We start from the raw sequence: 576716 nt of genomic DNA, 5'->3' as shown, positions 1-576716 counted from the left end.
TAACAACAATTATTTGTTTGTCTTGTTTAATTATAATACTTTTTTCCGCTAAAAATTAATTCATATATCTATCCTCTATATGCGGGACATATCTTCTATATGCGGGATTCCTGGTCCGGAGTTCCTGGTCGAATCCAGGCCCAGATTGTCATCGTGAAACGTCAAGAGAAAACTTACATATACAGAAGAAGCAGGTGTTATACGCGTGAGCTCACGCTTCTCAGCGTTTTAGAGTAAAATATAGGTTTGCAAAATTTTCTACAAAGTTCAAATAAAATTTTGACTTTAAAAATAATTTTGTTTTTAATACCAACTTTCAACTTTCAAAGTAAATTAGACGGGTTGTAGCTTATTAGCTTATTCCATCACGTTGCTTCAATTGATTTCTCATGTAACAGGCTTCTTTTAACTCGTGCCGGTTACATCACGGTGTTTTTCTTAAGCCCCGAACACGAGCTAAATTAAAACATAAAAAATTTGAGATCCTTATATATATTCACGTGTTGTAACCATTGATCCATCTCGTTTCTAAGATATATATATATTCTCAGTTAGAAAATATTTAGCCCGTTAGTATTTTATGTGATTGTTAATGCAAAACTTGAAAGTAATAACGGATAGAAATTATACAATTAAAAGTCTTAATGCTATCTTGTTATTTATATCCTTTTAACGTTTAGATAAGTGGATAATGAAAATTGAATGCTATTAAAATTAACTATTGTGTGAATATGTTGTAATTATAGTTTTTTTTAATTATACAAATAAATAAATTGAAGTATATGTCTGTGATATCAAAATAACTGCCTCTTCTTAAGTTTATATGGCTATTTGTGACTTATCAGCCGTTTTAATAAGAATTTAAATATTTTAAGTGTACAATTGAAATAAGCAATGTTAAAATGTCAGCTTTTGAAGGAGTTACAAATTGAATTCCACGTTGGTGAAGCTGCGGCTTTTGCTAGTATATATTTATTTACAACGAGGACTTAAGTATATGAATAAAAATTAAATATAACTGTAGAAATCGGGACGCGTGGCAAGAATGCTGGCAGCATTTCCCCGATTTATTGCAGTTCCGTTTCTCTAGATGAAAAATGCACTTCACATCACCAGTAGAGGCAATAAGACGAGGTTTTATATATTTTACAAAGGTGTTTGCTATTAGTTGTTGTATTTTAATAAATATTGTCTAACTAAGAGTCTCACTACCATTTTTGGATAAATTTATTCGAAAGTTTACGAATGTACAACGTAGTACGAGTTCTTCCGGAGCATTCACCTTGTATTGTCAAACTTTGAACGCGTAAATTAGTAAACAATAGACATAAATATTTATAACCTGTTTATATTAAAGAAGAGAGTGCGTTAAGGACTTTGATTTTTATCATATATTCTTATGAAATATTAGGTCCTTACATATGAAATTAGCGTTTTGTCGTACTGACCACTTTGATCTGAAATATCTCCTCTTTGGTTAAGAATTCCAAATTCAAATTTATAAATTCATTTAGCTGGTACATTTGAGTTTTGAAACAGTCATTCATTTGTTTTTTCCTCATTATTTTTTTCTTTGGCGACGCTTATTACCGCACAATGGAAAACAGGAAAAATCGGTATATTTACGAGTACGAGTTTTATCGCGACATCAGTGCTGCAGAAACAGCTCGAAGGATTAATAATGTGTACGGCGCTGGTGTCGCAAAAGAAAGCACAGTACGTTTTTGATTTCAACGTTTTCGTTCTGGAAATTTCGACCTTCAGATCCAACCCCGTGGTCGGCCGGAGACCAAAGTGGAAAATGAAGAATTAAAGGCTATTGTGGAAGCAGATCCATCACAAAGCACTTCAGAGATAGCTGCAGGCTTCGGGGTAAATCAGGAAAGTAAAAAAACTTGAACGATGGGTACCTCATGAATTGAGTGAGTCGAACTTGCAAACACGCGTTGACTGCTGTGTTACTTTGCTCAAACGACACAATAATGAAGGGATTTTAAAGCGAATTATTACTTGTGATGGAAAGTGGATGAACGTACAGTACGTTAACCGGAAGCGCTCGTCGCAATGGCTGAACCCTGTAGACTCAGTCAAATCCTGCCCTAAACGAAAATTGACTCGGAAAAAGTTACTTGAGAGTGTTTGGTGGACTAGCGCCGGTGTCGTTCATTTCGCCCCCATGGTTTTTTTAGTAAAAGGATCAATGAACTACCTACGAGATGACAAAAGTGCATAGATAACAACGGTGCATACTTTGATTAACTAAATATATTTTACAAAAAAAAAATTGACTTTATATTCCTCCCGTACAAAACGCCAATTTCAATGTAAGGACCTAGTAATTTACTAAATAAGACAAAAAAAGATTTAATGCATGACAACACTGCTTTATAGATAATTATACATATAAGTGTACATAATTATAATCTTTTTTTCTTTTTCTTGGTTAAGCGTAAAATATTCTGCCAATAAATAGTAATAAATATAATCTTTAGCACTTTAATTTTTTTGGCAGGTATATATAAGACGAAAAGTTTTTAACAAATAACTTGAACTTGAACGATAGAAGACTTTTAGTACATCGTTTTTTTTTAAATCGACACGTACCACACCACTATAAGCGTTGTAAGAACAAATAACCATTATTTTCTCTACAATTCTAACATGTTAATATTTCAAAATAGAAACGATGCTCGGAATGGTTATCGGAATAGGCCTAAGGCACAATCTTAGTTAAATCCACTATAGTCTTATAATACAAAGTACAAACTACAGTGCCTACCAAGTCAATTTATGATAGTACTAAAATTATCATGCCTCTTATGTTGATACAACTAATTGTAATGTACGTAATGCAATAGAGACATTAGCATAATTTATTCGCAATATATCCGAGAGTTATCAACGTGAGTAGCAATTACGAATCCCTTTATCATATCAGAATTTATTCCACTTCGAGCCGCTTAGAAGTACATATTAAACAAAGTTTAATTAATATTGTATATCTGTAAATTGTCTCCTTGTCTGTAAGCACTACATTTGTATGTTGTCAAAAATCTACCACCGAATCGAAAGAGGCCTGCAGTGATAGTCAGTAAGAACTCACTTCATACCTTACATGGCTAAGGCTCCACCTTGTGCTGTAGTTATATTAGTTTACTTACGCTTCGAACCAATAGTAAGTATTATTGCTTAGTAGGATATCTGATGAGTGGGTGGTACCTACCCAGACAGGCTTGCACAAAGCCCTACCACCAAGTAAACGGTTATAGTTATTTGTTTCGTATTCAAAACAAATAAAACGTCTCCGCTGTATTTGAGTCTCGCAAGCCCACAGAATTCCTCCACGCACAATACGAAGAATACAACAAGGATTAGTTGTAGTTTTACATATTTTGTAGAAATTATAATGTGTTAAGTTAGAGACGCTTCGTACATTTTAATATGTAAGTTCGAATACGTTTACTCACTATTGGTAGATTTTTTCTTGATTTTAAGGATTTGTGCTATCCTGTCTGGGCAAGTACCCACTCATCAGTTATTCTACCGCTAAACAGCAATAATTTGCCTTGCGTTCATTTTGAAAGACGAGCCACGAGAGAAAGCGAGTTCCATATCGAAGTTAGCTTGTAATTAGCAAATAAAACGACAAATTCTAAAACCACCGAAAATCACGTGATCATTTACATTTATACGTAATGCTAATTTAACTTTAAGTAAAACAAAACGTCCTAAGCACAAACGCAAAGACAAAAAAAGGAACCCGGTAATGTTTTTACAAATTTGTCAAGATATATGATAATTCTGTACATAAGCGGTGTACGAGTCAATGTACATATATATTTACAAATATAAAAAGATGAAGTGTCTTGATTGCAATAATTTTAAAACCGCTGCTTCCTTTTAAGTTAATATGGATATATGTGAACTATCATAACCAAAATAATCGTTTTTTATTATTGTCTGTCTCTGTTCATCTGGGGTAATCTTCAAAACGGTTAAATATAACAGATGCTAATTTAATGATTATAAGGAGTATTCCAAGCTGCGGTTTAGACTTTATTATATAAAAAATGATTGAGTCTAACAGAGGCTATGACAAGTTAAACTTCTTTTCGTTAGCATTTTTGTTTACTATTTTAGGCTTATCTACACAAATAAGTAAAGTTGAAGTGTCTGCTTGCGATTTCAAAATAATTGTCTTTTTAAGTCAATATAAAAACCAAAACAACAATTTGTTTACTTTAGTCTACCTTTGCTACCTTATAATTTAAATATTTTACATATATAACTCAAAAGCACTAGGACGTTAAATTGGCAGATTATGAAGAAATGAACGCCGCGGGTTTTATTGTATAATATACGTGTATCTCAGTTAATTTTATTGAAAGCTATAAATTGCGACCTTTTTATTTACATCTCCCAAAGGGACAATTCTCGTAGAGCTAAGTGGATATATCTTTTTGTATTCAAGTCACTGTCTATAGATAGTAATTAAGAGGCACTCAAGTTGGCTATAATAAATCTACAACAGATATAGCCCACAGCGATAGTAATTGAATTGTTAGACCTTTGTATAATCCTAATGCTTGTTCAATACAAGATGAATTGAAATAATCAAATTATACTTTATTAGTTTAAACATATACTGCTATCAATATAATATCTAAAAGAAATATTCAAATATTTATCGATATTATGCTGTTTATTTGATCCAATGTCTTTTTTTATAAAGTAGGCGGACGGGCTACTGGGCCACTTGATAGTAAGTGATCACCGCTGCCTATACACATTTGCACTGTAAGAATTATTTATTCCTTATATGGCCAATACACTACCAACCTTGGGAACGATGTTATTTGTGCCTGTAGATACACTAGCTAACTCACCCTTTAAACCGGAACACGACAATACAAAGTATTGCTGTTTGGCAGTAGAATATATGATATGTGGGTGGTATACCTTGACGGGTTTTCACATAGTTTCAGAAGTTGTAGGGCCACTTAGAAAAAGTGTTTATTGAGAGGTTTTATATCATCAACCATCATCATCATTGATGATGATGATGAGTACTGGTTTTTATTTTTACTAGCGTTTATTTAATTTGCTTAGTTCGTTAGTCTTTTAGTAATAGGGGGCAAAAGGGCAGGAGGCTCACCTAATGGAAATTGATTACAACCGATCATGGATAACTGCAACAACGGGATGCTTGCGCGTGCGCTACTGACCTTTAAAGAAGAGTAGGTTCTTTTCTTGAAGGTTTCTGTCATATATGTTGTCACAGAGGAGTTAAAACTTTAATGTTAGATCAGTTTCAAGTTGGTTGGTTAATGGCAATGACACGATTGACACAATTTTTTTAAATATTTTTTTTATAATATTTTGTTTTCTCAAGCATAGCATAACGTTTTCTTATATATTTTCAACAAAAGCTCTTCAACAGATAATTTATTTTCGTCAAACTTATATATAGATCTATTTATTTCTCCTTGAATATTTTTTTAAACAAACAAGACACATCAAGGGCTCAAGAGTGATTTGCTATACCGAAATAGATATTCCATTGCTCCAATTAATTTAGACCAGGGAACTGCAACCTGTGGTTTGATTTCCACAAAAAAAAATATGGATGAATTGATAAAAATAAAGTTTTAGCTCAAATCCGATATAGACCAGATCTTGGATAGATCGTAAATTTGAATGTATATTTTAATCGAATATCGTTGGTTCAAATCTGCAACACTAATTTTTCATGTGCTGAATTTGTGCTTATTATTATTATTATTTTTTATAGTATAGGTTCGCGGACGAACATATGGGCCACCTGATGGTAAGTGGTAACCAACGCCCATAGAGATTGGCATTGTAAGAAATGTTAACCATCGCTTACATCGCCAATGCGCCACCAACCTTGGGAACTAAGATATTATGTCCCTTGTGCCTGTAATTACACTGGCTCACTCACTCTTAAAACTGGAACAGAACAATAACAAGTACTGCTGTTTTGCGGTTGAATATCTGATGAGTGGGTGGTACCTACCCAGACGAGCTTGCACAAAGCTCTACCACCAGTCATTTGTCTTTGCTATCAATTATAATAATAAAATAGATGAAATTGTTGTCAATATATGTTATAGGCAGACGCGTAAAGAAATACGCCATAATGTTTACAATGCGGTGTTTCACACAGTAGCGACTTACAGAATCAAAGGAGTGTTTAAACACCATCAAACGGTTTTTGAGCTATCAGTGTCTCGTCCCGTCTGATTGCTTTTACATTATTGATTACGGAAATACCATTAATTCGTTTTCTTTCAAACGTTCGTGTGTGTACACTTTCTTTTAATTTTGTATCAATTAAGAAAATGGTAGCGTTTGTATTTGGTTTTTGGTTCGTTATTATTCGAGGAGCTTTATAGTTATGTGGTCGGACGAAGTGATCACCACCGCGCTTACAAATAGACATTGGCGATGTAAAAAAATTAACCATTCGTAACATCGCCAATATGTCACCAGTCTTGGGAACTATGATATGTCCATTGCGCTTATCTACTCTGGCTTGCTCACCCTTCAAACCGGAACACCATAAAACTAAGTATTGCTAGTTGGTGGTAGAATATCAAATGAATGACGACGTGACGTTTAAAATGAAACGGAAAAAGGACGGTAAAAGGTAGGCTTTACTTTTGTCGTGCATTGACTGAAAATATATTTTTTTTATTGCTTATCTGTACCTTTCGTTCAAAAAGTAAATATACTTAGTTACATGTAACTTGGCATATTGACAGATTAAGACAATCAGACCGATTGGAAAACTATATCTAACTGTCAATTAAGAACAGTAGCGAACAATGAGTAATATGGAGCTCACATTAAAGCTCTATATTTTTGCCATGAGCACCCGTGAAACGGCGCAAACGTAAATATGGGTGGTTTTCGCGAATGTTTACGCGTTTAACGCATGTTCGCATCTTGTATTTCGTTCCAAGTATTTCTATCTACGTTAAGGAATATTCACACGCGTAATAAGTCTGTTAAATAAACTGAACTGTGAAATAAAACTCTCTCTGTCTGAAATAAGACACTCTCGTTCACGTGGAATTCGCGGGAAATGGCTGTATAGATCACACCGTGTGTCACGCAAGAGTCTGGAACCCGCTTAATAAGAATGATACTTTTCAACAATACAAGCCCATAGATCTAAACATCTTACAAATATTCCGCGGATTTTGTTAAATTTATTTTTAATAAGGTTTGGTTACATCGAGCAACAAAATCAATTATTATCAATTAAATATATGGAATAATGCCTATTTAAAAAGACGAAAAATTTATTATTTAATCTTTACAGAACAAGAATTGATGCTAGAAATTTCTGTTACAAAACTTTCTCAATTATCTCAATGCATAAAACAACAATTAACAATTTTAACACATTTGTTGTGAAAATTGCAATACAACATTAATTATTTGGTTTTCTAAAGGTATTACGTCCACTTTATTTTTAATTAACACATTTTACAGCATTCCTAGTATAGTGAAATAATGAACTTAACGATTCTTAGTGCAATATAATATCGCATTGTTTACGTGGACATTTATTTCGTACAACAACATAGTAGTTACTAGTATCACGTACATACGTGTGAACTATGTATAAGCCACCTTAATTACTCTCGATTAGAAAAAAATTGCAAAAAAATTTCATACACTTGACAGACGAAAACTTTAATTTGACTTATCGTCTTTGTGTAGTGATATCGCTTTATTTGATCAAATATTTGACGTATACTTTGTCTACTTATTTATTTATTTTTGGTTTTTTTAAAAGCTGGTTAATTTCAGTTTTAGTCACTGTGTACTACACTACTTCAAACGCAAAAACGTCTCCAACCTGATTTACCTGCACACAAGTAATTATATAATACGATAATTATTCAAACAATGAAATCTTCAGTATCATACTAATTAGCTCGCAATTATTTTCTTGAACGGTATTTTGTGAGTAATTGAGCAGTCCTAATTTGTGTATCATGTTGCTAATTTGGAAAGTAGGTCGACTTGAACTCTATCCACTCAGTGAGGAAAGATCGTATTCGTAAATATTTATAAATATTTTATGTTATATACTACAATAAACAGCTTCCATAAACCATGGATATATTTACACTAAAAATAAAACACGGGTTACTTTAGATGTAACCTAAAGTAACTTTTACTTTATAATATTAAAATCATTGCAACAATTTCTGAACTATTTACTTGTATAATTCCATGCGTTGGTAAACGTAGTAGAAATTATTTTTCTATTGTTATACTTAATATATTTATATAAATATAATTATTTTAATATAGTCGTTAGAAGACATGGGTCTTAACCGATGATTCCGAGTTCAAAAACGGGCAAGTACCACTGAATTTTAATGTGCTTTATTTGTTTTTATTATTAACCTCGTGCTCTTTGGTGAAGGAAAATATCGTGAGAAAAATAGTGGCTGATGAAAAACTGCCTCGTGTATCCACCAACCCGAAATTTCTTTATTTAAATATAGAAACTAAAAAATTACCAAATAGTTTGACCATGTTAAATACGTAAGGTAATATGTACAAGGAATGTTCGAATAAATAAATAGATGAAAGTGAACAAACTCCACATTCATAGAACGACACATTTGTTTTGGTATTTCACAATGAAAAACAATATTTCCAGACGAATGTTTTAATTTTTCTTTAATTAATACCAAAAAATTAACTAATTTCTTCTTCTACATAATTTGAATTGTGTCAAAAGTATAAATATAATTTTTTATTTTGACATTTTCCAAAAAATATTTTGATATATGAAAACTTTTTACTTAATACTTTAACAATAAGACAGCTGTTGAAGTTCATACATAGATGTTTGCAGGGTTGGCGTCAAAAGTTGTGTTCATTTCAATTACTATGTCTATAATATAATTTCCAGCTTTTAATCTTGTAATCAGAATATTATAAAATGTATGACTGAATTTCTTATTGGGATGACAATTTACCAAATCGAGAGAGATTATCAGACCACTAGTTTTACGTACTTTTCGTGATATAGTAATGTAATTTTTTTACTGACCTAATTTGGAACCAAAATCTCCGAAGTATAATGGTTGCAAACTAGACCAATGAGGTAACCTAAGATAGTGCAGGGATATCTTAAGGTCAAAGGTTGATTAGTGCGAGAAAATCTCTTAATCTCACGTCGCGGGTCGCCTAATAAAGTGCCATCATTGGTCAACAATACAAGATGGACAATTGAATAACGATTTTAATGCGCGCCGTGTAACAGGGGTTCGGGTATAGTGAAGTACGTGTCTTAACTAATTTATCGATATATATTTGTAAAAATTTAGTTTCAGTGACGTGCATTTTTTATTTTTTATCTAGTCAAGGTATACGAGTATTATACACCGGTGAAATGTTGTCAACCAAATTATTGTGATATACTATTTGAATGCGTGTATTCTTGAAATGTTATAACTGTTTTCTGCGGTGAGTTTCGAGTTTGTTCATATAGAATAGACCTAAAGTAGCAATTTAGCGCAGTTGGAAAAATGACAACGTTAACACATGAGCCTCGAAAGTGAATAAGAGTCGTTGGTCCTGTTGGTCTCTTTCCAGTCATGTCGGGGGAATGCCGTAATATCAGACTATGATAGTGAGGAAGTAAAGAGTGCATCTGGGTTTGCACACACACGCACAGACGTCTAAACATTGTTGTCGCCATGAACAAGGTTATTATTGATTTTTCATTACTAAATATCCTTATTCGTACTTATGTTCTAGCAACAACAATAATTTGGTAAACAAGAATTATAAATACAAATAAGATTGTACGCTTAACGATATTTATAGAATGAACAAATAAACATTCGTTAAACTAATATTGTTTAACACGTTAGTGATATGATATCATTTAAGAAACAGGTCCTTTGTACAATTTGTAAACAAATATTAAAATCTATTCAGACCGATGCCCGTGTAGTAACAACTTCGTGTCAAGATATTTAGCATCCATTGTGTTTTGAAATATTTCAGTATGGAAATAACATAACGGTCATAAGTATAATAATTAATTCAATGTTAGACGTAATTTAACAAACTTAAGAACTATCGATTTATTTTTTTCGTTGTTTCATCATTGAGTATCAAGATTATGCCACGCTTAGTGTTTTTCATAGTTTCTCTTTAGCTCACGCAATCACTGGCATAGTGATGATGTCCTTCTGACTGATTTTGTTCACGGCGGCCATTTTCGAGACTCCGAGATGCTTTTGAGAATCTATGAAGCTTGACAGAAAAACCCAATATTTTTTTATTGCACGACCTGGGATTCACCATGGCAACGACTGCACACAAGCAGCTATGAACTGCTTGACGTTTCCGATCGATAACGTCATAGTAGTGACGCTGCGTCATATAATAATATATACAATTTTTATTGACAATTACTTTTGCATATGCTCTTTACTTTAGGTATACATAAAAACGATCATTTTATCATTCTAAAAATGAATTAGAATACGAGGAACCAATCTGTATTAAAAAAAAAATTGGCACATCTCCAAATATATGAAGCAGAACGAAGCACTAAAAAAGTTAAAAGCCCTTGTTAAAATTTTCAAAGCATCTATTTTCTGAGATCGATTTGTTTTATTTACTGGAGCATCAATTTTATGTGTGGCATTTTAATATTTATTAGCTTTATAGATATCGATATCTGTTGCTAGCCGAGACATCACTAAAACAGTAGGGCTCTTATCAGTGACGCACTAATCGGCATAATGGTCCCAACCATTAGAGTCCCGTATCAAGTGGATACGGGACTCTATTTGGCATTGTACTATATCACCTTGATGGTAATCTAGTTCACTGAGATACTGAGATTATCTAAACATAATTTATAAAAAAATATCAACATCATACTTAGCCTTTTGGTTATAAAATTACAATGATTATGATTTATTTACTTTGTTATCGAGCTTCGTGCAAGTCTGGTTTGGTACCACCTACTCATCAGATATTTTAACATCAAATAACAATACTTAGTACATATTTCCGGTTTGAAGGGTAGTGAGCCAGTGTAATTTCAGGCACAACATCACGTTTTAGTTTCCAAGGTTGGTGGCGTATATGCGCTTTTAGGGATCGGCAACATTCCTCACAGTGCCGATGTCTATGGGCGGCGGTTACAATTATCGGATAGCGTATTTGCTCGTTAGCCTACTTACTTTATACAAGAAAAGTTAAATAATAATATTACAATGATCTTAATATGTAAATAATATATTGCGTAATTTTCGAATACATTATTTTTTCCATGTAAAATATCTGTAAAACTGCATAATTGCGTTTTGGATGTTTATTTTTTGACGAGGTCGACACACTATACAATTTTTAGTATATTTAATATTTTATTTACTGATTTTATAATCAGTAAAGTTAATTTAAATAAAATATTTTAAGTATGGTAGATTATATAATGGAAAAGCGTATAATAAAATTAGCTTAAAAAAACGATTGACCATTAAAATATCTATCTTAAGTTAAACATACGCATATAAAATTAAGAATAGCTCTTTAAAATTAGTTGTCGACAAATCGAGACAAACGCTTCTCGAATCTTCATCCGATTTCAGTAACACATATCAACTTTATAATAGTCCTCCCACATCCCATTATATTTTATGATACGTGTTGTAATAGAAAAATAAAGTGAACGTTCGTTAGATAACGAATTTTTGTTAAACGAAAACCCGCGACTCCAGTCATTCTCTTTTCATCACCAAGAATCTTGATATTTATAAATTTTGAGACTGTTTGACCGATACTAATGACAATTGACGAGCCGATTGGCGTGGTTGGTAGATACCTGGCTTTCACGCCAGTTCTGGGTTCGATTCTCACCCAGGACCGACATTTGTGTGCATGAACATGTCTGTTTGTCCCAAGTCTGAATGTAATTATCTATATATGTATGTATTTACAAAAAAAAGTAGGATATGTAGTATATCAGTTGTCTGGTTTCCATAGCACAAGCCCTGCTTAGTTTGGGATCAGATGGCCGTGTGTGAATAATGTCCCCGGATATTATAATTGTTATATGTTAACAGACAGGTACATCCGAGTTTTGTTAGTAAATATAATATGTGTATAAAAGGTAATATCTTAACTTACTGACTAAGTTCGAAGGAGACTTTCCTATAAATAGAGACGCACTAAGAACTTAACTTTATTCAATCGACGCGTTCGTCCGTTAGTCAAACGCAGCGCGATGCAAACGCGTGTATATATCATATATTTTTTTTACTTTTCGCAGGTGATGGTTGACCAGTGATTCAATTTATAAGATCATAGAACGTAATCAATAAGTCTATAATTAAAAGTAACGGTTACACATTACGAGTGATGTGTATTGTTCAAGACAATTATATTATTGTATTGATCACGTGGGTTTTTATTATATAGTACAATTCGATAAATGTTAGTGTCTTTAATTTCTCGAATATTCGTTTGATCGTTTGCCAGAATAAAATGTATCATCTTCGGCGGTCCAGGATACGGTACAAAAAACCTTGTGGTTACTGAAAAAAAAAACAACTTTGCTAGTTTATTTAAGAAAAAAATTATGAACCGACATACGGAAGGTCTATGGTTTTTTTATGTAAGGTCTTATTATATGTGGACTATTTGAATTTAGAATATCATTATATGAAACTTTTTATTTCCATATTATGATACTGGGATGACAAATGTTAGTTATTTACAAGAATTATTATATTTTGTGTAGGTTGTAGGTTATCACGTAAAATAATAATTACATAACATTTTTAATGGTGATTTATAATAGTGAAGACAAATTTCTTTTTTAATGACTATTTAAAAATGTATTATATCAATAAATATCATGTAAAATATTAAAAAAGGTACAGGTAGGTTTCTAGTTTATTAAAAATGTATATAATGAGATTTCAAAGGTTTTCAAATATTAAGGGAACAAGTAAAATTTTGGGAGGTAGAAATTTTGAAAAGTTATTATAAAAAAAAAATTTACAGATAAATAATTACTTATGAAAAAATATATTTTCACACTTTCTTCAAATAATCGAAAACATTAAAAAAAAAACAAAATTGTTCTTTTTTAAATTAAAAAAATATATTTTGTATGTTATAAAGTCAGCCACTGAGATGTCAAGGGCCATCAATAAGCGTTCCCAGAAGCAAGTCGTCCAATTGCATTCGATTAAGACGATCACAAGGCAATTGATGAGCTTTGGCCATCGTACCGTATTGCGTATTAAGGTTCAATACCACGTCTCAATGCGTATTTTTATTGCTTACCGTTAAAGGTTTAAAAAAGGTAAGGTGTGGTCTATGATTGAAAATTCATATTTATATATTCACTATAGAAGCATCTCACTTGCTTATTGAGCTTCAGTTAAAACATTGCAAACGGTTCGGAAAATGAACAGACGTAAGAATAACCGGCGGAAAAAATTCAAAGGTTTCTTTTTATTTTTCCGATCCAGAAAGAAATATCTTCTAAGAAAAATCGATGAATTAATTTGAGAGGAATTTTGTTTTTTTTTTTTTTTAATTTGATTGATCGTTTCATTATCAAGGTGTTGAATATAACGAGCCAATAAAAGTAACGTTAAAAAAACTTGCCTAACGTAAAATATTATTAAAACTATATTTATCAAAACTATCTAAATCGTATGTTATTGTAATTTGAATGTTTCGTTCACAATATTTTGGCGGGCTACAATCTCGCTACATTTGTTATGAGGTAATAACGGTCCTTATGATTAGCCGATGACATATTTACAAACGTACCATTTTTAGTATATCTATTACATAAATATAACCTGTGGTTTTACCTATTTTTAAATTTTTATTATTATAATAATAAATGTTAAAACCAAACAATATTAACGGATGCGAAACAAAGCATTTTTTTCCGGGAAAATATGAAAGATATTGATTATTTTTTTTAAGGTCTATGTTATTTACTAATCTATTTATAAATATGCACGTAAATTTTAAGTTGTAATTCAATGTTTTGATTAAATAAATACTGAACTGTATCTTGTAATACTTATTTCTCAATAATATTCACCAGTATAACCATAGACAAGCCGACAGACAAAAACATAGAAATATAGTTTTTAGGTTTTGGCAACCTACAAAATAAAGCCACCCTAAAAAGCAGTAAATTTTAGATCACAAGACAGAAACCTTAATTTCATTTATTTATATTTCTATAAGTCTGAGAAATGGGGGAATCAGGACTTACAAAAAACTTTGGGTATTTTTTCATCGTTAATTGTAACCAAGACGCCTACTCATTACACACCTACATTCTCAAGTGATGATTAAACACTAAGAACTTACTTGACATACAAATTAATTATGCAAGTGTGTTTGAATTTCTAATTGGATAAATGTTATTTTTAAATCTTTATTATTTATTGATTTTATTTGTATATTGAGGGAGCGTTATATTTATTCTATTTTTGAATATCTAACAAAACGGATATGGAAACGATGCAGAATTTAGAGAATTGTCAATTTTATGATAACAGTCTTAGTTATAAAGGTTGTTTGGCGGGTAAATAAACAATACAGTCATGTCATGTTAAATCAATAATGATAGAAAGGAAGAAGTAATTAAGCAGCTAAGCAAAGCTTATATGTAAGACTGATAATGTTTGATTTTAATTGCAATTCCTTTGGCAGATAATAATTACGAGAAATGTTATATGTGAGTGTGTTATATTATAATTAAAATTAACAATATATTTTCTATCTGTATCTCAGAAACTATTTATATAAAGGTATTGTATTTATATTTCTATACCTAAATGAAAACATTACGATATGTAGTTCGTTTTACATTGTAACTAAATTCAACAATATCCTAGGCATAACTACAGTATCAAATTCTAGTTTAACTAAGTATAAACTAATTAGGTCGCAACCTAATTTCAATGTTTCGATGACAGTAATGATTTTATATGACAGGGGGCTATTCATTAAATAATACTGTATTAGTATATTGTGTGTTAGGTTAGATATTTAGTGTCAAAATTGCATCATCAAACATTTTTCTAAGATACTGTTAATTTATTATAATATTTGTTTAGTCAATTATGTAATTTTTGTCTCTATATGCCTGGTTTGCAATGTGCGCTGTTATAAATAAACATTTATATCATTTTCTTTCATAATAGTAATAGCCCATAGTATATAGCACGTAAATCTTAATCGAAGATTGCGTTGGGCTTGTAATTTCATGTGCTTATTTGTGTATATAAATCGTTCAGAAATGCATGCGAATCGCTATGAAAATCTTCAACATATTATGTATCCGCCAACTTTTAGAGCAGTGTGGTGTATTGTTATGGAGAGAAGGACTAAGCTCAGCTGTGGGATATTAAAATGTTTCCTTTTCTTAAAGTGACTCAATGTAATATATTTGAATTCAGGTAATGATCACATCCAATGCTCCTGCGAAGTACTTCTAAATGAACATCATTATTTTATTGTTCATAAACTTTTAGCAATAATATATAGAAACAATGATCTATAAATGTATTTATAAAAATATCCGGTTGTAAAAATAGTCCGGTGCCGAAAATTATAAAAATGTCGATGGCCATTGTTATCGATTTTAGTATTCAATCGATTCGCGAAATGTCGGTAATTCGAGATTCGAATTTAAGATAAAACCTTAATAATATACTCGGATTGAATGCGAAATTGTAGAATCGGAGAATGAGCAAAGCTTGCGGCGGATAGACGAGGCTGTGTGCAAAGACGGTTTAACGGAAGAACTGTCATATAAAATAAAATTGATTGCTGTAAAATAAATAAAATGAAGTCGTACTTTTTCAAATTATTCGCACTGTAACTGTCGCTAATTATGTCGTACATGACGTCAGTGTCATACGCTTTACGCATAATTTTGTAAGTTGGATTTATACTCTGAAAAAACCCGTCTACCAGTCTCAGTACGATCTGACTTATTTACTGTCAAACAATGATTATACCTCGTGTCGCATGGGGTCAATATAACTAAATTTTTTGACGTAATTTGGTAATTATTTTTTGCACACAACTTTTGAATGATAGAGGTTTCATGATAGAGTCATGCCATCATCCGAAATTCATGTTATAATATAAACATATATATTTAAATTCATTTCGGTGCGAAAGGTGAGCCAGTTTAGTTAGGAGCACAATGGGACATAACAATATAGAACTTGTTGTTGGTCGTGCATCAGTAACGCAGAGAATATCTAATGCATCTTACACTTCAATATCCTTGCACATACATATAGAATAGCTTAAGAGCGGTGGTACATTTCCTCTTCTGCGATTAGATTAATAAAACCTAATTTTATAATTGCGAAAGTTGGCATGATTTGATTTTTTATACTTAATTACGCTTAAGCAGTTTCTTGAAAAATTGGTTTTGGTATTCATTTAATAATAGAAGATAAGATGTTTTTTTATCGCGCGTGAATCTTAACCGATGATTGCGGGGCCAAACCCAGGCATGACTGAATTTTCATGTGCTTGCAGTAGCATTGTGAAATATAGCAGTGAGACATTTTTTTTATTTTTCTAACTCGATATTGCAGTTATTTTATATTTTTATACCTATATTATTACTGCTGACAGCACAGGCGGTGTGTCAATTTTAAATTATTATCATTAAATAAATACCGACCTTATTTATAAACCTTGTTTAGCGAGTTATAAGTTCAACGATGTCGTCTTCTTTCGAATATCAAATCAATAATGACAGAAATAAAGAAACCAGTGTTTACTAAATAGCTGATAAGCAACGTTCATAAGTAAGGCCGTAATCGTTCAATTGTTTAACAGAACAGATGCATGCATCACATTAAAAATATAAGTTTGTTGTTCAAAAGATAGCAGTTACTTATATGATTTCACGATAAATCAAAATGTTAAATGTGAAGCTACCGCCGATTTAGAATTTAGATTATACGGTAGAAGATTTCATTACAAGCTTTAGTATTTACATCAGATAATGGTGAGTTATAAACACGAAAATATTAAAGTTCAAAGAATTGCGAACAAATAAAACAAGCAAGTAGTGCTATTATTATATTAAAAGCGTTTAATAGTAAAGTCTCCTCAAGACTCCTTAGTATAAACGTTCCATAACAACCCCTCGTTATGTTTGTTCTCTGTTTTACATATTCCTCGCATACATTCAAAGTGATCATTAGTAACATTGTCAGTGTACCGAGACATCTTACATCGCTCCTATGACCCACTTCCTTTTCCTCGTCCACAGAAATAGCCGCGACAAATTCGATATACATTTTCTCGAATTTTCCATGTACTGGTTCATGTTTGTTTTAATTATAACTCGTGTACTGTTCTATATAGATTTCATTTTTAAAAATCGAGACGCAATTCTTACTTATTTATAAGTTCCATAAACAAATTTTGATGAAAGAGTTGATGTTTAGAATTTTATCTTTTTTTGTGCCAGGCCTAATTGCTTTGGTTCTAGTACCGTTATCTGTAAATTATTATGAAGTAAAATATGTAAGTATATCACCTTTGACAATTTATTAAATAATTGAGAATATTCGTATATTGAAATAAATGTTAATTATTTAATATAATCTCTTAAATAATTGCAATTATAAATGTTTATTTCTAATATATGATATATTTCTATGACTAGCTGTCAGTGTCGGTTGTCGGGTGAAATTCTACCACAATCCGCCACCAAGCCCTGATTGCAGCAACGTGATTGAATAAGATTCAAACCCTTAGAAGAGTTAATAAAATCTCTGCCCATCAGTGAGACATGCTTAAAATTTGCACAGATTAAAAAAATGAACTATTCATTGACGCAAGCTCATGCCTTAAACTAGTGATCGATTGCACACGAGTGCTGCATACAAACGCGTTACTCACAGTTATGCAATGCGTACAATACCATAATGTGCCTTAATAAATGTAATGGATGATCTTTTATTGATAACATAGCTTAGTTTCAAGGATCGAATGATAATGATTGGTTATTAACATCTACTAAAAGTTGTTGAAATATTCGTTTGGATGCGTTTTACTGAACTGATATCTACTTATTTGTCATTCTAAGATTAAAGAGCCTCTGATTCATATTAAAGGATTTTGTTTTTGTTTTACAGTTACGTGGAGGGGCATATGAGCCACCTGGTTACGTGGTTACCACCGCCCGAAGACATTGGAGATGTAAGAAATATTACCATACCTTACAGGGCCAACGCGTCACCAACCTTGAGAACGAAAATTTTATGTCCTTTGTGCCCATAGTTACACTGGCTCATTCACTCTTCAAACCAAAACGTAATTATACTAAGTATTGTTGTTTAGCGGTAGAATATGTATATATGAGAGGGTGGTGCTTACCCGGACAGGCTAGCACAAAGCTCTATCATCTAGACAATTGATTAATGTTTTAAGTTTAGGCAATATCATCTAGATATATTATCATCGACATTCGAGATGAATGAAACGACGTATCGCGAAGTGAGATACGAAGTTAATTTTTACGGAAAAGCACTGCTTCGATCAGAAAACTTTAGGTTAACAATTAATGTCCTCTCGCGGTTTTATCATTTACTAAAAATAATAAATTGCACATAATCTGATTGAATCGAAATTAATTCAGACAAAGTATTTCTTCATCGACCGCGACTGACATTATTTATTAACACAAACCAAGCTGAACAACTGAACTAAGCTGTTTTGCTTCCCTTGAAGCAGTTTAAGCCTTCAGGTAGCGAAGTAGCTGTTCTGTTACCAAATATTTCTGAAAGTATGAAGTTTTTTGTCTTTAACATAAAGCAAAACTTGCATAAAATTAACAATTATTGTATAAATTAAATTAAAAAGTCGAGATGGCCTAGTGGTAAGAACGCGTGAATCTTAACCGATGATCGTGGGTTCAAACCCGGGCAAGCACCACTGAATTTTCATGTGCTTAATTTGTGATTATAATTCATCTCGTGCTGGGCGGTGAAGAAAAACATCGTGTGGATACCTGTCTAATTTCATTGAAATTCTGCCACATGTGTATTCCACCAACCCACATTGGTGGAATAAGCTCCAAGCCTTCTCCTCAAAAAATGGAGAAGAAGCCTTAGCTCTGCAGCGGGACATTCACAGGTTGTTACTGTTACTGTATAAATTAAGCGATATTTGCTAAGCTGCTAACATTTCAAAACAATATAAGACATCAATGTACGCAAGACATAAGCCGATTTATAAAACTAAGCCCACTAGATAGCGGTAACTGTCAATCAATATATGTATAGAAACAAAATGACACCGCTGTAATTAAAATTTACGGTTACACATTAAGAGTAATGTGCTGTATTGTGGATAATGATGGTATGGATCCGTGGGTGGTAGGTTAATTTATAAACTATGAACTTAGTAAGTCTTAGTTTAATGAACTTTCTAAATAGTAGGAATTTTTACAGCACCAGTGAAGTAAAAAGTTGAAATAAAAATATTATTAAGATATAGATAAGATATTTTTATAACCTCTGAATTGACATGTGCTTAATTTCTGTTTATAATTCATCTCGTGCTTTTCGGTGAAGGAAAACATCGTGAGGAAACCTGCATGTGTCTAATTTCATTGAAATTCTGCCACATGTGTATTCCACCAACCCGCACTGGAGCAACGTGGTGGAATAAGCTCCAAACCTTCTCCTCAAAAAAGGAGAGGAGGCCTTAGCCAAGCAGTGGGACATTTACAGGCTGTTACTGTGCTGTACTGTATTTGTATAAGAAATGGCTTAAATTTCTTAGCGTCTAAAAACGTGCGTTTTAATGTAACGTTTCTGATACGTAATGCTAGGGCGTGGAACACCGGGTCAGCCATAGACATGGGCGATGTTTTTTTTGTTTTTTTTTTTATAGTATAGGAAGGCGGACGAGCATATGGGCCACCTGATGGTGGTGGTGGTCACCAACGCCCATAGATATTGGCATTGTAAGAAATGTTAACCCTCGCCCACGTCGCCAATGCGCCACCCACCTTCGGAACTGAGATGTTATGTCCCTTGTGCTGTAAGTACTGCTGTTTCTATGTGTTGTGTTGTATAAGTGGGTGGTACCTACCAAGACGGGCTTGTACAAAGCCCTACCACCGAGATGATACGTTTTTTATATCATCTATGTAGCCGCAGTCTCATTAGAGTTATAGGAATAAAAATGAGATTTAAATTGGTTACATTTCATATAATTTCTAGTTATAGGAACGTGAGAAATATGATTATAGGTAGCTAGTGTTAACGACTATATAACTATTTTATAACCAATTACCCTTAATAAGTCACATTTCCAAACTTTAGTATCAACATGATATGCACAGAAGTTTCAACTTTAAACACTTCGTATAAAGATCAAAATTGCAATGGAATTGTAAAATTAGAAATCATAGCTTTAGGTATATACACGCAATTTTAAACCTTAAACTGATTTATTTAACGTTGCTAATGGTGTGAGAGCTTTTGAATTCAATTTTTTTTTGCTACTAGATCATCATCGTGACAGAGATGCGATTTTAGATTGTATAAAAATGTATATAAGAATGTAATTGGCTTGAAGTGTTAAAAATATTTTTCTGACGACCATACACAGTAGCTAGTAGCGTCCGCATAGCGCGTTACTAATGACTTCCTACGGTACGCGCCTGTCTGTCTGTCAGAATGTATCGGGAACTTTTGACATGTATACATTGTATGGAGATGGACTATTAATTATATTATTGCATTATTATAGTTGCACTGATATGATGCGAACTACTAAATCACAGCATAATTAGTAGATATTAGTTGTTAGCAACGGTTCTATAATTTTCTATAATTGAAATATTAATATATTAAACTTAGCAAATTGTTTCGCGTCTATTATTTAACTAATATTATTTTTATGATTTGTTTTACTTTGGATTCTTTATATATTTTTACATACTCATCCTAAGTACGTAATATATGAATCAATTCCATTTCCATAATAATCGATCGAACAGGACATCGTTAAGAATTGGCCTTAACTATTTCAACCGACGGATAGCTGGCCAAAAAAAAGTTTCTAAATTCGGATTTGGAAAAAACTCGATACAACTCTCAGCGGACGGATGCGCACGCGCCGCTCAAAGCACTTTTTAACAATTAATCGTTTCCTTGAGCTTGCATTTCCTATTCGTGTCGAGATGTCGTTGTAAAAAGATTAATATATACATATTAGTAAGAATAATTGTTTGGGGATGCTGGATATCCTGTTAAACCGTTTGTGAATATAATCAAATAGAGCCGCTTGCTTCTATCTGACATTGGGTGAAGGATAATACTACCGCGAATGCAATACAGCCATATGCAAAATCCCAAACTCGGGTGATGAAGACTGTGCTTATATTAATACACATATTCTACCGCAACAGTGGTACGTTTACATTTTTTTTACGTTTGTTGTGTTCCCGTTTGAAGGGTGAGTTAGCCAGTGTATAGGGACATAACATCTTAGTTCCCAATTTTAGTGGAATGGTGTAAGAGATGGTTAATATTTCTTTCAGTGCGAATGTCAGTGGGTTCTGGTGGTTTTTTTGACTGTGAAGGAAAAAATCGTGAGGAAACCTGCTTTTATTATTTCAAAGTATCAAATTTTTACAAAATATTTTATTTGGAAATATAAAACAAATCCAAGGTAATAAGAATGGTTTTCATGTGCATAATTATTTTTTTCTAAAGGCTACGTATGTACAAAACTTGATAGGTACCGATTCCTAATTAGTTATTCTAGCAATAAATATTAAAACTGTGTATTTATAAACCCGTATTGAAGCAGCGTTATTGGCTTGGAGCTGACTCACCAGTCAGCTCCAAGCCTTATCCTCGAAAGGAGAAGAGGGAATTGCCCAGCAGTGGCATTTTAACAGGCCTATTACTTTATAATTCTCCTATTGCATAAGTGACCATTTGTCAACCGATGGGTCTTTGACAATCTGCCTTTCAATACATAGGTCATAAATATAACTAAACTATAAACCATTCCACACTTCTGGTGACCCAAGAGCTGGCGCTTATTTAGCCCAAAGGCCGAGTCTAGCGGTTCAGAGAGGCAATAATGCCAGCGTCTTTTTGCTTTAAATTTGTAATGTGTATTTTGTTCTTTTTATTTTAATTTTGTATTTTATAAAAATGTCTGTACATAAATAATATAAAAAAAAATCGATCATACAAATCTATTATATATTCTTGACATTAGAAAATCAAACTGATGTCAATAACAATAGTGAATATTCGTTGAAGTTATATAACATTACCCTTAACATAACGTACAAATCGAGAAATCAATCATAACTCGACTAGAGGAACCATATTATTTTCGAAATAAGAGATATTCTCATTTCTAATGAAATATGACAATTAGTAGCATGTGAGAGCTTTAATGGCCTAGTGATTAGAAAACGAGAATCTTAGCCAATAGTTCAAAGTTCAAATCCGGGTAAACACCACTAAATATTCATGTGCTTAATTTGTGTTTTATTTATCTTAATTCATCTTGTGTTTGGCGGTGAAGGAAAATATAGTGAGATCTATCACGTGTACCAAACCGCATTGGAGTATCGTGTTGGAGTAATCTGCCAACTGTCGTCTAAAAAAGGAAGGGAGACCTTTATCGCATGGTGGGATATTTCAAGGCTATTATTTTATATGTACATCAATATTTTATATTAGAAATTCAATGTAAATACAAATACGAGTTGTTACATAACAATTCATAATCGCAATTTATATATTACATTTAAAGATTGAACTCGATTGCAATGATTATATAATGGTCACCCTCGTTAACTAAAACGACTGTAAAATCAATTTTCAATTCACAATATTGTCTCTTGATTTATATGCAATAATAAATCTATCATAACGTAAATATGGATTCGATTTTATCTCGGAAGTCCAGAGCCACAAAACAATGTTCAATGACATCTAGATTTCGTATTAAATGTCATAAATCTTGAATAAGCGCATTCCATAACCTTTAGGGTTGCCACAGCCAAGTTAAGAACGCACCGTTAGGCGGAAATTCCAGGCTATACGCTGGTATCCTTTAACCTTTTCTGTTTGGAATTATTTTTTCAAACGTTATATTGTTTAACGAAATCACGAAAATTATCATGGGCTAAATTTTATATCAACCGATTGGGTATAACTGGCTTAAAATGTAGGTTTTCAAGAAAAGATTGTTTAAATATTTGTGATTCATGTACTTACTAGTAACGTGTATGCAATATTTCATGATGATCGGTTGAGTAGTAAAAACCTGAAAACGTAACAAACAAACTCACTTTCGCGCTTATAATATTAGTAAGGATGATTCTAGAATTTTTAGTTTACATTTTAACACAATACGACTTAAACTCCTGTACTGTTACGTTTAAGTAGGTTAAATATTGGTTAATGTAGACTATGAGAGCAGTGATCATTGATCATAATTCTACTAACAAATTGACACTCTATCGCAATCGAAGCGAAACTTTATCGTTGCCGCTTGACCGTTTTCCGATTCTACTAACACAACGATCCAGTTGGAGCTCGATTGAAATTAGATCGGAATAGAATCGAGGACGTATTGTTACCATTGTGAATTAGTAGAAATTGTCCAAAGTTGCGATTCAACTGAGGTTAATTTTTGTAAGGAATTGAATCGGGAACGTATAACATTGTAAATTAGTAGAATTGTATTATGGGATGAACAATTTCTTACATGTATATCAATTGTAAGTGTACATAATTACATTACATACTAATAAATGTTTTATGATTACACAATGATTGCTCTTGGAAGAGTGTTATAGGCGTGTTTTGATATAAAATCCCACTAACTTAATGGCCCGGTTTAGGATTTAAGCCGAGGACCTCGGGATTTACCGTCAAATGTACATGCTATTAATGTAATTGTAACGTGTCATTCGAATCAATAGTATTAATGCCACAGAAAACATCGATTCTTTGTGACTTAATATGTGACGTTACAGAGAAACAGGTCATTTTTTAGTTCGAAGTTTGTGCTTCGGAGGCATTATTAGTTATTATTATGTCATAGGCTATTTGTCGTTTAAGTTGGTTTTTGTTATCATTCATTTCAAGTAATTAATATAATTCTTGATAGTTATTTGTGTATTATTTTTAAAAAGATTATTTTATTACTGGTCCGTAAGAATAGTTTTTATTTAGTAACAGCTAGTAGTATTCACGTACAAACAATGAAACCCTTTCATAATATCAATGTGGCTGCTATTTTTAAACAAACAATAAATAATCGAAACAAGGTGATAAATGCAAAATGTAGTTACTGCGTGGGTGACACACTACTCAACTTTAATATATGGTCCAGTGTGTAGATGTGTCATACTGATTGTATCTTGAAAACATTCTATTTATAAATTGACAATACTATAACATTATATGGTTTTTAAAATCTTAATATAATTATTTAAAAAAAAGGAATATATATTTTTATATTATTAGTTATTTATAAAGTAAACGTGATTTGTGACATCGACATTTTTTTCGTTCATAAAATAGAAACGTTGCACTTAAATTCTATCTGGGTATTTTACGATCATAATAATATCATAATACCTGAAAAATAACGCTTTTCAGTACTAAATGTTTTAAGTAGAAATTAATTTGTAATTTAAAAAGTCATGCCCGTAGTTCTTCATACTTTAAATAGATATGAAAGCAACATGATAAAAAAAATTAAACAAAAGTAATTATTTTATTTAAAGAAGAGTTACCAGTAAAAGATTGACATCCGTTTTTCTCAGGTTTTCTATAATAACTTCGGTCCAATTTTCACCAATCGTCGACGCTAGTTTTAATTAATAAATTAAAAACAAAACATCAGCTATGTTCACATTACGTTACTTAATATGATATAAATTTTACAGGGAACGTTTCAATCCTCGTATTATTTTTGATAATAATCTGTAAACCCGATTGTTAAGTATAGGTGTTCATGAAACGAATACATTTATTACGATTGTCGATACAAGTAATGGGCGTAGTCTTTTAATCGTTTCGATATATCGATGTACGCTAATCAATATCGATTAATCGATCAGCATGCTCCGGGTATTTGTACGTGTTAATTTTCTTGTAATAAATTTTAACATTTCATTTCAATGTAATATTCGAATGGGCGCAATGGCGTATTCGTAGAGTGAGTTAATATTGTATTTCGTAACCTATCTTTTTAATGTCGTACATCCGTTTTAAAACGTAACTTTGGAGTTTCTGATCTTTCTGTCTTCGTGTTTGCCTGACTGACTGTTACAGCTTATTTTTCCGTATCGAAATTTCGTACATATTATAATTATAAAGAAAAAATAAAGTGACAAAATTAATTAAAAATAATAAAAACAATAAAATAAAAAAAATGGAAATATATTGCGAAGCAAATAAACCGAACTTGGTACAACTCAACCCCAATACGACACAAGTTAGCGCGATGATCTAAAATGACACCTTTTGACCGCGGTGACTTCTAAAATGACCATCCCCTCATTTTGAGAATACCGCCTCACTACCAAATCCAGTATCAGGACGTTGGGTTCTTTTGTTTGGGTTCAGAGATGATATTGCCCCTTTACATAAAAAAGGTTTCGTCTAGTAACGTTGGCTCTTCACATCGCTATGTGACCAATGACGTAGTATGTTTGCATCCTTCACATTCGAGAATGTTAATTTTATTTGCACTTTTCATTAGAGGAAAATTTATATTAATTTATGCCTTGGCTTTATATTGCAACTATCGCAACCCGAACTGTGGACGTAAAATTAAAATGTAAGAAATGTATATAATATTCTATATGGATATTATCTTCTATCGAAAGCGGAAAGCATCTACATGAAGAATACGGACTTATTGCCGATCACAGTTATGATCAACTGCATAACCAAAAGATTAAAATAGACAATAATAATAAGCTCACTACTAAATTTCGAGTGTTTTGTGAAAGAATCCGCAATCATAAGGTCGACTTTCGGTAGATTATTAGTTAGCCTACCTGAAAATACTGCTCTTATTTTAGCATAAAATAATATATTATTAATCGTTCTAATATTATTATAAGTAAAAGAACATATCTGGGGCGTCAAATTACAAAGATCAAAATAAATACAAAATTATCAACGCGCGTATCGTAAAAGAGTCGCCCGCAATAACGAACCGGCGATGTGACGTCACAGTCAAAACTCGGACGGAGCAAGAATTATACGAGAGCGCCTAAATTGACTTGCTTATAAAAAAAGTCTGCATGATATAATAATAATTTTTCACACATGTTATTATAATCGTTTCGATTATTTTAGTACAAAAAATATATATATTTGTTTAATTTACATCTTCCTAATTATAGGAATAAAAGGGTACAAGTTACAATGGTTAGGTTCTGTATTCCCGACAAAAACATTTAACGTAGGATACGGTTATTTGTTGTATCGAGGAGTAAAACTAACTTGCGCAACAATAGGTGAATAACTGGGACCTAACATGACATCGATCAGATTGACGAAAATATATATTTAATTGTTATTTGAACGAATTTATCTAATAAATTATATAATTAAATAATATATGAGCTCAAAATATAATTCAAAATCTATTCTATTTTAAGCTTATACTTAAAAATGTCGTGCGTTGCACACGCGCACGCCATAAAAGTCAATATATTTTAAACTGAACCCCACATTCATCAATCAATCGAGAGCCAATCATTGGCAACGAATTTGTTCCACGATCTATGGCCACAAGTATCCGTTTCCTGTGTACCCCGTGACGCGTGCCCTTAAGGAAGTGTATTATATATGTAGAAATAAAAAAAAATACAATTAAGATTGTTGTATTAATATGTACTAATTCTATATGGATTTTTTTTCTTCAAGAAATTTTTGAGTAGCTATCCGGAATTTGCAATTTGGAAGTGCTTACAATCCCGCGCCTCAGAAGTTTTACTTCCACTGCTGTGTGAAATTCCAGAAAGGACATGTGACATTGATACAACCACAATGGATAACCATTCGTCGCTGCAAATTGGTTCATGGGTCTAAGCTATAACTGCTTAAATTGTATTGATTGCGAACAATATATTATTCAAAGTCGCGGTTTCTGATGAATCGGGAAGTGCGAACGACTACGGAGAGATGGAGTATGAAATAGACGTAAAATTAATTTTCTCAGAACAGCACGGAGGAAATTCACTTCCTAGTTAATAATTCTTAATTCTCATAATCTCGTTCGTTAAATTATATCGATAATGCAATGAATGAATAGAATATTTAATTTAACATTTAACTTAACAACTAACTCTGTTTGTCCCACGACTGGGCAAAAGTTCCTCTGTTGTCAAGTAAGTTCATTTCAGTTCAATCCCGTTCATTATCAGTGCTGGTCGGTAGATAAATGTGTTAGACTTTCATCCAGCACATGCAGATCCTCATGATGTTTTTCTTTATCGCTGAGCGCGAAATATATTATAGTAAATAAGTAAATGACTACTAAAAAGTGGTTCGTCAACATAAAACCCTGTTAAAAATCTTGTGTTAAAAAAACCGTACTCTATCCATTGATCGATATCGTAAATATATTTCATTTAATAAATTAAATAAATCATATTCAATACAAGAATGAATGATAGTTAAAATGTTACCTTCGTTAATTGTAAATTAATTTTGATGAATCTTATGTGGATATTATAAACACTGAAGTAATTTTATATCTATGTTACGCTTTTACTTAACTACGCGACCGATCATTATGAAATTTTGCATCGCTGTCAAGTGTACTGAAAGGAACATAGGGTAAGGAGCGGCTGGTGTTAGGACGGCTGGTCCTTTCTCACACGCGGGCGGTAACTAGTATATTACCTATATAAGTTTGTATTTACAAAAGAAAAGTAGTACATCAGTTGTCTGGTTTCCATAGCACAATTCTGCTTAATTTGGGATCTGATGGCCGTGTGTGAATAATGTCCTGGGATATTATTATTTAAAAAAAACTAGAACATTATATTTTGATGGTGGTCCTATGTGAATTAGAAGAAAACAAACATCTACGGTGGATGACTATATTTGTCTAACGTTAGCCAAGGTATGTCGGATTGTTTAAATATGAAAATGAATTCTAAAAATAAGTAATTATGTATTCTAAATATTCAATTAGTAATCTTAAGTTTACAGTTTTAGTGTACACGCAGACTAATTTTCCTTGTATAGATAGCCATATTTATTCGTAGTCGGCTAAAATATAATATAGTGTATACTTTTAAATAAACTTTTGTTCCTGAACAATAAAATATAGAAGATATAACTTTGTATGCTTTCTACGTAACATATATTTCCCAGTTCCGATGAATATATTTTCACATTAACATATAAACCATAAAATGTATTAATCAGAAGACAAAATAAATCACATGAATTACGTAATACGAATGTCGGCTGCGTTTTCTTAATTTTCACGCAAAGACATTAGGTTAGAATGAGAAGGAAATAAAACAAAACGCGAGCTTGCGGTAGTTAAGACAGAGATAGCGTACACTCGGCGTTGTCACGAACGCGAGCGCGCGCGCATCGCTACGCTGAAAGCTCCGATTGTCTTCAGTTTTAGCTCTACTTTCGAGTCGCGCGGACGTATGACCTTCAACGATTTTTCCTGAAAATATAACTCGATATCGTTTTAGCCCGAACTGAATCTTTTCGAGTAACATTATAGTGTTGTGTTTATATAATATAGTGACCTCAGTTTCTGTGACAATTACTCAGTGACAATTGGTTTAGTTCTGTGTGCGCGGGAACTGTGTTCATTCCCAGTAGCTGGTAAGTCGATTTGTGTTATTTTAAGATATAATTAAATATAGAACGTCTGTGTATGAAAACATAATTAGTTTCATATTAAAAATGATTCAGAATTACCTAGAAATATTCGTAGTAATTGTTAACGGTTCGCTGGAGGTTGAGGAATTCGAAACACATGTGTAAAATTGAATCAGAGGGATGACTAGGAACATGTGCATATTTTTTTTTGCTCGTTCTGTAGGTAAAAGTTTTCTATATGTGATTGTATTATTATTAGTTAAGCGTTTATTAAATTTAATATTAAGGTGTTGTAGTATTTGTATATTAATATATTTTTTATTAAAATACATTAATATATTGCTTAAACCATTTATAAATGAAAAACGTATATTTATTATTTGTCGATTTTACATAAATCGAAATTTTTATTTAATTTAATTTGAGTTAAGGAGTAACTACTGAGTGTCTTGTCGGTTGTTCTGATTTAGGTTTTTAAACTATTCTTATTTTAGTCTATTTTTATGAAAATATTTTTTTATAGATTTTTGTAAAAAAAAAAAAAAATTAAAAAAATGAATAACGATCCAGATTTTCCGACAGAAAAGTTGAAACAGTTTTCCAGCAATTAAATAAAAATAAATACATTCTACGTTTCAAATTTATTAATTAAGTTATGATCATCACTTTTAGTTCAATCGCAGAATACCGCTAGATATAGGCTTTGCCCAAGGTGTGGTGAAGCTGAGCTAAGAGTCCAGATGCTCGAGATCCTATTAGGTTCGGATACAAAAGACCAACGTATCCATATGCTTAATTTGTGTTTAAAACAAGGAACATATTCACGAGCAGTGAGATTGTTGAGGAATAGTCCGAAATATCACAGAAGAGGAGGCCTTCACTCAAAAATATTGACAGTTTTATTGTTGTAAAAAACAAACCTATAAATGTCCCACTGCTAGACTGAGGCAGGTTGAAAGAAGCTGTTTACAATATCATACTCTGTCAGGAAGAAAGCAAAAGGTCGTAAGGAGTCCTACGTGTGTCGGATTAAGCTTCTGAAAATGTATTCCATACAATTATTAACGCAGCGAAGTGAATTAAGCTACGAACGTTCTACTTAGACAAATAAGACCTTTGACTGACAATACTAAATCTTATTTGAGTTTTCATAATTCAAGTTTCGAAGGGCCAGTGTGTATTACCTGTAATTACACTGGCTCAATCACCACAAGAGACATAACATCTTAGTTCCCAAGGTTGGTGGGACATTATAAGCGATGGTTAACATTTATTACAATGACAATGTCTATGGGCGGTGGTTACCACTTACTATGTGGTGGCCCATATGCTTATCCGCCTACCTATTCTATATAAAAGAGTTTGATTGAAAGTGATTCGTCAAACAATGCGCTCCTGTAACATTTTCTTAGCGTTGCCACTGACGTTACAAAATCATTTTTACAACATCCTTATAGTAATGAGAGGTTCTATAAATCATTACAACCACTATCAACTGCGTCGGTCATTAGCAATGATCAAAGGAACATACAGAAATATCTGCGCTCGATTTAAAAACGCGAAACCTTTTTGAAGTTCCGAGTAAATATAATAAACTGTGTATGTTTGAACGTAAATTCATAATTTAGTAAAATACTGATAGTTTCTATCTCATTGAATATGAAGACCGGTCTATATTTGATAGAACACGCGCAAGCAGCAATATATTTGTTCAAGTTATCAGATAAGCTTGTGTATGAAAATCCGTCTAAATTAAATATATTATAAAAAAAGAAAATGTAAACATTATTGCCTGTGGGAGAGAATAAAAAAAAAAATAAAAAAAAAATAAAAAAAATGTATTTAAAAAACGAATTAATAATAAACTAGTAACGTAATCATTTTTTTTTGTGAAATTTGCTTCTGGTATATCAATATTCTGTTTAGGCGTGTTTAAATAGATTGAGTAGATCGAAAAGAGTTAAAAACTATGTAAAGTTTGATGTATATGATGTATACTTAGGATAATTATTGGCGTTTAAAAAGACTAGTTTTGAACTGATAATTTGTGTGTTTTATATATTACTATATAATAAGGCTTTAATAAATAAATAAGGGGCATACTTTAGTTGGTATAAATAAATTCTAAAGCTACTTTTCCGATAATACTTTTGTTACGCATTAGCTAGCGATAATATTTTGAGTATTTATTTTTTTGTAATGAAAAAAATTAGGTCAATCGTTTTTTTTTTTTTTGTAATTAATGTGAGCTAAAAATATTTCTATTGTCATACCAAGACTAAAAAATATGGTTATATATCGGGAGTAGCTACACAACGGTTTCGCTAAGTATGTATTCATATTTTAATGAGTACCAAAGCTAATTATGATATAAGATGATGATAATTAAGACATTAAAATACAGTTAATGACGAGCCGGTTGGCGTGGTTGGTAGAACACTTGCCTTTCACGCCGAAGGTTGTGGGTTCGATTCCCACCCAGGACAGACATTTGTGTGCATGAACAGGTCTGTTTGTCCTGAGTCTGGGTGTAATTATCTGTATAAGTATGTATTTACAAAAAAAAAAGTAGTATATGTAGTATATCAGTTGTCTGGTTTCCATAGCACAAGCTTAATTTGGGATCAGATGGCCGTGTGTGAAAAATGTCCCAGGATATTATTATTATTATTATTAGTTAATGATTAACATCGATTATGACGGTTGAAGACAATTGAGAAGATTTTTTTTCACTAAGGAACTAACCACGTGTTTGGCACACGTTAGGTACGAACAGAGAATATTAAAAGTGTGAAGTCTCCATTTATATATTTATTATTTTTCCGTTTTTCTGTTTTGTATTTATAACATAAATTATTTGAAAATATTAATAATAAAAATATTCAATATATTCTTTGCATATATTTTATATGATCAGTAATACGAGCCAATATGATAATGAATATAGCTAAAACTTAAAACATTGTTTTCCAATCCTTAAATAATTTTTTTTTATGAATTACGAATGCAGTTTAGAAATAATAATACTATAAAATATTTTTAGTAACAATACTAACTCCACTGATCTCACAGTTCCATTAGCAACAAAAACACATTGTTAGCCACGTGTTACTCGTTTGGACGCTGGATGCATGCTAAGGGTTCGCTCTTGCACAGCCTCTAGCCTTGACTCGCATTACATAGATACTAATTGTTAAGCGATGCCACGCGTTCTACGACTATTTACAAAGGATAAAAAAAATATTCAAATGGTTATTAATGAATGAACATCTACTCTTTTCTTTTTTCTATTAGTGATACAAAAAATGTACGCAGCCAAAGTCAAAGTTAAAGTCAAAAATCGTTATTCAATATAGAAGCGTTACTTACTTATTAATTGTTATAAATCTACCAGCCCTGTCCCTTGATCATGGTAAAGCGAGATTGTCTTTCAGCTCCGTTTGGTCAACGCTTTATATATAATAATTACCACATTTATAAAAATCTAACAACGCTTATGTACTCGTTGAAATTGTTTTTGACGTTTTCGCGCCCTTTGTATCCTCGCGACCGCTCCTCTATCCCGCTCTACCCCATGGCCGGCGCTGAATGTACGGATAAGACAACACTAGAAGTACTTTATGAAATAACCATTCAGTTTAAGAATAAAACTTATTCATATAAACATTGGAACAGATCCATGATGTCACATCAATCAGGATATATAGTCTTAATTTGAAAACTCAACAAATCCTCGACTTTGAAATGTGTGAGAATAATAAAGGCAATATAAAAATAAATTTATCGGTTGTATAGAAGTTACAATGTAAAGTGTGTCAAATGTATTATTATAAATGTTTATTTGTATATTGTTTTTATTTACGTATTAAGTATAAATATTTGAGTGTAAATTTTAGTATGTAAGTTTATTGTACCACCTGCTCAGATCATGTTTTCAAAGTCTCTCCAAATTGGGTTGTCTAGAAGTGATGGCTAATTGGCCATAAGTTCGGCTGTTGTACAACACAGTAATTAATTTATTTTTTAGTACTAAGCTTATTCTGTATTATACGTTTGTTGTGTACGATATTAATGTACGAAATAGAATACTATTATTTTTGAATTTATATATTGTATTAATCGAAGGTATATTACGTTCGCTACTTCTATTTTACTTTTTGTTCTAAGTCCAGCAATGTGTTATACGTTAAAGCCTAGGTACCATTATGATAAGGGTCCTCGACTTGGCCGTGGATCGCCTTACATAGACAGTAATTGTAGTTTTATTGATCAATTCATAATTTATAGAATTAAACAATTAAATTCTTTCTGTATATATTATTAGTTGTATAAAAATAAATAATATAAATAAAAGTTCTACGGTATATTTCTATAAAAGTAGAGAATATTTCTTATTAACATTCCATTTGGAATAGTTAAAAGTATTGCGTCATACAGGCTAAAAAATCAAATAACTGTTTAAATTTTATAGACTTTTTATAAATGGTTTGATATGATTATTTAGTTTTTTTATTATATTTGTATATATTATTTAATTTTTATACATCACTTCAAGCTGATTATGTTTAATATAATATTCATAAATTAAATAATTTAAACAACTTTTACATGCGATCTATTGCACTAACTTCGTGAATTGTTGAACTTAGTACGATGTTAAAATTTTGACATAAAAACATCATAAAAGCATACTTTGAAACAACAACAAAAAAAAAACAGGTCTATAAAGTTGATCATAAAATTTGAAAATAGAATTTAGGTTTTAGATTCATATATTTTAGTTTACTCGTCGTACGATAGTGAAAGTTATAATAAATGTGCCAAACCGCTGATGGTCCTTCAAAATCGTTGAAGATTTTAAACAAATTTCCTAAGCGATTTGAAGCTAATTAAATATAAAAATAATAATTACTCATTATTAAAATAATTAGCTCATCGGAAATTTCGTTTTTTTTTTTTTAATTTTATTTTACAGTATAGTCGAGATGGCCCAGTGGTAAGAACGCGTGAATCTTAACCGATGAACGTGGGTTCAAACCCGGGCAAGCACCTCTGAATTTACATGTGCTTAATTTCTGTTTATAATTCATCTCGTGCTTTTCGGTGAAGGAAAACATCGTGAGGAAACCTGCATGTGTCTAATTTCATCGAAATTCTGCCACATGTGTATTCTACCAACCCGCACTGGAGCAGCGTGGTGGAATAAGCTCCAAACCTTCTCCTCAAAAAAGGGAGAGGAGGCCTTAGCCCAGCAGTGGGACATTTACAGGCTGTTACTGTTACTGTTACAGTATAGATATATAGATAATACAAAGATGCAAAGCACAACAGCAACAATCAGACATTTCATATTCATAAAACAAATAAACACTGGAAGCTTTTCTGACGAACAATTTCTTGGTACAAAACATTAAACTAGCTTGTAAATAGTTCACGTCGTTATGAAATATGAAGCATTAAAATGTTAACATACATACATAAAAATTGCCGCCATTATTATTTTTAAAGATCGTTATCACAGAAGTCTTATTTAAAAAAAACATATATGATTAACAGAATATTTTTTTATTTTATTTTTATCTTTACTTCTGTTATCATTTGTAATTAGTAAATGACAATAATAATTAAAATGTACGTCGTTTTCTAATTTATTTATATAAATTAATTATAATTATTTGTATGTTTTTTTAATTACTTCAAAAAAACGAAGTCAATATATTATTAAATGTAATTCAAAAAATACTAATGACAGTTAAAAAGAAATGGTTACATTAACTTCATTGTCAACGACATTCTATTTTCGAAATGGTATTCTATGCGGCCAGGACGTTCCATCGCCCTTTGCTAGTACTGAATGACCAACTTATATCTTTCCATCGCTCAACCGAATATTTAATTAATTTGAAACTTACGCCATTTAAATTAAGATACACAGATTATAACCGCAGCTACCTAAGTGACTTCTCGGGCGAACATTGAAGGCGTTATTTTCGCGGGAACTATTTTTGTTCTAAGGAATTAATGATTTATTTATAAGTATGTATGTACTTGTGAGAAAATCGAAAAGAAACTCTAAGAATTCTGGAATGTATGCAGTGATTTATTGTAGAACAATTTAATTTATTTTCTTGTAGTTGACTAGAATATGTGCGGGAAGACGACGTGTAGGTATAATGTTACGATTTAATCTGCCATTTCTTAACTGCTGTATATTAATTTTAGCATTTTTTTTATTCCTGTTATTGTGCTGTTTGTATACAAGTACATTCTTTGTTCTCTTTTCTTTGGGCCACTTTATCCGCGATACATCATCATTTATAATGATTTATGTCGGAATGAAAAACACATAAATCTATTCTTTTGAACGCAGCTTGGACATTAAGATAATTTTTTGAAACATGACGCCCCAATAATTTGAAAATCGAACGGTTGTATTTTGACAATTTGAGTATTTTAATATAATGTAGATGTTTTTGGTATTGATGTTTATATTATAATCTTTGTATTTACATATTATATGTTGCCCACATTCAAATACTTTTAAAGAATTTAGTACGGTTATTATATTGTTCAAAAGAATGTGAAAAATCTTCATGAACAAAATCTTTATATATTATAGAATTTATAATGTAACTAAAATATATATAGGGAGGACGTTTCTTAGTATAATCACGTATCAACTTGTTCGATGTCATGTATTTTACGAATTAATGTACTTTAATGCGGTTGATATTTTTTTGAAGTTTCTTTTGGCTCGATAAGAGTAACATCGGTTTTTGTTCTTTCTTTTCTATTCTGGCTACGTGGATTGCAGCATGTACTTTTATTGACATTAATAATTATGAATATAACCTAGTTTTGTGCCTAGTTAATAAAACAGTAGGTCCTGGACTCGAGCCTAGGCCAGGGTATATAAAGGCACACACCATTGCCTTGAAATCATGAACAGACTTTGGTCCTGTGTCTCTTCCTCGAGTCAGATTGCCGTCCCATCGGATTACTAAATGGGATAGAAGGTTTATATGCGCTTACGCATACTCTTGCAAATTATAATATTTCGCGTTAGTCCCAGTTGAGATTAACCTCAATACGATTCGGTTCAGTTACATTCAAATAAAATCAAGTTTTATTAATTATGCAAAATGAAGATTAAATTATTCAATTATATAATTTCTCACTCCCACGTTTTAATCGTGATAAAACATTATCCCCAATCCAAGTTCAATGAGTTTCCTTGAATATAAATGCAATCATATCACTATGGACTATGTCTATTTCGTATGTATAATATGTATTATATATTATATTCTGTATACGTGTACGGTACATGTATTGCATAATAAATTAGAAAATATGGTTATTTTAAACTTCATACTTGTATTCAAACGTCATTCGATACGAGTAATTCTTCCTTATTATTTATCTGTGGTACACGTTTTTGATTCTTACTTTATCTGTACAATAACGTATACTACGTATCTGTCAAATTTGAAAATATTGTTATGGGATTTTGATATATATACGTTGAACAGAAGACTGAAATTTCTTTAATTATAATAGTTCGTCTCCAATTGTGATGTACACGGTTATTGGAATATAAAATTTCATTCTAACATTTGTATGCAAAGCTTGACATATATAGATGACATAATAGGATAGGAATATACGAATACAAGTTCATTTGAAAAGTAGTATCAAAATATATATTTTAAGTGCTTTGTTTTAAATAAACTTTATACAAGAATGGAGTCTTCGAATGAACCGGTTAATCATTTTATTATTAATTATTCGTAAAACGAAGTATCGAATAGAATGTAGATTTATCCCAGGAATTTCAGCATTTCTCATTGATGCAGATAATAAATATTATATGTAAATTGATAATAAGGTACTTTATCGTGAGAACATGTTTAATATTTGGAGTTTATTTTGCTTAATAATTTTCGAATTTAGATTTAATAAATTATTTACTACAGGAATTCAACGTAATTTGGAATTATTAGTCTCCACTCGGTTCGATTTTACTCGAATGAAAATTGTGGCTTAAAGTATAATACTCAAATTTCAAAATTGAACAACAAAAGTTGGTTCGATCTAATTTAATGTTCGTTCAGATCATTTTAGTTGCCAAATAGATAACATCTTAAATAGTTGCTTATTACTAATATTACTTAATGTCGATACCGATAACTTCCTCTATGTGCTCTTTCAGGCACGGTGGTTAATAAATTGTCAATATTCAGCCATCGAGCTGGTTTACATTATCGGACTGACTTTTTTGTCATTACAGGATGACAGCTCTTGTTGCGCAATGCCGTGCAATGTACTTACATACATTCAATTTCCTTAAAATAATGCATAACAGATTTTCGTGTTGATAGTTTTATCGAATACCACCTTTTTTATACAATAAGTAGGTTAACGGCAAATGGGCCGTTAACATGATAGAAATTGGTCACCACTGATAAATATATGCCAATAGATTGGTAATGTAAGAAATATTAATTATTCTTTACGTCGCCAATGCGCCAACCTTGGAAACTAAAATGTTATGTATAAATATGAATAGTGCTATTGAAGTTCATATGGACGATGGTTGTATTGGTCCGATCTAATGTGAACCAGCTCTTAGACTTCGTTCGGCTTTAGCCAGCCGACCGAAATAAGTCAGCTTTAGTTAATTAAATATGGACTTTAGTTGAGTATCGGTTTACGGTTCAGTGGTAACTAAACCACGTAAATAATCTAGTTTATGAATGTTATAAATATGTCTATACCAGCCGGGTCACGATTTCGTAAGAAATTAAATTTATAAGAAAGAAAATCTCTCTCATTTTTTTTTCGCATAGAGCTAAAATTTCCAAAAATAATTTCTAAGCGGATGCTCACGTTATAATTCTAGACTTAGTTTTTTTATTCAACTTTGATAGTCAGTCAGGACAAGCGATTTTATAAATATATAAATTTAATTATTTTTCGCTCAATCACTTGTGCTATTTTGTAAGAATTCGCTTTGTAACACTCGTCAAATGTTCACCATTCGGTGATACGCTATTATGATGCATTTATATATACATGTCAATGTCACATATCACTTACTGACATTTTACAATCCTGTAGAGGAAATATATTGTTTTAAAATAAATATTTTTTACTCATTAATAATAAAGATAAATAAATATTATTTTTGATATTTCAATATTAAGTATTTGATATATCTTAAATCTACTATTAATTATCCTATATATGTTATGTTAAGTTATTTTTTTTAAATACATGCAGGATTACTATTAAGGGTTAACGTTACTACATTAAGCCTGTCTGAGCCCTATAGCTTTTAAAAATAAGGATCAATTTGCAATACACATATTCGTCTATCGGCTTCGTTAAAGATCAATGTTTAAGGTCAAGATAGTTCAACGATATCCGCCAATATATCATCGCTTCCTCTACACGATAGGATATTATCATTGTTTATGTCATAGTATTTGATTGACGTATTTAGTGCATCCTTACGACAGTTTTAGACGTAGTAAACAGAGCCTGCAATAACCACAGCTGTTTTCGTTTAATAATTAAAAATGAACAGCCTTTCTTATAAACGTTCTTTATCTGCTGATTAATTAAAGCCTGTTTTTTCTCTTTCTGTCATTATTGAATTGACATTTGAAAGAAGAAGACAGCATTATTTCACTAAATAACGTTTATAAGAAGATTGGCTTGAAAGTAGACGTTAAAAGTTTGTCCAATTACAATATTTTCAAGCAAGCAAATGACGAGTACAAAGTAATATGCAAACTAGTTATTAAAAATACACCGTTCTTTTTTAAATGACGATGTTCTCCTGGCCGATTTTGGTCAGCCATTCTCAACAGAGACTAGCTATCCGCGCAAAATATATTGGAACTCCACCCAGAGTTTCAGTTTTTGAAGTTGTTTCTTAAAAAAATCGAACAGAGAAAAAAATAACTTTTTTTGGCCCGATTCGAAGTTTGAAGCTAAGACCACAAACCAAGGCAACAGACCTTCAAAGTTAACCAATAGACCGACGAGTTAATTGTATGTTATTTTCAATTTATGAGGTGAGTAGTGGTTAGGTTCAATATTTATAGAGAAAATGGCATTGTTGATACTTGTTACAACTGGATTACGAAAAATAAAAACATAAATAACTTGATTCTAAACAAATGGAATTATTTTATTATTCCATTAAAATATTTTACCAAGTTTAATAGAAAGACGTGTTTCAAAGTATCAATTTAGCTCATCTAAAATAATAATAATACACACACAATTTCTATTTCCTTTTTAGAAAGCATTCCATGATCATCAAATCGGATGACCACAGACAACAGCTCCCATTACCGACATAACTTGTAATGACGATCATAGATAATTTTAAGGCTTTTGTGTTTTGAAAAAGGGAACCGAAAAGACGATTTCCGACAAAGTGCTACGGCGTGTGTTTTTAATAATTTAAACACTCTTCGATGTATGTGTATCTTATACATGTGTGGTATATTAATAACTTTCATGTGTGTGTGTGATATACAAATCAATTTATAACGTGGATATAAATAAATAGAAGACAACTTAATTTTTTTTTATTAGCAATTTACATTTTTCTAATCTATGGATTTTATTAAACAGAGCGATGACGTTACATTAAGACAGTCCTTATTCCTCATTGAGACTTCTTAAGCTTGCCTATTTATGTTATGCTATGGTACAAGTACATTAGCCGTCAGTAATTGCTAGCCGCGTCTTCATCCACATGATGAGGTAAGAGACATACAGATTTAATCTATAATATTACTTTGATAAGATCTACTTAGGAAAGACAGTTTCCCGATCCATCTGTACTGTTATGGTAGTTAGAATGACTTATATAATATTTGAGTCAATTAAAATACAAAATAAGGTCACTAGAATTGATATTAATTCAAACCACACGACGCCCGTACCAAATCAAAACAAACACACGGTAATTCAATAAAACAAAAACGGTCAGTGATTGCTTCAAATCACATGAGTGGAACATTATCTTCGATTGTCCAACGACGATAAATATTACGAAGAACTGAACGACACAGACGAAATACACCATGGAATTATATATCTTGATCTTTTATAATAAGGCTGGTTATTGCGTGGGACGGGAACGCTAGCTTTGCCCAATTATTTTATTGTAAAATCTGACTTATACACTTGTGTTAGAGTTTGATTTTGAATGTTTTTGTATACGATAAAGTGTCGTTAACGTTCCGATTTACGCATGAGACGCAATAAATCTCAATTAATGCCGTCGACAGGCCTGTATTGTCTTACAAAGAGATTTGGCTATAATTTCTTTTAGTCGTGCGAACTTACCTCCATTCATTAAGTGACTTTATTTTATTAATCCGTAAAATGAAACATAATTTATGTTTAATTAGATCGATTTATTATAGTCTTTTATGTATCTTGTTTTCTATTTCAAAGATCACTCACATTATTTTGGTCGCATTTGTTGTTGAGAAATGGTATTAATAATATGCTTTACCAACCATATAATACAAACTTAATAAGATTTACTTTATTGCACTTTATTTACATTAAAGCCTTAAATATTTACAATAAAAAATATAAATACTGTAGAAACCGTGACCGCGTGGAATGGTGACAAGAATGCTAGCATCATTCACCCTTAAAGAAAATATACTTATTAAGAAGATAATAAATATAAATTATATACGAAACAAGGCGAGATATATACCATTCGAGCACCGACACCAAAGACCGACATAAAGTATTTAAAAATTACTACATTTATTATTTGTTGAATAAAACATACTTTGGTTTTCAAATAAATATTTTCGTTTAATAATTAACACACACAAATCTGTATATAAAAATATTTATATATTTCTATGATGAATTTCCTTTATAAATCCGTCAAATAAAATGCATTGTAATTCAAAACGAAGCTCAAATGTTATATCAATCGCTTGCGGTCATTCTCATCCAATTTGCAAGCAAATAACTCATTGATTATCAATTCGCTTTTATCATTTATGACCGAATGCGTCCATTGTCCATCGTTACAACGTTTTTACAATACAATGAACACTTCTCAAGTAACTGTATTTTTCTTGCATTACAGACGAGCAATGAATTTAAAACATTTAAATTTTAACTTATCTCTTCGTAGTCAGCGATAATATACACTTTATAGGATTTTGAAAATACAAATTGCGAATAAAAAATGCGTGGAATGTTGCAAACGATCAATGAATTAAATACAATGCATTTTGCGATAAAAGATTGTGTTTCAAAATCATTTTCGAGTACATTGAACGCGTAAACGACATACAAAATGGGTGTGTAAATTACAAATGGGTAATGTATTGCATACGATGGCTTGTTTACGATAATGTGCATGTAAATATGCTATTGTATGCTGCGAATGATTTATTTACATGTATTATGTAAAATGCACGTGGATGCAATTGATTATAAATATTGTCGGCACGTGTCTGTTTTTTTTTTTAAAGTGAACTTAGAATATCGGATCGAGAATGTTAAGTTTTAAGGTCAAATGCTAGAATTTAATAACATGGGATTTGTTTAGTTTAATATAAAAAAATATGATATCAAAAAGTTGAAAATATGTCTTGAATTAATATCTTACTATGTATTACATACTTTCTTGGTGGTACGACATTGAGCCCGGTACCACCCACTCTTCAATTATCCTATACCTAAATGGCAGTAATTTTTATTGTTTTGTTCCGGTTTGATGTTTCAGTGAGCCAGTGTAATTACAGGCAGAATGGACAAAACTTTCTAGTATATTGACTGATTAATGTTTAGCAACCAAATTCTTTAGGTGGTGAACACTTACTATCAGACTATTTGCCCACTTGCATAGCTTTTACTGGTGGTAGGGCTTTGTGCAAGCTCGTCTGGGTAGGTACCACCCACTCATCAGATATTCTACCGCAAAACAGCAATACTTGATATTGTTGTGTTCCGGTTTGAAGGGTGAGTGAGCCAGTGTAATTACAGGCACAAGGGACATAAAATCTTAATTCCCAAGGTTGGTGGCGCATTGGATATGTAAGCGATGGTTGACATTTCTTACAATGCCAATGTCTAAGAGCGTTGGTGACCACTTACCATCAGGTGGCCCATATGCTCGTCCGCCTTCCTTTTCTATTAAAAAAAAAAAAAAAAAAAAAAAATAGCTTTAAAAAAACAAACTCAATTTGAATTTGAATTAATTTATTGTTAATCAAAGTAAACATTACCACAGGTTCGGAAGTCGCTAGATTTCATCAAATTCAGTTCAATCGTTTAGCCGTGAATGTGTATCAGATACACAGAGTTAATTTCGCATTTATAATATGGAAATAGATTTTTGTTTAATTGGTATAATTTAAAAAAATGCGTTATTTTTGGAATTTCATTTTTTTAATAATATTTTTGTTAGTTCCACCAAGTTTGTTCCAAGAAGTTGCATGAGTGTAAGCTACGAGTATGTACTATGAGTTGCATTACCTGAATACTGTCTTCTATATAATATTCAATGAAGTATATAGAGACAGAAGTTCACATAACTGATACGCGTCAAGTACACTCGGATATGATAATGGCGACCGATATGTAATAGAATATTCAAATTTTAACTATTTACTGTTGAGCACATCCCGATTAATATTTCTCCACGTCCATCAGAAATTGTCCTTGCTTCCTTGTACGTGCGATGCATTTTACTGGTAATGTTCTGTCCTTTTCCCGCGTATGGTTGTCAGGACGTGAGCGAGTGAGACGGAAAGACGTCTAGCAGCAGTCGATCATCTTTATTCGTGATGGCCAGTAGTATATTATCGAAGCTTCCGGTTCGGTTAAGTCATTGACTCAAGAAATACTGAATATTGGCTTTTGTAGGTCCAATGATATAATTTAATATTATAGAAGTATTGTATGTTATATAAAATATTATATAAAGGTTGTTTTATATGAAAACATTTTATGATAACTAAGATTTTTATATAAGGTTTATCGATCATTGTACGCGAAAAAAATATATAAATTTGTGTGATGTCGGAGATTGTAAAATAAAAATAATTAAATTAAAAAAATCATATTCGAGATTCGAGATTTTCCAGAATAAGTTGAGGGCAAAAAGTGCATCTTTAAAAAAGTTTTTATATTAAATAGGTAGAAAAAGTTTGAAATAATTTTGCATTTAAATAGGTCAGTAGTTTTATAGCATTGGTCCTTTAAAGAAGTTTTTTTTAAATATATAAAAAAGGTGTTACAAAAAAATTGTATATACATACAACATATAGGGTTTGTTATATACTATGTTTATACGCGTCACAAATTAATTTTCCAATACAAAAAAGACCCTATTCTATGTATGCTTATAATAAAAACTCTAAAAGAAGAGACGAAAATATAAGTAGTAATGTTTGCGGCGTCTCCATAGAAAAAGCTCATAAAACTCACGGTAGCCATATTGTTATTATCACAAATATGCGCGAAAATATTGCGTTAAATATTGTTCGAATTTCAAATATATTTTTTTTAAAAAGAACACTTATTTAAATAGGAATACAAACAAGTTTCATTACTGGTACATGTTTTATAAATTTTTAAATATTAGCATTGTTGAATCATCCATATAAATAAATAAATAAATCAAAGTTGCTAGTTTAAAATAGATTAAATAAGCTATAATGATTATAGAGTCATTCCTTATTTTAACTCTAGGATGTGACAACACCTCGCGTGAAAGAAATAACAATTTTCTACCATATGCGCATGCGCCGTTATCGTACCCGTTAATACGGAACATTGCTGCATTATTAATTGTATTATTTAATTAAGGCTTTGTTCTATGTAGTTAAATTATGAATCTTTTCTTAAAAGGAATGCATTATTAAACATTCGACTGCCCCTTTGAAGCATTTTTAGATAACGCACCTGTTTCATTAATCTCTAGTCTACTCATGTTTCATATAAATAGTGGGTATTAATTTAATTTTTGTCAGGAAACTAGACAGTATTTCTAGTTACCTTGTCAGTGCTGTGTATATCTGTTATTGGTACAAATATCAGATTGATCTTACATAATTGTTTTAAATCCACAAGTGATAATATATGAACTGTAGATGCGCTTCTTCAAATAAATAAATAAATTATGACGGGCCGGTTGAGCTGAAGGTTGTGGGTTCGATTCCCACCCAGGACAGACATTTTTGTGCATGAACACGTTTGTTTGTCCCGAGTCTGGGTGTAATTATCTATATAAGTATGTATTTACAAAATAAAAGTAATATATGTAGTATATCAGTTGTCTGGTTTCCATAGTACACGCTCTGCTTAGTTTGGGATCAGATGGCCGTTTGTGAATAATGTACCAGGATATTATTTAGGATATAATTATAGTAGTGGTAATAGATTCTACTTATTCATGTATTATTATAATAATAATAATGACTGCCTCGTTGGTCTAGTAGCTTGATGTAAGGCTACAAACCAGGAGGTGTCGGGTTTAATTCCCAGGTCGACTCAATAAAAAGTTATTAGGTTTTTCTGTCTGAAAATTCCCAGTAGCAGCCCGGAGTCTGGAATTTGGAAGTGTGTACACTCCCGTGCGTCGGAATGCACGTAAAGCCGTTGGTCCTGCGCCTGAACTCTTTCCGGTCGTGTCGGATTGCCTTCCCATCGGATTATGAGAGTTAGGGAATAGAGAGTGCACCTGTGATTGCGCACACACTTGTGCACTATAATATCTCCTGCGCAGTTGGCTAATCTCTCTTGAGATTGGCCGCTGTGGCCGAAATGTATCTGGAGGATATGTATTATAATATAACTACTTGTCTCAATAAATATTTTTTAATTCAAAATTGTGCAAACATAGCCTTAAATATACATTATATAATCTGTTGCTACCATAGTAAATCTACATTATTCAAAGCGGATCACGTCAATTTCGAGAACAGGCTATTATCTATGAATACAAATACATTTCGACCGCACAGATGATATTATTGTAGGAACAGTGATAACTTTCACTCGATATATTTGCTTACGCTACTTGTGAATTCGGTGTGCTATTCTGTAAACCGTTCGATTAACACGAAAGAATTTTGTCACGGCGCTGAATAAGAATTTGTAACGATCGAAGAGAATGCTAATGGTTCTGTTCGTGTTCGTACGGTGACGTTTACGTTTCGAAAGCGTTCGATATTCAAATTTTTCTTTTAGATTCTTTTATTGTACTTTTTTTTTAAATATATCTTTGTTTTATAGTTCCGAAGTGATAGCTTAAACCAAATGTTTTTCGATAATATTTTATTATATAAATTAATAATAATTTCTTTCTTTATATAACATTTTAAATTAACACGAAATTATAAATGCTATATATTCATTAATTTTAATAAAAACATGAAAGAATTAATTGTTATTACACGTCATAAACTTCGTCGTGTTTTGCGAACTTTCCCAGTTTCCTGTCAACCATTTTGAAAAAAGAAGGTACTATCGATGTCATCTTATAAATTGCTTACAATGAGGTGTGAACATCGCACCCTCCATTGTGCAAGGAGATAGTATCACATATTTATTATCATGCGCTACGACGCGTCTCCGATATATGCGAGATGAATCCAGAATAAGGAAGCTCTTCTAAGAACCGCTTTGTTTGGTAAAAAATGTGTCGATACGCGTAAAGTATTCTGTATTTGAGAGACGAGGGTCGAATCACTAATATATTAGGTTTTTGTTAGATTTGAAGGACGAATTTTAATGTTCTATTAAAAAGAACATTTAAGTCATGATGTTTTTTGGGCTTCATGTTTCCTTAAAATATATCTTTACTGTGTTGCTACTTTATAAATGCTTTATTTATTATATATGGAACATGTAAAAAAATAAACATAAATAAAGAATCAGTTTCTAATAAATTAAGTTAAGGATATTGCTTATGATAATTGAGTAGTTAAGATGTGACAGCGTACCAAACACAAAAACACACGTTCGCGCTTTTTCGCACTCATATTAATTAGGATTTGTATTGTAGGTACTGTAATGTAAAGGCATTTCATGAACGAAACGATATAAAGTTTAACACTAAGATTATGAACTCTCAAACCAGTTTGTTAACCTAACAACTCAATGTTTCTTTTAAAAATAAACTCATAACAACTTCAAGTGTTCTCTTGTTAACTAATCCAGCATGTAATGGTGGCCCACATCGCCCCTATTGTTTAGACACTCCTATTAACCTAACCTATTTTAAATTACCGGATATTTGATCTTAGGCTGAACTATTTTTCACCTGTGCCTCACTAAATATTATATTTAAAAAAAAATAAACCATGAAGACTTGTTAAGAACGCGTGCATGAAATTTAAAATACATGTGAAAAAACGTTCCATTCGCCAAGAGGTCATTTGTCTGTAAATTAGATAACTTTTTTGTTACGAATTGTGCAAAATATTATTAATAGCCCTAACAGACCGACATCCTATTATTCTGTTGAGGAAGCTATATTTAAAGAGAAAGCAAAAATAAAATAAAAATTAATTTATATTCTGTAAATTTAATCTAAATAGTAAATAATGACTAAATGACAATAAATAAACATGTTTCTAAATAAATAACAAGCTTTTAACATTGAGACACAATCAAATCTTAGTACTTACATAGTTTTTATAATCACACACATTTAGTTTCGTTTTATATTGATAACGGATTTAGTAATGTTTATATAATTTTAATGATAATAATATTATTATTATCGAACTAAATATACAAATTAATTAAACACCAGCTACCTATCTCGACTTCGCCCGGGTAGAATCAAGGTCAACGTATAAAGTATAAGTTTCTTTGTATTTTTGTCTTCCAAGTATATCGATTAATATTTATTTTGTTTATTAAGATTTAAATTTCTAAGAGGTTTATTAAAAAAATAAAAAAAAAAAAATAAAAAAAAAAATAAATAAATAAAAAAGCCGAGATGGCCTAGTGGTAAGAACGCGTGAGTCTTAACCGATGATCGTGGGTTCAAACCCGGGCAAGCACCACTGAATTTTCATGTGCTTAATTTGTGTTTATAATTCATCTCGTGCTTAACGGTGAAGGAAAACATCGTGAGGAAACCTGCATGTGTCTAATTTCATTGAAATTCTGCCACATGTGTATTCTACCAACCCGCATTGGAGCAGCGTGGTGGAATAAGCTCCAAACCTTCTCCTCAAAAGGGAGAGGAGGCCTTAGCCCAGCAGTGGGACATTAACAGGCTGTTACTGTTACTGTACTATTAAAAAAATTACGTTTACATTATTGGATGTGTTATTTTCTGTCAATTGTCAAAAATTGGGTCACTTACTGTAATTCGATAAAAGAATATAGCTATCATGGGACTCCTAACGTGTGTAAAATATCGTAATTGGTGGTTATGAAAGAATAATAATGAAAAAAAAATTGAATTAATATTTTGTTCTTATTTATTATAAGTACGTGGGCGGACCGAGTTTCGCTAGGTTCTAATAAAATTAGTTATATTTTTTTTGTGAAAAATTACGTTTATATAGAAACTTAAAAATTAATACCTTATCTAAATAAAAAATAAAAGCCAAATCGTCCGAGCCGATACACAATATGTGTATACAAGAATAGCTCTTTTAATATTATAAAATGGTTAAAATTATATTATGGATGGTACAGTGGTAAGAACGCGTGAATCTTAACCGATGATCGTGGACTCAAATCCGGGCAAGCACGACTGAATTTTCATGTGCTTAATATGTGATTATAATTCATCTCGTGCTTTACAGTGAAGGAAAACATCGTGAGGAAACCTGCATGTGTCTAATTTCACTGAAATTTGGCCACATGTGTTTTTCACCAACCCGCGATCAGCGTAGTGGAATAAGCTCCAAACCTTATTCTCAAAAAGGGATAGGAGGCCTTTTCCGAGCTGTGGGACATTCACAGGCCGTTACCTATAACAAAATACAGTACCCGACATGTCATTTGCCGTTTGGCATACGAGTCGGTCTTACTTCCATTTCACAAGAAAAATATTGAAATGACAAGAGCTTCTAATCTTTTTTTTTTCGATGGAAAAATACAAGAGTTCTAACCAAAATTATAATTCCTAGTATAAGAAAGTATTTTCGAAAGCTACATTTTTAAAAACTGATGAATGTAATTTATCTTCAAACGTATAAACATAGTATAATTTGCCTAAATCAAAGTACAGTTAGTGGGGTAGTAAAAAAATCCTTCCCGACTCTGAATCCCTCTGATGTCTAGCAATAAAACCAAAGTTCTATGGGGATATCCGTTGGATGTTTATTTTTGTATAACCAATGAATTCGTTTTTTTTTTATTTACGTATCTCTTAAGTGAGCTCTGATAAGTATGAACTTTGTTAGAAGTGGATGCGCCTGCGCATTGCTTGTATATGTTAACTTTAAATATGTCTGTGGTTAACATTAAGGAGTATTTTGATATTAACTTCTTGCTGTTAAATACGCCATTGGAAAAATTTAATTATATATATATATATATTCTAAATTTGCTATAAGCAAATTAAAGCCGTATTTAATACGATGATAATATTTGTTTTAAATGTTATTCCTTTAGAAATTCTTGTAATAATTCTAAAACGTTCGGTAAAACTAAGTAGTTTATACAAACAAACAATTTTCCTCTTCAAAGCTATTTTCTTTCTAAATATAAAGATGACGATATTATTTGGATCCGAACGGTTTCCTCAGAATTGAAGTTTTATAAAAGCCCAGCGGTGAAATGTATGAGTAATAAATACAATTACCAGACACGAATGATAAATAACATTTTTTAATACATACAAATTTTAAATATAAATATCACAAACTTAAATCATTGGGGCGTGATGTCCTCCTGACCGATTTCGGAAGCCAATCCTGAGTGAGATTAGCGAACTGCACAGGAAATATTATATTGCGCAAGTGTATGCGCAAGTGTATGCGCAAATGTATGTAATTACAGGCACAAGGGACATAACATCTTAGTTCCCAAGGTTGGTGGCGCATTGGTGATGTAAGCGATGGTTAACATTGCCAATGTCTATAGGCGTTGGTGGCCACTTACCATCAGGTGGCCCATATGCTCGTCCGCCTTCCTATTCTATAAAAAAAAACAGATGGACTTTCTATTCCTTCTCATAATTCGATGGACGGCAAACCGACACGACAGGAAAGAGTTTAGGCGCAGAAAATATGGCTTTATGTGCTTTCCGAGGCACTCCGAGCTGCTATTGAGAATTTTTCGACTGAAAATCCTTATAACTTTTATCGGCACGGGGTTTGAACAAAGGACCTCAGCGTTTCTAGCCGTATATTTAACCACTAGACTGAAAAGCCGCTGAATAATATTATTAAAAATTAGTTTTTCATCCTCTGTTTTAAAAAATACGATTAAAAATATTTATCCTTTGTATGAAGTTGGTTTTAAGATAAAAACTGATGTTTAATCGAGGTGGATTGTGTGCGTGTAGCTGCAAAGTGTGTACCGTGCTTTATCAGCCAAAAATAATTCCGCGTCATCTAATTGAAGCGAACATTTAGTGCTGCGTTCCGCTCGATTTTTTATAACATTAAAATATTTATTTGAACATTTATCTTCTTAACTAGAGGATTTCAATTGCCGTAGAACGTGCATTTCAGGCGAATTCGCTTGCTGTAACTATAAATTTAAGAGCGTTATTCACGTGGCTTTATTATTCTGTTAGTTTTAACATTCTGATTAGTAAGATTGACGTAATCTTTGAGTGAATTCAATGTTCTCTATTCGCAGCTCTTGACCATGCACAGTTCTGGCCTTAGTCTAGATTTTATTACATGTTGTATTTACGTAGTCTCGTTTTGTAGATTTCGTTCGCGTGGGTTACCCTTCATTTGACTGACAAATAAATTGTACATACTGTGGAAATTTACTTCGAGTAACAACGTAATTTAACTAAAATTAAATTTAATAATTATACTTAAATCAAACATTTTAACATTACTCTCAAATTAGACCTTAAAACTTCCATCATGCTTTAAGAAGTTTTGTTCATAAAATCAAACAGCCAGCTTTATATGAATACATAAAATAAAAATGTTTTCTCTCCATCTCAAAATTGAATATATTTAATGTTTCATGGAATTATTTAAAAGTGATTTCTTGTTTATAATTTAACGATTTCAATTGAATATAACTATAAATATAAATTTCATAATAAAATCAAGTAAAAGATAACTTTCCGTCAGTAAGATATCTAAAAGTCCAAAACCGTAGAACAAATATTTCACTCGTAAACAAATTACGGTTAGTTTATCGTAGCGCTGACAGGGTTACGGCTTAAATAAACAGATTTAATCTGTAATTACTTTGACATAAGGTATAATTTAGATCGCATTAATTCGCCTAATGAACTGACGAATGATTTGTAATCTGTAGCTATGGCATGCGTTTGTGAATCTGCATTTAAAAAATTGTAGACAGTGCCTGTATACATGTATGTACTTGTCTTCTGCATGATATAATTTCTTTATAACCTTGCCTCGTTACTCTAGTGGCCAAAAAAGTACAAGTATTTTCAGTTACAGCTCGGCGTCTGGAAGTTGGCTGTGTACTTCAATGACTTAAAAAGCACGTAAATTCATTGGACCTACATTCCACCGGATTATGAGAGTGACGACACGTTTGTGTTTGCGCACACGCTCGTGTTAGATTAAGGCTGCCAGGGTCGAAAACAACTGAAAATATATATGTATATCATTTCTTTTAATACCATAATAATGTTATCTACAATAAAAGTACAGTTAAACCGAATAAGGCAACCAACTGACCATAATTCACTATATCAAGTCTTAATCTAAGGAACGCAAAATTTTGTCAGAGCGTCACGGTAGCATGCGAAAGCGATCCCGTGGCGCTCCACGTTAAGACGGAAAGGGTACGGCTGGTTTTTTAGTGGGTATTCCGATGTTCGGGGCGCACTCGACGCCTTGGACACCGGCGAGTCCCACATACCCCCACTATTCCCATGGGGGAAACGCGTAACGCGTTTTCCAGCTTCAAAAAGAAAGAGAACGGAAAATTTAAAAAAATCATACAAATACCACTAGTTCAAATATTTAAAGCTAACTCATTAATCTGTTTCTCGTTCGCCAGTAGTTGCGGAGGTCAGGTGGCAGACGCTCCGTGTAAGAACTAGTCGCTTGTCAAATCTGGATTAAAATAATATATGAACACTGGCACCGTGCCTGGATAATGTTATGACGAAAACGTAAACAGTAATGAAAGTTGAATCAAATTTAAAACTCATCTAAACGTTCCATTTTTTTTTGGCAGATTGGCTAATGGGCCGTCTGATAGTAAGTGATCAACGCCCCTAGACACTTGTACTGAAATATTAAATAATCACCATCCCATACACCGCCAATGCGTCAACGATCTTAGGAACTAAGATGTTATGACCCTTGTGCCTGTTACACTGGCTCACTCACTAGGTTTATTTCGATTTGTAACCTATATTAATATGAATTTAGCGAATATATTCATGTTGATAACAAATTATAAAGCAATAACCAATTCGAATTTGAATTTGGAATAATGTAAAATATTTTTGTTACAAGCTAAAAAGGTTTTAATGTATTTTTTTCATAATAATCATCATTCACGAAATGTGTCAATCATTTATTTCCCAAGTATACAAGAAAACTTGCTAGTTACTATTTTTGTAATTTTTCGCCATCGTAGTTTTAAAATTAACGTCATTCGTATCACGTAACACTTTGTAGCGACCGTTATGGGTCGTAGCGTGGCCAATTGAATAACGATCGTCCTGGTCAGTCTAGTGATGGGATAAACATCGATAAATGTGACATTTATTAGGTTTCAAGAAAATATTCAGAAAAAATGTCATCGTCAATGATATAAATATCACATGACGTAGGCTTTATAGAAACGAATATGAATAGAAATGGATACAGAAATTTCATCATACTATGATATTTTGATGATATTATTGGCAGTGTTGCTGTACTACAAAATACGAAAATATATATTGTTTATATTTGGAATCATAATAAAAAAATCCTGATTTATTTGAAGATTACGTATTGTACGTGATAGCACGCAAATATAAATGGGAACATAACATAAACGACAGTAAAACCACCTAACTTAAATTACCGTTATATTATACTGTATAAATTCTAACAATATAAACGTAAAAGTTTGTGAGGTAGAATGAATTTGTTACTCTTTCACGCAAAAATTACTGACCGAAATTGAATGAAACTTTGAATAGATATGCTAACATGTGCCCCCTCACACGCGGGTGCAGCCACGGGCGGAAGCTAGTATTAAATAAATTATTTAGAAACTATATTTCATTCAAGCATTCACAATCAAATACCGAAAAGTAATATCATAAAATATCCATAAATTCTGAAGAATACTTTTCCCGCTACGTAATCGAACATAAAACATCTATAATCGCGTATTTATAAATATAAATAACAATACGAATATACCTCGGGCTAATAGCGTAAATCTGGCGATTTCTCAAATCTATTCTCACAACATATTATATTGGTAGTAATTTAACGAATTTATCGATAATAAATAATCATTATCCACGCAACACTAGCGAATCTCGTATACTTACAGTCGATTTACACATCGCTTGGACACAATAGTCAGTTTTATTGCTCAGGGGAGAACGATACAGTAGCCCACGTGATAAATTATATCAGGCTATTATATTTTTTATTCCATTTCAATTAAGAGCTATAATTGTGTGTTATGTTAACATTATGTAACTATTGTTAAACGTCCTTGAGATTGGGGATTCATTTAACGTAAAACGGAAGTTTTTTTTTTTTTTTAATACGTTAAAATATTTTTGTATAGGACATGAATCGAATGATTTCTAATGATTTTGATTTTGTATGTGGGAACTCTGTTACACATGAGGGTACGATAATCTTATTGTTGATTACATTATTTTGTATTTTAATACGAGTGATTTCAATATAATCGATCATAAGTCTATTTTATTATGAAGACGACAAAGTCGAGATTATTAATATTTTTAGTTTTGATCAACACGGAGTGAAGTTGCGTGGAATAGACTTCAAACTACGCCCCCCCCTCTTCCGTATACTGCTGGACTGAAGGCCTCCTCTCGTGTTTTGAGGAGAAGGTTTGGAGCTTATTCCCCTTAAGTGGAGATTATTCGGACTTGTAAAAACTGTTATCGAAGTGTTTTTCAAAACGCGAATATATACGAAGGATATCAAATTTTATCAACGGAAGGTCAAAGGAAACCACAAAAACGGGGAAGAGAAATGCATCCGATACGCAATTTCTGGTCCGGCTTCAAAGGATGTATTGTTGCTTAAATCATATTTGTTCAGTTGTTTTGTTGTTAGCGGGAATCGATACGTATTTCTCGTAATTTCCTTTAGTTTTCCCGCCCGATGGAGTCATCGGCGTTTTCTCAGCGCGCCATAACTCGCGCGAGCATTATTTGGAATACGATTTTGCAGAAACCACGGATAGATTGAAAACAGCAGCCGTTTCTTGATACGCGTTTAAATTGTGGCAGTTACTCGCTTGCCTACTTGCTTGTGTGAATTCTACTAATAATGTACTGTTTTGTTGTAATTAAGTTAGATTTTTTAAATTAAATAGTTCGTGTATTTTATGGTACCCTTTATTTTAGGACTGACGGCTTACAAATCTAAATTTATTATTCAAAATTATATAAATATCAGTCGTTATATAAATAAAATTATATAAAATAGTAAATATAAATTGTAATGTAGAATTTATAACTGGGTAAAATGTTTTTATGAATAATGATCATTTGATAACAGAGAATCTATTTTAATGATTAATTATTCTGTAGCTGTTCTACTAAAGTGGACAATGCAAACGTTGCTCGTTGTATACAATATACAGAAATAGCATATTGCGTTCAAGATTTGACCGATCGCACGTACATACATAAAATTAGACTACTATATATATGAATTCCACCACGCTGCTCCAATGCGGGTTGGTAGAATTCACATGTGGCAGAACTTCAGTGAAATTAGACACATGCAGGTTTCCTCACGATGATTTCCTTCACCGTCAAGCACGAGATGAATTATAAACACAAATTAAGCACATGAAAATTCAGTGGTGCTTGCCCGGGTTTGAACCCACGATCATCGGTTAAGATTCACGCGTTCTTACCACAGGGCCATCTCGGCTTTACCTTGACCGATCGCACGTACATACATAAAATTAGACTACTATATATATGAATTCTAGTATTATTGTATATAAGTCTCGTGGCGAATTGAATCATTTTAAATCGGTAACAGCATGTGAATGTACCTCTGCTGGGCTAAGGCCTCCTCTACCTTCTTGAGGAGGTTTGGAGCTTATTCCACCACGCTGCTCCGCATTGGAGCAGTTTGGAGGTTAGAGCTCTTGTATTTTTCCATCGAAAAAAAAAAAGATTAGAAGCTCTTGTCATTTCAATATTTTTCTTGTGAAATGGAAGTAAGACCGACTCGTATGCCAAACGGCAAATGACATGTCGTAGTACTGTATTTTGTTATAGGTAACGGCCTGTGAATGTCCCACAGCTCGGATAAGGCCTCCTATCCCTTTTTGAGAATAAGGTTTGGAACTTATTCCACTACGCTGCTCCAATGCGGGTTGGTGAAATACTCATGTGGCCGAATTTCAGTGAAATTAGACACATGCAGGTTTCCTCACGATGTTTTCCTTTACTCTAAAGCACGAGATGAATTATAATCACATATTAAGCACATGAAAATTCAGTGGTGCTTGTCCGGATTTGAACCCACGATCATCGGTTAAGATTCACGCGTTCTTACCACTGGGCCATCTCATGCTTTTTAAATATTAAAGCATTTTAAATATTTATTAATATTTTTTCGAATAATTAAATTCAAGTAAGTGATTTACGTTTAATTATTACAAACTAGCGCTTCGCCCGCGGCTTCATTCGCGACATAATTCAGATGAACTTAATAACAATTATACCTCATTCTTCAAAAGTAGTTTTCATACAAACTTTCATCCCTTTTATTCTTAATTGGGGGTGATCTTTTCAAAAATCCTTTCTTAGTGCTAACCTACCTTGTAAAAGCAACCCGTAGGTAAATTTTCATGGCGTTAGGCCCAGTAGTTTGGGCTGTGCGTTGATATGTCAATCAGTCTGTTATTCTCATATATATTTGAAACACAATATATTTATATCTTCTATGGAATAAAAATCTCTTTAATTATTTCTTTTTTTGCTCGTACTAACGTTAAATAATATAAATATAAATAATAATAGATATATTATATATTATTAACCCATCCAGTATACATTGTCTTTGTTACTAAAGTATGTAAGCATTTTGTTTTTTTCGACTATGGTTCCCACATTTTTTTTTATACTTGTAGCTCAACAGATAAGTAAACGAAAATTAATTTAAACATTATTGTCTCGTTTCTTTATATATATATTAAAGAATATACGCTTTAGAATTCCCTATTAGCGTTAGTCGGTTAATATCATTTTACGAATGAGATCTGATAGAACAGTAACCGCAAAAATAATGTTCGCAGTTTCGGTTGATACACATGTGGCAGAATTTCATCCTATACAAGCTTGTATCGTGAGTAGAATTATAAACACATATTAATTACATGAAAATTCGGAAGTTCTTTCACGTGTTCATACCACTGTCACCAATGAAACCTACAATAAAATTGCTTAATCATTCCTTAAAGGCAACGCAAAGCCCTCCGATGTTACAGGTGTCCATGCGTAGGTACTTCCCATCAGGTGAGCCTCTTGCCTGTTTACCCCCCGCTTAAAAAAAAAGATATATAATGTTTTTCAAATATTCGAGTTTTCTCATAATGTTTGCTATCATTGATTAAGCTATAATAAATTTACTAATGTTTGTATAATAAACTTGTGACGTAATAGCGACCCACATAGCTAACATTCTATTTGGATAAAATATCTTTATCACAATGAAAATGAATGACGATCCGATATGTGTTTCTATTTACCTTTTTATCAATTATATGGAAATCTCAAAGTGATAGTTCTTTGTGTGTGCGTGTGCGTATGTGTGAATTTATATACGGCCCTGTATTTATTAGCTTTGCTTTTGTGTGGGTTAAGTCGGCTCTTCTGTATCCCACAATCACGTAACGCTCCCTCGCTTTATATTCTTTCCATGTGTGACACCAAGGAAGCACGGCCATGACTCGAGGCAGTATCGCCCGCTTTTTCGTTTCAAAAGTATTAAGCAATGGATAAATAAACACACAGATACCTATTACCTGTTACGTTTTACACAGTTATATCTTCCGTTTCATTATTGGGCGTATAGGTCTGTAGCTATTCTGTAGGATAGAAAATAAGTAGAATTCAATTAATAAATCTCAGACAGTGAATTGTGACATAATATAACAATTTAAACGATGCAATAATCAAATCAGCGTTAGTAAATATTGTGAAACAAAGTCCGCGCCGCGTCTATCTGTCTGTGATAAACTCAAAAACTACGGAACGGATTTTAATACAATATTCACCAATCGAAGGAGTAATTCGTGAGAAAGGTTTAAGTGTATAATTCATTATGGTTTTGTGAAACCATACCGACTGGGAGTTTTATTGAAAACCCAGTCGGTACATTTACGATACAAGCGTTTTATGGTGACCCTTATTCACCAGTGCGAAACCGGGCGGGTAGTTTGTAATATATGATGGAACATCAGAAGGGCCTTTAAAATGATCTTGTTATCCTCCATGGTGGGCTTGATAATGGCGTAATATCTGAAATACAGACACGTTTTAATTGTTGAGTACACTGTTATTTAATTTCCCAGTACAATTACACAATATATAGTACGGTTAGGTTGATTAACTTGGATTAAAAGCCAATAGGATAGAAAGTGCTTGCCTCGTGTCACGGTGACAAGTGAATGATCAGCTGTCAGCACGTTTGACGACACACATTCGGGGTTACCCACTCTTAAAATAATTATTCTATTACAAATAACTAACTGTCGTAAACAATTTGTTATAACAAAAAAAATCACAATAATTATCAGACCATTAAAATTGAGCAAACTATGATTACTACTTAATCTCCCACTGAAATTATCAACGCGCCATATATATATATATATATATATATATATATAGTACAGCTTTGCGTTTTAAATCTGTTTCTTTCAAAATAACATTGCATATATAAACAATTCAATCTTTTTTCTTACCAATCGCGACAGTACAAGTTTGGAAAGTAAGTTGTAAAAGTGGCGCGCTTCTTCGTGGACTGTATTAACTAATTCGCAATAATATAATTTTTAAATTTAAACAGATATCATACAAAAAATCAAAAATGCAGAAAAAACGTGTCCATTTTTTAAATCCATATAGTGTTACAAATTCTAAGAACGATTCGAATTTATAAATATGTTCGTTCCTGGTAGGGAAATAAATAATGTCTGTTTACACGAGAAATCTTCATTAATTTCCCGAGAAACGCCGAATTATTCAAGACAAAATTAAAGATTAACGTTACAATTGTTGTAATTTCACGCCTTCCATGAACGAATGATTTATTTCTTAATGTCCTTTTAATAGTTTTGACACTGAGAAACATTCTTTTAAATAAATCACCGATGACGTTCCTTATTTAAAACTGCTTATGACGATCAATTTTTATGTGAAAACGTGAATCAACTGTCAGATACTTTGTGTACAGTATTTTTTTATAATGCGCAAATGGGTCATTTTTTGGTAACCACCGTCCATAGATATTGACGCCGTAAGTTTTTTTTATAGTATAGATAGGCGGACAAGCATATTCCCCACCTGATGGTAAGTGATCACCAACACCCATAGACATTGGCATTTTACGAAATGTAAACCATTAGCTACATCGCCAATGTGGCACTTACCTTGGAATCTAAGAAATTAAGCCATTCGTACCAGTAGTTACATAATACTATCTATTATAAAGCAGTTTTATAATTATCCGAAATAAACAAAATATTAAAAATACAAAATTATCCACTACAATATATAACCTACATATATATATTCTGCGGATATTTAATTACTTTGTTATTATTTAAAAAAGTTGTTTTTGTAACATAAATCTATGTATTATACAGCTTTGACATAAATATTAATTACTCATAATAAATATGTAAGATAAGTAGCGATGCGCTTCGAAAACCACTCGATACACGTACTCAGGCACAATATCTGGCTCTCAATACACGGAGTATTGAGAGCCAGAGTAACAAGTAACCCTTTAAAAAGTCAAGTATAATAAAATAAATCAATCTGTCTCGATGTCTGTTATAGATGCTTTATTGTTCGCGAGCGTGGGCTTAAAGTTACGTGTTGTGATAATGCATGCACATGTTTCATTTGTTATTTATCTGTGATGTGCACAGATAAACAATGAACGATAAATTACTAAGAATGTAGATTAAAAAATTCTTTATATTGAGATATTTTTTTGTAGGAACTTTTATTTTATTTATTCTTTATATTATTTTAATTGACTGACTGTTTTAACTAATTTGTTTCGAAGCATATTTTATGTTGGGAATTAGTAATATTACAATTTGCTCATGAGCGGTTGTCTATTAAAGACTACCTATACTATATATTATTAGGTGTGGTTCTTAAATACTGTAGCCTTAGGCTGGATTACATAAAGTATTAATATATTGTTGAAAAGTTTAAATAAGCGTAATTTTTTATTAATAAATTTTAAGATATTCTGTAGTAAAAAATGTAGAACTTAGATATATATATATATGTTATGTATAAATTAGTCCTAAAAATAACTTTTACATTTGCAAGTAATGGAACGAAATTTTACAACGAAAATCTAACTCAAAAGTTTGTGAAATTAAAAATACAAAAATAATCTAATATTCTCAATTTTAATCAAAGTAATTTATTGATATTTTATTGAAAGGTTCAAAGGAAAGGAGAATTATACTTGATTGGGAGGTAAAAATCAGTAATTTACGCAGTTCTATGTTCAGAGCTTTAGGGATCCACGCTTTCCTTGTCGTCGCACCGGTAGTGTGTACAACGCTTATTATAACATTCATAGGAGTTTCGCCTTTATAGCAAAACTATAAGAAGCTATTTCGTGTGTATCATCCAAACATCACGTTCATCTTGATAAAGTAATATAGTCTTTATGGGTATAACAATTAAGGTTACAGGTGTGTGTGCTTTCCGTGTGTAGGAGACAGGAAGTTTACGAACACGTGCGTTTCCTTACACAGGATGTTGTAGAATTTGAAACGAATTCGCTACAATTGAGTTTGAAAACGGCGAGTGTGATTTGAACTGATATTAAGACAATATTGTTTTTACGAGTATATTTTTTCTTGTAACAAATATTTATCTGACAATGTTTTTTTTTTATTTCGCTAACATTGCAAACGTTCGATTTTATTGCGTTTTTTATTTATCAAAATGATGTTAGTTATTTTGACTATTGGCAAGATATTTTTTTTTATTACTTCTTACTTTTAACTTAAATCTTAGGAATAATTTTGCTAATTCAAATTACAATCCATTATTATAATATAACAAAAGTAATAATATATAATCAAGTCCCGAATACGATATCATACTACATATGTCAGTACGGATTTACATTTGCGGTCGATGTTATTGACAGACGTAATTCAGTGGCGGTAATTGTAAAAACATTGCGGTTTACTAAACGTGATTTGTATACAAACCTATTTTAAAATCATAATTTTGTAATATAAAATAGATTTAGATATGTATTTGAATTTTATAAATAGAATAAGTATGTTAATAATTGTTATTCGAAGAGGTTCGATATTTAAAGAGGATTTAGGTTATTAATGTCACGTTGGGTTGGTATTCTTGTAGTATAAATAAAAGTTTGGAACTTTGAAGTTGGTAGCACTCCCGTGCCATAGAAAGAACCTAACGTCCTGAACTTTATCGGTGGTAACTCTGACTGTACTCTACAATAACACCTTCGCGATGGCTATAGTGTCCTCCTCTAGATGACATCATTTATTATAAACACTAGTCTCGTTGTAGCTATCTTGTTACTCTTGTGAATAGCTATTGCGGCTGCAGATTATGAGGTTTCAATTTTGAAAATAGGGAATGAAATAAAGAGCTTTAGATTTGCCTAAACTCTAAATAATTCTGATTAAAACAAAAACACTAAGTGACTGAATTGTATTTAAGAAATAAACAACACATTTTACAGTACTTTATTAAATACAACACTCTGTAGTCAAATAAAAATATATTGTTTACTAATATTCGTGTAAAAAACCGCCGCACGCGCCATCTGGTGTCGGCGACTGTTATGTAATTGTTTATTTTATCTACGTCGATGTCTGTCTTGTGCATACATTTTTTTTCATTTCTTTTATCTTGAGTTCACACTCGAAGTTAATATACATACGATTTATTATATTTGAGATTAGACTAAGAATAATATAGACCGAACTTTGTATTACAATACCTTAAGCCGTCGGCTTTGCCCGTGGTTAATATATTTTTTTATTATTATTATTATTCTATCTGAACTATAAAAATAACACTATGTATCCCACATTAAAACAAAATTTCGCGCAAATAAAAATGTGCACATGCGCACTAATATGTGCGATTCTACATTTAAATATTTTAGTTTTATTTTTTTTGTGGTAAATTAGAGACATACTCGTGGTTTGTACAGGTACTAAATATGAATAGTTCTTCTGAAGCCGCTGATAAAACAATACAGTGCCGTTTTAAAGTATCAATGAATCGTTTAGATTTTCATTCTAATTATAAAATAAGGTTTTTTTTCCTTAAAATTTAAATATTATTAAACCCTTGAAGTATTCTTCTATTTTACAGAATCATTCGAATATTAACAATCACCTACGGCTAGGAGCCATATCGAGTAGTATAAAATAATGAAACCAAATTGATAAGCTTATTCTTTTATGTGTTTTAAACTAAATAAGTCATTTTCATATTTGATTTGTTTCTAGAGATATGATTTCACTCAAAGTTTTAATGTACTATTGAAACGTCGAGTTTGATTTGAATTCAAGATATATAAAATTAAAATAAACCGCCGCCCTAGTATCAATTAATTTCACGTCATTTATTTATACCACAGATTATAAAAACACGTTTGAAAATAAATCAAATAAAAGATCGTTGAAAGTTCTATTTTCGAATCGAGGGAACATAACAATAAAAACGTAATCCAACCCTCAACTTGATGTATCCACTTTTAAATATACCAGGTTAACCCTTCAACGCTATGATATATGAAACCAAGGCACGTGTTATACGGTCTAATGAAAAGTAACATTAAACAGAGCTAAGACGTTAAAAACTTTTTTTTTCTAACGCACCTTGTATATATTTATGAGTATCTATTTACGTTTATGAAACATCGTAAACGTTTGATTAAATGCACTGGCAACACTAAATTATATGTCAACGACTTTTTGTGCTCGTTTTTATTAGGTATTGGCTTTCAGGAAATTTTAATACAATTAAAGGACAATTGCAAATTGAAATGACCGGTTAAATGGATTAATCATTTTGTGCCTAATTTACATGCAAGTTTTTCTTTTTTAATTTTATCGGCAAGCTTAAATGCACGATGAAAAAAAGAAGTCCAATGCGACTATAATTAACAATGTTGTCTTTGTCTTTTTAAAGCGATATTTCGCTGGTAAGAAAGAAACAACACATATATTAATTATAAGAGGATATATCTACATTATAAATCTGGAATATAATCTATTAAGATAACAAGAAAATTGTTTTTATAATCAACCCTTCTAATTGTCCGGGCGTTGAATAAAAACTACACATTTTTATATGAATGTTTATTTAATGTTTAATTTTGTACCAAGCCAACGAACCCGCGGTCAGGCGTTGGGGCGACCGGATAAAATTATATCCAATGTAACTTGAATGCAGAAAATGCATTAAAAGTTTTAGTGTAAAGTGAACCTTTAAATCTGTCCCAGTTAATGACGATACAATTTTGTGTCTTAATTAAAAAGCGAAAAGGTCTTAAATCAAATGTCGCTCGTGTTGCTTAACCCGATTCGACTGAAATAAATTCGCCTCCGTTTTAAAAAAAACGTTTTATACCTCGCGGAAGAAAATAAAATGAAAATTATTACTTTCTATATGACGCGAATTAATGCGATGTTTTGCTTTCTTAAGTGTGACAAGTATGGCCAATATATATATATATATATATAAATATATACGTATGACAATTTGTTGCGATAGTACCAGTGGAGGCTGAGCTTTAAACCTAGCTATGGATATCCGACAATGTATACTCATATTTATATAGGCCGGGCAGGAAAGGCAATGCGTTTTGACATTTATTAGTTTTCACGCACCCTGTATTTCAGGCTACAGCGTTGCAACGAGCATTACGTATTGAATTTAATAGCCAATGTTTGTAAGTTGATCTATTTTTGGAAAAGTTACAGATGTTCCAAGCGAACCAATATATCATTCGAACAAATAGGATCTGTGTTAAATTTTCAGTATTTCTGTGCCAAATAACGTTTTCTTGAACTAGTTCTTACTACTTACTAACAAGTAATTTCTTTTGATGTTCGATTTCTTTTTAATATAATTTAATTTTATAAGTAAATAAACATGACTAATATTGGGTACTGAAAATAAACGACATAATGAAGTAATTAAAAACTATTTATTACTAAATTTCTAAATTTTGATTCATTTGATTGTACTACTAGCAATACCCGGCTTCGCCAGCGAGGAATTTAGCTTTTGACGAAAACCCTTCCAAGTTTGCCATTTTAAAGAAAACGATACTTATTTGACCTATATATATGAAATATTTAAATGATTATTATATAGCAGCGGTAGTCTAATATAAAAAACATGTTTGTATCGTTTTTCGTATCGTAATTCGCAAATATAGCCATATTAACTTGAAAAGAGGCAATTATTTTGTAATAACATGTGAATAAAATCTGTAAATAATTACACTATATATATATATATATATATATATATATATATATATATATATATTGACTAAATAAATAAATCACCTGAACGTGTTTATTATTATTATTTAAGTGGATTTATTTATAAACAAATTCCTTACAGAAGACAGTGACCAGATATTTAAATACCAAATGAAGAAAATAATTAACATTATACTCAATTCCATTGTTCCAGCAGCTAATGGATCCTAATAAGACGAGTTGAAGTCCACCGTGAAACATGACGCGAGCGGCCATTGCGTTTTGGCGCGAAATGCCAATCGCTGTCACGTTTGTTATCGTGGCTTTGGCATACGTCGTTTCAGCCAGAGACATTGTTTTAGGTAAGTCAATAAACATTTGTTAACTAAAAATATCTATATATATGTAATATACAGATTATGCATATGTTTTATATTACTCAGCTTTGCACCCGTGTTCGTTCAAGTCTTCGCGTCTGCTTTAATTTCTTGAAACATGTCGCGCGTTCTTATTGATAAAATGGTCATCAAATATACCGACGTGTGCACAACTACTCATCAATTTTTTTTTGTTTTTTTATAGTATAGGAAGGCGGACGAGCATATGGGCCACCTGATGGTAAGTGGTCACCAAACGCCCTTAGACATTGGCATTGTAAGAAATGTCAACCATGGCTTACATAGCCAAAGCGCCACCAAACTTGGGAACTAAGATTTTATGTCCCTTGTGCCTGTAATTACACTGGCTCACTCACCCTTCAAACCGGAACACAACAATAACAAGTACTGTTGTTTTGCGGTAGAATATCTGATAATATATAATATAATATAAATTGTAATTTCATTACAATTGGATCGATAGGACTGGAACGCATATGGGGCAAACAAAGAAACATTACTTTTTTAATAATTACAATTCGTCCGTCCGTTCCAATGGCGAAGGGAGTAAAGATTAAAAAAAACTTTCAAAAGACTTGCATTTAGCTCTGATATATTGTTACAACAAAAATTCTTAAGAAATATATCTTTATTTGTAATGCAATTCAATCATAAATTGAAAATGAAATTAAGAGAATTCTCCGCTTTAATTTCACTTCCGAACTTCTAAAAACAACTTTGAAAAATGAGTTTATATATAAATTCATAAAAAAAGATTCTCTCGTCTATGCACATCGTCTATCTATGGATCTTCGTCTAAATATGGATAGCGACCATAAAAAAATAAAAAATAAATATACAATATATAACCGTACTTTGGTAAACTAAGTCCAATACTTATCTCAAAATATATCTTTCGGTAAGTAACAATAAAAAAACTTCATATCAATTATCGTAATCAAAAGAATTATACAGCTCATTGACAAATTTCCGGTCGAATGATTATTTTTATATTAAATTTGAAAAGTATGACGATGACGTTCAGTACCAAAAAGTTTATAAAACGACTGTTTAAAAACAATGAAATTACAAATGACCACTCGCTGCTATTAATGAATTGAAAATAACACGCAGGAAGTAATATAAATAAGTTTTTTTTTCGTGAGGAAACAATAAATCATACTTTGGTAGAATCGTTTAATTTGATAGTTCACTATTGCGATTTTAAAATCCAAATCCAACAATGGGCTAAAACGTACACAGATTGAATTTTTATTGACTTCATAAATTGGAAATACGTTATTAGATATTCTTCAAACATCCATCCGTGATATATTAACAAAAATCTTCGACGCGACGCCGAGAATTTTAATTTTTGAATGGGGCTCCGCATATAAATGTAATGTCGAAATATTTCGCATCGATATTTTTGGTGATGGAAAGGGCCTATCGAGAAATTACTATTCATTGCGAATTGTGTATACCGCCATATTTGCGTTTCTGTTTTAACAATTACGACACGATTATGTTTTGAAATAATAAATTACATTCGAAATTCAAATGAAAAATATTTTTGACATTTGCCGTCCTACCTATTTTTATACCTAAAAGAATACTAATGTACTACGTTAAAGAATATTTGTGTTGTCATGTATTTTATTGTACACCTAGATACTACCTACCTTGTAGCATATACTTTTATACGATAGAAAAGTAATTTATAAGTAATTTGGACGGGCCGGTTGGCGTTTTTGGTAGATACTTGCCCTTCACACCGAATGTTGTGGGTCCGGTTCTCATCCAGGACAGACATTTGTGTGCATGAACATGTCTGTTTGTCCTGGGTCTGGGTGTAATTATCTATATAAGTATGTATTACAAAAAAAAAGAGTAGTATATGTAGTATATCAGTTGTGTGGTTTCCATAGTACAAGTTCTGCTTAGTTTGGAATCAGATGGCCGTGGGTGAATAATGTCCCTGGATATTAAATAAACAACGGCTGCTACTTTAAAAATGTATTCTTATAAAATATATAATAAATATTGCAATTACGTGTACGGACTCGTCTCCTTTTGAGGATAAAGCTTATAGTTTATTTCACCACGCTGTCACCCCGTGCGGAATGATGGATAAACTACCGAAAAAGATATAAAACAACACATAAAAGACGTGAAAAATCAATCTTTACTTACATTATATTGTACGTCTTTAATAAAGTGATGACTATGTCTATGAAAAAAAACACAGAACATTGAAAATACCTATTGCGGTTTATAATATCATATCCTGTGTACTTAGTACCTATGTATATTATAAACAAAACAATTAAATGGATAGCAGCGTAAAAGTCCCAGCGGAACACGTTATTACTTCACGGGCACAAATCGATTGCTTCCCAAATGTTCAACCCTCTCATTTGGTACTCATTAAGCAGCCGGATGCATAGACAATTACGATAATAACCATTTTATAGGGCCCTTTACATTGACTCGCGTCTAGAAATACATGATTACATCTGAATTGTTGTATCGGGGGTAGGAGGTCTTCTGTGATTGGTTAATAGGCTAGAATGTTTTATTCAACAATTAAACTGAGTTAGACCAATCGGGTACGGTTATGCTAATTTAGTTTCATAAGAAATATTGTTCCATATTTAAATTTCTATGACTAGTTTCAAGATATGTGGAAAGTTCTTTTACATTTAAAAACAATAGACGCATTTTGTTGTTTTATAATATATGATGATTAATTACCGTCCCTCGAGACATCTCTGGTGATAGGAAGGAAGACTGACTCTTTGTTTGAAAGATTTACATATGATTTGCAGGCAGGAAATAAAACTTACATATTCGCTGATATCCCGGGAGGGTTTGGCTTTTTTGTAATGCCACACATATGAGGAGAGTATGATTCTTTATTTAACGTACATCTTATTCGTTAAAGAAATGTTAATATAAAAATATTTTCTTATCAATGAAAATAGTTATCTGATTATCGTTTATTTAAATAAGTCAACAATTTAGAGTTATATATATATAATTACATTGGTATTAATATTTTGTACAACAGTTAACTCATTGTCTAGAATAGAAATAAGAAATAATCGTTACAAGATAATGGTTGTTATTAGAGAAAGTGCATATTTTTTACCAGGGTACAAATTAAAACATTTGCTTAAGAAACTATTTCAATGGCGAGACAGTAAATACCAATGAAATTTATTTTCGATTTTATGATAGATACTATCACGTTTTACGATTGCTCAACAAATACTTTCTTTATCTGAATATCGGTAAATATTTACATTGATGGCATTCTACGTCAACATTGTTTACTCCAATTTTGTCCTAACCAAACATCATAAAATTTGGATAAGAAAGATTTACAGCTAAAATTAAATAAAAATTTTTTGCGACAAAAATTGTTGCATTTTAGATAAGTGCTATCTTAAAAATAAAATTAAAAATATATATAAATATTTAAACAAAAAGCATAGATAAGAACGCATATGTACACATTATATATTTTTTTTATTTAAATAATATTCTTAAAAAATTATCAAACCTTAAAACTGCATTGTGAAGAGACTATGATGATAATTTACAGGATAACGTAAATAGCGATACTTAAAGCTAATAAATTTAAACAGGCACACAATGCTCGGGAATTAATAGATTATTTATTAAACATTAAAAATAATGTTAATCCAGCTATTGTGCGGGTTCGAGATAGCAACAATATTCGAATACAAATAAGATTTTCCAAGGCTGTATAAGGACGTGAACGGTCACGACTCGATGCTCACGAGTTTCCCAGCATGTGGAATATTGCGAATGCATTCTACGTGCTGATTCGAGATATGACGGATTCACATAGGATGCATGTCCGTCAGTGCTGAGTTGAGGTAAAGAACGCCGACTTCCGTCGATGCGCTGTCTCCATTTATATTCAATACGTTCTAATGCTCGATGCAATCCTAACGTCTCTTTCTAACTTCTTCATTATTTGTTTGATTTATTTTTATTTTCATTTAAGTTAGAGAGCCGATTAGTTCAACTATGAGGGCCGAGATGTCCCAGCGGTTAGAAAAGTACATTTTAACCGACTATTTTAGGATAAATCAGATCAGGCACCACTAGATTATATGTAGTTAATTTGTGTTTATTATTTATTTCATCTCGTGCTTGGCCGTGAATGAAAACATCATGAGGCTTTCCTCACATGTGTCGGATGAAAATCTACCTTATGTGTATCCACTAACTCACTTTGGAGCGTAGTGGAATTAGCTGTAGAACTTCTCAAGGAGAGTATGCCTTAGCCCAACAATGGGACATTTGCAGGCTGTTACAATACTACATACTAGAAGAAATACAGAGAAGAAATAATAAGAAATAGAAAGAAGAATACAGAGAACCACTCATAGTCATTAGTAGTTTACTATAGAATTAGTAATAAGATCATAATGTTTATGGCGGAATATATTTTTCAACTCCTTGTTAGTTAAAGTCAAATTTTATAGCACGTATCCTTAGCACTCGATTAGTCTACCGCAGTCAATTGTTTTCCGAGAAACACGCCATTAAACGGAATTAATAGTACATAACGCGTTTGACATCTATAAAAATTTAGTAAGTCAAATGAAAACAGAATCACCAACGAAAGCAAAGATAGGGTGCAGAAGTGGAGATGACGCTTAAAAAGTCGTAAATAATTTATAGTTGGTGAGAAAATAAATAGTATTTCGCTGTTCTAAGAGTTATACAGCTAAGAGTTATACAATAAAAAGTTTACTACTGTAAGAAAATAGACTGACTGCTCAGGAATGGTCGTAGTTTCGTAACATTAACACATACAAATAAATATCCTTCGACTTTCGTTCCCTGTATCTTATGTTCTTGTTGTTTTAAAGTTATTTCAAGGTGTAGTATTTTTAATATAAATATATATAAATTTTGGTCTTTGTTACTATTCTTCAGACAAAAGTTATAATAACAGTCATTGTAACTTTTTATTAAGTTATATTGCATACATAAAATTAAAAAGGACTGCTCTCTTGTAATCCGATGGGATGGTAATCTGACACGACCGGAAAGAGTTCAGGGATGGCATCAACTGATTTACGTGCTTTCCGAGGCGTGTGACTGTACACAGTTTCAATTTCTAGACTCCAGGCTGCCAATGACAATTTTTCGAAAGAAAAAACTAATAATAATTTTATTGATTCGACCTGGTCTTTAATATCAGGAGCTGGGGATCTACGGCCTTACATCTAACCACCAAACCAACAAGGCAAGTCAATAATATAAGTTGAATGATTTGAATAATTATAATGTTTCATCCACATACATACAGGTACAATTTAGCTCATGTCCTCACTCCACCGAGCTCGAGGACGTTCCTTCTAAGGCAAAGCTGGCAAAAGGCAAACGCCCTCTATACATGCTTGATTGATGCGCTTGATAAAAATGTTTTAAATTTTTTATTATTATTATTATTATTTATTTATTTACAAAATATAAGTAAACATTACAGGTTTAACCTAAAGCATTTACTTATTTAATTAATACACTTATTCCATAATTATTATTGTTTGTATGTATTCCGCTGCCGTTTTGCGAAATACAGCAGGTGATGAGTTAAACAAGTCGAGGCTTGGATTTTAGGTCAGGACACCATCAAAGAGCATCAAAAGACAGTACCAAAGGTGACTCGCTCACCAGTACCAATCAACAGCCAGGCACCGCAAATAGCTTGTGTCGACGAGCGAGAGTGTATTTGTCAGGAACGTTCAATGATATTAGCTCTAACACTGAGGGATTGAAAATGGTACCCCTGAGTAACAAGAAGAAATAGCTTAGCAAGGCCATATGTCGTCGCACTTCGAGGGAATCGTATCCTGTCATTCCTTGTATAAATAAACTAGGATAACAATAAGGATACCCTACGAAGAATCCGTATTACTTGTGGTAAAGCCACCTCAAGAATTTCTTTTGGAGTTTCTCCACCATGAGTTTGTATTTTACCTCATGTGGGCTCCAAATAACTGAGTTACTTTCTAACGTGCTTCTGACGAAACAGTTGTACAAAATTTTGACCGTAAAAAGTAACACTTTCAAGGTATGGATGAAATGGGATGGCTTTATTCTACTCTGCTGGAACCACGTGGCAATGATTTTCAAATTTTCATATTTATTTATTTGAAAAAAGTCTCAGACCAGACAGAAGTTCATAAAGTTGGTAACAAAGATTTAAATAGTCATCTGGCAATAAAATAATATCACCTCCTAAACAGGTCCATTAAATTTGAGATTTAGATGAAGAGCGAGCAGCTGCGCCGTTCAACAATAAGTAAAAATATATCTGTCATGAATTCCAGAATAAGCCGCTAAAGATGATACATTTTCTCATATATGTATGTACTTAATATAAGTGGATGAAAGGACTTTTGTCCGTAAATATGAATCCTTTTAACTAATAAGTTAAATGTAGGGTAATATCGTTCGATGGAAAGTAGGGTGTCATCCGGCTTCAGATTTATGCCTAGGTCTACAAGGCACCGGCCTGGAGGTCCCACCTGACCAACAAATGGTGAGTGCCTCAATGATTAAAGTGTATCTCAATGACCTTTGATCTCGAAGTCCATGTCTTGGTACACCTTCGGCTAAAAGTAGTCTAGTTACTACTACTATGTAATAAATTTATAAAGATCGTGAGCGGTCCTCTCGAAGCGCTGGTAAAAGAAGAAACCTCTCAAAAGTTTTTGGAAATCAAATGGTTGATAATTAATCAAATAATAAAAATGTAAAAGCCTGTTAGTGTCCCACAGCTGGGCTTGGAGTCTATTCCACTAGGCTTCTCCAATGTGGATTTAGAATAGTGCCATATGAAATTGAATTTATATATCTTACTCTAAAATAAAATAATAAATGGAATTGATAATGAAATTAATAAATCAATACAATGCAAATCTTCAATCTTCAATTATTGTAAATTTAAAAACGACTCCATGGAGTTTTAACCATGTGACCTTAAAATAAAATAGAACAAAAAGATATTATGTATTATATAAGTACTTTTACACACGGTCGTCTACTCTAAAGGTTGGCAAGTTACTGCCAGTATTATAGGTATGTGATAGCCGACTGATGTATACATTTAAATTATTTTTATAATTAATATTTATTTAAATAAATGTGTTTTTTTTTTTATAGAATAGGAAGGCGGACGAGCATATGGGCCACCTGATGGTAAGTGGTCACCAACGCTCTTAGACATTGGCATTGTAAGAAATGTCAACCATCGCTTACATATCCAATGCGCCACCAACCTTGGGAACTAAGATTTTATGTCCCTTGTGCCTGTAATTACACTGGCTCACTCACCCTTCAAACCGGAACACAACAATATCAAGTATTGCTGTTTTGCGGTAGAATATCTGATGAGTGGGTGGTACCTACCCAGACGAGCTTGCACAAAGCCCTACCACCAGTAAAATAATATACTTTTATAAATAATAAACGTAAAGGCGTATCGAACCCGCAAACCTGAAGTGGATTGCAGGGTCAATGCCATGCGTCAATCAAAATTAATGTTAAACTAATATTAATAACAAATTCAAAATTAAAAGTACTGTTTTAATAAGACAATTAATTCCAACATGCATGAATTCTTTTATGTGGTTGTGTAAGTCATAAATTATAATCATTTTCTTATCACAAGATTATATATTTAATGAAAAATAATCCTTTATTCAATAAACATTAAGGTCATATTTAAATGCTCGTAACTTATTCAAATACCTACGCGTAAGTCAGAATTAAATGCACCATTAGTCAATACGGCTGGTTTGTGAAAGTTATGGCGTTTTGTAATAGATTTACCCATTGAGAACCACCCTGGTGTCTAATAGTTATTGAAAAACATGTATTTTATACAAATGACCGAAATAACTGATAAATTCGTTAATTCACATTAATTTATTTGTTACAAGGAAATGCAATTACCACGCTTATATATTAACATTATAATGATATTTCCGTGTTGTTTTTTAAATCATAACGTATTTTCCATCAGTGTAGCAATATATATAATGTTTATCTATAAGCTAGATTAGATTTTAGATTAAATTCTAGCTTTCAGATAAGGAAAATGTAAAAGTAATAAAGGTATTTCCTAGCAAATGTAGCAATCAACGGTTAACTTCCAATGTGAGTTTGATAGCCGAATTTGCCAAAATATGTTTTAATGCGATTGAAATATACAAAAAACGTTTTCAATCCAAATCATATTTAATTACCACAAGCTATGAACATGTACATCTAAAGTAATAAAAAATATAAATTCTAAGAGCAGAATTTATATAAAAAAAAGATCTCGTCCAACTGACGTTAGGTAATAGACTTATGTTCTGCAATGTTCCATCATATTTAATAGCAGCTGTTACAACCAGCTGTCACCGTATCGTTCTGTACGGCGAATAACTCGCATTCCTATCATAATTTCATTTCAGAACTTCATTAACTTACTAGTGGAAACACATTTCAAGTCAACGATGTTATTATTTAACACATCAACACCTTGACATTGCTGATAAATTGAGTTTGAATTTACTGTACAGCAATTTCATTTAAATTAGTACACCAACCGTGTACAGTCAGAATAAAAAAATACGAATGGTAATGGTGGTACGTGAACAAAAAAAATTAAAATATTTATTGAAAGCTACTATAAATTCTACTTTTATGACAATATTTTTATAAACAGAGACCCTATATTCAAAACTTACTCGTTTATCATATTTCTACCTGTGGTAGGACTCTGTGCAAGCCCGTCAATTCATCAATTATTTTACCGTACATTAGTGTATTGTATAAATTGTATTATTGTGTTCCGGCTTGAAACTTGAGTAAGCCAATGTAATCACAGGCACAAAGGACTTGACATCTTATGTCGATGTAGGGTTATGCCAAGCCTAGGGTTTTAGTTGCTCGCCTCATATTCTAAGATAAACCAACAAAAAGTTGTTATATTAAAATTATCGTAAATATTTTTCTTTAAAATGATGCGTATTTGAAATGACTGTGCAGTGCTATTTTGTAAGAACTCACATCGCATTTCACTCGTGAATTGTTGAACTGACTCACGGTGATACGCAACTTTGATGGCTGTATCTTTCAAATGTTATAATTATTATTATTGTCGATGTCGCATATCACTTTCTGATATTTCACGATCGTGATAATGAGTTTTGGTTGGTTGTATAGGAAATAGTATTCGCCCGCGGCTTCATCGCTTGTTAAGGGGTGAAGGGCGGGAATTAGGTGAAAAAATACCCTATGTTCTTGAGATTCAAGCTTGCTTCATGCCAAATTTTTTCAAAATCGGTTCAGTGGCTTAGCCTTGAAAGCGTAACAGTCAGACAGAGTTGCTTTCGCATTTATAATATTATAGGATAGATGTATAAAAATTTATTGATAGGGGGAAGTATTTTTATATATATCAATTTATACTTTAATGAATACGATTGTTGTCGAATACTAATTACTTATAATTATATATCCCGTGGAAACATTCCGCCATTGATGTACATCTAGTCTGACGCGCATGCAGCTGCCTTCTCTAAATATTTGCTAGCATGATATGAGACGCAGTTCATTGGCTCGCCGATCTATATTTGTGATCGCTAGGGAAACTAGTATTACCATACATATAATCATGTTGCCTGACTTACTTTATGGAGAGATTCTTTTCTTGTCCGTCTGCACGACCTTGTTTCATTGTCTGTTTATTGTTATATTCATTATTCATGTGTAATGATGATGATTAATATTCCTTATTGTAATAACCTGTCATGCAAGGATGAGGATCTTACTAATAAGACTGGAAATTTTGTGGAAATATAGTAAGGAAGTACGAGAATGAAACGAACGAGAATAAAACCAGAATAAATATTATAGCAGGAGTTAAGGGTATTGAAATAAATGTTAGATCTCAACGATATCTGCTATTAAAAGCGAACGAATTAATTCTACAATATCTAATCACTGTATCAAATCTACCAAATAAAATTAATACTAATACTTAGAAAATTCTCAGACTCTTTCCATTTTGGTTCAAAATGTGATTCTGCCTAAAGGGCCATTAGCAACAGGGCGAAACGCAACGTCAACGCCACCCAAAGCAAATGACAAATTATCACTTGTCCATATTTACAAGGTTTTGGAAAAACAACGACTCTTATTCTACTCAAAGCCTTATATGCAATGTCTTTGAGTTGAAATTCGAGCCATTAGAATATATCAACTGCAGATGTATGTATCGCTGCAAGTTTTTGAAGGCACATGGTGTCTCCACATTCATTTTACAGTCTGATGCTATTCTAGGAATCATATTCCACCATATCTTCGTGTATTTTTGGTCAGGTGACCAGATGTCGATGGACTTTTGTTTATTTTGCAGAATTTCCAGCAGGGGACGTCACTTTGCGTACAATTTGTCTTATTAGGTCGGTGTGTGCATCAGCCTCGATTTATTGAGTTCACTTCTTCATCTTATTTTAGAGTATTTGTGGTATATCACCCCAATTACTCGACACTGACTAATTGTTGATTAACTTTGTCGTAAATATTTTGCGATGTGTGTCGCATGATTTAGATGTCAATGATATTTATAGTAATTTTTTTTAATTAAGACGAGAACAACCATGCGCAATAATTTTAAATAAATTACTAATAAAAAAGAACTCTGTATATATTTATGCAGCATCCATTTTGATGTTAAGGTTTTGTTTGTATTGGTTTTGTTAGTTAATTATTATGGATCTAATACTTAAGCTTGAGCAGCCATTGCTAGTTGCTATCAATTAGTGTTTATAAAGGTTTTGAGGTTTATTATTAGGACTACAGTTTAAGAATGACGACATACGTCATACTTTTTAATTACAACGAAAAATGATCCGTATTGCGTTTATTAATGAACATGCATCATGTTGATGTTTTTTGCCTTGTACATTCATTCTAAAAAAATACGGTGTTATTTTTAATCTGTGTTTATCTTTATCTTAAAAAGTTGACACCAAGTCTCTGGCAAGAAATACGCAAAAGAAAAAATGCCACTAGAAATGGCGTTGTTTACGAACCTTTTTGCGAAGCGGAGTCGGCGTTCCTCAAAGAAATGCTATGTGTGTATGTTATTACGATTTTCTCACGAACACATGTGCTCGAACAGGAATCCTGTGCTGTTGTGAATTCAAGTAACGGATGTTTAATATGGATGAAGCGAAAGGGATTTTACTCATGATGAATTAAAAGCAAATTTGTCAAGCGCGAGTCGATATAAATGTTTATGCAAATAAAATTTGTTAATTTTTTTTTTCTAAATTAAATATTCAAACTTATTATATACTTATAACAATAAGGAACAAGAGTATTCGTGAAAAATCTGATAGTGATATAGACAACTTTACTTAAATGAGAAATTTGAAAATTCAAAACGCTCAATTAAATAATAATAAATAATATCCAAAAAAATCTTATCATTAAAATAACAAGGTACTTTTAATCTGGTAGTGTGATTTTTAATTATTTTCTTAAGAGCCGAAGTAATTGTAGATCAAAATCGTGAAAACAAATAATTGTAGATCGTATTTTGATTGTAATATAACATAACAAGTGTTTAAAATATTAAATCGACAAAACCAATAACATTATTAAGTTAATTTATTCATTAAAATTCCACATACAGTGTAATGTATCATATCAAGGGCATCGTATCTAAAATCTCTATCGATAAACCCACGAACCCTTAGCTTTTACAATCGATAAATTTCTCTTTCGTAGGAAAATGTTGACGTCACTTCGTTAATACGCTCATTTCCCTATAATTTACGTAATTTAATTACGTGTATACATATAGAATTTGTATGTTGTTTGTTATAGACATTTAGAGCATTTTATCTAATATTATAAATAAGAAAGTTTAGTTTGTTTGTTTTCACGTCTTAACTAGTAGTTAGTTAGTTAGTAAAACGATCGTCATCAAATTTAGCATATACATTTTCAGGCGTACAGAAAGGTTCCGATAGTACCGTATGTCTTATATATTTAGGGTTACCCACGAACGAAATCTAGTATATAAATATTTATTTATTTATTTATTGACACTTTATTGCACCCAAACTTAAAACTAAAAATTACAATTTTTAAACAAAAAAAAAAAAAAGTTGCATGAGGTGCAACAGGCGGCCTTATCGCTAAGCAGCGATCTCTTCCAGGTAACATTTGGGCAGAGGATCATAATATTTATATAAATTATCATAATATAAATATTTTTCACACGAATGTCTCATTTGAATATATTAGCTTGCAATTTTTGGAACTTTGTAAAATAGGTTTATTGAAGACATGAATAAATAAACAATATCAGGCTATACTATATTATATAGATGAATGAAGTTAATATTCATGTAGGTTATATATGTGTATATTTATAATTATCACGTGTTATTTAATTAATATCTACGAGTAACTATTCACAACTGAGTAATGAACACCTCGCTGGATCTTCTTGTTAGAGTCTATATTACAAACCGGTGGTGTAAAGCTTTTGATTCTAAATTCTTCGTAAACGCCAACTTGAATAAAGTACATTTTGGTTTTCATACATATCATTCTCTTCGCATCTCCCAATAAAACAGGTATGTTAATACATACGTAATAAAATACATAATGACAATGAATGGACAATAATTATATGTTTTTTTATCATCTATATAATCTTGTATATACGTTACAAGCCTTATTTATTATATGTTTTTTTAATAACATTTCAAATATTTGGCAACTCTAAGGATAAATATATTTTAATATAATATATATTTATCATTTGCAAATCATATAGAGCGATTCTTCCGACGTCCGCTAGTTATACGGAACAGTTGTTTGTAGAGCAAACAACATGTATTAGCTTACCCCTCGGGTCGCCTTACAGGAAAAATAAGCTTTGTAACCGAATTTGTGATCTTTCAAAACATGGAGTTGCAATATTAAGGGATAAGTTAACATTTTTCTACAGTTTTTTTTTCTCGTTATAATATAGCTTGTAGCCATTTCGATATAATAATAATGCCGGAGATATATTGCCTTTTTTAATAAAATATGTAATTTAAATGGAATAATATTATATTTTTGGAAAGAAATAGTGCAACTCTGCATACTTCCCAACTGTAGGCTGTGAGGGAGAATTTCTGATTACATTTTAGTAGATCAATGCATATAAAGTCACTAGCCAACGAAGTGCATAAAAATGACGTCATCAAACAAATTGCGTCACCTTTAATCGACAATAAATTCAAGTCACTTTACTCGATTTCTGGGTAGTCAGTATAATATATATTTCATAATTTATAAATTAAATTATCATATAAATTTCATTTCATTATAACTTTTCCACGCTTGGGCTCGCTTTCAGCAATGTCCGTGAAGGTAGAATTTTATAATTGATTATAACTCCTTTTAAAAAATGTATTATTTAAAAAAACAAATTAATCATGTTTCAAAAAAGCAAAAATCAATTGCAGTTAATACATAAAATGAATCTATAGACAGTACTAAGACCACCACACGACCACCACGATTTTATTGCGCTTAAAAACTTTTATGGCTCGGAGTTTTATTTATAGAATTTAATTAAAACTAACTAACCAACACTTTGCTTTATTGAAACAGAGAAGTACTAGTTGTCGCTCGCGGTTTCGCGAAAAGTAGCCTTAGTCCCTTCTTGGCGTTCAAGCTTGTTTCATAGCAAATTTCATTAAATTCGGTTCAGTAGTTTAGCCGTGAAAGTGTAACATACAGACAGAGTTACTTTCGCATTTATAATATTAGTATGCTTTTTATATTTTAAATATGATGTATCAATCTCCATTTGTGACTATTTACATTTTTATTTATTTTTTTATTCTTTTCGACAATTATAATTAAAGCATTATGTATTTTATTATTTATCTTAGATGATCAACGATAAATGTTACTTATAAACGTAGCTTAACGGGTGATTAGTGAATGCTGCGTCTTCGTCTTTCGAATGACAAATCATTAATGACAGAAAGAGCGAAATCAGTGTTTAGATAATCAATCGCTAAGCAACGTTTATAAGTAAGGTTGTTTATGAAAATCGATCTCTATCTAGGACCTCGGGATACCTCTAAGATTCACCTTTGTTTTAACAGACACAGACATACCTGTGCACTTTAATTGTTTTTTTTTTCAATCAGTATGACAATAAAATGATAAAGGCAAACCGTTTTTACCATATACACATAAAACCTTATTAAAAAATACCTCATTGTTCTAAAGCAGTACATTTAAATATAAAGCTTTAGTAATTTCAATCTTATTGTTTTTTTAGAAATGTAAGCGACTTAGTGCTTTTTCGTGTTTGTAATAGGGGTCATAATCCTAAATCATGGTATATTTATTTACCATGGTTTTGCCATTACATCTCCTGCGGTGAACTGCTGAGTAAACATAAGTTCAGATTTACCTCACCCGCCCTTGAACTTAACGTAAATAGGCGCAAGGGAGGCACAAAAATAGACTTCAGAGAACCCTAAATATATACATATAAAAACCTTTGTTCGCAAGTTTGATCATGGCAATAATATAAATGCTTATCTTAAAAGTTCTAAGAATTAATCATCTTTAAATTGCATATTTCTAAAATATGATCTTTTAAAATCATCAGCACTATAATGTAGCAGAAAAATTAAGTATTAGTTTATAGCTAAAAGTATTTCATAATCACACAGTATTATATAAAAACTTTAGAATACCAATCATGGAAAATACGACCCTAATATTTAAGTGATAAGATTCGAAATGTATTATATTCGATAAAGCTACGGTATGACTGCAAATTTGGGTTGTATGCACCATGACTAATGAAAATCATCGTAATAATATCGTTAAATGCCTTCTGTCTGGTTTTTTATCTGTCTACACTAGGTAACTGTATTTTGAGGTTAGTGAAGGACAATCGTTGTCTAGATGTCTAGTCAGGAAATAAGGTATTATAATACATTATACGTAAGAGTAAATATTATACAAAATATTAAGGTTGTCGTTATATTATAACTTGGCCTTCCAATTTTTTGTAAAACCTTAATAGTTGAGGATTATTATACAATACAATAATATATAAATGATAAGAAACTGTGTACGTATATGTATAGGACGTACGTAGTAATTAATTGTATATAGTTGATTATGTACTTCATTTAAAAAATAAAGCAAATTCTGTGTAAGCATAGAAAGTGCGGGTCCTTTTAGACGAATCGCATCTTTAGAAGAATCGCTTAATGAACTTCATGCTTTTTTAGTTATACGCCAGATTAAACAACTGTTCGATTAATTAAAATTTTAATTCCATAAGTTCGTTGTAGTTGAAAGACACCTCCTTAGGTAGATCATTGTGTTTAACCTTCCGACTAATTTAATGATAATATAAATGAAAATCAATATGACTTTGTTCTGTTTGTAAATAAAATATTAACCTTGGAGCAATAGTACAAAAACGTCTTATGATATATCACATTTCGTCTTGTTGCCTGAACTGGAGACAGAGCTGATTCAGTTTTCACCCGGAGAAATGAAATTGCGATTCAAAGGGGAAATGCTGCTAGCATTCTTGCTACTATTACACGCGGTCATGACTTGTATAGTAGCTTTTTTATTTTTTAATAGTATATATTTAAGGCTTTCACGTAAATCATTCTTATGTATATTAATATATAGGTACATGTTATCTCAATTATTAATATTTATTTATTTAACATATTCTTGACAAACATGTTAAGTATACTTGGTGAGCGACACCAGAGTCCTTTGAAAACAGTCATAATGCTATTTACATTGCTCTTCATAATATGACTTTGCATATTTGTTTGCTTTGACACCGGTAACTTGGGCGGCGCCATAGCTCGTAAATATAAAATAAGTGAAAAATGAAAAAAAAAACAAACACAACAAATATAGATATAGATAATAGGGATTTTATTATATTAAAAATTGTATATATAATGTTAATCGAAACACGGCCTTACATATGTTTTCTTCAAGATTTCGTGCAATATAAGTATGAAAATATACAAGTCTGGTCCATTTTCGACCACTATTACACACGCTTTTATGTAAAAACAAATTCGAAACTCACAGCAGAAAACGATCGTGAAATGTCAGAGAGAAGTATGCGCCATTGACGATAATAGTTATAACATATCAAACATACACGCATCAAAACAGCATATTACTATAAATCGGTTGTCTTTTGTAATTTCACTGTTGATTAGTGAAGTGAGTTCCTACAGAATAGCACTGCTGGACGGACAATAGTAATTGAAAAATGGAAATATTCAAAATTGTAGCTTCAAAACTCCGAAGTACTACAATAATGTAAAACATATTAAATAAATCCTGTCCCAGGATATTGTAAAAAATATTCTTCCATTACACAATATTCATTACTGTCTTTATTTTAACTGTTCAATAATTACTTAAAAAGTAATAAAATAATAATAATAATAATAGTAATAATAGTAATAAAATTTAATCAATATCACACCGTTGTCAAAGTTTCAAAATTGCGAATGGGGATATGCTTCTCGCATTCTTATTATTCTATGTTACCATTTTGATTTGAAATTTTATTTGATTTACTGGTGGTAGTGCTTTATGCAAGCTTGGGCTGGTAAAACTCACTCACTATATATTCTACCGGCAAGCAACATACTCTGTATTGTTGTGTTCAGGTTTAAAGTGCCAGTAATCCAATGTAACTACAGGCACAAGGGACGTCTTAGTTTCCAAAGCTGGTAGTGCCTTGCCAAGTACGGTTAAAATTGCTTAAGTTAATGTCTATTGGAGGTGGTGACCATATCAGTTGGCCCATTAGCCAGAATGCTTACCTTAATAAATAATTCTTATGTGTTCAACATTATAATATAGTAAACAAAAATTAATATTCATATCAGGAACTGTTTTTAATTGAATACATATACGATAATTAGAATGAAAAACAAATATGTACATAATACAATAGTCCATTATATGGATAAGGAGAATGAATTGAAGAGATTTAATGGATCTGTTTTAAAAACTTGAGATTATAAAGAACATATGCGCTGGACTTAAATTAACTGTTTGATAATCCCTTACATGATATAAGTAATGTAAATATAATATTAACATTTATCATATATTTGTACTGCCTTGTTCTAATAGCTGGTTCAAAGGTTTGTTCAAATAGCGGCAGATTGAAATCTTGGTTCTGGCAATAAATAGTTATTAGATTTTTCTGAGAATAAATTTTACGTAGCAGTTTACATTCCCGTGCCTCGGAATACACGTTAACTGAACGTACGTCGTATGTTATCATAATAGTGACAAAGAGCACAATGCTTATATAACTATAACGATTTAATTGTGCTTATAGCATGTATTATATGTGTTCTAAATATAGACATATACGTACATATATTTATATATATATATATTTACTTTCGTTAAAGTATTTGTTTACGTAAAAATAATTTACATTAGGGATTATTATACAAATAAAAATTAAAACAATTTAAAAAATTAAGGTAAATTATAACATAAATAATTCGAAATTACATTGTTTTACGTGCTTAATGTATGTATGTATGCGTGTGTGCACGCACACAGATAAACATACACATTTACAAATGCAATTTATATTATATAGTAATTATTATAAACGTTTATAAGTCACATTTGCTTTCAATGTGACTCAATCACGGGGTGATTCCATACTAATCTATTTGAGAGTTCATATGACATTACAGATGACTAAGTGAAGTTCAGTTTTGTTGCTCTGGTCTGGCTGGCGTCTCGGATCCAAGGTCATGTGAATCAGCTTTATGTTTGAAAACATGTACTCTTACATTTATTGAATGGTTCAATGGTTATGACACGTGAATTCTAATCGTAGGTTACGGATTCAAACCCAGGCAAGCACTACGGAATTAATATTCATCTTATGAAAATTTGTCATATGTGTATCCGATAGTCAGGCCTTAGCGCAACATTGGGACATTTGTAAGCTGTCACTTTACATGCTAAAAAAATTTAGAGTCCGGTATAAAAACATTATTAGATAACTAAACTTAGTTGTGTGAGAAAAAAGTCATATTATTGTAATAAGTAGATTTTAAGCTAATGATAAGTTAGTAGTCTTAGTTTATTACCAGAAATTAGTAAAACTTCTGGGAGTAGAAATCCCTTGCCTCAAATTCTCCGCTTTTTATTATCAATACAGTAAAACTCTTCAATGATAAAAACGTTTCATTCTGTGGAAAAAAAAGAAAGTTTTCAATTACAAAAACTACTTACACTGCACATATTTGTAGTTCCGATTGTTATTAAACCACATTCCATTTCGGAGGAGCAGGTTTTAATCCAATCGGTTCCTTCCTCTGCAGCGCTTGCTAACATCCGTGAGCTATTAACATAGAAAAACAAACAAAATTTGTAATATGATTAACACTTGCTCTACTTAACGTGGCTAAGATACAATGAGTCAGGGAGTAAGTATTTGCGCGGGAGTCGAACGGAAATGCCTAATCTTGCCATTAGCTATCACGGTTCGCGGTTTACGCGTGCTCAGCAATGTCTAAAATATTTTATGTGACGTACAGAATTTATCTTGTGCAAATCCATAATAGAGCATGAAAATTACTCTCACGGTCAATAACGCTTGTTGTGAGATTATGAAACAAGTTTATGTACATCATATACTATTTTTATGTATCGTAACATTTCAATACCTTAAATGTCCAAGGCAGTTATTATTATTATTATTATTTTTTAGTATTGACAGGCGTGCTGTATGTGTTTTTGTTGTATTTTGTATTTACTGGTGGTAGGGCTTTGTGCAAGCTCGTCTGGGTAGGTACCACCCACTCATCAGATATTCTACCGCAAAACAGCAATACTTGATATTGTTGTGTTCCGGTTTGAAGGGTGAGTGAGCCAGTGTAATTACAGGCACAAGGGACATAAAATCTTAGTTCCCAAGGTTGGTGGCGCATTGGATATGTAAGCGATGGTTGACATTTCTTACAATGCCAATGTCTAAGAGCGTTGGTGACCACTTACCATCAGGTGGCCCATATGCTCGTCCGCCTTCCTATTCTATAAAAAAAAAAAAAAAAAAAAATATAAATTGATTTGCTTTATTTCAATGCATGTTTTTTATTGCCAGACAACATCACAATGTATATATATTCTATATCTATCTAATTTTAGGTTTGCAAGTTGATGACAATTTAGTATTTAATAATATTATTCTATTACTGTTTGCATTGGACTCATCGACAACTTCTTCGTTGACTTTATATATATGCCTGTTGTCTTTGGTGTTATTGGTCTTCGTGGGATTTTAGATTCCTCAGCTGGTCTGAATGGTATTCAAGTGAGATATGCTAGGTCGAGAACTATTAAGCCTTATATTTGGAATTTACAACATGAAAATCTTCATTTAAAAATTCAACAATTTGCCGCGATTGACGGGATAGACATGACTTTAACTGCGTTTAAATAAAATAAGCACAGATTAAACATATATTATAAATGTTAACTTAATAAATAGCCGTTGAACTCAAAAAGAATACCAAGGAATGCGATCAACACTTCCCATGGTCACTATGTAATGTCACGTCACACTTTGAATACAAAGCTTCATTATAAATAATCGGACACGATAACAGTTATTCGCAATAGTTTTTTGAATTTGGTAGCCAAGTCGATGGACGTGTTGTGATAAGTATGACACATGTTATTGACACGCTTTCGATGATAATAGTAGCCTGTTTTGATGACACCGACACAAAGGTATATATATATATAGTGCTTTATGAAATCAAGTAAGTTTTTACAAGCATTTTAGAATCATCGTTTTGCGAAATTAAATTAAATTGAAAGCTAGCGGTTTTTAATGTAGATTATGTTGAAGAAAATCGAAAATTAATTCATCATTTACACTTTTTCTACAATCAATTAGGTACATAGTTATGTCAATTAATAATACAATAGTGTATTAAATTTTTAATAATATTAATATTATATTTCAGAATTATTACACAATTATTATTATTACAAAAGATAACTATGTAAATTTGATAATGCAATTAAATTATTATTTATCCGGGTTGGGTATCACTTATTAGTAATTCTACCGCCAAATATCAGTACTTTGGAATGTTGTGTTACGGTTTGAAGAGCGAGTGAACCAGTATATGAAACATAACGTCTTAGGTCCTATGGCGTGCGACGCCTCGAAAGAAGCAGTTCCTACTTTTCGATGTTTATGAACTAAACTAAAGTGTGAACCTTCATCAGATCAGATCAGGCTTGTTTTCTTTGGTATTTATTTACCATTTACCATAAAACCACTAAATTGATTTTAGTGAATGCTGCACTTAATATATTTTCTTTTATAAATACAATTCTTGTAAAAAATATTACATGAAGCCTAAACGACAACAAATAACACAAGGCGGCCATCTTAAAATTATACTCCTACGAACCTTTTATGATATGTATCAAACGAAATAACACAATTTGAATTCGTACATAAATATTATTATGTGGGTTTTGCAGATATCATTCAATAAATGTGGTTTGTTTTCACGGTTATTTATTCTGACGGTCATTTTCTGAAATTATGACTACAGATTTACTAGTCTGACAAAATACTGAGCGCTCATTGGTCTGTTTTTGCGTCATCAACTACCTTTAGACCAATGACCATTTTAATTTACGTCAAACTAGTCAATCTTGCTTTGATTAGTGTTATTAGTGATTATTTAGAAACTGGAGGTATGTTTTTTACAAAAAATACGAATTCAAAAGTCTTAAGTGCGCCTAAGCTAAATAAACTAGTAAAATTTGAGATTTCTGCCGCACGTCCCTTACAACCCTTTCGACACTCGATCTCATTTATGCGCTTTCTCTATATGAAAAGACCGGCAGTAATCAATTTTCTTTTATTTAGTGTTAAACATATTTTACAAATAAATTATGAAGAATGACAACCCTTGATTATTTATAATTAATTATCCAGTTTGAGTATAAATGAAAGAAATTTAAAGATTAGAAGGATATTTCGAGTTTTTTTCGTGTTTTCTATTGAGATTAAAAAAATATATTTGTTTCTGACCTTTTTTTTTAAACTGGAAAAACGCGTTATGCGTTTCCCCCAGTGGAACAGTGTGGGGCCCATCGGTGTCCAAGGCGCCGAGTGCGCCCCGAACGTCGGAATACCCACTAAAAAACCAGCGGTACCCTTTCAGTCATAACGAGGAGCGCCGAAAATATAATGTATACATAATTTATTTTTTAATTTGACTTTTTACCTTTTTTAATTAATTATGTTAAACATAAAATAATACAAAGTCTGTTTTTAATATTACATGAATTCTACTTCAAGTTTCGAAATCTTTATTTATTATTCGTACATTTGGAAATTCAGATTCATTTGAAAGCATTCAAAGTGACCAAAAAACAGGTCAATGCGGTTTACGAATTGAGGAAAAATAATTTAATTTCTAAATTAATAACAATGCGTGTTGATCCGTCATCGTTCACCAGAATGTCAGTCTGAATTCGGTATGTTTGCGTCACGAACAACAATACGGGAGATTTGTTTACGTATGCACAATTGTTTACAGCACACGCGCAGGACAAGCGTCCAGATTAATTTCATTCCACGATTCAAATTTTACATGTTAATTGATTTAAGAAAATTATGCAGAAATGATTCATTGATATATTATGGATTGTTTTAAAAGAAATCGCACGTAAAATAGGGAATCATCGAATAGCCTGATTGAAGATAATATGGTTGATGATAATGGTTTAAAAACACTTGAAAAAAATAATTTGTTTAAACTACTTATTGAGGAACAGTGCCAAACAAATCGTATTTCTTTCAAATGTAAGTTGATTTCAGTTTGACAATATGTCAGGTATTGTTCTTCAGATACTATTAAGTATAGTTGAATCTGGTTTTAAATAAAAATCACATTATTATCTAAGTATTAACTTCCTAGCAATGAGAATGTTTAAATCTAACCTCTTGGATGTTACCATACTCGCTTTTAGATAATTAGTCATTACAGTATTTAATTAAAGGTCAAGCTTGTGTTTATAAAGTACTATGTCCATCCCGATTTCGTATGGATTGAAATTCACATAAAGTTACAAATGCGTTTATTGACTGCTAGCGCAGAAATAGCTATTTTATAAGTAAAGATTGTTAATACTATAAATGTGTTATTTGATAAATTAGAGACGTACATACATTATATAGCGATAAGCGAAATGTTTTAAAATCTCTATCTGAAAACAAGCTGACCCGCAACAATAGAATATCTACCTGATTATAGACTATCTACAAGTCGTGATAACGAGAGAAAGTTGTAAATTCTAAACAATATTAAATATCCTAGTTGCCTTATTAGATCTGAATGTTATCATAGAATCAAATTTCATTCATATCTATTAATCTACACGATCCGTAATTGCAATTTAGTTAAACTAGGCGTAGACTTACTTTACGAGTATCTGCTAGTATAATTTGCGTATTGTTTATTGGTGTTATAGTGTTCCTCATTTCATTGTTGCTTTGTTTAAGTTTTTGGTTAATTATTTATTTTTGTTTTTTTTTTCTTTTACCTTTTTCTTATCATATTAATTTTGATCCAAATCAGTGATATATAAACGCCTCGTTGGTTTAGTGACTAGATAAGGCCATAGATCCCAAGGTCCCGAGGGTTCAAACTCCAGGTCCACCAATAAAAAGTTACTGAGGTTTTCTATCGAAGAATCTCTATAGCTGCCCAGAGTTGAAGTTGGAAATGTATTCATTATCGTTAGCCATCGGTTCTCTTAAAAATGGCCGCCGTGACCGAAATCGGATAGGACATCGGACATTATCATATCAAATACAATTAAGTAAACTTTTAATTTCTTGTTTTAATTATAATAAAATGTGTTTTTTTATATATATTTTTAGTTTTTATCTATAACGGTATTAAAATATTTAGACGATCAATATTGTAATTCAAAAGTGTACATAGTTATTTTTAGTCAAGACGAACGAAATTTAATGACCCATATTTTTCTTATATTAATGAGATATTTGTAAATTTATTTATACTTTTTCAATTTCCAACACCTAATAGCTCAGTTTCCGCATCGAAAAGTATTAATACCAGGGAAGTAGCAACCGTGACAAATGGTTTCCTTGGGCACAGGATGTCTTCTTTAAATTAGCCTGAAAGGTTCTCAAAATAATCGAACTTAAAATCTTTTCTGTATGAATTGATAATAACCATTGAAAACATAAATACAAAGTCAAGCAGTTATAAAATAGCGATTATCGATAAACATTTTTGTTTATTCTTAAGCTAGAATTTTGAAAATTACAAGAAATTTTGCAGGTTAGTAATAAGTTGCAAATGCGGATATCTAAGTTTCAACTTGGTAGCTATTCCTAGCGAACATCGATCAAGGAAGCTGGTTGGTCAGGATAATAAAACACTTAAACGTCAGAATGTTCAAATTAATGTCCGTCAAGACTAAGAAAACAAGTAAGTCTCTGTTAGGAATACTAAAATAGACTTTATGTCGAAATATATTACATTAGATTGTACTGATCCTACTTACTGTAATCATCAGTAATGCGAGTATAAGGGACAATTTGATAAAGTCTTAAGTCAAAATACACTTTATTCAAGGCCTCGTGCCTTTTTATTATGCCACTTTATATCGTGCCACTTTTCAATCATCATTTTATTATTTTAATATTAAGCTACCACTGGTTCGTAATGAAGATTCTACCGAGAAGAACCGGCAAGAAACTCAGTAGTTAGTCTATTTAAAAAAAAAAAAAAAAATTATTATTTTTATATACTCTGTATGAACAGCAATGAATACTATCTCCAAGCTCTACTATCATTTATATAATCCTGTACAGTATAATAAGCATTATTTTATATTATATAGGTATATGATTTTTATAAATAGTTCTTAATTCAAATATTGTTTTATCCATGAAAAGCTTCGTTTCATGCGATTGAAACAAAAACCTCGCAATAGAGGATAGCATTCGGGAAGGATCATGAGATATGATTGTTCACGAATAATGCGATAAAGTTGTTAGACTCGACCCTAAAATATATTTAATAAAGAGAAATCCTTATCCCACAGGGATACATTCACATTAGTCATCTGTTATTGAAAGATTAATGCTCGCCAGTTCTGTTAGCTTGAACTTGGCGTGACACGCTACCGCCTGTCTAGATTATTATTTTTTATATAAATATGTATAGTTTTTAATTCAAATATTGTTTAATATATAAATAACCTCGTTATAGGCGGAGAAAACACATCAGTGAACCGCTATTGACAGATTATCACGTATATTATTTTATTAAAATCATACTAACTTAAAATATTGAAATATCTAACGACGATTTTGTTTCAACAACAAAATCTTGACATTCCAGCCACATAAATATATTTAGAACGAAATACAGTAAAACGTACGTTGTAATTCAATTACAATGTTTACAAAATTTCTAGTAAATTCACGTCTAACAATTCCTGTAAGATTAGAAGAAATAGTTGCGCGGGCGTCGGAAACAACTCGTGCCACGAGCTGAATCTAATGACGGTCAATTACGAATTACGTAGATACGTCTGGGTGTTATGTTTTATATTAATAATTTCAAGATGAGATCGTTTGTGATTTGAAAAATTAACATTGAAAGAAATATCAGTGTATCTAAAGTAAAAATCACTTATATGATTTATTTATATAAATTGAAATTTTCATAATTTTATTTATATTTTGTAAATTAAAACTGTGTGATTTACAAAAAAAAAACTTAAAAGTAAGTATATAATTATATAACAATGTAAGTACATACAAGTAAGTGTACAAATAAAAATTTTACCCCAAATAACTCGCATTCGAAGGAACCGTGAAGTTTCATTAAATCAATTCTATTGATTTAAATAAAATATAAGAAATGCGTTTCACGTGTGCCTTGACTATTTGAACCCGAACGTATTCCATGAAATCGATTTCCCACAAATCAAACTAATTGAAAGCATCCAAAAGAAGCGCACGCGCACCTCTATAAATAAAACTAAGATGGCGGTCGACCCTTCGTACGCGGTAGACAAAAAATTATTTAAACCAGCGTCTGTAAACGGTTTGAAGCTATTAGCAGAAATGCAGACGCTATGGGGCTTTGTTAACAAGATGTTCGGAATAACAACAAGAAAACCGTTGTCTGCATCTACTTTTACCTTAAACGGAAGTAATTTGTAAAATTTCTAACCGGAACATTACGCGAGAAATACTCAAAAGACTTTTAATTTTTGCGATGACGATGGATATGGGGACAATTTCTGGCTATATGTCGTCTACTCTTTTACTTAATGCTAAGGCTAGCTGTCTTAGATTTGACTATCGTAAATTTCATATCAAATTACTCCTCCCGTTTCCTCCATATAAGCTGAAATTGTCAAAATCCTTTCTTAGCTTATAATTACATTCTAAACTAAACAAATATTTCTAATTTAAATTTTCTAGGCTCAGTAGTTCTAGCTGTGCGTTGATAGTCAGTCAGGCCAAAATACTTATGGAGAAATATGCTTTGTCTTCTTCTTTCTAACGTAAAATTACTAATAACAGAAAAAAAGAAAATCAGGTTTTAATTTGTCTTCCGTTAAACAACGTTCATAAGACCGCTAGTAAATAATACAACGAATGGTTTTAACTTCATTCATTTACTACGGATTATAATTTAAATGCCACATACAAATAAGGAACACTAAATCGTAGCCCCGAAATCCGAACAGAGGAAACGGATGTGCCGTTGTCGCCTTTTTAATAATTCTATTTTATATTACGGTCGCGTCTACGATTGTAGGAATTAAAAATAAATATCTCTTTTCATCTTCCCGATGTTGTAGGTCGTGTTATGGCTTCCTAAAAGAAAATTCGCTTTTGAACATCCTCACAATAACTCATAATTCAAATTTAATACTTCTCTAATAAATATATGTTGGCAATCATGGCGTCAACAGTTGTTTTTTCTACCGCTACATATGTTTTTAAAAGCTTTAATCTATTCAGTTTTTTCTTTGTTCAATTTTATCTGTAAAATGTTGAGGTTATTTCTTAATTGTATTATAATTGTTTTAATGTGAAATAAGCAAATGAAAATGCATGTAAGTATTATAAATAATATGAAATTTTGAACACAGTAGGAAGATGAGTGAAAGTGTTTCTGAAGTGTAGAACAGATTTTATTAAAATTATTAATAAATAAAGAAAATTAAATTCAATAAAATTATTTGTTGAAATAAAGTATTTTGAAAATACCTACTTTGTATTTAGTATTTAAAATACAAAAAACAAAGCTGTTTTGTATTTGAAATAGTAAATAAAAAAAGTATTTGCATTATGTATTTAAATACTTTTCGCAAACCATTTTGTACATCTCTTACAATCAATGACATTAACAAAAGGACTTTATTCTACAATTTTATTCATTAAAATGCAAATACATATTTGAATAATAGCTAACAATCTAGAAATTAAATTCTTATTTACAATATTTTATTTATAAACCATCAAATAAAATCACACTGTAAATTCTAAATACAAATCATTTTTCGAACTTGGCTGTAAATTTAAAATATGATTGAATGACAATTTGTCTGAAATGTTTTATCACTGCCAAGATGTATGTTGTTGATGTTTTAATATTAGTTATGACAGAAAATTACACCATCGGTTGAAGAGGAAACGAAGCTATTTCAAAACGTCATACGCCAAAACTAATATAACGGTAGTCATGCGACACCCTCAATAGCTACCAACTTATCTAATATATGTATAGCTTCATTTAGTTCTTTATTTTTAAGACTATATGGATTATAATGCAACAGCAAGTTTATACTCAGATGCAAAATTACTTTTGTTAGATGCAGTATCGTTTTTAAAAACGACATCGATACTTGACACCTCAAATCCCTCATATAGGTTTTTGGGGCTTTTTTTATAAATACATCAAACATTTAAATGTTTTTTAAAGTTAAATAAAAATACATTTTTTACCTTTAGTTTTTATTAAGTATCATATTAGGATCTTTAAAATTTGTTTTTAGTTTTGATCTTTACGTTGTTAATAATAAAGTGCTATTGCCTCGGAAGAACATAAATATATATCACAACTGCTTATAATATCATTATAGAGTAATCTGCTAAGAAAATGCATATTAAATAATATAAATATTTACAGATGTATTTGTAAACAATAGCTTATAACAGTCTAGGTATAGATTAGGTAAGGGTTTGATGTGGAATAGAAATATCTCATACACTCTCCGCCTTTTTTATGTTAACTTGTCCAACTAACTGCTAGAACTGATGCAATACATCCAACTTGGTTATACTAGCATGCTTATTTATGAGCGCGCTTAAAAGCACGATAATAATTGTTGTCAATAGGTTATTTAAAAAATACAGAAATCTTTCGTTAGTCGTTTGATTTGAATGCAAAAAGTATTCTGTCTGTATGTTTATTTTTGTGTTTTTATTTTTACTTTAGAATTTTTATTATTTGCCTTTTATTAATACACAAGCACTAGCTTTCCGTATCGACTTCGTAGGAAATAAATTCATAAAATTACCCCATTATAAGTAATTAAAGTTGAAATTTCCAAAAAACATTTCGTAGCGGATGCTTGCGTTATACAATAAACCAGTAGTTTTTTTATCTGTGAGTCGATAATCCGTCAGGATAAACGATACGATTTTATAAGTATAGGTTACTCAAAATTGAGCGACAATCTCACGTTTTGTTGTCTTGTTATCTCATTGATATAAATGGTTTTACTATGTAGTAAACAAATACTGTACCGAAATATCTAACTAAAACTGAGTTTAAAACCAAAATATACTTTAATTGTATTACAAATACTTTTTAATCATTTTAGAAGTTACCGCTACCGCTTATTATAACCGACGTGTTCAAAGTATTCTAGTAATTCTACGTAATATAATTTATTTATACATTGAAGCTGTATTTCAAGACGACGCGTTTAAAGCAGTACGCGTACACTATGTGCTTGTAACCACTTTTAATTGAGTTTATCTTAGGATCATCAATTGTGCCAATGACATTTTCTGAAAGGTCATTGTTGATCCGACAACAGCTTAATGGCTTCCGAGTTCCTACAGGAACTTGTCCTTTATTAATGTGTTGTTGAAGTACGAGTCGCTTAAATACATTCACGAGTATACAGATATAATAAAGCTATGATTTTATTTGGCGGAAATTTTGTATAAATTAAAATTTTTAGTTTATTTTATTGTAATGTCGCCAATTACCAGACGTGTGCAATATTTTTGCGGGAGTGTTGTCACTTAACTTTTTGTTCAAGATTTGACCCACTCATACGTAAGAACGGTAGAAATAGTCTAATTAGATTTAACTCGAAATAAAAAGAAGGTTTTTATTATTTAATGAGAGATATTTTTTTAATTCAAAAGAAACTTTCATTTAAATATGTTTACGTATATTCAAATATTCACTTAGACATAGTTATAAAATATACACGGCTTTTTTTTTAAATTGTAAAAATTTCAACTTCCAAAAATTTAACAGCTTACGTCAATATTTATTTGTTTTTAATAACAAATTCATGTTTAGGAGGATTCTCTATCTCGCTTGTCTTACAAAGATATATAACGAATTGATGTCAGATTTGAATTTCGAATAACAATAATATATAGCATAATAAGTATAGATAAAATAATTTTACTTTATAAAAAGTAAAAATATTAAAAAACAAAATAAAAACAGTGGAGTTATTTCGTAATTAATCAATACTTCACATAAAATAAAAAAGAACGTTGAAAGTTTTTATTGATGTAATGTCATTAAAAATTATTATTGTATTTAATGTCGCATGACAACGGAATTAGTATTTTCATTTACGATCGAATTTATGTCGTTTTCGAATTTGTTTCTTACAGAATAACCTTGGTGGTGTCGTAAAATGATTTCTACGCCTTGGCTGTTTTCATAGTTTGTTTTTTTTTACTAATTCTACACCTTCAATAAAAATTCTGTCCGCCACAGACACATTCTTATAGCTTTCAACGTTGAACAAAATTCATACATATATTAATGAGCATATTAATATTTAAAAAAATAATTATGCCTTTTTGAATAATTGATATTTCTTATTTAATCTGTAGGAAAAATACTTAAGGATTTCAAAAACGTTTTAGATCAAACTAACGAAATAAACTAACTAAATGACTTTTTTTGGCATTACAAATATTCAAATATACAATATTCTTGATATAATTTAAAAAAACTTTAGTTTGTATGGGATTCAAAATAGGTTATATTTTCAAATCTCTAGTATAAATAGAAAGTATGTAATTAAAGAGAGCGAATCATATTTCTATACTAATAAATCCGTCAACGTATGACGACAGTTCTTTTTTTTTAATTCAGTTCGGACCACGGTTCTCATAAAAGAAAATTATGAAGCTCGATGACATTCGGTTATAAATACAACGTTAAAAGAGAAACAACGATGGTTGTATGAAAAAAATAGTTTATAGCGGTATTATGCTCATTGTCTCGTTATATTGTACATAATTATTTTGTATAAAAAGGGAAACGGGACTCTTTAATACAGATTATTTTATAACCTAGCGAGGAGTACAGTGCTACATCAACCTTATTGGAACTAAAATTAATAGTCCAAACATATTTATTATGTTAAATTTATTATGAAATAAGATTTTATACTATTATAGTTAAATACATATACATACGGTTTTGGCCGTAATCGTCGTTCATCGTCTGTTAAGTAAAACGATGATTTATCTCCTTCTGTCATCATTGATTTGTCATTCAAAAGAAGAACATGAAGAAAGTTTAGACATATATCTATTAATAATGTTGTCTGTAAATAATGAATATATAGAATAAATAATATATCATTATCACACGGTACTGCGAAAATACTTTAAACCCGCATAAAATCGTCGAAGGAAACTCAGAAAAACTTCTTAAAAGCCTAAACCTTTAATAAGGCCAATGTTTATTCTATATATTCATTATTAACAGAAGTCGTAACTAATTTGAATCGGGAATAGTAAAAAATGTTTCATCGAATATTAAAAATACATGCTTCCAACGACGACCTCCTAAGCAGAGGGCCGTACTTACAGAAACACCCTTAGAAGGTGCGCATTGTAAGCCCCACGACATCTGGCTTTAGTCTCAGCACTCGCCCTCCCAACCAATGACGCTGTCAAAACCACAAATCTATAAATATAAAATGTATGTACATCTGTTTGAGATTAATAAACTTAACCGTTTAACCTATTGTTATTAAAATTGATACATATATTTTTTCATGAAGAATGTTTTTTTACCTTTGTCGTATTTCGCAGCTAGTTGGCGCTGCAACTTATTTACTTCTATACTATTTAACCCCACGACATCATTTATGTTGTTGTTATGTTTTAAATAGAAAATTCTATATAGAGTTGTATCTTGAAATGAAATGTATCATTGGATCGATTCCAAGCTGAGATTTCCAACCGTTCTATTTCCTTTTTTGTCTTAAAACATTGCAGGGTGCATTTGGTATGTCCAGGACAATTTTGAAGAAGCATCCTGGGAATGCTTTGTTCATATATTCGCGCTGTTTTATTCACATCTGATTATAGTTTTAAGCCATTCAAATTGTAAATTATTATTTTAAGCCTAACTGAACAATCACTGGTTGAACAAGGTTTGTTCAATTACAAGAATTATGTTGAAATTAAAATTCTACTGCCAAAAATCAATATTCTGTTTTGTTTTGTTTAAAAGATGAGTGAGGCAGTGTAATTACAAACACAAGGGCTATATCATCTTAGATCGCATTGTAAACGTAAGATGTACTTTATATTTCTTACAGCAATGGGTCGTCGCAAGCCAAAAAAAAAAATTACCCGAAGAAAGAAAACAACCCTTTCAAAGACATCGTTATAAAACAATAAGTAAATTATCATTGTAAATTACAAATCACAGGATTCGAAATTCAAAAGATTAAATAATCCCAACACCATTGTTCTTAATGATATCCCATGAGAGGACAATGTCTGTACAATTAGTGATCTTCCTCGGTGAGGACTGCATAATTTAATAACATAGCTAAAATATCTGTGTGTGGTCCCACAGGTTAACATTGATTCAAAAGTTAATTCAACATTTGTGATTTTGTTTTGTTTAAATTGTAATTGTCCTTACTTATATAATATTTTTTTTTTTATAAAATAGCTAGGCGGACGAGAATATGGGCCACCTTATGGTAAGTCGCCAACGCCCATAGACATTGGCATTGTAAGGAATGTTAACGCAGCAATCGATATTTTTTTTAAGAAAAAATATAAAATATTTTAATCCGCACGAAGTCGAGACGAGCAGCTACTTATATATATACATATACTAATAGAATATCTTACAGGCCTTACTTATAAACATTGCTTAACGACTGTTAAATAAAACACTAATCCGTCCCTTTCTGTCATTATTGATTTGACATTCGAAAGAAGAAGACACAGCATTGCTTATCGATCCCACTAAATCTTTATATCAACGACATTATGATAACGATATACAATGAAAATAATTTAAAACAAAATAACTCTTCTAGTAAATCTTAAATAACCACGACAGTAAGCTTAACTTAAACTCATATTTGTGTAATCATATATCATTAGACATTATTATACTCAGTTTAATCTACTTATATTATAAACGCGAAAGTAAACTTCTCTGTAGGGCTTTCAAGGCTAAACCACTGAATTGATTATTATGAGATTTGGTATGAAGTAAGCTTGAACCAAGGACTTCCCTTTAGGTTGCTGTTTTTACCTCAAACCCGCCCTCTTCCCAGACACGGGCGAATATACTCAGAAATAAAAAGTAATTTCAATGTTACTGAAACAATAAACTATACTTAGAAATTAGGAAACAAAATGCTATTTTGAATATTTATTTCAATCACGCGAATTGCATCGAATTTCAATTTTATATAAATTTACGGCTGGCAACATCCTTTCGGCTTTCCTGTCATACATTTGCCAATCATCGATAGAATAAAAATCGAACATTCCAAATGATGGTCGCACGTCCATATGTTCTCACGGAGACGCTATTGTTTTTAAAATAAAAAAAATGTGATTGAGTCTTGAGAAAGCTTTTTTGGACCCAAGGGCACAGGTTTGCATCTGTTCAACATGTGCAACACTAAAAATCATTTCGGAGCTTGCGAAAGAAATAGTGATGATATATCGTGACGATTATCGATAACTAATCGACTTTTAGTCATCGATAATTACGAAATTGTCTCTCGTTTCGATTGACATTTACGCTTCATATGAAATATAAACAAAAATCAGAAGTTTTGCTTAATCTGAAAAACATTAAACAAATAACGAAAAACCATTTAAAAAAATATATCAACAATAAAAATAGGTTTAATACCGTCTATAGTTTTATCGTAAATTATTATCAAAAATGTTCGACATCGAGTGAACGAAGCGCATCACTATCGTCCACCATAATTCACAGACCATAAATCAGGGCTGGTAAAGTCGACCGAGCCCACTTAAACAAAGCAATGCAACATTGTGACTTTTATTTGCACTTAAGGTCTAGTCTAACCTTGACTTAAACTTAATGCTAATGACGTACTAGATTTAAATGGATTCGTATGGAATAATTCATCGTTTATTGAAAGATCCATTCATTTTGAAAGAACGCAAAATAATAAGTAAATATATCAATAAGTGATTATTTTTTATAGAAATACAGTAAATTTATAGCTAATTATAATAAAACGAAATGTCGTCTATAAAGAGTTTCCTGATCGATTTCTGGGGCTCGATATATTAATTTGAACGAAAATGTGTGCTCTAGTAAATGCTGGTGCTTTCGCTCGTCTCTCCAGTTCGCTCTGATAGAAGATAAATCAGGGAAAGGTGCTTTACGTGCTTTCCGAGGCACGGGTGATCATCATTGCCAACATCCGAATGTAAATTAGCTATAACTAAGAATTTATTGACAGAAAAACTTTTTAGCGACTCGACCCGGGAACTGAAGCCAAGGCTCAGGAATTTCAGCTTTATACTTAGTTCATGAATATGTAGTAAAAAGAAAATATTTATTATTGCGTGCTATGGCATCGACAACAATCTCGATATAAAAGTCGCCACGAAGTAAAAATAAACAAATTATGTTAAAAAAATTACTGTGACAACCCTTTGAATGTTATAAAGCGTCCCGAGTCAGGACCGGGATTTAATTAAGCCGTGTTTACACAACTCATAATAAGTTACGTTAATCCCATAAAATATGCAGTAACCTAAATGGTACACCACCAGCCAAAAATAATGCCCAAGTTTTTATAACCTCCAGTCAGGACTTATGAGGGTTAACGCGATATTTAGCGGACATAAAATTATATTATGTGCCATATGCAGCACGTACAAAGCAAATACTTTACATTTTATTTATTTCGAAACGACGCTTATGTCATTTTGTTTTTGGCCTTTTCAGTTATCAAGTTTCTCTTTTAACGTCTGTAATTAGTTTGTATTTTAAGAAATCGTAATTATTAAAATTGCGTTTGGGTCTGCTTACATAACCGATTTGTTATTTGACGCCCATATACATGTGCAGTTAATCTTTCTTATAAAAAGTCGAGTCGAGCTGAGTTCATTTTGGAGATGAATTTTTGAAAATAAAGTAGTTTTTGGTATCAATATAATTATTTTGTACTGAAGATAATTTCAGACATATTTTAAGTAAGTCCCCGCCCCCTCCCTACTGTTCCAAAAACACTCTCTAATATTGACAAAACCACTAAAAAAAAAGTCATCAAGGCTTTTGAGGCTGTAGAGTAGTCAATCAAAACAAAACATTAACAAAGTTTTATTTTTTCATAAACTACTAAATACTAGTCGCCGACCAGTCCGCAAAAAGTTAAAAATATATAGTGCGTTCTTATAATATAATGACGATGATATGTCTTATCACATTTTTCTTTGTGTGATAAAGGCGAATCTCGTTCTCGGCGGTGAAGGAAAACGTGAGGATTAATGTACTAATCACTATTATAACATTGAGTACAATCGGCCTATACATAATAATATTTTTACTACGCAGCTTTGTAAAGCTCAAGTATTTTTCTTTATTATTTAAACATGATTAACATTTAGCTACAACAAACATTAAAAGATAAACTACACCCCAATTTCACGCGAAGTGCTACAAAGATCAAAAATAAACGTTAAGTGCTCCGCCTCCAACAGGTAACGGAGTGCAATAACTTTCTCGCCTCGTGGATGCGTTAAAATTATATATTTGGGGCGAATTTATTGCTCTCAGGTGTTGCGTTGCAAATGCGGTTATTTTTATAACACCCCGTCATGCAAATACATGGTTCTGTGGATATTGAAAGCAATATTTTTTGGAGACACCAACTAAAAAGTATGCAGGAATTTATATAAATCAAATTTAGATAGTTTTACAGTAGCGGTTCTTTGATGATGATGTAACTGTCTGTAATTGTCCTATTACGTCAATATTCATTCCACAACGCTTTACTACATACATAATATGCTACATAACATAACTAATCTGGAAGTGGGCCGGATGGCGTGGCTGGTAGATTGCTTTTCACGCCGAAGGTTGTGGGTTCAATTCCCACCCAGAACAGACATTTGTGTGCATGAACACGTCTGTTTGTCCTAAGTCTGGGTGTAATTATCTATATACGTATGTATTTACAAAAAAAAAAGTAGTATATCAGTTGTCTGGTTTCCATAGTACAAGCTATGCTTAGTATGAGATCAGATAGCCGTGTGTGAATATGGCCCAGGATAAAAAAAATTTTCCTCATGATATTGAGATAAATTATAAAGCCACATTAAGCACGTGATAACTCCATGTACACTTGATTTGAATATCATTTGTTTACTAACTACAGATATGAGTAATGCAATAGTCAATTCTATTGAATTAATCTTAAGTCATTCATCTAAAATATACTCATAATTTTATCTCTTTGTTACAGATGATACATACACAGTAATAGAAGCATCGACAAATGAAAGACTGCGTCTTATATGCGGATTGAAGCCGAGGAATCAGATACCGACAGTACGATGGTTTTTAGACGGAAAACCGGTGGACGGCCAGTCGAGACAGCGAATGATGCAACAGAAACAATGGTAGGCACTAGAACTATACAACATTAACTTTCTAGTATATTTTTTTAATATAAAATTGGATGGCGAATTAGAAAAAAGCGCTGTAAGAAATAATCCCTTACATCGTTAATGCGTCACCAAATTTAGGAACTCTCTTGTCCCTTGACAATGGAACAAAACTGAGCATTGCTGTTTAGCGGTAGATTATGGTACGTACCCAGACGGGCTTGCACAACTAAACAGTAGACATTGATAATATTTATAAAAAATAAAATAATTATGACGAATGATGACGATCAAACATGTTGTTATAAATTGCTTATTTTAACTGGATTAATCAACGGTTGTAAGGAAAAAATTACAGGCAAAGAGCATTAAAAAGAATATTACAAGTATATGTTTATGTGTGTGTGTATTATTTTTTCTTACAAAACTAATACACTCACAACAAACAAGAAAGTATTTCACATTCTGCTATATTTGACTAAACAAATTAAAGTTTCAACAAAATTAAGTCGTACATAACGTTCTATATCCTTCGCTTAAATAACAAGAATACTAAAAATAACGACGCACTAAATCCAACACACAAGCAACTTACATCAATATTTATGCATTTCTATCCGAAGTTGAAATATATCCTATAATTCATATGCAAGCGGGTGTAACACGCGATTCTATTCGAGGCATTTGAAAATAATCTACCCATCATAATAACTTATCAATCACGCCTCTATATTGATACATGGATTAAGAAAGCCAGTCAGCTGAGTTATTGAAAATTGTTAATACTCATTTTGTAAAACGATGCGAATCTGTTATTTTATCACTGAAATATATATATATATATATATATATATATATATTTCATCCATATATATATATATATATATATATATATATATGGATGATCATTATATATTGATATAAATTTAGATGAATACGTCTTGACTGCTAAGTTATGTTGAAATAATTCTTTAAATCCATTAACAACAGTATTATTTTGATAGACGAAATTTTACAATGTTTTAGGCTAAGAATAAAGTCATTCCGGGCGAAAGATGCTGGAGTGTATACGTGCCAAAATGAAGATGACAAAAGCAAGGAAATGAGTGTCACAATTAAACATAAGCCAGATCTCGGTCCTGACAACATCGAGGGTACGTATTCCTTTTATAGAAATTAAACACAGTGTCTTCAAACGTCCATATAGTTTCCGCTATTTCTTCGATGACAACTTTCACCGTGTTTACTCGTGTCTCGTTTTGAGTGTGTCCTCAGTTATTTCGATATTATATTTAATCGACGTCTTTATTGCCACCCAGATGTGTAAACATAGCAAACGTCCTGGATTCCAAGGCAAACGTGAGCTGTAATGCATACAGACGTCGACATGTTTTCTTATTAAATATTTCTTAAATTTCTGTTTCACTTCATATATTCCTTTTGATAATATATTTTAGTCTTTGTACTGACCTTTTTTTATTTTTACAGAATATCAATCAGATGTGGACGTTCTAAGACCGATGCCTGAAATACTAGCACAACATTCAGCTCCTCTCGTTGATAATAATACAATTGATGATAACACGACAGATCAAAGACATAAAGAATATGATAACACAAAAGACGACGACCTCGATGATAAAAATGAAAAAGATCATCTTAATTATGGACACGTTGATGACACAAAATCGAAATACGCGCCAAAGTTTAAGCATCCCTCGAAAATGTATAATATGGAAATGAAACCAGCGGGAAGTTCGATTCGTTTTAAATGCGCTGCTGAAGGTATGACATCCTGTTAGATAATTTATAAGCATTGTAGAATTAATTATTGAAACGGTTTTCGTCGGATTGAAGTAATAAATATCTTACATAGGTATTTATACATTGCTAACGCTTTATCCACGGCTTCATCCGCGTCTATACGTTATAATGTATTATATAATTTCTATAGCTTTTTCTTCAAAATATTCCTATTTATATAATATTATTTGTAACATATTATTATAATATGTTAAAATATAGTAATATGTTAAAGAAACCCATATGCAAAATTTTCATAGTGGTAGCCTCAGTAGTGCTGGGCTATGCGTTGACATGTCAGTCATTCATTCTTTTATATACATATATATAAATATATTATTAGATATAACAAGTACTGATTTCATTGAAGAACATGAAAATAAATTTTCAAATTATCATATTTTTAGGATAATCTTTTTGTTAAATTTGAACATAAAACCAATATCAGATATAGATAGTTCGTCTTCAGTCTTATCTGAATAAACCTAATTAATGTAAAATATTTTCAGGTAATCCAATGCCGAATATCACATGGTACAAAAATAGTGGTACTCCTATATCAAGAAGTTATTTTAAACCATCATACGGTAAATGGTCTATGGCACTCGATGAACTCACGAAAGCAGACAATGGAAACTACACGTGCAAAGTTTGCAGTGAATTGGGGTGTATTCAACACACATACACACTACACATACAAGGTAAGTTATCTTTATATAATATACACAGTACAGACAGTAACTGCCTGTTAATGTCCCACTGCTGGGCTAAGGCCTCCTCTCCCTTTTGAGGAGAAGGTTAGGAGCTTATTCCACCACGCTGCTCCAATGCGGGTTGGAAGAATACACACGTAGCAGAATTTCAATGAAATTAGACACATGCAGGTTTCCTCACGATGTTTTTCTTCACCGTTAAGCACGAGATGAATTATAAACACAAACTAAGCACTTCAGTGGTGCTTGCCCGGGTTTGGACCCACGATCATCGGTTAAGATTCACGCGTTCTTACCACTAGGTCATCTCGGCTTTTTATATAATATAGTAGAAAAGTATAATTTGAGAACTGTTAAGTAAAAGTAAAGCACCAACTTACAAATGTCCCAATGCTGGGCTAAGGCTTCTCCTTTTTGAGGAGAAGCTCTGCTCCGCGTGGTGGAGCAGAGCTTCTCCACCTCTAGCTCCACCACGCTACTTTAATGCGGGTCGGTTACACGTGACAGTTTTTATCCGCCACATGCAGGTTTCCTCACTAATTATAAACAAAAATTAAGAACATGATCAGTGGTGTTTGAATCATAGTTAAGATTTCCATCTTCTAAATTCTAAAAGTGGTATTAATATTGATAATGATTTCAAGAAAATTAGAACCGCCATTTAATTAAAAAAAAAGATTGATAAACACTTAAATATATTTTTGAATTACCTTCATCGGTTTGTGAGAATTTTTATATTATATCGGTGATTTTTCATTCAAATCACATCGTTTATAATGAGTTATTTTTAAAGCTTAATAATAACTTTCCTCGATGTAGTTGTAAGAAAAATAAATTTTATTTGTATAAATGATCCCGAAATATGTGATTCTGAGTTTAAATAACTTATATTGATATAGAACGTTATCCGTCGAAGCCGTATATAAAAGAGGGTCACCCTGGGAACATCACGGTGCTCGTAAACGAAACCGTGCAGTTGACCTGCCCACCGGTTTCCGATTTGGAACCATTCCTTTACTGGATCAGACCAACAAATTATTCCGTAAAAGATACTGAAGTTGGACCAAGTGACGCACCAGCTCCCGTCGGTGATCTTGTTGAGGTGTTTAATTCATTTTATAGGTGTCAGTTCTTAATTGGTTACGGTATTCAATAATCATTTTGCAACTAAAACGAAAAAGTTGCACATAATATTTTCATCGGTTACAGTTACAATTAATTAACAATTATGATAGTTTATGTTTATTTCTTGGTGGAGGATATACGTGGTGGTGGGTAATATTCTGAATATATTTATAAACATTGTTAGAAGATAAACTATTTAGTATATAATATAGCACTTGCTTGAAAAATCATTAAAATTAAGCGCATATGTATAAGATAATATTAGGTATGACTAATAAACATATCACTGTTTTGTAAATATGACCAGTTTTATCCGGATATTTTTCATCTTTGTAAAACGTATATAACATCTTTGTTCATAGAGCGTCTATACGCGAAGCCTGTGCTAACACAAGCGGCCGTCAATCAGACCAAGTTGGTCGGTGAAACGGCTAGATTCAGCTGCGAATTCCTAACAGATCTTCATCCGTCCCTTTACTGGATGTATTTCACGAAACATGAGTACATATATAACGAGACTACCACAGACGCTTCGACTAAAGAGTCCGTTGTATACAAAGACGTTACAAAGATAGTTACGGTGAGGGAGTGACTAACGCATGTATTGTTTTGTGTGATGATGTTATTGTTAAATAAATCTCAATATTACCTTCGATGAATATAATTCTTCTATGTGATTAAAATAAATCTATGAATGAAATAGATGCCAATGTCCTGTGCTCGGGTCAACATTATCATCGTACGGAGATAAATGATTTTGTCGACGCCCACATACTTGGCATCTTCTTCGCGATCATAATTAATTGCAAGCATGCGTCCTAACATTAAAACAAATAAAAAAAACTCAGTAAATAGATGCTTGTTGCATGATTCCTTAACCTTAGAATTAATGGTGATTTTAGTTATTACAATATATTTATTGATATCGAAGAAATAGTTGTTCAGAGTATTATTATACTCTGAACAACTATTTCTTCGATATCAGTATTTTCTATGTAATAGAAAACCTATTGACAGCTTAGTAAATAATACAAGTTTCAAATCGTAAATATTGGCAAACTTTTGTATTTATTACTACAAGATACATCAACAAGAAAAATAATAGTATTTTTTTTTAGTAATTCAAATTTATAAAACGATAAAAATGTTTTAACTGTATTGCACGTTATATCTCTGTATAATACCTGATGCTTAAAATAAATCGGAGCATGAACGAATTGTTATTGTGACTTGAATAGTAACAATATATAATGTCCGTTTAACACAATTTGTTATTACAGAGCGAAAATCCTGAAGATAAACCAGAACAGCTGACGATATACAATGTGACTAAAGAAGATGAAGGCTGGTATGTCTGTGTTGCTCTAAATACACTTGGAAACACCACGGCTAAAGGATACTTGACTGTTTTAGATTGTAAGTATAACATAGCAACAGCCTGTAAATGCCCCACTGCTGGGCTAAGGCCTCATCTTCCTTTTTGAGGAGAAGATTCTAGACTTTCTCCTCAAGCATAACATACTTTAAACTAATTTTTCCAATTTTTAATCATCAATTCGATGTCAACTACGTTTTGGAAGCTAATAATTATTACAATCCAAAAATAAATACTAAATTAATTCATCACTGTTATGCGAAATATTCAACGTAGATATTCAAAAACTGTTAATCTATTGACGAATGAATTATTTTAAAGATTATTCCATTTCTAAATATGTATACACAAGAGTGAAGACAAATAGGCCTGCCTACCTATAAGTTAGTAGCGTGTATGCATGATATGTATATTTAATATCAAAACATAATTTAAAAATATAATTACTACAAAATTTAAAATGATATTTTAGCGTTGCCGATAACAGAAGCATTAGATCATGGAAAACATACAGTACTTATTAATGTTCTGACCGCGGTGCTGGGTGCGATGTTCTTTGTTGCCGCTATTATCGTGGTAATGATATTTAAAAAATTGAGACAAGAGAAAGAGAAGAAACAATTAGCGATAGAAACGGCAAGAGCAGTTATAGTGACGCATTGGACGAAGAAGGTAACTGTGGAGAAGCCGCAAATGAACGGAACACCGAATGCTGCTGGAGAAGGATTGGTGAGTACTGGCTAGACGGAAATGAACCCTATAGTACTGTAAATACAAGCAACCGTTTCGCTTGATACATTTTTTATTAGTAGTAACTACAGGCACAAGGGCGTAACATCTTAGTTCCCAAGGTAGGTGGCATATTAACGATGTAAGGGTTGGTTACTATTTCTAACGGTAATGTGTATGAACGGTGATGACCTCTTACGGTTAAGTGGCCCATATGTTAGACTGTCTTCGAATATAAAATCGTAACTTATTTACTCACTACAGTTAATGCCAGTGGTAAAGATCGAAAAACAGAAGCTGTCACAAGTCCAAGGCAATACATGTGATTCAATGATGATGTCAGAGTACGAGTTGCCAGTTGATATAGATTGGGAGGTTCCCAGAGAGTCTCTATGTATTGGGAAGATCTTAGGAGAAGGAGAATTTGGAAAGGTCGTGAAGGCGGAATGTGTAGGAATACTGAAACCAGGATTACAGTCTGTCGTGGCCGTCAAGATGTTGAAAGGTATGTAATTTGTAAAAACCTATTTAAATGTATGTACGTACTGTACCTTGTAGAGGCGGCAGCCAGGGCACCTTTCATTTTAGTTACCCATTTTTGTTACATTTTGATTTGAATTTGCTTAACGAGTTCTTTCTGAAGAACCTACCTTACTTAACCATACATTTTACGTCTTTTTCCTTAAATTTAAGAAATAGGGTTTTTTTGCACCTGCACTTTTGCCTATAACTAGTAAAGAGTATTAATTTTTGTTAATTAAAATATATTTCTCATTTGTTTTATATTCTTTCACACAGAGGGCCACACAGACGCAGAGATGATGGCGTTAGTATCTGAAATGGAAATGATGAAGATGATAGGGAAACACGTAAACATCATCAATTTGTTAGGATGTTGCACACAAGACGGACCTTTATACGTCATAGTGGAATATGCACCTAATGGCAATCTAAGAGAGTTTCTTAGAAACCATCGACCTGGAAACAGGTAAACATTAAATATATGATAATAATGTTATTTGAAAGGGTTTTCCTTTAACTACGCTTGAAAGGTCTATAATTTAGTTTATTTTAAATAGTGAATGTATGTGTGTGTATGAAAATATTATAATGACTTAATCTTATAATGAATGTTAGAGAACATAGTCGTGTAAATTCCCCTTGAAGCGTGAATTGAGTTATGTATTGTATTGTTCGACCATCGAACGATTTCATTATTTTTTGTTAAAATAATCCAGTTTTCTAATTAATTGTTACTAAATTTAAGGTTTTACATATGAGATGAAATAACTGACTATGAATTAAGGGATACATAATACTTATAATACTCATAATACTTATGTAGCAAATTGGTATTGCATACAAAGTAGTAATCTTTATTAACCGTCCAGTAAATATACGAATACTAAAAGACATAAAATTCCGTCTTTTCATTTTTAAATACATTTTTAATTTATATATTTCTATAATATTTTAGATACGAATCTACTACTGAAGATACGAAAGAAAAGAAAACATTAACACAAAAAGATCTTGTATCATTCTCCTACCAAGTTGCGAGGGGAATGGAGTACTTGGCGTCCAGGCGGGTAAGTTTTCTTATATACAATTTTAAAGTATTTTAAATCGCATATTAAAAAATAATAATGATATAAAACCTCTTTTCTTAATTTAACCAAATGCTAAGAGCATCATTTCTGTGTTAGAGTTTTAAGGGTGAACCATTAATAATAGTTATAAGCAAAAGAAACATACTTGAAAGTTTGATTACCTTTTAACACCCTGTCTATCTGTCTATCTATATAGTTTTCAAAATATTTTAAAGTTAATTATTTCTTTCTCTTTTAGTGTATCCATCGTGACTTAGCAGCTCGTAACGTGCTGGTGTCAGACGATTGTGTACTCAAAATCGCAGATTTCGGTCTCGCGAAGGACGTCCACAGCAACGACTACTATCGCAAGAAAACAGAAGGCAGACTGCCTGTTCGGTGGATGGCTCCTGAGTCGTTGTATCACAAAGTCTTCACAACTCAGACTGACGTGTAAGTAGAAAGTCTATTAAATTTTTTCTTTCCTAATTATCTCATCCATTTTACATAGGTTTTAGAATTTCTAAGTGATAAAAGTATGAATATGTACTTTTATCTTGTACTTTAAAGAATAAAAAAGCTTTAAACATTTCGGAGAATGTGCTCAGGAATTACACGAACTGATTCCTCCCGTCCCCTTTTACTGTGGAACGGCCAGGCAAACGCGAACAAAGCACACAGTTACACAAGTTACACAGTAGAAATTCCCCGCCTACGTACGAAGCGCTTTGAATCTACATTCATCATTTGCACTGCGAAACTGTGGAATGCTTTGCCTGAGTCCGTATTTTCTGATAGGTACAATGTTGGTGTCTTCAAATCCAGAGTAAACAGGTTTCTTATAGGCAAGTGTGCCACATCCTAGACCTTGTCGATGCTTAACATCAGGCAAGTCAACGGTCAAACGCTGGCATATTAAGTGTAAAAAAACATTAAAAATGACTCGTAAAATTTAGAAGACCCACCGCAACCAAAAATTGCAAGTTAAAGTCTGAATAGGAACTGAATTCCTGTTGTTGAGTATGTGTATATTTGCCTCATTTTTTAAACAGGTGACAAGATTATTTTACCTATCTACTTAATAATAAATGTCAGCCAAATTTAGATCCAATCTTGAAATGGTTCCAATTACTTCTCCACAGCTGGTCGTTTGGTGTGTTGTTGTGGGAGATCATGACCCTGGGCGGAACTCCGTACCCAACGGTCCCGGGACAGTACATGTACCAGCACCTCAGCGCTGGACATCGGATGGAGAAACCACCGTGTTGTAGTCTTGAAATGTAAGTGTTTCACAGTGCTTTTCAATGATGTAGTTTATTCTATAGAGGTACTCCTTTTTCGTTAACTTAACATGTATGATAATATTTGATGTCCTCCTGACTGATATTGGCTACGGCGGCAAGTTTTAAGAGAGATTATCCAACTGAGCAGGACATATTATAGTGCAATAGTGTGCGCAAACACATGTGCACTCTCTGTTTACCTCACTCTCATAATCCGATGGGACGGTAATCCAAGACGACCGAAAAGAGTTCAGGCGTACGACCAACGGCTTTACGTGCTTCCGAGGCACGGCATTGTACACACTTCCAACTTCCAGATTCCGGGCTGTTACTGAGAATTTTCGAGAGGTAAACTCAATAACTTTTTATTAGCCCGACTTGGCGTTTGAACCCAGGATCTCGGGATCTGCGGCCTTATTATATATAGCCAATAGATCAACGAGACAGTCAATGATGATGATAATTCATGACTTACACATTCAAGCGTTTCATCTTAAGATCCTATCGAATGTGTGATAATCCTATTGTTTCCGCTAGTATAAAAATATTCTTTTTGATTTTTAGATACATGTTGATGCGAGAGTGCTGGTCCTTCTCTCCTGGCGACCGACCATCATTCACAGAGTTGGTCGAGGATTTGGACAAAATATTGACGGTAACCGCTAACCAGGAATACTTGGACTTGGGTCTACCACAGCTTGATACCCCACCATCTAGCTACGACGGCTCTGGTGATGAAAGTGATAGTGAATTTCCATTCATTAAATAAAATTTAGATTGACATTTAGCTGAAGATTCCATCATATTGGAAGAGATGTGACGTGATTTACTATGAGAAAATCTGTAGATTTTCTTTTACTAACATATTGGATTGTCGAATTCTGTCAAAAGATGAACGACGTATGTACGTACGAAATGAATAAATCAATGGATTTGCGAGGACAATTTCAAGGGATACTTTGATGAGCAATTATATTTCAGAATTGTTGAATTTACGAGGACTTAAACGATTTGCGAAAATGGTGTTTCATATTTTGATATCTTATTTTTTTTTAAATACAATATTGAATGTGATGAATATAACGGTCTTCAATCGTGTGACGACATATTGAAGTGACAGTGTCAAGTGATGAAAATTGATATGCGATGACATTTAAGAATGACAACTTTGGCAGTATTTAAAATGATGATACTCATTAATGATGAGATTAGTGGCATTTTAGTTGTCTAACGAGAATTTAGGAATTTCAATATTTCCCACCTTAGTTTAGTAGGCTTAGTAAAAATTTGGAATTATTATGGCTACGATTTTTACTTTTAAACATAAGATAGATTATGAGGTAATCGTTTAGTAAATTTTTTATCGTATTTATTATTGTCGACTGTCAAATGCAATTTTAGTTATTTATGAGGAATATTTAAATATGGACATGCTTTTGTAATATTTTATTAATTTAGTTTGAATTTTTGTTGTTTTTTAAGTTTTCGTATTAAATCGGTAGAAATTCTGTTTCGCTCTATATGTTTCGAATTATTCTTATTTATTTCTTTATTTTATTTAAGTACCAAATATGTATGAGTATTTCGTAATATTTTATATTTTGTAAATATATTTTTTTAAGCTTTCTCAGAGAATATTTTGTATAGCTATAATAATATTTTAGTACCAAAGTTTGTCTATGAATCAATGTATTATATGAAAGTATTATTGAATATTATTTTAACTCAAACTTTTGTTAAATAAAAATCTTCGACTGACTGACGTTTTTGTCATGTATTTAAGAGCGTAGTCCAGATTTTAATGAATTCTAAATACTGAAAAAAAAAACAATTATAAAATGATTATCAAAAATCTAGTCCCAAATTTTTTGATAAAGCTATCATTTTTAGTTAGATAAAACTTTACCATTGATATTTTTCAGTTGTACTTAATTAGAATTTTAAGAAATAAAATGAACAATTGTAAATATTGTTACTACTATTTTTAATTACAGCTTGTCAAGTCACGTGTCATCAACGAAAAAAAAAATTTGCAATAAGCTGAGTCTCTAATGCGAAATGTTCCTATTTTAATGCATGTTATTTCCTTAAATAATTATTTTAAAATTCAAAGTTTTCTTTTATAACTTTTTCGGCCAAAATGTATCTAAATATATTATTAAAAAAATGACGAAGCTGTACCGTAGATTAAAAACATTTTAATTAAATAAAACAAAATGAATTGATTGTAAATACATTTTTTTTTTATCATTAAAGCAAATGACATGTTTAATCGATGTTTCGCAAATGTTTGTATATTTGATTATATCTGTATGAATGTATTATGTATTGATGTTGTATGAGAAGATGTGAATAAAATATATTAGTGCAACTACACTATTGTTTTTATTGAAAAAATATTTCTTTATTTCTCATAATTAAAATTGTCTTTCTTTTCGTTAGGTATATTTTCCTTCTCTGCAAAAGTATCTGGCCGAGTGCACTTTTTTAGGCACAAGGATCTGCAATTTATGAAAGGGACGGAATCAGTTGAGACAGATATAAATACCAAGCTTCGCCGCGAACATTAGCTGTCACTGCGACAACGACACCTGTAACACCTATCATCTGACAGCACTATGTCAACTGTCAACTGTGTTGTATCAAGTGAGTTTGACATTAACAAATCTACAATAGTGTTGACAGTTTCCTCTTTTTAATTTTTTTTATTTTATTAATTTCGCGTTTGCTGAAGATACGCCCAGTCGTTCAAAGAAAAGGGGATCTAGGGCACGAGGCAGAAAAATGAAATGTCAAACGCCTTGTTTTAATATCATCCATTGCGACGAATTTTGCTAAGGCGCCATCTCTCTATAGTTTAAAGAATTACTTATAATTATTTCCGTCAGTTTTCGGTAGATGGCGTTAAACACTTTAGTGCTTATGATTACTAAATAAACGTCTTATGGTAGGCTCGAAGAATTTGACGATAAATTGTTAAAAGGCCAATCAAAATATAACGTTACTAAATTTGCTAGACTATCTTTGGAGATCATAAAAGGTTTTAATATTGAAGTGTATTTAAAGCTAATATATAATTTTTAATAAAATAAAACGAAGTAATGAATTTGTTATGGATTTATATATTTTTGTCAATGTTATAATGGTTGAATCTTACATAGACAGATATACAAAATTCTTATAAAAGCTATACTAATCGTTTTACGTCTAATTATTACATATTACAGATTAAATTGTTTTAAAGGCATATTAAAACAAATTTAGCATAGATAATAAATACACATAATAACAAAAAATAACATCCAAATGACATCAACAAAACTATTTATTACAAAATCAATAAGATTCATAACATAATACTTAGTTTATTTTTGGTCGAAAACTAAATTACGGATTTAAATAACTAACATCAATTTTATTAACTCTTTCAATCAATAGGTTATTATTATATTGTATATAACTTTTACGTCATTAAAAGGGTTATTAAAAAAACAGAGTTCAAAATATTATTTCCAAAAATAAAGACCTTTATTTAATATTAATAACAAAATTAATCAGATGTTTAATTGAACGCATCCGTTCCGATGTTTTCAAACTATGTCTTTATCAAGTCATAATATGTCCGGATTATTTTGAAATCAATTATACGAATATTCAGTGTTGTTAATATTTTAAAGACGATATCATCGTCATGTAATTGAAATAAAACTATCACAATCACAATGACATAATATTCAATATTGTCAATTAACAATATTGTACCAAAATTAGTCACATCATAACTATTTTGGTATTTTAAAGCTTCTCAAAATTTCATTTAACTAAAATTAAAATTAAATGTATCTGCACATTGATCTAACTTAAGTCATGGCTAGGTCTTATTTTTGACTTGTTTCATTCGAATAGGCTCTCAATATTTTTACGCCTTTAGGCAATTAGCAAATCACATGTTGACGCAACGCAATTTCTTATCTGGAATCCTAGACGCGAATTGGAAGCTCGGAACGACCGCTTGAGGTTCAGGTTTGTTTTCCTCGGACTTCTCATCGTCGCCCATTAAAGTTCTCAAACATATCTTCATATCAGCTGCGAATTTTTTCACCAATCGCTCTAAAGAGAACAAATGTTCGTCGAGGGCCTCTGGTATTTCTTCTCGCATGAAGTCTGCTAGCCTCAATAGATATTCTACGTTGGATCCTGAAGAACCTTGGCATTCGAGTATTTGTTTTGCTATATCAGGTAGAGGAGCGGCACCGAGCCAGTGTCTGTTTTCTGGTACGGCGATGTATAGAAGAGCATCTTTTTTATCAGTGCAAAATTGGTTATGGCTACTGGACGGTGTGAATAATGAAGGTTTGGGATGAAAATTTACAGTGTAAATCCGATATCCTCCTAATTGGCATTCTCTTGTTGAGAGATAAGGGAGTGCTGCGTTATCTTCCGCTGCTATTAAGAAAGCCTTGCCCCATGTCACTCCCTGCAATGAACAGAAAATTTATATAAGTAAAAATATTATTTTATGGGATTTTTACACAATGTAATCAGCTAGTAAATGTCGCTCTGTTGAGCGAAGACCTTTACTTTCGAGGGCAAGATATTTTGTTTCCGCCAATGAAAGTTGGTGGATATACATAACATGCAGTGGCAGAATTTCAAACAACATGTGCAGGTTTTTCTTCGCAATGTTTTCCTACACCGCCGATCATGACATAAACGATTTACACAAATGAAGTTCATGAAAACTTAATGATAACCGGGTTTGAAATCGCAATTTTCAATTAAGTTTTCTGATTCACTTATTTTAGCTACTGGGTCATTTTGGTTTTACAGCCTACGCATATTTTGAATATCACTAAAGTAATATCTAAATTAACTACAATAATTAAGATAATGAAATTCAATACATGATGTTGAGTTTACCTTTGTATAAAATCATAAAATTATAACTTCTTCTATAATCTATGAATATTGATTTGCAATTGATGTTTGTATAAAATCAAGCTTGGTTTAAAGACGAAAGAATTATAGGTTATTTAGAGAGGATTATTTTGAAGATTTTCGTTTGTGATGCTAGTAGTATTTAGAAATCTAGGCAAAGTAAAAAAATTAAGTAATAGTCTAAAAATGACCCACTGTTAGGGGCATAGGACTCCTCTTCAGTAGAAGGCTTGGAGCTAATTGAAAATTGGAGCACCAGTGGGTTGATTGATGTGTCAGAATTTCCAATCTAGCCAATTAAAACAATTTAATTATTTCACTAAAGTTTCATAATAAACGTAAACAAAGTAACTAAGTATTCTCACAAGAATTCATTGCTTAATAAATTTATCAATTTCGAAAGTATTTATAGTTGCGGTATTGAGAAATGAAATTACTGACGAAACGAATTAACTGTTTAAGCAAGCCAAGCGCTTAATTAGTGACTGACAAATATTTTGCTTCGGGGACAATTTTTTCCCGCAAACAGATTACAAGATTTAGAAATTTCATAGTTTATAAAGTAAAAACGTTGCGGAAACTTTGATTAGACTTTAATAATTCAAATGAACCCGTAAATTATCCAAAACTGGGCACTGAGTTTCTTTCGCCGGTTCTTCGCAGGTGTTTATTTCCGAACCGGTGGTAGATTTATGACAATCAATAAGTAAGTGTAACGCTTTTATCTTGACTAAAGATATTTGACTTTTGAAAACGTTTGAAACCTTAAAAAAGGTTTGGAGTCTGACACATTCCGATTTCTTTACTATGTTCCCATTTAGTGCGAATTACAAACAAAAATTAAACAAATGAATATACATATAAATACTCTTTGGTACTTAAGATTTGAACATCCTATTTTTAATTTAAATCGACATGTTCTACTCACTAGGCTACCTCGATTATGACAATAGTGTCAATGAAAATATACACCTCAAATGCGTATTGGGATATATTACTTTATTACTAAAGGTATATCAAGTTAAAACTTATTAAGAGGCATGTGTTGCCTTTAATATAACGTCCTCTTTAATTTACTAGTCTTATAGTTTTATTTTTAAAATCAGTGCACGAGTTGGCTTTTTATTTCAACAATCAATAAAAGAAGTTGTGGGCCGTTGCTTTTTTTATTTTAATAAGATTATAAAGTTACGTTTCAGTTAGAATAGTGGAATACAGTAAAATCGGTTAGCTAACTGGTTTATATTAACGCTATTATGTACCGCCTACGCAGCTCTTCAATGTCAATCTCCATCGCGTCACACAATACCCGTGTCTTGAATGTAATAGAATTCACTAAATACTGACTTTCATGAAAAATATATCGAGTGCTTAATACGTGATCCATCCTGATGGTAAGACTGTGCAAGCTTGTCTAGGTATCACACCAATTAAACAAGTTTTTATTATCAGGCAAAACAACAGTTAAATTTTAGGATTACTGGTATAAAATTTAACTAAAATGTTTTGTTGTCTGTACGAGTACGTCAATGTGTTGTATGTTAACATCTGTGTTGGCTGTGAAACAAGGTTTTGAGATCGATTTTAATCTTATCTTTCAAGTCTAGACAACTCTAGTTCACTTACAACAACAAAGTGAGTACTATTGTATTTGAAGTGTAAGTGTTATTGTATGCGGTTATTTCGTCTGCATCGGTTACGAAAATTAACGTATTAGGAACAAAGATATCAAGTAATTTTACTAGAGAAAATATTTTAGAAGTCATAAATGGTTATAATAGTTTTAGACATATTGGCTTTAGTAGTTATTGGTGAGGTGATTTCAGTTAAATATAAACAAAATATAATTCAAAAGCATTTTTAAGAACAATAAATAAAAGTTATGATGATGATGACAATCTCAAGGGAGACTTAACTGCGCAGGACATATTATAGTGCACAAGTGTATGCGCAAACACTCTCCTAATGTTTTCGGACGGAAAATCAGACACTACATGCTTTACGAGGCACGTAAGTGCAAATACTTCATACTTCTAGACTCCGGGCTGTTGCGGAGGATGTTTCGACAGAACCCAATAACTTTTTATCAGCCCGACCTGGGGTTCGAGTTCAAGACTATATCTATAGATCTAGAACATCGAGGCAAGTATCATCTACATCGGTTCAATTTGCAAAGATATATTGTAGCGTAACGTAATTATCACACATCACAAAGAATAACCTGAATTGATAACCTTCTTTTTTGTAGTCGACTTTAGCCGATTGGTTATTTTTTAATAGGACTGAGATAAATGACGTCATTACTTTTGCGAAATGATTCGGTGCAAGTGTAGGAACAGATGAGAATCAACTACATTATTATCAATCGAATGGACCTTTCTAGGTCGAAAACCTTGATGACCCGGTTATAAGATGAAACATTTAAATACGACATGTTGTCATCGTATTCCATTGGAAATGAATATGAACCACATTATTTCGTAAAAATACATGTAATAGCTCGAAGTTTTTAGGCCCCAAATTTCATTTTTTCAATTGGTTAGTATGTTGTTTTAACGGTAGGGCTTTTTGCAGTTCCGTCTGCGTTGATTCTTACGGTATATAATCGACTTGACTATTCAAAATTTACTTTCACCAACTTTATCTACCACCAGAGACATTTAAATGATGAGATCACGCCAACGAAATGCATTTGTATATGAATATTATATTATCATCAATAAACCTAACCACAGAATTTTCAAGTGCTTAATTTGTGTTTATAATTGATGAGCAGGAGATGTCGTGCTCTTTGGTGAATGAAAACATAGTGAGGAAATTCTCATGTGGCGGATAAAAACAATCCCGTGTATCCACCAACCCGCATTGGAACAGCCCATTGGAGTAAGCTTCTAAGCCTTTTCCTCAAAAAGAAGAAGAGGTTTTAGCCCACCAGGACATTTATATTCTGTTACTTTTCTACTTTTATGCTATCTGGACATAAAAACAAGCAGGCACATCAAAAAAACGTAAATCCAAATTATAGAAAAGATTCACAATGATACGGGCATCACGTCTGTGGATATAGAATTATGGAAAAAAATACGTGACAAACTAAGTAGCCGCGGAAGGAAACATGGGAACAGCTATTGTATATGAACACATGCCAAACCATATTATACATTATTATAGTTTATAAATAATGTATCCACGTGCGGTATGCATGATGATTACTAAGATTTTACTATCGACAATCTCATTTCTCTTGTTGCCCTTCTGGGGCAAAGGTTGAACTCGGTCGGCGACGATTGTAACTGTTTATGGCCATGGGTAATTGAAATTATCTGCACTATTTTTCGTACTTATCTAAATCGATCGTATATAATAATATTAAACTGGATAATTTGTATGTTCGAACGCGTTAATTATTTAACGTTATATTTTTGATTATATTTTGTTGATATTTTTTAAGTGACAGAGGTTATAGATTTAGAAGACGTGGAGCAATAATCACAACTGTCAGTCATTGACAAACTAATGGCAAAGTGAAGCGAGAACAATGATAACCGACAATTAGCGACGGAGACGAGATGGTAGGGTGTTCAGATTATGGGATGCTTTGTTACGTAGCATATTTGCAAGGACAGATATATAATGTTTGTTCATTAAATGTCCCACAATTTGACAAAGAAATTTAAGATAACCACGTGTTCTAGTTATAAGAGATTAGCCTATCTCTTTGTCCAGTGTCATTCACATAATTCAATAGAGCGGTAATCTAACACGACCAAAAAAAAACGTAGGACTTGCGGCTTTATGTGTTTGCAAGGCATGGGAGTTTAACGCCGCTAGCTCTCAACTGCGCGTTACTAACAACTTTGAAACCAGGAAACCTTATGGTAAAACATTAAAATAAGCCATTATTATGAATATACAATATGCAATGATAATTAATCATTAACCAGAAGACAAATCATTAAAAAATATATATTAATATCATGCGAACCATTTAAAGGTTATACTGTAAAGCCACGTATTTATTATTATAAAAAGAGTTTTTATAATTTAAAAAAGCATTTCAAATTCATAATATGAAACTTTAATATGGTAAGACAACACACTTGCTGATAGTAATATTTTGAATAGTAACATATCGTGTTTTCATATTATTTCAACTCATTACATAATCTCATGTCAATAAAAACGCGTAAACAAACATTACGGACATAAAATAGATAAAAAAAAAATATTAAATTATTTTAATTCTGCTATCATATTTTTAACTGTAGTCTTTACGCTATAAGATTATATCTGGCCGATAACTTCCCCGGAACCATTTTCTTGATATCGAAATCTTTCTACCTGACTTTTATATTTAGAAGCGTAATGAAACCTTGGACCATTTTTAATCCTCGTATAGATAAATGACATATCGGATCTTGTAGATACAAACATGATATAGGATTGTTTGCTGATGATACCTTAAATAATGATATCCCTGACATAGGAAAAGTTTTAAAGTTCAGCTCGTCACAAATTAAAAAATATAAAAACTGACTAGGAAGGTAGACTGTACTCTGCAGTAATAATTGCGGTTAAAAATAAAACTATGTACCGGGTTAGAGCCTGCTAGACTGATATATTATAGTTATATTAAAGTCTTAAGGTGTCATACTTTGTGATATCGCAGTATCAATCGATAACTTTATTGTCCTGTAAAACGCTGTACGCGCAATTTATAACGTTGGAAAGTTCTTAAGGAATAATACAACAATGTTGATTGATTTTCTCAATAAATATTTTTTTACTGTATGTAATTTCGGAAAAATATTATCAAATTTATGGTACTTATAACATGAATACAAGGAAAAATAAAATTTCCGGCTTTTCAGATATTTCGACAACCACGAGATGAGCATGTTTTTTCTACTCAGCCCGAACAATACGGCTATCTATCCACATATTATGATAAAAATGTACACATTTGTTTTATTTAAAGCCGAGATGGCCTAATGGTTAGAACGCGTGAATCTTAACCGATGATCGTGGGTTCAAACCCGGGCAAGCACCACTGAATTTTCATGTGCTTAATTTGTGATTATAATTCATCTCGTGCTTGACGGTGAAGGAAAACATCGTTAGGAAACCTGCATGTGTCTAATTTCATTGAAATTATGTCACACGTGTATTCTACCAACTCGCATTGGAGCGGCGTGGTGGAATAAGCTCTAAACCTTCTCCTCAAAAAGGGAGAGGAGGCCTTAGCCCAGCAGTGGGACATTAACAGACTGTTACTGTTGTTTTATTTTGTAATATCGATTCATACTAGTGTTGAATGAAGCTCTTTATTTTTCTTTGTATATAAGCACGTGAATATTATGTTTAACTAAACGTGACCCGCAACTCAACATGTTAGGTTTTATGTTAATAAAAGTTATCAATCTGTCATGTCTTCTGTCTATGTTTATTTATTAATAATGTCTCATACATAATTTATATTTTGTATATATAAACTTATTCTGGTGCCTTGATTATCTTTCTTATGTGATATACAAGTAACGTAATATATCGTATTGAATAATTTATGAATAAAGTACATGCATATTAAATTCTATTATGAAGCAAGTATATATACCTAACATTTATTATTATGTAATGATCTGTATTATATATAGATCATTTCACGACAGTAAATGTATCAGAAAATAGTCAATTTTCTAGTAAGATGGGTAAATACATAAATACAGGGGAATCTGGGCGACTTAAATTTTTAAGTCGGTTTTAAATATTTTTTTATATTAAATTGAATTGGTGTTATTACTGTAATGCCTTCGCGATGCCGCTTAAATCATCTGTCAAAGATGCAGAGGCCTATATAATTACTGTAAGCAGTAATTATGTATCACAGGCATTTATTGCCAACACGGTCTCTTTCTATATATATATATATATATATATATATATATATATATTATATTATATATATATATATTATATATATATATATTATATATATATATATTATATTTCTATATATATATATATATATATATATATATATATATATATATATATATATATATATATGGGTCAAGATCATAAGGGTGAGCAAAAATAAGTCTTTAATGTGCTTTATATTCACATGACTCACATCCAAACCGGAATTTATAATACAAGATGTTCCTCTTTTGTGACTGTATAACTGGTAAAACCCAGATGGGCCAAAAAGCCCTTCAACCGATAAACAAATATAAATAAATATATAAATCTGTGAGTATACATGAATAAATTAACATTAAATGTGATAGTAACATCATATGTACGAAATAAATACATTAAGTAACAGTAACAGCCTGTTAATGTCCCACTGCTGGGCTAAGGCCTCCTGTCCCTTTTTGAGAAGGTTTAGAAGGAGAAGGTACGAAATAAATAATTTGACACGAATGTGAAATATAAATAACCTATACTAATATATAAAGCTGAATGGTTTGTTTGTTTGAACGTGTAAATCTTAAGATCGTCACGAACTATTTAAAAAAAAGTTTAACTATTTGAGTTAGATAACCCTTATATTGACAAACGGTTTTTTCTTCATAAATATAAATCAATGTTTGTCATTCAGCTATTGAACCTTGGGCCCTGGCCCAAAAATAACATTTTTTCTATGTATGTTTGTCCTTTACAACCACAACAATTACTAAAGACAACAATTTACTAAAGACGCAAATTATAAATAGAAAATTTGCCGATTGAAATAAACTATTTCTACTAATGTTTATATGGAAGAGTGCCCATTAGTATATGAAAAATATCTATTTTTGTAAACATTCGGATTACATGCCAACTCGCTTTTGTGGTTTTACGGTTACAATATTCGTTAACATTGAATATTTATTAATTGAACAATTAATAAATATTCAACACCGTGACAGCCTGTGAATGTCCTACTGCTGGGCTGAAGGCCTCCTCTCCCCATTTGAGGAGAAGGTTTGGAGCTTATTCCACCACGCTGCTCCTGGCCTAAAAATAACATTTTTTCTATGTATGTTTGTCCTTTAATATAAACATTTTATGTAGCCGAGATGGCTTAGTGGCTAGAACACGAGAATTTTAACCAAAGATTGCGGGTTCAAACCCAGACAACTGTATTTTCTAGTGTTGCTTTTGTTTTACTATGTAAACCCGTATTCCATACGTACAAAGACGAGACGGGTAGCTCTAAACATCAACCTACAAACCCACGGGAGTGAAGCAGTCAGGTTCAACGCGAGTGAAACCGAGCGGAGCAGCTATTTATTACCTACGTATTTGTGGACGGCATTATAAAACGAAAAGCATGGCATAACCTCAAAAAACAATCCGAGAAACGGCTTAAAAACTTTTTACAGTGAAACTCTTTTTAATAACCGTCATGTCTCTTTTTAATAACACTCATGTGGTTCCTCGAAAGATAAGTGAAGTAAACTATCATGAAAGTAAGATTTTCAAGTAATTGAATGACGACCACATCGTTTCCATTAAAGTAATAGTCATTAATAGGTGTTTCCTGTATTATAGTATTTAATTTCAAGATAGCGACGTTACGATAGATAAAATTTTCGACGAATATTCATTTAAATAATGAGTACCAGTGTCGTATGTCGATAGTTAGGCATTATTAATTTACTAGCGCTTTCGCGGTTTCGCTTCTCAATTTCTGTAGCGCTTTCTTCAAAAATGATTCATTTCCTTCAGTCATAAGGTACTTCCTTTCTTAGTGTTAACATACCTTGTAACAGGAACCCGTATGCAAATTTTCATGGTGCCAGATTCAGTTCGGGCTGTGGGTTGATATGTCAGTCAGTCACTCAGTTAGTTATTTTTTTATCTTTATACTTTATGCATATATTTAGATAACGTATTGTTTGTGACCGAGAACAATAAATCTAGAAATTAAGTTTGAAAAGGACACGCTTTATTATTTATGAAGATTTAATCATCAAAAGAATATATACTGTATTATATTGATGTTTATATAAGTTGTCAGTACCAAATTTTAAGCTGCTAAGCGGTTTGATTGGATATGTACGTAGCAATTCATCCAAAGTGGGGCCTAACAATGTATTACACCGCTGAGCGAAAGATCAGTCTGTATTGATCAGTTAAAACGTGCTCAGTTCATTTTGGACATTTGTTTTGTTTATTTAAACTAATATGTTAATCAGGAAGCATTCCTACAACGCGTAACAACGTTTTGGTTTAATAATTCTGTTATAAAGCCACTTTTAGTCGTACGAAACAAAAATAAATTATTATTTATATCAAAAAAGATTAAAGTCACAAAAAAGCGCTAATCAATTACATACTAAAATAAAATAAAAATATTTTAGAAAAGACCGTAAAATTTAATACACGTGACGTACATAGTGAGTGAAATCCGAAACGGTTAATTATCAATATATATGAAACCATGCGATAAAAATCGCCAAGCCACCAAAGGATTCTCTTCGTGAACTACCTTTTTAAACAAACATTATAATACCCAAACAATTTACTAAAGACGCAAATTATAAATAGAAAATTTGCCGATTGAAATAAACTATTTCTACTAATGTTTATATGGAAGAGTGCCCATTAGTATATGAAAAATATCTATTTTTGTAAACATTCGGATTACATGCCAACTCGCTTTTGTGGTTTTACGGTTACAATATTAGCCGTGACACCGTGACAGCCTGTGAATGTCCTACTGCTGGGCTGAAGGCCTCCTCTCCCCATTTGAGGAGAAGGTTTGGAGCTTATTCCACCACGCTGCTCCAATGCGGGTTGGTGGAATACACATGTGGCAGAATTTCAGTGAAATTAGACACATGTAGGTTTCCTCACGATGTTTTCCTTCACCGTATAGCACGAGATGAATTATAAACACAAATTAAGGACATGAAAATTCAGTGGTGCTTGCCCGGATTTGAACCCACGATCATCGGTTAAGATTCACGTGTCTTACCACTGGGCCATCTCGGCTCAAATTCAACAATAGCAATTTAAATTTATATTTTAGTACCATACAAATAAAATACATATTCATAATGATATTTGCGACTAATATACTTCAAATGTCTTTATTCAATGTAGTAGCATTACACTTATCAATATAATCATACACAAAACTACCACACAAAGAGAAACACCGTAATCTAAAAAGAACCAACGAAAGAAACAAAGCTGTTTTTTTAAGTGTTTCCAATTTTCAACAGGCGATCGTTTCATTCCCAAATGAGCACATGGGTATTTTATTTATTTGTTCTTTCATTGGCTGTTAATAACGTTTAGTAAATCCGTGACACTGACCATTGTCAGTGCCCATTGGCTGCCAACAACGAAACAGCTTATTACGTATCATATGCGCGTTACGCTGGCTGATTCATGAACAACAAGAGATTAAGATTTGTATTACTTGAACAACTGCATACCAGCATCAGCTGCGATTTTGGCAAATCTTTGTTCTTTAATTCGCCTTTGTTTTGGTGATGTGTTTATGAATCTCGTAAGGATATTTCATTATTATTGATTAATATTTATGAACATATAAATGATATGTATAGAAATTTCATTTTATATAAGTCAAAAATGAAAATAAATTTAATATGAAAATAATTTAGTTTATTAACTCACTCACTCGTTTAATCGACTTGTGAGTGAATCGAGTGATACGCAATTTTGATACGTGTATCCTTTAAATTTTATAATAATGACAGTCAATGTCTCATATTAAGGTACTTGATTTTGTTCCTACAGAAAAACTCTAAAGGTCGCAATACCATTTATTCATATAAACATACTTTAAAACCGCATCGCAAGCGCCTAACGTTATAGTCAAAGCCACTTTCTATTCAATAAAGAATCATTACACTTACTTATTGACTGTCAAAAATCCACTACCAGTGCGATATGAATAACTTCAGACCTGAAAAACACTTTTCTTACAAGCGTTTATAGACCATAGATTTATGAGTCTTAGGCACGGAGCAGTAAACCTAAACACCAAAGAATATAGTACTGTATGAAACAAACTGTATGTTTAGGAAAGTATACGCGATTGAAACCGCGACACAAACTGTTTGTGCATAACCTTGTCTAAAGCGTTGTCTAAAGCGTACCGGTGCGACTGCAATCTACAATAAGCATAATAATAAAGCCGATAATTTACTGTCGAGTATATACTCGTATATACTAGTTTAAGTTCTTTTTTTAAATTTAGTTTTTTTTTTTTATTTCATAAATATTTTACTGCTTGTACCTCATGTTTTATATGATTTTGTTTGTATAGTACAATACTAAAGAACATATTATCTTTTGTCTCACCCTTAATGAGTTCTTGTAAATAGCAAGTTCAATATTTAACATCAGTCCCATTGTTTGATATAATAACAAGATCGTTCTCATCCACGTTAATAAAATATTTATATTCACGTCGGACATCCGCGAGGCGTTTGATAACTATCGTGATAATATTATGAATTATCTATTAGAAAATAATGTTTTTTATTAAAAACTTTTTGCAGTGGAGCATCTTTGGGCGCGATTTGTCAAAATTTAGAGTCGAATTTGAGTTTATCACTTCTGACGTACAAGGCTACTTACGACACATGTACTAAAGTAGATAACGGTTTAATTAATAATTTTTCGGCTTCGCAAAGAAAGTGTAAATGTGTAGTGTAAATGTGTAAACGTAGATACTCATCTAAAAAATTTATTAAAGTACATTAATAGTAAAAGAAAAACTGAAAAGAAATCATCTCAGTAAAAACATTATCGCAAAAAAAAAATCGAATTTAAATGAATGGGATAAGTTTATGTAATGATAATGAAAAACGCCGAGTCTGATTTCAGGATCTGTCCGCTATTCTCCTCATATTGACTCATTTGACGAGCCGGTTGGCGTGGTTGGTAAGATACCTGCCTTTTACGCCGAAGGTTGTGGGTTCGATTCCCACCCAGGACAGACATTTGTGTGCATGAACATGTCTGTTTGTCCTGAGTCTGGGTGTAATTATCTATATAAGTATGCATTTACAAAAGAATAATAGTATAAGTAGTATAACAGTTGTCTGGTTTCCATAGCACAAGCTCTGCTTAATTTGGGATCAGATGGCCGTGTGTGAATAATGTCCCAAGATATTATTATTATTATTCACCTCTTAAGTTTATTAGTTATTTCAGATAAATCAAAAACAAAGAGGTATTTATACAAGCGTGTTAGTATTTGTCGAACAATATTTAGGATAAGATATGTGTTAACCGGACAGCTTAATTCTTCAATAAAGGAAGTTGTACAGATTACCTAAATACACACTTCAGACTGAACCAATAGTAATATTCAAACTACTAAGCGAGTATCTAGATAATAAGCTAGAGTTTCATGAGTTAATGACTAAGAAATTTAATGAACTTGATTAATACTAGTGATGTAAACTGCAACGTAAACATTGAAAATCTTACATAACAAAGTGCAAATATCAAATAAGATGAAAATAAAGCGGTTAGAGAATCACGTGTTTTGAGCCGACGTTGTCACACCATTGGCAATTTGCAAATCGGCGGATGCAATTGATTTGATCCCGTCTGACTACACGAACATCGTTTCGATACACTTCTGAACTTTTATTGAAATTATTTACTATTGTGAATTAAAATATTATACGCAACGAAAATACAGGTTTTTCACTACACAAACTAATTTTATTATGTAAATGCGGTGTTATATAATTATAACAGTCAGATGTGATTACTATTGAAGTTAAATAATTCCTCCATTTATAACGAAATGTCCTCCATATATAACGAAACTACACTTAATGCGGTTATTGTTTATATTTCTATATTTCTCTAGTTACACTGACTCGCTCACCCTTCAAACTGGAACACAACAATATGAACAATTGATTTTTGGCGGTAGAATATCTGATTATTTGGTGGTACCCAGACAAGCTTGAACAAAATTGTTTTAAAACGTTTAAATTAATAAATAATAAACAAAGGTAATGTCTTCAGTAGCATTATCTCCAGTAAGATAATACTATAAATTGTATTTACAAAAAAAAATAAAAAATAAGTTTGTTTATGTATGTTACGCGCTTCGAGATCATATTAAGCACAACATAAACATTCGTAGTATTTTGTTATCAAACATACATTTAATATTTATTTGCATGTTAATTTTTAATTAATGGCATTGTTCATAATTAATGTTTTTTTTTTTGATAGCTTATTATAAAGTGGTTTATATAAAGGAAACGAAACTAGGTTACAGATGGCCGATAAGCAGAACGCAAATATTAGAATGAGGACTTAAGAGGATTACTGTTAATCAAGGCCGAGAATATAGAAAAAAATACACATAACATATGTCTCCTCAATGAACAATGCATTTTTATTTATCTTATATTTTATTATTATTAATAGTAATTGGCCTTAGGTTATCAGTATACGTTTGACGCTAATTCTTGTAATGATACATTTGCTGTATAACATTCGTTCAACGATCCACGAAGCTACAATAACAAGGTTGTTTTCAAAAACAAATTTTACGTATTTTGAATATAATATAAATTAATGTTTCTTTGTTTGTACCGCGAGCGATCATCGTTCATCCGATTGGTTGGAATCCTGCGTTCGTTTATATAAGTGATTTGATTGGTTGAAACTGTTATAGCTGTTATTAGTTTGCATAAACAACAAATGACGCTAATTTAAGCGGATAATTACTTACAAACACACACTAACACAAAATTACAAACACTAAAAAAAGCTGTATTTAATTTTTTTATAGGGATTTCGTATCGACTTGCTTGTAACTATTTTGGTTTAGCGTTCGAAAGTTTAATGACCAGTCATTATAATTTCTTTCATTATGCCATTGAAATTAGGTCAAATGACATACTTTAAAAAAAAAGTGATTCATGACATTTATTCTACTAATATCCAATGTCATTAAGGATTTTAATATGAAAACTTATAACAATGAACTGTCAGAAGGAACGCACGTCACGGATAAAGGATAACTAGATCCGAACGACATTATTGCGTACAATACATATATAATAATAAGCTACATGTGTCAACTAACACGTGCTGATAAATACGTCTCGGATATGCGATATGCGCAGGCGCATATTTCGAAACAATTTTGATGTGTTATGTATTTAAAAGAATTATTTGTTAATTCAGCATTGGATGGTTATTGAACCGAACATCTTCTATTATTTATTTAATTGTGAATTGTAATTTAGTAATATTATAGGTAGTTAGGTTTAGACGGCTACTTATGTAAAACTTAAGTGTTTTTTATATCATCATCATCATCATCACCAGCCGAAAGACGTCCACTGCTGGACAAAGGCCTCCCCCAAGGATTTCCACGTTGGCCGATCTTGCGCTGCCCGCATCCAACGGCTTCCCGCGACTCGTTTTAAGTCGTCGGTCCACCTTGTAGGGGGCCTGTCCACCTTGTAGGGGGCAGCCCTGCTATTCCTAGCCTTGGTTTTTTATATATTATATTTAAATAGCTAGATGGACGGCCAAATGTGCCACCTGATGGTAAGTGGTCACCATTGACATTGGCGCTGTTTCTAATATTAACAATTCCTTATAGGGCTAATGCTCCACCAATCTTGGGAACTTTTATATCCAAGGGATACGACGACGTAATGTCCCTTGTGTCTGCAATTACTCTAACTCAAACAGGTTAAACCGCAACACAGCAGTACTTAGTATTGCTGTTTGGTTGTAGAATATTTAAAGAAAGGTTGCACAGAGCCTTTTTTTTTTTTTTTTTATAGAATAGGAAGGCGGACGAGCATATGGGCCACCTGATGGTAAGTGGTCACCAACGCTCTTAGACATTGGCATTGTAAGAAATGTCAACCATCGCTTACATATCCAATGCGCCACCAACCTTGGGAACTAAGATTTTATGTCCCTTGTGCCTGTAATTACACTGGCTCACTCACCCTTCAAACCGGAACACAACAATATCAAGTATTGCTGTTTTGCGGTAGAATATCTGATGAGTGGGTGGTACCTACCCAGACGAGCTTGCACAAAGCCCTACCACCAGTAAAGAGAAAACAATTAAAATATTACTTGACTAATACGATACTTAGCTTATAATAATACAATTGAACTGGTCGACATATTTTGTATAGTTTTAAAACGGTACACGAAAGTAGTACCGGAGGGTATTGAGAACAGTTAACTTATTATCTAGCCAACCCGCTTGACTTGCCAAGTGCATGCAAGTCCTTGGGCTACAAGTAGCTATTCCTTAAAATGTTATGATTTGTTTCGACAAAACTTTATCATAAAATAAATATAGTAGGCGTGGAGCAACTACAAATCAACAGAGATGGCCTGGATAAAGTATGTAGATATAAATCGAATTTACATACACAAAAACTTCTAAATCTTTTGAGATCTATATTAGCATTTTAAATTCTTCTTATCATCCTAAGTGAATAAAAATAGAAGAAATCGAGACCTATCAATTCGTAGTGGATCAACTTAATATTTGCTACCAGCGTGTCCTTCGTTATTTTGGTCATATAGCGCGAAGGCAGCCTGACAGCCTCGACAAGCTTATGGTGCTTGACAAAGTAGAGGGAAAACGACCAAGTGTCGGACCAAGTTACCAACCTCACTGGTTTCTAAGTGACCACAGCCCTGAGGAAAGCTGAGGACAGGAAGGACTGGAGAAAATTCACAGAGATCGTGACCCAGACCCTAGATCAGAGTGGACACGACCTTCAGCAATGAAGTAAACGACCGAGAAGAAGAAGTGGATCAAGCTCATAATTTTCTAATGTCAAAAAGTCCTAAGCGTCATTTACGAGACGTTGAATCACACATTTCCTCTATCCAACGCAAATTTTTAGAGGTCGCCGTCTTTATTTACCGTACGTGTGACCGTGTACTGAATATAAATATAATATAATAATAATAATTACCTCTTTATCTTCTATAAGAGTGGCAACACGTCCAGGCTGAAACAAATAATCGTTATTAAAGCGATGTGTGCTAATAAATATTTTTAAGTAAATTTTCGTGTAATTCGTATCGTTAAATTTCACATAAACAATGAACGTACACGGCTCTGTTTTGTTTTTTGGTTCAGTATGAATTGTAGAAATTGTCTATATTAAATACAAGCACGAACAATTATTTTTTGGATAACTGATTTCGGATCTCCAATTAAGATACCCACGTGCATGATCGAGACAGATTTGAAGACTTGATATATATTGTCGGCAGCTCCTTATATACATCTTACCTATTAAAAACGATTATATAATTACTTTCATTCTAAAATTGTAATAAACTTTAATATAAAAAGAGATTACTTTTAATATATATTTTTTTTTGTTTAAATGTAATGCGAAAATGATTACGCTTGTCGTCAGCTCACATTATTTACGAAAATATGTCATACATTAATTATAATCTTTTCAATCAAATTAAATTTAGGTTTAAAAATTAAGTTTAGTTTAGGTAATTAGGTTCAAATTAAGTTTAGGTAATTAGGTTTTCTTTAATCAAGATTAAAGTTAGTTATTTATTTATATGCATAGCAATATCTAACTGACTAAAACTATTTATTCAGTCAAGTAACATATGTTTTTTTTTATTTATAATTAATAAGATATATTTATGACACATTATATATATGAATACATAATCATACATTATTGAAAGTTCTTTATATGTTTTTAAATCTATTATATATATATATATATATAAATAAAAAATAATAATTACTATAAGTTCCGATTATTGTGTTATGAAAACATTTTTTTGATAGTATTAGAAGGATTGATAAGTTAATAATTAAAACAATAATCGACTTCCAGTTTGAAATGATCGAAATATTAAAAAAAAAAAAAACAAAAAACGATTGCAATCAAATAGATCCAATATTTATTATTATTAAAAAAAAACTTGATTCATTTAAAACCTCTTAAAGACTAATGCGTTTAACAACATAATTGTCTTTTATCATTATAGAGTGATGAGATTTTAAGTGTTTGCATTCTATTTAAATAAATAGTTTTTGTAATGTTTGAACAGGTTCAATTAATTTGTGTGCTTTGCCATTAACTAATTATGAAACCATTAAGATTTATCAGTTGATACAAATAAAAAAAAAATTTTTTTAATAAAATATTATTATTAAAAATATTTATGTATTAGTATATTATATTAAATATTTTAGTGTTTTTTACATATATATATATATAATAAAATGAATATAGCCACCACATTATAGATATGAATACATAATCATACATTATTGAAAGTTCTTTATATGTTTTTAAATCTATTATATGATCTGTTAAACATTTTATTATTTAATGTATTGTCATAAGTATTGTTCATTGATGTTTTGTTTTATTATTCATTGTTACAAATGAACTGTTCCTTATAAACATGTAAGCAAAGAATTTAAAGATAGTATGAGATGTATGCTATTTGTTAAAAACATGTAAGCAAATAATTTAAAGATGAGATGTATGCTATTTGTTAATTTGGAATTGTCACACTACAAATGAGATGTATGGTCATGTTATGTTCTGTAATCTATTCTTCATTGTAGCACTTTTGTAGGTTTGGATTTTATGTAGTAGAATAATTGACAACTAATTATAGAAAACTATAATTAGAGTAGACATATAATATACTACGGTATGCGGTTTTCTTTAATTGAGATTTAAGTTAGTTATTTATTTATATGCATAGCAATATCTACAGTACCAGTAACAGCCTGTTAATGTCCCACTGCTGGGCTAAGGCCTCCTCTCCCTTTTGAGGAGAAGGTTCGGAGCTTATTCTACCACGCTGCTCCAATGCGGGTTGGTAGAATACACATGTGACAGAATTTCAATGAAATTAGACACATGCAGGTTTCCTCACTATGTTTTCCTTCACCGTCAAGCACGAGATGAATTATAAACACAAATTAAGCACATGAAAATTCAGTGGTGCTTGCCCGGGTTTGAACCCACGATCATCGGTTAAGATTCACGTGTTCTAACCACTAGGCCATCTCGACTTTTTTAGCAATATCTAACTGACTAAAACTATTTATTCAGTCAAGTAACATATGTTTTTTTTTATTTATAATTAATAAGATATATTTATGATGAATGCCTATTACTGATGCTTAAATTTGTCGTCTTTAGGTTGCCGAGTTGACCCATAAAGATAAAACTGTATGAAAAATATCTACCATAACAGATATATATTTTCAAATTGAATTTTAATTAACTATATATTCAGACCATTGTTATTGTAATTACTTTGTACAGATTTTAAAAAAATAGGTGAGATGATCAAAGAGACAAATATAGTGTTATCTGCCTAATTCTCCTGCTAATTCAATCGAAAAATAAATCAAAATCAATATGCTCAATTTAATTTTGGTTCAAGTAAGCAAAACTATAAAATCCAGTTAGTACTTTGCACGACCTAACTCATAATAAAATCTTGGCTATACCATTGACCGAGTTATTAAACTAATGATTAATTTACTAATTTCAGCTCAACGTTTTGTTAAGTAATATTTAGACAAAACTGATTTATTTAAAATGTATAAAATATGCTGTTTTTCTACAAAAAATACTTTATTTGGGTTGGCATTAGAAATTCACATCTCGAATTTGGGGTTGATAAGGGTTGGTTGCCCCATTCAAACGACACCGGTGGAGACAAGTAGTTTTTTAAATTGAGTTTGAAGTTACATACAACTGAACATTATTTTACAAATGCATTTAGCTTTTGTTTACTATTGAGCACTATTATGATAATTTATAATATCATACTTTTTTTCCTTGTATATAAAAACATTATATACTACTTAGGCATTACCTTTAATAAATTGTTGAAATTATCAGATTAGTATAAGTAGCTGACTAATGCAATAAATTAAACTTAATAGAATATTGTTTATAAGAAAACAATACATTTTTAATAGTTTTTTATACAAAAATATTCGATTTCATTTATAATATGAAACTTTTAAAAGAATACGAGCCAACGAAACGGAAATCCCGTAAGGTGAAAGGTCTGTCAAATATTGCATCAGAAAGATGCATCTCAAAATTTAAGCAATGGTTATAATATTAACACATTAAATAAATTTCAATTTATATATTTAATTGTATTTCAATATAAAATAATATATAATGTATAAAATAATGTAAAGTAACAATTTCACATACAAAATATAAAGAAAAAGACAATTTAAAAATATAAAATACCTTCGTTTCAGTTCCTCTATGCGTGGTATTTCCTTGCCAAAATCTTCTAGAAAATCCTTTTACATATCCTGTGACTGACTTCTGGTATTCAAAGCCTGGATTCCAGCAAAGGGAACCATAGCCGAAAATCCAGAAAGGTTCTCGTCGCACCACTTCCTCGACCTTCTGTTCTGATGCGAAACTCATATTTGATGCAACTTTGTAACTTTTTTTCGTATTCTTTATTTATAAAATAATAATTCCCGAATTTCGCGACTTACTCAGAAAATCACCTTGTAGATTAACACTAATTTCGAATGTAGAGTAAGTGAAAGCGGATAAAGAATGCCACGGATATCGATTTAACACACGTTTTTAATTCACTTTATTATTCTACTTGTGTCTCATTGTGGGTATTTAAAATACGCGAATTTAAAAATAAATAATCATTATAAATGCAGTGTTATGTGATACAAGTCATTCCATCGCGGTATACAATTGTGAACTGACGTTTTTTCACCCGCTCATTTTAGCTGTCACTTCCATTTCCGCATTCGGTCACAAGACATTCCTTTCTACGCATAGCAACGTTTTTTTTTTAAATAATAAAATAATTGATTTTAAGCAATTATTTAGTTTAAATGATGTTTACACAAAATTGTAATATAAGTCAATCTTTTTAAAGTATAAAATACAAATCTACTAATTTAAAACAAGGGACTAATGTAATTATGTCATCCTTGATTTGACATTGGATTGTTTAATTGATTACTTTGTAAGCAACATTTACAGGTAAAGCTGTAAAGGTTTATGATAAATGTTTTTTTTTAAGTTACACTCCTCTTAATGTAGTTGCACTATAACAACCCCATTGTCTTAGATGTTTACTGAAATAAAAGAGATGATGATGATGTTAGGATCGAGGATACATTTTCTTACTTTACCTTCAGTTTTAATTTTTTTTTTCTTCTTAGGTTTTTAGTGAGTGGGATGCATTTGACAATTGATTTGAGGTATCTTTATCTAGTATGTAGTTTGATTTTTTTATTTATTTGCGCATTTTTGCAAAGGCAGACATAATACAAAGAGGCATCTTCTTCCAGTCCTTCCAGTCCTAAATTGAACTGAGGATATAAAGAATATTATAACAACATAATATCTTGTAATATTATTATATTGTAATAAAATATCAAATTGTCATAATTATATCAAAATTACAAAAAATGTTGTAACAAGTAATTAAATGAATAATATATTTTTAAACAAGACGGAAACACAAAATGAATGAACACAACTCAAAAGGAAAACGAAATGAAATTTAATAGTGAAGATTGTTATAAGCCTTCCGAGGAAAAAGTCTTTTAACCTTGAATTTAAATTACTTTTCAGCGGTCGCTTTTTGCGTCAGTGGGAAGTAAGTTTTAAAGAATTAGTCTCAGCGTTGAAGGACTTAAGAAAAGAAATCAATCAATTGTTTTGTTTGGGTTTGAAATTTGAATGTGCCAGTGTAACGAGGTGGTTGTTTAATTGGCGATTTAAAGGATCTTTTACTATCAAAAACTACTTAATGGATGTAGTACTATCGTATATAAATGTATTTTACAAAAAGTTGACGGGAGTGAGATGACAGATCGGTTTTTTCTTTTATTTTCTTAAAAATGTCAAACGGTTGCCTAAGTTTTTTTGTCAAGTGTAAAATAATTACTATCCTTTTTAATTCCATACATTAGAAAGAGATAGCAATCGTTTTTGATTGAATTTTTAAAAATGTATTCAATTAAACCCTTGTCAGACGTAATCGATTTATATAGTAAAATGTATAGAATTCAGTTCAGCCATTCAAGCCGTGGTTGAATACGAAACATTCGAACACTTATCGCTGGAAGTTTAATTCACAATAGCGCTCCACTTTGCCGTAGTTGGTGACTACAAATGTACCAGCGTATACGTTCAGGCTTTTCTATTATTTTAAAATTGTTTGATTCTGAAATTGAATTCATACTTATATTATAAATGCAAATGCCTGTCTGTTTATTCACGTAATAAACCAATAGACTGATTTATTTAAAATTTGGTATGAACTTAACTTAAAACCCTAGGAAGGACATAGGCTACTGCTTCATATCTATCATCTGCCCCTTCCTTAGGGGGTGAAGCCGCTGGCAAAAACTTGTTCTAAATATAAATAAAACTTCAAATAAGTGTCATCACTTATAATGGTCCATATAATTCATAAAGAATAAATCACAATGCATTAGTTTATTATACTTAAATTATTTTACACAATAACATACAAGGAGTATTAAATGGTGAATATTTTACTTATATACCGGTTCGCTACAGAGAATGCTTACATTGTAACATCATTCACATTAAAAATACTGTTATTTTCATTTATTTATTAAAGGTTTTTAGATCAAAAATAGTTTAAATTTTCAAACTATATTATTTATATTAGAATAACAAAGATTTAGTTTTATGAAGCGAGACTTCTTAGGATGTAACGAGAGTTCAAGGTCAAATTTACAATACGTTTACATGTAACGTTTTCAAGTAAAACGTTTTTTTTTTTTAATTGAATAATAATTTAAAAGAAAAGTATTTTCAATTATGTCCTTTTTGCTTTGTTTACAAATATACTTCTGATTTTAAAATTTCTCTTAATTAATATTTAGTGAGGTTTTATTTTTATTTATTTACAGAAGGTTTAATTTTTAAACGGTTTATAGAAGAAATTTATAATAAACATACATGTAAACATGTATTTGAATTTTACATTAAGACGATACATAAATAGTTATGTGTAAATATTACAATAAATACATTTTGCGCTTATTCTTAACTGCACCAAAATTAATATTAAATTGTGATTTCACGGGTAACTAACAACACATACATTATGTTATTTGAGATTACTATTAAAATATCATTGCTTAATAATACTAAAATATATTTACAATAATAATATTGTGATATTTGGCTCCATATTGTTTTTCCATAATTATAGTTTCATTTGGTATGAAGTGCTTCTTCTAAGTTACCTACTTATTTTAAGTTATATGGAAATTTTTATGATTTTTAATAATATATATATGTTTTATAATTTTTTATTTATTTATAGTATTATATTAAATATTTTGTTAAGTCACAAGTGAAATAATAATCTTATGTTTTAAATTAATTTAATAGGTAACAAGAAACACTTCACATTCCTTATATTATGTATAACACTAAAAATTGTGATGTGTAATTAAACTAAACATTTATATATATTATATATTTACAGTCAGACTTTTTACAATAAAACTGTATTACAACATTAACAAACATTAATAATTAGAATTTCAAAAACATTTATTTAAATTTCGAATGTGGCTTTTATTAGACGCCATTTTGATAATATCATAGACATAAAATATGACGTTGAACGTATCACATAACTAATTTGCATGTTCATTCAATTTTATTCAATAAATATTAATACATAAGGAATATTTTTTTTTAATGGAATAATAAGACTGTGACACAAAAAGATACAGCCCGAGAATGCTTAACTTTATTTGCTAGTTTTACGTGCAAGAATAATTTCTTGCACGTAAAACTATAATATATGTATTTATGAAAAAAAAAACATAATCCTGCATTCTTTGTCTATTAATTACTATAGCTGATAAAATACAGATTATATAATTATGGATAACTTTTCAAAAATTGTAATAATAATTATATTCCTGAACACAGGGCAGGTACTGACAATGTGTTATAATATTTATTATTGAATATTATAATAATATGACTAGTGATATGTTATGATAACTTTACATAGGGATTGGTAAATATTACTTCGAATACCATTAAAAGTTGAGATTACTTTTTTGATATTTAAATATAAGTGTGATGTTTGTTAAATTTTAATATTAAATATATACACAGCGCACCATGAGGGGAATCTATAATCACGAATTTTGTATAAAATATTTTCTAATCTAAAAAACTAAATAATATGCATAATGCAGTCAGGCTTTTTGGTTGATCCCTTAGGGGAAATTTGGGTTGTTTTTAAACGTGGCAACAATAACTTATATATTTTAATATCCAGCAAAAAACATGCGTGTTTCATATCTTGTGCGATTATTTCGCTTTACTAGCTGTCCGTAGCTGCTAGACATACGCCTTATATATACATAGTAAAGTATAAAACGAATATCAGAGGTAGGTAAAAATTTTATACTAAAAAGTATTTTTGATCAAAAAAAATTATGCTTAATATTTTATTTGTCATTTGCATTACTTGCATATTTATTATATTTGATATTAAAGGCCATAAATATTTATAACAACACACAAATATCAATATTCACTGATAACGTAATTAGCCTTCTGCAATGGCTATTTCACACCGATAAAGTCATACTTAAGTCCAGTCCAATATGGAGTGGTCTTAAGTGGAATGTTTGGATCATACATTCGATTCAGGTCCTTCTGTATTATGCTTGAACGAGGCTCGAATTCTTGCTAAGTACAAAGCGCAAATGTGGCCGTAGCATTTGTTGTACCATTCTGGAGTTCGGCCCCTGTAAATATTAATTGAACGTTTAATTATCTTGGATTATATATAAGTAGTAGTGAAGTCGAGATGGCCCAGTGGTAAGAACGCGTGAATCTTAACCGATGAACGTGGGTTCAAACCCGGGCAAGCACCTCTGAATTTTCATGTGCTTAATTTCTGTTTATAATTCATCTCGTGCTTTTCGGTGAAGGAAAACATCGTGAGGAAACCTGCATGTGTCTAATTTCATCGAAATTCTGCCACATGTGTATACCACCAACCCGTATTGGAGCAGCGTGGTGGAATAAGCTCCAAACCTTCTCCTCAAATAGGGAGAGGAGGCCTTAGCCCAGCAGTGGGACATTTACAGGCTGTTACTATATATAAGTATATGACTAATAATTGAATAACATGGTACAGCATAAGACAAACACGTAAAATTTGGACGATTCCTACGACGATATAGTAAGGGGCGCAATAAGTGGGATCATTCCACTGAACCGTAATTTTAACTGAATACAATACGCTAGCACTCGATGTTACAATCGCTGTCGGTACAAGTGGCTACTTAAAGCAATACACTTCTGTTAGTTTTTGTTTCTAATAGCAAAACATAAAAATAACACTGTAAATTTCTTACACCCAATATACATTTACATTTCGGTAGGGTTTAGGTACCGTCCACTCATCAGATATTCTACCGCTAAACAGCAATACTTAGTATTGTTGCATTTCAATTTTTTTTTTTTTTATAGAATAGGAAGGCGGACGAGCATATGGGCCACCTGATGGTAAGTGGTCACCAAAAGCTCTTAGACATTGGCATTGTAAGAAATGTCAACCATCGCTTATAGCCAATGCGCCACCAACCTTGGGAACTAAGATTTTATGTCCCTTGTGCCTGTAATTACACTGGCTCACTCACCTTTCAAACCGGAACACAACAATATCTAGTATTGCTGTTTTGCGGTAGAATATCTGATGAGTGGGTGGTACCTACCCAGACGAGCTTGCACAAAGCCCTACCACCAGTTTTTTTTGAAGGTGAATGAGCCAATGTAACTACAGACACAAAGGACGCCGTCGTCTTTGTTCCCAAGGTTGGTGGCATGGTTAATATTTCTTACATCGCCAAAGTCTATGGGCGGTGGTGACCATTTACTGGGCCCATCAGGTGGCCCGTAAGCCCATCTGCTTATAAGCCGTCGATTAATCGGTAGCTTGAGCTCTACTCAACCGCCCCCAGACAAGTGGATAAAACTTTTTTTTAAATATAGCAAATAAAACTGGAATATTTGATACGATAAGTCAAGGGTCCCCCGCGGAGTACTTACATGGTGTCGACGCGCGCCAGGTGCACGAGGCGGCTGCGGCCCTTGCCGGCGGGCTGCGCCAGGTAGCGCGACGCGAGCACCACGCCGCGCGCGCCCGCCGCCGGTGCCGCGCCGTGCGCCACCGACGTCTCGGCCACCGCGCACCAGCCGCCGCCGCCGCCGCCGCCGCCCTGCTGCCACGACCTGCGTCACGCGACTTAGCTTAGCGGACTTTCGTATTTCTTACCAGTTATTTATTTAATACTTTATTACATATAAATAACAGATGACATAAGATTAACAGAAAACAATAAATCAAACGACAAATGCGCAAAGGCGATTCTTTCGCTTGTAGCGATCTCTCACACACAACCTTTGGTGAAGTTTTGTAAGAGAACAGGTAAGTCCATTTAATTATAAAAGAGAAGATAATAAATAGTTATTTAAATATCTTTTTTTATTATCCTTATATTGCTTAAGTGTGAATCTTGTTTTTGGCTATAAATATTTTTTGTTATATTTAAAAAGTGTCTAATTTGATTGTGGTATCAAACTTTCAATCTTAAGTTACTAAAATATTTGTTGATATAATACTTTTACTATCTTATACAAATACTACAACGAAAGTCTACTATATACGTATAATAGAATGTAATATTGTCAACTATTTCTCGATATTTATGTATATAATGTGAGAACTTAGCTGGTTTATTATCTACATATATGTTATGTTGTTTGCTGTTATACCAAAAGATTTTTTTACCGTAACACGCAGTAATCCCTCGTCGCCAAATTAAAGCTAGAAGCTGTGATGTACTGAAACACTTCGGCATTCGGGCCCAATTTCTCTGCCACCCGCCACTTCACTAGAGAATCATCCCATATGTGCCGCTCGCGGAGTATCCTGTTATTAATTAAATATCATTAATACGTTAGTCTATTTAGTGATGCTAATTCCTAAAATATATTAGTACCAATATACCTTTGCATAACCTCCTGCGGCGGCGCTTCTACATCGGTGGTCGCACGCCACAATCTCAGTGGGTGGCCGTCCCCAACTTTCTTACAACACAGCTCAACGTGAGGAGCTGCTCCCGATACTGACATCCAGCCTCGTGTTCTGGAATTAGATGAACTTTATGTTTTTTGGCATAAGGTTGATTTTTTTGTAATCACTACTTCGAATACAATCAATGACAATAATCCTATAATATTTAATGTTTAAAATGTTTTATTACATTAAACGTTCTTCGAATTTTAAGGTTCTATTACGTTGGATAATGAAATTAGTTTTTTTTTATAGTTCTTGTATTTTTTTCAATGCCGATCCATTTAAAATGAATCATTAAGAAAATATAAATGTGAAGTAATACAACATAAAAAAAAAGTGTTTAATTAAAATATTTTCCTTGATCAAGTGATTTTTCGAATATGTTGTTTCGTTCTTTTTAAGACATCAAATCTAAAATGACACTACTTTTAAGCATCTACGTTGCACCAACACGTCTAGGATGATGATGAAGTGATTTATTTATAATCTGCTCTTTAATGTACATTACAGTACATTCGTAAATTATATTTCTTAAACCTGTCATTGTATACATAGGAACAAAAATTTAAAATCTTCCAATCTTTGCTTAATATTACCATTATTTATGCTATGTTCGGGTTTCATCTGCGATCATACTTTTTTATTTTGGCAGAATTTTGTTAGATCTTTGCCACTATATATGTTTTTTTTTAAATATATTTTACCTTACCAATGTGCAATCTAAAAAGTATTAATTAATATACCTGATTGTGCTATCACCAACACTAGATACGTTTGCAATATTTCCAAGATAGTATGATCCAAATATACTAACAGGTATAACTTAAACAAAAATATGATCGTTTAAAGACCGAATACAATATATAGAATGTCAAATTATTCTTATTATTGTTAGAAATTTAAGATACATAGATGAAGAAAGATTAAAAGTAATAGAAAACAGTAAAGAACAGATTATTTAACACCGAAATGAGCCGTGAATGGCTAACACCTATATCTCACCTCTTTCCGGATCTGCCACAGACTCTAAAAAGGCATGAAAAAAGGTCAATACCATATTAAATTCTAGTAAGTGAAGTGAAATTGAAGATGTAGTACTTCCTATTATTTATTTATTTGATTAGGTTAGTTGGTGATTGTTGCCAATATGTTGTACTTACTTTTCTTTGGCTTCTTTAAGTAAAGCTTGGATGCAGGCGTACTGGAAACCCTTCCAGTCTTGGTTGAAATCTGCTCCCAATTCTTCGAGTGCAACCTGAAATTGGTAAGATTTTTTCTTAAATATTTTATAGGTAAAATGTTGTTGTTGTAAAAATTGACCTGATTTAGACAAAATATTTTAAATACGTCAGTTAATAGTAGTTTTGCATTTTTATGGACTCAGATAACAATCTAATTTCGCATATATTCTTTTCATTTATTATAATTTCTTATAGTTGTAGTTACAAAAACTATCCACAAGGGAAATAGAATTTTAGTTTTTAAGGTTGTGGCGCTTCGACTATGTAACGAATGGTTAATTTTACTTGTGCCAATGTCTATAAGCGATGGCGACTAATTACCATCGATTTAAAAAAAAAAACCAATATTACAAAACCATTGTTGTCAGCATTTGTATGAAATTTATATTATTCAATTTATATTATTCATATTACCTAAAAGTTATCCTCAGAAACAGACTGTAAATACTTACTGGCACACTTTCCTCGAAGTAGTTGAACTTGCATCGCGCCAGCATGTCAGCAGGTGCTAGGAACAGCTGACGGTGTTGTTGTATGAGGAGCAGCAGACAAGCGTGTGCGGCGCGTGACTCGCTAATCTGTCGCTGGTCTGCAACGCTCTCAATTATCATCCTGGAATTTAAATTATTTAAATTTAATAACATACCAAAAACTATTTTTGTTAACAGAATGTGGCTTACGCTATGTTTAAATAAATTAAAAATTAAAAACGTTGCCAGTATTTTTAGTATGAATTGGTGAATACAATTTCATACTATTATAAACGAGGCGTGAAGAGGCATTTTGCAGGCCAGCAAGGCGTGAACGGCTACGTACATTCTTCCCGACTGTACTGGCCGTCGTCGCGTTTGGACTCTACTACCACTTACAATCAGGTGGAGTAGAGTCATTTGCCTTACCGGCAAATAAAAAAAAACGCAAAAGCTTGTGAGTATGAATCTGAATGAATGAATGTATCTTTGTTACTTTCACGCAAAGTCTACTGAACGGATTTATATGAAATTTGGAATGTAAAAAAACCTGTCTAACACATAAGATACCTTATAACTGTTCCCTTTGGCGGATAGTTATAATTATATGTATAGCTATGTATGTACATGTTTAAGAACTGAATCAGAGAAATCAATATCAAATATTTAAGCTTAATATCACACAGGATAATTAAAAAAAATACCTATTCGAGTTGCCTTCCTTAGTGCTGCCAGTATGTGGTGTAGTGTGATGTAGCCTTAACAATGTCGGTGCGAAGCAAACCGCCAGATTGGAGGCTGTCATTTGATTAACAGCAGAATGTTCAGCCACCTGTCGAATTGTAATTGATTTCATTAATTTGAAAAAAATATTTGATTATGAATAAAAGCACGAAACATTATTACATCCTTAGTAATGTAGTTTCTTTGTTGATTTGTTACGCTTTCATGTCTTAACTACTCAATCAATCATCATGAAATTTTGCATACGCGTTGTTAGGGTGCGGAAAATGATATAGAATACGTAACGGGTAATTGGGGAGGTCCCAAACCCCTTACACACGGATGAACTTACAACTCAAGTCAGGGTTATACTGATAAATACCCATCGGTAATGCTAAGGCACAATTTGTACAAAATAATAAGATAAATTGTTTATAATGGCGGTCAGCAGTAGATTTGTTATGTTCCAACGAAAGCTTTTTCCCCAAATTATATATGTCTGATTTATCGAACGAAAATGATTAAATAAATATATTTTTAAATGGATATTGAAAATAAATATACCTCTGATAAAAATATCAACAGTGATTGTAATGCCTCTAAATGCTCTTCAGGCAGAAGAAGCAATGCACACTGGACAGCATCAGGCCTCAATGGTTCCGGAACATCTGAAATTAATAAAATGTATACAAAACTCTTTATCTAAATTATTACATAATAAATTATTAAATATTTTGATTAAAGATTTCATGAAGTTGTTATTATAAGTCCTACAACAGTCCTATTACCAGGTGCAATTAAGAAATCATCTTAATATTTTTCATATAACAGTTAACACCCCGTTTTTTTTTCAGAACTAGGCAAACAGATTTTGGACCTTATTTCATTATACTGATCAACCGGGGCTTAATGGCTACGCATGCAGCAGAATTTCAGACACATGTATCTTGAGAGAATCTCAAGATGTTTTCCCTCGCCATCGATCATGAGATGCATTTCAAACCCAAATTAAGCTTATGGAAACATATAGATGTTTATCTGAAATTGTGTTCCATTTTCTGGACAATTACGCCTGTAAAATTAAATATATGTAAATGATGTTCTGAAAGTGATTACTTACGTTGAAATATAGCAATAAACGTTTCACTTAGTTTGTTTGTCAGTAATGCGTCTGGTAGTTCTCTGAAATACTGTTTAACCATGTCCGCGACATCATGCGCCTGAGCACCTTCGAAGCTTAAGCTGGATTGGTTCGGGTCAATGGTGTTCATGTTCTCTATGGCAAATGCAGCGTTGACTGCACCGGCTGATTCAACGCATGTTCTCAATTTTGCTGTTCTGGATTTTACGCCTGCCTTCCGAAATATTCCCATCTAAAATATATTACAAGTTAGAGTCAAGTGTGCATTTTAGTAAAAATAAATGTATATATTGCAAACGACGTTTTTGTAATGCTACTTAGTTATCAATGACAGAATAGATCTAGAAAAGACATACTTGGTCTAAAGCATTATGCTTAAGCCAGTTCAATGCACACTGTATTGGTTTTGGTAAAGAGTGACCTGTCCTCTGTAATGATATGGTTAGAGGTACACCGAAAACTGTTTTATCTGAAAAAGAAAAATTGAAATTCTAAATGCTTGGTTTAAGATATAAAACCTCCATGATATTAAAAAAATATTAAAATATTAAGCGATTATTTAAAATGTTTTCGCACCTTTATAATCAGGTGTTTTAATTTTCCTTATAAGTTTAGGTAGTTCCCAGTTCCACCCAGACTTGTGTGAAGGGCAGTACCTTTCCATGCAAGCAGTTAGTCTCAACAACGCCAGTTTCCTAAGGATATGCAGTTGACCACAAGACAAAGAAGACATTGGACGGGACACTGTAACAGAAATCAATATGTAACAAGACATTTAAAAATTGAATTTAAGTAACAGAAATAAAGAGTTAGCATGAGCAAATGTGTCGAAGACTGCAAGGATATACGTAGTTTTGCTTACAATAGGTTTCAGGGTTTTTCTGGTTTGGTGCAGGTTGCAGCGTGTTATTTGCTTTGGGTCCACCGTTGAGAGCACTTGTCCTAAATGAGTACCACCTTTGAATATTGTTTCTAAAACAAAAACATTGAGATACACATATAATACATCTTAGTAAATAAATATTATACAATTTTAAGAATATTTATTTTATTGCCAATATAATTTCATTTGATTAACATTCGAATTTTGAGTTCGATAGAAAATTTAATAGTAATATTAAATACAGTATTATGAGTCTACTGAATCAAAGATACACAGATCACACATTTAATAATTCTTACTTCTTGGTTTTGATGTCAAGGCTATCATCATCATCGTCTTGATCTCCATCTTGCGATCTAGATCCAGCTGAGTTTGGACTACTATCGAGTTCTGAACTCCTCGACGCAGATTTATCTCTTTTTAAGCTTCTATCTCGAAACCTGTGAAATAAAAAGGGTACATTATAATATTACTGTTGTAATTATATCCTAATTACTGTCATACTTACGCGTTATCATTGATATTTGATAAAAATTGATAGATATTTTCATTTACATAAAACATTATCTTAAAGTGATTTTTAGTATCTGTATTTGCGAAATCTTTGCCACTATTACAAATGATACTGATACTATTCAAAAATGTTACCGGCAATATTAATATTTTTCTATTGAAAACTATATATAGTACATCAAGTTCACTGACTTTCATGATTCATTGCAAAAGAAAATTCCGTACAACACTTCGCTCCAGCTGTACATTAGCATACGAATAACTTATTAGTCTCGTTGTATTTGTTATTACAGACAAACACTCGTTTAGTAATGGTCTGGTCAGAGGTAATTAGTGCACGGTAATCGCTTTCAAAATGGCGTAGTAATCTTTGTTTGCGGACGTGCTACTAGGTTCGTTTATTTGATTTACTAGGTTGTTTAAGGAAAGCATTGTAGACATTTAATGGGTTATTATTTATATAACTGTCAATATTAATTTTGTTTTACTTATAAATTTTGCAATAACAAGCGAGCACAAATTTTACTATGAAAGTTTATTTCGTTAAAACATTAAACATCACTTTGTAAATAAATAATTGAATTATATATTTTAACTATATAAACTGTATTTGATTCTTAAAAATAATTTCATATATTATATAAGAAATATATTCAAACTTAACAAAATAACGTAAGAAAGTTCTTAAGTACACTTGACTTGACTTGACTTCAAAGTTTTGGAAAATATCCTCGAATGAGTTCTCTTAACTTATAATTTGATTGAATTTGTTTTCATAAATATGTATATGTAAGTAAGTCACAGCCTGTGAATGTCCCACTTCTGGACTAAGGCCTCCTCTCCCTGTTTGAGGAGAAGGTATGGAGCTTATTCCACCATGCTGCTCCATTGCGGGTTGGAGGAATACTCATGTGGCAGAATTTCAGTGAAATTAGACACATGCAGGTTTCCTCACGATGTTTTCCTCCACCGTATAGCACGAGATGAATTATAATCACAAATTAAGCACATGAATTACTGATGGTAGAGCTATGTGTAAGCTCGTCTGGGTAGGTACCACCTACTCATCAGATATTCTACCGCAAAACAGCAGTACTTGGTATTGTTGTGTTCCGGTTTGAAGGGCGAGTGAGCCAGTGTAATTACAGGCACAAGTGACATAACATCTTAGTTCCCAAGGTTGGTGGCGCATTGAGGATGTAAGCGATGGTTAACATTTCTTACAATGCCAATGTCTATGGGCGTTGCTGACCACTTACCATCCCATGGCCCATATGCTCGTCCGCCTTCCTATTCTACATAAAAAAAAGAATATTCAGTGGTACTTGCCCGGGTTTGAACCCACGATCATCGATTAAGATTCACGTGTTCTTACCACTGGGCCATCTCGGCTATTGGGGGTCCTGGTGTCCTCGGTAAGTCGTAAATACGTGTAACGACTACGTCGTTCGACATGAGATGAATTCGACTTTGACCAAATATGTATATATTTTATAGCTTTTAAATATATTCGTTAATACATACTTTTGTCCATCTTTTCCCAAATTTAATGAGCTTGTCCTAATAGCTTGCCGGCGATGTGGTGTGTGCGCTGGTGATTTCTGAACTTCTCGTAGAATCTCTGGATCTGCCTTAAGTTCGACCGGTGATGGTGGTTCTACGTATACCTATTAAAACGAAACATCATACAAATACATTAATTTTGTATTCCGTAGGAATGATGTAAGCAACAATCAACAACTGCATAAGTTAACTAACCTCTGTATTATGATGATGAATATTATGCTCCTTATAATAATTGTGCCTCCAGCTCGCCGGTTGGCACTCTGAATCGCTAAGAGCACTCGAATCATCACTTTTTAGGCCTCGATGGAATATTCTTTTCGCTCTTCCCAATTTTGACTTAGAACTTTTATTGCTTGAACCCATACTGTTATCTGAAGCGTAACTTGAACTATCATCACCAAATGGGGGGTGTAGCACAAACGATTGCTCAAGAGGGGCTATAGGAGAAGGTGGCATTATTGTCATAGGGGACGGAGGTTGGGTACGAATAGCAGGAGCATGGATTGGAGAGCTATGGAAATCAGGAAATGGAAATGCAGTAGGCGTTGTTGGTGTCATGTCAATATAATTTAAATCTGCGTATTTATCCTGCTGGACATCCAGAAAATGTGGTGACGAAACTATAACTTCAGTTCTATTTTGCCGTTTTCTTCTCCTTGTTTTCAATGATTCAACCCTTCTTAATAAAGCTTTCGCGCCATCGCGTAGTCTTTCTGACCCAGTCCGCCTGAATCTGGTACCCGTTTCTTCTTCATCTTCTTTGTCGCTCGGTAACTGAATGTGTGTTGGTTGTCCTGACACGGTTAACCTTTAATACAAAAGTTTTAACTAAATCTAACACTCTTCAATCTCAACAAATTAAAACAATAAAGTATGACTGACACGTTATTTAAATATTTGATTTATTGTTAAAGTGACTGAATAATATAAAAGTTGAATGAATAATATAAAAGTCAATATAAAGTTTAAAAGTCTTATCAGAAGTTAAATTAAATGAAACCAGAACTTCTCTTGTTCCTAATTTGAAATACAAAATTCAAATTGTTTTAACCGAATGACAGTACCATTAAAATAATTTATCTCCAATTTCGGATTCAGTATATTATCACATTTGTAAATCAGGCGGATCATGGATATTAAAGAGCCAATTAGGCTCATTTATATGCTGAACTAAATAGATAGATGAAATGGCAATTAGTTTTACAGATTAGATTAACTTTGGACGTCGAAAAGTGATCCCTGTTCACTGGTATGATTAAATTAAATTGGAATAATGAAGTTTTTCATATTGGAATTAGAATAAATACTTATTTTATAATAAAGTCTAATGTGCTTATATACTTAGTTGAAAAATATTACATCCCATAGATTCCTGCTATTATATCTATTAATAACGTAACTAATATTATAAACGCGAAAGTTATTTTTTTACTAGAGAACATGCGAAGTCGCAAGTTGAAACTTTTTAATAATAAAATGAGATGCAGAAAGGCAATACTGCCAGCGTCTTGGGTACAATGCCACAGGACAATCTTTTAGACGGCTTGCTTTTGCTTTAAATTTTTAATGTGTATTTTGTTCTTTTAAATAGATAATAATTTATAATTATGGCGTAATTTAATATGGCGGTGGGAAATTTTGTAAAATTATCGCGTAACTAATTTCTGAATTTAAATTTGAAAACTTCTGAATAAAATTATATAATAAGTATTTCGAATGTCTCCGAATGTAATAAAACAAAATATTCGTAGCTCATACACAATAAATATTAATTATATTGTAAATGATTAATAAATATGACTTGATTTCACAAAAGGTCTATATATATAACCAATGGGAGCTTTAATTCCAATTTGATTTTGTAAGCATGACGATATTAAAAATTCTTAAAAATATCTACTTTAATAAAATTTATTTTGATTGTATTGTGCTACGTTTTATAAAACCAGTGAGTGAGTGTAATGTATATGTAAATATTTATTGAAATTAACTGCTTATGAATCTTGAAGAATTTTAAAGTTACAGTAGTCTAAGTTACGTACTTGGTGATAGGACTTTGTGCAAACCCATGGCCCACTAATCAGATATTCTACCACCAAGCAATAATACTTAGTATTGTTGTGTTCTGGTTTAAAAGAAGAATGAGCCAGTGTAACTGCGCGTACAATGGACAAAATATCTTAGCTCCCAAGATTGATTTTAAAGCTTACAAGCTTCAGGAAAGGGCAATATTGTCACAAACAAACTACCGTGTAATTAATGAACTTTCATATCTTTCTAAGTTATGCGAAACTCTTAAGGGGTTAAGCGTCGTTAAGACAAGTTTGGAGTTTAACACATAACTTGTTTACAATTATTCAGCCTTCTAGGAAAGTGATTTACAGAGACGAAGCTTAGCATAATTTCGTTATATTATGTCGTTGGTTCATTACTTTCAAAGTTTAAGTTCTTTTTAAGTTTGAATATAGAATATATCGTTCAACAAACTACTAAACTATTTTTTTGAGTCGATATCTTTGGAATATGAGAAATGCACTTATGTTTGCACTCACACTTGTATCCACAATATGTCTAAAATGGTCGTGAGAACACCAATTGTAAAAACCAATTAAAGATGAAATGATTTGCTTACATTGAATAGAATATAGTTTTTGTTATTTCTATAAAAAAATGTTTTAAGAGCGCTTGATGTCGTTTCTATTTGTTAGCTGTTAATCTTGCATTAGTGCGTTCCGCTCTAAAAACTCCATGCCCTTTATTTGGAATCGAAATTGATGCAATAGGTAAAGCTGCAGTCATTCTATAAGCGGTTTCTCCTTTCCAAAATGACGTGTACATTAATATTTTAAATATTTTATTATTATTTTATTTTCATTTTTTTGACCAATATGAAATAATTTCCTATTTCTAGAATTAAAAAAAAAAACCTCACTGTTTTAGTAATACTTGCATGTTTTCTTTTATTTTTAGCCTATTGTGCGTATTATAAATTGTATTAACTTTTATTATTTAAGTAATTTTATCTCCTTTTACCTTTTACTGCACTGAATGTAGCGTTTGTGTTGGTAGCATATGTACAAGGCGTAGACTGAAAAGCAGCCTAGCTGAGACTACGACATTTTCACCAAATTATGATATTGTTAACTCTTTTTTTATAGTTTTGTACCTTAATTTTTTAGTCTTTGTTTCTTTTTGGTGAATAAAGTTATTTATTATTATTATTATTATTTTAGCATAAGTTGAGTTAAATTTTATTATTAAACAATCCTTGAATATTCGCGTTTGCAAGAGTTGCAAATATTCCATCAAGTATTCAATTTCAACCATCGAGTTCCAAATTTAAAATGACAACATTCAAAAAAATTGATTTTATAAAGTATGAATAACAAAACTTGAATTTAATTCAGTGTAAATAGCAGAATTAGTAAAAAGTTCGAAAGCCTCTATCACTAGCACCAAGCATAAGTGAACAACCTATCATTATCTATGGTTTAGCAACCCAAAATGGAAACGTGATAGGTGAAGGGCTAAGAGCCCAAAGTGTAAGTAGAACAAATAGCCAGAAGGCTTAATTATATTCATTGTGACCGATTGAATGACGCACGTCACGAAAACCATTGTACATGACTACTGGTAACGATTTATCTGATGTGACAAGATTTGTAACGAAATGTTTATTACAACTTGATTATATACATGGAAGCTGTGTCCGGAAATAACTAAACAAATTGCTCTGGTGGTATCGGACATCGGGCTAAGAAAAAAGTTATTAGTTTTTTTAAGGTCTCAGTAGCATCCCAGAGTGGTCCGGAAGCAGGAATAAAGTTTGATCTGTTTTCAGTCGTGACAGATTGTAAACCCGACAATGAGAGCGGTCTACCTGTATTTGAGCATATATATGCACTATTGTCCTGCGAAAAGGTATTATTATTATATAAATCTATATTTTTTATAATTTTCTTTTTAACTTTTCATATTTTATAATCGCAATAGCATATTAATTTAGGATGTATTGATGATGAAGCAATCGCTTTCAGGAAAATTCAAATAAAAAATATAATTGTAAGTAACAATCGTAAAAAAAACTATACATATTCTAAACAAAAGTATAATGCTTTCACTTTAGCGCTTACACGTAGATTAAAACTTGGTTTTATTTTAGCGCGTCAGTGCAAATGTTAATAAGATACCTGTCTAAGTTATTATATAAGCTAACACTATTATTAACATTTTACTGACATTTGAGGTCGATAGTGCAAGAACTACTGATATTTTTCATATTGTTCATAACAATTAAGCTATCAATTACAAATTAATAAAAATGATTTGACACATCAATATATACAGGTCATACTTTCGATCGGGCACTTGACCGCTATTAAACGGCTATTCAAAAGAAAACTGGCAAACGAGTCCATTAATTTTGACAGGCGTCCATTCTACAATTATAACACTAATATCTCGCTGGTAGCGACGGTAAATACTGACAGCCATTACAGACTGTTTTAAGATAGTAATTGACAATGACTGACCAATTTCGGCAGAGCCCAGTGAGTAAGGTGATTGGTCGCTCACATAGTTATGAAGCCATTATGATTTTGATGTATTTAATAAAATAATAAATATTATTTCTGTTAATTGTAAAATTTATCACAAATTATTTTATTAAGAGATCATTAAGTTAGTATCTAAGTTATGGCATAGTACAGTTATGGCATATACAAAATATATTATCACATTAAAAAAATCAAGTCTTCACAAATAATTAAATCAAAAATACATAGCAGAATAATAACAAATAAAAATAAAAGATTAGTTAAAATTTAGTTCGGAGTATGACCAAATTAATAAATAATATTGGTAATAAATATAAAAATTATATTCAAGGTGACATTTTATGGTGACAATTTATTTTAACTTTTATTTCCATCAATGGCAAGAAAAATAAATCAAGATCATTGAATTTATTATTATGGTTTACGCATGTTCTGTAAAGGAAGCTGTTGCGTACGTACTTAGATTTAGATCTAATCATAGTATGTTAGCAATAGTAAAGCAAATAATATGCAAAGCAATATTTTAAATAATCTAATCGAGACAGAGAAATCTGGAATTGTTAACACTAGTCAGGTATACTACCATATTAAGTTGGATTGATTCTTCTACGTATCATAATGGTTGTGATTATTAATTTCACTTCATCGCATAATTAGTAAACTTAAAGCCTAGCATGAAAAAATAAAAAGCGTTATTTTAAAAATGAAGATAAATTATTTATTCAATCAACGATTCTGTTTCCATTCGTTGTCATTTGCTCCAAAGTAATATGTAACAAGTCTGACACAATCAAACGTAACATCCATTGTTAATGGTCTTCACTTAAGATATTTGGAAATGCGTGAAGGGTCTACTAAAATTGGCATCTTAAAATAAAGAAGAGCCTTTCTATCTAACATTTCAATCAGTATTGCGTAATCAAGGGCCAATTATCTGACTGGGAAGCACTTTACAGTTACTTGCTCATTAACAAGATGGTACCAATGATTAGGGCTATTGTATGAAACTTTTGTTAATTTCTCTGTTAGTTTATTGATTGATATGGCGCGTCTCCTGTGATAAATTATTTGAATGATTTTCGATTTCTTTGTTCATTTGAATACGAGGTAATTGATTTTGACTTCTATTTTGCGTTCTGAACATTAACAGTTTTAATTATAGATCTATTTTTAATTATTCTTGTTATGGTCGTATTTAAAAAAAGTATTAGATACTACTAACTACAAAATAGGTATAAATAGGAAGAAATTCAAAATAATTTCAGTAGGAAATTAATATGGACTTATGTTTTTTTAAATTCAAGTGTAGTTAGTGAGCCTTTATATCTGTCTTAGTTATAAATTTGTATTTACTCTGCATTGTGATATATCCAGACTTACTACTACTTACTATAATCATTTATTAATTAAGTACTTACAAATCAGGTTCAACGTCAGTGTAGTGTCCATCAGCGTCCACTAGACCCACTCTTATTGTAGGTAAGGTCTCATCTTCATCATCTTCAACCTCACCTCGCGCTTCTCTCGCTTCTCGCTCAGCTAATGCACGTGCCGCTATCACCTGATGGCGATAAGCGTTCACAATTATATTATATCAATGATATATTTTAAAATATAAGTTAAAGTAAAATAAGTCGATTCTATATGATTTTCCTCGCTTTGAGTGAATGAATGAGAATGGTCTTTGAAACGTTTGTGTAAAAATAGTAATTTTATTGTTAGTCGTTAGTTAACATAAAACAAATTGACTGACCTGTAACCTTCTCTGCGCCTGTGGAGTTATTTCCACCACCCTGGACCATCTCCTCGATTTCCTCTCATATTGCCATTTATCACTTAAAGCGCATTGCTCGTCGTCAGAGTCGTTCTGGAACAAGAAAATTAAGCAATTTAAATCACAATGGAACACGTCATTTTTCTTTCATTTAGCTTTTTCTTATCGGCGTTCGAATACGTTTAATTAGTATACGAGCATTATGTATGTAAAGAATAATGTGCATGTGTGCATCGAAGAGTAAAATTTAATTGGTAAACGTTTTTGGCGTTTGTGTGCACGTTTCAATTGATCCATGTGTGCATTCGAGCACATGTTTTATATATTTGTTTTTTGTTTTATTTATAATAGGCATTTGAGAGACAGGTAAGTAAACAGGCCGCCTGATATGGTACGAGCATTTTTGTCCAATATTAGCAATCTAGTATATAAAGCAATGGGATATGGATTGTCCATTGTATCACACTCACACACAAAAGTGACGATGTTCAATTTCGTATTTTATGACTAAATCTTTTAGAAACCACCTCATATTTTTCTCAAAGTATAAAATACCTGTTTCATATAAATGTATTGTGTGAAGGAGAGCTATTTCATGTTAAAATGGCTTTCATACCTTGGACGTGAAGTGAGTATATAAAACTTTATTCTTGTAGATAATAGTCAAGACTACTACATATTTTATTATAAGAAATATAGGTATAAAGGATTTTATTTATAAAATTTTCTAGCATTTCCAGTGTGACGTTCGCACAAGAAAGATAGTCGTTTTAGTGTAAGTGAAAAGAGAATGCTCTTTTTTTTAAACTTGATAATTCAAAACTTGATTGTGTTTTTCGAAGTGCAGTGACGATATATAATAATAAATGTTGCACTTTAAGCTTAATGAAGTCTTGTCTGACGTCTAGACGCCCTAAAATCTTCGTATACTGTTACAGACGATTAAAAAAAAAACGGTCTTTTACTAATTTCTTTGTTACAGAAAATCTTTACGTCAATAAGTTTCCTGAGATGATCCAGTAGATAGAACACGCAAATCTTTATCAATGTTTGCGGTTTAAAAAAACATTGATATTTTATATGCTTAATTTGAGTTTACAATACATCTTGTACTTTGCGATGAATGAGAACACCTCAATGATACCAGCGTCTTCTGGTTTAAATTCTTCCACATATGTATCAAACAACTAGAATTTTTATTGTTTATTTGAAAAAAGAATTTGGAGTTTTATATTCGTACCAATTTTAAGTGAAACCAATGAAAATATTTAACTTCGTTAATTAAATAAGGTTATCCACATGTGGAATGTAAAGATGTACTTTACAAAAACTCTTGGGAAATCATGAAGAAAGCTACCACATCTGCTACTTCGGTTCTTCATTTATATTCTGAACAATTTACTGAAAAGATTCCCATCTGCTACATTGAATTCAGTCGACGCGCGACTTTCTAACACTTACTACACTTTAGCGGGCTTAATGACGTACTAACGGGAGGGCTTCGGAAAAATAGACTCCAAGACTATTGTGATTTAAAACCAATTTATAATGATAATTTATAAAAAGCATTGACAATCAGTGAAATTAATTTAATAATAGAAAAACACCGAATCCGCTCGGGAAATTGATGATTGTCTTACGATTTCGTATGGAAACTTGTTGTTGTTATGATAATTAATACGTAATATATATATATATATATATATATATATATATATATATATATATATATTTAATTATATTATATATATATATATATATATATATATATATATATATATATATATATATATATATATATATAATATAATTAAATAAAAAAAAACGTTCACTTCACTATGCTTGTCTAGTTCATTTCATATTGATTCTACAAATTAATTCATCAATCAGATTCCACACACGTTTAGGGTTTATCCGGGAACACACATGATTATAAACGAAATTATTCTGTATAGTTATTTGGTTACATAGGTCCCTCAACGGTGATATTAGTATATCAAAATTTTATTACCGAGGTATGGCAATAAGTCGAGACAGAGTTAAATGTATTAACTTATCTGAACAGCCGCTGTAGCAATTTGTTACCATGACACGACATTATACGTCGGTGAATGATCTTCGTGAAGTTGCCACGGAAAGTGTTTTGTTTAAGAATTTAGGCGAGAAAACTTTTTTCATTTTGTATAAAGTATAATAAATTGGTAGAAATTATATATTTTTAATATTAAGATTAGATATATCTTAATATTAATAATATATATTGTTTAATAAAAGTTCAAAGTAGTAGTATAAAAATTACAGCAACACAAGTACAAATTAATTTCAAATCAAGATTAATTTCGTACCAACAATTTGTAATATAAATTGCAAAAAATATATATGTACACGTAAAAAGCATTTTATAAAGAATGATAAAAAATTATAAAACCGAAAGATATACTAGAATTACAATTCTTAACTTGATTTGAAATTTACTAAATGGTTTTCCACGATACTTAAAAAAATCATTCAAAGCCTGTTTAAGAATGCAACATCCGAGTAACCACAGTCCATTTAATAGTTATAATCGTGCTTACATAATATTAAAATCTCAGATAAGGTCTTAACAAAAACAACATTTATGTATAATTATAGAAGCGAAGTGGAATTGTGAGCTATTATCATGACTATAAGAAAATCGCGAGTAATTTTTTAATGGATTTAAAAGTATTTCGTTGCGTCTGTACAGAGCAAATGAGTCGGCGCGATCTTGAAATAATTCGAAGATGGCAGTAATTGCGAAAATAGTATTTTTATTTAAAATTAAATCCTGTTCCAAAAGTTCAATGGCTTATTGCAAAATAACCTTATGTAATTGTATTTTTTTTCATATTTTGTATGTATATAGTAGCCGAAGGTAAACAATATAGGTCGATATTGGTACTTCGTTGATTTTGGTATTGTTAAGAATACTAGCTCTTCTCATATATAAAAAAGTTAATAATTAACTCACACTTGGGACATTCAGTTCAAGTAAAATAATTTTGAGTTAAATCTTCCTCAATGCGAGATAGGTATAAGAAGTATATCTTTACGGGTTTAGTATTTAAAAAAAAAAACAATTAAATTAAGGATTTCAAGTATCTCAGAAACTCTTGATCGCATTTGTCTTGTTCCAAGTAAGGTTTTCTAATGTTGCCGAATTTTGCATAGGACACATCATTGAGTTATTCGTCATCGAAACATCGTGAGAAAACCGTCTCAGAGGAACTCAGTAGCTGTTAAAAGATTGAAGTCGGTAGTGAAACAGTCCTTTGCTTCGTAAGCACTTAAAGCCATTAGCCCTACGCTTGATCTCTTTTCATTCATATCGTGTAATCAGACTACAACCAGAAGGGCAATAAAAAATCTCCTTTGCTGTTGGCAATATTCAACAGGTAATAATTTTGGTTCAGTTTATATTTCATTTTGCACTCAATGATTTCTAGAATGATATCAAATACCAAGGTAGCAACCTGGATAAAGTTATAATTGAAATAAAAGGTTAGCTCTGGATTTTACCTGTGCCCTTTAGGTATTATTTCACGCCTTCGAAATAATTGAGCGTGACCTTTGCAATAATTGGATATAAATAGAAACGTGTAGTTTAAAAGATCTTAAGTTAATAACAACTAAGGGTTTATGTTTTAGATTTAGATAAAATTCAGTGTGAATTGTAGTATTGATTCTTTTTAATCGATAACTAAACTTATAAAGTTAGTCAATTTTATTTGTAATTTCTTCTTTTTAAGGATTTTGTTAAAATTTTATTCGCTGTTTGTGTTCTACATTGAGTATATTACATTAAAAATTATATTACAAAAATTCTAATGAAATGAATTATAAATAAATATCTTTGTAGTATTAAAAACGTAAAACGAAATAACGATTTTAAGCTAAATTCATACAAATTTATTACATGAACTAGTTAAAATTTTGTCTAATTTTTTATTAAAAAAAACATTATTTTGCAATAGCCCAGAATAAAAAACCTTATTTATTTTAAGCACACATCTTATTCTAATTTTTTTGTAACTGTCATACAAATCCAACCCACATTTTATTTTAAATCTTCAATTTTCCTGATGTATATACAATAAAGGATAATGTGTTAAATATTATTATATTGATGGTAGAAGAACAACGGTCGTATGAAGCTTCCGCCATTTTAAGGCAGTCAACCTGCTGTAATATATTTTTAAATAGCAAAACGTAAAGATATGAAAAAATTACATTGGATAATAATTCACTTTAGAATACGTAAAAACAGTAATTTTACATAAGAAAAAAACAACTATACACTAACAATCTTATAAATTATATAATTTAAGCAACGGTTTGAGGTTTATCATTTTAGCTCGAGGGTAATTCGCGCCTTCGCGGTATTACCGATAATAAATGTATACATTTTTCCTTGACTTTTTTTTATTAACTATTTTCATAGAAATTTTTAGTATTCTAAAGATAAAATTATACATTTTTAATTTAAATTTAGTTTACTTGAAAATGGATTAATTTGAATTTTATGAAATTACATAAATTAAAATTATGTATATACTATTTTATATTTTTTAAATTTACCATATTTTTATTAAATTATGTAAAATTGGAAATATAATTTAAATATAATATAAGATTTCCTCTACATGCATGTATCAAGTAAACATGTGCCACATGTGTGCCGCAAATTAAAAAAATTTAAATTTAAATTTCCAGGCTATTGACCGTCAAAAATTTTATCATAAGCATCAATCTTATCTCTCTGAGTAATCAAAGCGGATAATAAATTAAGGAAATTATAAAATTACGGTAAGATAATACGTTTGGAAATCGTTTCATAATAATTTGGAACTATGTATAACCTACTCTAATATATAGGTTTATATATATATATATATATATATATAGGTAAGTTATATATACGGTTGACGTGTATTGGCTATAGCCGTACATACGTTTAGTTTTTACGAGATGGCACAGCGGTAAGAACATTTGAATCTTAACCAATGATTGCTGGTTCAAACCGAGATTTACTTGGTGGCAGTCTTTTGCTAGCCTGGCTAGCCTTTCTTTGTCTGGGTGTTGTGTTCCGAGTACATCTCACACCTTCGATTTGCCGACGATATCGTCATCATAGCAGAGTCCCTGGAACAACTCACCGAAATGCTGCGTAGCCTAGGCGAGTCTTCCCGGTGTGTCGGTCTCGGTATAAACTTGGACAAGACCAAGGCCATGTTCAATAGGCATGTCGTGCCGGGACCGATATACGTCGAGGGGAAACCTCTCGAAGTTGTTAGTGAATATAACTACCAAGGACAGATAATACAAGTCAGTAGGAACAACTTCGAGAAGGAAGCCGATCGAAGAATTCGCTTGGGATGGGCAGCATTTGGCAACCTTCGTCAAGTCCTCAAATCGTCTATACCGCAATGTTTGAAGACGAAAGTCTTCAACCAATGCGTCTTACCTGCCATGACATACGGTGCCGAAACGTGGACACTAACTGCGTGACTAGTCCACAAATTCAAAGTCGCTCAGCGTGCTATGGAGCGAGCTATGCTCGGAGTATCTTTCAAGGATAAGATCAGAAATGAGATTATACGGAAAAGAACCGGAGTCACCGACATAGCTTGCAAAATTAGCAGGCTGAAGTGGCAGTGGGCTGGTCACGTATGTCGTAGGACCGATGGCCGTTGGAGCAGATGAGTCCTAGAGTGGAGACCGCGAATCGGCAAGCGCAGCGTAGGGCGCCCTCCAGCCAGGTGCTGGAGGTACCTGCCCGCCACCTTCTTAAGAAGGTGGCGGGTACCAACTGGATGCGGAAGTCGGAGGACAGGGAGCTTTGGCGCACCTTGGGAGAGGCCTATGTTCAGCAGTGGACAACGATTGGCTGTTGATTGATTGATTGTGTTCCGGTTTGAAGGTTGAGTGAGCCAATGTTAATATTTTTTACAATGCTATATACATAGGCATTTCTATACAGGTGACTACTTGACCAGGTGGCCCATTTGTCAGTCTGCCTATCTTATAAATTAAAACAAAGAAAAAACGCGCTGGATTCATATGTATATTTCCTTCGAAAAGCGACTATGTATATAAATAAAATTTCTGTTATAAATGATACGATAACAGACTGTGCTGAGGTAAATATTTAGTGGTTAACTCCATTAGAACACAGATTGCACTTTATAATTTTAACGACCGACCAAATAGGTAATTTCTCGCTAGTTCGGCGACTGCCAGCGTAATTTTATTATTATGCAGTCAGTTAACGAGTTTCAGTGAAACTGCTATTAAATTTCCTATTTTACGTTAAAATTTACTTAACAATGCTTTTTATAAGCAGATTTTTTAGTAAAAATTGGCTGTGAACACATTGATTTTAATTGATATTTTATCCGGACAAGCCTTCTCGGTTATCATGTTCATAATTGTATATTTAAAAGTTTTTTGTCTCTCGCAGTGAAGGGGAAACATCGTGAGGAAACCTGCATACGCCGGATTAAATGTCTGTCACATGTATCCACCGACATTAGAGCTGCGTCACTACGCACTAGTCACTAGTGGAATAGCCTTCAATTCTTCTACGATGAGGATTCAGTCCAGCAATGAGAAATCTGCAGTGTACTTTTTACTTAAGATTTGGGGAAAATCATATATTTGTAATGAAGGAATTAGACCAGAGGTTCCATTAAAAATAGTGGTTGGGCGAGTGTTCTACCTCTTTGAATATTTAACCACATCCAAACGATTATTTTAGTGTCTTTCTTTAACACAAATGAAGACAAATAAATATGGTAACATCAGTTTTTGATATTAGAAAAACGTGTCGCGTTTGAAACGCACTAATCATTTTTTCAATCTTCGATTTAGCTTCACCTATTCTAACCACTAAGCAAGACTCGGTTCTTTCTCTTTATTTATAATTAAATGTGTCTTTGTTCCATTGCTCTCCGTTAATATTTAAAACCAGGACAGGACTTTACTGGTAGTAGGGCTTTGTGCAAGCTCGTTTGGGTAGGAACCACTAACTCATCAGATATTCTACCACAAAACAGCAGTACGGTTGTGTTCCGGTTTGAAGGATGAGTGAGCCAGTGTAATTACTGGCACAAGCGACATAACATCTTAGTTCCCAAGGTTGGTGGCACATTGGCGATGTAAGCTATGGTTAACATTAATTACAATGCCAATGTGCGTTGGTGACCACTCACCGTCAGGTGGGCCATATGCTCGTCCACCTACCTATACGATAAAAAATGTATAGAAAACATATTTCAAGCTGTATTCGTTTTCCGATCCATCAAACAAAGGACGAAAGTTTCAATGTGGGACGAATATTTCTATGAGATTATACGGTCTATGGCTTTTCATCTCTTGTGTCATAAACTTACACAACCTACTTAAAATACTCAACTTTAAATAAGTCAGCAGCTTACTGAATTCAATTTTAAATAAAAGTAAAATGAGATCAGATATTTGAGATGATTATTTTTTTGTTAATAAGTCCTCGGTAATTAATTCGAGTTTGGATGTGAACAGAGTTACAGTGGTCGCTTTGAATTGTCAAACTGTAGTATTTTTAGACACTGTACACTGAAACATCTCTTTTGCAATGCGCTATTCTTCTTTGAAAATGCCCAAACACATGCAAACCAAAATGCAAAGATCTCTTTCGTCCATAGTTTTGAAAGCGAGGACAATAATAACGAATCTATTTTATAGTCTATCATAGAAGTAGTTCAAACATATATTTTTGACGGGCCGCTTGGCGTGGTTGGTAGATACTTGCCTTTCACGCCGAAGGTTGTGGGTTCGGTTCCCACCCAGGACAGATATTTGTATGCATGTACATGTCTGTTTGTCCTGAGTCTGGGCGTAATTATCTATATAAGTATGTATTTACAGAAGAAAAGTAGTATATGTAGTATATCAGTTGTCTGGTTTCCATAGCACAAGCCCAAATTAAGCTTGTACAAATACAAACTTAATCTGGGATCAGATGGCCGTGTGTGTAAAATGTCCCAGGATATTATTATATCTATAAAAGTATATTAATGTAATTTATTTATTTAAAAGTCTGTTTACAATTATCACAGCGAACAGCTCGTAAATAAAGATAGAAGAGTAATATTCATAAAATAAGAAGAAAGTTGTTCGCTACGCTTTTGACAGACCCATTTATAGCTTGACCATGATCGTAAAAACTTCAAGTAAATAAAACTGAATGCACATTATGCTAATCAATGACTTAGATAAGTGGGGATGCTGGAAATGACATCTGTATCATCAATTCAGGTCCTCCATACTAAATGCTGATTCTAAATATTGTGTGCTTTTGCTCAATATTATAATTATTCCAACGAAATGTTGATTGAAATAAAGTGTGTTAATTCAAAAACTAAACACATATATAATGCTGCTTAGATCTATATTTGTTTTATTTATAAATTATAGAATTTAAAAAATATATTTATAAATTATATTTTTCGCGTCCTCTGCTAGACATAGGTATCTCCAATGGCACGCCAATGAGCTCGATTTTTAGCTCTCAATCTCCAACCGCTGCCAGCCACCTTGTGTATATCGTCAATCCACGTAGCTGGTGGACGTCCTACGCTACGTTTGCCAGGGCGTGGTCTCTACTCCAGAACACGTCTACTCCAACAGTCGTCGGTTCTGCGACACATGTGTCCAGCCCAGTGCCACTTCAACTTACTAATACTTTGGGCTATGTCGATAACCTGTTCCCATTTTCAATATATGTTGCTCTATGGTCAAGAATCGAAACGGAAAGTTATATCGTTTTCGTTTCATATATTCCTACTTCGGTTTCACTTTAGCTGATTAGAACTAAGCCGTGATTTCTTTACATAGACTTTATAGATAAAGCTAATTTAAAATATCATTAACAAAATGAAACCAGAGAAGATAAGTTCCAGCGTCTGTTTGTATTTCATGCTATCCAAAAATGGAATGCAATGCAATGTTCTATATTTGAATATTTAAAAAATAACTTTATTTATTTTTTATTTGTTTTGATTCTCGGTCATTATTTTTTTCCAATATAATGTACATGTATGTACATTAAAGGATTTTTTTAAATTTATGCATATTTATATGCATTTGTGAACACCGACTCTAAAGCAATTGATTTTATATAAATCTTTAGTTGTGAAATCCAACCAATTTTTACATAAGTATTATTAATTATATTTAAATTAATATCTGAAAACAAATATATACACAGGTACGGCTTGTAATATATTTGTACCAGTCTAGAATCTCATGACAAGATGAAAAATTTACGTAAAAATAAAATAAATTAATGTAATGTCAATATTGAAGTATTTTAATATCATAATCTAATCTCTATATAATTTCAGTTTAAGTTTTAGTTAATCTTGAAAACTTATAATTGTCGATTGTATTACTTGTAGAAGTGTAATCCAACTAACTTTTCCAATCAATTTTATTGAATTTACCATAAAGAATTATTTTCAATCAACGATTTAAAGTCTTCGTTAAAACTATTTATTTTAAATTTATAATGTTTCTCTTAAGCTTAGATTGACCTATTGCTATGAATGAGCTTAAAAAAAATTATAAATATATACTTATTACTTAATCGACATGTTTGAATTTACTTATATTTCATAATATTACGATTGTAAATTATTATTATTATTTTTTCAATTTTGCTTCAAATATTTTTATTTAAAAATTTATACTTCATAAGTTAAAAAATAATCGCATTCTGTTTACATTGTAAGCAAATTAGCATTTTGTTATATTTATTTACGTTATATATTTCTTAACGGACGGTCGAAACGACACAAACTGTTACATTCCTAATCGTTATATACTTATTGCTAACATACGAGTATACTATCGATTGACGTCAATTATAAATTGAAATTGAAAAAATAAATTGACAACCAGCAATACATGCGTATATAATCGATACATATTTACCAATAAGTCAGTCGATCTGGTAACAAGTCGAATTGCTATTTAACTACGGACCTGGTTTCTGCCCTTCAACTCCGGTCTGAACTAGCAATTAGGTTCCTTCGTGAATCGCGTTTAGCAGAAGTGATATAACGAAAATAATTCAATGTAAACTTAGGTTAATTATAATATAAATACTTTTAAATAAACATTAGTGCTATTGACTTTGGCTAATGTTGTTTCTTTTAATAACTTAAGTGTACTAGAATATCTGTTATTCGAAAAAGTTAACGCACAAGTTTACGTGTTGCCTGAGGCACGGTATAACATTCAGACTCCGGGCTGCTACTGAGATTTTCACAACAGAAACCCACACTTACTTTAATGTTTAAGCGTTGGTATTTGCGGCTTCATAATAGTCACTTCAGACCAGTCGTAGTATTCAGCTTTATAATATTAGTATCGTCAGTAAAGAGGAGGTAAAAAGTGTACTATATTTATGTAATCGTATGTATAATGTAATTGTACTTACGGATCTCTTCTGATGGTGATGATGTTCTAGTTTCATGTTTGCGCATCTGTTCAGTGCTGTCAGTCGTCTGAAGAGAGATTGGAGGGAATCTGCGTCGAGGAAAGGATGGTCGTTTTGTACCCCTGATACGTCGATTGGGAACTGTAGATCTGGAAATAAGCAAATAGTGTTATTATGACAGAATTGATTACAATTTTCTAGTTTTAATGAGGAAACCTGATACTGGCATAGTAAGAAAAAAACAACTTCGCCTACTGCAGTATCTAAGATGTTAAGTCCCTAGCGCGGCTTGACAATTTTTTTACACAATTCAGTGTAGCTGTTTGACGGTAGACTATCGGTTGCGGTGTTATCCACCCAGACGGACTTGCTAAGAGCCCGTCTATCATCAGTTATAAAGAAGTATTTTAAACAATAACTGAAATGAAGTAGAAAATAAAAATACTAAGGTCCCGAGTTCAAATCCCAGACAAGCAAATGATTAACAAAAAATATGAAAAGTATACAATAGAGAGAGAGAGAGAGAGAGAGAGTAGAGAAATGGTCAAATGTGTGTCAAATAAGTTGTAAGAATTTGTCGTTTAAATTAACTTTATTTTAAATCGCTTCTAAAGTTAATCCTAAATTATTTATTGGGTACGAGTATATAATTGAACGCAATATTGTTAGTATTTCATATAAGTGACCGCACCTATATATACATACTGGAAACTGTCAATCCACGTCATAAGCAGACCCTCCGGACCTTTCTAAACAATATCACCTACTACGCTTTGAAACGATATTTCATTTATCATTGTTTGTTTAGGGATATCTCTATAGAATATATAAATACACATGTGCCTTTGCTCAAAGAAGGCGTTTGTTGTTGAAACGCCATATTATTTATCTAGCCTTTGTTTGCTAATATAGATTGAAACATATAGATGGATATGATAGTACTCATTTTTGTAAATTCTTCTTAATTTGTATTAAAAGTTGTGCGCAAAGGATATATATGTGACCCAGTCGCGGGTTCAAATTTAGATTCAGTTTTTCGAAGTTTTTGTTCCTGGCGGTGAAGGAAATTATTGTAAAGAAGCCTGCATGTGATTTCCACGAAAGAAATTACAAATAGAAAAGTATAGAAACAGAATAAAAGTATAAACACTATCAATATTTATGTTGCAAATAAAAAAAATCTTGAATGTTATCAAATAAATTTTTTGTATGTACCATTAATATTTATAAATTTTACATATATACTAGTTTCCTATTAAGTTGAGGGAATAATGATTGCGCATAAAACCACAGGACGGATGTATACGTATTGTTTTAATTCGTTTCTTATGTACCACAGCTTGTGATTTCTTGACGTAAACTTTTTCTCGTCACCGTATACATAATAAGCTACTCGATATACAGACGTCTTTTACTATTAAGTTACATAGGAAAACTACCTTAAATACGAAGAAATAACAACGATAAGCGATTATAATATAGTTTAGATTAGAAGATAGAAAAAAATATAATTAATTTAATATAAGAGTTTTTTTATTTTATAATTATTTTTTTATAGATTAGAAAGGCGGACGAGCATATGGGCCACCTGATGGTAAGTGGTCACCAACGCCCATAGACATTGGCATGTAAGAAATGTTAACCATCGCTTACATCACTAATGCGCCACCAACCTTGGGAACTAAGATGTTATGTCCCTTGTGCCTGTAATTACACTGGCCGACTCACCCTTTAAACCGGAACACAGCAATACCAAGTACTGCTGTTTTGCGGTAGAATATCTGATGAGTGGGTGGTACCTACCCAGACGAGCTTGCTCAAAGCTCTACCACCAGTGAGATTTAATTACCAAAAAACTAGTTTTTATTTATTTATATTTTCACTTATAATAGGGAATAATGAAAGTTTATTTATAATATTACACAGAAGAGAATAAGGATTAGTAGTGTCACTCATTAAAAACTCAATTCTCACTCGTTAAATGTTGAAAATCGTTTAGATGTTTTAATATTAATACACATATATGTTCTGCGTTGATTATCGAGTATGTTTTAACAGAATCGCTCTTCACAAGTTATAAAATTGAAGTGTCTGTCTATGATTTCAAAATAAATGCCATTTTTTAAGTTTCTTTTTTTTTTAACAAACATTTCTTTTTTTTTTACAACCGCAGCTACATAATGGTTAAAACTTTTATATGTATAATTCAAATCGGCATTATGTAAGTTAAAATAGAAATAATGTTAAAGATATTTCGTCTATACTGAATTCAACACTGGCAACGATATAACATTGATACTAATCTGATTTACAAGAATAAATTAACTTGAACAAATGTACGTTCTAAAGTATAAGTGCTTTTAAACTGGGTCGGCTGTCACCACGTCGTGCTGTCTCCGGCCGATGGCAGCCGAGGGTGGGAAGGGAATGTTTCCGTATGACATTGTGTCGGAATACAGGGATGAAACTCAAGACCACTATATAAATAGAGATGGAGATAATGGCCTTGAGAAAATTTAGTTATCTATAGAGCTATTCGCGTAATAAACTTTGTTTTATAATTACACATATTCATAACCTTTACTATACATGCCATAAAGCTATGGTATGCTATGATAAAAATATTTAAATAATAATTTAGGTATATTTTTCGTTAATTTTACTGTATATATTATTATCTTAATATATATTTTATATATGTATTAAGCATAAGTAAGTTACTTAATTAAATGCGTAAAGTTAATTATAGGAGAATAATTAATAATAACAATAATAATATCCAGGGACATATTTTTTTTTCACACACGGCCATCTGTTTTTTTTACAATTAATAGGCCAGCGTTTGACCGTTGACTTGCCAAGTTAAGTTAAGTTAATTACTTGTTAAGCATCGACACGGTCTAAGATGTAGCACGCTTGCCTATAAGACAATGTAATGTAATATGTAAATACATATTTATATAGATAATTACCCCCAGACTCAGGGCAAACAGACACGTTCATGCACACAAATATCAGTCCTGAATGGGAATCGAACCCACAACATTCGGCGTGAAAGGCAAGCATCCACCAATCACGCCAACCGGCTCGTCAAAGCATATAAAAAAAGACTTTTCGGATAAACTAAAAATATATTATTATTATTATTATTAAATAACTTTATTGCACACCCACAAGGAAAAAAAGCCAAATACAGGTGAAAAAGAAAAACAAAAGCTTAAGAATAGTCATACTATATAAACATATATATAAAATATACTCGAAGAGCCGAATACGATACATTAATATAACACGCCGACAGTTGAAACTTATTGCCAAGAAATGGAACAATCCATACAATTCCGATGTCTATCTCTCGCAATCAGGATCGATTTGAATTTGAACACGATTTGATTGCTAATATATTTAATAATAATCGATTTTCTTTGTTTAAGACTTATATGCCATTTAGAGACGGAATATTTTATTGTTTAATGATACAAGTAAGTTATAAGAATATCATAACATTTTTATCGTCATTAGAATGATAATTTTTAAAATTGATTCATTAAAATTTTAATATTTATACACGCAGTCCTATTATCTATAATTATGATTAATTCAAGGACGACGAGTTTAACATTACATAACATAACAAAACATTCCATTGCTTACAATATTCATTGTACCAAAGACCAGTTAATGATAATTAATATATTTGAATAACATCTGGGCAACTGGGCAAGTAATACCGAGTTTTACTATCAATATTGTGCTCAATGGTGATGGAACATATTGTGTGACAGCTTCTTTATCATACGAAATTCTGCCACACGAGCATATATTATCAACCTTCTTCCTAAAAGAAGAGAGTTCTTCGTCCAGCAGTGTGACATCGACAGGTAACTCTTAAAAGTTCAAACGACTATTTTCAATGAGTCACATGTTGTTACTTGCAACACTCCGTATAAATAACCTATATATTTCTCACACCACCCATCCGCGAATTACAAATAAGTCCGATTAAAGTATGCACTTGAATAAATATAAATAGCAAACATACCGCATACTTTATAATCGATGTTTATAAAGCAATATTTTAATAAAATTATGTCATTTATTAAGAATCAGGTCTTTTAAGAATTGATGTCGTTGTGATAATCTTCCATAGTAGATAAGTATTTCACACATAGCAAAGTACATACGACCTTAGTTAGCGCGGTCAGAAGTTAGTCGTGAGTGGCTGTGCTGATTAAGTTGACCTCAATATTAAATTTTAGGAAGGAAATCTAAAAGTGCGTTCTGTAAATTAGTTTATATATGGAAACGTACTACGTACAACATATTTTGCGGTTGCGGCAAGTACTCTCCACTCTCGTATTATTAATGATTCGGAGAACCTAACTTCAGGCAGGCAAACTTATATTGTGCCTACTGTACTTGCTTCTTAATAAAACAGTTTAAGAATGGAGAAATTATTAGAAAGCAATTGGAGTAGAAATAAGGTATTATTAATATTCTTTCATTTAATTTATTAAATGTGTAAAGTATGTCTGTGTAAAAGTTTTAATAAATGTATAAATCCATCACCTTATACAATGACCAGCGGTGTATCGGCTGGTTAAAATTAGTTTGCGCGCAGTGGCCTGTTCATGCATGCACCAGCGACCCCGCTTTCATCCTAAACTCCGAACTTGTGCTTCATATCATGCAAATGTGACGGATTTTATTTGTTGTGTTTATAAATACAAAGCTTTGGACCAGTGTTTATAAATCTAGCTTTGAGGTAGAGTCGATCGCTTCGATTTGTTTGTTTTTTTTTAATACCCTTTGTGTTTGCGGTTTAGAATTCTTTTGTCACAGTTTTTCGATAAAAAATGCCATAAATCGTTTGCTAGCGAGTTTTTCGTCCCAATAATATTCACGTAGTATTATGACAATATCAATATTATAATAGAAAACGTGTTGCGTTTTAATAAAAAATAATATTTGTATAAAAAATGTTGGAATATTAACTGAAGTTTTTGGCGTTTTTCACGAGTTCTCTCAATTCTGCTTATCATTCATTCCGGGGTCGTTAGCGAACGAAAAAATTTAAGAATCTAAAGAAATTCTAAAACATGTATCCACGCATCAGCAGCGAATCCGTGTGAAATCTCCAAAACTTTAAAATAGCAAATTTGTAGCTTTTTACTTTAAACACTTAATAAAAAGTAAAAATAAGCATTTATCAAGAATATAATTAATTTCAAATATATTTAAGAATTAATAGTCTTTTATACTTTATGCATTCACGTATAGTTTCTCCTATTAGAAACTGTTTCGTTGTTGTTAGCACTTACTTGAAGGTTTCTTGTATATTAACCGCATAATAAAAAGCGAGACTACTGATATTTTTTTTGTATGATAAAGTTATTTAAAGACCCTTTGTCGACATGTATTTTTGGAGGTTTCATTATTATTAAAATATTAAATAATTGAAGAGATGAATGCGTAGAAAATAAACTTTGTTAAGACATTTACCAAGTCAATCTTCGCAGCACGAAGATATTTCCTAGTGAATAATAACGACCTTGTTGAGTTTTGCAACATAATTGATTACTGAGACCCTTAAAAGTTTCGACGAAAACAAGAGAAAATTCAAATTGCAAAAAGGCTGGTTTTGACGTTTTAATTAAAAATAATAAAATATAATTGGTAAATGTAAGCCGTGAACATTGTTTATAAACGATTCAGTATAGCTTGGATGAGTTTTTATAATCGATTTTTACGAATATGTATGAAAATATTATGTGCCCAAACATAACCTACCATAAAACCTAGACTACCTAAATTTGAAATGCGAAACTCCGAGCTCCAAGTAGCTTATTTACATTCAGAAATTACATTTGTAGATTCTGTTAATTCACACTGACACGCGCTACAGTCGCTATAGACTCGATTACATATTCCACATAAGTTTTTAATTTATTTTAGGAAGGCTGACCAACAAATGAGCCATCTGATGATACCGTCACTGTAGGCAAGTATAGATAATAACTAAACCATGGTGTGGGTGGTACCCATCCATGCAGGTTTGAACAAAGCCGTATCACGTCTTAACCGACCTAGCAAGATTACCAATTTGTGTCATTTGCTTTCCATCTTTCGAAAAGGTTTTATTAGGAAATGAACACACCATTCACTGGGTCGTAAAGAAAGCAACAAATCTATAATGGCTTATGTTTACAGTTGACTGCAGAAAAAGGGAATTCATTGAACGTAGATTCATTTATAACAGTTAATCGAATACACGGCCGACTGAACAGCGCCCTTTGTATGCTGTTAATTGACACTCCGTCAGCTAGCACGGAGACAAACATGCGATTACGGACTTTATCATAATTAAAATAAAGACTGTCGATATTGTAAGGAATGTAAGGAAATGTGCACCTTTGATTTGTTTTGAAACGATTGAGTGAAATGAATTCGGATTGAATATTGTTAGAACGATAGTACGATACATAAAAAGGCGTTGTAATCGGTTTCCTAATAATGAAATCATTTTAGTAACGATTTCCTTGGTCTCAATTTTAGTTATAGATATTCGATTTTAAATAGCTTGTTCTCCATTTGTATACGTAATAATAAACTAAGTTATGAATATATAACAGCGACACCCGTTGAGTCGAGTGTCGACGTATAATTACATTATATCGAATTCTGTTATTGCCAGTAATTGTCGTGTCTGTGTAGAGGTTTTATATCTTTTTTTCCTTAAGATTCATTTGCTTTTATTTTGAAGTCTGAAGTTATTTTCAATTTTTTTGTTTATTCTAATGTAATAATGTAATTTTATATGAAATGATTTTAGAGAATTATTTTATTTTTAATATGTTTCTGTTATTTAACTTCTTGCAGCAATAACATGTTCATTACAAGTCTTAGGTATGATACTATAATTAGAAATATAAATTTGATTGGCCTTAAATATATACGTTGCGTAGCGGATATTTAGTTAAAACAAATTACACTTTTTCTGTCATTATTGATATGAAATTAAAAAAAAACAGCATTGCTTAACCCGTGTAACAACGTTTATAAGTTAGACTGTTTAGTTATAATTATAGTTTTTTCTTTTATAGTATAGGTTGGCGGGATAGCATATGGGCCACCTGATCGTAGGTGATCACCGCCCATAGACATTGGCATTGTAAGAATTCGCCGTCTGTAATTACACTGGCTCACTCACCCTTCAAGCCGGAACACAACAATAACAAGTACTGCTGTTTTGCGGTAGAAAATCTGATGAGTGGGTACCTAACCAGACGGAATTGCACAAAACCTTACCACCAGTAAAAGTAGTAATATAGTACTTATATATGTTAGAAATATGTTTTGACAGCACATAAGTTGTAAATTTTCCTTTTTAAGTTTGGTTTTCAAACTTTATTACATGTCTTGAAATCAAAGGATTATTAATATACTTCATTCGTCAATTATGTACGAATTTTTCGCAATTTCTTTACATTCAAAAGCATTACTTAGGTAAAGCGTACGTTTCAAGAAAGTTTGCGTAATTATAAATATAATATCTCTATTTCATAAAATACATTGTCTTGTTCATATGCCCTTTATATGGAAGTGAGAGTACAAGTACGCTTGACGGAGCGTAACCGGGGAAATTTAATAGAAATCACTCTGATTTGCTTTTATATAATATTAAGAAAAGAAATGTATTCGAGTGTTATATACTTTCACGAAATATTGTTTAATAAAATGTGTTCTAAATTGCAAACTTAAACTTGGTAAAAGAATATATGAAAACATATTCTGTAATATATAGCATAAGTATAGGATAGATAGTTAAAAATAAATCTAGTGTGATACGCAATTTTGAACCATTTGTCCTTTAAATATTAATGATCGTAGTCAATGTCGCACATCACTTTCTGACAATTCCTAATTCAATTCTACGTCGCGTTTTGAATTTATTTCTATATATTAGTATCTGAATAGACCGAGTTTCGCACGGTGAAAGATTACATTTTTCCTGGAATGACACCTATATAGATAAACTTAAAAGCTACCATGACTAAATACAAAATTTGAGGACTTGCCTCGTTTTCGAGGTACAAGAAATAAATTTATATAAACAGGAATTTAACATATATGCAGTAAACAATAGTTTTATAGTAAATTAAAAGTGCATACGTGTTTTTTTCTCTCGCTTCGCTTCTCAAGTAAATGATTTATAAGTATTATATATCAAAACCTAATTTAGTAATTACCAGCGAAAACAGATAATCGTCTCGATTTAAGTATTTCTCGAAAACAGTTACTAAAAACTTATCACAGGAAAGTAATTTAATTAGTCTTTCCACTAAAAAGACCGCAACTAATAACGGATTTGAATTATGTAGTAAAAAATTATACTTATTCTAATAATTCTTGATATGGTAATATTGGACTTGTTGATCAAAGTCCAGTTACGTACGAAACCGCAAACAGCACTTACCAAATTGCTAGTTCAGCGAGCAGAAGATTATTTGAAATGAAATTATAATAATAATACTCCGACCTTGTTTTTAGATAATAAGTATGAAATGGAATAAATGTACATATAATTTCTCATTATACCCAATAATTTAAAAAAAACTAACCTAAAATCCAACTCAGCATCTATATGTTGGTTTAAAGTATATTAGTTTCAAAAACCTTCCCAGTTTTATTAATAGAAATTTTTAGAACATTAACCTGAACTAATAAACGATGTACAGCGGTTTTACCCTTACGCAATATATCGTTTTCTTCTTCGGAATGTCCAAGTACTAATGATAAAAATAAAGAAATACATAATAATTTAATAACCTCATTGAAACGAGTTGTTTAGGGGGTGATTAGTGACATTAGAGCGTCACGGTAGCATGCGAAAGCGAACCCGTGGCGCTCCTCGTTAAGACGGAAAGGGTACCGCTGGTTTTTTAGTGGGTATTTCGATGTTCTGGCAGCACTTAGCGCTTTGGACACCGGTGAGCCAAACATACTCCCCCACTGTTCCCGTGGGGGAAACGCGTAACGCGTTTTTCAAGCGTTAAAAAAGGGGGTGATTAGTTAACCAATGCTGTGTCTTCTTCCTTTGAATGTCAAAACTATAATGACAGAAAGGGAGAAGGTCATTGTGTTTACTTGATAAAGTAAAATAACATCGAAAGAACCTCGAAAAAAAGAATAAAGGCACCGAATCGCAACACGTACTTGTCGTTGACCAAGAAACCACCAGAAAAATAATTCCGAAAGGAGTTTGGCAGAGCGGTGGTAAATTACTACCAAAACTGACCCATGAAGTTTACACATTACATCAATTCTAAACTAGAGAGAGAAAGCGAATTGTCATCACCAATCGACGAATCTTAAATTAAGATTGTGTGTGTGATAGAAAAACGTTAAACATTAAAACAAGCACACATTGAAATGACATCTGCTGAATCTATGACATACAATAAGTCGTTAAAAACAAAAACTTTTATTTTAATTTATATAAATAATTGATCAGAATGACAAATATATTCTTATATGTTAATTTCCGTGAACAGAGCCGGAGTCCGGGTGCAAGTCAGTAAATAAACTCGTATGTATTTGTTTAATGCGAAACAGTCAAGGTTATTACACATGTGGGTTCGATACAAAGAGACCACTGTACTAATGATCTATATCCCTGGTAACACACTACGCGATTGTAACACACGTAAATTGCATTACTATAATTCCTTTTATCTGAGCTTTGGATGCAGGAATAATACTACATTTATAAATGTTTATTTACAAATTATTTTGATAAACATGGTAATTTTTTAGGTAAATATTTTTAAACTTGTATTTTTTGCGTGACACGAATAAAAATGAAATATTAAGCGGACTATTGTTATGATTTTGGTTGATGCTACTTTAGCAACTTATTATTATATCGAACGAAGTTAAAAGTTGTATTTATTCATAGTTCAGAATTAATACAAGTTGGCCGATTCTGCTTTCCTATTTTAAATAGAAAAAATGGGACAACAACCTTTTTCGGTAAATATTTATACATTGTTAGTTGTTAAGCCAACGGTAATCTTAAATATCATCGTCATTCAATAACATAATTAGTGATTATTTTATATTATAATAATTTATTGATCTTTAATATTTATTATAATTTGCTAAATAAAACATAATTATCGTGTTATTGTGTTATGTGAACATTTTCATTAACATGATAATGATGTGACTTCAAATTATAAATTTAATTTAATTTTAATAACAGCTGGAGGGTGTTCATCTCTGTTTAAGATCAAAATAAATAATGCCAAATGTCATTTTAATTTATCTTTTCATCAGTAGATGGCTTTAGATGTATTTTACATCGCGCTATAACAATGTTTTTTTGTTATTACTTAATCATTTTTGTTAATTTATAATGAGAGTCCAATTATACTATCTGACCAGCAGTACATACCCTGTGGTTTTATTTTAAAGTCTCACAGTACCAATACTACCGGGTTACCCCAAACAATCTCTGTAATTGACAGTGAATGATAGTAGACTATAAAAAGATTGATTGAAAGAAAGTTTGAAGTATTATTTAAAGAAAAAAATACTGTAATGATTTTTACTGCGTAAATGCTCTTGATATTGGTCTTTATAATAACACTTAGTATTATAGGCTACGAGCATCTAGAGCTCCATCATAAGGGTGTCTCGTATGTATGAGATTGTTGCACTCTTATAATGAAAAAAAAATAATACATGTAGACTTTAGTGGGCTTTGTGCGAGCTCGTCTGGGTAGGTACCACCCACTCATCAGATATTCTACCGCTAAACAGCAGTACTTGGTATTGTCGTGTTCCGGTTTGAAGGGTGAGTGAGCCAGGTACAAGGGACATAATATCTTAATTTCGAAGGTTGGTGGGGCATTTGCGATAAATGCGCGCGATGGTTAACATTTCTTACAATGCCAATGTCTATAGCCGTTGGTGACCACTTATCATCAGGTGGTCCATTTGCTCGTCCACCTACCTATACTATAAGAAAAAGAAAATACGAATTGTTTATCTACACAAGATAAGGACCTTCTCTATTCTCCATGGACGCGCCACCGTGACCTACTTGCGCTTAATTCTCGGATGTCTAACTTCAGTCCGGTCAACTTAGTTTGAACTTGTTATTTATTTGTTAAAATTGATGTTTGTATATTCTTGAGATTAAGATACTTCGACAGTGTTTGATCACCATGAAAACCCTTACTAATATTACATGCGAAAGTTTGTTTGTTTGTTACGTTATAATTTTTCAAATGATCATTATGAAATTTTGAATATACGTTGTCAGGGCTACATACTCTACATAACACCAGCTCCCCCTCCCATGCGGGCGAAGTTGCTATTACTTTATAAAATGTTAAAATAATTCTTAGGTACTTATTGCACACTCATATATTTTTTTAATATATAACTTTTTATTTACATATGACATATAAGTATTAAAACTTTATTCTTATAAATAAGTTTAAGGATGTGAATAGGCGACGACTATTTCTGTCAATTTTGTGTGCCTCTGTACTTAATGTACGTACTCTTACATACAGATATACTCTTTTTAAAAGTATATTTATATCTATAAATCTGTAATATATATGATGTGCATGTGCCTTAATAAATAAACAAAATAAAGTATTAAGTATACAAATTTTATAAGCATTTAAAAAACTAACCAAATATTTAAATTGTTATATTGAAAGGTTATCAAATTTAATTGATATGAACTTCTAACTGCTAAATACCACGTACTGTTGCGTAAACCGCCATTATATCAATAATTGTAAACAGATTTTGTAAGCACTTAAAAAATGTAGCGGAAACATCTTATTTAGTAATGTCATCGAACTTTGGGGTTTCTGGTGTAAAATTTCACATGATAATGTAAATTTACACTTTCGAGAATTCGGTTCACCTTTGACAAAATAAACAATTTTAAAATTCGAATTAGTTAAATTAATAATTTAAAAAAACATAAAATGTAACTTACTATATCAATTGCTTGAAATTGCACAGATAATAAATATGTAATTAAATTTAACATCACTAATAAACAAACTATTATAGTTAACACACAAATGGTCACTCAATCGTGTGTGCATCCAATCACACGCGCCACAACACTGGTGTACCTGAGGTCTAAACTAATCGGTACAGATAAAAATATTTTTGACATATCTGTTTTCGTTCCCCTGTCAAAATCGCCGACCCCCTGCCTGTGTAAAGATACTACTATTACTTTTTAATGACCCTTATACTTTAAGCATAAGGTTCAAATTTCATTACTTTTTTCAATCGGCAATAATTTTTCCTTGTCTAGGTCACGTTGCCATAAAATAATTTTAACACATTTTAGACTCTAATTTAAAAAATACAAGGTTGTTTTTGGATTGTGTTATAGTTATAAAATGTAGTCATTTTCAAGAAACGTTTACCTGAACGATAAGACTAATCGGTTATGTTTTTTTATTTGTATTTGTGTTATTGTATTTTGTTTTGGTAGAAGAATGTCATAAATTATTTAATACCTATTTCATGGCATAAGTAAGTAAGGTAATTAAAGACAAATGAAAACGAACAATAATATAAATATAAGCAGATTTGATTTCAAAATGGCATTACAAGCAAAAATCACATTTAAAGCACGTTACATTTATCTATTCAACACGAATGAGTGAATATATTGTTTAAGTGTCATTGCTAACAAATAACTGACGGGACTTTATTTATTTTTACAGTGGCACTAAAACTTTTATATGTTACAAAAAAATTGTTTGAAATAAAATGACACTTAAATATTTTAACAATTTTAGTGTAAAAGTTTTTTTTTTATTTGCAGTGACAGTTTAAGTTTGGGACAGTTATGTGCTTCTTATTTTATTGAGTAAAGTAAGAAATAATTATCAAAATCGAATCCAAGCAGTTTTTATTAAATTAAATAGAGAATATACTTGGTCTGTGTTTTAAAATTGTACTCGAGGAAATAACTCCTCAATTATAAGATTGCCTCATGGGTGTAAGAAGTATTTATTTAAAAAAGCTGCAGATCCTGAGACTGGACTTAAATCTCGGGTTGAGTCACCAAAAATTCTTTCTATCAAGGAATTATCAGTACATACCCGAAGCTTGTCAATTAGCAATGCATTCAATTCCGTACATAGGATGTATGCAAAGCCGTATATTGCTGTCCTATTTGGTTATGAGATCGACAAAATAATGGCATACGCTTGCACATGCAATTGTGTACTTATATTTCTTGCGTAAATACACTAACTTCGATGAGAAAAATTGAAATCAGATAGGATGACATTAAAAATGGGCTGTAATTAAGTGACAAAAGAAATGGAACAGACTATGCTTCCGTAGCTAACGTTAGCAGCAATATCTTAAAGAGAATCTTAGTCGAGACATGATTGACTAATCACTTAAGTGCGCAATATTGCAAAGTAAGATATTGACTACCTGCTGGTGGACCCCTCGGTGCAATAATGGCGATGTTTTGAAAACCATGACGGATAAGATCTATTTGATGCTAGTGAAATATAAGACCACCGGGACTGATTAATCATTCGGACATCACCTCTGTTTTCGTTTTTATCCTAGATTAAGTTGACTGTTAAAGTCAAAACTTAACACCTGGGAAAACGAGGCTACGTGTGAGGAATAGCCCGGATAAATAGGTATGCCTCAGCCAAACTAAATAATGAAGATGCCATTTTACTACAGTAAGATGTGAAAATGAAATTGGATTAAGTGGATTTAAGCTCCTACAAGACTATTTAAGTGATTAAACTTTATTATGATTAAACTGAACCTATGCATCGGTTAAGTAGAATCTATACTCTGATATATGTAGATTCTACCGAGACGAATCGGTATAAAACTCAATCACTTATATTCTGCATAAAAAATAATTCGCAACCTTATTATCGAACAATACCTTACTTTGATATATGCCTTGAATATAAATGTTTTTATAATTCTTTAAATTTTAAGTTACTAATAGTTAAAAGTGCTGGGTTAAGGAGAGGGTTTGGAACACATTCCACCACCTTATTTTAAATCGGGTTAGTGGTAAATTTTTATGCGACATATGCAGGTATCATTATGACGTTGCATTGTCGAGCACGAGATGAATTATTGCTGATATATTTGAAAATATAGAGGCCCAATTTGTATCTGAAATCGTCGGTTGGGATGCACGTGTTCTAACTACTGAGCGATATCGGTTAAAACGTCAGCGGAGTCTTGTTATAATGGAAATATCAGCGTCAAAGAATTCAGAAATCACAAGCCCATATTAAATACAATACAAGAACTTCAAAACGCTATCTTATCAAAGATTATGATAAGAGCTTCGGGAACGGTTATCATAAATGGCTATTGAAAGGTATGAGTGTTGAGTTTCCGAGATTCTTGATCTTTTGTCTCGTGTTTATGGGGATTATAGAAATGGAAGTTAATGGCGCTATGACTCAATTGCATAACTTGCTAAGTCTGAACAAACAATTCGAAACAGACGCTGTGCGATTTTTAAATGTAATCATGTAGGCAAATAGACCACCTGATGTTAAGTGGTCAACATCACCGATAGACATTGGAATCGTAAGAAATATTTGAGTAAAACATTTTTTAGGTATGTGTTTTTTTATATAGTGTCTGTTGTATTAATACAGCACAAAAATTTCTTGGTATACTAATGATTTAGTAGAAACAGCCGACAGTCGTTATAAAGTTTATTCAAGAACATGACCCACTGGGAACCGGCTTTCAAGCTTTAACTAATGAGTGACAAGTGACGTCACAGCTACCTAGATTAATATTTTAGCACTTACTAATAATATATGAATTTAAATACTTATAAAGACAAGCGTGTGAACTAATTTTATTTTTAACTTTTAATTAAAAATAACAACTGCTATTTTTTTTTATTTAATAGTCATGATTTTTGTTACCATTATTTCACATTGACACACACATACATATGTTCACATACATACACGGTTGGGATATTAAATAGAATGTTTTATATTTAAGGTATAAATTATTATCAGTTGCTTAAGGAATGATATTTACATAAACATTGTTTGTCATACAGCGAACGCATTAGCAGAACGTCGCTAAATATTTTGTTTATATTGTTTTCTATAAATCAATGAAAATGGTACCAAGATCACAAGCAATTTTTACTGTTAAAGTCAATAAAACATCTAATTCTATTAATAAAATTATTATAACTCCTTATATAAATACATATATCCATTTTTTTGCCCTAAGATTTGAGCCCAAGAACTCAGAAGATGCAAACGCGTTGGAATGTTTTTAAATTTTCAAGAATATATGCATTTCTGTGAGACTTATTTAGTTTACATGTACAAAAACCTTAACATCAATGATAAGCAGTTATACTTATTCAGAAAAAAATATATACAAATTTATTTATTTATCTCGTATGAAATGTCACATACAAAAGTATGACTTCGCATGTTTCTGTATCTCTTAAAGGATAATTTCGTTTACATTGTCATCAACAGATATCGTAGAAGGGATACGTACATTATTTTTTGGATGGTTAAAATTCATAATTTTTTTAATCTTTTTATTTAATTTATACAATAAATCATAATAAACATAGTATTAAACGCTATAACTGAAATTAATATATATTACTTGGTAGTAGGGCTCTGACCAATTCCATTTGCGTTTCCTACCCGCTCATTACATCTTCCGCTAAACAGCAATATTTAGTATTGTGGTGTTCCGGGTTGAGCGTTATCAGTACATTGGCAATGCAAGGAATGTGTATTGATTCTCACAGGGTCAATTTATCTATGGGTGATCACTTACCAGTAGGTGGTCTGCCTATTTTATATAAAAAAGAATGTGAAACATTCATTATAATTCTAATGAGGGTAAACCCACAGTATTTATATTATATTATATAAAATACATAATTACTATTAAATGAACACGTTATACAGACAAACTAGCACACACAAATACAAATATTATTGAAAATAACTTCATAATACTGACATTATCGAAGTGTGAGTCATCGTCATAGTGTGAGTCATATTTTCGCTACCTGCCTGGTTAATCATATAAATGACAAATACTTTCTTTAAAATCTAAGACCATAAAATCTTTATTGGTATATTGACAGGTTGATTGTAGTATATTGGGTAAATATCGTGAGGAAATCAGCATGTGTCGTATGAAAAAATGGTACTTATGTATCAAATGAACCATATTGGAGATTTACGGGCAATTTATGTCATTAAATTTATATTAAACAAATTCTTCATTCTCAGTCGAGTTTTGTTTAAATTTAATGGGAAACTTATCAGTGAAAAGTTGTTATTGTTTATTTATTTTTTATTTTATTTTATAGAATAGGAAGGCGGACGAGCATATGGGCCACCTGATGGTAAGTGGTCACCAAAGCCCATAGACATTGTCATTGTAAGAAATGTTAATCATCGCTTACATCACCAATGCGCCACTAACCTTGAGAACTAAGATGTTATGTCCCTTGTGCCTGTAATTACACTGGCTCACTCACCCTTCAAATCGGAACACAGCAATACCAAGTACTGCTGTTTTGAGTTAGAATATCTGATGAGTGGGTGGTACCTACCCAGACGAGTTTGCACAAAGCTCTGCCACCAGTAAAATAAAATTAAAAGGTATAGTTTAAGTTTTATACTCAAACAAATAATATGGTTATTTAAAATTCTTACGTTAGTAGTGCTGAACAAATGAAATTATTTTAAATTGTCTTGTCCACATTATGACAGCGAATGAACCAAAGAATAGCAGCCAATTGAGAAGGATTTGGCTTCATCTACAGCTGGACTTCATTACTGTAAGTACAGGGTGTTAATTTTTACTTAAATCATACAAATATACAAAGAACGCCAAATCAAGATAATAGTAATAAAATATTCCCTTAAAAAATACATAAAAAATCAGTTACGTAAATGCGAATTTCAGTATGATAATTGATGACTGATGAGTCATCATATTCCCGGTTCCATAAAAATATGTATAACGATTATATTTTTTCAATTTAACTAGCATCTCTTATATTTATACATTTTCCCGCTATCGATTTGGAGCCTGATCTGACAAATACCTTATGAATTACTTTTCGTAGACAATACCATCCGTAAGTTAAACGAATAGTTTCAAAAAGAATCGGTTTAGTAGTTAAGACAAACAACTATACACAAACAAAAAAAATCGCAATTATAATATTATTTACTGAAATAAATGTAAAATTTAACGGGCAAAGTTATATAAGAATTAACAACAATACATTAATTCTCCTTATACTATAACGATGACGTAAACTAAAGCAACCTGTATATATGGGACAAACGCATTTCAATGGATAAGTATGATTAATAGATCGTAGAGGCAGGTCGGGATCGCATTAAACTTCCTTGTTTGGACACAAGCATACATGAATACACTCTTGTATTAATAGGTCATAATATACCTGCCTCTGTCTAACATACGCTGTGATGATTTAGTGAGAGCGAAACAGAAACACTGTTGATTACTGTCTTATCATCTGACAATACGAGAACATTAATATATTTATAAATCTAGTAAGTCTCTATTAATATATTTAACTTGCATACCAAAATTATGAAATGTTAGTGGTGGACTGGCATATGGTCACCTGATGGTAAGTAGTCACCACCATTCATAGATATTGGCGATTTAATAAATATTAACGACTCCGTACATCGTCATTTAAATCGGAACACAACAATACCAAGTACTGCTGTTTTGCGGTAGACTATGTCATGAGTGGTTAGTACGAGTACCTACTCAGACGAGCTTTAGCAAAGCCCTATGTTATATATAGTGTTAATAAACATTAAAAAATAAGCTTTATTACGTGATATAAATGATAAAAGAGCGCTAAGTTCTTTGATTAATTAAGAATAAATAATAATTTAATTAACATATGTATGTATGTATGTATTTAAGTTGGCGTAAAATAGAAGCTTCTGAGTTTCTTGTCGATTTTTCTCGGTAGAACCAACATTCCAAGCCGGAGATAGATTTACATTTAATTCAACAGAGTGATATTACGATCCAAAAGTACATTTACGTACTTATTGAAATTCTCGCTAATATTATAAATGTTAAAGTGAGTTTGTTCGTTTGTTACGCTTTTATGTCTTAACTACTAAATCATAATGCAACAATGTTACATAAACGTTACCGGGTAGATAAAGTACAAAGGGTACCATCTCATCTGAAGGGGGCATTTCTAACACACGGGCGAAAGCTTGTAATTAATGTTATGATTTTGATTCAAGTAGCTCTTTTAAATGATATTATCTAAATATTAAGTAATCTGCAGTTGGGATTATATATATAATATATATATAATGCTTATATACTAGAAGCCGAGATGGCCTAGTGGGTTCAAACCCGGGCAAGCACCACTGAATTTTCATGTGCTTAATTTGTGTTTATAATTCAGCTCGTGCTTGACGGTGAAGGAAAAAATCGTGAGAAAACCTACATGTGTCTAATTTTATTGAAATTCATGTGTATTCTACCAACCCGCATTGGAGCAGCGTGGTGGAATAAGCTCCAAACATTCTCCTCAAAATGGAGAGGAGGCCTTAGCCCAACACTGGGACATTAACAGGCTGTACTCTTACTGTTAATGTTTATATACTTCGTGAAATGCAATAAATATTATCTCCAAGCTTTTACGTATATATATGATAATATGCCTAATATTGAAAAACGTAAAATAATAATTACGCATAAATAATGTGTCTATTTGTAATTCATTATTATTTTGTTGGCTTTGGACAACTGATTTGTACTTACTTACTTATCTAGCAGATGTGTGAACAACACAAAAATATCTCTGTAATAATGTATGATGTAAGTGTCAATTACGTTCTCTATTTAAAATTAAACTTCGTATGTGTGCGAATTGATTAAATCCAGCCAATTTAAGTATTAATTAAATATTATATTCATTGTATTGTTGATGTGACTTTTGTTAGATGTCAATATTAAAATAATAGAGAAATGTGCCTGTTCTATCCATACAGGAATGTTTTATTTTATTTGTGTTATAGTGTGCGTTTTCTTTGATGAGTAGATATTGTATATTAAAAATGGGAATTTCATAATGTCCTGGGACATTATTCACACACGGCCATCTGATTCCAAACTAAGCAGAGCTTGTACTATGGAAACCACGCAACTGATATACTACATATACTACTTTTCTTATACTTATATAGATAATTACACCCAGACTCAGCACAAACAGATATGTTCATGCACACAAATGTCTGACCTGGGTGGGAATCGAACCCACAACCTTCGGCGTGAAAGTATCGACCAACCACGCCAATCGGCCAGTCAAATTATATTGATGTGTGCGTTATATTCAGTTCGGTTCGTTCAAACTTGCGTGTAAATTACGTTATCATTCTACTAACCTTGTATGTGTGTTTATTAAGGAAGACAGTTCTCTGAACACTGTATTGATTAGATTATTAGCAAAAGTACATGATAATGATTGTTTATAGCTATTATTATATTTACTTCATTATCGACAGTTCCTAAATGTCCAATGGCTAGGCAAAATTTCTCACTTTAGTGTAGGAGATTGGTTCAACGTTTTATATACCTTGCAACTGTTATATGACATCTAGTACACACAACTAGCTCTGCTCCCTGCTCCACTAATATCTCGCAGGTTGGAAATTCAAAAACACGCAGGCTCACGATGCTTACCATCATGCATCGACAAGCAAAAAATAATATTAATTATTAATTAATATATTTCCGTTAATATAGACTAATTGTCAATTATTGAAGTGAATCTTCCTTGCATTATAGTAAAATTTCAGGTCAAGTTTGATGGCAACGTTTTTTTGTAACGTTTAAGTGCAACGTTTCTGACAGAATACGTTTACCAAAGATGTATTGATTTTAATTCATATATAAATATAAACATTGCAAATGACGTGGTGTGTTCGCGATTTCAACTAACCTTCGTACATCTGGGCGTATTGCGGGAAACCGGCAGCTCTCAGCCATTTGCAAGCCTCCGCTGCCTCGATCTCTGAAACAATAATAATAAATGAAAAACGGCTCGTATTTAAATTTCTTCGACACAAGTAAGCTGAATCATGAAGTTCTAAATACAGTTTTAGTACTGGGGTATTTATTTAAATAAATATATACACAACTAATTTAAATAAATATAAAAAAAATACATTTTATGCATTAATGTTGATATTATGATTTAATGAATTTGTGCAAAAATAACTTAATAAAGAAAATTTACTTGCAAAAAAATCCTACATAAACAAAAAATAAAACACAGATTAAATAAAACATATAAACCAGTAAAATAATTAACATAACTCTAAATCATCTACTCCAAAAAAAACTATTAAAATTCCACGCCAGCTTGCGAACTATATGAAAAAAGGTTTAACAAACAATGATTCTAAAACAGAACGCCTTTCTCCTAATAAATATTTATAAACCCGACCACGTGCCTCGAACCCTTGCGCCCTTGGATAAGAAGCCGTTTATAACAGTACAGGTCAACACACACAGCTCATCGGTAACTGGTTATGCGTGGTCTACAGTCTAGTATAGGGCATAGGGCCAATCAGAGCTATTGTGCGTTTGACGGCTACAAATGTCTATATAATACGCAAGAAAGCATAGAAATTACGGATGTGCGAATATATTTCGTAAATATTGGATGAAGTTTCAAATTAGATTCTCCATTGTATTTGTGACCTTTTTTATTTATTTATTCTTTATTGTAAACAGTAAACGTAACTTATGCTACATTGCTATAAAAAAACAATATAAAACATGCAATTGCGGCGCTATCACCTAAATCCCGACTTAGGATTTGAACCTCAAGTTCTGCTCAAGTTATGTTATAGGTAGGTGGACGGCCAAACGGGCCAATTAATGTAAAGTGGTTACCACCGCCCATAGACATTCGCGATGTAAAAAGTATTAACCTTGGGAACGAAGATGTTATGATGTTGTGCCTGTAATTACACTGGCTCACTTATACTTCAAACCGGAACGCAACAATACGAAGTATTGCTGTTTATCGGTAGAATATCTGATGAGTAGGTGTTACCCACCCAGGTGGGCTTGCACAAAGCTCTACCACACAGTAATTGTGTGAATAGAATAAAAATATACTTTATGCAAATAAATTTTCACGAGCGCTTTTTTGAATATTTACTTCATAAAACAGTTAGTACTATTAAAGGTACCACTTTAATAATTGCGTTGGAATAAAGATTCTAACGAGAATACCTGGATAATACATTAGCACATTTATTTATATAACAATTAATATATCTTTGTTAATCACTTTTTTTTTATATAGAATAGGAAGGCGGACTAGCATATGGGCCTCCTGATGGTAAGTGGTCACCAACGCTCTTAGACATTGGCATTGTAAGAAATGTCAACCATCGCTTACATATCCAATGCGCCACCAACCTTGGGAACTAAGATTTTATGTCCCTTATGCCTGTAATTACACTGACTCACTCACCCTTCAAACCGGAACACAACAATATCAAGTACTGCTGTTTTGCGGTAGAATATCTGATGAGTAGGTGGTACCTACCCAGACGAGCTTGCACAAAGCTCTACCACCAGTAAGTAGTACGTGTATTTGTATATATCATTGATTCAATTTCGATAAACTTCAGCAGGTTGCTATGACTGTAAGCACACAGCTATAAAAGTATATATTACAAACTATAAAGGTGGCGCGTAGGTCACGCCGGAAAATTAATTATAAAAAAAAATTAAAGATGCATTCGGGCATTAGCTAGTGATTAATAAAAATAAGTTATATCTCATTAAAATAGATTATTCTAGATAAAAAATGTTATGTTATTTGTATACCGCATCCAATATATGCGTAGCTCATTACGTAATCCAATGTTAAGGTCAGAAGAGGTCCGTATTTTAAGTGATGTTGCGTGTGGGTTATTTTTCACCGGCATTCTGTACAGTAGACCGCACAAGGTGTATTTTTCACGCTAATATGACCAATCGTTTACATCTATAATTGTCGGAAAATTTTCATAGTAGCAGATCTTTGACAAGGTTCGACGGAATAATATATCGAAAATAGGGAGCAGTGCTATCTAAACTGGATTAATACCCTTGTCTACTAATATGTTTGTGCTAATGTGTTGCGGTTTTATGTGAGTGAGCCAGTGTTATTACAGGCGCAAGATACATTTTAGAATTTATGGTTATGTATTGACTATGTAAACATTAGTTGTTTTCATTATTATTGCCAAAACAATAACAAATACCTAACTAATATTACAAATGTAAAAGTAGCTCTTTCACGACCAAACCACTAAGCCGATTTTGATGAAATTTATTCGAAGTAAGCTTGAACCCCAAGGGAGAACATAGGGTACTCTTTCATACCTAATACCTCTCCCCACTAAACCAAAACGGGTGAAAACTAGTTTATTATATCGTTATATATTTTTTTAAATATTAATCCACTATGTAATATAAGTAATGGTAATAGTATAAATAAGAGTATATTATGGTAATAATAATAATAAGAGTATATTTGTTGGAGAACCTTAATAAATAAATAATAATCTACATGTGTGGTACAATCTTTAGCTTGACCAGAGCGTTATTTTTGTAATACTACTATTTAAAAACTCCTTCTAATATGTCACATTTGCTTAGTAATTTACATAAATGTATAAATAAATATATTAATTGAAAGACTCATTGAACAATAGAATTTCTATTGAATGTATACTTAATATTATTATTTGTCGCGGTCGTTTTTAAATAATTATTTATTTATTAACACATTCTTCATTCAAAATAATATTTCTACAACATATTTAAATGAGAATTTTTGATTAGAAAAAATCGCGTTCAAGAAAATATCTATTAGAAATTGTAGAATTTTCTTTCACTGTGGTTTTTTTATGGTGACCCTAACCACCAGACTCTGACGGGAGATGTATGGTGGACCACCGACAAATGCATTGATAAAATGCTTTTAGTATGAACGGTGTAGTTTGTACGTGTTGAAATTTTGATTAATCATCCACTTGAATTTATTGAATACTAACCGTTTGTTAGTAATTTGTAATGAAATCTCTGACAGTGTTATCTACAAAATGAAACTAACCTTTAATTTTACATATTAAATTTTTTAAGCTTTGAAGTGGCTGTATGTCTTATATCTTAACCTTTAGTTTCTGAAACTTTGGTTTAAGTCTATTTGGGTTTAATCGGCGTTTAAGAAATTGGACGTATAAGAAATTAATTTGTTGGTGTAGTTGGATGTTTTAAGCCAGAGCCGTTTTTACTTGATGTATGTATGGCTTTGTGCAAGCCAATCTGGTATTTGCCACCCATTCATCAGATATTTTACCGCCAAACAGCAATATTTAGTATAGTTGTGTTCGTGTTGAAAAAGTGAGTGAGCCAATGTAACATGTACAAGGGTCGTAACATTTTAGTTCCAAGGTTAAGTATAAAACTTGTATTAATTGAAAAAAGATCTTATATTAAGGGACGAAAACTCTTAAATAAAAATGAGGATTAAAATTTCATAATTGTTTTCAGTGATGTCTATGACAAATTAAAATAGTATTAACTATCGAAATTTTATGCATAAAACATATTTTTTATATGATATGATTTTATAAATCATTAAAATTATATAAACTATAATAACAGTTAGTATTAATTAATCAATATGAGTTAAATATATAATTATGGCGATGAACAGACAGGATATTTATAAATAAATAATGAATGATGTTCTTACGAATTTTGTTGTACAAGTGTGTTTATGAATCATTTTATATATTTAGAGTTACTAGGTACGTTAATTTGATTAAATTTAAAGGCAACAATTTTCGTCCATCGGATCGGAATTGCGATTCAAATAGAAAATGCTGCTATCATTCTTGCCACCATTCCACGTAGGCATATAAGTAATTCCATTAAAACAAGCATTTCTATGAAAGTTTTCAAAATAGATGTACATAGGTTTTGCAATTTGAGTGAACCAGTGTAATTAATGGCTTTAAATTCTCAGGGACCAGTATACCAAAGAGAGAGAGGGAGAGTATACCAGACACAATAGCTAAGTCTGTGTTATGACGTTTATAAACGTCTACTGATCGAGAAATTGTTAAGGGATATATGTACGTCTAGGCTTTTGACTTACATTGCACACATTACCAGTAGCTATTCGTAATTCGTAACAGCCTGTGAATGTCCCACTGCTGGGCTAAAGGCCTCCGCACCTCTTTTTGAGGAGAAGGTTTGGAGCTTATTCCACCACGCTGCTCCAATGCGGGTTGGTGGAATACACATGTGGCAGAATTTCAGTGAAATTAGACACATGCAGGTTTCCTCACGATGTTTTCCTTCACCGTCAAGCACGAGATGAATTATAATCACAAATTAAGCACATGAAAATTCAGTGGTGCTTGCCCGGGTTTGAACCCACGATCATCGGTTAAGATTCACGCGTTCTTACCACTAGGCCATCTCTAGCTATGGTACCATCACTAGCTATGGTAGTAGGTAATCCTCCAAGGTGCAAAGCGTTTGCTCGTCTGCCTTCATAAGTTAAATTAAAAAATATATTGATATTTATTACTAAGCACGTTACGCATAATTCCGTATTTTCTAACGCATCAATATTGTTTCTCCGAATTAGAAATCTACATTAAAACGACAAACAAATTAAAACGAATACAAGAAACCTTGGGTAGAGATGAATTTATAAATATAACCATGAAAATTTAAATGCCAAAGGTTATCGTTGTTTTTATAAATAGTCATTTATATAGCTATTAATACTTCCATTCATTTGTTAATTAGAGTAACATACTGACCTCATTTAATTTATTTATCGAATCATAATTTTACAACGCATTGTTAACTGAACTGGCTGAATACAATACATCTTTAGTTACAAATCCACATTCCCCATGAAATTAAAAAAATAATTATAAAATAATCATAAACATTTGATTTTCGAATAGGTCATGATAGTAGTAAATATTTTTGCATACAATTAGATTATAAAAATTAGAACGTTCTTATAATTAGTGACAATAGGGATGTGACCCTCATTATTAAATAAAATGACGTTATTCATTTTATTTTAATGCAAAAACATACGTTTGAGTGGTTGTTTTTAAATCGTACTCACAATGGGTTGGCCTCATTATGATTACTACTAATTGCGTTCGTGACAACATTGTTAAAAAGATATAACATATACTGATAAATAAAATAAAATGATGTAACACTTTCTATATAAAGCCCTATAAGATTTTTTTAAAGAATTATAGGTCGTACAAAGAAAACTATAACAAAAAAATATAGGATAAAGCTTGCGGTATTCGTCATATTTTTTTCTTAAATTATTGCTTAATATTTTTTTTCACATCTTGTTTTATTTAGAGTTCAAATTTTGTCAAAGGAATACAATATTTCAAAGAATCACAAAATTTTCCTAGCTACGTTAAGGAAAATATAAATTTTTACCTGTTATCTGATCAGCGCTTAAATTAGGAACACTCATTGCTACACTAACGATCACTTAACACTAAAAATCGATTCGGCACGCGCCCGCGCATCTCATAAACACTGAATCATACTTTCATACGAAACTCGATCACAACACTACTAAAGGTTGTTCCCTGCGAATTAACACTTTTTTTTAAATATTTTCTAAAGTTACACAACAAACCGGTCACGAATTACGATCGAAGTTTACAAATATTATCGACTTTAACCGCCACCTGTTCGTATCAAATTACTTGCATGCAAATTAACTGTCTGATTTACGTTGTAACGGTTAAGTGCATTGTCTTTTTTATGTGAACTAGTTCAAACCATCGATAACGTAAACAAAACACATCACCTTAAAACAATTCGAATTTTGAAATTTTATTTCAAATGATTGACGAAGGTAGACGCACAATTTTGACGAGTAGATCGAACGTTTTAGAATGCGCGAAAAAATAGAAGCAAAAATTTGAAAAAGGAATTCCACGGTCGTAAGAAACGAACGCGCGTGCACTTGAGGTGTTGGTCTAGAATGAGATTATCAGTGTTTATCATAACAAGTCGGTACTTACGTCCTTTAATCGCTCACGTCACCGATAGCCACAACGCCGAGTTAGGAAAAACTTATGTTAGATACGGCAATTTACTAAGTTGTAAATAATTACATAGTATGAAACTAAGTCGTTAGTTTTGTTATGTAAAGCGAATTATCTGTGAACACGATATAACTTGTGAGTTAGTTTGTTTGTCTCTACAGGAAAGTTTCGAAACTTTGTAATGAAAACTATAATATCTTATATTAATGTTTGAACGAGGTGTTTATAAAATACCAGAAAATTCAGAAGTGCTTTCAAATATTCGGTTCGACTATAATAAATAAAAATTTTGATGAAATTTTGCATAGGTACGTGTTGTCAGGGGCACAGAAAAGGACAAAGAGTATTGATATATTTCGGAAATTGAAATATTATTTGTGTGAAGGAAATATTAATATATCTAAAATAAGCAAAAGTTTGTAGGGAGGAAAAAATATTTGAAAAACTCATAAAAGGCGAAACCTATTTTAGAACCGTGTAATATTTAATTACTTACATTTGCAATATATTATAATTGGTGTAATGATTCTTGTCTACAAATCCGATCCTTATTTGGAAATTTAATGCCATGATCTTGTATATGACATTCTGACTGACAGCAGTCATTACAATATAGTCACTATTTCTTACCAAATAAGGTTCAAATTACATACATTTTATGATCGTGTAATACAGTTGCAAAATGACTACTTTATATGCGTTAAGATTAACAATTTTAAGAAATAAATATACTTATGGTAATAGGACGCTTGCTCGTTGAATGATCCGTATTTGGTTTATTTAATTAACTTAAGTATTTATAATATTTTATAAATGTCATCCTTAGTTTCATGTTAACTAATTCTTAATAATATCTCTTAATTTGAATAAATTGACAATTTTAATTTTTGAAATTAAAATAATTGTCATGTCCATTTTTTTATCGTGCATGTCCTTTCGAAGCGAATGGGTTTAAAAATTAAGGAAAATATTTAAAGTTCGCGTTATCTCGGCTGTCATTCAACATGTTACATCTAATTATACAACATGCGTTGTGTATGTACTGGTATGACCATAGACTATTAAGTATGATAGAAAGGGGATGAAGAAAATTAAGACATCGATTGGTTTACATAGAGTTAAGAAAATATAGAAAGAGAAAAATAATTTAATTTGTGTGCAACATAATATAATTGTTTCCATACTTAAATGTAATGTCGAAATGTGTAAGTTATATAAACTTCGTGTCATTTCTAACAAATTCGCTGTTCTATGTTACACATGTAAACACTTGAGAACCTTGTTAAATTCACGTCCCACACAGTGGTAGGAGATTTGTAGTCGAAAGATAGTGCGATATGGTTCCGAATGTTGTTACATTATGTTGACACACATTTTATTGAAATACGGTTTAAAAAGTCATATATATTCACATAGCAAAGAAATGTGGCACTTATTTATATGCGTGTAAAGTTAAATATTCCTTAAAATACGACCTTCGCGTACCGAATCTTCAGTTATCAGTACTTGAAATCACAGATATCAAATACAAACAGTTAGTGGAAAATGCATTATATTTCCAAGACTTCAGGTTTTCTCGTTATTGTTTTTCGGAAATGACTCAATATTGTTACTCAACGAATATATGACTAAATAATATGTCATCCTTATAGACAAAGAGACGGCGGTGTATTTAGTGCTGTAATTTTTCAATCATGTACATGTGGACACGGCTTTAGCTATAAATGTTGATTAGCCAACTGCGCAGGATAGTGCACAAGTATGTGTACAAACACAAATGCACTCTCTGTTCCCTCAATCTTATAATCCGATGAGACGGCAATCTGACAGGAAGGGATGTTTCCGGTTCAAGAGATCAGACGCAGGACAAACGGCGGTAACGAGTTTACTCACTTCCAATTTCCAGATATCGTGCTGCTACTGAGAATTTTCAAAAGAAATATTTTATATTGGCCCGATTCGGGATTCGAATATTCTTCACAAATTGACCTGGAAAGTTATTAATACATGTTCCTAATGTTTTTTTTTTTTTGCAACCACATTTTAATCATAGTAGATTGATTAATGATTGGTAAATGTAAATAACACACTCATAACCTATATCAAATTTAAGCTATTTCAAATAGCAATAATGTGTAAGGTGACAATGAATTAAATCAACATGAATAAATAATATTTCATTTTATTCTCTCTTCTGTCGAATATATTTCAAGTTCAGAGAATATGATATTTAAAAATTTGACCGGGATCAGCCACGTAACCATCTTCAATTAAGGTAAGGCAAACTTTGCAAGACTTCCTGAATAGTTAGTTTTTATTAATGACTAACTGTTCAGGAAGTCATTTGCGTGCATAAACACAGATAAAATTTATATTCCCTCACACATAACTAACAATATATTATACGATATGACTGAAAAGAAATTAGGCAATGGCAAATTAGAAATGACTTTTTGGCTTGGACAGTTTTCGACACAAACATTTAAATTACTCTTACGGAACTCGGGATCCGAACCTTGGACCTCCTGATCAGCTGCTGTACATGTTTAAACTACGAGGATGCTAAGCATTTTGTCTGATACAAGGTGGACTCAAGAAATATAATAGAAACTTTTGGGTCGATACCAAATAATTTAATATTAATATTCATACCGATGTTTACAATTTTTTTAATTTAAAGGAGAACATAATCTTCTTACAATTATGCCTCAATAAAATAAAATTATTATATCTCAATAAATGATTCTTATACATATGTAAAAGGAAAATATTAAATGAACACTTTTGGCTTGTTTATAAATAAAATTGTCTATGTTATTACATTCCTTCGTACAAAACAACATAACACGACAAGATCACAAACACATTATTATAATACGTACGTTTCTATTTTATTTATTTCGTGAAACCATTACATAAAGTGCACTTACTTTAACTACAATTCGATGACCGTTCTTAATAAAACACGAACATACATACTCGATAAACGCTGCGCTATTACACATAAAAACTCGTTTTACGATCGTAATTACAATAAACAAAGAGATTTAGTCACAAACACATTACTGTATGTCCGGTCGATAGTTAAACGGTAAAATTGATTGGTATCGATTCTGCGTACGTGAGTCAAATGCCCTTGAGACAATAATTTTTTGCTGGTCTGATCACTAGTGTTACGTATATCCAGCGCATTGTTTTGACCGCAGATATTGAGTTGTTTTCTGATAGAGTTATTTGTTAAAATTTTTTTTAGTTCTACATTTTTTAATGCACATTGCTCGAGTTGCATATGTTGCATAATCCTATCGTGATACCACTCATAGCACAATTTAAGGAAGGGGGAAAATAGGATACTTCAGAAATATACCTCAAAATTTTAAAATTATATACCTTATATCACTATGACTATAATATAAGGAATTTTTACAATTGGTGTTGTAGATGGCGAAGTGTCAATATATTTTCAAGCTTCACCTTTAAGTTCCAGGTGGTATTTTCATGGTCTATCAGATATATAATCAGGATATCAGCAAAGTGACCTCAGTGACCGTCGCGTTCGTGATCAAGATAAGCTTTCACTCTTTACTTTGTTGTTTCTTACACTGTATTTAAATGTTTGCCATACATTGTAGTTAGGGTTAAGTGCAGTAGCTAGATCTATTATCAAAGGACTTACATTCCAATTTGCAGTAGTTTATTTTTCATTTAACGTGAAAAGTGATCTTATTTAATATAAATTTGTTTTCATTATCTTTCTTCTTGTTTTATTCCTGGGACATATATATATAAGATTTGTTGAAGCTTTGTCCATACGAAATTCCTTTAAAACCAGTTCAGTTGTTTGGTCGTAAAATCAAACAGATGGAGTTACTTCGCATTTGTAAGATTAGTATTTTTTTTTTTGTTTTTTAATAAATATTTACGTAATACATATATAATGAAAATGATAGACACGATGTTAGAAATCATATCGTAAGTTGTCTGAAACATCATCTACCATTGCGATAACTTTGCGCGAAGTCTTACAAATATAATTGAAATAAATAGACAGAAAGGAAACTGTCCTAAAATTATAATGAAGATGGTCACCCATCACATAAATTATCTTAACGCCGATGCCCGCGGTCGTCGAGCATAATAAAGCTGAAAGCTATATTCCTGTAAACGAAGCATGGTCATTCAGTTTAGACCAGATGTTGTTCCAAGTACTTCTGAAATAGAAATTAGGTTACATACTCATTAGCGTTTGTTAACTAAATGTAGCGATAGATGATTCTTGCGTCGCAATTTGTTCAACAGTAATGTTTGTTTTTGGCCTTAAATGTAGAAAGAAAATTGGGCCAAGTGTGTTTAGGTTGAGGTTATAATACTTGGTGATAGGGCTGAGTGAAACCCGACCCGGGTACCATTTACTCATCATATATACTACCACCTATTTGGTGATAGAAATTAATGTTGTAGTCTAGTTCGAAATATGAGTGAGTCAGTGTAACTGAAGACATAATGTACATATAATCTTAGTTCCCAAGATTATTACAGTACTAGTCTCTATGGGTGGTTGTGAGCACTTACAATTAGGTGGCTTATTTGCAAGTCAGTCTACCTATTTAAAATAAAAAGGTATGAGACTTACACTTTAAAGATTACTAACTTTACTGGTGGTAGAGTTTTGTGCAAGCTCGTCTTGGTACCACCCACTCATCAGATATTCTATCGCAAAACAGCAGTACTTGGCATTGTTGTGTTCCGGTTTGAAGGGCGAGTGAGCCAGTGTAATTACAGGCACAAGGGACATAACATCTTAGTTCCCAAGGTTGGTGGCGCATTGGTGATGTAAGCGATGGTTAACATTTCTTACATTGCCAATGTATATGGCGTCGGACACAACTTCAACCATCAGGTGGCCCATATGCTCGTTCGCCTTCCCATTCTATAAACAAAAAAATAATAATCATCATCATTATTTACTTCTCTATTCCTTTAGAAGGCAATGACTGGCAAATAAAGGATTTAAGTTGCAATGTTGTCGCCATTACTTATTCGCTCATTAATAGCAGAAATAATAAATACAAAGCGTTGCTGTTTTACGATAGATAAACTGGAGAAGTGATGCTACCAAGCTAGAGGAGCTGATGCCAGATATTCCAGATTTTTCCATTAGCTATAATACAGTTTTATTATACGGTGTGCAATGGTGTATGAATTGCAAACTGACAGTTGTTTGACCCATTCAAAGTAACAAATTGACCTCTTACTGTAGAGCATTTTAGTTAGATTTACCGCACGGTGTCGACGTATTACTGCACAAAGGTTAAAAGGTATTAAGAGTCTAAGTTTGAAAGTGTATCGAAAGTAATGAATGTTTGAATCATTTTAAATGTAAGGGACATTTCATTTTGACATCTTAATATTATTTTGTTCGGTTGATTTTTAACATATAAATAATATTGTAGGAATATCAGACGCAGGCTTCTTTTAATGCACAATAGATGTATTTTACTTAATCTTTACTAAGCAGCAATACTCGGTATAGTTATATTTCTAGGTTCTAATATTGGTGGCGCATTGGCGTAGTAAGTAACGTTTAATAATTCTTATAGCGCAATATATGGTGGTGACCACTTACTGTCTGGTTATCTATTTGCTCGTCCGCCTAAAAACATTATAAATAAAAACTTTATATGTAATAATCTAAATAAAAAAGGCGCAAATTACTGGTAAATTACACAAGGTTTCTTTTCTCTTTCTTTCATCAGTAATAAGACATTCGAAAGGAGATGACAACGCATTATATAACTATATATCTTGTATAGCGATTTATTAGTAACGGGATGGATGTTAAAGTTAAATAGATACACAAATAAATAGATACGTATCTGTTTCTTAGATAATTTTTCATTTACTTTAATGTATGTTATAAATAAAGTAAAAAAGACATATTTCCTGAGCGTAGCTTCAATAATGTTCTGTTACACAATATTACGCGTATCCTAACATAAAAACAAATAACTTTTATATCTCGAAAACGGGGTTCATACAAATTCATGTCCGTGAGACCTAGGGTGCCTCTATAAAGTATGGAGCTACGACATTTTTACGACACGCCATCACTGACCACATACTATGAGAACTTTTATGTGTCGTTAAAAATTTCAACGTTTATTATATAAATGTTTAGTGGTCGCGTTTAGTGTTGTGCTCTTGGATTAGATTTTATTTTAAGTTTTATGATGTTGCGTGTTAATATTTAACGATTTATAAGCTTATTTATTAGTAAAATATATTCTATGGGTATTAGAAAATGTCCTGATATTTAAATATTTCTGGAAATTATTGGAGCAAATAACCAGTGACCAGTTTTGTCCATTGATTTTGGCAAGTAGTGTCAAGTACCAACATTGCAATGATATCGAATCTTTTTGATCTGTTGTATGATTAAAAAGCTCACAGCTCATCCACTCAGCTGAAACACAGCTATATTAAGTATTGAAGTATTTTCTCTTGTGATTTAATATTTTTTATTTTATTTTAATTGAAAAACAGAATATTTTTTTATTTATATTTGCCGGGAGGGCAAATGACTCTACTTCACCTGATGGTAAGTGGTAGTAGAGTCCAAATGCGACGGCGGCTAGTACAGTCGAGAAGAATGTTCTGCACTTATCGCCCCCGCCTTGCCAGCCCGCGAGATACCTCTTCACGCCTCGTTTGAAGAAACCCGGGTTGTAAGAGGAGGGGAACACGTGAGCTGGTAAGGAATTCCATTTTTAAGAAGAAAGAAGTTTTCTTTGAGTCATACTTTTTTGCCGTAATAATGCTAGGTTTCGATAGATGGCACTGTACTAAAGTTATTAAACAATTTTATATTTAAGCCCTAAAGCGATTCATATTCAAAATATACTGTATAAAGAAATAATATAATCTGGATTCGATCGATGCTGTTGTAATCGTTTTATGAATAACTTATTCCTGTACTTTAGAGTATTAAGCTGCTATACGATTTGTTAGTATTATACATATTATTTTTCATTAACGAAAAATATTCGGGCTTACGCTTATGTTAAACACTAATTTCTCTCTTTCAGTCATTATTGATTTTACATCCAGAAAAGAAGACACCGCATTTTTAGCTGCTTATTCTATTTTTTTCTAAAAAAAAGCCGAGATGGCCTAGTGGTTCGAACGCGTAAATCTTGATCGTGATCGATGATCAAACCCGGGCAAGCACCACTGAATTTTCATGTGCTTAATTTGTGTTTATAATTCATCTCGTGCTTGACGGTGAAGGAAAACATCGTGAGGAAACTGCAAAAGAACTGCATGCTTACTTTTACTTTTTTATTCTAATCACCCGCTGAACAATGTTTATCCATGTCCAAACAGTATCCCAAGCCAATTCATATAAATAATTGTTATAAGCGTACAATATTTTTTCCTATACATTCTTGTCAACCCGACGTCGTCTCACATCGGACACCCGGAGTGTTTTTATTTGTGTACGAACATCCGTTGAATAAATTCTTGTAATGGATCATTAATGTCTGATGAGACTTGAGAGAGGGTCTTTATTAACAGCGTATCTTGTAATTAGCGTAGATGAGGGCTACCACCCGCTCGTCGCTTAGTAGGTGGTCAGTGTTCACGTTGAGATTTGAAAATGTCAATCGTTACGTCACAGTATGGTATGACTTTAAGGTATTTGTTACCACGCATTAGATACCATATGCATCGTGTACGATATACACAATGTTTGTAGCTGTTTTTATGGCCATATTTATATTCTTATTATTTTAGTTAAAATATGTAGGCAGACATGAGAGTGGTAATGCTGATGAGAAATCGCCACCGTCCATTGACATCAGCATGGGAAGAAAAAATAACAATTCCTTACAACATCACCCCCGTCCTCATCAACGTCGAACCTTGGGAACTAAGATGTTTTATTCATTGCGCCTGTAGTTACACAGGCTTACTCGTTTTTGGCGGTTGAATATGCATTAGCCCTATTATTACATATCATGTAAATATGTAATATATCATGCAAATATATTAAATTATACGATATTATCGTTATATATTGTTATTTTAGTAATTAATATATTGATCAATTATGTTTTATATATTATATAATAAATTAAACTCCCTTTAACAACCATGAATAATTCAATTTAAATAAATTTTAAAAAGAGAACCATGTAGTTTTTTAATGATAAATATTTAACAAAAAAAAAACAATTGTTGTCCCTTTAAAGGCACAAGCAATCTGTTAAACGTAAATTTAACACTAACTTAAACTAAGGAATGACATTTATTACAAGGTAGCGCGCAATTCTGAAGGTAAAATGTCAGCGGAAACTACTTTTTATAAATCGGCTGCATTTTATTTGCCGATAAATAAATCATGTCACAGTACATTCCGACAATTTTCTGATAGGATAAAGTTCGCAGGCCACCTGACAGGATGTACAATTTATCAAAACTATGAAATATAAGTTGAAACGAAGACTTGCACATCCTAAAGTCCTGACTAATAAAATTGTTGTTATTATTATTACTTATTTAACACTTTATATAACTGATAGCAAAATAAATAGATTGTAAGAATGGCAAAAATGAAATACATCATCATATCTCATTGCTAGTCTCGGGCCTCCTCTCCCTTTGAGTGGAATGTTTGGAGGTTATTCCACGCTGCTTATGGATACACATGTGGCAGAATTTCAGTGAAATTAGACACATGTAGGTTTCCTCTCATTGTTTACTTTCATCACCGAGCACGAGAAGAATTAATAGTAGTTAGTAGTGCTTGCCTGATACCCGCGTACAATCATACGTTTTTTTGTTTTTATGGCATAGGTAGGCGGACGAGCACATCGGCCACCTGATGGTAAGTGGTCAGCAACGGCCATAGACATTGGCATTGTAAGAAATGTTAACCATCGCTTACATCGTCAATGCGCCACTAACCTTGAGAACAAAGATGTTATGTCCCTTGTGCCTGTAATTACACTGGCTCACTCACCTTTTAAACCGGAACACAACAATACCAAGTACTGCTGTTTTGCGGTAGAATATCTGATGAGTGGGTAGTACCTTCCCAGACGAGCTTGCACAAAGCCCTGCCACCAGTAAAAAAATTTAAATTACAATGTACTAAACATCTAAAGGCTAATATTTGCCTTGCTAGAACAGTTTCATATATTCTGTGATTGTGTGGTTGTTATGGTTCTAAAAGAATATACATAGCCAGATAGACAGTTGGACTGGGCTTAATAAAAGTATGTTGCAATGTTTATTTTGCAAGTTCTCCTTAATTATGTGTATTTTTATTTCCGAACCGGTTTTTTAAATTCAACTATCAACTACTAAATGTAATGCTACTACAGTGGGATTAATTTCACAATTTGAATACATTTTTGAGGATAACTTCATTCTTTAAATTGTAAATGTGGTCTATGAAGAAAAGCTATTACGAAATAATTAAATCGGATTAGTTTTAAGCAAAAAACACTATGAGTTGCAATAAATTGAAAACAATATTATGACCTCACGTCTTATTGCCGCCAATGGTTTTTTTATCCAGACATTCGGTATGGCGATTCAATATGGAAATGCAGCTTTAGCCATAGCCATCTTTGAAAATTTTCCGTGTGGTCATAATTATCAATCCTCAATCGAATAGATTAAGTATTTACATTTATTCAAACCTACGATCCGTCATCCAAATATATATCGTCAAAAATATTGTTAATCCGTCGATTGATCATTGACCCACTTTTTTACATATCTGAATAAAAATAAATTTTAGGTGGTATTGATTATTATTAATGTCTACCGAATGGGAATTGCTGAGCAATATATGTGAAGCATTTGCGACATTTGCTAAACAACGTATGTGGAAATTATTAAAATTACCTCAATACTTTTTTCAAAGACCGTCATTGTTACTCTATAAGAAGAAGGTTGAATACCGACTTACGGTGTTACGCTATTTTAGCGCTTATCCTTAAATGTATTAATTATTATAATATACAATATCGCATGTCACTTTATGACACTACACGATCGTGTTTGCTCTTACAAAAACGAATCTACATAGCTCGAAGTGGAACGATTTTTCTCCCATCAATAAACATTCGATTACGATACAAAATTATGCAAATAAATACATTTAACGTTGCATAAGTGTAGATTTGCGTTTCGTTCGTGTTGTAAGCGAAACAAATTATCATCGTCCCACGTTTACTTCCTACGAGGATATGATTAACTGTTTCTTAACCGTAGATTTCGATATCGATTTTGATTATTGGCTTAGAATAGCATTGTTTGATCTCCGTGTTAATACTGACGGAGAAACTCATGTTAGTATTCGATGATTCTCGATTTGTACGTCGAGTCTAATCTTTAATTAAATACAATCTTTGTTATGATAAAGGTTTTAGTGATTTAAATTTGTTGTCTATACCTATAAATAATGTGTCTATCTAATCTGTGAGTTTCAAGCTGTATTTAAGGATTTATTTATATATATGTGATTATAATTCATCTCGTGCTCGATGGTGAAGGAAAACAACGTGAGGAAACCTTCATGTATCTAATTTCACTGAAATTCTGCCACATGTGTATTCCACCAACCCGCATTGGAGCAGCTTGGTTGAATAAGCCCCAAAAGCCTTCTCCTCAAAAAGGGAGGGCCTGTCTTGGCCCAGCAGTGGGACATTCACAGGCTGTTACGGTTATATATAGGTAGGTCATTAAAAATAAATAAAAAGGAGTGCGTGTCCGTGGATTTCCATATATGACATATGTATTTAAATGTATACAGTTGAGTATATGTTATATTGATTTAATTTTTTATTTGATATTTTACTTTTAAAACCAGAGTGACATGACGATTGAGAAGTGCTTGTAAGAGCTTACTTGTATGAAGAATATTTTAATTTTGAGTATGTCGCCGGTTTTGCTTGTGCTGTGAAAAATTTAATTGTTTCATAATGCGTCTTTATTAGAATAAAGTTTAATTTAAACGTGAGTTCTTTCATTAAGATAAAACAGAATTAATTTTTTTTCATATTGTTATCAAAATATTATATTTTCTGTGTGTATCTTAACCCAGAACGAATTATGTACATTGTTTTTCATAGGATAGTAATACGATGGTAAATAAAGGTCATGTGGCGAACATAGCGCTGTTAAGGGCTAAAAAAGGACGAGACCATTTTATCCAAGTAAAAGGTAAATAATGCATTGTTCGTTTATACTCGGATCCCGTGGCATTCGTATTAGCCCCTGTTGGGATGAAATGAACATCATTTGTACGAGAATTCTTTCCTTCGAGACTTGTTTAATGTGAACTTTATTACTTTCAACGATGTTCGCTTGCTGTTGAATTAAATTTCTTTCCTTTTGTCTATTTTCCTTCTTTGTATAGTAAACCTTCTTTGAACATTTATTAAATACGTCACTGAAATGTTATAATGAACGTCAAATATTTCGAAGACATTCTTAATTTGAAAAAGTTAATTTATAGTAATTTTTTTTTTGTTGTTGCTTTGAGATGAATAATTCTACATACGAACAAACTTTAGAAATAGAATAGTATGCTAATTTACAGGATCTTCTGTATGTGTTTTTATTATCAACTATTTTTAATTACTGACTTATTCTCTTTGTAAATGATTTTTTATTTATAATAGTCTCTACCAACTACCTATTATTATTTATTAGTATTACTTGACATAAATATTTCATAATGGTCGGCTGAATAGTTAAGATATAAAAGCGTAACAGATAAATAAACAAACTCACTTTCGCATTTATAATATTAGTAAGGACCACAATAATTAATTACTATTTATGGTCACAGTCAACCAAAGCGATAAACTTCTAGATAGGAGTTGGTAAGACAATAAACACAGATTAAGAATCATCGACTTCCGTATTATTAGTCAGTAGGCTGTATACCGTTGAGCTTGGGTCATTTAGAACAATATTTTATGCATTATTTCATATTTTATTTGCTCATTATCCTATTTATTTAATAACGGTGCTGTTTGTATTTATTCCATTTATCTTTGTCTAGTCAAATTCTAAATTACTATCTAGATCTCACTTTTATATATTCCCTTTAAAGGCGAATGTTTTACTTAACCTTCTTCTTGTAGTGACATTTGACACACAATGACTATTCTAAAGTTCCTTTTATGTATTCAATTTGTATATAATAAATAATACATAGTAATATAAAATGTTTTGATGACATATTTATATTTCGAATTATATTCACTATCCAAACACATGGTCTCTTCAAATTTTTTTTATTCTCTCATAAACGCTGTTTGGTAATCGTTTAAACTTAAACAAACAGTTTGTAAGATGAATGACGTCATCACGCTCGGTTTTAATGACACGGTAGATGTGTAAAGCGACAAGCGGTGAGTTTTAATTGAAATCGTTTTTGTCACAATATAATTTTTAGTGCTTTGAAATATCTTCATAAATTGACATATTAAATATTAGTTTCTGAACTGTTGTGTAGGATTAGAGAAAATTATTAATGATAACATTATATCAATCAATATATATATAATATAATAATAATAATAATAATATCCTGGGACATTTTTCACACACGGCCATCTGATCCCAAATTAAGCTTGTACAAAGCTTGTGCTATGGAAACCAGACAACTGATATACTACATATACTACTTTTCTTTTGAAAATACATACTTATATAGATAATTACACCCAGACTCAGGACAAACAGACATGTTCATGCACACAAATGTCTGTCCTGGGTGGGAATCGAACCCACAACCTTCGGCGTGAAAGGCAAATGTTCTACCAACCACGCCAACCGGCTCGGTATATATATAATAAGTAACACACTGTTAAGCAAAGGCTTTCTCTTTATTAGAAAAACAAATTATGAACATAAAATACTTTTATAAATAAAATGTTTGTTTTATTGTTATTTGTTTTTTTCTAGTTCCAAATTATTATCTGTCTAGTATTTTGTTTTATTATCTGCGAAATATCTTATACTGAATATACTAGTCGATTAAAATAAATTGCTTATATAATTTTCGGGTAAGTATTATGTAAGCAATTTACTTTAAGCGACTATATTATATTTTTGATTGCAAAAATCGATCAGATTTGGTTTCTCTCTATCGAATATACTATTGAAGCTTTGGCAATATATTACATATTATTATGAAAACGAGCGGAAGATCTACTTGATGATAAATGGTCACCATTGCAAAACATTTTACATAAAGGGAGTTGCTGATGCGTTACCGGCCTTGAATGGCCTTGAAGATTTCCAGCAGCTTTGAAATTATTGATGAACTCTTTGACTCGCTGACAGGTCATAGCTTGTACCACACTGATACGATAAACAAATGTTACATTTTTGTTTGAATATTAACGCAATCAATGATTATACAAATATTACGAAACAAGGCGTTAGGCGAATCTCTGTTTGTTTGTTTTAAGCATACCACGTCGTTTTGGATACTCTTATCAAAGTACTAGACGGCGCCTGCGTGTTTTGTAGACGAGTTTTAATATGTCGTTTATACTACACACTACACTTTTGTTTAACATTTTCATTAATGATATACTGAAACATTTTGAACATCCTAACATACTTCTACATGCTGATGATACTAAGCTATTTAAAATAATAAAAAAAAGTGATGACTGCTCAAATTTGCAAAATGATTTAGATATTTTAGTGCAATATTGTTCATCTAACTACATCTTAATTTTAATAAGTGCTATATAATATCATTTTCTAGAACAAAAAAAAAAAAAATTATTTGATTACATTGGGTAACCGACGTTACGCACCTAGGAGTGCTCCTAGATTTTTTTTTTAAATTCGCCGAGAGGCAAATGACTACTCCACCTGATGGTAAGTGGTAGTAGAGTCCAAACGCGACGACGGCCAGTACAACCGGGAAGAATATTCTGCACTAGCCGCCTTCGCCTTGCCGGCCCGTAAGATGCCTCTTCACGCCTCGTTTGAAGGAACCCGGGTTCTAATTTAATATAAATAAAAGCTTACAGCATGTTAGGTTTCATATTTCGCCAGGGAAGAGACTTTAAAAATATCATTACATATAATGTCCTGTATAACTCATATGTAAGATCTAATTTGGAATTCGCTTCAACGGTTTTTACACAATACTCAAACTATATTATGGCTATCGAAAACGTACAGAATAAATTTATTAGAAGATTAACGCGTAAGTTTGGGTCTAATTCTATTAATAAGCTTAATATTTTGTCGCTTAAGAAACGCAGGGAATGCAAAGATCAGGTTTTTCTTTACAAAATTGTAAATAATTTTGTCGATTCAATGTACTTAGTCAATAATATTAATATCCACATGCCATTGTCCGTTCAAAACAAACCTTTTATGTTCTTATGTGTAGAACGAACTATGCTAAAAATCGCTTTTTGGTAAGCAATTATAATAAACGTTACACTAATATTGATATCTTTTACGTAAATTTACTTAAGTTCTTAGAAGCCTTAAAAAACTGTATTTGTCGTTAATATGCTTATTGTATTTATTTATTTTTTTGTTGTTCTGCTTTTTATATTACTTGTTAATACTTTACTTTATATACTTTAATACTTGCTAAATAACTTATTCTTGTTAGGTTCACTCCATGTTTCAATGTTAAAGTGGAAACTTTGTTGGCTTATGTGAGACTTATTTTGTTATCAAATGTTCATGTGTTATTACATATAAATAAATGAGACACCTTCACATGGCTTTATAAGATTATTTCAGAAACAGTCTCAAGAAGTGAGGATATATATATAACTTTTTTCTACGTATGTAATTGTGACACTGAACTTCTAAGCGGCTGATACAGATTTATATATATATGATTGCTTTTATTAACTAGCTAACCGCAATTACTTCGCAAGAGTGCAGAATAAGGGTTTAGAACGTTATATTGAAGGACGATCATATAAAGAAAATTTCTTGATTTTTTTTTTGAGTATCATTTCAGGCGTACCAAGAACCACTCAAGGAAACTTTTTTTTTTACTTATTAAAAAGGAAAAAAAAAACCACTCAAGGAAGTTTCATCACAATCGGATACTTAATAATATTATTACTTTATTTTTACATGTAAGTGGGACTATATCAAATATATTTTTAAAGCAATCTACGTTTTGAAATAACAATTTTATATTGACATTTAAAAACATGGCTTTAATTATCCAAGTAGTTTTAGCTTATTCTTATTGCGAAATGTTTAATTATATTTTTAGCGTAATGACATTTAGTTGTAGAAACCGCACAAAGATTTCCTACATAGGAAGTTTATTGTAAAAATAAACATCACAGTTATTATATCGACACTGACTGTTCCTCGGCAGTTAGGCTACCTGCAAGTGTTGACTCGAAACATTTAATTTTTTATCTTTTTTTCATCTTTGTTTATTTAAAAATGTGGACAAAGGACATTGTTTGCGAGTTATGCAAATTCTAAAGTTCGAGAATTACATCGAACGTTTTGCAATTTCCGATCTTATTCACTTTGTTTTAGAAACATAATTGCTTGATAATATTATGACTTTTCACGTGTTTCCTTTTTTCACGACTTGGGATGCTATTTTAGTTTTCGTCGGTTTTTAAGTTCGTATTTTTCCCTGTTTGATGTTAATTCAAGTTTCTTGTCGGGTCTACAGTAGAATCTGCATTTTAAGTCATCGGTAGCTTAATATTTAAGTAAATTTTGTAAACATTAACTATTTATATTAGTATTAGAGAAAATTTATAAAACAGATTTGCTAGTTTTATAGTTGATATTAATATTACACATATGTATCATATAAAACTAACCAAATAGTTATTACATTTTAAATAACAGATTATAATGTTCTCTTCATAAGTACATCAAAATACAGTTATTTTCAAATCTCATGATTAGTTTGTTAATAAGGCTTAAAGCAAAATGTTTGATTGTGTCAGTCCGTCAATCAATTAAACACGGCATCTTAACTTTGCGACCACAAATCTTAAGTATAATGCGATTCTGTAAGTAACGTTTCACCCGTGAACAACGGATGGTGATATACTAATTTGATGCGTATATCCTTGAAATGTTATAATTATTATGGTCAATGTCGCTTATCACTTTCTGATATTACACGATTTCTGTGGTGTGTTTCGAGTTTGTTCTTAGAATAGCCAACAGCTCGTAAATGCAGTCGCTAGTGTATTCGAACCCTTATCGCTACATTACTGGTGGTCAATACAAAATAATCACATGATGACAATTTGGACCCACTCGCTTGTCAGCACCCTATTGTTTTGTATGATGGAATAATAAATTACGTACTATTAGAATTCGAATATAAAACGAATGAATTATTGATCTATTCCTAAGATTAAATGTTATTGCTGCACTACATAACTTTTATTTGCAATTAATTTGAAATAAAATAATATTCCGTAATTATCTCACTACAGAGTAGAAGCCTTTTATCCTCATAAGGAATATTACATCACTCTGAACCAATGCAGATTAGTATTATAGAAACAAAATATTCCAACACATGAATGTTTCCTTACGGCGTTTTCCTTTATCGCCAAACACGAGATTGTTTCTTAATTTACTAATTAAGAAAACAATAATCCCTATTAAAAATAATAACATTTATAGCGTTAATTATGTATCGCAAACATAGTAAAATGGTGTTACAGTTTTTAAGTGTTAAACTATAAAAGTTTTAGTAATATTAACAGCAGACTGAATGATTGATTACTTTAAAGCAACCTATAACAAATAATTTGTCTCGATTCACAAGAAAAACCGTTCGAGTTTCATTCGAATCTTAGTACGGGTGATCATATCAATGAACGCGATGTGGACACTGAGATGCATCTCCGTGGGAAATGAAGACAATAGTGTGAAACGCGTTATCGTTCATTATTGTACCCTCGATAATCAACTTGGACATCGTAAGAAAAGTATTGTGATAATATATATTTTTTATTGAAAGGATCCGTTAATTTGTATCCATATACTAATATATGAAGCTGAACAGTTTGTTCGAACAAGCCAATATCTAAGACTTCAAATATAGAATTAAAAAAAAAATGCGTTAAAATCCATTTATGAAAAGACAGTATAACATTACGCTCTGACCCACCGAGGTAGTAAGTTTAACACGTGTGAAACCGCGAAGAGCAATTATACTATATATACTTATGTCATTAATCAATCTAGTTTTATCTACAATATTTGTCGAAGAGTTCTCGACATGTTTCGGTAAGACAGTAATTCCCTCGGTGATGGAGAGACGAGTCGAAATCATGTCAATCAAGTCGATTGCGGTGCAAGTTGCAGTCTAAAATTGATAAAAATATTACGATTAGTAGTAGGGGATATTCCCACTCTTCGTTCCGAAAAAATAATTACTTTGAAATACCTACTCATGTTTAACATACAAATTTCAATATTACTTATTTTTAGACGTGCGAATTTGAGGCGAGCTGCATGCATTGTGTAACAGAGTTCTATGTTTCCGACACTCTTTATTTTTTTGTGTAACGAGTATTGGGGACGCACTATTTTTTTTGAAACTTCAAAATATCAAATCCGAGGACTTCCTATTTATTAATACAAATAAAACAGAAATCACTGACATTATGTATCACTTGGTGGGAGGTGGGTATTGTTGTGTTATGTTTTGAAAGTTGAGCACAAGCGGCATAAAAACTTAGTTCCTTAGGTTTACTACTACTACTACTACTAGTTGATGGCGCGTTGACGACGTACGGAATGGTTAATATTTCGTACATCTCTAATGTCTATGGGCGATGGTGACCACTTACCAACAGGTGGTCAATTAGCCGATCCACCTAACTAATACAATAAAAACATGAATCCATAATCGACGATGTATCGCTACTAATACATCTCCATACCACGAGTTAAGAAACATTCCCGAGTAAAATTCACACGAACAAATGTGCAAATCGTTATTTTACAAAATGAACACCGCAATCGGTAATCTTATCTTAATATCTGTACTAGCATGTTATCTGGTTTTCGCCACATTTGATACGCCGTCATCAATTTTCCGCTACGAATATTTTGACCATAGACCGCACGGAAAACGACGTGTCTCTAGTATTTCTTCCTGGATATTATAAATGTACATGCTAAATAGAGCACGTTTACATACGTAGCTGATATTTATTCTAATTTGTTTTAAGCTAGCTACTTACGTCGACGTCGCACTGGTAGAAATAAATCTATTTTTTTAAATTATATGTGGATATGATACCAATGAGATTTTATGTGCTTAATTTGTATTTGTAATTTATCTTATGTTTGGCAGCAAAGAAAAACATCGTGAGAAAATCTGCATGTGTCTAATTTAATTGGGATTCTGCTATATGTGTATATATGCGGGTGCATTGCAGCAGCGTGGTGGAATAAGTTTCAGACCGTCTTCACATAAGGAAAGCAGGCCTTAGCCCAGCAGTGAGACATTTACAGGCTGTTCTTTTACCATGCTAAGCGATCTGTCTGCTGATAAGCAGACATGATACCCGATCACCGATTTTGGATTCAGCGGTAATTTTTAATAACTTTTGAGGTACAAGTTAACTGCGCTGGAGTATAAATGCTGTCAAATTTGAAATTACTGACTGCTAAAAAGATTTTTTTATAAAAAAAATCTTAAATATTTTTTGCCCAACCTGGGGTACATACCTAGGATCTCCGAATTTATACCCTATTCCAATCAGAGTAGCAGTAAAGGTAAACAAACCGTAGATTTACAAATTGCATGCCATTTACTAATTGTGCTGCTGTATTACGCACTATAAACAGTTCTTAATTAATTTACCTTTATTTATAATACAACATTATTCCATTTAACTAGTTATAACCACATTAATTTAACTTACGAAGGTCCGATTACATCTTCGTGGACATTGAAAACGCCATTTTTTCACGAATCCATTGTGAATATCATAGATTATTCAAGATCTCGACTAATGATATTACGTCAATTCGGTGTCAAAATTGCTTATTTGGGTTTACTTCTTTTATTGTTGTAATGGGCTATACAGAAATATACGCTGGCAAATATCCTAGTTGTGTACATATTATTAGCGCACATTTAAGCATTCAATAATGATTTACCGGAACGTAAAGTGATGTAAAAGTCACAAGTTCAATCCTGATCCCTTGGACTATTGTCACCCCCACTCCCAACACCAGCTGCACACTTAATTGGAAGGGTAAATAATATTAGTTATTCCTTAAATTGCATTGTTATTATTTTTTCGTTGAAAAATAAATAGTCTTAAATTGCCAATTTACAAAAAAACATTCTATATACGAACATAACTCCGTTATATTTCGAACGTACATATCAACCAATTACCATATATTATTACATAACGTTATAATCCATCACCCACATTCAGGAACGTATCATTACAACTCAGACATTGCATAAAAACATACATAAATTATTCATATAACTCACATTGTATTCAAATCACACTTTCACCGATCCTTAGTATTTTTGGTATGTCCTGGACTAGTGGGTGTGTTCGATATTTAGGTAGGAAACTTCTGATTTCAAGTTTAACTATCTTTTATAATTTGTTGGTCCAAAGGCTCACTCTGTGATTGCCTCTTGCTGCTGTTTACACTAACTAGGAGTGCGGGGAGCGAGATCACTTTCCTCCCCTGAGGAGCCAGCGGACTGAGCACCGCTCCTCATAGCCATAGCTTTTATCTGTGTGTGTCTGTGTAACAACATATAGATAAATAAATAATGTAGTTCTTTTATTATTATTTTTATTGATTGGCTTTGTATGCAAATAGATAAATTCATTTAGATAAATTAATATGTTTGTGTATGTATAAATGTATGTGTATGTATATTTTATTTAATTTCATTATTATTATATTCTTATTTACTTCCATTTAATACGACTTTTAACAAACATTTTTATCTATTTTGAGATTAAGTTTTTTTTTTAACAATTTAATTTTGTAGTGCTATAAATATTAATAAATAATCTCTCGTAGAGAGTTATTCTAATTTATAAGTAGATATGTGTCTTAAAAAATAATTTAATTGAATATTTAATTACTAACAATGTACAGTAATTTTTATAATATATTAAATTAAAATAAAAAACAAACAAAATACGCATTACAAATTTATAGAAAAAACACGCCGTCTAAAAGATTGTCCCGTGGCATTGTACCCAAGACGCTGACACTATTGCCTCTCTGCACCGCTAGACACAGCCTATGGGCTAAATAAGCGCCAGCTCTAGGGTCACCAGAAGTGTGGTATGTATTAGTATTATAACCATTTTTCATTTAATTTAATTATTGTTATAATTGTATTTACTTCCATTTAACACGACAATAACTTACTTATATGTTTTGGGTTAAGTTTACCTTTTGAACAATTTAAGTTTGTTGTGCAATAAAGAATAATAATAAATAATCCCCCGTAGAGAGTTATCCCATTTAAAAAATATATATGTTTGTGTTTCGTCTTCAACGACAACGATTTTCTCGTTATAAGCTTACATATATTAGAAAATGGTAGTTAGCATTCTATACACTATTAAAGATAGTTGAATTCCTAGTTCTAAACAAGATTTTTATAATGCATTTATGCTAATTTGATAACCTTGATCGAGTAGCAGTTTATAATTGAACATATAAAAAGAGAAACAAAATTATCACATTAAAAAACATAATATTTATTAATACATATTGGAGTAACAGACGATAAATAAAAACTTTGTAGAAACTTTTAAGTATTGCGTATAATTGTGCTTTAAACAGAAGTTGGACCTGTTTCGATTCAACTGTGCTATGTGTTTCTTTGTGACGCATGATCGCAATGTAGCCATCATCCATCTTATAAACAGTTTGGTATGAGTAAAGATCGGAAAGCGTTTAGAACGTACTTGATTGATAATTATCTTAAAAAGTTTTGTTTTAAGGTTTTGTATGATCACGCTATCCTGTACTAGTATGATGATGGGTGCAAACTCGTTAGAGTACCACTCGATCACGTATTCTAACGCAATATCAATAGTTAGTATTGCTGTGTTACACTTTTGCGTGAGTTAGCCAGTGGCACTATAAGCACAAGAGACATAACATCTTAGTTCCTAAGATTAGTGGCGTTTTTGCGATGTAATTGTCGGTCTATGTATTTAAAAAAAAAATAACCTAAAAAATTCTCAACTCGCTTACTCCTATTAAAAATATAACTAAATCTTTATTCAGTAACGAAGCAATCGAAACTGATATCAAGTTCATGTCACGTACGTTTGAACGGCGGTGTTATTTTATAATTAATGAAATATCCCTATAATTACTAACATCTATCAATGAAACCTGATACAATTATTTTCTGGTAATTCTATCTGGGAATAAACCTTATTAGGAAATTAGTCTTAATTGACTATTAACAGTTCTTTTGTTTCATTTGTGTGAAAAAGAGACCTTAGTACTAGTAACAATATCTCAAAATACAACCGGCGTCAAATGTAAAAAATATCTTCTAAAGTAGGCTGCGTAAAATGAAATTGGAATAATCATCGAAATAAAATTAATAAATAATTCATTGAATTCGACACGAATTTACGTGAATATGGTGATTGCTAACGGTACTACGTTGACATTAAGAACATTACCAAAAATAGTATTCGTTTTACTTTATAATTCGTAAAGTAATTGCAATGAATTGCTTGTTTTCTCCTGCAAATGCTCTGTTGGATAGCTTCGAAAAGAATCATTCTTGTAGCGTCAGCATGAAATACAATCACGAATATTTTAAATGGTAATATATTTTTTAATAACTATTACTCTTAAGTAATAGTCATTCAAAATTTTTAAGACCTATAACTGATTTATTAATCAAAAAAGGTTATTAATAAGAGAAATAAATCAGTCAGACATTTTAATTTTAGTTGGCGATTATCGATTATTAGAATTTTAAATATTCGCTTCATTAAGTCATACTTACAAATATATAATACTTATAATTCGATGGCTAAAATATTATATCGAATTTTATTTATAAAATAATTTGTTTTATTTTTATTCCGACTGTACATTTACATTCTTTGCCGAAACGCATTGAATTCAATGCGGACATGATCGCTTTAAGGAGAAGCCGTATTTAAGTAGCGTTGACAAAAAAACAAGCTTTTGGAAGACGAAAAACAAAAGCCTCTAAAGTCAGGACTTCTGAATGGATCACCAAAAAGAAACATACAGGACATCCCGTTGTGTCCTCTTTGTAATTTTAATGGGCATGAAAAATTTAAGAGTTCGTTGAACTTTTTGTTTCGTTGATACCTTATGTTATGATACATTTATGTACCATTGTCATGTATATACGACATATGGACAGCATACAAATCAGTTATTATTGTATTTAATGGTAGGAAGGGAGAGTGGCTACTCTGTATATAATCTGTGCTTCAATGTCATATCCTACCACCAATAATATGGTAGTTCGTATCCTTCATGCAATATTACTCTGCATTGTTCTAGTTTTACGATCGATAAACTTTAATTTTATTATAACTCGAAACATTACTCACCTCCTTTTAATTCAGCATGCATAAGACGCTATGCACACATAGGAATGCAAACATACCTTTATGTAGATATAATAGGCTACGTTTAATGCGTGGCGCCACAAAAACTAAAAATGTGTTTAAATTATACGCATTATTTCTCTTGATGTTATGTGAACAATAAAAATGGCATAATTTACGAAATACTTCTTTTTGTTCGAAACAAATTAACATTTTGAAAAGTATGTTAGTCTGTATTTGTTATTGCAATGATAATTGTTAATAGTTTTCATAATGTTTAATTTTATTAGACTTGTTTTTTAATACTTTAATATAAGATGTTTTCAAGCAGTAAAGCGCACAACCTACGGGCAGATTCAGATTTATGCTAAGCCTACAAAACACCGGAGTTCCAAACAATATTACATTATTTATCAAAACAAGATGAATTAGTGAGAGAGAGATAGAGAGAGAGAGAGAGAGAGATAGAGAGAGAGAGAGAGAGAGAAAGACTTGATTTAATATCTATGACTTTTTGTATTAAATTACAAGAAGTAATTAAATGTAAACATACCAGCGCATCTGAACGTATTGTAGATTCTATCAAAAAGAACTGTCAAGAGACACAGCTTTTACTTTGTTCCACCAATTTAAAGTTTAATAATTAAATTATTTATAATCTATTAAATCTTGTGTCCTGTTTAGTACTATTTTTGAACAATAAACTGTATTAATATATAATAATAACTGTATAATATATATTATAATAATTAGGATAAAAATATTTTAGAACACTTTGTCCGTTCTCAATGCTTGGTTTTGTTTCTGATCAGCTCCTTTTGAAACGTGGTACAATTCAGTTTGTATATCAAATGTAAAAAAAAAAACATCTTTCGAGTGTGGTTCGATCGGATTGGATTTCCACTCAGCGAGCAACGCATTCATTGAATAATGTATAATGTAGCTAAGAAAAACGAATTTAAAGCTTGTCATCCAATTTCAAAGTAAAGCGTAAAAAGAATTTTATAAAATTGTAAAAAAAATATAATGGTTGTCACGGGACAACATCAAAATTGAAGGTTATTAAAATACTTAATAAATAATTAGAATAAATAAATATAAGTAACATAATAAAAAAATAGATTTACGTTACAGTAAATATAGCCACGTTATTATATGGTATACGCGCCACGCACACACATGGGAGAAGAGAGTAGCGGCTGAGAGGCGGTATAAGAAAGCGTATTGCCGTGACGTTAAGCGCTGACGTCACGGCATTTGATTCGGATTCACTGGTCTTATCCATAAGACGTGCTAATAGATATATCACATCAAAAACAAAAATCCAAATTATTACACTCTTGTTTCAAACAATTTAATCCATAAATGCCCACAACTTTTTTTGACTCGTTTTGATCACTTCCACATATTATGCGGTTAATTATAGTAATTTATATTTATCAGGACTGAAAGTGATTCTTGCTTTGGGGCGAAAGCAACCCCGTGTGCAGATATGTGTTAAGTTCAATTTGTAGCCGTAAAATTACTTAATGTCACGTAATGGTATTTCATGAATATTACCACTGTCAGAAATATAAACAATTACTCACACAGTGAATACGACGCCATCTTGTTCCTGGTATTATTCTGGCTCACTTAAACTGAGGATGAGTGTACTGTGCGATATGCGCTTCGCTGTATTATGTAATCAGTGGAAGTCTTACTTTAATAATGCTAAAGTATGTCTGCATCTTAAGAATCCGTTTAAGAATCTGCTTTTGACCGAGGGACGTAGAGTATTGTTGTCATTGAATAAATTTACTTAAAACTATCGGTGCACAGCTGTATATGTATGTTTTGTCAAGTGTTTTTTTATATATAGATAAAATATCCCTTGAGGCATTGAAAATTGTGAATATATTGCGATAAGTTATATTATATATTTGCATACTGCAGTGCGATTCTGTAAGAGCTCACTTCATTACTAACCCACGAAATGTAGACAACCGACTTATGGTGACATACTATTTTGACATGATGTAATGTATATGTAATGTTATTATTATTATTATTAGTACTTGAAATGTTGTAATATTACTTGTGTATACTTTTTCGATTTACTTGTTGTAATATTATTGTATTATTACTTGAAATGTTTAATTATTATGTCAATGCATATCATTTTCTGGCGTTTCACGACCGTTTTCTGCAGAGTTTTGAGTTTCTTCTTACAGAACAGCCCTAAGTGAGTGATCTATTAAGCAATGCTGTGTTTTCTTCTTTTGAATGTTTTTTTTTTATAGAATAGGAAGGCGGACGAGTATATGGGCCACCTGATGATAAGTGGTCACCAACGCCCATAGACATTGGCATTGTAAGAAATGTTAACCATCGCTTACATCACCAATGCCCCACCAACTTTGGGAACTAAAATGTTATGTCCCTTGTGCCTGTAAATACACTGGCTCACTCACCCTTCAAACTGGAACACAACAATACCAAGTACTGCAGTTTGGCGGTAGAATATCTAATGAGTGGGTGGTACCTACCCAGACGAGCTTACACAAAGCTCTACCACCGGTAAAATCAACAATGACAGAAAGAAATAAATCAGTGTTTAGCTGAACAGCCGCTAAGCAATGTTTATAAAAGTAAGGCCGGTAAGCACTGTAATTCTAAATTTAAATAACAAAAAAAAAACCGGCTTACATTAAAATATAAATTGAGAATGAGAAGGCTTAATTTTTTACTTTTATTACAATCAGGGGGCATTTTTACAATATCACTAAATACAGTCGAATGTTCAAAACGACGATATAAATCATAGAATTAATGTTGTCACAGATTAATCTATTCAGTACTGTAATACTTAATAAATACTGTGTACTACAAATGTACAAAAATCTAAAGAGCTTGTAAACGAATGTGGACCTTAATTTGATAGTAATAAAAACGATATTTCCATGAAAGTATTCAGTACAGTAATCTACTGTAAATATTGCGCGAACTCACATGTGAATATCAGAGCACACGTATGTAGGTCTTATGTTTGTGTGAATAAAAGCTATAATCCGATAAATGTTTGTAAGCCAATACGTAACATGATGCGGTAAGGGATTTGAGTGCACTTATATTTATTAGGATAATCCGCTTATGATCTAGTGGGACATTTGTGGAGTCTATAGCTTAACAGCTTATTGTATACAGGATGGTATTATATATATACTTTTTAATTGTACAATGTGGGAGATAATTATTACGAGAAAAATATTAAGTAATTTTATAATCGAAACCTTGATAGCGGTTTTTCTTTTAATAAAAATAATTAGTTTTTAAGTAAATTACTGAAATAACAGTAATTTGATATTATTTGGATACTACATTGATATAAAATTTCTTTCGATAAATCTTAATTAAACATTGTTTAATATTTGAACACTCTGTAGATATAATAGGATGCATGTCGCATCTTTACGTTGTGGGACTTATAGATTTTGATGGAGATCATTAAAGATCGGTAGCAAGTATATAAAATACTATTTGTCGGCGCGTCTTTTGTATTACTAAAGGTAATAATAAAAAAAAGTTGAAAATATTTTAATCCGAAATAATAGGACGATCGATTATACCATCAACTGCCTCCTTAATCGGCTTAATAAATAATATATTTAAGTGGACAGTATTTTTTATTAGTAATATTTTTATTTACCCCTCAAATTAAGTACAGTTTCTGCAATTAGTACGACAAGAGCCCGCGGGTTACGAACCAGCGAAGTTTACCTCGCTAGGCTACCAATATAGTAATAAGCGTCTTGTAATAAAAATACTTGTACAAAAGCCGAGATGGCCCAGTGGTAAGAACATGTGAATCTTAACCGATGATCGTGGGTTCAAACCCGGGCAAGCACCACTGAATTTTCATGTGCTTAATTTGTGATTATTATAATTCATCTCGTGCTTTACGGTGAAGGAAAACATCGTGAGGAAACCTGCATGTGTCTAATTTCACTGAAATTCTGCCACATGTGTATTCCACCAACCCGCATTGGAGCAGCGTGGTGGAATAAGCTCCAAACCTTCTCCTCAAAAAAAAAAGAGGAGAGGAGGCCTTTAGCCCAGCAGTGGGACATTCACAGGCTGTTACGGTTACGGTTACGGTTACGGTACAAAACATTAATTAGTTTCATATGGATTTTTTTTATTTATTTTGTAATTGCGTACATGATGTCAAAAATTTATTTTTCTTTTTAATAATAATATTTATTTTAATTATATTTACTCATATTACTTTAAATATATAAAAAATTAAAAAAAAAATTCCCATTACTATTTTATAATGAGTCCTCTGCCCAGATGTGTCTGGAAGGTATTGCTTGCCGTCTGTTAAACCTAATGCGACGATTGTAATTATGTATGTTTTAATTTAGGTCATTGTGTGCAATAAAAAAAATGAGTAAGCGTATACACAGATTTACTTAACTCTTACAAGGTAGTTCTACCAGAAACGTTGAATAAGTTGGAAATTAATTGATAGATAATATTGATAAGTTTAAAATTGTACACTTGGATATAAATTGATAAAAAGTTATAACGTAAATTAGTATTGTGTAATTGTGGAGTACTATATATGTATATGTTATATACAATGCAAGCACACACACACACACACACACACACACAAACTTGGTACAGCAGCTTATTAATAGCTACCGTACAAATCATGAGCGCATGGGATGTTGGCATGAATTCTAGCAGTATTTCAATTTTGACTCGCAATTCCGATATTCTGGGCGGAAAATGAACCAGCCCTGTCATCAGTAGAGGTAACACGAGGAAATCTTTTATGTGTATGTGTGTATCTATAATCAATATCGCATGACACTCTTTGGCAGTTCACAATCTTGTTCTACGGTGAGTTTCGAATTTGTTCTTACAGAATAGTTGTACTCGGAGACTATAATTGCTGTGACAAACAACAAGGCCTTCTGTATATTTGTTGTTAGCGTTAGCATATTATCACAGGGACTTTGTCCGATCTCGTGTCAATTCTATTAATGAATTGTCATTTCATCGAAATCGAATCGAAACGTCAGCGTTGACGTTTAACCGTTTTCCTATTCTACTAACAAATAGAACGATTGCGGTTCGGTCGAAAGTTGATCGGAATAGAATCGAAAAATATCGTAACCCTTATAAATTAGTGGATTTAGTGATTTTTCCCCTAATTGTTAGCGATACTGAATGAGACTTTTTTTTAAGATATGATTGTGAAGATTTCAGTAGAACTTGCAAGATATTAGATATAGAAGATAATTAGATTAAATAATAGATTAAGATTAGTATTCCCCTTTTTGATTTTTAAGGCGAAAGATGGGCAGGCTTATTGCATTTGCAATGCAGCATCATCAGCGATAGTAATACATTTTTTTATGAACATAATTATGTAAAAGGTTTTTTTTTATTACAGGCATATGGGACATAACATCTTTATTCCCAAGGTTTGGCACATTAGCGATGCAAGGGATGGTTAATATTTCTTACAGCGCCAATATCCGATATTTTCCGATTACAAGAAAAAATTCATCAGCTGCTTAGAAAGCAAAAAGAGAGTTCCTATAGTTATTTGAATATTAGACTCATTCATATCATAATAATATATTATACACAGATAATATAAATAATATAAATAACAGAAAAATTATAAATCTTCAAATGATGAATGATGAGTATACTCACACTTATCGAATATAAATAATAACGATCGTAAATATTAAACGCTCCTTGCATACCTGTAACAAAAAAAGAAATTCGATAAGTCAACAATATCTCAAGAAATCTGAAAGAAATTAGACCATAAATCATTGGAATAAAGTTGAATATTGTGTGTAATTAATAACAATTTATCTCTCCATAAATCCATCACTATAGAAAATGCTATAAAACCGATATTATTCCGTTAACAAAAGCATCTCAGTTAATCTGTCTATACAATTACAGCCCTATCCAATTACGGGGATTTTTTTTATTTAATTTTTTTATGCCATTGTTCGGAAATGGGATTTAAGTAACCCTTTACTTATGGAGTTACGAAATTATTGTACTTCTGTAGACTTAATACTTTTGAAACTTAATATTTTATTGATAATTTTTAAAACTTTGTTTACATATGTACCTTTGATCTTCATTTTTATAAGATCTGAATAAACTCCTGCTCGGTGCTACAGTTTTGTGCAAGCCCCTTTAGGTAGGTATTGTGGTAAATTCTACGGCCAAACAGCAATACTAGTAACAATATTGTTATGTTCCGGTTTGCAGGGTGAGTGAGCTAGTGCTCCTACATGCATAAGGGTCATAACATACTAGTTTCCAATGTTGATGGCGCATTGATAATGTACGGAATGGTTAATATTTTTTATATAACATGATATTTATTTCGACTCATAAAAAACCATGATAATGAGCCGGAATACCAGCGAATATATCAAATATAAAAATCGTTTATACCGTATCCAAGCAAAATTAGTACAACATCCAAAGCAACAGTCAAAAATAAAGCCTAGTCGACAAGGACGTAATAGCATATTGTTGTCGACTTATGAAACGGATGTTCCATTGTCTGTTTGTCCATTCAATATTAATAACGATCGTACACAAATCGACCCCTTATTTATTTTTCACCCATACAATATGATAGGAGTTTTTACATCCACTTATGAAATCTGTTTATTTAATAAAGAAAAAGGTTTCCAAGGAAAAAATGATAATAACTTTGTTATCGCATTTTTTGTTATATATCATAATGTAACAAAAACTAATTTAAATTCATTGTAGATTAAATTAAGAATATCATGGTGATGAGGACTACGTGAGATTACGGCAACGGCGGCCAATCTTATATAATCTTAAATAATATGATGGGTAGAGGTGACCATTTGACTAAGAAACGTCCTGGTCAAATGGTTTTCTGATGTCATTTGACCAGGACGTTATTTACCTTATAAAGAATCAGAATATTACTTATTGCATAAATTGTCTAAATACATTTTTAGGGTTTTAGTTAATTAGTTCTAATAGTTTGCCGAAACAGGCGTTCATATGTTATAATTATTATATTTTAAATTTAACATTATAAAACTTATTCGTTCTAAAATAGAAAAAATAATACATATCAAATAAAAAAAGCCAAGATGGCTTAGTGGTAAGAACGAGGGCATACTAAACCGATGATCGTAGGTTCAAAACCCGCAATAATTTGTGATTATAATTCATCTCGTGCTTTATGGTGAAGGAAAACATCGCGTGGAAACTTGCATGTGTCTAATTTCACTGAAATTCTGCCACATGTGTATTCCACCAATCCGCATTGGAGTAGCGTGGTGGAATAAGCTCCAAACCTTCTCCTCAAAAAAAGAGGGAGGCCTTAGCCCAGCTGTGGGACTTTTTTGTGGGATTCACAGGCTGTTACGAATACATATCAAATAGAATAAAATAAAATTAGTCCGGCGGTCCTTTTCATAAAATTTGAGAGCTAAACGCATTCATAATCGTAGGTAAGACATTATACATATGTATGTATAATGTCTTACCTACCTAGGCTATGTAGCCTCGACATATTCGTTAGAGCATAGTAATATAGTTTACAGCGTGAAAATCCTTTGAACATCAAAGCCACATTACGTCACAGCCAAGCAACCAATGCATAATTAATTGACCAATTCGTGCTCAAAGCTCATGCGGTACACCACAATACTGCGATCACTACTGGCTTTGATCAAACGTTGGATCAATTACGAAGAACTTCATTTGCTTTGTAGGTGGTTAGTATCGAAATTGATATTGAAATAAACTTTGCTTAAAGTTATTTTTAAGAGGATTTTTAATAACCACTAATTTGGAATATTCTATCCAGATAACTTAATGGTAGTAAATTAATAACAAGAATTAAAGTGGTGAGTGAGTGGTGTTTATTAATTAAAAAACCATAAAACTTCAGAAGGGAAATTTGTCTTAATATTGGTTCTAATCAAACTTGAGAAAAATTTTCATGTGCTGTATGTGTCAGATGAAAATATAAATTGGATCCCAACCTTGGATCTTCTCCTTGAGAGGAGAAAGCCTTTGTCCAGCAATGGAACATATAAACTATAATTTAATTTATATATTCTTTCCGTTATATATTAATATATAGTATTTATAGATTATATTGTTTAGGGGGGTTAGTTAAACTATATTTTATTTTGTCCCAGCTTGGGATTAAAACGCGATTTAATTCCATATGCTTAGATCAATTCCTCTAATATTTTGGCACAAATACAAGGCAAAAAACCCACGCACCAACTATATGGTCAGACCGGTTGAGTAACTTGGCAAATGATTTCTGCGCTCTCGCTACGATGGCCTACGACAGAAGCCAATGAAAGCAAATGTGATAATGATGATGAATATGACCCTGCACCACCAGAACCTCGATTTTCGGAAATGAAGATACAACTGGAGAGAGGGAGATAAAAAATCACTTCTATATTCTATTCGAATGTCAGATCAATGATAAATGATAATAGAAAACGAAAAATATATTTAATTAAAGATACGCTATTGTTCTGTGAAACCAAAATAGGCAAAATTAATGTGATGATAATCTAAATTGATGTGATGTATATAGAAATAGAACTGTATCTAACTAAATAAATTATACATTATAGTTTAGCTATTAAGCGGAACCGAGTGATAAATTCTATGGTATTGTTTCACGGCCGCTCCTATACATCACTTTAACAATGATGGTGAATGGCTTAATCACCATCACCAATGAAGCGCTTAGTTACATAGATAACACTAAATTTGTATTTCATTTTACACGTCAAGTGACGCGAAGCTTAGGTTTATATTTCACTAAACAGTAAAAGTTAAGCTTTTTTAATTTAACAAATTAAAAATGAAGTTAAAAAGTCGTCTCGAATATAAAATTCAAATAAAAACTTAACAATGTCCTATACCAATTCAATTGAGATACCATCCAAATTGGTAGGCATACTGAAAATTGAACCACCGGCTCACTCACCGTTCTCACCGGAATAAAACAATACTAAATATTGCTGCTTAAGGATGCTTAAATAAATGTTGAGTAAGCGGTAATTACCCAGACGGGCTTTCACAAAGCCCTACCACCAAGTAAAATATATAGATTGTTATAATAAATAATTAATCTGACACAAACATTATTATCAATATCGGTTCATGAACAAATACATATATCGATACAAGCGCATTGAGTATCAATTCCTTTTTTGAAATTGGTAAAAAATCGTAAGTAAACCATACATTTTCTGAAAATGGTCAGAAGATCATTTTGAGCGTGATATTGCTCACTTAATATTGGGTCAATGGAGCCTTTAAACGTTTTCCGACGAATTATTGCGAGAAGATTACAAAATCGGCGTATTGTAATTGTAGCATTGGGATTCTGCGAGCTTAAATTACGTAATCTCTCATCTTATTTTTGGGAGCAATGTACACTGTCTTATTATCAGTTATCCGTATTGTTATATTATATTATCACGTGAAGCATATACTGATACGCACGCACAAAACACACACACATACACAAACAAAAATATATATTCATACTAATATGTATTTGTTTGTATTTTTGTTTTTTTTTAATATATGTAATCATTTTCGAGCCAAATTGTTTCCTGTTTCTTATCTTGTTGATAATGATCAAAATGATGGCGTATTAACATATATAAAGTTGAAATTCAATTCCATATGTTTTTTTATGTAAAATGGTTAGGTGTTCTGGAAAATGGGCCACCTGTTGATTGATATTGGCACTGTAAGAAATAAATACCAAAACCTTCCACCCCAATGTGCGACCTACTTTGGAAACTAAATTTTGTCCCTTGTGTCTTTTATACTAGCTCACTCACCCTTTATACCGGAATACAACAATACTAAGTAATGCTGTTTAGCGATAGAATAAATATGAGTGGGTTGTACCTACCTAGACGGAGTTGCCAAAAGACTATTCTAAGTAAAAAAATACTTATTCAAAAATAGATAATTTTCGTTGCTATTTAAAGTAATAAATCTTATATTAAAAACATAAATTTTATATTAATATGACCTCTTTTTTTAATTTCGAAATTGTATGTACTTATCGCTTTATTTCGTTGTTTTCTTTGTACAAAATCGTGGCTGGTTTATTTTATTATCGTTAATTCGGATTGGATATCGGAGTGGGTGTGACTGTTCCGAAAATTCTCAAGTTCAACCACCTTGTAAGGAAATTGCTGCAGGATGTGACTTATCTTGTGTTAATGAAATTTTATTGCAATATAGACCCTATTTCTATTACTGTGAGCTTAAATTGTAATGTATGAATTGTTATTTCGATACTTTTATTTGTAAAAGGTAAGAAGTAGTAATCATAGGATGGGTTTCATCCATAATCTATATTAAAATGTCAAGATCTTGAAACTTTGTTTAATTTCGTATTTATAGAGTAACTAGTGTTCGCTTGTTACTTCGCCCGCGTGTTAAATGGTAAAAAATAGCCTGTGTCCGTTAATTGCGTTCAAGTTTGCAAAGCAAGCAAATTTAATGTGAAACTTAATTTCATCAAAATCGGTACAGTGATTTAGTAGTAGTAGTAGTAGTAGATTCAGAGATATCATCGCATTTATAATATTATTATAAATTTTATTTTTAAGCATGTTTTATAAAAAAAAAACAGCTATTGGTTTGCAGGGACTGTAATGCAGCTTTTTTTTAAATATAATCACTGACATTTGTGACTTTACTGATGGTAGGGCTTTGAGGAAGCTCGTCTGGGTAAGTACCAACCACTCATCAAATATTTTACAGCAAAACAGCAGTACTTGGTATTGTTGTGTTCCGGTTTGAAGGGTGAGTGAGCCAGTGTAATTTAGGTCACAAGGGACATAACGTCTTAGTTCCCAAGGTTGGTGGCGCATTGGCGATGTAAACGATCGTTACATTTCTTACAATACCGATGTCTATGAGCGTTGGTGACCACTAACCATCAAGTGGCCCCTATGCTCGTCCGCCTAACTATTATATAAAAAAAAAGTTTGTTCAAAGTTTCAACTGAATTAGATGAACGATGCGTAGACGCATTGAATACGAACGAGAACAAGCTTCCATTTTCATATAAGACGTATTGTCGTGGTTAGTACAGTAAGACCCGTGATTGGTACACGGGCTCGTACTCGCTGGCCGGGCAATTACTATTGATTTTCATGTGCTTATTTAATTTACTTCGAGCTCAGAGGTGATGGAAAACATAGCGAAGATACCTGTACGTATTGAATGTGTTACCAACTCCTGAAACTCCCTGTTTTGGAATGGCGTTGTTGAATAATCTTAAAACCTTCGCGTCAAGATATTTGATCTCGTAGCTTTCATTTAAGATTTACGCATCGTAATCACTGAGTCATCTCTTTTTAATTATGTGTTGATTTTTTATTTTATAAATTCCATTACAAAATCCCTAACCTTAAATTTATCAACCTCACGCACACTTTACTTTCGTAACATTTCTTTGTTTCAATTTTATCTCGAACAGTAAAAGCTGATATTATCTCACACGCAAACGCCTCCGTGTGTAATATTATACGGTGATAAATTCTCCAAGTAAGAGACTGTGACTTGTTATTGAACGTGGATTATTATATAGATAGCAAGTATGTAATTTGATAGAATAATATTCTTACAGTATTTCTCTTTTAATCAATTACTTATATATATGATTACGAGCGCTTTTCCTCAGCTCCAGTGTTGCTAAATACAATTTTCAAAAGTTCTTCTTTAAAAATGAAGAATTTGCGTACAAACTTTCATACCCTTTAACCTTACAGGTTATATATTCAAAAATCTTTCATTAGTGCTAACATAGTGTGTAAAAGGAATGACCCGTATGCAAATTTTTACGGTGCTAGCCCCAGTAGATTGGGCTGTGCGTTGATATGTCATTATCATGACATATGAGTCGGTTATCCTTTTATATATACGGATTATTATTTGAGATAAATACTATAATACCCAAACGTTATACATATATAAATTGAAAAGTTTATTGGTACAGCATTATCAATGACCAGAAATATATGTCCCAGCGCTGGGCTAATCTCGTTTAAGAAGCTTTAGAATTTTTCCCATCATGTTGTTCTAATAAGATTTGTTAGATACATTAAAAGACTGTCATTCGACAAATGTAGGTTTCCTCACGATCCTCCTATAACCACATAGAAGTGTCAGCTCTTATGGATAGAATATCACCTCGTTCTTAGTCGATACGCTCTTGGCAGTGCGGTCGTGGTCGTCATGAAAATGACGACCACTAATGGCTGATGCTATTCTTTTCGGGACGTTACGCCATCTCTCCCTGTCAGCTGTCATCCTAGTACACCTATGCAATGGTTCGCCCACCACAGATCTGATTTGGTCAGTCCATCACATAGGTCTGATTCCTTCCACTCTGCTTTGAACGACACTATCACCTACTAAATTACGTTTATATTAAACTATCGAAGCAAATAAGTACTACATATATAAATCAATATATAAATAAGTCATATCGTAAAAAGTAACATCTATATTTTATATAACCAGTAGAATAATAAAGTAAGACGATAAAAAGTTCACATTTCCAAACATTGCGGTGTTAAACGGTAAGAATCGAGAGTTGAAAGTTGTCACCGAGCCATCTTAACAAGAACTGGACGCATCGCTTGAACTTATTTGGAGCGCTTCTCACGTTACCGTCCATTATAGTTTAAGTTATAAAAAAAAGCGGAATGGAAAAAAATATGTATATGTATGAGAAAATATCGTTGAGTTAGTGTTAGTTGATTTTCATAAATGAATAATAATAATAATATATAACTAGTTTTCGTCCGCGGTTTCACTCGCGTTTGGGAGATTCTGTAAATGATAGGTTTACAAAATGTAAACAATGTCCTTCTTCAGTGTTCAAGCATGCTTCATGCCAAATTTAATAAAATTCAGTTCAAATGTTAATGTTGTTAACATTCGCGTTTATAATATTAGTATTGGTTTATCTAATGAACAAGAATAATTAGTACAATTTACGTTTTGCGAACCAAACACGAATTTTGTCAAAATACTTGTTAATTTTTTTCTCTTTTTGAATAATTGTTAGTGAAAAAGTCTGTTTCAAATTGATAATATTTCTTTTTTTCATGCTTTTAAGCGTTGAGCTTGAGTTGGGAGGATCTTGGGTTATTTTAATACCCTTTCAAGAGATCAGGATCGAACTTGCGACTATTACAACTGTAAGACCATACACCATACATAATGAAACTATTGAGGCACAATTATATTTTCGACTCAATAGTATTTAATATTTTTATAAGAAAAAATAATTACTTATTTTAAAATTTCATAAACGCCCTCTGTATTTCCTTATACCAAACCGGAAGATGTCAATTATAGATGCACCCAACACTTAATAATAATTGTATAAAACGCGTACTGAATATCGAAGATATTTAATTAAGCTAACTATATTTCTCATGGAACTGGTTCCGTACGTTAAAACGTTTTAAGCAACATTTAATGGTATAATAACTGATACGTGAGCTTTTACTTCCTCAACGATCTTGGATACATTAATATTATGTGAAAATTTTTGTTTCTTTATTATCTCCTTAATTAAAGCAACTTTTAAAGTCCTATTAAAATGTATATAGAATGTTTTCAGATTAGTTAATGATATGCTGCGTAATATAGTCTAATATATCTTGAGCTTATAAGTTAGTTAGATTAGACTTTCCGGAGTCGGAAACTTGGCCCTAAAGCACTGAAACACCACGTCAATACATACAATGTTTTTTTTCGCGCTGGAAAAATGCATTCCTCATCCGAACATCGGAATACCCACTAAAAAACCAGCGGTACTCTTTCCGTCTTAACGAGGAGCGCCACGGGATCTTCGGGATATGTTAAAAAACTGTTATAAAACTATCTATCTGATGTCGAAGGCAAGCCAAATTAATGTAATACTATTTTTTCTCGTGACAGTAACAGTAACAACCTGTGAATCTCCCACTGCTGGGCTAAGGCCCCTTCTCCCTTTTTGAGGAAAAGGTTTGGAGCTTATTCTACCACGCTGCCCCAGTACGGGTTGGTGGAATACACATGTGGCGGAATTTAAGCGAAATTCGACACATGCAGGTTTCCTCATGATGTTTTCCTTCACCGTCAAGCAAGAGATGAATTACAATAACAAATTTAGCACATGAAAATTCAGTGATGCTTGCTCGGGTTTGAACCCAAGATCATTGGTTAAGATTCACGCCTTCTTACCACTACGCTTTACTTTTTCTCGTAGCAAATAACTTCATTTAATAATAACTCAGTGATTAAATTATATTTTAACGAATGCTTGCATTTTTTATTATTTTTGAAATCGGGTCATTTATTTAATGTATGCATGGATATAATTAATAGTATAAGTTATAAAAGTTACTGTTTTATCCGTATCTACGAGAGATATAATTCTAGCAATAAAAGTTTTGAATAAACAAAACTAAATAGTTTTGTTTATTAACAAATTAACAAAACTAAATAGTTTTGTTTATTTTTATTTGAAAGTGTATGCTGGTCTTAATAGAGAAAACATTGAGCTGTATTGCAATTTGTACTATAGATACAAGTTAATTACTATTAATTTATCGTACAAATATTCTTGATATCAAACATCTATCGGCTTTCCTCAGTACTAAGACCGTCTCGTATGCTGTGACGGGAAACGATATGATTCACTATTATGACGTCATGACCCTTCCCGCTGCCGCTCAGCACTCCCTTGCATGACATATATACTATACACTTCCTTGCTATATATTATTATAATATAAGAAAGAAAATAGTCGTGGTATAAACCGAAACTATGTTTTTATTTATTTTACCCCAATTTTATTAGTAATGACAACTTTGAGTGGATATTACATCAATATAAGTTATATACTACTGGCTCCAAAGTTACATAATTATGTAGTTGCATATGATGACGACACAGATGTGGTATTGTGTCACTAAATTGGTATTTTTATTTAATAGTTAAGTGACAAGTTTGTTAATATTTCTTAAAAGCGAAAGTGTTTTTGATGAAGTTATTTCTGATTTAAATTCACTGGTCATTCTATTTAATACACGTGTGCACACACAGTTTTCGTATGTAATTCATATGTTTATTTTAACGGAGGCATAAGACTGATGACCATTTTCAGTTGCTTGGCAAGATATCACCATCATCATTATCATCTATAAGAAAGTAAATAAAAATAATATACCAGTTAAGCTCCTCGACTAACACTGCAGTATCCACGAAGGTAATTATAATCTATACACGTAATGTACATTCATTTTTACTTTTTTAAAACGCAAGCAAAGAACAAAAATGACTGATTAAATAAAAAATAAAATAAAATGAACTATTACTATAATAACTTCTGACTTTATTGCTATATTCGGTAAAATATATTCAACTTTACATCAAATTTAATCTTGCAAAATAAACATTCATAAGTGCTTGTCAGAGCCTACTAGACTAAAGAATACTTTGATTTTGATTTCAAGTCTCAACTCGCAAAGTAAAGTATATTATTTCGTCGTTCTTTATTCAAATATGGAGAACGTTATTTTTTTTTATTTATCATAAATTTTCATGCAAAATTTCAATTACGTTTTCAGCATACAAATGAGACGAGACCAAAGCCTAGGATTGAGAAGTTTATTGAATAAATCCATCACAGAATCAAACGAGGCTTACTTCATTAATTCCGAACGCTATCGTATTTGCATATTAAATACCAATTTCATATTTTAGAATTGAGTTAGAGCCGAAATATTCAAAATGTTTTATTTTTAAATTTTGATAAAAAAAGCTCGTTGCTAGACCAACCGTCTTATTAACTATTTTGTTTTTTATATATTAAGACAAAGAAATATAATACAATGTACTTATAGACGTAAAATATAATGTTATCAAGGGTTTATATATATTTTTGGTTTTTTATATATATTTTATATAAATAATTATTTATTAAAAAATATCTACTTATATTTTTTTATTGTTATTATATATTATTTTAAAATTTTACAATTATAATTATGTTACGTCTTTGTATTAACAGCCGTGGATTTACTCCAACTCCTTAATTACTATTTGGTAGCAAGCAAATGTATAAAAATATGTTCCAGAATGATCTTTGTATAATTTGAAAACAGAAGCAACATATTGACACGATTAATATTGTGTAACAGAAAGGTCAGTATCATATAAAACCGAATTTAACTTGCCACTTGACCTCTTATCAAAACGCCCGATAGTAAAAATATCAATCAAAATAACCCATAGAAAAAACAACCTTATAACAACGCAATAAAGAACATAAAAAGTTAAAACCAACCTTATTGTATTTTTGTACAATTATCGATAAATATAATGCTATACGATAATGGAACTTATTGTAGTGTGTTAAGGTTGTATATTTATACTGTCGCTGTTGAATAGTTAACCTAATTTAAGGGCTTTGAAGAGCCGTGCTTTGATGTAAATGATAGTGAACTACTACCGGTGATCTGATGGTCCATAACAAGCTTCCGCTATGATACCCTGTATACGTGAGTAATTGATACTATAAATATCCACACCCACTATTCGATATATAAAGAACCAGCAGAACCCGCGGCTTCGCCCGCATGTTGTTCGGTTTGTGACATAAATCCTTGCTCAGCTATATTTTTGATGAATTGAATTAAAATTACTTCAAAAATTTTAATTATTGATATAATTTTATTCTTTATTTATATTTATTATGCGGATTCCGATTCAATAAGAAATTTTAATTGCTTCTTGCATAACTAAGAACTAAGAAGTTATTATGCCAGTAATTACACTGGCTTACCTTTCAAATATAAGCACAATCGTATTAAGGAGTACCAATTAGCGATATAATAATTGATGAGTATGTAGTATCTACACTGACTTCGATTACTACGATTTCGGTTACGGCCATTCTCACGGGAGACCAGCGTCAGGATATTACTGTGCACAAATACAAGTTCATACTCCAATTCCCTCAATCTCCTAACACAATATGACGGCAAATACGATACGAACAGTTTTTGTTAAGGCGATATGCCAAGGACTTAATAGCTTTCCGAAGCCCAGGTACTAGGGTAGCTTAATGCCAGTTTCCAGACTTTGGGCTGCTTGTAAGAATTCTCGACTACAAAACTGACCTCCCGAAATCATGGATTTTAAATCCGTAACTATATAAGCTAACCTCACAGAAGGTTGATATTAAGATATTCGCTGTATCTTTAGCCTACTTCTAACGTAAAATTAATTAATCTAAATCTTCCAAAAATACCTTACATTCAAAATAACTTTTAATGTCTTGTACTATAAGATTAATAGCATTCTTGCCACCATTCCATGCGGTCATGATTTGTTCCGTAGCCATTTTAATTGATATTTGTATATAACGCCTTATTTAAATAAAATTCTTTTGAATATCTAAGGTCTAATATTTTGAGATTTTACATTTATATTTTTTAGTTAATATAAACGCATTGAAATATTATTTTTCAACGTTAAGTATTCAACCCTTAACGATTTACGACTGACTCAGCGTTAAACTAGGTAAATGAAATGATGGATGAGGTCATTAACCCACGTAATAAGTTTTTGATCACATTTATAAAGCTTAATCAGGTGGAAGAGAGAAATATATTAGGATAAAATTTCAAGATCAAATGAACCTGATAGCTACTGTGTTTTCATATGATTTTAGTTTATAGCTTAAAATCTCTGAGGTGAAGTTTAGAGGTATTAGTCTAATGAATTTTTGCCTCATGTCTATCTACCATGCCGCAGTAAAACAGCACGGTGAAATAAGCAAAATAAACAGCAGTACTTGGTATTGTTGTGTTCCGGTTTGAAGGGTGAGTGAGCCAGTGTAATTACTAATTACAGGCACAAGGGACATAAAATCTTAGTTCCCAAGGTTAGTGGCGCATTGGATATGTAAGCGATGGTTGACATTTCTTACAATGCCAATGTCTAAGGGCGTTGGTGACCACTTACGATCAGGTGGTCCATATGCTCGTCCGCCTTCCTATTCTATAAAAAAAGCTCTAAGCTTGGTTTAAGCAGTTAATACATTATTAAATTTATTATATACAATCTAACATTGTGACATGACATGGTAAATTACATGTACGTTTTTCTATAATTAGATTTTCTATCCTTTTCTGACTAAATTATTTAAGACATTTGTTTTGTTATGATAAGCAACGCACAATTATGACATAAGATATTATGGCTTTAGAAACAACTATAACATTGCATCAAAGATCTGCCAAACAATAAAATAGGTGTCATAATTGTATGCATAAAATTAGCATTATTTTCACGTACACTATACACATTTAATACGTAAGACAAATTCAAATATGTGCCTTATTTATATTTATATAAGGATTTGTATTCTTTGACTGTATTTAGAATAATTTACACGTGGTTCGTTGTAATTTTCTTCATAGATGCATAGGTTCAAACAATGGTTCGTAGGCGTCAAAGGGCCACGATCTATTGCGTACATCGCTTCCTTTGAAATATCTATATACTTATAACAAATATTGTATTGTGAATTGAAATACAAAAGTATCAAGACTAAATTAATTTGAATTGTAGTATAGATAATTTCGAAATAAATGGCTTCAATTAAAATATATATATATATATATATATATATATATATATATATATAAGTAGTGTTTAATAATTATAATAATTATGTAAAAAAAATTATTCATTTTTTTATGCGAAAAAATTAACGTTATTTTATTGTACAGAAAGTATGACATTTCTATCCGAAGGCAGTCAGTTTCGAAGCCCACGTCTACTACTAACATTCGAGATATGGAACGATTTGCGTTTATACTTTGTCTAATTGTATTCGTTTTTTATAATGAATAAGGCAGTAGATTCCATGGTACAATATTATTCAATTTCTGAATCAGATATTGATCCACTGTCATCTATAAATATTATGACGATGGAAAAGAATTATTTATGTTTTCAATTAAATAAAAAAGAAAATTATAAATGTATAAATTATGATTTATTTATTAATGTAAATGAAAATATTAGTACAGAAGTCAGATGTAATCTAGAATTAAAATGATACAGATTGCATTTGGAATATTCTAGATAACTTGACTTGTTAGAAGATACACAATCACATAGGGTTGCTTATAATAAATAAGCAGGTTTTTAATAAATATCTGATTTATCTCTTTCAGTCATTATTGATTTATAATTCACAAGAATTAGGCATTTGGCAAGGGCATTGTTTAACTAATCATCCCCCGAAGAACATTTATAGTAAGATTTATTCGAGTTTTCATATTCGGTTGTGAAGTAAAACATGGTGATGTGCTGCTCGTTTTGTTACTTATGTATTCATCAAACCATGACGGAGCAACGTGATAGCATAGACTCCAAACGTTCGTCTTAAAAGGATAGGAGGCTTTAGCTGTCGCACTTTTACATTACTGATTACTGTGTGCGTACATATTTATATACAATGCATTACAAGTTAATTACAGTTACAATGAACTTAAACGTTTAATGTCAATGATTGGTAAATATTGAAAATGAAAATTGTCATTTGTAAAAACCAATAACATCCAATATTTTTTCATTTGCTCCTCTACCCGCTTTCTAATAATAAGGAAATTGCCAAATTTTATTAAAATTTTATAACAACTTGCAAAATACTTTTCACAAATGCAAAGGTTAAAGCTTGTTCAATACACCTAAATATTTGTCGTGCGTTAGTTCATGTCACAAACATCTCGTCTTCATACAGGAATATAACGTGGCTGAAATTCCTTTGAGATGTGATAAAATAAACTTTGACAGTGATTTGAGAATTTGAACGTGATAAAATTTCTGTTTATGGGAAAATGAAATAAATCTCTATCTATCATATATATATATATATATATATATATGTTTACGACCCTGGAATATGGTCCATTTCTGGGAAAATGCCTACAATCGTGTTAAGCACACTGCTTAAGACACAATAATGAGGGTTAATTAATATAGGTTTTCTTACGAAGTTTTTCTTTCCCGCCGTAATAAATATAAAAACTCATTAGTGCTTGTCCGAATTTGAAACTGTCATCTTTAAAAATATACACGTTCCATCTTCATTTCAGAAAAACACACACATAGGCATTATTATAATATGTACATACACATTCATGTTATATCCGGTTTAATTAACTTTTATTTTGTATAGCGCAAAAGAGGATTGCATATTATTGAGTTTGAAACAAAAGCTTTCCATAATAATCCATTGAGCGGACTTTTAAAATAATTCAATTTGTATACGCTAAAAGCATTCAACATGTCGATAAAAAAATATTAGACAATATGCTATATTCCTGTCGGTTTAGTATAGTATTAGTATTCACAAAATATACATTTTGAGTCAATTGTCAACAAATATTCGATACGACAAGCACCTATTGCACTTCGATACTGTGTAACTTACACGCAAGTATCAAAACTGACTGTACTGTTTCAACTCATTCCGATCAATAGGGTAGGAACGCATTTGACATGAAATATGATCATTAATTTTAATATATATATATATATATATATATAAGATTATATAATTAAATAATGTAATTGAAATATTATACTACATGTTTATAATTTTTTGAAATCTCTTTTCAGTTTTAATTTCCTTTAAAATCATCCCTGAGTTATTTTTTATAGGTAAGCGGACGAGCATATGGGCTACCTGATGGTAAGTGGTCCCTAACGCCCATAGACATTGGCATTGTAAGTAATGTTAACCATCGCTTACATCGCCGATGCATCACCAACCTTGGGAACTAAGTTCTTATGTATATTGTGCCTGTAATTACATTGGCTCACTTACCCTTCAAACAGGAACACAAACATACCAAGAACTGCTGTAGAATATCTGACGAGTGGGTGGTACCTACATAGACGAGCTTGCACAAAGCCCTACTATCAGTAGACCAAGATTTAAACCAATTTCGTTATTTTATCGTACACTCAACTAAATTGAGTTGAGTGCCTTAAGGTTTACTTATCTTTAATCTTCCTGCCAATTGGCAAAACCTTAGATTGACATTATATTATTCCAAGTGAGTTTGTTTCTTTATTAAGCACTGAAACAGTTCTTGATTTATATATGTTTATGAATACTATATTCTATAATAATATTCTACTGAACTTTTTACACCTAACAACTTCTTCTAATTAATCCCACAGATTATTTTAGATATCGAGTAATTGTTTCATTTAATATCAAAGAATTTGGCTAATATAAATATATAATATTTATTATATTACAATTTGTTTATTCAAAATACACATTTCAATGAATAATATTTCAATATTTTTTTCAGCCTTTTGCCGTCCACTGCTGGACGAAAGCCTCCCCCATAGAACGCCAACCATCCCGATCTTGGGCAGTCCGCATCCATCCCGAACCTGCCACCTTTTTTAAATCATCGGCCCATCTTGTCACAGGGCGTCCTACACTACGTTTGCCTAAGCGTGGTCTCCACTCTAACACGTGTCGGCTCCATCGGCCATCAATGCACGTGGAGACATGACCAGCCCACTTCCACTTCAGCGAGCTAATTCTACGCGCGATGTCGGTGACTTTAGTTCTCTGGTGAATGTCCTCATTTCGGATTCTATCTGCCAGAGAAACCCCAAGCATCGCGCGTTCCATTGCTCGCTGAGCGACCCTAAATTTGTGGACCAGTCCTACGGTAAGTGTCCACGTTTCGGCACCGTAAGTCATTACAGGTAGAACACATTGATTGAAGACCCTAGTCTTAAGTGACTGTGGGATCGACGATTCGAAAATATGACGTAACCTCCCGAATGCCGCCCAGCCCAAACGTATTCTTCTTTTAGCGTCCTTCTCAAAGTTGTGCCGGCCAAGTTGTATAGTTTGGCCCAGGTAGATATATTCCTGCACAACTTCAAGTGGAGAGCCATTTACGACCACTGGTCTCGGGGATACATGTCGGTTTGCCATAATTTTGGTCTCTTCTATATTCATCCCGAGACCTACTTTTCTGGAAGAATCGCTCAGGCTGTTTAGCATCTCTTCCAAATCCTGCAGAGTCTCCGCCATGATGACAATGTCGTCGGCAAATCGCAGATGTGTAATGTGTTGGCCATTTATATTAATGCCGCGTCCGTTCCAATCGAGCGTCTTGAAGACGTCCTCCAATGCATTGGTAAAGAGTTTCGGTGAGATTACATCTCCCTGTCTTACCCCAAGATGCAATTGGATTGGTCTTGTGCTCTGATCTTGTACTTGGACGGTCATGGTTGCGGCTTCGTACAAACACTTCACCACCTGGACATACCGACAGTCAATTAGGCATCTCTGCATAGATTCCAGAACAGCCCAGGCCTCGATGGTATCGAAGGCTCTTTCGTAGTCCACAAACGCTAGGCATAGAGGCTGATTATATTCCTCGGTCTTCTGTATTATTTGCCTTAGTGTGTGTATGTGGTCTACGGTACTGAAGCCTTTTCGAAACCCAGCCTGTTCCACGGGTTGGAAGTCATCGAATTTTCTTAAGTTAATTATATTTCAAGTATGTTGCAACATATATTTTGTCTACGGTTGCGCTATTCAATTCTGTCAGATAAAACTCTGATAATTGAATTATACTATGGCTTCAACTTCAGAGAAACTCATATCGTTGAAAGGAGTTTGTATATTTATTTATGAAATTATTTATGATATAACATAGTATGTACTTATTAATTGCGTTTGTATAACTTTATGTATTCGTTTTCGATAAATGTTTAAATCGAAAATACGACACAAAAAATATTAATGAAAAAATTATATTTTTTAAATATTTATTAGAAATATTTGCATACCGACAAAGTTTGCACTATCACTAAAGTTGTAAATTAAATGAAATTTTATAATTAGTGGACTCTTGAATCAAGCACAATTATATAAAAGTAAAGCCGTGAACAGACATAGAGTTGGATGCAGGAAGTTTCGCCGCGTAGAGGTTATGAGCGCATGTTTGCATGCACATGTGTCCATCCGGTTCCTGACACGATCTCATGCGTAATGCATGTCACAGCCACGTCATGTTTTGTGTAAACGTCGTGAGTTCCTCGGTCAGTTCCTGGGCTATAAACTATTAATGACGTAACAATCATATTTTGATTGATCAATTTTGATACTCTTGTAAGGTTTTCGATTTTTTAATTCGAAGTATTTTAGCATCTATTATTTAATTATTAAAAAAGATATCATCAAAATATTTAATTATTGTCATAATTTAAAAGTTATTTAGTATACGAAATCGATATTTCAAAGAGATGCCCGAGAAATTTTAGATTTAGATACATACTTAAAATAAGCTTAGAATATTATAAATCTTTTCATTATTCCCAAGACAGATACCTCATTTCAATATCAGATTACTAACATATTATGTACATTGTACGTTAATGCGTGTTTAATAAGGGAATACAAGATAGAGAGTATCAAGTATGATCGAAACATAATATATTTTTTACCAGCAGCTTTAGTGGATTGTAGCGTGATATATAGACAATATATTATATACCTTACTCAATAGCTAGGCTATTTATTACCAATGATTTTTCTAATTAGGCAGTTACACTAACAAATTGTCACTTTATCGCAATCGAATCGAAACGCTATCGTTTAATAGTTTTCCTATTTTACTAACACAACGATCCAGTTACGGGTCGGTCGAAGTTGAATCGGAATTTAATCGGTAACGTATCGTAAATGTTACATTCTAAAAGAATTAGTTCCCAATTACAAATCACAGTAACAGCCTGTGAATGTCCCACTGCTGGGCTAAGGCCTCCTCTCTCTTTTTTGGGGAGAAGGTTTGGAGCTTATTCCGCTACGCTGATCCAAGGCGGGTTGGTGGAAAATGAGGTTTATTTTTGTGAGGTGTAGAATCGGACACATATCGTAATCGTTAAAATTTAGTAGAATTGGTCCCTTGAGTGCTTTCAAATAAACAAAACTCTGCAGCTTTAGAACATTTTAATCGTTCCAAATACCTGATATTTTCATTCATTGATAAGGGTTCCATATACGTGGTTACATTACCTGTAACAAAATCATAAAATTATTATTTTAATTGATTTAATGTGAAAAACAAAGAACATAACACTATAACTCATAATTGGCAACATATTTAATACATAATAAAGGCTTTATTCTTCTCACAATGCTACCGTAAATAAGTCTCTTAATACTCGGTGTTGCTAATCGTAAAATATTATAAGTCAATACGGTGCTACGCTATTTTGGTGTATATATCGTTTTAATAGAAACATTATTGAAAAATTGTAAAAAAACATCTATTATTATTTATGCATTGCGTAAGAAAGTTGCGTAAGTTTTTTTTGTTCTTCTCTTTTTCCAATAGTTTTATAACACTAAAATACGTTACACAAGGGAGAAAAGGTACTGAATTGTTTTGTCTTTGTCTTTTTATAAATAGATTCTTTGTGGTAGGGCTTTGCGTGTGTTTGGTGATGTAAGGGATTGTTAATATTTTTTATGGTACCAATGTGGTCTTAAGAAACCACTTATTATAAGATGACCGACTGCTTACCTACTTTATAAAAAAAATATAGATCATCTATATTTTTGTATTGTAGTCAATCTTGTATAACACGTGTTCAAATTTAAAATCGAGTGTGACGTTGTTTTCCAAGATTTTTCATAAAATATTTCCACAGCAGCATATCATCAGCCAGTCTGTCAGCTATAAATTAAATAAATAAAAAATTGAACACAAAAAAGGCAAACGTATATCCGATACCGATGATTAGAAATTTCATAATCTCATTCATAGATATTTTTTCACGACATAAATTCCAAATTTAAAAACCGTAACGAAAACCATTATAACGGTTTCATTGAAAAAAAAAAAGATACCGACATGTTGTGCTTTTCAAAATATCGGTATTGGTATTTATGAATGTTTTTAACTTATAACCTTTTTATAGATGTTAGTTTTATAGACGGCTTTTGAATAGCAATGAACACGTGTCAAACAACATAATGCATTATTGATATGTCATCTGTATCGATTATATTATGAATTATATCGCTCTTAACGAATACGTCTTACAGAAATTCCACTTTAAGCACATACAACTAAAAAAGAAAACATAAATGTACCGCTGTTGTTTTTTTAATATATATTTTAAGTAGATAGGTAGTCTGGTAAATGGTCCCGTTGGTCAGTCAAAACTGTCCATATACATCGGCATTATAAGAAATACTAACGATCGATTTTACTTGGTGGTAAGGCTTTGCGTAAGCTCATTTGGGTAGGTGTCACCTATTCATCAAATATTCTACCGCTAAACAGAAATACTTATTAATGTTGCGTTCCGCTTTGAAGGGTGAGTGAGCCAGTGTGACTTCTAATTTCACTCAAATTCTGCGGATGTGGATTCCACCGAACCGCTTTGGAGCAGCGTGCTGGAATAAGCTCCAAACCTACTCCTCAAAAAAAAAGAAGCCAAATCCTTAAGCTAATCCTAAGTAATTTTTTCTTTCGAGACATTTTGGGTTCCCTTACTAAATTTCCCTTCACCGCCCAGCACGAGATGTATTATCAAACACAAATTAAGCACATGAAAATTTTGTGGTGCTTGCTCGGGTTATTTTAGGTTCACGTGTTAAACTTCCATTTTTCACGGTAGCATGCGAAAGTGTTCTTGTGGTCTTCCTCGTTAAGACGGAAAGGGTATTGCTGGTTTTTTAGTGGGTATTCCGATGTTCGGGGCGCACTCGGCGCCTTGGACACCGGCGAGCCGCACATACCTCCCCACTGTTCCCGTGGGAGAAACGCGTCACGCGTTTTTCCAGCGATATAAAAAAAAAAACAAAAAAAAGTTCACGTGTCTAACCATCGGGCTCAATAGACAACTAGACAAGTCTGTTTTCTCTCTATCTTATTTTTAAATATAGTAACTGGGACATAAAACTGTTACGGTGATTGTAACAAATGATTTTTGCTATGACATAATACACTGTAACAGTACAATTACTGTATTATAATCTAAAAAAAATGATAATCAAAAAAGGGTTCCGCAGTATATTCCCAAGTACTAAGGCTGGGTGCGCACGAGCGACAATTACCGTCCATTGTTCGTGACCACCGTTCGTTGAAGCGGGCCGTGTGTAATTACACGCTTTACTGCCTGTTACGTTTTGCTTAAGACAAGACCTTACGCAAATTATTGCTTTGGAACGCTAGAACGAGCATTTTCATAGAATCCCCTGTGGTCTGACGAGTTTAACGCGTTAAATTTAATTCGAACGGTATAAATTGTTAACGTAAACGCGTCATAAGCTAACTCATTCTTTATAAGAAAATTCTCTAAGAACTAGAGACTTGTCCTACACTTTCGTAGATAGTATAGATAGATAGTATGTATACCACCTTCTTATTTAGTCAAGTCATATATGATTATGATATGATCAAAATATACAAAAAAAATGTTATTAAGGAGCTTAGGTAAATCTAGCACGTCTAAGGTATAAATAAAACTATCATAATATGAAGACTGCCGGAAGGGAATGATAAGGAGAAGGGAGCAAGTAAGACACAGCAAAAAAAATAAAATTTGTTGTATGTTTTATCCTCGTTCCTTCGGGCTAAGCAACGAATTCCATGTTTCAACTTCATTATATGAAACATGGGATATATGTTGAAACATGGGATGGACAGAATCATTTTCTGGAAAGACACAATTCTGAAATACAAAACTATCAATAGTTATCTCTTATAGTTAACAGACGGATTATTTCGCCTACAGCCTTCCTAAAACAGGATATATAAAAGTACTATATAGTTTATACCCATACCTAAAAAAAATTAATGGAATTTTCGGAACAATCGCATTAGTAGTTATTGTGTGAATCCGTTAAAAATCAAGCAAAATTTTTCTCTTTAAAGTAGCATCATGATTTGATATCGTCGAGTATTATTATTATTTTTCTTTAGAGTTCTAGATGTATATTGGCTATGTATAATCATTGGTATATAGTATTTACATTATACATACATATATATTGATGGATTGCTTTGCATATAATTATATGTATATTGAATGAGCAAAAAATTAATATAACCATAACTTAGCCAGTCTACTGAGATGAAAAAATAACATTCTAGCGTTTACGCTAGAAAGTTATTTTTATTGAAGTCAATTTCCATATTATATGAAGACAAACTTTATATGAAATTCATTGTTAAAATAATATCTTACTTCTATTTGTTTAAAACAAATAGTATTAAAATAAAATGGAAAAGCATTTTGAAATTCGAAGCTATTCCAAAATTGTTTTCTACACAAAACAAAGACGATTGGCTCTTCTGGTGATAGGAGGGCTGGTTCATTTTCACCAAGAGAATCGCAATTGCGAATCAAAGGGGAAATGTTGCCAGCATTCTCATCACTATTTGATGCGGTCATAATTTGTACAGTAGCCGTTTTTAATTGTTATTTGTGTATATTTAAGACAAAAAATAAATAATATATAATTGTTTTATAAGAAAAAGCTAATACATGCTTACACAAAATTATACTGTCATTTTGTTTTATATCAGCTCTTAAGCCGCGTAAACTATGTCACAAAGAAAAACCGTAGCCGCAACTCATTCTTTGTTCATGTATACCCACCTTTATGGCCAATGAAGCGTTTTACTCGTGATCAAAGTGAATGAACCACCGATATCAGTAATGATTTACAACGACCTTGCTGTGAGTTTACTTAAATAGAACCGTTAATGGGATAACGATGCTGTGTAAATCATATCAATATAATATTAATATCTCAAGCATAAACAAGATGGCGCTGCTTTGTCTATATCTCGTTAGTATTAATTTCTTTGACACTGTTTTAACGATCACCATTCAAGTTCGTACATATATTTTTCCTTCATGGTTTTAACCGACTTCATAAATGGAGAAGGTTCTCAATAAGTTTGTATTAATTTTTTTTATGTTTGTTACCTCAAAACTGAAATTCATGAACTATTTTGGAAAAATCGTTTTTTTTTGTTGGAAAACTTATGTACTTGGTCTTATATAAATTTTGTATCGTGGTATTTTTTCTGATGATATGGGCTCAAATTTGAGGTTTTGTTTTGCATTAACGGTGAAAAGCCTGGTCTGGTCTGGAGTCGTAGCCGTCGAGTGAACGAGGTCCCTTATTCTTCTTACAATGCGAGTGTTTTTGAGTGAAGATACCTACCATCAGCAAGGTAAACGTGAATCTTAGTCACCTTTAGCTCTTCACTTCAAATCTGGAATAACTACATGTCTTCATGTGTATAATTTGTGTTTTTTATTCAATTCGATGCTTCGAGTTACACGGCAATATATTAGCTAAGTGGAACTAATTCCAATCCCTAAAGAAAAAAGGCTTAGCTCAGCAGGCACGGCTTGTTTATATTCTTTTATATCCCATAGTCCAAAAATCATTAGATTTGAACGATACAATTTCAAACCGCTACATTAATGGTCTACCATTGAGCTATAAAACCTGAAGGCTATATTTTATAGCCGATTGATTTAAAGTCACTCTTAAAAACAAGCAAGTGTCAAAAATACAACATTCTATATACGGAGGGACAAAAAAATAAATTAAGAAAAACGATTGTTCGTAATCCATGCCTAAGTAATACCGCAGCTGTATTATACAGGATGTGATCCATTGTACACGCGCAGACTATGCAAATAGATAGGTTCGGGGCATGGCCTAAGAATAAATATCATTCACTTAAGTATTAACTTTTGTCTTTTCGTGGATTATTAATATTTTTTTATCTACGTTTAGTTTTCTCTGCAAATTGTATTTTTGTGAAGTAAATGACGCTGACTATTTATTTATAATCTTTATTTAACACAAAAATATATAATACACATAGCTTGAAAAGAAGCCAAACAAGAATAATGAAAACTATGCTATCTTTTTTATTTGTAAAAAACTTATGCCCGGTATATGTTGCAAGTAATTAGTTGGATTCGTGCGCCATCTATTATCCATTGATAGTACTATGCAATAAATCTTCACGATATTGCCGATTACAAAATTACAAACTCATATTTGTCAGATAGTCAGGTTACAGCACTAAGCTGTCAGTGTATCTTTATTTTTATTTCAATGTATCTGTAAAAAGCGTGGTCACTGTATTCGCTTACATCTTATCACTCACACCCCACGCATAATGATATTTTGATTGATTCATAATTCATATCGATGTTACTTGAAGATCAATTACTATGATGAGCAAAACATATTCAAACTTGGATGTATCATGTCTTTTTTATTCACGAAATTAATAATTCAAATCTTCGGTTCTCACGATATTATGCTAATAAATTCGTATGAGGATATATAATTAAATATACTGTCTGTTCGTTGTTGTCTAAATTATTCATTGCAATAATTCCATAGAATTAATAATATCCGTATAAATGAGTAACTACTAGTACTAATTTATTTGTTATGGTATGGTAGCTTTGTTTATTTTATAATTTTAAATTACGATTTAAGAGTGGTAGTTTTTTTATATAAAAGATAGGCTGTCGGGCGAATGGGCCACCTGATGGTAGGTGGACTACCCATAGACATTGGCATTGTAAGCCTTACATTACCAATGCTAGTTACACTAGTTCGCTCACCCTTCAAACCGGAACACAACAATATTAAGTATTACTGTTTTGCGGTAGAATATTTTTTTTTTTTTTTTATAGAAAAGGAAGGCGGACGAGCATATGGGCCACCTGATGGTAAGTGGTCACCAACGCTCTTAGACATTGGCATTGTAAGAAATGTCAACCATCGCTTACATATCCAATGCGCCACCAACCTTGGGAACTAAGATTTTATGTCCCTTGTGCCTGTAATTACACTGGCTCACTCACCCTTCAAACCGGAACACAACAATATCAAGTATTGCTGTTTTGCGGTAGAATATCTGATGAGTGGGTGGTACCTACCCAGACGAGCTTGCACAAAGCCCTACCACCAGTATATCTGATGATTGGCACAAAACCCCACTACCAGGTAGTAAAAGTGTACTTAAATAAATGTAATATATTTAATTAGATTTATTACTTCTTGTTGTATGATATTAAATTCTATGGATAAGATAGTAAAAGTTATATATTTTCATTTGCATCTACATTTAAAGTATTTATGTATTTTATAATCTATGTTGAAATTATAATCAAATTTGATTTATTACGGAATCTATAAGTTTGTCTGGTAACCTAATCTAAAAAACCAATACAGCTTATTTAAATGAAACTTTTATACGTGTGTTTTGCTTTTATGTGAATTTTAAATTATTCATTTTAATTATATATTTGATATAAAGGCGGAATATTATACGAATCCGGAAATGCTTATAATTTGGAAATAATAAATAACAAAAATAAATTGATTGAGCAATTTATTATTGTCTATCTTATTATATTGGGAAAGTGTGTTTGTACATTAAAAGTTTTTTGAATAAAATTATGATGTATATTATGTACACATATAAATTTTAATAAATATTTTTTTTCCGTCCTTGCGTCACGTCAATAACCACTGCTTAATAACCATGAGTTATATTCCTAAGTAATAATAGATGTATACATTAAAACTAAATTAAAATATAAAACTTTTGACTTTTCAAAAGAAGAATTTTGATTTGTCAGTTCTCAAGTCACACGATTCAGAGGTCCTTATTAAACTGAAAAAAAAATCGAATCTCATATCAAAAGTCGTGGTCTACGCATATAATAGCTTATATAATAGGCAAGCTTAGACAGAAATACATTAATCAAATAGAATTTAAATTATATGAAAGCGACGGCTATATTGATTAATGCGACATCGCTTAATTTTGTTTGAATTGCCTTGTATTCGAAATAAAGACGATAAAAAATGTTTTGCCTAAATATAAACGGCAAAATAATAAAATTTAATTTATCTAATTTGACATTTCGTTTTTAATAATATATTTTTATCACGCTAACATTTGGAATCATAGTGATTCGAAAACGAAAGTTTTATTTGATGAAGTTTGTGTTAAGTAATAAGTAACAGACTGTTAATGTCCCACTGCTAGGCTAAGGCCTCCTCTCCCTTTTGAGGAGAAGCTTTGGAGCTTATTCCACCACGCTGCTCCAATGCGGGTTGGTAGAATACACATGTGGCATAATTTCAATGAAATTAGACACATGCTGGTTTCCAAACGATGTTTTCCTTCACCGTCAAGCACGAGATGAATCATAAACACAAATTAAGCACATGAAAATTGAGTGGTGCTTGCCCGGGTTTGAGCCCACGATCATCGGTTAAGATTCACGAGTTCTAACTACTAGGCTATCTTGGCTTATTATATTAAGTAGATTGAACTCTAAATCAAATTTATGAAATAAATATCTGTTCTGTGATGTTCTAAAATTATTAAAGAACGGGCTGCAAAGGTTATCTCGATGAAATAAGCAACCCTGGAAGTTAAGATGTTATGGCCCTTGTGCCTGTAGTAACACTGGCTCACTCACTTGAAACTAGAACACCACAATACTAACTATCGCTATTCAGCGGTAGTATATCTGATCAGTGGGTGGTCCTTATTAAAAACATTTTGTAAGTTTTGAAGCCGTTATGTTACGTATGGAACGGCACGAACTTTAACGTACCGTTAAACGTAAGTAAGAGTAACGTACCACGTTACTCTTAACTTAAAAAAAAAACGATCGGTTCCTTATATACAATAACGATTCGTTAAATATAGAAACCCGACATAAAAGTTTCATTTTTATTGGTCATTAATTTTATTAATATAATGTTTAAAATGTTTCTTATTAAAATTCTTACTGTTAAGTGCAAACAGCTGTCCACTGATCAACATGCAGAATGCGTTCGATAGATCTTTTTATAGACACTGTTTCTTCGTAAGGCGGGCTAATTGAAATTTTATTAGCCTGTGGTCGATCGTATGTGATAACGAACACTGAATGATCGTGGCAAGTCGAGGAATAGCTAAAAATACATGTACATTCTTCTAGCATACAATTAATGACTTGAAGGTGCAATCAAGATAATTTGAATAAATGAAATGTCACACTATAAACTGCAAATCTCCAATCCAAATATAAAAATTAAATGTACGGAAAAAAATATTGAAAACAATAAATATTATTCCTATTACGATTTTAAAGTTGCAAAGAAATATGACATGAAATATTCACTCAGCTTGATGTTGAGGATGAAACGTAAACACTGGTTTTCATAGTACATCTGGTTGCAGATGTCAGAATTAACAATAGCAGCAATAATAATATTTGTAGCAAGTATGTGTAATAAATTCGATAGTTTTTTTTTAAATAAGTTGCTTTTTTATTTGTATAAGATTGAATTAATTTGAATGGAACTCAACACAATAGAGTACATAATGTCGTTTTGTGATTATAATTCAAAGGAATTGAATTTGTGATTATAATTCAACGCAAACAGAATTCATACAAACGCAAACGCAAAAGAGCGCGTAATTTAATAATACAAGAAATTCCGAATTCTGAAGATTTGAGAGAAGAAATCACTTAACTTATATTGTATTTTCTTATAAATACATACAAATAAGTAAAAGTGGAAAGATTAAAAGGAAAATGCCTTTTCCTTTCAATAAAATTAAATTAAATGGAAGCGAATAGGAAAAAGGGCAATCAGTAATTGAAGGAAATCGGTACAGGCGAGCTTCGCGTTTATTAAGCTCGTCAACAAAATAAGCTTAATTCTTTCTAAGGATTCATACAAAGGTATATAAAATATGATATATTTTTTATACATGATGAAAGACGAAACAATATAAGTGGTTACTATGACGATGTATAAAGTCAAATTTAAGATGAATTTTATTGTATTGTGTACACCGTGAAATAATTTTGCTAAATCACATACAAGTATATTGTCTTCACTTACACGTGGACAGCTATAACTCGCAAGAACGAGACGAAGGTATTTGTTTTCATTGAAAAACTTGCAAAAGCAAGTCTCAGTTAAATGCAAATACAAACAAACCAAATTAAGCAAAAAAATACCTCATGTCAAAACCATATAAGGTGAATCTGAGCAAATATTATTCCAGACTTGAGAATTGAGATAGACTAATATAAATATTTGTATTTCTTAACAACTCGTCTGAGAACAAAAATGAATAAAATGTGATGACCTTTTTACGTTTCATTATAAAGCAGAAATTATTATTTTATATGAAATAAACTTACAGATAATTGATTCGATAATAAGAAAATTTAATTAAGGCAATACAATAAGTACAACCATAATGGATTTTTCAGAAAATGCTATTTAATTATATTATTATTATTTTAATGTTATTGTAAGTCTTCAATTGTTGGAGATTAAGAGCTGAAAATCGAGCTCAGTGGCGTGCCATTGGAGAGACCTATGTCCAGCAGTGGACGCGAAAAGGGTGATGATGATGATGATGATGATGATGTTGGTCTTCAAATATTTAATGTGATATATAAGAATAGAATGAAATATATACGAAACGCTCTAATGATTTGGCTATTATCTATATCATGTTTGAAAAGACAATAAAAAAAAACATATAACCAATAAAACAATAAGAAGAGGGTGATGTAAATCTTATTATTTGCTATGATGGCCCAGTGGTAGGAACGCGTCAATCTTAACCGAAGATTATGGGTTCGGACATCTTGTACTCATTTATGATGAAAAACATCATGAAGAAGCTTGGATGTGTTGGATGAAAGTCTGCTACACGTGTATTGTACCAACCCGCATTGGAGCGTAGTGCAATAAGCTCCAAGCGTTCCCCTTAATAGGAGAGCCTTAGCCCAGGAGTGGGTTTACATGCTGTTACTTTACTATAATATACAATCAATACATTGTAGCTTTAAGGTGTTTCTAGTTGAGTTTAAAAAAATCAACAGCACCGGTAATACTAAGCGATATATCCAATAATAAACTCGCTGTACCCTCATAACTTTTTATAAAACATTTAACCTTGGCAAATGCAAGTTTCCAAGTCGTTTAGACATTGAAGACAGTTTTTTTATACTTTTCTCAGCAAGTACAAACCCAATAACAGCTTCCAGTAATTGGAAATAAAAACGAGCTGGAACGAGTATTTTAAATCAGCCGGGTAGAACAAAGCATCCTCCGTCGATTAATGAAAAAGAAAACATCGATGCGGGCAACGTAAGGGCGAATAATTATATCAAGCGATAAAAGTATAAATATTAAAGCGATATTCCGTGGAATGCCAGCCGATCATAGGCCTATATACGTCGCGTTTCAATTTACTGCTTTTTAACATTCCAATCACGAGTCAATGAACCATAAAATTCTATATCGATACGATTAGTGAAAATACGAATATACAACTAATAAATATATCATCATTCGGATATTTAATTTATAATCAAAATGTATTTGTAAACGGCCATGTCTGTACTTGAAATGTTTTTAAAAAGATTATTATTAAAATTATTGTTGGTACAGAGTTAATAGCAATTTTTGAAATGATTGCCTGCTTTTTTATAGGTTTTTGCAATTATAACGTGAAAATATACAAAAACTATATATAAACACTAAAGTCTGTTCGCGTCTCACTGTTAATTTATTCTTAAGGCGTTCACACCTTTTGAGGAGAAGGTGCGGGTTGGATATCCCCATGAATAGTACATGTTCACCCTTGAATTTGTATATATTTTTTAAAAGTTTACGTATCAGGACGAACATATGGGCCATTAGATGGTAAGTGGTCACCAACTCTCATAGATATTGGCATTGTAAGAATTGTTAACCATCGCTTACATCGCCAATGCGCCAACAACCTTCGGAACTAATATGTCCCTTGTTCTTGTTCACTCACCCTTCAAACTAGAACACAACAATAATAAGTACTGCTGTTTTGCGGTATAATATCTGATGAGTGGGTGGTACCTACCCAGACGAGCTTGCACAAATACCTATCACCAGTAAAACTATGCATACATATTTACGACTTTATAAATGATTAATTTTACCTGAGATAAAAAAATATGTAATGTTATTTGTAGAAACAAGGTAATCAAATTCAACCTTGAAATTTAAACTCAACGCGCTTAAAGAAGTATGACTTCTATATCGTATCGTTCATTAGCAATAAATATATCATAGTATAGCTTTAACATAAGACATCAGCCTATACAAGTAGCATATAAATCGTAAAGATTTCAAACCACTTTTACTTTTAAATAGCAAAGGAGCCGCATTCAATTCAGCCATACATACTCGATTGCTTTGGAGAGGTCATAAATTTTGTTATTAGTAATCGATAATTCGCTCTCGACGCACAGAGTTATGCGACCGGTTCCGTTTGATAAATACGTTTTTTGCTTTTTATGCATTAGGATTTGCGAATGCATTTAGCGCATACATAGAATTTCTTACTTTAAGCTTCAATAGTATGTTATGTTTTCTTGTTATCATTCTTTGGTTTCGTGGTCCTCGGTCTCTAATTATGAGGTCCTCGGTTATGACCTCGGGTCAAGCTAATAAAATATTGCTTGGTTTTTCTACTTTGCAGTATATAGTATCGGATTTGCCACCCCATCAGGTTGTATGCATTTGAGTTTGCGCATAGACTTGCGTAATATATGTTCTGTGCAAACGGCTAGCCACCTATTTTCTTATTTACATAATACACTTGTATGGAATGGAATAAAACGTATTTTTATGACTATCTATTTATAAATACTAGTTAACGCGGCATATGATGCGATGCCTCTTGAAATTGTTTTAAAAACAATAATTCGAGACTCACACGCCATCTATTATACATTGATAGTACTATGATAGAAATCTTTACGCAAATTTCAACAACGTTTGTATAGATTTTAAGCTCATTTTGATGTGAAGAAGCAGATAATCCGAAGTTAAGCACTAATAAAAATAAAATGAACTATTATTTGTTATAATAAAACATTTAAATAATTATTTTATCACCGTGAAATGTATATAAAAATTATGAAGATATGATGAACGAAACATAATCGTGACTACACATTAAAGTTCTATGCAATAATTATTTCACAATTTTATCTCGATTATTTTATTTATAGTGCACTAGAAATGCCCACTGTGCTCCGAGGGATATGAATAGTGATGTGCGAATACGTGATAGTTTGTCGATTATTGTCTTATCGAAATAGATATAGACTTGATTTGTCATAAGTTATTTAAACATAAATATCATAATAAAAAAAGAATACTTTAAAAATAATGATCGCGTTGAATTGTTGCTGTAATCGCAGTAAAATTGATTAAACAATTTAATTGATTAACGAATCCTTAACACTTCAGATGAGTTTAAGTACAACTTCAGTCCTGACAAGAATCACAAGTGAAGGTAATAATGGAGGATGTTTTTATTTTAATGATTATCGAATAAATTTAATTTAGTAATTTAACTATCTGTAATAATACATGCACATGTAAAATAATAATTGGGTTCAACTCATTTTTACTTAATACAGATAACAAAATTAAAGCCTTCGTGAACTCAATGTCAAATTATAACTTATGTTTTATTTACCTTAAAAATCAAGATTATGTCCTCCAATGACGGTCATTCTCAATGTATTAAACCGTTATTAAATTTAAAAAAAAATACTGAAAATTAAAAATATGAAATTTTAAAGAATTGTGAAATAAAAATAATAATCATTAAACAATTTGTTTAAATAGCGATAAAAATTCCTTTAAGTGCACTGATCATCCGAGTTCATTAATGTTATCGATAACCCGATCTCCCCATCACTACGTGCATGCGGGCATCGCATAAGTTTTGATATCATCTATTTTTATCTATGAACTACGGCAGCACATTACAAATGAAATGAGCCCTTTGTTGTGAAATTACAGTGTTTCTCCTGTTGTTGTATCGTGGCCATTGTGTTCAAGACTAGAACACTCTTTGTCAATTTCGAAAAACCTTTGTCGTTTAAAGTATTTGAATGTTCAAGTATTAAATATTACGAACTGAAATGTTGGTTGCAGTATCATATTTTAATGCCGACATGGCTCAGTGGTTAGTATGCGTGAATCTTAAACAATGATCGCAGGTTTAAACCCAAGTAAGTACTAAATTTTTATATGGCTTGTGTTCATAATTCATCTCGCGCTCGGTGGTGCAAATAGCGAGACGAAACCTGCATGTGTATAATTCTGCCACTTGCGTATCCACCAACACGCGTGGTGGAGTAAATTCCAAACCTAAAGGATAGACGAGGCCTTAGCCAAGCAAACATTAAAAAATATTTCAGGTAGATCCTACACATGATAAACAAGTTCAAAAAGAAAACCAAACTTATTTCTTGAATCGAAATAAATACTTAATGAAAGCGTAATCAAAAGGGTTCATTATTTCATTACGCGTTGTCATTACGCAATTCTAGTTCCATTTTTTCGCTCCTTTGAAGTTGATATTATTACCTATTCGTTCTTAGTTTTCCCTTCCACACACACATACACGATGTGTGTAAACGTAAGTTTACACACATACACGCTGTGTGTAAACGTACGTTTAAAGTGTACTTATCTTTACAATTAAAGAGCGCTTACTTGCCAACAAACTGAATTTACAGTTATTAGATGTTATTTCGGTAAAAGTTGAAATTTTATACTTGATAAATTAATGATTTTTGATTATATACCTTTGCAATATGCAAATACTGTTTGTAATTGTAAATACCTTTATTGTTAATATATATTTATTATTTAAAATATAAATTTAAATCAATATTTTAATTAATTTAAAATATAAATTAATTTAAATATTGATTTTACCAATCCACTTACGATTGGCTTTAAGATAATGATTTTTGATTATATACTTTTGCATATTATTTACAAAAAAAAAAACAAATGTAAATGTAACCATATAAAGTCACTTTTAACGCTAATGCATTTTTAATTACCGAGAAACTAAAATAAATTGTTCCATAGAATTGCACACAACAAATTATCGCAATGAACAACAATTAAGTTAAATTAGCGTTGTTATAACCCACATATAAATAGCTCCCTAATAAGTATATCCTCTATTACAATTGATAGTAAAACTATGTGCGTGGACGCATCGAGGTCAATGAACTTGAGTTTTAATTGTATACTCAATTGAGGTTTTTATGACGCTTATAAATTTCGCCTTCTGTTTTATAGTTCCTTACAACACCGATTTTTTTGTACTAAGTATGAATATTATTGTATATATACGTTATAAATGTATTCGTTATATGTATAACGTAAATAAATAAATAGTATAAATAGCCTAGTGGATAGAATATGTAAGCTTTAATTTAATTTCACTTGTAAAAATCAAGGCAAGCTTTATTTGTATTCTCGTGTTCAGCGGTTCAGGAAACCTTCACGAGAGGAATGATATTTCACCAGATGCATATCCACATAACTGCAGCGGAGTGTGGTGTAAACGGCTCTAAGTCTTCTTTTGTGAGGTGAAAAATATTTTGGCCAGAATTGGCACTATTAAGGGCTTTACTTTCTTTTTATATAAAATTCCCATTAGACGGTACAATAACAGTGAATTGGTGGTACCCACACAGATGAATAAGATACAAAACCAGCAAAAATATTACTCAATAAACAACCAAATCAAAGCAATAAAAAAGCAAATATAAATTAAGATGATAGATTATAAAAGACGATTTTTTTCGCATTCATCATTAAAAATAAATCGATTAACCGGCTCACATTTAAATTGCGTCATACAATACGAGCCTACTCATTCAATGTAAAATTAACATCAAACACATACAAATTATAGCTCAATAGAGATGTCAACGATTTATATCGATAAACCAATCTGTCGCCGTGTTTACATAAACATAACGGTAATGTCGAGTAATTTTGAATACAGAACTCTCGAGGTATTCAATAAACTAGTCTTATTCAAGCGTCTGTCACGGACAGTGATTAGTTTTAATATACTGTTATAGTACAATATTCTAGAATTGATTTTACATATATTTGTATGTTATCTCTAAAAAAAGATAATTTTTAATGATTGATAGTAACATTAAAATAAATTAATCGAATGACGAATTTGTACACACAATACTTTTTTTTATTTGATATAAATAAGGATTTTTTTTTAATTTTAGGTAATTTCACAGAAAAAAAAAGTATCTTATTGTTTTTAATGAAAACTTATAAACTTGTGTTATAAACGTTTCATGTTTGCACAAGTTTCATACAACATATTAGTTATTGCAAATAGGTTAAACATATTAATAGATTAAATTGTATTTAATGTTGCAACACGTTTCAACTAAAAAAAAGATTTAATTTCCGTATAAAGTATATTGAAGCTGTCACTTGCCATGGTGTTTCATCCTTTTATCACATATTATAAAATACGGGACTGAAAAGATGAAGTTAATGAGGCATCGATAAAACGTTATAAGTTACCAGTTGTACATAGACTATAGACCGATTCACAACCGTGAAAATCGTGTAAGCTTGTCGGTTTCGTCGTTGGGTAACAATTTAATATGATTTTTACCATTTTTAACCGACTTAAAAAAAACATTCGATTTGTATGTGTTTATTTATTTATTGAGATATTTACACCATCAACTTATCAGTAAGCAGTTTAAATTAACAACTTAAATAGATACTTTTACAAAGTGATACATCTTTAAAATATAATATTATTGTCCGCGATTTCCTCAATAACTACTGAACCGGTTGGATTATTAAATGCATATTATTTGAAAAGATAGTTTTAGTGTGTAATCCTAATACTTTAGGATCGGAGAAAATGGTTATTATATATATGAAAAAAATAAAATAACTTTAACAAAGATTTCGCGGGAAAAATTAGAAACATTAACTTAAGAAACATAATCAAAGTGTGATGAGAAAATAATATCCCTTCGGCCATTACAATTATTAGCCATAAAATCAACACGACGTCTCTATTTCGTGCTATAACGTACTTAATTCCGTTGCGGAAGAGTTAACGTTCCCACAATTGTCCGTGTGAAATCGCGTGTCGCCTCAATCACTTTTATGTCGGTCAACTACTGTCAATTGTACCATTCCTCGATCCAATCAGAGACGAGCGAATTTACATTTTACCGAGAATGGAAGGCGATACAACAAGGTAAAGTCCTTTTGAGTGATGTTTTAAGGTCAAATCGCATTTCGAATAGCTTAAGTTCCTGGCTAAATTGTTATTTTAATGACGTCAGCGATTCTCAACAACTGTTTGCTTTGGTTTAAAGTGGTTATTTTTATATCTATTTTATTTATATTACGTTTTTTTTTTCAATTTGAATTTCATTCGTGCAATTATATAATTCTGTTATTAATGTTCGACATCTCGAGTTTGTGAAAGCGTATTATACATTAAATTTATTATCTAATTCAATTGTAACAATCGATTACATTGATAGAGAGTGAAAATCGAACGGCCTACAGCAAAATCGATTCGCAATCAATTCGTCACTGTCCGCTACCGTTGCTTATCGATAACAGGCGTTCGCATCACTAATTCGATATGTACGACCGATTGATTGATTTTGATTACGATGGGCGTCTCGATGTCTATGATGTCTTTCATTTAGTCTCCGATGTATACATTTTTTTTTATATATTACTAGATAACTAATATTTTAAAAAAAATATTAAAATTATGATTACAATAATATTGGTAAGTCTGTGAATGTGCCTCTGCTAGACTAATGCCTCCTCTCATTTTAGGAGATGGTTTTGATACTCATTCCGCCACGCTACTACATGCATCAAACCTACTCGAATAAAAAGGCCCTATCTCAACAATGTAAAGTTTAATATTTTTATAAAATTAATAAAATTTGTTGATAATGAAACTGAAAAAAATAAAATATATCCACCAGCCTCGTGTCCCTCGGATAAATCTGTTGTTAACCACACACACATGAAGATAAATAAAATTATTTCCTACTAAATATGACGCTGTCTGCAGTCAGGGATCATTCAGTATAGTACAGTATCAGCCTGTTAATGTCCCACTGCTTGGCTAAGGCCTCTTCTCCCTTTTGAGGAGAAAGTTTGGAGCTTATTCCACCACGCTGCTCCAATGCAGGTTGGTAGAATATAGATGTGGCAGAATTTCAATAAAATTAGACACATGCAGGTTTCCTCACGATGTTTTCCTTCACCATCAAGCACGAGATGAATTATAAGCACAAATTAAGCATTATTATACTTAAGCAGTATTTATACTTAATTTAGGAAGTTAAATCGAGTAGCATTAGTATATAATTTGACTGTTAACTTTCATTCATTATTTTTTGCTATTCATATTTTTATTGTAGCGTGACTTCGTATAATTATATGATAAAACCTACAAGTAACATTGTTGCATAACACTGTCTAGACGTTTAAACCTATTATTTACCAATTAATTGTAATACTAGAAATGTCAGATATAAATATATTTAACATTATTATCGACGATGAAGTCATATTTTGGAAAAAAAATGATTTGATCATGATGTAATCTATTTAGTCATATCAGTCATTAGATAATAAAAATGGACAATTGTGTAACTACGCAAACACAACAGCACTATTCCTTCCCGATGGAAATGGAATCTGACACAACGGGTGCGAGTTCAGGCGTAGCACATTCAACAAACCGTGGAATCTGGTATCTGCAACCGTAAAAGCCAGACGACCAATGTAGACGTCAAAGCAAAGTCAGAAAAATTTATTCAATTTAAGAAGCGTTACACTTGCTTAATTTTTTTTTGACAATAAATGGGGCACTTGCCCGGGGCAATGAATGGATCTTGTAGCGCACCCTAAGCGCCTTTCATGATCTTTACGCATTCTTTGTTATTTTTTTATTTTATATTTCTAAAGGAACTTCAAAACCTACCTACTCTTAATTAACCATAAATAATTAACAATACAAGACGTTATTTTCCTTAAATTTAAAGGGCGGATAAACTTTTGTGCCCGGGGTGCCAAATCTTGAAGTAGGCCACTGCTAATTATTGTTTGGGAAAAGTCTGCCCCCTACGGCTTTACTTAGTTGGAGCCAGGAAGTATTTGAATGTATGTACAAGAAATACTCAAGCACAAACACCATTTTATGGATATTAAAACTGAATCTACATTAGCAGTGATATTTTATAATTACTTTTGTCCTTGTACTTGTGTATTTGTTGTTGTTGTCGGATGTTGACTTATGATGATATACAATTTTGATGCGTGTGATCCTCAAATTATATGATTTTTATGGCCAATATCGCATATCACTTTCTGACATTTCACGACCGCTTTCTGTGATGAGTTTCGAATTTGTTCTTACAGAATACATCAGTAGTTTTATGATTTCAAGGGTTGTATGAATGTATTTTATTACTTTAAATCGCGAGAAAAGGCGGTGAATCCGCCGACATACTCAAAATTAAATTTATTAGTTCGTGGTATTTATCAGATATTATACAGACAAACAGCAATATTTAATATCGTTGTGTTCCGGTTTGAAGGGTGAATGAGCCAGGGTAACAACATGCACAAGGGATAAAATATCTTAGTTCCCAATATTGGTGGCGCATTGATGATATGAGCGGGTTGATTAATATTTTATACGTTTCTAATATTTATTAGCCGTTATATTTGACAGTCTGCCTTACACATTTATATACAACTCTAACTTACAGTCTCCGTTAGTTGTTATGTATCTTTCTTAATTTCCAAATTTGGTGATAAATTGGCGATGTACGGAATATTTAATATTTCTTACAACACCGTCTATTTCATAAAAAAGATAAACAAACAAATTTGAAGGTACGGCTTGTACTTGTTATAATTCTGCAAGCTTTCACCCTCTTTAAATTGGTTAACTTAGTACGAACGTCTATTAGAGAATACAGTACAGCTCTTCGCGTTTATATTATTTTAACAAATGTGTGTGAGCGTGAACTAACAAGGAGTATAGATTATTAAGGATAGAAGTTTTTCTTATCACTTTCCTTAACTTTTTGCGATTATTTATTTTATTTTAAGAATTTTTTCTTAAAAATCACAATAAATAATATTGAAATTTGGCGACGACTACGTTTCACATTTATTTTTACAGTTTAATTTTAAAAAAAACACTAATGGCTTTACCGATAAATGTAATTTATGGGCTGATGAGATAAACAACGCTTTATCTTTTTCTTTCTAATATCAAATCAATAGTAACAGAAAGAGATAACTTATTGATGAATATTATTATTAAACTACAATTACAATCTCAGTGACAATTATTTTATAATCAAAATACCGAAATAATGCGTATGACTTGTTGAAGTCCTACAATAAACATCTACTAAAATAAATTTATTTTAGTATTAGTTAAAAGTTATTTTGAAAACGTATCGTCAAGTATATTTTCATAATAAATAAATACGTAAACAATTTAAAAATATATATTTAAAAGAATAAAAGTAATATTCATATTTAAATTCGCGAAGAATTCATACAAGAATTAAAAAAAAACAGCTTACCGGTTTAAAATAAAAGAATGGGTGTATAAACACAAGACGTATGCAATGATAGTTTTAGCCTACGCGGTGAGAAAACCGTCTATAATCTAGTTAATAATAATAATAATGTCCTCCAGACCGATTTCGGTCGCGGCGGCCAATCTCAAGAGAGATTAGCCAACTACGCAGGAGATATTATAGTACACAATCGTGTGCGCAAACACAGGTGCACTCTCTATTTCCTAACTCCCATAATGCGATGGGACAGCTATCTGATATGACCGAAAAGAGTTCAGGCGCAGGACCAACGGCTTTACGTGCTTTCCGAGGAACGCGAGTGTACACACTTCCAACTTCCAGACTCCGGGCTTCTACTGAGAATTTTCTGACAGAAAAATCCAATAACTTTTTTATCGGGCCGACCTGGGAATTGAACCCAGGACCTCCGGGTCTGCGGCCTTACATCAAGCCGCCAGACCAACGAGGCAGTCAGTTATAATCTAATTAATAATAGACAATAAAGATATTAAGATAACGAAATGTATTCACATCACAAAAGCTAATCGTATAAATAATATTGACACATTCGATAGTGGAAAGATATGGATCGTTCGGAAGCTGATTTTATCTCAATATTTCGCTATTACCATAAGCAGTGATCGTTTGGAGATATTATCGTGACAGCGTTTTATGAAGTGCTAGGTAAAAAAAGTGCTTATAACATATTATTTTAAACCTTAACTCCATTGAGATAAGGCTCATAATAATCAATTGTTAAGTGAAAGTTTATCTTATAATAAATAATATTGTGAGTGAAAAAAAAATTATGTAATTTTATAGAGAGTAGTCAATAGTACAATTTTAATTTATAAATGTACAAGAAATATAATTTTTAGTTACGGAAAAAAAAATGTATATACACACTCACAAACACACAGCTATATGTGTGTTTGTCTTCTATGAAGCAGAGTTGAAGAAATTGCCTTAATTATTAAACTAACATACCTTATCAATTAAGGTATTATATTATTCTGATTATTTTATAATCTTATTAAATATTTTCTGATAATAGCCATGATCATATACAGTAACGAATTTCAGACCTTCATAACCCTTAAATCAATAATAGCCCAAAGCGAGTTAATAATTACTTAAAAGCTATTAATTAATAATACATAATTGCTGAAATGGTCCATCAAATAGGCTTTATCTGAATATTGTAAATTTATATTCGAGTAAGAATTTTTTATTTACATTTTATATCGCATTCAGTGATGCAAGAAAATATAGTGTGGAAGTTATTAAAAACAAAAATATTTATATACTTATTACATATGAAAAAACTAATAAACAGGAATACCATTATTTCTAGTTTGACGCATGTTGGATGGGTGGCGGATACACATGTGGGAGAAATCGACACGTATAACGAAAATACCTCTGTTATCAAAACTAGTAGTAAAATTAATAAATATAATTTGGCACGTGTCAGAAATTCATATGACATGCGATTTTTCTACAAAGTTTTCCTTTAACGAACACGACATAAATTTTAAATATTTTTTATTTTTTATATAGAATAGGAAGGCGGACGAGCATATGGGCTGGTATGGATGGTAAGTGGTCAATAACGCCCATAGACATTGGCATTGTAAAAAATGTTAATCATCGCTTACATCCCCAACCTTGGGAACTAAGATGTTATGTCAAGTTAATTACAGGCGTAATCACACTGGCTCACTCACCCTTCAAACTGAAACACAACAATACCAAGTACTGCTGTTTTGCGGTAGAATATCCGATGAGTGGGTGGTACCTACCCAGACGAGCTTGCACAAAGCCCTACCACCAGTAATGAATTAAACACATGAACTATGAGTCGGTTTGTATCCACAATCGTGGAATAACATTCCATCTCATGATAAAGCAAACGAATAAAAAGATAAGCCACTCCTAAAGACAAAGATAAAAATATAATATAAGTGTTAATATGAAAGTTCAAGCAATAACATGTTGTAGATTACGATCAAAGTTGGTCTTAGTATGTGGAGATAAAATACGCTGATAAGAAGTGTCGGAACGAGATAGCATATGAAAGTTATCACATATTGTCACTGTTGTTTTCGTATTCAAATCATAGCACTATCTCTTTCTCTTGTTAATAAATTAGATTGAATGCTGTCAGAATTGAAATTCTTTAAAAAATTCAGTGAAAGTTACGTTATAAAAATATTAAGTAAGAATTATATATTTTACAATCATTTAATATTATATACAAAAGTATTTCTATATGGTCTGTAAAAATATTTAATTGAAAACAATCGATAACGACAAACAGATCACTAGTCAAATATTTTACATGTAAACTATGCCGCGTTCAATTTTTATATTATTGTAAAAGGTATCTTCATAACTACCCGAAAGCAAAAAATATTGCGTTTTTACACAAATATCGATATCGATAAATACCTACCACGTCATTAACCAAATATCTGTACGTGCATAATGCACATCGCTGCGAAGCGGCAACCTTGTTACACTTTCCGCTTCAGCTTATATAAGCGAGGCTGCATTCATTAAACAAGGAATCAACAAGCTAAAAGTTTTAATTAACAAAACTTTGACGTGATCCAATATGCATAAATTTCTGAAGGATTTCAAAAGCAGTTTATAGAATAGGTCATATGAAACAAATATGTTACTAAAATGTATTTTTTAATGTAATTAATTTAGACTAACTAATAATTTATGTTTATAATTCATCTACACGGTGAAGGCAAAAGTTAGGAAACCTGCATGTGTTTAATTTTATTGAAATTTTGCCACATGTAGTAGAAACTAACCCACATTGGAGCAGCGTGGTTGACTAAGCTCCAAACCTTCTCCTCAAAAGAGAGAGGAGGCCTTAGCCCAGCAGTGGGACATTAACAGGCTGTTACTTTATTAATTTATAACGTTATTTTGACAAAACATATTAATGAAATAAAATAGAACAAAAAAAGAGTGGCAATTGTCAAACTTCAAGAATAAATAGCGACATTCATATTTTTTTAATCAATATCTGATTTTGACCGGTATCGAGATAAAAGTGTAGCGCTCCTCAAACCGTCAATCAAATCAAAATATACTTCATTCAAGAAGCCACAAGTCAGTTTACATGATTATATTCAGTGTAAAATTACCACCGGCTTGGAATGTGGATTCAACGGAGATGAAACGGCAGGAAACTCAGTAGTCACTTTCTTTTCCACCAATTAACGTGTTATGGTAATTAAAAACAATTGAATTGAAAATAACTCTATATTGTTTTAGAATTGTTGATAAGGGTAATTTTTTTTAATGTCATACCCTGGTATATGTCCTTATTACATCCCACAGTATTATAATTTGCTACCAAGTCATAGTTTTTTTTTATTTGATCCAAACTGTGAAATGAAACACAGCATATAATCAAATTAGAACGTGTTTGATAAAAAAATATTTACTCTTGAATATATTTTATTAATATATAAAAATAAAAGTAATGCCTAGCTCAGTGGTAAGACCGTCTGCTACAAATATTGTTTTTTTTTTGTAATTTGGGTTTAATTCAAATTAAATAAATGAATCAAATGTTTTAAGAAAACCTACATTCCAGTATCGCATCGTCCTTTGAATAAACGTTTAATAAAATATGTATTTTATATCATTTATTACATTAATCCCTAAGTGTGCCACTCATAGATAGATAAAAGATTTAAAGATAAAAGATAAAGCCTCTATCTACAAATGCGTCAACAATAAAGTATCCACAGTTCCGCATTTAAGCTCAATCTCGGCAGCTACGATAAGCCATCTCAGTTTATCGACATTTTCTGTCACAACACTAGTGTCGTGTTAAGGTGCAATGCGGATGTTTTGTTCGCAGATGCAGTGAAATATCATAGGGCAACAGTATTGAGGTGAAATTTATTTGAAACTTTGATACGATTGTTGATACGATTTTGGTCATGGTCGCCAGCTTAGCAGTATATATTGTAACGTATAGCGTAAACACATGAATGTCCCGTGCAATTGGCTAGTCTCCCTTGAGAATGATTAGCATAGAAAAAATCTGTTACCCTTCATAACGGATTACAACAATTCCAAGTACTGCTGTTTTGCGGAATATCTGATGAGTACCTAGCTAGACGAGCTTGCACAAAACGTCAACCAATTTGTTATATTGCACAGGTATTTAGTTTGTAAAACGAAGTTGATTATAATTAAATTCATAATGAGTATAAAACATCGCCAATACGCCACCAACCTCGGGAACTAAGATGTCTGCTGCCTAATAACTGTTATTAAGATGTCGCCTATATACCCTTTTCCATTCGAAGGAGTAAAGATAAACAAACCTTAGATTTAAATATTCTATATGATTTATTAATAGGTAAAACTATTGCTGTATTATGTACTACAAACAGTTCTTGATTAATTTACCTTTATTTATAATGCAACATTATTCCACTTAACTAGTTATAACCACTTTAATTCAACTTCCAAAGTTCCGATAGCTTCTACTTTAGCGGTAGAATATTTGATAAATGGGTGATACTCGCCTAAAGTAAAAACTATTCTAGTATAGTAATACTAGAAATATTTTTTTGTATATTTTTGCTACTGCAAAAATATACAAAAAATTCGTCAGTCTTAGTTGTTTAAATATATATTACAATAAATTATCACAATACAATTTTTTTTTTATTTTATAGGTAGGCAGACAGGCAAATCGGCTGGTGTTAAGTGGTCACCACTGCCTATAGACATTGGCGATGGAAGAAGTATTAACCATTCTTTATATCGCCGATGCGCCATCAACCTTGGGAACGAAGATGAGGGATTATGTCCCTTGTGCATGTAGTTACACTGGCTCCTCATTCTTCAAAACGAAACGCAACAATACTAAATATTGCTGTTTGGCGGTAGAATATTTAATGTGTGGGTGGTATCTACCCAGAGTGGTTTTCACAAAAGGTTTTACTTTACTCTGTAAGCTGATATTTCTCGGATCCTTCAGTGACGTCATATTTAATTAAAACGTCCCATTTACATAATGTTTAAGATATTTCATGCTAAGTCCTTTTAACATATAAAGCATCTTGAGTTTTATCTCCTTTTAAGAGAAGATATCTCATGAATTGCTCCTTAAAATCTTTTTGTTAGATTCACCGATATTAGATGGTACAAATATCTTATATATTTGAATAGAATGTTTCCTCAGAAATGGCAGAGCAATATTAAATTTAAGATAAATATAATTTGCAACTACAATATTTGTTTCGTTTGCCTAATAGTAATAGTGCAATCACTTTTATTAAAAATATAACAAATTGTATTGTTGACTGTGCTGGTCATAGGAGGACTGGTTGTTTGTTAGCCCAGACCATCGGAATTGCAATTCAAAGGGGAAATGCTTCTAGCATTCTTCCCACTATTCCACGCGGTCATCATTGGCGAAGTAGCTATTTTTAATTTTTATTTAAATATATTTAAGTCCTTAATGTAAATAATTCTTATTAATACATAAACAATGAGTAAAAAAATGTGTCCCGTACATTAATATGTTAAATAGTTAAATAGTTATATATAATAATAATGTGAAGACCAATCTATCATGACCTACTAGATAGTAAAGTACGTAAATATGGAAGCGATTTAAATTATGGTGTCCGCATGACTGATTTCAGCAACGACGAGGAGATATTATAGTGTGCAATAGAACTATTTATATTCTCGCCTATATGACTCGACTGGAAATAGTTCAGGTGCAGCACCAATTACTCCGAGGCACGGGGATGTAAGCAATGAGAACTTGACTCTCTCTGCAGATAAATCAAATAACTTTTTCAACCCCAAGGATGAGCTGTTACGGTCTGTGGCCTTGAAAGCGAGCCAATTGATTAGGCAGTCAAAGGTTCGAATACATATTAGTTCTACATCACGCTTGGATAAATAAATCGTCATGACCAAACAACATACGTAAGCCTCATAATGTTACTTTTGTCATGAGTTTTATTTCATACGAGTGTTCGCCCGCGGCTTCACCCGCATGTTAGGTAATGGGAGAGAATTTGACGTTCGAGGACGGGTTGTTACAAAAAAATCCTCCTCGGTGTTCATGCTTGCTTCGTACCAAATTTCATCAAAATCGATTCAGAGTTTTAGCCGTGGAAGCGTTACACATAGACTTAGTTAGTTTTGGATTTATGATATTAGATATTAAAGTCCACACGAATGTCGTGAATACTTATCTTATTTCATCTTCGAGTTCTTTATTATCACAGATATAACAAGTTATATTACTTCAAAAGAAATCACGTATAACATCACAGGCGAGTTGAACTTATCTGAAGTTCTAATGACTTTTTTCGCTTTCGTCTGTGAAAAAAGTTTTTACGTTTCGATAGCTCGGAAAATGTATGATACGTCTTTTGTTAAATGTTTTATAGAACTCAGTACAAATATTTTTTTATTAATTGGAAAGGTGAATTTATGATCTCGAGAGATTCAGAAAAGAAACATTATTACATTGACATATAAATATTCAGTTCATATTAGGCCTTCCTGAGTTGATTCAGCAATGGCGGCTATTTTGAAGGGAGTCAACCGCGCAGGTGGACCTTGATTCATAACGTAGTTACGAATCAAGGTCACGTGACATGTGATTTGCAATAGGAGGAGGAAAAATCCTACGACGAATAAAATAAGAGCCCAGTCAAGCTAGATCGAACCCATCAAAATTCGATCTTTTGGTGTAAGGATAAATAATTTATATTATGAGTAAATACATTAAATTTTAAAATGAGATAATTTCAAGATGTTTCGAAAAACATTTCTTATATAATATATATAATGAATAGGTAATTAATTGTTCATCCAGTGAGAAATCTCAAGTCGTCGCCTGTCAAGATCAGGGGTCAAGTGTGAGGTTTATATTTTTTTTAATCTACAAATCAAACAGAGGGCCTGTAGATTAGAGTTGTATATAAATGTATATTTTTTTATTTAATGGGTAAGGCTGCCCGTCAAATGCAATGGCCGATAGACATTGGCACTGTAAAAAATATTAATCATCGCCTATGTCCTTAATGCGTAACCGATATTGGGTCTAAGATGTTATGTCCCTTGTGCCTGTAGTTACTGGGTCACTCGTCCTTCAAACCGGAACACAACAGTATTAATAGTTGCTGTTTGTGGGTATAATATGTGATACTTGCACAAATTTTTACCACGAAGTCAAAAGTGTATTTAAAATGTCTCACAAATAAAAATCATTTACTTCAACAATTCTAACATATTATAATATTTTATAAATTAAAAAAGAATGCACTTGCAAAAAAATGCGGCGTAAAAACCTAAAGCCTCGTTCACACGAACATGTAGCATTAACCGCTCTGAGCTGTAATAAACAAGCACCTAATTGCCCGCTAACTTCCGCGCAGATAGTATCGGTAAATAAAGTTCAGTGCACACCAGCGCGTGAAATTGTGATTGAGAAACTTTTTAGTGCTGCGACGTTGCTTGAGGAAAGGTCGAAGTTGTATCGATAAAATATAAAAAAAAAAATATGTGTGGAATATTTAATTTTTCAATAAAATTTTGGTTAAGCACGGATTTTATAAATAGATGAATTATTTGAGCGAAATATTCGCTTATTATTTCCACCGACTGGAAAGAGTACAGGCGTAGGACTTAGACCAGGACGTACAGGCTTTTTTTTTTTTTTTTATAGAATAGGAAGGAGGACGAGCATATGGGCCACCTGATGGTAAGTGGTCACCAAACGCCCTTAGACATTGGCATTGTAAGAAATGTCAACCATCGCTTATAGCCAATGCGCCACCAACCTTGGGAACTAAGATTTTATGTCCCTTGTGCCTGTAATTACACTGGCTCACTCACCCTTCAAACCGGAACACAACAATATCAAGTATTGCTGTTTTGCGGTAGAATATCTGATGAGTGGGTGGTACCTACCCAGACGAGCTTGCACAAAGCCCTACCACCAGTAAAATTTTTACTTTACATGCTCTCCGACTTACAGGGGTGTATACACTTTCAACTTTTAGTCTTCGGGTAGCTACTGAGATTATTAAAAGGCCACTAAATTTATTAATAGCCCGACAAATTGGGTTTGTGCTGAGGACTATACTATATATAGCCACTAGACCAACGAAGCAGTCACAGTATACATATATATATAGTGCGTTGTAGTAGACAAAATGCCAATGTGACCTAAGTTACAATTTTAAACTAATTATAATGGCATTATAGCCGTAACTTTGTAAAATATAATCCGTAAAACCTATTTAAGAAATTTTAATTAAGGTTATATTTTTAAGAAATTTCAAAAGTTCATTTATCAAAAATTAATTGGGATTCCAAGTGTGTTCAAATCCCAAGAGTAAGATGAAAGATGACCAAAGAGTCAGTCTGACTTATTACCCTTTACACATATAGCCTTTTGGAGGGTAATTAATTTAACAAAGGCTCATTAGTTACCGTAATAAGGCAACGAACATACAATTTCCAGGCCACTTTAGAATATTACTAATGAATTTAAAAAAAAAATGCTGACTTTAATTTTATTATGCTTTCGCAACGCCCGTGTTAAGATCTTTATCAGATTAATTTGAGAATACTATGCATATTGTACATAAAATATTCAAATTGTTGTTCCTTGATAAAGTTAAAAAACTATTTATTTTAATTTAAAAATCTTTATGTTAGACCCGTCCGACATATGCTTATGTCACTTATAGGTAAAAAGAGGACAAATATAGTTTGGACAGAGACAGCTATTGTTATTTGTGTAAGCACTTCATCAATGCTAGTCCACGTGCCTTAAAAGCCTGGCTCTAACCTTAGGCATCGAACATTGAAAAACTTTAAGCGTATCTTGTACCGTTTTATTTGATCTAAGCAACCGGTGGCCTCAGAACATCGACATTTCTATGATATAGTGGTGTCACTTAATTTATCGATATAACTATCACTGTTTTATGTGCATGAGACAAATGAATTATTTTTATCGTAATAAAATTTTGAATACAAAAACAATTTCGTCTGACTGAAATTAAAGTATTATATACAGATTAATTAAAATATTATATGCTTCATGCTACCGCTTAATTGCGCTTTTATTTTTTGCGAATTAATCAATGTGTATGCGTATAAAAGGATTGTTAATTACGTTAATAAGCAATTCGCCATGGACTGAAAAAACATTCACGTGCGATTACACACAATCAATAACATTTTCATTTTAGTCCTTACTGATATTGATATAAAAGTCATGTGTACTAAGCGAAGGTGTACATCAATGTTTTATTGTAAATAAATGTACCGTTAGAAAGCTTCTGTATATTAATGAATGTTTTAAGAATGATTAAAACTCAATGACTCTGCAAGTCGAAATTATGCTATTCATCCCGACCAATGCCTCCATGTGTGGAACTATTCAATGAAACTAGTACGCTAATACAAATAAACACTAAAACAATAACAAAATATACTCGATAACTTTTCGTTATTCGAAACGACGTGTGAATAATGGCAAAATTAATTATAGACAATGATAAGATAGCATACATATAAATCAAATCGTATATAATATAGATGGAAGATTAATTTTGACGAGAGTAAAAGTAAATTTGTCGATCGCTCGACGATTCTTGACTCGACCTCGGCTGTCAGACGAGAGCGTTTGAATTAAAAAAAAAACTGCGTAACGAACATTGAGTATTGGAAAGTAAATGGAGCATGAGATATTAATAATTTTTACGTGTGAATACGGACAGCCTTCATCACTCTTTTTTTATCATTTATCTCGTGAATCTTAGTATTGTTGTTCGGTGCGGATGGAACGTTATGGGTCTGATAACTGTTAGATGCAATTCTGACTCCTAATGTTAATAACGTAAAGTCGATTTTGACATAACGGAAATATCGATAAAATTAATTGCCTGCTTTAAAGAATAGGCGGAGATTAAATCATAAGATTGAGGAAAATCTCATCTTGAAAAGCAATTAGTGGATTTTAATGTGGTTTTCATTACTCTTGAGAAATATAAAGGTTCAATAAGCCAAAGAGATTTCTAATGAAAGCTGTTATTTACATCATTTCCATCCCACTCTTTGGAATAGAAGGATTGTAATTATTGTATAAATGTACAATAATATAAATACTGACTGCCTCGTTGGTCTAGTGGTTTGATGTAAGGCCGCAGACCCCGAGGTCCTGGGTTCAATTCCCAGGTCGGGAATAAAAAGTTATTGAGTCTGGAAGGTGGAAGTGTATACAAGCCGTTGGTCCTGCGCCTCTCTTTCTGGTCGTGTCGGATAGCTGTCCCATCGGATTATGAGAGTTAGGTAATAGAGAGTGCACCTGTGTTTGCGCACATACTTGTGCACTATAATATCTCCTGCGTAGTTGACTAATCTCTCTTGAGATTGGCCGTCGTGGCCGAAATCGGTCTGTAGGACGTTATAATAATATAAATACACACATTAATGACTTATATAATAATACTAAATTAAGTACTTACTATCTACATAATCTAGTAAAATATAGTTTTTAAATAATTAAAAAAATATAACTATTTTAAATAAATCAGTATATGTTTTGAAAGTTATAATTATCATTTGATCATTTGACTATCGATATAATGACGTAATTGATATGTAACGTCACTACAATTCGTAATCGTACGGTTGCAAAAACCACAAGATCTACGCGTCATGCAGTCTAGAGGTTGGCCGAGGTTGCAGAACAAGTAAAAAATGTAATAGCTCCATTTGCATTTAAATTAAGCCAATTTAAACCTTAATCCTTTAATTTAAATATCAATCCACATGATCAACAGGACTTGATTTGTAAGTGGCTTTACGTGTTTACGGAAAATAATCTTTTAGTTCTTATGTTGATGGAATAGAGCTTAAAATTGGATGCCGCATCTTCGTATATAAAAAGACTTGCTATATCGACATGTTTAAGTTAACATGTCACGGCTTTCAATGGAATGTTGTTTGATAAATAAAAACATTAGACGTTTAAAATTATCGCCCGTCGCACTGAAGATCTTGGTGATTTCGCCCCTTATTACATCAGATTCATCATTGATGTCCTAGGTTCTTTACAAATCAACAAATAGTTTATATGCAAATTTATAACTTATGATACATAATTATAAGGCTTTAAATTTCAAATAGTAAAAAGAAATTATATTTTATTAACTTAATTAACCTCAATGCAATGATAAAAAAACATAGTATTTAATATTTTATCGAGTTGCTATATAATTAAAATGCGCTGTTTAAGTAATCTATCATTTTATTTCAGAATCGCTATTAAAATTCTAGCGGTAATAATCATTATGATAGTTTTATAAGAATAAATTAATAAAGCTATTGAAATAGTTTAATTTTTCAAATAATTCAAGGAAGGCAGACGAGTCATATATTACCGTCAGCTATTCACACTGCTAATGTAAATAATATATACCAGTTTTAACACCGAAAATGCGTCCCTAAGAATGACATCTATGATGCTAGTCTTCGTGCCTGTATATTTAAACTTGGTAGTTTAAAAGTACAAAACAACAGTAAAACAACAAAAACAAAAGTGCTCAATCACCATAAAACCAGAACACAGTGATACCAAGTTCTATTGTTTTCTTGCAGAATACTTGGTGCGATCTACCGAAAGACATTCTAATATCGTTATCAAAAACTAAAACCAAATTGATCTCTCATTCAATAAACATAACCTTCTTTTACATAACATAGAGTATATAAATGGATTTGAATATATTAATTGAGCAATTTCTGTCTAAAATTAAACTTAGTTGTGAAACTAAAGTACTCTAAACTCCAAAACTTAATATTTAGCTAAGTTAAATTTGCGTTTAACTTAAACCAGATTGCTTGTGACTTTGTGTTCACTTTACTTACGCTTTCATTAACGATAAGTGCACTTTAACTTTAATTGTACGAATATTTTGAAAACTCGTATAAATATATTTCAATGGTAATATAAAACAAACCTATTATTTGCATATTTTTCATATTTCATACGAAATGCTAACAGCTACGGCATGATATTATGCGTTACGTTTCTTGATTAATATTTCTTTAACTTCCAAAGTTCCAATAACAACTTCCATGTTCAAAAAGCATTGTTTTTCACGAATCCGTAATGAATACCATAGATTATTTTAGATATCGTCTAATGATGTCATGGTCAATTTAAGGTCAAAAATTGTTTATTCATCTCTACTTCTGTGATTGGAATCGGCATAGTTTTGGTGTCCAGCTCGAGAATTAATGTAAGTGAAACAAGAATAACCTAATCGACTGCCTCGGTGGTCTAGAGACTAAATATGAGGCCTGGGTTCTAGGTTCTGGGTATTAAAATTTCAGCTTAGATCAATAAAAAGTTTTTAAGTTTTTCTGTCGAAAAATTCTAAGTAGCAGCTTAGGTTCCGGAAGTTGGAAGTTAACACATCCGTGCCATTGTTTTATAGTTTATTAGATCAGTTTATATTTTATAACTTGTTCAACGAACTACCTATAACGTTTTCAAATGATAAAATTAATAGTCGAAATGTGTCAACCACTAGCCGGAGAGGGTTATATATTTTAATTCAAGATAAAATAAATGTCGACGTTTTATTTAAAATAATAAATCATAAGGAACTGATATTTGCAGAAATACCAGGAATAAGACTTCGAATAATGAAGTCTGTTCTATTAAGATATTATATTTTATTAATAGACAAAATGAGAACGTTTCTTAATCTCTATGTACTAGCTGAATTTGAGCCAGTCAAATATTAACCTAAGGTTTAAGCGGGTTCAAATCCGGGAGTTATCGTGAGTCATCACATAAGTGAGTTATCGTGTGCTTAATTGGTATTTATTATAAATCTAGTGATCGGTAAACATCAAATTCGGCCACTTGAGTATGCTTGAAACCTACTTAGAGGAGAGGAAGCGTCTGTTTAGCCTTAGGACATTACTTTCTTACTTTCATAGGATTAGCCACTAAGAAAAAAAAAACATTTCATATTTAAATTTTTGCTCACTCATGGTACGATGTAAATTTTATGCGGTGTAGTATTTAAAACGATTTTGCGATGATTTCACAGTGCGGCTTAAGCCTAAGTGTTGACTACGTAAATTGATTTTCAAGTTTATTATAATCTTCATATTTATTATATTCTTACAATAATTCAAATGAAATATCATAGCCAAAAAAAAAACTTTCTTTATATATATTAATTACAATTGCAAATATATGATAATAAGACATGTCTTACTGTCTGTTTGAGAGGTAGCCAAACACTCCTCATATTGCTTAACCAATGTCTATAGGCGTTAGTGACCATTTAGCGTTCGTTCCTTTGCTTACCTTACCACACAAACAGGCAATACCTTAGCACGTAATCTTGAATATATTATATTACCTGAAACAAGAATGTACATATTGAATACACATATGATATACATTGTATAAATTTATTATATACAATATAATTTGTAAATTTTACCTAAGAGGTGTATATTATCGTACTTGAATATTATTTTTCATTCCGTAACAGCCTGTGAATGTCCCACTGCTGGGCTAAAGGCCTCCTCTCCTCTTTTTGAGGAGAAGGTTTGGAGCTTATTCCACCACGCTGCTCCAATGCGGGTTGGTAGAATTCACATGTGGCAGAATTTCAGTGAAATTAGACACATGCAGGTTTCCTCACGATGTTTTCCTTCACCGTAAAGCACGAGATGAATTATAATCACAAATTAAGCACATGAAAATTCAGTGGTGCTTGCCCGGGTTTGAACCCACGATCATCGGTTAAGATTCACGCGTTCTTACCACTGGGCCATCTCGGCTTATTTTTCATTAAATAAGTATTAATTGAGATTATCTTGAAGATCTAGTCTCGCTTCGGGATGTTTAATTTAAGAAAGTAGATTATTGTTTATTGTCGTTATAGAATATAAAGATAATAGAAGTGAAGGCAATTGATTGTAAAAATACTCTAGTAAAACAATCCTTCACAATTACTTTTAACATTTTATTCTTTTTCACACGTAACTTGTAATATAATTTAATATTTTACAATTTTCATTGGAATATCTGCAATTACCGTTTTTTTTTTCGCTGGAAAAACGCGTTTACGCGTTTCCCCCACTTGATGTGGGGGGTATGTGAGACACGCCGGCGCCGAGCATGCGCCGGAATACCCACTAAAAAACCAGCGGTACCCACACCGCCTTTACGAGGGTCGTCACGGGATCTGCAATCATCTTGACAACCATCAAGCGAGTCAATTTTTCCGTGTTCTGTTTTTTTTATATCGCGTAGTTTTTTTTCGCTCAATAATTTCCAACCAGTGTTGATTTATTTAAAAATATTACCATTATTTTCAAAAAACCTCAGAATAATTATTACAAATCTATAAAACCTTACACGTAGTAGTAGTAGTGTAGCAAAAAAATTAAGACGCATTCGAAGTTTGGCCGAGGAACTAGTTCAAATATCAATTTAAGTTATCACATGTTATGAAATTTTATCAAATCCCGTTCAGTTATCGTATCGGTCACGCCATCATAATGTTGTAATTACTAGTTAGTATGTTTATTCTTAATCGTGTGTAAAAGAATTCATTCCAAATATATCAAGATTTAATCGTGTTTATTTCATTAAGGTTAACTTATCTATTAAATTTACACACGGCTTATATTTGTTCTTAATTCTGTATTTATATTAGAAAAGGTATTCAAGCAAATGAAAGCCAAAGCGTTGTGCTTATATTTACAAGCTCTATTTAAGAAATTAGGGCCTTAATTTTTTTTTAAAACGTTGCTTAGCGGTATATCTTGCTTAACATAGATATCATTCTTTCTGTGATTATTGTTTTAACATTTGAAAGAAGAAGACGCAGCATTGTTTAACAATGTTTATAAAAAGGATACTAACTAACTATTTAAATTGGAACAATAAAACAAAGTATTCATTTTTGCCAGTAGAATTAGTGGCGAATTGGTATACATACGTGTAGGCGTTTACTCACATCCTAGCTATCAGTATTAGGCACGTTAAGCAGTAAGCATAATTACGATAATTTGCAAATTTTGTTGTTTATATACAAAATAACTACTATTTTTTATCGTGCAACGGCTACATAATCATTATAATGAAAAAAGTCAGCTTAAGTTGAAAATTCGATAATATATGAAATCGCTCAGTTCACTTTTAATTAACAATAAATGCTTGGGATTAACAATTACTTTAGTATACTCACACTTTATTATATAAATAGTACTTATGTCAAGACGTAACTGGTATTATCGGCGAATGTTCAAAAATATATATATTGTCATATAACTCTACAAGGCCATAACTCACGTACGCGTACGCGTGTTTTCTTCTTATATAAGTTCATTAGTAATGTAAAATTATGGCCATGATAGTAATGAGCTATTTAACATAATGATAAAAAAATAAAGACAACATATTAACATATTATACTAGTAAAACCCAGTAGACTTTGTCCTGTTTGTGTATTTATTCACTTCTGCATATAAACCAATAGATGAGCCATTTTGGTTGGCTATGTAGCGACGAGTTACAACAAAATGGAAAGTAAGACAAAATACATGTATCTATAGAATGCCAAATTCTATGGTAATCTGACAAACGATGTCGATTTTGGTAATTATAATATCACAATTTATTTACATATTTTATATTTTATTTAGTTATATACATCTTATAAAATTATATGAGCAATTATATATATACATTAATTTCAGTTAATCGAAAATTTATTCCTTAAGTATTAGATCCGATTAAAGCTCGGTCGCCCAAGAGCTGTATATTTATATGATATACTTTATATTATATTGATAAACCATTTATTTAATATATTGAATATCTCTCTGCAGCTTATTAGTTCTCGTTTTATACCATTTATAATTGAATCGCGAGCTCTAAAATCATAAATTGTTTCACACCAAGACACTATAATATTATCGTTTCACATAAATAGCTACAATCACAGGTACAAAGCCACTAGGGCATCGTGCTGTGGGTAATTATTTTTGAACGCCCCCGGCGCCTCGTGTCCGACTGATGTACCTGACAGTTCACAGCACTGCACTACAATAAACACCGCTTAACTACAAATTAAGGGACATTTACAACGATAAAAATATTATTGAATAAGAATTTCAGGAGTCATTAGTGCAATGACATTTATATCAAAATTTTAAATGTTATATATATCACCTGTCTGCCGTACCCTAAGGACATAGACTTGGACGATCAAGCACGAGGAAAGATGCATAGAGAGCCCTAGAGCACTAACCAACACATTAAAATCCGAAAGAGATCAGAAGTCAAATAAAAATCACAGAAAAAAAGAGGACAGAACAACTTACTTGAAGAAATGACAGGTGGAACAAGGCACTAACCAAACGACTATATAAATATATAATATGCTGGTATATGAGATACGAGATCATCAGTATGCAATATGTTTAACAGAAGTCGCAGGCCTTGTTAACGCTAACGATGGAGCGTGAGAATTAGCACAGGTAAGGAAGCCTATACCTAGCAGATAATGGTGACGATAATGATGATGACAATGATATTAAATCTAAATAATATAATTATTCTGACACTATTATAAACACTTATATCAAAATCAAACGATTGCACCTGATATTATCTGCCATACATTTGATTTCGTAATAGAATGACGAAATGTTAAATAGTAGGTATGATTTAATTTCAAACATTTTTACTAATTGCAATCAACCTCTTAAATAATTATTGGTTTTTCATTTTTTATTTCATTTAAGAAAAAATACAGATAAATGGGACACCTGATGGTCAACCGCATTAGCGGTTTATTAAAACACTGGCACTGTTAGAAGAAACATTCTCATGTTTGCCATGGGAACTAAGGTGTTATATCCCATAAACCTGGAATCACACTCGCTTCCTCACATGTTGGATCGGAACATCATCACGATACGTACAATCATACCATTTGGTGCTATAAACAATGTATGTTACTAAAAGGGTGATACAATTATGAAGATCTACCCAGGCTATTATCAAGATAAAAACGATTTTTATAATAAGAAGGCGGAAATAGGACGGCTAGATAGACGACTTGGAGCCAATTGATCAGTATCGCCTATGGACATTAGCGCTGTTAGAAATATTTAACATTCCTTACATCGTTAATGCGCCACCAACCTTGAGAACTAAGGTGTTATGTCTCTTGTATCCGGAACACAACAATACTAAGTAAAAATAATTGCATATTTCTCTATGTATGTATAATGTATGGTATTTTTTCGTTCGTACTACGACTTTTAATATTTCAAAATTGGGTTATTTTGGTCGTAAATAATTTCCGTCTGCCCGTTTCTGTACTCATTATTAAATGGAATATTAGACTGGTCTAATTTATTTTACCTCGATTCTTAATTGCAAAATTGCTAATTGTGAAGAGGCGTGAGATAATTTAATAATACTGATATGAGTGGCTATGCACTTTTCAATATAAAATACTATTTTTAATTGTACAACGAGATCATTTACAAAGACAAATAGTATTATGTATATAAGGTTTGAAATAAATACGGAACATACGCTTTTTACAAAGTAATTAAATTTATATTTTATTGTAAATCTTGTGAGATCAAGGTAAGGCTGCTTTTTATAATAGACTACTTACAAATAATTTTTCTACAAGTAATTTATTAGATATGTTGTACTTGTGTTCCATTTACATAAGTGTCTATTTTAAGACGTTTTTAAACGCCATCAGGGTCAAAGATCGTTTCATAACATTGGACGCACTGAATTTCATAACAATATACCTTGTCTGATCGTTTCCACTAACGTGTGATACACACTAGCAAGGTATCAACTCCGGTTCACTGGGGTGAATTATGCACAACACTGAATTTCCTGCCAATTTCTATTCTATGGAGCTATTTCAAGCACAATACATGAATAATTAATGTATTATCTGTATAAATCGCGATTGCAATATCTTTTTATTTATTCGTTTTGATTTTATTTTTTCATACTAAAGATTAATAAATAATATTACATTTTACACATATGAGATGTGACATTGGCAGAATATTTAGCGCACGAATAGCGTACACGTCAGAAAAAGAAAAAAAAAATTTTTTTTGGGCTGTTTTTAAACAATCTTGAATGCATTTACTTATAATATTATACAATCGAATGCAATTTTTGACAAGTGTAAAAAAGTTGTTTGGTATTTCAAACTTAAATGAGTAATCTTCCTTAACTTATTATTAAATTTATTTAATATATTTGTTTAATGTTTTTATTAGATTAGATTATTACATTTAAATTCAGCCTAACACTTACTGTTGTTTTCTGGTTTTAGCTGTTTTGTCTTGTCCTATAATATTAGAAGTGCAATTAACTTATTTTTTATTATTTCATGTTTTATATATTATAACTATTACTTATTCTGGATTTTTGGATGAATAAATAAGGAAGCTATTATAAAAATACAATTTATATAGGCAATAATTATTAAATATATATTTTTTTATTTACTTTTTTTTTTATTGAATCAAAATTGATTTTTTTAAATACATGTATTTAGATAGTATTCCTTTTGTATGTAATTATAAAACGACTCGTGTGTTTTCTGCTAAGATACTTGAAACCTTCACATATGTGCCAACAAAATCTAAACAAAGTCACAACTCATTCGGATGAACAATGCGTTTACGCATAGAATACGAAAAACAAGCATTAATTTGTTTAAACAGCATGTAATACTGTGAGAATGACGTACGAGCGAAGTTGAATGAATTGTAGTTAAACTTGTTGATTACGGTTTTGTCCGCATTAAATTCGTCTCGTACATGAAATAATAAATAAATCTTTATCTAATAATATTAGGCAAAACGAAACAACCCTTTTTATATTATTCCAAGAGATTTTCGAAAAAAATCTGACAATAGTTGATTATACTCATTGAAGTGCATAATAAATTACTTATATACCTAAAAGTATATAAACTTTAAAGAACTTACTTATAAACGTTGTTGAGAAGGTGCTTAAATACTATTATTTTCTCTTTCTGTCGTCATCAATATGACATTTGCAAGAAGGTGATACAGCATTGTATAACTGTTCACATCCTAATCAATGTTTATAGAAGGTGTTGTAGCGGCGTAGCTTTTGATAGAATCGATTTTGATTAAATAAAGATTAAACATTACTTAAAAATATTAAGCAAGTATAATAATGTATATTTGTAATTTATACCCGTTTTATGATTATTCAGGACGAAGAGACAGCCAGGCAAAATTTTTTTTGCTCTCTTGTAAATAGTAAATTTAATATTAAATAAAAAAGTTATCCTTAAAACACAGACATTTTTATTTTTTTTGGTTATAGATTTCACTTGATTGTTTCAAGCAGTCTAAGCAATACATAATATTAACATTACTCGATCATAAACTCACCTCCGGGTTTACACGTCGGCAAACTTAAACGTCAACACGTGTATATATATTGTTTCCAACTTCACCTTTCACTTTCGATATGGCTTTGTGTTGGCCAATTGCAATTATCTTATCTTAATCATCAATCTAGATGAAACTGTTGTACTAATTACCCTAACTACGGATTCACGATCAGTATCGATATAGTTTCGAGATAAATAAATGGAATACTAGTAGGTAGGCTTTGTGCAAGCCCGTCTGGGTAAACATCACCCACTCATCATAACATAGTATATCGCGAAACAGTAATACGTAGTATTATTGCGTTCCGGTTTGAAGGGTGTTCATAAGGGACATAACATCTTAGTTCTCAAGGTTGATGGCGCCAGTTACACATTAGCATTCAATCCATATGGGTAAATTTGCCCGTCCACATACATATAAAATAAAATAAATAAAGATTTAAATAAAGAACTTTCGCAGATTTCTGTCACTTCCTCAAAAATGACGGCGATGTATATGTCTGTATGGTCGCATAATAAAGTACATACATAAAGTTCATTTTAAGAACAGAACGTAAAATAATGCAAATTATTTAAATTAGGAATGAGGAAATTTTAATTACGATTGTATTTAAATGTGTGATTATTCTTTTTTAATTTAATGACAAATATTTCAATTTAATATAGGATACATATTTTTAACAAGTTCTATAATTGTTTATACTAAATTTCCCATTTGTATGTAAACAAAACGTCACAAACTTCTAAAACAAATATGAGACTTAATGGTTCTTATTTTAAAAATATATTGATACATGATATCGAAGATTTTTTTACATCTTAATCGTAGAAAACTCATCTCATTGTCGCTTCGTGATATATCAAATCTTGAACTATTGGTAAATACAGATAACATCTCCGCTGTAGCGGCTTGTTTAAACACTCGCGAATTGTATTAAGAATATTTTCTTGTCATAGACAGCCATTGTTTCGTAGTCTTTATTTCGTTTTGTGCTAGAGTCCGCTTTACGCATTTTTTAATGTTGTAGGCAGACGGTCAGGCAAATGGAACACCTGATGGTAAGTGGTGACCAACGCATATACATTGACGATGTAAGAAACAATATATATATCAGCTTATCGCCGTCCATTGCTGGACGAAAGCCTCCCCCATAGAACGCCAACCATCCCGATCTTGGGCAGCCCGCATCCATCCCGTACCTGCCACCTTTTTCAAATCAGCGGTCCATCTTGCCGTAGGGCGTCCTACACTACGTTTAGAATGGAGACCACGCTTAGGCAAACGTAGTGTAGGACAAAGAAACAATAACCAGTACTTATATTGAAAATACATATAATGTGTATTTAAGCGTCTCGTTAGTCTAGTGGCTAGATATAAAACCGCAGATCCCAAGGTCCTGGGTTCAAATGCCAAGTTGGGTCAGTAAAAAGTTATTGAGTTTTATTGTCGAAGATTCTCAGTAGCAGCCCGGAGTCTGGAAGTTGGAAGTGTGTACACTCCCATGCCTCGCAAAGCACGTAAAGCTGTTGGTCTCGTGCCTGAACTTCTTCCGGTCGTGTCGGGTTGCTGGCCCATCGGATTATGAGTGTGAGGAAGTAGATAGTGCACCTCAATTAGCGCACACACTTGTGCACTCATAATTCCTGCACGGTTGGCTAATATCTTGAGAGTTGCCACATTATTAAGTTATTATTAAGTTCTCCTCACAAAGTAAATACATATAAGCAAGATGATTACTTACTATCAAAATAATTTAAGTCATTTATATTTTTAAATTCAAATAAACAAATATAAAAAATAAGCTGCTTTAAAGAGCCCGATCATAAAAAAATGGCTTTTGTTTGATTAGACTTTAATTACATTAGTAATTAGTGGAAATGCTTAATTTAAAATTTGTTTACGTTCAGCTCAAAATAATAGCCCGAAAAAAAAAAAACAAAAATGTTACATTTATGTATAACTATAAATCAATATTAAAACCTTATTTTTGCACCCAAGGTTAGTACAATCGAATCGATAAAAACACCCAACGGATATAAAAAAAAATAATGTCAATGAAAAGTAAATACGTCTCGAATAATTATCGTTAACTTTGACAATCAGTGTGACAAACCCGACCTTGTCAATACTGTCAAAATACCTGTAAAAAAAATTAAGCTAAAGTTACAAATCAGATTATGTCGCAATAATGAGACCTCCAAACAAATCTAGGCTGATAAAAAGCGTAGAATACACCGTCGTTAATCAAGCGCGTTTTTTATTGAGATATCGATCAATGTAACATAAATAATTTACGAAACACACTTTAACTTTTATCTCCGAATTGATTTTGTATTAATAGATAAGGATGGAAATGTTATTTGTTAAATAATAAACCGTTATGCAATACAATAAAGATAACACCTACACGAATTCACGAATTAAAATCGAATGTGTTATGGAATTTGTATCTAGACATTTAGTGCTATTCTGTAAGAATAATCTCGAAAATTAATGAAGAATACGATGGTGAAAAAAATAAGTAATATGCGACATTGACTGTAATAATTTTGACATATTACAAGTAACAAACTCGGTCAGAATCGAAACTGCGACTTTTACGTCGTTAGGCGGCCCGTTAACCATTGTGCTATTGCCGCTTCGAAAATTCTGTCATTTAAGCTGAACACATTTTATAAACAATAGGATATGTATAGCTAAGTTGATAAGCATTTTAAGCCTGAAATTATCAGCGTTGACGTTGAAAGGCTTTTAGAGTGTTTGATAATAATTAAATTTGCCGGGCAACTACCAAATTAATTAATTAATGATTTAATGATAGTGTGAAATGACTGTTATGTTATGAATTGAAAGCCGAGATGAATCTTAATCAATGATCGTGAGTTCATACCCGGGCAAACACCACTAAATATTCACGTGCTTAATTTGTGTTTATAATTCATCTCGTGCTTGACGGTGAAGGAAAACATCGTGAGGAAACCTGCATGTGTCCAATTTCATTGAAAATCTGCCACATGTGTCTACTATCAACCCGCATTGGAGCAATAAGCTCTAAACCTTCTCGTCAAAATGGAGAGGTGGCTTTAGCCCAGCTGTGGGACATTAACAGGCGGTTACTGTTATGAATTAAGTAATATTAAGTAACAACCGGCTTATGATTATTAGATTAGTTAAATAAACTTGGGATTATGGAAATTTGTAACGGTCGCGTTCTTAATTAAATGTTACGAAATTTGATTTTAGGTTACGATGATAAATTTGAAGATGCGTTCTGGATTATTTATACTATTAGAAACATATTTTATCGTTTTACTCTAACGGTTTAGTGACGTACTTGTATGGACAAAATTATTATTATTTTTTTTCATTTTATATTTACGGAACAGATTTTATTATAATATAAGTTTTACTCTTTCCTGGTACAAGAAATACCAATACGTACACCTAATAATACTGGTGGTAGGGCTTTGTGCAAGCTCGTCTGGGTAGGTACCACCCACTCATCAGATATTCGACCGCAAAACAGCAATACTTGATATTGTTGTGTTCCGGTTTGAAGGGTGAGTGAGCCAGTGTAATTACAGGCACAAGGGACATAAAATCTTAGTTCCCAAGGTTGGTGGCGCATTGGCTATAAGCAATGGTTGACATTTCTTACAATGCCAATGTCTAAGGGCGTTTGGTGACCACTTACCATCAGGTGGCCCATATGCTCGTCCACCTTCCTATTCTATAAAAAAAAAAAATGTCGATTTAGTTGTATACAATAGATACTATATTTAATTTATTTTTCGCATAAAACCTCCGTGATATCTATTTTTAAATATCGAGTATGTTATGCATTGCTATATCTTGAAATTATGTATTTACGGATGGTAGTTCAACGTTTTTGGATATTTTACTTCGTATAACATTCTGGTTTATTGGTTTTTTATGTAAAACACTTAATTTATAATTTTATAAGAATTTTAAGTAATGATTCGATAATTTTTTTTTTAAAATATTATTATTATACTTAAACTGAATTTCTTTTAATATACATATTTATGACATACAAAATGTGCATTTTAATTCTGCTTTTAAGAGTAAAAAAAAGTGTTATATCAAATATTCATCTGCCACTCGTACATCATTCAATCAATCACTAGATCGTTTCAATGGCCATTAAAACAAAACAAATGTATTTTTCTTTAACGATTTCTTCGAAAAAGTCCACTAAACTGTCCGTATTCACGACCTCTTTACGGATTTTATTGCTATACTGTTCGGGCCGCACACATCGCTGTCTGCGAATATACGACACTCGCTATTGTATGGTGATTGATTGACAGACAAATAGACTGTTGTGAACGATTGGTTCCCAATAAACGCAGAGCAAGAGGATTGGCTTATTGACATAGATGTGAGAGATAAAAGAATTTATTTACAAAAGACTTGAAATTACGCTGGAGATACATGTATTAAGACTACACATGATGAAATTGTAATATTCGGGTATTTTTATTTTTTTAATTATATTGAAAGTTTAAAAATTTTAAAAAGATTTATCGTCGCTAAAACATCGAAAGAATCAGTAACAGATAATATATTATCAAGATATAATAAAAAAAACGGACTTTTATATTTTTAACATTAATATACTTTGCAATACTAAAAATGTACTCATCTCTAATTTACTGGTTAACGTAACAGCCTCAGTCCACCAAGGTATGAAGCTTACTCCACCATGCTGCTCTGATGCGGGTTGCTAGATACACGTGGCTGATTTTCATCTACCACATTCCTCATTCATTCCTTCACCGCCAAGCATGAGATGAATAACAAACACAAATAAAGCACATGAAAATTCAGTGTTGCTTGCCCAGCTTTGAATTTGGAATCATCGGTTTAGATTCTCGTACTCTAACCACTAGGTCATCACGGGTGTTCAATAAAAAAAAAACATTAATGTGTTTGTTTCCAAATTTTAGTAACGATAAATAAATAATATTTGTTTTCTGTGTCTGTGTTTTCTGTGTTTCAATGAAGAATAAACGAATAAAATAATACATGCAACCTATCAATTTTAACCTCAAAAGAATAAGGGCGTAAAACAATTAATAAGGGTCAGCTTTTAGATCTTTTTTTAGAAATGAAGGGTGGACCTAATAACCTACAACTTGCACGTGCATCGTTATATTGATGTTCTTTTATTATTATTTACGAGACAGTCTAGCTAATTGGACGCCTGATATTAAGTCACCACACATGTTGTAATAGTAAGAAATATTAACCATAATTTACATCGTCATTGTGCCACCAACCTTGGGAACTAAGATTTTAAGGCTGTCGTTACACTGACCCTTCAAAGTGGAGAAGATAGCGAAGGTACAGACAGAGGAGTTCAGCAACTTTGTTTTACACTATTCATAGCTACATAATGTTTTGACATTTTACTATAATGCTACATAACCTATAAAATAAAAGTCTTGTCTAAAAAGACAAGAGTTCACGGTGACATACAAATGAATGAACCACTGATTTTTTTTATAGAAAACTATAAAATTAACATAGACACCATTGCTTCATGATACAAGCAGCTACTTATTTCACACGCCATTGATAAAAAAACGTGTTCGAATAAATTATATAACCTTATATCCGAAATAGAAACTAATTCTGAAGATATATCTGTACTTTCTTTACAACTATTATATGTATAATATATGTAAAAATTTTCCATTTGCAATTAAATTATTTCAAAGCTTGTTGTGATAAATCATTTTAGACAAACAAATAAGTATTACATCCAAAATGTTCATCGATTTTAACTCAGAATCCGCTTACCCCCCCCCCCCGCACTGAGCCTCAGTGCAAGCTAGTTTTCAGGTAAATTTTAATAAATTTATTCATTAATCTAAGTAAAAGAGTAATTACAGAGTTGCAAGAATTACCATTGCTTAATATACTAGGAATACGAGGAAGATTGAGAAATATTAAAAAAAAAATATCAATTAATTATAAAAATTGTTATCAAGTAAATCTTGATAGTATTAGACGGACATCAGAGTAAATCTATTAATGTCCTTTAAATAGAAGAAAGATCTATCACGATTGTTCATTAAATTTTAATTAAAAGTGATATTTCAAAAGCATCCGATTTTATGTAAAAATAAAACATATACTTGCCCAACAAATACGATGTGATTAAATCTGATACCGCAAATACGTGCCATTTATTTTAAAGACATGCTAATGAACTTTTATGAAAGGATACATTTCACAGTTGTTCTGTAAATTAAAAACATGCAGACAAAACAAAATAACATTTAAATGGGTGCAATTTATATTTATAGCTACACTTGGTATGGTTCATCAATATGATATAAAACTCAACATTCCATTCTCAGATTTAAATAATAGAACGAATTAATTTAAAAAATCATTCGATATTTAAAAATTAACCGTAAATCAAATGGTTAGTTTTATAACTCGTATTGCTTTTGCATAAATCATGGAAATTGATCAAAACTTTCAATGTTCGATTTTAATAATATGGTATCAAAGCAAATAAAAATGATAATATATGGAATTGATAATAATTATAATTTTGTGCTGCAAAAATGTTTGATTATTACATTGAACTTAATGATAATGTTTTAGAAATATGAACAGGAAGAAGTATTGGCATCTGATACTAAAGGATACGATAAAGTGGTTTGTTTTGTTTTAATGGAACTCACGCAAATAATTATAATACGAAAATCTAGCTTATATAAAATAATTCTATTTATACATATATAATAAGTACAATTATAACTTGACTATAAAAAAAGACATTGAACAGAATGAAATCTTCTAAAATATAAATCATGTAAATTCAGTGTTTTCGAGTTAATACGAGTTTTTTTCAATGTCAATCTGATACGAAAGGTCGTTTAAAATTCTCGTCGTTTTATGGAACAAGCAAATTGAGACAGGTTTCGCTTTCATCAAGAATGAATCATGTGGCGTGATACCGCATTTTTCTTTCAATTATTTAGGTAAATATTCTACTTTAAAACGAAAAATATTAATATAATTATAACTTTTTTCGCAGAATATTAAGTTTTAATTCAATGGACTTAATTTTAGCCTTTTTTGCATTGAAAAATCTTCATCAAGTATGTCAATGTTGTTCTGAATTTCATTATATTTTAAATTATTTAACGACATTACTAAAATAACATTAAATACCCTGGAAAAACATAAAAAAAAATATTTACATTTATTAAAGGCTTATAATAAAATTGATTAAAATTAAACAAAGTGTGAGAGAGTTTTTGATTATTAACATTATATACTATTTTTCTTTTAATTTCCCTATTAATATCAATCTCTGTTTGAACATCTGGGCTTATTTTAGCCACGTCATTTACATAATCTTCTATAATATAATCGGTATATTGTAGTGAATTAACGCTAAACCCATCACTAGCACATGTCCGGTTTTTTTATTTCCTATTGTGAATCATGAGAGAGAACTTTCCACAATTTAGCGAGAAATCAACATCCTCATAAACATTGTGTTATTAGTAAATAAATTACAACGAACGTGATTTTTACATGTTTGAACAACACCTTTCTAATTTTTCTTTATGTAAATTGCGTTTAGGCACATAAAATGCAGAAGCGGTTAACTCATTTAGTTAGAATTTACAAATAAATTACATATACGAATTAAAAAAATGTAAATTAATTTTATAGATGTATATATAATGCAGATATATGGTAAGCTTGTTGATGTTATCTTTAGTTTTGGGATTTAGTATGAATTAAGTAATAAGACGTACATAAGGAAATTAAGGGAAAGTGTAAGTTAAATTTGGTGTAAGTGACGACGCTTACGCGAAAGCAGCTCTTCCGGACCACTTTATTATGAGAAGTACATGCATAAAATTTTCATACATCTTTTTCCATTGAATAACATTTGAATTTAACTATATTTATGAATATAATAGAGTATATAAATTACAATTGATATATTATATTTTATTGATATAATTTACTGTACTTTTTTTTTCATTCCACTTCAGTTGTTATTTTAACTGATATTGCTGTATATGTTAAATGTTTGATAAGTGAAAATGTTATCTGAAACGGTGTCGTATTAAATTGAAACGAATTTAAAATAACAGAGACCAAGACAAAAGATTATCGAAACGCCATAAAGTATGAACAAGATAAGGCGTCGCACGGAAGCCATGGATACATTTCTCAGATAGTTTCGTTGGTAGGTTGTGAAATAGGAAGAGGTGACGGTAACACTAGCACTGACACTGATACCCGTGAGTCACTTGCTTGGCGCAAGGTAGAAGCTGATATGCGAATAATTAATGATATACTTAAGACAAATGATGAAATAATAAGACTAATCAACATAGATGAACGATGATTAAATGAGAACGTAAAACAAATCAAGAAGACATTCAACAGACATGAAGCAAATCAAAGTTAACATTCGGCTCATCAAAGCTGCTTCAAGCACATATTATATATGAAACAATTTGATAGAAAAAACAACAAATGTTTGAAGAAATTCGTAATAGATTACTTTTTTGGTGTTAAAGCTTGTACAAAGCTTCCTTCAGTCAAAATAAAGTCTATATATTGTCAATGCAACTATGGTTGTAGAACACGTTAACTTAACTGATAATCGCGGATTCGTCCCCAAGCAAGCCCCACTGAATTTTCAAGCGTTTAATTTGTGTTTATAATTCATCTCGTGTTCCTAGGTAACAGAAAACAAAATGAGAAAACTTGCTTGCATTGCAAGCATGTATCTAATGTCACTTCCATTACAACATATGTATCCACAAACCCGCATTGAAGCAGTGTGGTGGACTGCGTTCCAAGCCTTCTCCTCAATCTTAAACCTTTAACCTATCAGAGGGATATTAACAGGCTGTTACTTTATTTTACTAAAAATAATTTGTTTGTGTATCAAGCTTTTTTATTCTATGCAGAATAATGGCAGCAACTATATCATGTTTCAAATTTATCAAAACCGTACAGTTTTTCAAAGGACATAAGAAATCTATTTGTCGGCCTCTCAGCGCTAAAGCTTTCTATTTACGACTGCTATCGCAATGGTCTTATTTATGCGTTTGCCTTTACAATGGCGATATTCACAATAGAAATTCTATTTATTTTATAATTCGATTTATTTTTCAAAGTCATAACTCGCTTTATTGTGTGACTGCAGCCGATTTAAGTTATGCAATGTCATAAGTCTCTCTGAGTTTATCTGTTATGAAAAATATTAAAAGATTAAGATAACGGCGCAGAGTAAATAGAAAATAGTGCATTCAATTTCGGTCCTTTTAGTTATTGATGCGAGATAGCAATGGAATTTGTAGCTATGAAATATGAATAATCCGTTTCACGACGTCGGTGAATTGTAACAAATAAAGTAACCGACTTGTTTGCCCGCTGATAATATTAAAATGCCATTAATGGATGTCGTTTGCTTTTCATTGTAAAATATTAATAGTGATTATACATAAATAAGGAATGTAAATATTTAATATGAAGAGAATATTTTACGGGTACGTATTAAAATACATCATCGTAATCATCATGAATTATTCCACCGCTAAAAATGTTTTTATTGCTGCGTCCCAGTTTGAAGGGTAAGAGTTTAGTATAGTAAAGTAATAAGCTACGCAATTACAGTTGCAGGAATAGTTTTCATTTCTTTTAGTGCCAATTTCTATCGACGGCACTTATTTAAGTGACCCATTTGCTTGCCTTGTGTTTCTTTACAATAAAATACTTTCCGATCACTGCTTTAACCGCGTTGCAGATGTTATACCCTTAATTTGAAATTTCAGTTTCAATTTAGAATAAATTTTTCTGTTATGTCGAAATCAATAATAATAACTGATAAATATCACATTTCTATATAAAACATGGAAAACACTATAATTGTCAATTACTATAAGATACGTAATAGCTATCATTGGTGCGGCCGTTTATCACGAGTGTTTAACGTGAAAATGTTTTAGTTCTCTAACGCAATGTTGTATTTATCACAAGTCAATACCATAATAGAGGAATTTCTGTTACCATAAATATTTTGTAAGATGTATGAGCAAATATAAATCTTCTTCTTTATTGATAAATAAAATGGATGTATGTTTGTTCTCTATGCGTTTCTTAACCATTAATTCGATTTTGATGAAACTTTGGTGAGTTGTTTTGTGTAAACATGCTTTCAAGGTTCAATTTTTTTTTGCTATTTTTGTCCTTTAATATGAGCGTTTTATGGCGACTGTTATTCTACCCGTGCGAAGCCGGGGATAGCTAGTTTATAATAGATATGTATAACAACAAGAACATAGTGCTATGGCGCTTGAAACTCATTTTATGTGATAAAATTGAAAACAAACTTGCAAAACAACATTCATGTCAATGTAAAAAATTACGAATGATCCATATTAGCATCAGTTTCTATTTAAAAATTATTTTGACATAAAGCAAATGCTATTGGCTTTAACTTCAAAGCCATTACCATTCCGATACGTAATATAAACCAATGTTATTTCTCTTTTATCGTCGATCGTCGTTTGGCGTGAAACTGATTTTGTAACGATCTCCCAGGCTGTTTCGTATTTTATACGCGGTTCAAGGGCACCGTGTCAGGGGCATATTTCTCATTCAATACGTCTGGCCTGTGATTTGTGGTCTTATTTGTTTATAGAAATTTTATATTCGAAATAGAATTTAACGTATCGCTACATTCGCTTTTGGAAAATGTTCATGTACGTTCAATTAATATAATTTATTATCTAGTACTTAATTACTTAGATTTGTTTTATTTTCGAAAGAGCCGAGATGACATAAGTTAAAACATTTTTTTATTGATGTTTTTTGAAACACTGGCAAATTTTACTTGATGGTAAGTGGTCAACATAGACATTGGCGCTGTAAGAAATATTAACTACCCTTATATTTCCAATGCGCAACCAACCTTCAAGCCTAAGAAGTTATGTCTCTCGTGCTTGTACTTTAACCGAATACAACAATAGTAAGTATTGCTGTTTAGCGGTACAATTTATGATGAGTGATAGGTACACAGACGGCTATGTACGAAGCCCTACCAGCTACCACCAAGTAAATCTTAAATTCAGATGTGAATTTTCAAATCAAATAATTTTATTCAAATACACTTATTATTCTCCTCAAAAAGGGAGAGGATACCTTAGCCCAGCAGTGGGACATTCACAGGCTGTTACTGTACTGTAAACAGACTTAAGAATCGTCAAGCGCTACTAGCCAAAAATTACGGGTTCCCTGGTAAGCAATGATTTTTCATGTGCTTAATTGGTGTTGTATTGTTTTATCAGACTAATTGCTTATTATTATATAATAGTATACCTCCCAAACTATTTACGAGTAAAAATATATAAATATATAAATAAACAAAAAGCTTGTTTTAAGACAAAATAATTCATTTTTATTACGACTATTTTGTTTCGCATTCGAAACTGAGACGGTGATTTAAATTTAAATAAAGGTTATTTTATTTCATTTAATGTGGCCTGTATATTATTTATCAAAGATTTGCATTAAATCGGCATTAGACTATTTTCCTGTATAATGTGACAAATTTTAAATGTCTGGCTAATCAAACGACTCCTGCGTTTTTGTCATGCCATAATAATTGTAACCGTAAAACGGTAAGGACAGTTAGCTCAAAGTTAATAGCATTTTCGGTTAGGTTAGTGTGTTAATAATTTTATTCAAATGGCGCCGTTGCATTAATCAGACAATCAGATGTCACCTGGACTCTCGGCAGTATTAGCTATGATATGATATTAAGCATTATTAATATTATAGTAAATTAAACATAGTGGGTTTTCTATTTCCTGTATCAGGTTTCCGTTATCTTTCGAAAAAAAATCCACCACATATCACTGAGAATCCGTAAGAATTGATGTAAAATTTGACATTTAGTATTCAGTATGCATAGTTCGAGTTTTTTTTACTTATAAAATAGCGTTAACATTAACTGCGATTTTTATGGAATTAAAACAGCGCCTTCTAGTTGCGATAATTGGAATTCCATACAAATTGCATTTAATGTCAATGGTAAAAGGCGAAAGATTTATACGTTTTGAAGGGAAACCAGAGTTAAATTAATGGTTAATAGCCACTAACTTAACCAGAGTTAAGTTAATGGTTAATAGCCACTGGGTCACTGAGACCCTGGCCCTTTGGGCCAAAAAGGACAGATACGTCAGATAAATCTGACGGTGAGGAGAAGCCCGGGTAGGGGGGGCAACCCCGAGGCCCGCACCTTGACTGGCCTAGGCCAGCCAGGAGGACCGAACTCTCTCAATGTCAATGGTGTCGAATGAGTAAAAAACTCCCGCTAGGCACTCAAGACCACAGCCATATCAATGCAAATAATTTGACATTTGACTTTGACTCGATATACAAGCAACATATTACGGAATTACAAAAATACTTTGGTACAATCTTGATTCAGCTTTTGTGTCCTCCAATATATATGCTAATATTTTATACACTACAATGATGTTGCATTCTCTGCATATACTCTTTAAAATTACTAGTTATCGCAACGCATTTTAGGGCGGAACAGGCAGACGTTAGATAAAAAAGTACTCTGTGTCCTATCTTGAAATTTAAACGTACCAAATTGCATTCAACATCGATTTACTAATGAGATGAGAGCCGAGTTGGCCCAGTGGTAAGAACATGTGAATCTTAACCGATGATCGTGGGTTCAAACCCGGGCAAGCACCACTGAATTTTCATGTGCTTAATTTATGATTATAATTCATCTCGTGCTTTAAGGTGAAGGAAAACATCGTGAGAAAACCTGCATGTGTCTAATTTCACTGAAATTCTGCCACATGTGTATTCCACCAACCCACATTGGAGCAGCGTGGTGGAATAAGCTCCAATCCTTCTCCTCAAAAAGATGAGAGGAGGCCTTTAACCCAGCAGTGGGACATTCACAGGCTGTTACGGTTACTAATTTAACCGTGAAATCGTAACAGACAGACATACAGAGGTACTTTTGCATTTATAATATTAGTATACTCGCAAATGCGCGTTCATCTTCGCGACAAAAACAATGAAATGTAAAACTAATGTTTTCGTTTTTGCTTCATTTAGTTCATTTCGTTAGTGCTTAGTGCAGAATCATAGTGCACAGAATATTTGTACACACACACACAAACACACACACACAGGTACATATGTAAATTAAATTAAGTGCTAAAAGCAACAAATGACTAAAATACCGTTAATTATACACATGCCTGTTTATATTCTAACAGTTTTATATTAAATGTTTTTAGTATATTTTGATTTGATTTACGTAATAATATTAAGCAGATCTACCAATTATTAAGTCTGACCTCGACCTTTACAAACATTAATTTTATTAAAATTTCTTTTTAGTTATTTGCAGGCTTATCGATTTAGATAAAATTATGTTTGTTTTATTATGATTGATTTAATTTAAATAGTATATTAGCATACTTAACGGGAATTGCTTATAGCTCTATAAGGTTTTTGCATTATTTATTCTTACTCGTGTTTGTAAATCGTGTTTGTCAGTTTGTCCTTTGATACAGCGATAGAACAATCAATCGACGTTTTTTTTTTTTTATAGAATAGGAAGGTGGACGAGCATATGGGCCACCTGATGGTAAGTGGTCACCAAACGCCCTTAGACATTGGCATTGTAAGAAATGTCAACCATCGCTTAAAGCCAATGCGCCACCAACCTTGGGAACTAAGATTTTATGTCCCTTGTGCCTGTAATTACACTGGCTCACTCACCCTTCAAACCGGAACACAACAATATCAAGTATTGCTGTTTTGCGGTAGAATATCTGATGAGTGGGTGGTACCTACACAGACGAGCTTGCACAAAGCCCTACCACCAGTATACGTTACGGTTAGGGATTCGTTTTGGATTGATTAGGCTTTTTATCCTGGTTTTTCACATGTAAAGCAAGGGTCGCTTAAATTAATATTACCAATGAAATCTATTGTCTAAGCTTTTCTGGGAACTAATCGTATGATATATGTTGTTATTCTAATTCAAGCGGTTAAGATAGATTGTTGAACGTTGTAACTAGACGCTTTCACCCAAAATATCATCTCATTGATAATCAATTAATTAAGATTATAATTATTCAATTCTAATAAGGACCATTTTTGCTGGCAGAAATTTTTGACCATTTTTGGAGGCTTCCACATACGACGTTTCATCAAAATATATTTTATATAAATATAACACTTGTTTGTATAAACAAATAAGCTGTTCGTACTGAAAACAAATTGTTTTTTATGTCTGCGATAAACACGATCATACTTATTCATACAAACATATTTTAAGATATCATATATTGTGATAGTGTTAAATATGAGCGAATATATGAGTATTATATTTTAAAACTTGACGTTGCATTAAAAAACCTACTGATTCTTCGAAAACAATAAGTATATTGAACAAACACCACCCACTCAATATACGTTATACCAAATTTTTGAAGCAACCTAATTTTATCTTTACTGCCTCGTCATAAAATCCAAATTCCACTATTCGTTCTCGTTCCATGTCTATTAATATTTTGTCAATATTCAACCTTACTACCTTACAATAAGGTTTATCGATGGATTAATGAATAGTTTGCGTGCAAATCAATGATTCAATTTTCCATTACAGAGAACGAGTGTACTGACAGAAATGAAACAACGATTCCTCTCCACGATTCGATAGTTCATTAAGATAGTCATTAAAGGTTTATGAGGTATTAGCTGAGTTGTCTGGGTTTGTCTGGATAAAAATTGTATTAAGCTGTAATAGTCGAAGATAAATTAGTTTTAAAATATCGATATAATTTTCGACAGCAGCGCGCTCAGCACTATTCATTCACTCAGATATACATATATAGTGCATGTTAGTCAGGTTAAGACTTTATCGATAGTTTTAATGTCTTCTTATAAGTTTTTTCTGAGAAATCATACAATATTACTATTTCATTTGTGAAAAAGAGTAACTACCGAGTTTCTTGTCGATGCTTCTTGGTATCCATATTCCAAACTGATGGCTGACATTTAATTTAATCCTGTAATTGACTTGCTAGCTATAAGAGCATGTTTAAATTTAGAAACAAAAAAACATTTTGATATACTTTAGCTTAGTTTACTTACAGCATAGTTCTTTCAAGATTGTAGATGCGATAAAGCTTATCTATCAGTCAAGGGAATAAGTGCCTCAACCAATCATATTTCAAAGAATCAAGCCAACCGTAAAAGCATCCCCAAAGGGAATTGGCGTCGGACATTCTTTATTTATTTTTTTTATAGAATAGGAAGGTGGACGAGCATATGGGCCACCTGATGGTAAGTGATCACCAAACGCCCTTAGACATTGGCATTGTAAGAAATGTCAACCATCGCTTATAGCCAATGCGCCACCAACCTTGGGAACTAAGATTTTATGTCCCTTGTGCCTGTAATTACACTGACTCACTCACACTTCAAAGCGGAACACAACAATATCAAGTATTGCTGTTTTGCGGTAGAATATCTGATGAGTGGGTGGTACCTACCCAGACGAGCTTGCACAAAGCCCTACCACCAGTAAAAAAATTTAAGCAGCTATATACTACGACTCTAAATAAATAGCATAAGTGCAAGTGGATGTTGATGACCTAGAATAGGCGTTACTCGTACGAGATATCAAGAATTACAAGGAAAACCTATAGATGAAAATATACATAATGTACGATTCAATTATATAAGTATATGGAATTCGTAATCAACTGCGTTGAACAATTCGATACCAGGAATAAGAACGTAAATAGCTGCATTCACTTTTGCTTCGAAATTAGAAATAATATTATTATTTTAAGTTTGATATCTCTCTCATCTTCTATAAAAGTTATAAAAACTTTTTTGATATATATGCAATAAGCTCGTGATCAGAATTTGATTCTTCATTGACATAAATATTATAATTTAAAAAAAGGCAACGATAATATAGTCGTAAATATAAAATAAGACACGATCGTGAAATGTCACGTGATAATGTCAATGTGGTGTTATGTGACATGGACTGCAATACCTAGATAATATATAAAGTATACACCCATCAAAATAGCGTATCACCGTAAGTCGATTTTCAACATTTCACGAGTGACATGCGAAGCGAGTTACAGAAATGCTGGTCTCATTAATTTATGTATATTATATAAAACAATTATTTCAGGTGTAAATCTTTATTGTATCTTTGTAAATTATAACGGAAGATTAACTTTTTTATATTGTGTAGATTATAAATTAATTAGAAATTTTGAAAATTCATGAGGAATAATTTCTTACATTGTTACATTACATTTTACATCATAGCATAAATAGGTTTTAAGAAAAAAATACTAATTAAATATAAATATCACAAGCGTCAATTTTATCGTATGTTTAAAATTTCTCACATAAATATCATATGAAAAAAAACAAAACTTCAACGCTCACCGTTGTTTCGATATAAATGCCAGATACATTTACGCATGTAAATAAATCCTTCCAAGCCTTATTAAGAAATGCGACTGTCGTCATCAATAACAGAATCAATATGTTTTGGTCGAACACACAATACGAGTTTTAAAAGCCGTACCAAATAATGATAGATCGTTGATGGTGAAAAAGTACCATACAAATTACGAATGTAATATTTTTCCTGAACAATCTTCAACAAAATGTTTCGTGCTCATTCGATTTTGAGCCTTAGTACATTCACGCTAAAGATTATATTTCAATAAATATAATAAAGCATGATTTAATTGTCGAAATGTACGGATCGGTAATCGAATTACCATATCGACTTCATTTGCATTGCTTAATAACTTAATTTTGCTTGTTTTATGCCTCTTAAAGAAAGGCCGCACACGGCGTACGACACGGTCCTTTCATACACATTGGACAATTTGCTACACCTTCTGGAACTTAATGCTCGGATATGTCAATTAAATTTGTTAAATTAGTTGGTTACATCATAATGAAAGAATTAAATAATAATTATTGAATAAAATAATATACACTCTGATGGTCATAAAATATGCAATTTATTTATTTAGATTAGTTTATAAGGATAATTTTATTACAAAAATTTTAAATGTATTAATAAGTTTCGAAAACTCCATTTAAAAAGTGTGTTTTTTCTTACACTTTTAATTCGAATTAATACTATTCATGCTTTACTGGCTCTGTGTGGTTTTACCAAATATTAACTCACCTTAGTAGATCGTAGCGGTATGTTATAAGGCATATAACATTCCTCAATAAATTAATGAACTATATAACGCAACATGAGTTTATAAATAGGACTGGTAGGTCCTGCGATTAGCGGGTTCAAATTAACAAATTCTTCACTGTTATATATTAATATAGATTTAACTTTTAATCTGCTCTTGGTCCATTCAATGTGAAACATCGTCACGCTGCAATTTTTCACCCGTCGCATCCCTTTGTTTTCCATTTTATGAACGACACAGTTGTTGTTTATGCACAATTATTTAAAATTCGCAAAGAGAAAGTGGAATGAAGGATTTATCAACTCTCAAGCTATCATTTACCCGACCTCGTGGATCGGGTAATTTCGTTTCGATGTCTCTTATCAAAATTATTTTAGCGTATATTTTTGAGTTACACGTATAATCATGTCAAATATGGGTGGCGTCTTTTTGTGTTGCGAAATCACTTTTCGATTTGTTAAACTTTTAGGAAAATTTTGAGTGTTATTTTTTTGTCTTTTTTTTAATAGAATAGGAAGGCGGACGAACATGTGGGCCACCTGATGGTAAGTGGTCACCAACGCCCATAGACATTGGCATTGTAAGAAATGTTAACCATCGCTTACATCACCAATGCGCCATCAACCTTAGTCCCCTAAGATGTTATGTCCCTTGTGCCTGTAATTACACTGGCTCACTCACCCTTCAAACCGGAACACAACAATAATAAGTACTGCTGTTTTGCGGTAGAATATCTGATGAGTGGGTGGTACCTACCCAGACGAGCTTGCACAAAGCTCTACCACCAGTAAATGTGACTGTGCTAGTTTTACTTTATAGCAATTTTTGTTGAAGGAAAATATTGTTACAGACTTAAATAGATTACTTTACTTCGACGACATACATTGGTCAACAGAAGTATCTGCAAATAGTCCGAAATTTATATACCCATTTATCATAAATCATTGTACCGCCAATCTTCAATAGTATGTATTGCTGATTAACTCATTAACTTCAAATGGGTTGAAGGGTATGTCATTACTAATACAGGGGATAGAAGTAGTGTTATATCCATAGCGTTGGATTCTATTAGAGGCATTAGCGCATTGACGATTTAAAAAGTGGTTTATACTATTTTATGGGCCTCATTGGAGGAAATGACTTTATATAGTGTTCTGATATAAGCTGTTCTGATTTGATTTGAATTCATCATTTTTATTTTATAATTTTTACTAGATTTACTTAAGCAAAAAACAATTTCGTAGCTGACTTTTTGAACCACATTCTTTTACAATACGACTATTATTTATGTCAAAATAGAGTCCAAAATTGTATTACTTGAAGTTAAAGAAAAAAAAACATCAATGAAATTCGCCGGCGTCATAAAACCTTGTGAGAAGGTTGTCATTACATAGTAAAATATAATTACACTTTCACCAAAAAATTTCATTCAAAGAATGTTTAGTGTTATTTTGCCGTTTTACGTTTTTTAACAAATTCGGTTAAGTTAAATTTTACGCAGCGTGGAATTTCTTAATAACGTTCAATCAGACAACCAATCCAACTGGACTTGGAAATAATTTGTCTTACTTTAAAAATGTGCTAATAATTTTTGTAACCTAAACAATATAATTATTAAATCAATTATTTGTTTTATATTTTACGAAATGAAGTCTTATAATTATTAGAAGTTCCATCGGATCATGATAGATTTGTAGCACTATAATATGCCGCCGACTAGGGGACATCTACCTCATGATAATACGTGTTATAGATCTATTCTTAAACGCTTTTGTGCATACTTTCTCGTGTCACTACAATTAAAATAATAATAATGTCATCCAGACCGATTCTCGGTCACGGCGGCCAATCTCAAGATAGATGTGCCAACTACGCAGGAGATATTATAGTGCACAAATGTGTGCGCAAACACAGGTGCACTCTCTATTTCCTAACTCTCATGATCCGATGGTACGGCAATCCGACACGACCGGAAAGAGTTCAGGCGCAGGATCAACGGCTTGACGTGCTTTCTGAGGCACGGGAGTGTACATACTTCCAACTTCTAGACTCCGGGCTGCTACTGAGAATTTTCAGACAGAAAAACCTAATAACTTATTGGCCTGATCTGGGAATTGAACCCAGGACCTCCGGGTCTGCGGCCTTACATCAAGCCACTAGATCAACGAGGTAGTCAACAATTAAAATATTATATATCAATCAATCAATCAACAGCCAATCGTTGTCCACTGCTGAACATAGGCCTCTCCCAAGGTGCGCCAAAGCTCCCTGTCCTCCGCCTTCCGCATCCAGTTGGTACCCGCCACCTTCTTAAGGTCGTCGGTCCAATATTATATATATATATAAATGTAACGTTGTGACTCAATCATATTAAAATAATAGCTAATCTATGGATCGGCAAACGCAGGGTAGGGCGCCCTCCAGTCTGGACTGGATGTGGAAGGCGGATAACCTTGGGAGAGACCTATATCTAGCCGTAGATTATGTTTGATAGAACTAATTGAATCTGGTCAAACTAATGCAAACACTAATAGATTGTGGTTTGGAGAGGAAGTGATTAAGAATACATTCGGCAGTCAGATTCTTTTGCAGTACTATGGTTTATAATATACATACATTCAGCCCTTAATATGTTTTTTTCCTGACTGCATATATATTATTATATTAATTTAATTAAATGTTAAAGTCCGAATCTAAAAGTAATAATCTTTAAATGTCCCACAGCTGAGTTTAGGATTTCTTTTGTTAAGGAGAAGGTTTGGAGCATATTCCACCACGATGCTCCAATGTAGGTTGATAGATACGCTACAAGGAACGATGTACATTAAAACACAAATTAAGCACATGAAATTCAGAAGAGCTTGCATGGGTTTGAGCCCGCGATCATCATTTAAGATCCACATATTCTAACCGCTGGGATATGTCGCTTGATTTAATTAAATTAAAAGTCAATATATTTTAAAAATGTTTTACGACGTTCATAATATTTTACGCAACTATTACGCGATATTAAAAAATTATACCTATCATGAACGGTCATTAAATAAATAGCTTACCATTTTATTTTCGTCGCATTTTATTTGTATACAAGAAAGCTAACGTCTTTATTCCCGTAATAGCCTACTATTAGAATAAATGGTTTAATCATAATGTCTTAGAAGACAGGAGCGAAGTAAACTAAATAAATAGCCCTGAACGCTATTATTAGCTCGCCAGTAGTCGTGATGGATAGTACTTCAACACCAAACTATTGATGTGCAATTTAGATCGGAAACCGGTTTGTAGCAGCGCAAACATAAGTCAAGACAGCTGTATTTATTTTATTTAAAATTATTGCAGTCTCGATGTTCTTGGTAGAGTAGTTAATCTAATGAGCAGCTACGCTCTCGGCTTTGATTGTCGCTCGTGAGAAATATTAAAGCCTTAATTACGTATTTAATCCGTTATTTGATGTTTATGTCGTTTTGGAATTACATATAAACATTATGTATCCTAATGCGAGTTATTAAATGTAAAGGAAATTATAACGTACTTACACAACAAAATATTAAGATACTTAGTAACAGCTTGTGAATGGCCCTCTGCTGGGATAAGGCCTCCTCTCCCTTTTTAGGAGAAGGTATGGAGCTTATTCCACCACGCTGCTCCAATGCGGGTTGGTGGAATACACATGTGGCAGAATTTCAGTGAATTAGACACATGCATGTTTCCTTACGATGTTTTCCTTCACCGTTAAGCACGACATGAATTATAATCACAAATTAAGCACATGAAAACTCAGTGCTGCTTGCTCGGGTTTGAACCCACGGTCATCGGTTAAGATTCACGCGCTCTTACCACTACCATCTCAGCTATATAAAGCTGATTTTTTTTTGATTGTGAGGAAAACTGCGTGTGCCTAATTTCACTGAAATTCAGCCACATGTGTATTCCATCAATCCGCATTGGAGCAGCGTGGTGGAATAAGCGCCAAATCCTTCTTCTCAAAAAGGGAGAGAAGGCCTTAGCGCAGCAGTGGGACATTCACATGCTGGTAATGATTACTGGTAATATAAGTTGACTGAGAGTTGAGACTAAACTAATAGAAATAAATTATCTTTTGCTTAAGTTTCTACTATTTTGCGTATACCTATCTTGTTAAGAATGTAAATGTGTATATTAAAAACTAATGTCTTATGTCAGCGCACACCAATAGTATTGCATAAATCAATCATATGGTCACACGGTGCGTGTTGCAATACTACGATTATATTATAAAATAAATTAAAATAACTGACTGTAATTAGAAAAAGTATAAACATATTAAAAGAAAATCTTTTCCGTTTGAAGGCAATATTTTTTTAGATAGATTAATTTTTGGGGTCATTATAATCGACATATGAGTCCAATTAAATTATTGTAATAACCTTATGGTTACTCTATGCAGTAGAACGAAAAATAAACGAAGATATGATTAGACATACCAACCCACATATGTTTTTTTAATTACTATGTGTAAAGGTTAGTAACCAATAACACATCTGTTACGTATGATCCCATTATAACCCAAAATATGTACCAAAGATTGCGTTAAATTGACCAACATTAAAAAAACCAACATAAAAGATAATTAGAAACGTAATAACTCAAATTTCTAATCAACATTTGTTCAAATGTTCGTGGTCTGAAACGATACATACAAAGCAAAAATCGCTCACGACGCCTATTTAAAATCAACGGTCCCACCATACATGGCTTAATGATATAACGTTCAAATCATTACTCATTAACAGAGCAGAGACAGTTTTTATGCCAAGGTGACAAGATTGGCTAATCGTGCCAATGTACGACCATATTGCCAAGATTGGTTCCAATGAAAGTAATGTTGGCTAATTCAGTAGTCGTGCCAATATTTATATGAACCTGTTTCTCTAAATGCCAAAATATTTTGTGTCAAGTGATACTTGTAGTAATTCTGTTATTTATTACAACTTTTTCAAAGTATTATCAGATAATAAATTATAAATTAGGAACTGGTTAGTCTCGATTAATATTATTTTATTGATGATATAATAACGTAATTTTTATCACTAAACATGTTAATTAATAATGTTTTTTAAAGATCAATTTCGATAAATTTATATTGGACGACTTTTGATGTCGATTAATGTCTTACTGACATCTTTATGGAAGATTGTATATACATATATACTAGCGCTTTGACCAAAATCTTCAAAAATGTAGGATTTTGTTGATGTCAGTTAGTCAGTCAGTTATTCTTTACATGCCATCCCGTTATGGCATTTACTTTGAGAACAATGAACTACAACAGTATGAACATAGCTTCGAAATTATTTTTATTTGAATTGTAATAAGTTGTGTATATTCAGTTAACACAAACAAACAGATAAGACCTCAGAGGATTGGATCTCACGTAGAAATTAATTATCTATGTGTAATTCATATTCAGACCAATGAACATAATTTATAAAAAAAAACTTTTTCTTAAAATTGTGTATCCAATAATATATCCAAAAAGCCGAGATGGTCTAGTGGTAAGAACGCGTGAATCTTAACCGATGATCGTGGGTTCAAACCCGGGCAAGCACCACTGAATTTTCATGTGCTTAATTTGTGTTTATAATTCATCTCGTGCTTAACGGTGAAGGAAAACATCGTGAGGAAACCTGCATGTGTCTAATTTCATTGAAATTTTGCCACATGTGTATTCTACCAACCCGCATTGGAGCAGCGTGGTGGAATAAGCTCCAAACCTTCTCCTCAAAAAGGGAGAGGAGGCCTTAGCCCAGCAGTGGGACATTAACAGGCTGTTACTGTCTGTATCCAATAATAAGCTAACTCAAGGTGTGGTGTATAAAATTATATATATTGTTGTATATCTTAAAAAACTTATATAAATTGTACTTATTTATGAATGCATTAAATAATATAATATTATTTATAAATGCATTAAATTATCACCGTTCCGCTTTAAGCACAAGCCTTATATGTTATATGCCGACTGAAATAATACAGTTGTCATACTTGTAATAACTGTCTTCTAAAGAAACATGTCGGAACATATAAGTCGAGCGTCAAACGTCCGCGTCAATCTCATTATAGTAAAGGGCTAAACTACTAATATGGCGGACAACAGGACAATGAAACATTTTGTTGTCGTTTATATAGTTTATTTCATAATCTCGAATGCCTGAGGCGCCTTAATTGGGAGCTTCGAATGAACTTTCTAAATTGTTTATGGAAATTTAGACGCTCGTGAGTGTTAATTTTATATGTGGGTCGGGTTTTAAAACAACTAGACATTTTTTTAATATTGAGGTCATTTAATTAGTTATGCGGACAATATCGAAATTAACTTCACAAAATAAGGTTTTTTTTTAATATATATATATTATAGGTAATACAATAGGTTTTTTATAGATATGCCACCTGATGGTAAGTGGCCACCAACGCCCATAAACATTGGCATTATAAGAAATATTAACCATCGCTTACATTGCCAATATGCCACTAACCTTCGGAGTTATATCCCTTGTGCCTGTAATTACACTGGGTCACTCACCCTTCAAGCCGGAACTCAACAATGCCAAGAACTGCTGTTTAGCGGTAGAATATCTGATGAGTAGGTTGTAACTACCCAGACGAGCTTGCACAAAGCCCTACCACCAGTAAGGTAATGTATGATTTCAAAGTAGGTACTTAAATATAAGGTATTGTGTCTTATTTTGGTATCGTTACGCAAAATCGGCTTATAATGAAACATCAAATTTCATATTATGAGGATATTCTTGAAATTTTTTCACATTTTTCTCTTATTCGAAATCGCTAACCTCAAGTAATTTGATTATTTTTTTATTAATTTAGGTTATATTTATTTTATCTGAATATTTTTATAAAATAATTACATTTGAGTTTTTATTATATAAATATTACATTCACAGCCGAGATGGCCCAAGGTAAGAACGCGTGAATCTTAACCGGTGATCGTGGGTTCAAACCCGGGCAAGCACCACTGAATTTTCATGTGCTTAATTTGTAATTATAATTCATCTCGTGTTATACGGTGAAGGATAACATCGTTAGGAAACATGCATGTGTATAATTTCACTGAAATTCTGTATCACATATGTATTCCACCAACCCGCATTGGAACAGCGTGGTGGAATAAGCTCCATACTTTCTCCTCAAAAAGGGAGAGGAGGCCTTAGCCCAGCAGTGGGACATTAACAGGCTGTTACTGTTACAACATTGTACTAATTTTAGTTGATAACTTAAGCTTTCTCACAAACACGTGTTAACTTTTCAATTTCCCTTCATTGAAGACGCAGCTCAAATGGCTAATTTAACTTAACATTCTATAAATAGAGGATAAAAGCTATAAAAACGTCATGCAAATGTGACATGCATCGACGCTTGTGAAATCCCTATTTGTCATTCAATACCCGCCGATAGTTCAAGTCGTTTCACAGTTCTCATTAGTAAAGTCCTTAAACAGCACACATTCGTACGCGATTCAAACGGCGTTATAAATATTTATAAAGTTCCCTTCGGACTGTCAATTAGATTTCGAATTGCCTAATACTCTGTTCATTTCAGAAGACTTTAAATAGTATGTAAATGTTATATGATCTCTGTATATTATGGCGGCGATGATAATCATGTCCTACTGACCGATTTTGTCCACTCCAAATGGAGAAAAGCCAACTTCAGAGGATATATTGTTTTACATGTGTACAAATAAATCAGCTTGGAGATGTTTTTGCGTTTGTAGTAGTGTCATACCACGTGCCTCGTAATCTCGGATAAGTAGTGTTAGAAATGTCACTTTCATGATGATGTCCTATCAGATGATGAAAGTGTCATTATAGTTCGACACAAATGGAGAAAATTCAATCGCATAACGAATTCGAAGCACGAGAGTGTAACCCTGCCAAATTAAAAAGCTGATATTAAGAATTTATTTTTAGAAAATCCAAATAAGTTTTTATTCACTATTCACCTCGTAATCTGCAGCCTTATACTTAATTACGTTAATTACACGAAGACAACGGATAAAAGGTAATAATGTCTAGTGTTGTTTTCTAACTATATATTTATAAATGTATTATTATATATGTGTATTTGTTTATACGAAATTGTTGTGTTACATGTTCCAATGCGGTTAGTGGATACACATGTAGAAGAAATTCAGTGTAATTAGACACATGCAGGATTCCTAATGACTGTTTTCGTTCACCACCGAGCACGAGATGAGTTATAAACACAAATTAAGCACACGAAAAATCAGTGGTGGGTTTGGACCCACGATCATCGGTTAAGATTCACGCGTTTTAAACACTGAATCATCTCGACTCTACTATAAGCTTATCTAGGTATTCTGCAATATTATCTTCTTCTTCTTCGACTGCCTCTCCGACTAGCGAGCGACTTGCTTCGATGGCAATATTAAATGTCGGCATTTCAAAGCAAACAAATATGGCGAGGATTTCACTTATACCTACAAAATGTCATAAGACTTTGAATCGATGCCAAAAATCAATATATTTCTATGAGTTGAATCTAAATCGGTGTGAACAATGGCTCGTTCTGGCTTCCGTCATTTCATTATATAATTCACAAACGCAAAGCGATTTAAGGAGCAGTGTTAAGTCGAATCGACTTAGTTAGGGCCTTGATCGGTAACTATACACAGGTCAGTAGAATTAGAGAACGCCCGCGGGAATATTATTTGTAAAAATAATGCTATTATAAATTATAATTATACTCGTAATTGTTGTATTTCAGTTTGTAGGATGAGTGGGTCAATGTAATTACGGGCACGTTGTTATGCAACCTGTTGTGCATTTGACGGAGCTAAAATTAACAGGATCCGTATATAGGCAACGGTCACTTAGCATAATGTGATGCTTTTAAGTTTCCATACATCTTTAATGTATGGAAAAGTGTAAGGGAATTTATGATGGATGTTAAAGTAAGTTGTTTTTTTCAAGGAAATCCTCGCTACTGCTCATGTCTTGTACTAACTTTACTTAACCAGTACACCACATTACGAGCTCCCGCAGTTATAATAATGGACACGCGATAATAACTTCCTGTATGACGACAGTTTACCCAGCCTTGTGTATTAAGAGCCCCTCTGCCCACACCTACAGTTTGAGCTATTTTTATAAATAGCTAATTAAATATACTTTATTTCAAAGTTTTAACGTATCAACGATCAAACGTAAGAGAACCCGACAAATCATATTGGTTTTTATTGTTAGAATTGTCGGCCCAATATTGGCCAGTTGTAACTACCAATTAGAAAATGTTAATTGATGATAGGGCCGTATACATTAAAAAAAAATCGCTTTAGAATATAATATTGTTATTATTATGTATATATTTATTAATTTACATGGATCAACAAAACCCTTATTTATCCCGACACTGATTCTGTTTATATAAAATATATATATCTATATATTTAACTTATATATTACTTCCATCATACTCATTGCTCTATGTCCAATATATAAGATACCGAAATTATTTTATATTACGATTCGAAATGCTTGAACTGAGTCAGACAGCGTTTAAATACAGTCTGTCACCTAGTGCCTTACTTCGTTATGGAATCCATTTGTATACAGCGCTTTATCCAGATTAAGTATAATTAGAGCTTACTACTTTTTTCACGGTAACTAATTTTTGACAACTCGCCGTGACAGCGCTTTCTATTCCAATTGATGTTAGCTTTTTATTAACAATAAATTTAGTATCAATAAGAAAAAATGTTTTAAGGTTCGATTTTCATTGCTCGAAGTCATTTACATACTATTTAAAGTCTTTGTCATATTACAAAGCAATACAAAAATAATTTTAGATAATATATATTTTGAAGACAAAAATAAATTCTATCTGGTATGATTCTTATTTGAAAATATTATTCTACTGTGACGTCGTACGTAACCTTTGTAATAAAATATAAATTTTTTAAAACCTACAAACGACAGCAATAATTTGAATATAAAAAAAAATATTTTATAGTTACAAACAAAATGTCTATGCTATTGTGACAAATTCAAATCCTACCCTTGAAATATTGTTTGATTTTACATTATTATGAATATACTAGATTAATATATCATTAACAATTTTACAGTTTTTACTAACAAGTTCACGTTTGTTAACCGTTTTTATTTTGACGTTTCGCATTTGTTCTTTAAGAAAAGTCTTAAAATCTTAATAATTTTATAAAAAATGCTAATTGTAGTTTCAGATAATTTTAAGGCCAATTTAATATTAAGTCACATATTAAAATACGTAAAGAGTATCTTATTATACAAGTAGTAGTACGATTATACAGAGCGTATCAATAGCAGCAACCGTAACAGTGCCTGAGTTACATAATGGATGCAGTAAAGATCTTTATAGTTCAGTAGATATCATTTTGACTTTTTTTACTTGACGTACACGAAATGCCCTTATTTATTAAAACATCAGTAATTTCTTTGAAACGCTTAAAATGAATTTATATTTTATATACGCTGCTGAAATTTTGTGTCAGAACGAGTAGCTGCCGCATATCTCTACGTCACATTACTCTGTACACGTCTGACTCAATTCCAGGGAATTACGACTAAGATTGAATTACAGTGGGTCGTCGTGGTCTGAAAATTCAGCGAGTACGCGTAAATTATAACCAGGTATGAACCTTTGAGGTGTATTATTTAAACCCTTTTTTAGCTTATTCAGAAAAATCACAATTAATTAAAATATTATATTATTTTTTGTTAACTCGAAATGTTGATATATTTTGCAACACCTATAATTTAGGAGACGCTTGATTTGTATAACGTCATGTTTAAAGACTAAATTGTATTTATTAGTTTACTTCTTGTTGGTGTTGATATTATAATAAATAAATAAATAAAATATATACTTAACAGTTAGGACTAAAATAGCATACAAGTTATTCGAAATTAAAAAAAAATCAAGTCAGGTTTCTTACTTTTTCAAATTTGGAACACATTATTAGATTCGATTCTATTGTTATAATTCCATGTTTGAAATTATGCGAACTTTCAAACGTATTGAGGACGTGATGCGAATTCAATTTTCGAACAATACGCTCCTGGCTTTGACGCTTTTGTTTTTAACAAGGCTGTTCAAAATTCAAAAACAAAGGCGTGATTGGCCTGCAACTACTATTACAGATTTAAATATAAACGAATAAAGCGTCCTCCAATACAAACATGCATTAACATTATATTGGCTAATAAAAATATTTTTCTTATATGTTTGTCAATAATTCTTCCAGCAGAAAGAGTAGCTAAGAAGTGTAAAGTAATTTTCACAAAATATGACTATTGTATTTGTTATCATGCAATCGTTATTTTAATCAAATAGCGAAGCTTTGAAGTGTTGTTCCACTGCAAACGGCTGGTAAGTCAGTGTTCCAAGAGAAAAATAGATTTTTATAATAAGCCATAACTCACTATCGGTTTAAACAACGCAATAAAAGAATGAAGAAAATAATTCGGTCGTGTCTTTTTCACATTTTATCGTATAATAATTAACTAACAAATGTATGTAACAAAACATCTTATGTGAATGTAACAAAGTTCTAAACTACGAGTATATATAGGAAAACTAAACAACTATACAACTCTAGTAAATTCAAAACAATCTTTATTATATTTTGTGATACCTTTGATCTTTTGAAAATTTCAATAACCGTATATACCTTTGTCCAGGGAGCTATCCCTTTGTAGCTTCACAGGATATTAAGTTAAGGCGTTATCACAGTACACTGAGTGTAGGTACTTAATTAAGTTGATGGTACATAAAGGTTGGTGTGTTCATGGCTTTATTGAATTATAATATAGGTTTATCTTAAATTTAATGTCTATGGCGTGTCAATGAAATATGCATGATAATGCTTCGATCAATTATCTAAAGGTGATTATATACTAATTGATTATTATATAATCTGTGTAAATGTCTTGTAAATTTGTATGTACAAATTTATATATACAACTTTTGTGATTCTGATTGGGCCAAATTCACTAATGGTAGGGCTTTGTGCAAGCTCGTCTGGGTAAGTACCATTATCCCACTCATCAGATATTCTACCGCTAAACAGCAGGACTTGGTATTGTTGTGTTCCGGTTTGAAGGGTGAGTGAGCCAGTGTAATTACAGACACATGGGATATGTTAGTTGTCAAGGTTGATGGCGCATTGGCGATGTAAGCGATAGTAAAGCCCTATCCTACAATTTAAATTTTAAACTTTTTTACCAAGAACACATTTTGCTAATTTAGTTATTTAAAGAGGCGTAAGATAAACCGAATTCAGCCGAATTCACTACATATTTCAATTGAAAACCGACTTACGGTGATACGCTAATTTGATACGTATCTTTTTAATGTTATAATTATAGTCAATGTCGCATATTACTTTTTGACATTCGACAATCGTATTTGTGACGTTTCGACGTTAGTTCTCTAGACATGACGTATAATAAAAATTGCATATAAAAGTCTTGGTACAGCTGGTGTCATAATGAAATAGCATTTATCTAACTTTTAGAACTTTTATTTATAAAATGTAAAACTATACGTTTCAAATTTATAAAAAACTAATATGTACGTAATTGAATAACATTCGTATTCATTTAAAGACTTAAAATATGCCGCATGTTGCAATTTCGTTTTTTTTTTTACTTGCAAATTCCTTCACCCCTATAAAGTCGTTAACAAAAGCAGCTGATTCTATTTTTAAAATGCACATTGCATAAACAGCTGTTGACCGTAACGTTATAACGAAGATCTATATTTGTTGTTATGTAAATAAAATAATACCATACGAGTACTGAGTACCTACGTTTTAAAAACAATTCAATTAGACGCCATTGTTTTTTTTTTAACTGACAGTTAAAAAAACTATTTCCACTTCTTGATAACTTATGATGATTTGATATTATATATCTAGCATATGAATATAATTGTATATAATACGTGTACAATATATTTATAAAATTAAATGACATTTTGTTTTTTATTAGTCCGATTTCGCGGTAGAAAAATAATGAGCAATTTTTTTCAAATCAAATAATTCTCTATTCGAGTAAATTCATAAGGGCACTTAGAATGGAATAGAATATAAATATGCTTTATTGTACACCAAAAGAGTTACAGATACATACATACAGTTACAATACAAACATAAAAAACTTACTTATTAACTTAATTACATGGAATAAATATAAATTATAGTTTACACTTGTTTCATATGTATGAATGTGGTTCATGTGGCAATTTTACTAATTTATAACGATTGCTATTTAACTCAACCTTGATTCTATATTCGGATAGGAACCGAACCAATATGATTTTAACACCGTTATGTCAAAAGCAAACTTAATGGTTAATTTTTATGCCAATAGTCGATAATTAAATAAAAAATTAACGCAACGATTACGCTTCGAATCGATTGCGATAAAGTGACGATTTGTTAGTAGAATTGGTCACCTTTTTTGTTTATAGAATAGGAAAGCAGATGAGCATATGGGCCACCTGATGGTAAGTGGTCACCAACGCCCATAGACATTGACATTCTAAGAAATTTTAACCATCGATTACATCACCAATGCGCCACCAACCTTGAGAACTAAGATGTTATGGCTCTTGTGCCTGTAATTACACTGGCTCACTCACCCTTCAAACCGGAACACAACAATACCAGTAATAAGTACTGCTGTTTTGCGGTAGAATATCTGATAAGTGGGTGGTACCTACCCAGACGAGCTCGCACAAAGCTCTACCACCATTTAAAACCTGAGCTTATAGTAACAGCCTTTGAATGTCGCAACGCTCAACTAAGGCTCTCTTCTCATAAGGAGGTGGTTTGGAACTTTAACCATCCCGCTCCAATCTGCATTGGGCAAACCTATGTGTTTTTTTCTTGCACTCCCTCAAGATCTATCTATAGTTATTCATAACAATGCTTTCCTAGCGAGTCATATTCATACGTTTCTACTAATCTAAAATAACTTTACTACAATTAACTTACATTTTTACATCATAAGTTAATTGTTTAAGCATATTCAAAATATGAAGCCAAAAAAGTCCCTGTATTTGAATCCACGACCGTCAGTTAAGACTCATGTGTTTTATGCGTTGAACCATCTTGGGTCATATTGTATAATAAATATACTAAACAATACATATGGTTTTTAATGAAGTGTAACTATTTATATATTTATTTATATTAAAAGCGTTTGCAAAATTTTGCCAGCTGCATTCTTATCTATATCGTAATATAAAATCTTATTTAACGTATTTATTAATATTTACAACATTTTCGACACTATTATTTGAAACGTATGAGTCATTTTCCCTTAAATGTATCTTACTACAAACACCCAATCCACCCACCCAATACAATCCCTTGTATTGAATGAACAATTCTTTAGAATAAGTCTATTCATTCGATCGATATAAGAAAAACAAACGAAAAAACCATATTACAAAGGTCCTAATTGGAAAGCAGATGGTACCTTTTAGCCACGTGCCGCTGGCGACTTTTATATCCATACAGTAAACATAAGAAATACGACCGTTTTATACAAAATTAAATCTTAATTGAAATTAAATAAGACTCATATTTGCAAAATAATGTATGGAGATACTCGTAAAGTATTTAAGAGACCAAATGAAAAAAAGATAGGCTTGTTTAAGTGCGGTAAGAATTTTGAAGGTAACTCCTTTGAGACGAGATGTAGGTTAATCGACTATTGACATTGACTACGTAAGCAGACAGATGTTCGGTGAGATAATAAATAGTGTAACTTACCCGCGAAGGTGTGATACTCACCTGGAACAATAAAGAAAGATTATTATTTTCATTCAAAACGAAGTAACAATATAATATTTTTATTAAGTACAGGTTTAGGCAAATTCCTTCAGGGTTTCTTATTCAAACACTTACTTAAAATTTCGTGATGGTTTATCATGATAGGCAATTATAAAAGTGATAGCTTCAAATTGAATTTAGCATACTAAAACTGCAATATAAATTTACAATACTCAAATTCGGTCTCTCCTATTGGAGATAGTTCATTCTTGGCCCAGATAATCGGGATTTCATGTACCGGGGAAATACTGCATTCATTTCATGATTTATTGAGTAATGTAGTTGTATCAATTTAATTAAATATTTTATGTAAACAATTTGTAATCTATATAATATATATAATTTAAAAATATCCTGGGACATTATTTTCACACGGCCATCTGGTCCCAAGCTAAGCAGATTTTTTACTATGGAAACCAGACAACTGATATACTACATATACTACTTTTCTTTTTTAAATACATAGAAATATAGATAATTACACCCAGACTCAGGACAAACAGACATGTTTATGCACATAAATGTCTGTGCTGGGTAGGAATCGAACCCACAACCTTCAGTGTGAAATATCTACCAACCACGCCAACCGGCCTGTTAATCTATCCGATACAATATGAAACAAAATACGTCCTTTGTCAGTCTGAACACGATAAACTCAAAAACTATCGAACGAATTTTCATACGGGTTTCACCAATGCACGAACTGATTTATGTAAAATGTTTAAGTGTACAATTCATTACGGTTTTGCGTAAATTGGCTGAAATATGACGTTGACTGTTGAAGATGTCAGTAAATATGCCGACTGATAGCTTTACTAGCGTGCACCAAAAGTATAAACGATATAAACGTTAATGTAGACCCTTTTACTAGTGGGGGGCCGGGACGGGTAGCTTATTTCTATTCATGCTTAATTCACCTCATGCTTTGTGGTGAAAAAAAATATCTTGAGGATACTAGCATGTGTAGAAATTTTGCATTCCGTCACATGTAGGTTTGATATTCATCAACACGCGAAAGAATAGTTTGTTAGAAATACCAAACCACTTTCTTAAGAGAATAACCTTGGTTCAGCAATTAACCATTGTAATGACGCTTTTTCTAGTAGCATTTTAAATTGTATTTACTTAAAAACATAAATCTGTTCTGCGTGACGATCGATAAGAATTTTGTCTAAGAATTTGAATCAATTTAAAATCAAGAATTTAACACAATTAAATTTCATGACGGTAAAATGGGTAAAGGACATGAGCCAACGCACCAAGTCACGACTATATTACGAATAAAAATAAATAAATTCAACATTAGATGACATATATATTATAATAATAGTAGTCCTGGACACGCTATTAAGCAATTACACATTAATAAATTAAGCTAAGACCCCGATTTATGCCCAAGACCTACAAGTCACCGGCCTAGAGGCTCCGCCAGCCGAGGGTCCCACCCGGCCGAAATAATATAATTTTTCTCTAACCGTTTCGGAACGGGGGCCTTAAATATCCAAGGGGCCTAGAATCTCTAAGTCCGGGCCTGATTAAATTTATAACAAAAAAAGTAGAAAACAGTATAATTTCATTTTATGCCATAGTCGTTATAAAAAAAAATAACACGTCATTTTAAGCAAATCAAAAACCTAACCCAGCCATATTTGATGAGGTATGTAATATTGATTATTTAATTGCTATCGAAAGTTATAACATATTTTGACCATTTGACAAAAATAATTTGATAAACAATATAATTAATGGGTAACAATTTATTTTAATAATGTTTTATTAAAATGTTACTTTTGAAGATTCATGCGTTATATTAGCTACAGAAAATAAAACTCATACAGTTTTTAATCGACTTCAACATCAACCGTTTGTCGTGAACATCTGGACTTAGGCCTCTCCAATGGAACGCCTCGATACATTTTTAATAGTATAGCTATATAGCCTAAGTCTAATTTCCATCAAAAGTAATAACGTATTTGATCATAACATGACAAATATAAAAAGACTACAAATATCAACGTAGCACATAGAAAACAATTTATTTTTAAAATAGTTGTTTTATACGTTACTATTAAAACTTCCTGCGTTATATTAATAACTGGCATGTTAAGTTAAAGTAACACCTTTTTAATAGCATCGAAAGTTACACCGTAAAGCCTAACACTAGTATGACCGTATAAAGCGGTTCGTAACGTTAATTATTTAGTTTCCATTGAAAGTAATACTTTCAAACAAGTTAAATATTTGCTGTATTCGTTTCCTGCATGTCTAAACTTGTTACCATATATTGAACATTCGATTACTTTCGACTCGTTTTTAATTGATAACCATTTATAACGATTATTAAAATGTCGTTATGTCGTTATTAAAAAAAATATATACGATATTTAAAAGTCGTATTTTAAAGCATTGGCCTAAAATTTTAATGATTAAAAAAAATTCTAGTAAATACAAGTTAGCTTAATGTTCTAGATTTCTCGGAAATCGCAACGAAAATCTATATTTTATAAAACTAGATTGTAACTGGCCGAATATTTTTACCATATTATATAACGATAATTATTTAAATATATTTTTTATTTTATTTGATTTCACAGTTATCTCAAGGTATACATGGCGCACGTATACATAGATAAATGAACAACGTACTGCCATTATAAATGTAATGTAATTGAATTGCGACTTTAGATAGGTTATGAAGTACTAAATTTATGATGTTCTTTTTTACTACCTTGCCGATTTAGAGGCTAATAAGACAGCAGAGCTCGAAGTCCCTTAGTTCAGTAGTTGAGCAGTAAAAACTTTTAAGTTTTTCTACAAAATAACGATATGTAATGTCCCAGTGCTTAAAACTCGTGAATCATAAACAACGATCAAGCGGGTTCAAACCTGGGCAATCAACACTGAATTTTCATGTACCTAATTTGTGTTTATCGCGTGCTCGGCGATGGAAAACATCGTAAGATAACCTACATGTGTCTAATTTAACTCAAATTCTCGCACATGTGTACCTCTCCTTCCAAAGAAAGAGGAAGACATTATCAGGCTGTTACTTTAATTTATAAACATGTAATTCTTAGAATTAGCCCGAAGTCTACAGGTTTGTATTGCGCAAAGCCGTTGATTCTTGCGCCTGAACTTTTACCTTTTTGTATTAATTAGTACTACTAACGAACAGCTATAAATAGCCGATCTCTTCTGATGTATTAAAAAACTAGTTGTAGTCTTATCAATGATTTTCCAAGCTCGTATTACTTCAACACATAGGATGTTCATATCCGTTTAGGAAATGTTGGAGTGAAACCGATATATATTAAACGAACCATGCACGAAAGGGATGACTATACAAATTAGTTCGTAAGCTCAAGGATATTTGAGATGAAAGGGGCTTGTAATCTAATTTGAAATGGGAAGTTAATGTATGGAAAATAGGTAAGACGTTTGGAATGAGTAATTTGGTTTATTTTTAAATATTAACGTTGAATTTATTAATGTTTTATATTAATAATTTAAATATATAATATGATATGACTGCAATCATAGACCATTAGATATATTTTGGAAATACTTACCAAAAAAAGTTTTTTATTAAATTTCTTGATCGTTAATCGATATTGATTAGATTTGGGCAACGATGACCAATCGCAAAGGTAACAGCGTATGAGACTACAAGACACAAACGATATAAATATATTCTACCGTCAAATTGTAATACTTAGAATTGTTGTGTTCCGATTGAAAGAGAGTGTAACTACATACACAAGACATAAAATCTTAGTTCCAAGGTTGGTGGCACATTAATCATTAAATGGATCTAGGAATGGTTAATATTTTCTACGGCGCCAATGACTATGAATGTTGACGACCAATTACCATCAGATGGCCCACCTGCCCATTCACCTCACTTTCCGTTCCTTGCAGTTCCATCCCCTCAGTCCTATAATCTGATGGGACGGCCAATCCGAGGAAAAAGTACAGGCGCGAAAAAGTACATGGATTCGAATTTCGGTATCTTCATTCCCATAGTAAAGTTACCGCTAGTTACAAAATATGGTTTAATACAATCGGCCCGCCTCAATGTTGATTTATTCGATATCGTTGATATAATATGACGTGTAATAAATAATGTAAATAACCCGTCGTAATAATAAATAAGTGAAAGTACTGACAAAGTACATTTTTATAGATTAATAAATCACATTGTCTTTATCTATTTATATATAGATGAATGAAAAACAAGACATAATCATAAAGCCATAAATTTCATTTTTATTTAAAATTGGAATCATACTGAAAAATAAGATATCTAATAGTAAAAGGGTCCTAACGCCCGTTGACATAGACATTGGCACTGTACGAAATATTAATATATGTTGTAACCTTATGTGTCTTTGTGCTTGCTTACTATTCAAAGTGATCAATTTTAGCGGTTGATTATCTGATGAGTATGGAAACTATCCACTGCCCTACACTAATGTACCTACCTAAACTAATTAAAACAGAAGAGCTTCCGATAGAACGGTATTCGAGGATAATGGAACGTCTGATTTCAAAATATCCGAGGCTACCGCAAGACAAAAATCTACCAAGGAATAATAACAAAAAATAATTTTAATACAAATAAAAATGTTAAATGATTTACACATATGTATGTGCTTACATTTGCACACATCATACAAGCTTGTTGTTCAGTCAATCTAGCTTAGACAGTTGAAGACAATAGATGAAATAAAAGTGAAAAAAATAGAATAACACAACATTTCTCTGGCAAACGGAATTTTCTTTAATTGTAATCGAATTGTAAACGAATTGATTTATTCATTTTAAAATAAATTTCTAATTTTTCAGGTTTAGTGGCAAGCGTGTACGACTGCAGATTATGAGCCCAAAGTTTCGAGCTCCAGTTGTTCCCACGAAATTCTCAGGAGCAGGACTAGATTCGAGAGAACGTGAAGCCATTTACTCTGCGTCTGCTCTATCTCCGGTAAGATTTCCGCTCCATCTGAGAATACGTCTCTGATACTCATGATATTGATGATAACCTGTAGTTGGCAAATCACCGTTGCGAATGACAGCCATGGTCAAAATCGGTTTAAAAGAATTTTTATTTATAGCAATTTTTGGTATTCAGCATCTTATCCCTGTAGGTAAGCAGTTTCTAAAGCGACGATTTTTATACACCTTTTTTATTGAAAATAATATAATATTATCATTTATTAAATAGACGTATATAAATATCAAATAATTAATTTAATTGATATTGTATTATAGTCCTGTTGGGTTTTTAGAAACATAATAAGGCCGATAATACATTATAATGACGTTAATAAATATTGTCATAAATATTTATACAATGTGTATACGTATAATTATTGAAAACAAATTTTAATATATGTAATTAATAATATTATATAAATAATAAATAATTGTCTGTGACGAAGCTTGGACTCCCGCTGTGATAGACTATGATTAGGTTAGTTGTCCATTCCAAGTAACGATATGAAATGCTATAAAATGAATAGTACCCTTTTTTAACGAATTACTAATATCCTATTTACCCCTCCAGTTAAGCGTAAAGCTTGTGTCTGGAATGGGGACGCCAATAGTCCAACGGATTGGGATCGATCGACATTTTTATTGATCGCGTACTGGGTTGTAAAGAAAATCGTGAGGGTTTTGTACATCGGATGTTTGTCACATATGTATCTATCAATCCGCATTGGAGAAGCGTGGTGGTATTAGCTCTAAAGCTTTTGCTAAAGAGTTCTTTACCCAACCCATTTAACTACACATTTATGATTATTATTTACTTTATGTATATAAAATATTTTATTATAATATATACAAATATTCTTTAATTAATTATCTAAAAGTATGATTCACTGATCCTAAATAAACATACTCGTGGGTCCTTTTTACCTCAGGAAATAAAAAGTCAAGAAACACTCCGTGATTCCAGCTATTTCCTCAGAAATTATTATCGATTCCATATCATATTGTAAATCTTGTGTTATTTCATGATCAATATATTGTCGTGTATATAACAGATTATTTACAACCATTACAAACACATTAAGATTTAGAATTAATAAAATGTTTGATTTACGTTTAATGACGATCTCTGACAGCTATAGTTTATACTTCACAGAAAATATTTAGATGTTTAGTAAATAATATAAAACATATTATATGTCAACTATATATCAGTAAAGATTAAATGGATATAATTTTGTTTGGTTAATTATTGGGGACAACGAGACTAAAATTTCAACATCTTATTTTAGTGCAATATTTCTATGTAATGTTTAAAAATAGAAGGTTATTTTATTTTAATGTCATTAAATATATGACCCGAGGGAGACATGACGTCGCGAGAATCAAAAATGGCAGACGGTGTCATATTGTGAAATCAATTAATTACATATGATTAATATTATTCCAGTACAAGTGCTAAGTGGTGAAAGTCTAATTATCTTAATATATTTAAACGTTTACTTAAACTTAAATTACATTCAAAGTGTTTCTTTAATTATATTTTAGCGTAAAACTTTTATTCCATTGTATTGTCATTCAACGCTTTAACGAAATTTTTAAAATTAAGTTACACAGTAGAAACTAGCGTAGAGGACATAATATAAAAAATAAGTAATAAAGAAAAAACAATTCGATGGCATTTTTTTATGGAATAGGAAGGCGGACGAGTATTAGGGCCACCTGATGGTCACATATGCCCTTAGACATTAAAAATGTCAACCATCGTTTACATAGTCAATGCGCCTCCAACATTGGGTACTAAGATTTTATGTCCCTTATGCTTATAATTACACTGGCTCACTCACCCTTCAAACCGGAAGACAACAATATCAAGTACTGCTGTTTTGCGGTAGAATAATATCTGATGAGTGGGTGGTACCTACTCAGACGAGCTTGCACAAAGTCCTACCACCAGTGTATTAAATCAAAACATTAAAAAAAATACCAAGCACGAGACTAAATTACAAAGATGACGGAACTGGACTCATCACACTCAAGGACATATTAAGATGAAAATTAAATATGCTAAATAATATTAAGCATTAGCTATTCCTCCAGGCTTAAAATAAGGGTCTATATATAACATTTATATCGTAAAACATAATATTATAACTCTAATTGACGTTACGCACGTCAGTAAAGCTCCCAGTAGGCGTGACCTTTTCTGACATTTTTAACAATCATCGTCATATTTCAGTCAATTTACACAAAACATTGAATAATTTTACACCTAAACCTTCCTCATGAATAATTCCGTTCATTTGGTAATCGTATGAAAATCCGTTCTGTATTTTTTGATTTTATCACGTTCAGACACACAGACAGACGCAGCGGATGATTTATTAATATTATGTTAGTAGCGATGTTCTCATTACGTACTAGTATTCAATTCTAATTATGTTGATAACATTTTTTGCGGAACAATGAAAATGTGAAAACGCTGGGTCCGTTGCGGCATCACTAATTCCTCCCAAGGACGGCCATTGCAATGGTATTAGTGGATAAAAATAGAACAAAATCCATTCCTTTTTACATTCTTCTTATCCATTCTTATATTCCAAATATTAATTTTGAAAAAACCACGTGATTTTATGTAATCGTGTAATACCTCACCTTAAGCTAGTCTTCTCCTGACATCAATATCAAATATACCCATTACTAAAATCTTTACTTGTTATAAAGAAACTGAACTATTCGTTCAAATGGCCTCCAGTAGAAAATAAACATTTCTAAATCCGTAACATTACCACACATGGGGACATACATTATTTCTGTAAAAGGAATGGAAGTCAGATTGTTTACAATACTTCACTAAATTATCAAACAATATCAAGCGTTTCGATATTGAAATCCGTTTGTTCGTTTGGAAGTGTTGAAATAATATTCATTGATGTAATGTTTGTAAAAAGCCGAGATGGCCCAGTGGTAAGAACGCGTGAATCTTAACCGATGATCGTGGGTTCAAACCCGGGCAAGCACCACTGAATTTTCATGTGCTTAATTTGTGATTATAATACATCTCGTGCTTTACGGTGAAGGAAAACATCGTGAGGAAACCTGCATGTGTCTAATTTCACTGAAATTCTGCCACATGTGAATTCTACCAACCCGCATTGGAGCAGCGTGGTGGAATAAGCTCCAAACCTTCTCATCAAAAAGAGGAGAGGAGGCCTTTAGCCCAGCAGTGGGACATTCACAGGCTGTTACGGATGTAATGTTTTAAAAGTTTTGAATTTTTCTTATAAAAATATTAATTTTTATTCAACGCCGTTATATAGATTGAAGTTTTGTAATTTAATATGTATCTGTCAGATAGCTAATTTATAAGACATATGTAAAGATGTTACTTTTATTGTGAATGTTTAATACAGTCGTTTCCAATGTGTGTTATCAGATGATATAGAAACGCTTTGATACATTTATTTACAAACAACCTTGTCTTTGAGCGTCTTATTTTCGATCTTTATTGGCTATTAGCTCAGCTGAGATTGGTTGAAGGCAATTAATCTCTCTGTAAGGGCATCCGTGTGTTGGTTTAATATTGCTTCAATTTTATGATGTTCAGTAAATTTCAATATAATGAATCTTTATGAAGAAGGGTTTTTGTTGGTAGGGCTTTGTACAAGCCCGTCTTAATAGATACCACCAAATTCAATCAATTATTCTGTTGCCTAGTAGTAAATGATTTCTGTATAGTAATAATTTATATTGCTATATCACAATTGTTGGTTTCCATGGTTTGCGGCGCATTTTCGATATGTTAATGTACCCTATAAAGGGGGTTGTAACAACTTACTATCGGGTGGCCAATTTTCCAGTCAGTTATCAAATAAAACTCTTTCTGGTCTTGTCAAATTGCCGTCCTATCGGATTATGAGAGTAAGGGAATAGAGTGTGCACCTGTGTTTGCGCACACACTTGTGCACTATATGTCTTGCGCAGTGGGCTAATCACTCTTGAGATTCGCCACCGGGGATCGGTCTGGAGGACATTATTATTAAATAAAATAGCGTAACATGCTCAATATCTTATAAATTGCTAACATTATTATTTAACGAGAGATTAAAATACAACTTGCTTCGAATAAATTTATATAATTTATAAGCACGCCTTTATTTATTATCTAAATAGTCTCTCGAGATGTGACATTATATATTAAATTTTCTCAATTTCACGATTTGATATCTTACCTCATATTAAGCGCATTTTGCAATAATAAAGTGGGGTATCTAAAATATCAACACACTAAACTATTGGCGGTAATTGATTAATTATAATTTATTGACTAAAGATAACATCTAAGTCCGCACGTGAAAACGAAAGTTGAAAATATTTCGAAACGTAGAGATAAATCAAATAATAAACGCTAGTAAAGCTATTGGTAAGTAATTTAAATTAGTAACTGACGTGACCGATCATTTTATTTAAAGTTAATATTACCATTGTTAATATAAACTTTAAATAAAATAAATCGTTTATCAAAGATACTGTAATCTTATGTTTTAATCAGGACATACTTAAATATATCGACCCCTATATAGTGGGCTTGTGTTAGGGGTTAGTATCCAACGAATAAAAGGTCATGTTTCAGCAATATGTTCGCCAATTTTATTAATAGTTAAAATGCGTCATAAAAAATATAACAATGTTTCGAATACATCAGTAATTATTATAGTCCCAAAACTCAAAGGAACTGTTCCAACTTACTCCAATAATATTGAAAAAAATAATTAGTTATATCCTCACAACATGTCGCTATTCCAAGAGCTGGTTATAAAGGGTGATTATCATTAGAAGCCGCTGACCCAGTTAAGCTGCACATTTGTTGCTTACTCAGAAACCGAAATTTGATAGTCTCCTTTATTTGGTACAATTTTTAACGAGAATTTTATTCTAGAACAAATTCTGATAAGTTCCTTATTCGCTGGTTTTATTTACGTACATCGTACAAGTCATTTTGGTATTATTATTATTACTCTAAGGAATTTTTATTTATAGATGACTAATCAGTTATCCATCACTGGATTTAAGTATAGACATAAAAGACAAAGCAAGAGAATATCAGTCTGTTGAGCTAAACAAAAAAAACGGTTAAGAAATATTTGGAGTATATATACAAGATAAGGTAAATTATTTGGTGCTTATCCATATTCGAACCCACGACTATCCCATAAGATTCACGTGGGATTCACTAAGCCTTCACAGTACATGGACAAAAGATCAACATTGCACATCATATATAAGTAACTTACGTATTTAATTTGTTAATTTTTACATCAATCAATCAATCAATCAACAGCCAATCGTTGTCCACTGCTGACAAAGACCTCTCCCAAGGTGCCCCAAAGCTCCCTGTGGCAGCAAAACCCTCCTTAATGGCAGATGCGCCAAAAAAAAAATTTTTACATGTAGTCAGTTAAATATAAAAATGGTTATTTTTTAATTCATTCTTAAAATTACAATTTGGTTCTTACTCATTAAAGAAAAACTAATGTAGGTAACTTGCAACAACCAAACATATATCCATACCCATGCACAAATTCGGAGACAATACATGAACTTTCAAATGAGAAGTTAAAAATAAACTCAAATACGTACTTACGAACACATTGACTTTATCGCTTTTACAAGTCTATCCTGTTAATTTAACGCGGAGGTACCACCTGTTCCGAATATCGATTCTACCATAAACAAGCTTTTCACTTACGATCTTATGTGCCCAGCATAATAATAATACTTTAATCAACAAAATTATCATTCAAACAAAGTTCGTATCGATTGTTTACACACTTCGTTAAAACAAACAATATATATATATATATATATATATATATATATATATATATATATATATATATATTATATATATTGATTATATATATATATTATATATATATATATGTTGATTATATATATATATATATATATATATTGTTTTATACATTCCTATAATTTCCAAGAGGTATATGTAGTTTGTAAGATGATAAATTTAATTATAATAATAACAATTGATTTATCAAAGTAAGGCTTGTGGCGTGCAAGCTGTTCAGAACTGTATTCTGTAAAAACAAATTTGATACTCGATGTTTGATTCGATCGTGAATCGTTTAAATCAACTTACACTATTTTGTTGTTTGTAAGCTTAAATAAAAATGTTAATATAATTATAATATTTTAAATTAGATAGACGGTCATAATATGGGCTATTGGATGCTCAGTGGTCACCACTTTTGAGATCGAATCTTTAAGACACGTCAGCGAAGCTACACCATGATTGAGCCACCAGCTATTAATATATTAGTTATTTTCCTTATGATTATATAAATATAATAATAATGTCCTCCAGACCGATTTTGGCCATGGTGGTCAATCTCAAGAGAGATTAGCCAATTGCACAGAAGATATTATAGTGCACAAGTGTGTGCGCACAAAAGTGCACTCTCAATTCCCTAACTCTCATAATCCGATGAAACGGCATTCCGATACGACCGGAAAGAGTTCAAGCGCAGGACCAGACAGAGCACAGAACAGACCATGCGCACGGGATTGTACACATTGCTGCTACTGAGAATTATCGATAACTTTTTATCGGCGCGACCTGATGTCATGTAGCTGACATGTAGCTGACTGACTTTTCCAAGTTTTCACACCTCCCGGTTACCAAGTAATCTTAATCAACATAGCTGTACTTATGAGCTCTTAAAATCGAGTTCGACGTCGAGTTACGAATTTGGTTTTTATAGAATATCTCCAATGTATCTTCAAAGCCAAGAATCACGTAGTTCCGAATTTGATTATTCCTACGAGAAGCAAATATTTACTAAGGGTGGAGTTCCAATGCTTTACAATAAACCAAAATATTTAACAAATTATATTATATTTGTAAATAGAACATTTTTAATCAAACTATATAGAATTGTTAATGGCAAAATAGAAATAAAAATTATGCAAAGTTAGACACAATGCCAATAGGCATTCTCTTTCAGGCAAATATAAGTTAAAACGGGTTTTTTAATGCAGGCGGACGGATATTTGGCTACCTATTGGTATTGCTGTTTAGCGGTAAAATATCCGATGAGTGGTTGATACCTACCCATACGGACTTGCTTGGTGCAAGTGTCCTACCTAGTAAAAGTAGATGGTGCAAATAATAAAAAGAAAAACAAAAAATATATGTAGTAAAAAAATAACAATCAGTAAATACACACCACAATATACAATCTTAATTATAATATTTACATAAGTGAACATATTTGTTATAGCAGAAGAAGAAAAAAGAAAAAAAATACATATATACTCTACTAATAATATATGTAACTGACTGTTATGACTGAAATAAAATGCCATAAATAATATCCGTTAAGTGCTACCCCGCACGCTTGGTGTAAATTCTATTAAAATTATTTTATAAATGGCCTATTTTCTATTCAACAACATAATCAACTTGGCCAAATTTTACTATAAATTATTCAATCATTCGAGCGTGATTGAGTGCTGTTTGCTTAACACTTGGACCTTTGAGTGATACTACAGGTAACAAGGACTTTGCAAAACGGTATAACCCTCAGTCTTATTCGTTCTACTAGTGACAGGAGGGCTGGATCATTTTTCGCTCATTGAATTTGTATTGCAATTCAACGGGGAAATGCTGAATTTTAGCTATTCCACACGGTCTTAACTTTTGTGTATTTATATTTTGATTTATATAATATTGTCATCATCAGTAAGTCGAGTCATAAATATGATTACACGACGACAATCAAAAATATTTTTATCAAAACGAAAAAAAAATTACGTAAAATTAACTAATTTATTTTATTTTATTTAAAACGTATGGTTCATTTTGTATTTGACATAAATAAATATATGAATACAGATATAATAGAAGTTTTTCACGGAAACGGAAGCTGTTATTCTGATTTATAAAAAACAAAGGCTCCATATTCTAACCCAAACATTACACTCTTCTGCTAAAATGTGTTTTATGAAACATGTGAAGTAAAGTGTTCATTTATAATACGTTTCTAGCTCGGCGGAGAAAGAAAAAATTGGGGGAAAATCAGCATATGTTGGGTATAATTCAGCCACATGTGAAACAAAATTCTGATTGGCGTTGGAGCAGATTGGTGGAATTGAGTTTAAAACTTCTCATTAAAAGCAAAGCAAAGGCCCTGCTTTAGAAGTTGGACGATAATGGACAAAGTACTAGCCAGCACGTTTTTTTTTTGTTGTTGAATTAATATAATTCATGAGTTCATATTTTATTTTTTTAATTGCGAGTGCGTGTGAATAGAAACAGAAAATAATTATAAGAAAATAAATGTTTTGATAAAAGTTTGACGCAGACAAGCATTGTGTTGGATTAATAAATATATTTTTCATAATAAAACAATTTAATTACCTAGTATAATGTTATAAAAAAATACTGTTTTAAAAGTAGAATATTTCTTACTACTTTTTGCTTTTCATCATATTTATTGATTTGGTCGCTACAATATTTCTTTCAATTTGCAATTCTCGGATTATATTTTCCTTTCAGCCACATTTCGTAAACAATATTGAAAACATTGTAATAATAATTTGGGACCAAAAATTACTAAATTATTATCTATTCTAATATACTTTGGCCGGTTGGCGTGGTTGGTAGAACACTTGCCTTTCACGCCGAAGGTTGTGGGTTCGATTCCCACCCAGGACAGACATTTGTGTGCATGAACATGTCTGTTTGTCCTGAGTCTGGGTGTAATTATCTATATAAGTATGTATTTACAAAAGAAAAGTAGTATATGTAATATATCAGTTGTCTGGTTTCCATAGCACAAGCTTTGTACAAGCTTAATTTGGGATCAGATGGCCGTGTGTGAAAAATGCCCCAGAATATTATTATTATTATACTACGACTGAAGAGTTTGATCACGCTAATTTCAAGTTCTACCAGTCCGATTTGGAAGAGCCGTTTTGTGTTAGATAGCCTATTTATTCATTAAATCAGACTATATAATATATGGCTTCAACATAATATGGTGGCAGAGCAGTAACGCTTAACGCGGATATAAAATACAACAAACCTATATATAAAAGAAAACGTTGAGCTGGTTTCTCTATTTTGATTTCTCTTGTAATATTAATACAAACTTCAAGATCTATTTCACAATAGAAATACTCCTTTGACCTTTCGCAGGCATCGCATTTTATCACAGTCCTCCCACGTCAAAACTGTAATGATTACAATTTAAATTTGAGGTTATCCCTTAAAACAGTTTAGTAATAATTCACTCGGAGACATTTCAGCTCCGACGCTTATACAAGAGACAGTTTAGAATGACGTTGTTATAAACAGTGATTTACAATTCAATTGAAAGATACAATATTATTTATATAAAACTGCAAATGGTCGTACGTTTATCTCATAATTTTAACTGAACCTATTTTAACTGAAATATTTTATAGAATATCTAGTTTTATTACACCCAATTTTGTACATTTGAATATAAAACAAAAAAAAATATTCCACAGATAAGTATTATATTATATGCTATTGAACCTAAATAATACAGTTTCAGTGACTACTACGTACACCAGTCATCAATGGTATATGATGGTCACTTGCAACGATATATTGTTAAGCAAGATACTTATAAATTAACGCATTATAATGAATATTCCACCACGCTGCTCCAGTTCGGGTTGGTGGAATACACATGTGGCAGAATTTCAGTGAAATTAGACGCATGCAGGTTTCCTCACGATGTTTTCCTTCCCCGTAAAGCTCGAGATGAATTATAATCTAAAATTAAGCGCATGAAAATTCAGTGGTTCTTGCCCGGGCTGGAACCCACGATCATCGGTTAAGATTCACGAGTTCTTACCACTGGGCCTTCTCGGATTTCTCGGTGGAATAAGCTCCAAACCTTCTCCTCAAAAAGGGAGAGGAGGCCTTCAGCCCAGCAGTGGGACATTCACAGGCTGTTACGGATAATGAATATAATCTATATATCATCATAGATCTATATAAGATCTGAAGTTTTTATTAAACTTATTAAATGACTGCTAGTTATGTCGATAGAATAAAAGGAACAAAATCACTATTTAGTATACATGAAGTATTTGAATCGCGTTAGGGTTTGCCTAACTTAAGGAGCAGAACAGTCAATTTGGCAAATTGTACGCGAGTAATCGTCATACGAATTATTGAAATTCACGGGGAACAGCTGTTCATATAATTGGGACCAAATAATACAAGTCCTTGCGTATTATAGCGTCTGGGTTGCAATTTTAATAGCACCTGAGCGAGAGGATAACCTTCGAGTAATTATTTAGACGTCTGTTATAACCTTTCAACCTACGTCTGATCCTTACTATTTATTTCTGCAGAGTCACGAAACCTTATCGTGATAGCAAAATTATCGAGTAAATTCATATTGATGTTTACCGATCGATATCAATCATTCTTTGTTCTATTGTAATCAACATTCAACAAAGAAGGTACTATTAAAAATTCACTACCAATAGCAAAAACTGTTACGCAACCGAGCGTACCGTTACCGTGCTATGTAAAGCCGATGCCTTGACGATTCGAAATGTAAGAGCGCGTCAGATTATTCGATATATCGCACGTTTTGTCCGTGACTCAATTATGTTATTATAACTGATAATTTTGCGGGTTTTCACAAGCGAACGTTACTTTCTTTCGGAAATCTTATTCGTTATCAGATTGATTCAAAAAATATTGCTATCTTATTACAAAGTTTAGCCAATTTAAATGTTGGTATAATAATATGATATAATTGCTCATAATATGTTGAATAAAATGCATATATTCAATTATTATATATTATATTAACATAGCATAAATGACTTAATTAAAATTACTATCATAAAATGATAGGAATAACAAGAATTATTGCAACATTTGACCGTTAAATGGCAATTATGATTTTTAAGGCGTCGCATTAAATAGATTTTCTGTCATTAATTTTATTTATATTATTTTACGATTTTATTTAAATTCTTTAAAAATATCTGCTTAAACAAATTCTAAATGCTTAATTGAACTGTCCAATCTATTTGTCATTGTTCGATATGCTTATTTATTATTTAATATATATTTGAAGGTAAGCCAATGTAATTATAATCACGAGCCTAATGACATCTATAATACCATTGGTATGGTAATGACAAAGTAAGAAATCTATTTCTAACAATGACAACGTGTGATGTTTAACGTGACCATACTAAAAGATCAAGTTGCCTTACAAAAATAAATTAAAAAAAGAACAGTTTAATCTGAAAGGGCACAAATACTGGCCTCTCGGACAAAACGCCGTGGTCGCAACAATGCTGACGCGCACAGTTAGACGAGAAAAATGAATGTCAACGCCGTGTGACCTTAGTTCAGTGTGACTCAATGCAACAAAGCTTAGCCCAGATGTTCCAATAGCTGAATAGCTAGCTTTGAAAATATCGGACGTGTAGATCTGGGTTTATGTCATTGATTCATACCGATTTATTTCAAAGTTTTTTTTTTGTCTTCGAATTACAAATTATTTTTTTAATAAATAATAAGCATTTCTTTTGAAATCTTTGACAAAAAATTATATCTTTATATTTTTACGTTATAACGTTAATATTTTTTAACAAGAATTTTCTTTATTCCGTATTGAGTTATTTCTAATCAAGGTTCAATGAGTAGCGGTACATAGATTGTATTCACGATTCCGTATCAAATCCCATGACACGACTTGTAACGAAATAAGTAATTACTGATACAGATTAATATGTAATTAAACTTTCATAATTATGTATTACCATAAAATAACGTTAATTCCATAGAGTAACAGCCTGTGAATGTCCCACTGCTGAGCTAAGGCCTCCTCTCCCTTTTTGATGAGAAGGTTTGGAGCTTATTCCACCACGCTGCTCCAATGCGGGTTGGTAGAATTCACATGTGGCAGAATTTCAGTGAAATTAGACACATGCAGGTTTCCTCACGATGTTTTCCTTCACCGTAAAGCACGAGATGTATTATAATCACAAATTAAGCACATGAAAATTCAGTGGTGCACGCTAAGATTCAAGCGTTCTTACCACTGGGCCATCTCGGCTAATTCCATACTATATCATAAATGTCTAATTCGCAAAACATATTTTGATGTTTGGTAATAGCGTCAAATCTAGGGATAGAGATATTTTTTATTAATCAGCTGTGTGTAAGCTTTGAGTAATAGGGAATTTATTAAAAGTATGTTCAAAATTCAAAATAAGCGAATTCAAGCGAAAAAGCCAGTTTGACATTCAAACAACAAGACTGGGCTTAAGCCCCCACAAAAATATTATATTTGCTTTTTCAAACACACTTCAATTTTAATAAGCCGCTAAGCTTGTTTAGGGCACGTAAACCCTTAGGAGAAAGGTAGGAGAAAACACATTTTCGTATCTTAGCATTCAAATTTATTGAGAAGAATATTAAGTAATATTTAAATAATAGTCAAAGGTTATTTTATTATTTGATAGTAGTTGAAATAATTCACAAAATACAACCAAATGTTTAGAAACTCTGGCTCATATATATGATCTATTCAAATAAATAAAATTGAATACGTCTGTGATTTCAAAATAACTTCAAAAAGCTTTGTTTTGCTTCTGTTAATATTGTTAGGTTTTAGGGTTTTTGTATACAAAATAAAACAATTTTAATTTAATAATAATTTCGAGGAGCAAAGCACAGACGAATAAAACACAACGATATAATAATCAAACAAGAAAAAAAACTAAAATGTCAAATAATAAAAAAATATATATATGACTATTTATGGCATAATAATTATTAGCGTTTGAATATAAATAAATAAAAAGGATTTAGGTAGATATAGACGTGAGTCATACACACTTAAAATACCTTTTTTTACCAAACAATTCAACAAAATAATACATACGTTAGGAATGTCACCGTGTGTGGTGATTGACTGTCTTTTAAGGAGAAGTCACATTGTATTCAAAATATTAAAAAAAAACGCTTCTATTTTGATTTTATTTACTCATTACTCTTCGATTTTAATCTCCTTATATATAGTTGCTGAATCATTGACATTTACGTGATGCGTGACGGAGGTAGGATAAACAAGCCGAGGGAACAACAAATTCTGAATATAGCATGTTTAGAGTTTTACTGGTGGTAGAGCTCTGTGCAAGCTCGTCTGGGTAGGTACCACCCACTCATCAGATATTCTACCGCAAAACAGCAATACTTGGTATTGTTGTGTTTCGGTTTGAAGGGTGAGTGAGCCAGTGTAATTACAGGCACAAGGGACAGAACATCTTAGTTCCCGAGGTTGGAGGCGCCTTGGCAATGTAAGCGATGGCTAACATTTCTTACAGAGCCAACGGCGTGTATGACCGCTTACCATCAGGTGCCACATACGCTCGCCCGCCTTCCTATTCTATAAAAAAAAAAGAATTCTCTAGGATTTATCTTACAATGTCTATCTCGTCTTAGCATTACTTTTTTATAAATACTCACTTCGTATCTCACACGTGAAATGTTGAAAACTTACTTACGGTGATACACTACATTAATACGTGTATACTTTAAAGGCCTCACTCATAAACGTTGCTTAGCTACTGCTTAGTTAAACGCCGATTCTCTCTTTCTCTCATTGTTGATTTGACATTAGAAAGAAGAATACACGTATGTTTTACTAATCGCCCGCTAAACAACCTTTATAAATAAGGCTGTGAATGTTTTATTATTAATAATCAAAGTCACATATCACCCTCTGACATTTTACGATCGCGTTCTTCAGTGATTATTGAATTAGTTCTTACAGGCCACTAAATATTGTTACGTTGTTTTTATTACATTACATGTAACATATAATGAAAAAAGTAATATATAAGCAAATTACATAAAGTGGAACATCGTTTTGCCTTTGCCTGGAATACCCTCGGGATATTGAGCCCAGGTTACGATATGTTGGGGCCTGACATAATTGGAATTATATATAATTATATCTTCACTGAATATTATACATAACTTTTTTTTTTAATTTTTAATAGTACTGCCACTGTGCTGCATTGCCTATTTTTATATTAAAATTTTGAATAATATTGAGTAAAGTTCTTGTAATAATTTGTAACAAATGCATAAATTCCTACTAAATACTTTAGTCTATATATTTGTTTTTCAAATATCCATTTCTCAAACTTTTTTTTTTTTGTATGAAATTTACTTAAATTATTCTCTTATTATTAAGTATTAAAATATGATCAACAATTTATTTGTGATGTATAACCACTAATATATGGTTAGTAAAACATGTATGGTACCAAATAGACGGTAAGTATTTTTTAATTTTTGAAAAAAGAATAGATACAGATTGCAAAATTAAAATAACTTATATTAACTAGGCCCAAACACCCATAACGAATTCCTCTCAAACCATCAAACTGAGACATATCTTCTCATCTTTATTGCCCGAATACCGAGAATGTCCGTACCTTAAGTGCCATATTAACATGCACGGCCCGTGCATTCCTACTTCACTTTGTCGGTCGATTTAGAACTATGTGACTAAAGGTATTATTTTGTTAAGCCTTAAAACAGAACTATGTTCTAAATTTAAATTTCCTGTCATCGTTACGACAAAGGATACGTAATCTATAGTAATATAATAAATGCGACAGTAAATTATGCTTTCACGGTTAAGCAATTGAAACGATTTTGATAAAACTTGGTACACAGGAAGATTGAACCTCAACGACGAGTCCGACTCCTCGCCCCTCATACGCGGGCAAAGCCGTTGAATTAAACGAGTACTATATGTTTTCTTTTCGCTATTATAATACTTTTATGAAATTAAATTAGATTTGTCGAATTCAAAATAATATAAACAATATTTATAGTTTATATATTTATCAAAACGTCTTATAATATCCTAAAAACTATTGAACATAAAACATTTCGTAAAGTTATTTCATACGAATGCAACAAGTTGATTGCTAACTAATACTTGCATGTGTATCAACGGGTTTAGATAGTCTTGGCTAGGGCTGTCATCGGCCCGAATTTCCCCGGATTTGTCCTTATTTGGAGAACATCCGGAGAGCGTCCGGGCATGTTCTACACAATTCAATTTACGCAACATGAACATTGTTTGACTGTCAAATACATTATTTGACAAACAGCTCACATTCACCGGCTCCCATTAGAATACTCTCTGTTAGATATTTGAAAACATGAACAATACTAACATATAGATAAATTTTGAAATCGACTGTTTCCATTTACCATTTATCATTATTACCATTTATTACCATTGTCCTAAAGTCTGAATCAAACATAGTGAAATATCGGTTTTAAAGGTACCTAATTAAAACAAGACGTAATTTGTTGATAACATTTGAAGTCCTTCATTATTTAAGCAACATTATCGTGGAATGAAGGAATAATGTGTCGCCGCTGGTCGATATTAGCTAATTTAATAACACGAACATTTAAATGATCTGAAATAATTTGTACCAAAGAAACTATTGAGTTTTTTCGGTAATGCTTGTCAGAATATATATTTCCAGCCAGTGGCAATGGTTTAAAAATGCTCGTAAAACCTATTTGAATAAGGTGTATTTTGATAAAAGATAAAAAATAATTGAGTGTCAACACTAGTACGATAACAAAGGCAGCCCTATTCTTGACGAATGTGGGCGCCTTAGCTACCGGTCACACGAGTAAACTACCTTGAAATGCTTTACCGACATTAGACGTACTGTGATTACGAACGTCAGGTTCCATGTCGCTAAACTTCGTGATTAAACCTTGATTGTTTTCAAAAAGTTTTATTCTCTCTTATCTTTACATTTAATTAAATACTTTATTAGTTAAATTTAATTATTCGCCTGCATTTTATTCAAACCTTAATGCTTTGCTTTTGAAAGTAGGCCAAAGTTAATAAAACCAAATTAAACTTAATTTGGCATTAAATGCTTTAAATGTGTTACTTTAATTAACAGTATCTCTTGCCGGTTCTTTTCGTTAGATTCTACATTAATCGGTGCTAGCTTTACATTTGATATAATTCTGTGGAATAAAGACTTCAAAGTAGAAAACATTTTCTTTTTTTTCACGCAGTGGAAACCTTCAAAAAGGTACCCAGCTCTCTTGGTTTATATGGGATTCTTACCCACTAAAACCTCTGTGATGGTGACAGTGGAATGAACTATATAAGTTTGATATTGTTCTTGTATTAATAAAAGGGAATCAGGGGAATTACTACTGCCAATGTATTTGTAGTATCTATTCATCTGCCTCTGTTGTTGTAACATATTGCAATTTTGGGAAAATGCTGTTGATGGGAGTCAGTTCTACAGGTTGCAGGTAAGAGGCAAAATATGTTTTTGTTTCTCTTATTGAGTTTGATATTTGGTATATGGGTTTTCAACTCAGTAAGTTAACTACTACAACTAAACTAGTTAACTTATACAGTCCCGTGTGTAGTTCAGCGAACCAGGTAATTACTATTATAGCTAGCACACTTGGAACATCTATTTATTATGAAAACATTAGAAGACATGAAATTTAACGAAAAATTTGAACATAAAAAATCATAATTATCCATTATATTATTTAAACAAGCTTTAATTAAAGATCATATGAATGAATCCTTAATAAGGAAAGTTGAACTCTCTATCAAGGAATCAAGATACATTTTCCCGTAATACTTATGAGAAATGCAATAGCTATAACCATCAAGACCAACGGATTGTCATCAATAAACAAATGCAAGTATGACGCGAGCACCGCGCCTCGTCACTGAGCTAAGCAGATGTGGAGTGAATAGAATTACGTCACGGCATATTGTATGCATACGAACCGCGTTATAATGTACCACCAACACATGTTTTTGTAGGAATGGGTCACTCTGTATAGGGTTGCCGCAATTATTGATACAATGGATCTCAAGGTGACAAAAAATAAGAAAAAAAAAGAGAAATGTCATCCGAACATTGTAATCGTTATGCCATTGTTGTATACTCTGTTTTTTTTTTTAAATTAAAATTAAAATATATTTTATTCCGGCAACCGGCAAGAAAATGAGGAGTTACTCTTTTTCATCAATCAAAAAATGTACAATTAATAATCATATACAATTATATTCATGTATCCTGTATCACATCAATTAATACTAACTCCAAGTTCTTCTATCGTTTAAATAATTCGCTACAATGAAACAAACCTTATTTAAAAAATATGAACATTAATTTAAAATTTAAGTTAAAATAAATGTATAGGTATATTTTTGATTATGTTTAATTTCATTCAAATAAGCTTATAGTTTTAGATCTGGTGTTTATAAGATTATTCCTATATATTCCCCCTTAATGGTATGGTAAGAGAGCGGGTGGGACGAGGCGGCGACGGGGCGGAGAAGCTGTAATGTACTACTTAATATAGAAGACATGATCCAGCCTCATCATGTTCTGCGGGCCACGTTTCGTCTGTGTAAATACTAATATGAATACCCATAGAACTAGGGGGTGACTTTGCATAGAACACAACGCGCTGCCGTCATGCAAGCGTCGTGTCCTCGCCCCGCCCCCTGTCTGACCAAGACGTATATATTTACGTTTAGCGTTGTTCATTGAACACCTTAATTGATTTCGTATACTCTTGCCTTGTATTTCAAAAAGGCAGGTGTACGAAATCAATTAAATTACTATAAAAAAAAACTATATATCCGACTTGAGGTCTATCTATTATCTTGTTATGGAGAATAAGATAGAATAAAATTAATTAATTTTAGTTATTATAGGCGGCAAATTTGGTTCCAATATGGCGGTGATTATGAAATTAGCTTTTAGTTTTAAGCCGTCATTTTACATTATCATTCGAAAATAATACTAAGAGAGGAACGAAATGTAGATTCAACTACGACAAATTGACAAGAAACTTAGTATCTACTTATAAAATCAGACATAACATACGCATATGATTTATATTGCGCAAAAAATATTTGGAAATACACAGATTATATTTCAAATTAGTGGTGCCATTTAAAAAAAATCCTTTTTAATAATTGACATTCACTTTTTTTAATATATATCAAAAGATCGTAATTTAAACAATTATAAATATATATTTAATACGAATATACAAATTTAAATTAGATTTTAGCTATAATAATTTTCTCATGTCGACCGCTCTAATTTAATTTGTTGCCAATCTAATGAAATTGATACCTAATAGCATAAATATATTATTGCAATGGACGTGACTCAATCAATCGGCAGCCATGTTGTCAAACAAAAAGCCGTTACTTCGAAAATCAAAGTATTCAAATTTAAACTGTGTATACTAGAACATAGAATACATTCCGAAATTAAAAAATGAATTACCAATTTATCTGCAAAAATTGGTTTAATTTATTCGGTAAATAACACGCTTTATCGAAATCATTCATACGAAAAAAATTTCGAGTTTTTATATAGCAATTAATATATTTATTAAACAGGGTATTATGAGATTACATATATAATAACTTTAATTAGCAGATAAAATAACCTTTTTTAAATATATAATTTATATAACGATCAAAAAACTAGGTCAAATAATGTCACAAAGATAAAAATACCTACGCAAAACTGGAAAATTGTACTGGTAATTTAAGACAAAGAAAACACAAAAATTTAAAACATATGTACAAATTTTACCATAAACAAAAAAATAAAAATAAAGACAGGAAAACGGTCAGTGCTCTATATTATTACACATTAAAAAAAAAAAAAAACTAAATTTCAAATATTTTTTCATTCAAATATCGTTGAGAAACGATATTGTATACGAAACGAGAACAATATTTTGCATGCATCATGAGTTAGAAAACATTGGCGCGAAAACGAAACAAAAAAAAACCGCTCAAAGGTCGTTCCCGCGCATTTCGATTAAAACGGGTGCAGACTGCAGAACTTTTGTTCCCGATTAGTTAGGTAACATCGTGTTACCGCTCTAATTAAGACGTTTGTTCATTAGCCGTTCGGGAAAAAAATGTAATAATAGTTTTTTTTAGTAATTCAAAAAGAAATTTGTCCATGTAGAAATTTAGCTAGTTAAAGTTTTTGTAGTTTCCAACTGAGAATTCTTTATTTTGCGAATAAAATAAATAATATTATTACATTTTGGATAAAATTATTTCGAACACAAAATCGTCATGTCAAACATTGGCATTGGTTAATATTTAATTATATTTTGTTAGGTTATCAACTATTTAAAAATATAATTTGATCAACTGTCTGGACATAGCTTGCAATTTTATTATAACATGTACACATAATTATTTTTGCACAATCAATTTATCGATAATTTCGATTTCAATATGAAATTTCATTCATATTGAATAAGATTATAATAATCAGTATTAAGAAGTAATATTATCACGGAAGTGACTTGTCTCTTTCTTTCTTTATTTACATCGTGAAAGACTGACAATGACAAGTATTAATTAACAAAATATTCGTTAATCAGGAAGCTAACAATCAGCTGTCAAAGACTTTCAGTTTTTTAAAATGGTATTTTTGTTTAGTTACAAAATTAAAAAAATAGTTATGAATGATCTGAAGATTACATAAACAAGGAATGTCAACCACTAAAATCATTTCCTTGTACCCGCATGCGGTTTGCGCTACATGTAAAGGTGCCTTAATACCAAGCATCTTGTAACGGTCGGGGTTGCCCGCTACAATAAACTGAGAATAAACGAAGCGATAAATCAAAGTACAATTCTGAGCGCGATGTTGCCACTTACAAAACTAAAAACACAACACATAGAACAATACATTGGAAGTGACAGGAATCCAATAATTTTAAATTATTGATATAAAAAAGTTTTGATCAGTAGATACTGTTTTTGTGTGCAATTGCAGTTGCAAGAGTTGAAATATTTAATTGATTTAGCAATATTAAAATTTTAAATTCAATCACTTGGACGCTTGTTCAGCTTACTAGCACCGTAGGGTTTGGCATAGGCACTTAAATACAGCCTCACTAACTATAAATTAATAATGTTAAATAAAAACAAGTAATTCAAAATATTTTATTTTATTTAATTAATATTATTATATTTATTATTTTAATTTATAATTCAATATAAAGACATAATATAAGTCACCTGGCATACAACATTTGGATCAATAATGAAGTCAATCAATAAAATAAATAATAATAAAGAAAAAATACAGTGGATATATTGAAATTATTCTGTAATTTTGATTGTTACGCTGGCTGGAAATAAAATCATCTCAATATCAGCCAAAAAATATCAACCAAAATAATAGAAAACACTAAAGGAACGAACAATACATCGCTGGAGATTTTCTTATTAAAAAAAAACAATTAAATATAAAAATAAATATATAACCTTATTCCATTTCTGGTATTTATTTATGTTCTGAATGAAAATGTAATTGAATAACACCGGTTGCTCTCACAGATGTTACAATAAAATTAAGTTAAGTATTCATTCAGTGATAAGGTTTTTATAGTGTTCTTTCGTAATGCCAATTTATTGTCGACAAGTCCTTTATTGCAACATTTAATAGCCATTCCGATGCTTCTTTCGACACGTGTAATATATCACTCAATGATAAATGGGACCGCCTTGTCATTTGCAAAATATTATTAACTTTCCATATACAATTGATACCTAATTAAAACAAAATATAAAATAACATAGAATTTTCGTCAGTAACTGTTATTTCTGATTACAATGGTTTAATTTGTAAATCTGTAAGAATTTATTGTTATCTATCACATTTTTGTTGATAAAAGTAGTGACGTCATCACAATTACGTTTCAACAGTAAATAGAGATTAATCTGAAGTTATTTGAGCTTGGCGTTTTAGAGCATCGATTTTTAAAGTATAGGGGAGAAGCTTTCAATGAAACTCCAGTATCGCTTCATTCGTTCATTATTTATTGCGTTATTTTTTACTCAATATAATACATATACTTTAAATTAACCAATAAAACACGAAATATGATCTGCTTCCTTCCTGGATATATACATTACAATATTTACGAAATTCTTTATCTAATACAAAAATATTTTGATTATAATTTACGATTAGTAATGAGATTTTTTTTATGAATAATACAGGTAGGCAGCCTGGTATACTTTAAACCTTCTCCTTAAAAAGGAGAGCGGTAGCCCAGCATTGAGACATTAATCAAAGAAACAGGCTGTTAACCTCTATTAAAGGTATAGTCCATCATAAAAACATAACATAATTTTGAACATTATATATTGAAAGATGGAAGAAGTAGAAGAACACAGTCGTTTTGTAGTAGATTGAACCCATGATTAGGGTAATATCCATTGACAACTGCAGTATCAAGTTAATAACCTTTACAAAATCGATCGATTCTGAAGCATTTTTTTTTTGTAAACTTATATAACTATAATTTATATTTATATGTATTTACAGGATATAAAACATAACTTAAAGCTTTCATTATGTGATAAATAAAAGCAAAACCAATATATTGACACAAACTTAAACAATTTATAAGGTCATAAGTTCAAATGAAACTGAGATTACGTGTGGAGATTCATACATCAAACTAGATATGCGCGTGCGCAACCTAAGTGCCATCTTTCGTAATCGAAGTGACAACTTGATGTGCCATAATGTCGGCCATCTTTGTTATGCTGTAAATAATATATTTCGTAATAACAACACCGGACTTTATTCAGTTTCTTCAACTTTACGAGATTTAACATGTTTTTTTAACATTGTAGTTTAATATCGAATGTAATTACGTACACATGTCGAATTGTTAAAAACAAATAGCTCAGCTAAGTAATAAAATCGCTCGGTATACGCAAGAGGCCATGTATTTGGGCTAATTACAATCGTTCTATCTCTGTCTTTTGTGTCGTAAAAGAGTGAGAAAACATACTGGCCTAAATCAACATGTGTGAAATCGACTTTTCCATTTTAAATAATGATGATTTGTTCGTAAAACTTTCTTGTGCAATCAAACACAATAATTTTCTCATATTTATTAACTCAAATTGAATTTCTTTTATTGTAAGAGTAATTTGTTTTTTTTTACTTATGTGAGTTATAAATGAGTATGTATACTAACAATTTGACTAAAACTGTTGAATAGTCACGAAATAATTGCTAAATTCGTTGTCTTTGTGCCCAAAGGAGGGTTGCACATTAGCGATGTAAGGAACGGTTAATATTACTTGTAATGCTAATGTCAATGGGCGCTAGTGACCACTTACCATCAGATAGAACATTTGCCCGTTCCCCCTTTATCTACTTTATACAAAAAAAATATATATGGCAACTAATATAGCGAACGGTAGTAGTCATATCGTAACCATAAAACTTATTGAAAATTTTTGGAAAACCTAATTATACTCGTATGTTTCGAACATTATTTTTTCCACTTTTATTTATACATTTTTTTATTGGTAACTCTAAAGCTCAATAACTATCAAACAAAAAAAAAAAGAAAACCGGTTGACAAACAGAGAAGAAACAGGCACTGAACTGTACTTGTCTTTGCCTCTTTAGATATAAGCCAAAACATATTTGATTCTTTTATTAGCAAAGTTTTATTATCAATAAAATTGTAAGTACATCTTAATAAATCAATGCAATAATAATTTATGCAAATTTATTAAGTTATTAGTATAAATTACAATCAAATGACATTAGTTATAACAATGGGGCAAATTTTATCGAAAACGAAAGACAATTGTGAGGTGAGTTCGGGGTCACACATACATACATAGCTCATGTATCAATTATCTATGGAATGAACGTCTCTATTTGTATGTGTTAATATAACATAGAAAAGCTAATTGAAAATATTGCATAGTTGAATTTTACCATTAATAATTTCGAAATGGAAGCAAATCAATTATATGTCTATGATATATCTGCGATGTTCTGTACGAACTCACTTCATTACTCGCCCTTGAAATGTTGACAACCGAATATGAACCTTGAATCTTAAAATGTTATAATCATTATGGTCAATATCGTATATCACTTTCAGACATTTCTGCACTATTTTCTACTGTGAGTTTCGTTTGTTCACGCAGAATATTGATACTATTTGTGATAATAACAATTAAACTTGCACGTATTTTCATTTTTTAGTATATTCATATTTCATAAACTGAAACATTATATTCAATACGTAATCAAATCAACGAATATTAAATATTATTAATAATAAATATTTCATGTAATTATATATTGAAAGTCAATATTTTCATGGTCATAACGATTCGATGCCAGAAGATAATCAAATCGAAATAAAAGTAAATTATTTTTATATACCGATAACAATATTAATTCATAAGAAGCGAAACAAGATCAAAAAGACCTTGTTTAATTAGCGTTTTAAAAGCGCTCTTCTTTCGTCAATATCAGCTTACAAGATACATTAAATCGGTTCAGTTTCAGTGAAAAAAGCCTCTGACTATCATATTATTATAATTAAGAACCAATTTTCTGAAAAAAAAAATATGAACCAGACCACCTGTCACCTCTGGAGGCAAAAAGGAGGTTAAATCATTTAAAACTTTTTTTATATTCAATTAGCAAACCTTAAAGAAACAATTTACTCATTTGTAACGTAATTATCTTATAATGTATTATTTTATGTACAATTTCATTTATTACATAAATTTGGTTGGTAGATACTTGCCTTTCACACTGAAGGTTGTGGATTGGATTCCCACCCAGGTCAGACATTTATGTGCATGAATATATCTGTTTGTCCTGAGTCTGGGTGTAATTATCTATATAAGTATGTATTTACAAAAGAATAGCAGTATGTGTAGTATATCAGTTGTCTGGTTTCCATAGTAAAAACTCCGCTTAATTAGAGATCAGATGGCCGTGTGTGAATAATGTCCCAGGATATTATTATTATTTATTTGACTAAAACATTACATATTATAAAACAAAGCCCCCGCCGCATCTGTATATCTGGACGTGACAAACTCAAAAACTACCGAACCGATTGTCATACGGTTCTCACGAATGAACGGAGTTATTCATGAGGAAAGCTTAGGTTACAATTCGTTAAGGTTGTATGTAATTGTGTAATATCATGGCGACTGGGAGCCAAATTCTTAACTCCGAATTATTACTGAGAATGTTTTGGCAGAAAAACTCCATTACTCTTTTATTAGCGCGACCTAGTATTCGAAATCTAGTACTATAGTACTAAATAAATGAGGAAGTTAACTTCAATATTGTTGTAAGTAGTAATTGTCTAAACAGTGACTTCATTTTATCATTTAATTGTTTACATTTTGTTCATAATATGTTATAATCAAATTAAAAACTTTTTGGTTAACACTAACATGATGAAATAATAAAAAAAAAACGCAACATGCCGCCGTTTCATTTAAAAAGGGCTTTTAACGGAACGCAAGCAAAGGCAATTTTATTAATTTTAGAATAACGCCTACAGCGATAAATTTAAATTTCATTTAAAAAAAAAATGTTTTTATTATACAAGAATATATATGGTTTTCATTTTTCCAATGACGATATATATAATATACCTAAATTAAGACTGATAAGCTTATTAAGTATACCTAAAAGACCAGAAAGAAGACTAGGGGGCTTCATTAATTCTTAATTCTTTTAATTTATAAAGGTTACAATACGTTTCTTATTCAATTTTAACACAATTTTTTCTATTTTATATCTATAGGGTCAAAACCAAACCAAATGTTATCATATGCCGTTATTTCAATGATAAAATTAAATTGTAGAGTCGCATAACGCCTAAACGGCAACGCTTACTTTTTGATTCGCTTGCGATAAAATATTAAAAACTACATAAATACTGTCGATTTTAATGTTATAATACTTCATTAACAATAATTTTTCTTCAATTTATATTGTAGATTTATTTTAAGCTAACGGTTATCCATCCATATTATTATCCATTTGTATTTACATAATATTTCAATACCATCCTTAATGGAATTTATGAAACTGATCAAATTCAAAATAACCAATTGGGCTTTATCTGAAAGGCCATTGGTCGAAAGCAGCTGATGACGTAAGAGGTGACCAATGAGTAATCAGTTTTTTAGCCAAAATCAATTTTGATCAGTGTTTTAGAAACTGGAGATGAAAATTTACATTTAAATATCGAACATTTTAATCTTTTAAGCCTTTCTATTCGAAATTATAAGTATAGTTGTTGTTATTCGCATTCGTAAATTCATAACACGCATCAAAATGCATAGATGCATGCAGTTATACTTGAAATACGGGCAAAGCCGGAGGCGTTTACAAGTTCGAGAATAAATTTAAATACAACGCCTAGATGCAATGTTGAGGGTCTTACAAAGGCTGATTATATTTTAAACAAGCTCAAAATTACACTAATATTGTACGCAGAAATATTTTAAAAATATTAGGAATATTTGCAGGAACAAACTCGAAGATTACCGCAGAACACGACTGGGAAATGACAAAGAGTGATACGCGACATTATCTACTATAATAATTATATAAACACTAGTGTATGCCCGGGGATTCGTCCGTATTTTAAGTAAGAGGGGAGAGGAGATGTTGGAAAGAGATTGTTATATAAAAATAGCCTATTTCCTTCGTCATGGTTCAAGCTTCCTTCAAAGCAAATTTCCTCAAAATCGGTTCAGTGTTCTAACCGTGAAACTTAACAGTCAGATATACTTCGAATTGATAATATTAGTATAAATTTAAAGGATTAACGCATCGAAATAGCGTATCACCATAAGTCGCCTTTCAACATTTGACAAATGCGACACGAAGTGACTTCTTACATAACAGTATTGCAGATATTTTATTATTAATTTAAATGAAGCAATTCTTATTTTCAATATTTTTAAATTAAGCAAACCGTTAATTAAATACAATGAAAGGATTATGATAAATTTGAAATATTATTAATCAGCCTGTATATTGTTTATAGAAACTGGGTACTATATGTCACTATCGCACGGAGTAATCTCCTAGCATTGTATGACAAGATAAAATTTTATTGACCGCCAACATTCGCGCGCTCATCGATACATAAATTCAATATGTAAAACAATTGTTATCAGCCTGCACCGATATACATAGACTATCAGACTAGCTTCTAGCGGGCTTATATAATTTGCTTTTTTTTTAAATGCCAAATGAATTATTGCATTCTGCCAAACTAGACATTTACGAGATGTTGACGATGACATTATCTCGTAAATGTGGAATTTTAATGAATTAAAAGGAAATCTTATTGATTAGCGATGTGATTACTTTGAAAAAATTGTTTTACCCATTGATGTAGATAAAAACTTTCCAAGATTAAACTAATTATATAAAAATTATACTGTCAATGATTTTAATATTGATGTTATTAACAAGATTCAAATTAGTTTATCGATAATTTAGAGACGTTAAGTGATGTATGTATATAACATGTCATCAGTTTTTGTTACCAAAACATGCATCAGTGTCATCGACCCAAATACCGTTGTACCGAACAGTGGGTCTTGTGATTCAACGAGGAAGCTTGTTTTTCGATATAGGTCAACTTTGAGTTTTAGTGATGGAATGATCGATTCGATAAATAACAAACAAAGAGAAGGAGAAGGGTGCTAATTTTATTAATTATTGTGAATGACTTTTATTGGCCTTGGTGTGGAATTATTATCTTATATCGTCTTCACAGGGCTTTATTTACTAAAAAAAATTTATTAACTCTTCGACAGCGGCTTATCTATTTTTATAGTTTCATTAAAATCGTTTGAGTAATTTACCCGTTAAGTAACAATAATAGACAGTGTCTCATTTTTATATTAGTTTGCATAATATATATGTTCGAAGTCACAATCTACTATTATTGTAAACATAAGAACATTTATTTATTAATAATATACACATCTATTTTCTATAATTATACTTTATAATAACTCATAATTATATATTAAAACATACCAGGAAAAATAAGTAACCTCATGTCAAGACGTACCTGTGAACAAAAAACAATATTCAATTTAAATTATTTTACATCAAGTATAACTACCATAAACATAATAGTTGTTTATCACACTAATAAATTCACACAATAATTATTAAACAGGTTTGATTTGTTCCGTAACAGCCTATGAATGTCCCACTGCTGGGCTAAAGGCCTCCTCTCCCTTTTTTGAGGAGAAGGTTTGGAGCTTATTCCACCACGCGGCAGTGTGGGTTGGTGGAATATACATGTGGCTGAATTTCAGTGAAATTAAACACATGCAAGTTCCTCACGATGTTTTCCTTCACCGTAAAGCACGAGATGAATTATAATCGCAAATCAAGCACATGAAAATTCAGTGGAGCTTGCTTAGCTTCAAACCCGGTTTGAACCCACGATCATGGGGTAAGATTCACGATTCTTACCACTGGGCCATCTTGACTTTTCATTTTGATTTGTTCATTTTAATAACAAAAAGTCGATGACAAAAAGAGAAAAAAACATTATGTAACTATTTTCCTAATATACGATTTTTATTAGTAGTAATATTTATTAATAATCAAATAAAAATGTTAAAATATCGATAACAACGCCCCATCCCTAACCGCAACGGATTGCATCACTAAGCAACTTAGATTTCGTAGCAGTTGCTTCGCTACCGAAATTTTCTTTGAGCTTATTGCTTCAGAAGTATTGTTTTGTATAAGAATAGTCTCTTAAGACCAATGGCCTGTAATATAATCAGTAACGCCTCTGTATTTCTTAGTGGATTACGTTATTTGTAATTTTTTATGCTTGAAATGGTACGAACTGAGTATATGTGGAACAATGATTTTTTTTTAAATAAGAAAATAATCGTTCGAATTTTAGAATAGTATTAATAATGTTTCAATTATGTATTGGTGATTTATAAGCAAACGCTAGTTAGATTGACATATAGATTATAATTTCAAAGAAAATTTTACTGGTGGTAGAGCTTTGTGCAAGCTCGTCTGGGTAGGTACCACCCACTCATCAGATATTCTACCGCAAAACAGCAATACTTGATATTGATGTGTTCCGGTTTGAAGGGTGAGTGAGCCAGTGTAATTACAGGCACAAGGGACATAACATCTTAGTTCCCAAGGTTGGTGGCGCATTGGTGATGTAAGCGATGGTTAACATTTCTTACATTGCTAATGTCTAAGGGCGTTTGGTGACCACTTACCATCAGATGGCCCATATGCTCGTCCGCCTTCCTATACTATAAAAAAAAAAAAGAAAATATATTTGAAATATATTTTTAAATTAGACATGAATTTCAATATCTGAATGTCGTATAAGCCATTCCTTTATTAGAAATTACATCCTTTGTGCATATAACACTGGGTCGCTCTTACATCATCTTAAGCTGGAATACAATCAATTTTCCAATGATAATACAAATTTATCATTGGAAAATTGAACATTTGACTTGCTAATTAATTCATATATTAAAATAATTTTTATTTATAAAGAAATAACGAGAAATAAAATGGAGCATGTTTGATTAAATATCAATATGTGTGTAATAGTGTAGTGTAGTCTATTTCAAAGTACAAATAAAAAAAAAAACAAAGAAAACTTTGTATTCTATTTCGTATAACAAACGGATGTATGATCCATATAGGCGCAGTTTATGCTTTCTACGATAAATGTTTCAGTAAGCATCCGGCCTTCGACATGTGCATCGCAGTAACAGCTAGTGACGTCACACATTCCAATGAATATGGAACTTATTTTGTTTTGCTTATTTTGTGTGTGTATGTCGTCCTTTTGATGTTTTAAAAAATTTTTAACTGACACTTCTTCAGGCAGCGCTTCGATAATCGATATGCGGATGAGAATTGTGAGTAAATTTTAAGGACGCGTGACGTTTATGCAGATTTCGTTATAAACAAGAGAAGAAATATATGACGTAGATAGAAATAGATAAAAGCTATATTTTTAGAAAAGCCGAGATGGCCTAGTGGTTAGAACGCGTGAATCTTAACTGACGATCGTGGGTTCAAACCCGGGCAAGCACCACTGAATTTTCATGTGCTTAATTTGTGATTATAATTCATCTCGTGCTTGACGGTGAAGGAAAACATCGTGAGGAAACCTGCATGTGTCTAATTTCATTGAAATTATGCCACATGTGTATTCTACCAACCCGCATTGGAGCAGCGTGGTGGAATAAGCTCCAAACCTTCTCCTCAAAAGGGAGAGGAGGCCTTAGCCCAGCAGTGGGACATTAACAGGCTGTTACTGTACTGTACTGTATATTTTTAAGATTTTTTTCCTACATGCATTTTTTATTGTTTTTAATTTTAGTGTTCTACCTTTCTAAGAACCCATATAAATCGGTCAATCAAAACGTTGATAATTGGTCTTTAAAATTTCCCGCCATTTTAATATAGGCTCGATGATTTACTACAAATCAATTTTTCTCCTACATCAATTCAATAGCGCCATAAAATTTCAATGTTAACTATTACCTAGTAATTTCATGTTTCTTAGCAATTCAATAGGCTGTTATTGAATCGAACAACTGTGTTAACATGGTTTGACGCCATGTTTTATTGTTTATTCAATGCTTCACAGATTATAAATGTTTACCTTGTACTATCTAACAAAATGGCTACCACCACATAAGGTTAAAAAATCACATGTCAATAGTTTTATTTTTTATTTTAAATACCTGAACAAAATTTATTGACCGTAAAATTAATGGGTTTAATGAAAATCGTCCTTGGTGCAATTTTGATGCTGGGTTTTTAAGAAAAGTATATGATAAAAGTTTTATAATATCAATACGGTTATTTTTAAATATAAATAGGCAGTAAACTTTAATACGCTTCTCTATTTTAGGGATCGAAAATAAAATAAAAAAATATTTTTATATTTACAATATGTTTATGAAATGTAAACAACCTAAGTGTTACCTGTAAAGAAAAATATTTTTTAATAAGTTTATTGATATATGTCATGTCATATTACAAAGTGACACGATCAAGGCTGAAGTTATACTGCCCATAAGAATTTGATATTTTATTTTATATTAATAAATTGTTCATTTTATTCGATACTCTTAGAATGGGAAACGTAAGCTGTTCTCGAGTAATGTGAGAACAAATGCAATGAAAGTAGGAAAACATGTGTAATATAATAATTTGTATAATATTTTATCAAATGTCAATGATAAATGATCAACATAGACCTTCAAACAACAAGATAGTTAAACCTGTTTAAAGTATTTTCCAAACCCTTCCAGAACTTACCTTATAAATATGACAAAAGATGTTAATCTGAGAGTATAAATAATTTGTAAGCACTTCATAAAATAATTATTATTTATATAGCACTTTATAGCACAACATAACATTGTACAAAAGGCGGGCTTAATGTTAAAAGCATTCTACAGCCAACCTTAAGAAGTTCAAGAAATATGTTGCTTTGCTAAAGAAAAATAAATGAATATTTGGGAAAGAAAATTTACTTAAACACACAAACATATATAACAATAAAACAATTTGTGTATATTGTTAAATATAATATAGTCCATTCTTAAGGCTTTTCATATCCTTATAAAAATTTTAACAGGAATCCTATTAGGTATTTGTAATATTTTTAGTCAGATTTATTGTTGTCTGTTCATCGTGTTCTCAACTTTTTTTTTTTTTTATATGCCCCGGGATGGCAAATGACTCTACTCCACCTGATGGTAAGTGGTAGTAGAGACCAAACTTATTAATAAACTAAATAATATCTTATGAAATTTGTCACAATGCAATACATTACATACATACACAGTCAACATACTGGTGGTAAAGCTTTGTGCAAGCTCGTCTGAGTAGGTACCACCCACACATCAAATATTCTACCGCAAAACTTGGTATTGTTGTGTTCCGGTTTGAAGGGTGAGTGAGCCAGTGTAATTACAGGCACAAGGGACATAACATCTTAGTTCCCGAGGTTGGTGGCGCATTGGCCATGTAAGCGATGGTTAACATTTCTTACAATGCCAATGTCTATGGGCGTTGGTGACCACTTACCATCAGGTGGGCCATATGCTCGTCCGCCTTCCTATTCTATAAAAAAAAACACACATTCGTCTGTTATTGTGTTATTATTAGAGAAGTGAACAAGCAAAACTCATCACCATAATTTAAACTTTGAATCCTATAAATAAAGCTATAGTAAATTATAACAATTGAAGGTAACGCCGTTATTACAGTCATAATCATTAATTAATAACTATAATTAGAACAGCACCATTCATAATAGCGTCAGTCGGTTTGCGTGTATACTTTAATTCTACGGCCTTAAATGTCAATTGAATGAAGTATTCAGGTCAGTTTGATGGTGTTATGCATGGGTGATGCATGAGAAAGAAATTAACGCAAGCACATTATTTATATATGTAAGCGTCATAGCTCTTTCCCGGTCTAATTTATCATTGAGTGGTTATTGTTGTTGTTGTATATATATTTACAGCATATTGCCTCGTTGGTATAGTGGCTAGATATATATGAGGCCGCTGATCCCAAGGTTCAAATCCCAGGTCGGGCCAATATAAAGTTATTGGGTTTTTCTTTTGGGTTCGAAAATTTGGAAGTGTGTATATTTTTGTGCCCCGGAAAGCACGTAAAACCGTTGGTGCGCCTCTTTTTGGTCGTGACGGATTGACGTCACATCGTATTATGAGAGTTAGGGAATAGAGAGTGCATCTGTGTTTGTGCAAACACTTGTGCACTATAATATGTCCTGTCCAGTTGGCTTATCTCTCTTGGAATTGACCGCCGTGGCCAAAATCCGGAGGACAATATTATTATTATTATAGCATATAAATGGATACAAGGAGTATACTTAACTATTTAAGAAAATGTTCATAATGGTTTAGCCCACAGAGAGTACTGGTATTACGACATAGTATTTTTGACTAATAAATTGGAATCCTTGTCCTTGCATACTGCATATTATTTATATATATCAGATCACACAGACATACAACGTACCCTATGCTTTTAGTTATAAAGTGTCAGTTAACCTTTAAAGCTTTAGAGGATGAAGTTGAAGCAGTATTGCACCTGTCTTTGCGCTCACACTTGTGCACTGTAATAACTCCTTCACAGTAAGGTTATCTATAAAATTAGCCATTGAAGTCGAAATTTGGCCAAGGCTTTATTTGATAATAATAAAACATAAGTGCAAGAAGTAATTGACAGTTTTTTTATTGAGTTGATACTTAGGTTATACATCCATTACTATATATATACATTATAGTTCTTAATTTTTTTAAACGTTTTTAATTTGAAGGCATCATGATGTGTATAGTGACTTTATATGTTCACTGATGTAACAAATTCAATATGTTTGAAAATGTGACATAGCACCCTCTACGACTAATCACTTATATTATTATTGTTAATATGTAGTAGGCGAGATAGCCCAGTGGTAAGAACGCGTGAATCTTAACCGATGATCGTGGGTTCAAACCCGGGCAAGCATCACTGAATTTTCATGTACTTAATTTGTAATTATAATTCATCTCGTGCTTGATGGTATAGGAAAACATCGTGAGGAAACCTTCATGTGTCTACTATCACTTAAATTCTGCCAAATGTGTATTCCACCAACCCGCATTGGAGCAGCTTGGTGGATTAAGCTCCAAACCTTCTCAAAAAAAGGGAGAGAGGAGGCCTTAGCCCAGCAGTGTGACATTCACAGGCTGTTACGGGTTATTGTTAATACATTAACTTCCACGTACTTACGCCTTATGAAAGTCAGAATAGTAATATTAAGCAAAACATTGGACTTATACACACGAGCTAAGCTAAGCCAAGATATTATAAATTCATAGTAAAACATCAAAGCGCAATGCGATTACAATAAGACAATTTTAATTTATATCATAAAATTTAATTTAAGCTCTTATTTCAAGGGCATAGAGTTTTATTTGCTAACGACATATGTTTCATAAATGAATAGGAATCTTTGTTTTCGGACATGTAAGTAATCGTATTTATAAGTAAACACATTTAAATTGCAAATGTAAAGGCACTCAGACCTTAGAAACCATTAAAAGGCGCCGATGGTATAGGTAATAAGGATTTGAAAATGTTGCATTCGAAAACAAATTTATTATTACCTAAGTAAAAGACTGTGTCCACTGCGAGGTTAAAACCTCCTCTAATTTTAAGAAAAAGCTAATTAAACTACGCGTGGATTGATAGTTTCATAATAATAATACCTTATATGTTATATTGGTAATAATTGTTATTTTTAATTATAAAAATAATTATATTTGTATTATACGCGACTGCATATCGTTAGTTGATCTGATTGATTTGAAACTTAGCACGCTTGTTGTTGCAATAGATTTCGCGCGAGTTGTGTCGAAAAACTTACAACAACTAAATTGAAATGTCATTATGATGCAAAGTATTAGCTGTTATTATAAATTAGACTTAATTTCAAAACAGATTACTTGATTTATATAATTAATTTCTTTGATATTAATTTTAAAGTTCGCTCGAAGTATATCAATATACAAATCAAAATATAACATATTCAAATCGAATGCCAAGAGAAATTAAATATTTTTGTGTTGTCAACTTACGTTTGGAACAAAGTTTCTGTAATTAATTTATGTTGTTAACGATAATTGATACAGTGTTGTGTAATTGTTCGTAACTGAATGAAGAATTTCAACATTTGGAATTACATTAAATGGCATATTTTCAAATGGACGTCCGTAAAATGTTTCTACTACATGATTTATTAAAATATAGTTTATGTAACATCCGCTGGCAAACCATTTATTAATAAATAAATAAACAGATATCATTCAAGACAAGCACTTTTGAATCAATAAAATTGAATTTCGTAGAATCTACATCAAAATCTTTTTAGCCGTTTGGCTTCTACGTGAAAGATACATACCCATTTTTTCTATTATTAAGCCTTATTAAATCGAAAAAACTCATTTTATACTTAAATAATTTTGTGATATCTGAATGTCAAGAATAGGAAAAATTTGTTAAACAATTTTACTAAACATCTATACAAACAATGGATACACAAAACGTCCGCAAAAGTATTACATAAGGAATTCGCTTTGAAGGTCATAGAATAAATTATTGAAAATAATAAAAGATCGAAGTCAAAGATACAAAAAACAATACAGTAAATGCGGTTTTTATGATAACATACTAAATTAAAAAAACAAGCTGAGCGACATTCCGATTTGGGCTAACCTTGAATCTGTTGAGAATACTGATATAATAACTCGTATTTATAGAAGCATATTAAATATTTGCTTAATAACTGTTTGTTGTAATCAATACACATGTACTACAATATAACCATAATTATCTTTAAGTTTTCGTCGCGGTTTTGCTCGCCGTATCCAGTTATTTTGTCTTACGTATTGCTTTTTTAAATCATATATTAATAGGTAGCTTAAGTTCAATTATGAACGCTAAGATGTAATTTTCCTTCGTACAATTACACTGACTTACGCAGTCAAAGTAGAACAACGCAATATAAATTATTTATGTATTACACAGTTGGGTTGACTCAAAGCTTTATAACCCTAGTTAGCATATATTTTAGCTAGTTATACATATATTTAAGTGCTTAGTAATTTTGGTATATAAAAAACATTCAGAGCGGAGATGGCCCTATGACTAGAACACGTGAGTCTTGCCTGAAGATTGTGGGTACAAATTCGAGCAAGCACCACTTGACTTTTTTATGTGCTTAATTTGTACTTATAATTTTTCTCATGCATGAAAATTGAAGGAAAACATTATTCTCCTACAAAATAAAGAAGCTGTTTGCTAAATTCTGGAACATTTACATTTCAAATTTTCCGTTCTAATAATATATATGTAAAGGTACACACATGCAAAATCTTTATATTATAGAATATAATTTAGTTTTATAAAGCCGTATCAAGTAATTTGACGCACATACATGTGTGTATGTGAGGTATTATTAATAATTTCGCATCGAGAACTTGAAAGGTCGTTCAAAGATCAGAGTTCACGAGATAAATCTTGTGATTAGAATTCACAATTCAAAATGTTTTTTTAAAACAATATTTCAACAACAACAATAATCTATGTTCTAAGTCCATTCTTGTACATTTATATTCTTTTATCTTTACGACAATTTATTATATATTAATATTATAATGATAATTGTTCAATTATAATGGTAATTAGATCTTATGAAATCTTTATTTTGATATTAATATCTCGTAAAATTTAGGAATACTTATACTTCACATTTATTTTATAATGATTTTATCATATCATAAAGCTAATAATAATAGTAGATATAGAACGGCTGTGAGACACCTGATCGGATGTGGTATCCGCTACAATTGACATTTGAACCTAAAATGATATTCCCTTATGTTGGTAATAACAGTGGCTTACTAAACTTTTGTGCAAGCCCATTTGGGTAGGTGCCACCGACTCATAATATATTCAACCGCTGTACAGTAATACTTAGTTTAGTTGTGTTCAGATTTGAAGGATGTGAGCCAGTCTAACCACAGGCTCAAGGGACATTACATCTTAGTTCCCAAGGTTGGTGGCGCATTGACGATGTATGACATTGGTAATATTTCTTCCAGCGTCAATTTGTTGGAGCAGTGGTGCCCATTTATCATAAGGTGGCCCATCAGGTCGCCTTCTTATTTTATTTAAAAAAAAACTTTAAATCAGAACGGAACATATATATTATTGTATGGCAGTAGAGAATTTGATAAACCTACCACGGAGCCTATTTATCTACATGTTTAATTTATCAAGGTTGCGGGAAGCGCTCGTTTGGAACGAAGAATAAATTTTAGACTACTCAATTAGACATACTATATACTACGTAAAAAAAGTCGAGATGGCCCAGCGGTAAGAACGCGTGAATCTTAACCGATGATCGTGGGTTCAAACCCGGGCAAGCACCACTGAATTATCATGTGCTTAATTTGTGATTATAATTCATCTCGTGCTTTACGGTGAAGGAAAACATCGTGAGGAAACCTGCATGTGTCTAATTTCACTGAAATTCTGCCACATGTGTATTCCACCAACCCGCTTTGGAGCAGCGTGGTGGAATAAGCTCCAAACCTTCTCCTCAAAATGAGGAGAGGAGGCCTTTAGCCCAGCAGTGGGACATTCACAGGCTGTTTCGGTTCGGTTTCGGTACAACAAAATAGATGATTTCACAACAAAATACAGACAAAAGTATTATAATAATTAAATATGATTCTGTAAAACATTTTAACCTTAAAAATCCGGTGAATATCTCTACGTTTTATATAGTTTTATCAAAATCACGAAATTTAATACCATTTCCAAATAAATCGATAAGCTTATGTTCAAGTGGAATCTAACCAATAATATGTACAACTTATTTTGACAGAATCCATTCCTATAAATAAATACTTCTTTTGTTCTATAATTCATAGCTATAATTCGCAATAAAGAAGCAGCTATTTCATTTGCATTTTAAAATAAAATATTACGAACATTAAATTATTCCCATTACAATAAACTCCCTGGGGTATTTAATATACTGTACAGAAGTGCCGTGAAATCGATTCAAGCGTGTCATTGCTAAGTTTATTAAGCTCTGCCGGTATTGAAACGTCTCACAAGAAGTACGTATATGATGTAGATTATTTTTCCTTTTTTCATCTAAAACTGACATGAGATAAAATATTCGGAGGAAATGAAATAATAATTGCCTTCGATAGCTTCAAAGGGAAACATGTTATGTAAATTGGTTATTTAAAATGATTGATATGAAAAAAAGAAAAAAACTAATACAGATAAGTAATTTATTTTGAATTTGGAAAAAAACAATAACGAAATACCTTTTCTGTAGTTACAATATTAAAGAAGAATATACGTAAGTCCATTGAAATAGAATTAGTTTAATATATTCATATATATGAGGTGAACTTCGTGGCTAGAACGAACGGATCTTAACCGAATTGCGAGTTTAAGCTCGGGCAAGCACCATTACATTTTCATGTGCTCAATTTGTGTTTATAATTCATCTGGTGCATCAAATTTGGGTGTACATTGTAAGGATACCTGCATATGATCATTAGCCTTATTCGATCATTGGTATTATTGAATGACATCCACATTAGTTAAAATCTAAATCTCGTATGTATATTTTGTCATTACACCGTTACTTATTAAACAATCTCGTTTTGTTGACTTACTAATTTAGATATTGACTAAAGGTATACAGGCAAAAACATTTTTAATGAAGGTTCGTCATAAGGTAACGTGTAGTTCCATGATTACTTTAATAATATTTGTAGACGTTTAACTCGTTACACCATATAAATGGAATCTTGTTAAAAGTTTAATGTTTTTACGGTACCACCTGTATATCGGTTTGATAATTACAAAAACTTATAAACAAATATCGTTTCTATCACGCACTATTTCGGTCTATTAACGCTTGGATGATTATATAGGTTGTTCTTCTACGCATACAATTATATTAACGCTTCGCCCTGCGGACGATACTTTAGTGCTCCGTACCTGTTCTTAACGTTACGTTAATTCGAATTAAAGTTTGCTTCCTATAAATGTTTACGGTTATAATAATTTAGCTGTTTCGATTAGTATATACGATAGGTTTATTAATGTAAGTATTTTTTGTCGTTTTTATTTAATGATTCGTGGTATTTTACGGTTATAAATAAATATATATGGAAATTTTAATTCACTTTAAATATGACAGGATTTCTGGCCTTTAATGGGTAAAGAGAACGCCTGGCCTTGATATTTGTGATTTGTAAGCGAGGGCAAGTCCTGTGTGGCCATCTCCGTACCAGTTGTCACATCAGCAGCAAGAATTAATGGATCTCGTAGTGCCTTCGAAAGGGCAAGATGAACATAGTGAACCTTTTTTTTCCGACCTGCACGACTTCGATTAAGTTGAATCAGCTATTTGCTAATGATATCGATATTTTAAGTATAACGTTCTAAAATCTTAAAATTGTTTTCATGAATAACTTATATTTTGGAAAACAAAACTCATGCCTTCTATATTTTCTAATTTGATTAATATAAATAAAAAAATTTATTTTGAGCAAATTGAATTTAGTAGCATTTTTTTTTTTTCAATTTATGTTAATAAAATAAATTCATTGACATATTGATACGGAATATAGATATTATAAAAAATAAAATACAGAATAAACCTGGCTCAAATATGATTGGGAATTGTTTCCATTGTACCTGAAGAAAACATATTCTCTTCATTATATTAGTTAATCTTTAATTAATAATTACTATTTCACAAATTTACTAGTTACCATTTGATATCTTTGGCTATTACGCTGAAGGTGTTATCCAATGTTTCCCATTATCTTGCTCTAGTCAAATATGTATTGCTTAAAGATTTTATATAAAATATTATCTTATCCACAAAATATTTTATTTATTATTCTCAAGCTCTGAATAGTAACAATACCTACAAAAACAGTTGACAGTCACACAAAAACATACTGACCTGTTTTGTCTTTGAATATTTATTTATGCATATTTCCATATGTTATTGGTATCAGGGTTTTGTGCAAGCCCGTCTGGGTAGGTGTCACACACTTATTATATATTCTACCGCCAAGTAGTAATACTTTGTATTGTTGTGTTCCGCTTTAAAGGGTGAGTGAGCTAGTTGAACTACAGGCACAAGGGAGTTAACATCTTAAAGTTATATATTATATAGTTAAAGAGATGTAATATGATGTAGGAATATTTTTACAGCTCCAATGTCTATGGTGGTGACCACTTACCATCAAGTGGCCCATTTTTCCATTCGCTACCTATTTTATAAGAAATATATTATATAGATTATTAAGCCTTTATTTCTGATACTAAGTCTATGTAATCTTTCTTACGTTTTGGCTTAGCGGTCATCTTGTTACGTGACACATAGGCTAGGATAGGTGTTTCTATTCTCTCATATTCGCTGTGTTTATGCCAAGTATAACATTGCTAATCCAGAGAACAATACTATTATCACGAGACGTACTCAAAGTCTCCGCACGCAATATACAATGAACATATCAACAAACAATTCCTCTATCAGATTGCTATTGCAGTATAGATATATTTGCTTACACCCACGTACGACCCCCAGTGGCCGTTTACATCATCGCAAAATATTATTTCTCACGGCCTACATCGAACTTACAATACGCTCATTGATTCCTCTCGAACGCGTGGGCTACCGTAGCGCTTGCATCATTGATTGGACTATTAAAAAGTAGATGAATAAGGTGCATGCTTGATTGTTATATTGCCTTTTGTGTAGACAGTGTAATTATACTTGAAAAAGGATTGCTTAATATTATTTTATATATGTGTGCGCTTGTGAGTATGTATGCGTGCAAATTTGTAAAATATTAACAATAAAAAGTAACATTATTTACTTGACTCTTACATTGATGATCTCCAATCATTCATAGCTACTTAATATATACATACACATATATATTCTTTTATTCAACGTTATGACAATATTTTGAATTATATAATCATAATTTGAAAGCCTTATAAATTGTATTTTTGATTTTTATTCTATAATTATTCTTAGTATAAAACGTGAAAACCAAATTGCTTGTCATAATTCTATTTATTAGAAAGTTTACTAAATAAAAATATATATTTTGTTACAACATTATGCATAGTACAGAACGAATGAATCACAGCCTTTAACTCTTAATCAAGAATGGATTAATTTATCCGACAAATATTAGAATTAATATATACATTTGCATAAGCTGACTTAATCCTAGCAATTCTGGTTCACGGGCTCGGGTAAACCACTCAAAGGTTGATATCCACTGATCTCGCATACATCTGCAATTATACCAAGTAAGTAAATAACATCGTGTGATTGTCCCACTGCTGGGCTAAGGCCTCCTCTCCTTTATTAAGGACAAGGTTTGCAGCTTATTCCACCACGCTGCTCCAATGCGGGTTGGTGAAATACAAATGTGGCAGAATTTCGTTGAAATTAGACACATGCAGGTTTCCTCACGATGTTTTCTTTCACCGTCAAGCACGAGATAATTTATAAACACAAATTAAGCACATGAAAATTCAGAGATGCTAGCCTGGGTTTGAACCTACGATCATCGGTTAAGATTTACGCGTTCTAACCACTAGGCCATCTCAGATTTTACTATCAAGTATTACAATTCGAATTATTCGAATATAAGTAGTAGGTAAGATGATCAAGAGTGAGGAACATCTTTATACACAAACTTAAACTGTTAAATTTGACACAAATTATATTTTTCTACAGTACAACATGTCATATCATATATATATATATATATATATATATATATATATATATATATATATATATATATATATATATATATATATATATTAATTATCAACGTCAAACATACATAATTCTTCAATGTTATAATTTAGCAGTTATTGTCCAAGCTGTTGTGACGTCACGACCCTCCCCTCAGCCGGGATCAGCGAAATGCTTGGCAAGCATAACATTGTTTGCTACGTATTTCATAGTGCTTTTCATACTCCACATTCCTGAAGTCCTTTTAACTAGGGTTGTCTATTTATCGATAAAATATTACGATTAGAATATTTTCTAGATTTATTTACTTTATAGATAAATATATATTTAGGTAATTAAATTGTTATGTAGTGTTTTAAAATGTAGTTTGTAGGATAAGGATGTATCGACGATGTGACAATTGAAATATGTAATCTCTACTAGTGGAGCGTCAGCAAAATAAAAAACATATATTTTAAATAAGAAGTATTTAACAAGAGCCAACAATTTCTAAGCTTTATTTACTTTATAAGAAATAGTCACGTATAATTTAACTCACAACGTTTACCAAGTTAACTCGTTTTGAAAACATAACATTAATGTTTTCATTGTTTAAAACATTCATAAAGTTTTGCTTCTAGTTGTCCCTACATTGTTTTCCGTTTCTGATGATAACGATGTTGCAAGACGTTATTGCCATACTGAGATCAGCCAATCGTTTATTCTGGGAACCAACAAAGTAAAGAGTTGTTATATTAAATTTTGGTCATTACTAGATTAGGAATATTGTTCTAAAAATACTAAGGACACATTGTACAGGAAATAAAATCCCTATTGTGACGTTGTTTATTAAAAAAACAAAATTGTCAACATTTTTTTTATTAAGATCTATATTATTGTAAATGTGCATAATAGTCTTATATAGATCTTTCGTAAAATATGTGTCGTTGCAATACACATAGTTGTTGCTGTATATAATATTTTGGTTCTGTGTCACCAATTAACATAAACAATAAACATAAAACAAGAAGACGAAATTATCGGTTTTAAAACAATAAAAATTAAATTTATATAACCCACTGAAATTAAAATATTTCCTATATATCTATATGCAAATTAGAGAAATGCGCATTGGTCCAGCTCGGGTTAGGGGTACGAAGAATAAAAAAAAAACTAAGAAAAAGTAATTAAATGAAGCTGTATCTACTAAGGTATATATCCTATATACCCACTAAGAGAAAAACATGGCTTAATGTGGTCTTGAGTAAACATATACTCATTATAAATAAACGAACGCAGTCACAAATAATAGCTTGTGTATAATAAATCACAGTAATATAACAAATTCATTAAACGCCAACCGATTATCTTATCCCTTGGTCCAGGGAAGATTTCAAAGTGACAGGATAAACGAAAGATTCCGAGGTAATAATTCTTTCATGCATACAGGAAAACGTAGATTAGCCAGCCTCTTAACTGTATGAATGATTTGCCTAGATTGCTCTTGCTTCTATAATAATTCTAGACCTCAATGCCAGGTGATTGAAAAACAGGAATTCAAGCTTAGACTAAAATAAACGTTGTTATATTTTATCGCTATTTTTGCAAATACATATTTATCTGTGACAACATTTATATTTTATCATTTTTATTTATTTCATATTAAAACCTTTTTTTATTGAGATTTAATTTTTAGTGCTAATAGATACAATTTAAACGTTTTTTGATTTTTAATTTGATTATAGGCACATGATGATGATAGCACATGTGATGAAGGGGCGCATCGCATATACCGCCAAACCGTTGTTGTGTATCGATTTTAAGTGTGAGTGAGCCAGTACAACTACAGGCACAAGGGACATGACATCTTGGTTCACAAAGTTGGTGGCGCATTGGCATAATTGTTTTATATTTCTTACAGGGCCAATGTCTATGGGCGGACCATTACCAAATTTATCAAAACAAAAAAAAACATAATATGAGTTGCCTAAAACGCTACGATTCGTAATAGAATGAATAATAAGACGGTCATTTTCATATTATTATTAAATAGGTTCATGGAATTTATTATTATGAACTAAGATTTACCTAATGTTGCTAAATACAAAGTACAATATGAGTCACCCGGTACGCCTTCGTCACATTATTGCAATAATTAATTCAACTTAAAAAAATATGTCACTAAGAACAATGTTCTAAATCTCAATACCGTGTTAAATTAAAATGTCGCTTTGACCTAAATAATTCATTTGAGAACACTTAAACCAAATGAATTAAAGTGATATAGTAAATACTGTTATATCTTTGAAAACAATAGTTGTATCCTATTCATTAGTGTTATTCATATAATATCAAAAAAATTGCTGTGAATATTTTAAAGATAAGATTAATATTTTTATAAAAAAATATTAATCAAATGATTAACACTTTTTACCAGTTTACGTAGAATCTAAATTCCCACCCAGTTCTAACTTCATGTTGAGTTAATAACGATGTAAAGTGCTTGTAAAAACCTAATTGAATTTGCTATTAATGATCTAAATTGGTTTTCTCCTTACCGATTTCAATCATGGTGGTCATTCAACGAAGAATAGCCACTTCGCAGGAGATGAGAGTGCATGTATAGTAAAGTGTATGTGCAAACGCAGATGCATTTTTTATTTCCTTATACACGATTTGAGAGCTTAATAGCTGGATCAACGGCTTTTTATGCCCTTTCGAATTATGATAGTGTCAGTTTTAAACTGTTCAGCTTCTATTGAGAATTTAATAACAGGAGAACCCAATAACCTTCTAATGTAGCCGATATTTAAAGGACCTCGGGATTTAAACCTACAACGCACCCATCAAAAAATCATAATAATTTATTCAACATAGAAGCATTATACTTACTTATTGAGAGTCAATTTAGAAACTATCACCGGTTCGGAAAAGAAACAAACAGCCCCGAGAAGAACCGGCGTAAGAAACACAGCGGGCATACTATTTAAATTGTACCTATATTTAAAGGTAAAATATTTCAGGTTACCAAGTTTTTAATACTTGAAATAGAAAAATATTTGAACGGTTCCGCTATTATCAGAGTAATTTTCAAGTATCTTGCCCTATAATCGGTAAGTTTGAGCAACTTCGCAGAATGTTGGTACATTGACTATTAAATTAGCATTCACTTAACAATATTACTGGGTATAATGGAATGCGATTTCACCAATTTCCTGACCAAAAACCGCCAGCATGTCGAAATTAATCCACAACAACAGAAAAAATCTTAAGGAAATAGACACAACTTGGAAACTATTCATTGTAGTTATTTCGTTACATTATAAATACTTTAATTGTATTTAATGTTTTAATTCGAATTTAACCAATTTGCAATAAAAAAATTTAATGTTATAGGTAGGATGGTCTTTGACCTACCACGTGATGGTATGTAGTCACCACCGCCTATAGATATTGGCAATGAAAATATCAACCATTCGTTACATCCAATGCGCCATCAACCAAACGGCTAAGGTAGAATATTTGAGAAGTAGTTGGTACCCAGACGGGCTTGTACAACCCTACCACCAAGTAAATAAATACATACATCAAACCATTTACTGGTGGTAGGGCTTTGTGCAAGCTCGTCTGGGTAGGTACCACCCACTCATCAGATATTCTACCGCAAAACAGCAATACTTGGTATTGTTGTGTTCCGGTTTGAAGGGTGAGTGAGCCAGTGTAATTACAGGCACAAGGGACATAAAATCTTAGTTCCCAAGGTTGGTGGCGCATTGGATATGTAAGCGATGGTTGACATTTCTTACAATGCTAATGTCTAAGAGCGTTGGTGACCACTTACCATCAGGTGGCCCATATGCTCGTCCACCTTCCTATTCTATAAAAAAAAAAAAACCATGCAATAAATTATATCATAATACAATTGATAAAACTATGAACTATTTATTTTAAGTATATAATTTTTTTATTTATAATAAAAAAATTACGTTCGATTAAAGTTAAAAACATTACACATTAAATGAACCTGTAATTTTTTATAGCCTGGCAACATCACATTCTAAATTTAAGAATTACTGATGATAGACCTATATATTTTAAACTATTTACTTAGCCTCCTGATTCATTGGAAACATTGGAACGGATTATATATAAGATAGATTATTTATATAACCCTTATAATACAGTGGATAGCTTAATTAATACCGTTACAGGTTCTCGCGTGCATTAATTAGTTTAACTAATTATAGATAGGCAAATTAGTAGTCCATACAATATTATGTTGATGTTATCTATCAGTGTTTGTAAATTCAGTGTTTATTTATGGTATAGGAATGTCGGTTACAGAAAGCAGACATAAGACTCGCATTGTGTGTTATGTTTTTATTACGCATTATTATTATTACAAACCATGCAACACAAATGAACTAGTTTCCGCCCATGTTTTCGCGAGTGTTAGGAGAGAGCGATCCCGTGGCATTCCACGTTAAGACGGAAAGGATACCGCTTGTTAGTGGGTATTCCGATGTTCGGGGCGCACTCAGCGCCTTGGACACCGGAGAGCCTCACATATCCCCCCCCCCCACTGTTCCCGTGGGTTAAACGCGTAACGCGTTTTTCCAACGTTAGAAAAAAAAAGGTAAAAGGTATTCTATGTCCTTTTTGTACCGCTGATAACTTGTATGGAAAATTTAATGATCAGCTGAGTAGTTAAGACGTGAAAGCGTAAGCAAAAAACAAAGTCACTTTCGCATTAGTAATATAAGGAATAAAATTGAAATATTAGTGGATTATGCAACGGCGTTTCTTTAAGCTTAAGAATACAGAATACCTGGGCAGCGGGATTGCACGGTCTTTTTTTTTAAAAAAGAACAGTAACCTATTTGCAGGGAGTTATTATTATTTCAATTTTCCACTCAAGAAGACCTAAGACTTGTGTTAAAAGTGTAGACGTCAATCATGTAAGTGGTCAAAAACTTATGTCTTTTACATTGCTAAGGGGGCCGTTTACCATTGAAGTATTTACGTTCTTGCCATACATTGCTTACTATTGTTGAACCATGACTGAATTTAAAAAAATGTAGAGTTGCTTACATACACGTATTGCTCACATGACTATTTTTTGCTGTAGATCAGATTAAAGTACAATAAAAAAAAAATTAAATTGTCCATCAACCTTCGAGAGTATCAAGAAAACATTGCTTATTAAATCGGATACACAAGAGATGCAAACATATTCGTTTGAATCCAAATATTTAAAAATTATAAGCGTTTCATATTCGATGTATTACCGAAACAAAGAAGATGTTTTAAAATATATATATATATATATCAAAAAAAATTACTAATCACGGTCGGTCTTACTACTTATAATATATTCATAAATATGATAAGCATATGCCTATGATATGCATAGGTATGTATATATTATAAGTAGTAAGACCGTCGCGTCTAAAGTCAGCGCCGGCCAAACACATATGATTATGATCGTTTTGAAATAACTGTAAAATTGTAATTCCATTGTCAATTAAACATCGAACGTCACTTGCGTCTGCGCAAAATAATTTCTTGTTAAAATTCTATCGGCCTAAGACACGAAACGGTACCCTTTGACTATTCATAGATTCCGTGAAATTTAAATAAGCCATTATCTATGTTGTAATACCGTGTAATATTGTAATCTCTGGCGTATTTCCATTCAAGGCATGTTTATTCCAAGCGTCGGATCGTTTGAAGTGTTTATTAGATTAATGAAATTTGATATTTATTATGAAACAATTTTATATTTAATTTATGTATATTATTTTATTTTTTTTAAATGGATGATATCTCTAACACAAAAATATGAAAAGATTTTATTTTGCACAAGAATAGAAGCTTAAGTATCATTTATAAATATAACACGACGAACGGAAATAGCTAAGGCGTTCCAATTTTAATTGGAATTGCGTATATCACATTACAATAATATTTACAATTTCTAAACTCATTAACATATTTTTAAATTTTATTTTAGTAATGAACTGGCAGGCAAAAAAATTACTTCATGACGGTAAGTAATCCTTTTTGGTCACCATAGACATTGGCACATTTACAGCCATTATAACCCAACAACTTTTTATTGGCCTGATCCGGAATTTGAATCCGGAACCTCGGAAGCTTTGTTCGCTAGCGACTAGACCAACGACCATATCGTTGGTCCAGTCATACTCCTAATTAAAATACAATAATCCTCGCCACACGATCGAAAGAAACCTGTTAACATTATAGGTATTCCAGAAAAGGTTTCGTATTAGTTTCCGGCCTTATAAGCTGTTCCTTATGAAGTTCGTTAATAACAATAAGCAACAAATCCATGATGAATCATTTGATATAACCACAAATAATATTCTTGGAACTGTTGACGTGGAAAAAACTAAGTATGATATAAAAATATTATATAATAACACTCGAGGAGAAGTGATGACTTTAGGAGCCGATTCCATTTATGCAGTAGGGGCAAAATTCCTCGTTCATTATTGGAACTTCTACCCCTAGAAGGAAAAGCTGCAAAATGAACCTTGGTGAATCCACCATGAATGGTGCTAACCATGAAGTCTAAGATCCTTTGTGCATTAAATTACACTTGCGCAGTTAAGCTTCTTACTGAAACTGAGTAATACAAAATTTGGCGGTAATATGAGTGGTACCCACCCAGACGAGCATACACAAAGACCAACCACTGGGTTACACTGCTGATCATACTTGATACGCATTAAATTGTATCCTTGCGTATACTTTACTAGATCATAATTTTATATATATTTTAATTATTCCAATATTTTAAAAGAATAAAATTCGATATAAAAAATAAAATAAAATTGTATACATTCTAACGGTAAGATTATTATATTAATAAAAATGTAATCAAATTTTAAAGGTTTTATTATCATAAACACATCAAAACATTTAAAAATGGAATCTCGGGGATTATCCCAAGAATGGAATAACATCAAGTGAGTCATTCATTCGTAAAATTTAAAAATAAATATGACATTAAAACATAAAGTATATTGAACCCAAAATCGAAAAAGATCCATCAATCTTAAACCGAAAGATCTATAATATTTTTTATTATATTACAATAATCTGATCATAATTTAAGTTATAATAATTCTACCGATGAAGCAAGTCTCATTCGAGCCTCAATTTTAGATTAAAATCCGGCCACCAATAACTGAGATTTCATGTTTTTGATTTGTGTATATAGTTAATCTCGTGATCGTGTGAAAACTTGGTTAGGAAACCTGCACTTATATGTGTAGCGATTATCGCGGTGTATTAAGCTTCTAACATTTTCTTTAAGTCGCGAGGAGGTATTTGTTCAGCAATGGAGCATTTACGAGCTGTATATAATACTGATACTTTGATTCTATAAAAATGACAAATTCCTAGTCAAAGGTGTTCAGTTCAGTAAGCTCATTAATGTTTGTTGAGACGGTCGTCTGGGTACCACCACTCATCAGATATTCTATCGCAATACTATGTAATAAATAGCAGTACTTGGTATTGTTGCGTTCCGGTTTGAAGGGTGAATGAGTCAGTGTAATTACAGGCGTAAGAGACATAACATCTTAGTTCCCAAGGTTGGTGGCGCATTGGCGATGTAAGCGATGATTAATATTTCTTTCAATGCCAATGTCTATTGGAAGTAGTGAACACTTATTATCAGGTGGCCTATTTGCTCGTCCACCAACCTATTTTATAAAAATAAAACTTATATCTAAACGTTGCTTAGCGGATGACTATTTAAACAATGCTTTGTCTTTTTCTTTCGAATATCCAATCAATAATGACAGAAAGAGCAAAATCAGAGTTTGACTAAACAGCCACTAAGTAACTATTTGAAAAAACATGTACAAGGAATCTAAACAATTTCGAACGAATAGTTTTGTATTCCACGCGAATGAGATTGAAGACCGTAAATTGTGATAGAAGTGTACGCTGACAAGAAGATGAACACATAAATTTAAACCACTATAGATACGGAACACCCAGCGGCGGGCTTAACGGTAAGCGGACTATAGAATATAGCGCGGCCCCGGGGGGCCCCATGATAACATACCCCGAATTTTGCAGTACTTAAATATTTTTATGGAAAGAAATATAATGGGAGCCGAAAAGCATTATTAACAAATTTTAAACAAATTTTGCAATATATAAAGCAATCATGATAAATAATAAAAAAATTTAGCAGCTTCTAGCTTTAACTTAAGTTTGATTTTTTTTTACTGTTGAAGGCCTTTTTGATAAATTTTTAATCTATCTAATTTGTTGTTATCGCCAATAGTTGAAGCTGCAACAACTTTAACTCCAGTAATTGACAATTGTACATAATATGTAATACAAGACGTTTGTCGAGTTTCACTAGAGTATCAATATATTACAAGTGATGACAAATATTAAAAAAAAACTTGATTCTCATTTAAAACCAGGTGACAATTGAATTTGCGGATAAATGTCTTATTGTATTCATATTTCGAAACACTCTTGACTGACAGTTTTCTTTGTTATTCTCATTAACATAATCAGGTATACTAAAGGCGTGTCGTTAATTTGTACACAATAATAATCTTTGTGATTTTTTGCAGCACAATGCCAGATGCGAGTTACCAGTGGTTATAATTACGAAGCAAAAACGTGTACAAAAAAATATTATTCAAAATACGACGATACGGCTGTATTGAATAAAAAATTATATCGATTCCACCGTGCGAATAAACTTTAAATCGATTAAATAAGTCAACGTCGAACGAACATGCTTGATTTGTTGACTGTCTATCAATAGAAATTTAATATCAATTTAAATGTGTATTAAAATGGTTAACAAAATAATTATGAATAACTGGATTTTGCACTCAAATGCAATGAACTAAAAAATTAATTCGCTTAAGTCTTCAATTATCTCCGCGAAAGTTTTGGAAAGTCGAGAAAGATCTTGACCCTAAATTGCATATTTAGTGCAATGAGAATTAACATCTGTTTAGAAGCGTTATTAAGCGAACACCTTAAATTAAATACCTAGAAAGTACGGATAGCAAAACAAAGCAAGTTTAATTTTTTTTATATATAATTACTATTGTTGTCATCATTACTTTATATTTTGATTAGAAATATTATTTTAGTGGTCTATTTTTCATCTGTAATTGAAATACCACGCTTAAAAACCTTTTAACCATTGTATAAAAAGTATATACGTGTTATTAAATAGTATTAATGGTTTTTTTAGACTTTAAGCTAATAGCAAAATAACATTTACTTAAATATCTGTATTTAAAATAAAACAATTACTTTACTTTACAATAGTTAAATTCTCTATTCCATCTTAGAACCAAACACACCACAAACTTCAATATAAGCTCCGGTAAGCAATTGTTTACTTTTTAAAGTTACATCAACCATACTGTATCTTATAGCATCTTTTAACATTCTTATAACACATTGAAAATTATAACTTTATTATATTTATTAAAATAAATAATTTTTAATGGCATACACAAAATACTGCACTTCAATGGTAGTAGGGTTTTGTGCAAGCCTAAATACTGTACCGTCAAAGAGTGATACTTAGTATTGTTGTGTTTGAAGGGTGAGTAACCCAGTGAAAATAGTTTCAATATAGAGGAGCATAGTTTATCGTCGATGGTGATACCTTACCATCAGGTGGCCCATTTGCCAGTCTGCCTACCTATTTAGAATGAAAAATAAATAATATATATTTTAAAGTAATTTTAGTTCATTTTTATTATTTTTCTTTTAGTCAGTCTAAATTTTGTTTGTAAAATAAGAGTTGGACGAACACAAAAAATTTAATAAAATTTGTTAATTTAATTGTGGCAATATTTTTTTATCGAGCTGACCTTGTGTTTAAACCCAGAACCGGCTAAATCCGTGGACTTATAAGCTAGCGACTAAAACAACAACTCAGTAAACATAATATCTTAGTATCTTAGTAAGATGTCGCATTTAAAGGGATCATATTTCAAAGAACCTGTTAGACTGAATGGACACTGATCAACAATAATATGACAGCAATCGTCGCTTATTCGACCGATCTCTCCTTATCTTTAACGCAATAGCAAAGCGACGCCGCATTGCCTTTATTCAAAATTGAACCTTATTTTAAAACCATTACGGTACATCTCAGTCTTGTTTAACACCTGTTTATGAATGTGGTCCAAAAATTAAGTAACTCGTTCTATTCAAATTTCAAGGTAGTGTTTAGTTCACTGTAATATACCGCAACTAGTTACGGAAGTATTTTGTGTCGAGACATGTTAAGTGGCGATTATTCAAGTTAGCTATATAAATGGGTGACCCCGTCTTTAATAGAAAATGATAATGAACTTTCATTACAAAAAAGAGAAAAATTCCGTTAAGTAAAGTGAAAATAATAGCCAATGTCCTACTGATGGGCTAATGCCTCCTCTTCTTTATGAGGAGAAAGCTCAAAGCTTAAACCACCACGCTGCGCCAATACAGATTGATAAATCCACATGTGGACGTTTTACATCCAACACATTTAGATTACCTCACGATGTTTTTCTTCACCACCGAGCATAAATGAAGCACATGAAATTTTAGTTTTTACCCTAATTAACTGAGTTATTAAAGCCAGAATGTACAAAGAGAAAAAAAAACTTATATTGTTGACAAAAAAGAGGAAAAAGTAATCAGATTCTTCTGGTATAATTAATCAGAAAACAATAGTTTTACTCGTACCTTGCACAAACTTATTATTTAGAAGCAATAACTGCGCAAAAAATGTCTCAAAAATAATAAAGATAATAATTTTAGTTACTCAATCATATTATTACGTCTTCCATTTAAAAAAACAAAACGATATTAAATTATATTATAATCATATAATAGAAATTATTTACAAAATCACAAGATGCGATTTTAATCATTCGAATTCTGACCTAAGCATGATGGTTTTCGGATGTATTCGTCGGTGGTCTGATCGTTAAATTAATTTTATTTATATTTTGTGGAGTTATTCCGGTTTTTATATGATTGTTATTGCATTTGCGTAAAATATATCATTTTAACTTTTATATTGGTTTATCATTTTATAATATTTCAGACAAACATTTTAATCGTAGTATATATATATCAATCGTTATCAATTTATTCCTATAATATAAGGCGATTAAACTGGTGTTATTAGTGAATTATATTTATACAATAATGCATATCCTTAATAAATAATATTAAATTATCGGTAAGCTGATTAAGAAATCAGACAAACGAACTCGGTTCTTGCCTGTTTACACATTACACTAGACAATTATTGACAATGATAAATTTTCTCATTTCTGTTTTCCAACAAATTACAAAAGACTCCTACGACAGGGAACAATGAAATCTCTCAAAAGCGCGCTGCAAATTATCACACTTAGAAGACGCTATTCAAAACCTAAACAAATCTAAAATTCACACTTTCTAACGTCAGTATTCTGTGCAAACATTATCAAATTAAATACCAACTGTGACGCCACTGTGCTGTGACCCCACTTTCGGTGAGCAAACACTCGCCACGAACTATGCAAACACTGACTGTAAATGGTAAAACGTTTTAATGAAATTTTAAAAATTAACAGAGCAGTTTCAGTGACGGGTATGTGTTATGAAATTGTTCGAACATTCCACTTTTGTTTGAATTGTTCAAATATATATGTATTTTGTGTTAGTGACTCCAAACAGCTTATATTTATTTTATAATAATAAAACCTGGAAATGTCTCTGCTAGACTGAAGACTCCTCTTCTTTTTGAGGAGATGGTTTGGAATTTACTTCACCACGCTACTCCGATGAGTATATTTGCTCATTTTATTTTTCTTCACGAAAAATTAAGAAGCAATCATCGGTTAAGATTCGCGTAGTCTAACCACTAGATTGTCGCAACTTTTTATGAAAATTAAAAAATGATGACTTGTTTTATATTCTTGTTATTTTAATGGATGAAATGATGGTTAATGTATATTTATGTCGAATCAATTATTAGTTACCGAACGTTTACTCGTCAAGAACTCCTAAGAATTGTATGTACTGTGTTAATACCATTGTGAAAAGTTTACCTCTAAATATGGATGTGCCTACAACCATTATTATCTATAACTCCCCATTTGCAATGGGAAAGAAAAATAAATAAATGTAATAATTGAGTGTCGCTTACGTCATTCTGTCTTTCATGTGATTCGTCATGGGAGAGTGAACTAGCGAGCCTTTTCACTTGACGTGAGAAAATTACTTTTCTTTCTGTTTACAATTCACACGTATTACACAAAAAACATTCTTGTCCGAACAATACAAACATTAATTTAAAAAATAGAATACCATCCAATTATTACATTCCTTTTTTAAATATAATACTGGCTATTAAGATTAATTATCTAAATTCATGTAAGTATTTAGATTCGTTGGAAACAAACCGCGACCTTGTGCAACCTTGCTTATTTTCTTTTTATACGAAGGTCGTTTTGATACTACGACATTAAGGAGCTGAAAAAAATGTATAAAAAGGCCGATGAGACGGTGAAGCTAGTTTTGAAACGGCAAAATGAACACCAACCAGTTTGAAGGAATCCGGTGTGCCGACCTTTGACAAAGTCGTCATTGGTGATGAAAATACGGGTTACGCTGAGTCATGTTTAATTTCTAGTAAATAGTCAAATTAACTGTATATCATCAATAAATATATAAAATAAAAACAAATAATAATAAAAAGATTCCGTTGATGGTATCTTTGTGCAAGCTCGTCTGGGTCACTACGACCTGCTCATTAAGTATTTTGTATTGATATGTGAAGGTTATTAAGGTAATTAATAATATTCGCAGTCAACAACGGACTTAGTCACATCCTATGGTATTGTAATTAAAACAATACCAATGAAACTTTATTTTCAGTAGACAACTTTGTAGACTAATATAATTAAAATTTTACCAAACCTGCCACAAATAATTAGGCATATAAGACATCTTAATAATATCCTTTATATTAAGTTACTGAGAGATATCGCTTAAATAAAGCTAATCGCTTAAATGGATCGAGAGTTTTATTTTTCTGTCACATTTATTATTCTATAACTGAGTCCAATTACTTTATCTATTTATCTAATATTATATTATATATTATTTATATATGTATAATTATTTGAAATTTTAGTAACTAGTACGTAGGTAATTATGATATTATTACTATTTTGGTAGATATCAGAATAGTTATAGCGATATAACACCAGCAACGTATATCTTATGAAATTAATCTATTATTTGAACAACAGAAACCAGTTTCGTTTCGAAGCTAATCAATCGTAGTGAATATTAGACCAATGATATTTAATAATGCAGCAAATATTAATAACATTTAAATTTAATTATACGTACAAAAAATTTGATTATTAATAAAGAATCACAAAAGGGAACTAAGTTAAATAAAAATATTTGTTTATCCCTTGAAGAGATTTCTTTTAGAGCCCCTAAGAACGAAAGAAAGGCTTTAGCTACCTAAAGAAAGTAATATAAAAGTTAAACAAGTGGATTAATACAAAATCTAAATTACAATGTACATTAAATTAATATTCACTTATTTATATAGTATATACAAATTACTCTCAAATAAATACATCGATATCTTTTTTACTAATAATAATTTTAAAAATATATACTTTTTATCATGGCAACACTAAAGTAAGGAACTTAATGATGTAAAACGAAATTATTTTTTCTTATTATGAATGTGTTACTAGCAAGAATATTGAATTATAGCGCTATCCGACGCGATGTCCTGTGGATCATCGGTCTAATCGTACCTTGCTACCGCCAACAGTAATTTCATGCTATTCTAAATGAAGGAACATATTCCTTATCTTATCTTTTCTTCTTGCTAGTAATATTTACAAATATTTATACCTCACCACATTCAGCTCATTTCCTTGTGCTGAGCTCACAAGATGTAATGACACACCACACACAAATGAAGTAATAGTGCAAAAATATATTTCGAACAACACATCTTATTACGAAATCGCCATTCCGTTACCCTTTATTATGATTGTAAATTACATTTCTAACTGGAAATTACAAATACTATTTCGTGTATAGTCAATGCGTTCAATTAAACTCTGTTTTATTAAGTCCCCCTTCAACATAATTATAACAAAACCACCACGCGACAGCTGCTATATACTATTATACATATTTCCTACATTATATTAAAAACAATTACTTTGTAAATCAATAATAAGACTGACACTTTAAAAGAGACTGGCTTGTACTTTGTGATCAATCAAATAATACAATTCTACACGTCTCCGTAATTATATATTAATACTAAATATGTATTACATTACCCAAATAAAAGTATTCCAAATCTGGACAAAAGCCAAAAGATAGGCTTAGGTTATAAGCCTATCTTTTTAACGAGAAGTTATCATTATTATTCCACTTCGGTGTCCTAAAGCTAGTTGGTGGATACACGATATGAACTCGCGATCTTCGATTAAGTTGCATCTGTTTTATGCACTGAGCATCTCGTATAAGCATATATACATACATATGTATATAAATAAACTTAGATCTTTAAATATAGAACACGTTATAAAGAATAGGAATTATTTGAAAATACCATTTTCATAAAACTTATTTTATAATAGTAATTAAAAAAAATATTTTATACTCAATTAAATATTTTTACATTTTATAACAAACAACAGTAACGACCTCGGCTAACAAGCACAATTTCACATAAGTAACGTCAACCACGAACAAATATGAACCCGACCCAAAAGCTTCTCAAAATTAAACATTAATTAAAGAGGGTCGAGAACACATTAAAATTTATTTTAAAATATTATGTCAGGCGCTAAATATAGTATAAATCTAATAAAGCGCTTCTGTCACGAAAATTAAATCAATAATAAAATATTGTTTTTGTGACTTTTGTATGTTAATAGTTCATGTATTGCTCAGCGTTGAAGGGAAACTGTGCCGATAAAACTCAGCCAAAGGTGTATATATCAACCGTATTTGAACAATGTGGTGAAATAAACTCCAAATCAAAGAAAGATAATAGACGTTTGTCCACCAGTGAGAAACATATTTGTATGAATGATAAAGTAATGATTTTTACCAACGTGAGCAAAATTCAAACTCAATTTCATGTTTGTAATTTTGTTATAACATAGGTCGTAAATGGATGTAATAAATTCAAACAGTTATCATTAACATATTACCATTTTAAATGTTTATTATGTAGCTCTATAAATGTGTAATTAAAACGTTACTATAGAAACTTAAAATTAATCAAAATTCGTTAATAAACTTGATGAACACAAAACAAATGAAATAGGTAAGTATATAGATTATCGTAAAGTTAAGAATTTCAATAACAATCCTTTATAATACGTACGACCTTTACTTACAAGTATTGTTTAGGGGATAATTAGTTAAACAACGCTGTCTTCTTCTTTCGAATGTCAAATCAATAATGATAAATAATATATAATAATTATTAAATAAATAATAATATCCTGGGACATTATTCACACACGGCCATCTGATGCCAAACTAATCAGAGCTTGTACTATGGAAACCAGACAACTGATATACTACTTTTCTTTTGTAAATACATACTTACATAGATAATAACACTCGGGACAAACAGACATGTTAATGCACACAAATGTCTGTCCTGGGTAGCAATCGAACCCACAACCTTCGGCGTGATTGCAAAGTCTCCACCAACCACGTCAACTAGCCCTAATAATCATTCATTATTTAAAACATGTAATCATATATTAAATTCAAAGATCAATTTTTATTTTGATCGTATTTCGAAAATCATTAATAGATAAATATATATCATAATAAATACTCCAGTTTCTTTTTATTTAGTTAATAAATCCGTTTTAATCACACACTTACGATACAATTAACTAAATAAATGAAATGGCAAAATATTCTAACAATGCCACCTTTATATACTCTGTTACCTTTATATATTGCGGCGAACCAAACATTAGCGCTATTCAGAAAAGTGTTTTTTCATACGAATTTAAGTAGAAAAAATAATATATTGTTTTTACGGTTTAACATAATTAGTTTATTGTATTTTTATTTTCTTTTGGATATTATTGTTTGAAATGAATCATCTTAAATTATTAAACAACAGTTGCTAAGGAATTTGAATAAATTATAATTTATTTTCCAATTTCAAAAGGTATTTCATAAAACCAAACGATAAAATAGATTGTAAAGAAAAGGGCTTGAATTTTCTGCTTATTTTATTGCAAAAAGAATAATTTGCATAATTTAGAATATTAAAAATGATATGTATAGAATAGAGCCTTTTTTAAACCAAATTATAATTGGAATAGATAAAGAATAAAAATATAAGCTATTCAGCTTCAATACTTTATAGTCAGTAACAAGGCTAAATGTAAGGCAAATTAATGTACATTATAACTATTTACAATTAGATTTAAATATATCATCTATGAGATCGTTCAATCGTTAAAGGAAATGCGCATAATTTGTATATACAGATTCATTCAACCGTTAATAATGATGGTCTGGAAATACCATACATATGTACAAATTGTTTTGACAGCGATTTAGAGTTGTTAGGTTTTAAGTATAAAAGTAGCTTGTGCCCATAACCTTCCATGGGCTTCAAGCCTGCTTTATACTAAATGCCTTCAAAATCGCTTTTGTGGTTTAGTCATGAAAGCGTAACAGAAAGACGGACAGAGTTACTTTCGTACTTATATTAGTATAAATAATGCCACACAAACTAAAAAATAAAATATATTAAGTCGTAATTTTACAAGATAAATTAAAGTTAGTACTGGTTTGAAATAATTGGATTTATTAATAAAATTACATGTATTACGAGATACAATTTTACATGAAAATCAACGAATACTATGAATCGTGTAAATAATTTGCATTATATAATTTTAACATAACATTTAAATTATATTAATAGGCAAGAGGTACCTGCAATGTTTCGAATATAATTTTCGAATATTGTTAATAACAACAATGAAGTCATATAGAAGACAAAATGACATCACGTGCACACATAATATTCCGTGAATTCCCCCGATAATTTGCTAAATCAATAATTTCAACACCTCATCGAATACGCCAGTCGAAAGCTAGTTGTATCTAAAGTAGCACCCACGTACAACCTTCAATTATTGTGATTAGCATACAAGACTTTACCGCCATTTTGTCTGTGAAACTGTTAATAATTATATTACTTTCTATTTAATAATGATGATCTGACCGATTTCCGCCACAGCGGATAGTCCCAATGGAGTACATATTATAGTGCACAAGTGTGTGCGAAAACACACGATGGAAAGGCACATCCAAAACACCGGAAAGAGTTCACCGAAGAGAGGCACAGGACCAACGGCTTTGCGTGCTTTCTGAGATGAAGTGTACTTCCAACATCCAGACTCCGGGCTGCTAATGAGATTTTTTTCGACAGAAAATCTCAACAACTCTTTATCGGTCTAACCTGGGGATGAAACCATGGACCACGGGATCTGCACTAGACTTACGAAGTCAATAATTATATTACTTTTTATTTTATAAACAAATTTCTCCAGATGTGTTGCCCGTACTTTTATTTTATTTTTAGGGTGTTTATGTAACTATATTTTTTTACAATCCAAATTTTAATATTGAGAGTATTATTCTTATTTTATAAAGATAAAGTTTGAATTACAAATTCTTAGTATAGCATCTTTCATAGTATATAATTGAATATAATAACCATACTATTTAATAATGTGCATCAATGTGTTAGTAGAAAAACGGGAAAATTTGTTTTTGAGAATGCCACCAGTGGTAGCTTTATGTCGTAATGAAATAAATACATATTATTATACAAGCATCTAGTATTATTTCTTTTTTAATCTTAAGCAAGTCTCTTTTATTATAAATAAATTATTATATATGGTTAAATCGTGAACTACCATCGCGGTAACCGTGTCGCCATTGAAATATTCAAACTACGGTCAAAGGGTGTGACCATAACCGTCTAAGGCATTAATAGTTAACTTTTCTCGATATGGTTTAAATGGCTATTGAATGGTCTTATATGTTTCGAGTTAACGGGGTTTAAATATTATGATGACGTTTAAGGTTAGCAGCCGTTGGGCTTAAGCTTGTGACTCAGTAATCCAGATAGGGATTTGGTTCTATCATTTTTATTTTATTTAAACACCGATACGACCCGTGTTATATGAGTCAAAATTTGCAAGTTCAAATCGGAGTGCACTTGTGTATTCATGTGTTATATATGTTTTATGTTAAACTTCTATTGGAATATCTTGGGGGTAAGGCCGTGACGTCAAACGACATGACGCTCTGTTATCATGCTCCCTCCTCGCATCTCTTTACTCTCTTGCGTGAACTTATATATAGCTCGTTGCTAAATATTATAATATATATATATATATATATATATATATATATATATATATATATATAATTGAGTAACTTAATTCCATATGGTTATTTATTTTACTTATATTTATTTATTGGTTACCGTTAATTATATTCTTTTTAATGATAACCATAAATTTTGATCTGCGAGATATCCCGTCACGGCGAGATTTTAATGCAAAATAGGAAGCCTGAGTGACTTATCAACGTCGTCAACTGTTAACAAAAATCAAATATTATTTATTCAGGTAGCTCATAAAGGAACCTATGAAACCTCGTGTTATTTGTATTGAATTAAATGTAATCAGTTCGGAATATAGATTCTACCAAGAAGAACCAATAAGAAAAACGTTTGACAATATATTAAAATGCAAACTAAGACGGTATAACCCTCGTGTCAGTAATTAAACTGGCTCACTCTCACTTCGAACCGGAACACGATATAAAGTATTGTTCTTCGATAGTAGAATAAGTGTCGAGTGGGTGGTAATACCAGACGAGCTTACACAAGGCACTACCATCAAGTTTAATAGCACAAATTTGATGGAAAATGTTATAATGTCTCAATTGAAATAGCTCATGTATAATTAAGGTGAACATATTATATGAACTTAAAATTATATATATATGTTTAGCAGCAAATGTCCATGGGAGATGGTGCCTTACCTTGAGGTCGCAGATTTGCGCCCTACATATTTTGTAAAAAATATTTTTATATTTATAAATATATAACGTTGATATTTCTATCAAAGACTTCGGTTAAAAAACCGAACAAGCTGACTGTAATTAGAACATGAAACAAATGATAACATTATCAAATCAACTTTCCGGCTCAATACATTTCTCCTTAGCAAAGTCAATATCTTTTCATGACGTAAAATATTCTACAAAGTAATTCAACAAAGATTTACTTTCATGTTTGGTAATTTAACACATGCATTTATTTATTGCACAACTTAAATATATACAGAAAAAAACGTTTAATCATACTAATACATATGTATAAATATACAATTATACACATAACATATGCTTAATATACTTAAAATCACATACTCATACTATTCAGTAAAAAAGAGTAATTGAGATTCATATCAACTGTTATAGGTATTACACATTTACATTTTTAACTAAAACTTTTAGAATAAGACTTTCAATTATACTTCTAATTTTATTATTATGTTGAACAAACTTGAAATTCAAGATCGAATACAGTCGTAAATCAACAGAAAGTGATCTGCGATCTTGACTATAATCGATTAAGTCATTTAAAGGATACACGCATCATAATAGCATATCAGCGTAAGTCGGTTTCAACATTTTACGAGTGTGATACAAAGCGAGTTCTGAAAGAATAGCCCTGGTGGTATTTATAAAATATCTGAAATTATTAGATTTCCTCGAGTTCATTGACCGCAATATCATATTTCTGTTATGTCTGTCTAAATTCGAACTCATTTGTAATCACAATTATAGCACGTTCACTGTGACATGACCATATTTAATAAATAATTATCGCGAATGTCGAACAAGTCACAAACACAGGTGTTGCCAGAAATAATTCGACATAATTTTGCTGAATTTAATAATCCAACTCGTTATCTTATTTTATAGACATACACACAATTTCATTCTCAAATTGAACATTAATAATTATTAATGACTAAATTTAAAGCCAACTAATTATTAGAACGAGATAATTCTTTGAAGTGTTTAAATTTAACGGTAATATCCAATTGACCAAGAGGCCTTCGCTTCTGGTGAGAATTCGGATCCTAAGCAATACGTAAGCCGATTTTTATATTTTAATTCAATGAACACTATTTCTTTATTTCTATAGGGAGAAATTTCAAGGTTCAATGCAACATTTCTGATGCAAAAACGTTGTACTGAGTTGAATATATTTTTCCATGTATGCGTTTATTTAAGCAACACGTAAAATTTTATACCATATAAAAACATGAAATTTACGTGTGTCACGTCATTCGTCAGAAACCTCTACGAAACGCGCTGCAAGTTCTGGTATAAGTTTTATATATATTGTTTTAGTATTTTTTTTAATAGGCATTACAAAAAAAAACGTCTTCTCACTCAATAGTACAGATTTGTAGTTTGTGTATCCTTAAATGTCTTGGCACTTCTATTAATATGTGATAAATAAACAAAAGGCAATTCCATGTGGGCGTCAGTGATTCAAATTTTATTAGCGTTTTACGTCTACATTAATAAAAACAATTGATGAGTATGTCTTCTTCACCTACATATCTGAATGGAGATAATTTGTATTCATGGATCGTGAGTAAAGTGGGTCGGGTCAGTTCAGCCCGCATTATTCTCTTTAATAAACAATTGGAGAATGATAGTGATGGCATGAGTACTCCAATATTGATGAATTTATAGTAAATCTAGAGCCGAATTTGTCCAACGGTTAGAATAAAAATCTAAATCGAATTACTCGGGTTCAAACTCGAGCAACCAACTGAATTTTCGTGAGATTAATATGTGTGTGTAATTCATATCGAGGAAACCGGACGTATCTTGACGGACGAAAACTGCCACGTATGTTTCCTCCAACTCGCATTGGAGCAGCGAGGTGGAATGAGTTCCAAAACTTCTTCTCAAACAGTGAGATGGCGTTCATCCAGCGTTCAAATCGAATAAAGAATGCCTTTATTAAGCGTTAATTATATTAAAGTTACAATTAGTATTATATTAAAATTAATGTACAAAATGCAAATACATTGTAAAACCAATCTCGCCGCGTTACGAGCAAAGAAAAAAAAAACAAGCTGACAATAATAAACGAAATAAACACGGAAATATATTATATAAATAATCACATAATTGTGCATACAAAAAAAAATTAAGTGCATTCTCTTAATAAACTGTTAACGTTTTTTAAATCGTGCTTTTAAAATAAAACATTTATATTATAATTTTGTTTATAAATATTCATAGAATGTTTGTAAAGGCTCTTCCGTTTATAGTCACGCGTAAACACAGTTTCGATAGAGACGTCAACGGTTTTATCGACTATCAATAAATCTGTTCAAGGTCACCAGTGTAAATATTTCGATGAAAAAAGTCAAGTTAATAATATAAAACCTTTTTTATATTCTCGTTTAATACTATTTTTAATGAACTAAATACCAATATTTAGATCTAGGTATTGTGACTTTAATGCAATAATCATGACTCATTGAATCAAGGATCATATTAAGTTTTTATCACTGCTGTTTTTTTATAGTAAAAGTAGTCATTAAGCACTCAATTAATTAGGATAAGAAATAAATTTTCATGCGCTTAATTTATGCTCGGCGTTTTAAAAAAAACATCGTGATGATTTTTTTAATGTTATAGGCAGGCGGACACGGGCCACCTGTTGGTAAGTGGTCACCAACGCCCATAGACATTGGTACTGTAAGAAATGTCGCTTACATTGCCAATGCGCCACTAACCTTGGGAACTAAGAAATTATGTCCCTAGTGCATGTAATTACACTGGCTCACCTTCAAATCGGAACACAACAACAGCAAGTACTGGTGTTTTGCCGTAGAATATCTGATGAGTGGGTGGTACCCACCCAGACGAGCTTGCACAAAGACCTACCACCAGTACATTAGATTCTCACAATACCAATGTCTATTAACGGTAGCGACCACTTTTCATCTGCCTTCATATATTTAACTAGTTATCGACCGCGGTTTTGTCTTCATGGTAGAGACATTAGGTATAAAAAATAGCCTATATTTTCTTTGTATTCAAGTTTATGTTTCGTATTGCTGTCCCATTGGATTATAGAAACGAGGGCATGTAAAGTGCACGTATGTATGCTCATAAACAAACGCACTATCATATCTCCAGCCGATTTGAACCCGTGATCTTCTGTCAAAATGAAGCATCATAATAATTATCAACCTTAATAACAAAAAAGGGATTCCTACTTTATTTAAACAATATATTTAATATGAATAAACTGTTCTTATCTAATTAGAAGGGTAAACGAACTTTTTATTTGATAAAAACATAGTAAATATGTATGAATGACATATGGTCGAAGATATTAATGTTACTAAGTAAACCGTATCTTTCCAACAGCCAATAAGTAACTATCAATTTATAATTTATACGAAAGACAGTATCGGTTATAAATTAATACATTTTAAAGGCGTAGTGTGTACAAGATTATATAGGCGATAAAAAAGTGTGGAGTTTTCGTTTTCGTTATTAATTTGCCTAAATTAAACTGCCTCTTAGTCTAATGGCTTAAATGGTCCTGGGATGAATTTAAAGTGATTGCATTTTCTGTCAAAATTTAATAAACGTTCGGAAACAAAATTAAGATACTTCTTTTTGCCTGAACTCTTTATATGTCGAATTTGACGCACCATTGATATAATCTACAATCCGAACCGAAGCTTTACATTTCATTTAACTTTTAAAAAGTCAATTCAAAGTTTTTAAAAGTAATTTTATAAGAGTATATTTTAAATTTACATTACAGTTTTTTGTTTATTCTCTGTTAAATAAAAACACCTTAAAATTTGAGAAAGCGCTTCTTTTTCGATAATTAAATTAAAAAAATAAACATCTATTCCAAACTCAACTATAAAATAGTTGAGTTTGACGTAAATTGACTTTTAAACGATTGAAACAGAATAATAATTTAAATATTTAAACCTTAATGTGTAATTAATAAACTAAAGAAACAACATTTTGCGAAATACATTTGTAATAATTTAAATAAATATGCTAAAACCTACGCCTTCAACCCACAACATCCGATTAAATTTGTCGCTTTCATATTAAAAATATACATTTTAATACCAAACTGCGCAGTTCATAAAACTTACTGTATAAAGAAAAATATAAAAGTACTTAACAATTTGACATTTAAAAGCCGACGATTGACGACGTGAAATGTCGTATCTAAAAACACATTTTTTGTGATTTTAAAACTTTGTTCTTTTACATTCAAATCTTAAATAACAGTAATAATGATTTAACAATAAAAGCGAAGCAACATCGACTTTATTAGACAATCTAAAATATTAAGTGCATTACAATCTAATTACAATCTTTACGGTGAAGGAAAACATCGTGAGGATGCATGTGTCTAATTTCACTGAAATTCTGCCACATGTGAATTCTACCAACCCGCATTGGAGCAGCGTGGTGGAATAAGCTACAAACCTTCTCCTCAAAAATAGGAGAGGAGGCCTTTAGCCCAGCAGTGGGACATTCACAGGCTGATACGGATTACGGATTACGGATACAATCTAAGCCAATTTTATTTATTAGTTTTCACTTACAATCAGTAATAAAAAAGTTTCAACTAATTATAGTAACATATATAAAAAAATACATAAACGTTTTTATCTTAAACAGTATGATTATCACATTGCATCAAATCACATGTATAAAAGCAGGTGCATCCGTTATCAGTCACATTCCGGTCCCCAACTTGATTGATAACCGCTCATGTTATGTCAACAACCTGTGATACTGCACCCACGCTTAGCGTCATCTCCGGTTAAGTCGTTTTAGTACTGTATATCATGATCTCATTATTTTGTCATGTTTCATTAAAGTGTCGTATACTATCAAGCGACAAGTATAAAGTGATACATATATATAAAAAGCTACACACACACACACACACATACACACACACACACACACATACACACATATATGTATACGTGTGTATATAGCTTGTAGCTTTTAAAAATACTGACTATAATCGAAATTATCTTTATTAAAATATGATCCTATAACAACTTTTGAATCATGTTACAGGATTAAATTTTAATACTACCATTGGTGCGAAAAATAGATACTACCGAGTTCCGGCAAGCAGTCAGTAGATTACTATTTTTCTCAAAAGATAGTCAATGTTAGGTATATTTATCAACATAAAGAATTCAATTTATATGTTCTATAAAGAGATATCAACAAACGAACTCCACGATTTTTATCTTGTATTTTGTACTTATTATATATTATCTTGTATTTTATTAATTAAAGTTTTTTTATCATCATATTTAAATTTTTGAACAGGCAAAGTTAAAAATATTGGAATTTCGTTATATAAATGAATACCCCGGGAAGGATGTGTTGACTTCGGAGTCGGAAATTTGGTGTTTGAAGTTTACCGTAATGGAATAAGATATTTCAGTTAATATAACTTGAAAATATAACAATAATATTCTACCGCCAATCTTCTGTTTATTTTTATATTGGTTTAAAGTATAAGCGAGGAATTACATGCTTGTGGATAAGGAGTGGCTTATATTATAAGTGTAAAAATTTTAAAAAACGAAGGCTGTCGGTACCTTCTCTGTGGTAGTTGGATAAGTTTCTGAAAGTCCATTATAACAAGAACTTCCATTACATTTAAGTTTAGTTAAAGCGGCTATCATAATATAAGTTTAAAAATAGTTTTGATAAATTTAAGTTTAAAAATAAAAAATTGCTAGAAGCGTTGCACTTAAATTCAACTTAGAATTTTCCTTTCATCCCTCAAAGAGGGTTTATGCTTAAAAACGTATATAAGTATTTTTTTAGAACAAAGGTACTTTTGTAATAAAATGAGTTGAATCACTAGTAACGAAATAAGCTAAATGAAATATAATAAACTATGTCTATATAAATGGTTTCTGACTTAATCAAGCATTACAGGGTCTTTACAGGCGACTCCTATATATATTTAATTATATATTATTATATTTGTCTGTTTTGTACACTCGACAAATACCTACGAATAGGTACGAATACAAGCTATTATTACCATATCGGTTGGTTGAATGCCTCAATGGTTTAATAGCTCGATAAAAGGCAGACCCCGAAGTCCTGAGTTCAAACCTCAGGTCGGACAGATAAGAAGTTATTGGGTTTTTATGTCAAAGATTCTCAGAAGAAGCCCCGAATTGAAATTGTGTACAGTCTCGCACCTCGGAAAGCACGTAAAGTCGTTGATAATGTGTCGGAATGTCGTCCGATCGGATTATGAGTGAGGGAATATAGAGTGCAAACACTTTACACACTTGTCCACTTGTATGCTGCGCAGTTGGCTAATCTGTCTTGCCATTGGCCGCCGTTGCCAAAATCCATCAGGCAGACATCATATCAGTTGTTGATTTTGCTATATTTTTAAGGCTTTTAGTTAAATTAACATGTTAGTAAGTATGGGTGAAAATTGTCACATTATTTTAAGCAAAATGGTGGCATCGGTGACACATTATAGAATATTGAATATTATAATTTGTTACTGTAATTGTAATTGTTGTTGTGTTGGTTTTTTTTGGACAAATGTTTAGTTGTAAAAGGTCTTATAAATCAAAGTAATTCGTTTTATATAATCCTGTGTTATATTTTCGTAACAATGCGGATATTTTTTTTAATATTATTATCATCTAAGTGATTGCATTGATATAATAATCATTGAACGGTTATTTCTAACTAATTATTTATGACATGTATATATCGTGATAAATAAGCTATTTATATTTGTCTTACCCTATATTAATAGAGTTGTGTCTCCAATTGCATATGGTTATTATAAATTATTACGATATAGTAATTTCTACTTTTTTTTATAAAAGAGTTTGCGATGGTAAACCACCACCCATACATTTGCCGCTCTAAGTAATATTTACCGTCCGTTACATCGCCAATGAGCCAACCTTGGGAACCAATTTTTTTGGAATTTAAATGACGTACGGCATTAAACAAATTATATTCTAATTAAAAGCTTTATCTAGATAAATGATGATTTAGAGTTTTTTTCTGTGATTACATAATTTTAGAACATTTAATTATAACTACTTACAGGAAACCACATGCTTACATTTTTAAGCGGATACAGCGCTTAAAGCGGTCGTGTTGCCATCCTGTTCGCTAATAAGAACCCAAAGTCGTCAACACAGATGACCATGTATGTAAAAATCAATCTGCTTTAGATTTACAAGAATACCTAACCATTAAAAAGCGGGGCTTGCGCTGTATGTACATTTAAATAAACATCAGATAATAATAAATCGCAAATTTTTTTGATGTTATATAAAGTTAAGTACCATACAATTGAGCCGGTTGGCGTGGTTGGTAGAACACTTGCTTTTCACGCCGAAGGTTGTGGGTTCGATTCCCACCCAGGACAGACATTTGTGTGCATGAACATGTCTGTTTGTCCTGAGTCTGGGTGTAATTATCTATATAAGTATGTATTTACAAAAGAAAAGTAGTATATTTAGTATATCAGTTGTCTGGTTTCCATAGCACAAGCTTTGTACAAGCTTAATTTGGGATCAGATGGCCGTGTGTGAAAAATGTCCCAGGATATTATACCTACCCATTGCTATAATTTGTATTAGAAAATTAATTATACTGTTTAAACGCATATTGGTTAATAAATAAAACCATATCTTTATTGGCTGTCTAATTTTCTTTCCGTGCTATATTTAAGAAACAATACGTTTCGCCATCAAATAATCATATTTTGAATTTTAATAATTTAAAAACGTCCCTAATAAGGACTTTTGGTAAATTTTTAAGTCGTATCCGTGACGTAAAATCTTTTAGGAACGAATTTGATGGGTACGGGTGCCTTATGACTTCGTATATCATTTAACTTACTGACAGAATATCGTATAAGGTGGTCCTATTCAACGAACTCTAAGCCCAACCATTATTACCTATTGTTCATAACTTTATAAGTACCCGTAACCGTAACCTACCCGTAACCTGCCCGTTCCGGCTTCGCATGGGTAGAATAAGGATCTACTTAAAGGTTTATATCGTAATACACATAACTCCGGTTTATTCGATTCACGCTAGTAAAGCTGCCAGTCGTCAGGATTTTTCCGAGATCTTCCATAATCATTGCCAGTTTACACAAAGCTTTAAGGAATTATATAGATAAGCCTTCCTTACAAATCACGCCGTCCATTGGAGAAAACCGTTTGCAAAATTCGTTGAATTGTTTTTGAGTTTATGATTCATACAGACATATACATTATTCCCAAAATCTCATAGTCTGAAAGGCTACTAGAAACATAAAGAGATCAAGAGTGCTTTCCGAGGCATGAAAGTGCAACAATGACAGCTCCTTAGCGTCAACTGACTGAAAAATTCTAGACAAAACCTCAATAACGTATTCGGCTTGACACAAAATTCGATTTTCAAATCGACCTCACGTTCCTCAGTCAACGAGACTGACCAAATAGCCAGTGCTACACACATACACACTCACGCACACAATATATGCTTACGTGATTATGACCTTAAACTCTATTGAAATTTAATTCAAACGCTACAATCGATTCGAATTCAAAACGACCTTCACAACAAGAATAATTTACACGAATATCTTTTCCTTATTGCAATTTATCTGGCAAAATATTTTTATGATTATTGTTTATGACATAATAATACTTTATGCAAACACATTATATACAATAAACTACAATTATTAATTAAAATTTAATTACTTTAATCATTAAGTAAAAGTAATTTAATAGCACATTATTTTTTTATTATAATGACCTTTATTATATCAATAATATTTTTAAGTGCACAAAAATATAATATTATTAAAAAACTCAGATTAAATTCTTCCTTGATAATTTCGTATTTTAAAAATCAACCTTCAACTCAACGATCTATCGTTGAAGATGAAGTGATCAGCAATTTTATCTTCGAGTTCGTATTATTTACTTAACGAAACTTCAATACAAAGAGGCTAAGTTTCTAAGATTTATTTAAATTATATAAAAAAAAAAAAACTCCAAGACTCGAATCTGTGCCTCGCGGGTATCACGGCCAATGAGCTGCCAATTAAGTAAGTATAGCTTAATTCCGTCTGAGTAAATGCATTAAAGTTTGTAGTCTTAACCGATAGTCATCTATGATAATGTCTCAAGAATTATCAACTAATTGAAGACCAAGTTTTCTTCCATCTCTAAGTTCTTAAAATTGAATCTGTCATTTCAAAGATTCCGTATTTTCGATTTGTACACAGTGGATATATATATATATATATATTGTAAGATTGAAATTATAGATAAACATTTTCGAATAATATAAATTTATTCGATTTTTTTTTATCCAGACATAAAATACGAGCTCAAATACGAGCAAGAAATTTGTGTTTATCTACATTGGATGTAATTCTATCAAATGTACCCTATACTTTCATTCTCTTAACCACTAACAGCCTTTGAATGTCGCACTGCTGGGCTTAGACCTCCTCTCCCTTTTTGAGGAGAAGGTTTTGGAGCTTATTCCACCACGCTGCTCCAACGCGGATTGTTGAAATACACATATGGCTGAATTTCAGTGAAGGTTTAGACAAATGCAGGTTCCCTTACGATGTTTTCCTTCACCATCAAGCACGAGATATATTATAATCACATGAAAATTCAGTGGTGCTTGCCCGGGTTTGAACCCACGATCATCGGTTAAGATTCACGCGCTCTTACCATTGGGCCATCTCGGCTATCAAAAGCTTCTCTTAAGCAAAAAGGAAAATTTAGCTTTACCCAGCAGTGGGATTTATACCAAATATTGCAGTACTATAATCCACATTAAGGAATATAGCATTAAAATGTACATACATGTAATTAAAACAGTGCATTAGATGATGAATGACGTTCACCGCTAATCGCTTTTGCGATTAGCGAGAATGCAAGAACTTTGATATTTGTAATAATTCAAAGAGCATTACGCTTTTAACATTTCTTAATTGCAAACGGTTAGTTATTTAGCTGGTTAATGTGGCTTGCGAGTCGTAAATCTAGAAGTAACATATTAGACCCCTCATTTATATAGACTCTGGATGATCTAGTAGCCTCCAGCGGATATGAATTATTTTTGCTTAAGCCTGCTATTAAAGACCCATAATAGCTATCGTAAGCTCACTCCGTACTTATATTCGTATTATAAATTAAACAGAGAGTTTGTATATTATGCTCCTAATATTTTTTATAGAAATTTAATTCGTTTCTTGATATTTATTTATTTACATAAAGGACGCAAAGGTTTTGAAAAAGATTATAACAAAATCCTATTTTAAAAAAGGAACTTCTACATTTATATCCAGTAAATTCAGAATACAAACATAACTTTACAGATTATTAATTTAGTTATAAACTGTAAGCAAAGGTCAAAATTCATTTAGACAAAGGACATTATGAATACTTAAAATTAATGTACAAGCAAATTACCAATTGTAAAGTAGGTGTGTAATGAAGCCACGGCCGATATAAGATTCAGGGTTGCCAAATGGAATAATTAAATATTTTCTTTTCTCCTTCATATATTAATAATTTAAAATAAAATATAATAGTATAAAACGTGCTCTTTGAAATATGCAAACAAAAAATATTATTTTCCGAAATTCTTTTCTACAAAGTATTCAATTATATATTGTCTATTAAATATACAACATATTTTTTTATTATTTTTTTTTTTTATAATATATATATTAAAAAAAATGCAACATGTATATTATAATTTATCACAGGCAGCTCCAAAACCTTCCCCTCAAAAAAAGGAGAGGAAACCTTAGCCCAGCAGTGGGACATTCACAGGCTGTTACGATAGTAGTATTAAGATGATAGCGTTGAGGCTAATACACATGTGACATTAACACTAATACACATGTGACATATATCCAGTATATATAACCAATTCAGGTTTGAAAAGTACCTTCTCTCTTCTATCTCTTTCGTTAGAATGTACAAAACTGACGAAATATATATATAGTCTGTGGACCCGAAGAAATGCAAAAAATATATTACTTTATTAGTTAAATACAATAATATTTTACCTCACAATATATTCAGATGAAAGGACATGAATTTAAAAAATTAATATTATCATACGCATGATATGAATTTTTAAATAACTTTCAGCCCTAGAGTATTGGCGGTATAGCGACGCGCATGCGCGCTGCGTCACATGTTAATGTACTAAACATCACTCAACGGTGTTAAGAACAAGAATCGCTTAACCATTCACATGAAATAAAACCGTTCTCATACTAACAAAACGATTTATTATTTTAAAATCGCTACACTGAAATTATTAACATCAAAATATGTGTCTAAAATTTAAATTTAGAATTGCATTTATTTTTTTTTAAAGTAAGATAGTTATTTCAGAAATTTCCTAATTTAATTATATATTATATTTATATAACGTTAAAGCGTTATTTATGTGAGTATTGTATTTATTATAGTAGCGCGGTCTTCATGAATTATACTGATTAACCAAAAGGTTGAAGCTAGAGAATGGCTTCAGGCCTTAAGCCTTTTGCCTACACAACTTTGTCGGTTAATAAAGTTTTTAAATATATAAAGGAAGACTTTTCGTTTATCGTGACATCATCGTGTCAGAACTGCCACACACGCGCGACTTGACAGATTCTGGGGGATTATTACGTAATCTGTCACTGATTAGAAACAAGAATTGCGATTATATAAGAAGGGTTTGATTATTTGAGTCAGGTATTGATGGCGACAGAACTGTCGACTGGCATCATGCGACTACTATTACCTTTCTCGTGTTTTATAATTATTATTCAGGCTTCATTCATAAAAGTGTAAACATTATTGGTGAATTTAATTTATTAAATATCAAATAATTAGTTCGAGTATATTTTTTATAAAAAAAATTCAAATGTATTTTGTGTATGGATTTTTTTTTAAATTCGAAGGTTGACTCATCCATTTATTTAGCCGTAGTGTGATTAAAATTCTTCTAGTGGTTTATTTTGTAATGCCTAATAGATATATACGTATTATTTAAAAAAAGTTTTTATAGTGCTTACGATTAATATTTTCTATAAATAATTATATGTAATATAATAAGTGCATATTTATTTGTTTTTCAAAGTGATATTTTTCGTATTAAGGTCAGGTCACAGTGCAAGGTCGATGTTTTTGTAATGGTGTGTTGGACATAATACTGGATTTGCGCAATGTGCGATGGACTTAACAATTACTAGGCAATGCAAGGTCAAAGTATACTTTAATAATTGCACAATATTTTTTTTTCTATGAAATAGAAATGAAATGATAGATATAATTACAATTGTGAAAAAAATCTGCGTGCTAATTATCTGGGCGCATTTCGGTGTCCCACTAAGCTTCCACCTAACCCGGTGTCCCACCTAAGACTTTTATGTTAACTCAGTATTTGACTTATAATCACAAATAAACAAAATCACTTCTGCGTGAAAAAAAGAGATGCAAAATTATTGTTACTTAATACTGTACTGAAATAGACACGTGTATATAGAACCGGTTATTACAGAATTTATTTTTAAACGCATAAACCAATTATTATCAAATATATATATTTAAGAGGACTATGAACTTTTTATGTAAAGAATTCTAAGAAATATAAAAGCAAAACGATTTTGTTACATACATTTATTTTTTCCTTTTAACTTTATTTGGTCTTCAAAGCATTACCGATTTAACTGTACTATCATAATAGGAGTATAGTAACATTTGACGTCGTTAAACAAATTGCTCTTGAAATTTATTACTTCAGAGCAAGTAATAAAGTTGCAGGTCAATAATAATACGAATGCAAATTAAACTTGTACGCATGTGCATAAGCACAGTCATCATCATTACCATTAGCCAATAGATCGCTCACGTGTATTTAATTTAAGTGTTACATCCGCTGCACCACTTATTTTATTCGATTTATAATCATTCGCTCAATTCATATCACTATAAAATGAAGTAGTTAGGTAGGTAGGTACCTCCCTAATTGTGTAGCTTTATACTTTGACATTGACAGACAGCGTCGAAATAGTTCCGTCCGAAATTTAAAAAAAAAACTTTCAGATGAGTTTCAAAAAAACGTTTTCCAATTATCATTTAATTGTCAGTGAGTTATTTCGATAGGTCGTTGAGGTCAGAGATCGAGGAATTGACAAAAGTAAAGTTGATGTTTTGCTTTAATGTGCTTAAACCATAATCCGAAGGCGAAATGTCACGTGGGTGTTTGAATAGTGATACAATATTATCAATGGAATTTGAATGAGCTAGCAACAATGGTGCTGACCTGAAATTGACGTTGAGACAAGCGTAAGTAGCTCAAGAGAGTTTCCAAAAAGTTTTAAACTGTCCAATAAATATCTCGAACGTATTTTTAATCTATGAAACAGTCTTGAGTCAATTTCGTGGTTTAACAATGGCCAAAATTCTCGGACCGTAACGGTTGAGATATTGTAGCGTTTACAAAAAAAAGCTTTACCGTTCTTTAATACTTTATCATCTAGAAGAATTCAATTATGTATGTATATAATTACGACTATTCTTGTTCGTAACATCTAATAAACTTCAAATTGACCACTAGTCACGACCAGACCAGACCAGACCTTGAAATAAGTTTCACGTAGTATTTTTGTAAATTTGAGGTCTGATACGTTGTTGAAATTAAAGTAACTTGATCAATATTTGTCGTTGCATCATCGTTTAAATAAACCTACTTTGAATTTGGAATGAGTTCTTTATTTCTTAATATGAAAAGTTTTATAACTACTTATATTACACTTCGCAATTAATGAAATTCTTCGCTTAATGTTTTGAAGAGATTAAATTTTTAAATATAAATTTGATCTTAATTATTACAAAAATATAACAATATCAAATAGCAACTAATATTTATGAACATCAAAGGTTAGTATATATTACTTGTTTCTAATTGTTAATATTTTATACATTTTTAGTATATTGTATTTTAGTGGCAAAAATTTTTGAATTGAGATTTTAGTTTGCTCGATGTACTATTTTATCGGGTTTCATGTCAAACTGATTTTAAAATTATGAAAATGTATATTTAGTTTATTAATTAAATATGTAAGTAATTAATGTAAGTTTATAGGTTTCGCGCAATAATTACATATCTTATTGGTATAGAACTCTCGCAAGTGGAAATATTATTGTATTACTTTTGAAGTGTGACCGAGTCAGTGTAATTACACAAGGCACACATGGTTGGTGGTATAATAATGGTAAATGTTTCTAAGTCTATCAATTTAAGGTAGTGGCCAACGGTTACCATCAATGTTGTTCATTAGCTCATCTACTACCATCTATACTAATATTATAAAATAACTCTGTATGTCTGTAATGATTTCTCGGATAATCTGCTAAACCGATTTTGATAAAATTGAAAAAAAAAAGCTTGACTCCAAGAAAGGACAAAGAATACTCTTTTAAAAACAATAACTGCAAAAACACGCGGCTAAAGCCGCTGGCGAAAAACAGTGTTATGTATGAAATTCAATAATGTAGTCCAAAAACAATTTGTCCGTCCACTTACGTTATGGAAGATATTATGTTACGGATAGGTAGGATCTAATGATGTATGAGGTAATTATATCAAATGTTATAGAAAAATTTATAGCAATTCGATCTCGATTAGTTTGTTATAATCTTATCTGTCTAATATAAAGTCGTATATTTAAATTTTTGTTATTCATATTAAAATCTAAAATGGCTGGATATATTCTAATAAAATTTCGTAATATACGGTTTATATCATAAAACGGGAAATCGATAAAACTATTACTATTTTTTTTAAGCCCAGTAAATCTAGTATATTAATAATAATTACTTATCGAAATTGAAATTAGGTTTCGAAAAAAGAACACATTGCGGTTTCAATAATTTGCACTCTGTTCCAATAAACAAAAAAAAAAAAAAAGAACATGAAGAAAAAAAACGGTGTTGAGATAAAATATACAATTCATATCGAAGTGATACCCATGCAAAGTCGAAAGGTTAGGTAGTAGTGACTCACAACCTCTTGATCAGATCAAACAAATGTCCAGAAGTCATTTGACAGATTTGATTTGATTATACATTTGCCTTTAATCAAGTTAAATAAGCTTCGAGAATCTCGTTTGCCTTGGACATTATTTCCTATTTACCTACCGTTGAACTAACATCGCATTCTACAAATATCATTTTAAAAGCTACCGATCTTGAACAATTTAATTTTATTTATCAGTGCTTTATTTTTAATAATAATTCTGGCCATCTTGGCTATTGAGCATCAGTAATGTTAAATATTTATTATCTACGTTCGAAATTTGTTCACTGATAATCTTAGCATTAAAACAATTGACCTTTATTGTATACGGGTTCACTTCAATGAATTATTTAACGTTTAAAATGTTAAATTATATTACTTAAAAAACTATAACTATACACTTTTTGTTAATGTTAATTATAGTTTAAAAATTCTATAGACTAAAGACTGCTTTGATATAAAAATAAAAAGCAAAATTACAAATAAATAAACACAGCGAATAAATTAAGGATGTTTATTTATCTATAAATATACAAGAAACCGGCGTTTTTAAAATCTACCTCAATGTCGTTCATTACAAAAACCGGTAACAACAATATGACGCATGTAGTTAATTGATTCCTGTATCATTTTGAGTAAATAAAATTATATTACAATTAACGTCTCAAGACAATTATTTATTTAGGAAGTGATACCGCGCGTGGATATAATCTACTTAACTACGCATCGATCGATCTTCTATGCATTTCAAGGGATTCTATTATATAATAATGCAATAATAATAACTAGACTTGGTTATTTATTGAGGCACTAGAAAGTTGTAATTTGATAATTTCAAATAAAAAAAATGTAAGTTATAAAATTTTCAAAAATCGAACATTACCGTTTTGTAAGGATAAAGCAAATAGTTCGTCGTCTTGCAGCCATCGCAGCTCGCTAATTATAGACATATCAGCTTCGTAAGACATCAATGTGTCATGATAACAACATAACAACAATCCCACCGAACACCAGCTATTTGCTATATAACACAAAACAACACAATCGATATCGGTATCATCACAACACTAGCACGGATCCGCCGAGCGGAACGTCAAAACATTTTTATGCTGCTTGAATTATTCATACGAAAAAATTCTCGCGCCATAACACCGTACAGCACTTTTTTTCGAAAATGCGATACGGATTCACGCGCTCAATCGCTCGTGGCTCGTTACGAAACGTCAAATTGTGACAGCTGACGTTTCGATCGTAAACTCGGGGTGAACGAACGAGATGCGCGTAAGCACAACACTCACGTGCACTGCGCGTCGCCGTAGCACACTGACTGAACCGAACCAACAGCAAACCGAGTCTAGCGGGGGGCCGACATGTTACGTCCTTAAAACGATACATCATCGATAACTCCTGTTAAAAAAAATCGATAATTCGACATCACTAATATCGCTACCTCGTGTAAGGGCTAACGTCCTGACGTTTTACGGTTTAAAGCAAGTGTCCATTAAAATTATTTTTATTATTTTGGCAACATATTTGATGGTGAATTTATGGGGTTTTAACGGTGCAATTAGATTTGCTTACGATTCCGACTGCAACTTTTATTCATTTGTGATTAATGTGTCTCCGATTAAACATTTTGTTGTCTGTGCTGTTGTGAGAAATTGTTATAAAATATTTATTGTTATTTTACCTGGAATGCATTTTAATATGCACTTGTATAATTTTTATTCATTATCCGATTAATATTATGAAATATTCGATGGTATTTATAATGAAGTTTCATGCGAGTTCACGAGAATTTTATCATTATTTAATCGTTTTTTTTATTAATCATAAATAATATGTAACCCTCAAATAAAATAATACCGAAAAATATTTAAGAAAATCTTAAACTTTTTTTTACATAGATAAAAAGAACAACGTTAAATATTATTATTAACAAGACGATCTAGTTGTTAGAACACGTGGATCTTAAACGAAGGTCGCGGGTTCAAATCGGGGCAAGTACCTCTGTTTTTGAAGTGCTTAATTTACGTTCGCAATTCATCTCGCACTCTTTGGTAAAGGAAAATATCGTGAAAAAACAATACACGTAGACAGTGTATATAATATAATATATATTTACTATGTTGTCTTGTTTACTCCACAGACGTGTCGTCCGTGTGTCGTCTTATGTATCCGTATGTTTTTATTTCCAAACAGCATCACAATTGCAATTTTTTTTATCTTTGTGAGATTTTGTATACCTACGCTAAATGGTGTTCTGCCAGCCTGACCATGTCCGATCCTTTACATATAGTATTAATAAGATAAAAACGCATTTGTAAAAAATAATACCAATTAATTTATATTCGACTACAAGCAACAAACTAACATAGTGAACAAAAATTCTAATCATTACCCCGATGCAATTTTCTAGCCTAGCTAAGGGATACTCGACCTTTATTCAAAATATTATAAACAATTAATTTTAAAAAAATGCATGCTTAATGGAACTCCTCCACCGTCATAAATTTGCATCGGTTACAATATTTTAATCATATATATTGATTGAAAAAAATTTAGAGCCAAGTTAAGGTGGAGTGGTGTTCCTACATATTTACGTTTAATTTATATCGCATGTATAGTCATTTGTTTTCTTTTGCACACCTACTTACAACCTTCCGTGTACTTAAGGCTGATAAAGAATGCAGTAGCGTTATACCTAGAATTGTGCAATTTACATTTGAGAAATAAACAAATAAATAATCGTATATAAATTAATTAAACATTTCATTTCTCAATCTATTTATACGAGCACACTCATACCCACATCTTATTTAAATATTGTTATCAGTGTCCTAGTGATAACACATCTTAAACATTGTTGGACCCAAATTGTGGGATGTATCTTGCGTCATGGTAGATTAAAAATGTTTCCAGACACAGAAATTTCGTTGTGAAATCTTTGAATCATTCAACTATGCTTTATTAAGTAAGTTTTATTCGCTTTATGTGTAGATATTTTAACACGCTTTATTTTTTATGGACTGGATGAATGACTGCCACAGCTCATGAACAAGTGCAACACCTTGATGACTTGCATGTGCGTTGCCGGCCTTATATAGTAAACAGCTCCCGTCTTGATCCGTTTGGGCTTGAAGCTTATGCCGCCACGCTGCGTAAATTCAACTCGAATTTACGCAGCGTGGCGGCATAAGGTTGTTAGGTACGCATGTGGCTGAATTTTATCAACGTCTCAAGTACGAGAACGATCATAAAATAAATTAAAAGCAAACAAAAACTTAATACTTGTCCGGGTTTGAACCTGCGTACTTCGGTTAAGTTTTACGTATTCTAGCATCTGGACAACTTCGGCTCTTTAATTTAAATACTACAACGTTCTATAACAATAAAATATACAAAACTTTATCATATAAATAAAGATGATATTGAAAACAAAAATACCTAAAACCCCGATCGGGCTAACGCGGATTCGAAGCCGTATCTCGTATTAAGCCTAACGGTTAAATCCTAAATCCACTGCGCTATCGCAACACACTATACCGTAATAAAATAATTATGCTATGTATATATGGCGTAGTAAAGCCAAAACCAATTAGTTTGTTTAATAAGCGTTTAAGAAATTGGCATAATATAAAAAAAAATAATCATTATGACAAGAGCATTGAGCACTTATTGTGCTTACCGTGTTTTAATGTAAGATAATACACGTATATATTTTTTAATTTTTATATATTCACAAGTTGCGTATTAACAAGCATAGCTAAATAGCTGTTCTTGAATAACTAAATGGCTAATTTATAAGATAGTAAACAATGAATATCTATATTTGTTTATATTTTGTGCGCTTACGCTTTGTTAAACCGATTCAGTCAGCACTTTGTATAGTAACAGCCTGTGAATGTCCCACTGCTGGACTAAGGCCTCCTTCCTTTTTGAGAAGAAGGTTCGGATCGGGTTGGTGAAATACACATGTGGCAGAATTTTAATTAAATTCGACACATGCAGGTTTCCTCACGATATTTTCACCGTCAAGCACGAGATGAATTATAATAACAAATTTAGCAAATACACAGGCATTGCAAGTAAATCTAATATATAAATTGGACCAATCATAATATTGAATCTTCGAAAGAAAAAGGCTGTAATTCTATCACCTAATTAACAAAGGAAATCTATATTTAAGAGTAAATTGGGTTTCCTTAAGCTGTTCCGAAACTAAGTCTGCACAGATCAGCTATTTGGCTTCATTCTGAGTCAACGGTTACAAATAAATGAAAGAATTCTGCTTACTAATGAGACCTATATAAAGCGCCGCTAAGTAATCATAAACGTGTTAACCATTGATGAATAAAGATTACGTTGTGCATTATACTTTTTTTATTTGCATGCCTGTTATTTTCGTCATATTGGGTACCGTTAACTAATTTGATGAAATTCAATCATTTATCCGATCGACTGGGTGATTTTTGTTTGTACTAATATATAATATGTAAACTTTATATAAAGTTTTGTGAGACTAATATCCTAAAATATTTGCATATTATTTATAATATATTATAATATTTGTAAAATATTGTGTTTTTATTTTTATAATGTTAATATGTAATTAAAAGAAAAATTAAAAAACTCTTGCAATGTCCTAACTAAATAAAAAAATCCTATAAAATGTTCATTTGTTAGTTCCTTAAAGTTTACGTACTTTGACTGGATGGGTAATTTTTTTGTAATTTATCGTATTCTTTCCATTTTTCGGAGTCATCTCTTTTGAGATACTCTACTATAAAATTGAAATGGGACTCGTGGGAAACTTACTTATTAGTTTTATGGCTTAGTGTCAACATTTTTCTTCTTACTCACTTACAAGAAAGTTACAATTATAATGAAAAATTATACGTAAAAAACAATTTAATGGGGATATGTTGCTAGCATTCTTGCCATCATTCCATGCGATCAGTATTTATAAAGTAGCTATTTTTTAATTTATGTGTATTAATTTAATGTAAAAGATAAAAATTAAAAAAATATATATAATGTAACTCAATCTATGTAAATGAAGTAAAAAAAATATAAAGAAATATTTTCAAAATGATACCGTAATATCATAATTTATAAAAACAAAATAGCTTGCGGTAACAATTATGAATTTTCAAAGATGTATTTAATCGATTATATTATACTACTGTTCGCCTGCGGCTTCGCCCGCGTTTATGTAAGAAGGGGATGTTGGTTTTGAGGGGAAAGATTGTTATAAAAAATTGCTTAGCTTAATTTCAAGCTTGTTTCATACCTAATTTCATCAAAATATGTTCAAATATTAGTGTATTTATAATGTCTGTATAGATTATAAGAATCATATATTTCTAGTCCAAGTAATATTATATAGTATTACTGCAATAATGCAAATGTAAGCTGGAGCTATAAAATCTATGGCCAGAATAAGGTTTTAGAAGTTAGAAACTTTTTGAAATTTTCCGTAAAAGATATCGCTAGGATCACTTTAAATTTTCGAAGCTATAGTTGTTGAAAGCTTGTTTAAATTACAATTAATGGTAAACTATTTAATAAACATTCATCCTTATAATTGCTAACAATTAAATTTATAAAATTTTGCTTATAAATATTCAATTTAATTGCATATCAAAAATATAATATAAATTTAATTGAAAAAAAAATTCTAAGCAAATATACGACCTTCACTTTAACGATCAAAGTTTTAACAATCTGCATAGAGCAAAAAGTAAGCAATGACAGGATAGCGTGAGGTTGCTCATAAAAACGCGAAACATTCCACACAGCGCATGACTGGTCAATTAGAGAAATTACGTCATTGACAGCCATGATTCAATAGTATTCTTGAATGAGTATGGTGATGGTATCATCGTAAGATGATAGTAATTGAAGGTCAAGCGCATGTTTCAGAAAGTTTAAATAGAATTCATGCTTACCAAAAATTCAGTTGTTGTGAATTACATATAACTAATTTACAGCCCGCGGCTCTGTCCACGTATGCCCTTTTCTGTACCGCTAGCAACGTGTATTCAAAATTCTTGAATGTCATTTATACCTTCCTTTAGAAATCAAAACGCGGGTATAACCGTAGGCTAGAGCTAGTTATTAACATGATGTAAGCTTGATTAGCAGTTCCCATCAACTCATCCACCATCTCAATCACAGTTAACAAACATTGTTTCAATAAAAAACATGATGAATTCGTTTCATTTAGCTTCTAATAACCTATAACTTTTCTTTTCTTACCATCTACTACTATAAATGCAAAAGTTTGTTTGTTTGTTACGCTTTTACGTGTTAACTTGATATAGTTATTAATTAGACTATTAATTAGATTTTCTACCGCAAAACAGCAGTACTTGGTATTGTTGTGTTCCGGTTTGAACACTCCGGTTTCCGGTTTCGGGTGAGTGAGCCAGTGTAATTACAGGCACACGGGACATAACATTTTAGTTCCCAAGGTTGGTGGCGCATTGGTGATGTAAGCGATGGTTAACATTTCTTACAATGCCAATGTCTAAGGGCGTCTGGTGACCACTTAGCATCAGGCCCATATGCTCGTCCGCCTTCCTATTCTATATAAAAAAAAAAATAACTACTCGAAAATTTTGCATACACGTTGTCAGATGTACAGAAGCCATACGGAATATAACACCTGCAACAACCCTTTCCTCTGAATAGCACGTGGGCGGAAATTAGTTGTAAATTAATCAAAAATACTTAGATAGAGTACGTATATACAAGTATATGTATGAGCATGACACATGCATTTTCTTTGTTTAATTTATTTAAACTCCATTTATTTTCATAGTGTTCTCATATTGTTACTTGAATTTTATTTATTTCGTTATGTACTAAATTATAGTATAAGCGTTGGTGACCATTATGACTTACAAGTTACACTCATTGGAATTCTTCCAATTACAAAGTAAAATAAAAAAAATCCTAAAAGCTTTACATTAATATAGGTATTATATAATAAAGCCTCATATACAAAACAATGTGTAAGCTTAAACAAAATATTACGAATGAGTCTTTGTGATCTTCAAATGTTCCAATTCTCATTGCTATATCATTGAGGGTCAAATTCATAACCTCCATAATACTAAAGTCGGTTAAATATTTATGTCATTACCCCTATTTCCGCGCAATCAACCTATCGTTACGTAAAAAGGTTATCGTGTTTCGACAGGAAATAACAGAAGCGGCGCGTGCGCGAAAGTAAACTTAATACGAGACAATAGTGTGTGGTCCATTGCAGAATAAATGGCGACGAATGTGAGGCCGGATCAGATTGTGTGACATCATCAGGTCATGACACTTACGTCAGTGATTTAGCATCAAATACAAAAATCGCCCAGACAATTTTATTATGTTGGCGATAGGTAATAGGTAGGCGGAACAAATGGGCCATTTGTTAGGGAAGTGTTCACCTCCACAAGCATTAGCACCGTAAGAAATATTAATTATCAATTACACCGCCAATGCGCGACCAACCTTGGGAACTAAGATATTATGTCCCTTGTGCCCGATGCACAAAAACATACGGGCTTGCACACAGAGCCGTACCGCCTAATGAAGAATTTTTTTTAATGACATTTAACTGTTATTTTAAATATTGTTGTTGTAAGTATGTTAGTTTTACATGCAATATCAAGTTCTAAAGTATCCGTTATCGTGTCATAAATAGCTATAGATCGATAAATAAAATATAAATATGTTTAACAGGGCCACGAGTTTATGAGATTTAGGTACATATTAAATCCGATTTATCGTTAAATACTTTACATATTTAAATAAGATGGAAAACCCATTTATTGAGCACAAGGTGTGCATACACATGGCCAACTGCTCAAGATATATAAATCTAACCAATATACAAATTGATATAATAAAATAGCGTAGCCAATTAAATTATCATTATTGAAGTACTAACGTAGTTTATAAATTGTTTTTTTTCCTTATTGCAAAAATAATACAGATTAAGAAGGTTTGCAGTAAAGTTGTATTATATATGATATCCTGGGACATTTTTTTTAATATATGTGGTTGTATAGATAGCAACAAGTTTTTATTTAATCGTTAAGACTTTAGACATTATCTTGACTAATATTATGCAAAAGTCTTTTTTTTAAATTATATTTTATTTTTATATTATTATTATTTTATATTATAATATTAAAATTCTATCTGTCTGTTAAGATTAGCGTCGAAAGCTGAACTAAAACCACTGAACCGATTTTGATAAAATTTAGTCTAAAGCGTAAACACCAAGGGCGTCATAAATTACTTTTTTTTACGTAATACCCGCCCCACTTCCCCCGTAACCCGCGGGCGAATACCATTAGTCTTATAAAAGACTACATGAAAAACAAAAAATCTAAGCAGTTTTAATAATAAATTCCTACTATACCAAACTAAAAGAGTAATTTATAAATGAAAACGCTTGAAGCTTATACTTTAAATATCGAAACTGAGGGTAAATCGTTTGTAATACATCGGATAGTATTACTGTATACGAATAAAAAAAAACCCACTTCCGAACGGCTACCCTGTTTTATGACTAATAATATGTTTGTCCCAGTCCAACATATTGATACAGCCTATGTTAGAGCGAGATAAAATTTACAAACATTTTACCATGGAATATATAATGAGACACCCAAAATGATATTTATAAAACAACTGACCGTGTTGTATGCTCGGATATCCGATCGCTTCGTGTTTTTAATAAAGAAATCAATAGATACGCAAAAATATAAAAATATATTATAATAATATTTCTTAGTTAAAACTAGATGTTTAGATTAGTGTTTTATAATTAAGTTTAATTTTAATTGATTTAAGGGTCACATTTTATAAAAAAAATATCAACAATGTTACATATATATTATTTTTATATTATTATTATTTTTCTTTTATGTTAGAGGGGGCAAACGAGGGCTCAACTGATGAAAAGTGACTACCACCGCCCATGGTTTATAAATTTGAATTACAACAAGATAAGGGTGTCTTTATATGTATTTCAGTTTTATTAAAATATAAGGCATACTACACATTCACTTTACATTATTGTAAGCCGTATTCGAGTAAATATGCATATCAGTCTTTAGTTGTAAGTCTTTGTGCAAGCACGTCTGGGTAGGTACCACCCGCTTATCAAATTATATTCTACCGCCAAACACTAATACTTGGCATTGTTGTATTTCGCTATCTAAGGTGAGTGAGCCAGTGTAACTGCAGGCACAAGAGACGTAACATCTTAGTTCCTAAGTTTAGTAGCGCATTTTCGTTGTACAAGGTAATTAATATTTCTTACAGTAACAGTCTTTATGTTTGGTGGTGACTCACCATGAGGCCCATTTGTTGCATCTTATTATCTCGATTATATTCATTTATAAAAATACATCAACGAAAATTTTTAAACGAAATCCGCTCAACACATTCCTCGTTCTGCGTAACTAGACACAAGGGTCCATTGTATGTAATTACGAGTTAAAGAACACATTCAAGGGGAATTAAATAATGTACGACCTTCGGGCGAATTCGCAACATGATCCATCAACAAGAAAAGTCAAACAATGATATACAACATATATAATATTTGCGTGACCTTTAAAGATGGAGACAGTTATTTGCCTATTTCAACTTGTGATATAACAGCCTGTTAATGTCCCAGCACTAGGCAATTGGTTTCTCTCTTTTGAGAAGCTTGAAGCACTCTCTGCTTTAATGAAGGTTGGTGGTAACACAGGACGAAGTTTTCTTTCTCCTCGGGGTGTTTTCGTTCCTCACCGAGCGAGTGATGAATTATAAACGCAAATTAAGCATGTGAAAATTCAGTAGTATTTGCCCGGGTCGGAACCCGCAATGTTTGATTAGGATTCACAAGTTAAAATTGTTGGACATTTTTTTTTTATACAATATAGGTAAAAGATTGGGAAAATAGGCCACCCGATGGTAAGTGGTCACGACCGCCCATAGACATTAGCACCGTAAGAAATATTCACCATTCATTACATTGCCAATGCGTCACCAACCGTGGGAATTAAGATGTCCCTTGAGCTTGTAGTTACTCTGGCTCACTCACCCTTCTCCGACTGTAATACAACCACCACTAATTTTTGCTGTTTGGCGTTAGAATATTACAAAGCCCTACCACCAAGTAGATCTCGTCTAAATATATAAAATATAAATTGGTTATTACATAATTCGGCTCTTATTACCTTTCAGTTATCGATAATTAATTATAATTTATAAAGACTTATGATTAAAACCGGAACCACAAACTGGTATTAAAACGGTAAATTTAAATTTATTACGGTAATGCACGACAATTTGCATTAGCCAATTCAAGCAACACTTATAATTAACTTAGCCTTAATAAGAACAAATTAGAGCAACGTGCTTAATGAGAAATGTTTGAAATACATCTAATAAAAGCTACGCTTTTCTAGTAATGTAAAGCGAGTTTTATTGCTAGTTAAGAAACGTTCACGTTTTGGTCGATTACAAATAAATTTGTTCATTTTATAATTGGTTAAAATAAATAAAAAATAATAAGAAGAAAAAGAGGAAATTAAAATATAGCTTACTAAAAATAAGCTTACGTTTACATTTTTTCGTTAAAGTATTGCAGTGCTTGTCTCAAGACTCTTGCGAAAAGCAAAACAAAAACACATAAATTGTTTCCTATTTCGAAACATTACATATTTAATTTATGTAAAATAATTGTATATTCAAATAACGAATAAAAAACGTATAAATCGTTTATCAATTGGAAAGGATCATCGTATATTTAGCGGAAATTAATTTAGTTAGTGATTTAATTGCATTATTTAAGGCGACACGCGTAAGCAAAAAATAATAATTACAAAAGAAAAATAGTATATGTAGTATATCAATTGTCTGGTTTCCATAGAACAAGCTCTGTACGAGCTTAATTTGGGATCAGATGGCCGTGTGTGAAAAATGTCCCAAATTTATGTATTAGCATTACTTAATATTTCACCACACTCAGAATCTAATGCCAATCCGAATAATTATTGAAAGAAAACAGCCCAGGAGACACGGGATCTTAACTGTTCTAATGACCTGATTTCAGAGAGCCACTGACAATTTATTGACAGTAAAACTCAACCCAGAGTCTTGAGTTCCGTGGCTAATAAACTAGCTTCTAAGCCACATTTGTTGAAATTATATTTAACGAAATAGAATATTTAAAACAATTTGTAAGGGATAACCTTTAGCAACAGATGGTCAAAGGTCACATCTTCTTTTAAGTAGAAGTCCATTCAATACAATCTTACCTTATTTTTATTTCTTTTTTATTCCTAAATTTTTGTCATTTAACATAAGTTCTGTTTTTTGTTTGAGTTCTTTAAGTCATGTCACTTTAAATTTGTTAAGTTCTTAATTTTAATTTTTCTATTTATATTAGCTGTTACTTAGTTTATATGTGATGGATGCTGTGGTTTCCTGTAACTGAGGGAGCACATAGATTTATAACTCGCATATTATTGTCATGTGCATAAGCTTGTCATGTGTGTTCCTTGTTGGAGATCCTAATAAAATAAAATAAAATAAATTATCTAGTAATTTTCTAAAAGAATCAAGAAAATAATAAAAGTTACATCAAAATCGTTTCAGTATTGTTGAATTAAGATATATATAATTCAAGTAATCCATCTAACAGAGCTTAACTAAATAAAAATGACTGCGGAATAAATAACGAATTTTGAACAATACTTTATTAAACCAGAAATCCTCGCAAGAGAACTAAGTTGTATGCTAAGCCCTTGAAAAGATTTCTTCTACAACACCCAAAAAGGAAAAAAATAATAATAGAAGAAAACGTTACATTTATAAATATGGCATTCAAATTTGAGCTGGAAAATCACTATATTACAAAGTTATCTAATCAAATTAAAATTATAAGTCGCTGATATAAAAAAAAAAATTGTGTAGAATGAAAAACAAATTCTAAATTTAAAAATAACTCTTTTATCACAGCCAATATTAATGTTAATATATAATGCTGTGTAGCCACACACTTCGCCTTAATAACGCAATTTATCAATATCGAAAAAGATTTCTACCTATATATTACTACAAAGCTTTAAACGTATCGAGCTTTCCAATACGTTTAGCGGACCGACTATTAATTAGCCAATAAAATTTATATTGCTGCTAATAAGACCCGCGGCAATCTCTATAATAGATTTAACATAATCAATTACTTACATAAACTGATTCCAGAATCGGATTATGTATAAAACGAGAATTTCACAAAAAAATAATACTATGATATAGAAATAATGTAAAAGCCGAGATGACCTAGTGGTAAGAACGCGTGAATCTTAACCGATGATCGTGGGTTCAAACCCGGGCAAGCACCACTGAATTTTCATGTGCTTAATTTGTGTTTATAATTCATCTCGTGCTTAACGGTGAAGGAAAACATCGTGAGGAAACCTGCATGTGTCTAATTTCATTGCAATTCTGCCACATGTGTATTCTACCAACCCGCATTGGAGCAGCGTGGTGGAATAAGCTCCAAAACTTTCTCCTCAAAAGGGAGAGGAGGCCTTAGCCCAGCAGTGGGACATTAACAGGCTGTTACTGTACTGAAATAATGTAGGTTACGTACATATTATTATTGATCGAGACAACAGACGGATTATTATTTACCGTTATAATAATCCAATCAAAGCACGCCATTTATCTTTTATTAGTTTGAAAGATAGATATAACTCTTTATTAGGGTTGCCGCAACTTAATTTAATTCGACGGTATCTTTCACTAAGTAAAGCTTACCGAGTTGCCTTTATTGATCGAAGTTTAATCACAATTAAATAAACTTTGAAAAGAAAATTTATCTTACTTTGATAGAATACTAGCTTCCGATCCCTTGTTGCTTGTCTTTATCATGATGCTTTATCTTTTTCTTTTGAATATCTTAAAGAGAGAAATCACGGTGTTTACCCGCTTTACAATGTTGATTGTAAAGCGTTAAATAATACGCCAATATTACAATCCTTAAATATCATATGCGTATACGCACGACTCAGCAACTAGTGCATGGATTTTAATGTAACATTGTACTCTGATAGCTTTGAGTTATGACATAATATAAACTCCTTAATCGCTCATCTTTAATTGTGAACGAGGTTGCACATTTTATATAAAATAAAAAAAATAGCTGCTCTTCCCGTCTTTGTACGGAGATTTTACTCTGTGTCGTTTTGTAATCAATGATCGATTACTAGGTCATTAATAAAAAAATGTGCTTGGAAGCGGAAAAATAAGTATTATAAACATTTTTTTATGTAATAAATAAAAAATCTAAATGTCGGCTACAACGCTTACTGCCAGGTCCAAATTCGAACACATAATCCTGTTTCACTTAATTATATAATAAGTAATTATAACAATCGCCGCTCGTAAATTGAATTATGATTATTGTGATTTGCACTTAAATAATAACCTCCATATTTTATTTGTTTATATATAATCAGAATTCTTCTTAAGTCCAATTATAAATTTCCAAAACTGTATTTATCATTCCATAAAAGTGTTGACCTGAAAATTCAATCTCTTATTACGGCTTGCTTAAAAAAAACTGCGTCGACTTTAAATGGTTAAAATTCCATCATTCGACATGGCCACCCTAGATATACATTTCATATAATTAAGTGTGCGACGTTAATTACTAAAAATTGGATAGTTCCTTGTATAAATTATTCTCTGAACTGATTTATCTTTAACATAGAAAGATTGCATTGCATTTACTGGTGGTAGAGCGTTGTGTAAGCTCGTCTGTTTAGGTAAGACCCACTCATCAGATATTCTACCGCCAACCAGCTGTACTTGGCATTGTTGTGTTCCGGTTTGAAGGGTGAGTGAGCCAGTGTAATTACAGGCACAAGGGACATAACATCTTAGTCCCCAAGGTTGTTGGCGCATTGGTGATGTAAGCGATGGTTAACATGTCTTACATTGCCAATGTCTATAGGCGTTGGTGGACACTTACCATCAGGTGGCCCATATGCTCGTTCGCCTTCTTATTCTATAAAAAAAAATGCTATGTATCATTTCAATTGCATTATTATAGTATATATAACAATAGCTTATTATTTGTCTAAGCCATTCCACAAACATAGACACTTTTGTGTCTTGTTTTGTGATACAAGCTACCTTTCAATATTTTATTTTATAGTCAATATGAAATCAACCATAACTCCGTACTTTGACACTTTTTGCATCCAGTTGTTTCCACTGATTCCGCTTATCGATTGTCAATTAAAAAGTATTCGGTGTAGGTAACAAAAATCTAAAAGTATAATCAAAACAAGCAAAAGCAGTGTTTCTTCATGAACATCCATCGAGAAACTGATGGAAAAAGAGCAACGAATTCTTACCAGTAAGAGTTACCAGAAGTAGCAACCGGCGCCTGTGTCCGGTTGCCGCTAGCGAACACAACTACGGTTACTAGTGACAAAAATTGTCTGTGTGTTGCGCAGGGCCTAACTCAATTTGATCAAGAGGATTAACTGTTAGCATTTTCTTATGTGAAACATCTATTGGCGTGCCTGACGGATGAGACTCGTATACCGTGATGGCAAACGATATGAGGCATGACGCTCTCCTATACTGTCATGCCCGCTCACTGCCGCTACTTCCTACTCCCTCTATTATTTTTATTATATTACTCTATATAATTATTATTATAATAATAAGAATAATATATTTATAGTTATGAACAAAACTATGTTTTTATTTATTTTATTTCATATTTATTTTTATATTGGTTTTCTTAAATTTAAATTATTTAAGTAATTATAATTTTAAAAATTTCAAATCTGCCGGGCGTCCCGCGAAGCCACGCGTGTTTATAATTCATCTCGTGCTCGGCGGAAATATAGAATGATGACAGATGAAAGATGAACAGATGGCATCTGCTACATGTGTAACCACCAACCCGCATTGGAGTAGCGTGGTGGAATAAGCCTTCTCCTAGAAATAGGAGAGAAGGCCCGGCTGTGAGACATTAACTGTTGATAAATTTTAATCAAAAACGAAGCACAAGAAAATTCAATGGTTTTGAACACGCATTCTCCGATAAAGATTCACGTGTTCCAACCACTGGGCCAACTCGGTACAAGTGACATTTCAATTCTATAACATCTGTGGAATGTAAAGTATTGTAGACACAGATGATTTGACACTGATCAAGTTAACAAAACCCAGCATTAATAAAATTCTAACTTCAAACTTTTATATATATATAAACGAGTATGTGTCGTTTACTTTAAAGACATTGTGACGTTGTATATACACCTAGTTATTTCGTTAATATGCTTCATAAAAGAACACTGAATAATTAAAATATCTACTAGCTGCTACTATATTTTCTAATTTTGTTAGATTTTTCAATTCCCCACCTTAGCAATGCTATGATTAATTGGATATCAAAAATTTACATTAGTCATTATAATGAAACAAGAAACCAATTGGTACATTGAATTGCTAATAAAGCGCATTTGTATTTCATACGGTTACTTCCTCAAAGTACAACTGTCCTAATCCTAGCCTGTCGAGGTACACGACGCATGCGTAGTAATTACCATACAATGAGTGCGTGCCCGTGCGCATCAATGAGAAACAGGGTGTCCATAATTTCGGTAATTTACATATTCATAGGATAAGAGGTCGTTTTGTAGATTATTGCTCACATTAAATAGATACTAAGTTTTAGAGATAGCAGGACATTTTGTAAAGTTGTCTGAGTTAGGTTAGGTTAGTTAGGTACCACCTTTGGTTATTCTTGCTGTTTCCTTTTTTGTCAGTATAATAACATCTTAAATAAATTTTATAGCAGTCGTAATCTCTATAGCCAATTGTGATCATTTGACATTTGCTCGTTAATAAAAGGAAATCATTCCTATTAAGTTTATATAATAATATATAGATAAGAAGCGAAAGTGTAACCGTCCTTTTATCATTATTTTTTTAATTTAAATATAATTTCCAAATTGGTACGTGTTTGTTCTAATTTCATGACTTAATTAATTTATTTCATTACTTTTTAATCCTATCGCTGTAAATTTAATTTCAATTTTAGTTCGAAAGTGTATAATTAAGAAACTAACAAGATTAAAATATTATTATACTATTTTTTTAATATTGTAATGCAACACTGAATAATTGGAAACTATATGCAATCATCTATTTTACGTATGTACGTAATTTACGTTTGTAATTTTAATTAATGATATATAATTATATACACATATGTCATTCTGATGGATTTCAGCTACGGCGATAATTGTTAAAATAGACTTGAATACTGCGAGTAACAATTTCCTTCACTCTCTTTACCGGATATGACGGCAAATCCGACACAATTGAAAAGAGTTCAGGCGCCGGACTAACGGTTTTACGTACTTTTCTAGACAAGGGATATAAAAGCTGATAATTTCCATACCCCGAGCTGTTAAGATTTATCCACAGAAAAATCCAATAAACGAATGTACTTTATTTAGGTAGTCAAAACATGTATATTTATTTATATACTCATAATGATGACGATCTTCTAATTCATTATTATAATATCCGTAATCCGTATAGCCTGTGATTGTCCCACTGCTGGGCTAAAGGCCTCCTCTCCCTTTTGAGTAGAAGGTTTGGAGCTTATTCCACCAAGCTTATTGCGGCTTAGTGGAAGACACATGTGGCAGAATTTCACTGAAATTATACACATGCAGGTTTCCTCACGATGTTTTCCTTAACCGTAAATCACGAGATGAATTATAACCACAAATTAAGCACATGAAAATTCAGTGGTGCTTGCCCGTGTTTGACCCCACGATCATCGGTTAAGATTTACGCGTTCTTACCGCTGGGCCATCTCGGCTCTTTTTATAATATGGCATTAACAAAATGAAATGAATTTTATTCAACTACAAAGCGAATCCTCGTCCTTCAAAATAAATGGTCACCCTACAGCGAGCATCGGTCCTTAACCCTGCCCTATGTTTATCCAACTGACTGTTCACCTCACTCATTACATTTTCCTGTTTCATCCCTGCACTTTGCAGCAGATGCATGTCTGTAGTGGCACTTTAATTAAAAGCCCGCATACCATTGGACTAGACGAATAAAACAACATACTTATCGCTTACGCCTTTTTGTAGAAATTCAAAATTTCATACAGAGTAATTATTTCATTACTGCGTTTTAAATACTTTATCTGCTTTACGATCAGTATATTTACAATTATAATGATTATACGGAAATTTTAAATATTCTTTATTTAATATTAACTTATATTAAATTGAAGTTTAATACCGGAATGAAGATTCTACCGAGGACAGGCGATAATTTCCATAGTTACATTAGAAACTGTATATAATTACGTAAATAATCGGTTTTCTTTTGAAAATTAGCACGAGTTTAAAGCGAATGAACTCATTTATTTTAAATAATCCTTACAAAAAAATATAGCAATATTGTGTCTGTAATATTGCTATAAATTTCAGGCAGGCATGCAAACATGTATAATAATGGCAAATAAATAAATAAAATAAACATTAAAACCCTGAAGCGAATGGTCGTTTGGTACTCAACGACGCAATACAGTTTGAAATTTGGCACGTCGCCATAACGTCAATAATATTTACGATCGAAGTAATTTTACAAGTTTTGGTCGGAAATTATATATACCCAAAGCTTTCTGAATTACATAATGTGTAAAATAGAAACCTTCAAAATAAACAAATTAATATGTTGTAAACAAATATAACATAAGTCATTTTGAAGGGGTTTCTGAACATACGTGTCGTAATATGTCTCTATAATATTTAGGGAGGAAATAAATTTTGATGTATGAGTTATTGTACATTGCTCAAACAAAGAGTCACTGAACAGATGATATTTTTAGATCCCAAAACTTTTTTTTATAACATCGACATCATTACAATAATTTTGCCGCTACATTCACGGATACAAACAAAAGTTAATTCAAAATACTACTAAGTAAATATTATAATTATTATAAGCACTTTTGTATCATCAGTTTATAAGATAAGCTAATTGTTCACCGGTCTAGAATCTAGATTTTAGCGAAATAAGCCGACAAAAGTCAGTAGTTAGGTACGCTTCATCAATCATTTATGAGATTGATTGATATTATAATTACTAAAGTTAAATAATAAATAAAAATTAGTTAATCTATGATATGTATATTATCTAAAATTACGAAAAAACTATGACAATTTAAAATATTTTAAGATACCAAGGTATATAAGAAACGTAAGTCTTTTTTTAAAATAGCCCACAAAGCCTATTTGAAATTGTTAAACTACGCAATTTAAAATATATATTATGTTTTAGTTTCGAATTAGAAAATATATATATCCATACAATCAATTCATTAAATTAATCACAAAAATCTTTCAAAAAAACTTGCGCACATTACCGGTCGGTTGCTGCTACTGTCAAACTTGATTAATAATATATACCAAATATTGTATACTGCACTAACAGAAAACAACAAAAGTTTTCCTGCCTGCATAAACTCGTAAAAACGAATTATAATGGCGAACGTTTAAACAATATAGAAGTCGATGTGCAACGCCATGTAACGGCGAGTTACTGAAGATAGTGTAAAAACCTTCTCTATGAAAAATTAAACACGAGTAGACTTTTATGGTAATCTTCCAAACACTGCCGAAGTCTATTAATCTCAAATAGATTAGATTGAAGAGACCCCAATACTAATTTTCTATATAAGATTCATAGCAATAATGGTTACTTGGCCTTAACGCTTTCTTTTATATTAAATCTTATAAATATTTTTGAAGAAGATCTGCCTATATATCTAAACCATATTTCTGAGTCCCACGTATACATAACAGTTTAATATCAAACGTGTCTAAAAGTACTCGTAATACAAACCTATGTCGGAAGTTATTAAAAACCCAGAGGAATTTAAAAGTTTGTTTTCGTTTCAACCCAAAACTATTTTCATAAAACAATTTGTTTATAAAATGCTTGAGCGTAAAGTAAAGCGTTAACTGATATCATTAGTTTTTAATACGAAGTTTACGTTTACGTTACGTTTTCAACCATAAATTTGATTGAAATTATTTCGCAATGAAAATCAAACGATAGACATTTATTCGACATAAATTTTTATTGGATTCTTTATCTGTTTATTTTATCACTAACTAATTATTTTTACGTCATCGATTCACGTATTCATATTGAAATATAAAAGTTAAATTATTTATTACCTTATTCAATCATGTTTCACTTAAAACATTATCCAATTGTTAAAGAAAAGGTAAATAAACAATTTGACCTTGAATTGACATTCGAGATTAACTGGGAGAAGCTGAGTCGTTAATGATAATTTTGACAGTTATTTAGATGTAGGTACGACTTTCGGTATCAATGCATATGATAATAGAATGGGCGACATATAATGTCTTTACAGTTACTATTGAATTTAAAAGAATAACCTTTATTTTCAATTTTTATTAAGTTCGTATTTCGTGTAGTATCATTAAATACACCTTACTGGTGGTAGGACTTTGTGCTAGCTCGTCTGGGTAGGTACCATCCACTCATCAGATATTCTACCGCAAAACAGCAGTACTTGGTATTGTTGTGTTCCGCTTTGAAGGGTGAATGAGCAGTATTATTACGCCTGTATAATAATAACACTGGCTCCTGTAATAACAAGGGACATAACATCTTAGTTCCCAAGGTTGGTGGCACCAATGGATAATGTAAGCGATGGTTAACATTTCTTACAATGCCAATGTCTATGGGCGCTGGTGACCACTTACCATCAGGTGGCCCATAGCTTCCGCCTTCCTACTGTATAAAAAAACATTATTTAATTTAATTTTATATTAGTTTGTGTCGGTTACTTAACAATAATATTACGGCATTTAGCCGTATATTTTATAATATTTATAGTAAATGAATAAATAAATATATTTTATGAATAATAATAATAAGTCAATTTCATTTATTTCATTCAATCATTTATAATAAAGATCCATCTATCCATCCTCACAAACTTTCCAATTAATATTAATTTAAAATAATAAATAATTTAAAAAACAGAATTAGATAAATAAAATTAACAAAGAAAACGCCAACATTTGTAATATAAATAAAGTTTGATAAGTGTCGATTGTATTGCCAAAGGAATTTCAATACTTACACCCATCGTATCAAAGGACGCTTCGCTTCAATAATTCGTCTTCATTTATTATTGACAATCCAACAAATAACGTCCAATTAAATTAAGAATTTTGGAAGCGTTTCAGCTAAGAAGCATAAGTAAACAATGGTGAATGTTGAGTAAACCGTACAATTTATAGCACCTATTCTTATTCGTAAATTTCATTTTCTCAACTACTACAACGAATTAGAAATCTATGTCTTTACTGATGTCGTAGGGAGATGGTTTGGGTATTGATATGATTATGTATTCAGTAGGACTTAAATATATTTTTCAGCACAACTCGTAACGTTTTATTCAATATTTTCGAATATACTTTATTTATATTTATATAGAATGAATGGGTGAGTGAGCCAGTGTAATTACAGGAACAAGGGACATAAAATCTTAGTTCCCAAGGTTGGTGGCGCATTGGCTATAAGCGATGGTTGACAATTCTTACAATGCCAATGTCTAAGGGCGTTTGGTGACCACTTACAATCAGGTGGCCCATATGCTCGTCCACCTTCCTATTCTATAAAAAAAAAAAAAGAATAGGAAGGCGGACGAGCATATGGGCCACCTGATGGTAAGTGGTCATCAACGCCCAAATGTCAACCATCGCTTACATCACCAATGTGCCACCAACCTTGGGAACAGAGATGTTTTGTCCCTTGTGCCTGTAATTACACTGGATCACTCACCCTTCAAACTGGAACATAACAATACTAAGTACTGCTGTTTTGCGGTAGAATATCTGATGAGTGCGTGGTACCTACCCAGACGAGCTTGCGCAAAGCTCTACCACCAGTGCATAAAGCTCTACCACTATTTTATACTTACTACCTGTTATATAAATAATACATATACACAAATATTGTGATTGTGAATTAGAACAAATTCTTAAAATTTATTTAAAATGATGGTATATGTTGATAATTATTATCTCTGCCAGGCCGATTACGGCCACGGTGACCACTCTCTACGGAGACTAGCAAATTATGCACGACAAATTATAATGGACAAGATTATGCAAACAGAAGTATTCTCTCTGCTCTAACCTAAAGTAGATGATCAAATAAGAGATATCGTGTCAAATGTGATAAAACTGGAAAAAGTTCAAGCGGAGAATGAACGATTTTTCTTGTTCTCAGAGGTACGGGAGAAAAAAAAGAAGGCGTGCAAAAATTACAAATATATCAAGAGATTATTTCTTTACAAGCAATCTGGATAAGCTAAACATGTATGTCTGTCTTTATCTGTGTACTAGAAGTTATATTGCTGTCTTTAAAGCCCTTGCCTCTAATCTACGTTGTGATAATAAGAAAGCCAAAAGGTCGTAAATTTTACTGCGCGGTTACATATTCGAGATGACTTGTTTAATTTCTTTATGTCTGTTATAGCGTTTTGTTACTTCAAGAAATATAATAGTATTTATAAAATCATAAGTGGAATATTAGTTTAGATGAAATAACCCAATGGCACACGTTCAGTCTAAGTATATATTTACTTAATTTGTGTTTATAATTTGTTTTGCGCTCGGTGGTGAAGAAAAAAACTATGAGGACATCTGTGCCGTATAAAATTATGTTATATGATTTCATAAACATTTCTTCTGAATAGCGAAGGAGCCTTTGCAATCGAACATATTGTCTCAGAATTGCGACAGTTCAAATAGATTATTGTATATAGAAAGTATACAAAAGTTCATTATATTTTATCAATAAAACTTAAACTTCAAGTGATGAATAATGTAGATTGTAAAATAAAAAAAAAAATCTACAAAAATTTTATTTCTCAAAATAACCCTCAACAAATCAATAATTAAATCAATAATTCACACGTTCTCAATACATACGATTGAAGTAAGTTTTAAGTTCGTAACTAAAAACTAATATACATTAAACGTGAATATGACTTATTGAATTATTACAACTGTTACAAGTGTGCTTTATTACTAATATAAACATTCAAAGGATTTTAGTACTTATCATTATAGATTCTAAGACTAAAATACAACAAAATGCGGTAGTAGAGTTACAATACATAATTTACGTAGAAACTTAGAAAATGGGAAGGGAAGCGTTTCTCAACCAGCCGACTAAAAAAGTTTAAATTTTATTTTAAATTCATTTTATTTCGCTACTTTTACAACAGAAACTTCGTCCTCAGTAAGATGGAAGACTTTAGCACAAATGAGACATGACGAAGCTAGCAAGACTTTTTTTACTTATTTAAAGTAGGCAGGCAGACTGGCAAATGGGTCTGATGGTAGGTGAGCCATTAGTTTTGTAAGAAATATTAACAATCCTTTCATCATCTATGTATCTCCAATCTCGGAAACTAAGATGTTCCTTGTGTCTGTATTTTTACTAGCCCACTCACCCTCAATACAGAAAACTACAATACCGCTGTTTGGGTGGCAACATGAAACGTACAGAAACATTTTTATGGACTTTTCGTGTTCTCCGAGACATGCAAATGTAATACTGCAAACATCCCATCTTCAAACTTACTTATATAATTCCTCGATAGTCTCAACGACTACTTACTTGCCGTCCCCTGATTTAAATCTGGACTTCTGGAACTGCAATTTCATAAACTACTGGCTTTACGAAACGCAGGCACAAGCATTATAGCTTTATAGTTCATAATACAATCGTTGGCAATTAAAATCTGTAACCACAAACGACGATGACCAAACTGCTAAAAATATAAAAATAAATAATGTCACTTTTCGATTTCAAATAACAACCGCAATGAGCTATGTAATATATAGAATTTCGTCACAATTGTCACTTGGATACATAAAATTGTTTACAGAATACTTCAGCCGATGCTCAAATGGTACATATGTACATAACATCGAATTTTCTGCATAATACATCAAAGTAATTTTGAAGGAGGTCCCAAATACACAACATTCGTGCTTATGTTTAAACATTTATTATTCTTAGAGAGGAAATATACTTCGAAGTAAGAATTATTATTTATTGCCTAAACGAATACTTTTTATTAGATAGATCACGTACATACTCAGATGTGTAGATAGTTTATATAAAAATATATATATTTGAATTGCACTTCACTGATAAAGTGGGTATATAAAAATAAAATCAAAACTTTCTTAATTTAAGTAGGCTCTTAATTATAAGCAATTCTATATCGTCATGTTACAGAATTCAATTTAATTTAAAGCATCCACTCTGGTTTGGGAAGTACCTAAGCAATCTATTTACCAAATACATATCTTATTATATGCAATTCATGGAAATCAAAGAATGTATTTACTTTATTCTATTGTGGGTTATATTGGTATATTAATACATAAGATTATTATATAAGCAACCGATTGAATGGAAGATAAAATAAACGTTGCGTAAAAAGCGATCGGACGTTTTTTATCGTTTTATTCCCACGCTCCTCAAACAAGCGTATAAATAATGACTTTGTGCAATTACATCGCTCTATAGCGTAGGTAGCGCTACAAATTCGACTAAAATTGCTGGTACGGATATGTCTGTTTTGATTTGATATTAATAAAAAAAAGGAAAGTAGACAAATCACCCTCATTGTTTGTCAAATTTAAAATTTAAATTTAAACGATTTCTTAAATTCCAAAGTGTGGTACTTTTAGAAAAAAAATAGTAAAATCATGTAAAATTCTTTGTATATATTCTATCATTAGCTATAAAAATATAACGTGATACTGTAATACTACGCATACTGGACGCAACGGTCGACATCGTACGCAATTTAAAGCTTTAAAAAGCGTTCGTCCGAAAAAAGTCGGTTTATGTATATTTCCTATTTTGCATATACTCGACGCTTTACTCGGGGTTAAAAATAGAGCGTGAAAAAACACTCGGCGTAAAAAACGGACACATGTGCGAATATACAGGACGAGTCATAACCTCTATTCAAAACGGTAAATAAAACACGTGTTTAAACATTGAAAAAACGCTTGTGCGAACGGTGCATATTAGGGTTTTTATCGACTTTCTTGTTCATACTGATAAGTATAATTATATACATTAATACTTAATACAGTTTTAGAAGTGCCATGATGATACAGTGGTTAGAAGACGTTAATCTTATCCGACGATTCTGAGCGCAACTAAATTTGTATATGCTTTATTATGTTTATAATTCATTTCGTGATTGATGGTGAAGGAAAACATCGCGAGGAAACCTACACGTGTCGGATAAAAATCATGCACATGTGTAACTAACCTGCATTGAATCAGGGTAGAATAATTATTAAAATAATTAAACAATTTTCTCTCTTCAAAAAGGAGAGAAGACATTTGCATAGCAGTGGAACATTTAAAGACTATTATTTTACTTTATTTTAATCGAAGGTATTTTAAACTCATAAAGTTACAACCGATAGTATAAAAAAGTCATGGTTTGAATAGGACATTCATCCTTCCGGGTTTTGAGTACTTCCGGAAAAACACCTCACCGCCTAACGACACGTACGCATTATATTCCCGATATTGTCGGCCGTTCCTCAATAACTAACGCAACCCTTATAAAGTAGCAAAATATTTTTATAAGCCCGTAAACATTTTTTAATATGTAATAAAAACATACTACTAAACTAGCGTCTTAAAATCCTAAAACTTTACTGTACAAATGTTATCATAAATTTTCCGCCAGTATATTTGAAAATGGTTCTGACAATTTGACACTACACGAAGTCGGAAAAGACGACAGAACCGAGGCAAGATTCTAAAGAATATAATTTAAAATTTCTTTTAAAATATTTTTAAGCATATGAGAAATCACATTTTTCATATTTACCTATTCATTTTATATGCAATACACATTTAAAAGATTCTTTGCTGTTTTTATTAAGTAAAATATCTTTTATTATTTTATTTGAAGTTGTCGTCGGTCATTGGCCTCATTATTGTAAGCTTTAGGTTACAAAAGACTATGTTAAGTCGCATTGGTTCGCTTCGATTTTGTATGTGAAATCTATTGGCGCGTCTTGGGGTTAAAGTCAACTACTACTCCTCCTACGTATACCGGGACGGCAAGCGGCATAACGCTCGACTGCCAATACTCGTCATGCCAATACTCCTATATACTCCATTATATGTATGTTGCGCGTAAACTATTTATTTTCTACTTAGCTGTTTTACTGGTGGTAGGGCTTTGTGCAAGCTCGTCTGGGTAGGTACCACCCACTCATCAGATATTCTACCGCAAAACAGCAATACTTGATATTGTTGTGTTCCGGTTTGAAGGGTGAGTGAGCCAGTGTAATTACAGGCACAAGGGACATAAAATCTTAGTTCCCAAGGTTGGTGGCGCATTGGATATGTAAGCGATGGTTGACATTTCTTACAATGCCAATGTCTAAGAGCGTTGGTGACCACTTACCATCAGGTGGCCCATATGCTCGTCCGCCTTCCTATTCTATAAAAAAAAAAAAAATATTGTCACAATAATTATAATATAAAAATATGTTTATTTAATAAAGAAACTCTTTTATTGTAAATTTTTTAATTATGAATTTCATTAATATCTGACCCTCCCGTGACGGTCACATTCGTTTCTTAGATCATTATCTCGACTCACATTATTTTCCAGAGCATTAATAATAGTTAACCGAACATAAAAAATAATACATAATCTGAACTACAAGCTTACAATACAATAACGAAAGGTAGAATTCTTGCCTGAAGACATTCTCTAGGTTTAGACTAAGTAGAAATTAATAAAGGCGGCAAAGAAAATAATAGTAACAAAATTATATAACATAATATACGAAGTTATAATCAGAAGATTCAAAATTAATTCCAGTTTCGTACTACATCTATCAAATCTAATTAAAAAATAAATTTTCTAATACATAATTATTACTATGTAATACCATAATTAAGTATAAATTCTAATAACTGGCGTAAAACCGAATGTAGTGGATAAATCTAACATTTGTTGATTCTCTAACAGTTTTTTGTCGAAATAAAAAAATAAATAATAATATTAATATTTTTATACTAAACGCATTCTCTTTAGTTTTTATTTATACATTAGGGGCCGGTCGGCGTGGTTGGTAGATACTTGCCTTTCACGCCGAAGGTTGTGGGTTCATTTCCGTGCATGAACATGTCTGTTTGTCCTAAGTCAGGGTGTAATTATCTATAAAAGTATGTATTTACAAAAGAAAAGTAATATATGTAGTATATCAGTTGTCTGGTTTCCATAGTACAAGCTCTGCTTAGTTTGGAATCAGATGGCCGTGATTGAATAATATCCCAGGATATTATTATTATATTTAAGTTTCAATATAATATGATTTTTTCTTCTCATTTATATCTTGTACCAGGAAACCATAAAATAGGCGTTAATTTCGCTTTAGATGATAAAAACTTAACCGTGGTCTAATTCTATATTAAAATATATCTAATGTCCATGTTGTTGGCACCAATACCACGGCCAATACTTTTGATACAATAACAAAAACACAATTATATTGCATGTCAGGTCCAATCGCGTTTCAAAAGTCGGTTGTGTTTTGTTTTTTGAACGATTGAATATCTTTCAACCGCTTTTAAGCGCTATGCATTTTTTTTACTTTTTTTACATTCGATGTTTTGTAATATTTTTAAAGAAACTCTTATAGCAGTTTTTTATCTTGTTTAATACAATAATATTTTCAAGGTTGCCATTATTTCGATTACATTTGAAAGAAGAACAGATTGGATTTGGTGGTATTTCAAGCAGTTAACTATTTTACTCGATTTATCATCAGCCCGGCTAGCTCAGTCGGTAGAGCATGAGACTCTTAATCTCAGGGTCGTGGGTTCGAGCCCCACGTTGGGCGACATATTTTTTTTTCGTACAGCTTATTTCATATATCTTAACTAATAAGAAAAAAGATTTTAAAATAAAGATAAGTAATAAATTGTTAATAACTTACCTGCAATTTTTCGTTCCCTCATTTTCCTCCATAGCTGCTCAGCTTTTCTCATCGGCCAGTTTTCTATCTTGGCGCTGAAACTTCTGAAGAACTTGTATTCTTTGAAATGTGACATTCTTCTCTCCATTTTGCTTGGCGTATGACCAGGAGGCGGTGGCGATGGCGCTTTTGGCGAAGTTGACGGCGATGCCATTGTAATTTTTCAAAGTTCGAACTACGTTGCTTACAATTTTATTGTTTTATTTTGTCATATGTATATTTCAAGTGCAACATTATTTTTGGTTTTAGAAGGTTTGCCTTCATTATATTTAAATTCGGATTTTTGGCTTGGTCCCGATAATAAAACTTTTTTTTCAACAATAACGGGAAACAGTTTATTTAAATACGCTACAATACGTATAATTCTTTTTAATAAAAATTAACAGACTATTTATGACTAGAAACGTTTATTTACATCATTGAGATCATAAATAAGAGAGTCCGGTAAATAACGAGACATTTCGTTAGAAAAATATTTTTAAAATAAATTTTAACAATAAGTGTTATATTCTTATTTTAGTTTTGGCAACAAATAGTCAACTTTTTGTCACCGTTTTTCTTGATTAAATAATCTGAAACAGATAAAAATATGTTATTATATGTTTTTTTTTATGAAATAAAATAATGAATTGAGTGTCGTTTTAATATTACAATCAGTGCCCCGATTATTTATGAAATATCTTTAATAACATATATATATTTCTACCTTCGTATAAATTATCATTAGCGTAAGAAGTCGTAAGACGATTTAGTTATGTATGGAAAAACGAAGTAATTCTTCAATCAAATAAAACCATACGAAAAAAAACCTACGATAAAAATACTAGGATTTGAATAATAATATTATATCATTGCTTAAAAAAGTATACAAATATATACATTAGCAAAAATTATTTTAGCATTAAGGATGTGATTTTGAGAGCACTAATTTTTACTAAACATAAATAAGCTAATTTAAGTAAAATAATAACATTTGGTTATGTTGTGACATGGAGAGTTATATTGTGACAACTACCCACTTCTGCTTGACAGATGTTTATTTATTCCTCACCTGGCCATCAGACGATCAATCTGGCATCAATTTAACGTGACCTTGGATCATGATTTATCGTAAATTAATGGTTTGATTACTGAATTTTATGTCAATTTCCTTTTGAAAATAACTTAGTATTTATCCGTATTTCGGCCTTTGTTTTGATACTTTTGGTTGAAAGGCTGGAGATCGCCCGAGAAAAAGAAGCAACTATATAGGGCCACCTCCCAATTTGTAAGGCAGTAACTGAAGATAGGGCTAGAGAAAATAATGGAAAAGAAAGACTTTGATATAACTTCGACTCCTATAAAACAGAATTAGGGCAAATACATAAATGATTAGGATATCATATACCTAAAGTCTAAAAGTGGAGACAGTAAACGCAGTGCAAGGCCATCCAGCCATGTCTACTATTAACCTGATCAAGGTGATGGGACTGTAAGCGGAATACGAAATACCATTTGACATACCTTGAAAGATGCCTATATTCAACAGTGATTGATTGAAAATGATGATGATGATGAAACGATAACTTTCTGATTTAGATTACTTTTTGCTCTCTTGCTGCTTTGATCTCAGCAAGATATTCTTTTGTCGGTTCTTTAAACCCAGTTATTTTCAATACCGGTACTATTGACCTCAATTGCTTACTTTATTATTAAATAATGAATTAATCCGATAAATTTACTGTCAATTGTCTTATGAATTTAGCTTCTTAGACTTGAGATATGACAAATTACACATATATTTTTTATTGTATAGGAGGCGAACGAGCAACTGGGCCACCTGATGGTAAGTGGTCACCAACGCCCATTGACATTGGCATTGTAAGAAGTATTAATCACCGCTTACATCGCCAAAGTGCCACCAACCTTGGGAACTAAGATGTTATGTCCCTTGTGCCTGTAATTACACTGGCTCACTCAACCTTCAAACCAGAACACAACAATACAATTGCTGTTTTGCGGTAGAATATCTGATGAGTGGGTGGTACCTACCCAGACGAGCTTGCACAAAGCCCTACCACCAGTAAAAATATATACGTACAGAATCGAATATAAACACTAACACTTGATACGAAAAATAAAACTTCGATACATTGATATTCACATAGTCAATAGTCAAACATTACACACTAAACTTTTGAGTTGGTAAATGAGGTATTCGCGTATCCTGTTCCTGGACTACCCTTGTGTTGAAAGTCACTAGCAGGAACAGATATTTAATGGGTGGATCCGAACTTTCCAAATGAATTGTAGGAAAACACAATCAAATCTATTAACAGTTTTTATTTTAAAATGTCACAGACACAATTCACACGGGACACACTCTCATTCGCTGTCGCCCCCGATCGAATGACTCTTAGCAACACGACACTAACAAACTTAATCGCAATGGATTACAAAAATAACACAGTATGACACCAATCGACCGAACACACGATAGCAAAAAGAGACCTGTCTACCGTCCACCCTCCTTTAAATACACTTCCTCCCACTACTACCCTCCTATATTCCTACAAACGCTAACAGTCGGCCATTCTGCTATTGGAATGTCCCCATTCCCAAATAATGCTCGGCCATTCGAATTAGAGTATGACCACATACGACAAATTTTAGAGTACATGTATATTTTATATATTAAGTTCTAAGATAAGATATTTAATTAAATAAATTTAGGTAGAAAACCCGAGTTACATTGAATGAAAAATAAATTATATAATAAAAAAAAATAAAAATTAAAAGTAAATATTACAGTAAATACCTAGTACACCGTACTTGAATTTTTACACATTTATTTAAATGATAATCATAGAATATAGTTAATTTCTAAGTCTATCAAATAGTTACGTTTACACATTTATTTAAATAACAATCTTGATAGGTGGGTTGATAATTTCAAGTTTTGATCAAACATTAAGAAACATTTAAAATGATACAATCACTTAATTAATCAATAGTTATTCCGTTAATGTCAGAAACACTAATAACGCACTTCACTGGTAATCACTACACTAATAAACTAGATATCACTTCATTCTTATTTGGACGTACATTGTGTCAAGCTTAATGAACTTGAGCTACCGTTTGCCGCCCTCGGGACACGGCCTGCTCATTAACAGCACATAGTCGAGGTAAGCTACCGTTTGTCACCATCGGAACACGGCCTGCTCATACGTCACATAACGAAGCTACCGTTTGCCGCCATCGGGACATGGCCTGCTATTCGATTTTACTCTTCATTTCATGGGATTGTCTCTTTTTTTTTTTAAATAATTTCGGGAAATATTTAATTCAGTAATCACTTGCCCTGATCGATTCAAACATCAGACCTAAACTGTGGGTATCCTCGAACGTTCATCCCACTTCTGATGTTGAAAGTCACTAGCAGGAACAGATATTTAATGGGTGAATCCGAACTTTCCAAATGAATTGTAGGAAAACACAATCAAATCTATTAACAGTTTTTATTTTAAAATGTCACTGACACAATTCACACGGGACACACTCTCATTCGCTGTCGCCCCCGATCGAATGACTCTTAGCAACACGACACTAACAAACTTAATCGCAATGGATTACAAAAATAACACAGTATGACACCAATCGACCGAACACACGATAGCAAAAAGAGACCTGTCTACCGTCCACCCTCCTTTAAATACACTTCCTCCCACTACTACCCTCCTATATTCCTACAAACGCTAACACTTGATACTAACGAACAGTAATGACTAATTACGCCGTCAAGTTGATTTTAAGCTGATCGAATTTGATACTGTCAAATTAATTTGAAAATATATATTTACATTTACCGGGAGGGCAAATGACTACTCCACCTGATGGTAAGTGGTAGTAGAGTCCAAACGCGACGAAAAAATTAATTATTTAGATATTGGCTCATACACATTAACATATCGATTCACGCATTATACAATCAATTAAATCAAGGTCAAAGACTGAATTGATACCAAATAACCGTTGTGAAACCCTAAGAGATCATTAATTAGTAACTCATTTAAGATGGAAATAAAAAAAAATGATAAAAAATCAAAAACGATTCGAATTTACCGACAGCAAAATGAATAATGAAATTACATAATTATACAAAAAATATTTTTCAAATTTCGAATCGATATTCGAATTCCTACCTATTCTTTTATATATCCGTATAAATGTATTTTACCATTACCTACTGTACTGGTACCTCACGCTATGTTAAACTAGTCTACGAACTACGAGTATGTCGGAAATGAAAACATATCCTGACATTTCAGTAATATTTTTATTCTACATAGGTAATTTACAAAGTTATGAGTTGATTTGGCGGAATAACTCTAGTTGATGACACGGGGAAAATATATTATATAGTTTTTCTTGTATTGGTGAATATTAACTTTTATATGGCGACATGTGGTCTCGTTTCCTTTAAATCAGAAGGTCTTATAGCCACCAGAGTGTGGGTCCGTGAGTATACTTGTTGCAGGCTATTATTCGATACACGTAGGTTGCCTCTTTATATTTTCCTTCACCGCTGAGCGCGAGATGAATTATAAACACGGATTATACTCATGAAAACTCTGTGTTGCTTTTTCATATTTAAACTTCTTCGAGTTCAAATATGAAAAAGCAACACATAAGATTTAGATGTTTCTGGACTATCTTAGTTCAAGGGACAATGCGCGATTACATTTTGCAGATAGAAAAAAGATTTTCATAGACATAAATTAATAATATTGCGCGTTACAGTTAGAAACACAACACATAATTTTATCGTCAATTTTCGTCTTTTACTCGTTACGCAAAGCTTAAATTTAAGGCGGCTAACTTATTTTATACTATTGAAAAGCAATAGCCGTTAACTGTAACTCCCAGTTCCTATATTTAATAAATTATTATTGTACATCAACGTTCACAGCGCCTAGGGCTAGCAAATAATACGACCCTCTTGTATGAATATATTTTATGAATTAATTTGCAGAATTGTACCATATCCTTTTAATTTATAAATTATAATACAAAACGTTTTCAGTTCCTTTTCCTTTTATGTTTTTCATCAGAGACAACCGTTGAAAATATAATGTAGTTTACATACAATATTTTATATTTAACCATGAACCGAATACAAAATGTAATAAAACTTTATCAATGTTTGTTTTAAATAAATCTATTTGAGTAGGAATGAATTATGAATTGTTATTATATTTGCTTATTTCGAAATGAAAATTATTGTTATTAATTAATTCATGCAGTATTTAATATTACATTGTGTAAACTGAAGTTAAAGCAAGAAGAGCTTTATATTTTATTTATTTATTTCACATCAGTAACCGATCGTTTTTGAGTTACGAGTATCGATCCATTAAAAAACATTCCTAAATGTTTTTACGTCACATAGGCACACATACCAAAATTATGATAGTTTTTAATGGGGATGCTTTTGAGTTCTACCACCAGTAAGCAAAACGAATCGTTTCTTGAATATAGCAACGGACATGAATGTTTCATACTCGGAGAGAAAAAAATACATAGACAGCAATTTTAACAGGACAATAAGTCAGCGTAATTGATGAAATGAGTGAGACAAAATATTTTTGATGTAGTGTAAACGTGGTAGTTTACGCTAGATTAAATACCAAATCTTAACGAAAATATTTTAAAAATAGACATAATATGACTAATTTTTATTTTCGCAAAAACGTGATATGTGAGAAAGAAAATTATTTATCAATAATGTACTTTAATAATAAATAAATAAGTCACATTTCCGTCGTAAAATCTATTTTCTATTGTGCTGTGAATTCCAGGAACGCATTTGATGACGTATTGTTTTACGTGTGCTTGCTTTTACAGCAAGATTACGGGCCTTTCCTTGCACTCTAAACAATCAGTAGAGTATGTTGCTATTTCGTGTACTATGACAAAGAATATTATTGTTATTTACTATTCAGATTGACCTTAGCTGATCAAAGGAATTGATGATTTCCAAGATATTTCGAATAGCCCTTAGTATGTTTCAGAAAGACTAGGATTACGTAAAAGGGGAATAAAAGTAGTTAACAATGATGATGATTTCCCTCTAACTAAATAAGGCCACGGTGGCCAACGGCGCAGGACGTATTATAGTACAAAAGTTTGTGCGTAAACACAATGTCTTATGATGCAGCAAAACCACGACCGGATAAAGTTCAGTCGCAATAACTTTTTGACTTTCAGACACTGGATCAATATTGAGAACTTTCGACGAAAAACTCAATAACTTCATTCGCCCGATCCGGTATTTGAACCCAGAACCTCGGGATATATAGCCTTATAAGCAGCCAATAGACAAAGAAGCGAAAGTGCGAGTTAACAATAATAACTGCAATCTCAATTCTCTTTCTCTCTTACACACACACTCTCGTTACCCATATAGCAATCTTTTTTTTTTTTTTTTTATAGAATAGGAAGGTGGACGAGCATATGGGCCACCTGATGGTAAGTGGTCACCAAACGCCCTTAGACATTGGCATTGTAAGAAATGTCAACCATCGCTTATAGCCAATGCGCCACCAACCTTGGGAACTAAGATTTTATGTCCCTTGTGCCTGTAATTACACTGGCTCACTCACCCTTCAAACCGGAACACAACAATATCAAGTATTGCTGTTTTGCGGTAGAATATCTGATGAGTGGGTGGTACCTACCCAGACGGGCTTGCACAAGGCCCTACCACCAGTGTATTAACCACCACCATCTGACACATACTGTGAGAGTGAGAAGGAGATGGAACTCCTCATGTACTTTCAAATAAACTGGTAGAGAAGCACTGGCAACTACATGCTAGTACTGAGAGTTTTTTTGAAGTAAATATATTTATTTGCCTTAGGGACTCGAACTTGAAACATCATGAGCTGCAACCGTACAAGCTTTCCACTAGAAAAACAAGGTATTGACAAAGTCTCATATAAAAGTGGATTGGTCGATATACGTGTGGCAGTTTCTCATTCAACACATGCAGGTTTCCTCACAATATTTACCTTCATCGCTGTGATGTTGAGCACATGAAAGTTCAGTGGTACTTGCCTTGATTTGAAGCCGGGATTATAGTTAAAAATCACGAGTTGTAACCACTTCGCCATCGCGGCGCTTTTATGTAATACAACCCATAAATATAATACGAATTACATAGCAAGAGTATTGTCTTTGTTCATTACACGAACTTTAAAAGCTTCAAAGCTAGACTGTAAGAATATATATATAAAGGGAGAATGATAATTCGTCTTATTTTATAAACATGGATCCATTATAAACTCCATAAACTTGTGATGGACTAACCGAATTACCGTATTTTGTTAAGGCTCGCATCCCCAACCACTTAGTTAATTTGCATTTGAGCTCCGTCTTATTAACGCTTTAATTATAATATTTCTGAATATTTGTTGAAAATTGTATAATCCGATTAAAGTATGACAAAAACTTTTTATCGTTCAGCCTTGTCATTTGTAATTCCTTTTTTTATTATTATATAACTAAGAAAGTTATTAGTATTAGAAAATTATAAAATAAACTGTGTTGCTATTCTATAAGAACTCACTTCATTACTCACCAGTGAAATGTTGACAACCGACTTATGTATGTGTGTGATATAGTATTTTGATGCGTGTATTATTAAAATGTTATAATTATTGTGGTAAATGTCGCATATAACTTTCAGACCGATTTTTGCAGTGACTTTCGAGTTTGTTCTTATAGAAGAGCATTACTGATTTCAAATGTCGACTTGCTGAGCACAGACCAGAACTCCCAATGAGAAGAAGGTTCACCTATTCCACTAAATTTTTCTATTGCGGATTGCACATCAATATGGCAAAATCTCACCTGAGATATGCAGGCTTTCTTACGATATTTTTTCTTTGAATTAAAGGTGAGTAATAATTAAGAAGAAAGAAAAAAACTTTTGCAGTGTATTGCCCTTGCTTTCAGGTTCACATAAATAAACTTGAATGTGTTCAAAAGAGATTTTTATATCATCTTTCTTATACCGATAATAAATGTCTCGAACTTAAATCGTATGTACAGAGACTGAGTTTTTACAGAGCAAGCTTACTTTATACTCGAAGGCAAAAGGGTGATATCATCTTTCTACACAAGCTAATTCATGGACTTATTGGGTCGTCCGATATCCTGCAATGCATACAGTTTTCCATTCCTCGTCCAAATAGTCGCATGCGATATTGTATGACCTTTTGTCTTCCTACCTCTAGATCAAATGTACTTAGCCACTCGCCTTCATACCGCATGTGTTTCTCTTATAATAGTATTCGTTTTATGATATTTTTATTATGATATATTATTTATTATTTATTTATATTTTATTATGATATTTTTACCGACAGTTCTATAGCCTCACTGAAAAAAAGTTTAAAAAAACTGTTTCGATAGTTTAAATTGTTTAGCTAATTTATAAGCTTAGGTCTTTGTTGCTGTAACAGACTAGACGCTTTTTTTGCACTTAATCAAAGGCGCATGTCGTGTCTACATCAAGAGAAATGTAATCATTTGAATTTTTTGATTGTCATTTTGTTTTGTAGACCTATGAAAATAAAATAAAAAAAAGTAATGTGTCGTATAAATAGTTTGTCTAAAGAACTCTTTAGACAAACTATTTACAAATAAAAACTCACTCGTGCTTGCCTGGATATGAACCCACGATTCAGATTCACGTGTCTAACCACTCCACTCACACACTCACTCTTATATTTACAATAATGGTTTGATTCGTTTTACTGTTTATAATATTAAATTGCCAGTCATTCTTTCAAATTGCATTTTTTTTCGAGTTGTAAATTAAATAACTTATGCTAAGTAGTTTTTATTTTTTATAATGCAAACATTTTACTTTTTAATTTAGCTCCTCGTGTTTTATCTCCTCTGAGACGACTGCTTCAATATTCATGCAGGAATCGCTTTTAAAATCATTGATTTCTGCCATATCGCATATGATTCACACGGTAATTATTGTTTTATTTCCATTTGATTACAGTTAATAAAAATATTAGTTTGTCATAGGATTGCGTACATTTCGTTCATGTAGCATTTGCCAGCTCATACTATTATGAGGGTGAACGAATGGAGAGCATAACTTTGTGTGAAAACACGAGAGAACACATATTATAGATAATATGATAAAGGGAACATCTAATAGTAAATGGTCACCACCACCTATACACATTAGCACTGTAACATATAAATATATAAATAATATATTCTCATATTCTATTCAAAAATACATTGGATTAATGTACTTCAATGAAATCTAATTTAAATATACGTAGACTTAGCAATTTCTTTATTTTACATCCTATATTGAGCATAAGTATAGTAATATTTTTTACAGTAGTACAGAGTTCGATATAAATGTATTTATTTAAACGCTTTTTTATAAAACTTTCAACACAAACATATAAAGAAGTCATAAAGACAAGCAATCGATTATATTTACGCTATAAAATTATCATTCTTTCTTTATTTCTTGCTAAGTGCAAAGCGTTTACAAATGCATTCGAAACTATTTATATCGTCTTTCTTCATATTCCGTACATCTATGGTCACGTAAGATAACAAATACTCATGTATTTTCTATAAATGTTGGTGTTAAACGAATTTGTCAATCGACGTGTCACTCGCCCGAGAATTTTAAGTCACCTTTTGTAAATGAAAACCCACTTTATAGACCATCAATACGCTGCCAAGCAAGGGATCTAACCCAACTAAGTCTCATATAAAGCAATTCAAATCTTCAAAATGAAAGCAGTACAAAGTATGATTGTATAAAAAAGAAACAGCCTATGTCTAAGTGTCCCATTGCTGGGCTCAGACCTCTCCTTTTCAGGAATGTTTGGTGCTTATTTCATCACATAGGTACTCATGTGGCGTTTTAGCGAAATTACACATGCAGATGTCTTCGCGATGTTTTCCATCATCACCGAGCACGAGATGATTTATAATTACAAATTAAGAACATGAAAATTGACTGGATAACTACCTCGGCTCAACAACAAGTATAACTGTACGATAGTATAATATTTGATACGGTCCACTACGGGTAAATGATTGAAGTTAAATGTTGACATAACTAAGTTTAAATTAAAATATATTTAATTTATAGATATTGTGTATATATTGGATATACTAGTTATACTTTTTTATATTAAATCGATATTATTATTGATGTCAAATCATTCCAAGATTATTGAGGCACACATCAAATCACGGAAACTTTCGAATACCGTTATTGTTTAAACCGTTATTGTGTAAAAGGTATGTAAACTTATTGTGTCATTAAATCATATTAACTTATAGCACTTTAAAAATTATAGCATAATTTGTACACGCGACTTCTGTATCAACAGAATCGATTGATAAGAAGAATTTAAAATTTTTGATTTTAATTCCAATCATTCAATCAACTTTTGTACATTACTTATGTAGAAAATAAATATAATAATATTATTGAATAGTATAAGAAATATGAATAAAATATGTAATAATGTAGTATATACTTTATTAAGTATAAAAATGTTAAAGACGTTAATAAAACAAAATGTCTTCGTAAAAAGTGCAATAAAATCAATTATCTATTGAAGTACATAAATATATGTACTTCTGTAATATTTCAGACATTTAAGTATTGATTACCTAATTAAAAAAAAGTATACATTTGTAATAGAATAGAAGAATTATGCTACGTGGTATATATTTCGCAGGAAAAAAACATACCTTAATTTAAAAAGAAATTATATTCTACAATATGAATATTTTGATATACACGAGGAAAATGGGCTAATTTACTTTTTATGAAAATACTCTTTACAGTGATATAATTTATTTTTCTCGAAAGAAGGACTTTTTTGACCTCAAAGTACATTAAGTTAATATAATATAAAATATTATAACAATTATAATTATTTCTGTACTATTATTATAGAAATTAATAAAAAAAATATGTAAAAAAAGCTTACCTCACTATCACTTTCAAACGATCACTACTTTCACACTATTTACACTAACACAATGAACATTTATAATTTTCAAACACAACACCAATTTCGAAAACACTAAGATCAAGGGAATAAAAGTTGTTCTACGATCGCTGAATTGCAAAATTAAACGTCTGATCTACACGCGCGAATCTACAGGTCTGACTGCCCGCATTGACATAAAATTTCCCGCGTTGAAGGTAAAGCGAGATAGATTTATTTTTAAATAACTAGCGAGAATGAGACGGATACATATTCGCAATTGCGTGGAAAAGCTCTGAAAACTCATAGGATACGAACGAAGCATGGATGTGTAACGTTATCGGATGCTATAAATATGGGGAATTATGAATGTAGATATCGCCTTGAACGCATTCAGCCTAAAGGCGTATCGATAGATTTAAATTTTATAAGATTAGCATATCACAATGATGATAATCAATTACAACTATTCTGCAATTAATACTACTTTAAGGATTTTCTTTTTTTTTTTTAATAGCTTAAAATAATATTTTCGTTTACCTGTAATAAATATAAAGCTAATATTAAAACTAATGACAAGGATTAGGCTAAAGGATATTAATACTTTAATAAATTTGAATATTTAATTATGTATTATAATAATAAAAATATTATGTTCCATTATTTATATTAAAAAAATATATGGTTTGAACTTTTCAGTATTTTCAGTAGAATTAAAACTAAAACGCTAACTTCAACTTGTCACGACAGACATGGGAAAGACGATTCAAAGGTGCTTTTATGAGCCTACTGAAATGGACTTGTATTTCATTTGTTTTTATTTACTAGGCAAACAAATAAGATAACAATCTTATATCAAAAAAGCCCCCACCAAACGTGTATGTGTGTGTATCCTAGTGAAATATTTTTATTGAAAATCTTTTCTTTTAAAGTAGTAATTATTTTTTTTTATAGAATAGGAAGGTCGACGAGCATATGGGCCACCTGATGGTAAGTGGTCACCAAACGCCCTTAGACATTGGCATTGTAAGAAATGTCAACCATCGCTTATAGCCAATGCGCCACCAACCTTGGGAACTAAGATTTTATGTCCCTTGTGCCTGTAATTACACTGGCTCACTCACCCTTCAAACCGGAACACAACAATATCAAGTATTGCTGTTTTGCGGTAGAATATCTGATGAGTGGGTGGTACTTACCCAGACGAGCTTGCACAAAGCCCTACCACCAGTAAATATATAATATATATAATACCACTAGTAGTGTAGTAGTAGTAGTAACAGCCTGTTAACGTCCCGCTGCTGGGCTTAGGCCTCCTACCCTATGTCAAGTTCCGTATCCCTGACCACATTTACGCAAAATTTCATCATGATAGGTTGAGTAGTGAAAATTTAATCGTAACAAACAAACGAACAAAATAATAAACGAACGCACTTTCTTATTAATAATATTAGTGAAGATATTACAAACATTTACGACCTGTTAAAGTACACAAAGTACGATATATATTTGTAGCAAATGAACATAAATATAGCAGTAACAGCCTATTAATGTCCTACTGCTGGGCTAAGGCCTCCTCTCCCTTTTGAGGGGAAGGTTTGGAGCTTATTCCACCACGCTGCTCCAATGCGGTTTGGTAGAATACACATGTGGCAGAATTTCAACGAAATCAGACACATGCAGGTTTCCTCACGATGTTTTCCTTCACCGTCAAGCATGAGATGAATTATAAAGACAAACTAAGCACATGAAAATTCAGTGGTGCTTGCCCGGGTTTGAACCCTCGATCATCGATTGAGATTCACGCGTTCTAACCACTGTGATAAATTTTATAACGTTTTGATTGTTTTTTTCTTACTATTCCACTTATAGCTGAAAAGTTAGAGAGGGGGAAATTATAAATATAATAAGTGTAGAAGCACATACTTACACTTAAATAGTAAAGTTATCTTAAAGATTCTTAGAAACTTTCAAGACCTACTCCACAAGCTTATGTGCAATGATTTTCTTTTATCAAATTATCTGTAGTTACTAAAAAATTTCATCTATGTTATATATATTATCCAAGTAAAAAAACCTTTTTTTTTCATTTCGTTACGATACTCTAAAAAATGACTAATTAATATCTTTTTTTAACATCAAATTGCAATTTTCTACTCTGAATAACGTAAATAAAAATAAATCTTGAATATTTAAAATATTTTCATAAAAAATCATGATTGTTTTTAACCGTACGGTTAATTAAAATACGTTGTTAGTTATTAAAAGCAAAGCTTCGTTTATATTTTGTATGCTACGATGTAGAGTATTGTCGTAGTTCGTCGTGATCAAACATTAATGATAGTGTACAGTCAGCTTAAAAAATACGTATTCAAATATAAATATCATGAGTATTGTTTACAGTTAATGATAAAATAAAAAAAGCCTATAAATCTATCAGGGCTAATGCCTCATTTCCTTTAGCCTTCCTTTCCTAGCCATAACGTTTTAGCTTATACCACTAGACATCCTACTGGTATAAACTCCAACGTTATGGCTGTGGCTGTGGCTAGACTATGTGGGTTGGTGAATAATACTAGTTTTTTTTTTGCTGAATAATGTTATGTCTAGTATATTGAGCAAGGATGCGATTACAGTTTTCGGGTTGATTATAAAGCAAGCGTAAATGTCATCCATCATACTATTATAAATGATCTTTACTACTCTTTCACGCAAAACTATTAAACGATGTTGAATGACATTTAGAATAGAGATGGGTTATATCAAAATTTAATACACAAATTATCTCACTTCCGTAGCCGCAAGTTCCCCTCTTCCCTCCCTCTGTGGTACTCCGCTGGTGATGCAAAGCAAAATCGCCATGCTGGGGATTGACGTTCGCTGCGACCTTAGTCCAAGGGATTACATCGAGGCTGTTATAAAAACAGCTTCACGGAAACTCGGAGTTCTGAACAAGGTGCGGCGCTTTTTCACGCCACAACAACTGTGCCTGCTGTACAAAACACAGGTACGGTCTTGCGTGGAATATTGCTCGCACCTTTGGGATGGCTCCGCTAAGTACCTACTTGAGGCCTTGGACCGGTTGCAGCGACGTGCCGTACGCATTATTGGCGACGTAAAGGTCACAAACACCCTTGAACCTTTACAATTGCGTCGTGAGATAGCAGCACTGAGCGCTTTCTATCGACTGTATCACGGCGAGTGCTCTGAGGAATTATTCTCTCTAATTCCTGCTTCCCCCTTCCTTCTTAAGTCCACGCGAGCTGGTTCTCGATGTCACCGCCTAACTGTGACATCAATTCCATCGCGAACAAAGAAATTTGGCAACTCCTTTCTTTGTCGCACTTCCAAAAAATGGAATTCCTTACCAGCTCACGTATTCCCCTCCTCTTACAACCCGGGTTCCTTCAAACGAGGCGTGAAGAGGCATCTTGCGGGCCGGCAAGGCGAAGGCGGCTAGTGCAGAACGTTTTTCCCGTCTGTACTGGCCGTCGTCGCGTTTGGACTCTACTACCACTTACCATCAGGTGGAGTAGAGTCATTTGCCCTCCCGGCGATATAAAAAAAAAAAAAAAAAAAAGTGGAAGCTAGTCTCTATATAGTTTTGTTGAAACTAGTTTAGAAGTTTTGCGTTATACTTAATGAGAAAAAGAGAAAACAAATATTATTACACATTATATATTATTATAAAAACTATAATTTTAAAATACAATTTTTTTTAAATTTATAGTATAAGTAGGCGCATGAGCGTATGAGCCATCTGTGATCGTAAGTGGTCACCAACACCCATATACATTGGCTTTGTAAGAAATGTTACCCATCGCTTATATTGCCAATTTACAGCGCCACCAACCTCGAGAACTAAGATGTTATGTCCCATGTCCCTGTAATTACACTGTAATCAATCACCCTTCAAACCGGAACACAACAACAAGTACTGCTGTTTTGCTTTAGAATATCTGATGAGTAGGTGGTACCTACCCAGGCGAGCTTGTACAAAGCACTACCACCTGTAACTTATTATGCGATGCGTAGTTTATTTATTTGTTGCGAGGAGGTGGTCACGACCCTCAACATTGAGAAAACCGAAGCGAGGAGGAGAAGGAGCTTATTTAAATACGTATAATATTTTTACGTGACACTTAAACAATTTCATTTTCATTTATTGTATATTTCTGAATATGTTATTTTCGCAATGATTGTTATGGACGAAGGAAACCTGTAACGATATTTCTGAATAAGTTAATTTCATACTGATTGTCAGATGAGACTTCCTGACGTGGGTATTTTTAACTAGGCCTTATGACATTTCTTAGAATTTTATTAAAACTGTCAAGTATTAACAGATATATATTTATTTTAAAAATATATCTCATTTTAAGCGTTAATTATTATGAGAAATATAAATATCTAATTTTACTTCACTACACACAATTTTAATAATATTTATAAAATTTCAGTTATCAATTTATTAATATTAAAGAATGTTTGTTTCCTACTAAAGCGGAATAAAGGTAATTTTAGTTTACATATAATATAAAATATACAAAAAATTTACAAGCGCTTTTTAAAAAACACCACCACCGGTTCGGGATGTAAATACTATGCTCAATGGATTCTCTATTTCTTCAATACATGTAATATAATCATACTTAGAGAAAGTCTTTTGTTTTTTATTAGAAAATGGCAGAGATAAATCCGTACTTAACTACTCAAGTATTTTATGCTACGCTTGTTTCAGATAGACTCGTGCGAGCATGTACGATCGTCATTTCAGCGAAATAATTGGGTTACTTGTTGCTTCATTAAGCTTGCTTCGGCTTGCAGAAAGTTTCATAGACATGATTTTTTATTTACGCTTGTATTAAATGTTGCTAATAATTTATAATAATTAAATACAAACCTTTAAAACTGTTAGTTTATTTCTATACCTTTATAAATAAAATATTAAAATTGTAAAGAACCAGTACTTCAATTACTATTAAATACATAGATACTTATTTGATTTACATTAAAAGTAAAACATATAAACCTAAGCAATTAAAAATAAGTTGATATACAAAAAAAATCTTTAAAAGATTTTTTTACTTACTATGTAAAAAACTAAAAACAATAGTATGCACTGTGATCCTGATAAACTCAATCAGTTGAATGTAACTTCTTAAAACAATTGCAAGATTGACATACTCATATTAACAGGTAAATATAAAAAAGCTTGTATATTGTAAGTATACGAGAGAGATATATATTTTTTCTTTCAATTTCCTTATATTATTTAAAACAAATTCTTTTCATTCGTCGTATTAAAATATATATATATATATATATATATATATACAAATATATATTTTATATATATATTTTATATATACATTATATATATATATATATATATATATATCATTTCGCGTACACTGAGGTGAGAATATTACTAACTGAATTGCGGGTTCAACCCAGGCAAGCAACACTGAATTTCCATTTACTTAATTTGTATTTATCATCTATTTGATCAAAAATATTCACACCAACCGTCATTCGTAACATGGTATCTTCCACACCATCTAAAAAAGGACAGAAGATTTTAATTCAACAGCGGGACATTTACAAACGGTTTCTTTTTTATCGGATGGTAGTATTAAATTATTATAGATTGCTTAACGTCCGCTTCATGACGATAGGAACCATAATCTTCTCAATTCATGTTGAGCTTGTCGATCAATAACGTAATCCGATTAGTTCATAATGATGATCTCCTAACCGATTTCTAACGTATTAAATTATATTTAGTGTATGTGAGCTCAAACATAACTGCAAATCTGACCCGACCGAAAAGAGATCAGGCTACGCTTTTCATTTTTTCCGAGATATGGACTTGTAAACACAGCCAATTTAGAAAATCTGAGCTGCTACTGAAAATTTGCCAACTGAAAACAAAATAACTTTAGGCCGATATTTGAACCCAGTACCCAGAAATCTGCAGTTTTATAAGCTAGCTAGTAGACTAAGAAGCCCTTAACAATATTAATTTATTTACGGATCATTTTGTAGCAAATATTTCATGAATAGCTTTATTTATTTGTATTTCACAAGTCTGCAATACTAATAAAACATGAAGTGAATAAAACATTTACTGGTGGTACAACTTTGTGCGAGCTCGTTTGGGTAGGTACCACCCACTCATCAGATATTCTACCGCAAAACAGCAGTACTTGGTATTGTTGTATTCTGGATTGAAGGATGAGTGAGCCGGTATAATTACAGGCACAAGGGACATAACATCTTAGTTATGTCTAACCTAAGGTTGGTGGCACATTAACGATGTAAGCGATGGTTGGCATTGCTTACAGTGCTAATGTTCATGAGCGTTGGTGACCACTTACCATCAGGTGGCCCATATGATCGTCCGCCTACCTGTACAATAAAAATAAAAATAAACCATTATTTTACAGTTTTGTAATGTAAGTTATACCGTTTTGGTTGTTGCGAAAGTATAATGCATAAAGATTCATAAATAAATAAGGGTTTTGTAAAGGTTACCAAATATTTTGCCGCATATTGTATATTAAACACGTTTACAGTTCACAAACATTAAAGGTGTGTTATAGTGATAAGTTATAAATTGTTTATTATCTTTGTGTCTATTTAATGTTTTAGAAGTATATTTATGTATTTGTTTTCATCATATCATGTGATGATTAATAAATATTTGATAAGGAATTTAATAATAAATCTTATATACAACGTGGGAGTAGCAAACCGTAAATAATGAAACTCAGTATAATCTTTCATTTTGATTTCAGTGAGATTTCGTAATGAACATTACGATCCTTAACCGACGGAGCTCATGCATTTACAGTTAATATGTATATTCGTTTGTTATAATTAATCGTTATATCTATGGTATTAATGCCCCAATGAAATAATTAGTTGACTTCTTTTTTATAAAAAATATGTCTTCTTCTTCTTCGAGTGCCACTCCGACTAGCGAAGGTTGGCAGTCGGCTTTGAATACTCCTTCTTGTTCTTCGCGAGGCGAAAGAGTTCGGCAACATACGCGATTCCCGTCCATTCTCGGATGTTGCACAGCCAAGATAAAAAATATTTGCGATTATGCAAATAGGTAATCTGTGATTGGAACTATAAGAAGTATTTACTATTCCTTTTTAGTTTTTAGTTTTCTCATGACGCGTCATAACATGATGTTATCAACACTTCAACCTAAATATCAAAGACGAGTTAAATATATCTTCCTACATGTTCTATTCAGGGCCGATATTGATGTAAATGTGGCTTTGATTCAACTGTTTATATCGTATTAATAACTATTATAAAGTATATATACTTATATACATATATGAGCCGAGATGGCCTAGTGGTTAGAACGCGTGAATCTTAGCCGATGATCGTGGATTCAAACCCGGGCAAGCACCATTGAATTTTCATTTGCTTAATTTGTGTTTATAATTCATCCCGTGCTTGACGGTGAAGGAAAATATCGTGAGGAAACCTTCATGTGTCTACTTTCATTGAAATTCTGCCACATCTATATTCTACTAACCCGCATCGGAGCAGCGTGGTGTAATAAGCTCCAAACCTTCCCCTCAAAAGGGAGAGGAGGCCTTAGCCCAGCAGTGGGACATTAATAGGCTGTTACTACTGCTATATTTATGTTCATTTGCTACAAATATATATCGTACTTTGTGTACTTTAACAGGTGGTAAATGTTTGTAATATCTTTACTAATATTATTAATAAGAGTGCGTTCGTTTATTATTTTGTTCGTTTGTTTGTTATGATTAAATTTTCACTACTCATCCTATCATGATGAAATTTTTCGTAAATGTGGTCAGGGATACGGAACCGGACATAAGGGTAACTAAGACCGTCCTCCGCACACACCTAAACACAGGCAAAGCTGCGTGCAGACCCTATTGATAATATTTGTTCCAACAACAATAATACAAAACTTAAGTACGTTTCATAATATCACCTATAAACTAGACATAAATTAAAATAATATATCATATATAACGTTCGTGGAACGTGACTTCGACTTGGCAATCGGGCAGGTACCACCCACTCATTACATACTCTACCGCAAAACAACAATCCATAGTATTGCTGTGTTCCGATTTGGAGGGTGAGTAAGCCAGTGTAACTACAGGCACAACGGACTTAACACCTTAGTTCCCAAGGTGGGTAGCGTATTTTCGATATTTTAATCTGGTAACAGCTCAATGAATGTCTCACTGCTGGGTTAAGGCCTTCTCGCCATTTTTGAGAAGGTTTGGAGCTTATTCCACTACGCTGCTCCATTGCGTATAGGAGAAATACACATGTGGCTATATTTCGGTGAAATTAGACACATGCAGGTTTCCTCGCGATGTTTTTCTTCACCATAAAGAACGAGATGAATTATAATTACAAATCACAAATTAAGCACATGAAAATTCAGTGGTGCTTGCCCGGGTTTAAACCCACAATCATCGGTTAAGATTTACGCCTTCTTACCACTAGGCCATCTCGGCTGCTATATTTTAATAAATGGGCAATATTCCTAACCTCAGCAATGTTTAGCGGACCGGTTGGGGTGGTTGGTAGATACTTGCCTCTCACGCCGAAGGTTGTGGGTTCGATTCCCACCCAGGACAGACGTTTGTGTGCATGGACATGTCTGTTTGTACTGAGTCTGGGTGTAATTATCTATATAAGGACGTATTTACAAAAGAAAAGTAATATATGAAGTATATCATTTTCTGATTTCCATAGCACAAGCTCTGCTTAATTTGGGATCAGATGGCCTTGTGTGAATAACATCCCAGGATATTATTATTATTATTATTATTGGCGATGGTCACTATCTGTATTTTTTTATAGAATAGGAAGGCGGACGAGCATATGCACCACCTGATGGTAAGTGGTCACCAAACGCCCGTAGACATTGGCATTGTAAGAAATGTCAACCATCGCTTACATATCCAATGCGCCACCAACCTTGGGAACTAAGATTTTATGTCCCTTGTGCCAGTAATTACACTGGCTCACTCACCCTTCAAACCGGAACACAACAATATCAAGTATTGCTGTTTTGCGGTAGAATATCTGATGAGTGGGTGGTACCTACCCAGACGAGCTTGCAGCACCGTATCTTAACAATGTAGGTCATTGCAATTGTAAATGAAATAAATAAAATTATAAAAATTGACTTATTGATATATCGATATTTAAAAAAAATGCATAATATTTGCTCTTGGTGAATTGTCATTGGCTATGAAAAATAAACAAAAACAATTGAATTCGATTCGATTGATCACAGACTTCCAATTTCTGTAGAATAAACATTTTTTTTTTATTATTTTTATATTACAGAGATATTCCCTATATAATTATTGTTCTAAAACTATTAAACTCAAAAATGAAAAATTCTTATTTAGATATTTTTATGTAAATTCCAAATTAATTACTTGTTGTAACCCGAGACTTCAATCGCAAAGAAGTGAAAGAAGTGAAAGGTATTATTATTATATATTAAAGGAAATACATTTTCGCGTTCTGTTACTCTTTTTTTATTGCCCACACTCGTTTTTTGATAAATTTATTCAATATACAGAAACACGGTTTGTACTGCTTTATTATATGTATAGATAAGGTAACTTGCCTAATTAGTCTAATGGCTAGATTTATACGGTGGCCAATCCCAAGGGAGCTTAGCCAGCCGCATAGGACATATTACAGTTCATAAGTGTGTGCGTAATCATAGGTGCACTCTCTATTCTAGTAAATCAACCTCGAGCTTAGCTGCCTTTTGCCGTAATTGGTCAAGCGGACCTCATCATTAAAGGTACACCAACTCCAAAAGGCACAAAGGTCAAGCGATAAAGGTACGGCATCCGAAGCTAGTTCATCCTAAAATATTTTCCCCTCTTAAAGGTTCTCGGCTTATGTATATATTTTAGATAGTTGAGTTGTGTTGAGTCTATTTTGGTACTATGTATATAAATATATTTAATTAAATTAAATTACGTTCTTAATAAATAACTAATTGTCCTGTTTTATCACTTTTATAATACTAAAACATTTTGTCAGAAAGTTCCTAGTTCTTGTCATCTTATGTCATCTATAATACACTATTATTCATACGTTTATACTGTATATATTATAGCTCTGTATTTATTTTGTTGATATTATATGTGTATAAATGTAAATTTGTGATTACTAATTACTATCTTCACGGATTTCTGCTTAGCCTAAAGGTTGACGGGCAGAGAATGGCTTCAAGCATTAAGTCCGCCTTTCGTTCCCACTACATATTGTGGTGGTCAAAAAAGTTGTAAATAAATAAATAAAAATATATTTATCTATATTTGTATATATTGTTTTCGTTTCGTTAAGGATTAACAAATAAATTCCTACTATTATGTTTGTCTTCAAAGTTTAATTGATCTGGCACAGATCCATCTAATTCATGTTGTCTCCATCCTCCGTGAAAACGGTGAAGTAGTCTCTGTTTTATTGGCTCAAGCAATCACCATTATGTTAAGCATTGAATAATCTTTTTCTAATTTCTAGAGTTACAACCAATTGACATTATATAGAGGTAATTTATAGTAAATTATTTACTCGGCTTTTTGCGAGCCCGTCTACTAAAGAAGGTGACTCAACTTGTGCTACGGAAATATAATATTTAAATATACAAATTTATAATATAATAAACGTGAAGGAATTAGTCAAACATAATCGTACTTATGTTATGTGAAATATATATAATGTACTTTTACGAGTCGTGATATTACTGTATCATCTACTTGATAACGGAAAGCAGTGGCCTGGTTTGCTCACGTTTTGGCTATTGTGTGGTTCTTGGGCTGGATAAGGTCTATCAATACAATGTTTGTCCAGCCAACCCAGTTACTAAGCGACGTTCATTGAAAGTGAATAATAAAGCCCAACAAACGTTTCTTTTTTATTTATATTTTATTAAAGAAATGCTTTATAATGACTTTATAAATGTAAAAATAATATTTATTTCTCTATGATGTCATTTTTGCTTTACGCGTGTTATATTTATGGTACTTTAGCTAAAAACCCTTTTATAATACGTTCATTATAATACGTAGTCATGCAAGCGTGACTGACTAAATTAGTAAGCAAATAATGAAGCTAAAAATGCGCACATATAATATCAGTCCGAGCTTCGAATTTGGAAAAAATACTTTTTTAAAACCTTACCTTAATATAAAACTTGAGTCAAATCGTTGAAGCCATTTCCGACATACACGAAATACATTATTCTGTATAATATCTTCCAATTTATGAATACATTAAGAATCTATTAAGGAAGATTTTTGAAAATGTAACCCCTCAAGTATATATATAGTATATATAAGTATATATATAGGGGATGAAAGTTTGTATGAAAATCCTTCTTTTTCTAAGAAAGAAATTCGTAATTAGCAATTCTGAATTATGACGAGAGCGAAGTTGCCGGTAAAGCGTTTGTGCTAAATAAGTAATAAATTAATTAAGTATTAATACATGTCTACTATATACGGTTGTGTGTATTTAACAACCCTGAGCTATTTTTGTTTCTCATTAACTTTGTGTGAACACAAATCTTACTGCCTACGGACGTTGAAGCCTTAATAAGCAATGGTAAGAAAGTAAGCGGACCAACAAATACGGTTCCCCAAATAATAATAAAGTTTCACACGAACTTTCTGACAGTGATTGCCCAACCTATTTTTGCTGCTTGCTTTTTTGAAAATAACTATTTTTGATATTATTTTGCAACTGTTCCCCAATTGATTTGTTTCATCACACACATACTTAGGTTTAATCATTTATAGCAAATTTAGTTGGCATTAACATATTGATTATGTCTGTGACAAATTAAGAGCATTTCTGACAAATATGTATATTATTAAAAAAATGAACTATAAAACAAGGTTAATGCTTTATAACGCGATAAGTGATTAGATTATATCATATGGGCTAAGTAGCTATGGAAGAATTGACAAATCGTATCTACAAAATGTTTATCGTTAGCAAAACAAAATCTTAAAAAACATTGTGCCTTAAAATTAAAGCAAAACTTAATGAACGTAACATTTTAGGCATTTTCAAATAATACCCTTACAGAACAAAGTTGAGTATCATATTTTGAAAGATCCATTTCTCAATTACATTACAGATTTTCAGAATAACGTTTCGCATAAATATAAAATACCGTTGGGTGACAACAAAAAATGGTAACTATTACAGCTAACAATAAATACAGACATCGTACCAGCTCTTACATGATTCCTCGCTTAATAAATAACTAAAAGATAATAGAACAAGACGAGAAATATCTAATAGGAATATGAAATATAAATTGAAGATGTATTATTATAAACAATTATAGCGTATATTGTATGTAAATTTCCATAGATGGAGAGACACTCGAGATAAAGTTTCGTGGTTTTTTTTTGTGGCATAATTTAATTGTTATTTGGTTGTTTATATTGTTAAATAAATAAAATAAATATTATGAGCACAAGTGTCTGCACAGCGCTGGTGCACTCTTTACTTTCGAGTTTACTATGAGTAAAAAAATGTCAGTCAGACGTAAATAGCTACCATCGCCCCATGGCAAGAACCATCTCATAAATCATCAATGCAACGCCAACCTTAACATGTAATGTTTTTGCCTGTAGTTATACTGGCTCACTCACCTTTCAAACCAGAACAAAAAGTATTGCTGCTTGACAGTAGAATATGTGATGAGTGGGTGGTACTTACCCAGACGGGCTTGTACAAAGCCCTACCACCAAATAAAATTACCATTGCTAATTCCTTCACCCCGAGCGGGTACGGAAACAATCTTAACAGAAAAAACTTTTACTGATCCGAAATAGAATGTAAACCCGGGACTTCGGGATATGAAGCCATACAAGTAGCCACTAGAACAACGAGGCTGTTAATTAAAATGTGATCAACTCAGTCATATTGTCATATTTATTTAATGAATCTGCTTAAAACAATAAATTAAATAAGAACAAATAAGGACTAATCTTTTTAAATATGAGATTATGAGTTAATTCAATGTTATATAATTATATTATTATATAAAATATATAATGAGTTAAGTTTACTACTGGTTCTAATTTAAACTAATTACAACGATTATTCGAAAGCGCTCATATAGCGGCCTTGTGTATTATACATATTTAATCTCGTATATAAAATTGATTCAGGATTTTTTTTTAATCTTTTAATATCTTTATTTATTATAATTTCATTATAATAAATATTATAATGAATATATTTCATTAATAATTCGTATAAATAAATAGCAATAGTATTTAATATTGTACTTTTTGCTTAAAATGTTTATATAATATTTATTTATATATATATGACTAAATGAATTTCTTAAAACAGCAACCACAATTTATTTACGTGTTTCGATATATTTCGGTTACTTACAGAAACAAAATATTCTTGTCAAATATTTTTATTAAAATAATATAAATTGTAAATACAATTTATGTTACAAAGTTTAAATACTGTGTCGATGAATGGATTTAAAAATCACTTCATTGAAATTAACATTTTCATTTATTGAAATCTATTTAAATTTACCAAACATACAACTCGAAGGCTTACCTGATATGTTGACTTACCAAACTCCAGTATGTACAACAAGCTACGACGCCTGCTACGAAATGCTACGAATATGTCGTTTGACTGCTTAAAGTGTCAGTGTTTAACTAGGACTTTTAAAACTTTGATATCGCACCCTCCAATCCATATTGAGTGAATGTTGCATTGGTTTTAGTGGGAAAGAATCTTATATATCTCGTTCTTCTACTGGTATATGGCTATTTTCCGATGATTTCAACTGCGAAAAAAAGCTAGAATTGGGGGAGATGGTGTGACCAGTGCGCTATAAAGTGATGATGTGATGATGTCCTCCAGACTGCCATTCTCCACAGTGAATAGCTAACCGCACAGCAGACCTAATATCGCTCAAGTGGGTAAACTCAGTTACATTATTACCACACTATCTTGGGACCCCGATGGTGCAAGAATATTTTACACGACCGGAGACAGTTCAGACATGACCAACGGCTTGGCGTACCTCCAAAGAATAAGTGTCATTGCCAACTTACTTTATTTATATACTTTATTATTTTCTATTTACTTTATTTTATTATATTCGGGTTTCTGCTGAAATTTTTTTAACAAAAATACTCAAAAAATACACCCAACACGATGTTTTAACCTAGTGGCAAAACGGCTTGTAATATTCAGGTTTATAAACTACCACTAGCCTACTAGAATATATATATATATATACCACAGAATTTGACACGCTTAATATATTTTTTATCCTATATCAGAGAGCAAAGTGCTTTAAGGAGCCTGAAGGGCAAATGGTGTTTTTCAATAGCAACCCCGCTTTTATATGTTTATACGGGTGTAGCGAAGCGAGTAATGGGTACACGAACAATCTAATTATTGTTAAAAAGCTCAAAGGAATAGTGAGGAAACTGGGGAAAAAGAGTCGTTGTTGTTTAAAAATATAATTATATTTATTTCGTAACACATAATGTTCAATCTATTATAATTTCTCAGTTAGTAACAAAGGTAAAGCAATAATTCATGCCTTGCTCTGCGGTGATGAAAAATATTGTAGATAAAATTTTCTGATGTAATCTATTTTAAATATTACTGTTAAAAGGCCCCTCCTTTCTGTTAAAAGACCTAGTAAAATAATTTACGTACAGTGATTTGAACTTGTAATGTTTGTTAGTTTCCTTTGGTCAAATTTTGTAAGTTGAATTAGAACCATCTTATCGTACGGAGGTGAAACCTAAAATGTTAGTTCAGTTCAGATGACACTGCATCTTTATGGTAAACATGACCTAATTCTTACTTGACCAAGGATTCATTCCAGACGAAGGAACTTCCTCACGGTTAACGGTTAGACACGATATTTTGTATATAAGAAAAGCTTGATTTTAAAGTTTTTCTATTATTATTATAATTTATTTTTATTTAATTTCTCAGTCAACCACTCTAAATAAATCTGTCGGTTCTTTATTTAATTATATAATAAACCACTACCGGGGTGGTTTATTTCACTCTGATGTCCCCCTTAGTTTCTCCTGCTTCGTAATCAAGGAAACTGGACACATCTCACGTCAGTTTACGTAACAAAGTTAAGATGAATGTTATTTTCTTTTTTAAGCAATCTTATTTCGAATAATATATGTAACAAATAAATGTTAAGCATATTGTTTCACATTACATTTAAATAAACAATATATATTCATTTGGCAAGAAAAAAAATATATATAAATATATATATAACACAAAATTTGACCCACTTAATATATTAATAATAGGTATATATACTGGTGGTAGGGCTTTGTGCAAGCTCGTCTGGGTAGGTACCACCCACTCATCAGATATTCTACCGCAAAACAGCAATACTTGATATTGTTGTGTTCCGGTTTGAAGGGTGAGTGAGCCAGTGTAATTACAGGCACAAGGGACATAAAATCTTAGTTCCCAAGGTTGGTGGCGCATTGGATATGTAAGCGATGGTTGACATTTCTTACAATGCCAATGTCTAAGAGCGTTGGTGACCACTTACCATCAGGTGGCCCATATGCTCGTCCGCCTTCCTATTCTATAAAAAAAAAAAAAAAATATATATATTTCGGAGTTAAACTGTAAGTGATGGCAGGCAATTGTAGCAATCAGTTACATCGTATTTATTATGTAATTTTAAGTTTTATGTGTATCACGTTGTCTTCTTATTAAATAAGTGGTAACTGGTGATAGAGCTTTGTGCAAGCTCGTCTGGGTAGGCACCACCCACTCATCAGATATTATACCGCAAAACTGGAGTACTTGGTATTGTTGTGTTCCGGATTACCTTTTAATCCTATGTTTAATTTTAATTAATGTGAGAATCAAATGTACTGGTGGTAGGTCTTTGTGCAAGCTCGTCTGGGTGGGTACCACCCAAACATCAGATATTCGGCAAAACACCAGTACTTTTTGTTGTTGTGTTCCGGTTTGAAGGTGAGCCAATGTAATTACAGGCACAAGGGACCTAAAATTTTAGTTCCCAAGGTTGGTGGCACATTGTTGGTAACCACTTACCATCAGGTGGCCCATATACTCGTCCGCCTTCCTATTCTATATATTAAAAAAAATTAAAGTTGGGTAAGCTAATGTGGATTTGTATTATTATTAACAATAACTTTATGAAGAGTGACGTTGTTTTATTCGAAAAAAAAAACAAGTAATTCGATTTGATTTTCATATGAATGTAATAATCTAATTTGAATATTTTTGTACTTCTAATAAAACATAACGTATTCATTGAATATTTTTGTTGACCATTCCTCGACATTGCAAAGCCACACGAGGGCTATCAGTTTTGAAAAAGAAATGAAATAAAATTTAACAATTTTACTTATAAACGCTGCTTAGCGGGTGATTAGTTAAACAATGCCGTGTCTTCTTCTTTCGACTGTCAAATCAATAATGAAAGAAATGGAGAAATTAGTGTTGTACTAATCAATCGCTAAAAAATATTAAAATCATAAGTTAAACCTTGCAAGACGTTAGTTGCATATCGATTAAAATATTAGATTAAATGGATAAAATACACATTGCATCATCTATGATAGATAATATTTCTTTAATAGAAATATAAATTTTTGAGACTAAGTATACATGGAAACAATTTTATTAACTTATTATAATTTAATATTTTAATATAAAATAATTATTATAATTCGTCTTATATTTGTTTTAGACGTTAATTATCGATTTGAGGATCATTTCTTTACAGCTGGTAGAGCTTCTTACTGGTGGTAGAGCTTTGTGTAAGCTCGTCTGGCTAGGTACCACCCACTCATCAGATATTCTACCGCAAAACAGCAGTACTCGGTATTGTTTATTTTTTTTTGTTTATGTGCTTGTCAAATGCTAATCCGGAAAATTATTCAGTTGGATGTATTTTTATAACATTATTAACATTAATAGCATGATTAAGAATTTATTTAGATTCTTAAAATGTTTAATTTGTTAAACAAAGACAACAACGTGCCCATGTATGAACCTGTGACTTTTATATTTATTCCGTGCCTATTTATATTTACCGAACTATCTCACTTTAAACAATCAATATATATTAAGTAAAATAGTCTTTTTCGGTTAGATTTATTAAGACATTTAAAATAACAGTAGAACCTACCCTTACCGCAAGTCAAGAACAATAACATTGTTTTAATTTAATAACGGTCACATGTCCCAACAGGAATAGAGAATGAAAAATAAAAAATATATATATTTCTCTCTGCCACCCCTGGGGAGATCCGCCTACGACGCGTTCCTTTATATAAGCTGCACTGGTTTCTTTAGCGTTCACAAGCACAACATCAACCAATACGTTACCATCTCTCGACCGAAATCTCCTCATATTATCGTTCTAATATGATAATATAGTGGTTTATATACATGTAAGTATTACATTTATTTATTAAGATATATTACATTTATTTTATTAGTCCTTTGTACAATTAAAAATCATTACCGAATATTGTGCGTTCAAACATCGGGGAACAACAAAAAAGGTTATCATATATATTTATAATTCATCTCTAGCTCGATCGTGAAGGAAAATGTCTTGAGGAAACCTACATGTGTCGGATAAACTTCTGCCGCATAATCCACCTTCTCATCAAGGGGGACTTTTGCACAGTACAGTACAGTAACAGCCTGTAAATGTCCCACTGCTGGGAAAAGGCTGGGAATTTATAAGTTGTTACCTTACTTTTATTATTATTGTCTGTTGTAAACCCTAATGTATGTTAGTTAAACTCTTATAAAATTAACAAATGAGTATGAAAATTGTCCGTCAAGATGTAAAATCTATCTTTGTATCTAGATCATCATATCAGATGACTGGGCTTTTAAGGGTCTAACCAAGTCAAGCAAGTGAACTTATTGTATCGGACGCTTCTTTAATATTGTTTTTTTTTTCAGATTCTAACATGCGAATTAAATTACTTTTACTATTATTACTACTGTTCATATCAAACGATTTCGTATTCGGTAAAAATGGAAACAAAAGTAAATCGATTAAAGCTGTTAACAATAAACATGAAACCAATAAGAAAGAAAATAAAAGCCGCCTTAGAAGATCGTTAGACGATGACATAGAAAGCTTATTCGTACTTGGTAAAGATTTCCCGCAATTTGATCATAATTTGCAAGAACGAGGAAGAACAGTAAAGTTACGACCGATTGTCGAGAAAGAACCACCATTTTGGGGTACGAGAGGCAGAAGAGATAGTTCCTCAGACGAAACGGTCTCCAATCTGCAACTACCAATGTACAACCACCATAAAGGAAAAATTAAAAATTTGCAAAAACTACTTTTGGCCTTCGATGGCAAACATAGAAGAGATGAGGCGGAATCACCATTTTGGGGTAATCGTGGTAGACGCAATTCTGATGAATCTGATGAAAATGACATAGATCTTTTTTGGGCTAATAGAGGCAGAAGGCAAGACGAAGAACCTTTTTGGGGCACAAGGGGACGAAGAGAGGAAGATTCCCCTTTCTGGGGTAATCGAGGAAGACGTGAGGATGATGAACCTTTCTGGGGTAATCGAGGTAGAAGACAAGAACCTGAACCATTTTGGGGTACAAGAGGAAGAAGGGAAACTCTCGAGCCTTTTTGGGGTAGCCGTGGTAAGAAAAAAATGAAGAACCAATACATTGATAAAGAAGCGATTGAGCCGTTTTGGGGTAACCGAGCAAAATTGAAGGAAAAATTAAAAAATTCTATCATTGAAGAATTAGAAAATGTCCAAGACAATATCAGCAATTTATCAAAATTGAAACGAAACGATGTACCATACCCATTCTGGGTGAACAGAGGAAGAGATAGTAAGCTTAAATATTTATTTAACGGAGCTAAACGAGATCGCTTGGGTAATATGCCAAGTATCACAATTAAAACGACCAGCAATGAGGGACGGTATAAGCTACACGAACCGAACACAGTACACAATGACAGAATTTACGCTGAGGAACCTCGTTATATTTTAGTAGAACGAAATAGTCGTTCTTCACTGGAAGAGGATCCGTTTTATATATCCAGAGGCAAAAAATATAGTGCCATTGAATTGGTTAAAGATACTCGAAACAGACGTGGAGCGCTAGAAGAACTAGTAAAATCCGTTCGAAATGATCCTTACTATATAGCAAGAGGTAAAAAAGATTCAGACCCTTTGAAAATCGGAAATTCATCTTCGTTACGAGATCAATTACTAAAGACCAAGGATCTCGTTTGTTCTACTGTTGATCTTACATCAATGAAACATGAAGGGAATATAGTAAAAAGAGAGGCAAGTGACAATGAGAGAGATAGAAGAACTATCTTGAAAAAATTAGCCCTACAATTGCAAATGGATCCATATTTTGTTAGCAGAGGGAAAAAAAGCGAATCTTATAGCAGTTCGGATTTAGAGCAATTTATAAATAAAATAAAAGCTTTATGTAATTAGTATAACAAAGATGTATCTAATAAAGAGATTATGGCAATTTAACGATTATAAGTGACAAAGTGTCGATTCAATTATGAAATATTGTAAAAAAATGAAAAAAAAAATGTGTACCTTAGATGATGACTAGGCTGTAATAATTTATAAGGAACTACGAGTACATTAAAGATTGTTTTATTTAAATGATGTTTACCACAATTCAGTTTGAAAATAAATATAAAATTCTAGTAACTCTTGTTCGTTATCCAACGCAGCTAGTTATTTGGTTCTATTATTTTATATGCATATCGTTACATAAAAGCAATCATTTCAATTTAAATTACTATTTTCTTTTTTATAAGATATATATTTTTTATTTCAAATTTAAAGAAAAAATATATTGCGTTTCGTTAACATTATATATACATCTTTGATCTCGACATCTAAATATAACAAAGTACCGTTTAAAAAATTTCCGAACAAGTAAAAATTAAAAACCTACACAGTGTTTTATAAGCATACTTACAGTCTCACTTATAAAAGTTGTTTAGTTAAACATTGATTATCTCTTTCTATCATCATTGTTTTGACAGTTGAAAGAAGGAGACAGCCTCGTTGTACTAATCACCTCCTAAATATCATTAATTGATACAGTTGGTAAGCTTATAAAATAAGGATTTCATATAATAAAATAAAAACAAATGTAATAAGTGCGATTTGCATTTATTTATCTGCAGTAACGTTTTTACCTACATCAGCCACATAATAAAATAGTTACAAATCTTGCTCTCATTTCGACAATGGGTAGGTAACATAAAATAATTTCATTTGAGCAATAATTTTAATTTCTGTATAAGCTTCGCATTATCCACTTTAAGATAAAGGTACATTTACTTCATTAGAACTATTAAGATACCTACTAATAACAATTATATTGAATATTGTGATTTTACACAAGCATGTTTTATTATAAGTTCTCCTCGGTAACACGTTATAAGTGAATTATTTTTATGAACATATATTTATTTAATTCATTAGGTACACATTGATCATTTATCTATTTAAGATCGACAATTATTTAAATAGCGAAACAGTTACGGACATTCAACACATTCTATTGATATGATTAAATAGGTACACGTAAATTTTTCTAAAATATATTCTTGTGATATATCGTCGATTACGTACTTAAAAGTACGTTAGTGATCGATTATCTTAATTATGAAACTCTAAATAATACTGCAAGATGTTATAAATTTTATATTGACACATAATTTTTCATCTCTGATAAAATTTGACATTTCATGTCTTACTTAATCATTAATAATCTCAACACAGAATTCTATATGCCATAAAGGCGCAAAACAATCGAAATACCTTAAATTTAAAAATTTAATTCATATTAACATTTGTTTTAAAAAGCTGGAACATTTATTAATTAACAAAAACTTGTGATAAAATTAGGCTCTCCAACGATTAATTGCTATCGAATAGTTTATTAAGCAGTGTACGAAATTGTCACATGTATATTCTGGAACATTCGTTTGTCCTTTTTCGAAACTTTGCGTTTCGGGATTTTTCTGTAACCCTGTAGGCCGAAATATTTGTTCATACTCGCCAAAGAAGTAGATGATTTGTCGAATCTTCCCTCCCTGCGTCCTCTGTCATGGATGAACTTCTGAAGTCTTCATAACCATCTCCGCCAGAGATGATTAAAGTCTCCTTATTATTCTGCGTGGTTTCCGTCTGCTTTTGCAGTTTCTCGGCGTTTGTGGAGCGCCGACTCAAAGCTTTCGACTTCAAGCTCTGGGTCGGCTTCGTCGCAGGTTTCTGTGCCGCTGGATTTTCGACTATTGTCAGAAATCGTACATGACCAGTGTGGCCATATGTAATACCTGAAACCCAATAAGTAATAAAAGAAAATATAATCAGCGCAAATACACGACACATTTATTAAATTCCTAAAAGGCATAAATCGATTCCAAACGATAAATAAGCAAGCTAAATAGAAAGCACAGTTACTAATGATGAGATTCTCATCAAAGTATATACAATGAGGTCCCTTTTGTATAATTTTCATTTTTACCCAGTCCAATTAAAGACGAGGAAGATTAATAATATGGATAGAATGTAACAGGTGAAAATGAGGATACGACTGGACAATTCGATGAAAGGAAGAGGATGATAATGATGAAAATAATAATAATAATATCTTGGGACATTATTCACACACGGCCATCTGATCCCAAACTAAGCAGAGCTCGTGCTATGGAAACCAGACAACTGATATACTACATATACTATTTTTCTTTTGTAAATGCATACTTATATAGATAATTACACCCAGACTCGGGACAAACAGACATGCTCATGCACACAAATGTCTGTTCTGGGTGGGAATCGAACCGACAACCTTCGGCGTGAAAGGCAGGTATCTACCAACCACGCCAACCGGCTCGGCCAATGAATTAAAGACAAGCTACTCGTATCAACGAAAGTGCGTCGACTGTCGGCGAGGAGGCGCTCACCGGCCAGCGGCGGCACGGCGAAGGCGCCGGTGCGCCGGTTGGGCGCGTTGTGCAGCGGCGCCGTGAGCAGCACGCCGGCGCTCGTGCCCACCCACAGCGTGTCGCGGTGCGCCAGCAGCGCCGTCACGCGCAGGCACGCCGCCTTGTGCTGCCGGATGATGTCGTCGCAGCCTGCGCACACGGACTCAGCTGTTACATCGACGTCGCTCCGCGTCCTCGAGCGGTCCGGGCCGGTCGCGTACCGTGCAGCATCTTGGTGACGTGCGGCGTGATGTTGATCTCTGCGAGCTGCTCCCGGCTGCTCGCGTTGTAGCAGCGCAGCTGGGCCGCGTTGTGCAGAGAGAGCCAGATCGAGCCCCCGGCCACCGCCATGTGGCTTATCGGCTTCGTTTCTGAACTTATTTGGAATGTTTCGTCCACCTGTAGATACATCAAAAATGCCATCAATAACTGGCTTAAATATTCTTTAAGAATATGTTATTGTTAGGTACACTACTTCTCCGATAAGTGAATATATTTTGATGTAAGTAAATTTAGTAATTTATGATTCTACTACATTTTAATTAAGTTGTATTAAAAAGAAACTTTTCTTAATCCGTGGGCTAAAATGAATAAAATTTCTTGTACTAAATTGTCTCCAGCACCAAAAGGATGAAACTGGTTTAAAATTCAGTTGCAAGTTCCGATTCACGCATACGTATGTACTATCCAGCAGATAATTATTAAAAGATAAACTGGAACAGTACCTGCAAGGTATGCGGGTTTATAATCTTGATGGAAGAGTGCGTGGCGCACCACAGCCGGCTCTCCGACAGCAGCATGCTGCTCACGGGGGTGTTGCCGCTGCCCACCGGGATGGTGCAGCGCTCCGACCACGACCCATCTGTGCACCACGACTTATATGAGCTTGGGGACGCCAATATGATATACATAAATTGGTTAAGTCTTCAAAATATATTTATTAGCTAATCACCGCTTTCGTAAATAACAAACTTGAAATATGTCAAAAGTACTTTCCTCCTTTCCATGAATGTAATAAAAAAGATTCTTTAAATTTAAACTAACGTTGTTAATTGGGATATTAGTTAATGCTGTCCTCTTCTTTCAAATGGCATACCAATAATACAAAAAGATAAACACCAGTGTTGAAATTAGCATATTATATAAAGCCGTAAATATCTACAATTTTCAAATTGTTAATGTCGGTTTTTAGCCTCCGACTTAAAAAGAGTTAGTTATATTTTACCGATATCTCTGCAATAGACAACCAGATCACCGTTTCCAAGCGCCACAAATACTTTTCCCTCCACGAAACTGAAATTAAAAACAATATATTGTTATATAAAATACTAAAAATATTTAATTTTGAGAGGTTTATTCATTAACTAAGGATTTACCCACGACTCAACTCCTTTCATTATTCTGAATTGCTACACCAATTATCATCTCTTTCTTCAAATAAACTCAGGGTTCCATTTTCAAAAATCGTCAATAGTATTAACTTACTTTATAGTGTAAAAGGAATCCGTATGCAATTTTTCATTGTGCTAGCCCCAGTAGGCTGGGCATTGATATGTCAGTCAGTCAGTTATTCTTTTATATAACTGCCTCGTTGGTCTAGTGGCTTCATATAAGGCCGCAGACCCCGAGGTCCTGGGTTCAATTCCCAGGTCGGGCCAATAAAAAGTTATTGGGTTTTTCTGTCAGAAAAGTCTCAATAGCAGTCCGGAGTCTGGAAGTTGGAAGTGTGTACACTCCCGTGCTTCGGAAAGCACGTAAAGTCGTTGGTCCTGCGCCTGAAGTATTTCCGATCGTGTCGGATTGCCGTCCCATCGGATTATGAGAGTTAGGGAATAGAGAGTGAGTATATCCTGCGTAGTTGGCTAATCTCTCTTGAGATTGGCCACTGTGGCCAAAATCGGTCTGGAGGACATTATTATTATTCTTTTATACATATAGACGATCATAATAATACTTATTAAACATCTAATGAGAAAAAGTGACACTCCCAATTGTGAAGTATGTGGTGTAATAGATGATGTTTCACATTTGTTATTGGCATGTGTTCGTAACCACTATTTGAAAGAAATATTAATTATGAACTAATTTTATATTTTATAAATATTGGTGTTTTTAATTCTTTTCTTAGTAAACCTTCGAGTATTTCCGCAATTAAAATATGTGAATTTGTTAGTGATTCTCTCGAACTGAATTAGTCTTAGTATTTGAGCCTTTTTGAATTAATTTAGTGTGTAAAAATGGGCGAAATATAGGCTGCCTATAAATGCCCCTTAAAAATACCAGATAAAATAATACTTACACAATGGAATGCACTCCAGAATTGTGTTGTAGTTTCACTTTGTTCTTCTTGATTCGTATATTGTCTAAGCAATTATAGACGTGTATACAGCCGTCCTCAGTACCGAGCCACATCGTCGGCTGGTTGGCTGTTGTGGTGCTGTCTTCGGATGACTGTCTACTGGCTGGTGATGACAGAGTACCTGATGATAATACTTGATCTTAGTAATCATAAAGGCCAATAGACCATCATTATATAACTATTCAACTGCCAACTATCGATTCTAAGAAAGATATAATGAATTCCATGTATTATTTTAACTGATTTACGTATAAAACAATGATAAATGGTACAGCTGGGATGTTACTACAATTAAACATATTAGTAATTTATTTACGACAATATCTAGATACAAAAAATTTAAAACATTAAAGTCGAGTTTTAATTTTAGTTCTCCTTTATAATGCGATATTTTGTTTCAATATTATAAAATAATAAAATAAAATATCAATATATAATAAATATATTACGTTTATGTGTGTTATTTATCTTCTTAATGCCTTCAAGCATTAAGTCCGCCATTTATACCAGTTACACTAATTTAAACGGTAGTTTTAATAAAAATAATACAAAATACAACAACATATAATTATAAAACACATTTTTTTTTTAATAATATATAAAGAAAATTCATACCAGCCATCACACGTCCAGGAACTACGTTGCAATGAAAGGGTACAAAGTTGATTATACGGAAAGGAAAAACATGCACTGAGCACAAACTATTAAAAAAGATTAATGTTAGTTTGAATAAATTAAAATGGAAATAATACCTAAGGTAATTTTAATATAAGATATGTAACTTGTTAGTAGACTAAGGGGTTACATTGTGCTAATAATGATTTACAGATTGACATTTTTGAAGACAGTTCTATATCATATTACTTGGTTAATTGACATTTAATTTAACGTACTTAGAGATAAAAGTTCGTTTTAAAAGCAATAAGAATATTACATTGAATTTTACACAAACAATGGACTCGGAAAGAAACATAATCTTTTTTCTTATGGTTATATATATATTTTAATTATATATCCAAGTTTGAGTGTTTCTTCGAATTTTATATGAAAATATCATATGATATATGAATTTTTTTATAACATGACTTTACATTGAGAAATGTAAATTACATACTGTAAAAGATGTTTATAAAATAAATTAATAAACGATGAACGCTTTAGAATAATTGAGTTATACTGAAAATAACCTAAAAATCCACATATTTAGTTTATTGATGAGTGCAATAAAAAAGGGTATGATTGTTAAGAAAAACATTACTGACTTTTAAAAAGAAAACGAATTATAATCATTAAGTAAAATAACCTTACCAGAGGTTATCCCCATTGCTTGTTTATCAACCGCTGGATTGGAGCTGGACTTCATCACGGGGTGTACTGGTATGTTCTGTCCGGTGTGAGGAGTGCTGAGGCTCTTGCTATGGTTAGGAGTGAGAGTCCGATGGTTCCCGAGGGTCAAGTTGTGGAGACGGAGGCTAGCTGATTCCTGGCTCCTCTCGGACTGAGCGTCCTGGTTTTCGCTGGTCGATGAACCGTCGTCTTCATCATCACTTGATGATGAACTAATTGGGGAAACAAATCCAACTTATTTGTTATTGACAATAAGAGTTAACTAAAGAAAAATAGTGTTATTATAAATTATATCTTTGTACCGTTGCAATTAAAACGAATGTTTACTTTCGCATTATTTTTAATATAATCTTGTAAAATTGTTATAATACAAGACTTTCCTCGGATTAAGTGATATTCTGATTACTATATTTACCTGTCTAGTCGTATATTCTTGCAGCTCTCATCTGGATCCGAAATGCTAATGCCGGGCTTAGTGGATCCTGAACTATTTAAGGAACTTGTACTTCTGCAAATAATATAAGTGATTTTAAGAAATATAATCTTGAATAAATACATGATTTACCAAATACTTTTCAACAAAAATCAATCGAAAGTGTACTTGTTGGCAAATTGAACGACATTAATAATCTCACACGTCGTTTTCCAATTTTAAATGTGTTTGAAAGTAATTGATTTTCTAACTTCCTTGAATACTATATAAAACATTCGAGATTGAATCGAAATAAGCGTTTTTTTTTTAATTTATTTAATGTAGGTAGACAGACTGTCAAATGGGCCATCTGATGGGAAGCGTTCACCGCGGCCGATAAACATCGGTACCGTATAAAACGATCATCTCTCACATCGGCGAAGCGCCATCAACGTCGGGAACCAATTACATGAAACACGACGACGTATTTCGTCCGGTGGCCGACAAGCACCGAATATATTTCGCCCGGTGGCCGACAAGCACCGAACACGTAACAGAAGTCAGAAGCGCTCACGGTATGTCGAGCGAGCGCTGCGGCGCGGGCGGCACGCAGGCGACGCACAGGATGCGCGCGTTGCACACGCCGTTGCACGACGTCACCTGCGGCCGCGGCGACAGCGTCAGCACGCACACCTGCCCCACGTAGCCGTCGCTGTTGCACACCTGCGCGGACCACGGACGAGGCTTTCGTATTTACTCAACGTTTATGGTTTTGTATCGCTCAATATTTATTTATAATATATGTTAATATTCCTGAATTACTTTTTGCGGCACGTAGGACTATTTTCTAATTGGTTATTTATTTTAAAATCTACTAAGCTATTTACAATAAATAGTTAAAAAAGGTTATTAGCACCGGCAAAACCCCTCGGATTTCATCTTACATTAGGCAGTAGCCTGTTCGTTCATTCGACTTTAAATTTTTGCAATGGTATGTTACCATTAAATAAACAAATTGTCATTTCAATTAGTAACGAAATTTAGTAACGAAAAGTCTTTAGTAGAAGTACACATAACTTTAACAATTTGGGTTGAAACTTAGGAATTCGAAATATAAAGGAACACGACTTCGCAACACAAAAGTTATCAATTACATTATCCTTAACAGAACACAGTTTATAGACTTACCCATACGTCAGGTGACTGTCCTTTCGGTGGGAGAGTGGGAGCCGCACACGTGAATTGCAGACCAGCTCGAGTTTTACGTATTGGAACTGGGGATAGGAATTCAGGGGCTGGTCTTTCTTGACCATATACACCTGAAATGGATATATCAAATATTACACCATAAATTACCGTCAATTAGTTGCTAAATATAACCACTTAATAACAAAAATATTTAAAAATATTCTAATTATTTTTTTTTGATTTGATTTTTATACTTACATAGCTTCTGTTTGGTATCATTTATTAATTCCTCCCAATTACTCCTCTTCTCAGTTTTGGAAAAAATGATAGTGAGGTTTTCTGGTCCGCTCCTAGAATAAAAACTACAACATCACAAAGCGTTGTAATCGTACTTGCAATGCCTAACACTGTGAATAATAAACTAATTAGTTAATATTATTAAATTAATAATCAATTCACAATTCAAATGATTATTCAAAATAATTGGCTTAACTTTATAAATTGTTCAATTTATTGAATAAATTGTTTAATTCGCTTTTTAAATAAGACAGAAAACTAATTAAAATAGAAAGAATTAAATGCGATTTATAGTTGTTTAATTTACAATAGTTGTTTTGCGTAGAAAAATTATGATGTAATACAGTTTATTTATTTATTTATTTATTAAGAATCTCCAACAAAGGATACACAGTTACGAGTACATAAAATCGAAGAATAATATTTTAAAATATGTGTGCTCCTTCAATTAAAGGAGACCACAGCAAGCACATAAATAATGACAAAACAGAAATTTAAAAAAAATATAAAATAAATGTTACATAGTGGTACTTAATAAAAAACATAAACTATAAAAAGGTAAACAATGGTTAAACTAAATATAACATATTATAAAATTTATTGATATAATTAAATTAAGTAATTAATTACATATATGCAAGTATTCAAAGTGTTAATTTGAATATAATAAAAATATATTATTATATCTTTTTTTTGGAACACACCACTTGCTACAAAATTATTGCCTAACAATCGTTAAGCTTGTCGTTTAGTCGAGCAAGCTGCCTGGAAGGGTTATATAAATGCATATTCCAATAAAACAAAAATGTCTAAGAGTGACAGGCTAATTTGTAGGTCGAATAAATAAAGGGTACAGAAGCCGTTGATAAACAAAACCTTAATACTTACGATGTACTGACACTCATCTCCATGTAACAGAGCTGCGTGTCGCTGTTCTGCCTCTCAGACAGCTGCCGGTTGACGGTATGCAGCATTTCCCTCACGAGCTCCTCTAGCTGGGAGTGCTGCGTGTGCAGCGCTGCCACATGCTCCGATATTTGTGTTAATGTATTCACATCTTCTGTAAGTGTTTCTACTTCATGCATTATTCGTCTTATGTTTTCGTCTTTTGCTAAAATTATATGAAATACATTATTACTAAACCATTTGATTTGGCTTCGTGTAAAAAAGCCCGAGTATACTCATGCATTATTCTGCAGAACAGGTCGGTGTCGCTGTGGTTGTTTGTAGGTTGATTGAACCATCGTTACAGGCAATGGGGATATAACACCATATTTCATGCAGTTTGTCTTGGTAAATATTTTTATTATTAATGTCTAACGACGGTGACCACATACCGACCAATATACTGTTTCGTCTTGTCTATTAAACTGTACGTCTAAGCTGTCATCTTCTCCTCTGAAATCTTATATTAAAATTGAAAATGTATAAGCTAACACAAAAATCTTACGAAATTTAGAGCTTTACATATAGCTCAATTAACCACAGCGTAACATAAATTTTAATATCCCACAGCTGGACCAGATACTCTTGTCTTTTTGATGATTAGATTTAAAACGCTGCAGCTTAGAGGACATGAGTGCAATTCAATTTTATAATTAAAACATTCCACGATCCAAATTAAAGTCGTATCGTTGCCATAAAAAATATCATAAAGTAAAATTTATTTCTCTTATGTATGTAATATCTTACCTTTAACGATTTCAACATCAGCCAACGATATCCTCATTAGAAGTTTATACTTGTTCCCTTCCATCTGACTAGCAATACTACTTTGATATGTTCTGTAATGAATTTAATAATACGTTGTAACTTTTATATACTAGGCTACAGGAAAATGAACAAAGAAACTCGTTTTTTTTTGTTTACAAACATTTTTTAATGAGCATAAGAACTATATTTTCTTACAAAACATTACTCATGTTATTCTCAATCTACTAAATCTTGTAGTGGGATGATAAATGGAGTACATAAAAATGCTTTAAGCTTTCGAATCGATAATATTACGAGTTTGTGCTACTGAGATATTATTTGATGACTAATTTTTTTTTTTTGTGATATTAGATTTATTTTTCTTTACTTTTTTTTTACTTTATTACAGATTCATTTACATTAAGCCGTAATTATTATTTTTTAAGAAAAAATGTTAATCAGAATCAGATCGGTTTTTGATTCATACCATTACTTAATAAATGTGACTTCAAATATTTACTATACGTTATTGCACATAAGTTGCCATAAGCATGGATTTAATGTTGCTGCATTCTTTGTTATACCAAGAGATACGCAAAATTAGTCAGCAGGTGTGCAAAATAGGACTAAAGTATAAGTATTAATAAACACAATATTGTATAACACATAATATGTACTGCAAAAACGAAGTAAATATAAAATGAATGAACTATATAAAACTTACGGAATGGGTTTCTTTATAGTGCCAGTCCTTCTTTTAACGCTGGTTATCAGTAGCGTATCGTTGAATAGGAACAGCGCTCTGTCTTTAATTGTTCCTTGCGCTGACGGCATCGTGACCATTTCATGTCTTATAAACGTCCTATCAGCTGTCACCAAGTTTGATAGACCTTCAATCATTTGCTCGAGTTCTCTGAGAGTTTGCTGCTGTTGTTCCAACTCTAAGCTTTCTCTCTCTGTGCAGTTTATCAGCTCTAAGAGATCGTGGATCTCTTTTTGAGCTTCGAGGAGCAATTTGTGGTCGGGATGTGATTGATCTGTAAATTAAATGCTCAAATATTGCTGGAATTGATTTTGGATTTCTTCTATAACTATATAATGCAATATGGTTGTATGACAAATTTATAAGAAAATAATATTTTAATTAATTTCGTATAATATAGTTTTGTATTATGTGACGGCCACATTATCTCGTAAAGTTTCGTTTCGCGTTCTAAATATAACTGTGCATGTGTGTATTGTCATTTAAAAAAAACTTTGCAATTTAAAAATGTCGGGATAATTCAAAACAAAAGGACAAAAGTGAATTAGCCGTAAGAAAAAATGAAAACCGCTGTAAAGGCGAGATGACGCGAGGTATAGCTAACCGCACAAACTTTTTCTCGATAAAAGCCTAAATTAATGTGATGTAAAGCAATTTACTGACAGGCGAGCGAAGGGCAGTCTAAATCGCTTGAATTTCGCAAAATGACAAATTGCTTGTCCAGATGTGTTACAACGCAATTCAACAACGCAAATTCGCCTAATCGCGACAGAGTAACATCATAGCAAATAATTTCATAGATATTGTAATCGTCTGACGCGCAATGATCCAGATGAATCATTTAATAAAATTGAAAATTTATAAAACCGTATAGTTTGGTATGAAAACATTAGTCTTTCATCAATTTTGACCTAGATTAATGATACAAAGAGGTTATTCACACATGCCCAATTGAATTCAACTTTTGTTTATGATGAAAGAGAGCTAAATGTGATTTGTATTTAAAATATTATGTACCTGTATGTTTTATCAGCCTTTGTATTAAGAGCTTGTAACTCGGGAACTTCTGAACTGGTTTTATAAGAAGATTGTCCAGCGATAGTTTGCCTTTATGGTCCCTTGCCATAGCGTCCAGGAATTTCGCAAACGCTGGCCTCGAAGCTGCTGCATTCTTTATAGTTTCTTTCGCTTTCTTTAAATTGTTGATGAAGGACATGTAAGTGTCCATTACGGTGGGTTTGGTAAACTAAAAAGATAATGAAGAAATCTATTAATTTAAAGACTAATTAAATTAACCTTCAAGCACAGAAGGAAATTGGATTGAGGTAGACATATAATTTGTTTAATAACAGGATAATAATAGCTGATGAAAACGATAAGCTATTGAATCTAATAAAGCAATAAATACGCACAGAGCTAGAAATTGAACAACAAAAAAAATTTACACGCGCACTAAAAGAATTGAAAACTTTTAATTTTATAAGGACAAAGGTTATCTCATTTGATCTTTTAATCTGCTGATACTAAGTGATAAGTAGTATTAATTTACCACATCTAAGAAAACGTCGCCAACTTTCTGCTGCAGATCCCATTGTTCCAGCCTCCGCCTCAACTGCTCGAGGAAAACTTGGTGAACGTTCAGTATCGCCGGTACTTGGTAAAATATTTCGTCCACCACAAACGCATCGAGGAGACCAGCATTCTCTGGACTCTTAAGTGGTTGTAGGTATTTCTGTTAATTGCAATTAATGAAATATTTTAAAATCATTACGCGAAAAGTTTTTGTTTTCATATAAAGTAAGTATACAAATGATTAATATATTAATTAGTATTTTTAAACATAGACCTTATAATTAACAATCTTTATTTATATCAAAATATTACCCGTACATCAAGTTCATGATAATATTTTAAATTATTTGTCAGATTTTTTTAACATATAAAATATATCACGAATTCTTATAGGTATTTATGGCGATAGTGGAAAAATATATGTCACTAAGAATATATAAATGTCAATGCCATTATACTATTATCTAAGCAATTAATTTAGCAATCTAGCGCTGCTTAGTGCTACATCTAACGTAATACAATCAACAGCTGAGCCACTAAGTGTCGCTGTGGAGCGGAAAATTTGCCACTGTGGTAAGGGGTGTCGTCTTAACGCGACTAATAAAACGCAAATAAAATTATTCGCTTATTTGACTTTCATTTGCATAACAAACATAAAATAAAAGCATCTTAAAAACTTAAGTATTTTTACATAAAATTAAGAATGAATTTAAATTCTATTGATATTGATGAATTTCGCAATACAAAAGGCAAATTGTATTGTATTTTAGTAGAGTAGATATAATATATATACCATAATAAAAATGGAATAAGGCTCATTCCACTAATAATTAGCCCTCGTGACAGGGCTTGTGGGAACACCAAAGATCAATTCAATACTTTGCATTGCAATGTAATACAGTGGATATCTAAGATATTGCCGTCGGTACATTGGACTGTATAATTTGAATGTACACGGTACAATACTAACCTCACAGTACAGTAACAGCCATGGTAACCATTTACCCATACATTTATTTCTGATATTAAATATATACGGAATAATAATAAAAATGTCCTCCAGACCGATTTCAGCCACGGCGGCCAATCTCAAGAGAGATTAGCCAATTACGCAGGAGAAATTTTAGTGCACAAGTGTGTGCGCAAACAGGTGCACACTCTATTCCCTAACTCTCATCATCCGATGGGACGGCAATCCGACACTACCGAAAAGAGTTCAGGCGCAGGACCAACGGCTTTACGTGCTTTCCGAGGCACGGGAGTGTACACACTTCCAGCTTCCAGACTCCGGATTGCTACTGAGAATTTTCTGACAGAAAAACCCAATAACTTTCTATTAACCCAACCTGGAAATTGAACCCAGGATCTCCATGTCTGCCTCCTTATATCAAGCCACTAGACCTACAAGGCACTCGGACTGATACGAAATACTCATTATAATAAAGAGTAAGATTGATTTGAAATTGAGAGTATTGAATAATTTAAAGAAAAAGTAAACCCGAATTTACATTATATAAATAAATACGAAACTTGTTAAGATATAATAAACAAATTAGGTGGCAATATCATATTTAAATTTAAATTAGGATCAAATAATTCATAAATCTTCAAACTATCAATCGTTCAATTCACATTTTAATCATCCCACGAAACAGTATCAAAGAAATACATCAATGGAATAAGGAAAATCCGTGCAATCATGCCAAAAATTTGCCAGCCCTGATATTTCGATGAGCACGTAAATATCATGAATTTGTCACCCGCCACTTAATTTAGAACGGATGAACGGACAGAGTTATTATTATAATTTTATGATGCCCTTATAACTCAGAAAAGTGACATCTAAAATACGTACGAGACTCATTCAAGCGATAATATTTCGTATACGCTTCAAATAAAGTTCATAATGGTGTGTAATTTGTTTTACTTTGTGAGGAATGGTGATTTAAGTTTTTGAAGACTACATTTTACGATATACATTTGACGAAAATTTAATATACTCTTCAATATCAAGGTTATAGACAACTGCGCAGAAGATTAAACAAGTGTGCAGTGCAATGCAACAAAGAAGCACTTTCTAATTCCTCAGCATAATAGATGAATCAATGCAGGGAAGACAATCCGACAAAACGGAAATGTCTTTCCTTTCTTCAACAGGGCCAATAGCTTGTTATGCTTTTCGAGATATGGGAACTTAATATTGACTAAGTTTCTTACTGCTAGCCTTACGAAAAACTTCAAAAATTTAACCCGGGATTATTAACTCGGGACTTATGTACCCTTGAAATCTAACCACAAAACCAATAATAGGCAATTTAAAATAAGTAAATTGATTATTATTCTGTCCTTGTGTTAACAAGACTCACTCAATCTTCTATATATAGTTATACATAATGGAGATTGAAATTATATTACTGCTTGAATAATACTGCTAGAAATATTGCCATTATGTATCGATTTTTAAATAATGTTCTAAAATATATTACTTAACATTAATAAGGTGCTGTCTATGATCTACGTAATTTAACCGGATGCGTCTCTTCGCCTGTATTAGCTGATACATAAATAATTCAGTGATATTGATGTCCCTCCTGGCCGATATCAGTCAGGTCATTCTCAATACATATAACTTCGCAGAAGATATTACATTACTAAACTACGTGCACACACACAGGTAAACTCTCAGTTCCCTTATTCTCATCCGATGGGACAACACAACAAGAAAAACAGTAACGGCGTTACTACGAACTGTGTTCCACCGGCATTACCAGGGTGTCAGGTTTTACAGTCTAAAAAACTAGACACTAGACCATCGAAACAGTCGTACTGACGACATCACTGTATATTACTTCAAATATGGCGTAATATTAGCATTTCATTTACCTTGACTAAAATCTCCAACGCTTCTACGTAAGACTTTTCAGTCTCGTACAGTTCGACCACCACGTGAGTCCGTGTGTCCTGAAAGAAAAAAAAAACTGTATTAAAAAACACATTTCATCAATTTTAAATGTACCTAAAAATTAAAAATATAATATTTACATAAATATTAAATAATATTCCATCGTTCTTTGACATCAAAATATATTATAAAATATATTAAAAAAAAATTAATGCTTTATCACACTTTATTTTTGAACAGACAACAAAAGAACGTTACGCAACAACTTTCGACGTCCAACTTGTACTGTAACAAACAATCGCCGTTCTGTAAACTGTCTAACTTGTATCATTCGGACTTAACTTCGTAATAATTGATGAGATATTGATCGAACGACTATTGAGTATATAATAGCCACTCGGTTATTCAAATGGTAATAATTTACTATCGACTGACATAATTGGGTAAAATCTGGTGACATTATCAATATTATTATTAGTGTCGCTTTTTGGGGGCTGAGAATATTTATCAATGCTGTCCAGTCTGAAATAATTCTTCTTTTTAGCGGCTTTTGTGTTAAACACTGATTTTGCTCTTTCTGTCATTATTAGTTTGACACTTGAAAGAAGAAGAAACAACATTGTTTAAGTAATACCTGCTGAACGTTTACAACAAATAGAGAGGTAAGTTTTTTTTTTTGGAGTTTTGACACGGAAGCATTTGGATTGGCGCCCTCCAGCCAGGTGGACCGACGACCTTAAGAAGGTGGCGGGCACCAACTGGATGCGGAAGGCGGAGGACAGGGAGCTTTGGCGCACCTTGGGAGAGGCCTATGTTCAGCAGTGGACAACGATTGGCTGTTGATTGATTGATTGAATGAAATTGATCACATAAATTTATTCCATAACCTTAAATATATATTTATTTATAACAACAAAATATTAATATTTAATTTTTATTCTTGACACTCATAAGCCTTGTCAACTTTTTTGGGTATACTATATGATAGAAATTTTTATAATATCAGCTATTAAGTCTATCAGCTAGTCAGCTAATGAGACTTGATGGTCCACGAAAGATGTGAATCTTAACCGCTGATTTCGAGTTCAAACTCAGGAAAGCGCCCCTGAATTTTAATGTGCTTAATTTGTATTCTTAATTCATCTCATGTGAAGCGGTGAAGGAAAACATTATGACCTGCATTTGACAGATGAAAATCTGCCAGGTGTATCCACTATCCCGCTTTGGAGTAAGCTACAAACATTCTCTTCAAAAAGAAGGTCTTAGCCCAGTTCTGGGACATTTACGGGCTATTACTTTAAGGCTTTTACGACACGACGAAGGTTAAATCTTGATGGTGGTATCATGTTGTTTCACTATACTCTCACTTATATAAGTATACATAATTATGGCCTTCGAAACATGCAAGTTTTTTAACGATATTGTAACCGCTTTGAATTAAAAAAATCCATGTATTACTTTAACATTGCAGAAATGTTAAAGCTAAGCTTACTTAAACATTTAATTTAATTCAGAAATCTTATATTTAATACTAAAGAGTGAATTTTATGAATCGTGTTTTAATTTTATGTCCAAAAATAACGGAAACTAATTAATTCATAGTTCTGAAATATATTATCTAATATATAATAGTTTTTTTTTTATATAAATACTATAACAGTTTTAATGTTACAAATACAATGAATTACATTTCACGTTATAATTAGTTATGTCCGTTAAAATTGTTATTAAATTCACTTCATACGAAACCTTATTCAGTAGCAGTAGTAGACATATTGAATACAATATTTTATGAGTTATCGATCGCACGTCGAGGTCGAAGTAGATAAGGGCCTTTAGAATCTTAAATCATGATTTTATATATGATAGTGTTGTGGGAAGTAGGTCAGGATGAAACGTGTGATTTAGGCTTTATAATAGGCTATCATTACGTTGAAATGAAAGATAGAATATATAATACATTTACATACATTGGTGCGGTTCTGTAGTACTATATTTACTGGTGGTAGGGCTTTGTGCAAGTTCGTCTATTAAGTCTATTAAGTCTATCAGTTCGATTGGTACTATCCACTTAATTAGCCTGTTACCGTCAAATGACTACTTAGTTACTTGTTTGAAGAGTTAATTGAGCTTTAGATTATAGGAACAAGGGACGTAACATCTTATTTCCTAAGGTTGGTGCCGCAGTGGCGATGGAATGGTTATTATTTCTTACAATGTTTATGGGTGGTGACCATTTAACATCAGATGGTACATTTGGTCACCCGCCTATCTATTTTATAAAAAAAGTCTAAGCTAAACTTTTCTTTATGATGAGAATGTGTGCCACCTGATAGTGCACGGTTACGTAGCCAGTGCAACCCCTGTCTGTAGGTACGCTGGCTCTTTCAAACTGGAACACTTCTAGTAAAGAGTATTGATGTTTAACGTTAGAATAATTAATGCCAGACGGTATTGCACAAAACGTCAGAATGCGGTACAACAAAAAGGTCTGTAACTGTAACTGCCTGTGAATGTCCCACTTCTGGGCTAAGGCCTCCTCCCCTTTTTGAGCAGAAGGTTTGGAGCTTATTCCACCACGCTGCTCCAATGCGGGTTGGTGGAATACACATGTGACAGAATTTCAGTGAAATAAAACACATGCAGGTTTCCTCACGATGTTTTCCTTCACCGTCAAGCATGAGATGAATTATAATCACAAATTAAGCACATGAAAATTCAGTGGTTCAATCGGTTAAGATTTACGCGTTCTTACCACTGGGCCATCTCGGTTCACCTTTTAATTAAAATGCTGGTCAGCTTATACAGGCCGAGATGTCCAATACACTAAACGATTACTAAAAGATTTCCTATCATTTTAATACTATTAATGAAAACGAGATAGTAATATACTATACTGTGGAATTAGCTTAGTGATTGTGAACAACGGAAATCACACCGGTGTCTTTGCATGCGGAACTCGGAAGACGATAATAGAAAGCGATAAATATAAGGCGTTTTTAATCTGACATCTCACGTTTTGCCGCATTGCCGTATCTACTTTGAACACTTAATGGTTGGAAATTTAATTCTTGTGGAGAAAGGTTTATATTATAAAATATTTATTTACAAATCAAATAAAAAAAGACTACAGCTTTTTTCTTAAATGTACGTTTCTAATAAAAACGTTACTTTGTCTGAGCTAGAGATGTAACTAATAAAATTGACATTCAACCTATACTGAATCTAACGCAAAAAGAATCAAAGAAAATTGTTTCATAAACGAAAAAGATGATTAATGAAAATAAAAATTATATATAAACAAATTGAAAAACTCCTTTTTCGATGACGAATATGATCTAGATATCTTATTCCCACAAGTAAAGCATATTTGATAAATTTTTCTCTATAGATACGCGACCTAAAATGTTAACCTTCGATCTCGAATTTCGACCTTCTAATATCATAATGACAATAGCTATGTCATTATGATATTAGAGGATATGAAAATTGTTTTAAGTTACTATATAGTATCATATTACATAAGCATAAGCCATAGTTATTTACAATATCGTATCCTCACAGGTATATACTATTATTTATTTGAAATTCAACTTACGTATTTCAATTAAATACATAGATATACTCAGAGGATAGCCGTGGTCGCGTGCCACCGTGCTCTAAGAATTGTTTACTTAAAAAAAAACTATATATATTATATATATCTAGGGATATTATTGTTTAAGGCATTATATTATCTAGACTGTGCCCTATTTAATATTTCGTGACGTCACGACTTTAACTAGCAGACGATCAGATGCTTCTTACGATATTTCATTTAGCAAATTATGTTATATGATAATTTAAAAATTATGCCAGAATAGAACGTAAAAACTTCCATATTCGGATTAAAAGTTCATCACTGAAGGAATACGGAAAAAAAGTGAAAAAGAAGCCCGTCGTCCCAGTGATGGGCCGAGACCAAGTGTCCACTTTAGAAGATTTGGAACAAATCCTACAGCGGGTTGATGAATAAACATGTCGCCGACATAAATACGACGAAATGCAGGTTTTCTCACGATGTTTTTCTCTGCTGAGTACGACATGAATGATAAAATAAGTAAGTTAACTGAGAAATCAGCGGTCGATATCCAGGCGTGACGAAGGTAGACGAGCTATTGTTTCAAGTATTAACATTTAATCTACGATCGCACTATCAAACATGCAAACTTATTTATTCGAGATAGCTAATAGAAAAATTGGGAGAGGCCTATGTTCTGCAGTGGACAACGATTGGCTGTTGATTGATTGATTGATTGATAATAGAAAAGGCTATTGTCGTATACTTCTGCAGGCTTCATCAAAAAACAACACTTAAATATTATCTGCTGAGTCGGAATGACCCATTGAGATCCCAGCTTCCAGTTTGCACAAGCATGTAGTTATGATGTGCTTAAATTATATTTTTAATTCAACACGTGTTTGATGAACAAAAATATTGTAAGGAAATTAGCAATTTTCATGAGTCGCATGAATTTCAGCCACATTTGTATCCACCAATTCGCTTTGGAGAAACGTAATGGAATGAGCTCCAAGTCTTTTCCTTAACAGGAGAAGCGTACTTTCAGTGTGAGACATTTATTAACGTCACTGTCACGCAGAGTAAAATATGTCACTTCGAAGACATAATACAATTAACAAAAATTTAATAGCGACGTATAGTATAACACAGTATCAGCCTGTTAATGTCCCACTGCTGGGCTAAGGCCTCCTCTCCCTTTTGAGAAGAAGGTTTCGAGCTTATTCCACCACGCTGCTCAAGGCGGGTTGGTAGAATATACATGTGGCATAATTTCAATGAAATTAGATACATGCAGGTTTCCTCACGATATTTTCCTTCACGAGAGAGCACGAGATGAATTATAAACACATATTAAGCACATGAAAATTCAGTGGTGCTTGCTCAGGTTTTAACCCACGAACATCGGTTAAGATTCCCGCGTTTTAACCACTAGGCCATCCCGACTTACTTAGCGACGTATAATAAATTAAGTTAGAAAAAAAACTAGTCTATAAGTCATATAATTCTACTTTTATTATCCAGGAAAATTATTTCAAAATATATTTTTGTACACATCTCGTTACTACATTGAAGTGTTGACTACAACCGATGATTGCTTTAAACTCGTGAAGCCGTATTTATTTTGGATTTTCCTCATTGCGTAAATCTTTGCTCACTTTGATTCCACCGCGTCTGCACTTTTTCTTGGCACACTCTACACCAGCTTTCATATTATAATGGGATCATTTAAATTTTCGCATCGTGTATCAAAACATGGTTCAGTGTCGATGGTGTAGTGGATAGAGTTGATTTTCAAAGATTATCACTGGTTCAATTTCTTAATTTGTGTTTATAAATTCATTCGTATATAAATGCATCGTGAACCTTTGTTTGTATAAACTTCTGCCGTACAGATCAACCAATTCGTATTGGAGTATCATAATACGATCTAACCTTACTCCTTACGATCCTTAAAAGTCTCAGTGCAGCATCGGTACATTTATGGGCTTGGAACAAGAGAGTTTATTTCTTTGACCGACTTCAAAAAGGACGTTAATAATTCATCATTTTTTTTTAAACAAAATTAAATCCAATGGTTATAAATTGTATGCAGCAGTTATATATAAACGACATTCATATTAATATTATTAACACAGGTTATTCAAATAGCCCATGAAGGATAGTGAGTTCCAGTCACCGAATAAATCAAAAGCAAAAACAAAATTTTAATGTTATACCTTAGTACATAAGCTTAACAGTTTGTAATCCATATATCAACTTATGTTTATGTTTGTGTGTTTAAATAACAAAAAAATTATTATTAAATATTTAATGAACAAAAGTGCAATTTATTATAAATGCAAATAATAGCAAAATTTTATAATGGATTATTTAATTTTTCTAAAATACAAATTTAGTTAAGTAGAGGTTATAAGAATCCTTACTTTCTTTATTTGTTTGGAGTGTGGACAACAATAGGCCAAAGGGTTCAGGAGCGAAGGTGTTACTTTTTACATCGCAACGGCCCCATAAACAATTGCACTATTGACATTTATGTACATATTTCATTTTTATTTCGGCATACTAACTATAATGTCCTGTGAATGTCTAAATACATATGTATATAGATTTTTTGTTTTTTTTCTTCACTTCTCAATAGATCATCAAGATATACAAAAGATTTGAAGTACAGAAATCGATAAAGGTTTATTGTAACACTAAAACAAATCCACAGACTAAAATTTATTACATAGATAATAAAGATTTTTTATCGGAATCGTAATTCCTAACACGCGTCACAAACGTTACTACCGATACTTCGGTTATCCCGACTTGCAAAGTGTATTTTTATTATTTTATTTAATAATGGCTAGTTCGATTTAACTAGTTACATGATACTAGTTTTCGCCCGCGGATTCGCCCGCGACATGTCGACGCATGTTATGTTAGGTATACAAAAAGCTAACCTAACCTATATCCTTTCTTGTGGTTCAAGCTCATCAAAATCGGTTCAGTTGTTTAGCCATGAAAGCGTCACAGACAGAGTTACTTTTGCCTTTATAACATTAGTGTAGTATAGAATAGATATGTCATTTCTATTCAACGTTTCAGCAATTTAATTTTACAAAACAATATACACAACTATTCTAATGATAATTTATTTGTTAATGTGTTGTAAAATGTTAAATTTAAATGAAATAATAGACTTGACATGTCTTATTCACGTGTTAACAAGCAAATATCGAACACCGTGTTCCCTTTGTTACGTCAATCGCTTACTTCGAATCTGGTGAAAGTTAAATAATAAAATCGTAACATTGACCAAATAGGTACGGTTGCAACATTGTCACATTTACAATGTTTCGTAAAAACAACCTTATTGTTAGGTATTTAAAGGTGTTAATCGTGTGTATTGGATTAGCTTAGAACTAGTAATGGCGTCACTTAGTAGCATTTCCAGGTTTATTATGGCATAGCACATGAGCTTAGGAATAATTGAACTGCCTAAGCTAGGGTTGTAAATTCATTATTTAATTTTTGTAAGATAAACTTTATTTTAAGCCATGAAAACTTTTGTTTATTATTTGCTAATTTAAAATTAAATAAAAGCTCAATGCGTTTATAATATAATTTCACATATTAAGTTATTTTTTTACAAAAATTTTATTAAAATATTTTGATGATTATTCGTTCCTATATAATAGATAAAGCGATATATTTCCTCTCTTTCTATGACAGTACATATACCTCATAAATGAGACAAAAACACAAGAAAGTACCCTATAAATATATAACTGTTAGACAAAAACATATGTCAAAAAGAATGATACGTAGCCCGAACCGAATGGTAGTTTACTAATAAGTAATGAGAATATACTAAGAATATCTGATAGATCCTTATCTAACCCTTGTTTTATCGCAAAGTTTCCTTCATCGAAATAACTCGATTTGAACCTGAGACTTTGTAAACACGCTGTCCACTGGACTATCCCTTTAAAACTATGTCTAATAAGATTAAACATTATAAAAAAGCAAAAACGCCATCCCATTATCAATCATTAGACCCGTACATCTTATCTCGTATTCGTAATCATGTTCCTTGAGTTCATTTGTAGAAGAACATATCATTAGGGCTAATGAGGAAGGTCGGGGTTCACACTGATACCTTACTCCAAAATGACATCCTTCGTTAACACCATTTTACCGTTGATACCAAGATCGATTATGTATTATATAGAATGAGAAAGTAAAGTCACTTAAAAGTAACCTGTTCATATAATATATTCTAGTAGCTGCCTGTCTCGTCTTCGTATGGGTAAAATAACGATATTATCGTTGTGTTTGTTAATCTATGGGATTATAAACATTTTTCAAGCAATCTTTTCGCCCGCAAAACTAAAAAAAAATAACAATTATTAATAATAATTGGACAAATTTATTTCAACTGTTTTAACGACCATTGTAATTAATTTATACCAAAATAACTTCTAAGCAGAATGGTGCTTATTAATGGAATTTTAATACTAAGAATGATTATCGTATAATATACGCTGAATCAAACTATTTCTTAATGAATATGAAGAAACACTCGGTGGTTAGGCTTCGTACAAGCCTGTCTGGGTAGTTACCACCCACTCATTAAATAACTACAGGCACAAGGGACATAACATCTTCGTTCCCAAGGTTAGTGGCGCAATGGCGATGTAAGGAATGGTTAATATTTCTTAACTCGCCAATGTCTATGGGCGGTGATGACAACTTAACATCAGGTGGCTCATTTGCCTGTCCAAAATCAACCATTTAATGTAAATTGTAATCTATTGTCTGTTATAAAACTAGCAATCACATATCTTATATGAAAACACAATGTACTGGAAGTCAGGTCTCGGCAAAACTATCCAAGTAAAAAGCTCTTCCTCAAGTTGATTCCGTGAAACAACAATGCTTTATAAAGCATTAGTAAGTAAGTCGTTGATCATAGTAATATTTGTTAGTACATGTTTATTTTTCAATAATACTTTCAAACAAATATCACATCCGATACTTGTGGCCTAACGAAAACAATAGTGTAGTCAGCAAAACTATTACCTTTTGCCGTAATTGACTTCGAACTGCTGCTATATCTTGAAATATATTATATAAAACATTTAAAACTTTATAGAATTAACATCAAGTGATATATTTAAAAAGCCCTCATAATAAAAATATTCCAACGACGTAAATTCTTGAACGACTATGGAGATGGAACTGAAATATTTAAATGAATTTCTACTATTGTCGAAGCAAGGTCATTTTAATCTTATTTTGAGAACCCTACAATGCCTCTGAATAAACATAGTTTCGGTTCCTGCGGTCGAGAAGTGTTACAAGTATACTTTTATTATAATTTGTGAGGAAACTCAAATAGCAACACAATACTGACAACATAATAACGGAACTAAAACTTGAGTGTATACACATAAAAATTTAGATGTATGGTCATTGAGAATTTAATGTTTTATTCAAAGATTACGGGCTTTTGCTTGGCGATGGGATTCAGGCGATTCAGTGTGCTTCCTGTCTATTTCCTGGTAAAGTACGTTTTACTTACAAATAAATTTAATAATATTCAAAACTAATACCATTTTCTGACAACGAGAACGATATTTCTCAACTAAATAGTTGGTTATATTACTCGATTACTTTGTTACTTAACGTTGTTTGATAATTACTTGTATTTGTCCGACTAAACAATATCACTTCCATTGCGCTTAATTGAGCAAACCGTTTGGACTAATTCAAAAGCGTCAGTTATGTAATCTAAGGTAAATATAATTTTCACTAGTACTTCTTTAGGTTATAGGATTTTACCGAGAGGAAAAGTCCAGATTTATATAGTGTGTATATTGTAGTGTTCCTGGAGCATTTTATCTATGATTAGATAAAAAAAAACGTTACATCAAAGTAAAGTAAATATAGTAACTAAATAAATAACAATTATTATTTAAAAAAGGATCTTTACTTTTATATAATTTAGACATTTTTTTTTTCTTTTTTTTTTTATATGTCCGGGATGGCAAATGACTCTACTCCACCTGATGGTAAGTGGTAGTAGAGTCCAAACGCGACGACGGCCAGTACAGTCGGGAAGAATGTTCTTGTGCGACAAAGAAAGGAGTTGCCAAAGTTCTTTGTGCGCGATGGAATTGATGTCACAGTTAGGCGGTGACATCGAGAACCAGCTCGCGTGGACTTAAGAAGGAAGGGGGAAGCAGGAATTAGAGAGAATAATTCCTCAGAGCACTCGCCGTGATACAGACACAATTTATACGCTATTTAAAAAAAATACGTCCTTAAATCATAACAATACTAAATTTGCATATATATAGAATATCCATAGAGTTATTTGGCCACAAATAAAATTTGTAAGAAACATTGGAGATATAATTTTATAATGAAATTACCGGATAGAATCTAGAAAACCATTGTTCTTATTCTACAAATTCGCATCAGAATAATAAAGAATGGACCTTATTAAAACCCCATTCAGACAGCACGTACACGAGCTTATTTAACTATCTCAGACTTTTGTTAGAATTTGTGTTTAAAAAAACAACTATAATATATTATATTTTTCTTTTTTTCATTTTATGAGACAATATTAGGATATGATACTTATTTATATAATAGAATATACTAGCCCTCTAACTAATAAAAGTACCAAATATTTTGCCTTACTTTATCTATGGTCAATATTCTGATGATAGAGAGAAACCTTTGTATAATTACCAGTACATAATGTTTATTAATAATGCCACAAACATATACGTAGACCAAAATACAAATAAGAATAAATTATTTTTCAGTATATAACCAAGTCAAATGGTGATAAGGCAGTGTCAGGTACGATGAAGCAAATTTTCAGTACAATTATTCAGCCAATTTATCATTATTTATTGTAAAAAATATATTTTTTTATTTATTAAATTTCGAACATTAATAATTCTACTCTAAATAAAATTGCGTGACAGTTATATGTATATATATACTATATAAATTAAAATCTTTTTTGTGAGACAATGAAAGTTGACAAAAAAACTTTAGCGAAGAGCGTCTCTACCCCCATGGTACAACACGACAAAGACTCCTTTTACTAATTGCAACAAGCTAAGGGTCTACATACCTAGATTTCTCTTTTATTTATAACAATACCGGTCTGTATGTGTTTGTTTCAAAAATGTTTTAAAATTTTTGAAAGGAAAGGTAAGTATAATAGTCTGAAATTTGGAATATATGTTTATTTTATTGACGGGCCGGTTGGCGTGATTGGTAGATACTTGCCTTTCACGCGGAAGGTTGTAGGTTTGATTCCCATCCGGGACAGACATTTGTGTACATGAACATGTCTGTATGCGCTAATTCTGGGTGTAATTATCTATATTAGCATGTATTTACAAAAGAAAAGTAGTATATGTAGTATATCAGTTGTCTGGTTTCCATAGTACAAGCTCTGCTTAGTTTGGGATCAGATGGCCGTGTGGATAATGTCCCAGGATATTATTATTATTATTTTATTAATAATATTCATAAAAGGATTTTTGGAAATTTTAACTTTAAGAGGGGGAATTGTATAGATATATTATAAGTCGGGACAATACTTGCTGTATTGTACACCATATTAAAATCAGATATTTAATCAGTATTTAGTAGCCATACTTCTTTATAACATTTGTAGCCTCTGCGACATTCCTTTTGCCGTAGACAGTTGGACTTTTGATAAATAAGAAACGGGTCGGAATTACAACACCCTTTCTATATCGAATAAATTGAGCTACATTAAACAGCTTAAAACCCGGTGTATTCACTAATTGTCACGGGGATCAGTTGAGCGTTGAGCGTCGATTTAGAACAAAGTGGATAATATAAAACATTATCCATGGAAATAAACATATATGTAAGTTTCATAGTGATCGGTCGAACGGTATCAAAGAATTTTAATCTCGAACAGATAAACCAACGTCCATTTTATATATATAATACAAAGGAATGCAATTGAAATCAAATTGAAATTAAACTAAAACCCTCCGATGTATAAATTATATTGTTATGGCATAACAACGTCACTGAAAGCTTATGATTTCGCGTTAATGATACAGCGATCAATAATATGTGATTTATTGTTTTAAGTGAACGCTTAGATTAATTCGTTTCCACTCCGACGAGGTAAGAAAAATGCTTTTCGAATCCTCCATAAATTTAAGAACGATCTTAAAATAATATTTTTTTTATATTGAAAGAGAAAATCAGACGTGCAAATGTACCACCTGATTGTAAGTGGTGCTTTCTGTTATAAATATTGCAGTTATTAAAGTCATTTAACTATTTATTAAATAACCACTGTGATCCATTTACTTACTCGATTTCTCCTAATGCCTTGTCAGGGAATCCCAATCACTTTTTACTAGGCCGACCCGAAGTTTAAACCTTATAAGATAACCAGACCAATGGAACAGTCAAAAAGAGCCACTCAAGTTTATCAATATAGCAAGTATTTACAAAATAGTGTCATATTCAATGACATTAACAGAAGTTTAAGCATTTGTGTTAATTATAGTAGGTCCCGCGGGTACAGCGGAGAACTTTTATGTCGGATATAAAAATTTCCGAGCAGTCGAGCACATGTTTTGTCAAACCTTTATACACTGAACCTCATTTGTAATGCCGTTTACCGGTGTTTGTTTTGTAAATAGCAAACATTTTACTCAAAGATGTTTCAGTGTAGAATATTTTAAGTGAAAAAGCTTGTTTTAAATGAAAAGGTTTCCTTTCATAATTTTCAGTAGTTATTATCATATGATTTTTACTTATAAATAAATTAAAATTAATAATTTTGATATCATCGTGGCCGAGATCATGGCCGATTCTTGAACATTATTTTGTAGAATTTCTACCAAAACACATGAAACAACGGAATGAATTTTTTTGCGGTTTTCACGTTATTATATCTATAATTATATATTTGAAATCGTGTCCTGCCTCGGGATTTGCGGTCTTATATCTAGCCAATAGACCAACGAGGCAATCAATCTTAATACATAGTAAATAAAAATATTGTAAATTTTATCGATAATGTAGCTTATATATATTTTAAATTACTAAATATAGCCCAGGAAGGATATCACCAATAATGAAGTCGCTCAGGAAGAAAATCTAATAAACAAAATTGTTTAGCAAGACTATATTTCCTGAACTAATAAATATCAATAGCTTAACTTTTTGTAAATAATTTTGCTGCACATTGTAAATTTAATACAACCCTTAGCGGTAATTTATTGTAATTTTTTTTAGTAATATGTGGATAGTTATTGTATTATTGTGATAGATGTTGTACGTTACATTATTGTCAACAACAAATCAACACATTGTCATTAAAATGTATAGTGTAACTGTGTAATGTATGTAAAAGTAACAGCCTGTAAATGTCCCACTGCTGGGCTAAGGCCTCCTCTCTCTTTTTGAGGAGAAGATTTTGGAGCTTATTCCACCACGCTGCTCCAATGCGGGTTGATAGAATACACATGTGGCAGAATTTTAGTGAAATTAGACACATGCAGGTTTCCTCACGATGTTTTCCTTCACCTTAAAGCACGAGATGAATTATAATCACAAATCACAAATTAAGCACATGAAAATTCAGTGGGTTCAAACCGAGACACGGTAGGCCATCTCGGCTATACTGTTTCCGTAACAGCCTGTGAATGTCCCACTGCTGGGCTAAAGGCCTCCTCTCCTCTTTTTGAGGAGAAGGTTTGGAGTTTATTCCACCACGCTGCTCCAATGCAGGTTGGTAGAATTCACATGTGTCAGAATTTCAGTGAAATTAGACACATGCAGGTTTCCTCACGATGTTTTCCTTCACCGTAAAGCACGAGATGAATTATAATCACAAATTAAGCACATGAAAATTCAGTGGTGCTTGCCCGGGTTTGAACCCACGATCATCGGTTAAGATTCACGCGTTCTTACCACTAGGCCATCTCGGCTATACTGTTTACTGTGCCTTAAATAAATAAACTATTTTCTATACATACTTGAGCTGCTGAAATCGCTATAGGAATCATGTTGGCATTATCAGTGCTGCTTCTCGAACCTCTAACGCTTCTCTTAGATATCTCATCATCTGATTCAGAACTGTTCAATGAAGAGCCGACGGATACAGAATGTGGATCACTTAGTTTCAACTTCAAACAGTCACGGCGCATCGTTGTCACCAGTTATCATTATTAAAACTTCATTCTTAACACTTAATTTTTGGTTTAATCTTTGGTTTATCTTTGGGAATGTTTAATTATCTCCTCTTTTTACATGCAGCTACAATTTTATAAATATTATAATAAATTAACCACTTCAAATTGTTTTTGATAAATTATTACGTCCATAGTACAAATATTTTAACGTTCGAATAGTATAGGCAAGTGTGATCCCCATAGTTCTGGCATAATTGAAATAAACGTGATATATTTTTGACGTACTTAATGTCTAAAAGCCTAACTAACCGGCATTGCTTAGTTAGTCCATCAATCAATAAGGCAAATTGGTATCTAATTACATTGTCAAACCAATATCTATCCTATTCCAAGTTACTAAGGTCTAAAATGGTATATTTTTATTAATGGTATTAACTCGTGTGCATTATTCGACTCGCCTGACATGATCACCTCTAGACATAAGGTTTCCAAATTTTTAACAAAGATATTAAATGCTAAGCTATTTATACTAAATTAAATTATTCGTGTAAGGAATCTGATTCTCTTTTAATTAATTCTTTTCATTATTTTAAATAGTATTCGAATTACAATCACCATGCAATAATTGACTATGAATATAACTTATTTATTTTGAATTATAATTATATTACAATTAAAGCAAAATTATTCAAGTAAAATATAATTATTAACTACACATGTAGATTATCAATATTATATTATTATAATATTAATTTGAAATATTTATTATATAATATATAATATTCGTACTTTTGATAATATTATTTAATAATCAAAATCTCCGGTACTCCTGCTTTATCGTAACCTAACACTCTGCTTGGGTGATCCAGTTTCGGACGTCTTTTATTAGCAAGGATTTGTGATAACTTTATACATAATTTAAAGGACATACTCGGCATTGAAGGTAAAAATAAATTAAAACCGAATCCATTCATTAATTCTTCTGTAAGGAGACTTGGTACAGGTCTGAATAGTACCATCACATACTCATCAGTTATTGAGTATGGAAAGATATGAATTTTATTTGGCAGTGATTTAAAAAAATATATACATCGAAATTCTGTTTTTAAATATTTTTTGTACAGCTTAATTCCTATACAAATCGATATACATAATTTTAAAAGAGTGCAATAGTAATTTATATCGTAAGATAAGCGAACTGGATTGTATTTAAAATTAAATTAAGTAAAATACACTTTTAATATAAAGATAGATAAATTATAATTAAACATAGTTGACATGACATGACATGACAGTCACAAATACATGACAGACAGAAATATGTCATATTAGAGGCTCCGTTTCAATGTAGTTCAATTTCAAATGTAAATCATAACTCCAGTTTCATCAAAATAGTAGTAGTGTTGTAATGTAATCTGATTGTGGTGTGTGATCTTAAAACATGTATACATGTATAGAAAGTCCTTGCAAGTTTTACGGTTCAATCACAAACGTACATTATAGATACGGTTTCATCGGTAAAGAATTTGATGTTTATGTCAGGAACGGTTCCATCACCCCGCTTATTGACCTTGATGGGAAATCATTCTTTCATGAAAACTACTGTATAGAACAGATTTCAAATAATTTTTAGTCGTATTTTCATTTTGCATACTATTTTTATAAGAATATTTTGATGTTATTTTTAAATTATGTAACTAGTTAACTGAAACTAGAAGAGCCTGTAACGAATATGTACATCTATGATGCGACTAATTTGCTAATACAAACTAAATTTAAAAAATAAAAAATAATAGTTTAATCGCAAAGGTATGATCGTTGCTTTAAAATAGACTTCGCGTTGCGGTCAGTTTGTCGTACACATTAGCTAAGCATACATTTGTAAGACTTAACTGCTAACATAATAACTTACATTAATCAAAAAGCACTTGACGCTAAATTTGGATTATTTTAATAAATACCCTATTGCTTGTCCAAGCTGCCCCGAATTTTTATAGATAACAGTTGACATTTAATTAATGGCATTATAAAGTGATTGTTTGGGCACAAGAGAAGAAAATTTCAAGTTCAAATTCGAATCGTGTCTATATGAAACGTTTCTACCGCAAGTGTCACAACTGTCACATGTAATGAAATGCAAGCACTTTTTTTTTAATATTGACTTATCTAGCCTGAGATAATAAATGCCTTTACACTGGTGCACTTATAATTACAGCCGATGAAGACAAACTTGTAAATAATGATAAGTTATTGGTCCTTCTATTTGTTTGTCTTTGTCTATTTTAATGAAGCCTGAAATAGCATTCCTAACCCGGAAAAACATGTGACTTCATAGTCAAAAAGTTAATTCCAAATTCAAATTTATTAAAAAACCCTATCACATGACGATTGTATATAGTAGTTTAGCGAGTCAGAAACACAATACAAGAATTCGCAGGCGCGAAATAATACAATTATTTTTACAATGTTTCCTTTTCTCAAACAAAATGTGTTTTATGTCTGCCACTGAGGAATTTCCATTCTCATCGATTTCAACCTTCAATGATCATGTATAATCGTAAACAATTTCACGATCAATCCATCAATGTTTAGATTTCAATTAATTGATTCAAATGTTTTACTAAACGATGTCCGTTGATGCCAAGAATTTGCTTAAATTACTTTTATAACATATAACATAGATTATATTATAACGTATCGTGTTTAAATGACAGTTTAAAAATTGAAAACATTTATATGAAATTCTTAAATAATGCGCAAATTATTTTCAATAACTGCTACAAGATTATTTAATCTGACTAATTTCTGATTTGTCATTGGTCGCCTCTGATACGTCATCGGCGCCATCTACCAATGAGCGTTCAGATTATTGTAATATTGTCTAAAGGTTACAAAACATTTGTTATTAATTAAAGTTAAAAAAACCTTTTCAAATATAAGCTTAAATTTGGTAGCAGTTCTAAATGAATTACAGTACGAGTTATACGTAGGAGTTTATAATATTATTACAGGCACCAGAAATGTGTCCAAAATTTCAATTTCATTTTGTGAAACTGGTTGAAAATTCAATTATAAGATATGACCCACATAGGCTGAAATCCAGTGAAAGCTTCTAAAAATAGCATAGGGGCTTTAAAACCCCGGTGTTAAATTTTGGCGACTGCAATCTGCCGTATTCAATGAGTAGTTTGGAAACAATAATTATTATCATATTATCATATCATGTAACAAACATATTCGGCGAGTTTTGTTTAATACACAGTGATTTGTGTATTTATTTAGTTCTTAATTTATTTATTTGATATACAAATAATTATTTATAAGACTTAAAAAAAGAAACATAAAGAACAATAAGTTATTAATTATATACTATTTACTTTTATTTATTTATTTTATTATATATTATTACTGATGAGTTATACCCTCTTTACCTTTTATAAAACGTACTTTTATAAAATTTGAGATTTGAACAACTCAATTGTGATAATTATTTGAGATATTAGGTTACTCACAGCAAGTCCTCAAACCGGATTTCCACCACGACGGACAATCTTAAGGACTAACCAGCTGCGCAGCTATAAAGCACAATTGTGGGCGTATATTCCTTCAATCTCATAATCTAATAGAACGACAATCCTACATGACCGGAGAGAGATCAGACGAAGAACTATTAAGAATTTTAAGTGCTTTCTGAAACACAACTTGCCACCTCTGAGCAGCTATTGAGATTTGATTGACAGAAAAACTCGATTATTTTTTAGGTTCAACCCAGAGTTGCAAGTCAAAGTGAATTTACCTCTCCGGGTTCAGTAATTTGTCATTACTCAGATCTAATTTTACTAGCTCTATTTAATCCCGTGCCTAAGAAAGAGATAGCATTATTTTCAACTCTGTCAAATTAGTTTAGTTAAGAGACTGGATTTGAAAGAATCAACAACTCGATAAAGTCCTATTAGTAAATACCCCTTAAAATTCTAATGGGGTTCGGAAAAAACTTTCCTTGTGATTTTTGTTTCATTTTTATGTCACTATAATTTATTCAAGTACTTATTTATGAGAAACCTCCATTTGACAAGTAAAGTCAAACACGTATTCCAATTATAAATTTAACGAACCAAGAATTCGGAGCATTAATCAAAAATCGAATGGAATGGAATCCATACAAAATAATGTTTTGCCGTATGATACTTTGGTCATCTGGATTATCTCAAGTTCAAATAAGGATTGCTGATATTTGAAGTCGGAATCATTATTACTGTTATTACTTACATTTTTTTTTCATAAACTTATCATATAGTATAAAGACAATTTGTTACTTTTATATGAATGATTAAAACATGTAAAATATTTTGGATGAAAATACATTGGTTTTATAATTTATTTTTATAATAAACTAAAATATCGTTCGAATTTTTACTAAGCAAAAGTAGTGATTTAAAGTAACAGAATTTTATTAATTTAAAGGAAATTATTCTATATCCAAATTTTCTTAATAAACTATTTGTTTTTTTTTTAAATAATACTTCGTAAACGTAAATTATTGATATATTTTGTTTAGAAATGAGAAGTTAATAATAAAATATTATTAAAATTAATTTTAAGAGATCCAAAATTAGACAGAGAAGAATTTAATAATGAACACAATGCAGTTTCCACACCAGTTATTTTATCTTTCGCTTTACTCTAAATAGATATATACAGCGGTTTAAGATATTAAAAAACAATGAAATCTGACAAACGAATATGAAGATATCATACATATTTAACAGAATTAACAGTATTTATGTTCCCTGTAAAAAGTCTAATTAATCTCATTAGGGGCATAAATTATTTGACGTGCTTTATAATTATAGACCATAGTACTTTGGAATAAGGCATAGTAACATACATAATTACGATCGAACACTATTGACATTAGACGTAATAATTTGAAATTGATAAACCTCAAAAATATTTTTCATATAGAACTGTTCTTATAATATATGATATGTTTTTTAATTATATATTTTGATTTTGATTTTCTTGCAACCAAATCAGCGGCGAAGTTGGTAAACAGATTGGGCTGTAACCGAACTGTATTCCCAACGCACGCAATCGGACGCCATGCCGATATATATCGTAAAATCCTTATGAAATACCTATATTCGCGACGCAGATCAATAATCGTACATCTACACAAAATAACAAAACACAGTATTGTAATATTACGTAATATTTATCTTACAATATACATTTAATTATATATATTTTTCACCCGATGTGATATTTTTTCAGTGAAAAGCGCGGGGTGACTTCGGGAGCGTCGCGACGGCCACGCACAGTGGCGCCACGCGCGGCACTGACGCAAAACCTGATATACAGGAACGTTCCGCGTTCATAACTACATCCATCCGTCTTTATTACAATGGAATAAAGTCTAAAATTAACGATTTGTAACAGGTATATGTATTTATAGGGCTGTCCCTTTTGTTCGGAACACGTTTGTTCCGCTCGTTCTAGTGGATTCTGTTTCATTAGGGAGCTACAAAATCGTTATATTAACTGTCATTACATCGGGTTCTGAAGGGTTTAAAGTAAATAATAATAAAGATTGCGGTAATTATTTGTTCTTGTAGCGGATGCAGGTGGTTTAAATAATTACCATGTAACCGTTATATGTTTTCCTGTATGGTAAAAATAATTTTGAATTGTTATCTTTAGTTTTAATATTTCACCTTATCCCTCATTGAAATGACATAATATGAGAAGAGTTAATAAGTTTTTTTTTATTTATTTTTTTATTTTATCAAAATCTATTTTTCTAATCATGGAACGAATACGAACTATCCAATGATCGACTTTATGGTAAATGATCATGAATGCTCACAAATATTAGCATTGAGAGAGTCTCATTATATTATGAACAGGCTGCCAACTATATTCTCATATATATTTTTCCTGTAATTACACTAGTTTACTCTTTTACATTTAAATACAGCAATACAAATACGTTCGTACAGCTGTTCTGTATTATATACATACAACATATTATTTATCTGGTGGTAAGGCTTTATGAAGGCTCGTCTGTGTAGGTAGCAGTTACTAATCACATATTCTAATTTGAAGGTTGACTGAGCCAGTGATATAAAATCGTAGATCCCATTACCCATTCCAATACGTAACAAAAAATTCGCTTCATCCAATTCTGATAGATATTCGATTCGCACTTTTTAAGTAGACATAACTCACACATTACTATTAACCACGTGACTGTATGTATTTTAAAAAGTACGCTTTGTAATAAACTGATTAAGAGTTGATATTATCGTTTGTTCTTAAAATATACGAGAAAAAAGAAACATTCAACAATATATGTACGCATAAATATAATATCATAAACATCCTCATAATACACACTACTCTGGAGACCAAGTCGGACATATTACAATAACATTAAAATATAATATTGTAATTAGAGCCGTGATAGCACAGTGGCCAGAAGACGTGAATTTTAATTAATGATTACTACTTCTAGTCCCAGCGATAATTCATACATTTCGGCGGTGAAGAAATATGTGAGGAAACCTTGTGTTGGGTAAAATTAATTTCACGCCTAAAGATAAAGGTTTTGTCCAGCAGTGGGTTTACTAGCTGTTACATTTTTTTTATAATTGCTTAGATACACAATCTAATGCGCTACCCGATAGCTACCAGTAACCTCTGCCAATGATAACGTTACGCCATAAAATATGCCAAAATGCTGCCAACCGTAAGACCCAATTTGTTCTGCCCCTATAGTTTCAAATAAAACTAGAGCTCGTTTTTCAACATATTGAAGCACCCTTAAAAACAAAAAATGTATATAATAATATCCAAAGGTAGCAGCATGAACCATGGCATTTAGTTTCTCGGAATTTTACGTTTATTTGAAACAAGCGTTTTATTGTGATATGAAATATTGAACACGAAGGCTTTGCGTGACCTCGTTCTTCTGACGGGTCCCGTTAGCATTGACAGTGTTGAATATTTATAGATATTTAATATTTATAATAATGCAATAATAATCTACAATAGTTTACTCATTTGTTCTTTACTGTCTTTTTTATTAATGTGAGCTAATCTGTCCAAAACGTATGGTTGCATTGCCTATCTATTGACAGTCTTTGGTTCAATCTCTTTGTTTTAACCATCTAAATGAGAAGACGTCTATTTTTAAATGTTTAACTGAAAAAAACTACTAAATCAATATGCATAAAACTTACACCAAAAGATGTAGCGCGTTTTGGAGATTTTAGTATATAATATTGTTATATGAGTACACATACTTTAAACTATTGTAAAAACAAACGTAAATTCATGTTTTTGTTCTTAAAAAATAAATATTTGATAGATACAACAGTATTTTCTGAAAAGGCCTTATTAATTGTTAATTATAATGCGTCATATAAGCCCATAAATTTACTACGCTTAATACGATTTTGTTGGAATATATCTTCAAAATAGTTATTTTTTTTTATTTTCTTAGTAAATAATTAATTAGTCTTATAACGTTATAACTATAACAATTTTTTTTAATATATACACTAGCGCTTGACTATTATCACACCTGATGGAAAGTGAAGATACAGTCTAAGGTGGAGCGCGCTTGCCTAGAAAATGCCTATTCACTCTTGACTTGAAGGTACCCATATTGTAGGTAGTGGGGAAAACGGAGGTCGGGAGGGTATTCCAGACCTTGGCGGTGCGTATCAGAAACGAGGAAGCAAATCGTTTCATACGTGTCTTAAATACGTCAACTACATACGGGTGCAGATCTTTCCGATGCCTCACAGACCTGTGGTAAAAAGGTGACAGGGGAGCCAAATTAAATAGTTTCTGAGCACACTCTCCGAAATATATCCAGTAGAATACCGACAGACAGGCAACCTTAAGACGGTGTTCTAAGGGTTAGAGTTTTGTGACCAGTGTTTGGTCGCCAATGAGCCTTCTAGCACGACGATCCACTGAATCCAAAGCAAGCTGGTACTTAGCAGAGCCGTCCCATAAATGACTCCATGCACGATCTGACTTGGGCTTGATATAAGGTCAGAAGTTTTTTTTTTTTTTTATATGACCGGGATGGCAAATGACTCTACTCCACCTGATGGTAAGTGGTAGTAGAGTCCAAACGCGACGACGGCCAGTACAGTCGGGAAGAATGTTCTGTACTAGCCGTCACCGCCTTGCCGGCCCGCAAGATGCCTCTTCACGCCTCGTTTGAAGGAACCCGGGTTGTAAGAGGAGGGGAACACGTGAGCTGGTAAGGAATTCCATTTTTTGGTAGTGCGACAAAGAAAAGAGTTGCCAAATTTCTTTGTGCGCGATGGAATTGATGTCACAGTTAGGCGGTGACATCGAGAACCAGCTCGCGTGGACTTAAGAAGGAAGGGGGAAGCAGGAATTAGAGAGAATAATTCCTCAGAGCACTCGCCGTGATACAGTCGATAGAAAGCACTCAGTGCTGCTATCTCGCGACGCAATTGTAAAGGTTCAAGGGTGTTTGTGACCTTTACGTCGCCAATAATGCATACTGCACGTCGCTGCAACCGGTCCAAGGCCTCCAGTAGGTACTTAGCGGAGCCATCCCAAGGGTGCGAGCAATATTCAACGCAAGACCGTACCTGTGTTTTGTATAACAGGCACAGTTGTTGTGGCGTGAAAAAACGCCGCACCTTGTTCAGAACTCCGAGTTTCCGTGAAGCTGTTTTTATAATAGCCTCGATGTAATCCCTTGGACTAAGGTCGCAGCGAACGTCCATCCCCAGCATGGCGATTTTGCTTTGTATCATCAGCGGTGTGCCACAGAGGGAGGGATGAGGGTAAAATGGTGACTTTTTTGTTGTGAGAGCGCATACCTGTGTTTTCTTGGCATTAAACTCAACAAGATTATCAGAACCCCATTTGGCGATGAGCTCTAACGTCCTATCGAGTTCAATGACAAGATTCTCCCGCCTCTCCTCAGTTTCCGCCCGCCCAGCCACTGCGCGTCCGTGGTATCCACCATGCACTGTACTATCATCTGCATAGCAATGTATGTTCCCAAGGGAGAGCATATCATTGATATGCAAAAGAAAGAGTGTGGGAGATAGCACAGATCCCTGGGGGACCCCAGCATTCACTACATAGAATTGAGAAGCGCAACCATCTACTAAAACACGAAGGCTACGCTTGTGTAGGAAGCTGGCAATCCAGGTGCATAGCTGAGCAGGCAGACCATATGCCGGTAGCTTGGAGAGAAGACTTCTGTGCCAGACCCTGTCAAAAGCCTTAGAGATATCGAGGCTGACAGCCAACGATTCTCCATGCTTGTCGATAGCTTCACCCCAGAGGTGTGTTACGTACGCTAGAAGATCACCTGTGGACCGTTTTGGTCGAAACCCGTACTGACGATCATTAATTAGACAGTGATCTTCTAGGTAATGGATCAGTTGGTTGTTTAGAATCCGTTCCATCACCTTACAAAGTACTGAGGTGATAGCTATTGGCCGGGTCAGACCGATCCCCTTTTTTGGGAACCGCTTGCACATTAGCTCTTCTCCAAGCCCCCGGCACACATCCCGAAGAGAGAGAAAGTTGGAACAGGCGCGTTAACACAGGAGACAGCTCCGCCGCGCACTTCTTCAACACAATGGCTGGTATTCCATCAGGACCGCTAGCTTTCCGTATATCAAGTGATTGCAGCTCCGCATGCACATCACGTTGCCTGATTTTGATGTCAGGCATCGTGTGGCCACATGAAGGTATTGTTGGTGGCTGCGCACTACAATCATCGATCACAGAGTTTGTTGAAGAGAAGTTGTTCCGGTTTGAAGTACTGTTTGACCTTATTGAGGATGCCGAGTTTTTTGCCAGCAATTTTTGCTTTGGATTCAATCATTGCCCAAAGTTGAGTTTGGATGTTAAAGTAACTCATAGAAGCTCAATACTGTCGGTGATGGATACAGATACATTTCGGAAAGTCGGAGTCAGGGGGAATGGACTCCTCTTGGCGGTGAATGTTTTCCAATGTCAAATGGAATTAATTTGATTTCGTTATAGTTATAGGTTAATTAGGACAAAATTCTTCTTGAGCAAATATGAATAAGTAAATAATGGAATACATATATAAATATATATTAACATAATTATTTTATGACCTATTAATTTAATGATAAATTTTAATTACTCATAGAACAGTTTAAAAAAGTACGTTTTCACTTATTTTAATAAAAATGTACTGATCTTAGTATATTAAAATATCAAATGTATTTTTTGCAATAATGGCATGTCTCATAAAAGCATTGCTACACTTTTGATAATTGTCTTCTTTTTATTTCGACCACGACAGCTGTTCTCGTGGAAGACTTTGCACAGATAATATAAAAGTGCACAAATGTGTGCGTAACAGTTTTTTAACGTTCAGGCGCAAGACCAACGGCTGTACATGATTTCCGAGGCACAAGAGAGATATAGCCAACTTATTCCGGGGGCGCTACCGATATCGATCGAAATGTCTGATATTTTTATATTGGACCGACCCAGGTTTATATTCTGAACCTCGGGGCTTAGCTAGTCGGGCAAAAAATATTTATATTTAATATTGTGCTTGTCTTTATCACGTTTATTCAAGGTCAGTGCGGTGAAAAGAAGATAAAATTTAGCCCTATATTCATTCCAACACTGATACGCAAAATCTTACTTAATTAGAATATAAACTCTACCAGCCTTACTTATTAAACGTTATTTAGCGGGTGTTTCGTTAAACAATGCTGTCTTCTTCTTTCGAATGTCAAATCAATGATGACTGAAAGAGAGCAATCAGTGGTTAAACAGACGCAAGGGAACGTTTATCAGTAAGGCCAATATTTATGTTCTTTGTTTCTGCTAAACAGTAGCATTTACCATTTGGTTGTCTATTTTTCTCATCTGCCATTTTATATAAATTCTATTAAATAACTTTAATTTAAAAATAGAACTTACTTTATCTGCATTTGATAATAACATCATACTTACTAACTTGATTCTTGAAAACAAACTGTTGAACAAACTAATTTCTAAAGAGAACCCGAAGTTTTCCTTCTTGGAAATATGTTTGAAGATTGCATCCTATACAAGAACTTTGCCGCGATTTATCTTCCATTATTTTAATTTATAGCCTTCGATGGAAATCCGTTTAAATAGAACTGTTAAGAAACATGTTTCCGAGAAACAGCGAGTTTCTCTTTCTTTCATTGAAAATAATATTAATTCAAATTGTTTAAATATTGCTGTAGTCTAATTTACTAACTTAATTATATTTTCCCATGAATCAAAGACTGACAAAACAGTAAAAGATATGACCACATTTGTATCTCAGTACTACAACGATTTTGTCAACAAGAGTAAAATCTAATCAAATATAAAATAGGCTTTGTTTATTATATTATGTTTTTAGGCTTAAACAGTTCCTTGTTTACGCTAATGGCTGAATAATTCGATGTAGATGATAATAACGTTTATAGTGCTCTGGACAGCGTAAAGTTATATCGAAATAGATAGCCAACATTTAAATCAATTCTGTTCATGAAAGGGTGGTTGTCATATACACGGGACAATGGCAATGACTGTAAAATAGAGGAAAATCGTGTTTCAAACGCAAATTAATACGTTCAATCTTATTGTAAATGTATATGGCCACTAATTACCTGTCTCGAATTAAAACTGTTTTTAAATAAAAATATACTTTAATCAGATAGACTTTTTTAATATTTTTATAAAAAAAGTGGTAGACGGCCACCTGATGGTAAGTGTTCACCAACGCCCATAGACATTGGCATTGTAAGAAATGTTAACCATCGCTTACATCGCCAATGTGCCACCAACCTTGGGAACTAAGATGTTATAACCCATGTGCCTGGAATAACACTGGCTCACTCACCCTTTAAACCGGAACACAGCAATACTAAGTACTGCTATGTTGCGGTAGAATATCTGATGAGTGGTACCTACCTAGACGAGTTTGCACATAGAAATCAAGTAGGCACTTTTAAGCACTTTTTAATCATCGTTATACGCTTTTTAATTAAAGATTTTCACATGTAATTTAAACTTATTAATTAGCAAAGTATTTGAGGATTATATTATAAAAGAGAACACCTTTTTTAAGCAGATTTAAGCTGTTTATTAATCCATACTATACTAATGCTTGGTACAACACGCCCCGCTTATTTTTTCACCTTCACGTCTCGAGGAGAAGGTTTGGGGGGTTATTCCACCACGTTGTTTCATGGATGTTTTCCGGCCACCGAACACAAAAAAAATTATGAAAACTCCGTAAACTTCGGTTTGAACCCGCCAACTTCGGTTAAGATTCAGATGTTCTAGATTCCCCGTAACTTTAGCAATTTCGTTAAAAAACGTCCGCGTTGCTAATTTATTTCGTAGACATATACACAAAATATACAAACTACACATAATAAAAAAATACTTATTGCAAAGAACTAATTTCATTTAACACAAACAAAACTGTCAACGAGTTTGTTATAAATATATATTGCACAACATATTTCAAAGCTGTTGAACATAATATATGCTTGTAGATAATACATGTATATATGAAGGTGACGTATTAAGTCACGGCACGTAGGTCAAAAACAGCGTAGGCAGCTACTAAAGATCTGCGCATACTGGCAAACAAATTGACAAATCACTCAAATGAACTAGCTACGTAATACGTAGGTAATTTTGTATGGATTTCATTAATAATTGATGTATCTTCTCGTTTTGTAATGTGGTTGGTTAAAGATGTAATAATACCTAAGAACTAGTTTTTAACAATCATCATAAAATACTTTAGATAACTTGCTAATTAATTAATTTCCTACTTATTAACCATCCATGATATTAGTAACAAAATCATTCTTATTTTGTATTGAGAGAGGAAAATAACAACCAATTTTTTTTTTTTTTTTTTAATTAGAAATTTGATTTCGATATTCAGGCCTATTAGATAAATACGCCTTTTGTCGCACTAGCTACGCTTAGACGTCTGGTTACATTGGCATATCGCACATACACAGCTCGTCAAGCGAAGCCGAGAGCCATTGGATAGGCAGTCGATTTGTCCAGCCCTGTTGCCTCTCGTCCAGCTGGCCGGATGTAAATTCGTATGGCACGGCTTGTCATCACTTTGGATCACTCGACTTTTTCCAAGTCTCGTCGCACTTTGGTATTAACCGGACATGTTTGGCTTTTCTCGGTCATGCTAGGTGAAGTATTTTCGTATCGGATCTATACGGTCTTGTTACGCTTTTAGTCACTTACACTGAGTGTAAGTTATATCCAGTTCATAAATATTTTAGATTCTGAAAATTATACACATATAATATTTGCCTAAAGCTGGCAAACATCTTTAATTCCGTCCTCCACAATGGTATTACACCGAAGACATGGAGCAGAAGCGTGGTGGTGCTGTTTTTCAAGAAGGGCGATAAAGCTCTTCTGAAAAACTACCACCCAATTTCACTTTTAGGCCATGTTTACAAATTGTTTTCGAGGGTAATCACGAATCGTCTTGCCCGAAAATTCGATGACTTCCAACCCGTGGAACAGGCTGGGTTTCGAAAAGGCTTCGTTACTATATATAATACAGAAGACCGAGAAATATAATCAGCCTCTATGCCTATCATTTGTGGACTACGAAAAAGCCTTCGATACCATACCATACCTGGGCTGTTCTGGAATCCATGCAGAGATGCCTAATTGACTGTCGGTATGTCCAGGTGGTGAAGTGTTTGTACGAAGCCGCAACCATGACCGTCCAAGTACAAGATCAGAGCACAAGACCAATCCAGTTGCATCGCGGGGTAAGACAGGGAGATGTAATATCACCGAAACTCTTTACCAATGCATTGGAGGACGCCTTCAAGACACTCGATTGGAACGGACGCGGCATTAATATAAATGGCCAACACATTACACATCTGCGATTTGCCGACGACATTGTCATCATGGCGGAGACTCTGCAGGATTTGGAAGAGATGCTAAACAGCCTGAGCGATTCTTCAAGACAAGTAGGTCTCGGGATGAACATTGAAAAGACCAAAATTATGGCAAACCGTCATGTATCCCAGAGACCAGTGGTCGTAAATGGCTCTCCACTTGAAGTTGTGCAGGAATATGTCTACCTGGGCCAAACTATACAACTTGGCCGGCACAACTTTGAGAAGGAGGCTAAAAGAAGAATACGTTTGGGCTGGGCGGCATTCGGGAGGTTACGTCATATTTTTGAATCGTCGATCCCACAGTCGCTTAAGACCAGGGTCTTCAATCAGTGCGTCCTACCTGTAATGACTTACGGTACCGAAACGTGGACACTTACCGAAGAACTGGTCCAAAAATTTAGGGCCGCTCAGCGAGCAATGTAACGTGCGATGCTTGGGGTTTCTCTGGCAGATAGAATCCGAAATGAGGACATTCGCCACAGAACTAAAGTCACCGACATCGCACGTAGAATTAGCTCGCTGAAGTGGAAGTGGGCTGGTCATGTCTCCAGGCGCAATGATGGCTGATGGAGCCGACACGTGTTAGAGTGGAGACCACGCTTAGGCAAACGTAGTGTAGGACGCCCTGTGACAAGATGGGCCGACGATTTAAAAAAGGTGGCAGGTTCGGGATGGATACGGACTGCCCAAGATCGGCATGGTTGGCGTTCTATGGGGGAGGCTTTCGTCCAGCAGTGAGCGGCTGATACGTAATATTTTGCCTACTACCCGATTGGTTGAAATTGTATTGCCAGCTTAAGACCTTCAAAATATCGTGTATTGAATATCGCTGGTTTCAAAGTATTTTATTAATTAATATTAATTATTTTTCCCTTTCCTTTTATATGAACAAGCCCTAACAAGTCGTCTGCATCACGGTAACTTAATTTTGATGTGCTTATAACTGTGTTAACTTTACTGAATATAATCCATTTTAATAATAAAGTTCCGTATATGATATGCGCGTTATAAAAGTATCCGGAGCAGAATTTCAGAATTTGTTAGAATCGATTTTAATATATCGATTATGTAATGTTTTTTCGATTCGATTATGCTTGCTTCAAAGTTATCTGTGCGAATATTTACTATTGTAAATTTGAGTAATGAGCATTTTAGAATAACGAATTGAAATATTTATTTATGTATTATGTCAATGATATTTCATTTTAATCTATCTAATTGTCAGTTGTGATAGTTTTGACCGTTTTAGATAATCGATTATTCGATTCGAACTGGAATAAGGCAATTCTAGTCTATATGATTAAATAAAGATTGTTGCGTAGTTTGTTATATAATGTTTTCAACATATAAAATATTACAGGCGATTATTGATATATATATATATATATATATCCTGGGTTCAATTCCCAGGTCGGGCCAATAAAAGTTGTTGGGTTTATGGAGTTAGGGAATAGAGAGTGCACCTGTGTTTGCGCACACACTTGTGCACTATAATATCTCCTGCGTAGTTGGCTAATCTCACTTGAGATTGGCCACCGTGGCCGAAATCGGTCTGGAGGACATTATTTATTATTATTGTTTTAATAAATAACATTATTTATGAATGACGAGATGCATGGTTCAAACAAGGGGCAAATTCCACAAACAAATTGTCACTTTACTGCAATAGAATCGATGCGTAATCGTTGCCGTTTATCCGTATAATTTAACTATCGACTATATTGGCATAAAAATTACCAATTAACTTTGGTTTCGACGAAATGGAATCGGAAACATGTTAACATAATATCGGTTCGTTTCCGTTTCGAATAAATATAGAATAATGAAACTTAGATTAGAATTGAATCGGGAACGTATCGTAATCGTTATAGATTAGTAGAATAGCTTAAAAATTAACTTAAGATTGCGGGTTCAAATTCTGCGAAAGTCCATTTTAAATGCCCTTCATTTATATTTACAATTCACTCAACCCAAATTCTCGTGCGGGGCACGGAAGGGAATCATCGTTAAAGCTGCATGTGTTATATGGAAATCTACAACACATGTATCCACCACCCTGCATTGACGCAACATGGTGGAATAAAGTCTAAACGTTCTCCTCAAAAGTGGAGGGAGGCCCTAGTAGGACATTTACAGGATGTACACTAAAGAATACAAATATATATTTATCTCTCTCTAATTATAGCGATGAAATTTCAACGTCAAACATATCGAGTCATTTCAGAGAGGAATGTGTTAAATTGCACATTACAAACTCGTTCTATGATCTAAGATTGTTTACTGTGACGTCACAACTCTATTTCTGTTGCAAAGTTTATTTTATACCTCCAGTTTACAAATTTCAATTTCTATTTATAGTAAGTTTACGTAGTCATTTGTTTTTGTACATCCGCAATAGATGTTGTATATTTTTATTGAGGATTAAATAAAATAATTATCATACCCATAAAAAAACATATTTTTCCGTCTATTTTTTTAACATTTAGGTGTGGAATTTTTTCTTTAAATTTATATTAAACTAAACAGGAAGTAAACAATTTCAAATTAAAAAATATTTTTTCCAATCGTGTCATAAATGACGAAGTTCCGAAGTAACAAACATAAAAAAGAAATAACCGAATTGAAAACCTCCTTCTTTTTTTTTGGAAGTTTAAAAATATATTACACACAAATATTAATCATATGTATATATGTAATACATATGATTAATATTTTTTTTTATTAGAAATGCGTCAATTACGCATAGAATAATATAACTTACATATCGTACTGTTACATACATATGTATATCTTTGCTGACATTTAAAATCAAAGTTGTTTAGGCGAACTTTGATTAAAATTCCTTTCGTCTAGACCAGACTAGACTAGACACATGGCGACTGTCCAGGGTTGGAGGAGGTGCTGTGAATTAGGACTCACGCCCAGAAAGCCCTGATTCGCAGGTGGGAGGAGGATCTGAGGTCCCCATCAGCAGGCCTGGCGACAGTGTAGGCGATCCGTCCCCACTTGAGTCACTGGGTAACGAGAAAAGGCGGCACACTGAAATTCAGACTGACTAAGGTGCTTACCGGAAATGGGTGCTTCGGTGAATACCTTCACGGAATAGTCAGGCGGGAGGTAACGCCCTCCTGCCACGAGTGTGGGACCTTAATCGGCGGAGACCTCTCGCTACCGAGCGTGATAAATGCCATGCTTGGTAGCGAGAGGTGCTGGATGGAGATGGTCTGCGAAAATGTCATGTCACAGAAAGAGGCCGCGAAGCGGGAGCGTGAGGAGAGTACCTCCGCTGTCCCGCTTCGCCGAATAAGACCGAGGAGAAGACGTCGGCGCTATGCGCATCTTCTCCTCCCGCCGTGAGTGTCACCGGGGCTAAGGGGTCTCTGTACCCCGAGAACCCCTTAGGATTTGGAGGCCCGCATAGGCGGGACAACCGTCGGGACGGCACGGTAGTATGCGCAAGCGATCTCGTGACGTCTCCCGACAAGACGAAGTGGGTACCGCTGGTTTTTTAGTAGGTATTCCGACGCCTTCAGCGTCGGCGAGTCCCACTTCCCCCCCCCCCCCACCTAATGTAGGGGAAACACGTAAATGTGTTTTCTAGCGAGAAAAAAAAAGACTGGACAGATGCCGATAACCAGAAGATTCAAAAGTTAGATTTGAACACAAGTTCGGCCAACTCCAAGGATATTCTAATTCGTTGTCTAATATGTTAAATGGTTTTGTTATCACACAGACAAAGTCATGCACACGTGTAAAATTATTTATTCAGTCTAAATTAAAATACGAACTATGTACAAAAGCTCACATATTTGCTCATACAAGATTGCATAATTTTTACTTTAATTTCCTTAATATAAATGAGAAGTTTACACAAAGAATTGTAGACGCATGTACTTTGTAAGAAAGCAAAAAATTGATTATAAAACCGAACGACGCTTATTAAACCCACGCGTTTTAAAATAAAAATCCGTCTTAAATGTCTTTCAATGTTACACTAAAAGGCTTCTTACGACAATAGCACTAAAAACTATTTTTGTTTGTATGTATTTAGCATACCGCCCTGTAATTTACTGTCTCATTGAGATTGTGAAACTTCAGAGATTTTCTTAAGCTCCATCAGCTGTTGATGTTATTACAGTAATAGATGCTTTATGTTTTTGACGCATACTACTAATGGAGATGAGATTCGTGTTTAGAATTCCGTAGTCTAATAACCATTGCAATTGTAACAGGACTTCTTGTTGAAGATCCATTATTGTCTCACGCCTTTATCTCGGAGCTTTTAATAATACAAATAAGGAAAAGTTTATTCAGAACAAAAGAGGTTTCCCAGACACAAAATATAATCTATTTTTTATTTTTAACCCCCGATACAAAACGAGGGGTGTTATAAATTTGAAGTGTGTGTTTGTATCTCTGTTTGTCTGTCTATATATATATATATATATATATATATATATATATATATATATATATATATATATATAGGAATACCTACTAAAAAACCAGCGGTACCCACTTCGTTATATATATATATATATCATATGTAGCTTTAGTAATAAGTAATAACTATACAGCTATTTGTTTGACGCTGTTGATTACAAACAAAAGTAAATAAATTAATTAGTTATCAAAATGTATTAAAAAATAAAACACAAAACAATACCAACAAAAAAAAACAATAAAAAAAAAACAAACAGTAAACATTTATGTTGCTTGTGTTCTGTATATGAACTCAAGCTTTTTTCTTTTAATAATATATATAATGCAATATTATAATGCTTATATGATAGGCTTAGTGGTAGGGCTTTGTGTAATGTCGTCTGAGTAGCTACCAATAAGTCATCAGATATTCTACCGCAAAATAGCAATTCTTAGTATTAGAAACACGTCGATAAGTGAGTCAGTGTAACAACACGCACGAGGGACATACTGTCTTAGTTCCCAAGGTTGGTGCCGCATTTGTGATCTAAAAGGTTAATATTTTTTACAGCTAATATTTTCTTAACTATTCTATAATCCCCTGGTACATAAATATGGTCGAATTTAAGAGGATAAAGCGTCTTGATTTCGTTTCGGTTAGTGATACAGGTGTATGATCTTAAATCCTACCTTAACTATAGGAAAGGTGTTCTTGGCCTAAAAATCTTGGCAAACATTCAAATGTGTATAAACAATGTGTATTGTAATGAATAACGCGATAAGTTCGCTTATTATTACACGTGATAGGAACGAACCATATACTCAGTTTATAATTGGGAGAACTTTAAGGATTATTTTTGTTACGGTAAGATCGAGCGCGAAGCGACGACGATGTGCAGTTAATCAACCGGAACACAATACTGTGATTGCTGTTTGGCAGTAGAGTACGAGATGAGTGCAATTAATTAATAAGAAACGAATATTTTTTTTAGCATTTTTTTTATGAAATATTTAAGCGAACTGTCGGATGGGCCACCTGATGATAAATGGTCACTGCCCATAGTGATTGGCGATATAAGATATATTAAGAATTCCGTACCTCGCCAATATGGTACCAACCTTGGAAACGACGATATTATGCCCTTGTGCCTAAAGTTACATTGGCACACACCCTTCAAACCGGAATACAAAAATACTAAATATATAGATTTGATGGTAGAATATCTGATGAGTGAGTGGTACATACCCACGGGCATGCACGTCCTGCCATCAAGTAAAATAGCATAATTTGAATTAATCTTACGTAAAAGTCCCATAAGCACGAAAGATCTGCTTATTTTGCATCGCCACGGCGCTTCGAACTGTAGTTATTATTTATCTTATACCTACACGAAGTGACAGGCACGAAGTAAAAGCATCTATAATGAGGCGCCATTTCATTCTTTAGCCACTTGAATTCAGTTGTTGCCAACTTGTAAGCAAATGACATTGCCACAGGTTTAACAAATGACAGTCATCAGTATTTATATTAGGGCTAAATAACAATGTAACATGTTTTTTAATTATTATTTTTCTATATTCATAAACATTAATAAAATAAATAACCTCTTCGTTATGGAAGATATAGTTCAGTTAAAATAAGTTACTATTTACAAATAATAAAATAATGTATTTTTTCTTAATAATATAGAATGTGTATAAAGGTTTTATTACATTTAATAAATAAGTTGTATATTTTTTTTTGTAAATTATCTCTTGTCTACGTCACGTCTCAAACAAATTAAAATCGTTATTATTATTTTCTACTCTCTGTATATTCCAAACACGATTAATTATTTTGAAAAATTCCAAATTTAAATTATGATAAAAATTTGATAAAGCAAGAAAGTAAATAAAAAATTACTGACGACTTAATATGATACATTAGAATAATTAAAACCACTTATTTTGTAACCAAAGAAATTATAAATTTATTTCCTTATTTCATTAAAAAATTGCCACTGTTCTTTTATTATTTACTAATCACTCTTTTGTTATTTAATTGTTTTTTTAAATGTAAACGTTTTTACGTTCCAAGTCAAGGGCGACCAAGTAATATAAGATGACATAAAACGAGAAACTAACTATGATATTAACGATCTGAAACAGATGTTTGTAGATTCAGGTCAAAGGTATTAATGTGATCTATGAACGGAGTATGGATATAAAATACAGGTACATATATATAATGCGACTACGTGGTCTGTTAAACACGAAAAAGTTTTTGAGAAGATTTATCGTATCGTATATCGTTAACAAATAACAACTGGGACACGAAATTCTGTAGGAGGAAATAATATTTTTTATGTGCCAAAGTCGCCTCGGTATATATTATATATGCTATATAATACATATTGAAAAGGAAAGTTGATAAACCCTCCTTATTAAACAACTACGACTTAAATGTTTGTGGTTTTTTCATTCATTTGAATAAAAGTTAGAGTTAACTCGTAAGACAAAGTCAATAATCTTTATTCAATATAGAAGCGCCACACTTACTTATTGATCGATTAATCTACCACCGGTTCGAAAATTAGCACCTCAGACCTGAGAAGTATGTAAGTGAAATGTTGTTTTGAAGTGTGCCAGGGTAACAACTTGTTTGTATTTCTTGAAGTACCAATGTCTATGGGTGTAGGATACATAGATCCAAAACGCAAGAGTCTATTAATACTGAAAATTGAAAACAATTTTAGGTCTGAACTGAAAATATTTTCTAAGGTCTGGGTTATTTCCGACTGAGTCTTGTTTTTTATAATACAATAAGTGAGTATAATGCTTTTTAATTGAATACAAAAAATAAATTTTATGTGCTTAATTATTTTTGTAGAATATATTACAAAAAAGTAAAAATATTTGTTTCTATCACAGAGAATGTTATGTTATGATAACCTTTTCATTGACGTTTTTATGAAGCATTTATCTGGCTAGTTGTAAAATTTGTGAAATAGGTCAGTCTCAAAATAATGTTAAAGTTTTAGGGCCGTTACACAAAAACAGTGTAAGAACTAGAATGTGCTGTGAATATTGTAAAAGTAAGTAAAATTAAAAACACGCGCATTAATCACAGTCATTATTTAATCATATTGACGACTTTCTGAACGAATTATAAATCTTAAAGTGCATCAATGGAGATATACGGCATAAGTCGTATTGTAAAATGTTTACAAGCATTTTAACTTTTTTCCTTAATAGGTAGGCGGATGAGCTAACGGACCACCTGATGTTAAAATCGTTACAACTGCCTATAGGCATCGGCACTCTAAGAAAACTTAACCATCCCTAACAATGTCAATGCACCACCGAACTTGGGAACTAAGATGTTATACGCCTGTAGTTAAACTGGATCATTCACCCTCAAAGCGGAAGACAATAACATTAAGTTTTGCTGTCTGGCAATAGAATATATGATGTTTGACTTGACTCAGACTGGTTTGCACAACTGGTTTTTTTTAAATTATCATACGATGCTTATCCCTTTTTTGTTTTGCTATAATCTTAATGAATGAACAAATATTATATTTATACTTCGAAAAAAAATTATTGCCTCCTAAATAATTTTGGTCAGGGCAGTCATTCTATGCTTAGAAAAGGTAACTGCGCATTATGACAGAAAAACTGAACTATTTCTCAAAGCGCCCGAAACTTATCCCATGGAATGAACCATAGAATTTGCACCCGTATAAGCTAACTATTAGACCACCAAGATACTCATTAACTAAAAAAAACAAAAACTTAAAAGGCGAATCTAAAAATCGCAATCAGCTTGTATATAAAACTTTATTTCCCCTACAAATAATAAGTGTGATATTCGTGCTGTGGGTTCAATAATCCAAGGACAGCTTCAAACCTGCGACTTCCACAGCTCTAGATGGCTATATCGTCCAGCTATTTATATTACATTAACAACTTCTAATTCGAGACATGCAGATTCGCATGAAGCTTTCATTCACCGTTGAACACGAGATGAATTATAAACACAAATCAGACAAATTAAATCGAAGTGGTACATTGAGGATTTGACGCGTTCCATCACTGGAAAATATATCTTGAATATTAATATAAAATTGTTCCGTTACATTTAATTATTGTTTACTAGTTTCCACACAAAGCTTCGTTAGCGGGCAGGGGGGCAGGTATTAGGTACGCTATGTACTTTTCCCTACCCATGTATGCAAATATGATGATTAGTTGAGTAGTTAGGACGTGAAAGCGTATTAACGTCTACAAAGAAATAAATGAACTCACTTTCTCATTTACTAGTAATAAAAACAAGCTAGCGATAAAATACTTGTAATACGTAAAACAAAGTAGCTAAGACTATTCCCATACCATTTGTCATATGAACGAATGAGATCACCAGAGATCAGACTCATCAGTCATCGAACCGAGTTTATCTTTGCATTATGTCGACGGAGACACGGATTAACCTCTAAAAGGTTTCTAAACGCTATAATATTTAACGTACCTTATTTATGTCTGTCTAATGTCCCAGCCAAATTCTTTTGTATTAATCTGTGTGACATTTAAAAAAAAATCAAACCTACAAAAATAAAAAAACATGAAAGACGTTTAAATTTGGAACGCTTCAATCAAATATATTTCGCCAGCCGTCCATTCCTTTTTAGATACGCTATATCAAGTTGTCGTCTACGAGACGCGTCCTCACAAAACCATTATAGGACTACACTAATCTTATTTAAAATTATGCATCTTTACAGTATTAACAAGCACTTTCTTACATCCTTCATGTCTGTTGACATAACTGGGTAAAATAATTAGGTATTGCGTAAAGTCGGTGTAAATATAGCCAGAACACGTGGTTTACTTAAAATCACGATTTGAAATCCGGACAATCGCCACAAAGTTCTAAAAAGCCGAGATGGCCCTGTGGTAAGAATGCGTGAATCTTAACCGATGATCGTGGGTTCAAACCCGGGCAAGCACCACTGAATTTTCATGTGCTTAATTTGTGATTATAATTCATCTCGTGCTTTACGGTGAAGGAAAACATCGTGAGGAAACCTGCATGTGTCTAATTTCACTGAAATTCTGCCACATGTGAATTCTACCAACCCGCATTGGAGCAGCGTGGTGGAATAAGCTCCAAACCTTCTCCTCAAAAAAGAGGAGAGGAGGCCTTTAGCCCAGCAGTGGGACATTCACAGGCTGTTACGGCCACAAAGTATTCATATACTTATAAGTGTTTATATACTTGAATTAGGAAATACGAATATAAATTACGGGATTCGTAAGGAACTGATATTAGTAAATAAATAAAATAAAACAGTTGTACATGTTTCGATGTGCTTATTCTAATGTTGTTTTGTTGAGTTTATCATTTTTGGGCGCGATAAAAGTGAAACTGTAAGGTCGAATTAGGGTGCAACGTTTCTCACGGTAGCATGCTAAAGCGATCCCGTGGCGCTCCTCGTTAAGACGGAAAAGGTACCGCTGGTATTTTAGTGGGTATTCCGATGTTCGGGGCGCATTTGGCGCTTTGGACACCGGCGAGCCCCACATACCACCCCCCCCCCTGTTCCCGTTGGAGAAACGCGTAACTCGTTTTTCCAGCGTTAAAAAAAAGGGTGCAACGTTTTTATGACTAACGTTCGAGCGACGCGTTAATAACAAAAGGTATCACTTATGTCACATTTATCAAGTTGCAAGCGTTGTTTGATGTGTTGTGTGTATAATGTTATAATTACTGAAGCATATCACTTTTTGACATTTCACGATCGTGTTTTGCGATGGGTTTCGAAATTGTTCTTACAGAATAGTTCTAAATTTATTCTTAAATAATCACACGAGTTGGTTAATGGCAAAATAATGTGTTAATATTAGAGTTTTTATCGGATTGATTTTTTAATCTTTAAGGAGTTCGCATAAAAATAGACCGTAATTCATTAGACCGTATATCATGTATGTATGTAACTAAGAATGTAAAGGATTCTTGCAATTTACTTTTCACCAACTTTTAGACCTACTCATAACTTGAAATTTCACTTAAATTAAAAACTAAATAACTAAAAACTAAACAATAATTAAAATATTTTATTACTAACGAATAAATAGCCGAGATGGCCCAGTGGTAAGAACGCGTAAATCTTAACCGATGATCGTGGGTTCAAACCCGGGCAAGCACGACTGAATTTTCATGTGTTTAATTTGTGATTATAATTCAGCTCGTGCTATACGGTGAAGGAAAACATCATGAGGAAACCTGCATGTGTCTAACTTCACTGAAATTCTGTCACATGTGTATTCCACCAACCCGCATTGGAGCAGCGTGGTGGAATAAGCTCCAAACCTTCTCCTCAAAAAAGAGGAGAGGAGGCCTTTAGCCCAGCAGTGGGACATTCACAGGCTGTTACGGCCACAAAGTATTCATATACTTATAAGTGTTTATATACTTGAATTAGGAAATACGAATATAAATTACGGGATTCGTAAGGAACTGATATTAGTAAATAAATAAAATAAAACAGTTGTACATGTTTCGATGTGCTTATTCTAATGTTGTTTTGTTGAGTTTATCATTTTTGGGCGCGATAAAAGTGAAACTGTAAGGTCGAATTAGGGTGCAACGTTTCTCACGGTAGCATGCTAAAGCGATCCCGTGGCGCTCCTCGTTAAGACGGAAAAGGTACCGCTGGTATTTTAGTGGGTATTCCGATGTTCGGGGCGCATTTGGCGCTTTGGACACCGGCGAGCCCCACATACCACCCCCCCCCCTGTTCCCGTGGGAGAAACGCGTAACTCGTTTTTCCAGCGTTAAAAAAAAGGGTGCAACGTTTTTATGACTAACGTTCGAGCGACGCGTTAATAACAAAAGGTATCACTTATGTCACATTTATCAAGTTGCAAGCGTTGTTTGATGTGTTGTGTGTATAATGTTATAATTACTGAAGCATATCACTTTTTGACATTTCACGATCGTGTTTTGCGATGGGTTTCGAAATTGTTCTTACAGAATAGTTCTAAATTTATTCTTAAATAATCACACGAGTTGGTTAATGGCAAAATAATGTGTTAATATTAGAGTTTTTATCGGATTGATTTTTTAATCTTTAAGGAGTTCGCATAAAAATAGACCGTAATTCATTAGACCGTATATCATGTATGTATGTAACTAAGAATGTAAAGGATTCTTGCAATTTACTTTTCACCAACTTTTAGACCTACTCATAACTTGAAATTTCACTTAAATTAAAAACTAAATAACTAAAAACTAAACAATAATTAAAATATTTTATTACTAACGAATAAATAGCCGAGATGGCCCAGTGGTAAGAACGCGTAAATCTTAACCGATGATCGTGGGTTCAAACCCGGGCAAGCACGACTGAATTTTCATGTGTTTAATTTGTGATTATAATTCAGCTCGTGCTATACGGTGAAGGAAAACATCATGAGGAAACCTGCATGTGTCTAACTTCACAGAAAATCTGTCACATGTGTATTCCACCAACCCTCATTGGAGCAGCATGGTAGAATAAGCTCTATACCTTCTCCTCAAAAAGAGAGAGGAGGCCGCAGGCCAGCAGTGGGACATTCACAGGCTGTTACTGTACTGAATAAAAAGGGCAAACGCTTACGAAGCCATAAAAAATATACACAAATTAATTGGTAAAGTATAAAATTTGTGATTATAATGCTTGCCTTTGAATTTTAAAATGTTAATTAATTCGTTTATTTTATTTATTAATATACAAATCATCTTATGGAAATGTTATATCATGCCGCCAAAAAACGTCATAGAATTAAAAATAACAACTAAAAATAATTGGATACAGTACGCTACAAAAACTAACATGTACCACAGTACACAAGCAAAACATTTTTGTGCTAGGAACGTTTTAAGTGCACCTTACATTCATAATCGTTGCACAATGAAGAAACATATAACGCAACGGCAAAATAGTAAAATGGGGGTTGCTGTTAAAATGTGTTATTGTTAGGTTGTAACGTTTAAACCCACTTTTTGTAAATTCCATATTTAAAATGACAGTTATTCGTATATTCGTATTTAATACGTAAAAAACTCAATATTTATTATAATATATTATTTTAATGAATATAAAAATAAAAATATAACTGTGTATAAAAGCAAATTACATTATATATTATATTACATTATACGATTACAAAGCAAAGGACTTAAAAATACTATATATAATTTAGAAGATGTTGAGAATTTTGCAACTAAAATTTTTAATTTTAAGAGAACATTTTCAAAAGCGTCTTTTAAATTGAATTCTATGATCCAAAAGGCTGTATAATGGTTGAATTTAATTTAAATAATATCCTCGCGATATTTTCGTCCGATATCATTAAAATAAGATAAAAGTTTTAAAAATTAATAGTTTAATAAATTGTGTAAAAAGTTTTATAAATTTTGTAGCGTATTGTATCTCATATGTAATGTTTACATATATATAAATATTATATAACGATAATTCTTTGGCATTGGCATTAGGCTAAAAATAGCGCACATGTGCGTTGAACAGCGATCATAAACACAAAAATTTTTTGGCATATCGAATTCGATATTGTGATTTTCTTTTCTGATTGTATAAATTCTTTGAACTAGACTTCGTACATACTCAAAGATTTATATTTCCAATGCGAAACGAGATATTGAAATCGAGTCTATTATATAGGAATATCTTTTATACAAAGTTATTTTGAAAGGGGACATATTGAGAGCGCCAAGAGTGAAATTTTTAGATCGAACTTGATGTGACTGCAACGTTTGTACGTATTTAAATAGTTGGCCGTCCCGACTTAGTACGTGTAATTCATATAAAATGGATAATTTCTTAAATTTGAAAATATACTCATGTACAAATACGTCAGAATATACTCAAGTAGACTCCCGAATACTTGTAAATCACCTTTTTACGATTTTAATTTTAATAAAAAGCTACTATCGGGTCGGTATGTAGATTTTACCAAGAAGAAACGAAAAGAAACTCCGTAGTTATTTTTTAACAATCACATTCATATATTCTGTAAGAAAATTAACGAATATTAACTGCAAGTTTTGTAACCTAGTACAGCATAATGAGCCTTATTTATTAAAAATTTAGTTGTTGTTAAATTGAAAATGGTCTGCGGAATTTTATTATAGAATCGAATACTCTGCCCCGACAAGGATATATTAACTTTGTAAAGTCGACATCTACATCTCATATAAATTCCAATTAGCGATACTTCAAATATGTTCGTTTCTTATAGAAGTTTTAGATCGGTAATAAATTCAGGCATTGCATTCGATTAACAGAGACCATTATTTAAATATAACCTCAAAATGATTAAGACTGCTTCGATATTCCTAAGAACATAAATCACTTCTTACACCGTTAATGCGTCTTTGTAAACTAAGATAATAATAATAATATCCTAGGCCATTATTCACACGAGGCCATCTGATCCCAAATTAAGCAGAGCTTGTACTATGGAAACCAGACAACTGATATACTTTTTATACTAGTTTTCTTTTGTAAATACATACTTATATAGATCATTACTGGTGGTATTTTTACTGGTGGTAGGGCTTTGTGCAAGCTCGTCTGGGTAGGTACCACCCACTCATCAGATATTCTACCGCAAAACAGCAATACTTGATATTGTTGTGTTCCGGTTTGAAGGGTGAGTGAGCCAGTGTAATTACAGGCACAAGGGACATAAAATCTTAGTTCCCAAGGTTGGTGGCGCATTGGATATGTAAGCGATGGTTGACATTTCTTACAATGCCAATGTCTAAGAGCGTTGGTGACCACTTACCATCAGGTGGCCCATATGCTCGTCCGCCTTCCTTTTCTATAAAAAAAAAAAAAAAAATTACACCCAGACTCAGGACAAAGAGACATGTTCATGCAGACAAATGTCTGTCCTGGGTGGGAATCGAAACCAAAACTTTCGGCGGCCCAAGTATCTACCAACCACGCCAACCGGCTCGTCAATTTTATCTTTCTTTCTCCCTCTATTCATTACTTTGGCTCGGTGACAGTTTAAGGCGAAACAAAACATCATTGATCTTCAACGCTAGATTAAACGAAGAGTGCATAAAATATATTTACAAAACTAAACATCTTAGGACAATTTATATTTAGTCATTATACAATCCCAATGACGTACTTGGACGCGTACTACGAGATATATAGAGCGTTTTTGCTGTTTTTATCATTTGAATAACATGTAACAGGTGTTTGGCATGTTCTGCGTACGTTTTTTTTTTTTTTTATTTAAGTTGAATGGCAAACGTAAATATGCGTTGTGACGTATATAATTGGCAACGTTTACGAATAATTAGGTTTTTCTGTCATATAATAATAATTGTTATACAATAAATTAATTATACTATTTAAATTTTTATTTTTATATTTGATAAGAAACAGGCCGTAAAAACTAAAAAAAACACTGATCATTTTTTGAGTTAATTAGCAGATGAGATAAGGATCAGATAAGAGGGTTTACTTTGCACAAAAAAACAACCAAGTTGATCAAATATATATCATTGTAACAAATACCAATCTAATTAGTCTAATTATTATGGTGTGAACGGAAATCGATCTTGCCATCTGATGAGATATAATATCCGCATTCACTAACATTATCTTTGAAATAACCTCGTAAAGATAAAGAAGTAATAAAATTCGAGCAACTAGGTCTTAAATATAGTCAATCCCTTGAAGTTATGCGGCAGGTAGGCCCGACAACAATTCGCGTTAGTCGGGCTACTGCTTTACCTGATATGCATTTTTAAATGCTGTCTCAAATTAAAGATATTTCGATTTTAGGCCCCCAATTAAAAATAAATAAAATCAACATGCTTTTTTGATGATACAAAGATGGCATAAGTATAGCGACAAAAAAAAGTGTCTAAAAAATATATCAAAAGCTATTACTTAAATACCGGCAACGCATCTGCAGCCACTTCTCTATTGCAGATGTCCGTGTGCGGCGGTAGTAACTTTCAGGCGAGCCTAAGGGCTTGCCACCTCTGACATCAAAAAAATGTCATACTCCTACGCATGTGCAGTAATCCCTTACGTTTTAATCAATACTGTATTCGCTACGAACTCACTTCGTATCTCGATCGTGAAATGATGCAAACAGTAAATACGGTGATACGTAATTTTGATTATTTAGTTTTAATTATATTATAGTCAATTTCGTATATTATTATTTTATGACACTGAAATGTCATATCGAAATCTACTATCACCTTATACCAGAAGTTTTGATATCGTTCCTACATATTGCTCTAGTTTCCAATGACCTAAAATATTGTTGTGCTCCAGTTTGAAGGGTATTTAACTTCAGGCACGAGTGACATAACATCTTAACACCCAAGATTGGTGGTGCAATTCCGATGTAAGGAATGGTCATTATGTGTTACCCGCGAATGTCTATGCGAGTTGAGTACCTCTTACTATCAGATAGCCCATTTGTCCGTCTACCTACTTATTTTATATATATATATATATATATTACATATTTCTGAAAATAATTTTGAATCTTTTTGATTGTGTTTGTTGCTAAGACTATTTAAGTCAAGTTATTAGAGGGATGGTTAATTTTACACCTAGATTATCGAAATTGGAGCTGAGATGGCCTAGTGGTTAGAGTTAGTTGAAACCCGGGAAAGCACCATTTAATTTTCATGTGCTTAATTTGTGTTTATAATTCATCTCATACGGTGAAAGAAAACATCGTGAGGAAACCTGCATGAACCTGTGTCTAATTTCACTGACATTTTGCCACATGTGTATTTCACGTGGAAAAAGCTCCAAACCTTCTGCTCAAAATAGGAGAAGATGCCTTAGCCCAGCAGTGGGATATTCCCTTGTAGTGTAGTATATAAGCAGCTGACACATGGTATTGAGGAGCAGTAATAAATTTATCTTCAAACCTTAAAACATCTACTTTATTTACCTAGTCCCGTCCTTACATGGCGACCCTGCCAGGATTTGACATGAAAACTGCTACTTCTCTTCTACCTATTATGACAGGAGATGAAGAAGTTACTAAAAAATTAATAGATTGTATCGAATTCTATAGCCAAACCATTAGGAAAGAACATGAACAGTTACTTATTTCTTTTGTCCTTAAAACTCGTTTAACTAAAAATGCCAAATTACGTTTGTTATCTAACTATGAATCTTCCACAGAACTTATTGCCGACATGAAAAATAATCTGTTGACTAAGCAGTCAGCCACGGCACTACAAATAGAAATGTTAAAATCTAGACAAGGTTCGCAGAGTATTGAGGAATTTGGTAAGAAACTTGAGGATTTATTTGTTGAATTGACTATTTCCCAAGCTAACGGTGACGATAACGCGTTTAAAATATTGAGACCCGTAAACGAAAAATTAGCAATACAGCGATTCACCGAAGGTTTGAGGAACAGTCGATTAAGCACTATTTTAGCGGCCCGCAACTACTCAGAGCTGAAAGATGTTATAAGAGCAGCCAAAGACGAGGAACTGTCGCGTCAAGGCTCTTTTACATCAGCTGAAACGATTTTCACGACTCAACATCGAGGTAAGTACCAACCATCTTATAGGGGGCATAGTAGAGGTCGAGTATTAAACAACGCACGCCAACATTACACGCCAAATAGTTCATTTAGGCCGATGCCGAATCAAACATCTAGTTTATACCACCGAGGAAACAATAGAGGATCCACAAGTAATTCTCGAGGACGCGGACATAATTTTGAACGTGCAGTATCGCGAGGTAGAAATAATAACGGAAGAAAACAGCATGGGTATCTTATGAATCAATCCCAAAACGATATACAGGTTACTACTTCGGAAAATAATCAAAACTTAGAGTTTTTTCGATCCTAACTTTATTCTAGCATGCAATACATATAATAATTTCGTAGAGTTTACAATATTAGGTACCAAATATAGAATGCTAATTGACACGGGCGCCTCGATGTCAGTGATTAAATACGATGTAATAAGAGATAGGAATATTCCAATACATCCAAAACGCGTAGCCGTAAATGGTATTGGTGGCACCTCGTACACCGAGGGCTATGTTTACATACCGTTTACCTTATGTGGAATAGAATTCAAACATAAGTTTTATGTCTTAAAGAATTTGCCTTGTATTCAAGATGGTTTAATCGGACAAGAATTTTTAACTAATTATAATTGTGTAGTAAATTACGAAAATAATACATTTACTTTAAATAGCTTCGACAAACCAATTACGCTCTCCTTAGGTTTAGGAAAATTAGGTAAAAATACATTTATAAAGGTACCTCCGAGGTGTGAAAAGTTTTTTCAAGTTGATTCTTATTTGAATGAATCGTGTGTTATATTTCCCAGAGAATTGTGTGAAGGTGTATTTATCGCTGGAAGTATCTGTCAACCGAAAGAGGGAAAAATATTTATTCAAATTTTAAATACTCGCGAAACAGAAATTAATCTTAGTTATTTTAGGCCTGAAATTGATTTATTATCGAATTATAATATTTGTTCGTTTAACAAAGAAAATTTGGACGGAAAAAGAGTTCGGAAATTATTATCATTAATTAAATTGAATCATTTGAACAAAGAAGAAAGCATTAGTATACAAAGTATTTGTGCGAAATATGCTGACGTATTTTTCTTGCCAGGAGACAAGTTAGGTACGTGTAATCTTTACGAACAAAATATACAACTAAAAGCTAATACGAATCCGGTCTATACTAAACAATATAGATTACCGTTTTCTCAACGTGATGAAATAGAAAAACAAGTTCAAAAAATGTTGGCCAATGATATTATCGAACCCGCTAACAGCGAATGGTCTAGCCCAGTACTATTAGTACCTAAAAAATCAGAAGATAATAATAAAAGCTGGCGTTTAGTGATAGATTTTCGGAAATTGAATGATTGTATAATGCATGACAAATTTCCCCTTCCGAATATAAGTGATATATTAGACTCACTTTCAGGAGCTATTTATTTTTCTCAATTAGATTTAACACAAGCTTATTATCAAACGAAGCTAAATGCTGACAGTAGGAAATATACCGCATTCACAACACCGTCTGGCCAGTATCAAATGACCCGTATGCCTATGGGTTTGAAAACCAGTCCTGGTTCATTTTCACGCTTAATGACAGTAGCAATGTCGGGACTTAATTACGATAAATGTTTTGTATATTTGGATAATTTAATTTGTTTCGGAAGAAATTTAGATAGTCATAATAAAAATTTGTTAGATATTTTAACAAGGCTTAGAAAAGTTAATTTAAAATTAAATCCTGATAAGTGCGATTTTCTTCGAAAAGAAATTTTATACCTCGGACACGTGGTATCAGCGGACGGTATTAAACCAGATCCAGAAAAAATTAAGGCGTTAATTAATTATCCGGTTCCTAAAAACGTAGACGAGCTCAAACGATTTGTAGCCTTTGCGAACTATTATCGAAAGTTTATTCCGAATTTCGCCCAAATCTGTATTCCATTAAATGATTTATGTCGTAAAAATGTAATATTTAATTGGGATAAAAACTGTCAAAAATCATTTAGTACTTTAAAAGAAATGTTAATGAGCCCTCCAATATTACAATATCCTATTTTCGATTATAATAACACATTTATACTACAGACAGACGCCTCAGGGTATGCAATAGGTTCGATTTTATGTAATGCTGATCGTAGACCAATAGCTTACGCCAGTCGTAGTTTAAATAAAGCTGAACGTAGGTATCCAACGATTGAGAAAGAGCTTTTAGCGATTGTTTGGTCTGTTAAATATTTTAGACCGTATCTCTATGGACGAAAGTTCATTATAGAAACGGATCATAGACCCTTAATATTTTTATACAATATGACAGATCCTTCCAGTAGATTGTTAAAATTTCGGCTAATACTTGAAGAGTATGATTTTAAGGTTACTTATGTGAAAGGGTGTGATAATGTAGCTGCAGATGCATTGTCACGCATAGAAATTAGTAGTGAAGAATTAAAGGCGATGAATGATCATATTTTGTCAGTACTTACAAGGGCACAAAAGAAGAAGCTTGATGAAAAACCTTGTAATTCTACTTCGGTTTCTAATATTTCTTCTGACGATTGGACTGATCACCCAAGAGTTGTAGAGATGTTAAAACTACCGAAGTATTACACGGAGTTGATATTTGTGAATGAAGAAGAATGGAGAAAGTTTAAAAAATGCGTATCATTAGAGCGTGGTGATTATGCATACTCGTCGTCAAATCGTACAATTTTTGTGAAACTGTTTACCCAATCCCAGTGTACACGAGCTGTCTCTGTGAGGGAAATGGAATCATTTTGTATCGATTTAAAAATAAATACGTTATATGTAATAAAAGATGAGAATAATTTTCAAATAATTAAAGAGCTAGCTCAGGTTATTAATAAAATGCGTAAGTGGTCCGGACCCCGTTTATGCGTAATTAAAGGAGTTACAAAAATTATAGACGACGATACGAAAAGAGTTATATTAAACGATTATCATATCCTGCCCACTAGCGGACACGCAGGAATAAGACGTATGTTAAATAACATTCGTAAAAAATATTTTTGGCCAGGATTAGAGCATGATGTTAAGCTTTTTGTAAAAAAATGTAGTAAATGTCAACGTTATAAATATTTAAATACCATAAAAGAACCTATGACCATAACGGACTGTGGAAATTCAGCTTTTGATAAGATTTATTTAGATTTGGTAGGTCCATTGACAAGAGATAATAATTATAATTACATTTTAACGCTCCAATGCGACCTCACCAAATATGTCGAGGCATATCCGATAGCAGGTAAGGATGCGCGCACAGTAGCTACAACTCTAGTAAATAATTTTATACTTAGATATGGCATCCCTCGGCAGATCGTGACCGATAGAGGAACTGAATTTATAAATTCTACAATGGAAGAGGTTTGTAAAATTTTAAATATAAGTCAATTACAGTCTACAGCCTTCCACCATCAGACCTTAGGATCACTTGAAAATAGTCATAAACATTTAACATTTTATTTAAGAATGCAAGTTAACAGTCATAGTCAGGAATGGAGTTCATGGATTCCTTACTGGTGTTTTTCGTATAACACTTCTGTACACTCGAGTACAAAATTTACTCCATACGAATTAGTGTTTGGCAAACAATGTAACTTACCAAGTAATCTTAGGTCGACAATAGATCCAATTTACAATTTTGATGATTATGCAATAGAACTAAAATACCGGTTACAAAAGTCACAAAATGATGCTAAAACAAACCTCATAAATTGTAAAACTTTAAGAAAAATAAAATATGATAGAAGTATAAACCCAGTGGAGTATAAACAAGGAGACTTAGTATTGGTTAAAAATGAAAATATTAGCAAACTTGATCCATTATATTTAGGTCCATATACAGTTGTTAAAGATTTATCACCGAATGTTGTAATTTTAGTCAATGGTAAAGAAAAAACTGTTCATAAAAATAGGACAAGACTTTATGTTGAATGATCATTAAACATATTGTTTATTAAGACTTGTGATTATGACTGTACCTATTATGATATTTGATATTAAATTTCAGCACTGCATTATTATACCTTTGTTTACATATTTGTTTTATTTTGTTTAATTATTATTATATTCAATTTTATTTTACTTTTTCATATTGTATTTTGATTAAAAAAAAAAAATGTTAATGTATCCAACATTTTTTTTTGTTTGGTAGGGCATGTAGTGTAGTATATAAGCAGCTGACACATGGTATTGAGGAGCAGTAATAAATTTATCTTCAAACCTTAAAACATCTACTTTATTTACCTAGTCCCGTCCTTACACCCTGGCTGTTACTTTACTTTATCGAAATTAAGATTCTAGGGGGAAAATAATCGTAACGTTCTAGCCTCCATTTGGCAAAAACTATTTATTAACATAAGAATAATTTACATTAAGGACTTAAATAAGCATATAATATAAATGAGCTTCTGTAAAAATCGTGACCGCGCATAATGATTTCGAGAATGTAAGAAATTATAGTTAATAAAAACGATATTAAAAATTTAAAAAGCTGTAAATACTGTAATAAGTTTAGAAAAGCGATTATTACAAGAAAGTAATTTTTCATTTTGATCCTTATATATTTAACATGAATATGCAACGTACGTGTTTTTTTTTTCCACGTTTTATTTTTGATGGTAATTAATTGATCAAGACGAAAATGGTTTTTATTGACACCTTGATTTTGATCAAATTTAAAGATAACGTCTTAAAGATAAATCAATACAAGGCATTCAGTCCCGAGCATCAATAAGCTCGGATATTATGGAACATTGGTCAGTTTACTTTGGACAAAGACCAGATTTCAACAAGGCGAGAGTCGTTCCTTACTGATATTCATCAGGTTTTCGAGATACACACAACGCATATTTCAAGCAATCATACAACTCGGAACATGCGAAACTGATATTCGTCAGGTTTCATTTTAAAATGTTCGACACGAATTCGACTTTTAAAGTTTTACTTTTACCGCTTCTATAGAAGCACAGATAGAAGTCTCTTTTATAAAATATATTTTTATATAATCAAATCTTATAGATCTCACCTGAAGAAAACGAATATATTGTGAATATGACTTCGGTCGGTTAAGTCGTTTGGTAGTTATAGAATGATTTGAATATTAACTACAAGTTATTAACATACAAAGCAACATGCCTTAGCACATTGCTTACACAAGTTTTAGGAAAGTATTAAAAATAAATTAAAAGTGCCTATAAAATAATAGGAAATACACTAAATGTAATATGTAGATACTACAAAAAATTAAAACTATAAACTGTATTATAGCAACTTACTGAACAGATTTCAATAAAAAATAACGTAATATTAGGTGAAATCTCTTTAAAAATAACGCTGGTAATTGTAATCAAAATCAATTGTCACATTATTTAAAAATAGAGCAATATGGCGTGTTCAAATCCAGGCACACGCCATAGAGTATTGAAACATATGCTTAATTTAAACTAATAATTTTTCTCGTGCTCAAAGGTGAAGGAAAACATTTCCCCCATTAGAAATGTTTGTTGAAACAAGCTCCAAAATCTTCTCTTCTTCGAGAAGTGCTATGAGTAGATCAAGAAACCGTTATACTTCATGCCATTCGGTCTAGACATCGAATCCAAGACTTGGCAGAAAAACTGGCAACTACACGGACAAATACGTCTCATTAAAAATAACATAGTGTGAAACGAAACAATTCTTGATACGTGTATTTTTATACCCTGATTTTGAACGACAGCAGACGTTAGACGATACGGGCACAGATAATATAATATTAACTAATAATGACAATTTGGGCAAACACTTTCTGCCGTCGATTGTTGTTTTTTTTTGCAATATATCTTCCAAAAACATCTTCAAATAATATATATGGATGTAAACAAATTCTAAGTATAAGGATAAGACATTTTGATATATAAATAGCGCAGCTCACGCATAGCTCAATATTGCTATTATGTAAGAACAAACTTGAAATTAACCGCAGAAATGCAGATATGCGACATTGACCATAATAATCATAACATTTCAAGAATACACGTATCAAAATTGTATATCACCATAAGTCGGTTGTCAAATTTCATGGGTGATTAATGAAGGAGGGTTTTACAGAACAGCATGAGTAGAGTTCTAATAACTGTTTATCCGTTTCTTTTGCAAGTAAGTGCTCTATATGTATATTATAAACATATATCACGGATATGAAGTGTCAAAATCGTTTTCTATACCAATGATGTCACACCTAATGAATTCAATAATGATAAGAGAAAAATGCTATAATATAAACGATATTTACATAAAAATAAAACTATTTTTAAGAGTAAAACATGTTTTTATTTTATTGTGTGTCACTAGATGGCGTTGATCAATTTTTTTTAAGTTCCTCAATCGCGCTGTCTAAGTTTCTTGTGAATAGTACTTATGCATATTGTCAATTTTCCATAATTTGATCAAATTTGTCCAAGTTTCGTGATCAGTGAAATGATTCTTATTTCGTTCATCATTTGGTCCCCCCGATTGCTTCGGGCGTAAACAATTATACTAAAAAATTGTTATAAATTCACTATTTATTTGTTTGTTAAATTTAACCACATTAGGGTCTACGATGATATCAGGACTCTTTTTTTTTATAGAATAGGAAGGCGGACGAGCATATGGGCCACCTGATGGTAAGTGGTCACCAAACGCCCTTAGACATTGGCATTGTAAGAAATGTTAACCATCGCTTACATCACCACAGCGCCACCAACCTTGGGAACTAAGATTTTATGTCCCTTGCGCTTGTAATTACAAAATTAATTAATTAATTACATAATTCTGTAATACATATCTTAACAAACGCTTAATTTTTAACATAGAAATGTCGATATCTGCGATAACAGTAATTTAAACGTATGAAAGAATCGATATTAAAAATAAAGTATAATATGTATAAGTGTATTTAGTATATTCTAAATTTGTATTTTAATATATTATAACGTTGTAATATGACGAGAGATTTAATAAAAGATTGAATTGTAATTATATATCGTCTCATATTTAATGACTACAAGTTGTTTGTAATTATATTTAAATGTGTTTCTTTATCTTTTATCTTAACATTCAATGATTAAAATCTGCTCCTAACAGGAATCAATAACAAGATCACAGCGATCACACTCATTAGCATACTACTTATATTTATTTATTTTTATTAATAAGTATGGATTAGCAAATAGAAACCTGATGGCAAGTGATCACCACCGCTTTGGGCATTAAGAAGTTATGTTAATGTGTCTGTATCCAATGTTTCACTTATTCATTCAATGAAACCGGAACACAGCAATATTTAAAGAATAAGCAATGCTTTATGCTTAGGATAAGTGATGAGAGGTTGGTATACACCCATACAGGCTTGCACCAAGCCCTACCACCAAGCACATAAATATTTTATCTTGTCTGCCGTCTACACTGATCCTAAAGTACGTCCTACATCATATAAATAAATCAACAGGTGTCTAATCTTGGACTAAATTAATAAACGTCAATAAACCCTACAGCTAGCGACATCTGTCTATCCGTGGACGCATTAAGAGGAAATATACTTCGCGCCTGCGATTACGATCGTTTAGAAACGAAATGATACATGCAGTTCACTTATATTGATGCCAACGTTTATATTAAATATTAGCTATTCGTTTTAGCTTCGCACGATATAATGTACGTACAATGTTTATGTTTAATTATCAATATACTTTTAAAAGTCACGAGTTTATGAACAAAGAGAAAATTACTATAAACTTTAATTTAAAGAAAATGCAGGAAAGAATGTTAGTAGCCGTGCAAAAATGTTACACTAAAAAACGATTTATTTCATACGTATGGTAATGTATAGTCTGTTCCAATAGCAGGAGGCATAAATAAACCACTTAGACCTTGAATTGTCATGACATTATCGGTCGAGTTCTAAAATAATCTATGGTATGGTTAAGGAGATTCACAATTGAAGAACATTTTTTTTTACCGTATTTTTTTTATTGAATTGGTTGGTATTGGCGGAAGAGCGTATGGGCCACCTGATGGTAAGTGGTCACGAACGCCCATAGACATTGCCATTGTAAGAACCAATGCTCCACCAACCTCGGGAACTAATATAGTTTATATAATAAATAATTTAAAAACTATGATAAGTTATATCCCTTGTGCCTGTAATTACACTGGCTCACTCACCCTTCAAACCGAAACACAACAATAACAAGTACTGCTGTTTTGCGGTAGAATATCTGATGAGTAGGTGGTACCTACCCAGACGAGCTTAAGTACAGTCTCTTTTAATGAGACTGTTGTTGTATTCGAAAATTCATCATACTAATCAATCATTTCGTAATACGTCACAAAAACCTAAAACATTTTTTATGACGCTGTACTGCAGTTTTATTTATCATATTTTATTTAATGTCATTTCTTTCTCCACTATTACGTCCGTGCCCTTCTGAGTTACCTTTTTTTATTATTTTAATCAATGACATTTTATGGTTTTTTTTATATTCTCATAATTAAATAAGTTATCCTTTCTAATATTATAAACGCGAAATGAGTTTATTTATATCTTTGTTTTTTATGCTTTCTCGTCTAAATACTAAATTATCATCATTAAATTTTGCACACACGTTACCAACACCAGCCCAATTAAATTATACTGTAATATTAAAAGATTGCAGACATTTGATTGTTACCGTGATAATTTTGGATACAATTTCGATAAAAATCGGTATTATATCAATATAACCGTACTCGTACCATACACACACAGTACAGTGCAAGCGTTTATTTATAATATAATTTACAAACAAAATACTGCTTGTATCTGGCTTCCAACCCACGACCCACGACCTATAAATACATCATATAAGCCATCATCTATCATGCATATAGATAACATCAATTGCTACTCCGAAACAATGTCGTGTTCGTTCTCTAATACGTTTTTAACAGTCTTTAAAAAAGTATTTTAAAAAAGTCGCTCAAAGCGTCTGTATATATATATTTTCAGGTATAAGTTTTTTTTGTTTATGAAATCCAATCCAATCTTGGTTATTATTTTTGCAATGAGTACGTTATCAGTGATTTTAATTTGATCATAGGTATTGGTATGGTATTGGAGATTTATATAGTATAACCAATATATGTGGTTATCATAGTTATAAAGTTAGTGTTGATGTAAGGTATATCAAATTTTTAAGCCGTTTACACAAATAACAAATATTTTTTCTTTAAATAAAAGTTTAAAAAAAACATACTAAATTATTATAATTACAATTAATACATTCTATGACAATTAAATTTAAAAATGATGAACACAGATTATAAAAAAAAAGATGAATAATCAAGCATAATTAATTATCTCTATTAAGTCATTAGAAATCAAATATGGCGGATGATGAAACAAAACTGATTTATTATTTCATATATCGCTTAAAGTATGTATAAATTTTATATTTTTAAAGATAAATTATATACATTAATAAATAAGACAGATAAACACATCAAGAGATGGGAAGACGATTTGCGCAAGAAATGGATAACAAAACTGGGAGAGGAAAATGTGAAGTGTTTTATGTGTGCCTGCCTATGACTAAATTAGTAATAATAATAATAATATCCTGGGACATTTTTCACACACGGCCATCTGATCCCAAATTAAGCTTGTACAGAGCTTGTGCTATGGAAACCAGACAACTGATATACTACATATACTACTTTTCTTTTGTAAATACATACTTATATAGATAATTTCACCCAGACTCAGGACAACCAGACATGTTCATGCACACAAATGTCTGTCCTGGGTGGGAATTGAACCCACAACCTTCGGCGTGAAAGGCAAGTGTTCAACCAAGCACGCCAACCGGCTCGTCAAAATTGTTGATAGCGACACAGAATATAATTTAGTTAAGTCAAATAAACTATTGGTCTAAGAATAATGGGAATTTTAAACGTCAATTAATGTATATATAATAATATATATGCCATAAATAAACGTTTATATATTTTCATTTGTAAACAAAAGCAAAGTCGTTCTCAATACCTAATGTTGAATAAACCGACGGTAGCTTCTGTGATATCTGGCGACGAGCCAGTCGCTTCCGCTATGAAAAAAATCATTTCTAAACTATCGAGAAGATCACCAGTATTAAAAATAGGCGACAAATTATCACATTTATCTCAATTCTGTTAGCGAAAGATAAAAATATATTAAGAATATATTAGCATTCAAAATAAAAAAAATTGAAATGCAGATATATTAAAAAAATAAAAATAAATAAAATTTCGGAATGTTGTAGGTACATATAGACTTATACACAATACATGTGCTCGATGGTAAAAATATGCTCCACATGTGAATCGCCCATTGGAGCAGCGTGGTGGAAATTTTCTTAGCCGACAAAGGGTTGGCGTGAAGCAGGAGTCTAGCCCTAAAAATCCGTTTCAATACCAACCAAATAAATAGGATAAGGGCAAGTAAATAACGATGACATACATATTTTTTTATGTATTGATTTGTAGTTTTGTTTCTAAAATAAAATTGTATTTTATTATAATGGTTACAATTGTTATTCGTAGTTTTTTATGACTTGATTATTGTTATGTGTAATGCTTATATTACAAAAGAAGTAAGGATCTGTTGTAATATTTTACAAATTGAAGTATTCTCATGTCAGATTAAAAATACCCGTGAAATATTACGCTAACGTTAATACGCAATTTTGGTACGTGTATCCTTTGAATCTTATAGTTATAGCTCTCAATGTCGCATATCACTCTCTGACATTTCACGAACGTGTTCTGCGGTGAGTTTCGAGTTAGTCCTTATAGTATGTTGTAATTTCTTCATATTCATGTTTGTTTCGGCTTGGCAAACGAAAGGTCAAAAACTTTTTTATTAGGTAAGTTTTATCTTATTTCCATATAAGATTTATATACAATTCCATATTTACTTTATCTATTTACTCTGCTACTATTACACTGTACTTGCTAATATTATAAACGCGAATTTGAGCTTATTTGTATTTTTATTTGTTACGCTTTTGTCTTTACTACCCAACCGATCATCGTGAAATTTTTATGATGTTATATACGTTGTCTAGGGAACAGAAAACGACGTAAGGTACCTAATACCTCTTATCCTCACGCGGCTGAAGTCGCGACCGAAAACTAAGTACTACGATAAAAGAAACATTAAAGCCTCGTTTGAAGGATATGTGTGGAGCTTTTCCAAAACAGAATCGAACCTGCTACTATAAAAGCCTTATGGGCTGCCCATATAACTAAGTTATTGAAAACAAATACATAATATTATTACGTCATTTGCCTTTGTCCAGCAGTGGACGTCTTTTGGCTGATATGATGATGATTACGTCATTGACAATATCTTTGTTCACAGTTTGTTTGTTCCTTCAATATAGCAGCAGCAAAAAACAAATGCAGAAACGAAACTTCACTTCAGAGGACATTCCCATAACCCGTAAACCAGAAATCTATTTCGCTGAACAAACATATTTATCGGCTAACATAATAACACATTTTTGTAATGATAATGTTGATGAACCTTATTGAACTCTTACTTTTTACTGTACTTTTCGGCTAAAGCCAATCACTAAACTAAAAAGGTAAAACAATAATATCCTGGGACATTATTCACACAATACCATCTGATCCCTTATTAAGCAGAGCTTGTACTATGGAAACCAGACAACTGATATATTTCATATACTACTTTTCTTTTGTAAATACATACTTATATAGATAATTACACCCAGACTTAGAACAAACAGACATATTCATGCATTTAAATGTCTGTCTTGGGGTAGGAATCGAACCCACAACCTTCGGCGTGAAAGGCAAGTTACCAACCACGCCAAACGGCTCAATTATTGTAATCATATTATGAATTAATCCATATTTTATCTTCTAGTAATTTAAATTTTCAAAGAAACAAAAAAAAACGAAATATTGAAAAAATTTACTTACACATTATATACATAACAAATCACAAAATGAAATGTTTAGTTTTTAATTCAAACATCTATACATAGAGGTCGTCATCTGACCTATATACTCTTTAAATAAACTTTTTAAGCTACACAGTTTGATCTCAATTATTTTTATTTTCGCCAATATTTTTATAACGCGGTATGAATCGTAAACGTCATACGTGCGAATATTTATCTGCGGGTTTGATTTAAATATAAATTTTTTTCCGCGCTCACACTTATCGTTTACCCTCGATATGCGCTTATAATGACGATTCTATTTTTATAAAAAATAAATGTAATGTCATCTTAAAATATATATCGTTATCTAAAAATGAAAATTGAAAATTGTATGCGGCTTTCTGGCCTTCGACTGTTGCTTAAAAAAAAAACAAATAAAGCGATAATAGAACAATATATTATCTCGTATGTAAACACTCTTGAACTCGACAACAATCGCGATGCGAACGCAACCTCCACTAATATCCTTATAACACGGCCGCCTCGTCGACATTTGCATACAAAAACGTACAAAAGTTTTAAGGTTATTTTCGGGGCCACTTAAAAACTAATTTACATTAAGTTTGTAACGGCCCTTTTTTCGTTTTTATGTCGGCAATTCGAAAGCGTTACATTACTTTTTTTTTAATCAAATTAAGATTGTAGGAACACATGGTAATGATTACGGTATGGAATCAATTCTTTTCATATTTCTATACCTTCTATACGTGCAGTGTGTGGGTGACATACGCAGGCTTACAATAACCTGCGTGCACAATATAATGGTTTTAGGATGCTGATGAGGATCCTGCGTTTTTGGAATGCCTCTAAGAAGTTCATATTGATGACACAACCAGGTAAAGTTACTGAAATTACGTGGGAAAAAGTATGTTTTCAACATCGTAACAGCCTGTGAATGTCCCGTGTGATCTCCCTTTATGAGGAGAAGGTTTGAAGCTTATTCCACCACGCTGCTCCAATGCGGGTTGGGTTGGCACACATGTGGCAGAATTTCGGTGAAATTGGACACATGCAGGTTTCCTCACGATGTTTTCCTTCACCGTAAAGCACGAGATGAATTATAATCACAAATCACAAATTAAGCACTTGAAAATTCAGTGGTGCTAGCCCGAATTTGAAATCACGATCATTGGTTAAGATTCACGCGTTCTTACCACTGGGCCATCTCGGGCATTGTTTTCAACAAGTATGTAAAATTCCATTTGTAGGGAACTGGACGCATTAACATATGTGTTACGACCCGTCGAAAAATCTGCATAATACACGTGAAATAGTAAAATATAATTGTTTAAATAATTTGAAGTTATTTTATAATAAATTAAATGTTTTAGGCCTTAGGGCGTGGTTTTATTTATTTACTATATATGGAATGACGTCATTAAAATCATACAGTATTTCAAACATTTTAATTAATAACATAATAATGGCATTGTAAAATACATTTTTTTTATTTTTTTTCCGAGAATCTGTATGTTTAGCCATACAATAAATATACTCTCTTAGTGCAGTATGTTATGAAAATAAAGAACAAAACCGACTGACTAATAAACATAGACAATGTAACCATTTTTTATTATGTGATTCCTACAAGTTTAACAATGTCTTGTTATTATTTCAACAGATTTAACCTCATGCTGTTTATAGTTGCTGCATTTCATCACAGAGTACATATATATTGAAACTAATATAATTCTTAATACCAGCCATAGTTTTCATAGTAAGGATTCGCAATTTAATGCGCTGTTTCGCTCTCGCCTTGCAGTAAACATTCACATATTCCAAATTGTTTTATAACCAAAACTATTTCTTTTATGCTTGAATTGCATGTAACTCAACCATTGATGGAAATCTACGTGTGGTGTGTACTGAAATATCTCGCTTAGATTATTATACGTCATAATATTATAGGGTATAGTCTAGTTTTTTTTAAATTATTTTTCCGTGTATATTGTTTGTCATTTAATGTTCGAACTTAATTATACTGGTTCGGTTTTTTTTCTCACGTTGTTTTATATAAATTGTTGCTAGAAATTTTGTGAGATTAATTGTTGGTAAATATTGTATAAGATTAAGATAAGTTGTAAATATGGTGTATCTTATTAAGTAAATAGATAAACGGTAACGAAAATTATATATGTTTTTTAAAAATATATAAAATATGATGGATTTTAATAGTTATTATATTGCCAATTAACAATTTTGTCTAAGAAGAACATCCAAGAACGTCGCTCACATACAAACACAGGCACACATGCACATGATTAATACATAGACACGTCCATGATAAGTTACGTCATCTAAATCCGTCAGTTGCATCAAAATATGTAGCTATTTAAATGTTTCTCGGTCACGATGACATGCTTAATTATTTTAATGGCGCCAATTCTGAAAATAAAAATGGCGGGACCGGTGTTATAGTGCTCGTACAACTTATTGATTTTTATCGCAACGAAAATAAATCCAAAGTAGCAAAGTTCCTTGGAATATTTTGATTTGTTTACATTATTTATATTGCAGAAATGAGCTGTAGCTCTAGATATGACTATCAAAATTCGCGGCTACGCCATCGTGGAATTCAGTTTGTTACGAAAATACTACTAAATAAATAAGCCATTTTTAAGGTACATAATTCGTATTTGTGTTATTATTATAGAATAATAAAATTTTTATGCTATAGTCTAAATTAAAAAAAAGATGTTTGTTTTGGTAACTCTCAAATAACTTTGAAATAGGCAGACATTTCAGTCTTTTATTTTTTTGCACTGATATTATTGTGAACAGGTGAAGGTATATACAGATATATGTATATATGTATGTACACACATACATTAATACTACTATAAAAATGTTCAAATATTTTTATTATCCGACAAATCATCTTATTAAAAATGATGTACATGTAAGATTTATTCAATCAATGTTATGTCTAATTGACAGTTACAACGAGAAAAAACACCAATGAATCATGCATGTAATTAACGTTGTTCAGCACCACATGTGCATGTCCACAAATAAAGCGGCATGTGATTAATAACGAACCGGTAACAAATCGTAGTTGAAACACGAAACTAAACAAAGAGAATGCATGTCAAACAAATGCAATTGCGGTCTGGGAAACATCGGCGCGTTATTGGTAGGTTACCTGCCTGAAATACGAGTGTCCTAAACTAAATAAATTTATGGATGACATGAAATATTTCGTTCATTTTTTTATACCTAACATAATATTTATATCAAAATCGAAATTTACTAGTAGCGTGTTCAAATTCTTTAAACACTTATTGATAAAATGATTTTACAAAAATAAATGTAACTATTGGTTTGTAAAGCATACTTTACCGAGCTCAGCTATTATCAGCTTTAAGTCGTATATGATAATACTTTTATGTATACAGCGTGAGATGACATTCAGCCAAATGGACAGGAACTGCTAAATCGAAAGCAATTCAAACAGGCTTTCAATAGAATGAAAAAACTAATATAAGTATCACTCTAACTTTTATCAATTTAATTTCATTTGTTTTAATTGAGCCGGTTGGCGTGGTTGGTAGAACACTTGCCTTTCACGCCGAAGGTTGTGGGTTCGATTCCCACCCAGGACAGACATTTGTGTGCATGAACATGTCTGTTTGTCCTGAGTCTGGGTGTAATTATCTATATAAGTATGTATTTACAAAAGAAAAGTAGTATATGTAGTATATCAGTTGTCTGGTTTCCATAGCACAAGCTTTGTAAAAGCTTAATTTGGGATCAGATGGCCGTGTGTGAAAAATGTCCCAGGATATTATTATTAATATTATAATTGTTAATTACTATCCTTAACACAGGTAATCCAAATAGGATAAAGGATATTGAGTTCCAGTCACCGCGTAAATTAAAGCAAAACCAAAATTAACGTTAAGCCTTAATACATAAGCTTAACGGTTTGTAATCCATATGTCAACTTATGTTTTATGTTTGTGTGTTTAAATAAATTGTTATTATTGTTTGTTTTAATTAATAATGTCTATCAAATGTTGTTCAACTGAAATCTAACCGCCTGACTTGCAAATATAATATTATATTTTCATAATGTCCTCTTATTTATTACATGTATGTACCAATCATATTTACAGTATGATGTAACCCAGAAACGAACGCAAAGAGTACATCGCCACTGACCTATTTCGCGATGACTCACGTTAAGGGTTGGATTTGATATAAACTCGCGATTATGAGTTTATTTTAAGTGATATAGACTTTAAATCTTTTCATTACTATGGATAGAAATTTACTTTAAATAAAAAAAACTTTTCTAATTTTAACGACCCTGTTGACCTTGACCGATAATATACATCGGATAACTGTATTTTTACGAATGAAACGTTATATTTCAAGCCTTTATAACTTTAAAATCAAATTTAACGTCCGCGTTGAAAAGTTTTACGAGAAACAAAAATGGTAAAACAAGTCAAAAAAAAAAAAATCTTCGGGAATGGTATCTTTATGGGAATGACTTTAGTGTTTTTAATATAAAAACATATAAAGGAACAAACAAGGCTGAGAGTGGAACCATACACCAATGGAAAAGTACGACAGGTTCGATCGTAAGTATTCTAGGAATAGACCATTCTTCTATGTATTGTTCCTGTGGGAAGGTACGCAGCTGTTGCATACAAAGAAAAATATAAGAAAGTTGTTCAAGTATGAATCTATATTAAACATGATGTAACAGCCTGTGAATGTCCCACTGCTGGGCTAAAGGCCTCCTCTCCTCTTTTTGAGGAGAAGGTTTGGAGCTTATTCCACCACGCTGCTCCAATGCGGGTTGGTGGAATACACATGTGGCAGAATTTCAGTGAAATTAGACACATGCAGGTTTCCTCACGATGTTTTCCTTCACCGTAAAGCACGAGATGAATTATAATCACAAATTAAGCACAGAAACATGAAAATTCAGTGGTGCTTGCCCGGGTTTGAACCCACGATCATCGGTTAAGATTCACATGTTCTTACCACTGGGCCATCTCGGCTTATACATAACGATATTTAATATAATTAATATCGATCGAGCTTAGTCAAGCAATTTGTTGTATTACAAAAGTTATTCTAAGAAACGTGTACATATGTCCTTAACACACACGCTCCTTTATTTTTAAGACTTTATAAAAAAAAAAACACCCACGATTTTTTCCGCGTATGGGGTGTACGGTATGGAACCTATGTCATTTACTGTACCCCTAACAACATTAGTATAATAAGACGAGGAAACGTAACAACAACAAACGAACTTACAATATTTTTCTAAATGCGAAATTATATTCGGTGTACATAGCGATTAATAATTATGACCAACACCATCTTATACTATTTAAGTATTCGTAATGAGGATACTTGTATATATTGCAATAATAGTATAATAATTTATAGTCCGCTCCTAGAAATAGTATTTATCGATAGTAATATTATATAACCTTATATTTTAATAATTTAATTTTGATGATCGTAAAATGTTTCACAATCTTGTAGATTTCATTTGTACCCACGATCTTAAATTTTTAATATCTTTACGTAATAAAATAAATTGACCTTCAACGCTTAAATACCAATCTTTTACTTAAAAACTTTCAAGATTTGAGAGAAAGTGACGTTAAAAATTCATTCAATTAATCAATATTACCAGTTCATTCTGTAAATGCGACAATTAAAAACAAGATCGTAATTGCGAAAGTGTTACAGTAACAGCCTGTTAATGTCCCACTGCTGGGCTAAGGCCTCCTCTCCCTTTTGAGGAGAAGGTTTGGAGCTTATTCCACCACGCTGCTCCAATGCGGGTTGGTAGAATACACATGTGGCATAGACCTCACGATTTCCTCACGATGTTTTCCTTCACTGTCAAGAACGAGATGAATTATAAACACAAATTAAGCACATGATAATTCAGTGGTGCTTCCCGGGTTTGAACCCATGATCATAGGTTAAGATGCACGCGTTCTAACCACTAGGTCGTTTCGACTTTTAAAGTGCGAGATTGTTATCATAATTAATTTTATATACGATCATATTGGATATAGTAGACTTTTTATATAAACTGTGATAATAGCAATACATAAATGACCACTTTTTTAACGGCCCTACTTCTAAACTTTGCTTAGCGATTGTTTAATTAAACACTGATTTCTCTTTCTGTCATTACTGATATAACATAAGAAAGAAGAAGATACAGCATCGATTAACTAAATATGGCTCGTTAAACAAAGTGTATAAATAAGGACGTAAGCTTTTAAATTTTAAAATATAAAGGTGTACTTCTAAGAAACAACTCACAGAGTAAGGATCCCACATAAAACTCCCCCCCCCCCCTCCATAAGCCTAGTTGTCTTTCTACAGGTATCAACAGGTTAAAAAGAAAGCTTAAAATGGCGTAAAGCTTGTAAGACATAATTTTTCCAAACTTCCACTCTCCAGTCATATCGGATCGTCGTCCTATCGAACTAAGAAAGTGAAGAAATAGAGATAATATAATATTAATATAATATAATAATAATAATATCCTGGAACATTATTCACACACGGCCATCTGATCCCAAACTAAGCAGAGCTTGTACTATGGAAACCAGAAAACTGATATACTACAAATATTACTTTTCTTTTGTAAATACATACTTATATAGATAATTACAATCAGACTCAGAACAAACAGACATATGCACGCAAATGTCTGTCCTGGGTGGGAATCGAACCCACAACCTTCGGCGTGAAAAGCAAGTATCTACCAACCACGCCAACCGGATCAAATCTATGATTGCACACAAACTCTAATATTCCCCTATTCTATATTCACCTAGTTTCCGTCGGTATTGGTAACCTTAACTGAAATCTATCAAGATGTAATCGTCAAACTTAATGAGAGTTGAGAAACATTTAGAAAACTTTCGAACCAATTAGCGTGTAAAAAAGTATAACCAATTGTCACTTAAAGATACATATTAAATTAATATGACATATCTACCGAATTGTGTAAATTCTCTCTGAACGCTAAGTTCACTGTCGACGTTCTATTTATACCCACAATCACCCTTAAAATTTTAATGTTTTTGGAACAGCTGTTGCGTGAATCATACGACATTGGCCTGAGAAATGCTGGGAAACACGAGTAATGTATTTAAACATCCGACCATGAATTTGATCTCGGATTAAGTGGAATCGCACCAGAAATTGTTTATATTATTATAAATGACCAGTAAAAATTTCTAGAAAATAATTTAGACATACTTCGGAAATAAATAATATTCGTCGTTTTTCAAAGATAAGTAGTAAATTAATTTAGTTTTTAAACGATTTAGCTGCTAATATGATGAGCGAAGGTGACTTTCGTCTATCATTGCAACGATTGAAGTTGCGGAAAGTGCTGCATATTATATATTTAATGATATCTTAAAATTATAAATCATAATTCAGTCGACGTAATATATATACATACCAATATATGTCTTTAAGATAATTAAGCTTATAATTAAAATCAGTGTAGAAATACTATAATACAAATAAAAAACTTACGTTATGCTGATGCAGAGTCAAGATCACGTTGTCGAAAGTCGAAGAATTAGACAGCGCCTCAGAACTGCCACGGAGAAGTTCGGCCAACAAATCCGTGCCTGGTTTAACGCCCGCAAGTTTCGAAGGCGAAGATGTAGCCCTGACATGTGTAGGCCCTTTTGTTCTCGTACCGGTAGGTACTGCACCAGCGCTAATTTTTCGACATGGTACAGTTGCATCTGAGAAACTTCTGCGACCTACTTCAACAGATCGACTTGAAGGAGCCTCTAAATTCTTTCCAAAAGGGCCTCTTGTGAATTGATGTCGTTTTACTTCTACATCGGAAGTATCCGAAGGACTAAAAGGAGAAGGCGAAGCCGTTCTATCCCGAGAACAAGAATCGCTTTCTGCTTCCGACGGGGAGTCTCCACGAGATGTAACCCCATATTTTCGTCTTACTCGAAAAGTATCCTCATCTCTTTCATCGGAGCTTTGTTGAGAAAACCGAGCACGCCTAGCCCTTAATTCTTCTGATTTGGGCCACATTGGCGTTGATCCTTCACATGGACTCGGGGGTCCATTTGTACATGAATCATCGGATTTTTCTCCGAGTAAAGAAGATGTTCTTGCCTCTGCTGATAAACGCATGTCTGAAAGAGAAACGTCACTACTTTCACGTTTACACCCGTTTACAGAAGACGGAGGATCTTCTTCACCACCGTCATCACTTGCAGTTGTAATATAGATACCTTTTCTTCTTTTAGTTTTATCTAGAGGCCTACGTCTCTCTCTTGCACCGATAGGAGCCGCTGTGCATGGATTTTGTACAGCTGCTAATAAATTTGCAACCTGTTCACTGGTTATTGTTTCATCTTCTTTGTCTCGATCCAAAGAACCATCCGATGCACCATCTGAGCGCTGAGCTTCGTCTGATGGCAATTCCTTTGACCACTGTTTCACTATACACTCATATACAGGTACAGGTATCGGTACCGAATTGTCAATTTCACTAGCAGATTCTTTACGATGAGGAATATTAACACATTCACAGTCGACGTTCGCACAAATGTTACCTGGAGGAGCAGGAAGAGGTGGGAACGCAAAAGGTTGGGTGGGTTCAAGGGGTGACGTGCCTTCACTATGCGCCTGCGCACTATCAGCTTGGGAACCGTCACTTTCTTCACGTAGTTCATGTAAAACACGTGGAGCCATTAACGCCGGTAGGCTACCACCGGCTTCGGCCGGTCCCTCCTCCCGCACTGGAGGTACGCGACGCGGGAGAGGATGCGTTAAAGATCGAGCACCAAGTTGCTTATGAAGTGCATCTGGCGGTGCAGAACGTGGAGCTGGCGATGCATGCACAATCAATCCTTCATCCGAACCGACTGCAGAATCTACAGATGCGACCGACCCACCCTCCGTCACATTTTCCTCAGCGACACTTGTTGTCTCATCACGACCGGAAACAGATTCGTTTTCTTCTTTTCGTTTGGTACGTTTTCCAAAATCGAAAATGGATGGTTGCTTTCCCCGGTAATACTTATCCTGCGCGAAGTCACCTTGCGAAAAAGACGCACTACGGTATGGTATAGTCTTTTGCGCATAAGATCCAACGATTGAACGTGGCTCTACGCGTACTAAGGTAATTTTGTCGGTATCAAAGTCATCATAACGATCAACGGATACGCCACGAGATGGGCTGTGGCGGTGGCGAGACCGTGGCGGTGGTACCGGTGGCAACACGGGCGCTGAATGAGGCGGCGGAGGTGGCGGTGGTGGCGGTGGCGGTGGGGTGGGAGCAGTGTGTGAACGCGGCAAAAGGCGCTCCGTGAGGTCCCGCAAGCGCTGGTGGCGCGAGGGCCGCTCGTCGCGCGCGCCGCGGCCCAGGCGGCGCTGGAAGCGCTCCAGCGTGCGGCGGTCCGGCTTGGCGCGTCCGAGGCACGCCGCCACCGCCTCCTCGGAACAGCAGCGGCAAGGGCAGGCTCGCGGTGGCGGGGCGCGGCGAACGGTGTAACGCACCGCGCCCAGCGTCACGTACGGCGACCTGCGCACACGGCGATATTTTTAGCGTAACGTGTAACCCGCCGAGCGGTTGGGCGGCGAGTGCGACGGATTTAGAGCGGGCCAGCTTCCCCCGCAACTCGCCGCTGAATTCCGGGAGGATTCCCCGCGACCCACTCCGACGAAGAGTTATATCGGAGCAGATGATTCGTATCTGAGCTTTTCTTTGAAGAGCCATTATGGACGTTAGACAGAAAGACATAGATATAAGCGAACTTGAAATGATGAAGTAGAATATAGCAGATCTATTCAGATATTAATGCCCAAGAACTAAAATTCGGAGATATTTGTGAGAAGACAGCAGGTGGCAGACAGACAGACGGAAGACGCCTCGTGTATAAATAGGCGGACGTTGGCAATTCGGCGATACGCGACCTCGTAACAATGTTTACATGTCGTATCTTTTTGCAGAGGACCAATTTATGTTATTATTTTTATTGAATTCCTTAAAATACAATTGAAGATGAGAGGAAAGACAAATTGTACTTAATGAGTGAGCAAATAGAGGAGACGTGAATACACCTCCATGCTGCCTACACGTAAAATATATTTATTGATGTATTTATACTTAATGCACTGAGTCAGGCATGCTGTTATTTAGCTGACTTTCTGACGTCTTATATGTCTACGAGCGAATAAAAATGTTTCATTATATTTATTTTCTGTTTACTCACGCGTCTCACAAAAACTTGTTGAATTACATAAACAATTATAAATATTTACCGAAACATCGCTACAACCAGAAAATTATTTATTTAAAAATAATAAATTTGCACAAGGTCATACTCTCGCTAAATCAATATTGTAATTGTGACTTTGCATTAATAAAAAAAGAGAAAATCGGTAAATACAGGGGACCTGGAGAAGTCGCGTCGTCTTCGGACGCCATCTTGGGGGGAACGCGGGCGCGCGGTCGCCATTGATCACGTGACACCGCGCATAATGCGCGCACCTACACGGTCATCTGAAACAACAATAATATAAGTCATAGCGGAAAATTACTTTATAACTTTTAGAGTGGAAATATTACTTCAAAATTTTGTTTTGAATAATTTAAATTGGCATGAGGCATTTTAGAGATTTATTTACCGAAAAAATTATTATTTTAGTAGAATGAAATTATTCTAAATTTGATATTATTACTGGCGTGAAAAAAAATAAGCGAAAATAATTTATACTGCTTAAAAAAAAATCTTATTTATATATAAGCATTTCAAAGATAAGATAAAATTTCTTAGAATATAACACAAGTAACAACCAGAAGAAGATCAGAAAAACATTTATTTTAAATCCAAACAGAACAAAGCCGAAAAACCATTTATTTACAACCGTATTATAAAATCCAGAAATTAAACCGGAAATACATTTACAATCATAATTTTCTTACAACCAAGAATCACATATCATAACGATTGCGAATCCTTTGATGTCCCAGAACAATGCCGCCCGCAGGACATAAAACGGGACAATAAAACAAGCAATTTTTCTTTCATTCCATAATTCATCCTTAGGTTAAAAAAGTTCCTAAATTTTGAAGTCTATGTATGTGTGTGAATGAAATAAAAACAATTAATGAACCGAATTCTTTTTTAAATGTTGGAAGGTAGACGGGCAAATGGGATGTCCCATCTGATATTAAATGGTCACCAATAATAACTCCAACAAACCAAACCAATCAACACCGCAATACAACCGCCAACCATGGGAATTGAGATGTATTTTAAAAGCGCTACCCCAAAATTAGAATCCTTGTTAGCCTAATATTGCCCGTAAGTACTTTGGCTTACTAGCCATTCATAGGAATTCCATAAGATTATTATGAAATATTGTATCTTAACTTGGGGATATGGTGGGATAGGTGGTACGGTCCTCAGAGCGGGCAGTCACAACACTAGTTGTATGATAATACTAATTAGTAATTTGTATAAGAGGAAGTATGACTTCTACTGTACTAATCTGATCCACAGTAATCTCCCACCCATTTTCGCGGAATTTATAATAACGGATTGATAGTGAATTTCTGATAAAGGATTAATTCTCTGATTGAATAACCGGTAAAGGGTCCACTTAGTGGTAAGTACCACCGCCCATAGACATTGACACTATGAAATATTAACCATTCCTTACATCGCCAATGCTGCACCAACTTTGGGACCACCAACTAAGATGTTATGTCCCTTGTGCCTGTAGTTACATTGGCTCATTCATTCTTTAAATCGGATCAAAACAATACTATTACTAAACAACAGTATTCCTATGTATAATACGTGATGATTGGGGGATACCTAGAGATAATAATAATAATAATAATAATAATAATATCCTGGGACATTTTTCACACACGGTCATCTGATCCCAAATTAAGCTTGTACAAAGCTTGTGCTATGGAAACCAGACAACTGATATACTACATATACTACTTTTCCTTTTTTGTAAATACATACTTATATAGATAATTACACCCGGACTCTGGACAAACAGACATGTTCATGCACACAAATGTCTGTCCTGGGTGGGAATCGAACCCACAACCTTCGGCGTGAAAGGCAGGTGTTCTATCAACCACGCCAACCGGCTCAAATAGAGATGGGCTTGCACAAACCCTAAATGTTTGTACCAACTACTACTATGGTTGGTTAAAGATTATATTTGAAATTAAGTATTTAAAATTCATAAATATACTAAATCGTACATCATACGTTTAGTTCCTGATGTGTCCTTGTATGTAATAATAATATTGTAGTATTTTCTACTAAATTATACTTAATAGTGTAGTTCCAGCCTTATTATCACATCTCTTTGTCTGTAGTAATTCATTTAACGTAAACCAATTAATAAATAAAGCCATTTTAAACGAATTTAAATGTATAATTTTGTAATAATAAAAAACAAGATAATATATTTTATTGAAGTAGGCTCTAACGAGCAACTGTATAATGATTGTGTTACATTTTTGTCGTTGTATAAATTAAACTTGAAAGCCCCCACAATTAATTAAGAGTCATTTCAATTCTCTTTTTTATTTATTTCTTTAATTAAGCATTTAAGCTTATCTAATATGAAAACTAGTTTTATATATTTTTCTTCAAATATTATTAAGTAATGGTATTGATTTCGAAACCTATATTATAATTTACAATGTACATAAATAGAATATAACTTTAAAAAATGTTCTAATAATTGATTTGAATTAATGTGAAAAAATGTTCCTTGTAGCGACACCTATAGAGATTTCATGGAAACTTTGTGCATTTTCTGTAACGCAAAGTTTGGGCGGGCGGGAAAGGTTACGTCGTTATACGCTAGATGTCGTTTCATGAAATTCTGAAAAGTTCAAATACAAATATAACGTTATTGCTTAGTTTTATAGAAAAAAAACATATTACAATAATATACAAAACACGTTTAAACCGCTATAACGATTTTGTTGAATTAAGAACATGATTAAATATTCCATTTAAATACAACTGATACTAGATATAGCATCATCTTTCTTACCCTTATCCTATTTATCGGGGTCTGTAAATGTCCCACTAATTAGTGTTAACCTCCACTCCTTTTTGGGAGAAGATTTGAAACTTATTCCACCATGAAGCTCCATTACAGGTTTGATAGTTAAATATCTATCCGAAAGAATGAGGTTTCTTCACGGTGTTTTTGTAAAGCGATCATGGGAATAATAAACAAAGATTAAGCACACGATCATTCAGTGGTGTTTGAATCTTCAATATTCGTTTAAGTTTAACGTTATAATCAATGGATTATCTTGACTGTGTGTATGAAAAATTGTTTAGCCATACAGTCATCTGCCTAATGTAAATTTAGCTGGTAGATTCATTCCTCGCAACAGACAACTGATTGAGGCTCACGTGTGGTAGATGAGCTTAACTAAAATTCCTTTAGGTGGCGCTTACGACACAGGTTGAGTTACGATTGACACGACCCGGGTCATGGGTCATCGGAATGATACGCAGTAGTATAAGCTACCAAACAACAACTCCTTCATTCAAATCATTGCCTTTGCATTACCGCTCAAATGATACATCGCAAAAGAAGCCTTTTTATCAGTGTCAATATATATAAGCATTTCTGATTTGAGAATTCGCAATAATCTTGCTTAAAATGTATTTTAAATGTAATAAAATGTATTCGAAATATATTGTCTTAATACCTTATGTGCTTTAAACAGATTAAGAGTGATTTATTCGATCTTTTAATTCGACATGAACATTTGTGTTTAAGCTTTTTAAATTTCGAATCATATATTATTTTAAGATATAAAACTTTTTATGACTATTAATTTAGTGTTAAGCAAACACGTTAAAAGCTCAAATCAATCAATATATTAAATTAAATAAATAAACGTTTAAAAACACCTTTCTTTTTTTTGTAAAAATAAAAACTAAATGTAATTAAATTATTTATTTTTTATTTCAAAATTTAATGTCTGAATTTCTAATAAAACTTTCGAATTTTTTATGCACTTTTTTATTTTGTCACGATATATTCTTGTTATATTTAAAGGTGAAATTTAAAGCTACACGATGTTAAACTTTTTACGACTATTAATTAGATGTTAACCGAAAATCCCATTTAAAAAACGGAACCTAACCAGGAACACGATGACTCATTATGTTTTAAAATATTACATATATCATTCTCAATTAAAAAAAAACGAACACATTTTTATAGTTTATTTATTTGTTAACACGTACGTTTAAGCTAATGGACCGAGTGCGTCCAGAACATCGGAATACCCACTAAAATATGTACCAGCGGTAGCTCTCACTAAAATACCGTGACGCTCTGACGTAAACATTACAATCCTACGTTATGTATATGAAAAAAAAAAACAATTTCTTTAAGCGATCGTTGTAAGGACAAACACATTTTATATCAACGAAGCCATTTGATAAATCGAAAATTCACTCGTCGATATAAAAAAAAACTCAAATGAAATGTTGATTTACAGATATAATACTAAAAAGCAAATATTGAAAATTTATGACTTTCTTAATAGCAACACATCATGATAATTTATCGCATACTTAAATCTTGATGGAATCAATTATGTTTAAATTTTACGCATGTTGCTTCGTAAGCGAACCAAGGGCGAGATGACGATTCCGATAATGTTTTGTCACCAACTTCCTTACATTACGATATTGTAAATGTCACAGCTTTGTGCACTACCGGAAAGAGTGCTGCGTATTCCCATTAGTGTTTTGATGAGATTATATATTTTAATTCGTGATACTTCCTTTAATTAAACTTGTAAAATGACTTTTGAATCTAAACATATTATATGTTTAACTGGAATATGCCTTTTTAGGTTTAGTTCGCCTTTGTATAATAAGCGCATTTTAAGTTCGCCGTTCAGAAATTAGTTACGAGCGCATGCGCAGATAATTTTTGGTAAAAGCTATTAGATGCGCTGGCTAAGTTTCAATTATTATTAACTTCAATTTATATTTTTATTCTTTTTTAATTGGAAACATTATATAAGATCAAATATAGAACGTCCTTGCGATGCGGTCGAAACTGCCGCAGACCACACATTATGTAAACATATTTCACAAAACAGTGAATAACGATAATATTTTGTTAAGATTATGCAAAAATAATGACGTTCAATTATAAGCTAAATTCGAGATATTATGATTTAAAGCGTCTTTTGTAAATATTTGAAAGCTTTAATGACCGTCAAATTAAGCATTTTTTTTACTTCTTATTATGACATTTGCATTTCAAGACATAATATTATATTCATTCTATATTTATTATAAAAGTAATTATATTAACTGTCATACAAATACCCGAATACGGCTTACATCTTAAATCAATTTAATAAATTAAAAGAAAATGTCGTATACATGATTATTATGTTATAGTAAATTTATGTATATATAACAATATTAACATTAATAACCAGCCTAAATACTCACGAGTTACTTTGCGCTTATTAGTGCAAACCTGTCTGCGCAGTTAAGCGCAGTATAGCAGTAAACTGATCGCTAAGACGAATAAAAAAAGCACTTTCAGTATTGTGAGTTTTTTGCTACGGTAATTTATATAGAACAATATATTTTAACATGTACCCTATATACATAAAACTAAGTTTTATACTTATGCAGTAAATTAACTGCGTAAGCTGGGTTGAGCAATGAAGTCGTCACGCGTGGCAGAATTATTAGTTTAACAATAGCAAATACGTTTACACGGATTAAGCTTTTTCACTGACATGACACTTCACATGGAAAGGTAACACCCACTCACCAGTATTCTATCGAAATGATTTATGAAGCTGCGTTGCAATATGAAGTGGCATTGTGGCAATTTAATTACATGCACAAGGATGGCAAAAAACGTACCTGTTGTCTCCAAGCTAGGTGATATATAAACAAGTGAATAAACGATCATCTGGATTCTTATCCTAAACATAACTTTATAATAAATTAACAAGAGTGACACCTCCTATATTTTCCAAAGCGTGTTCACAGAAATAATATGTACTAAACGACTTTAGAACAGAATATATTGTATATTCTATAGTATTTTCAATGTCTCACAAAAGATGATAATTTTATAGATTTACATATTTCAGAATTCATAATATATTGATCGGAATTAATTAATTTTTGGATTTTAGGTTATTTAAAGACCCGTCCTATTGTGTGTTCTGCCCTCTTTCTCGGTGTTCTGGTTAAGTTTTGTTCGTCAGCAATTTATATTTAAACCAAGCAACCTTTATTTATATGTTGTTTTTTTAATCGATAAAAGGATTTAATAATGAGAGTTTAGTATTCACATTCTTTCAATTTCGGACATAACCTCTTAGTTCCCAAGGTCGGTGGCGCATTGGCGTTGTAAGCGATGGTTATCATTTCTTAAAATGCTAATGTCTATGGGCGTTGGTGACCACTTACCCTCAGGTGATCCATATAATTGTCCGAATAAAAAAAAGTTTACAAAGAGAGTTCAAAATGTCGTAAGATGCCGGCTCGACATCCAGATCTGTGCAACAGCATGCATGGCTTCTGTTACTTTAACCTATTTGAAACATATCCCTATATGGTTAAAACTCCCCTTCGTGGGTGAACATCTACCTCTCTTATAAACTTTAGTACCTTTTTATTTTTAAAATGAGAATTCTTTTATTAAAAATAATAGCCGAAGCATTACAACTAATTTTAAACTCCTCACTTCCTTATTAAGCTCGTAGTTTTCAAAGAGACCTCGAATATGGTAATCCGTCCAATGTCATGCTTGGTTATACTTATATACTTAGCTTATCTTTGAAAATGATTATATTCCCGACTTGCACAAATCCAGCGATGTGTAGAAAGAAAGTTCCAAACGTATGGTAACCCTAGCGAAATGGACTATTTATGCTAAGAATCGAGTTGTGCTTGTAACATTAGAACAGTTGTCAGCTGCGATATGTTAGTCTAGATTTCTAGTAAATAAACTTATCGTATCATAAATGTGAATACATTAATACAAGCTGTGGGTATTACTTAACAATTTTTTTTTAGGGATACGAAAATTCGGAGTCGAGGTGGCAAAATGGTTAGAACAGAGGTTTGTCGGTTCGAATCAACCACTGACTTTTTACGTGGTTAATTTGTTTCAATAATTCATACCGTATTCGATGGTGAAGGAAAACATCGTGTGGAAACCTGAATGATTGGATGAAGTTCTACCAAATGAGAATCTAAGCGTTAAGGAGAAACGTACTAACATTTTTTCAGCAGTGTATTACGGGCTGTTCAGGTTATTTATATGGTCATTTTATGTATAACGCAAATTCTATTGACGATAATGGTTTTAAGTAATATATTTAATATATCTTAATAGTTCATAGCTTATTGACAAAGAACCTTTGTGCAATATTCGTTCAAAATCGTTAACGCTACGAAGTTTTTCAAAATCACCTAAATTCGTTAATTTCATATTAACTATTTTTAGACAGTCATGGATTATCATACAAAGTATAAAACAAACTTAGATAGTTTGTTACAAAGCACTGTCATATTATACACACATATAATATGAATTAATTTCGAAAAAGTATGAAGATTTATGTTTTATTTCGAACTCAACTTGTAACAACTCAACAAGAAAGCGACATTGACTAATATAATAATTTAAAGGACACGATTACAATTATCAAAATTGCAAATAACACTACTTACGTTTAATAATTTTTAAATGAAATCAAAAATCGAGTATCAAATGTGTTTCTCGTGTCTTACAAGATACAGTTACCTAACATTAATTTCACTATAATTCTTGTTTTATTCAGATATATTGTTGTTTGTTTGTTACGCTTTCTCATCTTAACTACTTACTACACATAATATTATTTTATATACGCATTGTCAGTTGTACTGTAAATGACATCGGATAACACGTAACCCTACCTGACACCTTTTTATATTTCTACAATTCCTCTTTTCAAGAACTCTAAAATTCCTTAGACAGCCTGATATATTCGTACAAAAATATAATGTACTTAATTCCTGTAAATCGTCAACTTAGAACTTACAAAGAAAATAAATCCAAGTGATTGGTGATCTGAGAACCAAAAAGACTTATATACAAGTTCAAGACAGTCTGTTATTTATATGTGTATTTTTATACTATTAATGATAGTGTAGTTAATATAACTAATCTTAAGTGTAAATTTATCATAAACATTTTGTCATATATTAATAATCCCACTATAATAAATCAAATCAACGATTTTAAACAAATTGTATAAGCGTGGTAACAGTAAATAATAATGACGCGTCGATAGTTAGAAGCGACTTTTATTTATAAATTGTCTCACAATAATTTAGCGTGAAAACAGTGAACGATTTATTTTGAACTGTTCTAAATGTGTATATATATAAATTTGTATTTTTTTTAATCATCGTAAATATGTTAATAGGCGTGACTCAGATACAAGCATCTTGTTAATATACGCTGTAGTGTATTTTGACATTTGAAGCCACAAATTTGATATAACAATATTCTTGATATTGTTTTCACTGAGGTTTTATGTTTCAATCTTGAACTTATAAATATAAAGATCAAATTTAAATGCAAATATTATAGCGTTTAAAAGAAACTATACTTATACAAAAAAAAGCTTTTATTTATGCTTTGTGTAATGTATTTTCTCAAGCGCTTCAGTTTATGAAATTATAATTATTAAATTTGAGTATTGTAATTGTAAAACATACGGTCATTGAAGATGCTCTGCCTAAAATAAGTCTTTAAAAAAGCCACTATAAAGCGACATAAGCTATTAAAAAAAACAGTCGTGGGCGGAAAAGGAAACATCCGTCACCACTTAGTCCCGGTGTTAATTTCCACCAAAAGTACTTTGAAAATTAACATAGTTATAAAGCCAATATTTGCCTATCCAGCCGAGACCGTGTGGCTGGTCGTGAGGGTTTAAAATAGAATAACGTGATAAAAAGGTGCATAGCCTAATAAAAAACGAATATGTGAAAATTAGAATTGGCAGAACGCCACAAATAAAAATGACCCATGTCACATTGTATACTGAAGTACATATATTCATATAATAACATAATATTAATACTTTTTCTGATCATATCGCTTTGTCAGAAATCAATTTATCTAAATTGGAAAATAATGTCCGAGTCTCTTCTCGGTTCTTCTAGTAGAATCTAGTAGAATATTCTATTCTATAACATGACCTTTCAAAAGTGCTTCTTAGTACTAGTATATAAAATTAACGACCTTAATTAAATTGAGACAAACAAAAAATAAATAAGTATTGTATTATATAATATAACGCTTACAACATTTTAAATATAAAATGAAAATAGTATCAATTTTGTATGATATCGCCTATGAGTCACTGATATTATTGCCAAGAAAAAATCACCAGGCGGTTGGTTGCTAGCACCAAATTTAACGTTTTCTCTTTCACTCATATTTCGTCGTACATATAACGAACATGATGCCTTTACTTTCGTATGAAATAATTAATAATCTGAAATGTATAAATTAAAACTTAAGATCGAAATTTTTATTTAGATGATGTTTTGAATGTTCCAATAATCGATCGACGAATCGACATAACGAATATTATTATATGAAGATCAAATGGGCCACGATGGTAAGTGGTTAACATTGACATTGGCATTGTTAGAAATATTAACCGTCCCTAAGATGGCGATCTTCAATCTTCAACCAATGCGCCATCAACCTTGGGACCTAAGACGTTGTGTTCCTCATGCTTGTTGTTACATTGGCTCACTCGCCCTTCCAACCGGAACACAACAATACCGAGTACTGCTGCTACTAGCTAGCACCACCAATTCCTACCACCAAAAAAATAAAGTATAAAAAAATAATGTACTTATAATATTTTTATAATATGACCGCAGGGTGACATTTCAATTTCGTTATTGGCAAGCAGGTTGCAGATCGATCTATCTCGGATGGTATGTATATAATATTAATTAAGTATATATATAGTTTTATGTATGTCAATGTAGGCACAGCGGGCAAAGTCTATATTATTATATTACAACGCTATTAATATAAAAAAAATAATCAATCGAGTTTTAAAAAAGTGTTCGAAACAAATAAATATTTTTGTACTCACTCAAATACTCCAATCATAACAAAAACAATGAATCATTTACTTTAAAAAGTTTATCGGTCGTTGGTTTAGGATCAAGTGTTGAGACGTTAACACAATAACATTAAACAAGATTGCAGTTTCATAATAAACTTTTATGATCTGTAAGCCTTGGATAAGGCCAAAGACCGACTTCTTTGCTCATTGTATAATATTTGATGATTGAAGTTATAAAAAAATTGGTAACAGAATTTGTTAACAGAATAAAAACATCCAACCTAGGATTTTAGGTCGAGTAAAATAACTAGATCAATGAAGCAATTAGATTTTCCATACAAGAACATATCATATGGGATTCAAGACAAACTCACACACTTATAATGTCCTCCAGACCGATTTCGGCCACGGCGGCCAATCTCAAGAGAGATTATGCAGGACTATGCAGGAGATATTATAGCACACAAGTGTGTGCGCAAACATAGGTGCACTCTCTATTCCCTAACTCTCTTAATTCGATGGGACGGCAATCCGACACGACCAGAAAGAGTTCAGGCGCAGGCCCAACGGCTTTACAAGCTTTCCGAGGCACGGGAGTGTACACATTTCCAACATCTTAACTCCGGGCTACTACTGAGAATTTTCTGATAGAAAAACTCAATAACTTTTTATTGGCCTGACCTGGGAATTGAACCCAGGACCTCGGGGTCTGCGGCCTTACATCAAGCCACTAGACTAACGAGGGAGTCAACTCACACACTATCAATAACACTTACGAATATACACACAGAGAGAGATATCGTTCTAAGTATGACATAATATCTTTTGATGAGTTTTATCCGATACATGCAGATTTCTCGTTATGTTTTCCTTCATCGTAGAGCGCGAGATGAATTTTAGTCATAATTTAAGCACATGTAAACTCGATGATCCTTGCCTGGGTTCGAACCCGCAATCTTCGGATGTGCAATCTCGGCCGTTATTAAACGATATTTATAAACCGCGAAAGCTTTATGACTAACAAGATTGTGAGACAAACAATGAACCTTAAGATTTTACTACTGTAAGTTTTTAGGACAGACAGACACTTCAATCTTATTTATTTGCATGTATAGATAAGATATTACCATTTGTCTCATACGGGGTCTTTAAAATACGAAACATGAACACGAACCTCTCACATCATAGCTATTTATGGTAATCATATTAAAATATTATTTTCTTCACTCTTCCTCAAAAGATTATAATATTTAACGCCCATTACTTTTTCTCCTTATCTTTTTAATTAAGTGGTACTGGGATATGCTATTAGCCCAATTTGGTATAATATGCTACAATTAAGCGAACAGCTTTTACTTATACGGTATAGAATAATTATTGAAATAAATTTATAAATATCAATGTACTTTATTTGTAGCGATTACATATTTTATTTTCATAAAATAAATGTCATCGTTTTAATTAAAATAATTGTAAAGAAAATTAACATTTTAAATTAGATTTATTAAATTATTATTTGCATATGATAAAAAAAATAGATAAATCGGGTGAAGCCAAAAAAGCGACGGGTTTTTACGAAATAAATATTTCTAATTTTATGGTCTGACATTCTGGAAACTTCCATAGACGTCATAGTTCCACCGTTTGATCTTTAAAAACTATTTTAATTTAATTTTCGGTTAAATTATGTGTTAAAATCGCATTCAAAAACATTCAGTCGCTTAAAGCTGATTAAGTTACAAATATATACTTTCATATTCACAATATTGCAATTAATAACTCAACAAGTTATATATCCTTGAATTATCATTATAATAAAAAGCCCTTTATAATAAATATTAAATTCTTACTTTAAGAATCCGGTTATTTATTTATGCGAAATTAATTAGAACGGACATTTGTCGGCCCGATGTTAATTTATTAATAATTTAATGAATAAATTAAATTTTCGGTCAGCCTTTTTAATGCAAATACTTAAAGCCAGTAAGTGTTAGAAAAGCCATAGAATTTCGCTTATTAGATGTATTATAATTTTAATGAGCGTCTATTTTTATCGTTTTTAAATAATTTTAAACTTGGATTTAGCCCATTAACTAAAAACGTCAATAAATTTTAACTGTTTAAAAAAATTTTAAAACCGAGTCACAATGTATTTAAATTTAATGAACTAAATGTATACATATATATTATGGCTAGCTTTACACTCGAAAATTTAAATTTTGAAACACCATAATCACGATCTATGTAAAATATAAAAAAAAACATTCATAAAACAGGAATACAGCACAGCATATAAATATTGGGGACATATGCGCAATGAAAATGTAATAACTATAGCAAAGTAATTTTACATAATTTAAGCTGTATTTCGGGTGGATCCGTTATACAATTAATAATTATATTAAAAACTTAATATATATATTAAGTTTATATACAACTAAGCGTGACATGTGCGGGTTTTTCATACGTTCCGTAATAAATTCTGATTCAATTATTTTCTAAAAATCGATTTCTGCGACACATACAAATCAAATTGCCTTAAAAAATTGCGAAATCTGTAACTTTGGATTAGAACACATGAATCTTAACCATTGACGGCGGCTTTAAGCAACGCAAGCACCATAATTTTCATTTGCTTAATTTTTGTTTAAAATTCTTCTCGTTACAACCTTCTCAAAATAAGAGGCCTAAGCCCAGCAGTAGGACATTTACAGGCTATTACTTTGTAGGTTGTATATTACCTTACATATATAAGAAATATAATGCACGCGATCATTAAACAGCAGTCAGATACAATTGAAACATGTATTCGTAAACGCATTGTCCTCAATTTATCATTAAAAGTTTTGAACTTTTAAAACCCACGGACGTATTAAAAGCAGATAATAATGTGCTGTCGCGAGAGATTTTATTATTGCAAATGAATAACATTAAATCTTCAAATATGTCATCTGTCACTTGCGTTTCGATTATAATCGATCGTCAATTGTATGGGAGGAGATTTTTAAAGTTCACGTTTTAAATCATGTGTAACGGTTACCGTGCACATACTTAAGGTCGGCTTTTATTCATTCAAACATTTTTTATGCCTTCAAAACTGTTGGACCTGAAGGCATAATAACATGGTTATATTGTGCCTCGCTTGTCTAGTGACGAATTAATAAGGCTGCAGACCTTTATGTCCGGTATTCAAATTCTCAACAGCATCACGAAATTCGGAAGTGGTTGTTTTTTTTATTCAATCTTTTTAATCTTCATAGTCGTATTGTACCTGTTTTGATGTATTTTTCTTTTTATTCGAGTTGAATAGTTGTACGTGTCTGCAAGTTTTTGTATCCAGATGTGATCACAAAGTTTCAGGATTACAATTTTTGTTTGCGTCATCTCTTGAACTCTACAATAGAGTACAAGACAAAGAAAACATACATGCGATTACAACCATGATCAATTAAATACGATCGTGATTGCATCTTTTTCAATCAGCCTTTAATATAAAAATAAATAAAATGCTACTACGAATCAGTTCGACAGCTAGTTAACTATTTAATACTATTGTCTATCGCAAAGATATTCTTACGATTTGATAAAAATTTTGACGTAATAAATAATTTTATCTCTTATAACACCTTACGAAATATACTTCTACTATTTTGTGGAATCCTACTGTAAGTTAACAAGAAATTAACGTGGAAAAAATAATATGCAGTTATTTAGAAACGTTCCATGATTAATGTGTTTATTCAATTCTCGACAATTTGTGTCCATCAGTCATGCGCACACGCATCGCATTGATTAACCTACATTTTATGAATCAGGCTCACTAATTCGAACAAATTGAAAACAGTTACTACAGGAAGTTTGAATTTGGAAGCACTTGACTGATCTCCGTTATCAGCGACAGAAGATGCGACATAGGTTATACTGGAAAGTGCTCTTAATTATCGCGAACACGAGTCCTATAGCCAGCTACTTGACTAACCATAAACAATACCTATTTATAAGACTACCAATGTATAGAGTCTACATATAATTATGGTCATAATGACCTTAATGGATTATAACGTAAAATTATCATAATTTCCTTATTGATATAGACTTCAAATTAATCAAAAAGATAACATTGATTTGTAAAATTGTTTAAAAATTAGGTGATTTGTGAATTGAACCGATTACCATTTATTGATGTCCTTACGGATATTGTTAATTATAGAAATAAATAACACGCTGTTATCTGTAGTACTGTTATGGAACTCGTCAAATTGAATAAACCAAACTCAAGGAGTTCACTACGGGTAGTATTGAAGAATAACGCTGTCTATTATCTGGCTGCTCTCAAAGCTCGTTTGAATCAAATTATAATCTTATTATTCGAACATATGTTTATATAGTAGATTATAATCGACTTCCTAGATTAATTTACATGCCTTGTTAGTAACATATATGACATAAATTAACTTTATATGTTTTAGGTAGACAAGCGATCATAAAAGCCACCTATCGATGAGTGACACCTTAAAAACTTGCACTTTAAAAAATATAAAACCACCTACCGTAAAATTACATGGTCTAAGGTCTATCACATGTGCCTACAATTACTTGATTCTCAAATTACATTGGCGCACTTACTATTACACCCGGAAAACTGTGATACAAGTACAGTTCAAGAGTTTATTGCTATTTTGCGATAAAATAAGTGGTGAGTGGGTGCTAACCTGGGTCTGCACTTTCGGCCTCTACAAATGGTAAATCAAATAAAATAAGAATCAAATCTGGATTTCCAATCAGACGAATGACTTCATAAGAATTATGTGATGTTATAGGAAAAAACGTCAATGTTATGTATGTTTAACTTAAATTGCAATTACTTATAAACTATAATTGATACTAACATTTACATAATGCTGTAACTGTTTATTGATTGCGGTAAAAATAATATCGGATAAATGTATGCATTCCAAATTTGACCTTAACTTTATAGGGATAGGGTTGACTGTAATAAATACGAAAGTTGTTTAAACTTCGTAACAATTAAAAGCCAGTAGTGCCGATTTGGTTGTACTTACACAATTTCTAAATTAACTAATTTGAGTGGACATAAAATATCGCTATCTCTTTCACACGTGTGTGGTTAAAAAGGATATCGAATCTTAATATTCTGTTTAATTGATTTAATTTAGGAATTGAGTACAATCAATACCATTCTGGGTCAATTTTACTGGACAATAAAACTTATATAAAATTAAGGCGTATTTTAAAAATATATTAATAATAATTGAGGCATATTATTTTGAAAAAGATTATCTTTGATTATGTGTTAAAAGAGCTAAGAGTATTATTCGATAAGTTATTATATAGATGATAAAGAAACGTCGAGTTAATATTCGTTAATTTTCATTAATAATAATTCAATTGTATTTAATTAATGTACATATGTTATACAATTATCGGATAAGAGACTAATGAGTTTCTTGACAGTTCTTCTAAGTAGATTTTTCAGCCTGCTTTTAAGTAGAACATTTATATGCTGTTAATATTGACCAGCAGTGAGCTTTGATTAAATTCATCGTGCTATACGGATGTCTTAGAATTTAAATGAAGCTATAAAAAATTCAAACATGTCATTTATTTATTTACTTAACACCAATAATATAGACAATAATAGGTTATCACATAATAAATAATTTAAAATCACATTTAGAAATATATTCCACTAATATTATTCTAAATGTGAAAGTTTGTGAGAATGGATGGTTTGTTTGTTACTCTTTCACACAAAAAGAACTAAACTGTTTTTTATTTTATTTTTTATAGAATAGGAAGGCGGACGAGCATATGGGCCACCTGATGGTAAGTGGTCACCAAACGCCCTTAGACATTGGCATTGTAAGAAATGTCAACCATCGCTTACATGCGCCACCAACCTTGGGAATTAAGATGTTATGTCCCTTGTGCCTGTAATTACACTGGCTCACTCACCCTTCAAAGCGTAACACAACAATATCAAGTATTGCTGTTTTGCGGTAAAATATCTGATGGTGGGTGGTACCTACCCAGACGGGCTTTCAGAAAGCCCTACCACCAGTAAAATTATTAATTATGCAATTTGGAATAGAATTAGCTCAAACCCTGTCCTAATAAATAGGCTACACCTGCCCCCTCCTCTCACAGGCTCTTGGACGGAAGTCCACAATAAGTCAGTTTATCAGTTATCATTTGTAATAATTCATAATTAAAATATAGAAAATGTGTTACCAATATTAAAATAAACATAACATTAAATTACATTTAGAGAAACAGAAATATTTAAATCATAAATATATATTATGTACATATACAATGCAATTTACTTTATTTAATATTTCTTTATATATAATACTATAACTGTAATCTTACATTCAAATCAAATCAAAACACATTTAATTCAGGCTCTTAGAAGAACTTTTGAATCGTCATTTTATTAGATTTAATCTTTTATCTATCGCTTTATTAATTTACGCTTTTGAAACATAATATATAGTCAACGTTTTTTTTTTAACATTAGATTAAGATTGACTAATTAAGTAGCAATTAAGTAGCAATTATTGTAATTATCTTATGTTCTCATGTCAGTGAATATTATTCTTAATGAGAAATAAAGTTTCTTCAACCCGAAGTAGCGAATGATAACTACTTAATGTTTATGTGGTTTCTGCATGAAACTTGGCGATATGGTTTTGTGCAACCCCGTCTGGTTAGGTAACACCCACTCATCACAAATTCAACAACAATAATTATGATTGTTGTGTTCCGGTTTAAAGAATAAGTGAGACAGTATAACCAAAGCCACAAGGGACATAACATCTTAGTTCCCAAGGTTGATAGCGATATTTTTGACAGGCCGGTTGTCGTGGTTGGTAGATATTTGCCTTTCACGCCGAAGGTTGTGAGTTTAATTACCACCCAGGATGGACATTTGTGTACATGAACATGTCTGTTTGTCCTGAGTCTGTGTGTAATTATCTATATAAGTATGTATTTACAAAAGAAAAGTAGTATAATATGTAGTATATCAGTTGTCTGGTTTCCATAGTACAAGCTCTGCTTAATATGGGATGAGATGGTCATGTGTGAATAATGTCCCAGGATATTAAATAAACGTTGGCAATGTAAGGGTTAATAATTTCTAATACAATTATCTATGAGCACTTTTGACCCCTCACCATTACGTGACTCCGAGTCTGTTTTACTATGAAAAAAATATAGAGAACCAATCAACAAAACATCATCACTCTTACCAGTTTTAGATTACGCATAAATTCATCGCAGCAAAACGTTTTCCGGTAGTCGTTATGTCAAGTAAAATGTTTTTAAGAGATTTATGGACACTATCTTTCACCGCTAGGAGTAATGTAATTAATATCTTTACTCAGCTTACAAAACAAAATTGTATTAACTATCAAATAAACCTTATATCTATATGCATATAAGCTATAATAGCTAAATGATTTGTAATAATCGTGTTACTTTTGCGACAATGTTATATTTGCGTTCATCAAAACATATTATATTCTTATATGTCTTATTTCGGAGGCATAATGTTTATTTTCGATTGGCGGGTCTTGAAAGGAGTTTTTTGTGTTTGTATTGAAGCGTCAAAACAGCGCACTATATGGCCGAGAGTTAAACGAACTTACACTTGACCTTTGCTAACGTTTAAAGTTCATACCTACTGTAATAATGAATAATGTACTGTTATTATTAAAGTAATAATACAGTAGCTTCTATTAAATTTAAAATATACAACATTGTTGCATAAAATTACAATTAATTAACTCCACAAATGAGAAAGAGATGGCGATACTTTTATTTCTGTCAAAATTAGTGGTGATCCTGTACCATAGAATAAGCTATTTTTTTTAATCCTTGTAGTGTGTACACAAACACAGGTCCCTCGCTGTTTCACTTATAATTCGTTGGAACGGCAATCCAACACGGCCGGAAAAAGTTTAGACACAGGAAAACTGTTTAGGTGCTTTCCGAGGCTGCTACTAAGTATCTTTGACAGAAAAAATAACTTTTTATTATCCCGACCAGGAGTTTCAACTCAGGACCCCGGTATCTATACTGGTGGTAGGGCTTTGTGCAAGCTCGTCTGGGTAGGAACCACCCACTCATCAGATATTCTACCGCAAAACAGCAATACTTGAAATTGTTGTGTTCCGGTTTGAAGGGTGAGTGAGCCAGTGTAATTACAGGCACAAGGAACATAAAATCTTAGTTCCCAAGGTTGGTGGCGCATTGGCTATAAGCGATGGTTGACATTTCTTACAATGCCAATGTTTAAGGGCGTTTGGTGACCACTTACCATCAGGTGGCCCATATGCTCGTTCACCTTCCTATTCTATAAAAAAAAAAATCTGCGGCCTTATATCAAGTCACTAGGCTAAATATATATAGCGAAAACGATTATGTTTCTACATGACAGAAAAGTACATATATAAATTAAGTAAGACAAACATTAGGGTAATACGTGGGAAGTAATAGACATGCCTCTAAGCCATACCTTTTATGACTTTGTTTTATGTTCTGTTATGTAGTTATAAATAATGTATATAAAGCTGAGAAGTTTGATTATTTTTTTTAACCCACTAATCTCAGGATCTACCAGTATGATTTGAAAAAAAGTTAATAATGTCCTATGCGAAACCGCATTCGAGATTCGAGAAAACATTTAATAATTTACAATTTCATTTTCCTTTTGCTCATTAAAATTCGTTCGGAAAATTAAATAAATAAATATTAAAGTTTTCATTATATTTACTTTTTTTTGTTTAATAAAAGGAAACAATCGGATAAATGAGCACATGATGGTAACCGTCTGCAGACATAGACTAAAGACACAGTATGATATATTACAATATCCAATGCACCGCCAGACATGAAAACTGATATGTTTGTCACTAATTAGGCTGGCTCACTCCCTTTTAAACCGGAACACAGCAATACAAAGTATTGCTATTCGGCGGAAACATTGCTTAATATAAGGTTAATAATATAGTATCTTCAAATATCAAGGCTTCGGCTCTCCTGATAACATTTAGAAGCTAAATTTGCTGTATACTTTTGTTTCATTTCTTTGTTGCTTAAGCGTGGGCGTGTCGATGTATACCATCACGGAACAATTTTAACATACACAAAGTATATATTCGAAATATCAATCATAATCTTACGAGTATATAAAACCTTATTTATATTATAATTATTAAAAATCCAAATTTAAAATGGCTTCTGAATCAATCACTACCAAATCGAATCGGCGAAAAACAAATCACCCATGTCACCACTGCAAGCAATACAATACGGGAGTTATAAGTTTTATAAAGTTTTTGCACTATTAAACCAAGGTCCAACTGACAAGATCCAAAGAAAAGTCGATTAATTTATCCAAAATTTAAAAACAAAAACGTGAAAAATGCTTTGTAATAATTGCATTTAATTACAAATAAACATATTTGTCATATACACAATATCTAAACTAAGTTTTTTTTCTCACAGCAATTAAGCTAATTTGACAAGTAAAAACGTATAGTTATATCTTTCTCATATATAAGGTTAAAAAGGATTGAAAATTTAGACAAAGACCTGTCTAGTCTACAAATAATTATCATAAAATTCAATGATACTAAGAAATGCTCGTGCTAAATATAGTATTTCAATTCTTATGGGATCAAAGGATCTTCAACACAAAGCCTCCACCGAACTGGTTTCGATTCAATCGTAACATTACTTTCGAATGATTAATCGAATAACTTTAATGCCATCAACGATAATGTACAGCGTAATATCGATAAACCTGTATATTTTCTATTGTGAAATTGTTACTGAAAATTAAAAAAAAAAATGAAAATTCAAAGTTTTGATATTTTTATTTGAAAATAGAATAGAGGTTTGTTTTTTATACAGCAGCGCCTGCTTCTTTGTTTGATTCGACTTTGGATATGATTTATGACATTTAAAGTCAATCTTCTTTGAGCGCAATATAATAACGGTCATGTTTTGATGCAACGTTTAAGTGAAACGTTTCTGATGCAGTTACACTGTCATGTGTATTGAGCCGCATGATTTTTATTTTATTATACATATGAATAATTTTTACGATGAACAATTAAAATAATATAATAGATTTTTTTATCGCCAACAATTATTATCAAAATCCATTAAAAACATAAACCAAGTCGTTTCGTTTTGTTCTCAATAACAATGGCAAATAATGATCGTAAGTATTTTTCTAACTTACTAACGATTCATAACCTTTATTGTACCTACATACATACATTTATTTTGCAAATTTAAAAAATAACGTGATAGATTTAGCTGGATAAATATAAGGGCTTGTTCTCTATCCGACAATTCAATCATGTAATTAAAAAATACAGCTAGATTTAATTTAAAATCTTACGTCATATTTGCACGCTCCCTTACTCATAACATTTCCAATGCAGCGGCGTACGTGACCTGGATTATCATGTGTCCTATGCTTATTATATTGAGCTTTAATATACATAGATACAACAATTGATGCTCATTCTAACCGTAATCAAATGAAATAATTATAAACATAAATACACAAATACAAATCGTTTGTGATGTCAAATTAATAGAAATTACTAAAGTCAATAACATCTATGGAGATTGTGTAAATATTTAAAAAAAATCTAAATTCAAAGCGTTGTTAGTTTTATCGTAATACACAACAAGATATTAATAGAATTATTTTATATTTAATTGCCGCGAAATGTTCACACAAAATCGCCATTTTTCAGTTCTCAATATATGTTGTATGCTATCCATTCGAAATATAAACATATTTCAAAATATTTGTGTTCGGGTGCACAGATACAATGAACACATTTAAATATATTTTATATTTGTGTACAGATAAAAAATCAAAATCGAATTTAATAAATTGTGTTTAAATGCAGCCTCGGTTACTGGAACACAAAATGCGCAAGAATAGTGGCGATAAAAATAAAACTAATATGTATTACGTATGGTATTTAATAATAATGATAATAATGATGCAATGATTATTGTATTTATTATGATATGCGAAATATTGACATCATTTAATTATAAAGAAGGCCTAACACTTTCTAAGATCGTTAAAACCAATATATATATATTTGCAGTATATAGATATACATTATAGCCAAAATACAAAACGATACTGTTTATAATAACTTCTATAAATTTTTAAATGTGGTAAGTATGTATTAAGGCTTTTGTTGTAAAATATTAAAAAAAGGTTATAAATTACACGGTTTATAAAAAATCCGACTTTTATTGGTGAATTTGTATAATTTATTCAATGTTATATACGTTTGACGTATGTTATTTATGGTTTTCACTTATAAGTGTTTTGCCATTTTAATAGAGGTGACATTTTTTTTATTACATTTTTAAAACATTGTTGACGTTGGCAAATTGTGGATTAAGATTAAGTCGAGACAAGCAATCAATTAAATTTAATTTAATTACTAGTGAATTGTAATGTTAAATATAACCTGAATTTTAAATTTCTAAAACAAATGTTCTGAACGTGAAAATCTTTAGTCATTTAACTAGTTTCCACCCGCGACTTCACACGCGTGTAGGGGGGAGGTATTATGAACCCTATGTCCTTTTCTGTGCCCCTGACAACATGTATATAAAATTTCATGACGATAGGTTTAGTAATTAATACGTTAAAGCGTAACTCATAAACAAATAAATAGACAAACACACTATCACGTATAATAATAGTAACATTATAATATCGTTTTTCTACTATAAAGATTAGAATGGCTATATTTTTTAACTAAATTATTAACATATATTACCGTAAACCGTAAAATCGCGCCTTGAACACAAACCAAGCGATAAGTCGAAAGCATATACCAAAAGGGAAAACATGTATATTAAAAAAATTAAGATATAAACATAACACTATCTTAAATATTCACAAATATGATACACTTCGTAACGGACTTCTCCGATAACGGACTTATAAAAGACAAGTAAATACGCTAAATTAAAACATCTGGTACGAAATGACGTCTAGGAAACCATAAAAATTTAAATAAAACCGTCATAAAATAACTATAAATAAATAATTTACTTTTATCTAATTTACAACATAATAATAAAAACTTTTTTGTCTATCGACTCATTATAGTCAATTCCAAATTGGAAAAAATTATAAATATTTCCATTTATGAAGTACAAATTTTGACAAACTATAAGTTTTAGACCCCAGAGTCAGGTTCTGGCTTAATGTCTCTGTGTATATATATTTAAATTATGTATGAAGTATGTATGTCCGTATTGGTCGTGTTTTATTTGTCTCTCATAACTTGAGGATCGCTGATGATATCACAACCCTATTTTAAGGTTAATCATTTGTAATTCTGTACTCTGATTTGAAAGGTGAGTGAGCCAGTGTAATCTTATAGAATTAAAAATAAAACCAAACTAATTTACTTTTTAAGCTGTTATAATTTTCACTTTCAATTTTAGTACGTATGTGACTTGCCATCGAATCGATCGAGCTATAATTCTACAAACCTTTTCGGCATAAAATTTCAGTACAAGATTTATTTATTATCAACTTATTTTGTTGTCAATAACTTAAACAGACATATCCTCTTTATTTCTAACGACATGCGTAAAGCGAATGCGTATAAACGTACACGATATTTTGATGTTGACAAAAAACAAACAATTAACTTTAATTATGCGCCTTCATAAGATTGATGGCTGAAGTAAGTACATGTTTTAGTGTTGAGAATTATTAATTGATATGTCGAGTCACGTGTTGGTTGCGTTGCTCGTTTCTAACAATTTCTATCATTCAATAATTGAAACTGTTCGTAGGTCGATTTCTATACTTAATTCATCTTTATTGATATAATGCCGTTATAGTATGACTCTGTTAGTAAAATAATATGGAATTCCACGGGTTGGATATTATTTTATTAACTATCAATAAAGTCTCTTTCTTATTAAAATAATTGCTTCGTACTCGTTTGAATGTTGAAGGATACAGAGGACGGGGGAGGCCGAAGAAAGTGTGAATGGATTGCGTAAGAAAGGATTTGTGGACGTAAGGGATGCGGGGATGATTGACAGATAGAAGTGAAAGGAAAATACATGTTGTGCCGACCCCATGTAGTGGGATAAGAGCAGGAAGAAGAGTTGCTTCGTACTCGTTTTTTCACACACATTCCTATGAAGTAAAATAGTTGTCTGTGAATGTCCCACTGCTGGGATAAGGCATCTTCTCCCTTTAAGGAGAAAGTTTGGAGCTTATACCACAACGCCGCTCCAATGCTTGTGAGTGGATACACACATGGCAGTACTTCAGTGAAATTAGGCACATGCAGGTTTTCTCATGTTTCCCTTCACCACCAAGCACGATATGAACTATAAACAAAAATGCACATGAAAATTCAGTGGTGATTGCCTGGGTTTGAACTTGCGATCATCGGTTAAGAATTACCACTGGGCCATCTCGCCACTCAAGCTCGTGTCACAGAATAACGTTTGTCAAATGACTTTAATGAATAAATTTTCTATTCTTCTACGTACACTCGTAGTACATGATACGCGTGATCAACTTACCTATTGTTATGGATACCGTAATATACAACAGAGATTTACCAAGGTTGAAGGTAAACACGATGCTTATAATAGTTGATTTAAAAATTAGACGACAAAGAACTTATCAGTCGACTTTTTCAAAGAATTCGTGAATTTTCTAAAACCATACAGAATATATATGTATATAATATAGTATATTATGTATTTCTTTTGCAAAAAAGAGAAACTACAGAGTTTTTTGTTTAAACCAGCTAGTGGACTCACATTTCATTTATGAATGTAATCCTAGCGAAGATACTTGAATAAAGATCATTTTGATTTTAAATAAAAATACTTATGATATTTTGTTCCTAGAGTATTCTAGAATATTAAACGAATCTCTCACTTCAACCTTAGATGGCGTGTTTATGACTGCAGCAAGTTCTCAGTAGTAGCCCTCGGAAAGCACATACAGAACACCTTGCCTAATCTGTTTCCAACCGAACAGAAGGAATGCATGGCACCAAATTAGTACGGTTAAAATTCAAATTCATTTCAGTTTTAAACGTTACGTATACAATCGTCATTTCAATTTTAATTAATTCGAACATCGAAGTATCACTTGAAAAAATTGTTCAGTAATTTTTTATTGAGACTTTTTCCAGAAGTTCTAAAAACGTAACTATCGCGCAAAATCTAGGAAGATATTTGTTTTTAATACGTGGAGGTTATTTTTATACCGCCTCGCAATTTCTGAAGCACACTAAAAGTGCGAGTACAGGCGCAGGCACCATCTACCATTATAATTACATAATGCTATTACAATCTACTATACCGTAATGATTACGTCGACATCGCATGACTATATCTTTTTAAACCATACCACTTATGTTTAATTTGCTTTGGATACTATAATTCATAGAAAGTTATGTAAGTAAACTTACTTCGAATTGCTGTTTACATTTTGTTTTTATTTATTAATAAAAAGATTTTAGAAAAAAAAAAAGTTCTTATGTTTAACAAAAAACGTACTAGAGACTATTTACTTGACAACCATCTTATTTTGTTATATAGTTATATAAGAGTATAAACGAAATGTTTTTCTTAAGAAATGTGTTGAATTTTAAAAGTATCATTTATAAAAAATATAACCTAACCTTACCCATTCATATATTATTAAATCAATTGTTTGTCAAATGATTTTATTATTCTCTCTACGAAGTCGGGACATCGCATCGTGTCCGATAGGAATGCGATCAAGAACGCTGCCAAGACCCTGTAGTGTCGTGTAGATATCCACGAATCACGTAATTAATTGTACACTCGTGCTGTCGTTATCATTTTATGTTATAATTCCATTAAATAACTAGAAATTTTATTGCAATAATTTCAATAAATAATTTAGAAGTACTTCCACTTATCTTAAGAAGTTAACATTTTACATCGTAATTCAGATGCAGAATTTAGTAAGGATAAATTGATTAGACAACTAGGATTGTTTCCAGACAAAGGAACTCCTCAACTTTCAATAGAATAGACACGAAATCTGTATTATTGTATATTGTTTTATAACGTTTTTATATATTAATATATTTAGTTTTCCTTATATAGTGTTTTGTCGTGTTTAAGAGATGTGTATATTTTAAAATGTTTGCCGTATGTTTGTGTATATTTTGACGGGCACAATGCACGGCCGTATCGCTAACACACCTATATTATTTTAGCCAAGGTTGAATACGATTTTGAATAGAGGATATCTAATAGTCAAATTTCTGCGGAGCGAAGAGCAAAACTGTGATAAACTCGAAACTGTCACGCTCTTTAAAAAAATAGTCATAGTATTCCTATGACTATTACCATGAATATTACCAATCTATTGATTGGTACCCAGTGAACAATCAGAATTCATCCTTATCCATCATCAATCCACCTACCTCATATCCTAGCAGTTATTACTTACACCGTTGGTTGCCTGGAAGAGATGTAGCGATAAGGTCGCCAAAGTCGTATTCTACTTTCATTTAGGTATCCATGTTTTGTATTTTTTTTCTCTTTGTGATGTACAATAAAGTATAAAGTAAATAATTCGAATACAATCTAATATGAAGCTGCTAATCCAAAGCAGAGCATACGCGATACCCACTTAATCGTTAATTCGCTTATGTTAAAACTTCCCTAAATGCTAACGCACACATTGACATAGATATTATCGTGTCCATTGATTAACATGTGTACCGAGATCGTATGAAGGTATGCGTGTGGTATATGGAGATTTAATACATGGTGACATAATGTGTTATATTTTATAAATAATGATAAGTGTTACGGGTATTAGTATCGATTGTCATCAAGTTTAATCCAATTTCATACCTTCTAATACTCGATCATATAAAAAAGAATAGCCTAAATATGACTATATACCTTAATATGATATAACATTATTTTCATTTACTACGCTTTTTAAATTCAAATTTGGAATAATTATATTGATTTTATAATAAAATAAAATGATTAGTTAAAATGCTTTATAATAGTATTTTAGGAAGACATAACATTTAATCATTAAGACATAAAAATGCGTTTAAAATTATATTCTAAGAATGAAACACTATAAAAAACGGATCTAGATATAGAATGGAAAAAAGACGAATAATTCTTTAAATATTTGTTTACAATTCGACGGATTGTATTTGGCGGCAAAAAAACATCGTGAGATAAAGTTTTATATAGACGATCATTTTCAGATACATTATATCTGCTATTTCATATATCAGAATAGTGAACGAAGCTAATTCTCTCTAGTCTTTCAAGTCAATTCTGAGCTGAGATCTTATACAATGAACACTGTCAGGCCATTTCCTTAGTAGTTTCGTTTAATAAAAATCAAACAGCAAATATAATCATTACAAAGATTTCGATCTTGATAATTGCTTACACAATGAATGTTTGCTTTCACATTCATTTGTGCCTTGATTAGTCTTTTGTGAAAAAAAAACTTATTGTTACGAGCGTAAACACTCTTTAATATACTGTTATTGAATGGATACGCTGATTCAGCAATTTTCGCATAATTACACGATGAATAACTGTTTATTAATGAATATATAATTTAATTGTAAGCTTTGAATTATAAAGAGAAGAACGAATAGTGAGATTTTATGATAGATTTCGAAAGTTTATGGTTTAACAGATTGTTTTATACGAGTAAGTAATGAACGAAAAGTTTCTCGTGTTCTTACAGTTTAATTTGGAGTAAAGTTTTGGACCACTACATTTTGATACTAAAATTTTAGGTTGGCAGGGCTATACCCAAACAGGCTTGCCTATGCAAGTAAGTAGGTACCATCCTCCCGTAAATCAGATATTCTACCGCTAAAAAGCGATAATTACTTATGACGAGCCGGTTGGCGTGGTTGGTGGATGCGATTCGATTCGATTCCCACCCAGGACAAATATTTGTGTGCATGTACATGTCTGTTTGTCCTGAATTTTGGTGTTATTATCTATATAAGTATGTATTTACAAAAGAAAAATAGTATATGTAGTATTTCAGTTGTCTGGTTTCCATAGTACAAGCTCTGTACAAGCTTAATTTGGGATCAGATGGCCGTGGGTGAAAAATGTCCTAGGATATTATTATTATATTTATAGATACGGTATTCAGTTACTATTTTTGCGTTCCGTTTTGAAGAATGAGTGAACCAGTGTAACTAGAAACACAGGTGACACAACATCGTAGTTCACAAGGTTCACGCCTTCAAGCAACAAGTAAAGACATTAATTTTGTTCTTCCTAAGATTTGCTGATTGAGAATGTTTTTAGCATTAAGGCCGTCTTTTTTACTATAAACTTGATTAAATAGATAAAAGCTGCGCAGCGTTCTGTGTGTGCTCTGCTTTGAATAATGCTAGTGGGTCTTGGGTAATCAGAACCGTACTCAACCGTATTCAACGCTACTTTATATTTAGTGATATTCACTTACCGTGGTTGTGTACTAAAAGACTTCAAGACAATGATATACATTGTCATAGTTCAATCATTTACGTAATTAAAAACATGATCACATATGCATTTATGAAAAACAATGCGCAAATCAAACAAAGTTTATCTCGGAATGCGGTTAAACAAATTACACGTCACGAATGGATATCCCTAACAATGGAGTCTGCTTGATAAGGTGTAAATATTGATCCTGACATCAACACGAGACCAAGGACGTCCCTTGTACGTATAACCTCCTCAAGTGTAAGTAAATACGCATTTTGCAACCAAACAATTCGTAAATCGAACATTCTAGAACATTTAAAATATTTAAATCCTCGTTTTAATGGTTCCATGGAATGGTGGGTGCTTTTGCTTTAAGTGGAATTTCTATTCAACAGGAAAATAGCTGCATATTTGCCACCATTCCACGAAGGCATGATTTGTTTGATAATTATTTTTAAATCGTGATATGTTTCTGTCAGAAATGTTTCAATTAAAGTCAGTTGGATAAATAGGCCACTGGATAGTGGATGATCACTGCTACCCTGATCATTGATGCTACCTATAATTGGTATATATTCATAGGAACAGATTATGCTCTATAAATTGCCATGTCAACTATAGGATCAAAATTGTTCGGCTTCGTTAACTCTATTATATATATGTAAGTGTATTTTTGTATACATTTTTTTTTATAGAATAGGAAGGCGGACGAGCATATGGGCCACCTGATGGTAAGTGGTCACCAAACGCCCTTAGACATTGGCATTGTAAGAAATGTCAACCATCGCTTACATAGCCAATGCGCCACCGACCTTGGGAACTAAGATTTTATGTGCCTTGTGCCTGTAATTACACTGGCTGACTCACCCTTCAAACCGAAACACAACAATAACAAGTACTGCTGTTTTGCGGTAGAATATCTGATGAGTGTGTGGTACCTACCCAGACGAGCTTGCACAAAGCTCTACCACCAGTATACATGCTGAAATCGCTCATTTATAAAAGGACTTATCAATATTAGTTCACGGATTACGTTCTTTTCCTTTAACTAATCTCTCTTACAAGATATCGCTCTCTTTGAGATAAGCTGTACGATTATCAGTGGCTACTTACAATTATCTTGTAATTTTTGATAATTAACTAAAAAATTAAAACGTTTGTATTGTAATAAATAGTACTTGATTATTTCACGCGGCGCAGGTGAAAACTTCCAGTCCAAATGATTTTTCTGATATTTTCAACATTCATCGTCATATTTCAGTCCATTTACACAAAAGCTTAATGAAATATACACCTAAACCATCCTCATAAAAAACTCTGTTCATTGGTAAAAAAGTATATTAAGTTTTTAAATAAATATATATTTTTTGGAGTTAAAATTTACTTTAAAACTATTTTATATATATTTTATTAATGATCACCTGATGATGTATTACGAGAAAGTTAATCTTTTTTTATCTATTTAATATTTTTTTTAAAAAAGTTTAAAACGATTACATGTTATCTAACGATATTTTATAAAATATCATATAATCTCTATTATTATTTTATAAAAAAAAATTCGAGTTAAAACTTAAAATTTAAAAAACATTTCATCAAAATGAAATTTTTCGCCATATATGGAATTATAAGTATGGCAAAAACTCCAATAATGATGGTCGTTGATAATGATACAGTCCACTTGACTGCAGCACTCAAATTACAACGTTTATATAAAATTTATGATGCGAGGAAATTATTTATGATCAATTATTGTAATTACATGAACTCCCCAAGTTTTCTTGCTACCTACTTATTTTACTTGTACCCCCAATACAAGTTAACTCTTTATCCCTGCACAATAGAACGCACGGTCTTTTTTCAAATTGAAACTGATGTTCTTTATTTTAACAATTATAGCTTTAATAGTTATTTAAACTTATCAAGAAAACTAACTTAAGGAATATACTATAAAAATGTAGCTTACCTACATCAAAAGTTTTTACCGATTTAAATATCCTGATAAATTTAGGAAAAGTTCGATAATAAAAGTAGTGCTGGGGCAATAAATTTTTTTTTCCGCTGGAAAAACGCATTTACGCGTTTACCCCACTTGAAGGGGGGGGGTATGTGGGGCTCGCCGCTGCTGAAGGCGCCGGAATACCCACCAAAAAACCAGCGACACCCACAAAGTCTTTACGGGGGACGCCACGGGATCGCTTGCGCATACTACCGTGACATCCCGACGGTAGGCCCGCCTCCGCAGGCCTCCAGATTCTAAGGAGTTACAGAGACCCCCTAGCCCCGGCGACATTTACGGCGGGAGGAGAAGGTTTGCATAGCGCCGACGTCTTCTTACTTCTTCGGCGAAGCGGGTCAGCGGAAGCACTGTTCTCACGCTCCCGCTCCGCGGCCTCCTTCTGCGACATGACATTTTCGCAGAAAGAGACCATCTCTTTCCAGCCCTCTCGCTACCGATCATGGCGTTTATCACGCTCAGCAGCGAGAGGTCTCCGCCTACAATGGCCGCCAGGTAATGGCGCTGAGGTGGGGCAATAAAGGTTGTGTTTACACATAAAAGTAAAAAATGCAAATTAGACATAATATGATTCCGTTCACTCGTGAACCCTAATACTAATTCTATTTGTAAAGGCTATAATTTCGTCCGCGAACCATTCATTATTCATAATCAATATTATTTGTCATTGAAATTAACAATTAGACAAGAACATGAACAAACAGTTGAGCGAATCATAAAAGGCGTGACAAATAATTTTGTACAAACAAATAAAAAAATATACGCTCGTGAAATTTTGCAAATTCCATACAAGTTTAACATAACGCTACAAAAATGGCGCGCAAATATTTACGCAGTGTAAATTTTTTAAGCAGACAGTGTAGGCGTTTAGCGCCACACTAATCATACTGATCATATTTTAAAATCAATACAAAATGCGATACCGTTATAACAAGATTTTCCTTAGCAAATTTTTTAAATTTATGCAAAATAAAGGACCTTTATCAAACACTTAAATTGTGATGTTACGTGGATACATAGCAAGCACCTTGAACTCGTCAGTTTATGAGGCTTAAATCCTTCTTCGCAAATGTAAATAGAAGCATGACCTGGTTGAAAAATTTACAATATTGTTATTCATAACAAGAACTAAAAGAAGAAAGACTTTATTAAAATTTTCGTTACATTTTGCTGGTGCTCATTGTGTAGAAATAATTATCGTTATATTCGTATAAAAAAATTAATTTCTAAGAAACAAACCCGTTTTTAAAAGACAGTCGCGTGTCACAGTGCTCCAAATATTTCAAAGAAGTGTCCCCTTGTTTGCCTATTCATCAATATGCAAGATTATTATCTTAAATGATTGTAATAGCCTATAATTTATGCAGTACATTCGGAAAAAAAAGCCAAACTTGATCAATCGTGTTAGCTTACACGAGTTTAATGAGTTTTTTGTTGATCTGCATACGTTCAGTGTACACCTCGTTCTAAAAAGAGATAGATAATGAGATGCAGAGCTATGTAAGTTATAGAGCCGACTGAAACTGACAAAGGTACATACTTTTCATTAAATGATAATCATCCGAATACAAAGACTAATATAACTGCAATAGTTTTATATTTAAACTAAATCAAAATATTTTTTATTCCAATAGGCCCTTATTACTTTTGAATCATCGTTTCAAGATTAATTATACCTAAAGTTAGTTACTACCGGTTCGGAATGTAGATGATTCCGAAATAACGCGTCAGCTATTGTAATTAAAACACATTTCTCATACGACATACATACATAAAAATTATTATCACATTAAAAAAATATCAAATACCAATCAAGTCATCACAAAAATTAAAAAAAAAACATATCAGAATAATAATAAAGTTTTAATACACCAGAAATATAAACTAAAAAAAAAATAAGTTTTCATTTTCAAGACAAGTCTTTCGTTTTTTCATCAACGTCGTCGAACAAAGCACAAACTTTAGCAATGCTTTGTATATGCTAAAATAAATTATGTATGTAATTATTATAATTCTTCATTTTAAATATCACGTTATTTTTTTAATGAATATTCTCAACCAAAAACACATTATTAACACAGATGTGACGTTTTACAAAGTCTTGCGCAAAAGTGACGCGACACACTTATACATTATTTTTATCCCAATATCCGTGTGGATACACAAGTTTACTCGAAGAATTTTTATCTTACCTTAAAAATATATACAAATCTTTAATATTTCTAAATGAACAAATATATTTTCAATTATTTTTTAAGTTAAACAGTGCGACAGGCGAACTCATGAGCCACTTAATGGCAACCCTTAGCACAAAAATATGTAAGCTATTGACGGTGTATTCAACGCACCACCAACCTTGAAATATAAATTTTATGTTATCTAAATGTTATGTCCCTTATTGCACTATCTAACTAACCCTTTAATCATAATAATTTATCTTTATTGAAATAGTTTTTAAACATACATTCAAAGATACCCTGAAACTTTAGCAGGAAGACCTATATCTTCAGTACCAACCCTACATTAATTACAATGTACGTTATACTCGAAATAATGCAATATTAATTTTGCAAGAATTGATGATTAAAAAATAGTAAAAGATAAAGAAATGAAATATTACATTATATTGCATAGGTTGTTTTTGTACATACAATACATGCGTTGTGTGTGTGTATATATGTGTGTGTGTTTTCTGTGTGTGTCTGTGTGTGTGTGTGTGTGTAAGATAGAGATTAATTTCGTTAATACGTTAAGTTTTTGGTATGCATGTATGTTTCAACTAGTGAAGAATAAATTCTTTTTTTCGTATTTAAATCTTTAAGAATATTTTAACGTATTTTATTTAGACCAATATTTGTTTAACCGTTGTCTGGTAGAAATTGCTTTTTAGTAACATATTATCTATTTGTACAACTTAAAAGTTTGTTTTTCTGTTATTTCAAAGCACTACCATTAGTCTATGTTAATATGTTAACAAAATAAACTATCTAAGTCTCATTTATAGTTGTAATCGCTTGATTTATATGTATCATTTTGGCACAAGCTTATCGTTAGATGGAAAGGATGAATTATCTTTTAAGGTCAATATAAACATTGTATAAAATCGTCATTAATCAGATTATATCAATAAAAAACCTGTTCTGAATAATTATTAAAATCCTTAATGTTTTCCAAATTCGTCTTAATGACAGGTCATGTTTTTTTCATCAGTTCACACTATTTAACAACAAAGAAAACACAATCGTGTGTGGTCGAATTCAAATGTTTTTTTGTAATGCAAATATTTTTTTTTACTATAATTGATCATTTGCATCCTTCCTTCACACTGACGCTAAGAACTCTAAGCCACTGTACACTGTTAATGACCACACCATAGATCTATGATGTTAAATCCTTCATGCCTGTAAATTCATTCATTATAATCACCCCCCGAATACAGCAACACGGATTAGGATTGCTTAGCGGATAATTTTCAATAATAATTGACGAGTGATTGATCGTATCGAGATGTAGTTGTTTTTACACAGACAAGAATGCATCGAGTAGAATGGCACGGCACTTTTATAATATTACAGGATTTATTCCCCTACTTTAATAATAATTTATTATTATAATAAAAAAATCGACTTTGAAAACTGAAACGTACGCTTCAAATAATAACTTATCCTCAAATATATTCAAATATAACAATATCCAAAACCAATGAAATTAAGACGGGATCATTGTGGGGCTGTACCCAACGCAAAAGCAATCACAAAAATTGATTTACTAATACACACAAATTAAAAACCTACTTTTTTGAAGTCGGTTCGAAAATGAACATTTTCAATATTCACATATTAAAATATAGTGCATTAATATTGGGATAAATGTCATTATGGATTTATTCATAATCATTTCTACAACACACCGAACTCTATATTGAAAAACATACATCAATATTTAAATCAGGTTGTCGATACAAGATATTTGCGGTAATTATTTTGACATCCTTGACCGCTTCTTGACATCGCGTGATGTAAGCAATTGTCTACTTAGAATATAGTACAATGGAAGTGAACCCATAATTAAACATATCTTATAATCCACCAATCATAGCATTGCCGTTTACATTGTTAAGGGTAAAACAACCAATGAAAAAACGCGAGGATTTATAGACCAATCATTAGTGAAAAGCGGCAGCGAACTGTTTATCATAGAGAATTATATATATACCGAACTTACGAAGTCTTCTATATTTGGCAGGTTCAATTATACATTTACTGTAAAACATTGCAAGTACAATACAGTAACAGTCTGTGAATGTCCCACTGCTGGGCTAAGGCCTCCTCTACCTTTTTGAGGAGAACCTTCTCCTTTGGAGCTTATTTCCCCACGCTACTCCAATGCGGGTTGGTAGAATACACATGTGGCAGAATTTCATTGAAATTAGACACATGCAGGTTTCTTCACGATGTTTTCATACACCGTATAGCACGAGTTGAATTATAATCACAAATAAAGCACATGAAAATTCAGTAGTGCTTGCCCGGTTTTGAACCCACGATCATCGGTTAAGATTCACGCTTTCTTACCACTGGGCCATCTCTGCTTATACAACTTATATTGTAACTAACAATTAATAAATTATAATAACATGTCTCATTTCCGTTAAGTTTTTGTTCTGGCGGTGGTCAACGGTAGCCATCACGTGGTATGCCTGTTTATAAGTCTAGCGTTTAAATACTAGCGATGATCATTTATTTCTGCTCTGCGCGCCGAGAATATAATCAATCATTTTTTGTTAAAAATAAATGACGAGAAAGTGCTATTTTTATTAATTAACGTGTAATGCGTAAACATTCTTCATTCCTCATTCAATTACTAACTAATTTATTAACTCAGACATTGGTATGTATGTCTAAAGATAACTACAGAACAAACAAAGATATAATAATGTATATATATACATACCTACATATAGGCATATACGTCTACTGACGGACAAATTTATATATTTCAAATATAGCTTTTAGGTAGACGCTTTATTTATAAGAAAATAAGCAGTACGAGTTACGTTTTAGATTACCTTGGTCGTAGAAATTGCATTGAACATTAAGCACAATATTATACATATATAATTGCAAAGTGTGAATACAATATTTGTTGCATGCATGTATGCACACACGCGCACATGTTCTGGGAGAGATGGTATGTCTATGAAAATCAAAAAACAATCAATTATAATAGTGCTGTTTAATTGTTTTTAAGACCAACGAGATAGCATATAACGAATGTTTTTATATACGTTAAAAAGATAAGTTATATGTTAGATAGGTGCTTGAGCTTATATTTATTCGAAAGTTTATATAATAATAATATCCTGGGACAGCTAAGCAGAGCTCGTAATATGGAAACCAGGCAACTGATATACTACATATACTGCTTTTCTTTTATATACACATACTTATATAGATAATTACACCCAAAATTAGCACAAACATACATGTTCATGCACACAAATGTCTGTCCTGGTTGGGAATCGAACACACAACCTTCAGCATGAAAGGCAAGTATCTACCAACCACTCCAACCGGGTCGTCATATAAATACAATTCTATAATATGATAGGATGTACATAATAATTCAATTAACTATGTTTGTGTGTATAAGTACATATGCGCTTATAATACGTTTACACTGATGGCCGACTTGGAATTAGTCATGATGACAAATAAATAACGACACGGTTACCTTAACAAGCCCCCTTTGTTACGAAGTGTGAAATCGCTTTCCTTGGAAAGAACGGTATTTTCACATTGCACATTGCATCTTAAAAAATCTTATTTTATTTACAAAATCGAATAACTCATTTATATCTACGATCTCTATCAATATTTCTTCTAATCTGCCAATCTGCCATCAGATGTTAAGTGTTCACAAATTTTAACAATACTTAATAAAACTGACTATAAGAGGGAGGGGGGGGGCTTAAATCTGAAAACCAGTAGTACAAATAATTGATGGGTAGCGGTAGAAAGCCAGAACCCATACATATATATATATATGTATGTTAGTTAGGCTTATATATATATATATATACATATAAGCCTAACGAGTAAATGGAATAGATATTAATTAAACGAGCCTAAAACTACGAACAATCAGTATAATTAAGAGCATATAATGAATACAGGATACCATAACAGTCCGTTTCGTTAATATCTTATATTTTAGTTATTTTTAAGTATTTACATAAGATAACAGTCATTAAAACTGAGTTTTAAGGAGCTTACATTGTGTTCACGAGATCATCCTGTCCAAAGAAGAGGTCATGAGGATACATGTGTCGGTCTGTCACATGAGTACATTACGCCGCATTTGAAGCAGCGTGGTGGATGAAACTCCAAGCTTTCTACTCGAAAGGAGAGGCCTTTGACCAGAGCATCAATAATGGAAACTGTCAAACATCAATAATCAAAATTGTTACTTGACACCCAACACTTTAAAAGATTACTTTGTATGAAGCTTAATAAAAACAAAAATATATCATGAAGACGAAAATAATAACTGAATCCAATAAATTACTCTCTCATACATATAAACTGATAAAAAATTTACGAGCAGACGATCAAACATAAATAAAATTCACTTCATATAAACGAAATCGGAAACACTCCGGTTCACTTAAAATCAACAGCTGTCAAGATGATCGTCCAGTGTAAGCTCTAAGATATATCAACTTTTATAGCAAGCAATTTCAATAAAGAAAGAGCACAACATTATATTTTTTACTTAGTATGAAATTGTTGTTAAATTTTACAAATTTAAAAAAAAAAACATAACTGAAACTAATACTTTCCGCTATACCAAGAATAATCAGTCCTTGTTACAAGCATTTTTGTGTCTTCTTCTTTCAAATGTCAAATCAATAATGATAGAAAGAGCGAAAGCAGTGTTTAAATAAACAGCCGCTAAGCAATGTTTATCAAGGTCGTATTTTGTCCCTTTCTGTCATCATTGATTTGACAATTAAAAAAAAAGACAGCATTGTATCACTAATTACCTCCTAAACAGCATTTATAAAGTCGTATAAGAATATTGAGTCGTTCTTATTTTACGTACATATATATACATATTGCCCGTTGATAAAGATAAACTTTAAATTATGGACAAAAAGATTAAACTCAATATATTTTTACTTTAAGTACAGATATAGTACCTTAATATATTTTCCATATAAGAAAATATAGTCGTTTTTATTTTAAAATTATATATATAAAAGCCGAGATGGCCTAATGGTTAGAACTCGTGAATCTCAACCGATGATCGTGGTTTCAAGACTGGGCAAGCACCACTGAATTTTCATGTGCTTAATTTGTATTTATAATTCATCTCGTGCTTAACGGTGAAGGAAAACATCGTCCTGCATGTGTCTAATTTCACTGAAATTCTGCCACATGTGTGTTCCACCAACCCACATTGGAGCAGCGTGGTGGAATAAGCTCCAAAACCTTCCCCTCAAAAAAAGGAGAGGAGGCCTTAGCCCAGCAGCGGGATATTCACAAGCTGTTACTGTCGCTTATATAGATATACATATATAAGCGAAATACCATTCACCACGAGATCTCCTGAACTATCCGCGCGATTGACTTGAAATTTATCAGTTACTCCTTCCCCGACGTAGACGCTCACTAAGAATGGATTTTACGCAAATCCTATCCAAAATACATTTTTCTTCTTATCCACCCATTTGAAGCCGGGTCGATTAGCTAGTATGTATAATTCGCTTGCCCGTTGTTAAAAATAAGTTTTAAAAGATGGACATCCAATAAGATTAAGCTCAATATATTTTCGCTTTAAGTGCAGATATAGTACGTTAATATATTTTCGCATAATGATATCATAAAGATCGTATTTCACTTACGAAATCCAATACAAAATTTTCGCCGGCACGAATCTGTTATATGATTTAAACGGCCTCTTTATTCGTTCAAATGAAATGAAACATTTATTTATAACCATGTACAAATTCATGTTTTGTACAGGACTAGACTATTGGAAAAAAATTACACTAGTCGCAATCAAAGACAAAATCTGATTAAGAAATGGTAGGTCTTCATCGTTTTCATTAGCTCAGTTTTCAAGGGTTTAGGCAGCGTGTAAGCTTCATGTACGTAGGCCGCTACGCCAATTTTATTTGGATTTTTGAATGTGGAACGCCTATTCGCGCCTTGAGGATAAGACTAACTCGTATACTGTGATGGCATACGACATGATGCTCTTTTATGTCGTCACGCCCCCTTTTCGCCGCTCTCTACTCCCCTGTTGATGCGTGTATTTATACTTTGTTGCTTTTTATTATTAATAAAGTTAATCTCCTAACAGAACTCTATAATTGTATTTTTTTATTTCAAATTATTTCAATAACCTTAAATTTCGATTTTCGAATCTGAAGCACAGTTTTTCCTAATGGTTTGGTCTCGGGTCAACATATAGATGTTCGAATCTATTACCGATTTGAAAAACGAATTTTCTCATGGCTGAAAAGAACCCGAGATTCAATCTCAGGTGAATTATTTTTTTATCCTTCGAATTTTAATTATAAGGCTATTTATGCAAGACGTTAATCTTGAATGGGAACCGCAGCAGTCCATAGGATCAAGAATCAGGATCCAACTACAATTATCACAACACCGGACGCCCCATATACAGTTGTGCTATTGATACTTAAGATTTTTTGTTACGGTATGCAAAAGACGGACATTCAAATAAACTGTATGTAGTTTATTTAAATTATATATAATTATAGTAATTGTTGAACGGTATGTGCAGTGATTATATGCCTCTATGGGATGTGAGACCTGCATGAATGAAAGAGTAAGAAAATATCTCCGTCACTCACTGCAAAAAAAATGTATCGAGCTCGGTTTAGAGTTTTATTCACTTTCTGGTGGTAGAGATTTGTTCACTGATGGTAGAGCTTTGTGCAAGCTCGTCCGGTTTGAAGGGGAGTGAGCCAGTGTAATTACAGGCACAAGGGACATAACATCTTGGTTCACAAGATTGGTGGCGCATTGGTGATGTAAGCGATGATTAACATTTCTTCCAATGCCAACGTCTATTGTGGCGTTGGTGATCACTTACCATCAGGTGGCCCATATGCTCGTCCGACTTCCTATTTTATAAAAATAAAAAAAACTTCCTGAGACTTTTATTATAAGAGTAAAAGAGACAAAAGTTAAATACATATTATAAGTACACTGTTTAATTTAAAGTCATCAATACACTTACGCAGATACATAAATTGATAAAATCGTACTAAATTATTATAATTATTATGCGCACGCGCAAACATAGAGTAGCGCTCTCTATCCTACTCTAAGCACGTGCACAAACAGAAAATTCAATGAACCCTGTGTCGTCTCAAAGAGGCTATATATCTTTTTTATCTTATAAAATAGATATTGTGTCTGATATTCTGTCTGTGTATCAAAATAAGCATAGAGCGTTGTTTGTCTCTTTCTAATTTATGGAGATACATAAGAATGTTTTATTTAATTAATTACAACTTAGAACAGTTGGCCAGAATACGTAAGTCTAAACGGCAGTCCAAGCAAGCAGCACTAAGTTTTGTGCGATTAATTTGTGTTAATAATTCATCACGTGCTCTTCTCTTTAATGCAGCGTGGTGGAATTAACTGCAAACCTTCTACTCAAGAAAATAACAATTGATGGCCAGCATTCTTAAAATAAAAAAAATAAAAACTATTTATATTTATTATTTAAGTAGAACTCCATACTGCGTATTAAAGTTTAGAGAGTATTTGTAATAGTAATCTACTTCAGTGAATATTACGGATATACAAAGAAAAAAGTTTTGTTTTTCACTGCAATAGATTATTAATATATTTTAATTCTTAGCTTATTTGCGTTGCGTGCCAAAAGTGAAGATAATATTTAAAAAAAATATTATTAATTATCAAAAATCTATCATCGCTGAGAAGCATAACTTCAATTTCGAATGTGATAAAGCGTATGAGTTTTTTAAGCAGATTGAATTTCCTCAGAAAGTATAATGTAACTCTGTTTATATGTATGATAACCATCATGAACCTAAACGGTTCAACTGATTTCAATAAAGTGGATGCGTGATTGAATGTTTTTTATCTGATAATGACGCAGCTAGAGAGGGTAAGGAATTTAATCTGTTTATATATCTATGTATTATAGAGCGTTAACATCTCAACCGAATTTAATAAAAGAGGAATCGTGGATTTTATTGTTGTACGCTTCTGTACTAAAAAGGTTTTATTCAGGCATAAAATCAATATAATAATGCATAGTATAATGTTACTAGTGTTAAAAATACTAAAGTTTGTGTGTTAATATGTTTATTGTTCAATCACATTCCAAGAACGAAACGGGTTACCTTTCTATACTTATAAAATCGTTTTTCCTTACTGACTATCAAGGCACAGCTTAAACTACTGAGTCGAACTGAAATTTGGAACATAGGTTAAGCATCGCTAAGAAAAAGATTTGAATTATTTTTTTTTTTTTGTTTGTGAACTAGTATTTTTATAAGGACTTTATTTCACGGCGTCGGGACGGGCAGTTATTATAAATATTTGACTATAAAAGTCGATGATATCGTGACTAATTCCTAGTTAATAAATGATATACATATTACTATATTGCGGAATTAGTATTCAACGACATTTTGTAACTTTTATACATGTTTATACAAATATAAAAAAATAATTATTTAACTAAAAGTAGATTAAGAATCATATTATATTTGCATATTAATTAACCGTAGATGTTAATGTATTTTATTGTACATGTAATTTATGTAATATATAATGCAACTCAAGAAATAAATAAATTGAACTGAATTAAATATATCTATTCACGACCGAGTGGAATGGTGAAATTCATTATTAATCTGCCAAAAAAAAAGGCTGGAAGCATTTATACAATAACCTAATTTTTTTCTCTCAATAAATATATTAACTTAATTGCTTACGAATAAGAACAAAATTAACGATGATTTCAATTAAAATAATTTATCACCCATATAAAACGTATTCGTTACATATATAACGCCTTCCTTTATTTCATCTGTAAACATTTATTTATTGATAAAACAGATAATATATCGTATGTGTTGTTTATGATTTGAACAAAAATAGAATTATGTTTTAAGGGTTAACTGGTACTGTAAACATATTATTAAAGCTTCAATAACTTGTTGATGAGATACCACAGAAAAAAATGGAAATTATCAAAACTGTAGAAATACCAACACGTCTTGTAGTGTTCTTCGCAACATTTGATATTTAATATTTCATAAAATCAAATTTAAAAAAGGCATTTGGTTATTCTGTGGAAGATTCTCAGCAGCAGCTTGGAGTCTGGAAATAGAAAGGTGTGTACACCGTGCCTCGAAGTGCACGTAAAGCGATTGGTCCTGCGTCTGAATTATTTCCGGTTATGTCAGATTGCCGTCCCATCGGATTTGAATTTACCTCTTTGCGTCTGTGTTGCGCACACACTTGTGCACTATATGTCCTGCGCAGTTGACTGATCTCCCTTGAGAATGGCCACCGTGACCGAATTCGGTCAAGAGGACATATAGTCTGAAACATTACGAGGTATTTAAATAATTACCATTATTATCAGCTAACCTTGTTATAAGATGATTAAAAGAAAACGATAGTTCTAGAAAGTCAAATTTATGTTCTAATTGCTATGAATATAGCATTTTCGCAATAGGATTATCTTACTTCGAAAGTATAACATTAAAATTAAAAGAAATCAAATACTTATATATCACTTATATAATTGAAAATAATATTAATTGAACACTCGAATGACAGCTCAGTTTTTATTTTCTCCGGCTGTATTCTTCATTTTGGTCCGTAAAGTAATTCTGATATCTGCAAATTTTATATTGCATCGTGTTGTAAGTACATAATTTATTTAAAGCTCGTTGAATACGAGTTAAGTATATATTTTTTATGAAATATATGTATAGGCGGACTGGCAAATGGGCCATCTAATGGTAAGTGCTTACCACCACCCACCCATTGACATTGGTGATGTAAGAAATATTAACTATTCCGTTAATTAAGTTTTATTCAGTTAAAAATTATTGCGTTAAAGGTATGGCTCTTGATCTCATTACTACATCATGCCAGAGTAGAAATCATTTTTACAAAGATCTATACAAAGTTTCGGTGTCAATTTTAGGTAATTTTATATTTTCGGTATATATGTATGTGATCTTTCTTTTTTAAAGGTTGTCGTGATATTGTATTATTTGCTGGCGCCACTTTATTACTTTTTAAATTTGACAAAAACAAACTTATTATGACGCTGGTGTTAACAAGGTATGGATTATTGGTATAATAATAATTTAATCATTCGAGTAACAGAAACTCAATTACAAAATTACAAAAAAAAAACGGTTTTAAGTTAACAACAATAATAAAGGAAAATAAACATTACTTAATACTACTATCTAAAAAAACATTTTCGGCTAACATTACTACATAGTAATTACAAGTGATCTTAATGTATGATGCTCCAGTTTTTATAGGAATCATTTAAAATTCTAAAACACAGTAAAACTCCCTTAAAGAAAAATTCGGCTTGGTAGCACACTTGGTTACTATATTGATACGGCTCGATTACTATATTTTGGTTATTTTTATAGTATACGCACATTACTTTTCGGAAACGCTATATTCAAACTTTTTTCATTTTACAAAAAGGCACTGTCCGGTATTTTGTACAATTTTAAAGTTCTAACGCTAACTTTTTGCGATAAATGATAACAATCAAACTCGTTTTTTGATACCAAAATAACATCTAAAATATTATTTAAATGTGCATGTGTGTGTTTAAGTGTGTATGTAAGTTTGTGAAAAAATTACAACATAATATGATTATAAAAACATTGTCTCGTAAGGCGAGATTACTTAAAGTGTGAAAAGTGAAAAGGACATATAAACATACTTACACTCATCTTAAGGATATAATTATCACAGGAAAACATTATTGAAAGTGCAAAGTCCGAAGCACAATCATATTTATTCTTTAAATTGTCGCATCGAACGTGACAAAATATATTAACACATCTTTTATATATGAAATATTATAAAACGTATGTAACTTCTCAAATCATATAAAGTGAAAGATTTGTTGTATGTCCATAAAATACTTTGAAAGCAATGGTCTTCTTAATTAGGCCGTGTTCGAAGTTGTTATTGGACGCAAATGGGTGGTCCATTAAGGTCATCTTTAAATCCTCCAACCGGCATTGTAAGGAACGAGACCATTTCTCGTCGATGTTACTTGTGTCCGTAATTACACTAACTCACTCACCCATTAAAACTGGGACACAGCAATAAGTATTGATGTTTAGCGTTACATTAACTGTTAAGTGGGTGGTAACTACCAACTTGAATTTGACGACCTTTTCAGAATGTTACTAATAGTTAGTCCCTTCAATCTTTAATGAATACTGAGAAATAAAAGGATTTTCAAAAGAAGATAATGTATGTTTTGGGTCATATACATGAATATTGGTGAGCATACACAAATATAACACACACGTGTGTATCTGCCTATATATGCGTTTGTATGTGTGTGTCATCTGTATGTTAAAAAATTTAGACATTGGGCAAGATTTTAGTTAACAAATAAATTAGGTAGTATACTATTAAAATTTTGTCTTGTTCCCGACTTACAAAGTATCGCTTCGCTGTTACTTGCGCATTTAACTTATAGTATATGGATTAACCGAAATAAATAACTGTTTCATATGTAACGGTTAATATTAGATCGTTAATTGACGCCGAGCCGAGATTACCCAATGGATAAAACACGCGGTGCTCAACTGAAGGTCGCTGAGAGTCACAATTGACTTTTTACGTGCATATTAGTGCCTAAAGATTACCTTGGTGGCAACGATGAAAAAAAAACATCGCATATACTCCACTGGACATCACCAGGAAGAAGTTTCACGGAAAGATCTTTACTAAGCAAAAGGACATTTTTGGGTTGTTACGGTTAATTGACGGTCCAATTGATAGAATAATTGGACATAAACAAAAGTCGCGAATGCTAAATAGTTTTAGCGCCTATTAAAGGTGCGTTGTTCGTGTTTATATTTATCTCGTGCTGTGCGGTATCCGCTCTCTTGCAAGTAAAAAACGTAAAGATTTCCAACATTCTTTTTTTTATATAACTTATATCAATCCTTATAACACTTATAGAAATTATAAACAATGCAGGCAACATTGTTTTTTTTTTTTGAAAATCGAATTTATTTTTAAAATTCAAATAATTAGAGCCTCCCGATGCTACTTTGTAACGTTTTGATCTACTTTATTTATAGTCCTCGTGAGGTTCTCGAATACGTACTTAATTTCTACACTATAATTTATGCAAAATCGAACCATAACAATTAAAATGTCCATAAAATTATATTTTCATAACTGGCTGCTTCAAAATTTCATTTAGAAAGTTGTTTTTAATTTTTTATTCTTTTTTTTTAACTGCGACAAATATGTGATTGAATTAATAACCATAAACATTATTATCGAGCAAATCTATTTTAATTATTATTTATAGCTCATTATAATAATACTAATTTATTTCTTAAAATTTTATAATACCAGTACTTTAAAACCTGAATTTATAAATGAAAAACAAATTAAAATGACAATTACGAACCCTGATAATATAACGGGGTTAGTCTTATTTTGAACACACGTGTTGCTAATAGATAATTAGTGTCAAAAAAAAACCGAATAAGGCTTACAAATATTTTTTCATTATTATTTTTTTATTGTAACGTGATGTTAATTTTATAATTATCGTCAGTCTTTCCACACGTATTAAATGGTTTCGGTTTCGTAAACAAGTTGAAGAGACGTATAATTATTGCGTGTATGTCGTTGTGCACCAATCTCGCAAACGTGACTTATCCACGCATCTTTTTAAACCACGAGAACTTCAATGCAAGTCTAACTGTATAGTATATTTTTTGTGGTTTTTGTTCGTTACGTCATTATTTCTCCCTTGTTTTGGTAATATGTATAATACAGCTATGCAATAATTAAAGGCTTGAACGCAGAATAATATCTTTTTTCACCTTTTTTATGGCAGATTTTAATGGGTTTCATGATCTTCGTTATACACATTTTTTATAGGAGGTTACTTTAAATTGATCGCAATCAAATATACTTATATTATGTCAATTAAAGTAATGAATTATTTTTTTTATAATTCAATGAAGATACGGAAAAATATTTGATAGTTAGTTCTTTTTTAATCTTATTTAAACAAAGAAACTACGAGCTCAAAAAAAATCTTACACAAAAAAACGTTTCGTAATTTACGTTTTTTAAAACTTGTAATACATTTTAAACTATCACGTATTTATATTAAACATAAAAGGAGTTTAATATAATATTCAAAACTGCAACAATGAAGAAAGTGCTACAATCATAAATCCACTTACCAGTTTTTGAATCAAGATAACCACGACAATGAACTTGACTGAACCAATTGGTATCTGATACCACAAGACCAATACCGGTACCAATTTCACCCGTACCAAACTTTAATAACACAGGGCTTGAATGCAAAAGTTGCGATGCAAAAAAAAACTATCACTTTAATATCTTTCACAGACAATATCACTAAGTCATATTCGAATAACACGGATGGGTTCTTTATAATCGATTGTTCACTAAAACTTGCGTGGTCGGGCTATGTATTGTAGAAAAAAAAGAATGTATCGATCTCGCCGGCTAAAGATTCAACGCCGCGGTGCGCGGACGCGGGACGTTCTAAAACTGAACGAACCGGTCTGAAGTACACGCGTGTGCGAGCGTGACCATGCTCGATCAGCCAAAACGCAGCTAACTTCACGCTGCAATATGTTTATATGAAAACGCTTAATAAATTTCTGATGGACCAATCTCGATTCACGATAACATGTATGATTGTCATCAACATCGTGACTCCAGTCGTTCGTCAACTACAACTTTTTCGTGAAAAATATTCGAGATTACATCGCCAGAAAAGTTACCGTTGTTTCGATGCTGAATGCTTAACATACAATATTAAAAAGTGTATTGAAAATAAAAAAGGAAGATTATTCTTCATCAGATATGGCATTTTCTGACGGCATAGTAATATACCGTTACTCGAAACAAAATATTTATACAATTTTATGAAGTAAGTACGAAGTGGGATCCCTTCAAACTTAAACAACCCAGATACTACGTCTAAATCGGGAGCGACGAAGCAAAATAAACGGCGACCATCAATTTATTGCAGTTTATAAAAACACCGACGCCGTTCGTAGCCTACATTTATCGATGTAATGAAAATTTCAAAAATAAACCCAAATTGCAACATAGCCTATCAGTTGATGGTGTTTTGGCCTTACGTATAATTTTAAAAATTAAAATTAATGAGGTATAAAATATATCTAATATTAATAACAAATAACTGTTTGAAAATACATTTCTATATAAGAGTTTGTTTCACAGATAATGAAAAAAAAATGGCGATAAATTGTTTTTTTTTTTCAGTGTTTTATGCTTTTGTTAAAATACAACATACTAGTTTTCACACGCGTGTTCGCGTGGCGGGGTCAGATATAATTAGGATAAAATGTAACCAAACAAATAGAAACACTTAAGTTACTTTCGCATTTATTATATTAGTACGATAGATACTAAACACCACACAATTAAACTATTTCATGTAGTTTGAATATAAATTATTTAATAGGTTTAAAAAATAGGCATTTTTTTATAATTTCAATATCATTTCTGTAATAGAAATATACATTGAACCTCCTTGGAATACGAGAATTAATCCAACATTATACGTCGGAATCAAATTGCAGTCAATAACTTTTGATTTACTTAATAATGTAAATGGCTGTGACATTGATTCAAACTTAATTAAATCGCTGAATAATTGCAAATGATTTCCACAGACAAAGCGATTCAACAATAAAGAATATACATTTAACTTACAAAAGTAACTATTATTTTGCATCAGATAACGCTGCAAGGTGAGTGAATTGTTATCATTCGTTTATCATACATTGACATTGTAATAATTCGCTATCGCCACACGAAACGTAACACATTAATATCGTCAATCAATCGATTATCTATCTTATCTATCTATCCTTATCGAAATTATCGGTCATTTACTGAAGAAATTCGAGCAAAACGAGTTTTTTTTTTCTATGCAAAAAAGAGGTCTTAGTGCCTGAATGTTTTAAATTCAGTCCATAAATACGAAACATTATACAAATGTACTGTAGTTTTTATTTAGATAATCAACGACAAAACCTTTATTACAACAAACATACAAAGTGCTCCACCGTGTCTGTTTGTCTGTCTGAACGCGATAAACTCAAAAACTATCAAACGAATTTACATACGATTTTTACCAATGGAGTGATTCATGGTAAAGGTTTAAATATATAATCTAAGGTTCTGTTTAAATTGGCTGAAATGTAACGATTATTGTTGAAAATATGTAGCATTTAGTTATATGTATAATATTACGATATAACCGTTTCATGTGGATCTATTACCTTAAAATTGACGATTTCAATCTTATGTTTTATTTTGAAAAACGAACATTAGAAGCAGAAGCTATTGAATATTTGTGTTATATGTGGCTGTTGTATATTTTTAGCGCCCATAAAACAACGGGATGAGCCCTTTTATTGTTTATAGTTTACTCAAATTAATATATTAATAGTAATAGTTTATCAATAGTAAGTATTATTTATTTATTTATTATTCTACCCGTGCGAACCAGGGAAGAATAGCTAGTATTTACTAAATACCTGGATAAAAATTTAAAATTTACAAAGTACCTATATTACGATAGTAGAGATAGGTAACAAGTAATTTCGTGATGTACATATGTGATAGTAATAAAAAAAACCATCATTTGGCCGAATAAGATTGAGTGACCAAATCAATTAAGTGTATAAAAAAAAACTATAATATTTTTTAGAAATAACATAATCAGCTAATAAATGTGTCCTTCATAGCTTTATTATTGTTTGGCCGACAAATGTTTTAGATTCCTCACTAAATTTTACTGTAACTTTTTATACTAAATTATTTTAACAGGAAAGCAGTCAAGAACTAATTAAACGTGAGTGAAACCATTCCTTTTTTTTATCAATGTAAAAATGCGTTACGCGTTTCCTCTATGTGGGGCATCGGAATACCCACTAAAACCAGCGGTACCCTTCCCGTCTTAACGAAGAGCGCCACGGGATCGCTTTCGCATGTTACCGTGGTGCTCTGACGGCCGGCCCGCTTATGCGGGCCTCCATTCTCTAGGGAGGGTTGCCAGAATACTGAGAACCCCGCCTAAAATTAAATCATACCTACTGGAACCCTAACATTTCTTAATTCTTATACGAATCCGATAGCGATCAATCAGATTAAATAATTGGACACGCTATCACTCTCGTACGGCATCAAGCGTGCATTTGAAGAAATCTAATTACAACTACACTGGGTTGTAAGTTGTGACGTACTCACAGTTTTTTATTGTTATTTATTGATTACGAAACATAACTAACTGAAAGTATACATTCAATTTTTCTAGGAAACGTCGCGGTTTTTTTGATATTTCGGATGAGTATGAAAGATACAAATATATCCTGTATTTTTATCTCTTAAATGATGAGTGAAAATTAACATATAGTTACCTGCTAAAGGATATATAAATGACCAACGGTGTTAAATAAATTTAAAATTGTATATACTTATATATATATAAGCTTCTCAGTATGTATACTTACGAAATTTGAATTCTAATAAGAATGAATCAATAAGTATAAAGTTGTAAAGATTAATGCTATTTTGAGATAAAAATGAGAGAAAGTAATGGCGTATTAATTTGAGTAAACGATAAATAATAAAAGGGCTCATCCCGTTGTTTTATGGGCGCTAAAAATATACAACAGCCACACATAACACAAATATTAAATAGCTTCTGCTACAAGCAGAAGCTATTTAATGTTCGTTTTTCAAAATAAAATATAAGATTGAAATCGTCAATTTTAAGGTAATTTAATAATATACATAATATCTAATATAATCCATGATATAAAATTGAATATGAATATGATATAAAAAAAATCTAACAATATATACAAATAAAATTTTTAATCATAATATTGATTTGTAGAAAAAAATGTATTTTAATGTTTTGCCTAACCCTAACTACACACCGAACGCCCGATACTAAAGTGAACCTTGTGCATTTTTTAAATTCGGTTAATCATTATTAAATACAATATATGTTTAATCCATTACATACAGAGCGCCAATTCTACTAATCGTTAAATTCTACTAAACGTTTACGATACGTTTCCGATTCAATTCCAATCCAACTTTGATTATACTATATATTTATTCAAATCGGAATCGAACCGATATGATATGACCATATATCGCTATGTCAAAAGAAAACTTAATTGTTAAATTTTATGCCAATATTCGATAATTAAATTCTAGAATAGGAAAACGGATAAACAGTAACGATCACGCTTGCGATAAAGTAACAATTTGTAAGTAGAATTGGTCCCCAGGTCGTAAGGTATGCCTATAAGCTTCATATGAAGGTACTTTTTATCAACAATGAAGTTCTCGGAATTAAATGAGCATGGTCATTGTTATTGAACAATCTTGTTTGTTTTGTTTATTGTTCGTCTTACATTGTTTGAGGTGCTTTGTTTTGACCTCCGATAAATTATTTTGTATTCGTTTAATAGTGTTAAACTAATTCGTATCCGTTTTACAATTGAACTATTAAGACTATGTTTATACTTTGTGTATACTTTTAAAATATTTAAAATATATATATACTTTTAAAACCTATTAACATGCGTATATAACATTTTGTATATAACATGAAAAATGTTGTTAGTTTTCTATATTTTATTTTCCGGATTTTAAGGGAGATTTATTTTAAGAAAATACACTGAAAAAAAGCAAACTACAGAAGTTATAGAAAAAGTTTTTTAAGCAAAATTAGTAAAGTAAGTTTATGAAATTTACTTATAGTTATAATTAAGTTGTATTTAAGTAATATATATATGTAGGCGTTGATTCACAAACCGACCAATGTTGCAACTTGAATGTATTTTATTAGATTAGCTCCAAATTGGTCCGGTAGCCGAAGGTGGGGCGTCCTCTAGAATCTCCTTCGGCATACAGGCCCATTGTACTGCTCTGCTGCACGGCCAAACTTCGAGAAAATTCTCGCTACCCGTCTTGTTCAGCATCTCGAGGAAGTGGGACCGGGTCTCTCAGAGGCTCAATACGGGTTCAGGGCGGGTCGATCAACCATCGACGCCTTGAACGCCCTAAAGACCCGGACCATGGAGGCGGTGGCCCGAGGGGACGTGGTCCTGGCAGTATCGCTGGACGTGGCGAACGCCTTCAACAGTCTTCCTTTCGAGACAATAAGAGAGGCGCTTCAATATCATGGGGTGCCTTGCTATCTTAGGAGGCTTCTGGGGGCATACCTCCAGGATCGGATGGTCCTCTGGGAGGGCAGCGATGGGCGAATTGTTCGACGTCAGGTAGGCTGTGGTGTTCCACAGGGGTCCGTTCTCGGCCCAATCCTGTGGAACGTCGGCTTTGACTGGCTCCTGCGGGCACCGTCCTTCCCGGGATGGGGCTGTTGTGCTACGCGGACGACACTCAACTCACGGCGACGGGGTGAAATTTCCAAGAGGCGGTCATCCTGGCCGAAGTTGGAACGGCGCTCACGCTCAGAGCGGTACGAGGTTACCGTACGGTGTCGTGGACGGCGGCGACACTTCTTGCGAGTGATCCGCCCTGGGAACTCCAGGCCGAGGTACTCGCGGAAGTGCATCGATTTCGGGTGGAAGCCAGGGCGAATGGCGACCGTCTAGGATCAGCGGAGGTGGGGCGAATCAAGTCTGTAGCCCAACAAGCTCTCATTCGCAGATGGGAGGAGGATCTGGGATCCCCATCAGCAGGCCTGGCGACAGTGGAGGCGATCCGCCCCCACTTGAATCGCTGGATAACAAGAAGGAGCGGCACACTTACGTTTAGACTGACGCAGGTGCTTACCGGACACGGATGCTTCGGTAAGTACCTGCACGGGATAGCGAGGTGGGAGATATCACCCTCCTGCCATGAGTGTGGTGCGCCACTGGACACGGCACATCACACTTTAACGGAGTGTGCTGCGTTGGGGCCCCAGAGGCATACTCTAGCGGCGATAGTTGACATCTCGCTGCCGATCGTGATTAATGCTATGCTTGGCAGCGAGAGGTGTTGGATGGAGATGGTCTCTTTTTGCGAGAGTGTTATGTTGCAGAAGGAGGTCGCGGAGCGAGAGCGAGAGGCGAGGTCAGCCGCCGCTGATTCGCTCCGCCGAAGAAGACCCGGGAGGAGGCGCCGACGCTATGCTCACCTTCTTCCCCCACTGTAAGCGCCGATGGGGTTAGGGGGGTACTCCGTAGCCCGAGAACCCCCTAAGAATGGAGGCCCGCTTGAGCGGGCCAACCGTCGGTGCGTCACGGTAGGATGCGCAAGCGATCCCGTGACGCCCCTTCGACAAGACGGAGTGGGTACCGCTGGTTTTTTAGTGGGTATTCCGGCGCCTTCAGTGCCGGCGAGCCCCACATACCCCCCACCTCATGTGGGGAAAACGCGTTTTTCCAGCGAAAAAAAACAAAAAAAAGATTTGGTCCAAATAAAAATACCTAGCTTTTATTTAGAAGTAAAAAGACGATAAAAAGTAAATAGTATTAGTTCTTATTCATTTAAATATAAATTACAGTACTTTTGCGAATTCCCACATGCTTTACAAAATGTTGTATGTATATTAATGAGGACTTAATAATAATAATTAATGTGACGTGTTTGTTAGTTGTAAAATATCTAGCACTATGTCGAGGTTATTGACATACAACAGGAAATTTCTCTGGCTTACCATTTATCCAATAATCTTAGCATTCATTTGTAAACTTAATCATGTACTTATAAGAGAGCTATTCAATGCAAATCAATTTACCGACCATGAATAACTAATTTGAAAGCTAACAAGGTTCCTTCGTATGTTTTGTAAGT

General features: G+C 32.1%; 5 protein-coding genes, 1 long non-coding RNA gene and 1 other non-coding gene across 12 annotated transcripts; 4 read left to right on the top strand and 3 right to left on the bottom strand.

The window, feature by feature from the left end:
- Positions 1-28754: 28754 nt before the first annotated feature.
- Positions 28755-109792, top strand: LOC126776319 (fibroblast growth factor receptor homolog 1-like). Of its 3 annotated transcripts, none has more exons than XM_050498758.1 (15): positions 28755-28964; positions 63310-63457; positions 98726-98882; positions 99894-100021; positions 100356-100652; positions 101180-101371; positions 102283-102485; positions 103789-103924; positions 104356-104612; positions 104877-105117; positions 105411-105600; positions 106090-106201; positions 106461-106654; positions 107344-107481; positions 108049-109792. In XM_050498758.1, the coding sequence occupies exons 2-15, from the start codon at positions 63355-63357 to the stop codon at positions 108251-108253; spliced, it is 2553 nt and encodes an 850-aa protein (XP_050354715.1). In that variant the 5' UTR covers positions 28755-28964; positions 63310-63354; the 3' UTR covers positions 108254-109792. The 3 variants fall into 3 exon arrangements, with proteins under 3 accessions (XP_050354715.1, XP_050354714.1, XP_050354713.1); XM_050498757.1 differs by lacking the exon at positions 102283-102485 and adding an exon at positions 102871-103088 and having other exon boundaries at positions 63313-63457; positions 108049-109790; XM_050498756.1 differs by lacking the exon at positions 102283-102485 and adding an exon at positions 102871-103088 and having other exon boundaries at positions 108049-109790.
- An 840-nt stretch (positions 109793-110632) lies between these two features.
- Positions 110633-131161, bottom strand: LOC126776405 (putative glutathione-specific gamma-glutamylcyclotransferase 2). Its single transcript, XM_050498902.1, has 3 exons — positions 130692-131161; positions 127386-127421; positions 110633-111961 (listed from the first exon to the last, which is right to left on the bottom strand). Exons 1-3 carry the CDS (start codon positions 130875-130877, stop codon positions 111428-111430), a joined length of 756 nt encoding a protein of 251 aa, XP_050354859.1. The 5' UTR covers positions 130878-131161; the 3' UTR covers positions 110633-111427.
- Positions 131162-135129: 3968 nt separating this feature from the next.
- Positions 135130-412343, bottom strand: LOC126776311 (rho GTPase-activating protein 7). 3 transcript variants are annotated; one of them, XM_050498733.1, is made up of 20 exons: positions 412291-412343; positions 181032-181103; positions 160952-161100; positions 150430-150543; positions 150095-150237; positions 144313-144928; positions 144079-144221; positions 142341-142481; positions 142021-142130; positions 141735-141902; positions 141515-141627; positions 141138-141390; positions 140582-140685; positions 139999-140126; positions 139277-139436; positions 138744-138838; positions 137515-137652; positions 137296-137436; positions 136554-136736; positions 135130-135244 (listed from the first exon to the last, which is right to left on the bottom strand). In XM_050498733.1, the coding sequence occupies exons 1-20, from the start codon at positions 412340-412342 to the stop codon at positions 135130-135132; spliced, it is 3138 nt and encodes a 1045-aa protein (XP_050354690.1). In that variant the 5' UTR covers position 412343. The 3 variants fall into 3 exon arrangements, with proteins under 3 accessions (XP_050354690.1, XP_050354689.1, XP_050354691.1); XM_050498732.1 differs by lacking the exon at positions 412291-412343 and adding an exon at positions 385989-386415; XM_050498734.1 differs by lacking the exon at positions 412291-412343 and adding an exon at positions 186596-187135.
- On the top strand, positions 412122-412194 carry Trnak-cuu (transfer RNA lysine (anticodon CUU)). The gene has a single exon. It is a non-coding gene; the product is annotated as a tRNA-Lys (tRNA).
- Positions 412344-440826: 28483 nt separating the features above from the next.
- On the top strand, positions 440827-442945 carry LOC126776350 (uncharacterized). The gene is made up of 2 exons (XM_050498812.1): positions 440827-440890; positions 441417-442945. Exon 2 carries the CDS (start codon positions 441425-441427, stop codon positions 442943-442945), a length of 1521 nt encoding a protein of 506 aa, XP_050354769.1. The 5' UTR covers positions 440827-440890; positions 441417-441424.
- A 683-nt stretch (positions 442946-443628) lies between these two features.
- Positions 443629-570396, bottom strand: LOC126776303 (rho guanine nucleotide exchange factor 17). Of its 2 annotated transcripts, none has more exons than XM_050498708.1 (20): positions 570068-570396; positions 525202-525314; positions 522311-524333; positions 457984-458061; positions 455078-455260; positions 454546-454774; positions 453490-453802; positions 452766-452857; positions 451962-452184; positions 451035-451126; positions 450777-450907; positions 450163-450311; positions 449592-449684; positions 449138-449388; positions 447770-447950; positions 446696-446763; positions 446196-446332; positions 445692-445869; positions 445450-445620; positions 443629-444816 (listed from the first exon to the last, which is right to left on the bottom strand). In XM_050498708.1, exons 2-20 carry the CDS (start codon positions 525237-525239, stop codon positions 444530-444532), a joined length of 4917 nt encoding a protein of 1638 aa, XP_050354665.1. In that variant the 5' UTR covers positions 525240-525314; positions 570068-570396; the 3' UTR covers positions 443629-444529. The 2 variants fall into 2 exon arrangements, with proteins under 2 accessions (XP_050354665.1, XP_050354664.1); XM_050498707.1 differs by having other exon boundaries at positions 525209-525314.
- On the top strand, positions 513365-514862 carry LOC126776458 (uncharacterized). Its single transcript, XR_007669951.1, has 2 exons — positions 513365-513487; positions 514162-514862. It is a non-coding gene; the product is annotated as an uncharacterized LOC126776458 (long non-coding RNA).
- Positions 570397-576716: the final 6320 nt, after the last annotated feature.

This window comes from Nymphalis io, chromosome 20 (assembly GCF_905147045.1).
Source record: "Nymphalis io chromosome 20, ilAglIoxx1.1, whole genome shotgun sequence".
Lineage (NCBI taxonomy): Eukaryota > Metazoa > Arthropoda > Insecta > Lepidoptera > Nymphalidae > Nymphalis > Nymphalis io.
This window is presented reverse-complemented; position numbering and strand designations above follow the sequence as displayed.

Bases quoted from the DNA above. Each gene is read 5' to 3' on its own strand.
- LOC126776350 (XM_050498812.1), top strand. From the start codon at position 441,425: ATGCGAATTAAATTACTTTTACTATTATTACTACTGTTCATATCAAAC.
- LOC126776405 (XM_050498902.1), bottom strand. From the start codon at position 130,877: ATGAGTTTCGCATCAGAACAGAAGGTCGAGGAAGTGGTGCGACGAGAA. The intron at 127,422-130,691 runs GTATTTTATATT...TATTTGTTTCAG, and splicing joins ATAGAGGAACTGAAACGAAG to CCTGGACGTGTTGCCACTCT. The intron at 111,962-127,385 runs GTAATTATTATT...TGTTCATTGCAG, and splicing joins CTCTTATAGAAGATAAAGAG to GGAGTGACATGGGGCAAGGC.
- LOC126776303 (XM_050498707.1), bottom strand. From the start codon at position 525,270: ATGGCGACCGCGCGCCCGCGTTCCCCCCAAGATGGCGTCCGAAGACGA. The intron at 458,062-522,310 runs GTAAGTTTTTTA...TTTTTCTTTCAG, and splicing joins TGACTCTGCATCAGCATAAC to GACACACGGACTCACGTGGT. The intron at 444,817-445,449 runs GTGAGCGCCTCC...ATTGGGTTTCAG, and splicing joins CGCCGTGCCGCCGCTGGCCG to GTATTACATATGGCCACACT.
- LOC126776319 (XM_050498757.1), top strand. From the start codon at position 63,355: ATGACGCGAGCGGCCATTGCGTTTTGGCGCGAAATGCCAATCGCTGTC. The intron at 103,089-103,788 runs GTGAGGGAGTGA...TTGTTATTACAG, and splicing joins ACGTTACAAAGATAGTTACG to AGCGAAAATCCTGAAGATAA. The intron at 105,601-106,089 runs GTAAACATTAAA...ATAATATTTTAG, and splicing joins AACCATCGACCTGGAAACAG to ATACGAATCTACTACTGAAG.
- LOC126776311 (XM_050498732.1), bottom strand. From the start codon at position 386,073: ATGTCTTACGAAGCTGATATGTCTATAATTAGCGAGCTGCGATGGCTG. The intron at 140,127-140,581 runs GTATATTTATTT...ACAATTCGACAG, and splicing joins TGTTGATATTTTTATCAGAG to GTGGCTGAACATTCTGCTGT. The intron at 138,839-139,276 runs GTAAGTATTTAC...TACCAATTTCAG, and splicing joins ACTTCGAGGAAAGTGTGCCA to GTTGCACTCGAAGAATTGGG.